At 35.3% G+C, this 451,301-nt stretch overlaps 3 protein-coding genes and 2 long non-coding RNA genes across 19 annotated transcripts; 2 read left to right on the plus strand and 3 right to left on the minus strand.

Moving 5' to 3' along the window:
- Positions 1 to 611: 611 nt before the first annotated feature.
- LOC149799329 (uncharacterized) lies at positions 612 to 5,117 on the minus strand. 2 transcript variants are annotated; one of them, XR_016421158.1, is made up of 5 exons: positions 4,926 to 5,117; positions 3,476 to 3,537; positions 2,412 to 2,508; positions 1,694 to 1,787; positions 612 to 1,089 (listed from the first exon to the last, which is right to left on the minus strand). It is a non-coding gene; the product is annotated as an uncharacterized LOC149799329 (long non-coding RNA). The 2 variants fall into 2 exon arrangements; XR_016421157.1 differs by having other exon boundaries at positions 4,897 to 5,116.
- Positions 5,118 to 22,295: 17,178 nt separating this feature from the next.
- LOC149799330 (uncharacterized) lies at positions 22,296 to 36,968 on the plus strand. Of its 3 annotated transcripts, none has more exons than XM_089958639.1 (2): positions 22,296 to 22,390; positions 35,273 to 36,968. In XM_089958639.1, exon 2 carries the CDS (start codon positions 35,279 to 35,281, stop codon positions 36,164 to 36,166), a length of 888 nt encoding a protein of 295 aa, XP_089814765.1. In that variant the 5' UTR covers positions 22,296 to 22,390; positions 35,273 to 35,278; the 3' UTR covers positions 36,167 to 36,968. The 3 variants fall into 3 exon arrangements, with proteins under 3 accessions (XP_089814765.1, XP_089814767.1, XP_089814766.1); XM_089958641.1 differs by lacking the exon at positions 22,296 to 22,390 and adding an exon at positions 22,415 to 22,519; XM_089958640.1 differs by lacking the exon at positions 22,296 to 22,390 and adding an exon at positions 22,421 to 22,547.
- Positions 36,969 to 65,864: 28,896 nt separating this feature from the next.
- On the minus strand, positions 65,865 to 121,558 carry LOC149799331 (cyclic AMP receptor-like protein A). 2 transcript variants are annotated; one of them, XR_016421159.1, is made up of 14 exons: positions 121,461 to 121,558; positions 118,691 to 118,743; positions 115,496 to 115,550; positions 110,730 to 110,786; positions 107,586 to 107,646; positions 101,629 to 101,716; positions 98,183 to 98,272; positions 94,839 to 94,874; positions 86,187 to 86,265; positions 83,704 to 83,751; positions 78,628 to 78,710; positions 74,476 to 74,623; positions 68,088 to 74,077; positions 65,865 to 68,037 (listed from the first exon to the last, which is right to left on the minus strand). XR_016421159.1 is itself a non-coding variant. In XM_089958638.1 (13 exons), exons 1-13 carry the CDS (start codon positions 121,536 to 121,538, stop codon positions 74,003 to 74,005), a joined length of 951 nt encoding a protein of 316 aa, XP_089814764.1. In that variant the 5' UTR covers positions 121,539 to 121,558; the 3' UTR covers positions 65,865 to 74,002. The 2 variants fall into 2 exon arrangements, 1 of the variants encoding a protein (XP_089814764.1); XM_089958638.1 differs by having other exon boundaries at positions 65,865 to 74,077.
- Positions 121,559 to 144,658: 23,100 nt separating this feature from the next.
- Positions 144,659 to 409,000, minus strand: LOC149799332 (fibronectin type-III domain-containing protein 3A-like). Of its 11 annotated transcripts, none has more exons than XM_089958644.1 (25): positions 408,967 to 409,000; positions 332,997 to 333,565; positions 235,460 to 235,635; positions 217,830 to 218,028; positions 208,107 to 208,259; positions 190,240 to 190,376; positions 188,725 to 188,873; positions 184,560 to 184,619; positions 183,574 to 183,712; positions 181,681 to 181,734; positions 176,760 to 176,884; positions 174,428 to 174,587; positions 170,536 to 170,622; positions 168,037 to 168,175; positions 166,294 to 166,359; positions 161,734 to 161,846; positions 160,364 to 160,469; positions 159,010 to 159,182; positions 158,432 to 158,623; positions 157,783 to 157,857; positions 156,797 to 157,050; positions 155,797 to 155,997; positions 154,121 to 154,287; positions 152,930 to 153,054; positions 144,659 to 148,174 (listed from the first exon to the last, which is right to left on the minus strand). In XM_089958644.1, exons 2-25 carry the CDS (start codon positions 333,511 to 333,513, stop codon positions 147,842 to 147,844), a joined length of 3,900 nt encoding a protein of 1,299 aa, XP_089814770.1. In that variant the 5' UTR covers positions 333,514 to 333,565; positions 408,967 to 409,000; the 3' UTR covers positions 144,659 to 147,841. The 11 variants fall into 11 exon arrangements, with proteins under 11 accessions (XP_089814770.1, XP_089814769.1, XP_089814768.1 ...); XM_089958643.1 differs by lacking the exon at positions 408,967 to 409,000 and adding an exon at positions 360,995 to 361,374 and having other exon boundaries at positions 235,472 to 235,635; XM_089958642.1 differs by lacking the exon at positions 408,967 to 409,000 and adding an exon at positions 360,995 to 361,370.
- Positions 409,001 to 415,123: 6,123 nt separating this feature from the next.
- Positions 415,124 to 434,851, plus strand: LOC149799333 (uncharacterized). The gene is made up of 2 exons (XR_016420894.1): positions 415,124 to 415,277; positions 430,722 to 434,851. It is a non-coding gene; the product is annotated as an uncharacterized LOC149799333 (long non-coding RNA).
- The last annotated feature ends 16,450 nt before the right edge of the window (positions 434,852 to 451,301 follow it).

Raw genomic sequence — 451,301 nt, forward strand, 5'->3', positions numbered from 1 at the left:
CTCAAAGTTGCATGAATGTTAAATACGTAAATGACAAAACCTGTTTACTTAAGAACTATATAATCATCAACAATATTCTCGCTTCAATCGTGAACTTTCTATACTTTTCACACATTAGGTGCAGGTAAGCTAGGAAAGTAATCTAAATTTTGAAGAATCCGGAATGCAATAAATTTCTTGCTTTTAAAATGGTACTGATAGCATTATCATTCCTTCCAAGCCTATGCATTTTAGCAACGGTAACAAAAAACAGACCTTTTAGATGAGATTTTGTATTTGGCAATGCACATATTAATACAGATGTTTGATTTCTGAATACATTGTATAATCAAGAAAGCAATCTATACTACAACGAAGCAATTATGAAACCCAAACTAAACAAAATTATTTTATGAAGAAGGTGGTTATATTATAATAGACTTGTAACCATATAAAATACCAATTAAAATAATAAAGTGGCCTCGAAAACAAGCTTTATCTGAAAAGATATGGTTTTAATCAATTAGTGACAGCACACACTATTATTTTAGTGTCTATATACAGTATATGGTTTATTATTGTATTTGGCTAAACATTTTCTGAACGATAAAGTAAGAATGCGTACAAATGTGACATATTTGCTACTTGCTATTTATTAAATTTGTTTTTGTTTAGAAACAATCACAGTATTATGGAATGAACTTGAAATAATATCAGAATCGATCTCACAATAATAAAATTTTAGGAAACATTTGAATTAAAAAAGAAGGCTGAGATGCTGTAAAATATTGTCAAGTGAACTTTTGTCACGCTTCATTAATACATGAAATCGTAATTATGGCTGTTCAGTTTGGATCCTTCACATAAACGACCATAACGATCGCACCACAACTTTTGCTCAACTAACAATAATATGAGTCTCATTTTGAGATCTCTAAAATCTGCTTCCATTGATATAAATTTTATTTGCAGAAAATGAATTCAAAGTTTACTTGAAATACTCTATGTGCTTGCTCTTTTCACGTTTCCTTATTAACCATTAAAGAATTTGTCTTCAAGACTGAGATCTTCCTTCTTCTTCAGAATCACTGCGAAAGATCTCTTTGACTTCTGAAATGAAACACAATCATTGCATATCATCAACACCAGGTATACAATGATAAAGATGTATTCAGTTTTATGCAGGAATTTTACAAATAATTATGTATCGTATACTTCAGAGAGAGCCCCTTAACGACCATGTCCAAACCTTAAACACAAAGGTGACGTCTTTGCATCAAGTCAATAACTGATTGATTAACAGCTGTTATATGTTCTATTTCCCATTAACTGTGCCTTCCATTAAAAAGGATAATGTGTCTTACCTCCTCTGCAGTTTACGAAGAGGGTGAAGTGGTTGTATGTATATATGCTTAGTTTAATTTACATAAGCTGCAATTAAAATGCATAATAATTCATATTTGAACTGTGGAGCATGATTATCAATGGCCAGTAGACAGCAATATGTAAATAATTACATATTTGGACCACTTTCTTGTCAATTATAAACAAGAAAAATCTTAACATACTGAAGCTAATTTAATCTTAATTCTTGGCATGGTTTGATAAAAAATATTGTGCATTATGACTATGAACCTTAACCTACTGATTCATGACTTAGTTTGGATATTCATTTTAGGTGGTTACACAGGGAAGGAAATTTACTGGAACCCACCTTAATCTCAACCACTTGAACATGTTTTTCCGTCAAACCATCGATAGTCTTGGAGTAAACCTCTCCATCAATATTTGTCCAAATCTTAAGTCCCCTGTGATGGTAAAATAATTGCCTCGATAACATTAAGTGCATGTAAATAGTTAGATCCCTCCTCTACTTGTATTATAATGTTGCTTACTTTATCATAAATATGCATTAAAAGCAGCGAGCATAGTTCAGTGGTCGAAAGTGATTGCATTGATTTATTTGGTGTGTGAGGCTCATGCTTCCAGTTTGCACAATAGCAATGTTTGTTTTATGTATATCCGTATATTGTACTTTCTATTCACTTGTGAACATTGAAGGACGTCAAATTATTAATCAGGAAAATAGCAAAGCAATTTATTTCAATTTAGAAACACATATGTCAAATTAAGAATCTTCATAAACTTATAATACAAGCAAACATTTTCAATACGTACAGTTAGTAAATAGAAGTTTACGCTACGTTTTTTAAAAAGAAAACGCTATTTCCAGTTTCTGCGTGTTCACATATTTGTAAATGGTAGTCACATTATCCAAGATAAAGATACTATTATAGGAGATTTTTAATGCTCATATAAAAGGTGAACGTGCATTAATCCTTTTGAATTCATCAGACGATTTTATTGGATTTTACTTCGTTATTTTATTTCTAGTAAGACACGTATAATGAATATGAAAACATCAAGCTTACCCTCCTTCGAAGGAACATTTAACTTCATTCTTGGAACTGAATGACTTCAACCCTACCTGAATAACGGCTCGAGAATTGCTCTCGTCTGTTGGAGTAACTAGATGAGAACAGGATCAAACTAAACAAACTAAATGTAAACAAGAAGAACAAACACTAAGAAGAACATATTCTGAGATTTCTATGTAAAAATAGAGATTTGTATAATTACATTAAAAATTATTTTACAATGATGATGACTATGAGACGTTGAATTAATTTTCAAATATATGCAGTCGTCTCAAAAATAATTGCATTTAACCCAGACTGAAGAGAGAGGTTGAAAGTACTTCCAAGACGGTGATGAACAGTTGTTGTTCATAAAGTGGAGACGGTAAACTACCAAATATCAACAGACGACATGTCAACTTGGTACAATCTGTTGTCAAAGATGAAACCAGAATATGCAGATGTGAATGGTTTTTAATATTCATTTCTGGGGGTCTTCCCAATAAATCTGGATGTTTGTCCAGCCTTTATAGAATTTTCATGGAACTTGATCAGGGAGTTTCTTGCATCATTCGGCACCACCTCAGGAGAATATAGGTCACATTCACTTACTTTCCTTACACTATGTAATATGGTTTACATCAGTTCATAAAATTACCTTGTCTCGCCTGCTACAGTATCTGATAATTGTGAATGAGTGTTGGTCTTTGTATGCCATAAGCTGCTGTCATAATCCAATTTATGTTGCTATATTGCACGTATTTTGGAATATATGCACTTTGAATGCTGAAAATGTTTTGCAAGATGATCAGTGAAAATTAAATTTATTTATCGGACCTTATTAGAGAATATAGTCCCTAACCTCGGTTAAGTACCTCTGGTCCAGGACTTACCAACGAGTATTCCTCTACTGATAAAATTAAAATCTGAAAGTTTTTATTGATTATCGCATTGAATACATGAACAATTCAATTCATGAATGTATTTCTTTCTGAAACACGTAACAAGGTAGTAAATAGAAGAGAAAAAAAGAATTGACAACCGATGTATCAATATAAATGTATTTGTTTTAAACATACCATCATCAAAATCCCGTTCCTCCATGGTTTGTCTTCTTTAAAGATGGTGGAAAAATATTTTTCCGAGAGTGGAAAAATATAATACTGAAATTAAGTTGAACGATATACATATAAATCAAACACATATTACTTGTTTAGCAGTTTATGTGAGTTGAATTAAGATTAGTTGACTTTAGATGAGTCGGATTTAGATGAGTTGGATTTAGAGTTGGATTTAGAATTATATTTAGATGAGTTTGATTTGGATAGGCTGGATCAAAATTAGCTGGAATTAGATGAGATGGATTTAAAACAGTTGGATTTAGATGGGTTAGATCAATATGAGTTGGATTTAGATGAGTTGGATTTAGATGGGTTGGAAACACGAATGTGTATTAACATACAGAAAGAGCAACATAAAGCAAACAAGATCAGTAATGTTCGGAAGTAAAAACCTTTATTCTTGCCTCCTTGTCCAAATAGTAGATCAACTGCAAATGGTTTATCTAATGAAACAAATACTTACAAACCATAAAGCTTCATAAAAATGAATAAGATCAGTTTTCTTACGTTAGGTGTGGACAAGTCTCTTTCGATCTAAATTATCCGCTGTTAAATACGTTTTTGTTAGTTTTTCCCTTTTAAGAGAGAGGTGGCCACAACTTTAGCTTTGTAATTTGACAGAAAATATGGCAGATAATGTATTTCTTGATGATTAATGACAACTTTATGACTGGCGTTTTATTACATACGGTACCGTCTTCCGTAAGATAACAGTTTGGAAGTTTTCGTAACTTCGCAAAGAATTTCATATTCTAGAACAACAACTGTAAAATTTCAAATACATCAAAGGAGGCTAATAATGCTTTGGCTTCTTATCCATCCTCATAACTACATTAATAAGTAAATTATTATCTGCAAGAAATACGAAATGTTGTTTATAATGCTTTTATGCTTTTAGTGCTATTGTTTTTAGCATAGAACATGATAGCATTATTTTTGTACTATTAACTAAGCAAGATTTGCACATTTTGTGTATGCAACAATGTGAGGAAAACGTATTTAATTTGTACGGTTTCTACAATAACTTATTTTGTTCTAATTTACACCATTTTGGGCTATGTACATTTTCTCCCACTGATATATTTCAATATCTCATCATTAAATATATAATAAATAATACAGTGAAATGTCTGAACTCCTAACAATGTCGTGAGCGAATAATTTAAATGGTACATAGGCGAACAGCCGACAAAAACTCACATTTAGAAAAATACCATCCCTTTTAGCAATTTACAGCTTCTAATTCTCACATTCTTAACGAAAGCTGCATTTTCCGCTATTTGTATTCCTATTAAACCAGTCATCTTGAAGCATTTCCTTTAATAAAAGGTTGTATGTCATTCACATCGGTGCAAAAATAGATTTTCTATAAGACTTACACACAATTATCGGTATCAAAGCTTTGTACCTTCTGTGTACTAGTCCGCTTCCAAGCCCTCGTCCTTGTGTTTCTGGCCCCGTACAGTAAACCAAGTGGATTGTATGACAGTGTACGCAAATGTGATAAATCTTAAGTTTAAATATGTGACAATCGCACATGCGCTGATGGTCTATAATGTTGAACAAAATGGTTTGGCCCCATGTTATTTATTCCAATAAACGCACTGTTACAATAACCACTCAACATCCCTATTCTGTATCAAATTTAGTAATATTAGGACCGAATCTCGAATATTAGTATGAATAAAGAGAACATGTACAAATTCAGCTTGTATTTTCTGTTAAACAATTTTCAAGATACATTAACCTACTCATTGTTTTTCTTTACTCCTATGAGGAAACATTTGGTATGGGTGAGAAGGCTTGAGTCGATTCCCTCTGCAATAAGAAAGAGGCGGAGTGAAACGATACCCGCCTTATTGATGAGAAACATGGCTTAGCCATGTGACCAGTTTAGAAGGCATATGATTGGTCCCATTGATTATGTTTTACATAAGAGGCTTACCTATGTAAATGAGGTACTCAGAACCATCCACTCTCGTTCATACCTGACATGTATCAATTCTCTCTCCAAAACGTCATTTCTTCCTTGACCCTGGACGTATGCGTCAGCTTCGAGATAAAGTGTCAGTTCTTTTGGATCGTGTTCATTTTGTGTTTTAGTTCAAGATATGTGGAAATCTCCAGACTTCCCTACTTAAGCAGCGTGATCTTGAAGCTTTGTAATCATTTTCGACAGGAATCTACGGAAACGTTCTCCTAGATGGCCAATTCTGAAAATGAAAAACATATTAGAAGCGTGTAAAAAGTCCCATGTAGTGTGCGAACGGCTTCGGACCTGAAGCTCTTTCATCCACATCATATTTGTCTATTAGGATTGATGTTAAATAAAAATCAAGGTTAGAAATTGAAATTTAACACATATCGTCAAATGTGATATTAATCGATGTTCACTTTAACAAGGTATTACCTTGATTTCTACATTGCATCCACGAAACATTCAAACTTCAGTACTTTACAAATATATGTTGTTTTGTATCTCTATGAATACACGTATTCGCTCCAAAGTTTCATCTTTAATTTCAGGAATATAACCTTTGCTCATAAATCAGTTTGTTTTGCCACTAGAATTTTTGCGCCTATTCAGTATTATGTACTAATGGGTATGCGATTCATTTTAAACAGTAATTGCTTTCTTAATTTTCCGTCCATTACTCACAAAATGTATTGTCTGAACATATGATGTTTGTAATCCAAAACTTGTATTTATCTTTTTCTTCTCTATGTCTGCTTTATCTTAAATGAATATAAAAATGGACATTGTTGATATGTTCGCCATTTTTCTATCATAACAATCTGATGACCATCTGCACGTAACAATGTAATAAAACAATTTCCATTTCTATTCGTTTATCAGGGGAAGGTAGTTACCACTTAATCCGTAATTTTATCTGAACTTTTAATTAATTTATTAATTGAACCTAATTCATTAGTAAAATAATATGGTCGAACTATTCAGTTCATTTCCACATTCTAACACGATCAGATAATATAGTTCTTCACCAGTGGCAACTATATGTGTCTAAACTTAATTTAAATTTCATTCACTATTTTAAAGTTCCAATATTATAGCAGAAATAATTTACAATGAATAGCATTCCCTTTATTGTTCTGAATATTATCTAGTTTGTCTTCAGATGCATTTCAGTGTCTTAATGTTTTGTTGTACATCAAATTATCTGCTTTTTAGGTATTTGAGTTCTTTTATATCACAGTGATCTTTCATCTCCTAATATCACAGCAATTTCCCGACGTTTATGCAAACTTTCTTTTGTAAAACATCTGTAATTGTCAGATTTTTAACAATTTTATGACAACTGATCCCTACGTAATTATAACGATGATTCGCTTATCCACTCAGTTACAATGGTATTATATGTATGCGCTTTGTGTGCATAATTGGCGACCCGAGAGACATCAGTTGTTTTAATTAATGCACTAAATTAGCAGCTCAGTACATTTGTCAAACTTTTACGAATTCTATTAGACTCAGTTCTTGTTTTGTGTAGTGATTGTTCTTGGATTTACCGAATGTGACTTCTTTCAAAATAATTTGTCCACTGCTCGTAAAGAGTATATACAATAAGATGTAACAGCATGTTGCAAGTTCTAAATAATATCAACCTATTTTTATCAAATCATTTTTAAGACTGCACCACAGAAAATGTAATCTACTGATCGATTTTAAATATGAATAAAACACCAAACGATGGTTAAATCAGACATGGCAAGTTTACATACAGACAAAGCAAATTGAAAATCTTGTAATCTATCAGCTGATGTTTTGCAATAGCAATGTGCTTTATTATAGGTATTTCTATATAAATGAGTCATTTATTAATGAAATGTATATCTGGAATTTGTAAAACGGATATGTGGTGTCCATTTTTCAGACACAGTTAGAACCGAATACGCATGCATAAGACGAACAATTAAAATCGAAAATAAAGTACACTCATTTTAAAAAAGATTATAATTAAATCTATAGAAATCTCCAAAACCAAAATTCAAGTCTTTTTATTCCTTGCTCTGTAAATAGGCAGGTTATACATCAATTTACATACAAAAGAGAAGTAGCATGTCCAGAAAACAGGCTTTGTTGTTGTAATTGGAGAGTTATCTTTCATTTCTTTGTATGCATCTCATTTGATGTTATCTATAGCAAGATATGTTTGTGTTAACTTATTATGTTAACATACAATGCGATTTCTGGTATTTCGAACAGGTTTTTGTTGTTGTTGCTTGGAATGTATTTGTTATTTATTATGTCTCAGATTTAATGTTATCTTTACAATACTAGGTACATAATGGATTTACATCTTTGTTCAGAGCCAAGGATCCGTGAATGTATCATAATAATGAAAACATGAATCTTTAAAACTGTTGTTGTAGTTATTTCTGCTAGTGGTAGTATTAGTAGTAGTAGTACTATTAGTACGATGAGGTGGACGACGACGGCGTAAGAAATATTGCTTTTGTTGCTGGCTTGTAACATGCTGTGGTATGAAAACTTATTATGGTGCTGAATTGAATTCTTTTTAAAACAAAAGGGAATGAAGACACATGCATTAACCATGAAAAATGTATGTTTTGGTACTTAAATATATTTTCATATAATAATAATAATAATAATAATAAATATATGGTATCTCAGTTAGCACAACCGTGATATTCACTAATGATGAACTCTAGTAAAATGGAGCAAAGTAAAATTCAAATGTAAGAAAATATGGTTTTAAAAACATTATTATGAAGGAATATAATATCTATATGAAAAACATAGACATGGCCGAGTCATACCAAATGCTTATAAAAATGGTACTAACAGCTACCACGATGCTCATCATTAAGAGGTTAGTGTTAGAACTGGTGGGCCTGGTGCCAGGATAAGGTAACTGGGTGGAACATGGTGCTACATGTATGTGGCATGATGCCTTATCAAATTATTGCGTTGCCACATTCTGCACGCCCTTTTCTCATGGAAATTTATCATCTGTACATCTTCTCCTTTATTACATCTGTTGAATGCTTTAGATTTTGATGTTCTATCCTCTATAACTGATGGGTACATGTTCATCAACGACTTCATGAAACAGTTAGTATCAATTATCTAAGATTATTAGCCTTAGATATAATGTGGAGTATTTTCTGAGAAATAAATTTCTTTTAATTACTGGAGTTCGACAGTTGTGTTTTTTCAAGATATGAATTTGAATATTAATCATCATAGCTCTATGCAGTTCATTTTCTTAAGAATTGTTGCGATTTTGTGAATCTTCCACGTAACAATCCAGCACGTAAGAAAGCCTTCATTGAACTGCTATAACTGAGACTGCAACACTTTCTTTCATAAATTAGAGTTTCCAAAGTATCTGAACAGTACGGTAACATCTTGAAGCTCTCATTGCAAGCATACATGTATACACGTGTTGCTACTCCAGGGCCTACGTCAATTAAGTTCAAACTACCTGTAATTTAAAGAACGAGAAGTACTCAGTTCTGGCCAGATCGAGAATTTTCATCCACATGTTGGACATATTAGGGGAGGGATATGTTACTTAATGAATGATAATTGTTTATGAGAAAGCATACGTCAGCGACCTTGTAGATATATCCATTTTTGGAAACGAGTGGACGTACCCCAAATTTATCTGATCCATAAGTAGCTAACATGGGAGCACAGACAGTTCACACATGTTAGTTGTTAGCGGTTTTTAATTTATTCTGTTCTTGTTGTTTTTGTTGTGTGGTTTAACGCCATTTTTCAGCACACGATAGGCTATACATGGCGGCCAGTATTAATGCTGGAGGAAGAACCCGAGAAAACCCCAGAAAGAACCACCGACCCACGAGAAGCTACTGGCAAGCTTTCTCACATACCCACAGTGGCCGAATCCGAGATTCTAACCCATGCAGACAGAATTGAGATGGCAGTGATCCGTAATGGAGAGCGCATTAGACAACTCGGCTAGTCGGGACCCCTTTTGTCTCATTTTTGTTTCTTTTTTTTTTTTTTTTTTGTTCTTTTAAGTTGCTGCTGGTTATATGTTGATTCCTAGCATGTCCGCGGATATTGTTTTATATCTTATCGATATATTTAGTTCTTGGTTATTAGGGCTTTGAGAAAAATCAATTTGTCCTGGAATATTTTTGTATACATATTATTTAGGACATTCAATGATAACATCATGTAGTATTTTTGGAGTGGGACAGTGTGGACAGTTGATGCAAGCTACATTGATACTAGGTAAGAACCTGCCACAGCTGTCGGCCAAGAGTTTTTTTCCGGTTTTTAGTCTTGTTATAACTTTTGGTGTCATGTTGGTTCATACGTATTGGTGCGCTAACATTTCTGCATATTTAATTTTGTACGTGATAAAGCCGGAGTCCTTTTGAGCTTTCGTTCCATTTCCCTAGCCATTTGCTTACAAGTTCATGCCGGATTATACTATATATTTCCTGGACACTGTATGCAAGTGGAAGCAAAACTTTGTTTGCTTCTTTATCTGCCCTTTCATTTCGAGGAATTTCAGTGTGTGGTGGAACCCACGTGAATTTCACAATAAAGGTATAGTGTTCCAAGGTTACGAGTAATATGTTTACTTCTTTTAACATATTACCTGATTCCAAGGAGCGCAGCTAGCTGAGGAAGTGGCTAATTATGATTGTCTTTGATACCTGGGTGTTTTTAATCATTTAACGCTGGAAAACTGAAGGAGAACCTTTCAACACAAACAGTATTGTCTTATAATGATACAGTCCATCTGGAATTCCAAATGCCGAAATTTTCTTTACTATTTCTCTAAGTGCAAGAATCCTGTCAAAAAGTCAAACTTGGCGATATATTTGCGGTTTCTAATTTTGTCAATGCAGTCATTGATTCTAGCATTGGACTTTAATCTCTTTCGGTGACATTGTTCACTTTTCTATAATCATTACACATACGGAAAGTATAATCTGGTTCAGATCAAAATACATGATGAGCTCCAGTTACTTTTACTTGGTTCTATGAAATCATTCTACAGCAAATATTCAATTTCTTTCTTCAAAGGTTTCTGTTTGAGATGATTCCTCTCTTGTAAGGATGTTGTTTCACATGTGTACATACTATAATTTCAACGTCATGGCGGATTTTATTTGTTCTTGCTGGAACATCTGGAAATAATTGTTCATATTTACTTGACAGCTTTTTTAGTTCACATTTCTCTTATAGCAGCAGATGCAACAGTTGTGATCCAGGTTGTTCAATTCCGAAGATTAGCTTCACCAAAGTCGCTACAGTCAGTTTCCATTGGATCGTAAAAGTCCTCAAATGATTAACCGGCTTTCTCTATCAACATACTCGTTTTACATATTTATATGGCAAAGTTGTCTCTGTTTTCTTCTTCCAGTGGTATTATGAGCAAGAGAACCAAAACTATATGAGAAGGCTGCAAACTCCTTTCCTTTGTATTGTGTCATACCTTAATTTCATTCTTGAATGTGTAGACTGAAGATTAGCTCTTGCTTCTTCACAAGCCTTTGACAATTTATATTTGAAATTAGCGACATAGTTCAGAAGATTAATTTCGGTTTAAAAAAAATGTATCATTCAATGGTCCACGAACAATATGTCCAAACCCTAATTCACAAATACTAAATCCAGAAGAATCTTTAACTGGTTCTATAACAGCGTACCTAACAAATGCAAAGCAATATAACCGAATTATATTCATAAGTTTTGCGAGATCCTTTCAACGTCCCTTGGTTTTCAGGGTAATACGGGGAAGATTTAAACTGCTCGATGCATATCTTTCTGGAAAATTCCAGACTTAACATTTGACTTTGATCAGAGTGGACAGAGTAGGGAAGGCCACAAAGTGTAATAAAAACATGGTCAAATTTTTACTACGATTTTAGTCTTAATGGTCATTAAAGTAATACCTCTAAAACTCTTGTGGCAGCACACATTAAGTTCAACAAGTATTGGTTGCCTGACTTGGTCTTATGTAAGGGACAGATACAGTCTACCATTAGTTTGCTGAATGGTTCGTCAAATGCAGGAATAGGTTGCAGGTGAGCCTTGTGTATCTTTTGATTGTGTTTCCTCACCATTTGTCAAGAGTGAGAAGATCTACTATATTTAGAAAGGTCACTTTTACTATTCGGCTAATAGCAATGGTTCAAGATCTTGCAATAAGTCTTACTGACTCATAAATGATCAAACAACGGAATTACATGAGCAAGTCAAAGAACTGTTTGTCGAAATTTTTTTGGAACAATAATTTGATAGTTCACTGAGTACTCGTCACCAGTGGGTACCTCAGATGGTCTCCATTTTCTCACAAGGACCCTGTTTTCACAAAATAATAAACCGGTACCTGTGTGCTTTCCGTTTCACTAATAGCACTCTGAAACAAACAGGAGGTGTCAGGATTGTGTTCTTGTCGACAGCTAGTGTTTGTCTTCATCATCCTAATTAGAATAGAGAGAATGAGTAGTAAAAAGATCACCGTGATCAATACCTCTGTCAGCTAAAATAGATTTCTTGATCAACATCATTCCCAAGAGCTCTCTGTGCATAGCTCTATTGAAATCCACATGCAGGGTATAAATCAGAGATTTCATTTTTAATAGGATCAACTTTTTGAACCAATCAACGATTGCCAGTTACACGTGGATTAACCACAACCTTAAAGATTTGTCAGTTACAAGTGGATTAACTACTACTTTATCTCCAGCTAAATTATTACCTAGTAATAAATGAATACCCTTAATCAGTAGAGAAGTCACTACTCCGACTGGCATGTGTCCTAAGACTGAGTCTGATCACAAATTAACACACTGGCGAGTAACAATAACAAACTTCACTCTACTCCCTAAATGAAAACACTACTTTCACTAAACGAAGACCTCTCAGAAGAAGGAAACGTACCTTGTAAGAAAAGACTATGAGAATTTCATGTGTCCCTTAATATTTCAACATAGATATGTTTAGCAGAATCATCAAAAATTGATACAGAACCTTTCGATTTGAATAGTTCATATTCTCTTATATTAAAATCAGGCTGGGGCTTGTATGGTCCAACAAATGTATTGCTTTCAGTACAAGGTCATGGTCTTCACCTCTTAGATGTAACACTACTTATAATAGTTTTTCTTTTATTATGTTGCTTTTCTTAACCTGTATCCATCAGAAATCACGTGCCCTTTATTCTTACAATAAGGGGTGTGGTTTTCGCTTGCCAGTTTTAATTCTTTTAATCTAAATGGTATCTCGCTTTCTTCGGTTTGCATTTGCAATTCTCATTCTTCTTTCGCATTGCATTTGCCTCCCTTATCTCTCTCTCTCTCTCTCTCTCTCTCTCTCTCTCTCTCTCTCTCTCCTTTGTCTATAATTGCGTTTGCATTTATATTTCTGTTTCCTTTTTCTGCAATTGCTTCATTTCCGTCTGAAGCAGAAGCTTTCTTAATTCTCATTTCATCTGGATTCTAATTGCAAATATTTTAATTGTCTTATCAAATCAGATACAGACTTACTAATCAAATGAAAAGCATTATTATCAATTACAATCTTTTCAAACAAATAATGAACCAAAACCTTTTTTATGTTTTACTTCGTAAAAGAGGCATTCGCTTCAGAAAGATCATAATCTTTTGCAAGCTCAAGTTACCAAACCTTTTTAAAGGACTCTATCTCTTCCTGTGTTAGATTCAAAATAAAGTTCTCCACTTTATATGACATGATTAAAGATTTTTAGTTTCACTAAATATTTCTCAAAGGTGTAAAATTAAATTTCAGGAACTAAGAAGATTAAGAAACAAAGTAAATTTAAATTTCAAAAGCAACTTTAATATCTTTGAACTTTTTAAACAAATAATTCAGAGAAATTAAAGTTGCTTTTGAAATTTAAATTCACTTTGATTTAACATTTCACATTTAATTTCACGAGACCCTTCAATTTCTATTAAGACTCAATGATCTCAAACTAAATAGCAGAAAAGAGAGAACACAAACACTTTTGTAAATTTCAGCAAAATGATTATTGTCCCATGAATATTGTCCCTAGCATACAAAGAGGAAATTTTAGAAGAACTAACAGTTTTGTGAAAGAAATCTCAAATAGTCCTAAATGTTTTATCACAAGTCCAGACGTAAAGAATATTCTAAATCAGTTCCCCTGGTGTTCCGAATGAAATCCAATCCATTGAACTGATGTGCCAGTAGCCCTAAAAAAACGCAGCTGATCGCTATTCATTATCTCGCATGCAGATGTCTCCCAGTCCGCCTTATTAAATCTCCCGTTTGGTAAATTTATTGTTTTGTTTCTATGCGCTGTCATGTGCAAATAAGTATTGCAACATTGGTCATTTCCTATCAAAATTGATTAATTAACTTCCCAATCGGCAATGTCTGACATCTTTGGAGAGCATATAATAGCCGACAAGACTGGGATAACACACCCCTTTATATGCTTTAAGCACTAGCATGAAGGAAAACATCTCGCACACAGAAAAATACATTCCCAACACGGAATACAATTGAACATAAATTGCTATTGCCTAACGTAGTCATTCACCTGTCATATTTTACTCATCATGTTATAACATTAAACAGAGGTTACGGAGTTTATTCATGTACACTGTACCCACACGCACTCTATGACCACAAACACACGTTGCAAAGGAATGGTATTTGCTTATAGTTTTATGTTTTTGTGAAGGAAAAACAAATATGAAATTGGAATGATTGAATAGTTGTTCTCAAGAGATATGGGAGGCCCTGAAAATGGCCGTTTTGTTATGTTGAAGGTCCTGGGTTTTATCGTCCATTTCTAAGACGACTACAACTTGCATATGCCTCATTATGGCACATGGACGCATCATTGTGAAGGAGATATTCACTATCTTCATCTTATTCCATCTGCCCTCATCTCCCACGTTTTTGTTTCTGTTGTGCATCAATCTTAAAATGGTATGCTACCTTTCAATCTCTTCCCTGTCTTCCATTTCTGCTAACATTCTCCTTTGTCGCTGATGATGTCCGCTCTGACGAAGTGTTCAAGCTGGTTTTTGTTCATCTTGAGAAAACGGGGGATCTTCTTCTCCGTTTTCTCCTGATTTAGATGGCTTCTGATCCTATGTATGTGTACCGAGGTTTCAATCAGTTTAGCGAGCTTTGATGTCTTGATAATGGTTGACGAGTCAACGATGGGTGGCAAGACCCGATTTGGAACTCGCACGTGAAAGAAAACATTACCAAGATTTATAGAAAGAAGGTGAAAGAACATATCAATACAATTTGATTTCAACAAATACAAATTCAAGGTAAAAGAATTTCTTTTAAATCCACATCTTTAATAAGAAGAAGAAACGTACGAAATTCAAACAGGAATGCAAAACTGACAAATTTGTAAACATCAACAATACATTGATCATAACGTTATGAAGTCAGACTTGCGATCGATTCACAATTTTTCCTAAGCTTAAGAAGTAAAGTGATATCCATAACTTTCAAAAACCATCTTTCTGTTTTATCGTCCTTTCTAGGGTACTCGCGCTGAAAACAAATCATTAAATGTACCGAGCAAATCCGAAACTTCCCAGAAGAAGAAAATAAAAACAATATTGTCGACACACTATTGAATCTGCTCCATGTAGTCTCCCATTATTAAATTGCGTACATACAGTATTTTTGCTTATAAATTGAATGATGTCTTCTAGAAGAGGTAAACTATATGTTCCAAATATTCCACACTGTGAGATCAGCTGGCCATGCGACTTTTTTGTTATATGATTTTAGTTCACATCAATCGGCATTTAGGAATAAGTTCATATTAGGTGGACCTTTATTATTTCTAAGACGACTACAACTTGCATATGCCTCATTATGGCACATGGACGAATCATTGTGGAGGAGATATTCACTATCTTCATCTTATTCCATCTATTAAATTTGTTGCATATCACAACGAATTGGGGAGAAAAAAACGAAACCATGGTTGTACAAACTGTATACCCCGACGCAAGGAACTAGACCATCTTTTGTCAGACAAATGCTTCACAGCAATAGTTAGTAACGGGCAAGTGAATTTTCAAATATGAAGGACCCAATTGCATTCACAAGATTTACGCTAAACGTTGTTAGGGAACCATTCTCTGTCAGATCAAAAAACATTCACTCCAAATCGTATGATTATCGGAAAGCGGGCGGACTTAATGTCAATTTAGAGCGCTATAATTTGACTTTCCAAACTTCTGCGCAACACAGTCTTTTGCATTTGAGTATTCGCTTTATTTATCTTGACCGTAATAAAATGAAAATGCACATAAGTCAGCTGATATTTATATGTATGTCCGGGGTCAGATTTCTTCTAAACTGCAGAACAGGATTAATGAATTTCCTTAAATGTTTACTATCCATAATTTGGAAACCTGAGCTGTACATCAACATGAAAATCTTGTGACACAGGTTTGTTAATAAAAACACCCATATATCACAACAAGTATAAATTTTCTTGTTCAAGATCAATATAGTGATATATTTCGTAAACTGTACATGAATAACGACTTTAAAAGTTGGTATACCTTTAGGTTTTTAACGAAAAATTAAATATTGTGCTTGCGCTCTTAATGGCCTTAATCAGATTACGTTCATTCGATACACTGTAATGTGAACCTCATACTCCTGAAGAATAACTGGCGGGAGGTTTAAAATTTATATTAACGTTACTCTATACACTAATGCGATAAGGTGCAGTGCACATTTAGAAAGTCGCGTTCTTCAGTAGATACATATGTGCTAAAGATGCAGTACGTGGTTCATGCTTCATGAAGTTGTAGGTTTTAATCATATATTTAACATAGGAAAGGTTTATTCTAAAGATATGAGTAATAATAATAAATTTCAAGTATGAAATTAAAACCCAGACTCAAGTATGTTTTCCATTTAAAGCATCAACCGATTTCTGATACGGCTGGGCCAAGGATAAACTGCCTCACCTATGAAGTCATCAACTACTTCAACTATCAAAACAAAACTCTATAACCATCAGTATGTAAACTCGTCGGCGAATGGAGAAAATGAATCAGATAAGTGATTGTCAAATCGAGGCTGATCCATCGATGATTAGAGTCGCACCAACCGTCTTCTCTGCACATGTGGAATTCCATAAAACTCACGACTTCCAACCGCACAAAAGACGTTTTACTAAATATTACGTAAATGAAGAAGAAAGTGGCCATAAAGGGACCAATGTCCAGCACAATTATTATTTGTGAAATTACAATAATCACTTAGCAAAAGCTCTATGAAAAAATGATGAGCCGCTCATACACATAGTAAGCTAAGACATTATATTGAACCCTGCTGGCGGAAGTGTGTTTCTGCACTAGAATCGTCCAATTATGCATATAAAAAGAAATCATCCTTTGTTATACCATTGCAAAAAAATCAGGAAGATGCAAGCAGATAAAGTGTAGATTTTAATATTTTTGCTACCCATGAAGGAATGAATTTGATGTTTGCTTACTCGGGTGTCGACGATTACAGCGACGTGGGAAACAGCTGTTCCGTTCCTGACAGTCTTTAAGTTCAAATTGGATCCTGCCATAGCTGTTTATAATGAAGGAAGAAATATTATAACGAGAGTTTGTGCATTGTCATTATTGTCCTATTACTAAATCATGTTTGGACAGGTTCAATATTAGCATAACATGACAAAATATTATGTTGTCTAAAGGAAAGGTCAGCGTGACACTACAGTGTCGAAAACGATTCTTCAGTATCTCATAACAGATGCGTCCTGTGTACAGATGAGACAATTGACAACGATGCGATAGTTTAGGAGGTATGTTGAAATCAGTTTTTCGTGCTGTATCACTGATCTTAAAACCGATAGTTACTCGACGATTGCATGTTTAAAAAGAAGCAGTATTGAAGTAGGGAAAGGAATTTCTCCAAAACATACTCATCGGTTAATAAAATTCTGAAAGGAAACGTGATAAAAACAGAATAAAATGTGATTATTCAGCCAGGACAATATTTTCTTGGGCGCCAAGACACTCCAATAAATTTGATTCACACTTCATTACTTCCTCCTCTACGCCACAGCAAAGAAAAAGCAGAATCGGACGTCGAAAAGGCTTCAGACCGCACAGACGCGACCAGAACAAGAAAAGGAAAGAACAACAGATGTCAGAGAAATTGATGTTTTTGATTACCGAAAAAGAAACACGATGCGCCGAGATTATTCTGAATGTTCCAAGTCAGAACTCGGTCTGTTTTCCATGTCATCGACGATAATGATGATGCAAGAATCCAAATGGGTTTAATTTCATGATTGTGGTCTTTGACCACCTCAACACCTGTCGAATTTTGAAATGAAGGGACAAACGAAAGATTACATATATCTGAACAACATTTATTTGTACCTGAAAGTCAAAGTTCTCAACACGGAAAACACCAAATTAGTCAACAGTTTCATGCATTCGTTGTTCAGATAAGTGGATCTGCACTTTAATAACAGTCTAGTCAGCAGCAGCACGGACATGTCACCTTACCGAATGTAACTGGAAATCTCTTGACGTATGAACCTACAGTGCCCACAGTATTTTGTACGACGATTGTTCTGGAGGATGTGCCTTGGGGGTTGATTTCACTCCATACCAAGGCAGCGACGAAGTATATTTCCACCCTAAAAAATCATGCCAACTTCGTATGGAACTTCAGTTTGCAGCAGGTTTGGCGAATACAGTGAATGTCATCTTGCATGCAGAATTCGATATAACTCTGGAAATTAACATTCGAAGGAAAGTGATCCTAGGTTGGCAAAGATGGAACATATGCGGATAGATGAAGAAGATGTTTTCTATTCAGAACAACAACAATTACAGACCACAAGTGAAAAAGACGAAAACGAAGGAAAACTACAATCATGATGTCAAGGTGGCCAGAACAAGACCGGCACTTAGTTTCCTGTTTTGCTCATCACTGTCCTGAAAGAATCACACAGCTTACCAGAAAATATTGTAATGGCTGTCAAATCGATAATTTTAGCCAGAAACAACAAGACAAACAGTTGATGATCAGTCGAGAAGAAAACGAAGACGATATCGTTGACTTAATGGGAAGACGTATTGTATATACTCAGTAATGTATGATTACCAGAATCATATTCCATTGTGGGTGGACAATATTGTGTGCATGTTTTTCATCTACATAGTCTTGGATTCCGCTTAGACCTGCCAGTAACTTGTTTCGAACGTGAAGACTCTTTTTAAAAAAAAAATGGAAAGGTGGTTTTCTGAAAAGTATGGCTATCTATTTTCATAATCACAGAAACGTAGTGTACATCTAAAAATGAAATGACACTGCACTGGGTGATAACTCGAAGCCTAGTCTGACTCCACAACATTGTCAACCGTCTAAATACATTCTTGTTTACGTTTTTTTTTTTGGGGGGGGGGGGTGGGGCCTATTTATACAAGGAGAGGAAGGGTCTATCCGTAATCATTCCTCTTCATTTACGTTTGAGTTATTGGACTTAGTAAATAAACAAATGTTGATTTAAAAAATGGTCCTATCTTTCTTTTTCTGTTGTTTGTTTGTTTTATTTGTTTGGATGTTTGATTTGATTGTTATTTTGTGCTTTCTTTTTTTAAAATTGGACATACATTTTCACATTCTCTATGTTGATCTTTTAAAAGAAAAAAAAATGTTTTTCATTCACACCTATGTACTGAATTTAAACTTGACGTGTTGTGATATCATTTTTGGGTGGCTTTATCCCCTTTCTTTTACGTCCTACCCTTTACGTTGGATTGTTGTTGTTGTTGTTGTTCTAGGGTTTAACTCCATTTCTCAGCACAAGATAGGCTATACATGGCGGTCAGTATAACTGGTGGAGGAAGAACCCTGGAAAACCCAGGGAGGAACAACCGACACAAGAGATGCTAGTGGCAGGCTTTCCCACGTACCCATGCTAGCCGAGTCTTGGACTCGAACCTACGCAGACAGAGGTGAGATGGCAGTGATCCGGAACGGTGAGCGCTTTACACCACTCGGCCACTCGGGGCCCCCATTGGATTGTATTGTGGAGTTTCGGATACTGTAACTAAAGGTTACATATATAATAAATACACTCCCACGGTGTATTCACAATACGGTAAATCACGTACACGGCTGCTGTGAATATATAATCTAAAGCAAGCAGCAAGTTGGGCACTTATCTATGCTCGGCCGATTTAGGATTCAAACCATTGCATATATGTATAGATTTATGAACTATGTGATATTAAATTTCTGCTATAGACATATCTTGCATGTTGCGTTAACTCTATGATTCGTGTTTAAGTTCATTGTGCTAGGACCTAAAATAGTTTCTTTGCAATTTGCATTTCATTTAGTGGTTCCTATTCGAATTCACTGCGCTTAGTCCTGTTTTATCACAGCAATATTTTGTCAATTTTCTTCTTTTGGGTTTGTTTCGGTAAATAGGTGAAAACTCCAAAAACAACCTACCATGCTCGTAGTTTGCTTGTTTCAAACCAAAACAGTATACATTCTGTTGATACTCGGCGCAGTAAGGAATATCTCATGGAAACGACGTAGAACACCAAACTGGAGCTATGAAGAGGTAGTTATGTATGTCTTTTTTTGGTTTTCTTGTTTGTACGGCTAACATATCTTCAAGCACTTTTGGAGACTGGGTTACACATAAAGCAACTGCCAAAAGACTGAAGTATTCCGCATTCTGGTGACGTGTGACGGTGATGTTGATATTGATCTTAGATTAAGTGCAGATAAATGCCTGTGAGAGTGCAGAAAATCTAGTAAAGAATGCATTGCATTTGATATTTATTTAATCGAGTGATTTTATTTTGGACTATTTAAGTTCACTTTTCACATGATGTCATTAGATTTCAACTTTACAGATTATCGAAATGCCGATATTAGAAACCAATAATCAAAGAATATGAAACTGTGGCACCTAATGGCTGTCACATATGCAATATACATCTCTCTAGATGCTCCAGGCCTAGCTATAACAGCCATATATATATATATATATATATATATATATATATATATATATATATATATATATATATATATATATATATATATATATATATATATATATATGTGTGTGTGTGTGTGTGTGTGTGTGTGTGTGTGTGTGTGTAATTGCTGTGTCTCATGAGAATAAGGATCAAACGAGATATAAAGGGGACTCATTCGAACTGACCTCGTCATTCTTCGCGTGTGTGATATGTTGGAATCCTCTAACCAAGTATGATATATGGTTAGAAGCGTGGAAACATGTTGAAAATATGATAGAAAAGCGAAACATTATTGTGATGATGAAATCCAACTTCTACGGTAACTTCTCCATTCATTTTAAGAAAGATTGTTTGATATATCGTTTGATATGGATGATGACTTAACCACAAATAGAAACGGGACTCAGAGATTTTTACAACGTTCTAACTACACAAATGTTGGCAATGTACGATATAAGTTATATGCTTGATCAAAACTATCTTGCGGAAAGTCTTCACGACATTCATGGATTTCGTAAATGAGTATTCTAACATGGATGGTGGAGGAAACTGACGAACAAGGATCGGACGTTTCCGCAAATTCGCAGAAATTTCAATGACTATGACATTGACAAACTTAGTAATGATACTAAAATTAATTACAGACGTGCAAACAATTCGAACGCAAATTACGTCTAGTCATGTTGCAAGAATCGAGGTATCTTGTGTGACAAAGTTGCAAAACCTTAATATAGATGCGTGGTTAACAGAATTTGCCAGAAGATGGAATCTCTGACCCTACAAATGGTAATTATATAGCACGGGTACTGGACTTTTAGGAATCTACAAAACGTTTCATAATACGAAAGAAAAGTACACCTAAACTAGAAAGACAATATAATAGCTTGGTTCTTTTTTTAATCAAGTATAAATTTAACTTTGGAATTTTGATAAATTCTCCGGTCCTTCTTCAGAGGAGGAACGTTCCCACTTCATCTGCTTGTACAGTAGAAAACATCTCTCTCTCTCTCTCTCACACATACACACACACACACACACACACACACACACATTTACTCTGAGCGCTAAATCATGGTTGCTGCAGTAGCCGGGCGTCTGGAAATAAAACCGAACACGTGAAGAAGTACAATCATTTAAACATCTGCCGTCAGAGTACAATTATCAAAATAAACGAGTACTGAATCGTTATAATGAAAATCAAAAACGAATTTATGATTGTATTCCTTCCTACAGTCTTCATTTTTGCATAAATGGAATATTACCAACATAATACAACATGTCGTTATCTACGTTAGAAATGGAGGCACTCTAGGTCCCAAGTCTCCTGACACGGGCAAGAATGTTGACTTTACCTGTTGATCATATCCGTGACAGTGTGAACTTTTAATAATACTATGTTATACGTAGGTACCTATCAACTGCCATCTTTTCTGTTATATTAAACTCATGTATGTGGTACATTGTCAGCGTAACCTTTTAGGTTTATATAAAACAAAATTATACACAATCAAATCATAGTCCTCTACATAAGTGACTAACACGATTACTCCCTTTCATGTTTATACAGTACACTATGTTCCCGCTCGTAAATTGCGACCTTTCTATCTACCTTCATAAGGGACTATACATAAATGGTAAGTATATTGATCTAAAAAAAATTTGATTAGCGTCACACTGGGTCACATGATCTGAAGAGCCAATAAGTTCCGAATAACAAATTAAAATTCCCTTACACCAGAAAACCAGAGCGGTTTATGTGATACTTGAAAACAAAGGAGTGAGAGAGTGAAAGGAAATAGAAGTACTTTTCAGGATTTATTTCCATTCGAGGTAAGTTTAGCTCTTAAATGATCGGAAGACCCAATATGTTAAGAATAACTAGTCAATGATCCCAGGCGCCAGATAACATAAACGGCTTATACGATACATGTAAACAGGAGTGAGATAGAGGAAATACAAGTAAGTTATGGATTAATTTTCATTCGAGGTAAGTTTGATACTTACATGATATATTTAATTGATGTTTCTTTTTTGTCTCAGGATATAATGCTAACATTTTGCACTGTACACTGGATTTGAGATGATTCCTTTTATTTACAGATAGGTTCAGGTAAGAAATCAATTGTGTCATCTATTATATTCCAATATACAAATCGCAAATTATCGTATCATATATATTTAGGTGACATATTCGGAGTCACAAAATAACATGCACCAAAGTAAAGGTCAAATTTAACCTGTTAAGCAAAGTATGTGATTTACATATTTACAATGTACACCAAGCTAGTCGTTTATAGAACATAATTCATAAATGGTCGCGTTTTTAACTACACTCTCGCGTGGCCCCGTAGGTTTCGCCATACATGGTTCTGGTAAAATGTTTCATTGATCTCTTTTACTGGCGGAAGTCTCAGAAGGAGCTTCAGTACAAAATTGAAGAAGTGAACTATATATTTCTAACCATTCCATGTCTTTTAAGTATATTTTTGTAATGATTAGAGTCAAAATAATAATTTAAACTTAAAATGACAGAATTTAACACAACAACAGATGCAAAAGGTATCTCTATCAGCCAACGAAAATGTCCATGTGTAGCAAATTGTCACGTCATATATCATCACAATTACGTACGACATCACCTCATCTCATCAGCCACTGAAATCTCTATGCAGGCTACACGAGTGACTTATATTATGCTAATTATTCAACGTAAACTGTAAGATTATCAATAAGAACAGATACACATTAAAGAGACGAATTAATGTGAGAATTATACCAGCTATGTCCAAACACAGATATAAAAATTAAATGTGAATAAATTATAATAACTTGAATCTTTGTCAGGCACATAAGTGACACAACAGGTAATTGTCAATAGACATACAGTTCTGAACCTAACACTAGTTTTCACGTTGGAGTATTTCACTAAAAATGGTACATTGAGGTTAAGCCATTTAGACCGGGTACGGTGGGAGATAGAGGGTGTTTACAAAATTCACGCCAAGCTCTACAAGAATAAGACAAAATCATTGACTGTATACGTCATCTGACCACCAAACAAGGAGATCATTGGTCCCCTTTTTCCAAATTTAAACCACTTAAAGCGTCGGACCCAGCGTAATTACTTCCCCATGAATGTTCTTATGAAGACGTTATTAGCTTTCAGATTTTTGCCTAAGACCCGTTTAAAATCCAAGATATTCTTCTTTCACCTGTACCTCGTCTAGCAAATATATGATGGAAACATGCAAGGGTGTGGTCTAACGAAACCAATCAGTTTACTTACAAAACAATTATATTATACGACCTCTCCTTTTCACCCTACTGATTCATCAGTTGCAGATCGCTAGAGGAAATCATATTAAATAGGTACTAAATATAAAGTTTGACAAAACCTCTATATATACTTTAAATGAATATTTACTTGCCTATCAGCCAAAGAAAGACTAGAATCATACGACAACCAGCGTTAGAAATTAAATATGAAATGCCACCTTAAAATTCAGAATTTATGGTTTATTGTATCTTAAGCTATGAATGAACAATTGCAGAAAATCTGAACGGATGCCTTGAGCTTGCTTGTGAAGACCAAGAATTCGGGCCAGTATAATTGTTGAAAATGTCCACCAGCATGGAAGACACAATTTATTGAATAATGAAAACTATTAAACCTGTTTTACTTATTTATCTGAACTAGATGTTAGCCGCCACCATTGGGTGGATAAGGAACTGGAAAATGCCGTCCCTTAGAGTATCAGATCATTATAGATATTTCCCTGTACGATAAGAGGCTATCGGTGTACTACATAGATATTGCCCTGTACGATAACAGGCTATTGGTGTACTACATAGATATTGCCCTGTACGATAACAGGCTATTGGTGTACTACATAGATATTGCCCTGTACGATAACAGGCTATTGGTGTACTACATAGATATTGCCCTGTACGATAACAGGCTATTGGTGTACTACATAGATATTGCCCTGTACGATAACAGGCTATTGGTGTACTACATAGATATTGCCCTGTACGATAACAGGCTATTGTTGTACTACAAAGATATTGCCCTGTACGATAACAGGCTATTGGTGTACTACATAGATATTGCCCTGTACGATAACGGGCTATTGGTGTACTACTATCTCTATTTTCATTAAGGATATTCTTGTTGTGTGTAGTCAGAACCAAAGTGGACATCACAACAACAAAAAACAAAACAATGTCCACCCAGAACAATAAACCCCCAATAATTCCACCTAAAACAGGAAACCCCACGAATGCCAACCAAAACAGAAACCCCCTAATTGTGTTCATCCAAAGGGGACCCAGCTTAAAATGAATAAAACCCTGTAAAGTAGATGCACTGAATATGACATAGTTAATGTCTTCTCTAAACGTGCAACATACAATGAGCCGACTCGAATTTAAAGAGATGTAAAACAGTTACACATCAAAATTATAGCTGGCTGTGTTAAAGACAGTTAAGAACAATAGCTGTATACGTCATAAGAACAGGTGCATAGTATATTGAGTATCAAATATCAATGCATTGTAAAACTATATATATATATATATATATATATATATATATATATATATATATATATATATATATATATATATATATATATATATATATATATATATATATATATATTACCGTACACGATGACTTACGTTGAGTAAGTAAACCGAGAACAGCCACAATAAAAATGATCTGTCCCTGCACAGGATTCGCAATTACATGAAAATGTTATGACCCAGCGCAGCATATTAAGTTGGAAAATTTAGGGAAGATAGTCCAGACCATGGTGAACGCTTTTTATGAAAAAATACTTGGGAAACGGAAGTATTTATTGTAAGTTCAGGATTTCCAGTAACTCGTGGCTTGGAGTAGGTTGATGTAAATTCCTTTGCAATCTGCTTCAATTTATGGTGCCAAATGCTGGTAATTACGATTGAATCTGTGAATGTTCAGAAGGATAACAGTCGTGGGTCAAGAGACAGGGAAGAGCAGATGAAGTTGATGATGACCCCAGAAAGATGGCTAGGAGGAGATTATGTAATACTGTGACAGTGTGTATGTCTAAATTTCGAGCCACTCGCCGAGCTTCCTGAATCTGCAAACTAGATTAAGTTCTCATTACAGAACAAACCTTCTGTCTTACAAGGTAGAAGTCGATAAACTCGGCAGTGTTATTGTACACTAGCAAGATATGTTCTTTAGTGAAGAAAGAAAAGAAACTAGAAGTCAGTAATTAAAATCTTCCATTCAGAAATGGGTGACTACAGGATAGCTTTAGCTGCTTGATCTGCATTTCTTTATCATTTACAACCATTCTTACTAAGCATATAATTACCCAAGATATGTTTTCCAGAATGCATGAATACATCATGTTTATCTGAGATTTGTGATATTAACGGGTTGTCAAATGTAAGGTTCTGGAAGGCTTGCAGTATGAAAATAGAATCTGAACAAAATGATCAAATTTTTCTCACAGACTACAGTAGATCAAAGATTTTGCCTTAGCTCGAACTCAAGCATAATATAGAAAGCTTTATCATGTAACCGACTTGAGAAGGTGCCATGAAATGTTGTAATGGCAGCTTGAATCTTGACACCGTCTTTCTAACCTTTTGTATGCAGAAAGGTATTAAGACGATGGGAGTCCCTGAATCAAATGAATTTATTCTGATCAACAAGAGCATTGGTAGAATTTTGCAGTATTAGCCAGATCGATTTGTGCTGTGCTCTGGACTCGTTTACCAAACCGGTGTAATGAAGTCTGTTTTCTGAGCATCAAGCTTTTGTTATTTCAGCCAAAATATGAAGTCCAATGCCGAATTTGATGGCTTAGTGGACGCAACAAACTGAAGAACTAGTTACGTTCATCTGAGATAAAAGTGATGATTAATTTTCCTCAATACAGAAGCTTTCTCAAGAAGACGTTATAAATACTTCCAGGCAAAGTCATCGATTTATTAGAAGCATTTATTTCTATATTAAGGCATTAATATGCAGTTTGTAATGTTGACCAAAAAGGATGACCGTTCTCCTTGTACCACATACGACCAAGAAAATGAGACTGAAAAAGGTCCCATAACACTTCAAAACCTGAGTCGTCATAAACCATTGCGGGAGGGTTGATACAATGTAGTGACTATTGATGCAATGTACTATATTTGAAAATGGTGACGACACTGAAGGACTCGATGAATTGAACCAAGTTGCAAGAACTGTGAATACAACTTCTGGAGTTTTATCCAGTATTCACAGACATGCATCACGCATGTGAGACCAATAATCTTGACCACAAGTGCATTGAATTTCCATTAAACATTCAGATGGCCAATAATGAATTGCAAACCACAGAGCTATAATCTCCTTTTACGATATAAAGTGATAAGAAAGGAGAGAAGAATGATGGGCTTTATATGAAGTAGACGAGCTCCCATTAGTTTCAGCTTGTTTGCATTAAACAGATAAGCATATGCAGGGTTGAACGATTAATTATTTGATTTTGTTTAGTGGAAACCCCATTTGCGCTGTTTATGATACGTGGGTATGGAGCAGATCCAGTAGCCAGCTGTATAAACAAAGATGAAGTTGTCAGTGATATATTAAATGGACTTTATATTAGGCTACAGAATGGGTAAGCTGAACATTTTAAAGATTTGAAGAAAAAAAGACGACCCCATAGGAATGCAACATTCAAAATAGAATTTATTGTATTGTGTGAAACACGTTTAAAGCCGAGTTCTTTGGCCTTTTTTGTTTCATGTGTTGGTGTTAGCAAAGGATGCTTTTGTGTGAACCAAGATTTATAACGAAAGGTTGAGACGCATTGAAACCCCTGGAACAGAAATTAGGAAGTGGAACAATGATACCCGTCGAGAAGAAATCTTAGTGACTCAGACGGACTGCAGTAGGAACAGTGTCTGAAGAACGATGAACAACGTAATTATGAGATGGAATCGGACTTGGATGCTTTGGGCTATGCAGTAAATATTGTGCCAATCGGATTTTGCAATTGCAGTGCTTTGACCTTCTGTTTTGTACATGGATAGTCGGAAAGCGGTTGCACATTTTGGAACAACTTATTGGAATAGCTATTGAACTGCGGGTAGATGTAGTCCCGACGAGAGTTTCGTATGGGAGGCGCAACCGGTTTGCATAAGAGACAAAGTTCCGAGAGTTGTTAGCCATTTTAGATATTATACAGGTTCTGAAGTTTATCCAAACGTATATCAGGTAAAAGAGATGAAAAATCACTGTTTGAGACTGCGTCAGGCTGGCTCCGAATCAGATTCGTCCTAGACTTATCCTAGCCTGTGATGTCTAAACAGGGTTGTTGGTGCAATACGACCAATGTTACGATTGGGGGCAGCAGTTGTGTTTTGAATTAAGTCTAGCAATTGTTTTTATCTACAGTTGAATGTCTGCCATATATGGATATAATGAAAGTGGGATTTTACAAAGGGCGATTGAAGTGTAAGGAGCGGTACAGATGGACATTATTAGTTGGGTATGGTGGACAGCATGTGTCTCCCTGTAAGCTTTGAATGGGATTGTAGACAACGGCAGCAGAGATAGTTCCTGACTAGTAATGATGTATTCATCATATCTAATACCAAAATTGGCACGATCACTTTGGTTCACTTGTATGGTGTTCTGCCTCAAGCAGTGCAAACATCGGTCTGCTTGGGTGAAGAAGATGGATAGCACTGACCCGGCCGACCGTCAAACAGAAGTCCTGTCTCTGTGTCTGAGAATATTAAAATTAGAACAAAATCGAAATGGTAGACTTACTTGAGTTGAGGGGAAAAGGGTATACAAATGGGTGTCGTATAATCTAATTATTTAAAAGGATATGAAGAATAAAGTAACGAGAAAACGCAGAAAAGATTAATATACAGCAGAAAAATACATAAACTTTAATTAGCATTTATACATGATTTTTTTACTGCATAAATATGTACATCGAATTTGAAGAAAGAATCTCAGCTTCAAGGTTAGTCAGAACTAGAATATATAAAGTTTCAAGACACGAAGCACATATATCGATGGGTAAAAAAATTTCGTACCTATCTATTAAGCAATATTCCCCTGCCGTAGAGAAATAAAGAAAACTAATGGCAGGCAATATGAGTGTCATAGTAACAGCGTAACGTCCAGTGGTCATAGTGGTTTTATTGAGAAAGATATGAAATGTATTTGGCAGATATTCATCCTTAAGTATTGCATCAATGATACAGAAGTGGTAATGCCTCTGTCACTGCTTCTCTGAAACATGGGAAACGACTTATCAAGACTTTTAGTTGCAAACCAGATCCTTCGTGGGTCTAAAAGTAAGTTTATAGCTGGAATTTAGTACAGGCATCCCTCCTGTCTCGTTTGGCGTTGAAAGAGTTGAAAACCTTGGCTCTTTGGAGCGTTCATCTACAAAACCTACAATAACCACGTAAAAATCCATATACTAGCTCAATCTATAATCGAATATGGGACTGATTCTGGGGTAGTATGTCTCCTGCAAATACCAATGAACCCAATATCCAATGATACTTTATGTGGTTGTTAAGATTCCATCATGTAATATACTCCTCATGAACACCCCCAAGTCCATGCCAATACATACGTTTACCCGCTGTAGATTGAGGCTAAAACTGGAATAATAAAGGTTATCAGGATACATGGATATTCAGTTACAAAATTTACTTCACAGTGATTGTAGAAAGTGGTGTTGCCGTGAGGACAAAAAAACAATAAGAAAGTTAGAAATGAACTCTCGAATTGCTTTATACACCTTCCTACGTAATACGTAATTTCATACAGACTTGTAACAAGAATGCCAGCTTGTACTGGGATTGACGGATAGAGATTTTCCACATTCTGATCGGTGAGTCAATGAAATGATATTGCGGCTTCTGCCATCCCTACAACCACCTTATTCCGTGCACTTAAAGGGGCACAGCGCATACAGCGACCCCAAACATGCAGAGGCATAACTTTGATACAAAGAACCTTTCATCCTGTCCTCAAATATTTTTGTTATAAGTTACAGATTATACCACTGAATGGGTCATGCACAAGTGCCATACAATACGCCTCTTTGCACCAATGACAAACCGGTCGATTTAAAATTTATCTTGTTACTATAACGAAATGCAAGTAATCAGAAAGCACGTGTACCGAAATCAAAAACTTTAAACACAAATGACAAAGGGAACAAATAAGCAAAATCTGAATAATTTCTCAAAAGGAACACACACTCATTGATAAAGAAAATATTCATACATAATATCGCCCACGGGATAGGTAACTTGTGTCACTTAAAATAACATTTATATAATCTACCTCTTACCCTCAGTAAAAATTACAAATATGCCCAAACAATAGTCAAATTGATTCAAGCGTGTTATACGAGTAATAAAATAAAAATAAACAATTTTCTTCTCAATATGTATTACTTCGAATTGACTCAATCTAACGAATATACTTGTTATAATATAGAGAACAAGCAAATTAAATGAAATCTTCCTATTCACCTGTGGATAAAGTAATGTAAAATTTGACCTTATGAGTGCTCCATCGTTGAATGAGTTATATATCATTAAACAGTTAATTTACAATCATATAATACATTTTGTATGTACACTGTACTTTATCTTTAAAACGCGGAGATACATATTGATCCAAAGACATGCTGACACATTCACGCGATCATAAGTACGTGAACGTTGTACTTTATGAGACATTCCAGTTAAGTGAGGTATTTTATATGCCATGATTATTTTTTGTCTAAATTTATGTCTAGATATGAAATATACTACCTTTATGATGACATTGATTTCATATAACCGAGAGCGCACATACTCTGAATGGGCTATAGAGATTAAACAAGAAGCGAATTTATTATGGCTTCCTCCATAGTTCTCTTCAATTTACACACACACACATACACACACAAACACACACACACAGAGCTGCGCAAACCTGTCCCTGCACTTTCTTGATATTCTGCTCAATATAGATTTTCACTAACTACTAAGGCGTTGACTGATATGACCATTTATATCTGAAAACACATTGTATGAATAAATCAATAACTGGGTGCAGGTCGCGGCCCATCCAAATATTTGCTAATCGAATACGTTATTCGACAAGTTCTTGTGCGTTCAATCGATTAGTGCATGCATTGAATGCACAGTCACGATTTTCTATTGATGGCAAATAAGAACACAAACGAACGTCAGTATAATTTGAATCAATTATTTCATGTTGATGTACGTACAATTTTAAAGCTTTAAACGATAATAATTTGAAAGATATAAACCATGCAGAGAACGTGTAAGCAATAAATTTACTACAATTGAAGAGAGTAGAAATAAAACAGCTAAAATAAATCACAGTGCTACAAAACAACGGAGTGATTATAAGAAAAAAGAAAGATCTTCGAAGCACAGGAATAGTTCATACAGAGATTAAATTCCTGTACGACAGTTTTTCAACATCTGCAGGTAGTCAGGCACAAAAGGGTTGATGTGCAAGACGCAGTAAAAACTATAACTAAGTTAACTACCATTTTTAATAGTTTACGCACCCCACCCCCAGAAAAAGAAAGAGGTGATAATAAGTGAGATAAATAATTTAGAAAGCGACTTAAATAACAACAAGAAATTTTAGGATAAATATGGCATATTATAATCAAGGTAAAAGATCAAGGTAAGAGCCGGCAGTAACATATAGTTTTTACACAGATATCCAAAATGATAAAGAACGAAACACACAAGTAACGTTATAAACAGCTTACAATTTATTGTATATATAAACTATTACATTCACCGTTAATAAGAAAGCACGCGCTGAGGTTTAACAAGAAATAACACTGAAGTTGAACAAAAAGTAATCTCTGAGGTTGAAGAAGAAATAACAGGCTGAGCTTGTGAAAGAAAACACGCTGATGTTGAAAAATAAATTACACGTTTAGAAAGAGCAAGAAGTTACGCGTTGAGTTTGAATAAGCTAAACCAAATACGAAAGAATATGTTGATAAAGACGCTGATAATAATATAGGCATCGTACAAAGCAGTGTTGACGAATGAGATATGATGATGAAACGTGAGAAAGATAAAAATGATTTGAAACAGGTTATCTACGATTGCAAGTAAATTCAAACCTAAAAATGGTTACAATAATCTAGCATTAAGTGGTGGGATTGATGAATTTACAACCGAAATAAACAAACAGGTGTAAAAAGATAACCGGGTGGGATTTCGGAATTACAACAGAGCAATTTTGATGGTGATAGAAATATAATGTTTAATGATGAATGAGAAAAGAATTTTGATCAATACGTGCGTATAATATCCAAATACTGGATCAATTAACATAATCCGCACGAACTAAATAATAAAAATACAAATAAATGACTTTACACAGTACAAGCACAAGGAATGAATGATTCACAGCGATTTCACAACGAAAGAATTATGTGTTTTACTCAAATAGTAAAAACTGGTATTTTACTCGTATAGTAAAAATGTATGCACTCAAAATAGTGAAAATAATGAAAACAAATGGACCGATGTATAAAATATCTTTACAGTCCCAAAAACACACTGGGTATTACAAACCCCAAAGATTAGCCCACGGCTAAAAGATTACATGTATGGAGTTGCACGCTATGTCACCAGCACACTTGGCTACCAGTCATGCTGGTCAATCAAACAGTCAGTATTTCAGGTTGGTCAATCAAGCAATCAGCGCCCACCAATCTCGATCAGCAACGCCCGATCACCTTCTACTCGATTACTTTACCCTTCTCTACGGCTGCTATGATTCAGCTTCACAACTGCCACAGTCAATACCTATGGCTAGCTCTACAGTTTATACTACGACGACTCCGATCACTCCGATAACTCTGATCACTCTGATCAACTCTGTTCAGTCCGACCACTCCGACCACTCCGATCACTCTGGTCAGCTGAAAATACAGCTAACACCGTGTACAATGCATGACACGGGCATATACGATAAAACGTAATGACGTTATATATGGTAAGCTACACAGATTACATTATCGGCACAATAATTACAAAATACACATGTTCAGAAATGAACCTAACCGTGCCTACAAGAATCATACGGTACTAAACATTTCTTAAAAATGCAACTTTATATATTGCTAATATAAATCTTTTGCTAAGTCACAAACGAGACTATAAAATATTTGCATGATACTACGTAAGCCGAAGTTACATAGCAAATATACAAAAATAAACGTGGTAGTACAATAGTTATAGCTTATACACAAGAAATTAATAGCTCACATACCTCTACAGCTGAAGATGTGCAAGTCCTTAAAGTAGATTGCTCACTGACAAGACGTTACGTAATGTAAAGATTTAGTCTTACCGTGAGGCATTTATACATATGCGATGCCGCAATGCATCGTCTGTGCGCTGGAAGTATTCGGTTCTTACAATCGAAAGCACTTCGCTCGTGCGGCATAATATATTTATACAATTCCGTGACACACAGAGACAACCAAAACTTTGTTTGATAGAATTAAAATATTGAAAGAAAAGACCAGAACATGCAGAAAATGCAGTTTGATGAAAATTTTAACTAAAGGCAGAATGCATATTACTTGACATTTTTTTGCATTGATTCAATGAAGGGGTATCCTGATGGTATATATATATATATATATATATATATATATATATATATATATATATATATATATATATATATATATATATGTATAGGTAGGAAAGTAGGTAGGTAGGTAAGTAGATAGATAGATAGACAGATATATCATTACAAGGACATAACTTTTGTGTATTGGTCATATTATTATGAATATCAAAAACAAAAATGTTACGGGAATTTCAAAACTACCTAAATGGTTTAAACCTATGGATTTAGCCTTGCATAATCGGATGAAGCTGAATGTATGTTACACGTAAGAGGTGATTCACAGCAACATGCTATTTAAATTATATAATAAATAAACAAAGTGCATACAGCTTTTGTCTGCTTTCATTGAATCCATGAGATTAATCTGTATGCGTGATCGCCTCTAATGAGCTAACCTCTGCTTTAGAAAATCAATCCACAAAAGGAACATAATCAGTCAAATGTAAAAGAGCCAAAGACGTGTTATCTAAAAGAAAACAGTATTTTAGTTCTTTAACGTAGCTGTCGAATGTCATTGTAAAATATAAGAGATCTAGATGCTGTTCTCAGCAGGGTAAAACCTGGCAGCGTTTTCTTTTTATGTTTCATAACGCCACAAAATAAATGGCAACAACAGGAATTATAAATGAAGGATAAATAGTTTATGGTGCAGCGGTGCAGCCTTTTGCAGAAAGCAACTAATGCTTTATTTTTGACCATGTTAGCGTTTTAAAAGAAAGAATTAGAGACCACGATGTCACTGAATAGAAAAAGAGAAGAGTTAAAATAAACCATAGCCATAACACGTGACTGCGTGCATTAATGTTAGAGAACAAGGTCTGGTGACAGTTTTTAAATAACATTGACGATATGTTTTGCTGTTAGAGCGTTTACTCTCCCTGAAAATAATGTAAAACTTGAAAACTCACGATAGTCAAAACTTTCTTATTGCTACCAGCCTCATGATGATCCAGTTAAATAAGACTACTTATCCAATGCATCGATGATGGGTGTGATGTGTATGTTGCCTACAAATGATCGTAGGTAATAAGTAGTATACAAAGACACCTACTTTTCTTATTTTTTGCTAGACAATAATAACAGAACAAAAACATCACAAGGAACGAAATACTTCAATCCAGCACATGGTTGTTTCATTTTCGCTCCTAGCAGTGTAATGCATTTATATCTATTTATTTATTTATTGGTATGTGTTGCTGGGTCTTTAATGGGTTATTTATCTTATTGCAAAGTATATGTTTGGTTTGCTGATTATGTCGCTAATTTTAGAAAGTGATGTGTTTATCAGATATACATAGAATTTTAATAAAATGATTTTTGCTTTTATACTATCGACCTCGTATAATTACACTGTAGACTTCCCTCCAGACTAACATACATGCTGACTTTTATTTGGTGTTGTGCATTGCATAGGCTGCGCTGTTTGTTCCACTGTGTTTGATTTAGTGATAGTCTATATGTCCCTTCCCTTGCTTGTGTTTAAATATCCCTTCACTTTGCCATTTATCCTTAGTAGCACGATTTCAGTACCACGAGTGTAACATTATGATATAAGTGCAAAATTCTGAACGAAAATAATCTCCTCGGTCGTAAAGAAAATTACTGTCTGGAAACTGCGCTTGCACATTAAGAGGACATAATATTTTGTAGAGCCTCAGGAAAATGTTTGATGTAATACATGACTCACTTGACCCAATCACACTGCAATAAAGTATTCGCGCGCGCATGTGTGTGTGTGTGTGTGTGTGTGCGTGTGCGTGCGTGCGTGCGTGTGTGTGTGTGTGTTATATATGATAGACATTTTGTGTCATGGGTTAAATCATCTTAGTGTTTTAGCCCTCAATATGTCAACAGAGCACTGATTTATTAAAGGAGTTTACTTTTCCACTACTTTCAATTTTGTATTATTTCAACTTGCTTTTATTATATGATGTTTGCACGTTACTTTATTTGATTCGATTTTTTTATGAGAATTAATTTAATCTGATGTCAATCTTCTTTTTTAGATCACAATGTTTTCGTCAAGCGACAGTAACCAGAAGTTGTACTCGATTGATCTTAAGAGTTGCATTGAGCAATATACCTGGAAGAGATTCAGGGAGAATAGGGGATGTTGCAGAAGTCTTCTAGTTTCAAAGAAGAAGCATTATGTCGATGTTCGGTGGGGGTACCTACAGTTCAAACACAAAACTACTCGATTTGAGCAAAGAGATGAAACTACATCAGGAGTTCCTCAACAACAAAATGTGGATCTTTATATCTCTGATTACGAAAATAAAACATCACTTACTCAACAATACACATTCTCCGCCACTCGTGAGACGCGTTCATCGGCGTCTGTAGAAGTTCAAGACAACTACACTCTGGAAGGTTCCATGAATCTGGAGATTGATCTTGCTGGATTTGGAAAACTCGGTGGTGGATTCAGTCAATCGCTTTCTGTCACCAACACTTCGGGTGAATCCTTCGAGAAAGCGTTGGCATGGGAAGTCAACACAGAAGTCAGAGTCAAACCTTGGCATAAGGCTAAGGCAACTCTATGTGTTTATCAGCTAAACATGGTGTACGATTTTGAAGTTAAAACGACAGTATCGCTTACGCGGGGACATCTTCCTGTCGCCATCAGAAGAAAAAAGGACGATAAAATTGTATGGGTTTTTTGGATAACCAAATTACCCGTAATATTTGACGAGAAATTTAGGAGAAAAAACAACATTGTTGTTGTAGAAGAGCATCTGACAGATGTCAATAGAATAAGAGAAAACATCGAGTTTACGACTCACGGAGTATGTAAAATGGTGTCCTGGACAAACCAGCATGTGAAGGTTGAATCCAAGGAGATGCTGAAGATGCCAGAACACATCAAAAGTGCCTTGGAGAATAAGAACGAAAACGACTGACACTGATATGTGCTTTACTGAAATATTAATCTTTCTGGATTGAAGCGTAAATTACAAGACCGGAAAGAAATGTATAGGATATAGTAATGGCTACTTGAAAAAGAGGCAATACTAATATATTTTAAAGTAAAAAACGTGTCTCTTAGGATTTTATCCCAAACAGTTGAAATGAAGTCCTAAAGCAAAACGAGACAACGTTAATTCTATGGTGATGTGGATGTTGACTTTTGTGTTGTTAATATTATGCATAAATTAGCAACATACTTAATTAGGTCTCCAAACGGAGATGTGCCGAGAAAGTCGCGTGGCATATCTGAACTAATTTGACACGATACAGAAGGGAAAATAATCACTGTGTGATGACGAATCTATTAATATTCAAACAATATTTAATTAAGATTCTTCAAACTGTTAAATCTCTCAGTGATGATATTTAAATGACGAAATTCTAACTAGTCAATCAGATAGGACCAATCAGAGAAAGCTACGCTTACAAAGCATCATAACAATTTCTTCAAAATGAAACATTTTAATATAAAAACACTTTATAGAAAAGTGATTTGTTTCGGTCAGAGATGAAACTTTCATGAATTTTTTTAAAAATATAGTGAAGTTATAAGAATAGTGTACGTACTATATACAGTAATAGAATTGATCAAGGTAAAAGATAATCGCTTAAAGAGGCCACTTCAAAGCGTGCGAAGCCTAACAACCGTGTGGTTATTATAATATAAACTAACAGGGCCCATTTTGAGAACGGGCAGCACGCATTGGAATCCTGAATAAAAGCGCCTGACTGATAGATTGTGGTTGACGGGTTGTGCGTGGTGATGTTCTTTATTTTCTCAAATCCAGTATACATGTACCTCAGTGTATGTGTTTCATTTATTTTTTACCTGGGGTTTGTAACCTGTAGATAAATAGAATAAAATACTGATAAATATATAAACTTTAGAAGCCTGTCAATAACTAGTTATGAAAAAATAACTCATGATTTTTTGTTCCGTTGACTGCAATATATTCAACCTATACAATTTTCTTCAACTATACATACGTGCGTGAGTCAACACGATATAGTTTGAAAGGCTGAAAGAAAGCATAGGCTAGACATAGTTTACATTGTTTTGGTGAAAGTGGTCAATATTTTGAGCGTACATAGGCATTTAATGTCATCCAACCAGTAGATGTTTTCAACAGGAAAAAAGTGATGACCTCTTTTCAGTTCTTTTACGAAATCAATAAGTACATTTTTCTTGGTTTTTCATATATTTACAAGTGATGCAAAGTATTGACATGTGTAACAAAATACAGTAGAGCACGAGGATATAACTTCCACACCATTATATCCATAATCTTTTTGAAAAATATTACTTAGAAGGAAAGAACAGAAACTTATTTTAGGGACATTTACATCTTTTTTGTTTTAGTACATGCGTGGGAATAAAAACTAATTTTCAACTTATTTTTACTCAAAAATATTTATCTTTGTTCGTAAAATCATCATAGAGCACTGACACAAATGCTCACTGTAAAGATAATAATAAAAATAATAATAATAATAATAACAGTGTGGGGGAAGAACGCTAAGAGTAGTCGGAGAAATCTAACAATTCATAAGGTTTCGTGAATATGGCTTTTTATATGTTTTATACAAGACTGAGTAAAGTTTTAGAAGTTTTCAATAATTTATAAACTGTGTGATAAGCTGAAGAGAATGCATTCACATCAAAGTTAGTGGAATTAATATTAAAGGTCTCAGATAAAATATAAACCTCAAACATATCTTTCACTTTTTTATATCGAGTTTGTATTTTATCCTCAAGCTCATTAGGTCCTTAAGATGTCGATAATGACGTTGATGATGAACAGTTATAAAATAATTCCTTCTCCACGATTTGTTATACTAATATTTTACAATCACTTATTCATTGCCTTAGATATATCTGGAATTATTGCTAAAAGCTCACGGTATCCATTGTGTGCTGATATGTAAATAATACCCATGGACACCGTGTGCAGATATGTTAAAAGTAAACATAGATATCGTGTGCGGCTATGTAAATAATACCCATGGATACTGTGTGCAGATACGTAAATGATAAACATAGATTCATGTGCGGATATATAAATAATACCCATGGATACCATGTGCCGATCTGTAAATAATACTAATGGATACCGTGTGCGGATATGTCAATAATGAACATAGATATCATGTGCGGATATGTAAATAATACCCATGTGTGCTATGTGCCTGTATATAAAAAATAATCAAGGATACCATATACGGATATGTAAATAACACCCATGTGTACCATGTGCGGATATATAGATAATACCCATGGATACCATGTGCAAATATGTAAATAATGCTCATGGATATTGTGTGCGGATATGTAAATAATACCCATGTCTACCATATGCGGATATGTAAATAATACTCATGGATACCCTGTGCGGATATGTAAATAATATCCATTGATACCGTTTACGGATATGTAAATAATATCCATTGATACCGTGTACGGATATGTAAATAATATCCATTGATACCGTGTACGGATATGTAAATAATATCCATTGAAACCGTGTACGGATATGTAGAATGCAGGATAAGCTGGATCATGGCTGGATCATGCTTGAATTTGTAGTAATGATTGCAACACAATATCCTTTCTATGTAGAAATCAGTATGCACCATCGCAACTTAGATTAAACAGTCCAAAGGAATATGAAATCAAAAGTACATGTTCATGCAAGAAAATGAAAACACTCACAGTTCAAGCAGACAGAGTTGTTGACCTATTCATTTGGAAATTCAAAATAAACTTCGGAATGAGCACGTTCCACCCCCTATCTCCCGATGTATTTTTCCAACTTTTAGTTTCATTTGTCTCTCACTCGCTTCCCCTATGTCACTTAACAAGGTTAAATATCCAAAGATAACCAACAAAGATCCAATGTGCAAAGCGGGAGAGGGTAATGCATGATATCATATGATAAAAAGAGGATGACGGGGGTGCAAAGCAGCAGCGTTCAATACGTAACGTTATGTTGTTAGGGCAAACTCAGCTGGAAATGAAGGCATAGTGGATATCTTTATTTGCAGTCGATGCAAGACGAGCGGAAAATCAAGATTTTGGTTCGGATAAAGCAAACCTATTTTTAATCTTTTTAACTCACGTTTTATGATTTCAAAATGAGTAAGTTCGTGCATTTTAGAAAACACCTAAATATTGCAAATCATACTTTCTTTTCGTTAGTAGCTACTACGTCTTTAAGAATATAGTATGATTCAATCCACAATTTGTTTCTACATTTTTTTAAATTTTTCTTTTTAATTTTGAACTTTTACTTTTGATTTGCTATTAACTATTGATGATAACTGCTTTTAAATTCAACCCCAGGTTAAAAGTTATTCATGTGACTTCGGTAGAATGTGAACGTGATAAAACTGTATATGCTGAGAAAGAAAGCTCATACAACGCACTTATACTAGTTTACCCCCACCAAACCACCCACCACTCCCACACACACACCGAAACAAAATAATAAATAAAAGGCTAATAAAAATATATTTTAAAAGTACATCTCTTTATCGTGGCCATTGAATATTACCCTTTAGTAATTATGTAGTATTAAGACTTTAAACAAGCAATAACAATTAATTATAAACAGGTGCGCACTTATTACAACTACTCCTTTGAGAAAGGCACTTAGCTCCCATTTTCTCTGCATTTGTAAAGTCAAGTATGTGCTAAAAGTAAGTATTTTCCTAAACCTGGCAAAATACATTTAATAAGGTAGAAAATATCAATTTTTTTCAGTAGGTTGATAAAATAGAATTCATTTAGGCGTATTATAACAAGGAAATTATTATTACCTAACATGACTGACATGTGGAAAAAAATCAAACTTATTACAGTTCCCAATATATTTTCAATCTTGATAATGTGTACTGCCTCTCTGTTTTCTCTTCGTTCTATTCTTGTGTTCATTACGTGACTTGTTTACATGTACGTAATCTATATTCTTCAGTTATATGTCTTTTTATGCATGGCTGCCTCAAGAAATAAGTGAATTTCTTGACTAGATAATGTTCTTTGATAATCGTCAATAAATGTTGCTATGCAAGAAATCTATAATAAGTAAAACAAGCAGTTCATATTGCATGCTTCGTCTATGTCTTGTTTGCATAGAAGTAAACTTCTGCATGCGAAGGAAGCCTTTTTCGTTAACAGGAGTTCTTACGAAAGCATTGCAGGTGCTGCCGTTTCAACTCGTTTGAAGAAAATGTTGTAGAACGGGACTCACAATTCTGAGTTAAAATGTATGTACAATATGATGTTGTTCTTGTTTGTATTTTTGTTTTGTTTTTTTTTTTTTGTTTTTTGTTTTAAAGCAATGTGGTTTATTGGTGCCTTACTTCATTATTACTTTCAGCAATACGTTTTCTGTCAAGATGTCAACAGATGTAAAAACATCAAAATGGAGTGACCACGCGCACGTTATGTTTGAGAAACCGGACAAGTGCATGCTTGATCAACCAGTCATTTAAATGTGTGCTTCATCATCTAGTCCTTTACAGTATTCTCTGACAGATTCATAGGGCGCACCTAAACAGGTTGGTCCTGGAAACACGCACACACATAGTTTCATACCAGCAGAGCGTGATGAAGTCTAGAAGAGTTTGGACACATCATAATGTAAGTGCCACTTGATGTATTTGTTCAATAATACAAATTCAATGTTAAACACAATACAAATCATATCAATAAAACTGGTACTTTGCGAAACGATTTCGTCATTTAAATGTATGACTTCCAAACATATCGCAAACAGCAGAGATGTACATCATATCGTAAATAATCTTCACGGAGATTCGGTTTCTAAATAAAAGTCACATATGAACGTTTCTGTCAGTAACATAATTGTATCGATGTATTTGATCTGAAGAATCTATTATCTGTAATCAGCTTAAACTTTATAAATATTTAATTACTCATTCAGTCACTGTTTCATTGGCGTATGGTTACCCATATTTTATGCAATTACTCTCATTTGTGAAACAAATAGCCACCCAAGTATAGTGAAACAAATATTGTTTGATAGGAGTATATAACGATTCATTCAGAACATCTACAAATATTGAAGGGCGGAAGTCAATTAAAAAGGTTCCAGTCTGAGATTGCGATACGGAATTATGAATTCAGCATCCTTATCGGACGCAAGAGTAATCGGTATAAGATTCAGTTTGTAGATAATATTATCACGTGACAAATCAAAATAATAAGAGGGATTGTATTGCATAAATTTAAAAAATGTTTGTTCTTCATTTTCTCCATCTGATTCGAAATGCATAACATTTTGAAATTAAGCTTATATTCAATCTAATAAGGCTGAAAATCATATTTAAAGAGGTAAAACTTCGACTTATGTATGAGTTTACTGGTCTAAAAATATAGCCTGACCAGCCTAAAAGTATCACGTGACAAATCAAAACAGTAATCTGCGGAGTGCATGGCAACCAGCGCGAGACTGATTGTTGAAGCTTCCACATCAATTTATGTGATGATAAAACACAATATACTTGTGTCGCCGATGGGATAAAATAGTTTTAATACATAATAATGTACTCTCATTTAATAATGGCAGTTTTAATGTGCAGTTATAGAGCAACGATAACGCAATTAGTTTGTTTTTTAATGAGATCATGGGGGGTCATCTCAAAGTTTACACAAACAGCCTCATCCCAAATTCACACACAGTGCAAGTTTAATGCTAAGACAGATGGATCCACGCACATAGATGGAGAAAATAAATCCCATATACCGCGAACTTAATGTCATGATATTAAAACAGGAACAGCTCATAACTCATGATTTCTTTCCCAAAAAAAGAGAATTATTAAGGGGTGATAGAAGTGTCAATGTTAAGCAAAACGAAAGGGCTTTTAAACGCCGATCTCTGCCTCTTGGTGACAGGCTTCATGATGAGAGAAAGGCTTTAATTTCTGCTTTTGGTTACGAGCCTACATATTTTAAGCAGGTCATAACTCTTGACTCTTTTCCAAAAACTAAACAGAATTATCTAGAGGTGAACGAAATATACGTTATAAGAACAATGTATGGATCTCTAGGCTTAAATTAAAATAACAGTAAAAATAACAGCAATCTGTAGGTTTCTATTTCGTGCGGATATGTTTCTCCTCTTTGTATTTAACTTCAGGACTGGCCATTTATGTATATGTTTTGGAGGGGTGCTGGAATATTTTAACACCATATCTAAGTATAAATTTACAGCCTTCAGATAGCTTGCAAGGTAAATTCGCTTTAATTTGTAATTTATATCCAGTTATATTAGTTGAAAAGATTTAACTATCTTGAGGTAATAGAGAAAAATATTTCTGGTTTGAAAACAAATGCATGGTCCCCCCTCCTACCAACCAAAATAATTGGTTTTGTCCCTTAGCAGACAGTTGTTTGGTCTCCATATATACATACGACAATTGTAGACAATGTAAAAGATATATTTCTTTTATTTCTAAAAGTTTGACTTAAAGTGACATTACAGATTACGGCATTATAAATATTTCATACAATACTTTAATAAAAATGTTGCAAGTTTATTTTTTGGCGGGGGGTGAAAACATGTTTTTTCTACCTGGTTGCTATACAGTTCTAATGGTTGTTATGGAAGCTGTCAAAAATAGAACTTGCCTAAAAACCGCCTCGACTGTTTAAACAAGTATAGTTATTTCTTTAGATACCAAAGTGTATTTTGATTCGATTGTTATGGGATCTAAAACTTTGTCACTTCATCGATTCATGCAAGACTAGAAGGATGTATTGTTTGTGTGCGTGTGTGTGTGTGTGCCTATTAAATGTATATATAGTTCTAAGATAAGATCTTAACAATTTCCTTGTTATGTGCCGGGTCGTGTTCCCAACCACAGGGGCCAAACCTAGGGTTTGTGCTGGACATATGTCCAATTTTGTTTCCGCTTTACCTTCAAGCCTATATATAGTTATATTCTTGGGATCTCAACAGTTTCCAAGAGATGACCGAAGAAAAGGTCTCCTTCCTCAGGGTCTCTACTGGAAATACGTCTGATTTCTTCTCATGCCCTTCAACCAATAAATGGTTAGAATGTGTGATCTCAACTGTTTACAAGTTATGCCTCAGAGGCAAGTCCATAAAACAACGGCAGTGACCAACGGTTTGTGTTGGATATGGCAGTGTGTCTAGTTCTGTCTCACGTCCTTCAGTCCTATATACCGTTGCTGACGAGATCTCAACAGTTTCCAAGTTATGACCCAGGGTAAGCATACCCATGGGGACCATATCCATACCAAAGTGTAACCCCAAAGCCCAATGCATACGTCCTAGCCCTGGCATTGAATATGACACAAACCAATCTTTAGATTCCCACCTAAAATACCTCAAGTGTTTAGATTTTTGTAGAAATATTAACAAACCATCCATTTTAAACCACTGCATATCTCTAAAGACTATCCCTAATTATATTCCAAATTCTCAAATCTCTGTCTTTAATGTTGTTGGAGATAATTCACATTATTAAAGGAGGGACAGACAGACAGACAGGCAGGTGGACATAGTTATTATTATGATTATTATTTCCTCCAATCGAAAAATTGGAAGAAAGAAAGTTTTTAAAGGTTGTGTTTTTGTTTGAAACTGTCGGTAGGTGACTTTATGGCATTTGTGACAGCCGATTTCTTTAGATTACTACGTATTCAAAGTATAAAACTGTTGGAAAACAAAACAAAATGATTTCTTTCTTTCAGATGATAATTTTATTATACCAAATTATAATCTATATTATGGTATTGAGCATCAACACTGTTTTATATGCAAATATTCATAAATTATGATACCCTGCTGAATGCATCTGCAGTCCGTACAATGCACAGTAAAGAAATGTTGAGTAAAGCAGCTGAACTGTCGTTTAACAGTAACAGTTCTTTGCATTAAACAATATTAATGACATAAGAAACAGCTTTTGGTTATGAATATAGCATGTACTACAACTATGCACTCCATTAAAGGTCAAATGGAAGAAAGTATAGTTTTACACCTTCACTCTCCACGTTAATTTCCAGTAAAGATAAATGTATTCATTGCATTTAATACATATCCATTTCTCCATCATTAATGTAAAATATCAATGTGATTCAAATTTGCTGCAAGTATCGACTGGAAATTATGGTACTAATTAGATTTTGAGCAATAATAATCTAGTGTTTGTATAATGGTTTTGTGAAGCTTCGCTCTTTCTCATATCAAAATAATATAAGCCATTTTCCATATAGAATGGAAGCGTCTAGCTCCATTGTATCTCTAATTAATTCTCTCTTCCCTTTCTATTAGAGATGATGTCTATCTTCCTTCTCCGTCTTCTTGATCAAAATAATCCTGTGTGTACAGGCAGATTTTCTATAAAAAAAACATTTCTTCTTCTAGGGGTGTGCGGTTTCGATAATCTTAATGTTTACATAAGATCATGTGCTTCTATGGTAACAGCCGAAATTTCTTGAATATGCAGACATTATTCTTGTGCGCTAATTATAAAACTTAAAACCGACGTAACCGTTTTTGAAATCTGGAAGTTTGACTTAAATCTATGCCGGTCTAAATATTTGACATGTACTTTATGGGGCAGAAAGTTGTGTTTCTACAATGACAACACTCCTTCTGAGTTTCCTGGAAGTTTATCTTGCTAAATATGTATCAGTATTTGCTTGAAATCTAGTATAAATATTAAAAACCCTCTGACGTATCTTTGATTTGACACGTGCTGTGTTATACAGATGCCTGATGTAACGAGTCCAAATTTGAAGTACCAATATTTGTCTAATGGTCACAAGCCTCATCAGGAGAGGAGAGGTTTTAAATGCAAATATTTGTTTCATGGTCACAAACCTTATGAAGAAAGAACACGGTTCTAAATGCCCAGCTCTGTCTCATAGTTATAGACCTTATGAAGAGTGAAAACGGTTATAAATGCCCAGCACTCATGGCTACAGAACTTATGAAGAGAGAAAGGGTTTTAAATGCTGATCTCTGTCTCACTCTCACGGGTCTCATAAAGAGAGGACAAATTTTAAGTACCCATCTCTGTCTCATGGTCACATGTCTCATTTAGTGAGAAAATTGTTGAAATTGTAATCTTCATCTCATGGTCATAAATCTTAGGAAGAAAAATAAAAAAGTTTTAAATGTTGATCACAGTCTCATGACCACAAACTTCAGAAAGAGAGAAAAAGTATTCAAATGCCAATCTCTGTCTCAATGTTACATGCCTCATGGGGCGAGTAAAATATTTTAATTACCGATCTCATTCTCATGGTCACGCCCCTTATATACAGAGAAATAAGATTTAAATGTCGATTTCTGTTTTATGGTAGCATACCTCATTAAGAGAGAAAAAGGTTTTAAAATGCCAATCTCTAGCTCATGGCCACGAACCTCATGAAAAGAGAACGGGGTTTTAAATGCTGATCTCTGTCTCTTGATCGCAAGTTTCATGACGAGAAAAAAAAATGTTTCTGTCTTTGTCTCGTCGTCATGAAAAACCTCACTGAGAGAAAACGGGCTTCAAAATGCCGATGCATATCTCATGATCGCTGACCAAAGCGAAATAGTTTAAAATGCAAAGCTCTGTCTCGTGGAAAGAGAAGGAGTCCTAAATGCAGGATAGAGAAAGGTCTTAAGAGTCCGAATCTGTTTTATGGTCACAATCATGAAGAAGAGATAAAAAGACTTTAATTGCCTATCTCTGTTGTATGTACCCAAGTTTTAGCAAGAGATGATAAGGTTTTAAAGAACGATCTCAGTCTCAAGGTAATAAAACGCAAGAACGGAGAGAAAAATGAATGGCCCAGCTCTGTCTCATGGTCACAAGCCTGATGAAGAAAGATAAAGGTTTTAAATGCTGATAGTTGACTCATAGTGACAAACATTTGAAGGAAAAAGGTTTAAACGCCGACTTCTATTTCATTGTCACAGACCTCATGATGATATAAAAGGGTGTTAAAGACACTCTGTCTCATGACCACAAACCTTTGGAGGAGAGAAAAGGTTTTACAAGCCCAACTCTGTCTTTCCGTCACAAGACTCTTGAAATGGCTATAAATGTCAATCTCTCTATCATGGTCAAAAGTCTCATGAAGTGAGAAACGGTTATAAAATACCTATCTCTGTCTCTGTGGCACGATCACAAGCATTATGAAAAGAGATAAACGCTTTAAATGCTTATCTTTGTCTCATAATCACGAACCTCGTGGTAAGAATTCGGCCGTTTCAATGTCAATGTCTGTCTCGTGGTCACGGGCCTCATGGCTTGTAGATATCAATCTCTTTCTCACGGTCACTCAGGAAGAATGATAACGGTTTTAAACGCCGTCCTGTATCATTGTCACAAACTTTATGAAGAGCGAAGGTGTTTTAAAGGTCGAACTCAGTCTCACTCTCAGACGCCTCTTGATAAGAGAGAAGGCGGTATTTGTCGACGATCCCTGTCTCATGGTCACGAATCTTATGTCATTTTCTGTAACATGGCCACAAGGCTAAAAAGAGAGAATAAGATTTGTAATGTCCTTCTCGATTGCATGGTCACAAGCCGAAAAAAGAGAGAAGGGGGTTTAAAATGCATATTTCTGTCTCATGATTGCAATCCTCATGAAGCGAGAGAAACATTAAAATGCTTAATTTTGTCTCACGATCCCAAACCTCATGGAGAAAGAAGGGGATTTCAATGCCGATATCTTTCTATCGGTGACAAGCCTCGTGAAGTACATTTAAATGAGGATGTCTGTCTCATTGTCGCAAGCCTCACGAAAAGAGCAAACTTTTCAAATCCTTATTTAACTCGTGATCACAAGAGTCATCGAGGAAAAACGGGCTTCAAATGCCGAGTTTTGTCTCGTGATCATTGTCATAATGATGATAGAGAAAAGGGTCTAAAACTACGATCCCTGGCTCATGTTTACAAACCTTTTAATGGGAGAATGGGTATAAAACACCAATAGTTGTCTCTTGGTCACAAGCCACATAGACGAATAAATAACCATATCTGTCTCATGGTCAAAAGTCCCATGAAGTGAGACGAAGGTTTTATGTGCCCATTTCTGTCTCATTGTTTCAAGCATCTTGAAGAGATGGCGTCATGATGAAAGAGAAAAGGGTTCTTAAACGACAATAAGGAGACCATGGTCAAAAGCCTGATGAAGAAATATAAAGATTTTAAATGCTGATCTCTGAGGCATCGTCAAAAACGTTGGAATGGAGCAAAGGTTGTAAACGCCGACCTTTGTTTTATTGTTTCATGATGATATATAGAGATTTAAAAAGCCGCTATGTCTGACGATCAGAAACCTTTTGAAGAGAGAGGAGGTTCTAAATGTCGATTTCTTTCTCATGGTCACACGCCTCGTGAAGTGAGAAAACGTTTTAAATGCCATCACAAGCCTAATTAAGAGAGAATTGGTTTTGAATGCCCATCGCCATATTATGGTCACAAGCCTTACTAATAGAAAGGGGGTTTTAAATGCCATCTCTGATCCTTGGTTGCAAACCTCGTGAAGACGGAATAACGTTTTAAATGCTTACTTTAATTTCATGATCACAAGTCTCGTGGAGATAGAATGGCTTCAAATGCCGATGTCCGTCTTGTGGTGACAGGGCACATGATGCGAGAAGGGCATTTAAATGTAAATCTCTGCTCTTGGTCTCAAGCCTCGTGAAGAGAAAAGAACAGGCTTTAAATTCTGATCTCTGTCTCGTGGTAAAAAACTGCAGAACGCGAGAAAATGGTTTCAAAGGCGCAGTTGTATCTCATGTTCACAATCCTAATGAAGGATAAAAAGAATTTTAAATGCCGATCTCAGTCTCCTGGTCACAAACCATTGCAGGGAGAATGGGATTTTAACGCCGATTGTTTACAAAGTCACACAATTCCTTGTTAAGAAAGAAAGGGATTTTAAACTCCACTATGTCTAATGGTAACAGAACTTATGAAGACGAAGGGGTTTTAAATGCTCAACTATTTATCATGGTCCAAGCCTCATGATAAGAGAGAATATGGTCTTTATGACCGATCTCTGTCTCATGATCACAAACATTACGAAGGAAGAATGGGTTTTTAACGACGATCTCTGTCTCATGGTTACATGCCTCATGACGAGAGAGGATGATTATAAAATGACCATTCCTGCCTCATGGTCAGAAGTCTCATGAAGTGAGAAAAAGGTTTCCAACGCAAATCTGTTTTATGGTCCCATAACTCATGAAAGGAGATAAGGTATTGAACACCCATCTCTATTGTATGGCCACAGAACTCATGAAGAGAGAAAAAAGTTTTAAACGCTTATCTTTGTCTCATAATCACAAGACTCGTTGAAAGAAAGAGCTTTACATTCCGATCTCTATCTCATGGTAACATGCCTCGTGATACGAAACTGGCTTGATAAAATACCATGACATGATTTTGCGCCTGTCCTAATAAATAAAACAAATATATTACAAAAATAATTATAAAAAAACAAGAAAAAAGTGGGAATCCATTGGGTTCTTTGAACCCTCATGCACTGAAGATGATCTTTCGCAATGTCGAGGACAATATATGGATTATACTTCGAACGTATGTCCATAGCTGCTCTTTGGACCACTTCGGCTACTTGCGAAACATGGATTGACCGAAAAGTTACAAATATATGGATCTGCAGTTTCATTCGCAACTCGCTGATGAATCGTACGGTCAAAAGCTTAGATGAGCCAAAAAGATTGTGGTGTGTTATGTGCGATGGTGTTTCTAGCGAACAAAATGTATGATTTTCGTTTAAATTTCGTAACTTTCATATGAGGCATACTTTTCTCACACAAAGATTAATACTACAATGTATCAGATGGTATTTATGTTTTGGTGCTACGTGTTACTGCTTAATTAACGGCCTTGTGTAGAGTGTTCCGATGTTGAACTGACATCGGAACGAGCGTCCAAATTTTCAAGAATATCTTACACTTGGCAGCACAGATTGAAGCGTTTCCACAAATTAAATTTAGGTGGACTTTATTTACTCTGGTGTGGGTTTGTCTTTTCGAATAAATTCACATTTACACATAGCAAATGGACGCGTTTTCAAGTTCACTTGTTTGGAAAGCGATGGAAGCCAGGAATGCCTAAATTGGTTAAAAGGATGATAAATATCTTGAACGAAACAAAGCTAACTAAACACTTTCTTCAATATTATTATATTTTAATCCGTTTCATTAAAGAAACATTCTTCATCCTAATCCGATATCGGCATTCCCGGCATCATCGCATTCAATCTAGCTGAACGAAAGATGAAAATGCGTCCATTAGCTATGTCAGGTTTTGATTCAATCAAGATAAAGACAACAAAGTAAGTATAATCAATTAGAGTTAAACTTGTGGAAGAGTGCCGCTATGGGCCGCCAAGTGTATTAGATATTCCTGAAAATGTTTCCTCTCGTTCTCCTGCAGTCGACTTGGGTACACGCTAAACGAGGCCGTTATTTAGGCCGTAATATCTAACACCAAAACAAAAATATCATGTGATACGTCTTACGTTGTAGCACTAACGCAAAAAACAAACAGATGATGTTCGAATGAAGGGATAACATACCCATAAGCTAGGGTGTTTTCCTGCAGCTCAGATAAAAACGTTCACAGTTCACCTATAATTAGCACGAGGTTTGGATAAAGACGTGTAACTATCAGTGTCACTACAATACAAATTAGGGAGTGGGGTGGTCTAAGCCGCTGTCCTTTAGAAATCACCGGCATGTCACGTCTGACCGAGTGGGTCTGAAGTTTGGTTCGGCCATCGCGGGTACGTGAGAAAGCTTGCCATTATCTTCCCTTATCTCTGTGGTTCTTCTCGAGATTTGCCTGGGTTCTTGCTCAATCAAATAAACTAGATGCTATGTATACCCCTATTATGTACAAGAAAAATGGAATTAAACCCGACGAACAACCCGATGACTTATGAACGACATTAAATCTATTATATCTTCAAAGAATGCATTAAACCAAGTAGACAACAAAAACACAAAACGACTAACAGACCTTATTAAATATAAAGGCAAGCATCCAACACCGTGTGTGGTTGCACACTCAATTCAATATGCGATACCAAGATCTGTCGTTGCATGATGAAACGAACAGCAAAGACTCTGATCTACCAGCACATTGTACGATAGCAGATCTATGTTGGTTGCATTTGGATTCTACTTATAAGCTAGTATGGACGGTAATTAGTTCTCTTTATAGTTCATGACACAAAACAAACTAACTTGACGATCAGGCTGGGCTTGGGTGGTAAGTCAATCGTACTATATATGGTAATTAGTAATAAAACACGCGTTCTTGATACTAAGTTATTATAGTTTTTTTTGGAGGGAATGACGTTTTAATACATCAAACTTTATTTGGAACCCTCATCGTGAGAAACTGTCCTTTTGTAACCTTCAAATAACCTACGTTGTAACATAGCTTCCATCATTTATTTTGTTTTTATTTCACTCATTGTGATATCTTTAATGAATTAAACGGTTCTCCTGGAACCAGACTGCAAAATTTTGAACATTGAAGGAGATATTTTGACTTCGGTCAGTTTTATGGATATAGAAAACGAATAAAGCAAGATCTAAAAAGCTCACTCTCATTAAACCTAATGTATGTGTGATTTAGATTTTTAACGTAGCTTGAACAATGTTTCAGTCATATCGGTACGCTGTCTGCAACGTGGCAGTTTATAGTGATGTCTAGCACTGGGTCATCACGCCGCGGACATGTAGCATGATGTCCCACCCAGTCACATTATCCTGACACCAGGCCGACCAATCCCAACACTAACCTCATAATACTGCGCGCCGAGCGAGACGGCTGTTAGTACCACTTTTTTAAGTCTTTGGAATGGCTCGGCCGGGATTCGAACCCGTGACCTCCCGCATCCGAGGCGTACACTCTAACCATTAGGCCACCAGAGCGGACCTATTAAACCTAATAATGAACGATTTTACGTTATGTTTGATCCTAAGGCTGAAATATTACTAAAGCTAAAAGATATTCTTCCTCAAATTAATATTTTGGAATGTCTTGATTATTGCCCGGGTTGCAACAATAGCATTTTGACTAAAAAGCATCAATAATTAATATATAGTCGCATCAGCTTGATTTTCTCAACAGTTTTGTTGGAATCGTTTCACAGAGGAAAACCAAATGATGAAGGAAGCTAGTTGAGTTTAAAAGTTCGTAGGAGAACACCTAAGAGACCTAAAATGTAGTTACGCAGGTCCTTCAATATATGTTGTCCAAAGCATCGAATGTAAAATTCAGTTTTTTTGTCCTCTCAGGACAGGTGGTCTCCAAAAAGATTTGGTTCTACCGCATTAGATACCTGCACATCATCGCATTATGGAGGAGGACACTATGCAGAAGGAACACGAAGCTGAAAAGGAAAGCGGAAAAACAATAATGACAGTCAACTACGTTCGATAGTTGCATCAAAAAATCACAGTCAGGTGGACCATATCTGTGCACGTAAGGTGAATTAAATAAATGGAAACCGAAAGTTGCTGACAGAAAATATTTCTGAAGAAGGATTATAGTAGGCGCAGTCATGGATTACAACTAGCTTGTCTGCCTTGCAGTTTACATCAGGTATAGTACGCGTGGATGTATGTGTGTGGGGGGGGGGGGGTGAAATGTGCAAAATGGGGACATCGGTGAGAATACACACTAACATACTGGTAAATACCTCCAAATGGGGACGTCCCTGTTTTGAAATAACGGCAGAAATGGATTGCCATGGACTTAAGTAGTGATCAAAATATTTAGATAAGCGTATATGAATCTGTCCCCCGGTTGGTCTGTAATATTTCACATCATGCTATACACAAAAAATACACACATCCCACTGAACTCAAAACATTGTGCGTATTAGTCCCGGTTTACGCCGTAATATCAGCTCAGCTGCCTTCAGGTGCACTTTGTGTTTCCTACCGAATTACTCGTTGAAGATGGCATCAACAAGATGTAACAGGATTCAAATCAGGCATCTAAGGATGCACAAATATGTGACATTTTTTCTTTTCAACATAGAGAGGAAGATTGATCATGTTTTTATTAATGGATAACCCACCGTTCACAACGCACTGTCACCAAATTAGAAAGATCGGGAAAGAATAACTGAACAGAAGAGTTTGCAAATTTAGTGAATACCCCTTTTTTATTAAACATTGATAAGATTTATGAAAAATGTACTATATGCAAGAGACTGTAGTCGTTCAGCTCTGCTTGTTGGTTTTATCTTTTAGTTACATGCGAACCATCTGCGATTCGTGAAGAGATACATCGCAAAATCCAAATGCATTAAAATGTAGTTAACATATGAGCGGAGTAGAAAGCGATATATCAAAAATCGTTGTCTAAGTGTAAGCATGTGTTTTATGATTCGAAATTTCATTAATAACTTGTAACAAAGGTGATTTGGCAGTTTTGGATGCAGGTAAATAGTTGTCCCTGTTAAAATAATTACTAATATTAGTACTATCATCGTCGTCATCGTCGTTGTTGTCATCATTATCCCCACCACCACCACTACGATAAGTATCATCATCATTGTTGACAACGAGCGTCACATTGCAGTTTAATCGGATTAATTAAGTAAAGTAATAATGATTCGCGTTCCTTTCCTCCACTTTACAGAGTTAAAATTAAATCTGACATAAACGTCGATCTTGAACTAATTGGGAAAAAATTGTTCTTTGATAGAACTTGTGCATGTTACCAAGCGACCCCGGATGGCCATGTGATCTAAGGCACTCGCATTTACAAAACACTGGCACCTCAAGTCTCTCTGAGTGGATTTGACCCTCGGCTCGTCATCTGTTCATTATTAACACAAGTTTTTATCGCTGCTCCTCCTAAACTAACTAGACAATGGCCTTAAAGCTATATACACACATTCATCCCATGGCCTAATTGGTCTCACCAAAAATGGTGCTGCTCAGACATTTAATGTCCGAAATCGTGGCCATCTTGAAAATCTTTTGACCGAGACTACTCATGAATGGATGGTCATAACAACATGGGATTTTCACTGAAAGATTACTTTTGTGTAGTTCGTCCTGAATGAAAATGGTGCTGATCGTACTTCCATTATTCCCGTCACAATAGCATTCTCGTTAGTCATACAAACTTGATGGTCATATCAACATGGGGTATTCACTAAAGGACTTCTTATATCTAGTTGGTTCCAGATGAAATGGTGCCAGTCTGAAGTTAACAATTTCAGCCATCACAAATCAAAACTTTTTGTTATCGCTACTCCTGATTGGATTGCAATATTAACAAGAGGACTTTACTAGAAGACGTCTTCTTACGATGTCTAATTGGTCCTAAATAAAATTCGTACCGATCTGACGTCAACTATGGCCACCTCAGCCATATTCAAAATCAGTACGTCCAAAACGGCCGACACACAACACTCTTCGAAATCTTATCACTAGTTCTTCTAAATTGATGATCATATCAGCACTGAGTTTTCAATGAAAAATATGATGTATAGCTGGTCATAATAAATGTGTGCTTATATGACATCCAATAAGGCCACCATGGCAATTTTATTATCATAACCCTACTTGAACAGAAAGCCATACTAACATTTGGTTTTCACCAAAAGACTTTTTATGATGTCCAGTTGGTCTTACACGTAATGTTTCCAAGGTGATGTCCAATATAGCCGCCATAGCAGCTATCTTTACAATTTTGTTATCGCTACTGCTCCGTGTGTGTGTGTGTGTGTGTGTGTGTGTGTTTGTGTGTGTTTCAAGCTGCCGTTGAGTACATAATTAAATTATATTATCTAATGTACCATACCAAAAAAACACTGATTTTTTTAAAGGTCAAATAGACACAATTTCTTAAGAAAATGCAGCTGGATTATGATACGGCTTTTTTTATATAAGTAGCGCGTCCTTAGTATGTGTACAAATAGTCTCGCTGGAATATTCTTTATCTCTAATCATATTACCAAGTTTTATAATTAATTATTTATTTATTATTTTTTAAATTTACTTATTTATTTATTTATTTTTCAAAACATCATAAAAATGTGCCGATGTATTTCATGACCAAATGACAACTTAGTTTTAATTGAAAATTTAAGTCGTCCTTACTAAAAGAATTACAAAATATATTATGAATGGTTAATTGTAATTTATTTGATTATCTGATATCAAAGTTCCAGAGAAAAGTTTTTAAACATTACGAAATAATTCTTAATAAACTGATGAAAATATAACTTCGTGGGATATAAAAACTGGAACAACTATTTAGTTTTCTTATTTCAGATAAAACTCAGAGGTGATTACATTACTAAGGCCTCAACATTTGCAAAACTTCCTAGACGTGAACACCATACAGTAACACCATATAGTAACACCATACAGTAACACCATATAGTAACACCAGACAGTAACACCATACAGTAACACCATACAGTAACACCATATAGTAACACCATACAGTAACACCATATAGTAACACCATACAGTAACACCATATAGTAACACCATACAGTAACACCATATAGTAACACCGTTTAATTGAATAGATTCGAACTGCAACCTTTGCTGCAATCCGCACGTCATGCTTAAAGCTGAGGGCTATTCATATGGAAGCTATTGATTGATCTGTGCACCTGTAACGTTTGAAAATATCTAAATATCTATCATTTCTCTAATTTCACAGTTAATTCTGCTAGGAGGGTGAAAGAGGAAGGGTTAGGGTTAAGGTGAAAAAAAGAAGGAACAATTATGCTCTATTAAAACTGAAGAGATATTTTCGTGTGGCACAACAACTTTACAAATTCACACATGTAACATTTTTGAATGTTTGACCTGCAAGTTAATAAGTCTTTATCAACTTTTAATGTGGCGATATATATATATATATATATATATATATATATATATATATATATATATATATATATATATATATATATATATATATATATATATAAAGTTTACATGAGTCGAGGGCATACTCTGTGGGAATTTGTTCACCAACAAAATGTTGACAAGAGATATGGACTCAAATGAGTACGTTTTTTTTTTGTTTTTTCCTTTACGAACAATAATGAAACCTTTGTTCGTGCTGAGATGGGGCCGTGATTATTTATGACTTGATTTGCCTTAGCAGTTGGAAGCAGTTCAGACTGACTAGGAGAGCTTACCATATAAGATTGATTACCATAACCTTGCAAAATGCATCGATTATCTTTCAACTTAACTGAACAAGGGAACAGTCAGAGTGTGTACTAGGGACTGCGATATAAATCAGACATATTTTCTGAACAAATAGAAACTAAGGAACGCAGTCTACTGAGTTTGATTCTCGTGTTTAACATTTGGTATAAGAGAGGTGCGTGAGTCTCCCATGAATCCTTCCATAACCCTAATTGACAGATTAAATTGGATACAAATGAATTCAGTTTTCATTTATCTTTAGTACCATTCTTCGTGTGACAGTGACATTTCCAGTGAATGGCGTATATATCTAGATTAAAATATAGCCTCGATAACTCAGTTTGTAGAGCGTCGATCTTATAACATGAGATCACGTGTTCGATACCCACCCAGACCAGCCTGGATTGGCTGAATTTGTGTCTTTTATCGAGGCGCTTCACTCCCATTTCTGAGACATGATAATAGCCAATAATGTGCTAAAAGTGAAATATTGACATGATTTATTTTCTTCAAAAGTTAATTGCTGAATATATCGGACAATTTAGGTAAAACACAATTAAGATCGTTGTGATATCGTTTCACATTGCTACATATATGTACCTGTTGAATAAATTGAAACTGAAATCGATAGATACCCAGATATGCGCACCAGAGGACACCGGATGTACGATATAGTCGTGCACGATGATTTCTTTATACGTTACCGATTTTGTAAACACTAAACTAAACTTCCGATTAACAGTTTCTGCCTTAGAAAATACAGATGTTCAATCCGCAAGCATAATCGATCGTTACCAATAGCTACAGAGTTATGGGCATTCAGAGACAAAATTCATTTTCTGAGAAGATATATATATATATATATATATATATATATATATATATATATATATATATATATATAATATAACGCATGTACACTGTATATGGGTTTCCCTCCCTTTGTTCTCTCTCTCTCTCTCTCTCTCTCTCTCTCTCTCATATATATAAAAGAATGAATTACACAGCTAGAATATTAAACAACAGAGGACTTAGAACAGAACTAAACTGTATTGACTAAAATAGATCTAACAATAGGCATATCCGGTTAGGTACAAATATATGTATCAAACCATTAATGGTGGTGGTATAGCGGATGGAAAAGGAAAGGGTGGAAGGAAACGATTTCTTCAATATTTTAGACTTAAGTAACAAAAAGAAGACAATGATAGACATAACTATTCCGAGTTAACAGTTTATATGGGAACATAATGATTCTCCATATGTTCTTTCAATTTACTTGTCCTTAACTATACACCAAAATCTGTGTTATTTTGCAGATCATTCTGTTTCTAAGTATTAACATTTTTCTGATACTCTTTACTTATATATTCTATTTTGCTATTTCAGAAACATATTGGCGTTGGGAAAGATAATAAATACCTTAACATTCAAAGTTTTAAGGAACTTTTTATCATCCTTGATAGTTGTAGTATTATTATGAACTCAAATCAATTAACCATCGTTACTAAATTTTATAATGACTATCATGCGGACGACATACATCGTCATTGTAAATTCGTTCTCTCTCTCTCTCTCTCTCTCTCTCTCTCTCTCTCTCTCTCTCTCTCTCTCTCTCTCTCTCGTTGAATGCCTGAACATTTTTAACATGCTCAGACTTTCTGTCCTAACAGCCGAGGTACCACATTACAATGTTGATAGATAAAGATGTTTAAATTAGCCGAACTGTGAAATCTATTGACATTATAGCAGTAACAGACATCTCAGTTTGTATCGACTAAAACCCTTTGTCATAAGACTAGATTAGCATATATTTAGATGACTTCCTAATAGGCGGCAATTCTCAACCGAGCGTATGATGTACATGTGCTACAACCATGCCCCTACCCTAAAACAACACACATATTTGGATGCATATTATGTATATCTAACTCTCTCCTAAAGCATTAAGAAAAATAATATCATATTTGTTTCCAAATTTATTATGTATTGTCTTTTAAGTTCAACGGTGCAGTCATGTTGCAGGATATGGAGACAGATTTATTTCCTGGACGAGTTCTAAAACTTTGCCCGACCGCTCCGGTGGCCTAAGTAGTTAGAGCGTCCGCTTCGGATGTGGAGATCGCGGGTTCGTACCCCGACCGAGGAATACCAAAACCTTATAAAATTGGTACTAGCAGCTGCCTAGCTTGGCGATCAAGAGGTTAGTGTTAAGACTGGACGGCCTGGTGTCACGATAATGTGACTGGCTGGACATGATGCTACATGTCTACAGGATGATGCAACAATGCTCGACATCACTATTAACTGTCACACTGCAGATATTGTAGCGATTTGACTCAAATTATTGGAGCTACGTTAGAAGTCCAACACACACACACACACACACACACACACAACTTTGTCTACACAATTTAGAATCTTGTAATAGCGCCGACCGTATGAAATGCCTGTGGGTTGGATATCGGTAATGTTACACACTCTGCACAATAGAATGGAGGTTTAGACCAGCTTAGTGATGATCGAACCACAAGTGCATCTTCTTCCTGGAAACCACCGCTACTTGCACGTGCAAGATTACAAGTGGATCCTTAATGTACTTATTTATTCCTCAAGCAATATAGATTACGTACTTCGGTTCTCAAGTGAAACGTTTATAGCTTTTTTACTATCACATTACTTTGTCTCATGGCAAGCACGACAACATGGGCTTGATTAAATTACATGTATTTGGATATTATTACTTGTTTCATTTTATTTATCGATCAGACTTCGAGTCCTTGAGATGTTACACATTAAATTTAAATCAAAATGACTTGAGTTTTTTTTTCTCTCGATAAGATATAAGCTACAGCTTCAAAAAAAGAAGACCAGACCCCGTGTTTACCAAACTTGTAAAGCAAGAAATTTTAAACTACGCCCCGAAGACCAAACTCAGATATTTTTCTTGGATGAAATCATCTTAATCGAAATCCAGCAGACTAATAGAAGAAGTTGTGAAGATTCTGAACGTTCTACTAACCTAACTTCATTTTAATTAAAGTTATGAAACATTTAAGGTTTCTGATTCGATCTCGGGTTTGAGTTTTGCTTAAAACATTTCAAGCATACGGAGACCGATAGGCGCTCAGCATTAAGAGGTTAGTGTTAGGACTGGTCGACCTGGTGTCAGGATAATGTGACTGGGTGGGACATAATGCTACATGTCTGCGGCATGATGCCCCGGTACTACACATCACTATAAGCTGCCACAATGCAGACATCATAGCGATATGACTTGAAAATTGTTAAAGCTACGTTAAAAATCCAAACACACACACTATACGGGGCTAGAAATTTCGGTATGCAACACCTACACTCGTCTTTTGTAAAGTAGTGTCCAAGAGTAATCTAATATTGCCGGTTCAAAAGGCTACACGATTGAATTACAATTTGTTGACGAGTCTTAGCATAGTATACTAACACAAACCCTTTACCTACGTTGTATATGTTCATACAATCGCACCAAACTGCAGTTTCAAGCAAAACCGCAAATCAAAGAATTCATTTCAATGTAAAATCTGAAACTAAATCAAGGTTGAGCCATATGGGGCATACTATTTTCTCCTCTAGTTAAATAGATTAATATGTGGAATGTTCGACTGTTCCACAAAATAAGGTTTCTTTTCTGAGCTACAGCTTATAACATTCTAAATTATTGTGACCTTATGCATTCAAAATTCAATACACAAATAATATTTAAGGCAAAACTAGTGTTTCTTTCTTTTCTTATCTTCATGTGATAGCACCTTTATGAGGGTAGAAACAATTTGCGGTGCAGAGAGATCTTCAGTACGAGATAACCTTGCTCCGTGTAAAAGGAAAAAAGATTTACTGAATCGATAAATAGGAATTTTTTCACGGTACCGGCTGTAAAACTAGACAGGTATAGATAACAACTGAACAAGAAGGACAAAAATAAATTCACGTGACTCGACCCGGTTTGGAATTGTTCAAAGGCTTAGGTCTTGTGTTAGGGTGCCTGTGTATGCGTGCATGTTGCCACTAAATTAAGGAAAACTAATGCAAAAAGGACATCTTTTATTTGCAGAAAGAAGAGGACGAACACCAATATTTGCGGTCAATAAGAGACCTCAGAAGCCTAAATGCCTTAAATAAGATAAACTATGTTGGAGACCTCAGAAGCCTCAAGGCCTTTAATAAGATAAACTATGTTAGAGACCTCAGAAGCCTCAAGGCCTTTAATAAGATAAACTATGTTTCATGCAACTTTATACCAGAAAAATAAGCAAAATAAATAGTCGTATACTTAGTGAAGAATTTTTGGATAGACAGTATCAATGAGAAATACATGGAAAATATGAGAAATGTGAATATCTTCGTTGGTATTTTCTTAACACATGGATTCCTTGGCAACAACCACGTGAACATAAAACTTTGTCAGAAATTAAATCAAGCCACCTCTTACTTATAATATACCTCATATGAGGAAATTTGGAGAGGGAGGAGAAACTGGCCCTTATTCAATATAGTCCTTTAGCTTGTACATATCCTGATTTAAATTGTGTATCTGGTCAAAATAATGAATTTATTCGTACGAAAATGAAGAGAGTTTTAAAAATATTTTTGTGAACACATTTCATGCGCGGATTCGTACTGTTGAGGTAGGGAATTGTATAAACATCACAGAACTATTGCATCTGAGGGACTTAGTACATAAAATCTTTAAACAACAGATTATAATGATTATGTTTACTTTTTTTTACTTTGATTATTTCTACATTCCCCGAGTGGTCTAAAGCGCTCTTCCTTACGGATCACTGCCATCTCACCTCTGTCTGCGGCGGTTCGAGTCTAAGATTCAGCCAATGTGGGCATGTGAGAAAGCTTGCCAGTAGCTTCTCGTGGGTCGGTGGTTCTTTCCGTGGTTTTCCGGGTTCTTCCTCCACCATTAATACTGGCCGCCATGTATAGCCTATCGTGCTGAAAAATGGCGTTAAACCCCACAACAACAACAACAATTTCTACATTCCTCATTCTAACCTGAAGTTTAGTTCGGTAACAGATCCAGTATCCAATTTTCGATTGTCACTTAATTTCGGTTACAACAATCAAATCAAATGCTAATCTATCCAATAAAATTGCAATGCGATTTAAGTTGATACTTTAACAAGTTCGTTACTATATTTAATCACGTGGGTTTTCATTTCCATTCAAAAAACGTGTACCGTTTGTTTGAGATTATTACAGGCATACAATACTGTATGAGTCACACATAGCAACAGACTATGCAAGTTCAGTCACTGATAGTTTCCGTGATTCAAGTAGAAAACTAATTATGAGAAAGGTAACACCTGAAGTCTACTTGCAATAGCATCTTAAAACACGATTTTACTAATTGAAAGGGTTATTTTTTAAAACTCATATGATTATTGAAAATAATTGAACAAACATCATACTAAAGGAAGTTACCGCTAAAATAGCACTGCAAATATTAGACTACACAATTAATTAGAGTATCAGGTTAATTATTTATTTGTATAAAAATGTATAAATGTTTGCTTGAAGAAGAACCATCTGATCTGAACTGAAGATAGCTCGGGTGGACTGAAAGGGTTGTTGTTGTTGTTGTTGTTGTAGGGTTTAACGCCATTTTTCAGCACACGATAGGCTATACATGGCGGCCAGTATTAATGGTGGAGGAAGAACCCGGGAAAACCCCGGAAAGAACCACCGACCCTCGAGAAGCTACTGGCAAGCTTTCTCACATACCCACATTGGCCGAATCCGAGAATCGAACCTACGCAGACAGAGGTGAGATGGCAGTGATCCGTAACGGAGAGCGCTTTAGACCACTCGGCCACTCGGGGCCCCGACTGAAAGGGTATGTAACTCGCTCACCCTGCATACTGAAGCTAGAGTTATCAGGAAACATGTTTTCTATCGATAGCAACTTTAGCAAAGTGTGGATAAACTCTCAAATTTATCTGAATTCAGCCATGATAAAACCAATGACATATACCATTTTAGAAACAGAGTGAAGAATTTTCGTAGATTTAGATTAAAAAAATGACTAAAAGATCCTATAGATCTTTATCATGCCCGATATCATGTCTACCATGATGACGGAATGTGTCTCATATCATTCAGCAGTGGTCTTTCATTATAATGTGGGCCAACTGTTTCTCTTTTCGAAGAGGCCAGAGAAAACAATTCGGCCAGCCTAGGGACTGAGGCACTATGAGGGACGATGTTATTGACATTGCACCAGTCTCAGAAAATGCAGCTTTCCCTCGTAAGCCTTCAGAGCAGAGGGCCATCTTGCTCTCGTAATTCTCTCCACAATTGAAGGTTTACATTTGTTTTCTTGCACGGCTGTCTGTACAAGAGCCAAGTGTGAAGAAGAAGACGGTCCAGGCAGGGATGAGATCCCAGTGACAATGTTTGCTTGCGAAGTTCGGGATGGCCGGGATCTTCCAGGGCAGATATATCATTAGATCGGTAACCCAGGACTTGTCCCACCTGAAAGGGCTGTCCGAATAATATAGCATTTCTGACCTCATAACTGCTGAATTATATTCGCATCCAAGACCGCAGGAGGGTAGGGAAATGACCACAACCCCTCGCAAGTGATTGATAGAGTCCACGCCGCATGCTTCTAGGTCTGGGACTGGAGAAATTTAGGTGGGTAATATGTGATTCCACCTTGTCACAAAAAGATTGATCGTTGGACATCCCCAATGTGCGCAGATCAGAATAAAGACCAGTTGATTTAGAGACAATCCCGTGTGAATGATTTGACCTTTTCTGGATAGTGTTGGACAAGACACTGCGTCTGCCAAATCAGAACACACAGTTCGGATGATTCGGTCCCCACTGGTTAAGGAGTTAAGTCACCACCACAGAGTTATAGAATATAATGAGGATCGTTTTGCCTGAGAGTCGATCCTTCCAGAAGCGAAAGGCGTAAATGACGGCCTTCATTTCTAAAAGATTGAAGGAGAGGCCACTACGCTGGTTCTAACGTGGTGTTGATGATATTGAAGTCTGGCAATATGTGGGCATCGTACTTACTTGTGTAGGTGCATACCTTTATTCCCGCTTGGGTCGTATCCAGAAAGAGCTCGTGGTCATCCAACCTGGGTTGCAACAATGATGCAGGAATTATAATATCTCAGGCGTGGTCATGATTGTTTGATCGAGGGGACTTGAAAAGGGGGACCATTGTGATAGCAACGTCATTTACAATGGGCGCATAAAAAGACGGCAGATCGAAATCAAGTCAGCCGCCGCTGTGAATAATCCGAGGAGTTGCAAGAACTCGCTCGCTGATATCCAAATCATGTTGTAAACGGACTCGACGAGTTCAATAATCCTGATTACGTGAATACGAGGAAGCCGTACCAGATTCGGTTGATAGTAAACTCAATGCCGAGATGGAAAAAAGCTGTGATGGACAGGTGATCGACTTTTCCCCAGTTCACTAGAAGTCTAGATGATCTAAAAGTGAGAGAAAATCGTGTGTGCCTTTGAGTAGAACAGAACTTATATTTCCAGAGGATGTCATGCAGGTAAGCTGCCTTCGTTGAAGATGTAGTAGATTGGAACAGGGTGACGATACAATCCATAACCTTGGTAAAAACCCAAGGGCTGATGTTGAGGCCAACGGGTAAGCCTTTGAACTGATAAACCGTGTCACAGTAAACAAAACGGAGAAATTTCCGTGACGCGGAGTAGGTGGGAACATGAAAGTATGCGTCAGTCGGACTGAGACTGACGGCATACTCGTCCCATCGGACGGAAAGACGGGTTCATTTCGCCGTATCCATCTTGAACTTCGGTGACGAAATGTATTGGTTGAGGCGAATTGGGTCGATAATCGGCCTCAACTTGCCGTTCATCTTCCGAATAGTAAACAGCCTGAAATAAAAACCCGGCAATTGTGTTTTTGCACAATCTCCGCCGCCTGTTTTTCGATGAGTGACCGTATTTCCTATTGTAGAAAGACACCCTTCTTCCGATCGGAAGGTACGTCCGTGAAGAGGGGAGATGAGGAAAGGGGAGGGGTGGATAATGAAATCCGAAGCCACTCTGAATCAACCTCGATCACCTAATCGTTCTGATGGAACATGGTAATCCAGTGAGCATGACATTTCAGGAGGCGGCCACCCACAGGTAGGCTGTCTGCGAACGGTGGAGAGGGTCGGTCAGTGTCCAGAGTAAAGAGACAGGCAGGTGGAGAAACTTGTAAGGTTGCCTCATTGCTTGGGTAGCCTATCTCTTGACATTGGGCTGCGATCTATATTACACATTTTACTGAGACGATCCCTTGTCCCTAGTCCGCTTATCGTCCCTCCGTAGGGACTGGGGGAGGGGCTGCTTGTTTTGAAATGCCTGTGTTGATTCAGTGGCGAGTTTTAGCGGCAGTTCCTAAGCTGCCTTCCTCCGAGCTTCTTTAATTTTTCCTCCAAAGAGCAATGGTGACCTAAACTGTAAGCCAGAGTGTAATGAGGCTTGAGCGACGTGGACCGCAGACAAGCGTAAAGTGTCATCAGGTCCAAGTTGGACTCAGCAGTAAGCGCATTGGCCATAGAATGGTGAGCTGCCCGGTTAATGACCCTAGCAATCCTGGCTGTCGCCCCTCAAGCATGGTAATTGCTGGATTTCTCATAAGAGTCGGAAAATAGCCAACGTGGCCAAATCTAACATTGACGACATAGCGCAACGTTCCGGACTAGGTTTTATGTGCTATGGAACATGTCTCATCCACTTTATAAAACGACGGAGGAGACATGCGAAACTGCTGCTATAATTTTTTTGTCGAGGACCCCGAGATCAGTACTGAAGGCATCTGAGCGAGTTTTGTACCAGCGAGATGAGAAAGTGGCTGATACTTGGTTTTCTGAAAGAAAGAAAAAGCCTTAGAATTCCTCAAGTCACCATTTCTACCCGACAGCCTGTTTCTGATGACCTTAATTTTAGCCGATTAGGGAAGGAGTGGAAAGGATAGCGTCTCTTCCTCCTCGTCGAAATATACTGATGCTTTATAGTCTTGAGGACAGGTAGGAGGTGGATGGCATTCCGAATAGTCAACACCCTATATATTTTCTCGACTGCGGCCTTGAAGCCAAATTCAGTCTGTTCCATGGTTGGATCTGAGTATGGCTGATTTGTAGGAACTTTGTCACACATACTGTGTGTCAAGTCCTGAGTGGTTCTGCGTATAGCTCTGGATAAGCCGTAACAGGTGGCATCAATGACTCTTTCGAAATGTCACTTACTCTCGCATGTGAAAAAGCAGTGAACATACTGGCTGGCTGGTTTGCCTGTCATATGGTCGGCCTGGATACTGGAAGTATAGACGACAGTCTGGCTATCACTGGTATCAGCTGCTCCAAAGGCTTGGCTGGATGGACAGATTTCTCACTAAAATTTCCATCACAGTAAGATAATGTTGCTAATGGTCTGGCTAAACGGATGGATCTGTCACTATGATCCCTGTAAATCCTAGTTGGAAGGCTGTTTTATCAAATAAGTCTACATCATAGGATGGTTGGATGGCCAATGTCAGCTCGATGGCCAGTGACGGAAAGCATATATTATGAAATGAATGCATTGAATCCAGTACAAACCCCATGCATATTGACTTAATAGCCTTAATAGATATGTGGGTGGATTTATGCCCACTCGGCAGCTTGAAATTGGGGGAACATTCCACCAATGAGTTGGAAATAGCAAGCAATAAACTTAGGCTGGGGAGGGACTCTAGCATCACCCAACAAGACTCACAAAGGAGGTTAGCTTTGAATGTATACTGAGACCTTCAATGTTATCTTTACTCAACTTATTCCATACTTCCTTTCCTTCTGATGCCTTCTGGACAATTGCTCTGAACTGTTTGCATTTCATGCATTTAGTATACATCTCTACTGATAAGACATAAGAGCATAAATTAGCAATGCAGCATGTTAATAACTCACTAATATTGTAGCCCATACTTCCTCTATCAACATATTACACATGATGCATGGCACTGACGATGTACACTTAGTACATATAATGCAAGAGTCATGGTTGTCTTTCTTTGTTGCGAACTGTTTGCATTTCACACATTTTATCTGACATTTCTATTGAAACAACACAAGAGAAAACAAAGCATAAATTAGCAAATCAGCACGTTACTAACCCACTAATACTAACCTGTTTCTAACGGAGTAAGCAAAAATTGTCAGTGTCACTCTAACTCATAAATGACAACACGAGTTCAATGATAGCATGTTGTAACATGATCTTAAATGGATGATAGGTGAAGTTCATAAGGTGACAGAGTTACTCAAATGTTAAAAACAGTATATACAACCTGTAGAATGAAATCACTGTCCAACACAATAAAGCCAAATTTAGAGTTATTGCTCTTTATCTATAAGAAAACAGTCTGCAATACTATTAACATTTCTGTATTCTGACTCTATATCATCATAACAATATGCAATACTATTAATATTTTCCTATTCTAACTGGATATCATCATAACAGTCTGCAATACTATTAACATTTCCCTTTTCTGACTGGATGTCATTATAACAGTCTGCAATACTATTAACATTTCCATATTCTGACTGGATATCATTATAACAGTATGCAATACTATTAACATTTCCCTATTCTAACTGGATATCATTATAACAGTCTGCAATACTATTAACATCTCCCTATTCTGACTCCATATCATCATAACAGTCTGCAATACTATTAACATCTCCCTATTCTGACTGGATATCATCATAACAGTCTGCAATACTATTAACATTTCCATATTCTGACTATATCATCATAACAATATGCAATACTATTAACATTTCCATATTCTGACTCTATATCATCATAACAGTCTGCAATGCTATTGACATTTCCATATTCTGACTCTATATCATCATAACAGTATGCAGTACTATTAACATTTCCGTATTCTGACTCTATATCATCATGACATTATGCAATACTATTAACATTTCCCTATTCTGACTGGATATCATTATAACAGTCTGCAATACTATTAACATTTCCATATTCTGACGGGATATCATCATAACAGTCTGCAATACTATTAACATTTCCATATTCTGACTCTATATCATCATAACAGTCTGCAATGCTATTGACATTTCCATATTCTGACTCTATATCATCATAACAGTATGCAGTACTATTAACATTTCCATATTCTGACTCTATATCATCATGACATTATGCAATACTATTAACATTTCCCTATTCTGACTGGATATCATTATAACAGTCTGCAATACTATTAACATTTCCATATTCTGACTCTATATCATCATAACAGTCTGCAATGCTATTGACATTTCCATATTCTGACTCTATATCATCATAACAGTATGCAGTACTATTAACATTTCCGTATTCTGACTCTATATCATCATGACATTATGCAATACTATTAACATTTCCCTATTCTGACTGGATATCATTATAACAGTCTGCAATACAATCAACATTTCCATATTCTGACTGGATATCATCATAACAGTCTGCAATACTATTAACATCTCTCTATTCTGACTGGATATCATTATAACAGTCTGCAATACCATTAACATTTCCCTATTCTAACTGGATACCATCATAAGAGTCTGCAATACTATTAACATTTCCCTTTGGTTATTAGTAACATAAAGCCTGTTCTGAACGAGGCTCTGTGAAATTACAATTAATATCACCAAGTTGTATAAACTAAAAGTAAGTAATTATCATGTTATATTCAACAAAAAAATATAGCCTTTAACAATAAAATGTTTAATAATGTACATTGTTTGTACAAAAATAAAGGTCACAAGATTATATTGCATTCTCTTTCCCTCAATTCAACATACATCTCTATTTCGCAATGTGTACACACACACACACACACCAACAACTTCACTACTGAATACAAGTATTTTTGTAGCTCTCTCAATGGGGGCTACTCATGAGCTAGAATCTGACAGAAACACTGTACATGACTGATTATTCCCAGTCTGTGCTTGGCTGATCCCAGTTAAAGTACGTTTTCTGCTAGACTGATCCCAGCATTAGATTCTGGGCTGATTCCCAATTAAGCAGAAACTGTGCTACGCTGATCCCAGCATTAGAGTATATGCTGGACTTACTCCAACTCAAGTAAATCAATGCTAGGCTGATCCCCACATAGGATTGTGTTCTGACCTGATCACCACCTAAAAGTATTCTGGGTTGATCACAGCTTAAGTCAAGTATAAAGAAAGTTGCTGATTTTAAATTACATGTATCCTAACAAAAGTAATCACTTGAGATAATCCAAGTCTACAAGATTTATAGCATGGGATGATCCCAGAAATCTCCCAATAAGGGAGGGAGGCAGGAAACACCCCCTATTTAACAGCCTTCTGAGAAATGTATCAAACAAGCATGAGATTTCTAATAAGTAGTACAGATTATGAGGTTAAACTGGGTAAAAATACCAAATGAATTTGATATTAAATATATCAAATGAAAGCCCCCAAAATATACAATATATTATCAGCAATTGCCTACCCTATTCCATATACAATATATTGTCAAAACTGGAAACAGAAATTGCCTACCCTATTCCATATACAATATATTGTCAAAACTGGAAATAGAAATTGCCTACGCTATCTCATATACAATACATCGGTCAAAACTGGCAACAGAAATTGCCATTTAAATAAAAAAACATCATTTTACATCAAAGATATATTACATTACAATATCATTAAGGATATAGCCATTATTTTGATCAAAGTGCTGTGAAACTATTATAACACTAAATTCAAGTCTTGCAAAAATTCCCAAACAGATATAAGGTAAAACAGTAAATAATCTCATGACATACATCTTGTACCAGGAAAAATATAAAAAATTTCGCTCTTCAAACAACAAGTCCATACCTACCACATATGCAAGAGACACACAAATACCCACCAATGAATATATAAACTAAAAAGGCACAATGAAATAAATATCTTTATATTTATCGGTTATTGTGTATTTATTGCTCTCCAATGATTTTTTAGACAGGTCTACTCAAAATATGTAAAACATTAAAGATTATTATGATCCCCCAAAATATGTGCCAAAGACCCACAAAATATGTGCCGAAGTCTACTTTGACCAAAGAAAAAATAAATAAAGCAAATTTGTCAATTTTGTTCACATATGATACCTTCCTCCCCGCAATCTGAGGTTAGTTGGTTCTAAAATATAAGCATGTTTACAAATACCTGTAAAAAGATTGTTACCGAGTTACATGTCTGACATTTTTCTGGTTGACAAGTTATCTGGGCTTGTGAGTCAGCTATGCCAAAGCAACAATTCTATCTGAAATATCACACTGTGTAAATAAAATAAATGTTTAGTATATACACTTATGTATAATTAGAGTCACAGCTCTTTTATTACAGTTAGAAGAAACAACTTACAATTGTTCATATAAAGTATATTGTTTTTATCCTTAAATCAGTTTCAGTCATTATTTTATTGTGTATGATCATGATCACTGTCCTCATTTTAAATCCATGGGACATCAAACTATATAATATTTTTTTAAAAATATATGCATTTTTTTATTTTCTTGTTCTCACAGACTAAAAATTCAGTGGAATGTCACAATATTTCTCATTTCCTGGTTAAAGATCATATACTATCATCCAGATCTGCTGTCTTCTTTTAAAAAAAAGATTTTAATTGAGTAGGGAGGAGCAAGGAAATGAATACTTCCAAAACCAAGTTCAAAATAGTTTGTGTGTGTGTTTGCATGTGTAATTTTAATTTTTAACATAGCTTTAACAATTTTTCAGTCATGCAGTTTGTAGTGATGTCTAGCACTGGGGTATCATGCCGCAGACATGTAGCATTATGTCCCACCCAGTCACATTATCCTGAGACCAGGCTGGTCAGTCCCATCACTAACTTCTTAATGCTGAGTGCCAAGCAAGGCACCATCTAGTACCAATTTCATAAGTCTTTGGTATGACTTGATCAGGGTTTCAACCCACGACCTCCCACATCCAAGGCGGACACTCTAAGTAGAGTGGTGTTCAAAATATTAACCAGAAAGCAAATTTTTAAGTAAATTTTGTTTCTCCAAGAATCCAGTCCCCAAACACATTACGTTACATCACGAATCTAGCCCTACTAAAGATGAAAACTGTCCTATCCTGTCCGTTTAGATAGACAAAGGGCAGCAACTCTAGCCCATTACCTCCCCTTAATGCTACCAGTCACCAGTTTTCAGTTTTGCTCCGACACACGCTGTGCAATAGTCTCCAAAATCCAGCACTTTCAGTGTTCCTATGGACCCATCCAACATTCATTTTGCATTTAAGGTGTGGATTTATTGATCTACTGCAGGTTTTATGATTTATTTTATAATTTCTGCCCCTTTTTATGAAAGAGTTGTCACTTTTCAGGACTTCATCTTGTAGGACTACCATCCCACTATGCTAACGTTACCTTACACAGGGTCATTACGAGTTAGCATATTTTTGGCTTTATTTGCTTACTCTGTTATGGAGCTCTTAACAGTGAAATTCTGTAGAGCTGCTTAATAATTAGGCTTAGTCATTTCACGCTGTTTTGACAGAATTGTGGTTTAATTATTAACTAAGCCTGCAGCATAAGTTTAAAACAGGGCCTTATGTTTCTGATGACACTTCACTGATCTGTTAGTTACAGTGGTTTTCTTAGCAACCTAGTAATTTCAACACACTACTAGTTTCTGCTTTAGTTTATATTTCTTGTGTCATTTCAGCAAAATATCAATTAAACGTTCTATATGCAACTTCAGAGCACAGAAGTCTACCATGACTCCTGTTTTGCTTACATTATGTATACACTGTTTCTGTTAACATGGGGTTACGACAGTGTCTTGTTTTATTGACATAGTAACTCCAACACAGTATTAGTTTCTGCTTAGTTATGTCTCTTGTTTCAGAGCACGGATGTCTACCATGTCTCTGGTTCTGTCTGTAGTATGTATAAATTGTCCTTTCTTTATTAACTATGCCATGTGCATAAGCTTAATATAGGATCATATGTTTATCATATGACACGTTCACGGGTCTTTTAATTACGTCAGTGTTTTAGCGACCTAGTAATTTCAACCCTTTATTAGTTTCTGCTTTAGTTTGTTTCTACTGAATATGAACTTAAATGATTTATATGCAATTTCAAATCATGGAAGTCCGCCATGACTCCTACTTTGTTACATGATGAATACATTCCTAATATTTGCTAATATTCCTAATGTAATGTGAATCAACCCACTGAGTTTCAGAACCTGCCATAAATAATGCTGCAAATTTAAGTTAAAATATTATTGCTTAAAGCTTTGGTCAAGTATTATTTCTCAAACATTTTGTTTAAAGAATTTCAAAAACTTTCCATTCTTCTTAATGATAAAAGAAACATAACATATATAAATATATATCATAAAAAGATAAATGAAATACATCAGAATAATTGACTTAAACAAATGCATTGGATCAACAAAACATAACTGTAAAATATTGACACAGTTCACAAATAATCTACAAATTAGACATGCATTGGTGTTTCTTAATATATAATTAAAAACCTCAATGCAACAAAAAAATAAAAATATGTGTAAATTGGTTTAAATACAATAAGAGTAAAGTTAACATTTTATTCTTGAATATGACATATCTTACAAGCAAACAAGGATAGGTTGCTAAAGAACCATGTCAATACAGTGACCATTGACTAATACATACAAGACAATAACTCCCAAGAAATAAATGATAGACATATACAAAGAGGTAGATTTGCAACTGTAACTTATGGTCAACAGAACGAAGGAGAAAAGTAAGAAACCAATCATCTCAATCTACATTTATTGATGTCTACACTGATGTAAACAGTGCAACATGCAAAGTACACAATGATTTACTTTTTGTTTGGGTTTTGGTTTAGGCCCATTGTGCCATAAAGGGTAGAGCAGGTCTGGGGCTGAGCAGAGAATCATATATAAAACTCTCTAATTGCAACATACAGATAATAAGATCATTTAAAGCATGTTTAGCTCTATCATCCCTAAGGTCAATAAAAGAATGTACTATTTATATTTCTTGCCTTTACTGGAGTCATAATCATGTCATAAAATAAAATGTTTTTAATGATTAACTTCTCAAGTCGGCTTACATTTTTAGCTGTATCAGTAATTCATTACCATTCAGCTTTGTAATAATTCATTATATCCTTAGCATAAGCCTCTGTGATGTATGCCATTCTGCTTTGTAATAATTCATTATATCCTTAGCATAAGCCTCTGTGATGTATGCCATTCTGCTTTGTAATAATTCATTATATCCTTAGCATAAGCTTCTGTGATGTATGCCATTCTGCTTTGTAATAATTCATTATATCCTTAGCATAAGCCTCTGTGATGTATGCCAATCTGCTTTGTAATAATTCATTATATCCTTAGCATACGCCTCTGTGATGTATGCCAATCTGCTTTGTAATAATTCATTATATCCTTAGCATAAGCCTCTGTGATGTATGCCATTCTGCTTTGTAATAATTCATTATATCCTTAACATAAGCCTCTGTGATGTATGCCAATCTGCTTTGTAATAATTCATTATATCCTTAGCATAAGTCTCTGTGATGTATGCCAATCTGCTTTGTAATAATTCATTATATCCTTAACATAAGCCTCTGTGATGTATGCCATTCTGCTTTGTAATAATTCATTATATCCTTAACATAATCCTCTGTGGTGTATGCCAATCTGCTTTGTAATAATTCATTATATCCTTAACATAATCCTCTGTGATGTATGCCAATCTGCTCTGTAATAATTCATTATATGCTTAACATAATCCTCTGTGATGTATGCCAATCTGCTTTGTTGTTGTTGTTGTTGTTGTGGGGTGTAATGCCATTTTGCAGCACATGATAGGCTATACATGGCAGCTGGTATTAATGGTGGAGGAAGAACCAGAGAAAACCCCGGAAAGAACCACCGACCCACGAGAAGCTACTGGCAAGCTTCCTCACAATCTGCTTTGTAATAATTCATTATATCCTTAACATAAGCCTCTGTGATGTATGCCAATCTGCTTTGTAATAATTCATTATATCCTTAGCATAAGCTTCTGTGATGTATGCCATTCTGCTTTGTAATAATTCATTATATCCTTAGCATAAGCCTCTGTGATGTATGCCAATCTGCTTTGTAATAATTCATTATATCCTTAGCATAAACCTCTGTGATGTATGCCATTCTGCTTTGTAATAATTCATTATATCCTTAGCACAAGCCTCTGTGATGCATGCCAATCTGCTTTGTAATAATTCATTATATCCTTAACATAAGCCTCTGTGATGTATGCCATTCTGCTTTGTAATAATTCATTATATCCTTAACATAAGCCTCTGTGATGTATGCCATTCTGCTTTGTAATAATTCATTATATCCTTAGCATAAGTCTCTGTGATGTATGCCAATCTGCTCTGTAATAATTCATTATATCCTTAACATAAGCCTCTGTGATGTATGCCATTCTGCTTTGTAATAATTCATTATATCCTTAGCATAATCCTGTGATGTATGCCAATCTGCTTTGTAATAATTCATTATATCCTTAACATAAGCCTCTGTGATGTATGCCATTCTGCTTTGTAATAATTCATTATATCCTTAACATAAGCCTCTGTGATGTATGCCATTCTGCTTTGTAATAATTCATTATATCCTTAGCATAAGTCTCTGTGATGTATGCCAATCTGCTCTGTAATAATTCATTATATCCTTAACATAAGCCTCTGTGATGTATGCCATTCTGCTTTGTAATAATTCATTATATCCTTAGCATAATCCTGTGATGTATGCCAATCTGCTTTGTAATAATTCATTATATCCTTAACATAAGCCTCTGTGATGTATGCCATTCTGCTTTGTAATAATTCATTATATCCTTAGCATAAGCCTCTGTGATGTATGCCAATCTGCTTTGTAATAATTCATTATATCCTTAGCATAATCCTCTGTGATGTATGCCAATCTGCTTTGTAATAATTCATTATATCCTTAGCATAAGCCTCTGTGATGTATGCCATTCTGCTCTGTAATAATAAGTTAATCAGATCCATATTTGTTAGAACTATTTTTTAAATTGGTTTTCTGCAATTTCAAATCTTAAAATTGTTCGTGTGACTCTTTTTAACAAATTATGTGTTAACACATTATGTAATTGTCATTAACATAAAATTACCTTTAGATGCAAGATACTGAAAAAGAAATTTTAACAATAAGGAATGTTTTCCCCAATTCCATTGGTCGCTGAATTAATTGGTACTGGCTGAATTGTCAATAAAATTATACACAGCAGCCCATACACTTAGAGCTAAAGAAGGTAAGGTAAAACAGTCCATTGTGATCGCTTGTATGATTAATCTCAGTCAGTCGCATAGCTTGCTATAATCCTCTTTTTGCAGATCAAGTAGACATCAGTATTCTGTAACCTCTTCACTTGGAAATTCATGAATCTCTGAACCCATTTTAAAATGGCTCTGAAATGCCATCTGGTGAATGAAAATAAATATTAATAACAAGAGTTCTAATATACCAAAAATTATATACATCAAAGTAAGAACTGCAGGCACACCTAAGAACAGTAGTATCTGCAAAGAGAACTGAAGCTTGGAAGTCACATATTATCTTGAAACAATATAAGAAAAAAACTTCAGATTTCTAGGTGCACTAATTTTCTTTAAAAAACGATAAATAAACTATTTCATAAACAGAATAAACATTAAATAATAATGCGTTTTATTTCTATTATTCCTATAAGTGTATCTCAAAGTTGTGATTAAATAGGAAATATAATTAAACAGGTATGAAATAAGTCTCTCACACACACACACACATTACCAAGTATACCATTAGTTGTAATGATGAAAGTAAATTTACAAAAACATACCCTTATATGTAAAGGTGTAAGTCTCTTCAACGTTTCTCGGTCCATGCCGAAGACCAGGGCATTCAGAGCTCCATGCAGGGGAACAGTTATTGAAGCCAGTAAAACTAAGGGAAAGATGGCATGGCTTGGATCTATGGCATTCTGAATTCTGTAAAAATTAAAGAAAAAGTATGAAAATGAAGTAGGTAGCTAGATAGCTAGCTGGACATATAAATAGATAAATAAACCAATAGATGGAAAGATAGGTCGATAGACAAAGATGGATGGGTGGACAGACAGACTGGTAGGTTGTGAGATATTTACAGAAAGATGGAACTGGTGGATGGATGGATAGACACACACACAGCTCTCTCTCTCTCTCTCTCTCTCTCTCTATATGGAAACACACAAATAAAGATATGAAAAGGATAATAGGTTAAAGGGTCCATGTGCCAATTCATATACAGAAATAAATTTATAATTTCAACAGAATAAACAGAATATCAGTTATGTTTCAGGTGCTTTTGTATCATCATCTGAGAGGTACATGGGAGGACAGACTGGTAGGTCGACAGATTGACAAACAGACTGATAGACATATGGATGGATTGGTGAACAGAGACATTTAAATAGCTGGATAGACTGAATCAATGAAATTGACAATTGAAATTCAATTATGCCAATTAAAATATCTGCTGTGAAAATCCAATTGTTTAACATGCTGAGATAGATGGAAAGACTTGCTGACCTGATTGATGGTTAGATGTATGGGACAATTTCTATTGAATTCTGCTGTATTGACATATCATGACAGATCCTAATAAGCCAGCAGATCTCGGCCTATGAACTGTGATCTGCCAGCAAATCATGCAACAGCTAAGTTTAGGCTATCAATTCTCTAAAAGATTTCAAATGAAAAGTGACTTGCCAAAACACAATACAACAGCAGATCTGGGCCTATGAACTGTGACCTTCCAGCAAATCATACAGCAGTTGATCTGGGCCTATGAGATGTGATCTGCCAGCAAATCATACAACAGCAGATCTGGGCCTATGATCTGTGATCTGCCAGCAAATCATACAACAGCAGATCTGGGCCTATGATCTGCGATCTGCCAGCAAATCATGCAACAGCTAAGTCTAGGCTATCAATTCTCTACATGATTTCAAATGAACAGTGGCTTGCCAGAACACCATACATCAGCAGATCCGGGTCTATGAACTGTGATCTGCCAGCAAATCATACAGCAGTAGATCTGGGCCTATGAAATGTGATCTGCCAGCAAATCATACAACAGCAGATCTGGGCCTATGATCTGTGATCTGAAAGCAAATCGTTCAACAGCTAAGTCTAGGCTATCAATTCTCTACATGATTTCAAATGAACAGTGACTTGCCAGAACACCATACAACAGCAGATCCGGGTCCACAAACTGTGATCTGCCAGCAAATCATACAGCAGTAGATCTGGGCCTATGAAATGTGATCTGCCAGCAAATCATACAACAGCTAAGTCAATGCTGTCAATTCTCTACATGATTTCAAATGAACAGTGGCTTGTCAGAAAACAATACAACAGTAGATCCGGATCAAGGTTCTTCATTCCTTCAATATCAAATGAACAGTGACCTGCCAGAATGTCATATAGTTACAGTACATCTGAGTCGAAGCAGTTCATTTTATCTATAATTTTAAATGAGAACATCAAATAACAAAAGACCTGTCTCTCACAATTCATTCTCTCTGTGATTTCAAATGAAAGGTGATTGGCAAGGGCTGTTCATGCTCCATGATTTCAGATGAAATGTGATCTATCAGCATGGCATAAAGCAGTAGATCTGAGTCCAGGCTGTTCATGCTCTCTGGTTTCAGACAAACACTGATCAGCCAGCACATCATACAACAGCTGATCTGGGTCAAGGTTCTTTGTTTTTCCAATATCAAATGAACCATGACCTGAAAGAATGTCATACAACAGTTGATCTCTGTCTAAGCAGTTCATTTTATCTATGAAATCAAACAAACAGTAATTTGCCAGAACATCACATAACAGACATGACTCTAAAAAGTTCATACTTTCAATGATTTCATATGAGCTGTGATCAACCAGCACTGCAGAGAACAGAAGATGTAAGCATAGGCTGTTCATGCTCTCTATGATTTCAGATGAAATTATATTTGCCCACATAGCATACAACAATAGATCAGAGACTGTGCTAATTACAGCAAGGTGCATATTACAGAGACATAAATATGGTAATCTGGTAAATATCTAGTCTGCATGACCCCATCAAAATCAGCTTACATTGCTATGCTATTGAAAGTTATATTGGGGCCTGGTGAAAATGAATTGCAGGTGTTGACAAAGACTAAATAAAATTAATAATGAAAACAAAGCATTTTGATTGACACCTTCACAGCAAATTTATATTAGAACAAATGTTCTAAATACAATATAGCCTAGTGTCTCTCTTACACTGTGCACATCTTAGAGATATCAATACTTTATGAAGGGACGATATAAAAACTGCCCTTTTTTCCCCCTGATTGACAGCCACAAATTCTCCATGCAAGATACAGTCTGAGCAGGCAGAGACTAGTAAGTATGGTAAGGTGGTAAATATGGTAAATGTAAAAGGTTGCTTGCATGCTGTGTATTTGTAAAACCAAAACTGATGGACACTATACAGTTGTGTCCCAACACTATAGTGTTACCCATAACACAGTATATTTGTATGACTCCCTAGTAGTCTCACCTATAACATGGTACACTTCTATGACTCCCTAGTACAACACTGTAGTCTCACCCATAATACAGTGCATGTCTATTATCCCTAATACAAAAATGTACCCTCACCCATAGCACATTACTCTACTATGCTCCCTAGTACAACACTGTAGTCTCACCTATAACATGGTACACTTCCATGACTCCCTAGTACAACACTGTGGTCTCACCTGTAGCACAGTAAACTTTTATGCTTCCTAATACAACAATCTAGTTTCACTTATAACATAGTACACTTCTATGCTTCCTAATACAACAATGTAGTCTCATCCATAACACATTATTCTTCACTGTTTTCTAGTACAAAACTGCATTCTCACCTTTAACATGGTACACTTATATGACTCTGTAGTAAAACAATGTAGTCTCACCCTTAATACAGTACTCTTCTATGATTCCTAGTACAACACTGCAGTCTCACCTATAACATGGTCCTCTTCTATGACTCAATAGTATAACAATGTAGTGTCACCCATAACACAGTACATTTATAAGCTTCCTAGTACAACACTGTAGTCGCACCCATAACACAGTACACTTCTAAGCTTCCTAGAACATCATTGTGGTCTCACCCATAACACATTACACTTATATGCTTACTAGTACAACACAGCAGTCTCACTCATAATACAGTACTCTTCTATGACTCACTAATACAAAAATGTGGTCTCACCTCCAACACATTACTCTTCTAAGCTTCCTAGTACAACAATGTAGTCTTACTAACACATTACACGTGTATGCTTTCTAGTACAACAATGAGGTCTCACCTGTAACATGGTATAGTCTCCCTAGTACAACAATGTAGTCTCATCCATAACACAGTACACTTCTATGCTTCCTAGTACAAGACTGAAGTCTCACATATAACATAGTACACTTATATGACTCTCTAGTACAAATCTATAGTGAGAGACATATGTATATATCTAACGTTACAGGCAGTATTTTCGAAATAGATAAAAACTGATTCAATGAGAAACACAGGCTAATGACATAAAAATTCAAATGTTACGGGTAAGAATTTTGATTTTAGCAAGATTAGAAATGTCTAGATATAGGCATTTTACCCTAAAGATTTCAAAATTCCTTTATACCACATGTTACTGTGACTCTTTTTACTTCGAGAATCAATAATATATTGGTCAAATAAACTGGGTCAAATATGAAAGAACATAAAGCAGAATTCAACTGGTCATGTAATTCCAAGTCACATCCCCAGAAAAAAGATCATGTGTACATTTGTCATTCATTTTTACTGTTAATTATCTACTTCATAAGGGCGGTAAGCTTCAAATTGTTTATTGAGTTGGATTTAATTTAAAGCAAACAGTGTGAAACTGTCCAGAGTTACATGGAAAAACAAAGGCTGGTTTGCTAAATACCTGTTGACCAGTGGAAATATAGTGACAGCCAGGTATACAAATGGATATGCTCTTAAAGGCTTGATGTCATCTCTCAATAATTGCTGAAAATAAAAGTAAAATTAAGTAGAATATTTGACTGCATTTTTAAAGCAATTATTTCAATAAATATTATAATTATTTCCATTTCAGAACAAGACCAACTGCCAATATTGTCATGCAAAGGACAATCACCAAAGAACTATTGCCATGTATGTAAGCTCTAGTGTGACCTCGTGCATGAAACAATGCTACATGAAACCCAACATGTAGGCCACAGAAACACTTTTGGACAGAACACAAATTCAACTTAATATCTACCATCTTGTGTAAGTTTAGAGCAAAAAGGTATTCCTTGGAATAAAAGCCCATATAAAATTTGGAAGCAAATATAAAATAAATATGAAAAGTAGGTCACATCAACTAGGTTTTGGTGTTTAATATATTCATCCCAAGATGCAATTACACTCCAATTATACCAACAAAAGGTAATGAGGTATTGAAACAGGTGCCTGAACATGATTACTGTGTGCAATACACCTTTATCCTAAGATGCAAACTTTGTACAGGTGCAGTGGCAATAAATTAAAGGAATGGAAATCAGACTCATGACACATGGTATAGTTCAAGAATTTTGTAAGATTATTAGCACATGAAAAATTTGTATCCCTAGATTCACCTACAATAGAAGTTACTGTCAAATGGAGATGAATAAAAAACTTCTGACATTTGACCTTTTCAGTTTCTCAGCTATTTATCAATAGGCATGTGTATGATTTAGATTTTTAACATAGCTTTAGCAATTTTAGTCATATCGCTACGATGTCAGCAGTGTGGCAGTTTATAATGATGTCTAGCCCTGGGGTATCATACTGCAGACATGTATCGGCATGTCCCATCCCGTCACATTATTCTGACACCAGGCTGACCAGTCCTAAGACTAACTTCTTAATGCTAAGTGACAAGCGAGGCAGCCACTAGTACCATATTTATAAGTCTTTGGTATGACTTGGCTGGGGTTCAAACCCACAACCTCCCAATTCCAAGGTGGATGCTCTAACCACCAGGCAAGAGCAGTGGTCTATTTAATCAATAAACCTAGAGAGCAGGTCACAGTGCTCCATTTAAAGTATGCAAGACATGTTCATTCTAGGATGCAACCACAGGACAGTACCACTATAGAAGTCACTGCTCAGATAGGAATGAAAGATCGAGAGAGGAATGAAAGATCGAGAGATGGACAGACACCCAGAGTAAATCCAATATCAACCTACTTTTGTAGCTGGTGTCTAAAAAAAAATCACCAAGTGTCCCAGAGAATGCAGTGTAAAGCCTGTGAACTGAATTATGAAGTTGCAGACAAGACACCTGGAATCCAAGTATAATATAATAAGGTGGCAATAAACCTTTAATCTAGGCATAGCAAGATGAAAGGACACCTGAAATCCAGGCATAACAAGGTAACAGAACATCTTTAATCCAGGTATAATACGATGATAACAGACCTTTAATCCATGCATAAAAAGAGGGCAAAACACCTGGAATCTGTGCATAACAAGATGTCAAGACTCCTGGAATCAATTCATAAAAAGAGGACAAAACACCTGGAATCTATGCATAGTGTAACATTTTTAGTCATATGTGCTTATATTTCCAAATAAAGCCATACAAATACATATTACGCTCATGAGGTGGTGTGATGGAGAGAAGAATGAAGGCTCCCTCAAGAAACTGTAAGCTGCCATGCTATGGAAGCTTACCATGCTTGAGGTACATTTTAAAATACATTGAACATGTAGTCTTTATATTATATTTGCATCAATGTATCTCTTTCCTACTTGTATGATTAACATGCTTTAGTTTTGAAATTTCAGCTGTATTATGACTTGTGATGTCATTTCAGTACCACAATCTCCATTGTGGAGGTACTGGAACTATGTCACAAGGCAGGATGCATTATGCGTTTTGACTGGTTGACTGAGTTACCATTAGCTACCATATCTGTGTATTAAGACATCTGCATCGACAGATGAAAGCTGCTTTTTAGACAATGAAACACAGACGTAGCTGTTGTAATAAAAGTAAAGACACTAAACCATAACTATGGCAATGCTTCATGGATTATTGAAGTTGGAGTAACAACCCAAAGCACTAGCAGTATTACTATAATTTATCCTGTTTGGAAGCACATTCCAATAAACAACCCAAAGCACTATCAGTATAACTATAATTTATCCTGTTTGAAAGCACATTCCAATAAAAAAAACCAAAGCACTATCAGTATAACTATAATTTATCCTGTTTGGAAGCACATTCCAATTAAAAACCCAAAGCACTATCAATATAACTACAATTTATCCTGTTTGAAAGCACATTCCAATTAAAAACCCAAAGCATTATCAGTATAACTACAATTTATCCTGTTTGGAAGCACATTCCAATAAAAGAACCAAAGCACTATCAGTATAACTATAATTTATCCTGTTTGGAAGCACACTCCAGTAAACAACCCAAAGCACTATCAGTATAACTATAATTTATCCTGTTTGGAAGCACATTCCAATAAACAACCCAAAGCACTATCAATATAACTACAATTTATCCTGTTTGAAGCACATTCCAATAAACAACCCAAAACACTATCAGTATAACTACAATTTATCCTGTTTGGAAGCACATTCCAATAAACAACCCAAAGCACTATCAGTATAACTATAATTTATCCTGTTTGGAAGCACATTCCAATAAACAACCCAAAGCACTATCAGTATAACTACAATTTATCCTGTTTGGAAGCACATTCCAATAAACAACCCAAAACACTATCAGTATAACTACAATTTATCCTGTTTGGAAGCACATTCCAATAAAAGAACCAAAGCACTGTCAGGATAACTATAATTTATCCTGTTTGAAAGCACATTCCAATAAACAACCCAAAACACTATCAGTATAACTACAATTTATCCTGTTTGGAAGCACATTCCAATAAACAACCCAAAGCACTATCAGTATAACTATAATTTATCCTGTTTGGAAGCACATTCCAATAAACAACCCAAAGCACTATCAGTATAACTACAATTTATCCTGTTTGGAAGCACATTCCAATAAACAACCCAAAACACTATCAGTAAAACTACAATTTATCCTGTTTGGAAGCACATTCCAATAAACAACCCAAAGCACTATCAGTATAACTATAATTTATCCTGTTTGGAAGCACATTCCAATAAACAACCCAAAACACTATCAGTATAACTATAATTTATCCTGTTTGGAAGCACATTCCAATAAACAACCCAAAACACTATCAGTATAACTACAATTTATCCTGTTTGGAAGCACATTCCAATAAAAGAACCAAAGCACTATCAGTATAACTATAATTTATCCTGTTTGGAAGCACATTCCAATAAACAACCCAAAACACTATCAGTATAACTACAATTTATTCTGTTTGGAAGCACATTCCAATAAACAACCCAAAACACTATCAGTATAACTATAATTTATCCTGTTTGGAAGCACATTCCAATAAACAACCCAAAGCACTATCAGTATAACTACAATTTATCCTGTTTGGAAGCACATTCCAATAAACAACCCAAAACACTATCAGTATAACTACAATTTATCCTGTTTGGAAGCACATTCCAATAAACAACCCAAAGCACTATCAGTATAACTATAATTTATCCTGTTTGGAAGCACATTCCAATAAACAACCCAAAACACTATCAGTATAACTATAATTTATCCTGTTTGGAAGCACATTCCAATAAACAACCCAAAACACTATCAGTATAACTACAATTTATCCTGTTTGGAAGCACATTCCAATAAACAACCCAAAACACTATCAGTATAACTACAATTTATCCTGTTTGGAAGCACATTCCAATAAACAACCCAAAGCACTATCAGTATAACTACAATTTATTCTGTTTGGATGCACATTCCAATAAACAACCCAAAGCACTATCAGTATAACTATAATTTATTCTGTTTGGATGCACATTCCAATAAACAACCCAAAGCACTATCAGTATAACTATAATTTATCCTGTTTGGAAGCACATTCCAATTAAAAACCCAAAGCACTATCAGTATAACTACAATTTTTTCTGTTTGGATGCACATTCCAAACTACCATATTTCTATATCTATGGAGCACACTAACTTCTAAACATGTTCTTTCCAATCCTTGGTAACAGTCCCAAAGCAGATACAACACATTTATGTGTAGGAAAGTGAAGGGAATTATTAACCTTACAATCCACGAATATGAGATATTTTGTAACATACACATTGTGGAGTAAAGTCATAATAAACATCAAATACCCTTCTCCAGCAGTGGGTATATGTCAGTAACCATAGATGGGTAAACAATATAGATACATGTATAGTATGATTGTCTGTGTTGTGTAGTTCCCATGTTTGTATCAATAAATCTGTTATATTTTACTTTTCCTTATTAAGTTTTTGTTTTGGTCAAGTGCTAGGCTGGGATGAACCTTTAAATAAAATTGCTGACCTTAAGTGGATCAAGAAAATGTTATAATAGTAAAGTGGCAAGACACCTGGAATCCATGTATAACAAGATGGCAAGACACCTGGAATCCATGTATAACAAAATGGCAAGAAACCTGGAATCCATGTATAACAAGACTGCAAGACACCTGGAATCCAATTATAACAAGATGGCAAGACACCTGGAATCCATGTATAACAAAATGGCAAGAAACCTGGAATCCATCTACCGTAAGATGGCAACACACCTTCAATCCAGGCATAATAAGGTGCCAATATCAGGCATACAAGTAATAAGGTTTCACTTAAATACATCAACTAATATAGAAAATATATAACTCAGAGAGAGAGAGAGAGAGAGAAAGAGAGAGAGAGAGAAAGAGAGAGAGAGAGAAATACAACATAAAACACAAGAAATAATTTATATACTTCAACAGTGAATGAAACGTAACTTTCAGAACTGAAAATCTGTATAATTCTGCTTGTTTGGTTTATATCTCATGATAATTTCCATATATTACAAACCTTGCTTCTCTCTGTATCGGGATCATATATTCCTTCCCATCTGGCAACCTGAATAATAAGTAAAATAATGTTGTCTAATTTTCAGATTTGTATCGGTGAAAAACAATAAAGTTTTAAAGCAGTAACTAAAGGAAATAAAGTATCAGAACTCAGTATATAAGTATGATGTTAGGAAATGCATGTCCCTAAATTTTTTATACTTCATTTTAAATTTATGTTGTGATTTAATGAGCTCTATTTTGTTTATTGATATAAATTAAACTGTTTATATAATACAACAGTGTAACTTTTCCCATGAGCTAACAGCACTAGGAGTGACCTATTCTTTCAGCATGCTTCTCAAGTCTGTGAAAAAAAATGGATGAGAAATTTAGTTACATTTACAGTAATATGCTGATGAATTATATTTCTGGCAAAGCCATCTCTAACCATTAAGGCCACATCATGTCAGCATAGGTTATTACTGCTTATGATTTATTTGCTTTATTTGAGAAAATAATAAACAAAATAATTTGTGAAATGCATTTTAATTTATTAGTTTTACTGACCACTTGAGAAAAAAAATGAAATGCACTAGGCACACATTATAACTGACCCTGTTGGTCTCTATTTATCAAAGTTTACTGTGACAGCCAGGATGTCTTTGTTACCAAAAACAAAACTAACCAAAAACATTGCAAAAACCCACAGTGCACAAATAAAGAGCAATGATGAAAAGAAAAAAAAATACAGGACTCCAAATTTGAATTTAACCAGTAAACATTAACGATGGGAAAAAAATTAACAGAAGCAATTTACTGCTATTGCCAATTAGCGTATCCATGTATGGAACACCATACAAATGGTTATGTAGTGTTAGTTTTAATTTGACAAAGTTACCAGCTACCTAGCATTCAATAATTACCAGATAATCTGTCAAGTTTATTTGAACTGTTGTTGCTATGTAGCCACCATTCTAGCATATCAGGTATTTGCTCGGGATTTTTTTAATATTTTTACGACATACCAAACTTGCTCCAGAATTTAAGCTCAGAAGATTAAACATATTCTTCAGCATAAAACTCCACCCACTTTATTTAACTCCACCTCATTTTCACTGACTGAATAAATATTGGTGACTTAAGAGTGCAGTAAGACTGGATTGACCTAATCTACTGCAGTAAATTACATCCGTAACCTACTTGATTATATCTGACTGCAAAAGCAAATCTGGTTCAGCAACGCTTCTGTGTGCTTATCATGGTTGTCCAGGAAATTATGGTATACAACTTCACTGATATGAGAACAGCATTGAGTCAAATTTTTTTAGCAGTAATGAAATTCCAAGCCCAAAATGTAATGCAGTTTCTATTTATTTGTTCTAGCACAAAAGTGCTCTTTTATCTGATAGTAGGTATGACTTCTGTATGCACATACAATCAAGCTTTATGTGATATAATGTTGTTGTTGTTGTTGTTGTTGTAGGGTTTAACGCCATTTTTCAGCACACAATAGGCTATACATAGCAGCCAGTTTTAATGGCGGAGGAAGAATCCTGGAAAACCCTGGAAAGAACCACCGACCCACGAGAAGCTACTGGCAAGTTTTCTCACATACCCACATTGGCTGAATCCAAGACTCGAACCCATGCAGACAGAGGTGAGATGGCAGTGATCCATAACGGAAAGCGTTTTAGACCACTCAGCCACTCAGGGCCCCCACATGATATAATGGGAAATTGTATATTTTCACATGTAAAAATGTAACAAATGTATTTTTCAAATGTGAAAATAGAGGAATGAAAAATTATGAAAATAACTGTGCCAATAAGTTTCCAGGTTACACATTAAAGCATATAGTAAAAGAAAATAAACTTTTTGTGAACATATTTTTAAACATCTACTTTCAGATGTAATTTTTTATAAATAGATATTTTTATATGCATGTACATAACCTAATGGTTTAACAAAACAAACTGAAACTACAATAGGAAAATTGCAACATTATCCCATTAGCAAATTTCTGTCACAAGGGAAAAAAAATGGGAACATCAAGGAATGAGATTACATTTGATTCTTTCTAATCAATTAAATTCAGATCTTGTTGCCATGGATTTATATATGCATAAAAACAGAACAGTAAATGTTTACTATACAACAATTAAACAAAATAATGAACACACTGTTCCTTCTGCTGAACAAACCACAAACAACAACAAAATCAACGTACTAACCTTTAGGATATAAAAAAACAGGAAATGTAGACATATGCCATAAGCCAAACAAGTTAATATACTGTTTCTCCTGAAAGGACAGTAAATGTACACATTTACTACAAGTAAAAACAACAATCAATGTCTTGGTCTTTCCGAGAAGAGAACAGTTAATGTAAGCATACATTCTGAACAACAACAACAAAAATCAATATAATGGTCTTTCTGCTTTGAGAAAAGGAAATACAGACACATACGACAAACAACAACAACAAACCCTCAATATACTGACCCTTCTGCTGAGAGTACAGGTCATGTAGACGTATACCACAAACATCAAAAAAATCAAAGCAATCAGCGGACCATACCATCTGAAACATACAAAAGTATTTGAGTTCAATATTTAAAGAGGCTATTTCCAAACATAAATAATAAACAGACACCTAAAATAGTGCTCTTCTTCTAAAACATTTTATGAAACAGACTAATAAGATGTACAATCCAGTTTCATCAAAACAACTAAGTTAGCTTCCAGCCATATTTTTTGTCATAGCAATATTTCTGTTTTTAAGGAGAGATGCCATCATCATGGTCTTATCAGTGTCAGATCATCATGTGTAACTGAGAAAATGAGTCAGAAAGATAAATATTTCTTACAAAATAATTATCGTCATTAATGTTAAAATCTCATAGTGAGAAAGCATATTTTTTCCACCCAAGGTTAGCAGGCTCATACCAGATATATTTCACTGTGATATGAAAAGCATTATATTTTATGGATTGCAAAACCATGAGTTAAAATATATCATATATGGCACCACAAGATGAAATATATCTGGTATTTGAGCAGAAAAAGAAAATTTTAATTTTGTTATATACCACATCTGCCCCAGAATTGAAGCTTTGAACATTAAACTAACACTTCAGCACAACACATCACTTCCCTGTTCATAAATCTACATCATTTTCATGGGCTGATCATAAAAAATATCAGCAGCTTAAGAGAGGGGTACGACTGGGATGACTCAATATATCACATCACAGTAAATTTGGCTGTAAACTATCTGACCATATCTGACTGTAAAGTGACTTCAATTCTGCAATGTATCACAGTGGCTTTATCAGTGTTGTCTAGGAAGTAAAGGGAAAAAAGTTCTTAGAAATGTCAATTGCACTGAGTCTTATTTCTTCACCAAAAATTAATTTTCATGTCTGAAATGTGATGCACTTTCCATTTATTTGTTCTAGCTTACAAACTGCTTGTTTTTGTTGCTGTAGGAATGACTTCTGTAGCCACACTCAATCAACCATTGCAAAAACAACGATAGCTGCCAACCCTCCAGGCTCACAATTAGTGAAAACAGGGATAAAAAGTCGTGAAGTTGGAAATGAATTAGTGAAAAATACTATGACAATAACTCCATCCACTCTGACTGTCAATACTACACTATATCAAGATCGCAATATAAAACTAAAACACTACATATATGCAGAAATATATCTGCATTTCTGTTTATTATGGTATTCATAAACTTAACTTGTTCTTGTGGTTATTTATCAAGACATGATACTGTGGCAGACTTAAACTTCCTCAACTGCTTGAAATTTGTTTTCTAAACAGTTCAGACTTATTGCCTGCTGGTTGATCTTGGTGACTAAAATTGCTGACAAATTTTCTGCAGCGAAGGAGGCCCTAAAGTCTGTCTTATTTTTCCTCACTAGAGAAAATACTCTTTCACTGTCACTGTTGCTGTGAGAAATGCACAGGAGCTGCAGCACTTTTGGTTCTTCCACAAAAAAAATTGGAAGCAATTTTCGAGATCGGGAACAAATGTTTAGCATGGTTCAGCTGATAAAGATAGATTGTGTTCAACAAGAAAACTCACAAATTATGCTTCAGCGTTGGTGGCTCGCAGGTCTTCCACCAGTGACTTAAAATATTCCAGAGCTCAAATCTGCGAATTCTTAATTTTCCCAACTTCTATGCTTTTTTTGCAACTGATGTGCTTCCTCACACTGTCTCTGCCACCATGCCCAAAACTACAATTTGTGGCACACTGTGTGCAAAAAGCATGATGCATATCAATGTTTAATGGCAGAATGCACGGCCAATTTTTGACATATTCCAAATTAAACTTCACTTTTTGAGCAATACATTTATTTTTCCATGGTGGTGAAGACATTTTCAAGATCTTACATGTGATGCTAAACAGTAACTCAAATCAGTGTTGGTGATGCATGCGCAGAGCAAAATTCCGGTTAGGCCCCAGTTTCCCTCAAAAGCATCTGTAAAACTACTCTTATATATATAGAATAAAAAAGGCTAAAATGCCTTGCAACAGGGCCAACTTTATTAATTGGCTGTAGTTCTACTAATATCGCGACCAGCAGTACCGGACAGTTTCGGCAACTGTGAATATCACGACTAGCACTTAACGGAAAATCGGTAATTTTATCAAAGATTTAAAATAATTGAGAATTGGAGAATTCATGAATTTTTGGCTTGTGGCATGAATCTGTGAATTGCTGACAAAGTCATGAAATTCACACCAAGTTCATGAGGGTTGGCAGCTATGAACAACTGGTATAACTTCTGTAGCCACACTCAATCAACCGTTGCCAAAAGACTGGTATAACTTCTGTAGCCACACTCAATCAACCATTGCTGAAACAACTGGTATAACTTCTGTAGCCACACTCAATCAACTGTTGCAAAAAAAATGGTATAACTTCCGTAGCCACACTCAATCAAGCATGAGCTATTAATTACATACTACCTGGAATATGAAAAACACAAGCCGATCTTGAAAACTTTATGGCAGCAAAGACTGAACAACACAGCAGCTTTAATAAATAAATCCAGATTTTAAACAATTACTGTCTATTTATTAACTAGCTGTTCACTAAATAACACAAAGAAATTATCCCATGATTCGAAAACAGGCAAAACATCTAAATCCCTCTCCTCTGAAAAGAACATTTAACTACTTGAATGATATACACCATACAGTATTTCTCTAATATTAGGGCCAGGGGCCTGGCCTAATACAAATTTTTCAAAATACAAGGGTGGACTTATCAGACAAAAACATATTTGCTACATACATGCCCAAATCTTGTTTGGGTCCCATATTAATAGAATTATCGCAATAACCTAATTTTTGAGGTACACATGCTTGGAACAACAGAAGCATTATCTACTCAAGCTCCATCTCACTGGAAGGGATTTAAAAAATTTGTTAGCAGATGATTATGCACTTAATGCCTCCCAGAATTACACTTGCTAAGATAATTCTAACTAGAATCTCTGGATCATATTTTATAATGTGCAACTGACATTGACCTCAAGGTCCATATGAATCTCCAGCAACATAGGCACTAGTCATGACTGTGAAACTATTGAAACCCATTCCCTACAAAAAATATATACACTAACTAGCCATTAAAAACAAAGTCATATATTCAACTTAAATTTGCCGATGTGCTTGTTTTTATCCCTATGGCTTCACCCCAGAGACATACACTGTTAGTTGATAGGTGCAAACACTTTACTGTTCTTATCCCTATGACTTCACCCCAGAGACATACAATGTTAGTGGATAGGTACAAACACTTTACTGTTCTTATCCCTATGGCTACACCCCAGAGACATACATTGTTAGTGGATAGGTACAAACACTTTACTGTTCTTATCCCTATGGCTACACCCCAGAGACATACATTGTTAGTGGATAGGTACAAACACTTTACTGTTCTTATCCTTATGGCTTCACCCCAGAGACATACATTGTTAGTGGATGGTACAAACACTTTACTGTTCTTATCCCTATGGCTACACCCCAAAGACGTACATTGTTAGTGGATAGGTACAAACACTTTACTGTTCTTATCCTTATGGCTTCACCCCAGAGACATACATTGTTAGTGGATAGGTACAAACACTTTACTGTTCTTATCCCTATGGCTACACCCCAGAGACATACATTGTTAGTGGATAGGTACAAACACTTTATTGCTCTTATCCTTATGGCTTCACCCCAGAGACATACATTGTTAGTGGATAGGTACAAACACTTTACTGTTCTTATCCCTATGGCTTCACCCCAGAGACATACATTGTTAGTGGATGGTACAAACACTTTACTGTTCTTATCCCTATGGCTACACCCCAGAGACATACATTGTTAGTGGATAGGTACAAACACTTTACTGTTCTTATCCCTATGGCTATACCCCAGAGACATACATTGTTAGTGGATGGGTACAAACACTTTACTGTTCTTATCCTTATGGCTTCACCCCAGAGACATACATTGTTAGTGGATGGTACAAACACTTTACTGTTCTTATCCTTATGGCTACACCCCAGAGACGTACATTGTTAGTGGATAGGTACAAACACTTTACTGTTCTTATCCTTATGGCTTCACCCCAGAGACATACATTGTTAGTGGATAGGTACAAACACTTTACTGTTCTTATCCCTATGGCTACACCCCAGAGACATACATTGTTAGTGGATAGGTACAAACACTTTATTGCTCTTATCCTTATGGCTTCACCCCAGAGACATACATTGTTAGTGGATGGTACAAACACTTTACTGTTCTTATCCCTATGGCTACACTCCAGAGACATACATTGTTAGCGGATGGTACAAACACTTTGTTGTTCTCATGCTTCACTTACTGGAAAGGTTCAGCAGAATTCTTTAAGTACACAGGGCAGAAGATAGACGATACAGTCTTTTCTTAATAAAATTATGTTCAGATAACCAGCTAAAACAATAAAAATTTAAATGTCAGAAGGAAAAAACAACTGATTTCTCAAGGTTCAGTCACTATTAATTGCTTATCAAACAGGATAGGGGAAGAAATGATCATACCATTGCTAACAAACTTCTGTCAAGTCTCTCAGTTTTCTCTTTTTTAGCTGTTCCCCAAAGTAAAATATCAGTGCACTGGCTGCATGTAGTCTTAAATGCCTGGCTTCTCAATACACAGTTGGCAGAATGCTATACATGACTTCCCTAGATTTTGAACATCACAATAATGATACTGATATTTACTTTTCTCTTGCAATGATTCAGAACAGTATGAGTGTATTGGTGTGTCAGCAATATGTATGTTACCAGACTACTAATGCTCATTGTGAAATATTTGGTATTACAATAAACAAATGAAAAATTAAAGCAGTTGATAATCATGATAATTCTGATTGTTTGTAATCTTACCACTACAGCAATTTTCATTGCCTTTACCTTGCCATTCTTTACCACTACAGCAATGTTCAGTGCCTTTACCTTGCCATTCTTTACCACTACAGCAATTTTCAATGCCTTAACCTTGCCATTCTTTACCACTACAGCAATGTTCAATGCCTTTACCTTGCCATTCTTTACCACTACAGCAATTTTCATTGCTTTTACCTTGCCATTCTTTACCACTACATCAATTTTCAATGCCTTTACCTTGCCATTCATTAATTTTCTGTGCTGCTAGAAGGAATTGAGGAAAAGATTACACTTTCTTTTCTGTATTAATTTACTCCATTATGGTAGCTTAATTCTATTTCAAATCAATCAAGTTTTCAAAGAAACTGGAAGAAGAAACAAATGACCATATTCCAGTCACTTTTTCATTTCCTCTCTATGCAACAGATAGTACTGCATTCTCTTTTTTTCTTAAACAAACTTTAACAAATGTCTCCATGGCATGTTTTGGATCAAAATTATTAAGTTTTGGAACTGGTGTTCCAGGAGTTGCCATTGCAGTTTTCTTTCCACAGTTGTGACATAATGTGCATAGAGCTAATAATGTTCAATTGTTTTCTTGTTTTTCAGCCCATGGGAATGTTGTTCTATTACATGAATCATCACACAAATCTTTCAGTCACTTTAGTGTTCTGTTTTCTTTATCAAAAACTAGATGCAATCTACTCATTTCTGTCACCCAGTCTTGTGAAAACATGCTCATCTGCTGTTGTTGCTGTTGTTGTAGGGTTTAATGCAATATTTCAGCACACGATAGGCTATACATGGCGGCCAGTATTAATGGTGGAGGAAGAACCGGGGAAAACCCTGGAAAGAACCACCAACCCACGAGAAGCTACTGGCAAGCTTTCTCACATACCCACATTAGCCAAATCTGAGACTTGAACCCATGCAGACAGAGGTGAGATGGCAGTGATCCGTAATGGAGAGCGCTTAAGACCACTCTGCCACTCGAGGCCCCCATGCTCATCTACAGCCATGAAAGAAACTATGAAAATTTGCCACTGGAATAGTACACATGATAATCACTTGTACATGACACCAAAGAAACCTGATGATTTCATAACGATTTATGATGATTAACATGAGAGTTTATATTCCTCCAGCAAGCGAAAACAATCCCCAAAACTTATTTTTTTAAATATGATATATAATAAAATGCAAGTGTTCCAAACATCACATGTGGATTTAAGATAGATTAAAACTTTGCTGAGTAAAGAAGTAAAGAAAGGTGTCCGATCATGCAATTGGTCCTTTGATCCAAATGACTAGTTGGAAACGACCATAGATTCGCAGGTGTCTGATTAGTTGGAACAGACAACTGATTCACAGGTATCCAACTCTACCTGTCTTCTATGCAACTTTGCCGAGTCCCATTACAATCAATTGAACTTTGCTTGATAGCTTGTACACTACATGAATAATACTCATTTTGTAGAAACAGATCAAATAAAACAGAATTTTGCCAATAAAATCTTTACATATCAATGACTGAGCTGTTGGAATTTTCATGCCTTCAAAAATGAAAAGCTTATGTACTTCTATGCTAATTTCAGTGTCACCAAGAACTAAGACTGACCAACATTATGTTAACAGCATTCAAATTACAGGATGATAGTTTTGAAGGGGAAAAAAAACTGAATTATAATGAAAAAGAAGACAAATAATTAGTGAATACATGTATAAGAATGAATAGAATTACTGTATATACAAGACGAATCCAATGCAAAATGCACAAACCCTCATTTAATGTGCCAGCTGATCTGGGTCTATGTAGAATCAGCAAATTCAGCAACTTTTCCACCCTTCATCCATATATATAACATGATGCTGAGTATAAGATGAGGCCAGATCAATACCTCAGATTGTCTTTTTGGCTTTGTTCCACACAGCATCACAAATTTTATCCTATCTGTAACTCATTAACCTTTCCAGTCACAATCATTAAATTTAACTAAAAGTACCTAATTTGTTTCACATGAAGTATTTTATGTATTATGTATTTTTAGCTACATATAATGATGCTGACCTGAAAATTTGGTGAGTTGCAGATAGGATAAAACTTGCGATGCTGTGTGGAATTAAAATGTAATAACTTCCAGTTTCATAAATATTAAAAGTATCACTTTATGCTATTCCAGATTACCTGCAATATGGAAATTGCATCATTAATTTTAAAATGCTTTTCCACAGTTTTGTTGGGAAGAGAGATGCAGAGAGAGGGATGCAAGTGTTTTCCATCACATCTTTTTTCATGAAACCTCGTGATCAAAAACAAAATGGTCCGAAATATGAGATAGAGAGATTTCATCTCTTCCTTTTTTTTTTTAACCTTATTGCCCTCGTTTAGGTGAAGCTCTTGTCAAAGACAGAAAAAATTAAGAAATGAAACAGTAAATGTAAACTATGAAATACATATCATACTCTTTCAGGGTTCAAATATTCACAAAAGTTATATCCATACAGACTCCATTTAGGTTAAATCCCAAGAATGACCAATTTGCATGCTGTCTATGCTATTCATTGCAAGTATAACAACCTCTCCATTCCCAACAAATAAGATTTTATAAAACTGCATGTACTCTTCCTGTACTTAGGCGGCAATTGTTTTATATATCTTTGCTCATGCTTGGTGTTACTTTAAATTGCTGTCAGTTCAATGCAAGTTTAAAGATGTCACTGGCTGAGCAATGTACCACCTGGGATCTCCTTTCATTATATGGTACGGTATTCACAATACCCATGGGTAGCCTCATTTCTCTATTGGTAGCCTTGATCTGTTCTGCCAAATCTTGACCTCAAAGAGGTATTAGCTTGGAATGACTAAATAAAGCTGTAGCATATTTAATTAGAATGTAAATACCACAAGAAAGCCATGTACTTCTTGGATAATGGATACTAGAAGGAATTGCTTACCTTGTGGTATTAATTGATGATGGAATGCACTTGTACATGAGTAAGATCACAGTCATCAGGTAAGAGAGAATATAATACAGATTTACAATCGTGAAGACATCTCTCTTTCTCTGTCTTTCTGTCTCTCTCTCAATGGGGCATAAGTTTTATTGATCATTAGGTGCAGGAAGAACAATGTGATGGAATATGTCTTTGTCATTTTTATTCATTATCTAACTTGTCAATTCTAACATACATATATGTAATCAAATTTAAACAACGTATATTACAAACAATGTACATTACCGATGCATGCTGCTTTAGCACAATTACATCTGACGTATGTTAATTTTTAATACTGACAATCATGTAATTGTTTCAAATACTCAATGTGAGACCCTATATTTTTTCATACACGATCTCTTCCCCAAAATAAAATATTTTACACACTATTTTTCGTACTTGTGCAGAATTATTTTCCATATGAAAAATACAATAAAGAGATTCGGATGACATAATCCATATATAAGTCTATTCAGAGTATAAGACAAATCTAAGATTTTCTGGTAAAAAAAAGTATCATCTTATAGGCCAGCAAATACAGTAGTATGTCTTCAGACAACATTTTAATTAAAACATGGTCAAGCATCTAACTGACATGTTGGTAGACAAATGTAATGGGGTGGGGGTACAATTAACCGTAACTGTGTCTTATTAAGGGAAAGGCTGAATAAAAAGTAAAAACTTTTAAAAGATAATTCTACAGTAAACACTTACATTCCCACTCTCCACTGCCAGTCATCTTTAATCCAACTGCAAAGAAAACAGATATAGAATGAACATTTATTGTACATTACAGTACTGACTTTTCATATTGCCATCCATGTGAGCCACAAGGTATGTCTCATAATGAGGTATTTTATAATTTTACTCCCACATAATAAAATGGGATTGATCACTCTGGTGGCCTAATAGGTTAGAGTATCCATCTTGGATGCAGGAGGTCACAGGTTCAAACCCTGGCTGAGTCATACCAAAGACTTATAAAAATGGTACTAACAGCTGCCTCACTTGGCATTAAGAGGTGAGTGTTAGGATTGGTTGGCTGGTATCAGGATAATGTGACCGGGTGGGACATCTTGCTATATGTCTGCGGCATGATGCCCCAGTGCTAGACATCACTATAAAATACCATGCTGCAGACATCAAAATGATGTGACTGGAAAATTGTTAAAGATACATTAAAAATCAAAATTACATATATACATACAAAATGGGATCCATTACTCTCCTTGTTACAGAAACTGTGTTATAACGAACGGTCTTGTTGCGAGGGAGTGTTGAATGTTCTCCCTTCAAGAATTCTAAAAAATTGTTTTTCAAGTATTCTGCATCATATTTGAAAAAGAGTCAGTCCACATGTTCAGCAAATTAATAACTGTAAGAAAAGTATGAACATGCACAGATAGTGAAGAAAAAGAAAAATTTATTCATGGAATATAAATTCTCCATCACAGTGACCTATATGCCAAAGATATTTATAAACATATGTATAGAAAGACAAAATATGTATCACTCTTTATACAAATTTGAGTCTTGTAATAATAATAATAATAATACAGTAGTTTCATATGAATTCAGAAAATTATGTAGAATACATACAACTTTTAAAACCTGACTACAGAATCATAATGTGAAGACACTGTCACCACTATAATTGCTGTCTCACAATTTATTTATATTTGTTTTAATCAGGTTTATATATATAAACTGTTCTCTCAGTCTTCAATACTAATAAACATTTACCAAATGGAAAACTGATCTCAATTTCTAACTCATTACATAAGGTGCTATAAGTGTCACAGAAAAAGTTCTTGAATTATAGGTTACTGCATTTGTATGGGAAAATATGAACGAGTTTTGGGATGGAATACTGCACGACCTTGGGAGTGTAGTATATCCTTCCGACAAAATGAGTTCATATTTTCCCATACAAATGCAGTAACCTTTTTATTATATGCTCATTTTTTTAATTCTACCTAAGGTTTAATTATACAAACAAAATACACTACAAGAAACAACGTAAATGAATGTATGCCGCATTCCAAACTAAATACACAAACGCATATTCATCATTACACAAATCAACATTACATAACTTAGCCCAGATAAATTTTAACTTAGTCGCACGCTCAACATAACTTTCGAAAAGAAAATGGCGTGTCTAGTTAAAATTGAAATTTGGAGTCATATTGTGAATAAATGTGCATTGCAACAACTTTTCCATTTGATCTGAAATGAATAGATTATGGTATTTTTATCAATTCTAAGAAATTTCATGATTATGGACTGGATTTGTATGTGACATTTACCACATGAAATACATGAGATTGAATAAGCTAGGGAGAAGCGTGTTGACATCTGCAAATGTGTTTCTGTTTCTGTCATTGAATGTCTGAATCATAATGTGGGAAAAATATGAAGTCTTTCAATTGCAATTATCAAAAAGACGCTATGGAATTTAATGCTTATTTCATTTTGAGTGCAGTAAGGAGGATGCAATTGCACTTAACATCGAAATTACAGCACAATTTCGAAATGTGTAATCCAGATTGAAAACCTATGACATGGCTCATGTAATTTGGATTTGCAGAATTATGAAAATGCATTTTGAGGAAATTCAGGATGTAAAACTGTAAGTATATTTTATTTTTCCATTCTTATCACCAGCTAAAGAAGAGAGTATATGACTTGTCACTTGTATGTTATTTGTAAGGACCTTATCTTGCATCTGTTATATACTGTAGCTAGCCTAAATCCGTAACATTGTTTCAACGTGGAATGTGCCAAAGCAGCTGGTATGTGGCACTCCACGAAACATATGTTTTAGTTCATTCAGAAACAAATGTAAACAACCATAACGTAAAGAGCCTCTTACGCGAGTGTACATGATTTGTGTACAAATCAAAAGTGCTGGTGTCTGCGTCCATTGTTTGTTTACAATAGAAAGTAGTTCCTTTATGCACATGAATGCTATATGTGTATTGTCACGCGGATTCAATATCGGGTAATACTGCATGATTCTGACAATGTAAAGTTAACAGGTAAATTTTTTTATGTTAATGAATAATTTTAATATTTCTATAGGCATAGGCTTGAGGCATAGTTTATTCTGAGCAAGTAAACTTTATAGCATTTGCCTGAGAGGGTTTTTAGTATTTGCTTGACTGGATGTGTGGATTTTTAGTATCTGCCTGACTGGGTGAGTGGATTCTTGGTATTACACTGACTGGATGTGTTGAATTTTAGTATTTGCCTGACTGTGAGTGGATTTTTAGTATTTGTTTTACAGGGTGTGTGGAAGTTTAGTATTTGCCTGACTGGGTGTGTGGAGTTTTAGTATTTGCCTGACTGTGAGTGGATTTTTAGTATTTGTTTTACAGGGTGTGTGGAAGTTTAGTATTTGCCTGACTGGGTGTGTGGAGTTTTAGTATTTGCCTGACAGGGTGAGTGGAATTTTAGTATTTGCCTGACTGGGTTTGTAAAGTTTTAATATTTGACTAAGTGTGTGGATTTTTAGTATTTGCCTGACTGGTTGTGTGGATTTTTAGTGTCTGCCTGACAGGGTTAGTGGACTTTTAGTATTTGCCTGACTGGGTGAGTGCAGTTTTAGTACTTGTCTGACTGGGTGTGTGGATTTTAGTATTTGCCTGACAGGGTATGTGGATTTTTAGTGTCTGCCTGACAGGGGGAGTGGATTTTTAGTGTCTGCCTGATAGAGTGTATGGAGTTTCAGTATTTGCCTTATCGGATGAGTGAATGTTTAGCATCTGCCTGACTCAGTGTGTTGATTTTAGTATTTTCCTGACTGGATGTGTTGAATTTAGTATTTGTTTGACTGGGTGTATGGATTTGATCTGTCTGACTGGGTGTGAGTAACTTTTAGAGATTTTCTACCCCTAAATCACTATTTCAAATTCATGATGAATTCTTGATTTTATTCACTCAAGGACATCTATCAATATATGGTGTGTGATTTTTTTTCTTTTCAAACAAATGATCAGCCCAAGAGTACTCCATATGGAAATTATGATTGCAATGTCTCAAGGGAAATAACTTACCACCAGGCACCAGCAGGTCCATAATGGTCCCCAATAAATGGCAAGCAAGAAAACAGGAGAGATGTGCTCCAACAGACAAGGTGATACAACCTGAGGAGAACAAATACAGCATTTTTATTCTGAAACTGATTCAAATACAAATTAAGAAGCAAACAAGAAGAAGAATAAAATAATACACATATACATGTATCAAGAACACTTCCATCAATATCATGATATAAGAAAATTAACAGACCTATATCAAAAAACAAACCTAGGTCTTGTTAATGTAAATCCTCAGTCAGCTGTCCTTCACATCATGTGTAAAGTATATTAAAAATGAAAACTGTACCCTATCATTGGTACTGTATGTACTTACTTATAAGTCAAGCCCAACTGTAATAACAACATAAACCCTGATCTGCCATTACAGAATATACAATCAGATCATGGTCTATGTTGTTTGTTCTATTTATTAGACCTAAATGACTGCATAGACCCATTTTTGTCTGCACATTATGCGATGGCAGATCTGGGTCCATGCATTTTGCAGTTGGTCTCAACTAATAAACAAGTATATATAGTTGGTTACATTAACAAATACTCAGAGCAGAGAATACTTAATGATCAGGCTTGGAAACCATCAAAGTATAAATTGGAATGAGTTCGAGATTCTTTGTGATAATGCTTGGAAACCATCAAATTAGAAGCTGAGTTTAAGCTTGAAAGTATTGTGTGATCAGACATGGAAACCATCAAACATTCAGCTCAGTATTTGCTTGAAAATTATTGTGTGATCAGACTTGGAAACCATCAAACTTTTGGCTGAATTTGAGCTTGAAATTATTGTGTGATTAGGCAAGTAAACCTGAAAACGTTTGGCTTAATGTGAGTTTGCGATTTTTGTGATCATCAAATGTTAGGCTCAGTTTGATCTTGAAATTTTGTTATTAGCCTTAGAAACCGTCAAACTTTAGATTTATGTTTGAGCTTGATATTTTGTCTTCACTTTTCACAACTTATCCTACTTTTGAAAGGTCATTTGTGATTGGCTGTGAGTGAAAACTAAGTCTCTAGATCTGAGAATTATGATTTCCAGACCTGCTGATCTAATAAAGAGCTGTCCCTCATTATAACATTGATGTTGGTGCCCATTACTGCAGACTACTCTTTGTACCAAACTTTGGCATAGTAAGACTGAATGAAACTTCAGTAAATGCATATATGAACACAATGGCATTGGGGTGGGGATAACAAAACAGTAGTGAAACACATAATAATGATTTTAGTTTATGTAAATTAAATATACTTCATATCATAAGTACATTTAATTCTGTTAAAGAATAATGTTTTAAAAAGGAAATAAGATATAATACAAAGCTTTTTGTTGTCTTTCAATCCAAACAGTCACACCTTTGACAATGGTTAAATGTTCATCACAGCGTCCATAGCGGTACTGTATTATGACCTGAATCACACTATAATCAAAGGTGTTATGATGAGGGCGAGATGTACCATCAATTTACTATACAGTGAAACATTTTCAAAAAGGACTCCAAAAGACCGTGCAGTACTCCCTCATTATGTTGTTGTTGTTGTGGGGTTTAACGCCATTTATCAGCACAAGATAGGCTATGCATGGCGGCCAGTATTAATGGTGGAGGAAGAACCCGGGAAAACCCCGGAAAGAACCACCGACCCACGAGAAGCTACTGGCAAGTTTTCTCACATACCCACATTGGCCGAATCCTAGACTCGAACCCACGCAGACAGAGGTGAGATGGCAGTGATCCGTAACAGAGAGCGCTTTAGACCACTCGGCCACTCGGGGCCCCCTCCCTCATTATAAATGACTTCAAAAGAACTTAACATTATATACTGTACTCCTTTACTATGATGCCGTTCAAAACAACCATAGTTATAAACACAACTACCTTATTGGTACAGGGTTTTTTATTATATATTTCATAGCAAGGTACTGAAATATGTCAATAGGAGAAAAATTATATAACCAAAACAGTGATACAAATAATCTCACCATATAGGCGACACCACTTTTATCACCACAGTGTTGATATCACTTTTGAAACTAGTTTCTTTTTGCATTTAGTAATTTTATCAGTCCTTATTTATACTGTATTTCCATACATAGACCTGTTTCTTTTCCTTCTATATCTCTCCCTTAATTTCTTTTCTCTCTCACACAAACAGGATGAATAGATCTTAAAATGTATCAAGACTGTTGACCTACCAAAATATATTTATGTAATCAATTAGATGGTACCATCAAGAATGACTAAAAATGAACTCCAAACAACAAACAAAGTCGACTTGAAGTTCTCCACTTGAATCATGTCAGCAAACTGTTGCTACTTGATAATCTGTGTCACCCATACAATAACATGCATCTACTACACTCAACGTCAACTTTAAGAAAAACCCTTGATTACATATAGTAATAAAATTGTTTTAGTAGCGATTTTAAACTGTCATCACAATCATGATCATGTTTCAAAATGGAGAAATCTGATTAGTGTCCATTACAAAACAAACCAGGCGACAATCACAATTTGGTTATAGCATGTGTTACTTAAACAGACAGCAAAGTTGACAGCACATAAAATCTCACATTTTCCACCTCATTTTCACCATATCTACTCAAAAAAGTACATGTATATATATTCTCTATATACCGAGGTACTGTACACTAATTTTACTACAAAACAACAGAATGGAATTTATGACCATACCATATAAATAGAACCACCTTATACTGAGCTACCTCATAGCAAGGGAGTACTGTACTTTATGAATTTGTGCACATGAATAAAAAAAATGACATTGAGAAATAACAGATTCATCTTCTAAAGAACTGGTGTAAGATAGGCAAATACCACAGGCAGGAAACAATTTGGTGTTGGGCAATGCTGAGTTTCTGATACACAATTCTTTTTTTGAGGGTGGAATTTTCATAACTGTTATCGAACCATAATCATGTATTATTGTTATCACATTCCTAAATTAAAAATTAGGGTTCAAGTCAATGTGACATACTGTGACTACTGATGTATGGCAGTTTATAGTGATGTCTAGCACTGGGGCATCATGCTGCAGACAAGGTGCATGATGTCCCACCCAATCACATTATCCTAACACCAGGCCAATCAGTCCTAACACTAACCTCTTAATGCTTAGCATGAGCAAGGCAGCTGCAAGTACTATTTTTATAAGTTTTTGGTAAGACTCGGCGGGGTTCAAACCTGCAGCCTCCTGCATCTGAGGCAGATACTTTAACCACATGGCCACTGGAGCAATCGAGGCTGTCCTTTATCATCAAGTGTAAATCATATGTGTCTGCTCTAAAAGAGGTCTCACCACACTAATAATGCATGTTTATCACTTTCTACAACACTCAGCAAAATACTATTTAAAAAGCTAGTGGAAACTAAGAATAAAATGTAAATTACCATTCATATTTCTCCGTTATTTTTCCCCAAACAGCATTCATGTACAAATTGAAGGTAATACAAACTACCCACAATAACACAGACCAATCTAAAATGGAAAGAAAAGAAAATGAAATATTAAAATTGCTAACATACTCATAATTGTATCAAGTCTGGAAATGTTTACAACTACTCTTTCAACCCAGGCATTATGGATTAACTCCAAGACACACAATGTACTTTACTGCTACACTGAATCTCTTTTAATTTCTCAGTCTGACATTATTGGCAGTGTACAGGTTTTCACAAAAGAAGCAATACAAACCTTTTAACTGACTATATATCTCCCTTTGAAAAAAGAATGGTTAATCACAATGGATAGTCACATGACATTGAATATACAATGGCAATTAGTGACATACTTTAGTCTGGTTTACAGTCTATGACAAATAATACTACATACATGACCTTAATTATTGAGAAAACCGGTAGCCATCCTAATTTTTTTCAAATTTCCATGAACAGTCTTTACTTTTTAAGTTGTCATAGTTACAAAGGATTAAATAAAGGTCAGTGGTGTTCGCTACTGTTCTTACAATATGGTCATTCTTAGTAATATTATTTTGAATAATCTGCACTTGGCATGCATATCATCCTAAGCAGTCATGGCTACAAAGGATTAAATCAAGGTCAGTTGTGTTAATTTCTGTTTTGGTGATGCAATCATTTATAGCAGTGTCTACATGCATATTTTTACAAAAAGTCATGGTCATTAGTCATGTCCTATAGGTGGCCACTCACGATATAATAAAATACTATATCATAAAATTGATGTGTGTGTTACTATTGTAGTTGCAAATGAAGTATGGTTGCTCATCACGGGGTTTGCTCAAGAGAAGTTTTACTGTACCTTATTTTACTGCAGGTAATATACAAATATGTATGACTGCACTCAATATTTGCATCAAATAGTGTGCCAGGAGATTTGAGTCCATACCATTTTGTTCCACTTCTAATTTTAAATATTGTATCACATAATATACCAGCAGATCAGAGTCGATAATGCTTGTTCCACTTTAGGTATTATTAATGCAGATCTAGCTACTGCATCTCAGAGTGTGCCAGGATATCAGAGCCAATAGTGTGCCAGCATATCAGGCCCCATAGTATGCCATGATAACAGGCTATATAGTATGCCAAAATATCAGGGTCCATACTGTTTGTTTGAATTCTGATTTTAACAATTTTAGACCCAGGTTTTGTACTGCATAGTGTGCACAGATATCAGGGTCCATGGTATTTTTTTGATATCTAATTTTACCAACATGGACCCAACTCCTGTAATGCATAGTGCACACAGATATCAGGGTCCATGGTATCTGTTTAATATCTAATTTTACCAACATGGACCCAACTCCTGTAATGCATAGTGCGCACAGATATCAGGGTCCATGGTATCTGTTTGATATCTAATTTTACCAACATGGGCCCAACTCCTGTAATGCATAGTGTGCACAGATATCAGGGTCCATGGTATCTGTTTGATATCTAATTTTACCAACATGGGCCCAACTCCTGTAATGCATAGTGTGCCAGAAGATCCGAGTCCATACTGTTGGTTCCATGTCTAATTTTAATGAAGACCCAGCTTTGTACTGCAAAGAGTGCCGGCAAGCCAAAGTCCATACCCTTCACTCTACTTCTGATTTTAAGTAAACCTCACATACATCTTTATCTACCTGTGTAGTACTTGCATTTATATCAGACACATTTTCTACAAAAGCAAAAATATTACAGGTTTCTCTCTTTCTAATGTTGTTCATTGGAGCAATAATAGTAAGAGTGTCTTATACTAAGGAAGGTTAGAACAAATGTCATATAGCACATAAAAACACAAAAATTGGATACTGAATGATGTGAGCTAACATTATAATTGATTCTCATAGGACCAATAACTTAATTTAAGTGAAATAATTCAAATAGCACTGATAAAAAAGCAAATTCAAATGTGAAATAATTCAAATAGCAATGATAAAAGTAAATTCAAATGTGAAATAATTCAAATAGCAATGATAAAAGTAAATTCAAACATGAAATAATTCAAATAGCAATGATAAAAGCAAATTCAAACATGAAATAATTCAAATAGCAATGATAAAAGCAAATTCAAACATGAAATAATTCAAATAGCAATGATAAAAGCAAATTCAAATGTGAAATAATTCAAATAGCAATGATAAGAGTAAATTCAAATGTGAAATAATTCAAATAGCAATGATAAAAGTAAATTCAAATGTGAAATAATTCAAATAGCAATGATAAAAGCAAATTCAAACATGAAATAATTCAAATAGCAATGATAAAAGCAAATTCAAATGTGAAATAATTCAAATAGCAATGATAAAAGTAAATTCAAACATGAAATAATTCAAATAGCAATGATAAGAGTAAATTCAAACAATTCAACAGATCAGAATCAACTGTAACAAGAATGCCTTGAAGGGATATGATACTCCAATGGCCTAAAAGAAATTCCAGGAACTGAAACAAAATAAAAACATTTAAAATGCTGAGTACTGAAACCATCTGGTACATTCAGAGATAACAAGATTTTCAGAATTCACTGATGTGGCTGTCATATTGGTCCTAAGCTCAGTACAATTTTCATTTCACACCAACCAGATATCAAGTTATTTTCATCAAAACCTCGTGTGAATATGACCATCTATTCTGGAGGAGCAGCAATAACAAAATGTTCAAGATGGCTGTCAAGGTGGACCAGATAAACATCATCAGAAGTCCTTCCGTAAAAACCTCATGTTGACATGGCCATCCATATAGGAGGTATGGAAGTAACAAGATTTTCAAAATGGCCACCATGGTGTCTGTATTAAATGCCAAATCAGCACTATTTTTCATTCAGAACAAACTACACCTCTCCCTTGATAACTCATGCACAATGAGGTCCACAAACATAGACTGCACTATAAGTGAGGTGCGAGTTACCAAAGGACCACCAAAAACTGAAGAAAAAAATTGCTTTGACATTAAGAAAACCATGGTGGGGGGGGTAAGCAGTGTTAGGGAACTGGGCTGTTCATTGACTGAATCTTCATTTTACAATCATGTTGATAATAATTTTTAATAACGCACTTTTTCTGATGAAGTTGATCTGTCTAATAATATTTATTTTCAAAATGTCCAACATATAAAAGATCGTTCCAACTGGTTTCAACAACTATTACATGTACGTGAAAAAATCTGTGCATTGTGTATTACATCACTGTTTTTTATTTTCTTGATTTGTCTGGTTCCGATGTGGTGTTTAATATTATCCTGCCAAATCAGGAATCCACAGAGCAGGGAACTGACTAACTGTTAATACACCACCAAACAAGATTCCTTTTTTTTAAAAAAACATGTGATATTTATTTTGTGAGTCAATTGTCTACATCAAAACTCAATTTTTGTATTATTCAGTTAGTACAATATTGATGTCGTGATTTCATTGGTAGTAATAATAAAACTTCTTATCATCCTTGAGGATATCTCTAAGTGCCCGTTCAAGAATACTTTGAAACTTGCTTGCCCACAATGGTCCGTATCTGTGAAATCAAGCTCTTTTTTTTACGAAGCATTCATTTTGCTTGGCTGCTTTGTTATTTTTTATCACAGTTATGAAAGTGTTGGTTAATTTATGGTAGTTTATGTCACATTCACAATAACATTTATAATTTTTCAATTAATCAAATGAAGTGAGTTCATCCAACATATGATCTTGTACCGCTAGGTTTTAAGTTTGTAGGATTTTCGTTTGTTCCACCTCCTTTGATTCAAAAGACATAATTAATGTGATAATACAAAGGAGGCCAGCTTTTAATTCAGTGCAACAATACAACAAATACTTCCAAAAGTCAGTTATCAAAACAAGGTTGGCATTTAATTAGGTTCATGAGAAACGCTTGCAGACATAGCTGTTACGGTAAATTGATGCATTTTACGTTTAATTACAAGAGGACACATTGTATTTATGACGACTGCACTTAAAAGGAACTAAAAGATAGAACTATAACACAAATTTCAATAGGTAAAAAAATTATTTAATGTGTATTTATTTATTAAAGTACTGGCTCTTCTTGGCATAAGTGACATTTTCATTGATCAAAATTAGCGGGTTCGCAAGTTATCAGGGAGCGAGTTATCGAGGGAGTGGTGTAGATCACAAGGAGTCTACTAGCAGAAACCCAATGTAAATGTGACGTTCCATTGATAAGTGGCAATAACAAGATTATCAAGATAGCAGCCTTGGGGATCATACTGAATGACTGGCACCATTTTCTTCAAGTTCATGTCTATATCACAGGAATGCTTTTGATAAAATCCCTAGAAGTAGTGGTAACAAATGCTTCAGGATAGCAACAGTGGTGGACATATTAGATTTCAGATCATCATCATTTTCATTTAGGACCAACCAAACATCAAAAAAAGTTTTCTGCTGTAAACCCCATCTCAATATGGCTTTCCATTCTTCACTATCCAAAGGTTGAGATGTGGCAGTTTATAGTGAGGTCTAGCACTGGGCATCATGCCACAGACATATAGCATGATGTCCAACCCAGTCACATTATCCTGACACCAGGCCGACCAGTCCTAACACTAACCTCTTAATGCTGAGCACCAAATGAGGCAGCTGTTAGTACCATTTTTGTAAGTCTTTGGTATGACTCGGTCGGGGATCGAACCCACAACCTCCCACATCCGAGGCGGATGTTCTAACCACTAGGCCACCGGAGCGGGGAAAAAAAAAAAGAGTAGTAAGAATAAGATATTAAAGATGGCTGCTGCAGTGGCCATACTAAAAGTTCCGGCATTACCATAATATTAACGATCAACTAGACCATGGGATGATTGTACATAAAGTTTTATGGCAATCCTCCAAGTAACTCAGGAGGAGTCCTAATAAAAAAAAGGTGTTTAAATGGATGGATATACAACAGACCACCCCACAAGTTCTTCCAGTCTATGACCAATTGAGCTAAAATTCTGAGATGTATTCATACCAGAATGATCTATGTAATATTTGATCAAATTAGTAGTTTTGGTGAGCACACTGTTTAAAGCTTTTTCTAATTTTAGTAACACTGGCCATATCTGATATCAGAGCAGAATCACTGGATGCAAATTTTTTTAGGGTACTCTATGCAAAGTTTGGTTGAAATTTATCTGGTGGCATTAAAGATGTTAAAGAAAGCTGCTGTTGATGGAGGATGAAGGATGAAAACACACTCCACACACTAGAAAAAGGATAAGGAGCAATACCATAAGGTCACGTGCATGATGACCATATGAGATAAAATTTAAGAGAAAAAAATTGTTATTGTCCAAACGGTAAACCTTTCAGCAGAAGAAATGGAGCACAAAATTATGGATTACTGCTATATTTTCAGACTCTATCACAAGAAACAGGAAGTTCACGTTAACACAATCACTGTCTGCTGGAGGACTGGGAACTATGTAGTAACCAGTCAACCAATGACAATAAATTCATAAAATCATTTGTTAAAGGTATATCGTCTAAGAGCATGTTAAATATGAAGCTTCACAGCAAACACGATTGGCAACAAATATGTGAATGTTATTTTTCCCCAATTATTAAAATATTAATAATTAATTGATTAAAACACCAACTGATAAATGTTGAAACTTCAGTGTTCCCTAAGTTGTTTGTTAGCAACGCTCTGTTAAGGCAATCATGGGGTTTTTTTTACATCAGGAATATGCGCAGAGTATGTTCATTGCCAAATTCATCCGAGATGATGATAAGAAACTTCGAAGAAATTGCAAAGAAAATTTGGTTTAAAAATATAATAATCATTGTTGACACTAGAGGGTGGTAGCACAGATGGAAAACATTTCAATATTCTGTGACCTCAGCAGCAGGGCAGAAAAATGACCTTTTTATACTTATATAACCTTACCAAAAAATGTCATCCACCATGCCTGAAAGTCACAAAGTACTCCATCTGGATGAAGTTCTCCCTGAAAAATATTAATTTTTTACATTACAGTTTTGTGACAAAACAATTCGGTCATGTCCAACAAAACTAATGAAAATCTTGTACCATTCGAAACTGACAAAGAAACCAAAGTGGGCCCAACACTGCTTGCTTGGCTTACATGTGCATTCATCCCAAATACAATGGCAATTGACCAACAAATCTGGGTTTGTAGGATGCTGTCAAAATTGGTTAAAAGTATTTTCACTGATTATGAGAAAAAGAATTTATTTGAAGGTTTATATATCTTAAAATCTGCAAATATATTTGACTGCAGATTGAGATCATTTGCATATAATTTAAAGGCATTCAAACCTGGATGCTTTCTGTGAAATACATCAAAATTCTGTTGAATGGTTTTATGACAAAAACACTCAAAAGACATTTTAGTACAAGAAACACTGGCCATATTTAATGGCAGATCATTATCAAATGCAAAGAACTGAAAGGTTGCTTTCCATAAAAAACATCAATTATGTTGAATGGTTTATGAGAAGAAATTTTTTTTTTTACAAGAAACAGGGGTCATATTGGATGGCAGAACAGCATCATGTATAAACACTTGACAAACATATGGCGTGAAGCTTGTTGTCAAATTTGTTAAGTTCTGTTAAAGTTTTTGTTTTTTATTATTACATCCAGCAGCCATAACAGATAAGCATTTCTAAATATCCATAAGGCCTTCATGCCAGGCTAACGTCTGTAAAACTGATACAATTCAGTTGACCAATTGCTGCAAAGAAGTCACTTAAAGATGATCTATTTTTGGAAATGGTGGCCATTTTGTGTACGGTGCAACAGCACCATTTGTACAACTTTTAAAGCTTTAAACTTTTAAAACAATGCATTAGAAGTCAACAAAGAGTCTGGTCACAGACAAAACACACCTCATTTTGCTTCTCTTCAATTCATTAAAATCTGTTGCATGGTTTCTGAGTAGATTTCATTCTCTTTTTAACAACAGCCATATTTGGATGGCAGATAAGCATCATTTGTAAAAACCTGAAAGGCCTTCAAGCCTGCTTTCTGTCTAATCTGGTCAAATTCTGCTGAGTGGTTTTGAGAAGCAGTTGCTTAAAGATTTCTATATCGGCAATAACAGCAGCTGTATTTGATGGCAGATCAACAATACCAAAAATACTTTAAAGGATGCTTTCTGCTTTCGAAATTGGTTCAGTACTTTTCAATCAGTAGTTTAAAATAGCAAATAGTTATGGATGATGTACAACAGATGACATATGATAAACATACAACATAAATGTAGGTGAGTTAAAATAAACTGTACATCTTTGTGATAACTTATTACCAACTGCAAAAAATTCTTCCACTTACTACGCTATTTAGGCACAACCCCTTTGTCATTCTATTACCTGAGGTGTCTGTCCTTAAAGAACCTACACTTCTGAAAATGATGAAAAACAACTGATGCAAACAAAAAATAAAGCTATTATAAAGGTATTAATGTAAAAATTTATATAGAAAACCAAATGTCAGGTGGCACAGATAACAGGTAAAAAAAAATCCACCATACATGGACTGGTGAAATTTTTCTCCTTCACATTTTTGCCATTTTTCAGCAGACCTGACCACAGATAAATCACGAAGCTGAACCTGCCAGACAAGGTTTATTCCTTGTTATGTTCATTTAACTTACATAAAAGCAAGGCTTGTAATTCCATACTCCCCTAAATTTTACCGTATAAAAAGATGGATGTAGCTAGAGTTCTTTTAAAGAGTAAATTTGAAACTGTATATTCTAATGAGTTCATTTTCCACATCAAAGTAAGATAAAAAAAAATAGTTAAGCCTGCATTATCTGAGACATCCATATAAAGGACAACAGGAACAAATAAGTCTTAAAGTCCAAACTTAAATATGTGATTGGTCAATTTTCAAGTCAGACTTAAATTTCAACCAATCATATCACTGAAACCAATACTTATGTTTACGCCCAAACTTAAGTTTTGTTGATTAAATCTGAGCCTCTTCAAGAAGGACAATATTTATAGGTCCTTTTTTAATCTGCATAACAAGTCTGGCATCTTAACAAGGACAGATTTATGTGGACCCCTGATGGTCCTGAATAAACAGGTTTCAATTTACAGTCGAACCCACTTATCTCGACCTCGGTTAACTCGCCAACCCTATTAAGTCGATGTTTTTGAAGTGGAACCGCCAAATTCTCTCTTTGTCTTAGCATTTTCTCATCGGTTATGTCAAGTCTTTTATGTCGCCGAACCCTAATATCTCGAGCACAAAAGAGGGCCAAATTTGCCACTTAACGTCGGTTATCTCGATCCCCATGACCAATCGCCGGCTTTTGAAAATGTTAGTTATCGATGCCACTTCACCATCTCACTACTGTATTTTCGCGTATATAAGACGCGTCTTATACAAAGTTTTACGTACCCCTCACCCAGTATATTGGGTGTTAACTTATGCTACAGTAATAAATACGGTCCAATGACAAAGAAGATGAAGAAGATGTGGACAAAGATTTGGAACCAATTCCCTCAGCTGGTGAGGTGGTAGAAATGCTACAGAAAATTCGACGGTATGGTTCTTTTGTAGGAGATGAAACTGTTTTAGACAGCATAAATAATATTGAAGCATTTGTTTTCAAGCAGACTGTTAAAGGCAAAAAGCAACAAAGCATTATAGACTTTGTAAAGAAACCATAGTAACCGCGTGTACAATACTTTTCAGAGCTGTGTCAGAGTGAAATGACTCGCGAATTTAATTTTGACACTGGTTAGCTTTCGTTTATCTCGACGCTTTTTGGCAAACCCCTAGGCCGGCGACATAACCGGGTTCAACTGTAACTACAGAGGGGACTAAGCTATACCTTCCCCCTGATTTCTCATGGTCCCCCTTTTTGAGAACACTCCTTGGCAATTACAAGTGGGCCTTATAAAAGGACTGGCCTCTTATAGGGGGTCATAAAGGTAGAAATACACTAAGTGTCATGTAGGGTGACCTCCCATGAGGTGGATCACTGGAAGAGTGTAGGGAAGAAGGGATTGCAAGACAGACTAATAATCAAGCAATGATCTATTCAGTTCTTACCATCAAGTAGGAAATACACATGAAAGCTGCTGCAATGCTCAGGTATAAGATAAGTCTCTACAAAAGAAAAAGACAAACAATGTTTTCATGCAAAATTTGATAAAGCATTGTGAAGAGCATCAACCATGGATACTGACTGGATTGTATCTTGTCATCGAAATATGGGAATTTAAGTAAATGCTTACCAGCAGATCAAATTTTGGACAGGTGTCAATTAACTGCATGACATTTTAAATGAATGTCAAGAAAACATCATCAGAAATATTACTGAATATATGGTTGCAAAATATTTAAAATTTAATCTCAGTATTATCAGTAAGTTATCAACAGAAAAACTGAACAGTTAAGGTAATTATGATTAGGGCTGTCAAAAACCACGGAAAACTTCACCTGGGTACCTGTTGTGCTGTTTAACAGGTAACCGGGTACCCGTTAGAACATGAAAGACATGTACAACCCTAGTTACCCCACTGTCAAATTTTCACAAACCTGGATTGTTGTAGGGTGACGAAACGAACAGACATTTACATCATTTTGCACACTGTTTACCACACTTTATCCACTATTTCGCATTCTCTTTTTTGCATTTTACCAATTCGCACTTTCGCATTTTCACATTCGCACTTTACCCACACCCACTGGAAGACGGCTGACAATCTGTCGACGGAGATAATTTGTTTTCCTGTTGTACTTCAAACTGTCCATTATAAATTGTACTATAATATTTTGTTTGATTTGTCAGTAATAATAAATTAATATTACAATGTCGTTTCACTTATTAATAAACTTCCAACAACTTCCACAGCGTGTTTTGTTATTTATTACTCATGGCAAATGGCGGTGAAAGTCAACTTCCAGCTAAGAACTTGAATAGGAAAGGAGGTTACACTTAAGTAAGTAAACAAAACATTACAATATATTCTGCCACAGCTTGTCGTTCGTTTGCTGACTGATGAGTAAGTGATATGTTAACATGCGTAGTCTACATATTAGTATTGTTCTGAACTTTGAAGCTGTTCGCACAGCCCAGCATGCAGCAGCCGTTTAGTAGTGGGCCGCTGATGCATAATGGGTGGTCCTACTCCTAAATACAGACTGGAGCTGCAACTCAAACGAGCATACTGCCAATGATATTTGATATTTTGATAGTGTTTCGACAAATTACTTTTGTGAATGGGTACTCGTCATTAATTTTTAATGTCCGGGTTTTTCACTATGGTCAGGTACTTGTTGACAGCCCTAATTATGATTGCTTCATATGTATATGTATTGTGTACATATGGAATAAATGTGCAATGTCTTAATTTTCCAGAGTTCTAAACTGACCAAAATCTACATATTTTTACTTGACATGAACTTGTCCTTTCACAAATTTTCAGTTCAAGCTGATTCAATGGTATTCTCAAAGAATCTTAATATTTCTAAATTACTTCAGTCTATTTGTAGATTTCCAAACATCCAAACAGTCAAACAGAATGGTGTAAAAGAAATTTAACATAGGCACACTGGCAACAATCATAGGCTATTTATGTCAATAAAGACATGGTTTCATCCAAATATTTTCATTTTAAAGTATTACTTGTTTACAAGAGATACTTGGTGATGCACAAAAATGAAAGCAGTTGTTTTAGTTTCACTAATCAAATGGTCCCTGCCTAATAATCTGCCTCTACATCGATACAGTGTGCATGGTTAGCACTAAATTTTTGTGAAAGGATCAATTTTATGGAATTCAAAGAGACTGTGCAAATTTCATCAAGAAATATAAGAACAAATTATACAGACATTTCAGCTTTTTAAACATGATAAACTACAGGTTAAAAACGTTCTGTACAGTTTTGACAATGGTAGTCCAAGGCAACATTTTTCCAAAAGCAAAACTGAGAAGTCCAATATACATTAACTTAAAATCAAAGTCCATACTTTGATAGTCCATACTCAAGAACTGAAGGTCCTGGAAGAGTTGAGTTCTTTAATATGTTATAAGGGTGACAAATATATTCCAACTCCTCTGTGCTGAATACAAAAATAAATATATTTCCAATGCCTCTATACAGGACAGATTGAAATCAGGTACAGGTACTAATTAAATGTCACAGACAAGATAATAAATGTTACTTAAAAATAATGTATCCATAAGATTTTTCAATGACAAAATTATCAATGATGTAGAGCTGTTTCCTGCACACTCACTTTCATTTTTGTTGTAATAGCATTTTTAAGACATTATTAACTAAATCATGCTTAGAAAATGGGAACTAAGCATCTTTCCCAAGAATGGACCAAGGAAGTCAACCAGGGCTGGTCTGAGCTGGTATCAAACCCACAATCCTTGGATTATGAGTACAATGCTCCACCAGATAGGTTTGAATAATCTGAACTTACACACAATTTCTAGGCATATAAATTTTCAAGTTGAATGTACTATAAATACTCACCTATAAATCATGTCCAACTACAAACAACAGAACCAATACTGACAAATTGGGGTCTATTTGTTTGTTCTACTTATTACTCCTAACAAACTCCATAGACCTTGACCTACCAATACATTGTGACAGCAGATCTAGGTCTGTGCAATTCTGAAGTTCAACTCGACATATAAGTGAATATATATCATATTATGGTACACAAAAATACAATTTATAAGATAAATTCCAACAAAATACACCATGATAACATAAAAACTATCAATGTAAAACTAAAATCAAACAAATTATCAAACACTTATTAAAACTCTTTCCATAAAATAAACTCTAGCTAGTATATAGTTTGAGCATCTGCCAGTACTGACAATGTTCTTTAATTTATTTTGTGTTACACAAGAGGTTACCATCACGACAACAAATTACAGCGTAACCTTGCTATAGCATGCTCTATTATAACATGAATTCAGATATAATATGGTTGTGGCATGACTCCCAAAATTTCATATAAATGTATTTTTCTTGCACATGATAAATAATTTTTCTTCTTAAAAGAATAAAAAATAATGTGCAAAAAGTTTATTATAATTCTGGGGAAGAGATCATGTATGAATTCTAATATAAAACAATTGTAGCATGGCTCCTGAAATTTCATATACATGTATTTTTTTTGCATACAAAAAATATTTCTTCTTAAAAATATGAAAAATAACATGTAAAAAGTATATTCAGTGATCATACTAGGTTTTACTAATGTCACAAATTACCATTTTTTCCTTATTGGCAACAAAATATACCATCTGTCAATTTTTGTATAGCAACATTGTAGACACCTTAAATTTGTATATGCAGTCTTGTGTTTGGAGTGGAGAGGCACCTTGAAAGGAAGCTACAAACTTGTATATGCAGTCTTGGGTTTGGAGTGTAGAAATGCAAAGTCACCTTGAAAAGAAGCTACAAATTTGAATATAAAATGCACTGGAATCTATCTATTGTTACATAAACACATCCTTTGTTCATATTAACAAACCATCTTAACAGTGGATTGTTATATCATAATCTGCTTCTGCCAAAATCTGTCCAGAGTAGTGTATGCTAAAATATACTCAAATAGTCATGATACCAGACTAGCTACAATTGACCAAACTCTGAAGGCAGGAGTAGAAATGGCTACAATCAACTAAATGACAATTAATTTATCTTTAAAATGTACCCAGAAAAGATAGTTTTGCTGAAACTTCAAAGAAAACTGATTACTTCTGAAGCACCGATCATTCAGTATAAATACTAAGCAAATGATAAAATTTCAGTCTCAATCGAGTTTCTACAATTTATTTAAATTGTTGCTGCAATAACAAACCAGCATATGTATGGTTCTCTGCTTTAGTAGTGACTTCAATGACACTAGCATGCTTCATCAAAGCAAGCCAACTAAAATATTCAATAAAAACAATGCATCTTTTATCGGAGGAAGTAAGCATCAAACTTAAGTAACACCAATGAAATCTGATGGATTGTTGCTTTTTCTAAAGTGGCTGGAATAAATTTTCTGTGCCATGAAAGTTTCTTATTTGCAAGAAAAAGTTTAAGCTTACAAGTGCTACAAATGGGAGCATAAAACATAAATTAAATTTCCAATCTTCTGAAACCATGGCTATCTGGCCATCATCTTAACTGAAGTTGTGATATCTTGCAACAGATTTGTTGAACCTTTTAAAATGTTCATGTTTTCATTTACAATGAATAGCCTCATCCCCTGCGTAGCCTTGGCAAGATGATAGCTGTCTCCAGCTGACCAAAATCTAGGCCAATTTTAAGTAATGTACATACAGCATGTAAAAACTAGCCATATGCTACTGGTGACAATGAATATCATAGTGAATTGTTTAGTGACACCTACTTGTTGACACTGGGATATAGATCAAATGAGGACTACCATTTTTTATATGTTATTTGTGATTTCACAGGATACGACTAACACATGAATTTTATAACATGTGATCAATACTTAAATTCATGGATTTTTCATTTACATGCACAGTACTTCACACATTATGGACTGTACTATACAAATGTAAACTGTCAATGTACAAGTGTATTCCATATTAGTTTTGTCTTCATTGCATTAAAAACATGTATTTTTTTCTGCTTTTATTGCCCACCCACCCACCTGCCATTTATTTTGGCACATGCATCATTTTCTTCAGCCAACTGACTTGGCTGGATATAACATGGTTTGGTACATAACAAGATCTGGTTCCATGGACCCCAACCATCATGTTATAGTGGGGTCACAATGTATACAATTTACTGCTCAATAATAAACAATGCTTACAATACCTGAGCAAAAGCAGCATATTTCTTGAACAACCAGATGACAAATATCATGAAAACACTGAAAAAATAAAATATTATGAAGGAAATCAATAGTTCTCATTGCATGACTAATGTCGTTCCTGTCATTTATTAAATCATATATAAAGTCTACAAAACTAATACAAAGTTTGATATCAACTTCAACACAGAAGTGAAACTGTAAGAGTTGAAATCTAATCACAGCTTGCAAGTTACTAATACACCTCTCCCTCGACAACTCACGCACAACGTGGTCCACAAACCTAGACCGCACTATAAGCGAGGTCATGAGTTACCGAGGGACCTCCAAAAATTGAAAAGAAATCACTCTGACATCAAGACAACCATGGGGGGGGGGGGCAGAATTAGGGAACTGGGCTGTTTATTGACTGAACCCTAATTTTACAATCACATCGATAATAGTTTTTAATAACGCGCTTTTTCTAATGAAGTTGTTCATTAATCTGTTTAAATAACATTTATTTTCAAAATGTCCAACATACGAAAGATGGTTCCAACTGGTTTCAACAATCATCACATGCATGCATAAATAATCTGTGTATTACGTCACTGCTTTTTGTTTTCTTGATCAGTCTGGTTCCCGTAGTAGTCTTTAATGTTATCCTGCCAAATCGGGAGTCCACAGGGCAGGGAACTAGACTAACTGTTGATACACCACCAAACAAGATTCCTTGTTTTCAAAAACACTCAACGTTTATTTTGTGAGACAATCATCTACGTTGAAACTCAATTTTTGTATTGCTCCACAATTAGTACAATACTGATGTTGTGAATTAATTAATTGGAATTAATAATGAAACTTCTTATCATCCTTGAGGATATCCCTAAGTGCTAGTTCAAGAATTCTCTGAAACTCACTAGCCCACAATGGTCTGTATCTGTGAAATCAAGCTCTTTATTTTACAAAGTATTCATTTCGCTTGGCTGCCTTGTTATATTTGATGACAGTTATGAAAGAGTCAGTTAATTTAACCCTTAAGGTGCTATATTGTTTTGTAATACGAGATCTCTCAGTGCTGAATTGTTTGAGAAAAAAGAAAAGAAAACTGCAGTTTCAATAAATATACACAACAGATACACAAACCCTAAATGAAAAATGATGGTGGATGTCTAAACTTTAAGATTAGCATCAAGGCACATGTGTAAGTTTAACATATTTGCATGTACAGGTGCAAATACAGGTAAAATGACAAGTTATGATTGTATTTCATCTGTATTTTTGTGTTTTTTAATGGAAAAGTTCAAATATATCTAAGAAATATTATATATTCTTCAGTAGTTCGACCATGTACATGTAATGTCTGTCACAATGTTATATCTAAATTGTGAGAATCATAGGCAAAGAAGAGGTAACAGTTTTGTAAACATCCACTCCATGAATGTCTGAGGTAAGTTTAAACCCCCATAGTAATAAATGTTCATGAAAATGTTTCAATTCTTATTTATTCTAATATCATCAAAACTGAGGTTCATATTTGGTGAATAAACCTCAGCAAATGCTTTATTTTTTTCAATCACTGGGAGGATCTTGTGTAAAGGGTCACCTTGATTGTTCTCATTGTCTGCCAGGTGTAAATTGCTTAGAATAGCTAGAAATCTATCCCATACTCATTTTTTTGCTGAAGTATGGTGTTGATATCACATGATCAGTAGCCCAGTAGGAATCGAGATAAGATTTATGTGCCAAACCCATTGCTATAATAAACGGAAAAAAGAGTTTTAGCTGCTCAGTGTGATAGGTTGCCATTTCTTCATGCGACTGTTCTCCTTGAAGTCTGCCCCATGAACTCTCTGATCTGCATAAGAAAGGTCTTAAATAGTCCATAGGTTCAGTATTCGCCATCGTGACATTTAATTTTGAATTACCAGTGAATGGGGGGGGGGGTTGACAGGCATGCCATTTTTTTCTCGTCCAGCCAGCATGTACATCAGACTCCAGTTCCACATCAATTCCTGGCTCAAAAATCACTCATGGGTATTTCCATCAACACTTTGCCTGCTCAAATAATTTCATCCTCCTCAAATCCTTCAAAATCATTGTCATCATCAATATCAGAAGCCAGTATTTATCGCAAGAAATCACCATCGTATTCAGCATCAGCCATTTAATTTTTTCCAGGTACCACGTGCTCAAAAGCGAGTATTTGTAAAACTTCTTCGCTAAATGCATAGTAAAGTATAAGGATGCTTGTTCCGGGCCTATATAAACCAATCAAATATAGTTCTACAAGCAGTCATGGCTAGTTGAAGTAATAGGATGAGTATATTGTTGCTTATCTGGAAAACGACTCAAGTCGCAACAAGCACTACGTCTTTAAAGGTTACAGTAGTTTATGTTACATACACAATAACATTTGTAAGTGTTTGATTGATCAAATGAAAAAAGTTCACCTGACATACGACTGGGACCACTAGATTTTAAGTTTGAAAGATTTTCATGCCTTTCAAATTTTCTTTTATTCTACCTCATTCATTTCATTCAAAAGACATAATTAACGTGATAATACTATGGAGGCCAGCTTTTAATTCAGTGCAACAATACAACAAATACTTTTGGAAGTCAGGTATCAAAACTCGGTCAGCTCTTAATTCGGTTTTCTAAGAAATGCTTGCGGATATAGATGTTATGGTAGATTGACTCATTTTACGTTTAATTACAAGAGGACACATTGCATTTATGACGATTACACTTAAAAGGAACGAACAGAACTAGAACACAAATTTCAATTTATAAAAAAATTATTTAATTTGGAGTGAGTGACATTTTCATTGATTGAAATTTGCTTACATATCGTTAACTAGGAATGTCATTTGGAAAGAAAATTTAAAAAATTGTATGACCTATTTTTAAATTTTATATTTCATAGTGCTGATTAAAATTTCCAGATCCTATCTACCGTTTTCAACGATAAAACTAGCGACACATCAGAGTTTCCGTTACCAATTTTGATTGTGATTTTCTTCAACTTCAACAAATAGGGATCAGTCTTTGGGGTATTTTCTGGTTCAAAACATGGGATCCATGCCATATTTATTGAACTCTTTAATTATTTTGTTATTACTGCAAACCAAGTCTTCATTCCTGCTGTGTGGTGAAGTCATCTTCATTTACTAAAAGTTTATACATGTACAATGTATATAAATTGACATTATACTTACCAACCAAAAAGGGATATTGATGACATTGCACGTCTTACATTGATAATGACATCCTGAAAGGAAAACTGGATTGTTACTGATTTAAATTTTCTAAACTGAGAAATCAATTGTTTACTTACAGACTGGCATAATGTCTTAATTTAACATGCATTGCAGGGTGGGATTAATAATCTGAGAAGTATAAAAAAGCACAATTTGTTTTAGAAATGCAGATTTTCAACCAAACATAATGATTTAGTCATAATATGCATGCATGCATTGGATTAAAGTCTTATATCAAAGCATGCATTGAATTAAAGTCTTATATCAAAGCCTTAAAGTGGCACATGCACAATTGTGTGCATGCCACTATAATTAAACTCAACAACAAAATATCAAAGCCAGCAAGATATATTCTCAAAGGATTTCAAGAGAGTTGACACTCCACCTATACTGCTGATTTATTCTGATCAAAGTTTGGCATAAAAATCTGCACTTTAACTCTATGCTTGACACTTGAAGTACCTGTGAAATTGCTATAAAATAAATCATATATGGGCGCTGTCCTTTCACTGACAAAAATTTTGTTTTCAATTCAGCTGCAGAGAGTCCTCTATAATTTTTTTTTTAAAATGTGCTTGATTGTGCAACATTATCCAAACTCAGTTATCACATTTTCCTCCTACTTTACAACATTTAGCAACTGGCAATTAACAAGCTCCTTTAAACTGCTGACTTACAACTTTTAAAGTCTTCTGTTCTCACATAAATTACAATTAGAGTGATTGTAAGTGGGAACCTACCTTGCAATAGATTGTGTTTCTTTTCATTTAAAGAAAAGATTTTCTTTGTAATATTTCATCCTCGTCATATCTGCAACCTACTCATCTTTTATGGTGATGCTAATAAAGAGGTGTGTGTGTGTGATTAGGATTTTTAACGTAGCTTTAACAATTTTTCAATCATATCGCAATGATGTCTGCAGTGTGGCAGCTTATAGTGATGTCTAGCAATGGGGCATCATGCTGCAGACACGCAGCATGATGTCCCACCCAGTCACATTTTCCTGACACCAGGATGACCAGTTCTAATACTAACATCTTAATGCTGAGCGCCAAGTGAGGCAGCTGTTAGTACCATTTTTGTAAGTCTTTGGTATGACTCAGCTGGGGTTTGAACCCATGACCTCCCACTTCTGAGGCAGACACTCTAACCACCAGGCCTAATGGAGTTAGATTTCATAATTTTCAAATGCAGTTATGATTTTTGCTCTTTACATCACTCAGAAATTTTCATTCTATCATTTCCCCCTCTTTTTAAGTATTAGATTTAACTGCCTAAATATTTATTATTACTTCCTTTTGTGGTGTATTAATAAATATGAATTTCATGTATAAACTGTAAGTGATATATTCTGGCATATAATTATATCAGTAGATACAGTTATTATTTCAGTTAATATTTCAAAATGAAATCAAGTTTTCAATTTAATGACACTTACTGTCTACCATACTTTCTGGCAGCGAGCAATATGTAAGCATGGGTATTCATGTTACTTGGGTTTCATCACTAGAAACCATTAACAATGTGATGACTTCATTTAGGATATGATTTGGCTTTTGGCATGAGATGTATGGGCATAATATTTGGATGCAGGGTGATGGAAAGTAGATCTTCATAAAATTTTATATGGATTTATTTTTTATTGTTATTTTCCAGAAATGAAACTTTGTTCAGGATTTTGTTTCTAACAGAAACAGATAACTTATCTATTAGTTACGTTCAAACACTTCCTCATAGCAATGGTACATTTAGAATGGAAATAGTAGATAAAATGCCATAAGGAAACCCAGGTGAACAGGATAAACAAGTAACAATAGGTCCTAAATGGTATCAGCAGCAGCCAAATTTGTGGTATCCTGACAGATTTATCATTGATTTTATGTGGTACTTGGAAGCTGAAATAAAGTTTCTGAATCTCAAAAGAAAAGAAAAAAAAACAGTTAACAATTAAAAGAACGCAAACTTGGCTTTGTGCCAGTATCTAAACATTTAATTTAAATGTTAGTTTTGCTTCAGTGTGCCGTGATGAAAATAAACAAAACTGGAGGCTGCATGTAGGAAAAACTGCCAGACTGACCACTTTTCAGGTAAAATGTGTAGATGATTGTCTGCCAGTGACCTTAGCAGGAAGCACCCATACATTAATATTTTAAAATAATCAGTATAAGCTTCAGTTAACCGAGAGATTAATTTTATTTTGTAACAAACCCAAGTGCCAACATTAGTACACCTGCTCTGTAGTTACATACACCCATAAGCATCGTTAAAGGAGAAAAAAAATCAACTGTTAATTGCGAGAATTTCGATCTATCAGAGAGAAGTAAACGATGGATCAATATAAAAATGTATCAGAAGTAAATGAATCATAGAGCATAGCAAGTGCCTATATGAACGGGAAGACCATTCATATATCATGGATCAGAGTGTTTTGAAGTTACTTGTCTCTTTTATAATTACAGGTTTCTGTATCAGAACAGGTTATAGCAGTCATCTGATGGACACACGGTACTAATGGTATGGAAAATGGGAACCTGCCTGGAAATAGGTGAACCTAAAATAGAGTATATATGCCATATAATATGGGTCAGGCTGAGGTTTACGATTTTTTTCTTTCTTTAATACATAATACTCGGTATTGTCTTTTCAATATCATGCTTGCGTCAGCCACCTATGGTGAGAACTAGACGTTTGATTTTAATCATATGCTCTTAAAACGCGTAATACTTACACACTGACTTGGGTTATCTGGAAACAGGTAGCACATATTTCTTGAATTGATATTTGGAGTAGTAGTATTGCCCGCCATATTGTTTTCTTTTCTCCTTTTCTTTTCTTCCTTCAAATTAAGATGGACTCAAGGGAAATAACTGCCAAAATGCAAACCTGAAGGTGTCACACTATTATTTTCGTGTATTAGGCCTCAGATCACAATTAATTTATCTATACAGTTCCGGCATCTATTCGTCACTACTAAACTTTCCAGTGTACCCAAATCCTAATAAATCATATCTTAATCTAAAATATCTCAAAAGATGAACTCACTGTGAAGTTCTTCACAGGTTAACCAGCATTTTTCTGAGATGCTCTACTGTAAAAAAAAAAAAAAGAGCATAGGGTCAAAGTGTGTGTGTGTGTGTGTGTGTGTGTGTGTGATTTGGATTTTTAACGTAGCTTTAACAATTTTTCAGTCATATCGCTACGATGTCTGCAATGTGGCAGTTTATAGTGATGTCTAGCACTGGGGCATCATGCTGCAGACATATAGCATGATGTCCCACCCAGTCACATTATCCTGACACCAGGCTGACCAGTCCTAACACTAACCTCTTAATGCTGAGCGCCAAGCGAGGCAGCTGTTAGTACCGTTTTTGTAAGTCTTTGGTAGCATAGGGTCAAAGACTTCAATTCCAAACTAGCAACAGTGCTGCATTACTCACTGTGTACTGTTGCCAAAATATACACAGACAATGACACCATATTTCCTTTATATCAATACCAAGAAAGCCTAAATCTAATTCACGCATCACCACCAAAATGAAAGGAAAGAAATTGCTCTAAAACTAGACTGGGACTACATTCCTAAGTCCATTGCTGGGGAAGGGGTGCATATATCGGCAGTTCATAAAGACTATCTTTAATGCATTATCTAGAGTTCAAATTCACATTTAAAAATGCACAAAAGATATCTATAAATATATTTTGAAAATGCACTTCAGCTTTTATGTTACAAATCATCATAATGTCATAATGTTGCCAATTAAATGCATATTGGTATGGATACTGGATATGCTCTGAGATAGGACACAAAGCCAGATTTCGTAACTCTGGTCAATAATGATGCTGTTACTGTTGTCTTCATCAGTGGTGCAAATAGTTTTACCTCAGACTCTTGTCCAATGATAAATCACAACGGCTAAATCCAGATCCATCTTAACCATATGACAGTGCGTAAGAATTACGCGTTTCATATAATTCAACTTCTCTTTGTTGTGACTGCAATAAATCCACATGTACATGTAATTATTCATCTGGCTGTTAAGGTGACAACACAACCAGCATTTATGCCAGGAAAAGGCAGACTGTAAATAGTGCAAACAATAATTTAAACAGGACTAAGACTATGCAGGAGAATGAGTCTAAAAATAGCAAAAATGATAAAATGACAGCAGTATAATCAATGCAAATGTCCGTAGAAATGCTTATGTCTCCTTGAGGCCCAAAATAAGCATTGCAATCATGTTACTGTTGCTGTTATAAATTTAGGAATTTCAGGAAAAGGTGTCAATATATGTCATAAAAATATTCCAGGCATCAGAGAGAAAATATATCAAGTTAAACTCAGGTTTACTTCTCCAGACAATATTAATAATGGACTTGGCATCTCAAACTCTGATCTCACTGAAAGTCAAACTAATAACTTTCTCAGCACTGATGGATATGACCTGTTTGCAAAGACAGGAAGGTAAGGGACACCTAGCATACATAAAACAATTTACAATAGAAGGATGAATCTTGAAACCCTTGAAAAAGCCAAACCATGTCTAGATGCTTTCATGTACACGCATCCATCCTCAAATAATGACTGGAATGAAGATTCTGAAATTCATATAAAGTTATAAATGAAGAAAAGAAACTTTACATTATTAGGTGACATAAATAGGGACCTCATATATAAATAAATAAAGATTTTCTTGAACCTTTCATGATTTAAGAATTAGTCAATGAACCAATTAGGTTAACACCCAATTTTAAAACAATTATAGACTATATAAACATACATACTACAGAAAATGTTTAAAGAATTTCTGATTCAAAACTTGGTTTAAGAAATATATTGTAATTTTGTTCAAAAGAAAACATGATAACAATGTTGGAGAAAAGAATGTTCATAAATCTACTACATACAGGTCTTTGAAAACTTTAATTAATTAATTAATTAATTTCTTAAAGGATTTAAAGCAAATCCTCTGGAATACTATTAACATTTTTGAAGATATTTTAAGCACTTTGGTCTGTTTTTGGAAACTGTTGATAAACATTAATCCTTGGAGACACAAAGAGTTAAGTATAATAATCAAGCTGGCTGGGTCACCACAAAACATTGAGATACTATGAAAAGACAAAACCAACTGAAATCTGGTTTGAAGATGAATACAAAATCTGAAGAAATAAAGCAACTAAAATGATCAAACAAGCAAGGAGGAACCACCACCAAAACATTCTTTTAGAGTAAAGAAGAAAAAAAAATCTGAAATTGTTTTAAAGAATTTGGAGCTGGGAAGTACAAAAAAGACAGACATACCATCCCTAATAATGATGGTACCCATGTTTATTATCCATCTAACAGTGCAAATATTTTCAATAAATTCCTTGTAAATTACAAAATTACAGAACATAATTTAGGTTCTGATCATTCAGAACTTAGAAGTGTTTGTTCCACAAAACTTCCAAATAATACTAAATTTGAAATGAGTCTGAATTTGTTTTGAATTATCTAACACATGAATATTTCTAAATTTACTGGACTTGACATGCTAGGTCCAAGACTTCATACAGTAGCTGCATCTATTCTTGCTGATAGTATTACATTTCTATGTAACCCCAGTATGAGAACAAATTCTTTTCCCCAATTTTGGAAAACTGCCAAAGGTCCAAGACTTCTTAAGGTAGCTGCATATACTGTTTCTGATAGTATTTCATTTCTTTGTAATCCCAGCTTGAGAACAAATCATTTTCCCCAATTCTGGAAAACTGCCAAAGTTACATCACTACACAAAGCTGGTTCAAAAGAGGATCTAAACAACTATTGCCACAAGGATCCATGCTTGGGCCAACGTTGTTTTTAATTTATGTAAACAATCTTGCCGATGCTTTGAACTCTCTCACTCATCTTTTCGTATTTGACTAATCTCTGCATTATTTATCCCGTAACTGCAGAAATATAGCTTGTCTTGAATATTAATAGAACTACATAACTGCTCCAAGCAATGGCTCTTAAAGTTCAATCCAGAAAAGAGAAACAGTAGTTATGTTTTTCACAAACAAAAACATAACAAATAATCCTGAATATGTTTTTAATAATATTGAACCTAAATATGCGGATTCTCATTGCCATCTTAGATTATTAATTTCATCAAATTTCAAATGGATTTGTGACAGTGATAACATTTTAAAAACAGCATCATCTTGAATAGACAATCTTCAAAAACTAAAATAAAAACTTAGCAGGCAAATTGCACCAAAACTGAATTTAACTTTGATCAGGCCTATTTTGGAATGTGCCAGTGTAGTCTGGGACAGAGGCTTGTTCACTGATTCAGACAAATTAGAAAAACTACTGCTTTATGCAGCCAGAATACATACAGAACATCCAAAACACACTGGTAGGCAATCTCTCTACATGTATTTGAAACAGGGTGAGAAGGTCTGCAGTCTAGAGGAAAAAAATACAAATTGTTAACACTCTACAACATTAAAACAAGCCAAATTCCAGACTGTCTCATTGAATTACCCCTCCCCATGTCCAAACAAACAAATAATAACATTCAACATTGAAATAATATAGTTATTTGCAATTTCAGGCTAAATTCTACCAAATCATTTTTTATACTATCAACAGTATCTTTGTAGAGCAATCTTGAACAGGATACTCTGTGATGCATGTCTTAGAGTGCTTTGAAAAAGTGTTTATTTCCAAATATCATATCTAGCAAAGTGCCAAGTTTAATTAATTGAACACTGCATATTATCCATACTAGATTTTGACATAATGTCAATGAGCTTGCCGACATCCCTTGCTGTTCATTTGGTGGGACCATGCATTTCTTCATATTTAATGTTCCAAGTACAGTAGATAATGAAATGAGTTGACAAAAAAATTATTTCAATGTCATATGTAACTATTAGCATAGATTTACTGCTTTGGGGAAAGGGCAATTGCAAATTCCAATGTTGAATATGTTGTAATACTGGTATCATGTAGGGAGACAGCTAATTTAAGTTGTTAGAAGTTTTGCCCAATCCCATAGTATCCTCTTACGAAAATAAAATATGTTTAATTAAACAAACTGCCAAAGTTAAAACACCACATAAAGCTGGATCAAAAGAGGATGGAAACCATATGACCAAAGGGATTTTTAGTGTGGGGAAAATTTAAAATATACAAGTTTGAATGGACAGGAAAAGCACAATCAGCAATGAACAGTATCAGATTTCTATTTAGCAGTTGGGTGTGAGAATGTGGAAAACATCAATATCTGGGATAGAAGTGAAGCAATGACAAATCTGGGTAAATGGGTCAGTATCATAACAAATCTGGGTAACTGGGTCATATCTAATACTGTTTCAACATACTTAAAATTGTGGTATGATCTTTGAGGGAAGGGGACTGTCCTTCATTTAATAAGGGTTAGCCAAGCATATTCTGAATGAACTTTATCAATTAATATTTTTGTGAAAGGCCAAAATAATGTACAAAGTGTTTATAAATGCTGCCTCCACTTCTGTATAAACCATTTTCCAGGAAATAGAATTTACTGGTATTCCAAATCTAAGATCATTAAAAGGGCAAAATTCCAAGGTACCCAAGCCAAAAAAAGGATCTATTCAAAAATAGCTTTAAATTTGTAGGTGTGCTTGTTTCAAATAGCATTCCACATGATATTAAATCAGTTCCATGTATCTTTTCCTTCCACAATAGGTGCATTAGATGGATGAAATCATAAAAATGTAATATAATAAAAATAATAAATGGTTTACTTATTATAGTAATGGTGTATTTATTAAAGTAAAAATTACACCATGCACCCATCTCCTCTGTAACATGTTTCATTTTCATTTCTGCAGGAGTGTAGCATTTATGTGAATAGATGTTTATATACAATGTATTTGCTTGTGTGTGGATATGTGTGTGTGTGGATGTGGATGTGGATGTGAGTATGTGTGTGTGTATGTGTATGTGGATGTGTGTGTGTGTGTGTGTGTGTGTGTGTGATTTAGATTTTTAACATAGCTTTAACAATTTTTCAGTCATATCGCTACAATGTCTGCAGTGTGGCAGTTTATAGTGATGTCTAGCACTGGGGCACCATGCCTCAGACATGTAGCATGATGTCCCACCCAGTCACATTATCCTGACATCAGGCTGACCAGTTCTAACACTTAAACCTCTTAATGCTGAATGCCTAGCGAGGCAGCTGTTGGTACCATTTTTGTAAGTCTTTGGTATGACTTGGCCGGGGATCAAACCCATGACCTTGCGCATCTGAGGCGGACGCTCTAACCACTAGGCCACAATAGCGGTCATGCCCAGGCATATAGAGCATAAACCAGTGTGTAGATGTGTGTGCATGTGTATGTGTTTGTGTGTGTGTGCATATGTGAATTTATTATTATTATCTAGTATTTTATATTTGCATAATAGTAATAGGCCTCAAGGTAGTTCTCATTTGTAACTATCTGAGTCACCCTCTGAAAATAGTCTGTATTATTGTTACTATCAAATATATATATATATATATATATATATATATATATATATATATATATATATATATATATATATATATATATATATATATATATATATATATATATATATATATATATATGATCCACGAACTAGCAATAGAACGACTTATTTAAAAAAGACAATGGAGAAAAATAGTGTGCATTATACATATTACAAATATTACTAAAACTCTTTATCTCTATTTATTAAAAAATTATATATATATATATTTCTCACCCATGTGACAGAAAAATCTAGCTGTTTCGCTAACTTTACTTTTCTCATCTCAGTCTAGTCATCTCAAACCAGCCATCTCACTCAAGGTGTCCACGCACTCAGAACTACTTTTTAAAAAAGAAAGCCTTGTTGTCTTCTGCTGCACCTGACATAGTTGTTCTAAAATCAAACAACAACAACAAATATGTAACAAAAACATAGTAACTTAAGGTCAATCCTCTTTGAAAACCATACAAAAAGATTTAGAGAGAGACAAAGACACACACGCATATGATATTGAGTTTTTTGATATCATGCAAGTTCATTCCACACAGCATAGTAAATTTTATCCTATATGCAGGCATAGCTCAGTACATTTTTAGGTCAGCATTATTAAATGTAGCTAAAGCAACCTAACTAGTTCTAAATACTTCGTGTGAAACAAATGACCTTATATACTGTTTGCTACATTCAATGATGCTAACCTAAAAATTTACTGTGCTACAGATAGGATAAAATTCTCAATGCTGTGTGAAATGAACTATGACAGAAAACACTGATCTGTGCACACAGACTATAGACCTATACACTTCATAGCCTCCCAACTGTCTTAACAACTACAGAAAACTTAGTAACAGCCAGAAATGTGTTATGTCAAACAAGGTTTATTCTAATTTTGTTAAGCATATCCATTGTGCCCCATTTTAATCAAAAATATACTTACAATATTTAATGACAAATAATGCACTTACCAGTCAGAATGAATCATTTATCTGTCAGCACATTAATCCATAAACAAATTTCACTGTTGCACTTGCCATATTTCCAAGACAGAACAATAAATTTTCAAAGAATCTGTGAACTTGAAAGTTTTGTACCCAGTTATCCGCTAGGGTTCATATTTGGAGAGTCTTTTATATACGGGTAATTTTACAAACAATATTAAGGATAACACAAGTATGTTGCAAATAGTTTCACCTCCTTCAAGGCAAAGAAGAGTTATATATGATAGTGACACAGATCACTAATTACCCGTGAATAACCCAAGCATGGACACTCATGATACATGTCACTTTTCATTATAATAATAGCCTATATTACTACAAAAGAGGTGTGGGCCCAGTATCATTCCATTATTTACAATATAATTTTCTAAATTGGAACTGATGAAAATGAAATATTTTCTTGTAATATATATTAGCTATTTATTGTTAATTTCATATAACATCCATATATTAAATGTGATAATACCTCAACACTATGCAATGATTTATGTTGTTATTTTTTAGGCTCATGCATAAGAACTGTGTACTTCGGATGACATGGTCATGCCACAGTCCTCATTAACATATTTGTATTAATGTGCCACATGTAAACATTTGTGCATGAACTATATTGCAAAAGTGAGAAGTTCTTTTTTACTTAAAAGGAAATTATGGGGTGAGAAAAAGAATCTATGTTGGGTTTTGGACCGAGACAAGGAAATCCCAGCTGCGGGATTACATTATATGTCTTCCCCCTTGGCAAGCCTCATCAGGAGACAAATAATGTAACCCCTTGACTGTGATTCCCTTGTCTCTGTCCAAACCCCAACATAGTTTATATATATATATATATATATATATATATATATATATATATATATATATATATATATATATATATATATATATATATATATATATATATTAGGAAATCAGTTTGGCAGAGATGAACCATCCTTTGAAACTTCTTATCTTACAGGCATGATGAACTTAACATGATAGAGAGCAGCAATGTGGACAGTCTGGCATTAGACCATAGGATACTTGCAGGCATGGTGAATATTGCATGATCGTGAATAACAATGTGGGCAGTCCAGCAATTAGACCATAGGATACTTACAGGTGTGGTGAATATGGCATGATAGAGAACAACAATGTGAGCAGTCTAGTACTGGACCATTGGATACTTACAGACATGGTGCATATAGCATGATAGAGAACAACAACATAGACAGTCTGGCATTGAAGCATCAGATGCTTACAGGTGTGGTGAATATGGCATGATAGAGAACAACAACATGGACAGTCTGGCATTAGAGCATTGGATACTTACAGGCATCGTGAATAGAGCATGACAGAGAACAACAATGTGGACAGTCTGGCACTAGATCATCAGATACTTACAGGTAAATATGGCATGAAAGAGAACAACAACATGGACAGTCTGGCATTAGAGAATTGGATACTTACAGGCATGATGAATATGGCATGATAGAGAATAACAATGTGGACAGTCTGACATTATAGCATTGGTTACTTACTGGCATGGTGAATATGGCATGAAAGAGAACAACAACATGGACAGTCTGGCATTAGGCTTTGGATACTTAATGGTGTGGTGAATATGGCATGATAGAGAACAACAAAAATGGACAATCTGGCATTAGAGCATCAGATACTTTCAGGTAAATATGGCATGATAGAAAACAACAATGTGGACAGTCTGGCATTATAGCATTGGTTACTTACTGGCATGGTGAATATGGCATGAAAGAGAACAACAACATGGACAGTCTGGCATTAGGCTTTGGATACTTAATGGTGTGGTGAATATGGCATGATAGAGAACAACAACATGGACAAATCTGGCATTAGAGCATCAGATACTTACAGGTAAATATGGCATGATAGAAAACAACAATGTGGACAGTCTGGCATTAGAGGATTGGATACCTACATGTGTGGTGAATATAGCATGATAGAGAATAACAATGTGGACAGTCTGGCATTATAGCATCAGATACTTACAGGTAAATATGGCATGATAGAGAACAACAACATGGACAGTCTGGCATTAGAGCATTTGATACTTACAGGCATGGTGAATATGGCATGATAGAGAATAACAATGGGGACAGTGGCATTAGAACATTGGATACCTGCATGTGTGGTGAATATGGCATGACAGAGAACAACAACATGGACAGTCTGGCATTAGAGCATTGGATACTTACTGGCATGGTGAATATGGCATGATAGAGAATAACATTGTGGACAGTCTGGCATTAGAGCATTGGATACCTGCATGTGTGGTGAATATGGCATGATAGAGAACAACAACATGGACAGTCTGGCATTAGACCATTGGATACTTACAGGCATGGTGAATATAGCATGATAGAGAACAACAACATGGACAGTACAGCAATTAGAGCATTGGACATTTAGAGACCTGGTACATATAGCATGATAGAGAACAACATGTACAGTCTGGCATTAGAGCATCAGATGCTTACAGGTGCATATAGCATGATAGAGAACAACAGGTACAGTCTGGCATTAGAGCATCAGATGCTTACAGGTGAATATGTCATGATAGAGAACAACAATGTGGACAGTCTGGCACTAAACCATTGGATACTTACGCTCTTAAATAATACTTTCCTTTCTTTTCATTCTATCCTTTTCTTTTGTTACATGAATGGTTAATATGGGATGATACGGTTATATTTTACATATGTGTATCTCATGTATGGCAAATAATTATATTTTACATGTCTGTATGTTATGTATGGCAAATAGTTATATTTACATGTGTGTATGTCAAATAGTTATACTTTCATGTGTGTACTTCATGTGTGGCAAATAGTTATATTTACATGTGTGTATGTCAAATAGTTATACTTTCATGTGTGTATGTCATGTGTAGCAAATAGTTATATTTACATGTATGTCATGTATGGCGAATAATTCTGTTGTACATGTGTATGTCATGTATGTCAAACATTTATACTTACATGTGTGTATGTCATGTATGACATAGTTATATTTTACATGTGTGTATGTAATACATGTCAAATAGTTATATTTTACATTTTACATGTGTCTGTCAGGTATGGCAAATAGTTATATTTTACATGGGTGTATGTCACATATGGAATATAGTTATATTTTACATAAGTGTATGTCCTGTAAGGCAAATAGTTACAATTACATATATGTCATGCATGCATGGTATAATAGTCATATTGGTATGTGTGTGTGATGCATCATCAAGGTTTTTTATGTGATGCGTAGTCAAGACAGTATATTCATGTGTGTGTTTGTTACACATGGTATTCTTTTTCTTCATGTGCTATGCATGGTAGAGTATTTGTTTGTGTGTGATCATTGGTAAGAAGAGTTTAATGTGTTTTGATACATGGTATCGAGTTTATATTTGTGTTTGTGTGATTCATGGTGATGAAAAGGAGGTTTATACATTTATGTGTGTTTGATGTATATCAAGAACAGTTTACACTGATGTGGGTATATATTCCCCGGAAAGGAGTTTATATTTGTGGGTGGGTGGTTGATATGCGTTGTACAGAAAAGAAAGCATATATGTGTTTGTTTGTGGAGTGTGCTAACGAATAACAAAATTCATAAATGCAGTTGCAGCATATTATTTTATTGATAGAATATATATCTTATTTTATGACCCAACATCACAGGATGAGGACTAATTAAAGAAAGATCTACTACATGAAATGTTCATCAAAGCTGACACGATAATTAGTGTTTAAATCTAGACACTGTCATTCAACAAAAAACAAATCCTTATTTATGCATCAGTTAACCCAAATGCAGTGTACATTCATCCAGTGGCAATTTGTGCATTGATGAATGCTCACAGCTGATAAATCATCTGAAAGATGTCTGGCTCTGGTAAGTCATAAGTGGTTCAAAAGTTTTAGTTGACTGGTACTGTTTTGTTACCTGCCTGGTACTTGTGATGTATGATCTAACATCTGGTAACTAACTGTGAATGTTATACTTGTACATCAGACTGGGTCTTCAGATCTCTTGCATTAGACTGTGTACCTTTCCAACCAAAATTTCATTTTTTTTTATATACTAATGTATAAATCTGAAGCATACTTTATCTTGGCTTTCACATTTTTCCCCATTTTGAAAGGTTATCAGAGACAAAAGTCTTGTCTGCTTGTTGCTGGCATGGTATTTTTGAATATAAAACAACACTACCGATTGCAAACTATTCAGACTCTCTATTTTCTAATTTTTTTTTTTAAAACAAACCAAGCATGTGAAACTTCCTCAAAGTTGTAGCCCAGGTAGATTTTTAAATACAAACATATGATGTAAATGAGACCAGACAAAACCAGGTTGTGGGCCAACTTTAGGTTGCACATACATGAAACAGCCAGCATGTATTACAAAAAATTCAACATAATGTATTAAATTGATAGTGAGAAAAATCAACACAAGTATAAATTTTTTACAGTGTAACCCCGCTATAGCACACATTGTTATAACACGAATTCGTATAGAACATGGTTAAGGCATGGCTCACAAAATTTTATGTACATTTATATTTCTCGTACACAAAAAAAACTTTCTTACAAGTACGAAAAAACGTAAAAAGTTTATTATCATTTCTCTAAATAAAGTAAAATATTATATATGCCTTCTCTGTTTTCACTACAGGTGTATTTCCCATTTAATATGCATCAATTTAAGATGGTAAGTGTGCCAGTGAAGCACGTATTATACCGCCCGGGTACATGCAACATTTTCTTCAGCTAACTGACCTGGTTGCTTATAGCATGGTTCGGTCTATAACATGGTCAGGTTCTATGGCTCCCAACTACCGTGTTATAGTGGGGTCACACTGTACTATATGAGACCTTTGCAATCCACTATCAATTATAAAACAATGGCTGACACTTTCCTTTTGCATCTTTGTGGTCCTAGTTTGATCTCTTGTGGTCCCACCAATATACAGCTGTTTTTCAAAAGTCATTATGCTGTTCAAAGATGTACAATTCATAATAATTTTTCAAGTTAGAACTAAATCACAGATTTTCCTTTGCTACAAATGACCTCTGGCCCATTGAAAAAAAATTGTATCCTGTTTAGACTAAGATAACCTTGCTACAAAGAAAGCTAATAAGACTCCCAAGAACCAGACTGCAACAAGGTTATAAAGATTGGTAAGAAATCGCACTGTTGTTGGGTAAACTTGAACAAATGAAAATGGTGTAACTTTCTTTGCGAATTGTGGGTCCTCGTACAACCAGTACATCCTTATGTACGTATTTCTATAATATGTGATAATGTATCTATATAATATGTACAAAATGTTTGGCAGTCATTCTTGTACAGAATTAGCATTCATGTGTGCCACAGGGAAAAACCAAACAGTTTGCCATATGCCTAGTCCATCTACCTAAGGTATATCTTACTTATATTTAATTATCACTCCTATTCAAGTGTACTTGTCTAAGTTGTACTGTGTTTATCTAGACTTACCACTACAATGCAATACAATCCACATGGTCATGGCATACAGAGCACAACAGTTTAACTCAGGACTTGTAACATTCAAATTGTGCTTATTTGAAAAACAAACAAAACCAGTAAAATCTAAAATTGTATAACTCTATTTTAAGTTATAAAGATTAAAAATGGTCTAATTCTGAGTAGTAGTTCTAGTTCTATGCTCAATATGTACTAAGAGGCATGGCTCAGTAGTCATGAAAGAGTAAAGAAAAAAAACCGGAAAACAAGTGCCATGAAACTGAGTACAAAGACCGATATCAAGCTCCATTAAACTTGGTACAAAAATTGATTTTACAAAAATTGAAATCAAGCTCCCACATCCAATCTAAAACCTAATATTTACTATTTTAATATTACTGAAATATGACATATACGCAGAAGTGCTAGTAACAAAATAACCCCTAAATTTGCGTGAATCTAATCTCATGCCAAGTGAGCTACAGAAGTGTCAAGAAAAAATATTTGGAAGAGAGTTCAGTTTTTGTGCCCAGAGCTTCATGGTTATAAGGTTGCTTTGGTCCACCAACTGTCTCAGCTTTTCGACTGTCCTAGTTCCAGATTCTTATGATAAATAAGAGTTACTCTACACAAAAATTGGGGTAAGTATCTGTTATGAGCAATCTTGGTTACATGTGTACAAGACTATTTTCAAGAGTGTGTGCATGTGTGTGTCTTGAATTAATATGCTTGTATGAAAGTATAATTACAGATACTGAAGTTTACTCTTTTTATCGAAATTCAATATTTATATCACGTCTTTTATGTCCATATACAAATTTCATAATAACATTACTATATATACCTCTTCCATTCCTTTTTTGTTGCAAAAAATACTGTGAGAAATAAGTAAATGACTAGATATACATGTCCAATGGTGTTTTGTAATGAAAAAAAAGCTAAATATTGCACTATCTACTGGCCAAATTGTATACAACATATATGTATACAAGTTTAAAAAAAAAAAAACACAACTCATGAAGAAGTTACACAAGATTTTGTTTTTCAATGGTAAATTAAGATCAATTAGTGATTCCTTGACACCAGCTATACTGCCATACTGGATAACAAAAACCAAAGATAGATCCGCTCCCACAGGGACTCTGGGTGGCTGAGTGGACTAAGGAACGTGCCTATACATATCACTCATATGTCACCTCTGTCCATGTGGGTTTGAGTCTCAGATTTGGTAAAAATGGGTATGACAGAAAGCTTGCCAGTAGTTTCCCATGGGTCAGTGGCTCTTCCCATGGGTTTCCTGGGATCTTCTTCCACCTGGCCACCACGTACAGCCTATCATGTGCAGAATAATGGCATTACCCCCTCCCACAAACAAAACAGATCAGTAACTATCCTCGAACATGCGTGCCAATTTTACTGCATTGTCAACAAATTTCCCAAGCTTCCCTGTGGCACACAAAATCTTCATTTTGAAATTATAAATAATAAATAATTACACCATCATAATCATTTTTATATAGATTGATTTCCCTCGATTGTTTTATAACAGGCTCAACAAGTGTATAGTACAAGTGATAACAAGAAAAATAAAATTAAACCTCAAGTCCAACAAGACTGATTCCCTCTTGACTGAGATTAGTATTAAAAATATCTCGACATCATGCCAAAGAAGAACTTAATCTGGTGGACACCTCATGGAACCAAATAATAGTGTGGTCTAAAGAAAGACTGGAAAAACTAAAGGAAAAAAAAAATCCCAATTACCTTGCACTTCATAAACTGGCATGGATGGTAAGAATGGCAAGCTTTTGTTATTAAAAGATAATAAACTAGAATGAAGTCTTTCTAAAATAATGGAGGTTACAGAGTTCATGTCCAAAAAAGATACTGGTCGCAGTGACCTGTCATACAGTATGAAGAGCCATGAAACAGCGCATTGTGTCACACACAGGCACCTAAAATAAAACTGAAAAACAATGTCATAAATTTTGCTAGTAACTCTCCAGAAAGTATGGCTGGGACAAGGTGATGGTGTTGGGTTGGGTAACCATGTCAAATGTTATGAAAAGTGACACTGTCCATCCCAAGAACGATATAACCTTAAAACACTGAATAACAAAATTGGGAAAGTAAAAGATCTATAAAAAAATCAAATAATACTGATTACTTTTAATCAAATAGAAAAAAACCCAACATAAATTCATTTAATTTTATAGTTCTAAATTTTCATGAAAATGATAATTTCACTATCAATTAAATATGTGGATTCAGAAAGTAGTCTGTTTGCGCAAGGTGACAATTGTTCCATGGGTCTTAAAATTCATGGCTTGTGGCAATAACAAAATCCATTAAAATTGGTACCCAATGAAAAATATTAAATCTACAGCACCAGTATGTGATGTTTTGCCAGTACTGTTATTTGCAAACTATGAAGTCTCCACTAACAGGCCAAAATATTTTTTTAAAATTGGCAGCATATTACTTCCCATTAAAAATAACATCTAAATAAAAATTAAGGTCGAAATATGGCACACAGATAGACACAGACCATGAAATGGGTATTTTACCAAATCTGCACTTTGTGTACATTTCAATTATGCTTCATTTTCATTTGTGTTCATTCTGCATTTCATCTGCATTCAAATTTGCATTTCAGTTTTTATAGTCTTTTGTTTAGTCTCAAAAATGCAATCCCAGACACTGTTTTGTTTTCCTTTATTTGAAATGCACTGACATAAGTTGGGGTGTTGATTTTGTTATAGTATTAAATGAAAAAACTATTGATTTCATATCTGGTCTTATTAAATGTGGTTTAAAAAAATTAGAAAATGTATATCATTGTAAAGACAGCAATGAATTTGCAATGAACAGAAAAAATAACAGCAATTATAAGTGTAAAAAATAGAGCTGTAGATCATTAGATTCAATAGATTTTATTTCTTATATCATTTCAATTAAATGAAAATTGTTTTGATACAATTACCCGTGATGTCATCACATCAATGTTGGCTGTTTGAACAATTTCACTTGTAAGTAGTTGAAAAAAATTCAGTGAAACCTGATCCTGGATTCTCAGAGAAATGAGAAGCCTCAAACACAGGCAAACAGATTTTCAAGTCCATTCATGTTTCATTTAAATTTTTGTTCTGCATTTTGCATTTGCATACTCCATTTCCCAAAAGTTGCAGTCATCATTTCATTTGCTGCCATTCTTGTGATTCACTTGTGTTCATTCAGCATTCGTTTCATTCCATTTGCATTCTGTTTGCATTCCATTTGCATTCTGTTTCCATTTCAATGCTAATATTATTAGTTGCAGAGTCTGCATTATGCAATTTTAAATCATTTACCACTGGTATTAGACATTTTGGCCCCACAGAATGAACATAATGAAAATTCTATCATATGCCCACTGTAATTCTAAGAAAATGCTAAAAGTGTGGATTCTGACACCAAAAACACTACCCAGACCAAACGTCAGAATTAATGTACTTAGGAAAATGTAAAAGAAATATCAAATTCCATTGTAGAATACAAAGGTCTTGCAATTATTCGCCTTCAAACATTTCAAGTTAAAAAAACAAAAACATCAAAACTATAAGATTGAATGTTTACTTTAAATAACAAATTTTGTCTTCTACTTTCTGAAAATGAATAATCAAATACACAGTACACAGGAGATGTAAAGGGACATAAATTCCTCAAGAACAGGTGAAATTTAACAGCTAATTCCTTCCCTACAAGCTGTAAAATTATGCTTGAAAAATACCCAAGAAAGAGACAATAAACATGTATAGAGTACAGTAGCATAATAATATTGCATTTCAATGACAATAAAATGTGTCTGACATAACATAGTTGTGTAATTCAGCACCGTCTCTGCTGGTGATAGTGAAAAATAGGTAAATTCAAGCCACAGGTCAGCATTATCATCAACAACCATCATGCCATACTAAAACAAAGGAAATATTTAACAAATCAGATTTTAAAAAAAAAACAACAGATTTTAAGAAGCTTTTCTATATATATTTATCCCAAGTTCATTTTGAAAAGCAACTTCCTCAATGCATATATTTTACATCAAGCCGATGTAGCACTAGTAGAATTTTACATGTAAATATTAATACAAATAAATTCACCACATTTTGTTTTACTACATAATTATGGCAGCTAATATGCAAAGAATTGAGAGAGAGAGAGAGAGAGAGAGAGATTCCTGAATAGCAAAACTAATTTTACATTTTAAATTTTCTGTTTTGCAGTGGATCTATTTAGAAATTTGATAATTGTTTTAAAAAAATTTAATTGCCATCTTATATTTGACAAAGCTGTGCAAAAACAGTAAATAAAAATCTTCCACTTAAAATTTAACATAAGGAACAATGCATGTTTAATAAATTACTGCAGATTAATTTTAAAAAAAACTATGCCACTTATACAACTGTTCTCTAAATACAATCCCTTGCTGAACTATATGAACTTTCAATCCTTGCTTGTTATTTTGAGAATAGCAGCAAAAATGCAGCCACGACTAACTGAATGTCTATTAAAGACAGGTATCTACAGCCACGACTAACTGAATGGCTATTAAAGACAGGTTATCTACAGCCACGACTAACTGAATGCCTATTAAAGACAGGTATCTACAGCCATGACTAAGTGAATGTCTATTAAAGACAGGTTATCTACAGCCATGACCAAGTGAATGTATATTAAAGACAGGTTATCTACAGCCATGACCAAGTGAATGTCTATTAAAGACAGGTTATCTACAGCCATGACCAAGTGAATGTCTATTAAAGACAGGTATCTACAGCCATGACCAAATGAATGTCTATTAAAGACAGGTGTCTACTGCCATGACCAAGTGAATGTCTATTAAAGACAGGTATCTACAGCCATGACCAAGTGAATGTATATTAAAGACAGGTATCTACAGCCATGACTAACTGAATATCTATTAAAGACAGGTATCTACAGCCATGACTAAGTGAATGTCTATTAAAGACAGGTATCTACAGCCATGACTAAGTGAATGTCTATTAAAGACAGGTGTCTACAGCCATAACTAAGTGAATGTCTATTACATCATATGGACAACATTCTTTTGCATGCCAGGGCCCAGCAACGTGAAGCAAAGTGCCCACTGAACCTAGACACAAAGACACAGTGATCTCATTTAAGAGCACTCTTAAAACTCTGGTATTTCGACTGCAAGAACAGACTTAAAGACCTAATAATGTTCCCTTACCTTAAATATTTTCAGGATGTTTCTGTTTTCTAATTTCATGGTGTTTGTTTCTTGTAATCATATCATTATATGTCTTTTTAGATGTTGTCTAATGTTGTAAAATGCTTAGAGCTTCTAAAGATTAGGCACTATACAAAGTCCTCATTATTATTATTATTATTATTAAAGACAAGTATATACAGCTTATTGCATGCTTTTTGGAAGGACTGATGGTTAATCATATTTATACTGTATATTATTTATACTAAGTCATTTATACTGTAGGTTGTTTATACTAAGGCATTTATATTGTAGGTTATTTATACTAAGGCATTTATACTGTAGGTTGTTTATACTAAGGCATTTATATTGTAGGTTATTTATACTAAGGCATTTATACTGTAGGTTGTTTATACTAAGGCATTTATACTGTAGGTTGTTTATACTAAGGCATTTATATTGTAGGTTATTTATACTAAGGCATTTATACTGTAGGTTGTTTATACTAAGGCATTTATACTGAAGGACACAACATAATTCACATAATACTTGTCATATCAATCTCGTTTTTAAGGTCAAGGTGTTCAAAACTGTTATTTAGTATTTTCAAATCTTATTATTGATCAACTTTCATTATCTATTTAATTTTTGAAGTTTTCTTAAATATAGTAAAGTCTTATTATTAAATATTTTTTACAAGTCAAACGTAATCTACTCAACATGCAAGAAGTGGTTTAATTTCCTGGGATATGATCACTGTTGTTCAAATTAAATTGGAACAACATGATATAGTTATTATCAGCTAGTCCAATTTCTCGGAATTATAGGTATTATAGTTTTTTTCTCAAAATATGTCCAAATGCAACTTAAAATTAATACTGCTGACCAAATGGCTGAATTTACAATGGTAATGACAATAATGATAAAGTTTTATAAATCAAGATATATGTCTGCAATGACATCAAAGACAGGATTCAAATTAAATACTTAATAAAGAGACAATTATAAAAAGCAAAAAACATTTATATTACAACTTGTTAAGCCATGCATAAATTGTAAACAATGATAACTCACTGAAGCTACCATATATATAGTACATAAAATATAAGTTTAAAAGTTACAATCAAAATTGTTATCAAGACAAGGTCATTTACAGTATGGAAAAATGTCTCTCTCTGGGCTGCTAACTATGGTTAAATATTTGCCTACTAACTTAGCCCAGTTCTCTGAGCTTTGACCTAATATGCTAGAAAATGTATGAGAATCAAGCACTGAACTCAACCACAAAACCCCAAAGTCTGATGAAAGTACAAATGTTGGGTGTGTTCAGTATACCCTCCTCTATTAAGCTAATTTGTTCAAAACAGAGAATCTTGCCTATTTTATGCAAAACAAACCACCCCTACTTGGTTTAAATTGCCATAAAAGAATTCTTCTGGATCTATTTCTGAGATACAAGCCTTTAAGTATATGTACCATGTTTAATCATGACAATGCCTATCTGGACTGGTCTCCGAGATACAAGATTAAAATATGTATACCGTATTTTACCACAATCTAGATAATACAACTATCCTCCATTTTATACATTAAAAAATATCTAATAATGATGGAGCTCTAGTTACGCAGTGCATTTTGCATACATTAAGCAAACAAATTTAATACTAATGCATGAAGTTTTTTAATTTTTCAAATGTCAAAACAATTTAAGTTTTTGCTAAGTTGTCAATTTCTTGTTCCAACCATAGCACTGTCAACATATTATTATGGCTCATTCGATCAATAAAAACTATTCTATTAGAACATGTTCCAGATGTTTCATACATGTCTGAAATGAACACTCATTCAGATAGAGCCATATAATCGAATGCACCCTAAAGCAGTCTTCATTACTTAACCATTTTTAAAAACAATTTATAGTCATGATTAATGTATTAATGACTAAGATTCAGTCTAGTATCACAAGTTTCAATTGTGTGGTATCTAACTTTCTCATGCTTGTGAAATAAAATCAATTCAGAACAATTGATCACAAGAAGAAGAAACATATTTGCCACCTTATTTGTAATAATAGTCGCTGGTTGTATTCTGTAATGATATATGAACTTCCTATCTGCTTTGTTATTATACTATCATGTTAGGATATGATGCAAGTCTGAATTACTGTAGAAAGCAGATAATAAATACAGTACTCCCTCACGATAATGCCCTAATTATAACATAATTACTGTAATAGGATGAATGTGGTCATGGATTCCATTGTATGAAGTGACAGTAAACTCGTATGTGCAATCAATCTCATGCACACCAATTTATTTTAAATACGCATTAGTAAGAATGAAATCTTTCACAATTTGTTTAAATATTATCAAATATTTAGGCTTCACCACCGGATTAAATTCAATATAACTGATTATTTAAACAAAAGGAAAGATAACAAGAATGAAAAGGCTGAATAACAGCAAAGTAATAGATACAAAATGGTGCTAATTGCCTTATAAGAAACAACATATCAGACCAGCAAATTTTACATAGTAAACTCCATTTTTTATTTAATACATGATATGTACACATGCTATTCATATAAAAATACTGCAAAGAATGTATGTGTTTATTATCTCTATATGTTTTCTACATATGTTTACTTTCATGTATGCATCTATATAGGCTTTCATTGCTGCATCTGATTATTATAGGGGAACCCTGCTATACATTCAGGAAATAAGGGACATCGGAAGTCAAGACACAGCTGATACCATGTTATATATGAATTCAGTAATAATGAATTACATGAAAGCAGGATTCTGCAGTATCTGGATTTTACAGCTTGTTAATTTGTAGAATGACTGCAATGCAAAAATTGTAGATACAAGATCTTGAAGCCAAAATTTTTATAAAATAAATTCATTCTTCAAACGTCACATTTGTCACATGCTTCTATAAACCATGAATTATAGGTTTTGACATTAATATTCTGCAGTAATCATAAAATACCATTCCAATAAAAAAACAATATGTCAAAATTATTGATTTTTTTAAATGATCATTACATTTTAAATAGTAATAAAGAAAACACTAAAATGACAAAAAAGAAACCAAACTGAATAAAAATAGTACCTGATTTCTGATATTAAAAGTCCAGGAGGAATTGATTGATCTTATATGTGCCCACACATTAAATACAGCTAACCCGCGACTTACACGATAGTTGCATTCCCATGATTTGCTGCATAAATCGAAATCGCATAACTCAAAAATGTTTTCTTTAACTGCCTTTAATTTTTACTGAAAAATATGAAATTCATTTAACTTTAATACCATTCATTTTAGCCATTTATGAACCTTAATATTTTTCTTTTAGACAAATAATTTCATATTTATTCTTCTATAAATAAAAAAAAAATTGCTTTTTGGGGTATGAAATGACATTAATGCGAAATCTGTGCAAGCTGAAATCGTTTAAGTCGGCAGATAACTGCATTGAAAATGAAACCAACGATGCTGACAATATGAGGAGGTAGAAAAAAATCAGTTCTTGTACTTCCAATATCTCTGCTTCATAAAACCACAGTCAGGAGAAAGTAAATTGTCAACAAAGCGATTATTAACAAAACACACATCTATACATAATATCATCAAATAGCAGTCAACAAGATAAAAAAGTTTTTTAAAGTTGAAAGACGTAGAAAGATGCATATGAAACAACCTGACAAGCCCCTTTATTGTTGATTCTGTCTTATTTAGCTAAAATAAAGATGTACATAAAAGGAAAGTGAACATTTTTAACATTATGGCTAATCTAGGTTGTGGGTGGGTAGACATGCTGTGAATGTGAAAGATGGTTCTAAAGCTAAAATAAGTTTGAAACTGATTTTTCATGGCAGCTTTTATTATTTTGTAAAAACGTTTTCCAATTCTTTTTTAATTTCATTCTTGTCATTACATTAATTTCAAAATAGTCTTTAATTCCATCACACAATATTCTTATAGAAGACAGTTAACTATCACTTAAAATAATAACAGATGTATCTATGGTCTATTTAAAAGAATTATTTTCCCTTAACTTGTTCATGTGAATAATTACATAAACAAATTAAATTTTAAACCTTGGGTCTAGAACAGGAAATTTTCCAAAGAATTCTGCTGAACATATTGAAGTCTGACACCTGGATTACACTTATTTTCCAATAATTTAAGAAAGAAAAAAAATTACTGAAGGCACCAACTACTGAACATTGTTAATATTTTCAATAGGCTGGCAACTTTTAGTAATTATGATAATGGTTTATTGTTTATTCGCTAATCAAGGCTTAAGTCTTACAAGTCAAAAGAAAATCTTTTTTTAATGAATGGCCAACGGAACAAGAGGATTACCTTTTTGTTGAGCATGCCTTTTCTTTTAAAGCTAGGATGTACAACTGCTTTAACACTGACCTAAGTCTCTAGGGTTTACATACTCCGTTGAATGTACAATGGACATGTAAACATGTACTCAAATAATTAATATGCTAAGCTGGGGAAAAAATGATATCCAGTTTAATGAACCTGTCAGGAGATTTGAAAATATTAATACAACAAAAAAAATATGAATATGAAGTTATCCTCTTAAGTTTTTTTTGTAGAAAGACCAATTTTTAAACCCATTTATTTCTACCTATCCAACTGGTAAATTGTACCACATAAATTGGCTATTTAGTAATGTCTATACATTTTAAACAAAATATTGTAATCCTGGCACATACAATTTGTTCAGATACAGAGAATTTCACTGTGGAGGGGATGTCTAAGTTTACCCACAACCGACTCCATATGTTATTCACGCTATAGTAAAGGTAGATACTGATTTACCCTTTGACCAGTACACCAGATGGCAAAGTGCTAGGCACAGTGTAATCAAAGCCATACTGAAGGCTTTTTGGATCATCACAGTTTATGTACCAACACAAGACATGGACATCAATTTATATCATATACAATTCAGAAAGGTTATAAAATCAACATTTTCCAGTCATTTATTTTCTGGGCTAGGGGTGATGACATAATTTTGAATATGTATATAAAGTTTGTACTAATACCAATAGGCATATTTACAACAAAATAAAAAGACTTCATAAAACGAGTTGGCAGAGCTTCTCTGATTTATATAATTATGATTTTGCAAGTTTTCCAGAGTTTATTTCAAGGTAAAAATGACATTTTTTTCCCATGTAAATGTGATTGTCTTCTATTCTGAAAGTATATATTATATATTAATTACTGCTAAAATCTACTATATTACTAATTCAAGTGAATAATTTTAAATATAATTTGGAGACAAAATATTGCAGACATATGCCTTGATATGTATACACTTAACAGCAAAAATTGTCCACAAAATGCTTAAAGAAATAACATATTTGGTACATTAATACACAAGTTATGAAACAGTGACAAGAAAATAGTACCACATTTTAGCTTAATCATGAAAGCTGCAATGAATTTATCTATACATAAAATAGTCTATCAAGTATATTTTACAGCATGACTAGTTATTCAACTTTCAATTCTATTTAAAGTAACAAAATACCATAATCCAATGTATTAAAGCATAATTGATTTTCCCATCTACACATGTCTGTAATATATATATATATATATATATATATATATATATATATATATATATATATATATATATAACAGCCAGACATATGCAATATATATTTTCAATCACAATTACAAAAGCAGATTTAAATATCGAAACATATAGACCCATTAAATTTCATGGTTTGTGGCAAAATAACATCTTCAAAAATTTACAAAATAAAATGGATATATTTTTCATGTACCATCTTTAAAATAAAAATAACATGACACAATGATGATTAAAGCAGTATCACTATTATATATTATGATGACAGAATGAGAAATGACACCAATTCAATGTCATGGAAGAAGCTGCAAAGATAAGCTTTGTGTATTTAACTGTTTAATCAATCTACAAGCATCATAATTAAGGTTTGGAGGGAGAAACAGGTAAATAATTGGATTATTCCTATTGTATCATTTCTAATCACTCCATACATCATTATGTCAACTAGTTAATCCGAAAATTATCATCATTCTTTCCATTTAAGTTGATTTACAAATATATGAATTTGCATTTGATAATTATTTCAGAATTTAATCACAGCATATGGTTATAATAATGAAAGTTGACAGTTTGCAAGATTACCAACTTGCAATGTATGCAAAACATAAATCTCTTATGAACAAAGTCAGATCTACAACACGTGACCTAGTTCCCCAAGAATTTATTATTATCCATCAAAGTCTATGGGTGTCCTGCCCATAACCTTTTGAATAAACTATGATACATGTACAATACAGTTGTTGTTATTTAAGACAAGCTATAATAGCTCATTTAGTAAAGAGTAAAACCTGTAATCCGAGGGACAGGGGTTTAATACCTGCCCAGGCCAGCCTCGGGAGGCTGCCTTGGTGTGTCTTTATAAAGACACTTAGCTCCAATTTTCTCAGCTTGATATAGCCAATGACACGTTTAAAATGATGGTAAACAAAAACACAGAAACATTTTAAAGCATTTAGTGACATGTTCCCAAACCAATGAGTCATGATTTTCAAAATGAAGAATATTTAAGGATGCTTTTTGTGTTAGCAATTGATTTTTGCTAATTATGGCTGTGTAAAATTCAATTAGAAACTGTCAACATATAAATCACATAGCACAGTTAATCACTGTATGGAGTACGTAATGTGTAATTGGTAACCTGAACTTTAAATAGTAATGTTACAATTACTAAGGTGCAAGAAAAACAAAATGAGTAACTTGTGTTTGAAGGAACTGAGACTATCAACCTTGACATGGAGAAGTATAACAGCAGACCTTAAACTATCTTTAAAACTGCACAGGATATACAAAATTCAATCAGGAAAGATTTTTGTCACCACATTAAGAATGTCAACTAAGGCATACAATTTCAAGATTCATTAAAATTACACAATTTGAGGTTAATTGGTTTTTGAACAAGTGGCAGACTTTCTGAAGAAAATAAAACCTACAGATGTTAACAGTAATGATATAAACAGCTCAAGTTGTAGTTATGGCCAGGATAAAAAGTTCACTTTGTGATTTTTAAATGTTGCGTAATGAGAATATAACTGCATTGTGTAGTGACTTGTATATATAACTTGGTAGTGAGTGCACAGCCAAGAACAAAAACAGTTTAAAAAATAAAAGAAACTCAAACAATAAAACAACTGATTAAATTTTAACCATTGTTCACAAATATCAAAGAACACAAGATGGGTGCATGAAAACAAACTTAATACATCATAAGGGAAATCAAAACACTGTGTAGATTTACACTATTGTTATTTTGAAGTCCTTTAAACCAAAATACTACATGAACTTTTCCTCATATTGAGCTACATCTCACAAGATTGTTAACCATTCAACTTTATATAATCTATAAGTTGCTCTGGCTCAAAAACGAAGTAAAAATGTCAATTCTCACAATTAGTGCGAGTCAAACATCTCTGAAGTAACATATATACAAACATGTAAATGTACCATAATTGGCTATCACACTCAATATAGAAACCTAGAAAACCAGTTTTGAAAGCAGTTCCTTTCTGGTGTTATGGACTAATAACTTTACATCACATGATCTGATTTTAACCAACCAAAATAAATGCTTGCTACACATGCATGAGGTTGCCCTGCAAGTTATCTACAGCTATTATGGAGTAATAAATACCAGGATACAAAGCTATGATATTATCAGAAGCATCTGTCTGCTTAGCTAACAGTGACATCATCTGTCTGATTAACTAATACTGACAGCATCTGTTGGCTTAACTAACAGTGACATCATCTGTCTGCTTAACTAACAGTGACAAAACCTGTCTGCTTAACTAACAGTGACAGAATCTGTCTGCTTAACTAACAGTGACATAGCCTGTCTGCTTAGCTAACAGTGACAGAATCTGTCTGCTTAGCTAACAGTGACATAACCTGTCTGCTTAGCTAATGGTGACAGAATCTGTCTGCTTAGCTAACAGTGACATAACCTGTCTGCTTAGCTAATGGTGACATAACCTGTCTGCTTAGCTAACAGTGACAGAATCTGTCTGCTTAGCTAACAGTGACATAACCTGTCTGCTTAACTAAAAGTGACATAACCAGTCTGCTTAACAAACACTGATTCTGTCTGCTTAACCAACAGTAACAGCTTCTGTCTGCTTAAGTGACAACATTATATGTCTACTTAATATACACTGATAGCATATGTCTACTTTATTAACACTGATGACATCTGGCTGCTTACTTTTGACAGCATGTCTGCTTATCTAACACTGACAGCATCTTTCTGCTTAATAAACTTCGTAATGGAAAATCTCTTCCTCTGAATAAGAAACTTAACAAGCAAAGCAAGATAAATAGCCACCTACATTTTAATGACACGCATCAAAGGCACACGTAGTCCAATACTGTACCTAATGGACCTCGAAAAATGTATAATAAGCAGAGAACCTTGACATGTAGATTTAAATTATTATTTCATTCAAGATAAATAATGTTGACAGTTTCTATTGAAATCTAACACTAGCAAATCAGATAATATGAGCATAGACTTTTTTAAAAAGTCAATGCAGGCAAGCAGTCACACAACTTGTGTTTTTTGCATTTTTCACAAAATTCACAACACTTGTCTCTCCTACTATGGCAACTGAAGCAAAGAGTTTATATTGGTCCTGTGAGAAGAAAGCATGTTGTCTGGCAAAAGCGAGATGTGAATGCCTTCATCTTGCTCCGATCCCATGTAACAGGGATCCTAATTCATGTCATGAACCAGCAATGAAGAGAATCAGCTCCTGGAACTTGGCGTCATATATGCAATGAACTGCTGTATAATAAAGGCAATTAATACAGAAACAAGAAAGAATACACCAACAGCTATGGCTGTCATTTGTTGTATGGACATCTGTTTTGGTTCTGTTACTGAATCATCTTGAACCACAGGCTTTGCCTTTTCAACAGGTTCTGGATTACGTGTTACAAAACCCGTGCCTGGGCTGAATGCACCCATAATGTCTCCAATGTCATCATTACTCTCCCGAATAGCACAAACTCGTACTTGATAGTCTGTTTTTGGTTGAAGATTTTGTAATATGAAGCAGGTGTCTGCCCCTCTGTATACCTGAAACAGATACAACATACATGGTAAAATACAACAGCATGGTAAAATCCTTATTCTGAAGATTGCTTAAGAAATAGATGACAGTTAAAATGAAACCCTGTATTTTTCATGGCAATGCTTACAACAACTTTTTAAAAATTATATTACGTACTTGACATGGTCAGGATTATGCCCACGAATCCAACAAAACAATCCAGAAATGGCAAAAGACTAATAACGGTAAAGGGGAATGCCATGGCAACCATAATATCCACAAAAACTTTTGCGAACATGCATCTTATCGATTAAGGGGGAGCAGTTCAACTGGTACAGTGTCAGATTTGTAATTCAAAGGAAGTGTGTTCAATACAGGCCCAGGTTGGCTGCATTGGTGTGTCATTGGCAAAAGGCACTGAGGTCCTATTTCCTTGGAATGATGTAGCCATTGGTTTATTAAAAGTGGCATTAAAACCAATAAAAAACAAAAACAAACAGTAAAAATTACCTGCACAGAGCATTATAATGACAAATGTTTGCATATGTATATTTATGTACAAAATGTTGGTATAAACAGTATTTTTCAGCTCTTTTTGAAGCAAAAATGTATAAAATCTTATCTGGGTTTTTCCCCCTGGATTTAATGGGTATTTTTCAACGTTGACTTATTACCCTTGTTCAGTGAAATTAATGAAAATTTGGTGCATTTTAAACTCAGATATTTCTATTTTGAGACTCTTCCAAAACATCTGAAGAATGACTGTGCACTAAATCAAAGGATATATCACTAGAAACATGTTAAAATAACTACTGAAATTAATTTGCATGCAACTAATATTAATTTACGTAATGAAAATGTTAACTATAATCTGCTTAACTAGACATGTCTCTATCAAGTAATATTCTTTTTCGGAATGGTTTGATTTAAATTTTGATAAGAAGCCCTTAAAAAAAAAACAAAATACTTTGTACAAAAAAGAAATACTTAATTTTTTATTTTAAAAATCTACCGATGTAAGTCTCAGCGAAAATATGTCATCACTCACAACAGTACACTTATCACTACACTAATTGTGATCTTACCTGAAGAAAAATAAAACCAAAACATTGGAACCCAACACAAGATTGATACAAAAAAGGGTTTTAATCCTGTGATGCTCACTGTGAACTTAATTTTTTTATATCTGAAGCCATTTTAGTATCAGGTTTATATTGGGTGCCTCTGTAAAAAAAAAAGTCCTTTGTAACATGTTCTGGACTAACAAGAAATAAGCAAAATAGAAAATGTAATCCTTAATTGATGTATGCAGAAAATTTAGCAATACTGTGCTTTGAAGCTTGTTAGAGTAGTACATACAGATATTCTCAAGAGGTGAATCCACATTGTTATGTGTATCTATATAGTGTCTTGACTTTTATCCATGGTTATAGATTGGTAAGGGTTGTATTGTAAACAACAGATTCCATAACTAATCTTTGTCTATGATTGTAGATTATATTTTAAGATAATTATTACTTGTAGATGAACATGTTTATTTGGATCTGGACAAGGAAGCTGGTTTTCCCTTCAGAATTCCTGTTCTATGTGATGTTTGCCATGTTCTTCACTAAAATTTTAGTAAGAGACCTGACCTTGTTTATAATTTAGAAATGAACTTTTGATCAACATTTGACCCTCATACTGTTCCTCATATTGCATTTTAGGCTTTTATAATAATGACATTTATTTCAGAATGAGTTATTCGCATCTTAACATCTGTAGTGGAATCAGTCTTTTAGTTGTGTTCAATTAAAATTTGCGAGGAGTTATTTATTTATATTATTAATTGGAATTACAAAGTGTTCATTAATATTTTTGGACTAAATCACTATTTTGGAATTAAGTTCATTTTAAAGACATTCTGGATTATATAATTGTAATAAATCAAGCCTGTCAGCACAATGACACTTTCCAGGTTACAGGTACGTCAGACATTTAAGACTGGAATTCATTCTGAACACCACTGGAATTCATTTGAAATAATTCATATTCTTGGACACGTAATATAACTTTCTGGACTATTCAGGATTTAATTCACAATACTGATGTTCAATTTTATTAAACTTGATGGTTTTTGCACTTTTCTGTTACTTAGTTTAGGACCAGAGTCATAACATCATCTACTCTAAGCAGGAAAGGTTTCCTTGCCATAGCCATGTATTTTTTATGTGATCACGACTGATGAGTGGTTTTCCTCTGCCCTGTTTAATTATGGCTGGTGCCCCAAAATCTACTTTCAATGAAATCTGACTATAAACTGAAGGAATCATCAAAGACAGCCTTAGCATGGAATTCTACTCTGAAACTGTTCAAACTATCAGCAGATTTCTAAGTATTTAGCAACGTCCAATAGTAAAATTCAGTGTAAAGACATGATGGCGGGCATTGAAGTTTGCTGTTGATGACAATACTTAACATTTTGTTCTTGGTGCAAACTACCAAATGAAAAGCAAACACTTATCATAATAAAGTTTCTTTAACTTTACACTTTGAAGTGGAAAAAGCAAAGATTAAAAGTTTTATTTTTCTCCAACAATTATTGAGATCATGCATCATGGACATGCTAGCACAGTGCAGCGCTAGACTGACCTTCTGATCATCTGCGTAAGACAATGATATAGAATGGAGTATTGGGTAATCAGTCAACTAATAATCTGCATAAGGCTGATATAAAATGAAGTATTGGGTAATCAGTCAACTAATAATCTGCATAAGACTGATATAGAATGGAGTATTGGGTAATCAGTCAACTAATCTGCATAAGACTGATACAGAATGGAGTATTGGGTAATCAGTCAACTAATCTGCATAAGACACTGATACAGGATGGAGTACTGGGTAATCAGTCAACTAATCATTTGCATAAAACACTGATATAGAATGGAGTATTGGGTAATCAGTCAACTAATCATTTGCATAAAACACTGATATAGAATGGAGTAATGAGTAATCAGTCAACTAATCATCTGCATAAGACACTGTTACAGAATGGAGTACTGAGTAATCAGTCAACTAATCATCTACATGAGACTGATATAGAATGGCATATTGGGTAATCAGTCAACTAATCATCTGCATAAGACACTGATACAGGATGGAGTACTGAGTAATCAGTCAACTAATCTGCATAAGACACTGATATAGAATGGAGTACTGAGTAATCAGTCAACTAATCATCTGCATAAGACTGATATAGAATGGAGTACTGAGTAATCAGTCAACTAATCATCTACATAAGACTGATATAGAATGGAGTATTGGGTAATCAGTCAACTAATCTGCATAAGACACTGAAACAGAATGGAGTACTGAGTAATCAGTCAACTAATCTGCATAAGACACTGATACAGAATGGAGTATTGGGTAATCAGTCAACTAATCTGCATAAGACACTGATACAGAATGGAGTATTGGGTAATCAGTCAACTAATCATCTGCATAAGACTGATATAGAATGGAGTACTGAGTAATCAGTCAACTAATCATCTACATAAGACTGATATAGAATGGAGTATTGGGTAATCAGTCAACTAATCTGCATAAGACACTGATATAGAATGGAGTACTGAGTAATCAGTCAACTAATCATCTACATAAGACTCGTATAGAATGGAGTATTGGGTAATCAGTCAACTAATCTGCATAAGACACTGATATAGAATGGAGTATTGGGTAATCAGTCAACTAATCTGCATAAGACACTGATACAGAATGGAGTATTGGGTTGTTGTTGTTGTTGTTGTTGTAGGGTTTAACGCCATTTTCAGCACAAGATAGGCTATACATGGCGGCCAGTATAATTGGTGGAGGAAGAACCCTGGAAAACCCAGGGAAGAACCACCGACCCACGAGAAGCTACTGGCAGGCTTTCTCACGTACCAACGTTAGCCGAGGCTGGACTCGAACTCATGCAGACAGAGGTGAGATGGCAGTGATCTGTAACGGCGAGCGCTTTAGACCACTCGGCCACTCGGGGCCCCGGAGTATTGGGTAATCAGTCAACTAATCTGCATAAGACACTGATATAGAATGGAATATTGGGTAATCAGTCAAATAATCATCTGCATAAAACACTGATACAGAATGGAGTATTGGGTAATCAGTCAACTAATCTGATTGCCTAAGTGACTGGCTTGATTATAAATATAGGTTCAGGGCAAGTACTCATTGATCCAGACATAAAAATGTATCTCAACTGACTGAAGAGTTTCTTAACCTCTGAAAAGTCCATAAGAACTTAATAAATTTAACTCATGATCAGTTCAATTATGCCTCAATTATGTATTTTTTTGCCATCAAAGGGTACTGAAAATAAATGACCCCAACCCCTGACTTTAATCAACATCTGCAAAATTAAAGATCTTTTCCCAGTCTGGATCAAACCTACTCTTTCTCCAGATTTTCCCCCAATTTTCCAGTAAAATGAGTGAACCCTGATCAACTGTGAATGGATCATGCACGACAGATGAATGATCATATGACAAATTCACCAAGCTTATGGCAAGCAAGCCAAAAATATGGCAACTTAACGCTGATGGAGTAATTGGTTCATGTACCATAGCAAGCATATCACAAAGGTTAATGAAGTCATGTCATACAATTTATAACTTCACTGTAGTAGTATATATATATATATATATATATATATATATATATATATATATATATATATATATATATATATATATATATATAAAGTTAATGACAGCACTTAGGGTAATAAAACAAGACAGTCTTACCTCATGATATTCTTGATCTTTGTCTTGTAACTGTAACACGTAAACCATAGCATCTGACCCTAAGGAACGACAGCCCTGCCACAATACCTGTGCAGTTGTCAAATCTACATCTGTAACTCTGGGTGCTGAAAGAGAGAACGACTGTTAATGTGTCGCACACACCAAATATAGATGAGTCACAAGAGGTGAAAACAACCTATCTCTATCTAGACATATCATTATTATTATTATTATTATTTCAGGCAAGTGGAAACGTTTACTATTCAAACAATTCACCACATAAATTTATAATTCATAAATGCTGGTATATAAGGGTTTAATTCCTTTATTTCTTCAAACTTTCCCTCTACATTTCATGGAGTACACTTTTGCTTATACAATATTATAATGGTGAGAAGGCAGCTACCTCAGCTGCTTGCATATCCAGCTGGAGTTGGCTGTTTCAAATATAAAATATGTGAACCCAATGACTGACAAAGCATCTTTATTAAAGGACCTGTGATGCCTTTTAAGTTGAAAAACTGTTCCTATCATTTATTTACTATCGAATTGCAGTAGACTTTTCTCCTTACTTCTGTGTTCTTGCCGAATTTGGCTCTGCATTCATTGAAAATTATGAACCACCTGAATTTCTTCTCTGAAAACATGACTTTATGTTGGTCCATTATCTATTCTTTGATTAAAGAGCAATGTTTATAAGTTGCTGCAAAGGTTTGAAAATCTAAACAGGTTCTCTACATAAATAACACAAATGTGTGTTTGAAATTTCATTTATATAGTAGTTTTTAACCAAGAATATTTTCCCCAAAAGACTAAATCCAAAAAGATATAAAAATGATTAAAAACATATAATGGTCTGAAAATCTAATCAGTTGTTGGATACATTTATGCTAGCTTAATTTAATTTGAGTTTTGTTTTCACAATCTAGTAAGCAAACTTCTCAAGCTGAATGGATAGAGGAACAAAAATCAAGATGCCCAGATGTAGAAGGGATGTAAAAAAAAAAAAGAAAATCAAAGTTGGTAATTTTTATCTGGTTCAGTACATACAAATACTTAATTCCTCTTTAATTAAAAAGTTTATTAGCACAAACGTAATTTGGAATCTAAACCGGATAAACAGATGTAAATATGGATGGACAGACTGTGACAAAATGATGTGGGCATAATGATCAAAATGATCTAACATACCTCTAAGTGCAGGAGGTGGGGCCTTGGTTGTGGTAAATGTATATGTGTCTGAATAGGGACCATCTCCCGCATCATTGCTTGCCAGTATCCTGAAGTCATAACAAGTCAGCTCTGCTAGGCGTCCAACCTTGAAGGAATATGCCTGACCTCGATAAATCTCTTGATAGCTGTGAAATGAGGACAAAGTCCAAGTTTTAAAACTTACTAATGCTTAACATGATATATTATCATATTTATACTGGTGCTCAAAAGGCAAGAAAGTTGAACCTGGCTAATGTGTCACGTATGTATCAATTTGCTTTTGGTGTAGGTTTTTTTCTGATAGAGATTCAAAGGCCCACATAAACCCTTCTTGCATGACCAAGCACTGTTTTCATTACTTATGATAAGAAAATGTCTATGGCTAATATTTACCAACTGGGAAAGGCTGCTTTGGACGACTTCATGAATAATCCTGAATTTTATTGAATAATCTGTTTTAATATTTATTTCATTGCTAATAAACATTCACTGCAGTGTGCGGTGACAATTGTGTAAACATGTGGAAGCATTTGCAAGGTGCACAGTCACCATCTCCACAGATGAAATTAGCCAATCACAAGAGCACAATCACTGATATGATGAAGAGACTAAGTGATATAAATGCCAGGAAAATGTACACAAATGGCTTAAGTATGACCTAGGAGAGGCTGTGATGTTGTGCAATTTCTGTGCCGAGTATTTGGAAAAATATGAAACTGTGTAATGAGTCATGTTGATGAAATAGTTATTTCTTTCACTTGATGTTAATGAATAATAAATGTCAAATCATAATTTGAATGGTCTCATTTGAATTTAGTAGGCTCTGTGTAATTTAGGCAGGATAAGTGAAAATGTTATTTTGGTGATCCTGTGATCCTAGGGGAAAAAACAAAAATTCTGAGTAGTGCATGACACATTCTAAGTAGTAATAGACCTCAGGCATGACATAATTTTAAGAAGCCCCTAAACAACCCTTACAGAGTGGAAACACAAGGCAAACAGGCACAAAAAAAATATTTGTCCAATGGATGATGTCTATGTCAGCAAGACTGGTCAGCAGATCTGTAAATGTAGTCCATCATTACAATAAATACGAGGTCTTATGAACTGTTGACTACATGAAAATGAGGTTCTATATATGTTTTTTAAATGTGTCCTGTTGTGGTCACTGACAGCCTTTGTGACACAGAAACTTTCAATTGAGAAATCTTTTTAAGAATAATGGGCTACTGTATAAGGGAACCCTGCTATGATACACCTCATTAAAACACGAATTTTGATTTAAAATGGTCACATCACTGATAAAAATACTTCTGTTGAAGTTTCAGAAATATATAGCTTACATAACAAAATGCTTTTACACAGCAATGAATAATTTTCTTCAAGCATGCAATGTGGTATCTTAATCCCAAAAGTTACATAAACAGTAAAATTATTATTACATTGTATTTATATTGCACCTTCCATAACCACTCCCATTCATACATGCATTCATCTTGTTTTATTTTTGTTACACTGCAGCTTAATACATAATACAGTCTGCAATTTTTGATCTGAACTACTGTACTACTTTCCGACCACACTTGCATTTTCCATTTTGTAGCTTAGTTCAGAAATATGAGAACAATCAAGCCCGCATTAGATCTTTAGCTTACTTTCCATCTTCTCTCTCCATCTCCAATCGATATGTGATTAGATCCAAGTTCCTTCCCTCCCCCCACTTCAGCCTAAGATTGTTTGGTCCTGCTGCTACACACTCCATTTTGGGTGGACTGGGAGGTAGAGTCCGAGTTGTCACTTTTATTGCAGAACTGAAAGCCCCAACACCTATAGCATTTACAGCTTGTATTCTAATTCTAAAATGAAAAATTTAAAAAAATCGATTCAAGAATCAAGTACACTTTTAATGATTAATGGCCATCATCTGAAGAACAAATTACAAATGAGTTAAATACAACAGATGCATAAAAATGGCTTTAATATTCAAACAAAAATGGATTTATTCTTTTGCTAATTTGAATGTACTAAATTAGAATCAAGCACAATCATTTACGTTTTGATAATAAAGTGATGCATTTTAAACAAAAGTACAACTTAGTAGATTTAACAAATCCTGCAATAACCAAATACTATTAATACAATCTCAAGCTGAGGCACCCTCATAGCTGCTCACTTTTAATAGGTTATTTGGATTAGTTACAAAAAAGTTTCATGGGAGTTGCCTCTATTAACCAGCTTTTAACTCAAAGAATAATACAAGTTTATCTCTCAAAAGGGATTACAATAAATACAGTAATATGACCATCATTAATTACCAAAACTGGGGAACTTCTATGTGGTTTAATCTTGCTGACATTTGCTATGGGTATGAAATCACAAATATTTAACTTAGTAAACAGTTTGGGAGTAAAACTATTTGTCCAACAAAGCGTAAAAATTAATTAAAATAAAAATTAATTGGCGTAATTCTAAAAAATTATCCTATACATTTTTTATTAATTTAACAGCAAAAAAAAATTCCATAAATAAAGTATGTATCATGGGCAAATACAAGCAAATGTTTTAACTTTTGTTAGTCTTTTAAAATTTTCAAGATGGCGATAAAAGTACAGATCGTGATCAAGTAGCCTAAACTTGGTGTCTCTTTGGACTTACTTGTATGCAGTTTCCGGTAACAGATCCTCTATCACATATTCTGTAACTGCATTAATTGAAATAAGCTGCTTTTCTCCAATATCTATGTTGTACGATATGATTTCGCTCCCATTGTTGTTAGGTTCATGCCACTGAAGATGAACGCTAGTGGCTGAAGCTTGGGCTTTGATGGACAGAACAGTAGAGGGGCGAGACGGAGGGGTGACGCATGTGGCGACTGGACTGTATAAACCCGGACCTGCTGAGTTTAATGCCTGTGAGAAAAAACAAGATGACCAAGTGACCATTATAACACATGTAGATCCATACTATAAGAAGAAAGTTTTTATGAAAGTACACATAAACTCACACATGCATTATTGTTATTAACTGACCCACAGATAACATATCAAAGGATGAACAATGGAACAAAAGAATATAGTATATCAATCTTTAAGGTAACTTGTTCTCAAACTTTTGTGCAGAGATTGAGTGGTTTTTACTTTCATGCTAATGTCACTAATTACGTCAAACAATGAAACAAACAAATGAGACAGGATGGAAGAAAAAAGTTCATGTATTTTGTTAACAAGTGGATTTGACTCTATTTATGTGACTTAATGATATAATGGCAGAGTCAAGAAACAACCTAAGTTTCAGGTTATCTTTCATATGCTAAGTGATGTATCTGGTTCAGTTTATAAGGCATGTAACGTGTGCTTCCATTGTTCTTTATCTAAATTTACACATGGTCATGACCTTTTTCTAAATTTACAAAAGGCTATGAACTGTACATTCACCCTGTGGTAAAATTCCACATTTAACAAAAACTGTTGACGCTAATGACGCTGTTGGAAAAATAACTACCGGTATTGTACAAAAAGTTTCAACAAAGAAGTCAACTAAATTTTGCCCATAAAATAGTTTCAGAAGATCTCTCTTTCTGCTTCCAAATTCAACTATTATACACCTCAAAATATTTACTAAATCATATTTATAATTCTCACCTGGACCCTAAATGAATACAGCATTGCTGGGCTCAAACCCTTCACCTCAAAACACAAGTTTGGACCAAAGTAAAGCTGGAAATAATAAAAAATATATACTATGTACTAATGGAGGTATTAAAACTAACAATGTGAAACACAATAGCCATTTCAGTACTCTCCCACTCTGCTTCACTCATGCTCATGTTTTTAAAAGAACTGCATTTCCAATTTGTATTAATCTAGGACTCCTCTCTCTAAGTCGCACCATTTTCTTCCTCACTGCCACCTCAAACAGTATAAAAATCTTTGAGATATTTCAAAGTTCTGGCCTTACATGTCTTAAATTACAAACAAATTAAGACCTACATTTACTTTTACTTAGCTACTGGTAACATAATACTTTCCTTGGCACCAGTACTGTAACTGATTCAGCGAAGAAAATAAAAATCAATCAGAAGGTTTATTTACTTTTAAATTATGATGGTATAATTTACAAAAATCATGTCCATATTCATACAAAATTTAATATTAAGTGATAGAAGAAAATAAGCAATTATTCCATTCCCTCCATCAGGATTACAATATCAGAAGTACAGGTGAAAATTTGACACCAGACAGGTCTTCCGAATTACTTGGTTTCATAGTAAGTACTGTGTTGCCCAAATACCTGTGTAAAATCACTTTCTGTCTTGAGCTGCCACTCAAGGCGATAATCTGTGATTGTAGCACCATTGTTGACAGGTTCCTCCCAGCTGACTATTGCACTATGTGAAGACTTGCAGTTGATGAGGGGGATCTTTGGAGGGTCAGGGATACCAGCTCCACTAATCACCTCCAGCAGTTCAGACCAAGGACCACCCTGATGAAGTAGGAAAATAGAAGTATTACTACTTTAATATGAAGTACCAATATGAAGTACCAAGTCCCTTATGAACACTACAAGGGCACTCCCTCTTTAGCATCGCCGTCTTCTGATTTTGGATATCAACGGGGGAGGATCAACATAGTATGACCAACAAAAACATTTATGAATTTAATGTTTTTTCTGAGTTTATCGTGGTATAATATGTCAGTTGCTGACTTGCACAGCAAATAATGCCCAAAAATGCAGAACTGTCATCTGATTGACAAATTTACTGTTGTAACAAACATTTTGTAAGAAAAATGGATCAAGTTATTAATCTTGTTTCTTCCTTGAAAAAAAAGACAAAATTAAGATTGTGATATGCATATAACAAGACTTACCCCTGCCCTATTGAAAGCTCTAACTTGAAACAAGAAGGGTCTTCCTGGTGAAAGGCCTGCAACAATGCAGTCAAGGTCCCTACCCTTATACACTTCCCTACTTGTATTGTCAGGCATTATCATCTGAACAGAAAAGTCTGTTACTGGAACACCTCCATTGTAATCAGGGTAAGCTGAAATAAATAAGAAATGAATATTTTAACATGTGAAATTTCATTTCCACTTCATGGTGTACTAACATCAAAATCTATGTTGACAATCATATTTTGCATTAAATAATGAATATCTATAACTTTTAAAATTGTACCAATGTATCAAAGAGTGTATATATATATATATATATATATATATATATATAATTTTTTAAAGTTTTGGGAAAGTACGAGTTGTCAAGTGCCAAATACAAATTCTAAAAGTCAATATGTTCCTAATTTTCTTATAAATTTAAGGACAGTTTCAGTGATAAGATTAAATGAACAGTTTTTCTTACAGAAAAGGATTTTCAATTAAGTGGATTAGAAACTATAGCAGGTCATATGCTTGTTGATGCAACAAGATCCTAAGCTACCAGCATTAGACTGTTGGACTGTGACCAGAAAGGTCCGGGTTTTATTCCCACCAACAGATCACTCAGGATTGGGTACTGTGATGTGTCATTGAGCAAGGCACTTTACTTTTCTTGGCATGACAGAAACATCAATAGTGCCAAATACCAGAATAATTTAACTTTTTCTATAGATCTCTATGTTGAAGAAGAGATGGATGGGAGTGGCACTTACTCTATCATGAAAAATGCAAAGCCCAGGAGACTGCTTACCTAGTTCATTGGTCAAGTAATCTGCTTATTGAGATGTTTTATATTAAAAAGAGATTGTTGTTGTGGTTTTAATGCCATTTGTCAGCACATGATAGGCTATCCATGTCAGCAGTAAATCTGTTAGAAGAAGAACCCAGAAAACAACCTGAAAGAACAACCGAAACATGGAAAGCTACTTGTAAGCTTTCTCACGTACCCATGTTGGCCATGGAAAGCTATCTGCAAGCTTTCTCACATACCCATGTTGGCCAAGCCTGAGACTCTATCCCATGAGGAATGAGAGTTACTTTAGAGATGAAATAATCTAAAGAATTTTTTTATTGGCAATCTTAATTGATTGTGGATTGTCATGAATTGTAAAAAAAATTTTTTTAAAGGCTTTGATATTAGAATGTCTCTGCAAATCTGGCTGAAAATAGGCCAATGGTTTCTTCAAGATGAAAAACACATAATGGACAATGGACAAAAGATACATGAAGGACACAGGGCCATATCATTGGACCTTATGACCACGTATGCTACTAATGTTCAGCTTACCCCATCGGAGATGAAGAGATGTGGCTTTGGGCTTCCCTTGAAGCTTTGGAGCATGACACTGACCAGGTGGAACACATTGTGTGGTGGCGACACAGCACTCTGAAAACTGAAAAAGAAACAAAATACAGATTTATCATTCAACATTGACTGAATAAAAAAAGCACTGAAACAAGACTAACACAAAAGTTACAAGAACCACACCCCCATAAGGTAAATTGTTTTTTCTTTCTTGCAGTATTCTTTAAGTAAAAATCCTTGGTATGGTACGGTTTGGTTTGGTGTTTAATGGCATTTTAAAACAAGTAGGTTAATTAGTAAAAAGCAATTGGAATAAAGTGCCACCACATCATGGTTTTACTAAAGAACCATAGGTATCTGATTCAATCTTGATACTGCAATGTATTAAAAGCATGAATATATTATATTCTTACACACAGCTCCTTAGTTATAATAAGACACAATTTTTGCAACTTGAGAAATTGCACCTACACATTTAGCCATTGATTTCATAGTTGTATTTGCATTTACAGTGGAACCTTTTAGTATTCTTAGTGTCTTAATTTTCCTTTTCAATGACCTATCACTTCTTTATGAGTGAGATATGGGGGGAAAAAAATGTAAAATGTTTTACAGTTTTTGTCTAATCAGACATTGTTAAGCTTGTCCCAGCTGACCAGTATTTTCTGGACAGCATGACTTTATTAATGCGGCCACTCCTAAGTAAAGACATCAGCATATATTCATGCCAGTGTGTTATTATTTTTCATTCTAAAGAATTCCAACCATCTCAATTACCACCAATTTTTGTGCTAAATGATTCCTGTTTGGCCAAGCATCCATTCTAGAGAACTTCAACATGGAATTAGATAATAAAGAAAACTGCTGACTGACTAAAAGAACTGTAACATTTCTGGGTCATTACCCAACTACATTTCGATCATTCATCTATTGTCTCGACATTACCCGTTTTATAAATAGATTGCAACAGCAACTTTCATTGTGTGAATGTTGGTGGGAATCTCAGCTGAGGTCTGGATTATAAAAAGTTGGTGGGAATCTCAGCTGAAGTCTGGATTATAAAACGGTGGTGGGAACCTCAGCTGAGGTCTGGATTATAAAAAGTTGGTGGGAATCTCAGCTGAAGTCTGGATTATAAAAAGGTGCAAAAGCTTTTTGAAAGGGAATCAATCTCCAGATCAAAATGAATCTTCAATAACTGAAAAGTGTCACTGTAAATGAAAACACTAAACAACACTAAAAGTCTTTGAAGAACATGACAGAAACAACCAGAAGAATGTTTGTCCATACCTCAGGACATTTGATCAAGTTCTTGCAATAAAAGGTCGTTTTAAACGCATTTCTAAGCTTACCTCACTCCGACCCCCTTTACTGCTGCAAGCTACTCGAACACGATATGTCTGACCAGGAATGAGGTGATCACAGGTATGTTCTCGTTCTGAACCTTCATATAACATTTCATACCCTGTTCATAAAAAGAAAATAAAGACCCTATGTAAAATTTCAATATTTTACCAGTCTACCTTCCAATTCATCTTATTATAACATCACTGATTTTGGCCTCATTTTGTTGGTTTTAATGACACTTTTAACACATTACTGGCTCTACCATGCTGAGGAAATGGAAACTAAGTGCCTTTCACAAGTACACACCAAGGCAGTCCAACCAATCTGGCCTGGGCAGGTACTGAACTGATGATGTTAGAATTCCAATGCCGTACCAACTTTGCTACTATGACTGCCTATTACATACAACTTGAATAACGAAGAGATAATACATCAGCTTCAACTCCACTCCATAAAAAAATAATGATAAAAAGGTACCTATATATAAACTGTCTTGACATGTGCACCAATTTTTGATTAAATACCTTGAATGGTTTAAGAGTTATGCTATGAAAACGAAGATATTTATGGACAGACAGACTTGGCAATAGCTATATGCCACCCATTCAGCTATTCCTATATTATTTATTGGGTAGATAATTCAAAACGCACCTGTAAACAACCTGATTTGGTTAAAAGCTCTTGCACAATTTTACAGGTAGGCTCTGGAAAAAAGTTTACCGAGAAAAAGATGCACATAGTGATAGCCATGTTCCCCTGCATTACATACCAGAAATAAAAATATTTATGGAGAGACACAGTGATAACCATATGCCCCTGCATTACATACCAGAAATAAAAATATTTATGGAGAGACAGTGATAACCATATCCCCCAGCATTACATACCAGAAATAAAAATATTTATGGAGAGACATAGTGATAACTATATGCCCCTGCATTACATGCCAGAAATAAAAATATTTATGGAGAGACATAGTGATAACTATATGCCCCTGCATTACATGCCAGAAATAAAAATATTTATGGAGAGACATAGTGATAACTATATGCCCCTGCATTACATGCCAGAAATAAAAATATTTATGGACAGGCATAGTGATAACTATATGCCCCTGCATTACATGCCAGAAATAAAAATATTTATGGAGAGACAGTGATAACCATATCCCCCAGCATTACGTACCAGAAATAAAAATATTTATGGAGAGACAGACAAATGAACATAACAATAACTGTAACCACCCATATTACACACTAAGGAGAGTTTTTAAAAAGTTTGCGTGAGTTATCACTAATCTGATTTAAAATAAATTTCATCAAGATTGTAACTCTTCTGATACTACAATAACATTTTTGCTTCCAATATACAACATTTTTTAATTATCAGTAGTTGTCAAATTATTAATAATCTTTTAGCACAAATTTTTATCCAACTTCATGAAAAGCTATTGAAGAAAAACTAAACAATTACCTGATCCTTCAGTCAGCATTAAAAATCAAAGAAACAAATTACTATTACTCAGAATTAGTTTGATATGTCATGCTAAGTAAAATTTACCAAACGGTTTCTTTGAAACATGAGAAAATAGAATAATATCTTAATTCTTTATGTACCCCTATAACACAAACCATGTTTAACTAAATATTAATATTACCAAGTTCATTTCTTAACAACACAAATAACCAGCCTTGGTATACAGCAGACACCAAGCACTTCCATATGCTGTTGTATCCCTGTGTTAATGACATCACAAAGGTCTTCTTTTTTTTTTTTTAAGGCATATAAAAATGGAAAACTATATAACCCCAAATATGGAAAGGAAATTAAATTCTTGACATGATTTATGGTACCATCTATGCTTGCTTATAAACTGGATCCAACAGTAAACAGCATACACCCTGATCTGCCATCACATAATGCACTGGCAGCTCAGAGTTTAAGATGTATGTTCTACTGAATACTCCTTACAAACTGCATAGACTCAGATCTGCTTACATACTGTGCTATGGCAGATCTGGGTCAATGCAATTTGCAGCTGGAAAAGACTTATAAGCAAGTACAATTGGTAGTACTGACATGCATGAGTAACACTATTCCCACCTGACAGAATATGGTGAGGACACGCACAAAATCTAAACTATGTTAAATCTAATGTTTAAAACCACAAGCTGAGGAAAAGAGTGATTATACCATATTTCATGTAATTGTTCGTACAGGAAAATTAATTATTAATTTCAGTGTGCAAAAAATTATATGTACAATAATTCATTATCACTTGCGGTTCTGACCCTTAAGAAAAATAAAAGGATCATACCTAAACAAATTCTAGGGAACACACGCTACTTGACAACCTAATGGACAAATGTACAAAGTAAACGTATATTTTCTGTCTCATTCTGCTCTTAGCTGTTGTTATTAGTCAATGAGAGAGAGAGAGAGTGTGAGAGAGGATTATGTCTCAGTGTGAAAGCTTGTCTGCATTTAGAGCATATGTAGCTGTTATGTTGTGTAATGTTGACAAAATGATAGTCCTACATGTAAGATGTATCACATTTTATGTTTTAGTATGCACAGAAGTCAAAACATAAATATCAGCTTCGAGGTCTTACATGTAGGGCAAGCAAAATGATTAAGATGGTTTGAACATGTATTAGTTAAGGGTATTATTTATTGATAAATTGTAAATATGCAACAGTATGAATCGACACTGTCAAGAAATTAAGTGCAACTTGTATTTTTTTACAGCAGCAATAATCTCATTATCAAACTGCAATAAAAAGATAAACTTGACATCATGTTTTAATGTGCGTAGGCATGCAGGTGTGTGTGTGCATGCATGCGAGAGAGATGGGAAAACAATTTTGTACAAGACCGCATTTATTCAGGGCAGCTTTTTTTTTGTAGCTTTTGAAAAGAGGAAAAAAAAAGACTATTTTGAGTTACCTGACAATTGTGATGATGTATTACAACACTACTATATTCCATTATCAATAAACACCGCTAAATCAACAATACATTCTTGTTTTAATTATGATGTACATTGTCACAACAACCACATGGCTATTCAGTGTTATTTACACGGTAATGAAACATGCATAGTGCTTTGGTTATTCCAGTTGAAACCAGATTGAGGGCAAGAATCGAATAAAGAGTTCAAGTCAGTGTGGCTGCCAGTAGGGAAATGAGGCTCTCTTTAGGGAAATAAAAATCTGTCAATGTGCTATTGAAGCCGTTGTCAATACAGAATTTGTTACAAGGACAAGTGATCATACACATTACCTGTTATTCGAACTCGCCAATGAAGATAATAGAGGGGTATATCATTGAATAGATTTGCAATAAAATGTTAATTATATCTAAGTCAAAACAGAACAAACACTTAAAAGGTAGTATATGTATATATACAAATCGATTTAACGGAGTCCATGACTTTCAAATTTACGATAGAAAATGGCAAGGTTTTTATATTTTATGTATGTATGACTATAATGAAACAATAAGACTAGTTGACCAAGGGTCAATAGTCTTCACTTTAGCATGTACTGAGATGTAAATTTTTGTTGTATAAGAAAACATCAAAGGGTTCCCCCACTCATTCTAAAATGCAAGTGATGTTTTGTTATGGTGACAGACTTTATAAGAACTAATTAACAATAATATTTAAAGGTATAGCTTGTGAAGTCCTTTGTCCATTTGTTAATAAACACCAGTAGATATTGTAGTGACAATAAGAGAGCTTATGCATCAATCATTGTATTTTCTCACGAACAATTATTAATTTTTGTAAAACAAAGTAGCAATATGGTCTTATTGCTCTTTTTTTGCAAACATAAATCTTCTTAGTAGAAATTTTATGTCCGACAATTTTTCAAAAAATACAAAGTGATTGTATGAAAAATTATGACACACTTAACTAATTATGAATTTGATAACTGGATTATGTACGAAAAATTAAAGGGTACGAAAAAATACGTGAAATATGGTATTCACCCAAATTTAATAAACAACCATTGTCAACAACAGACTCCTATTTTGTTGAGCTTGCTTTTTATTTAGTTTGAAACAAAACGACTGTAACATTGCATTTAATCTAAATGACTAACGTTTGGCTTTATATAAAGACTTTAACGGTGGGCTTAATCTAAAAGACTTTACCAATGAGTTCAATTTGAAAAACTTAACACTGAGCTTTATCTAAAAGCCTTAACATTGGGCTTTATCTGTAAGACTTTAACAATGAGTTTAATTGAAAAGACTTTAACACTGAGCTTTACCTAAAGGATTTTAACACTGAGCTTAATCTAAAAGACTTTAACGTGAACCTGAATCTGCATTGTGGAAGGATGTATGGGCATGTTTATGAACACCAAGGTGATCATAATGATGAGCTATTGTCAAGGCTGGATCAACATAACTTTATAGCCAAATATGCCAAAACATCATTTGTCAGTGTCCGCATTGTTCATTTTACTACTGAATCTACTGGTGCAAAATATTATTGTAGATAAATGAAAGTCTGCTGTTTGCACAATAAGATGGTATTAGAGAAGAAACTGACTCACCATTTCCATCATCAAGCTCTACAATGTACTTGGTTATTTCTGAGCCGCCACTATCCTTTGGTGGATCTGGAATATCATTTCAATTAAAAGATCAATCATAAAATCAAGATGTTATAATACTACAAGGGACAGAGAGGCAAATAGACCAAAAACAATTATTGGACGATTCTAAATCTTCAATCTTTCCCTCTTTAGGAATTTTGTTTTACTCAGTCTCCCAACCCCAACCCATTTTAAATCTTGGTCAACTTGTCAGCTATCCCTCTCTGGCAGATCAAGGAACACTGAAGATGGTAGACCAAAAATAGCAGAACTGAACCTATACTAACTAATAGCCCTGGTTAAGGGTCCATTGCAGTGTTCATAAGTAAACACAAGAGGATCAAGGACTTTTCTTTTTCCTGTTCAGTAACTCAGAATGGAATATAATAATCCATTCAGCACCATCGCCACTTTTTAATCACTTAAACAGCAAACTTTCCCAGTTTCTTTGACTCTTCATACGTGTTTTTTTTTCCATTCCAGTTATGTTTGAGTATGCACATTGGGAAAGATTTGAGATAAAAAGAAAGCTGACTGGCTAACACACACTGATGGAACTAATCCAATGCAGCATTATTAATGTAGCTAGTGATCAAGACTAATTCAGGCAGCATTTAATTGTGTGGGGCTCTATTTCAGTGAGTGTTCTCACAGTGATAAATATGACCATTTCAGATGGCACTGAACATCTGGATTGCAAGTCAATATCATTGTTCATATTGACTGGTCATGCCATCATACAACCTAAACTGTGCTTATGTGAGAAGAAATATGCAGACAATTTTAGCTCAATTCTGTGTGTAAATTATGCAAATACAATTCTTATCTGCATATGCAGATGCCACCTACCCAAGAGATAGCCTATCCATTTCTCAACATTTTGTATCCATAAATGGGGCCAAAAAGTCTTAATTCATGGAATTGCGCAAGGGTTAGCAACTATGAAATAGTGTCAGTTCTGAATTGCCCTCAAGTTGTGGTTCTTAAATCTGCATCACAATAACTAAAATAACATCATAAGAACTCACTGATGTGTCATAACTAAAGAAATAATAAGCATAGTCTTGGTCTACTGTAACAACAGAATTTCTACAAGTTTTCTTCATGTAAAGGTTCTGCATGAATAACATTCAAAATGAAGATATTTGCATTGATTGCTGATATGTCAATGAACATTATTTTTTACACCTATATTTTTACGAGAAGCATTTCTTTGCACAGCCAAGTCTCTTTCAAAGAGCTAAGGCAGTTCAATTTAAATCAAGAGAGAATAGGATGTTTCAAAGGGCATGATATATAATAGCTAAAAAAAATAAATAGATTAAGTATTATTTCAATGAACAATTAAACGTGGAGTTTAATAAGTATCCATGGAACACAAGTGTTTTGCACAAGAACAGTGGTATGATTCTGGCTAATACACAAAAGCTACGAGCGTATCAGGTTAGAAGCCTTATAGAGCGATATTTTGTCTCAACTATTGCTGAACATAGCCATGAATAACAAGATACAAGACTTTCAAAAGCTGTACCATAGCACCTTAATATTCTTCATAACCTCATGGTCACAACAAAAAAAAAAGGGACATCAGTCACAAAAAGGGTCATCATATCAAACCAGTATTATTATGAAAATCAAATATTGTGGTCAATTTTTTAACAGCGTTCATAAACTATTCATTTTCTCTTTATCATCACTTACCCCAAGTAACCCGGAAGGAGTTGGCATAAATCTTGCCCTTTATTTGTGGTTTTCCTGGAGGACTGGGCCTGTCAGGAGATGTATGATATGCAACTATATCACTCCATTTACTCTGACCCTCCTCATTCTTGGCCGCTAACTGAAAAAGCATATAACAGCAAGAATAAATAGAACAGATCTAAAATATCTGTACAGAAAAACATACAATATACAAATCCATCCCAGTTCAATAAATGAACATTACTGTCATGTAACAAAATCAATTAAATTGATTAACTGGTATATGAAACCTATAAATCCTATGTAGACTGTATTGAATACATTCAAAAAGTGATTATCTGGAACCATGGATTTTGCAATAAACTTGGCTGCAAAGATAAGTGAAACTTAATAAATAATAAACTGTATCCAAGAACACTGCATTAGTTAATATAATTTAGAAGTCCACATATATTATGTTCTACTATGAAGGTTGTACTGTTTTAAATAGAAAAACAAATCTTTTTGTGGGATTACATTTTTCAACACAAGACAGGCCATATATGGCTGCCAGTATATTTGGTTGAGGAAGAACCCAGTTATACCCTAAAAATTACAGACACATGGGAAGACACTGGCAAGTTTTCTTACATAACTGTGTTGGATGAGCCAAGATTAGAGTCCATGCAGACCGATATGGTAACGTGAGTGACCTGTATAAGCAAGAGTTTCAGACCACTTGGTCACCCAGAGACCCAAATGGAAATGAACAAATTAGTACAATAGGACTAACTATGGCATTTGATCCAGTGGAGGAGTGGCAACTATGACATATATTTTCAAATACAATTCACATAAAACTGTGAAAGGAGAAGTCTTGAACTGCCATCAAATCATGCATACATGCCAACCTCCCAAGAGGTATAAGCGTAATTACTGCTATAATTATAATTGCCAAAAAAAATTAATTTGGGCATAAAAAGTGTGATCTCTATGTTACATGCCTGAATAACAGCACAAGTCATATAGATAAGATACATTTTTATTACTAACCAGGTTCTGTAGCTGGTCAAAATTCTTGTCACAAAGGGCAAAATCCATATGGATTAGAACCAAAATACAAGAACAAAAAATACTGAAAAATTATTTATGTTCAGCAATCATTAACTATTCTACATGTGTAAATTTCGCTGAATGATCATGAACTGGAAATCTGCAATGAGGTCAGGTGCTCAGATTGCTGTATTACATTACTCTTGTACACTTTTTAAAATATTTGTAAAGTGATATTGATTTGTCTTTTTTTCTTCTAATCTGATATGTTTTGAAGTTGAAAAGATCCATCTGCTCTAATATTTTCTGTCACATAACATCCATAACTCACATGGTAACGCATTTCAATTAACATCCCATGCCATTTTCTTTAAAAGGACAGACTGGTTCACAACTTTCCTATCTTATCAATAAAATGAATCTGTAAGGCAAAGTTCAAATTTGAAGAAACCTGTCTATTTTCTTGGAAAATGGTCATAAAGTTGCTATAAATAGCAAATAAGGATAGTACTTTAAACTATTCTCACGCAAGAGTCACCTTTTTAAGAATATTCTAAAATTTATAACGGTGGAATTAAAGAGATAATAAAATAAATGAAAAAAACAACTTTTTACTGCTTTTTTTCTAATGTAGCAAAATGCCTTAATCCATATACAGCCTAGTGTAATGCACAGAGAAAGAGATTAATAATTACACCAAAAGCTTAACAGCTGGCATGTATGAATAATGCACAAGCCAGCTGATCAAGATCCTAGTACATTGTCGTACTAGGTCAACAGAGTGCAATCAGTGAATAGGAGCCAAATTTTGTTTATTTGTCAAGCTTTAGACTAAAAATAGTAACTTGAAAAGAAATATTTATTTCAAATAGAAATACATGTATTCCATGTAGCAAACTTTACATAATCCACAAGTGCTCACTACTGAAATACATACAGATCTTTTCAAATTATAAATCCTAACTAAAATATATAAATGGAAGTTTTCAGGAAAATTCAAGTATTAAAGAAAAAAGTTACTCCAGCTTTCATTCAGTGTAATTCAGATCAAAATTGAAAAACAAAACAAAACACATTTCAAACTTATACTTTCTTCTGCATCTATTTCTGCCAAGACTTCATCCATTCACAAAATCATGTTCAAATCTTCAATTCATCTCATGAATCGACCTACATTTCTATTTTAAAATTCTTTCCCTTTCAGACTCAACCCCACCCCTCTTTTTCTCTAGGGTGCCATTAATTCTTTAAATGGAAAAAGATTTAAAGAAATAAACGTAATCTGGGGGTCAGAGCAAGAGCTCCCATGGAAGTAGCCCAAGTTAAATGTCAACTTGCTAGAAGGTCCCTTGCCTTCTTTCTTTTGATACCATGTATTCTCTTTTTGCATGTACCCACAGTACTCAAAGGAAAAATATATCCATTTTATGCCCAACAGGCTACACCAGCTTTGTCCATGATACTCACTCTGAATTTGTAAGCTGCATTTCTTCTTAAGCCATCTTTTATGTAGGACAGATTCTGACCATTATATATAGGAATGAAACCATGCCCCTGTAATGCGAAAGAAAATTTCATTAGCCTTTCGTATCTGGTATTATGATCCATTGTTTCCATTGCAACATTTTGAAAATATCTTTACATTTTACAACCATGACCCGATGAACATGTAATTCTTCTGTGTCAGGTAAAATTTTCCAACTAAAATTATTCTTCATGAAAAGCATACAATTTAAATATATTTCCTTGTCTAAATCATGTGTCTGTAACTATCTAAAGAAAGGTTGATACAGGATGCCTTAATGTGATGTCAAGGATCAACAGCAACAATAGTAATTTGTTCCAAACTGTAATTAAGAGCAATGCCAATGCTGATGTGCTGATGACTGTACAACTTTCCCTGCTTTTAGTCAAACTAAACATTAGCACCTTTTAATGCTTTCCAAACAAGTTTATTCAAAACATACATTGATTACGAAGCTAATTATCACACAAAAGACACAGTTATTAACTAGGAGTAATGTCTCCCACATACCAGGTGTAATGAGTTATTATCTTATGTTTGTATTTCTTTATAAAAATTCAGTAACAGTAGGCTGACATTGCTCACTTGACTGACCAACCTAAAAGTTGACCGCTTCACAAAGCAGTGTTATATAATATTCTAAGTAAACCATCTCCCCAGCTTTATATCATAAGAATTTATGTGTGAGTGTAATTAGAATTTTTAACATAGCTTTAACAATTTTTCAGTCATATCGCTACCATGTCTGCAATGAGGCAGTTTATAGTGATGTCTAGCACATGGGCATCATGCCGCAGACATGTGACATGATGCCCCACCCAGTCACATTATCGTGACACCGGGCCAACCAGTCCTAACAGTAAGCTCTTAATACTGAGCACCAAGCGAGGCAGCTGTTAGTGCCATTTTTTGAAAGTCTTTGGTATGACTCGGCCAGGGATTGAACCCACGACCTCCCGCATCTGAGGCTAATTATTTCTAACGGTAAAGGCATACTATGCACAGATTTTATTCATAATTAGACTGATCTTTTTGATGTGTGGTCTATGAAATGTCAACAAGTTCTGCCAACCAAATACAAAATGAACACATTAATCTGCATAGATCTCACTTATTGATGACAGTGACTAACAATGTTAAGGAGTAATAGCAAAAACATTTTCAAGACATTCTGCAAGATGGCAATCCATTTTGCAGCAATGTTAAACATAAGACAAGTGCCGTTTTCATTTAAGACCATCACAAGTCTTTAGTGAATAACCTCATATTGTTATGTCCATCTGTTCATATAGAGTAACAATATTTTTCAACATGGTCACAATAGGACCAATGTTGGTCATCAGGTTGGCACCATTTTCTTTTAATACCATTGACATATAATGAGAAGTCTTTTCTGAAAACCCCATTTTAATATGACCAATGGTACAGGAGGAGTATTGATAATATTTTGATATGGATATTGAAATTGGATGTCCAATGGATGTCATTTTCATTTAAAACCAATTAGCTGTCAGGACGGATCTGCACCAAATTCTTATTATCCTATGAGCAGTTTAGGAGAAGCAGTGATAATAAAAAAAAAACTGCCTAAGGATGCATTACAAATGCCACAAGAACAAGACCAAGTGATCGACCAGACAAGCTAAATATATTAGCAGTGAAGGGAGATTAGTTGTATTCAACCAAGTTACTATCCATCAATAATGACAATTACTATTATAATTGTCATTATTTCATGCAAGTATTTAAAAACAATGCATGCATGTAAGGAGTAAGCAAAGCTTCTGTTTTATTCACTTATTTGTTTGCTGATATATTGTTCTGGTACATTTGTTTCCAAATAATCTTGCTTAAGAGCAACTGCACAAATATGGCCAATAAAAATGCATTTTATGCATAACCAAAGTAAACATTATCAGGAAATAACACCTCAAAAGATCTATTAAAATGTCCGCTGAAAGAGCAAAAGGAAATGAAAGAGAGAGAGAGAGAATTAAAGTTGACAAAGGATCAGCCCCAAGTTTGTGAACGGTGGAAACCCTGCTTACCAAATTATTAACACAGACCCAACAACAACAACACGTTCTTCTCAGTAAGGTGGTCAATTTTTAACCATGTACCGCTATTGTCAAGATGGAAAACATGCATTTAAAAGTCTAGAAGTGTGATTCAAGACTCGTGTACCGATGGTAAACATGGTGTTCAACTCAAAAGTTTAAGTTTACTTAACCTTGTTTACCTCCAGTAGAGTTTCACTAACTGCAGTTCCAATTGCGACAGTGCACAATGGATTCTTTATATCTCTCAACTTAAAGTAATGCTTTTATAAAAAAAACTTTTCTACATCAATCATCTTTGCCACCATGCAACATGCTCAAATCAACTGTTGTCCACTACTTAACTGTTGCCCCAATAATCTGAATATTCCATTTTATTCTGTGAACAGCATGGACCCTGCTTACCAAAATTTGAACAGTGAAGACCCCACTTACCAGAATGTGAATGGTCTTGACCCTGCTTACCAAACCGTGAATAGTGCAGACCCTCCATACCAAACTGAACAGTGTAGACTCTGCTTACCAAACTGAACAGTGTAGACCCTGCATACCAAACTGAACAGTGTAGACCCTGCATACCAAACTGAACAGTGTAGAAGACCCTGTATACCAAACTGAACAGTGTAGACCCTCCACACCAAACTGAACAGTGTAGACCCTGCATACCAAACTGAATAGTGCAGACCCTCCATACCAAACTGAACAGTGTAGACTCTGCTTACCAAACTGAACAGTGTAGACCCTGGATACCAAATTGAACTGTGTAGACTAAGCTTGCCAAACTGTTAACAGTGCAGACCCTGCATACCAAACTGAACTGTGTAGATCCTGCATACCGAACTGAACAGTGTAGACCCTGCATACCAAACTGAACAGTGTAGATCCTGCATACCGAACTGAACAGTGTAGACCCTGCATACCAAACTGAACAGTGTAGATCCTGCATACCAACCTGAACAGTGTAGACCCTGCATACCAAACTGTGAACAGTGTAGACCCTGCATACCAAAATGAACAGTGTAGACCCTGCATACCAAACTGAACTGTATAGATCCTGCTTGCCAAACTGAACAGTGCAGACCCTGCATACCAAATTGAACTGTGTAGACCCCGCTTACCAAACTGTGAACAGTGCAGACCCTGCATACCAAACTGAAGTGTGTAGACTCTGCTTACCAAACTGTTAACAGTGCAGACCCTGCATACCAAACTGAACTGTGTAGATCTGCTTGCCAAACTGAACTGTGTAGACTCTGCTGACCAAACTGAACTGTGTAGACTCTGCTTACTAAACTGAACAGTGTAGAACCTGCTTGCCAAACTGAACAGTGCAGACCCTGCATACCAAACTGAACTGTGTAGACTCTGCTTACCAAATTGAACTGTGTAGACCCCGCTTACCAAACTGTGAACAGTACAGGCCCTGCATACCAAACTGAAGTGTGTAGACCCTGCTTGCCAAATTTATTAACAACATAGACCTTGCACTTTTCCCCAAACTTTTCAATGTAATTATCTTACATGGTTATAGAAATTCAATAAAAATTAGCACACTAAAAGGCATATTAAGCTAAATTTAATTTTGCTACTTACAAGTGATCATCCTTAAAGCAAACAGCACTGACATGAGCTGTGATGCCTTATGCAATGGTAGCAAGGATGCTATTCAAAATCAGGTCAGTCAATACATACAAAATCGACACATAAAAAAAATACCAAAAACAGGTTTATATACATACATATTGATTGAGGGGGATGTTAAAAATAAGTTCTTTACCGTAGATTCATCTTCAAACTGAAGAACGAATTCATCATCATTTGGACGCCTGATCCATGAGACAGTGAGAGCATGGACAGAACACTCTGACAACATTGGAGGATCAGGTTGTGTAGGGACTGAACCACTTGTATAAAAAGTAACAGGTTCACTGAACCCACTGAAACGAATGGAAGAAATGTAGATCAATGCTCAGCTATATACATCTATTCCTATAAACGTTTTCCTAATTGTGTGGGCACAAACTCTATTCTATAATAAATATGGACTACAAATTTAGAATACTTTAAAACTGCTTGTAACAACTGTGGAATTAAGAAAGGTTGATTAAGTTTATAAGGTCAACAAGAGACAATCTATATTTTGAAAGACAACATAATTTTACCATTCCTGTTCTTGAAAATTAACTACACTCCATATTCACAAACTCCTCACTTAAACTCAAATCAGTACAATTTGGGACAAAGAAACTGAAATTAATCAAGAAGATTTAAAACCACATTTTCTTTAGAAAGAAATATACATTATATCAAAATGGGTTACAGGACTCCTTCTAAGATTAGGAAAATTTGATCATGGGGATGTAAGCCAAGGAGTTTTGTAAATATCTGGCAATATACCATATTTTTCTCAACTTTATAAATTATGGACTAAAATAGTGTTAAATGAAGGTCTAGCATTTTTAAAAACTTCACACTTGCTGAAATCTATTAAAATCTTGCAACCTATAAGGAATTATACTGATGGCAGATTTTATACGTAACTAAAAATCTCAGCAATGAGCAATGATTCCAAATGACACTATGCATCTGTCAACCAGGCTAGACTGTATGATATACACAACTTGTGAACCAAGCTGGACTGGACTGCATATGCTACTTGTGGACCAGGCTAAACTTTAAGGCATATAATACATGTGAACTAGACTACAATGGCATATAGGTTTCAAAACATTTGACAATCTTAACATTTTGGAAAAGGCAAAAGCAATCTCAGACTCAAAGAAACCTAGTTTATCTTGCAATCTATCAAGTAATTTCATGACTTCTTTAATTCCTCTTCCCTCTATACCTCCTTCCCCAAAAAAGCAATGCAAGAGTATATCAGACTTTCAATTATCAGATCTTCAACTCCTACAAAGAACAGGTACAACTATCAGCATCAGCCTATTCACCAGTTTATACCACTGCTTCAGGATATAAATTTTCCTAGAATCTCGTAGAAATGTGATCTAAACCATGGATCTATACTTTCAAAGCATGTTTCATATCATGGGATGCTATATGTTATTTTGAAAAAAAAATCCATATAATATGGATTTAATCCGTACTGCATGGTTAGAGATTGCCCAATCGTAGATCAAAGTTACCTTGCACTGCGCAATCAACCTATGTTCTGCCCACTGAATCTATTTTGTTCACAAAATACAAAACCAACAGTAGAAATATCTTGATAACACTGCATAGTAAGTTCCAACAATTTTGATAAAACTGGGTAAAACAGTTCTAGCAGTATGAATTTGTACAGTAAATACAGGAAGAAAATGCCAGGTCTCCAAATTCAGTCAATAAATATAGGAAGGAAATGCCAGGTCTCCGAATTCAGTCAATAAGAACTTGGGCACACAAGTCACTGAGAGATAACAGCATAACTACTATAAGTGTGCTCAGTCTAACTGGTTAATGTTGCAATATGGTCACTGATAACACAGAATCTGATTGATAGTAGTTGACAGGTCAATAATAAAAACTTCAAAGGCTCCAAGTGCTATGGGTGCCACTGAAGCTCAGTTAGTTGAGCACTGGACTTGTAATCAGAGTATTACCAGTTAAATACCCAATGTCCTTGGAATGAGCTCCCATTAATTCAACATGATATAGCAATAATGTGATAACTGTGCCACTAGAAATCAACCAACCACCAAGATGTTGCTAATTTTAAGGCTATTTTCATTTTTCAAGTGTTGAAGGTATGAGAAAGTCCTGGAACTGATGTCATTCTGGTGATGCAGAGTATTAGAGAAATTATTTTTCCAGGTAATCAGATAATCCGGATATTGTTTACATTTGGCTGTAAAATGTACATATAATTTATGTATGTAAGTTATGAGAACAGACTGAAAACCCATTAAGTAATTTCAGCATACCTATATGACAGCAGACTGAAGATCCAAGAATTTCAATATACCTATATGAGAACAGACTGAAGACCCAAGAAATAATTTCAATGTATCTATATGAGCACAGATTGAAAACCCATTAAGTAATTTCAGCATATCTATATGAAAACAGAGTGAAGACCCATTAAGTAATTTCTATGTTTATGTGATTACCTTTTTCCTACACTGTTTATTGCTGCCAATCGGAAGGTGTATCTGGTAGATGCTTGGAGTTTGGACACTTTGTGTTGTCGCTGGAGACCATTATATATTTCAACAAAGTTACCTGTTCCCAACCCCTGTGAAACAATAAATGTTTATGGTTATAACATCATATGCTTCTGATAGTTCATTACCAGTGTAAAATAAGAACTGAAACTAAAAGAACTATCCAAATTTATAAAAAACAAAATAAACCCTGATACCTCAGCTGACAAGTCAGTCAGTTACCCAATATTTGCTTAATGACAACATTTAGAAGTACTAGGGTCTAATAAAGCCTCAAATCAGCACCCCTTTCAACTGAAAGGAAAATATTCTTTTAACAAATTTCTAAGTGCATGAATAACAAGAGTCCCTGGAAGGGAATGATATTATACTGGCAATTCCCATTACTGGACAATTCTCTTTAACTGACCAAGTCTTGAAAACTATCTAGTGACCATATTGGAATTAAGACTGTTACCATCTCCATTTATAATCCACTAGATCAGTATGCTAATTCTATTTGTAAAAATCCCATGTAGATAGATATGACCATCCATCCAGGAAGAATAGCATCAACAACATAATTATTTTTTTTTTAAGACAGTCACCATACTGGATGTATTTGATGTTGGATGGGCATCATTTTCATTTAGGATCAACCAGACACCATCACAATTCTGGTGAGAGAAAAAAAAAGACCATGTTGATGCAGGGATGGTCCTGGCTTTTAAAAAGCTGTCGCCAAAAAAATCGCCAACCTCAATATTTTGTCGCCAATTTTCAAAAAGTGTCGCCAAAAAAAGTAGTGTACATTTTTCCAAGTGTTAATATAGTCTATTAATGTAACAGGCAATGAAAATTACAAAAGATGGATTAGTTAATACTTTAATTACAAGAAGCATTAACAAAATGTTACAAAGTGTTACATGAAGATCCGGCGCGATTTTAGGGCTGCCCACTTGTTGAATGCAATTTCAAAGTCTAATTTTTCACATCTGTACATGCTGATTCTCATTAAATTCTCGAGAGATGAGATGCAGAGCTTATTTCTGATGTCAGTTTTTATGAAGTTCATCTTACTGAATCCACGTTCACAGTGTACAGTGCTGACAGGTGACACCAGTAGTCTCTCAGCAGCCCCCCCCCTTTTATGGCTAGCTTCACAAAGCTTGTAGCGAATTGCTTCCTACATCCCAAGAATGATCACTGAATGCTGTATAAATTTTCTCGAGAAGAAAAATAGGATCTCCATTCCCACGAATGAAACTTACATGAGTCAACACCTGGCAATATTGGACCGTATATATAAGCATAAATTCACACCCAACTTCGGGATTCTTTCACTCCTGTATTTTGAGAAATAAATAATTATTATTAATTATGCAAAACTGCTTTTTTTTTTTTTTTTTTTTGCTATTTCTTGTTGCGGAGTTTAAGTCTCTGCAGCCGTAACACAGGACTGATGGCAAAAGGAAAAGATCAATGAGTAAAATGCTGCACTGGCGACAGATGTAATTGTGATTTAGATTGTTTCCATTTGCTTTGTATTTATACACAGTTGTCGGTACTTCAAAGCTTATCAGTTTTCTATGAAGGTTCAGCAAAACTATTGTATTGGTATATGTATAAAAAAAACAGAAGGATTAGCCATACAATTAATTGTATCTGTTCTATTCGCGCCTTCAGAAGTCGGTCAGTTGTAGGTATAGTGCGGTAGCATGATTGACTGTATCGCAGCATACAGTATTCAGCCCAGATGTCAGCATAAGCAGATTATGATGTAACAATGTACTGTAAAGATGGGGTTGTCAATAAGAACAAAGGATTGTTTGTGTAACAGATTGATACCAATGCATTGCTTAGTCAAGTTTGTGGCTTCCTTTCGTTCTGCCTTTTAATTTATCCAGTCCAAATCCATGATTGTATGTACAAATTAAATAACCAAAACGTATGTCGCCAAAAAAATCGCCAGATGGGATATTTTTGTCGCCAAGAAGGAAAAAAAATCGCAATTTGCGACATTGGCGAAGCCCAGGACGATCCCTGTTGATGTGACATTCTGTTGTAAATGAATAGCAATAACAAGATGCTAAAGATGGCTGCCTGGTGGCCATTTTGGTTATCAGCTCTGACAAAACAAAAAGCAATTAGTCTTTGGTGAAAACTGTTAATATGACCAGTCATTCCATAGCTGCCATTTCTGATGTCAGATCCTCAACTTTTTATTTACAATTAACAAGCTGTCATAAGAAGTTGTTCAGTGAAAATGCAATGTTTACAAGGCCATCTATTTAGGAGTGGTAGCAGTAACATGGTTCTTAAAATGGCTAAAAAAAATAGGTACTGTGGCAACCATACTTAATGTCCAAGGGACACCATTTATATTTAGGACCAATAAGACAATGGGATGAACAAATCTGTACAGTTTAATGATAGTCCTTCCAGTTGTATAGCAGGAGTATTGATAGCAAGGTTATATAAATGGATGGCAGTCAGACATCATATAAGCTCTTCTGGTCTATGCCATTAAAAGGGAGAGAGAGAGTCACAGCTGACAAAGGATCACCACCTGATCTTGTTCAAGTGAACCTTACTTTAAATTAAGACATGGGCTAAACTTGACTCTATGCCAACAACACAAGCCTGAGAAAAATATATTTATAATAAGCAGCTGTATATAATGTGTGACTAATTTCCTAAACCAATTAGAAAGTCTAGACACAAAGCTTTCTCAAGATTATCCTACATAAGGATTGACTAGAAGTAAACTGTTGTTCTGCTTTGTAGTAAAAACACTAAAACAGCAGGATTCAGGAATATTTGTATTCATTCCACACAAACAGCCACCACCCCCTTCCTAGCCAGCACATATAAAGTTTCCAGTTCCAAGAAAACTTGATTTTAAGTAATTGTCTGGTTTGTTTTCATAAATTTCTCTGTGCATACAAATCTTTGTTTTCATAAATATAAAAGTTGACAAACCTTCTATGTGGGAGGCTCCATCTAAATATCTGGCTTGGGTTTTACTAAATTTATCAAAAACTTACCTGAAATTGAGATTTTGCATTATCAAGCTTACAAGATTTCTAACAATACTTGCATTCTTGTGAGAAGCAGATATAATGCATGGGATGAACAAGAGTACTGTGAATGGAATATGGTATGCCTACACCCATGCTTAATAGACCAATAAACTGAAAACTGACATTTATGCACAGAAACCATGTCTTCTTTCAGTCTGAGTGACCTTGACCTTTGTCCATTCAATACCAAAAATGATTATGCTTTTTCATCACTTTACCACAAGCCATCCACAAAATTTGGGTCAGGTCTCTGATGTAGAACTAATCTTTCTGTTATTAACCTTGACCGTTGACTCCAAAAATCAGTTGGGTTTTTCCTTAGACCAACTGCAAGCCATCAACAAAGGTTGGCAACCATAGACAGAGGACTAGAGTTATTGTATGGAAACCATTTTTCTTCTTTCAAAGTGACCTAGACTTTCGACCTTTAGATTCCAAAATCGATAGGGCTCTTCCTTACCCCAAGTGCAAGCGATCTACAAAGTCTTATAAGTGTAGATGGTGGAGAAATTGGGTTATTGTGCAGAAACTATTCTTCTCTTTTCAGTCACAGTAATAATGACCCTTGACCTTTCGACTCTTAAACTGATACAGTTCTTCTCTATCCCAAGTGCAAAGTTTGGCAACTGTAGGTGCTGATGAAATTGAGATACTGCATAAAAGTTTCCTTCTTTCAGTTACAGTGATGATGTTCAAGCTTATGAGCCTGAAATTGATGAATTTTTCCTTACTCAAAGTGCAAGTAAATCCACAAAGCTGGGTAACTGCAGATGAAGGACAATTAAAGTCACTGTGTAGAAATCAAACTGGTAGGAGATCAGCAGAGGGGCAACATCACAACATAATTCCCTCAACATTTTTTATTGGGGGTGCTGGTGGTGGAAGGTGTATTAAAACAGCACTTTTTAGTATTAAAACGGTACACACAGTAGTCCTTTGAATAGTTTTAATTTTAAGGAAATCCTCAATTATTCCTCAGAGATACGTGACAAATTCCAGGAAAATGTAGGATATTAGGACATGTCATTGTGAATACTGGCTTTATGTTTGATGAAATGTTCACAGTTCCAAAGCATGCGATAAAAGAAACTGAACACCCTCCATTTTAAGTAAATATCAGATAGGGGATTACCCCTTCATGATTAGATTAGGTAAAGCATGGCATGTCAACACATCCTAGGCCATAAATTGCCAAACACATGTTAAGTTCTATAAACGTAATAGGAAAAAGTGAAGAAAACAAACCCTTCCAAATAGATGTATATATGCAAATGTATCACATCAAAAATGAAAGGTAAATCTGTTAAATTTCTTTCAAAGGCATATAAATAAAATAAAATAAATTTAATACAGGATCAAAATTGGTTAAATAAACTGCATTCTTATAGTTAAGCACACATAAAAAGCCTTGTTGCATGGGATGAAAGACAGTACACTTGACAATAATGTATTGTACTGTCTGTGGATATTGGCAGGGAATGCACTTTGGTTATGGTGAAGATTCACTCTTCAGGATATGTATGGGTAATGTATAAGAGTCCTATATATGAATGACATAATACCACCTCTTCTATGTCAGCTTTATAGTTAATGCCATTTTTGGGTTTAAACACACTCACTGGTATCTCCATTAATACTTTCCCAGCTACATTCTTCCATACAAAACAAGCTCTAGTCAAATTTTCATCAAACAAAACTCTTGTATAACCTGAGGAATACCTGGTCTTGGCAGGTAGCACTTAACTTTTCTGCATAGCATCCAATAACAAGCTTGGATTATCAATGTACAGCTGTATTTCACTCACCTCATCATATTCTAAGGTATACGTTGAAATTTTTGCACCATTTTCACAAGGAAGCTGCAAATAATATAGAAAATTACTAAGTTGAACTCATTTAATATCATTATTTTATCTACACTATCTTGAAGAAAAAAATGGAAATAACGTTTACACAATGCTAACCTTATACATGTTCAGTTATAGAGTGCGCATGCTTGATACCATTTAAATTGAGTAAACAAATCATTACTGTCTTGTGTTTGAGGATTTAACTTTAAAAAATGGTGGCTTTACTTTTGTAAATTGAGGTTTTCTGGTGTCAATGTAACTGGTAAAATGGATATTTACAAAATAAAACTATTAGCATCCTCAAATCTGCCAATACCAAATTATCTCCCTTGTAACATACTTCACACAATTTGCTACTTAGGGCTTTTCCAGTAAAACATAATTGGGACCCAGGGGAGGCACTTTTAATGTGGGTATTCATCCATAGATGCAATTTAGGCTTTTCTCATCAAGTGAATATTAACTCATCCATAGATGCAATTTAGACTTTTTTCATCAACTGAATATTAACTCTTTGAAATGAAAGTACCCTGGCATACAGTTTTAAAAAACTGCCTTCCCTCTGTAAAAAATATGTTTAACTCATTAACCCTCGGAGATTATTCTATTTTTTTCATGAAATGCAAGTAATAAACATATTTGGGGGGCTACTTCTACATACATCCAAAAAAATTGGCTTGCATGAGATTTTAGTTTGGTCTGCAGCCTAGTTGTGTTAGAAACGTTTTTCATTGACTATTTTGCTTGTGCATGTGCAGAAGGGTTAATGTTTTTTCTTATTTGACCCATCTTTTCGTGTCCTGGCCCCCTATTTACTCCAAAATCCCAGCCATATCCCACTTTTTGCAATGGTTTTCCTGTCTGTGTGCAGTTAAGACCAGCCTGCCTTAGATTTAAGGCCAAAAAGTCTAAAATCCAGACATAAAATCAGATTTCTAACTTGGGTGAATTTTGGGTGTAAAACAATCAGGTCTCAAAAAATAATTTTTCCCTCTGTATTTTCTAATGTGATTATAAAGTCCAGATTATTTGATACCACTGTAGAGTTACATCTGTCAACTTGTCTGTAATACCACCCACTTTAGTGTGTCTTAAATGACCTTGATGCTACAGAGCTCGGACATAGGGTACTACCTCTTGATGCTTAAATTGGGCGCCAGGGGTTAACGAGTTAAATGGAACAGCCATTATTTAAAATATAATAAACCAAAGCACTGCTTCATTGAGATATTAACAATATCACAATGGCATATATAATTAATAAAGTTTGTGTTTGTTACAAGTAATCAGTTGAATGAAAAACACCAAGTCTGATCTGTCAGACTAGTATGTGGTGGCAGATACAGGTCTATAATGGTTGCAGTTGGATTCAATTTATAAGTATGTATGGGTACACGTTTTACAAATAATGCAACACACAAGCTTTCAGAATGATGGACAGAATCTCAACTTGGATGGAGATGCAAGTCCAGACATCAGTTTCAATCAAATCCTCAAAATTTCTCCTTAAATTAAATTTCACAACAATCTGTGTTATGCCAACTGCAACATTGTGTTTATTCTTAAAACTCAAGAGTATTTCTCCTATTGACATTTATGACCCATTTTTTAAAATTCTTTGAAAAGTTAGAGGTGGTCTTGTCATCAGATAGAGCGTTTGTTTTAATACAAGGCTGGAATAAAATCATATGAACCAGGATATGGAGTTTTTGTTTTAATATAAGGTTGACATAAAATCATATGAAAGGGGAAGGAATATCATCAAACAATGACATACTCTGATGGAAGAATCACAAATAAATGTTCAATGTACTTATTTAACAGGCAATTGAATGTACAGTTACTTACACCCCACTTCATCATCAATGTAGTCTTTGTTTTCTGTACGAGCTTTGGAGGTTGAGGAGGGTCTGGTTCACATGGTAAGGTCTTAAAACTGATTGGCTCTGTAGGGTTCCCTCGCAGATCATCTAACAATGCACATACTCTGTAATTAAAAGAACAACAGACTGTCAATGAAAGGTTTCTAATGAAAGAATTGATGATATCTTGCGATTTCTCATTTGATGCTTTTCATCAACAAACAGAAGCATGGTAGATTTAGAAATGAGAATACAAAGATTAAAACAACTGCTGCCTATAAACTCATTATATGCATAAAAACTGCAAAGATGATGAAAATCTATTAGTGATTATCTGTTCGCTCTTTTAGGGCCAAAGAACATTCTTTGAAGTTGTTACTGTACTTGTACGATGAGTACTGCAAACTGCACAGACCCATATATGCCATCGCATAATGTGCTGGCAGATCTGGGTCTGTGCAGTTTGGAGTACTGAGTAAGACAAACTCCATGGATCTGCAGGGACATTATGCTACATCAGATCAAAATCTTTGTTGTTTGCTGAATGACTCAACTTATAACCAAGTAGATATGGTAAGCCTTGCACTCTTTTGACATTTAGACTGGGAAGTAACTCTCACAAGTATTTTTTAACTTCAGTTCATGAATAAGACCAGCAGAACCAAACATCCTGATATATCAGACACGGCCTTATGCAAAATGATTTATAAGTAGGTACCAAGTATGTACAGGAAGACACAACTGGGTGTGGACACTTCTCAAATCAAAAACAAAATATACTGACAGATAGATTCGGATACATGTCTAGTTGCAAGTATATAACAAAAATTATGAGATATATCAAGTACTTTGATTCTCTTAAAATGCTTCATTTTATAATATAATTTAATAGTTTTACAGGATAATACACAGCCTCAAATTTAGGATATGTTAAAATCAAGTTGGATCTAATTTTTATGTACTAGAACATACCTTAAATGGAATTCTGTAGCTGGTTTTAGATCTTTTAAAGTAATTTCTGTTGCATCTCCGCTGAAAAGGTAAAAAACAAAAGATTGTAAAGAAAGGTCAAAAGGGAATGAAATAATGGTGACAAAAATACAAACCATATCCAATGTAATACCAGCACAAGAAATTTTAAGTGTATATGCCTCTTTTTTCGTATTTCAAAATCAATGTGTCTCAATCTCTGCTTATCTCACGGAAGCAAAACAGCAGTTAAAATCACACTACAAAAAAAAATGATTATATCAGATTCTGCACCATAAATGCCTAATGTATTTTTACCATTTAACTTGGGATTAAATACATCTAAAAAACAGTGGAAAGTTCCAAAACACTGAAAAAGGGAGTTCACTCTTCTAGAATATACATAAAATATAGAAATGTGCAAGTACACAATTATGATTTGCTTTAATCTCATGAAATTTCCCAAAACGACATACTGTACATAGGTACAGTAAAATGCTTTACCTTAAATACCAGAGTTTGTTTGTTTTTCAATCTAAGATGAATACTGACCTTGCTGCATAACAAGGAACATAATGCATAGTTGTTTCCTTTAACAAGAAATAGACCTGTCAGTTGACAGCAAAGCTTACCTGCACAAATACTGACTAAAACAAAAAAAGGTAAAGCCAAAAGGAACAAATGAGCAGAATACTTTAAGTAAAAAGCAAAGGCTTATTCTTCACAATTAACACATTAACCCCTGGCGACGAGTATACTCGTCGTACTTTACACCCCTGATCTCCCGCGAGCCTCGCTAAAGTGGCTGAGTTTGCATAGCTTGTCTCCCGAGCGCCGAGTTTAAGAGGCAGTATTTAGCAAGGCCTTTCTCCCGCACGACGAGTTAACTCGGCGCAAACCATTGGTTGATTTAAAGCCATTTCCTACTAATGCAGGCAGTTTAACCAATCAAATTTTAGCTTACATAGATAGAGCGCACATTGCTGAACAGCGGGAAATTTTTTTCACTTTGATATCAGTTGATTTAGTGAAAATATTTCGATTTTAAATTGATGCAAATTGATGAGAATCAGCCTCTAGGAGCAGACTTTTACTTGACGGATTCTGATGGAGAATTTTCTGGATTTTAATCAGATGAGATTGATAGTGACATCGAAAAAGCTGCTGAAAATAACAGCGGTAGTGATGAAAATGAGAATGTTGAAGAAGAAGAAGAAAATGAAAGTAGAGCTGATCGATGATCGTAAATGATAAAACACACACTGACAAGAGGCTATACCAAGGACCAGCAACGGATTTAGACCCTGATGCAAATGCATTTGATTTCGTGGAGCTTCTTTTTCTTTTGAATAATCGTTAAATAAATGTTTGGGAAATATACGTTGTTAACATGAGTGTTCATATTTCAAGGTTTGTTAAGTGTTTTATTAGTTTTAAAAATTTCCAGTGAGAGTTCTTGGGAAGAAAGGTAAGTAAAGAGCAAGTAAAATATGCCCATTTGTGAACAGTATTCACAGGACGTTTAGTTTACAAGAGACGACAAGTGGAATTTTTGTGTACATAAATATAATTATTTCATCTGTTGATGGTGTTAATAAATCTTTGTGAATTCATAATGGATTTTATGGATTATTCACGGCAAGAGAAGCAAATTGGCAAGTACATCATTTGTTTTCACCATCATGCATTAGTTTTATTTCTGCATGTAGCATAAAATTTATACCATTATGTATGTAAGTTTATTGAGAACTGCCGTACCAAATTTCAGCTGAATTAAATGAATACAAATAAAATAACAATTTTATTGCAAGTAGCCCCCTCTATAAAAATCTGCAAGCCAATTGCTGTCAGCTAGTCTCAGGGATACAGGCACTGTAAAGGCTAACACTGCTCTAGGTGATTTCTGCAAGTGTGCTTCAGGGGACTGCCTAGCTGTTTGGCTCAGGGGTTAATGTGTTAAGCAGCCAGTGGTGCTCAAGCAATGCTTGAACATAGCAAATACAACTGGTCACCGGCATTTTTGAGTCTTGTCAGATGAATATTAAATGACCAGCAACAGAGCATTGTTATTCAATGAAGCAGACTGAAGCAACGATCAAATCAATTAAAGTAACATTAACAAGAGGCCCAAGTGAGTCTGATATTGCTCATTTTGTTCTCATTTAAAGCGATTAATATGTGCTGATGCTGCTCATAATCAAATTTGACCAAGTTTTGATAATATGGGTTTATACACATACCAAGTTTCATGAAATATGATCAGAAATACAGAGCAGCAACAAAGTCTGTCAATCTGATGACAAAATGCCTCATTAACACATCGACAGATGTTGATCATGATCAGATTCATGTGAGATCTTAAACATACCCAAGTTTCATCAAAATCTGATCAGAAATACTTCCTCTAAGAGTGGTAACAAATGCCAACAGTTGGATGCCAGGATGCCTCATTAACATGTAAAGTTGTCACTAATAATGAAACATGTCACAGTCATAACTCTTGACGATATGAGCTTGTATACAAAATATAATCAGAAATTTGGCATCTTAAGTTGTAACAAGTTCAATTAATCAGATGCAAATGTGCATCAGTAATATGGATGGATGTTGCGCTTAAACACTTGTCCTATATAGGCAGTCTCTTCAGAAATACAGACTTTCAACAGGTTTTGCATGAAGGACTGTACCATATCCAGTCAGGTGAACTAATTAAACCAGACTATACTTGCTAATTAAACCAGACTATACTTGCTAATTAAATCAGACTATATTTGCAAATTAAACCAGGCTATACTTGCTAACTAAACCAGACTATACTTACTAATTAAACCAGACTATACTTGCAAAATACTAAGAACAGTTTAATCCCATTAATACATATATATTTATGTTCATCTCGTCTGAATAGACTAAGAAGTATTCTTGAGTAAACTGATCATTATATATAGTAGTGGTGGGAAACTGTGCCCATAAATGACCACTGAATTCCGATACTTAAACATTATAGTAAATATAATCCAGATTAATTGGTTTCCTCTCACACTGGTTATTTACATAAATGTTTTCTTCCTGAAAACTCTATTATACAATTTCATTGAGCAATATTTTATTCCACTCTGTTTTTCAAAATTAATCATTAATTCACAAGAAGCTGACTTACTACCTCAAAAATGTAAAACTATATATATATATATATATATATATATATATATATATATATATATATATATATATATATACACACACACACACACATATACATATGGAAAGAAAACTGCAAAGATTTAAAATTTTGAGTTCATGTGAATGCAAAACAAAAATACTCTATGTTCAAAAAACATGGATCACATGCCACAGCAACACCAAAAGAAAACTTAACATGAAGATATGTTTTATGTTTACAAATTTAGATGGATATCATCCCTACACATACAGTACTGAATACACTGATGGCTTGGAGGGTTTAAGAAAAACTAATTTACACAAGATCAGAAGTAAGAACATAACTCCAAAGATGTTGGTATTCAAGGTCCATTTTACTACTGTAAATGGACTGCATCACCTTTATAACACTATTCTAAATTTTCTTCTATTTCTTTTCTTTCTATGGCACTAAATAATTTATGTATGTCACTGCATCATTTATATTGACATCTGAAACATTACTTGAGAAATTATTGTGGTAGTTTCCATTTAAAAGCATGTCTACAGTTGTTTTAAGTATTACCATCTATGGAACAATATCCAAGAGAAATACAGTTAATCATTTACCTAAATCAAGTTGCCAATGTTGACATCCAAAATTGACCTTAAGGCCAGCAGCTCTATACTCTGTTACTGATTTTGATAAGACCATACAGTTTGTTACTATTATTAGTAACACAAACTATACTTGGTAAATGAGAATGGATACTATGCCATAGACATGGAGGGGTTGAAATCCCTCCAAGCCATGAAGAACACCAATTACAGCTGTCATTTTTCTGTTGAAGCAAGTGTTATTTTTGGTCAAAATTCTTCTACACTATACAAATGTAATGCATTTGACATGGATACAAAGATAAACAATTTAAATAAGAAACATCTAAAGTCAATGATTTCAAACTGTATATGGATCATAGTTCTTCTACAAGTTTGAATGAATTGGGCTCATAAAGAATGTACTTACCTGTACACTATCTTGTACTTTCCATCCCTTCCTTTATCACTTAAAGACAGCTCATAACCAAAGTCAGCGGGATTAATATCAAATTCATTTTGGTCAAACTCTGGAGGTGCCAGATGAATCAAGGCACTTCGAGCTTCTATATCTGTTATCTAAAAACAAACAAACAAACAAAACGTTTACAAACACATAAGTTAATTTACCAGAGCTAGTAGCAAATGACGCATTGCAAATGGCCATGCTCTCTAATATTTGCTCAACAGCACTTGAAACAGAAGAACTTCAGTTGGAAAACCAAAGTCAGGATGAAGATGGGTATTCAGGATCCATAACTTTTCCGATGGACAAAGTGGAATGATGGAAATCTAACTCATAAAAGGTCTTATCAATTATCAAGGTGCATAATAACTTTGGATGAAATGTAAAAATGTATCTGTTTACAACCAACATGTGAAGCTCTTAAGTTATCAAAGACCATAGTCATATTCAAATGGTGCCAAGGGGACACAACCCATAAAGGTGCATTTACGTCTTGAGAAAATGTACACAACAAATTGTATCTGAATATGTTGAACAGTTCCTGAACTATGCTGGTTACAAGGCTCTCCTGGAGTGGACGTTTAATGTTGATGGAATAAGAGCATGATTTCTCTCAAAATTGGACCTAACAAGACAAAACCATTAAAAGGCAGCTCAACAATTAATGGGCAGTTTATTACCAAATGGCATCCAATTATGTGCCTGGGTTGCATAGATATGCTGGTTACAAGAATGGTCAAAGAGACAGTGACAGATGGACAGATGGATGCACAGACATAAATGGAAATTGTGATTACTAGAGGACTCCTGCATCTTGATGCCAGACCCTAATAATATTGTCATGTATTGATGTAACAAACTTCTTATGTAACCGTCTGGCATAATATCTAACAACATTACGCAGCAGACTGAGTAATGATAAAGTGTACATTAGAATTATGTCATAGACAGCATCTTATATTTATGTTAATTTATTTTGAAATTAATCAAGTTTATTGTATAATGCAATATTCCAAACAACAGTAATTTATTAAGCTTCTGTCATCAATTTCATCTTTAAATAAAAGCTCGTTTGATTAACTATTTATCAATTTGAAGGAAATTTTAAGTTTTGTTTGTTTGCTTATATGGGTTTAACACCAGCTTTCAGCAATTCATAGGCTAAACATGGCAGCCAGTATATTTGGTGGAGGAAGAAAACACCAGTAAGAACCACCATCTACGGGAAGCAACTGGCAAGCTTTCTCACAAACCAGTACCCATATTAGCAGAGCTAAAACTGAAATCCATGTAGATAGAGGTGAGATGTCAGTGATCTATAAAGGAGAAATTACTGACCACTAGCCTAACTGGTGCAATGAAAGAAACCTAGTAAAGTGTCCTCATTCATCCAAAACTGAATCTGATGCATTGAAAACATTTGCAAAGATTAGTAATAAATGACTCAAACATAAATAGTAGCACTCTCTTTTTACATACCTGTGGTTCTGGCATACTGGACAGTTGCTGTTGCAATACTCGACGTTCCTCTTCAATTTCTGTCTCAGGCTCTGAGCCGAGATGAGATGATGATGATTGTGCAATGAGACTGGGGTGTGAAACATCACCATTCATACCTGAAGTAGTACAGAAAAAAGACAAATACAGATCCAATGTTACACAGAAACATTCTTTAGAAAAACTGACTCATTACAAAAAGAGATACAGTACCAGTTTTTCTCCTGTGGAAAACCATGGTGTCGCATCCTTAAAAATTTGAGGGTCAGGAGAGTTTGGGGAAGGGGAATAAATTAAAGTGGAAGGAGGGGGATCAGTTTATCCACAGTAGTAGCTTTGCTAAAAATATTTGCCTACATGGTTTATTAGTAGGGTATGTTTTGATCATTTTGAGAACATTGTGGAAGAACTATAGGTACATGGGTATCTGTAATGAACTTGTTAATAAAGTATTCCCACTATCAGTTAAACAATACCCCTGCGCCACATATCAATACAATTCACCATACAGAGCCCACAATACAATACATTATAATCAGACATATCAACTTGATGGTCTTTTCTTTTAGTGAAAGTCTGTCAGTGGTAGGATGGTGCTGTTTTGTATGTGTTGACATCTTGTTTTTATTTCCAAGACAGACAAAGACTTTTCATCTGTTCATATGTAGTTCTCATTCTTGACAAAACAAAAATAAGATATTCCAAACAGGCTGTTAAATACATGAAGCCAGATCTATGTGTTGGTATAAAGGTGTAATATGATCATCCAATTTGCAAATTACATGTTCTTACTACATTCAGGCAAACAAGTGGTTTATATCTAAATACCAAAATTAATGGACACAATCTGTTATGATAATTAGCAACTGAGTTCAGTAATTTGATCATATCATGTCACCAGCTATTACCCTGAAGGAGCAATGTTTTTCCTGGACCCCTCTCTATGCAATCTATGTCAAGGCTACAAGTTCAGTGATTTGTTATTTAGGTGCCATTGTTATTTAGGTGCCATTGTTACTTAGCTAGTACCTGGGACACACTAAGTAGGGATTAGTATCTGCTATATACATGTACCAAATAACAATGACTCACTGGTTTGGACAGTGAAAAGACTTTAATGACCAGATTTTAAACAAAAGTACAAGTCTTCGGCAAATTTAGTATCATTTGAATTGGACAAGTCATTGGCAAATTTAGTATGATCTGAATTGTACAAGTCTTGAGGCAAATATAGTATCAATCATTTGAACTGGAAGATGGCACTGATGTAGAATTTATTTCAAACATGTCAATAATATTTCAAAATAATTAAAGCTTTGTGAAAATCAAATATTTTCAGAACAATAAGATTCCTGCTGAGTTTTTGGAGTTCTTCCTATTTGCTTGGTATAGTAGTCTTTCAAGCTAGGTGATAAGTATGATACCATTATGAAAACAAAACGTCTTTGCATAAAACACATATTCAAGATAGTATTTTTCACACATTGGGTGAATTTTTAACTCTGTAAAAAAAAAAAAGAAATTTGTACCTTTGTATATAAAAAAAAAACTGGTCAAAGCCAACTGATTGGTGTGGCTTGACAATGCTCACCGAGCACTTTCTACACTTGTTCTATATTCCCAGGTATGACTTATATTACAGATATTAACCTATTGCACAACTTTGAATTGTTTTGGGGGGAGGGGGGGAAGCAAGAAAGAGAAATGGAAAAAGATGATATTTGTCTCGTTTTTCTCAAGTGTTTTAATCAATTTACTTATCAATAAAGAAGATACATGTACTTGGATTAGTATATTATTGTATCCTTTAGGCCGTATTTGCACTCAGGCACTGTAACTTCTATCACCAAAGTGTATTAATATTAATTCTAGGTAAGTATGGTTGGAGATGACTATGTCTGGCAGATAACAAGCTCTTATTAAATTAAGTCTTGTTGTGAGATGTACTACCACAGTAAAACTATCTCGAGGGAAGACCACCATTTCCACCAACAAAAATTATCTCTAAGGGCAAATGGTCTTCCAAAACAAGTCTGTGCAAGAATGCCAGTATTTAAAGTTTGAATTCACATGATTCAAGATGGCAAATGCACACATTTACTGTACATTTAATTCTTTATTCATAGATTTTGTTTAAATATCTTAACATGCATTTGTTTTTTAAAGATTATTTATTGATAAATACACATCGATCATAATAGTTTACGTTTGTTAATGAAACTTGCATGCTGTCTATTTAGCATATGAATCAAAAGTTAACTGTTGAGTAAAGTAACACTTACTCATCCTGTCCATGAATTGCAAACCTCCTTGACTCATCCTGTCCATGAATTGCAAACCTCATTGACTATACAAGTCTTAGAGTCTAAAGTCAGTACCTATTCACCCATGGCATGAATAATAAATTGATCAGCTTGATAGACAAAAGTATGCAACATACACACAATGGTGAACAATAAAAATCCAATAAAACATGACCCAAACTAAAATTCCTTATGAGATTAGCCAAAAAGTTTGGAGCCTATCTTCAATTTTTTTTTGCTTTGTTTTTTCTTCTTGTAATTTCCAACTGCATCCAAGCACATCTAAGTGAAAGATGTTCATGTGGACAGTTGAATAGATATGTCCTAGAAACTGAGATTACATTAGTAAAGAAAATTTGGCCCCTAAATCGCCTTTTTTCAGAGGTAATTTTTTGTGGTGACTAGAATGTCTACATTACCTGGCATAAGCATAAAGCTACTTGTTCTCTGCTACCACCCACTGGAATCTATCATGAACTTTAAGTCACACATCGCCTTGGAAGAATGGTACTACCTTATGATGTAAAATTACGTCTGTTGGCCATGATAAGTAAATGTATCTTTTTAGAATTACTTAAACATTGTGCAAGAATTACATGTAATATTTTTTTAACTTTTGTCGAAATCTAATGCAGGGCAAAGAAATAAGAAAAAGAAAATTTAGTTATCTCTTTGCAATGATAATATTAGCCAATGTAGTCCAGGAAGTTATTTAAACTTTATATCTCCAATAAAATTTTTAAATTGATAGTTGCCTAGATATGTAGGAGATGTTGTTTTGGATTGGCTGTCAGGCTTGCACATGAACAGATGGGTAAAAATTGGGACTTTTCTGGCTTATTGAACCCAAGATTTTTGCCTCCTTGTCTCCTTTTACATCAAATACCCACCGCTAGCCTAAGATTTGGATAGGTTTGTTGTCCTTGTGAATTTTTTGGTCAGGCCTGCTTAACATCTATCAAAAGAAGGTCTAATCTTCAGACACAAACTCTAGTGCTAGAACAAGCACAACTGTAACTAAAGAAAAGCTGATCACAAAATTGCTTTTTTATACAGAATTTTGTTTTAATGTGAAGAAAATATCTAAATTACTTGGCACCAGTGCAAATTAAACTGTATTCTTGTTACTTCCTCTACTAATACCCACTTTGGTCTTTCATGAACTGTGATGACATCACAAGTCTTGGAAGAAGGGTACTTCCTCATGATACAAAATTGCAAGGGGGCCCTGAGTGTCCGAGTGGTCTAAAGCGCTCTCCATTACGGATCACTGCCATCTCACCTCTGTCTGCGTGGGTTCGAGTCTAGGATTCGACAAATGTGGGTATGTGAGAAAGCTTGCCAGTAGCTTCTCATGGGTCGGTGGTTCTTCCCGGTTTCTTCCTCCATCATTAATACTGGCCGCCATGCATAGCCTATCATGTGCTGAAAATTGGCATTAAACCCCACTACAACAAAAATTGCATCTTGCAGCAGTAATGAGTTCAGTTGAAGAGATGATAAGATCTCTATATGACCATGGCCCTATCAGTAGTGAGTGGTTTTAATAACAGTAACACTGACAAAGCAATAGAGAGTACAAAATCTTTACATTATCTTTAGAATTAACTCATCTAGAAAATACAAAAGTAATTTATTAACAGAAAAATCATTATTACTTATTCTAAGTATACCTTGCAACAGAAAAATAACTGACTGACTGCATTGCCTGATTTGTTTCACTGAAACTTGGCAGGGTGAGAAGATCTCTCCCTAATGACATTGTGAGTGTTGTGTGGGTTTTATGCATTAATGATGCTTCCTTTAAAGATAGAATGGTTAACAGTGTTAGGCATTCAGATAACCGAGGTACTAAACAAACAACTTAGGCACTGACATGTCTAAAGCATAAAGCACACAACTCTACATTATACATTAAGTAAACTGAAAACCACACTATATTTTTTGTCTATTTTTTATGTGCATCTCAGTTCAGAACAACCTTTACTCCACCTGCAAACATTAGCGACTGTGGTTACAAAAGATTGTAATACACAAAGAACACTAGTGTTTATATCTAGTTTTGAGCAACGATCATTTACAGCAAAGTTGTGTTTAGTGCATTTTGCCCAGAAATTGTGGTTGCTGGTTGCACTTAGCAGCTGGTCAGTCACACTAGTATTTTTACGACAAAACTGACCCATATAAGCTATTCTGAGCTTAAATTTTCAGGTGATCATTCATAGCAGTGGTCACTCAAATCGGGTTTATCTGTATTATGTCAGATCTCTGTTGCAAAGTTGGAATAGCTTCAAGTCTGATCTCTGTTGCAAAGTTGGAATAGCTTCATGTCTGATCTCTGTTGCAAAGTTTGAATAGCTTCAAGCCTCATCTCTGTTGCAAAGTTGGAATAGCTTCATGTCTGATCTCTGTTGCAAAGTTGGAATAGCTTCAAGTCTGATCTCTGTTGCAAAGTTTGAATAGCTTCAAGCCTCATCTCTGTTGCAAAGCTGGAATAGCTTCAAGTCTGATCTCTGTTGCAAAGTTGGAATAGCTTCAAGTCCCATCTCTACTGCATAGTTAGAACAGCTTTAAGTCTCAACTTTACCTCAAAGTTCAAAAAGTTTTAAGATTACTTGTATGCATGACACTTAACAGCCAGAGAAACTTGAAGCATGACCGGTTCACATTAAATTATGGGTCAAAGGTTACAATGTGCAGTGTAGTAAACTATTAGGCTGAATAAAGGCCAATACTTGTGCATGCTATTTATGTGCTGATAACTTGTACATTGTAACTCACTTAACTGTTCTGTATCCTGGAGACCCAACCTGATTACCCAATCATTGCTGACATGAACTCATCTGGAAACTTGTACAAATTTAACTTGCTAAACTGTTTTGTATTCAGGACAACAAACCTGAATCCCCTATCCTTACTGACATGAATTCATCTGCTCATAAACCATAATATAACTGTCCTCCTGTCTAACAGATGATAAATGGCTTTGCTGTAACTTTTGATCTGTAGGTACAATGGCCAGACAATTTTCAAAACAGTTAAAGGTTGTTAAGTACACCAGTTATGTACACCTGGGGACCCAGATTTAGCTAGTGGTGCAGAAATTTTATTTAAAAAAAACAACAAATTGAATGTTAGTAAATCCTGCTTGCTCAAACTTTTTGCCCATTCGATTCAAATCCACAACATATCTGGAACCATAATGTTACCTTTATCCATACTTCAAGTCATCTTGATCATACAAATGCTTAACATTGTTTTAAATGTGTTTATTCGTAACAAGTCAGGGTCTAACAGGAAGCCTAGTATTTGGCTGAAATTACCTCTCCAGCCATAAGTGGGTGAAGTTGGTGAAAACAGTGAGAAGTCAGTATAGACAGTTCAATTAGTCCCAATCAACTACTGTTTCTACATAATTTCATGCGAGATTATTAAAATGGTGATAAATTATTATACTACAAGTTAACAGAAATATTAAAGCCTTGATTTATACTACCTCTTTCATAACAGTTCTCATTATGTATGTATGTATGTATGTATGTATGTATGTATGTATGTGTGTGATTTTGATTTTTAACACAGCTTTAACAATTTTTCAGTCATATCGCTACGATGTCTGCAGTGTGACAGTTTATAGTGATGCCTAGCACTGGGGCATCATGTCATACACATGTAGCATGATGTCCCACACAGTCACATTATCCTGACACCAGGCCAACCAGTCCTTACACTAACCTCTTAATGCTGCGCTTCTAGCAAGGCAGCTGTTAGTACCATTTTTGAAAGTCTTTGGTATGACTCTGCTGAGGATCAAACCCACGACCTCCCGCATCCGAGGCGGACCTTCTAACCACTAGAAGTCCATCCATACCATGTTTTTTGACCAGCTGTTTAGAAAGTTTGCAGAACATGTTACTGATGGTGGATACACATTCTGAATTGCTTAAAATCAACATATGGCCAGAGATTTATCTGCCAATGTAGCAAGAAATGATAAAAGACTTTTTCAAGTGCTTTACTTCCAATGAACTAAAATATACTTTATTTTTATGATATTCTATTTCAAAGTATTATTGGAATCATCCTCCATCATCATTTGGCTTAAAAGTCAACATAATAATATGCCATATATCTGCTGACTGGTATACTGTATTAATACTGCTCTTCAACAAACTCAAATGTATGTCAGTGTGGTATAAAATAAATATTTATTTAACTATGTTTAAATGTAAAATATAAAATGATTTTACCTACAGTTTTGTTATGATGAACCTACTGTGATAACAAGCTATGTAGCATCAAACTTTCTGAAATTATGTGTACTTAACAACACCTAGTAAGTTTTTGATAATGTTCAGTAATGGAACATATTGGCTGTATCATTCCACATAATAATGAATCTGCATCCAAGTTATGAGCTAGGCATATTATCCAATGTTCCCAAGTTCAATCCCCTAGGTAGAAAGGATCAAAAAATGATTAATGATTATTTCTTGATATATTGCAGATGCATATTTTCACAATAAATTTAATCACTATTAACAGGATACAAAATGTCCTTGATAAACCCCCACCCCCAATCCACAAGAGTGACTTCCTTATCTGAAGTTAGTTGCCACTTCCCCATCCAGATTTTGACACTAATCTGAGCAGTGGTTTCCACATCAAAGGGATGCTAGAATATTCCTTCCCAGCTGGAGAGGTGTCTAAGGAAGTCCTAATCTCCACATTAACAAGCCTAGTGTTGCCCTACCCAAAAACCATTATGATTAACAAGAGGTATCCTTAGTGCTTGAACTCTCACATTTCTGGTTGTAATCAGGTCAAAATTGTTGAAATCAATCCAAGAAAACATAAACCAAGATTTGATTCCAACAATGAACAAGCAGAGCTTTTTTTAATGCATTTTATTTTCCTCTGAATTTGTGCTTTGAGTTAACAAATTTTAACAAATGAATTTACATAATTTTTTGCATCATTGTTTTGCAGTTTTATTGGGTTAATATTCTCAATATGAAATAATTTAAATTTGTCTGATGCTCTTCCTTGATGAGAATTGCATGGTCATGCAGACACGGAGTACTCATTAAACAGCTTGAATCGTCATGCATGCATTGGGTTTTCATCAAAAGACTTTTGTGATACCTAGCTGGTCCAAAAACGGTGTCAATGTGACATCCTAAAAATCTTGATATCACTCAGAAATATCAGAGATGGTGTCAACACTCAGATGTTAAAATAAGAAATGGTATTATCTTGGATACTTGCAAAACAAACTTCAGCCATTCAGAGGGTAAGTCACTGAGTGAGCAATTCTTGGGTTTTTGGGGGTTTTTTTTTGTAATAGATGGAAGTTTTCTCATTTCACACCAAATGGTGGAAGAAATGACACCATAATATGGTACTGTGAACATTTTAGTATATGCTACATCTTGATTATACGAAACGAATTCAACTGGATTTTGCTAATTAAGTTGATAGCCAAATTTTAATATTCCTGTAATAATTATTTTTATGAAAGGGTCACCAAAACAATGGCCAAGAATGCTAGCTACATTAAAACAACTGATGGAGTTGTAATGATGGACACGTAGCTAGGCACAGTGGACAGGTGACAGTGGAGAACACTGGCTGTCTAATATGATTTAATTGTACTGGCTGCATACAACAATTCTTTATTTTCTCACCATTATGAAATCACCCTCAGTCCATTATCAGTGTTTTTTAAACTCGAAATCTGACAAATGTGTAACAATGGACACCAACAGAAACTTGTTATCCAACATAAACAGTCATTGGAAAATCCTCAGGTCTTGAAAATTAGAAGTTGTAATACACAAACCATTTTCACATGAATTTCAAGTAAAATATCATATAAACTGAAATTGGTCACTAATTTATAATTAATTACACTATTTTAAATTCTTTATTGAGGAAAACTCCAGACAGAAACAACTGCTCACACAGATGTAACAGTTGTGGAAAAACTGTTGTTGTTGTTGTTGTTGTTGTGGGGTTTAATGCCATTTTTCAGCACATGATAGGCTATACATGGCGGCCAGTATTAATGGCGGAGGAAGAACCTGGGAAACCCCCGGAGAGAACCACCGACCCACGAGAAGCTACTGGTAAGCTTTCTCACATACCAACATTGGCCGAATCCAAGACTCGAACCCATGAAGACAGAGGTGAGACGGCAGTGATCCGTAACGGACAGTACTTTAGACCACTCGGCCACTCGAGGCCCCTGTGGTAAACTGTATCAGCAATTCTACTGATGATTTCTTTGATGACTTGTATCATAAATATTGTCAAAAAATGTACTTTTCTTGCAAGGTCAAACATAGGAGCTTTTGAGATTGGTATAAAATCAAACCAATTTATGGATGCAACACTTAAGACACAACTGTTACTAAAATTCATTAATGTCTCATTTTGTTGTGCTTTGATTGTATAAATCTCGAGAGACTGACTTTGCTTAAATGCTATATGTATTGCCTTCATGTGTGCACATGAAGGTGATGTTAGATTCACTAGGCTCATCTGCTTGATTAGCCCAAGTCAAATCATCAGAAGTCAATACCTGTACAACATCAATCCTGGAAACTTGAACCTACATAACCTATAAAACACCTACTGTAGGTTGAACAAGATAAATCTGCAATATTATTTATGTAATATTATTATCAGGGCCAGTTGGTATGATCCAGCTTAGAGAAATCAGGGTGTATTTATTTTTATTCTAAATAACCAACAAAGAATGAAAATTATTAACTATTGCAGACCTAAGACTTTAGACACCTCATCCATCTATTTCAGCCACTTGGCAACAACAATACCTTGTCAGCAATCATCCACATCCATTCTAATTAACATATTACTTGTTTACATGTTGGACTTGATCCTTTGCATTTGTTACTGCAGATTTATCTACTATAAGCAATACAGGTCCTGATATGACCAGGACCAGATCTGAGGAAGTGGAAGTGATTGGATCAGTAAGAACAAATCTTCAAACAAAAATTGACACTAATGACCCCTCCATCAAAAAAGCATCTGGCTGATAAAACCAGATGAAATGCACTATTAGCTTGTGCTATGGCTCATGTCCAACTCATAGGATACCAGTACCATCCACTGTTTTGACAAATCATTTTGACAGAACAATCCTAGTTCTAGGCCAACAAGTGGTTTTCTGCCCTTTATTTCTTCTTTCTTTATGACATGACTTGGCACCACTAGTCAGGTCCAAAAAAGAGAAAAAGCAGAGAACAACTTGTTGGTCTACCCTAGTTAAAACTCCATTGGAATAAAGCGAGTTCAAATTTTACACAGTGTCAGTTTAAAAGCATGATATCTGAACAAAGTCAAAAAACATGGATTTCATAATGTTTCTTCAAATACCATGAACTAGAAGAGGTACACCTGGCAGGGACAGACAAAGCAATAAATCACACCAACCAACCAACCATTTTTAACTTAGGCACTTTTATGATGGGCCATAATTTAAAAGCTACTCAAAGTGGTTAAGATGCAAGGCAAACTCAGATGGGTGGTCCTTCTTACTGGAACATTAAGTTCTAGTTTATGTTTTCCTCCCTATCTGTGCCAAACATCTGGCAGTCTGTTCTTGCTCATAAGCCATTTTAAAAAGCATCAATAAATTCATGTTAATGTCACAATTGTAGTTTGATGTTTAGGTACATGTATATTTCATTTATGCCAATCCAACACAAAATAATGACCAAAACAACCACAATCTATAAAGTACATATTTGATGCAACAAAAACTACGTTAAACTACATACAACTTTCATAGTTATACTCTCCTTAAGAGGGCCTCAAGAAAGAATAGTCTTTGACTACTGAGTCACTCTATATAAATAAAGCATTATTATCATTATTATTATTAAATAAATTGGTACATTACTAAGGAGGAAGTCTGTTAAATGCACAAAACAATTATACTGTGTTCCCATTTATGAAATAAATCTAATCAAAGATTTGAATGAACATACATGAACTCAGCTGAATGAAGCATCTCACTTGCTTCACCTGTACAGTAGTAGTACATCATGAAACACGAGTCCCTTAAAGGGACTGATGCTCTAATGGGTGAAAGAGCTCTGGGTGACCAAGCAGTCAAGATTCTCACCTTTACAAATCACTGACATCTCACCAATATTGTGTGGGTTCAAGCTATCGCCCAGCCAGCGTTGGTAAATGAATAAATGGTAACTCAGAATCCTTGATATATCACTTGTTCCATTATCGAAAACAGTGGTTAATTCTTGGAAGTCTGAATCATCATGAAACATTCATCATTTACATGTCATGTATTTTGTTCAAATTTCTTTCCAAACAACATTACAAGATAATTATAAATAATGAAAATTCATTAATGCTACTGATGCCAACACTTTAAGAAATAAATACCATTGAATAAGTTTTGTCAAGTGTTTTAGTTCTATCTTTTAATTCAATTTCAGCATAATCATTATAAATACAACACGTCCTCTTGTATTCAAATATGAAAGATGTCAATTTGACATCACAGTTATGTCTGCAAGAGTTTCTTGGAGAACCTTAATAAGTGCCACTGTCATTGATCTCTGATTTGCAGAAGCATTTTCTGTATTGTTACAGTCAATTAAAAGCAGTCCTTCTTTGTATTATCATATTAATTACTTCAGAAAGTCAGAGTCATCAAGAAAAAACCACGTCAAAATGATGGTTTTGTTGCATCATGTGATAAACGCATAGACATGTGCTCTCTGCATGATGAATCTGACTCTGTGGCAGCAAATTCAAACTTCTGATAAGTAACTGACCTTGACCTACACGTGAACATAAGCATCAAAAATGGGTCAAGTCGGAGAAAACTCGGATTAACATTTTGGGTACTACTACCAATAGCACCAGAAGCTTCTTTTCATTCCCTAATCATTAAAGGTCGCCAAAAAAAGCTGATTGTCTTTTGATCTCAGTGAGTTTGAGCAACAGCTTGACTCATACCTAATTATACCAACTACCCTAACAAATAATCAAAATTAGAGTGTGTGATTTGGATTTTTAATGTAGCTTTAAAAAAATTTCAGTCATATTGCTATAATGTCTATGTGGCAGTTAATAGTGATGTCTAGCAAGGGGGCATCATGCCGCAGATATGTATGTAGCATGATGACCCACCCAGTCACATTATCCTGACACCAGGCAGACTAGTTTTAGCACTATCCTCGTAATGCTGAGCGCTAAGCGAGGCAGCTGCTAGTACTATTATTTTAAATCTTTGGTATGACTAGGCCGGGATTCAAACCCGCAACCTCTTGCATCTGAGGCGGATGCTCTAACCACTAGACCAATGGAGTGGCAGAAGAGAGAGAGAAAGAGAAATGTGTATATGTATACAGTTGTAGTTTTCTTGATTTTTGCTAAATAGCAAAACTAAATACATTTATCTCTGTAGCACACAACTACTGCAAATAATGTGAAATAATAATGATAGTCAACTACTTATAATGCTAACGCTATTCGGTTCATAGTTTATACAATTTTCATGAACCAAGTTTAAGCTGTATATGCCTTCAGAGGTCACCTGTCTAAATAGGTTACTTTTGCCTTTTCACATGGGTGGCTGTTGCAGAAAGGTTTTGTTGTTTAAGGTTGTTAACCTTGAATTAACATCCCCATATCCTTAAATACAATACTGTTATCCCCAATTATCATTCTCAGATCCTCAAATTCAAGACTGTTCTCCCTTAATTAACATAATGAAATATAAAACTGTTATCCCCTAATTAGCATCCTGAAATACAAGACTGTTATCCCCAAGCATACTCAAATGGGGAAGCTCTTGGCTTTTTTTGACCCCCATTTAAAGTCCTAAAATCCTCAAACAGAAGACTGTTATCCCCCAGGTCAACTTAAAATTCACAGCATGGACAGTCTGCATGTTTGTGCACTTGATGAATTTCAATTAATAATATAAGACAATATCTAATATGAAAAACGTGTCCTGCTTTGAGAGCACTAATTTCAGGCAACATCAAAAACTTTGTTGTACATTACTAGGACATATAGGGGTCATTCTACTGGGTGAAGCGAGCAACTAAGTCACCTACAAATGTCAACTTTGTCTTCTCATTGGAAAGCGAAAATGACTTTGCCCTGTGATTCTTTTAGACATACAATGAATGACAGTAGTTTGCCTTTTGAGATGATCCCTCACCACAGCCAGGTAGTTCTGACAGTGTCGTGTTGTAACCCAAGGCACAATGTATGCGGTGTCAATACCAACTGTGCCAACATAAAACTCTTGCATATTCACAGTTGTGTTTTTTTAGTTGACTGACGATTAACCCTTTCCTGAATAAGTAGCCACTGCCCAATTTTTGCAAGTTACTTCTACCATTTGAATATACCATCTTCTGTTTCAAAAGTGAAGCATCAATATGAAAAAGTAATTTGTGTTTTAAGAAAAGAATCAATGAAGAGCACTTTCTAATTTTAACCCCCAAAAATAATGAAGATTTTAACTTCAATGTTTGTATTATTTTCTTTATAAAAGTTAGCTTGAAATCATAAATGAACCTTGTAATGGTAGATATTGCTGTATCTAGGAAATACCACTTCATTAGACTGTCTATTTAGTAAATCATTGGGCAAACTGATTAAGGAAAATATACAATTCAAACACAGCCAAGTCTAAAAATTATGTGGTAGAGATTTAGCATAAAAAATGTATTAGTATTAATGTAGCTCAGAAACAATCATATGTTGTGGAATTCAAAAAGTGCTGTAAGGTCAATGTTACTTTCTAACATCACTCATTTTTGTGAAAATACGAAAAAGTCAATGAAGCAAATACTATTTAATCATGCCTGACATTACTAGACGTAAGTAGGCAAATAAAACCATAAATGTGCAATCCTATCAATGGATTGTTGTAATGAAGCAAGAAAGTGAGCAGTTATATTAAGTTATATTTATCCCTCTTTATAAAAACATCTTATGCAAGGTACCATATTTGTTCATTGTTGTGTCGATTCGAACATATTGACTTTTATACTTCACTGTGTAGTCTATGAATAATTACAGTAGTTTTTTTGGCTCCACTGAAATTAGAACAAACAATATGGTATGAAGACAACTGAGCATTTAATCTCAGATACATGTTACTGTGGTTGTTTCAAACTAGTGTAGATGTTTTTCACTGCCATTTTATCGTGAACTTTCAGAAAGTAAAAAAAAAAAGGTTTAAGTGTAGTTGATTAAGCATTTTCATGAACTTGCAATTAAAATAATTTAATCTTGCTACTTCTATCAGTTGAAATTAACTGCAGTGTGAAATTTCTGCTTTGCTCTTTTAAAAGTCATATGGCCTAAATACACTGCACATTTCTCTACATCCAAACATTCAAAATTTCAAGTACAAATACAATGTGCATATGTTAATTTTTATACATGTACAAAATGTGTTTATAATACACATACAACACTGAAATTTTTAAGTTGAAAATACAGTATTACTTAATACCAAAGTTTAATGCATACTGATAAATTGAGAACATAATTCAAATAAGAGAACAAACACAATTACACACATTGCATTTCTTGCTTTGCTCCCACTTTTCCCACATTGGCTCAACTACTGTGTTCAAAAGAAGTCACTTCTCCCTAAAATTCCAATGTAGCTTGACGCCTGCAGTACATTTTACTTGATTTTATTTCAGATATGAAAAGTGCAAAGTCAATGTAAAGTGAGAAATAAAACCAAGTTAAAAGTAATGCATGGCATTCATTTATTATTAAATTCAAAGTGTGCAGGCATCCAAGTCAGAAAACTTAATATTCTTTACCATTTTTCGTTTTTTCCCTACCAAGTTCACAAAACGCTGATGAAATAAGTTACAGGATGTCATTAATGGCTGCTGGTGAAAAGAAGCAAATTGCTGATGCTGCAATACATAAGTGTAGACTTTAAAGTTTATTTATTTATGAATCAGTTCTATGTAAACTTTGTAATATGTTTCTGGTAATGAGTTTCCTCACATCAAAATATTTTCATTTTTTGCTTCATTTTATACAACCACTACATTACACTGATCAATTGCAGGTCTTACATACTTGGCCAAATTTCAGTTTCTGAAAAATTCCATTCTACTTTTGCGGACCACTTTGAAATTTTTCTCCAGTCACTAAAACTTATCCCCCAAAGAAAAGTTCATTCAGGTTCAGTCACTCTGTTTAACTTTAAAGCCTTTATCTGGCAGAGTTCCAACCATTTGTTGATATTGTAGCTTCAGAAAGTGAAAAATGTTAAATCAAGAAGGCTGCAATGCGCATCTGTTTGGCAGCATGCCACACCATCAGATCCAATCCCATGTCCCCCACCCACATTTCATAATCTACCATATGACCTGACTATCTGTCCAATGATATACTTTTGGTAGAGTATTACCGCCCCCATCTGTTTCTGTTGGGAGCCTTTCCATTGATAATTAGTCAAACCTGTTATGAGCAAACGCCTTTTTGAAAACAAAATGGTCTCTGAAAGCAGTTGTTTCCTAAAGAGAGATTAATTCATACAACAGTTTGGTGAAGGAATCTAACAAAAACACTGTCTTGATTAGAGGTGAGCTTTAAGGCAGGTTTTGACTGTAAAGTCAGCCAGCACAATACCCGCCAACTCTGAAAATGTATTAATTTGAATAACATACTTAAATAAAGCAGATAAGCAGAAAAACATGTATCTACTGTTGTCACATATCCTGATACCAGACTGACCAGTCCTAATACTAACTTCTTAATGCTGAGTGCTAAGAGAGGCAGCTGTTAGTACCATTTTTAGAAGTCTTTGGCATGACTCAGCCAGTGTTCAAACCCATGACCTTCAGCATTCATGGTGGATGCTCTAACCACTTAGGCCACTGGAGCAGAAGAAGGTTTAAGTTCTATTATTATTTCTGTTCAAGCAAGTGGACATATACTTGAGTGTTTCCTGACACAGGCACAAAAAAACATTTATGTTCCAGCTGGTTTTGTTTCTCTCAGTATCAGCTTGAACTTAAGATAAAAACAGTAATATCAGTTCTCTGAATCTGCAATATACAGTGGAACCTGCCTATACTGGGAGGGCACTTGGGGAACCCCAAAAATGTCTTTTATGGATGTTATATAGATGTGCAATTTATACGGAAATTAAACAGGACCTATAACACTGTCTATTATAAGCAGAAGTCCATTGTAGATAGGTAAAATGCATATGAAAATTAGACATGGTCAATAAACAGTCCATTATAACCAGGTGTCCACCAAGCCAGGTTTTAATGTAAATCCATTTTTCATTTAATTAGTAACACTTTGATACTAAAGGTAATATTAGACCTTGAAAAGATGAAGATGGTTGGCACATCTAAGGTAGCCACAGTAGCTCAGTTGGCAGAGTGTCAAACTTGTAATCCAAGGGTCACTTATTCATTACCTGCCCAGGGCAGCCTGGATTGGCTGCTTAGGTATGTCCACTGAAAAGGCAATTAGTTCCCCTTTCCTTGGAATTATATAGCCAAATAATGTGTTAAAAATAATGTTAAAATCAGCCAAAACATAAAAACTAAACCTAATTAATATTTCTCTGCTAACATATATATATACACAGCCTGCAGATGTAACATAACTGGAGAGATCTGGATGATACCATATTGACACCACACACAGTCAGTATGTCAACATAGAACTCAAATTTGTGTGCTACTGTGCAATACGTTTTAATATTCAAAGGAAATTTAGGTTCATGAACCAGGAAGTGAAATGAATGACGTCCAAGCAAAGATTTACATAGCTCATGTAACATGCAAGGAAAACTTTTACATGTATGTTGATTTTTGCAGCAATTAATTAAATAACAACAAATTCCACTAACATAAATGTCTTGAAATAGCACGAATACAATGAACTTGAACATTTCACAACTATTAAATGAATAAGAGCAATTTCGATTTGCTGGAATGTCTCATCTAGAGAAATGAACACAGTGACTGTAGATTATGTAAAACACAAAAACTGTGATTTGGATTTTTAACACAGCTTTAACAATTTTTCAGACATATATCGCTACGATGTCTGCAGTGTGACAGTTTATAGTAATGTCTAGCACTGGGGCATCATGCCGCAGACATGTAGCAAGATGTCCCACCCAGTCACATTATCCTGACACCAGGCCGACCAGTCCTAACACTAACCTCTTAATGCTGAGCGTTAAGTGAGGCAACTGTTAGTACCATTTTTGTAAGTCTTTGGTATCAATCGGCCGGAGATCGAACCCACAATGTCCTGCATTCGAGGCAGACGCTCCAACCACTAGGCCACTATAGCGGTTCTACATAAAATCTGTAACACACACTGAATAAAGAACAAGAAGGTAGCAACACTACAAAATGAAAACTGAAAATTTTCTATCCTGGAGACTCAAGATTACTGTCAACATGCACATTTTTAATAATAATGATACCTGATATATGAAAAACATTATATTTTTTGTGATGCCTGGCCCCTCAGTCAAGATTTCAATAAATAAATGTTATTCCCGACTCAAAGTCATACATTTGCATTAATCAGAATAGTTTCAAGTAATATGTGGTGTCAAGACATTTTACGATACCAGCTTCTGAATAGGTCAGTGGTACATGTATCATACTTGCTTTCTATGTATGTAATTTTTGGGTTTAATCACTTATGACATGTGCATGATCATAGTCACACCTCTTGGTTTTCCAGTTTCCTCCACTCTGAAGATGCTATCATACCAATACTCTCGTATCAAGGTAAGAAGCAGGTATACTGAAATTAGTATATACGTGCTTCTTTTTTATAATGCCATGACAATGATCACAAGTAAAAGTTTTGTCAATTTTTGAGAATCTAGGCAGGCCATCAGGAATGGATAACACTTTTGTAATATGTATTAAACTTCTATCCAAACATAATGCATCTTATTAATGGCCTGTAGATAGATCTCCATGTACAGTCAGCAACAACTATGGTATTATAGTGTGAGTAAATCATACATACACTGAGCTATTACAAAACTTGAATTTCTTGAACATTTTTTGGCCAAAACAAAAAATAAACATATACACCCATTCTCCTCATAAATCATCTGCAACTTTCTGTTCACTTTACTCTGGCTGCTATTTTTTTTGGTACCACTTGGTTTCTTGTGATTTACAGTCCATCTTTGTCACCGAGAATTCCAAATGTATAAACAGTCTATTATAGTGGTAATGAGGTACTTTTCTCTCTAATATCCTGTTGGATATTTTCATTTCATGCAAATTTATTTCCATATAGAATTTTTACTAGAAGTCTGTAATAATTCCACAACATTCCAAATGTTTGGACTTCTGCAGTGATTGACGCAGAAGATATACGAATTTCAAGAAACACAAATTTTACCTACCACTGAGATAGCAACTGCCGCTCTGTCATTTTCAGCACCAGAAAAAAAGATACCCATGTCTTGCCTGAAAGTTGTTGTCCCAATCTTACCTTTGGCTGCTGTTGCTTGTTTGGCCCTCCTGGGTGGAATCCTATCTCTATAGTTATACACGCCATCTTCTACTCTTGCTTGATATTTCTTTCGAACTCGGATCCTCTGTCGTATATTTCTGTCTTCCATGGAGTTAAGAGGGGGGCTTGGTCCTGAAATATAAACAGCTATAACTATAAATACTGAAGAACCGATAATGTTACGCTGTATTCAAAAGACGTATCATAACTATTGTATGTTTTATGTACCTGGCAATGCAAATTGAATGCATAAGCTTTCAGCTCCATTTATTTTTTTATGGATTAGACTTTATTTCTGAGCACACAAAAAATTCATGAATTTAAAACTGTTTTCACAATTATTGAGGATAATGATTGAGTTGGTCTGGTTTTACGGCACAGCAACACAACTAGGTCATTTAGTGCCAAAGCACTTGGGAGTAAAATGCCTTGCTTAAGAACACACAACTGTAACCAACCTGTGCTGATCTAATCATAGGACTTGAACCCACACATTTTTGGTCCAGATTCTGGCATGATAAACAATGATGAGTCACCACATCTAAGGAACGTGTACAAACCATTAAATGCCCACCCCTCACCCATTTACTTTCATGAAGGAAAATATTTAGCTTACTTTAAATCCTGTCCGTTTTTTGTCTTTTGAGAATATAGTGAGATTATTATATCCTGAGTGCAAAGGTCTGGTGTATGTAGATATGCCAGTGGGGCTCTTTTTGACTGATTTTTTTTGCTCAATGTACAATCATTTCTTTTCCTTCTCAATGACAGTCTTTTTCCATTCAAACTGGTGCTTGTATTGGTGACATGCAGTGCACATATTTTGACAGACAGCTACATCTGTTCTCTCATGTAAGAAATCTTTCTTTTTATAGTAATTAACTGCACTTTTTCCAGATGCCTTCTGAGCTTCAATTTTTTCGTATGCAGCTTCTTTTGTAGGTGCTGTTCCAAACTCTTCCAACCATGATTACCACAGAGCAGAGGTCACAAAATGCAAGTCCTCTAGTGTTCAGTTTTCTTATAAAGTGACCAACTAAATTTCCGTTGACTTTGGGCTCCAGCCATTCCCATCTCCATATGATTTTTAAACCTTTTCTAAACTTCTTGTATCATGGTCTCTCTCAACAAACTCGGGTCACCATTTTTTGCAAGCAAGCTTCTTCTTTCCATTGCCATCAGTTTCCATTGACCAAAGATTCATTGGATGAATATAAACTTCTGACCAATCAGAATACTCTTTACAAGAGTCGTGTGCTAACTAATATATGGAACAAATACATTATAAGGGTCGTTGTGGAATGGGACCAAACAGACTGTTTTTAAAAACTGGATCGGAGATGATAAAAAAAAGGGCCCATATCAAGAAAAATCATATTCATGTCAGGAGAGATGCGAAATTCCACTTTAAAATGGAGAAAAATCATGTCTGTAGTACAGAAGATCCATCTGTGAGGTATGGGGGTGGGGGTGATCTATCAACAGGTCTAGAAGATCACCAAACCACAGTTGTTGTTGTTGTTGTTGTTGTGGGGTTTAACGCCATTTTTCAGCACGATAGGCTATACATGGCGGCCAGTATTAATGGTGGAGGAAGAACCCGGGAAAACCCCGGAAAGAATCACCGACCCACGAGAAGCTACTGGCAAGCTTTCTCACATGCCCCCAAACCAAAGTCACTGTGACCACATTGGGGCTATGAGAATAATGAGAAACGAAGATGCAAGTCTAATATGCTAGGGTAGGGCTTCTGCTGTGTTATTTCTGAACACAAATGACTTACCCATTGCCAGTTGTAATTGATATGAATATGAGTATACCCTAACCCCAAATTGGTGGTATACAGTCTGGTAACAGAAGAGGTCTACTGGAAAACTAAATTCCAAATGGGGCTGGGGGTTACTGGCCTATAAGCTGAATATGGAAAGTATAAATAAATAAAACTTTTGTTTTAATCGAATCTACTGCTGGTACCTAAATTTTGGGATTTTTGTTTAGATGTAACTTTTTATTGCATCTAAAAATTCAGGTTTGTTGGAAGCATAAAATCTACAAATATCGGCACCCCTGAACAGTAGCTATTTTTTTTTATCTTATGACTTGTTAAAACATGATAATAATTTACTCGGTTTTTTGCAGCTAATTTGTTAATTGCTAAAGCAAAACACACCATGCATTGCATGTTAATTGCTTCCTCTGCTAGTTCTAAAAGGTATAGCATAAATTCAACAAGTAACAGTTATGGTGTAATCTGCTCTGGCAACTGGTGCAGACCATCTATACACAGGTACTCTGATTGGGCACAGAGAGAAAACAAAAATTACACAGCTACGTCTGTGATACATATATATTTGCAGCTAGTTTTGAAAATGTATTCAAGTCTATGGAAACTAGTTTTTAGTTTTATCATTTATGAAAGATAGTGAAAGTGCAAATACAAATAGACTTCATTATAATCTAATTCACAGCAGGTAAAGTTGAACCAGTCAGATTACAAAAATTTATGACAACTTGAAAGTATCAATTCTTAAACCTTCCACAACGCTAACTCATTTTTTCTTTAATAATATATATGTATATTTGTTGTTAGGTCCCACGCCCCCACCCCCCACCCCAGCTATTTTCTTGCTAAATAATATTAATTGCTCACAAAATCAAAAACTACTGTCTAAAATGTGTAAACACTTTAATTCATTATGTCTATACCTTCCCATGGATAAAAATATATAGTCAGACAATTAAGCTTCAAAACGAAAGTAGCTAAGCAAACTTTGATTATCAGCACTTTGATGTAATCATTATAATATAGGATTAACATGTACTTCAAAGTCCATAAAAATAACATTAAAATTACAGCATGTATATGTTTTACAATGTTCAGCATGTTAAAGAAATGTTCAACTATCATGAAAATTACTCGGTGAAAGAGGTATTTCCCTATGCACCTGTCAATCAATATGGATTGTACATAGCAAGCAGCCATATTACACTGTTATACCATAAATAAACAACACATATTGCTACCTTACTGGAAATCCAGACTTTCAATAACAAACACTGTCTTCAGATTTAATAAAGATAATTGTCAAATCAAAATACTAAAGCACTGTCGCGCAGGTTTACAGTCAGCAGTTTCCCTTCTCCTGGCACGTTTAATTTGTCAAGTGTGTACTAACTTCAAGGTCAAGGTATTTCAACGTGTACACTCTGTATCAACAATTGACAAGGATGTAATGGGCCCTGCTAACCTAGGTCATTGTTGGCTGACAATGATGTAATGGGTCCAAAAGTTAATGTACATAGTCGTCTGCTACATGGAGATTTATTGATCCTACAATTTACACGCAGGTGTACTGCAGCTACAAAGTTCAAGAATTATTTGTTTTGTTTGAATTAGTAATTAATAACTTGGTTATCATATGAACAACAACAATAACAACAACTACTACTACCAATAATAATAATAATAATAATAATAATAGATAATAGATAATAGTAATAATAATAATAACAGCTTTATTATAGAGGATGACACAATTATTTTTGGAGAACTAACCTTATGGCCCTCAATTTACATGAATGGTAAAATACTCAATATGCACCCCCCCACACACACACACACACACATTTTTATATCAGTGTCATGTCATGCAACATGACTTTTTATTATACAGGTATGTACCTTGTAAACAATGTTAACATCTTTACCTTTTACTTTATAGTAAAACAGGTTTATGTTTATTTTGAATGGTTTATCTTCTTAATATGCTTCATGTTGCAATTCTTGATCTTCACATTTTAGAAGTGAACTTGTAATCAACACTCGCTGAAAAGCTAATATTGTGCTGATGTGCCCATATATATATATATATATATATATATATATATATATATATATATATATATATATATATATATATATATGGGGGGATTTAAAGGTACTTCAGCAAATACAGTATTGTCTCTCAACTTAACAAAACACAATATTGTCTCTTTACACATCTATATTTTGAAATCACCCAACTGGGAGTTTTATGATACTGGAATTGATGCATTATATAAAATATACATGATGGAATTACAAGCATAAAGAATCAAAAGGTAGATGCATCAATCAAATGTTGACATTTTACAAGAGAAACAGGAGACATACAATCCATTTTTGAAGCTATGCCAATATATCAGTGATCTGACATTTTGTGAATCCTGTTCTGGTGTAGACAAACACAGCTGAAATAAAACTGTCAATCCATTTTTCAAAGAAAAAATAATACAAGGAACAAAAGATAATGTGTCAGCACAAATAACAAAGGACAAACTATGGCATGCCAAAACTGTGAACGGCTCAGTGCATATAACTGCATTATCCTTTTAGATAATTTTCATCTTTACTTGAATATCAAACATGTAGAAGAGATGTTGTTGTGGGGTTTAACGCCATTTTTCAGCACACGATAGGCTATACATGGTGGCCAGTATTAATGGTGGAGGAAGAACCAGGAAAACCCCGGAAAGAACCACCGACCCACGAGAAGCTACTGGCAAGCTTTTTTCTCACATGCCCACATTGGCTGAATCTTAGACTCGAACCGCCGCAGACAGAGGTGAGATGGCAGTGATCCGTAACGAAGAGCGCTTTAGACCACTCGGCCACTCGGGGCCCCTGTAGAAGAGATACACATGTCTATAAAATGCTTCCTCTGATAATTTTCTGCAGTGAAGAGAAATCAACAACCACAACAAGAAGCATTTCTACCATGAAATTTTTATTTGAGAAAAAAAAGCTACCATATGTACTTGCTTCCAACTAGAGTCTAACTGCAAGCAATATAAACCTGCTAACATAATATGCCTTCAGATCAATGACATTTGTTCTCTTGATTAATCCTAACAAAGTGCACAGACCCAGATTTGCTGGTGCAATGGGTCTATGCAGTTTGCAGTTAAATTCAACTCTGAAGCAAGTACATGTATATATGATACCCCACAACAATAGCAGGTTTTAAGGCACAGCATCAAAGGTAGGTGATTTAGTGCCAAGGCAGCTGGAACAAAAGTGCCTTGCCTAAGGATGCACAACTTCAGCCAACCCAGCCTGGTCCAATGGCAGGATTCAAACACACACCTTTTCAGCTGCAAGTCCTGGATGCTAACCACTGATCCGATCCACCATGTCTCTAGGAGTTGGAGGAATCTACTGGGTGCATTGAGGTTGACAAACATATTGCACATATATGTTATCCTCAAGGTGACATGTAAAATGGATGATAGTACACAATAGGTGATAGCTCATCTGCTCATTGTCACTGTGGATAAACAGACAAGTCCAGCCATTTTATCTTCATTGGTTTCCTTCGGCAACCCATACGAAAATGGTTCAGCAGGGTCGGCAACACAATGGCTAAAAAATAAACCTTCACCTTTTCTTCAGACTAATGTTTCTGTACCGCTACACGTTTCTGCAAAGTCTGTCAAAGGCCACACTTGCTCTGGTAATTCTGGCGTTGATGTAGACTGCACATGAAGGTGTAATGCCAAGGTAGTAGAACTTGCGCACTGTGAGAACAGTTTGGCCTTTCACCAAAACAGCAGGCTTCATACAAGGCTTCCCTGGTGAAGGCTGTTCCATTGCCTTAGTCTTCCTGATAATGACTGACCAAAACTGTCACAAACTAAAGACAAATGGTCCATACTTTGTTGTATGTCAGACTTGGTTCTGACATTAATTAAAACTGTCACAAACTAAAGACATATGGTCTATACATGTACTTTGTTGTATATCAGACATGGTTCTGGCATTAATTGAAACTATCACAAACTAAAGACAGATGGTCCATACTTTGTTCTATGTCAGACCTGGTCCTAGCATTAATGAAACAGTCCTCAGAAAACAGATCATGAAACAGTCTCTTCCTTTAACTTTGTCTTTGCCCCCAGTTTCTGCAGATTGAAGAGCTTGCCATCACTTTGGTATCTAATGTGGATTGTAGTGTCACAGTCACCGCAGGTGCATATGGGTTGGTCATGGTGGGTGCATAGTTGCAGATTTTTCTTTCTTCCTGATAGTGGGAGTCTTTTGTATGAGATTGTTGTTCATGCCTTTTGGGAGATTTGTGAACCTGCAGACTAGATGTGATTTTGTGGCAAAGTCAATACTTGCTTCAAAGCTGCTTTTCTTTACTTTGGCCACTCCAGAAGGACACATAGCTGGCATGTATTTAAGTGAGCTGTCCTTCCTAAGTCAAGCTTATTTCAATCAGGGTTGCCATCTGGATTTTGAATCTTGCCAGTTCTGTACCAACAAGAGCTGTTCTTCTCTGGTCATTCTGCCCATGTACTATCCATTAGTGCAAACACATTCCAGGCACCAACAGTGATGTCACCTTTCTCTTGTACGATTTTCAACCATTAATGTGGGATCCCAAACAGCTATGTTGACCTGGATTACGGTGAAGCAAACAGTACTTAAAGCATCTTTTATATCCATATCCTTGTGCTATAGAGGTAAGCAGTGTGGTCTCCACACACCCACTCAGTGCTCTCCCTGCCCTGGGAGCTTGGTCCTAATTCATATCTTAGAAAGCCCTAAACACAAAGCTTATTTGGCATCACAAGTTATCTTCTTTATGTCAAATTCTCTAGTTTTTTTAAGAAGTTATTTTAAGGTGTTTCCATTTTTAGTAAAGGTGGCCATACTTGATGATAAATCAGTATGAACAAATCTGAAAGAGCTTCATGTCAGGATGCTTTTTCAAATCTGGTCAAAGTCTGTTGAACAGCATCATTTGAACAAATTTTAAAGACCTTCATGCCAGAATGCTTTAGGTCAAAGTTGGGCATATTCTGCTAACTGATTTTTCAAACTTGTAAACAGCAATAGTGACATGACTAGGCAAAACAAATGAAGAACCAACTAAGTTCACTTGGCATTATGGATAGGTGAACTGAATATTTTTAAAAAATTACTACCAATAAAAATCTACAGCTCTGTAAACAAATTTTAATTCTTAATCACAACAAAGAACATAAGATTCATATTAGCCTGCAAATGTACATTTTAACATCTTGACATAGTTTACGTTAGCCTGCAGATGTAACATTTAATACCTCTATTTTATACTTTTCAATTGTAAATTACAAATCATTTATTTTAATATCCAATGTGCATTATTTTGCTCTTTTTGTAAACTGTTCTATTGAAATTACACATATTATCTTCTAAAATGTACTTTTATGTCTGTTATCAATTTCGTTTGCAAGGAAAGAACTCTAACCCCAAACTTTTTATTCTCAGTAGACAATATCACAGATTCATCCCTTGCTTGAATTTTGAGGGATATATCATGTACATGTAATTTAAAATCAAAATTCTATTAAAAACTGCATTCAATTTGAAAACTAGTTTTGACATATAGGAATGTCAGCAATGAAACCAGGTCATGTAAAACTCATTGGACATGTTCTATTTACCAAGTTTTACTCCAAATCAGATCAAAGATACTATCTCTAGAATGCCAACAAGTTCATACAACCAGATGTCAGATCATCTCATCATGTGTGATCTTTGTAAATTATTAAACTTGTTAAAGATTTTGATAATATAAGCCTATCTTCCAAGTTTTATTAAAAAAAATTCTGATTAGAAATATGTCCCTTCAGGTTGTAACAAGCTCATCTCATTATTGTGAGTGGATTTCACTCATCATCAAACTCATCCATAACCTAGATCAAAGCCTGGAAATCTGGATGATCTGAGGTCTAAGACTAATCTTTCTTGGTCATGGGCCTGTCACATGCTACCAGCACTAGTCCTCAGACTTTTAATATTTCTTAGTTGTTCCTATAAACTGAATAAAATGTTACTGAATTCTTGATTTGTCAGAGAAGAGTCATAAAAATGCACTGATGCAAGTAGTGTCATAAAAATGTACTTATGAAAGCAGTGTCATAAAAATGTACTGATGCAAGGAGTGTCATAAAAATGTACTTATGAAAGCAGTGTCATAAAAATGTACTGATGCAAGGAGTGTCATAAAGATGTACTTATGAAAGCAGTGTCATAAAAATGTACTGATGCAAGGAGTGTCATAAAGATGCACTATGCAAGCACTGTCATAAAGATGCACTATGCAAGCAGTCATAAAAATGCACTTATGAAAACTGTGTCATAAAGATGCACCAAGCAGGAAGTATAAAGATGCAATGATACAAACAGAAGCTGAATGTTAATGCACTGCCAGAAGTCAACAAATGTAGCAGGCTAAATGTTAATGGATATCCAGAAGTCAACAAATGTAGCATGCTAAATGTTAATACACTGCTAAAAGTCAACAAATGTAGCATGCTAAATGTTAATGCACTGCCAGAAGTCAACAAATGTAGCATGCTAAATGTTAATACACTGCTAAAAATCAACAAATGTAGCATGCTAAATGTTAATACACTGCTAAAAATCAGCAAATGTAGCATGCAAGATGTTAATGCACTGCCAGAAGTCAACAAATGTAGTATGCTTAATGTTAATGCACTGCCGGAAGTCAACAAATGTCGCATGCTAAATGTTAATGCACAAGTCAACAAATGTAGCATGCTAAAGCTTTCACTGATATGTTCTGGAAAGCCAAATCAGGCTTGTGGAAAAGAAACAGAAAGGTGCAACATATTTACAATCACTATGAGCAATGACAAGAGAAAATTGCAAAATCATACTGAAAACAAAGCCTGTCAATTTACATCCTCGTGGTAAACAAAACTTAAAACTGTATGCCGGGAAGACAGGTAACTGTAAGATCACTTTGGTTCTTTATTTGTCAAGTGTTATCTTTTAAATCATGCACATTATAATATCAATCTTGATATTACTACCTGTTTAAAGGATAAAATTAAAGCTTATCTGCTTGATGTAAAACAATCTAAAATGGATTGCAGTTTTTACCATATTTACATTAAGAATGAAATCTGTAACTTTTATACACAAATACAGTATGGGTAGGACCAGCTGATATGCAGAACATCAATCAAAGCTTGATCTTTGTCAATCAAACGTTTGTCATTTCTCACCTTTAGCTAAAACCAATGGTCATGGACCACTGAGTAAGAAAAGAAGCATTCAGGCCCAGTGGGTCATATTAGTCTATATTCCAAGTCTGACCAAAATCAGATCAGAAATAATGGCTTCCAAAAATGTAACAATTAAATCTGCCAATCAGATAAAAATCACCCCATTAATATGCATGCATCTCGCTCTTAATGAATTAGTCAAAGATCCCAATATGAGTATATATTTCTATTCCAATCTGAAATGAGTAAGAAAATATGGATTCTAGAGTGGTAACAAGCTCAGTCAATTTGGTGTAATATAATGTCATTAATATGCGAGAAAAGATATTGACATGTAAACCTACAACCCAAGTTTGATCATATATGAATCAAAATCATGGCATCCAGGGTGGCAACAAACCAGTGCTGCACTGGACAAAAGGTCATACCATAAGCTCTCTAGGCCTTGTGGCTGGTGAGCTAATAAAGGATGGAAGACAACCAAAGGGGTGGTAGTATGGGGAAAAAGGAGCTAATGTACATGGTTAAATAGGAAGGAAATAACAGAATAACGGTTCCCAGTATCAGGTTTATATTTAGCAATGGGGTAGGAGTGGATAATTTGGAAAACATATCAACATCAATGAGAGTGGGATTCCTTACCTGATGGATGATGTATTGGCCCATGATTATGACTGTTGCAATTTGGTGGTGGTGGTGTTCCATGGGGGTGTGTATGTGGCACCCCATGTACATGTGGTGGTGGTGGATGTGTATGATGATGTGTTGAAGGGTACTGAGGATGGGAGGCATAAGGTCCTCCATATGGTGGGTAATACTGAGCTGTGCTGTTTGGTCCTCCCTGCAAAAAAAATAATCCAATGTTATTACAAGTGTTTTGGGAAATACATTGTAATTGCATGATAGCAAAGCCTTAAGCAAAACTACATAATCTGGTCATAAACCATCAAAGGATAATTTAGGTACCAACCATATTTATATTCTGGTGAAGGGGTCAGATGTTTGCCTTAAGCCATAATGTTTCAGTTTCTTACCTTAAAGATAAAACATTTCTTTTTTTCATTTGATAATGTGTGGCATTAATGGTTATAAAATATCATCAATGGATCTCAATATTTTCTCTGGCAACAGTGGATCTAAATATAGGCACCCATATTTACTCTAGCAACAGTGTATCACAATACACTCAACCTTTACTATAGCAACAATGTATGATGATACACCTTGAGATTACAGACAGAAAAAACTAAACAACATAAACTCTCCAAAATATATCTAATCTTTCTAGCTTTTTAAATTAAGTAAACAACAATGCAGCTTATATTATGTATACAAGCTGACTTTATGTCCTGTACCTAATTTAGTTACCTACTTAAGTGCTATACACATTGTTCTTAAATTCAAGGAATATTAGTTGACCATTAGCAATCAAGTGCTTTGTTCCACCAGAATACTGTTTGCATTTGTAAACTTCCATCACGCTACATCTTTGATAATTAATCAACCTCCATAAAAGTGCATACATTCTGCATAATAACCTACCCACACCATTAAATAAAAACAATCCCCAACCTCGGACATAAATAACTAGCATCCAATAAAAAAAAACAATCAAGTAGGCAAAATGTGCATTCATTAAGTCTCTAACTGTATATACAAATTGAATACATTATTTTGCATGTGCCATGTCAACATGGCTCTTTGCAATTCTGTTCAATACATACTTTGGTAAAACAAATTACATCAGCATAAGCAAAGATTCAAGAGCTCAAAGCATGAATGAAGTTTGGATATTTGTATTGCATGGACCACATCGTCTTTGCTAGCCAAGGTTCTGATACTATAACCATATCTACACCTTGGTGGATTGAACAGATATTTTAGTACTTTGTCTTCATGACATCCATTGAATTTCATGAGTTGCCTCCCTTAGTATGTAAAGCCAACTAACTAACAGCATGTAACAGCAGTGCATTGTACATCGGCCATAAATGGTGGACACAATTGACTTAAAAAGGATACTTTGTAAATTTAACATTGAAATATGACTACATAATAGAGGGAGGCCATTACAGATATAAATGAATAAAAGGTATTTCTACAAACATGGACTGGCAGTGGAAAATTACTAATTTTACAGTCCATTCAAGTTGTGTGTTCCCCTTTTCTCATTCATGTAGGAACAGTGTTAAAATTTGAGCAACTTAATTTTGATTGGATACAGTGGCTTGCTGCCGCATCCAATGAAATTCACAGAGCCAAAGCACAGAAATATATGCTCGATGCACAAAGGTATTGCTAGGGCTATCATATTGGAACCATGGCTAGCAATGATGGGACCACATCAAGTACAATTACCTAAAAGTGTACTCAGAGAGAAAAAGATACTTTAACTATTATAGTCATCAACTGAGATCATTAAAAACAAGATTACGAGGTTAACTGCTATAACACAGCTTAAAAAAAAAACAAATATAAATGAATTGTGAATTTTTAAAAATATTTAGATGAGAACAAATATGTAAATACAAGAAACAATGACATAACAGTTACACATTTGAACCTATAGATAACTTTCTAAACCAGCTTATGCATTATAAGTGAAGTGGTCACTCACACTAATGGTCATTGGAGTCACACAGGTAAATTAGACATAAATATATCAGGCAAAACAAAAGTTACGCATGTTTCTGGTTGGCTGGCCATCACTGTTTTCATTGCTAACCCTAGTACTTTTTTTCCACCATGGTAAAAAAAAAAAATCACATTTCCTATATATAAGAGCCCTGCCTTCCCAATTTTAATACCAGTGCAATAGGAAATACACATTTGTTTTTGCCTGTTTCAATCAGTAAAGTGGGATGCATGAATGTACTTCAGCAACTATTCAAGGATGAGTAATTGTGGGATTTGTGCATTATTTAAAAATATAAATCATGGCTAAAAATCAATCTATCTTCTTGCATCTTATTTTCAAACCCTACCTTTATTAGTTTCGTTAAGTCAATATCCAAAAGATTCCACTTTTTTTTATCCAAATGGATGGGTAATCTTTCCTCACATTTTTATTTAAAGAATCATTTGGATTTTTGTTGTGGAGTTTTCAAGGTTCTATTAACACATTACAGGTGATAACATGCTTATCACATGAGAGCTAAGTGCCTTGGCATTGATGTGTGTGTGTGATTAAGATTTTTAACATAGCTTTAACAATTTTTCAGTACTGCTATGATGTCTGCAGTGTCACAGTTTACAGCAATGTCTAGCACTGGGGTATCATGCTGCAGACATGTATCATGATGTCCCACCCAGTCAAATGATCCTGTCACCAGGCCGACCAATCCTGACACTAAACATTTAATGCTGAGCGCCTAGCGAGGCAGCTGTAAATACCATTTTTATAAGTCTTTGGTATGACTCAGCCAGGGTTCAAATCATGAACTCCCGCATCAGAGTCCTTGGCATTGGTAGGTAATGAACCCGTGACCCGTGGATAACGAGTCTGGTCCTCATCCAAATGAGCCACCATGGATTCCCAGTTAACTGTGCTATATCACAGACTGGTTTTTTTTTTTTTTATACCAAGGTGCTCTATAGTAAGACATCAGAGTGTCATGCTTTAATAAGTACATGTATGTAACCCAAGAAATACAAATAATGTAGTGAAAGTTTTTAAATTTAAAAAGTAATGAGCAGATCAAATGCATCAATCAACCAGCGATAATAAATATAAAACAAAATAAAAAAGCAAAATATAAAACAAAATAAAAAAGCAAACAATCAAATTTACAGCTTGCCAAATTTTTGTAAACAAAAATGGCACAAAAATTCAATAAAGGTATACAAAATTCCCTCGTTAAAATATACCTTAGGATAAGAGAAGTCCGTTTTATGAGACAGGTACGATATTGCATAACAAGCTGGCTGGGTCAAATACATTGTAAAACATTAAAATGGAGTACTTATATGAAACAAAAACATGCATAGTATACCAGCTGGGTAAAATACTGTGAATTATGAACAGCATTATAGTGAGGGAGTACTGTATATGATACACCAACATGTACAATAAGCCAACTGGGTCAAATACTGTAAATAATGAATGGAATTATAGTGAGGGAGTACTGTATATGATATACCAACATGTACAATAAGCCAACTGGGTCAAATACTGTAAATAATGAATGGAATTATAGCGAGGGTCTGATTATGAAACACAAACATGCACAGTAAGCCAGCTGGGTCAAACACTATAAATTATCAACAGCATTAAAACTGGGAGTATTGTATATGGATCACATAAAAACATGCACAGGAGGCCGAGTCAACTACTGTGAACTCATTTATTCTACTGTAATTTTGTTTCTTTGGTTTTACATAGAATCAAATATCTGTTGATGCATCCATTCATTGCTGAATCACCGATGGGAAGAAGGATCCTGTTTTTTTAATAATGACTATCAATCTTTGGATCTTTAAAAATGTTTACCTAGAGTAACTTGGCACTCCTATAATGCATGTACAATGAATAGTCCATGAATTTTCATTTTAAAGTGCAAAGGCAAAAGTGCAGACATATGAAGAAAGGAAATAATTTGCATGTAAATAATGTTCTGTAGGCATGTATACAATAATAATTTAGATTTGCACCAGGTGCAGACATTTGTAAACACATTTTCTGTAACATGGCAAAATAGCATATCCTGATTAAAACAGATTTTATTTAAAAAGCACAATTGCTTGTTGTATATGTTTCCTACCTGAAATATTCTCAGCATGTTTTTTATTTTTTAATGTTTTTCTAATTTCATGGTGTTTGTTTTTGTAATAATATTATTATATGTTTTTCATCTTATAGGTGTTGTCTAATGTCATAAAGCGCTTAGGGCTTCTAAAGATTAGGCGGTATACAAAGTCCTCATTATTATTATTATATCATACACAACATTATTGGCATGTCTGGCACATGATGCAATTGTTTCTCATTTAATTCAAACATGATCACAATTTAAGAAGAAAAAAAAGCTCAAAGTTTTACAAGTTTACATAAAATTAATTTGTACTGAAAAGTTTATCTGAAATTGTTAACTTCGTTTAATGACTATTTTTTTCTATATTGCCCAAGTACCGCGAGGAATTATTTTAACATGAAAAAAAATCTAGATTTTTTGTTTCTGGATTATACTATTCAATCTGGTTCTTTTTTAACTTAACTAGTTTATGATGTCATCTTCAAAGTCCTGCCATAAGAAGTGCAGCAAAAATATTTTGTTACTGGGTGCAGGTTTGAATATTACCATCTGATCAACTTGGATAAAGTACAGGCAAGACACTATACTCTACTTGCCAAGGCACAGTAAAGATGTATTGTAAAACAATACAAGTGATACTGTGCTGTAAAACAATACAATCTTAAATTTATAGATGCGCCATCAAATGCCAAAAAAACACCCAAAACCCGTTTTTCCTCTAGTGTATAACCCTACTGAAATCAAGTCAAAACTAATATAAAAATAACTGTACAAGTCATATACATGTATTTGGAAGATACTGATAGAGATGCTGATATATGGATGGGCATACCAATGACAAACAATGGACTACAGGCTGTCCCTTTAGCTCTCATGGTATATGTCACAGCACAATAACATAGCCCTGAGCAACACTACATAATTCTATAACAAGCCTTAAAAGCAAAATGTTTATATTCCAGGGAAGGGGCCAAGGATTTTCCCCTTAAGCCAGAGTATTTCATTTTCTTATTTTAAAAAAATCTGTAAGAGCTCTATACCACTTCTAAATAGAACGAGTTCTGATTTGAGACCATATCATTGGTTCTGCATGATCGAGCCTTGCATGACCTTGTTTTTGTATGTCTTTTGATACCATGTTTATGGATACCAACATATTTTGAACAAAATAATGTTTGATGTCTTGCAATTTGCTGACATTATTTTGAAATCATTTTTTGTCACACACTAATATTTTCGGACATGAATACAGCCCAACAAAGGAAAGACAAGACAGACTAATAGAGCTTTTAGAAGGTAGAGGAATGACTTATCATCAGAAAAAGCCTTGGCAAGTTGAATGCAGGATTCATATTGTTGAAAAATTAGGGACAGCCTTATTTCACTGTTCATTAATTCACTGACAATGGTATAACAAACCAGATTTATCTAAAACTCTTAAAAAAGGCCACAATCATAAAAAGTATTGGAATAATATACTTTATCAAAAATGAAACCACTAAGTCAAGCCTTCCTCTTAAAACTTTGTTTAACACTTCCATTGTGGACAATATTCAAACCTGAACCCTGTCACATACTGGTCATTTGTATAGGAACTCATTTCAGTAGATAATTTTTTGTTAAAAACCTGGGACAAAAGAGATTCTTATTTCATACATATTGTTATGATTTTGTAAGAGTTGGAATGCAAATTACTTTTGTATACGTTTTGGTACAGAACTTTAAAAAAAACTGGGATTCATTCATTGCTTCTCTTGGGCAAAAATATAAATGTGTCTTTCCTATCGCACAGGTTTTAAAATTAGGGTAGGTATGGATTATTTTTTTTAACCCATATAATTTTATTAGTAAATAGAATGTACTAAGCGATTCAGTTACAGGGCAAAACTAACTCATTTTAATGCACAAATCTATTTTGGGAATCTTTTTTATATTTTTTATATTCTTGTTACCTTGGGGGAAAAAAAGTGCTAGGGTTGGCAACTAAATACAGGACAGTTGGCCGCATGAAAACACACAAGGTGATGGGGACTTAGTAACATTTAGGACTGACATTCTATTCATGCCACCAAAATAACTAATGCCATAAATACCTGGAAAACTGGAATCAACACTGGCCATATCTATAATTTTTATTTATTTACTGACAAACTCTATCAGCAGACTCAGTTTTGTCTAAGTTTTATTTACTGCTACCTCTAAAACTAGTCTGAGTAATGTTTATGCAGTTGATGAACTCTGCAACCAGCCTGCATTATATTTATGCAATTGATGAACTCTACAACCAGTCTGGGTTATATCTGTGCAGTTTGTCATGGTGTGGGAAAATCTGCTGATGCCTTATGTATACATATATCTTCAATAGTTAATTTGTCTGGTCTCTTTGTTAGACCATAGTCAACAAACTAGTGTACATAGGATGTTTGTTACAAATCGTGCAAGAATCCGTACTGACATGAAAGAAATTCAGACAATGGAAAAATGAGAAACAGAATGACCAGCAAGTGTTAGATTACTCAAAGCAGTTTCAAAGAGACCAGACCTTATCCAATCAAAACTAAGATATTCAAGTTTAGGGCAGATTTTCTATGCAAGCAAGCTGGATTTTTTCTTCGGACTATCACCTTGTGCAGTTTTATGCAATATATATACCGTCCCTTTTTTAATACCTTATGATCATTCTTCATTAACATAAACCATTTACATCCCCCGTTGATCGTGAAGCTTTATTTTTCACCGTTACCATCTTATCGTCTTAATTTCAACTATTTGGTTTTGATATCGCTGGTCGATATGAGACTTTTTATAATTTTAAAAAGATTACACATATAACATTTTGTTTGGCGCTAAATAGCCTAACAGTGCTGATGCGCCGTTAAAACATAATCAATCAATCAATCGATCAATCAATCATTCTTCGGACTAAATTCATTTTGAAATTAGTACACGGGTAAACCCAACCAAGAGAGGATCACAGAAAGTTTAGATTGTACTCCAAGTGGCAGAGCTTGCCAATCTACGCTACTTTCTGTCAACCTCCCATGTATATATGGTACTTGTATATTTGTATATATCTTGTATAGCTCATAGGGTGGAAAATGCATATGATTAATACTGATGATGATTATTTACTATATCGAGAAGTTAAGACAGTAACCCCTAGCGACGAGTTAACGTGGCAGGATTTTGTGCCCAGATTTGAGACTTTTTGGTCTCAGATGTAAGGCAAACTGGTATGAACTGCAAACTGACAGATGAACCTTTGCAAAAAGTAGGATAAGATGGGCATTTGGAATAAAGAGTGGTCTCAATACAAAAATAATGGCTCCGTTTAGCAACAAAAAACAAAAAAGGAAAAAAAACAAAAGAACTCCAACTTTTACCCTTCAGCTCATGCACGAGCCAAAAAGCCAATGAAAAACGATGTTTCTAACACAACTAGGCAGTATCTGATTGAAAGATCACCTGGGATTTGGTGTTTTTGGATCTGTTCAGAATTAGGTTTCAAAATGTGTTTCCTACTCGAATTTCAGGCGAAAACGACAAAAACCTCCAGGGGTTAATGTGTTAACAATTAGAGACGTGTATGCAGGTATTTGAACTTGTTAATAATATTATTATTGAAGCACAATTATTACAGAACAAAGCTTGTATGGAATACTTAGATCTGAGTGTGTGAGTTGACCTGTTAATTTATTTGCCATTATTTTGATGAATGATCTGAGAGTGGTGAATTCCTCAGAGTAGAGTAGGGTAACCAGACTACGGCATATGTCCCTTCTTATTCTACACTCTACAGGACACTTTCCAGGTGGAAGTGGAGGCTTGACACCCAAAGAGCAAGAATGTGGGAAAGGCGCAAAGAGCGCAACGAAGACACCATAATGACATCAGAGGTTGAGGTATGGTGCTGGAAGGAGCACATGACTGTGAGTGGCTGTAGAGCACATTAGCAGGGGTTCTGGAGTACCAAAGACAACAAGAGTAAGGACAGATGAGTAACGGGGTCAAATATCGGAAAGGAAACTCTCTCTTAAGACCGTTAAATTCATGTGATGACATTTGGCTTGTAATAATAGGTCAATGATTGTAATAGTCTGAAAGAGAAAAATTTGAGAACTTGTCACAGGAAATATTGAATTCATTTGTTATATTTTATTAAATTGGTATACTTTCCATACTGAGTTATTTAAATACTTAGACCATCTGCAATGCTGACTGGGGCCTGGGACCTAATTAGATTTTAATGGTCCATCTCTCTTAAAAATAATACCATAGGAGGCATGTGGCACAGCTGATGAACTCTACAACCAGAGTTATTTATACACATCTTAGCAGATAATGGTGAGCCATCAAAATATGGTAGATTTATTTTTGTCATGTGTAAAGTCACATTTTTTAATATTGCTGTTTCATTTGGACTGAAATAACCAAGACAAAACAAAGCATTTAATGTCAGTTTTCTATCAGTATCATACATGTAAAGTGTGATTACTTTGCTGTGTGACTTAACAGATATACCAATATGTCTTCTCTGTGTGTTTGGTTGCATAGGCTTGCATTTTTATTAACTTGTTTTCAGATAATATTGGGATATTTTTTACTTAAAAAAGGCAATTATTTCTTGCCATCCAAAAACATGCAAAAAATACTGTATTTTATGTCTGGATCAATCTGACTAACATGATTGCCCCATTTGTAGAAAAAATATCACACGCAGACTGAGCAAGGGATCTGATGTGTGAGCTGAAGAATTAGCTCAAAAAGCTGCATTCAAAATTATTATCTTTTCATTTTATCGACAAAATGTATTAAAAAAAACCATTTAATAATGTAACCTGTATGTTCTGCATTGTTGCATCACGAAAACGTTCCCTAGCATCGAGTGTGATAGATATATATGTATAACCTGACAAGAATGCCAAGGAAGCTAGTGGTAACTTTTAATGACATCATTATCAGGACTATACAAATGTACCAAACATATTCTATAGCATTTACAACCAAAAAAAAATTATTCAAACAGTACGGTTTTAATAAATGGACCCCAAACATAGTGTTACTGTATATATATTATTTTCTTTTCCTACTGGATATATTTCATCGAGTCGTATCAAAAACTTCATATTTTAATGTGCTGCAAAGCAGAAAAAATATTAAAATTATTTGGCCACTAAGTCTATATTTCACAAATGGTGGGAATGAAGACCCTGTTGATCTACACACACACACACATACAATAAAGTCAATGCTTTCTCAAAAAGAAATGCCTTTTAAAAAAAATATGATGTTATTAATAGATTATAATGGTTGAGAAAAATAATCGTTGTGTAAGAACACAGTCTACACTTGAAATGACCAACTATCTTTCTTTCATTACCATAAAACTTGGCATGTGGGCATACCTCTATTGTCAATACTCTCAAATAACTGTATTTAAATATCACTATGATGATGAACAAAGAGATATGATTATTCCAGGGTCTTTTTCAAGCTGATATGATTTTAATAATGGTTCGTTATGCTTCAAATTGCCAAAATGTCTCAAGATTTTCACTGAAAATCATATTATTTAAACAGATCTTAAAATCCCAATCTGTATCTACTTCTAGATTTAACCGCCAGCAATGCGATCTTCATCTGAGAGAACAAACTACTTTTCCTGTTCAGATTTTTACTGCATTCTTTATGCAAGGGATTGACTCTTTATTTGGTGAAACAAATTTCCTGGAATTCAAGACAAGACCATTCTTTGTTTTAACTGCCGAGTGCTCAAACCACCTCTGATATTCTCAGCAAAACCAAGATTTTCAAATTGGCTGGCTGTGGTGGTACACATGTTGGATGTCAAACTGAGATCATTTTCATTTACAACATAGTATACATCATTAGAAGTCTTTTGGTGAAAGCCTTGTGTCATAATGATCATTTATTCAGGTATTATCAAAACAACTCTTGAGGCAGACTTACTGAATATAATACTGCTACCATTTTCATTTGGGACTTAGTGGGAAATTGTTGTTGTTCTAGGGTTTAACGCCATTTTTCAGCACAAGATAGGCTATACATGGCGGCCAGTATAACTGGTGGAGGAAGAACCCTGGAAAACCCAGGGAAGAACCACCGACCCACGAGAAGCTACTGGCAGGCTTTCCCACGTACCCACGCTAGCCGAGCCTTGGTCTCGAACTCACGCAGACAGAGGTGAGATGGCAGTGATCCAGAACGGTGAGCGCTTTAGACCACTCGGCCACTCAGGGCCCCCCTTAGTGGGAAAAAAACTTCATATTGATCATCCATAGCGGGCTAGTGACAACAAGACTTTTAAGACAGTCATGGTGGAAGCCATATTGGATGTAAGACGCACCATTTTCAATAAGGACCAAAATATATCAAAAGACATCTAATGGTGAAAAACCCATGTTGATATAATCATCTATTTGGAGGAGATGGAATAATAATAATTTCAATATGATTTTCCATTCATCTGAAGTAACAATAAAAAAGATCTTCCAGACAGCTGCTGTGGTGGCCATACTGGACATCAGATCAGTACCATTTTCATTTAACACCAATGGGACATCATAAGAAACCTTCTGCTGAAAACCCCAATATGACTTTGTGCTTAAGCAGAGTAGTTGTAGCAAGATTTTCAAGATGGCTGCAATGGCAACCATACTGGACATCAGATTAGCACCATTTTGATTTAGGACAAACTAAACATCTCAAGTCTTTAAGTGAAAACTACATGCTGATATGACCATCCATTCAGGATAAGGATAAGTAGTAATTATAGGTTACTGCATTTGTATGGGAAAATATGAACAAGTTTTGGGATGGAATACTGTACAACCTTGGGAGTGCAGTATATCCTTCCAACAAAACGAGTTCATATTTTACCATACAAATGCAGTAACCTTTTTATTGTATGCTCATTTTTTTAATTCTACCTAAGGTTTAATTATATAAACACAATACACTACAAGAAACAACGTAAATTAATGTATGCCACATTCCAAACTAAATACACAAGTGCATATTCATCATTACACAAATCAACATTATTACTGTGCACATAACTCCGCCCAGATAAATTTTAAGTTAGTCACGTGCTTGACATAACTTTCAAAAGAAAATGGCATGTCTAGTTAAAATTGAAATTTCATATTGTGAATGAATGTGCATTGCTTTTCCATTTGATCTGGAATGAATATATTTTGGTATTTTTCTCAATTCTAGGAAATTTCGTGATTATGGACTGGATTTTGTATGTGACGATTCCACATGAAATACATGAATACATGAGATTTAATAAGCTAGGAAGAAGCGTGTTGACATCTGCAAATGTGTTTCTGTTTCTGTCATTGAATGTTTGAAATCATAATGTAGGAAAAATATGAGTCTTTCAATTGCAATTATCAAAAAGACGCTATGGAATTTAATGCTTATTTCATTCTGAGTGCAGTAAGGAGGATGCAATTGCACTTATCATTGAAATTACAGCACAATTTCGAATGTGTAATCCAGACTGAAAACCTATGACATGGCTCATGTAATTCGGATTTGCAGAATTAAGAAAATACATCTTGAGGAAATTCAGGATGTAAAACTGTAAGTATATTTTATTTTTCCATTCTTATCACCAGCTAAAGAAGATAGTATGTGACTTGTCACTTGCATGTTATTTGTAAGGGCCTTATCTTGCATCTGTTATATACTGTAGCTAGCCTAAATCCGTAACATTGTATCAATGTGGAATGTGCCAAAGCAACTGGTATGTGGCAGTCCACGAAACATCTGTTTTAGTTCATTCAGAAACAAATTTAAACAACCACAATGTAAAGAGCCTCTTACGTGAGTGTACATGATTTGTGTACAAATCAAAACTCCTGGCGTCTGCATCCATTGTTTGTTTACAATAGAAAGTAGTTCCTTTATGCACGTGAATGCTATATGTGTATTGTCGCGCGAGATCAGTATCGAGCAATACTGAATGATTCTGACAATGTAAAGTTAAAGGGGAAAAAAATGAACACATAATAATACCAGTAAACAGCATTTTCAAGACGGTGACAGATTTGGCTACACTGCAAGCCCGCACAGCACTATTTAGATTTAGGACCATGGGATAAATGTGTGTGTAAAGTCTGAAGGCAATCCTCCAAGTACCAGTAGTTTAAGGAAGTGTAGAGATAACAAGCTTATACTAATGGATGGGAAGACAATGGATGACCAGCAACAGAACATCCCATAAGCTCTTTTGGTCTACCCAAGACCAGTAGATTGCCAGAGCTAAAAATGTAGTATTTTAGTGAAAATTCTGCAATGTTACGACTTGGATGAGAATCAGATGGACTCAGTTGTGATTTAATTTTTTTCTTTTAAAAAAATTATTAACACATTAACCCCTGGCGACGAGATAACTTGTACTTTACCTCCCTGATCTCCCGAGTGCCTCAATAACATGGCTGTTTACCTAGCTTGTATCCCGAGCTCCGAGTTTGAGAGGCAGTATTTGTCTAGGTCTGTATCCCGCATAACGAGTTAAATTGGTGCCAACCATTGATTGATTTAAAGCCATTTCCTAATTATGCAGGCAGTTTAACCAATACAATTTTAGCTTACATAGAGTGAACATTGTTGAACAAAGGGAAAAAAAAAAAATCACTTCGATATCAGTTGATTTAGTGAAAATATTTCAATTTTAAAATGATGCAAATTGACGTGAATCAGCCTCTAGGAGCAGACTTTTACTTGACTGATTCTGACGGAGAATTTTCTGGATTTTCATCAGATGAGATTGATAGTGACATTAAAATAGCTATTGGAGATAACAGTGGTAGTGATGAGAATGTTGAAGAGGATGGAGAAGAAGAAGAAAATGAAAGAAGAGCTGATTGGTGGATCGTAAATGATAGAACATGCATTGACAAGAGGCCATACACAGGGCCAACAGTGGATTTAGATCCTGATGCAAATGAATTTAATTGTTTTGAGCTTTTTTTTCCAGCATTTTTATTTCAGCTGATTGTAGATGAGACCAATCTCTATGCAAGACGAAAGCAGGAGGAGAAAGAAGACCCAAACTGGAGATATGTTACAGAGAGCGAAATTAAAGCATGGATGGGGATGTGAGTTTTTATGAGTATTCTTCAGCTCCCTGAGACAGCCATGTACTGGTCAACAGATGCCCTATTTGGAAACCTAAGTATTAGAAGAATCATGAAGAGAGATAGGTTTGATAAAATGTCACAATATTTTCATCTAAATGATAGCCGTCAAAATCCTTACAGGCTTCAACCAGGTTATGACAAGCTGCATCATGTAAGGCCAGTGTATGATGCCATTCAAAACAGCTGCTTAGAAAACTACAATCCTCATCAAAATGTAAGTGTAGATGAAGCCATGATAAAAATTTTAGGTAGGTTATCTTTTCGCCAGTATCTACCAGCCAAGCCGACAAAGTATGGAATTAAGGTCTGGATGAGGGCTGACCCAACGAATGGCTACACCAATGAATTTCAAGTCTATACAGGTAAGGATGCAGGTACCAGAGAAGTTGGATTAGCAACACGTGTCGTTATGGACTTAACAGAAAAGATTTGGGAAAGAAACCACATAGCAAATGTAGACAATTATTTCACCAGTCCAGATTTATTCGAGAAGCTTCAAACAGAAAGGTATGTATGCACGCGAAACCATAAGATCTATCAGAAGAGGATATCCTATAACAGCATCTTAATAAAAGAGACATTAAGGTTCATGGGGAATTCAAAACTATACAGCGAGGGGAAGTAACAGCCTGTGTTTGGATGGACAAGAAGCACATCTATACTCTATCAACAGCAGCAGATCCAGCAGCCATAGAGAGGACAGTACAGCGCAAATCCAAAAATGGACAAGTCAGGGACATCCGAGTGCCATCTATCGTGCCAGAGTACAACAACAACATAAAGGGAGTGGACACAGCAGACCAGCTGAGAACACAGCACAGTATATACAGAGCAGCCAAAAAATGGTGGCTGTACCTGTTTTGGTTTTTGTTTGATATTGCAGTCACCAATGGATTCATACTAATGAGAGAATCAGAACATCATGTCAAGCAGAGCAAGAACAGACGGATAAAGGCACATAGATTAGTTGATTTTAATATGAATCTGGCAAAATTACTTGGAGACTACAAGGAAAGTGATATAGCAGTACTAACTACAAACACAGGGGGCCACTATCCTGAGAATGGTGAAAAGAGGGGAAGATGTCGACAATGCAGTAAACAGAAGCGACGCTGTGAAGTTTTGAATATGTGTATTCATTGTAATATTCATCTGTGTGTGGATTGTTTTAAACCATATAATGTCGATCTTTTGAAGAATCGTTAAAAAAATGTTTAGGAAATAAATTGTATTTGCATTAGTGTGCATAATTCAAGGTTTGTTAAATGTTTTATTAGTTTTTAAATTTTCAGTGAGAATTCTAAGGAAGAAAGGTAAGTAAAGAGCAAGGAAAATATGCCCATCTGTATACAGTTTTCATGGGATATTAAGTTTACAAGAGAGATGACAAGTGGATTATCAGTGTAAATAAAATATAATTATTTCATGCGTTGATAGTGTTAATAATTCTATCTGAATTCATAATGGATTATTTATGGCAAGAGAAGCAAACTGGTAAGTACATCATTTGTTTTCAACTTTATGCATGAGTTTTATTTCTGCATGAAGCATGAAATTTATACCATTATGTGTGTAATTTTATTGAGAACTGCTGTGCCAAATTTCAGCTTAATTAAATGAATACAAATAAAATAATAACAAATTTATTGCAAGTAGCCCCCTCTATAAAAATCTGCAAGCCAAGTGATGTCAGCTATTCTCAGGGATACAGGCACTGGAAAGGCTAACACTGCTCTATGTGATCTCTGCAAGTATGCTGCAGGGGACTGCCTAGATGTTTGTCTCGGGTTAATGTGTTAAAACTATGTTTACATTGATATATGCTTATCACACCCATGCTGTAAATTAACAACAATAGAGTTGCTTATTTCAGAAAGAAAGAATAAAAAAAAGAAATAATAATTTGTTTTCTTCAAGATTCTGAAATCTGATAAAGTATAATTCCTTATTAAACCTGCCCTTCCGCAACCTGGCTCCCACTTCACAAAAGACATAATATTTCAGTCCCCAAAAAGCTCTATTTTCAATATAAAGCCACCTTAATAAAATGGCCTGGAATGAAAATGTCTGAGAATTTTATTTCTCAGACTGGCTTTCAGAGCAATGTGCAGAGACAAGACTGTTGAACAAATTCTTCAAAATTCCTCTAAAAGTGAAGACTTTTTCTGTGTTAAAATGAAAGCACAAAGTGGATATCAAATATTCAAATCCAAAGGTAAGAATGTAAGTTGTTGTGGTGCATACTTGAACCTGCTTAAGACATTTTAGGTGCATTAATATTAATCACTATACAGACAATTGACTTTAAGAGCAATAAGATCGCAACAGGTGCATTATTCATATGTACACCTGTGTCATTTGAACCTTAAATTGTCAGACCAAGATATTTATCAGTAAATATATACCTACTGGAAATGTTCTTTCTGCTGCATATTATGATACATGAAACTCTGATGCTTCTTTTAGTATGCATTCCACAATGCTGCACCATATATTCCCTCTTGGCTAGAGAAAATGTTGCCAAGATCCTGGATAAACAAAATTAACATTATGATTTTAACTTGTACTGGATCAACTGGGATATCATTTCAAGTTCAAACTCCATGCTGAAATGACCATCCATTCAGAAGGAATAGCAACAACAATAGTAACCATAATGGACAACATCGACACCACTTTCCCTGATGACAAGCCAGACATCATTATTATTCTGGTGAAAACCTCTTACTAATGCGACTTTTCATTCAGGATGAGTAACAATATCAAGATTTTCAAGACATATAGTACATGAATGTGTGTGTTAAGTTTCATGGCAATCCTCCAAGTAGTTTATTAAAAACTTGTGCAAAGGGACAGATGGATGATGGATAACAGACTATTTCATAAGATCTTCTGGTCTATGACCAGTATGGCTAAGAATGACATGCATGTTTTATCTAAATACATTACTCCATCACTACAATGCCTTTCATTATAGCATGATTCATATTCACAAGGCACACATGGTTATAGATTCCATTTCGTAGTGTTATTCAAAGTAGTAGAATATACTTCATTTATAAGGTGGTGATACTCTATGGATCCCATAAATGGCATTATAAAGAGTGAGGACTGTACTAGTTATTTGTGTCCACATAGATGGAGAACTGTTTGACACAGTCTCCAAGTGACATGTTCTTATTCTTCTGATAGACCTGCTGAATTATGTGTAACATGCTCCCACCATCGACAAATACAAGATAATCTTTCATTGGACTTAGATTACAATGCATGCAGTCTATGTAGATGAACATTTATTTATACCTGTTCTTTTAGTCTGTCACTAGTGCCTGTTACAAAATTTCATACCCATGACACTGTCCATGTGAGAAGCTATATAGTACACACAAGGCAAAATATTCAGTGTATTGAGCATGATCTTTGAGAACTATTATATTTCCTGCATTTTTTCCCTGTGCTTTAATATTTAATGAAACAATATTGTTAAAGTTAACTTCTATACGATATGCATGGTCAAATTAAAGCAAGTCATAAGAGTTTGTTTGTTGTTTTATTAGCACTTTAAATGCATTACTGGCTATATCATGATGTAGAGCTGTCTTTATTCAGGACAAACCAAGGCGGCCAACCCAGTATGGCCTAGCTGGATACTAAATCCATGACCGTTGGACTCAACCAACTGAACTACTGCAGATCACAGGTCATGTGAGACTCAGTGCTAGATGGATTGATTTACAGAAGGATTACTATACCCCCACCCACTCCTGCCTTTAACATATGGTATTGGGTCTCAATCACTGCCTAAAGTACCTTCTAGATTCATTTTTCTGTTCTTTTAAAACAGATCTGAAGCTGCTCTAGTTGTGTGGTGTTAATTCATGCATAAAAATGTGCTTTAGTAATTGTGGGATAATGCAGAAATCAGCATGGGATCACTTGTTACTACAGCATAGAGGCGAATACTTTACTATCAATTTGCAGACAAGGAATATATTACAATAAAAAAAGTCAAAAATATAAAAAGTATTGTTAATAAATACAAATTATGGAGCTAAACACATTCAATGAAGATTTTAAAAGAATTCCTTCTCCATGCAAAGGAAGCATAGCAAAATGTAAAATTCTTCTTTCCACACTACTTAATGGGCAAAAAAAAGAGAGATAAATACAATAATAGCAGGCAATGTGAGAAAATAACAAAGGTGGACAGGCAGCAGCAAATATGGCAGGTGAGCAGATGGTCATAGGCAAGTAATACACCAGGCAGGCAGGCGGGTGGGCAGGCGAGCAGGCAGGCAGGCAGATCTGATGATCATCACTGCACAAAATTGTAACCTGGAATACATACATAAAATCCTACCGTCATTGGATTGCTCATCATCCCTGGGGGCTGTGGTGATAATATGACATGGGTGAGGATGCCATTTTCATCCACAATCTGTTGGACCATGTGGCCAGGTGGTACTTGCATTGGCATTGGAAGAGGTGGTCCATTATTGGAAACCATCCTGACTGTGGCTGGACCTACAAAGAAGCATAGAAATTAGTGTTTTGTCAAAATAAATAATTTGAGTAATTATCCGTCATTGTTTCTCAATACGAAAAAATGAATGGATATATAAAACGTGTGATTACTGAAAGGTAAGTCATAGTAGTTTATTAAATTTGGTTCCATGTGATCCCATGATGTTAAATTATTGATAGCTGCCTGGTATTATATGAAAATATTTGGACTATGGAATTCTGACAGTAAGGCTCAAGTCCATGTCTGCACTGGAACAATGAACTTTAAAGCTATCATCTAAACAATTCACCTGCAGAAAATGTAAGATGTACATCAAAACATGATTAACTTAGGCATTTAATTATGATGCAAGATCACAAACAATACCAATAATAGCAATTACCTTTGGGATGGGCCACTGACAATTTACTCAAATGTAAAACATCAGAGAAAGAAAATTTAAAAAAACAGCCTATCAGCTTTTGTTCAACCACATCTACAATACTTGTTCTTCTTTCTCCATCCATGGCAAAAATGAACCAAGACACAAATTTGAAATGGTCCAGAGGCATACAGCCTGGTTTTAATTTGGTTTTGGTGGTTGCAATAATAAATGCAGTGTGATGGCAATGCTTCAAACACTCAACTGGCCCATCCTACAACACTGAAAGACAAATTCTTTCATTGGTTTGTATCCAACTCACAAAACCCCATGTATGTGGACCATCATCACTTAACAGTTTCTCTTAATTTCCTTACTAATTTTCCCAGAACTCCTCCTTCTTCAGAACCGTTTTACACTGGAACAGCCTTCCCTCTTAAACTGTCATGCTTCAGCCTAGAATGGTTTACGGTTGATTTAACTTTGAGCTAAGAACCCAGACCTATTTTTTTATATAAAATTTAAACTGTACATAACACATGCTCTGGATATTCCTTTATTTAGTCTTCAAATTTGTTCTTTCCAATAATTTTCAGTAGTGAAGAAGGGAAGGTAGGGGAAGATGAGATATCTATATTAGCTTCAATTTAATTCAAGTCACACTGGAAATGGTCCTATTTATATGGTCATTTCAATGTGAAGATAATGTGATGACCAGATTGGTTTTAGAGTTGCCAATCATGACTGGCAAGCTCATTTGAGTGCTATCAAAGTCTCTGAAACTGACCCCTACAACTTTATGTGGTTATCAGCACATGGTACATGTTTTATGAACTTGTACATGAAATAATGATGTGATGGTCTCCTAAAATGCAGTCAGTCAGTTCAAACATAGTGGAGGAAAATTTTTTTGCTAAAATGCAGCATGTTTATATTCAGTTTCAAGTTGAATCAGTCAAACAATGGAAAATGCGAATGTCATCTTATATGAGACTGTCAAAACTTGGACCATAAAATGATAAGCATAATTTCTAATCTAATCTTTCAATTAAAACTCTCCAATGATCATGTAATTTTGCCTTTTAAAGACTGCGCTCCTTTATATCAGGGTATGTGTGTGTGATTTGGATTTTTAAAGTGGCTTTAATAATTTTTCAGTCCTATCGCTAAGATGTCTGCAGTGTGCCAACTTATAGTGATGACTAGCAATAAGGCATCATGCCGCAGACATGTGGCATCATGTACCACCCAGTCACATTATCTTGACACCAGGCTGACCAGTCCTGCCACACTAACCAAGCGAGACAGCTGTTAGTACCATTTTTATAAGTTTTTGGTATTACTCGGCCTGGGTTTGAACCAATGACCTCCCACATCCGAGGCAGATGCTCTACCTTTTAAGCCACCAAAGCAGTCTTCATATAAGGGTGACAAAGGTTGATGAACTTGAGGAAATGGATTTATACAGTATAGCTCTTGTATTATGACAAAAGGGTCAGAGTAGAAATGATGTTTAAAAAAAGGGGGGTGACCTAATTATCAAAGATATCCTAGTACTTATTTCACCAAATTTTTTAAAACTGTACTGATGGTGGTCTGGGAATGAAGGGCTTATCATCAGACATAGGATTATTACTAGATAAATACAATAAAGCCCTCTGTTAGTAGATGTACATTATAGAAGTGTCTGCTGATGTAGGTTCTCCTCTATAATGAAATCCTACATGCATTTCATCAGCACATTCACCAATTAAATTGTAGAAAAATAAACAGGTACTTGAAAAGCAAATGTAAATAAAGGTTATTCTTTTATCCATATCGAGCAACAGCCTGTATGTGATGTCATTGTTTGTTTTACTGGCTGTATTGGCACTTTTAACACAATATTGGCATTATCATGCCTAAGAAAAAGGGAGTTAATTGCCTTTCCCAAGAACATACTGAAGCAGCCAACCCAGTCCGGCCTGGATGAGTATTGAAACTGCAACCCTTGGAATACATGTCCAATGTTCTACCAACTTGGCCAATATGGTTCTCTGTGATATGATTTAATTAGATTGGTTAAGAAGACATGCATAAGTGTATTTAGTTTAACAGCACATATGCAATTAGATTGGTTAGGAAGATATGAGTGCATTGAGTTTAACTGCACATATGCAACATTCTGGCAATTTAGTGCCAACTAAATGTTAAGCTCAACAAATATAAACAAACATCAAATGTAAACAGTGACATACTCTCATGTAGGTTGAGTAAAAAGATAACAAGAAAGACCAGAAGATTAGGGTCTATTGTGGGTGGAAGGTTTACTGATTATTTCTAACAAACTCACAGACCCAGATCTGCCAGTGCATTTTGTAATTGCAGAACTGGGCTGATGCAATTTGCATATGGATTGTGCATACGGATATACAGCAGTCTCAAAAGATAAGACATAAAATACACTTAAGGTACATGAAATAAAAGATAAAGGTAACAAATATATAGGGCTGTATTTTTATTATTGCATTACAAAGTCCTAGATTTTCTCTGGAAGTACATCATCAAAATTCTTCTTACCGTAGTCAACATGAAAAAACTTGTTTCACTGGGTGGAAGTGACACAGTACACAAGAATGTGTTCCACTATGTTGGACAAAATTTTAAACAGCTATCAAAAGGTCAGTCTTGTAACAAGCCATGACAATCAAAACTAGAATTTGTATAAGCTAAGAATGCAAGTGAAGATCCAACTAAAAATAAAGTTTAGGTACAAATACTGTACAGATTTCTGCTGATTCTGACATTTATTGTCTGTGAAGCTAAATTAATCACTTAGATACACTATGATAAATCTGAGCCCAGCTTTGATACCTGACACCTTCATTTTACAGGTTAATGATTGCTATGATGCTAACTAGGGCATGACTATAGGTAACTGTTTATTCTGGGTCAAATAAATTCCATCAGCTGTTTCTTGTCTGCAAAATGGTGCTGGAAAATATTTCACTGTCCATTAGACTCTGTCAAGTATTTTGTAGGGCAGCCGCAAGACCTGTGAAATGTACAGGTACAAGAAAACCCCAGTACTGTGAACAGTGCATTGTGCAGCCATCCTTTGTTACTACCATAATACAGAGTTGTTAAGATTATGCTGGGTTGTAAAAGTATGCTGGGTCCTGAGGTAGGGAGCCAGGAATAATTATAAAAGTAAAGGGAGATGCTGGTTTTGGCAGAGTTAGTTGATTTCAGAGTTTTAAAAAGACAATACATGTACTTTCACCTCTATGTCACAGTGACCTTGATCTGTTCACCCCAACAGCAAAAAGGTTCCCTACCTTGCCCCATTAGTAGATTATTGGTGAAGCTTATTGATGATAATGTCATGGAATCCAAATTACCACACGATTTTTCTTTTGGGACTTGCTGTCACCTTAAGCTTTGCCTTATCAATCCCCATCATCTATAACTTACTTCCTCGCCATGACATTAAGATATTCAAAACGTTTAGCATGGGTATTTGATTAGCATCTTCGCTAACCAAGGTTCCTATATGTTTACCCTATCTACACCTTGGCAGATCGAACAGATATTTTAGTGATTTGTCCAAATAACATCAATTGGATTTCTTGAGTTGCCTCCTTTAGTATGCAATGCCAACTAAGCAATAGCATTAATGGTGATGCACTGTACAGTGGCTGAAAATATCAGAGGCAATTGACTTAAAAATGATACTTTGTAAGATTAACATTGAAAGTATGACTATATACCAGAGGAAAATCATTACAAGTGTATTTGAGTGAAAGTATTTATACAAACATGGACCAGCAGTGGAAAATTGCTTATTTATCAGTCCATTCAAGATGTGTGTTTTTCTTGTCTTGGTCATGTAGGAACAGTGTTCAAATTTTAACAACTTAATTTTGATTGGATGAGGTGACTTGCCATGCATCCAATGAAATTTAAAAGACCTGAAGCACAGAAATATCTGTTTGATACACCAAAGTGTAGATAGGGTTTTCATATCAGAACCTTGGCTTGCGAAGATGTCTGATTAGTGATTCAAACTAATCTAAAGAAACTATTTCCCTTGTTCGTCACACAGGTCCTGACCTCTGGCCTTTTAAACTTCCGTGTTTTTCTTAACCTAAAAGCAAGCAATGCATTAAGCCTGGTAAGCACATACTGTCTTGAGTCATCTTCTTCCAGTCACTGGAACCTCTGACCTCTTCCACCCAAAATCAAAAGGTTTTTCCCTTATCTGATTTGCAAATGATTCATATAGTTCAGGCAAAAGGCATGGTTTAGAATTTAAGTTAATGTGCAGAGACCTAAAGGAGACAGCTAGATATATGTAGACAGGTAATATATATCATAACCTGGTATACATTGTATTATGGTCAATGTTTCCCCATACCCTCATTTGTGCATCAAAGAGCCCCGAAGTTTTAATCCGACTCCCAATTCATCACTAAGGTTTATTTTTTACTGACTGACTCTGACCCCCCCCCCCCGGACAACTACCCTCAATCTTGTACCCTTAGGGTAAACACTAATGGTGGATATAGATAAAGTTTTGTTAACTAGTATTCAGAAAGGGGTCTAAAGTGCTCAGCATTCCAGATCATTTTCATCCCACCTGTTGGCATGGGTTTAAGTTTTAGGCTGGGTTAATGTGATATTGGCTGTCATATATGTAACCTATCTTGATCTGACAAACATCGTTAAACCCATAACAAGCATTTTGAAAGATTTTGTGAACTGGTAGGGTAAATAATTAATATAATTAAATACCAATATGATTATTGTGAGAAATTGTTTTGGCACTGCTTTGAAATCCATGGCTGGTTGGTTGCTTTGTTGTTACATAACAGCACTATGAAAACTTCAATGGTTATATCATGCTGAAGAAATGGGAGCTAAGTGCTTTTCCCAAAGACACACTGAGGCAGTTGATATAAAAATTCAGAACATAAACATAATTATTAAATGGTACCAGTAACAAAGTCTGATTGCAAAAGAGATTCCACATTTGAAGCAAGGGTAATAAAAGGATATTACAGGACAGAAAACAACCAGTATGTGAAGTTTACAAGAACAGCTCAAGTTAGGCAGATCAGGGTCTATGTTGTTTGCAGTTGACTTGACATTACCTATGGTAATTCGAATATATCCCCAATATTAATACAGAATTAATACAAAATAAATATCATTCCCGAAACATCTTGCTGAAGCAATCGCAACAAGAAACTTCTGTTTCCACAGATGTGACAACATGTTCATTTTTCATGCTACATTTAATCAACTAAGAATTGAAACAGATGCAGAATAATCTGAATTTGTTTTGACAGTCCTTTTTTTATATTTTCATTTATCTGTCAACAAGCTGAACTGCATGGAACCTTGTACATGAAATTTATTAGTCCTACAATGTAAGACATAACACATATTTCTGTTTTAGTGCTATGTCTTGTTTCTGTTTTAGTGCTATGTCTTACTATCCAAATAATGGCATTGTATAGCGTGTTCCGATGTCAGTGACATCGGAATGAGTAATCAAAGTTTCAGGAACATCTCATACTTGGCAGCCTATATCGACACTCTTCCATTAATTTATGTGTAATTAATTTACTTACTGTGCTGTTTTTATCCTGGCGGAATGATAATATGATACTAGCAAATGGATGCATTTTCACGGTCTGTTTGAATTTGTTGCAATGCGACGGTAGTTGAGTTATGCCTAAGTAAGTTCAAGTAGGTACATATTGGGGATATGTTTCTTGAATGAAACAAACCATTGCTTACAGTTCCAATAGGCATAGTATATTTTTTATGCATTTCGTTAAAGAAGAATATTTCAACTTAACCCAATTTGGGCATTCCAGGCTTTCATCACTTTCCAGCCAAATGAAATATAGGCCAACAAAACTTGAAAACAGGTCCATTTCTTTTGTGAGAATTTGAATTTATTAGAGAAAAGACATTAGAGTAAGTAAAGTCTGACTAAAACATTAGGACTTTATTTTGTAGAAAAGCATCATTATTTTAGTTGTCAGTTGAATGAAATATTCCTGAAAATTTGACTGTCATAATGTTGTTAGTCAACATCAAAACACGCTACACAGCGCCATAAGTTAGGCAGTAAGACCTTGACGGCCACAACATAAATATCAGCATCAAGGTCTTACATGTAGGACTATAAATTTATATGTATTACACACACACACACACACACACACACACACACACTGATATTTCTTCACACTGGTTTACTTTCTCAAGATTACAGAGAAATCCTGCATAATAAGATATTTTATATCTTTTCTCCTTTCAGATTTGCTGAATTTGACACAGTCCAGATCAATCAGAATGAAGAGTTCACTAGATCTTTTATCTGTACTTCAAAGGGAGCAAATGTCATGGTTAGTTAATTATGTAATCATATCCTTCTCTTGGTTTGACATAAAACAACATCACATCAACTAGTTTTAACAATAAACAGAGCACATGAGCACAATTTAAAACAATGGCACCCTATATTACCAAAACAATGCATCATGGACTCTAATCACTATTTGTACCAGAGACAAGTAATGGTTGTTGTCTTGGTATAATGCTACAAGAAATGTAATGAATGTAAAAAAATAATGACACAAGGCACAGAGTGTTACAAAGGATGGCAAAGAATGTGAAAATAAATGATTCCCCTCCAAAAATGCAGATTATACTTTTATATATATAAAACACAGTTGCTTGGATCATACTTAGAGTACCACGATCAGAGCACGCCTCCCCGCTGCTCTGTACCCTACACTGGCTATCCATTCGATCCAGAATCAAACGCAAAATTTGTTCTCTGTGCTACATTTCACTGTCGGACTCTAGTCCAACATACCTATCCGACCTCACCCATGTGTACACACCAGCAAGATTCTTATGCTCCTCTTCTGACAATTGTATACTCATTATTCCCACTATGAAAACAAAGTCATATGGACAGCATTCTTTTGCATACCAAGGCCCAGCAATGTGGAATGAATTGCCCACTGAACTTAGACACAAAGACACACTGATCACATTCATGAGTGCTCTCAAAACTCACTTATTTCGACTGCAAGAACAAACTTAAAGATCTAATAATGTTTCCTACCTTAAATGTTCTCAGCATGTTTTTTAATGTTTTCTAATTTCATGGTGTTTGTTTTTGTAATCATATCATTATATGTTTTTTATCTTATAGGTGCTGTCTAATGTTGTAAAGCGCTTAGAGCTTCTAAAGATTAGGCACTATACAAAGTCCTCATTATTATTATTATTATAATATGAATGAATGAAGCTTCACTGAAGTAACAAGTAACATTAGACCCATGTGGTGAAGTATCGTGGTAACCAATGCAATGGAATAGACCAGATTTCATGCTTCCCCAGTAAGGCAATAAATTTACTTCAAGATTCCTGTAACAAGTTTTATACTTCTTTCTTTTTTCTTTCTTTTCTGCAAATTCTGAAAAAATATCTACTGTCTTTAGCCGAGAGAAAAAGTAATATTCAAATTTGCAAGGACAGCTTAAAATGTTCTAAATCACTATCAAAAAAACTTCTCTACCTATCAATACAACATTTAATCATTCTGATGTGCAGCTGTTTGCTGTTTTACTGTATATCCTCCTTCAAAATGCAAACTATAAAGATCCTGATCTGCCATATAATAATGTGCATGCAGATCAAGGTCTATTTTATTTGCTCTTCTCCTCACAAGCTGCAAGGACCCAAATATGCTGGTGCATTATGTGATGGCAGATCTGGGTCTGAGTAGTTTACAGTTGGACTCGCAGGTGAGTAAATACTGTAATTTTCTCTGCAAGAAAACTTTCTAAAATTAGCAATACCTTCATTTTCAGTTTGCAAATATGAAGAATTCTTGTTAATGCCTGCAGCTGTAATTATCCTAGGGGCATCATGAAATCCCATCATTTCATGACTTCCTTTTCTCACTGGCTGTCATTAAGGTGAGAAGTGAAATGGCTTGGGCCATCAACCTGTCAGGACCCACTCACGACTTGACAATTATCTACCTAAATACTGAGGGAGGCAGGTCAAATAAAAACACTGATGGACTAGGGATTCAAGATTGTTCTAGTTATAGTACACATATAGAATTTGTTTGTTTGGAGCTTTACAGCACAGCAACATACAAGCCAAAGAAATTGCAGCAAAGTGCTTCATATTAGGAAACACCAGAGAAACCCCCACCCCACCTCCTCGACCTCCTGGCTGATCCAAGGTACAAGTCAAACATTTATCCTGCAGGTCACATGCCTGGTGATCTGATCAATAAGCTACTGAAACTTGAAATAGTGGAAATTATAGTATTAAATTTGGGGACACATACTTCTTCAAACCAATAAAGTGAAAGTAACCTTTGGACTAGCATAATAAAGAGACTAAGTAATCTGTGCATGTATATATGTAAAAAAATAACAGCGGTTTCCTGATAGAAAGATTCACAGATATCAACCGTATATACTTACTTATAAGACAGGACAACTGCAAACTGCACAGACCTAGATCTGCAGTCATATAATCTGATGGCAGTTCTGGCTCTGTTAGGAGTAATCAGTACAACAAACAACAATGACCCAGATCTGCAGGCACATTATGCTATGGCAGATCTGGATCTTTGCTGTTTGCAGTTTGATTTGACTTATAAGTGAATTTATACAGTAACTTTGCAGACGCCTACATATAAAAGAAAACAAAAAATTACAAGTCCCTTCTCTAAATTTCATTCTCATTTTTAATACGTATATAATAAAAAGTCCACATCTCCATAGAGTGAAATGATCTGAAGCATAGATGTTAAAAACATTAAACTTAAAATAAAAAACGTAAAAAAATGCATTTTTTTCTCAATAAATAAAAAAACGAAAAAAGACATTCCAGTAGTTTTTAGGCAACACAAAAATCAATATTTTACTTATTTACATGCTACATACCAGTTTTAAAGTTTCAGTGATACAAATATGAAAAAATGTCAAAAGTTTTAAACCGTAGTCCAGATAACATTGAAATTTTTTTCACTCAATGTCATTATCACCATCTGACTGATCTGACAACTCCATGGTTTCCTCCATATAATTTATATTGTCCAGCTTTTCCTTTAGGCGAAGATTTGCATGCACAAACACTACATCTCGCACTCTCTTGCACTGCATATGGTTTCGCTTTTTCGTGTGAATGAAGTCATATAAAAAACACAAAAAAATAAAAAACGTAAAAAATGCGTTTATTGAGGTAAAATAAAAAACGAAAAAATGTTTTTATCATCGATCTGAAGAGCAGAATGTTGCAGAAATCATACCATGACTGGGCCAGACATCTTACTTTCAGCGGTATGTGGCTGTGTATCTCCAGACTGACTTCAAAGGTATTTAATTTCATTTTAATACATTTTCAAGTGATTGAAACAAGATTCACAAGGAACTAAATATTTTCAATTGACTAGTTGTCCTGCAAAGCAAATGACTTGGAAATTTTACTTGTCCTGCATCAAGTTTACTCCTCTTACACTGTATAATACCACATCTGCTTAATTTTTTTTGCCTCTCATCCAATAGGATGAGTATCTTGAAAACATGGACTTGTCCTTCTTTAGCCACAATTGTAAATATGAGTGGATTATTTGAATTTACTACCCCTGACTCATAAGTATGTTGTGAAATTTAGATGAAAACAGGATCGTAAATATTTTTCATGTTATAAAGGTTGGGATTTGTAACCCATATAGCAATTTTATTTTTGTGACAATACAAATGTTGCTATTTGTCCACAAAGAACAGCTTATATTTTATCCATTGCAGATGCTGGGAAGGTTTTATTTTAGTGTTAATAAACTGTAGCCCAAACAAAGTCTTTTTAGGAATTGCTAAACTGATTGTTACCATTTAATGTGAGATACAAATCAAGAGGAACAAATCCTGTTGTCATATTATGCCATTTAAATGACATTTCACTGTACTATATATTGAAAAATAATAATAAATAAATGGTGTCAGGTTAATCTGAAATGATGTCTGGGATTACGAACAATAATACTACCTGCCCTCCCTTTTCCAGCCTTCAGAGCCTGATTAGTTATTGAGTGTTCATAATTAGTGCATCATGGTATGTCACTCAAACCCTAACACACTCTAACCCTTAGACACTGCCAACTAATGTTATCATATGCAAAGGTGTTAGCATCAGGCAATGCTGGCATCTTGTCAGACTTTTTGGTCTAATGTCTGTCACCTATCAGACATCCACTACATATCACATTCAGGCTCAGATAATCCTAACTGAAACTCTTATCAACCATCTTTCAATATGTCAAAAACAATGAACACTAAATCATATATGGTGAGTGTCAACATAGAAACATGGATTTGAAATAATGTGCTTTGTTAACAAGTACAGTCTGATCATCTCCACCCTGGCAATGGGTCTACTGCAAGTCAAAATACATACATATTGCAAAACTCTCCTTAGTAATCTCCAAAGCAGCGGACAGGTTGCCAAGGTCTATAAAACTCGTGATATTAATAACAGTGATTAATTATAAATTGACTACTATACTTTTTTTTCATGTGTGAATAAAGAATGCAATATTTATTACAGATACTGTTTATTATTTTTGTTTGTTTTCACCAGCTGAGACTGCCAAAGATCTCTTGACAGTGAAGATGTGGATTGTTACTTTGCATTTTTATTTTAAAATTTCACTATGAATATAATTTTGGATATATTTAGTCAATCAAACAATAAATTTGAGCAGGATACATTGCTGAAGTCTAACTATGAGCTAGCTAAATCACTATAAAAAAATCCAATTCTAAATAATCCATTTAATAGTATTTTATTTGATAAATTCTTTCACTGTTGACTAGAGACCAGTTGCTCATTAGGCACATGTACATTGTCAGATTTGTAATCAAGGGTCACAGGTTCGAAACCTATGATAGGCCAACTGTCTTCGTGTGTCCTTGTGAAAGGCATTTAAGTACCAAGTGTCCCTTAAAGCCAACCAAAAAATAAAAGCAAAGTTGATTGTTGGAGGCCACCCAATGCTGTGGGATCAATTGGCAGTTGGGACCAACTTATCAGTACATGTACATAAGACGTTGAAATCAAAAGGTAAAGTGTGTAGGCCTGTATGGCAGGAAGTTTTTCAGAACAAAGCTTTTTGCTGATCTTGCCAACACCTCCTGCCAGATGCCTAGAACAGCAGGAAGATACAAGTAGATTGAGAGTTAACCTTCTAGTATACCAAATCGCAACACTCTTTCATCATCAGCAATTAATAATTTTTCTTCTTTCTTCTTCTTCATGCTGATGAAGCTTCTGTTTAATTATTTGTCAAACAGACAATTATGGAAAGCAAGAATTTATTAATTTAAAAATGTGTGACCCAATTCAGACAATTTCTGGTAAAGTATACGTGACCTAACCTTTTGTAAACATGTGTGCCATTGACCTATATCTTGGATACCTACTTAAAGTAATCTCCAAGAACTGCTACATAATGATCTATTACTTATTATAAACAACATCAGTGACAAAGCAATAGTCAGTGTGTGTGTGTGCACGTGTGTGTGAACATTCATCAATAAATCTACCAGATACATTTCTACAAGGAAAGAAACAAAGAAATACACGTATAAATATACTGATGTGGTTGATGTTGCTGTTGTTACTGGTTAAATGCCACTTTTCATGATATGAACCCTAACACATACCTACAGATATACATACATGCTGATGCTGAATGAAAGCTATGTCTCTTACACAAACAAGAATCAACTTTATATCACAATAAGTTCTGTAAATTTAAGAAATGAAAGACAGTTAAAAACCAATAGCAAATGAATGTAATCAGAACATGCAGGAATCATATCAAGAACACTGAGTCGGAAGCACAGTCACTGCTCCAGTGGCCTAAGTGGTTAGCGCATCAGCCTTGGTTGCATAGGGTTGCAGGTTCAAACCCTGACAGAGTCATACCAAAGGCTAATAAAAATGGTACTAGCAGTTACCTCACTTGGTGCTCAGCATTAAGAGGTTAGGTGGCGCTCTACAGTTTCATATTTTGCATAGGGTTAGAATTTTAAAGAGAAAGAATTTCCCTGGGTTTGCTCACTGGTTATACTAGCTATTTAAAAAACACCTTGTATATCTTAGGTATTGTTCAAAGAACCTTCAATTTCCTTTATTTTGGTGTATGACTGATGGGTGTAATATGGATTATGGAGTATATAGCTTGGCCTTACTCCAAATGTGCATCTTTCAAAAACTGCTAGCTCATTTTCACTTCGTGGACTTCAGAGGTAAATTGTAAAAAAAAGAGCAGACAACTTTTTTTTACATTTTATATATGTAGTAATTCATCAATTACACCTTCTGACAATCCAAAGTCTTCTCTGGAGAGACAATACTGACAGACCATTAATTCTCCAACTTTTAAATGCAACGTTTTTCTTTTAAGGTACTCATTTACTCACCTGATGTTGAATTTCTACATGTAAATTGAACTTTGCTGTCAATCTGGTACATGAGCAATGGAATGTGTTACTAAAAAATAACTATGGGGATTTCTTACTAGCCTCTAATCACTACCAACAAGAAATTGATTACTAACCTACTACTGAACACTAGTCAAATATGAATCATCCCCAAACAAGTGTTTCAATACTGAATCACCTGTAACCACAAGGACACTCCTTCATCATCCATGTCAGTCATTATGATTCCATAAAGAAGAGAATTAAGCATGACCATACAGTGCACATATATGCTTGCACATGCAAATTAACAGGAAAGAAACAGTTCAAGAATCATGCATTTGTGACCTCTGGAACACAGAGAGCTCTAGATCAAAGGAAAGTAATTTAATATCTGCCAAAAAGAGGAAAATACACTATAAAATCTGTAGAATAATATTATAATTGTTCTTCGGCCCCTACAAAATATTCTACAATGAACCCATGCAAATGTATGTATCTTATCCTTTTTAATGGTCCATTATACAAAAATACACCTGCAATAAAATTTTCCAGACTCAAAAGTCAACCTTGTCTCATAAAAGCTATTAAATTTAGCTGCTCTTTTATCAAGATCAAGAGGTGGCAACAATTTCAAGATGGTAATTATAAGGGCAAGAATAAGGTAAAAGATTTATAAAGACCAAAGACACCTTATACTAAACAGGATCTTGACTGAGAATTCATGAGTAATTTGTCACTGGATTGTCCTCAATGACTGCCTTTTATCAGTTCTGAATAATGGCACATATTGTCTTGTAGCATATGTTATTACATGGTGGACACAAAATCAACAGCACTTCAAAGATCAGAACTTGGAGCATTACTAAAGTTATTAACAAGCAAGCACAGAGAGGACATTATATAAACTAAGACAAAAATGTAGGTCCTTCAAGGTATAAATTTTCAATGTTTACAATATTGTTCCTATTTTTAACATGAAAAAGTCTATTCACATTTTACTCCCTAAACAGGTCATTTGCTCCATGCCAAAGTCTTTCTGAGGGTTGGTTACCATATATAGACCCTTTTGGTAACCTAGTTATCTCCCTCTCCTATTATGCATTTACTACTTCCAGTAAGTAATTATGCCACTGGACAAGAATATGAAATGTTGTGGTCACTAATAAAACTGTTTTTGCCAAGTGTTTTGTATTTCATTATGTTAATCATGACTCATGAATGATTTCTAGCTCCTCTCACAGTAAACAATTACTATGGTGGAAAGGACTGGGGGAAATACATATGTATACATGTAAACTGAGGTAATGAAGAAAATCTCTCTCTCTCTCCATATATATATATATATATATATATATATATATATATATATATATATATATATATATATATACACACACACATACATACACACACTCTGAACAAAAATTCCAGTCTGGTCACTATTTACAAAATAATTACTGGACCAAAACTGGAGAACCATCACAACACATAATTTTATGCAACTATTATAGCATACACCTTTCTTTTTCCTTTTTTGTACTTAAATAAAGTGGATAAAAAAATCTAATGCAAATTAACATATATAAAATGGTCATTACTAACACAAACACAATATTACATGATTAAAACAATATAGCATACACATTTAACACACACAATACGATAGTCAAGACACTACAATTTTTGTTTTTAATATTTTCATTGAAAAAAATCAAAAGAAGCTTTTAATCATCAGATGCATTCTTATCTGTTTGAAATGCACAGCAGAAAATGGAGTTAATTTTCAAAACTGATGATGATTGTATGAAATGTGCCCACACAATGGAAACAAAGTATGCAGTGGAAATTATTTTTTTTTTTTTTAAGTGATTTGTTTCATTAAGGAAGGATTTCAGTATCAGATGCATATTCTAAGCATTTTGCATTACAATATTACATAATCATGACTGAAGGTTCATAATTGATTTACTTAAATCAAATGCCACTTTAAACATTCAGTTTTAACTGTAATTAGTTTTTGTTTTATATGTTAGTATTGTTATTGTTATTGTTATTTTGCCAATAAATTGTGTGTTCACAATTTTATTATTCTCAAGTTATCTCCTATATTTACAAAAATTTAAATTTCAAGTATCTGTACAGGTTATACACATACTCTTTGATATAGTGACTGTGCCTAACAATTTATCTGTTTATTATTATATCGCACATTGATTTATGGCATTTCATTGGAAAGTTTGCCCATGGCAAGAAATATAATTTCACTCACTTCATTCTGTTTTGCAAACAGTGAATGTTGACCAGTAGCAATACCTACCGGAAATGCTTTAAGCGCAACCTCAATATACTAAAGAGCTTGGAGAGAAAAGGGCAGATAATGAGGTTTTCAAAAGGGTTATAGAAGCTTATAAGTTGAGTCAAATAGAAATGAAGAAAGATCATGGTCTGTCATAACATAATGCACCTGCAAATCAGGATTTATGTTGTTTGTTCTACTGACTGCTTTTAATAAACTACACCGACACAGATCTGCAGGCACATTATGTGCTATCAGATCTGGGTCTGTGCAGTTTGCAGTTAAACTCATCTTTTAAGCGATTATATACTGTAGCTGGTTTTAACACTCAAGGTATTATTGGCTATACATGATGAGGAAATGGGAGTGCCTTTCACAACAGCACTTGGAGACATACTGACAGTGACAGTAGGACAGCAGGTGCATGCACCTTATGCTCTGTTATGTGAGCACTTATAGTGCACTGGCATGGTGCACAGATTTTACTAAATGCAATATATATCTCAAAACTTAACTTCACAACAGTCATTCTAACAACTAAACATGCCAAAAAAGGTCACATAATTTTTTTTAAAGAATTTTTTTTAGAAAAATCTCAAAATTTTGTTTATTAAAGTCTCAGAAAAAATATTCATAGTTTAGAAAACAAAATATTTTGATTTTTTTGAAAAAGAATTTTGGAAAAATAAAATCTGAAATTCTTTAATCCAATTCAGATTCCATTAAGAACTATTTGGCCTTGGGTATTATGATAATCGCTAAACACTTCAAATGCATACACCCAAGTGCAAAATACCTCAGCTTCAAATATGTGTGTGTCATTTAGACTTTTTATGCAGTTTTAACAGTTTTAAACATATTGCCACTATGTCTGTCATGTGGCAGTTTATAGTGAGGTCTAGCACTGCAGCATCATGCCGGAGACATGAAGCACCATGTCCCATCCATTCACATTATCCTGACACCAGGTCAACCAGTCTTAGCACTAACCTCTCAATACTGAGTGCCAATCGAGGCAGCTGCACGTACCATTTTTAGAAGTCTTTGGTATGACTTGGCCAGGGTTCAAACCCACAACCTCAAGCATCTGCAGCTGACATTCTAACCACTAAGGCCACCAAAGCGGCCCAGCTTCAAATAAAGAACAGTTATATATGGTGGCCAGTATATCTGGTGGATGATAAACTCGGGAAGGACCTCTGACTGACGTTAAGCTACTGGCAATGTTTTGTCCCAACTGATGTTGGCCAAATGAATACTCAGCCACACAGGTGAGACACAAGTGGTCCATCTGTAAAGGTGAGTGCCCATGACAACTCTATTACCCGGTACCCCCAATAACAATCAGGTGGAATACAGTTCTATGTTCAATTAATCATTGCTTTATACAGTAGTAACATTAATTCTGTTCTGTAAGTTACATGGTTCTGAAACATAACTAAATTCTTTTAATCTGTTTTAAGTTTGCCTGATGTTCTGAGCAGTGTCAGGGAATAAAAGACATCAAAGAAAAACAAGAGTCCCTTGAAGGGACTGATGTTCTACTGGCTGAAAAGAATTTCAGGAATTCAAGATAGGCTTCTTCTTTTTAAATGTTGAGTGTTGAAACCATCTCAGATATTCTTGAGTGATAAGATTTTCAAAATACAAGACTGGCACCATTTTCATTCAGGAGCAATTTGACATCACATTTATTTTTTTAGTGAAAACCCCAGCCTGATATGGTCATCCATTATGGGGTAGTGATAACATGATTTTCAAAACTGCATCATTTTCATTTGGGACCAGACATTCAAATATTGTAACATGTTACTTGAGTATTTGATAAAATGTTTATTATAATGATGCAAGTATCCAAGGAAAAGATGATAGTAGAGTGCTGACAGTCAAGTTTGGGTTGCAAAACTTCCAGAGCATGTAAGATTATCTGATTTTTAGTACTATTAGCACATTCAGTATTATCTACTATTTTCCTTGTCCAACTAAAATTCTGAGTGTCTCCAAATTTCAAGCCTGGAGGACACAGTCTCCCCTGCCTTGGTCACTCACTATAATATAGTTCAAGGAACTGTAAAAATATACTGTGATATAGTGTGTGATTTAGATTTTTAACATAGCTTTGACAATTTTAGTCATATTGCTATGATGTCTGCAGTGTGGCAGTTTATAGTGATGTCTAGCACTGGGGCATCATGCTGCAGACATGTGGCATCATGTCTCACCCAGTCACATTATTATGACATCAGGCCAACTAGTCCTAACACTAACCTCTTAATGCTAAGTGCTAAGCACATCACCTGTTAGTACCATTTTATTAAAGTCTTTGGGATGACTTGGCTGGGTTTGAATCCACAACCTTCCAAATCTTTGGCCACTGGACGTACTGTGATACAGACATAGTTGCCTTACACAAGGTACATCATACAAAGTAGAGTGGTTACTTGCTAGAATGCTATTTAGGGGTCCCATAATAGTGTACTGTCATATAAACAAGGTTAGCTTATAATGTGTAAATTATACATATTATACACAGTACAGTGGTCACTTACTACAATAATGTTCAAGAGAACCACACAGTACAGTGGTCACTTACTACAATAATGTTCAAGAGAACCATAAAAGTAACTGTGATTAAGAGAATCTATGTTGGGGTTTGGACCAAGACAAGGAAATCCCAGTCAAGGGGATACATTATTTGTCTCAACACTAGGTTTGTCTAGTTCCGAACCCTAATGTTGATTATTTTTCTCACCCAATATTTTCCTTTAAAGTAAAAAGAACCCTTCACTAGTGCAATATAGTTCACATCCAAATATTCCTATTTGTCTTCATTGGTGTTTCATGACCCCACCACAAAGATGTACTGAAAACACTGTGAACTCAGTCATCTAAATCTAATTACACATGTAAATGACATTTTACCGAATTTGCAAAAATGCTTGGCGTTCTTCAGTCTAAGTATTAGATGAATATAAACATTCATCAAAAGCATTTCATTACTGCTGAAGATGTACTATAGATGAAGAAAGTTTACTCTCAATTACTTGTTCAGTTAAACACATTAAGTCTATGCAAAAATTCTATTAGTGATTTATTCACAGTAAAAATCTAGATGTGGTCCATTCAATTTACCCAAACTTTGATACACTGATTGATATGTAAAGGCATTGTTGCCTTTGATGTGACAAACCTTCACCAACTGACAAGGAACAGAAAGGCAATGTTGTAAGCAAAGATTTTTGACATTTACCTTGTGAACAGGAACTTTAGCAGGTTTGAAATTTCTCCCTTAAAAACTGATTCAACTCTGCACATTTTTCTTTTATTCTTGTTTATTTTACGAAATGCTGGCAAACTTGCTAGGTAATAAAACAAATATTCAAATAACTCATTTACAAAATGTGTCTGTAGTAATTTTGAACAACTGTCAACTTGGTTTTCTTTGGATTCGGCAGATGTGATTAATATTTGTAGTAATGGGGGAGGGGTGGGGGATTATGAATTTGGAACGATCAGTTCATACATATGGTATCATATAAGTATATTCATGTTGATTTTTATATTGGGTTTTTCAGTTTGATTAAATTATGGCAGGGTATTTTTGCTTATTTTAATCCTTTGTTTTATTAATGGTATCCAGGACAACTTATTCATTATTTAGGTCACACTTAGTGTATGTACCGGTAGCCATAATTAGCTTTTTAATTTTTTTTCTCTCAAATTCATCTTCTAAACCCTGCAAATGGGGGTCTCAAACTGGAAAAACGTTTTATAACAGATACATGTAAAACTAAACCCTTGATAGCAAACTCTTTCATCTTTTTTCTGGCAAGATGACAAGTTACATCTTTAAAGGGCTAAAGTACAATTTGCTTTGGTGCATAATTCTTGAATATAAAGGCTTAATTTCAGATCACTGGTGATTGCAACCCCATAATATTTATTTGATTGAGGTTTATATATGACTGAACCAATGTAAAAAAAAACCCCACTTCTGAGCTGCACAGACTATGTATTACAGCTATGCTATACAGACCTACATAAATATAAACAATTCTGAATAAAACACAGCTGTAGCTAACTGCAGCACAAGCTTGTGCTTGAATTCTGATTGCAGAAAGGTCACTTGTACAGCTTACTGTATAAAAGTCTAATATATTGTCAATGGGCTATGAATGGAATTATTTTCTAACTTCCCCCCACCTTCCTGCTCCCTTCCTCACTGAAACTACTGTATCAACATCATACATACATGATGAACTAGTTTCAACTAAGCATGTGATATCAATAAAAGTGCATGGCACCTATATATACACAGGAAGCAATGACATAACACATAACCAACAAAAGCAAACCACATGGAAACTGCAAAGGGTGGGGCCACTACACTAGCTCTTGCAAAAACAATTCAAAATGCGAACACTTTGAGGGCACAGATAAGAGGCGGTGCAGGAGGAAAGAAATTAAATGTGCTAACTGTACAAGACCTCACTACCCTAAATCATATGAATGCCCCCTAACTGCTTGTGAATTTGCTATAGTACAACATAGGATTCGAACCACACATCATATAAAGAAGCATGACTAAAGAGCATTCAAAATCCGAAAACCCCAACACCCCCAAAAAAGACAAATTCAGAAATGAACATTACCACCAATCAAACAAAATAGACCACCCCACCAAAAAAAAAACTAGCCAAAATGATAATAAAGAAACCAGGAAAACTAACATAAGCAAAACAGCACCACCCAAACCAAACACCACCCTACAATAACTTCTAGTAGGCATAATAATAATAATCAGGCACCCAGACATCAAACAAACCAATTACCCAAATCCACTAGCACACCAGTGGAAAGGAATAATCAAGCCACCAAATCAAATAGGTACTCTACAAATGTTGTCCTCCGGTTCATTAGTGAATTTGCTAATAGCATTGTACAAAATACAAAGAATGATCATGTACTAATCAAGATGACTCATCAAGTGCTAACCAAATTAATAAACAAATTCTTCCCCAATCAGAACTCGAGATCATAGTAAACCATACCAATATCATAACAATAGTAAATATCAATAATCAATAGGTATCCCACTCAACATAAATGCTTGATACTGTGGCAGTGGAACTGCCGCGGGATCATTAAGAATATCCCCGAGCTAATCCCAAAAATAAACTCTGACAAACCTAAACCTGACATCATCTGCTTATAAGAAACTAACTCAGGCCTCTAAGACCACCCCCAAAATTCGAAGATACTCAAATGTATATACTAAAATTAGAACAAACAGTAAATTAAACGGGGGGGGGGGGGGGGGGCTAGCAATTTATATTACTGACTCACTTCCAAACACCTCAGAAATTACCCTAGGTCAAAACTAAAATGCACCTGAACAAACAGAAATTCAAACCATCATGATTAGCACTGGCCAGCATACTATAAAACTGCTAAACATATATGACCCAGGGGGAGATAATCTAACAGAAATCAATCCCTATACAAAAATGACCACTGACAAAGAGGAAAATCTTACCATATGTGGGGGATTTGTATGCCCCTAACGTAATTTGGGGAGGAATAATGCAAAACCTAAGGGGCAAACTACTTGAAAAATGGACAACCAAATCCAACCTACTAACAATGGAGCAGGAACAAGATTAGACCCCCATCAAAGGTGCACTATCAGCAATCGACCTCACCATAGTCACTCCTAAATTGGCCCAAATCTCAGATCGGGAAGTTGATCAAAGCATTACCCTTGGAAGCGATCACTTCCCTATCCTACTCAACCTCAATATAATGACACAAACATACCCAACTAACAACATACCAAGGTGGAGGTGTGACAAAGCTGATTGGGATATATTTAAAATCGCCCTCTCTACAATAACTCCAACAGATCTTTATAATGATAACATCAATCAATTCATTCTAAATGTAATGAACACCCTAACTGAGGCAGCTAAAATAAGTATACCCAGAACAGGAGGACAACAACTTAAACCCACTATCCCATGATGGAAAAAAGAATGTAAAGTAGCTCAAAAAACTAAAACAAATGGCCCTTAATCGATTTAAACACACAGGGAACTCCAATGACTTTAGGAGTTACAAAAATAGGGAAAAATAAATGAAAACAATAATCCAAAATGCAAAAGAAAAATCCTGGCAAGCCTTCTGCTCTAACATAAACTTCAAAACCAATGCAAAACCGGTATGGGACAAGATAAAAGTAATAAAGGGGAAAAGGAAGCAATCATCTCCCAAACTTAATGGAAATCTAACCAACAAAGAAAAGGCAAACTGCTTGGCATCACACTTTGCAAGCATGAGCAGCAACTCCAACCATACCCCAAAATTCCAAGAGTACCACCAAAATGGAGAACAAAAGCATCCAAACCTTTTCTCCGGCCTAGGATCCAAATAATCTAAATTAAACGAGGACTTCACAATAGCAGAATGGATAGCTGCACTTGCTAAAAAAGGTAACCTCACCCGGAGAAGACCAACTTGGCTATGAAATATACAAACACATCCCGGAAAACATAACCGAAATCATACTAGATCTACTTAATAATAGCTAGTGGAAGGGCCAACTACCCAATAGTTGGAAAAAAGCTATCGTCATTCCAATACCTAAACCTGGCCAAAACCCAAATGACATCAATGCACATAGACCCATATCTCTAACTGATAGCATATGCAAAATAATGGAAACCATGATTAATGACAGACTAAAATACCATCTAGAAAGCAACAACTACATTGCAGAAACACAAAGCGGCTTTCGCAACAAAAGATCCAACCTGGACCAATTGTTCAGACTCGAAGCAAGCATCAAGCTAGCATTTAATGCAAAACGCAAATGCAATAGACTTCTAATCGCAGTATTTCTTGATCTAGAAAAAGCATTCAATTTGGTCTGGACAAAAGGTCTTATTGTGAAACGTAATCTATACGAAATAACTGGCCGCATACATAACTGGGTAACAGACTTCCTAACAGATCGGAAGATATTGACAAAAGTAGGGGATCAATATTCAGATATATATATATATAACCTAGAAAACGGTACACCACAAGGTAGCATGCTTAGCACCACTTCATTCAACATCATGGTAAATGACTGTGACACTATAATTAACAAAAATAAGGTAGATCTATCCTAAATTGCTGATGATAGTGGGATTTGGAAACGCAATTCAAACAGCAAAACAGTCATGGGGCAAATACAAGATAGTCTTAACCAAATAGGTTGTAACACAATAGCTTTTATTTAAGGCAACAAACAAGACCAGGTACATGATATAAGGACAAAAATAGTAGCGAAGTTAGAAGAAAAATACATAGGGTACACCAAAATATACACCAATGGCTCAAAAATTACAAAACCGTACAAAACTGCTGTGGCAATAGTAATCCCTGAAACCAACACAGAATTCGGAGCTAGATTACCCAACACCTGCTCCATTTACACAGCCGAATTCTGGGCCATTAATGAAGCACTAAAATGCATCCAGCTAACAAACACAAGACAAGCAGTTATCATTAGTGACTACCTTAGTGTCATCAACTCGATTAAAGCAAACCACTCTATTACAAGAAGCAACTTCCTGAAGGAAACCAGCCACTTAATTAAACAACTGCTATATAACAAACATATAATACAGTTCATGTGGGTGCCCTCCCATATCGGACTTGCAGGTAACGATAAAGCAGACCAAGTAGCTAAACAATATCTCCATGAACCTGACTTCATAGCATTATACTACAGTGTCCAAGAATTATATAGCATCATCAGAATTAAAATTGACAGTAAGTGGCAACAACAATGGGATAGCAGCAAAAAGGGACGCAAGCTATACTCCATACTAAATAAGGTCGCAAGACATACCAACCCACGACAACTCGTTAGAAGTCAGGATCAAAAACTTATCAACAGGATACTAATAAGCAAATCTAAATTAGCCAGCAGCTTTGGGAAATATTTGACATTCAACATAAACTCAAATGGCAAATATCCTTTGCACTGTCCACTCCAAGAAGATTTAGAACATGTTTTTAACACATGCCATAAGTATGGAACCCAAATAACTAGATATAGGACTAAACAACATAAAATAGGGTCCTCACCAACCTATCCAGATTTCTTAGCGACCCGAGTATTTGGCAAAGATATCTGTCTTATCAAAATAGATTTAGCCTGAAAATAACATCACATAAATAACTCTATCCACAAGCTAGGATAATAATCAAAACAAAAAAGTGCAAGCCTACCAAAACTAGTAGGCAGACTAACAAACTTAAAATTAGGGAATAAATAAGAACAGATGTCTTTGAAAAGTTTCAACCACCCGAGTATTCGGCAAAGATATCTGTCTTATCAAAATAGATTTAGCCTAAATATAAAATAACGTCACATAAATAAAACAAAATAGGAACAATTATCGTAACTAGTAAACAGGCTAATAAACATAAAATTAGGGAATAAATACGATCATATGTTTTTGACATGTCTTAGCGACCTGAGTATTCGGAAAAGATATGTCTTAATCAAATAGACTTAGCCTGAAAACAAAAAAACAACATACTAATTTGCTTCATCCAAAAAACTAGGAAAATAAATCAAACATAAAGATAGATTAGCAAGTACTTAGCCCAACCCTAAACCTACACATATAGAAACAAATAAACTGCAATAACCCTTAATATAAATTTTTATTAAAACAATCTTTTCTTACATTTGTTTTTCTTTCTTTAAAAATCTTTTTTTAAAATTAATTATTTTTCTCGGGCACCACAATTCTACAACATGAAATTAAGGACACTAACATTTTTTCCTACTGCAAGGTGACCGCAGATTATATGTAGTACAACAAACGCAACTGCACTAAGGCACAGCCTCTCCAAGGGCACTAAAAACAATTAGAACACCTAGACAAGACCCCAAAAACCAGAATATAAGGTGGTCTAAAAAGCCCAAGACCATCAGGCCCCGCTGCACAAGCTGGTAAACTCTATCAAGATAGGAAAACTTATTATAGCCCCAAAATTAATACCTATAAGGTGGTCTAAACCATGGATCATCGGGCTCGGCTGCACAATGCAGCAACCGTATACCTAGCGAAACTAGTTAGGACCCTAAACTTAAGAATATATGAGGTGATCCAAACCCCAAGGACCATCAGGCCCAGCTGCACAAAGCGGCTCACCATTAAGCCTAGGAAAGTTTAAATAATCATAACGAAAGGGTGAACCCAAACCAAGAACCACCCCACCCAAATCAGACTCAATAGATAAAGTTTAAATAGCCATACACAAAAGGATGAACCCAAACCAAGAACCACCCCACCCAAATCAGACTCAAAAGATGAAGTTTAAATAACCTTATAGACTATCACTAAGCAGTCAATGGTGCGGTACTATCTTTAAAAAAAAAGGCATAGAATATATCTCCAAAAATCTGTCAAGATGACAATTCATTAACCATTTGGCAAGAGTTCAAAATGTATACCCTGGATAAACCAAGGTGCCAACCTAGTGAGCAGGCTCCTCCCTGACCAAAACCTTCCTCCTTGCCAGTGCTGGACATTAAATTAATAAACGTGCATAGCATATATTAAATACATGAATGGAGAGGCACTTTTTCCTCTCTTCATGAACAATTAATTAACCCTCCACATGGGAATAAAATCCTAGGTATCCCGATGTGACATCATCGTGGCGACCAATCGCTACTGGCGTCACATACTGCTTGGTTGATACCTAGCACAGCTAATGCAGACTGAATTGCTACCTTTAACGTGAGTATGTGCTGGGTCTATCCCCACTCGAGTATAACCGTACATTCAGGTTGCTTGGGTCTATAAATCCAGTCATAATGACCCAAGACCTGACAGCTCAATTAAATAGTGCCTTTTATGCACAGTAATGCCTGGGGGATGAGGCTCTAATTCCTTCCCCCAGGATAAATTAAGTAGACCACTTATGGACATTAACCAGACGTACATGCCCATATAGGCGAAAATGTCTATAATTTAATGATGATAATGACATAACACAGTTTGTTTTGCCAAAAAACCAGAAGGGACCAAACATTAATGTTAGTGGAAATTAAATATTGGGCGGGGGGAAGGGGGTGTAAGATTTTTTAATTTTTTATTTTTTTAAAATATTATTTCCAATTCCCAAAAAGCTTTTTAAAAAAATTTTCTTCCTCTGATTTGAAGAAATATAGACCTTATTATATCCCCAAAATCATGGCTGGAAAGAAAATCTCTCCTATGACCATAAACCCTACAAAGACCTGCTTTGTGACCTATGGAGGATACTATTATATAATTACATTAAAAGTAGCTATGTAAGCCTCCTGGTCACTAAAGTAATTCAGGAAAATGGATTCTGAGAAAGTTTCTTGTTGATGATACTTTACTAAGCTGAAAAATTCTGAGGATCCTGATACCCTTTTGTTGACCGACAGTCTGGAATGGGCAAATGCAATAGCAGAGGCACTGATTTTCTGTTTCTTAGTTTTCTGCATGATGAAATCACAAATCTAAACCAATTATACATATTTCAACAATCAAATTTGATTCACATGTGAAATGTCAGACATTGTGGTTGACTTGTGGACTTCAAATAATCAGCAGGTTCCAAAAATAAATCATTAATAATATTAACCATTAACAATTCTACTGCCTGTGGGCTAAAATATGCCGCAATACATTCAACCGGTAACATCTCATTAGAGCACGAACTATTAGAGCTTATCCCACTAGAGCGCAAAAAATATTTTTGTCCTACTAGAGCTAATCTTATTAGGGCGCATCCCATTAGAGCGTGAAGAACTAGTATCACTAGAGCGCGCGAACTAATCAAAAGAATTTTGAAGAAACAAAGTATTTATTATTTTCGTTTGGGGGGTTGATCAATGATCTTTGCATTTTATTATTTTTTGATGTGTCGTACTCATACTGTCCCTGGAGCTGGTTTCTTTGTTTTCCTTCCCGGTATATTTTTTTATGACATATACTTCCTTCTTCAGACACTAGGTCTTGCGACTGGTTTCTATAACATGGTCTCTAAATTATAGTGATCTTGACCAAGGATCAATCTATTACAGTACTGTGTTTGTGTTATATATGTATCTATATTGTTTTATTCATGTAATATCGTGTTTGTGCTAGGAATGACCACTTTATATATTTTAATTTGCATTACATTTTTTATCTACTTGTTTATTTGTGTACAAAAAAGAATAAACCGGTGTAAGGTATAATAGTTGTATAAAATTATGTGTATTGATGGTTCTCTGGTTTCTGTCTAGTAATTATTTTCTTTCCTCCGCGCCCTCCAGGAAATGCACTCTAGTGAGATTTTTTCGCGCCCTAATGGGATTAGCCCTAATGAGAATTTTTTTTCTTCAGCGCCTCACTAAGCAGCGCTCAAATGGGATGCGCTCTAGTGGAACCAAACCATTCAACCTGCTGGTATCTGATTAGTCCTACAATGTAAGACATAGCATATGTTGTTTTTGTTTGAGTGCCATGTCTTACTACCCAAATAATGGCCTTGTATTGCGTGTTCTGATGTCGCTGACATTGGAATGAATAGTCAAAAGTTTCCGGAATATCACACACACTTGGCCACCTATATAACATGTGTAACTAATATACTTACTGTGTTGTCTTTATCCTGGTGGAATGAAAATATGGCACTAGCAAATGGACACATTTTCATGTTCCATTGACATACATTTTAAGTTGTTGCAATGTGATGTTAGTCGAGGTATGAAGAAGTATGTTTAAGAAGGTTCATGTGGTGGATATGTTTCTTGACTGTTACACAGTGACATTAGTTAGGCAGTAAGACCCATCACCCCCCCAAACAAAAAATATCAGGTGATGTGTCTTACGTTGTAGGACTAGTATCCGATGTAACATCCAAATATAGTTTTTGGTACCAAAATAGGGCTACTGATAGCACATGCTCAAAATAATACTTTATTTTAATTCTCTCCATTAATGCCAGTTTGCCACAATTATAATAATTGCATATTTGATTGAATCTGTAAACCCATTTCCGGAACTGCATCATGTACAAGCTAGCTGCATTATTTCTATTTGAACATAATGAGTGTGCCTTTAAATACTTACTGTGAATTTTTATCCAAATGTCATGGATTTTATGGCTGCAACAAAACACAAATATTAGAACCCAATTAATGATGTTTAAAGGTTGGGAAAAAAATTGACCTCTTCTCAAACCCATGCAGTTAAGCAGGTATAGACAAACTGTCATTTTTTTTGCAATGATAATAAATTTGATAGTATTCCTCCTACAACTTGCCCAAAAGGAAACACCTTGTACATATTTTTGAAATTGTACTTACGATGTTTTCCTAATCATAATGCAATAACCTCCACATAAAAATCATGACTCTTTTGTCAATCCATTATTTTCTAGAAAAAGCTGGATTTTTTGTGTGCAATTTTTTAAAGATAGCTATTGGGAAATTCATTATATTGTTCGAGAACTTGTCCATACATATGAAATATTTAATATGTTGCAAATAAATTTAAAATAATTGGTTAACTAATTTATTACATGCAAAACATTTGATCTATAATGACCCTGTCCAAGCTGACTCTTCACTCTTTGTAAAGCCAACCATTTAATGCCATCCCCAATTACAAAGTACAATTACAAGTAAATTTTTACCAGATATACTCACCAATATGTCAAGTCCAACAGCCACTGACCACCACCAGATCTGCCATTGCTTAATGTGTCAGTTGATCTGGGTCTGTGCAGTTTATTAGGACTAATCAGTAGAACCAACAACACAGACCCTGATCTGCCAGTGCATTATGCTATGGAAGATAAGTATATTTGTTGCTTGCAGTTTTACTTGACTTATAAGCGAGTTAATATGGTATATATATATATATATATCATTCCATTAAGGGGCTAAATACTGTAATGTAATCCTCTCTATTATATCAAATGTTTTCCAACTGTGATATCTGGACAACTAACGGTCTGCAAGCTCTATTCAGGTGATACAGGAAAGGTTGCGATAGTTACCTAATGGTACAATCAACATTAGGAAAATCATCAAGTCCCTAAGCCATGTTCAAGTGGTCCATGAAAAAAGTTTGAGAACAATACTTAACAATTAGTGGAGTTGTGTGTTCTTGAAAGGAGGCAAGAGAAACATAACTATACCAAGTAAATCTACTTGTATGCATCCTGCTTTCTTAAAACATACCATAGCATTTTTCCTGCTGGTGTAAAATTTTGCAGCTGTAATTAGTTTATCCCTGACCCTTTTGCTTCTCTACTAGATGAATCTGTCCTGTCTATATTTGCCTGGCCTCCAGTTCAGTACACATGCACTCAGGGGTTATAAAATCCAAATATTTACCAGTCCAGTGTTATCAGTAAGCAGTCTTTCCAGGGTTAAGGTAAACTAATTACTATCTAGGGTTAGGGTAAATTACTGTAACTACTATTTAGGGTTAGGTTAAAATAATTACTATCTTTTCTTGTGTGGGATACCAGACTCACTGCAACCTCAGCCAAATGAATGGTAATTAAAAGAGTTTTATCAGCAGAAGAAGACTTTTTCAGAATTCAGTAAGCTTACTTAGCAGCATGTCAGCACAACATTGGCTATATGGTGATAACTTTGCATAACATGCCATTGTGAGGATGAGATTAAGCCATGCTTTGTATACATTAGAGACATGACATCACCTACTTGGTCATAATACAAAAGATATCATGATACTTGGGTGGCAATAAAATATATATAACATGTATTGCACAGTTAGAATGCAATACAATACATATTTTGATACACAGGAGTAAAGATACAATTCGTATCACGATATAGACTTGTACATTGTATGTATTTGAATGTGTTGGCATTGTAGGCATGCAGAAAAATTACAAGTTTTACCTGAATAAGTTATGTGAGTTGCTGATTCCATATATGGTTTTGTTACTGACTGTATGGTGCCCTTGTAAGTTATCTGACCCCCAACAACCCATATTTCCAAACATGAGCCTTAAATACAGCTGACGAGGTTTGCATTTAAGATTTCATCTGTCATTTTGATCTTAGCAAAGCGTTACTGACTCAAGATCTTTCTTTTTATTTACATTAAATCTACAAACCATTTTTCATACCTGAAATTGTTTTAAAATGTGGAAATGTTTAACATAGATTTGTCTATCATTTTGCATAATCATATCCAACTAAAAGAGATTTCCGCCATATTGTCACTGAGATGTGAATTCTTTTATCGAGTAGAGGTAACAGTTAATGGAGAAACATTGCCTAAATCTTTAAAACTTTTACTGAAGAAACTTAACGCTTTTTGATATTTTTGTCACTGTTATGTACATCATCATGCATTGCCTTTAAGTACTAATACATTGATACAGAAAATATTGGTATGATGATACATACCGAAGACTCATTTCAACCAGGAGTGTGTACATGAATGGATTTTATTGGTTGATTAAGACACACCTACTGCACTGAATCTCTGTTTATCAAGTGATGTTGCTTGATATAATTTTAACCTTTCAATTTATTTTGACTTGAATTGCAGAAAGGATATACATACTGAAAAAATATGAGACAGGAAGAATTGTTTATGTAGTTTCTGTCTATCAAGTTCTACTGAATAACCTTACAGCAGTAACACAGATCAATGAATATATCAATGCAATACAGCAAAGAACTCTCATGGATCCATGCAAGAGGTTTGGTTCAGCAAGACTACCAGCATAATTGTGCCATCTGATAATATACTGGCAGATCCGAGTTATTGCTGAATTAATTCTATTCTTTCAAATGAACAGCACTGAACCCGATCTACCTGGTTTTGGGAGATTGGGGTATACAAATATAATGATGATTGTAGAAGAAAATATTGGTACATACCTGTACATACACTCTTTGACCATTCCATTTATATATAACACCACAGTGCCAAATATATTGATTATTATGGATCATTTTGTACCTTATTTCTCTGGATTTTGACCATTAAAAAACAATCTGATACTAACAGGTTAAGTCATAATACATGGCTTCACCATCCTTACACACTGATACAAACGATTTCAGTTATTTTGACACTGAAGGGGTTGCATGAGTGATGGTATTATTTTTACCTTTGTCTTTCTTGTAATCCTTGAATGAGTGCTGTGGTGGATAGAGCTCCTTTTACCTGTGACAATGACATGAGTGAAATAACATCTCCACATGATCAACATCCATTTGCTTTAATATATGAATGTGACATCACTAGGTACAAGTTTGTTCATGTAGCTATTTTAGTATCATTACACCTTTAGCTGAAGCTACATTTTATGCTTTTATTGTTGTTCTTGTTTTCCTCCAAAGGTGATACTGCAAGAACTTGTTCATGTTTCTGTTGTTCATTATTTCATTAAATCGGAATAATTTTTGGCCAAATAAATATTACCAAAAGAAACATTTATGAAATGCAAAGAATTCTATCTAACATTTCATTAACTTTATGGTAAACTAGAGTTATTACTGACAGGTGCATCACAAAGGGCCCTGTTTGCTATCCTTTGCTCTGATGGGCATTAAAATGAGAAACTTATCGATCTGATTAAAATCAAATCTTCACTGTCCTATGTGAAGATCTGACAGTGACTGCTTAGCTGTCATGTTATAATGGCCTTTGATTTACCCAGTGGAAATGCAGCTTTCAGAAATTTGAAAGTGAATCAAATTGTTCGTCAAACATTGATGTTCTTCAGCCACACTACTCAGTCTCCCAAGGTATAAGACATCATCTGATTGGCTGATAACATTAGCATTTATGGTAATAACACAGGTCACCAGAACATGACCCCTAACTGGCTGCTGTCAGATCTTCATGTAGTACATTGGATATCTGATTGTAGTCAGATTGCTTGTACTGTGAAACAAAAATAAGAAAGATCAATCAGGACATAACTCTTCTAAATAAGGATGTGACATGCAATCATCAAAGTTATCATCAACAGAAAGTTGTATAATACATGTGGTTAAAATTTAATATACCTTACCAAATAGAATGGAAGCCAATGATGGAAGCAATAAGGGGGCATAACTGTTACAAATGTCAATGTGGAATATTGGAAATTAAATTCATTTAAGGTCTCCTCAACATAAAGTTGCATGCCATACCTGGAAGAAATTCAACAATCCTTGGTAAAGTAAAATTATGCTTCAGAAACCAACATAGGAAATCAGGCGGTATAACTCCTGCAAATGATGCCATGGAATGCTTGAAATTTAACTCATTCAAGGTGGCAACAATATAAAGCCAGAAACTAAATCTGATTGAAAACCAATAAGTCTTGGTTAAAGTTACAGCCCAAGAATCCAAAGTCCAGAGGATAGGCAATTAGTGGCTATAGTTCCTGTAAATGATGCTCTGGAATGATGGAAATTGAAGCCCCATATCAAAGTTTGGCTGAAATCTAACAAACCCTTGACAAAGTAATACTGCAGAAATTAAAGTGAAAAGGACAGGCAATCAGGGGATAAAACTCCTGTAAATAATGTCTTTGCATACTTGAAATCAAATTCTTTAGGTTTTATTTATATAAGGCTACATTCCAAACTAGGTTAAAATACAATATTTCCATGTAAATTGATCTGGGGAAATGAAACTGATAGGCTGACAGATCAATGGACCAACAAATGGACAGATATGATTACTACATGGCTCCACCAAGTACAGTGAGAGAGGCCAAAACAAAAAGCAAAATTTACAATTCTTTGTAAAAGCCAAATTCCTTTGAGATGATGATACATTTATATTCCTTATTAAAATTCCTTCAGGAAAGAATAGGAAATTTAGAATGCAGATTTTCTAACAGACCAAGATTGCTCTATTTTTGCCGTATATAATACCAAACAAATTCTCAAAATATTCTTGGTTTGATATAAATTTGGTTCAAGTTTATCAATGATGTTCATGTAAACTGCCAACATTTGTTTTTAATTAATCATTTCAGATGTCAGCCATATTAAGGTTACCTACAAGAACCTCACCAATTTTTTTTTAAATTCTCGAGTTTTTGTTCTGGCAAACTGAAGTCACTTTTACCTTTTCATGGCTGTATTAATTAACAGCGACAGCCTCTGAGGGCCAAAATGAATCCATTTGCATACTCGTCTAGTTAGCAAAACAAATAGAAGAAAATAAATTCCATGAAAAAAACAAAACAATTTTGCAAGCATACCAGATCCAACTAATAATTAAATTGGCACAATTGACAGAGTCAATTAACATAATTAAAATCATAGTGAAACAGAATGACTAATAGCTCATTTCTGTCTTGCCCAATTATACACTAAAGATTTTACATTAATCTCATTTTCATCAACAAAGTACCTTTTTTCTTCATTCCTGTAATTTCGAGGAACTGCCATGCCATATATAAATGCAAGCAGTATATCAGTACTTCTAATGCTTTCCGAGTACCAGAACTTGAGATTGGAAAAAAACATTTGTTGTTGCTGTGGGTAATTTTTAATACCATTTTCAGCATATGATAGGCTATACATGGTGGCCAGTATAACTGGTGGGAGAAGAACCCAAGAAACCTAATCTCCACCCTGAAAGAACCAACTCCCCATGGGAAGCTACTGGCAAGCTTTCTCACATACCCAAGATTTTAGTAAAATTCTCTCAGATTATTTTGGTCATTCAAAACTGTCTCTTGGGTTCACTTAAACCATATGTTTATAATTTGTAGATAGTATGGAATGTGCCAGGGTTTATTCTAGGATGCATAATTGTGTGGAATATGTTGGCAGAGCATCAGACTCATAATTCAAGGGTCACAGGCTCAATACAAACCCAGGCCAGCCCAGGTCAGCTTCCTTAGTGTGTCCTTGTTAAAGTTATTAACTTCCATTTTGTCTGCATCATATAGCCAATAATATGTTAAAAGTGACATAAAACCAACAGAAGATAAAAATGCATAAACTTGTACAGTGTACAAGAAGTTGGAAGGCCCACTGATTAGAACAGAGTATGCAAGTTTCCTTCATTCCTTGGGTGTGGCTAGACTACGCTTTAAATCTTAGGCAGACAAGATAGGTTCTTGCCATTATACTAATAAAGAATTAGTGTTATGTCTGGAGTGAACCAGATGTAGACCTACTGATACCGTATTTTCTACAATATTTCATACCTATTTTACTAAAAATATTTTAGAGCACATACCTAATTACAGGAAAAAAATCATTTTAATTTTGATATGATTTTTGTGTTCAAATGCAACTGAACCTCTTAAAAACAAAATCCCTCTGGACCAAACCAAAATTGATGGACTCATTCAAGTGCAATGCTTTAAGTTTGTTCACATGGTCCAAAGCAGTACCGTGTTTAATCCAAAGTTCCATTAGTATGTGGGCATACGAATGAGGCAGAGCTATTACATACACCAAAAGAGATACATAAGCACACAAATTCTATATTGTTTAAAAAGCTATAAATGCAAAACATGTAAAAAAATTAATACAAGATCAACTTTCTCAAGTCAACATTTGAAATTATGTAAATTACTGATTAAAAAATAATTCAGAAACAGCTCTACTGTAATTTATCTATTTTTTTGGACATCAAACATGCGTTCTTTTTTCTTGTCTTGATAATCTCATTATAAATAAATAGCAAAAAAATTGTTCTCCAGAAATATCTTATCCATGAAATAAATGTATCTAGTGTGCACTGATGTAACCCACTATGTTCAATGCCAGTCGGAAGTGACTAGGTAAACTTGTTGGACTATATCAGTGTCTGTCATTGATGCTCTAATTTTACTGATGTAATGAGTATCAATTGAACTCTATTGATTGGTACATATTTTACCTTAGCTCTGGGGATTGTCCCTTTATAGATTTGTATTCAATAACAAGCATTAACCAACACTAATTCTGGCAGTCAAAGAGTTCCATTGATCCCAAGCCTTGTAATTAATGCTAGACAAAATCAGCCCAAGTTCTTCAGCTTTCCAGACTGTTACAACATTAATGTGTCAAGATTCATCAGCATTATTCTCCACAAGGTGCTCTACAGTTATCATTTCCTCCAACCAAACAAAAAACCAAAACCCTCTTCATTGTTGCTGACCTATCATAACAAGCAAACAAAGTGTATAAAGCAACAGATGATATAATGTTTGTACTGATGAAAATGGTATCACTTGAATGTGCTCTGTGCACCTGTCTACCATACATAATATACTATAGGTTACTGCATTTGTATGGGAAAATATGAGCAAGTTTTTCGAATGGAAATACTGCACAACATTGGGAGTGCAGTACAGCCATCCGACAAAATGAGTTCATATTTTCCCATACAAATGCAGTAACCTTTTTAGTATATGCTCATTTTTTTTATTCTATCTAATGCTTAATTATATTTACAAAACACAATACAAGAAACAAAGTCACTGAATGTATGCCGTATTCCAAATGAAATACACAAGTGCAGATTCATCATTACATAACATTATTACTGCACACGTAACTCAGCCCAGATAAATTTGAACTTGGTTGCACGCTCGACATAACTTTCAAAAGAAATTGGCATGTGTAGTTGAAATTTGGAGTCATTTTAAGAATGAATGCAAATTGCAACAACTTTTCCATTTGATCTGGAATGAATAGATTTTGGTATTTCATTTCGATTCTACAAAATTTTTGATTATGGACTGGATTTATAGGTGACAAGTGCACATGAAATATATCTGATTAAAGAAGCGAGGGAGAAACGTGTTGACATCTGCAAATGTGTTTCTGTTTCTCTCATTGAATGTTTGAAATTTTAATGTGGGAAAAATATGAAGTATTTCAATTACAATTATCAAAAAGACGCTATGGAATTTAATGCTTATTTCATTTTGAGTGCAGTAAGGAGGATGTAATTGCACGTATATTTGAAATTACAGTACAATTTCAAAATGTGTAATATTACATAAGAAGTTTCAGAAGAAAAACTGTAATAATGGTACAAAGCGTTAGGTGTAGAATTCAAATTTTATACTATTTATCCTTTACAAAGAATTGCCATCAATCACTATATAGCCATGTATGCTAACATATCAAATAAAAAGTGAACATTACCTTATGGTGTTGTTATTAGCTTCCAATTTGCTTAACAGAACGATCGACTGTGACTAAAAACTACCAGTAATGACTATACATTGAGACCATTATCAAGTCAAAATGGACACAAACAAAATGTGTTGTAACAATTCTATTCTACAGGTGGCCATGCTGGCATCATTTTGACAACTGTTGAGACTTGATGGTCTTTTAACTCTATCACCACAAGCTAATTAACAAAATAACTGTCTCTGGCAGAGTACAATACATGAAAGCTGCCAGAGACATCACAATAATATCCAGGATTAGGGTGGGCCTTAAAGGTCTTGCTAAAATGGCATACTACTGACAACTCCCATGTTTTTGCCTTTTGGCTTATCCCTGAACTATTCTTCAAAATTTGCAGTGATATTTGAAATAATTTCTAACTTTTAATAAAATGCACATATCTTTGTCTTTTCTTCTTTTCTTATCAATCCACCCCACCCCCTAAAAACACACACACACACACACACAAGCAGGAAGTACATGGTGATATTTCAAAATGCTATCACAAGTTAAGTAACCAATATAAATATATATTGATATGTTTGCCTAACGGGGACTGTATATGTAATCCTAGCTGAATTGCTTTAATTTGTGTTAGATACCACAATACACATGCTCTGATCTTGGTATAATTTTGCTTTAGCTAGCATGTAGAACTATTTATCCAATCTTCATTGAAAAGTAATTGTGTTTGTGTGTGTGATTTGGATTTTTAAAGTGGCATTAAGAAAATTTCCATCATATCGCTACAATGTCTGCATTGTAATAGTTTATAGTGATGTCTAGCACTGGGGCATCATGATGCAGACATGTAGCATGATGTCCTACCCAAGTCACATTATCCAGACACAGGCCAATCAGTCTAATAACATTAACCTCTTAATGCTGAGCATCAAGCAAGGCAACTGTTAGCACAATTTTTATAAGTCTAAGGTATGACTCGGCCGGGGATCGAAACCACAATCTCCCGCATCTGAGGTGGACACTCTAACCACTAGGCCATTGGAGTGGTGAAAAGTGATTCTCTAAATATGTGTATCGTGTTCAGTAATTAAGGCAACATAATTAAAACCGACAGCTACAACTATGACAATACACAATTCTGCAAGTATTGCATCTCAACTTCATTAACAGTAATTACAAGTTTGTCACCAAAATTTATTGACTTAGCCTATTACTATATATACTTCTTGCTTATTAAGAGTCAAGTCAAACTGCAAACAATAAAGATCTTGATCTAAGATAGAATGATGCACCTGCAGATTGAGGTCTATGTTGTTTGTTGTACTGATTACTCCTGACAAAATACAGAGACCCAGATCTGCTGGTACATTATTGCTATGGCAGATCTGGGTCTGTGCAATTTGAAGTTGGACTGGACTTAAATGTGAGCATATATGGTATTTGTGAAGGTCAATGGAAATTATAATGCTCATAAATCAATGCAGTTGGTAGCACCTTCACCCAATCTCCTTTTTCTACCTGTTAAAAATAATTTAAGTTTACCTTGGTATCTTGCACCTTGCTAATATGCCACCTTCAATGTTTATGGATGCAGTCACTGCAATTCATCAAGACAAACATGTGACCCATAATTTATGTATAAGATGCTTTACATTCAAGAATAAAATACCCGAACTGAGAAACTGTTTCATTTCAAATGAAACAAACATTAGCTTTTTTCCATTTATTTTCTTCTTTCCTTTCAGCCAGTCTCCATTAATGCTTTATTCCACTCGTGTTTGGCATGAATGATGGTATAATATTGTTTTAGCTACATCAATTTGTGACATAATTTGTGCCCTATAATACTTTCAGGCTAAATCTACTTTGGGATTCTTGTGAGTTCATCTAGAGGCATCAAGACTGTTAGCACATCAACACTATTTCAGGCTATTGGTATATTGGCACTTTCAAGTTTGGAATTCATTCGGAAAACCACTGAAATTCATACAGAATACTGTGATAGAACTGTTAGGATGATTTAGGATTTAAATCACAATACTGTATTGTAAGTTCTTTTTAAATTTTTACACTGTATTCAATGAAAGTAAATTATTTGTTGAATTTTACTAAGCTTGATGTTTTTGCTCTTTTCTGTTTCTTAGTTTAAGACCAGTCGTAACAAATGTAAAAAAAAAAATTAAAAAAATTATTACTGATGCAAGACAAAATTAAACATATGTCACAATGGTAAAGGCTTTTTTCCCCATATGATGATAATATTCTATAGGATTCTCAACCCCCTGAACAGCTAATAAATTGCAAAGAACAGGGTTAGGATTTATGTTTCACTGATTACCATAATGTTTGGGTTTCTTTTAAAATCATACCTAAATTTCACTGATTCACACACTTTCATATTACTTTGCATACTCATTGTATAAAGTGCACATCACATTCTTTTCTGGGTCATATTTCAATCATCCTTGTTTTCCCTGGAGTTATACCCCTTTCTCACTCTCTACTCTGGATCATTTTCATGACCCTATACACTCTATTGTCCTCAATTTACAAATGAATGTTAATCAACAACAATCACTGACGATATAAAATCATATATATCTGCACTATTCGCCGAGTCAACCAACACAACCTTTTCAAATGGACTGGCACAAGCCTGATACTGACTACATCATTTCACATAATGAGGATTGAATTGCATTTGGGCCAGGGTACCAGGCGGCATGTAAAACTGCTATCAGTCTGCCATTGCAATGCAAGCAGATTTCACAGTGGACTCCAGAGGCCAAAAAAATAGTCAGTCCCTCTGACCAGTTCATTTTAGGTACATTGGATTAATTTAATCTACAAATTGTACATTCAATGATATTAGAAGAAATGATAGAAACCATGTGACAAATAAATAGTATTGTTTCTGATGACCAATAATGTATTCAGGTGAAATGAGAAGACAGATAACTTGCATGTTATCTGCATTTAATAGATACTTGCAACTCCTGTTAAAAGCTTATCATTTATGTGATATTTGATAACGCATGCTAATTCTGATTCCCAAAATGAACATGAACAGACATTTGAATGCCTCAAAGCCACCTGAATCTAAAATCGAAAAGAGCCAAGGAAAATTACTTTTTGTTATTACACAGTCAAATGAAATGATGTTTACTAATAGTTGGGTTACATAATTCCCATGGAATACAGAAATAAAATGCATGACAGTGCTATTAACTGTAACTGTTGATGATACCATGCATATCACCCAGTTCCAGCAATTCACTGCTGGAACTTGTCTTCCACAACCTGATATCATGGGCTGTTGCACTCTGGACATCATGCCTCCTCTTTGGAGGCTGGGTCAAGTTCTGATACTATCATTAATTACAAGTCAAACAATGAGTAATTTAATTAAGTGTGGTCATCAATGGCAGCATTGGATTATTATATCCAGTCTCCAGATGAAATAAAATCTGCATCATGTGGACAGAAAGCATCATTGCCCTGGTCAATAAACAATGACCATATTAATCAATTTAATAAATTTCACTTTGTGATTAAAAAATCTTATTTTTTTTCTCTCTAGGTTTCATTATAAAGATAACCTTACTAAGATCTAATAGTCATGTCTGTCTGCATTTACCACTGAGTCATCTGTGGAAGGTATTCACTGTACCACCTTGAGTGCTGAGCCTTGTTAGGAACTCTTGGTTGGCACAATAAACAGATCAATTAACCATGAATGGGAATGCCATTCCATGTTTAATTAGATACATCTGACATGAGACCACTTGTAAATTTATGCAAGTCTCCAGTAACAATCTGTACTGATTTGTGACGGCTGAGGTTTTACTAATTTTGGATTAGCATTAATTCTGAGCTCTGAAAGATACAAATGTGTCAACTAACCTTAACAAGAAGGCTGTGTTTGCATGCTGAGCACCCAACTGCTGTAAAATGTCATGAGGTAATCAAGAGGTACAGAGTTAAAAGCATAGGAAAAGACCTTAAAGCAAGTTTTCTATGAATGACCCTAATTACAAAGTCACAATGAAATACAGGCATGATGTAGAATGAATTTCTGAGCTTCATATTGATTCATGCCAAAGTATGTGAAATACACACATTAACTAACCATAACCATAACAAACTGTTACAATGGCAATGAAGTTAATGCTATTGCCAGCATCAGAAAAGAAATTGTTAGTTTTGCATCCTAAATAACTCCAAGTAACCCACTTTTGGGATATTACAAACTGTGGAGAGTAAATGCTGGCTACTTGAACTACAGAACAATGACCCCATTACTAACCTTCTGGTAGTTAGAAATTCTCCAAAGGGCTTGCTTCCAGACATACCAGCTTCTTAAGATACAACAGAAGATTATGTGATAAACCTTTTATTCAACCCTATCATCCTTGATATGGTATGTACAATCAACAAACCAGCAAAAACATTTACGCTGAAAAACTCATAAAATCTTGGTATCCTTTTTAGCTCCAAAACTCAGCTTACTTTACTATCAACATTGAGTTCTCCTTTTACCTTCTGCAATACAATACCATATATGCTCAATACAAGTCACAAACAAATTCAGCTGCAAACAAGATAAAATGCATTGGCAGATCTTGGTCAATGCTGTTTGCTCTACTGATTAATCCTATCAAAATGCATAGATCCAGATCTGCTGGTACAAAATGTGATGGCAAATCTGAGTCATTGCAACTTGCAGTTGGACATGATTTATAATCAAGTGTATGTGGTATTCTTTGGAATATTCTTCTGCAGATTTTTTTAATGCATGGAACGAGTAAATATAAATCAATCTGGAGCTTTTTTTTAACTTTTGGGATATTTACATGCTGAAGTCAATATTACAATCAACTTCCTGAATTCATGAAGATGTCAGGCAAACTCCGGCCCTGTGTCAGTCACAACTACCCTTTTTCAACTAATGTTTCATTTTAAATGTCTTTATTATCATCATTTACCATCAGTTGCAAGCTTTAAAGTGAATATGATCTAAGTGAAAGGGCAGTATAAAACCATATATAGTATATCTGATAATTAACCCATGCTTGATTGTTGTTGTTGTCGTTTTGGGGTTTAATGCCATTTTTCAGCAGAAGAAAAGCTATACATGGCGGCCAGTATTAATGGTAGAGGAAGAACTCAGGGAAAACCCCGGAAAGAACCACCGACCCACAAGAAGCTATTGGCAGGCTTTCTCACATCCTCACATAGGCCAAACCCGAGACTCGAACCCATGCAGAGGTGAGATGGCAGTGATCTGTAATGGTGAGTGCTTTAGACCACTCGGCAACTCGGGGCTCTGGGCAAAAATGTATGCATGTGTTACATAGGTTATGACACACTGGTAGATTATAAATCTCCCTCCAAATTATTTGAAAACTTTTGCAAACATTTATTGAAGGTATCTTTGTTAATGAGGCCAATACCTACATGTTTATACATTTATTAGGCTTGTCCTCAATGATGACAAGGGTGGGGGGAAATAGGGATATATCCCCAGGGCCCAGGCCCGTAAGGGGACCCACGCCGAACAACACTTTTTAATTTTATAAAAGATTTTTTTTATTTGAACAAGAACTAGGAGAGGCCCAGGTGTTTCTTACCCCAGGGCCCATGATTGCTCTCCATGGTTCTGCTTGCGTCCTCACCTTATCATGGGAGAAACACCATCACAAAGAATATCCATGGTTCTCTCTGATGCCTTAAGGTGAAAACCCCATGTTGACATGAACTTCCAATACTATAGCAAGACTTTCAAGATGGCTGCCATTCTGGCAGTATTGGGTATCTGATGCAGAACACTTCCAGTCAGGACCAAGCAGACATCATAAGAACTATTTAAGACATTTAGACACAGTCTTGATATGACCAGCCAACAAGAAGTTGCATTAAGACTTTCCAGATGTGACCATATTGAATGTCAGATTGACACTGTTTCCAATAATGATCAAGCAGACATCATACAAAGTCTTTCAGTGAAAATCCCATAGTAATAACAAGATTTTCAATGTGGCTGCTGTGGTGGCCATATAGGACAAATTCAGATAAACACCATTTTCATTCAGAACCAACCAAGTTCATGTATCTATTCATTCAGGTATAGTAGTGATAACATGATTTTTAGATGACATTTTCCCGTGGTGGTCATAGTATACATCACATCAGGTCAATTTTTATATAGGCACAACTAGACATCACAGGAAGGCATCCAGTAAAACAAAAACATGTCAATATATCTTTCTATGAAATGAATTAGTAGCACACATCCTTAAATATCAGTTCAGCACCATATCATTTAAGACCAATTAGACATTAAGTCTTCATGAAAACTCCATGTCAATATGACTTTCTATTCAGAAGACCCAGGGCCAACAAGATAGCTGCAATGGTGGCAACATTGGATATCAGATTATAACTTTTTATCTAATGCCAATCAGACATCATAAGGAGTCCATAATTGAAAACCCCATACTGAAATGACTATCCATTTGGGAATAGTCTTAAGATTTCCAAAATGGCTGCTGTGATCACTATCCATATTGAATGTCTAAGCCGCACAATTTTCATTTAAAACCAACTTGATCAGAGCAATCCTCTGAGTAGTTTAGGAGGAGTGGCAATGACAAACTTGTGCTAATGGACAGACAAACAAAAGATGAAAGACAAAAGACCATCTCATAAGCTCTTGTAATCCATGACCAGTCGAGCTAAAAATGAAGAATGCTCCACCTACTTGTGTGCATATCTATATCTTTAAAACCTGCATTTTTCAATGTGAAACAAAAATGGTGGTGATCAACGCAAGATTCGTAAGTACAGTATATATTTGAAAAGCTCAAGAAAACTGGATGCAAAATGTTCAAGTTATAAAGAGTGGAAATTGTACATTTTATTTTGTTAATAATCTCTATTTGCCCAACTAGGCTGTCAATCTTTCTCCACCAACCACTTATGCAACATTCACACCAAGCTGGGGATCAGTTTAGTTGGTAGTCCTGCTGGAATTTCTGCTATGTGAAAGCTGACTGACAGATGCCACCCCTGGTGTAGGATCAACACAATTCAATTCAAGGTCAATGCACACACACACATGTATACATACATATAGATACATATAGGTTCCAACCTGGGAAAGGTATTTTTATTGGTATTAATATCTGATTTAGAATAAAAAAATATTTAAAGCAGGAGTCCTCTGACACCCTTTCAATAAAAGAAAAACAGCTTTCCTACCATCATAAAGTAACAATGGATCATCAGACAAGAAAGGTATTTAAGACATAGGTGGGATGCATAACTAAATTCCTCAATGACTATTTTAATAATATGCACATGTACCTGGAACATGACATAAATAATAAAAATGTGCACAAAAATATCCTGTTGTATAATATAATGAAGTGTAGGCATTTACGACATGGAAAGAACAAAATTTAAAATACTCAATCACTGACAGTGTGAACCTTGTAAATTCTGATCTTATCTTACATTTTCTCAATGTACTGTATATACACCGTCAAACTGCAAACAACAAAGATCCTCATCTGCCATAGCTTAAAATGCCTACAGATGAGGGTCTATGTTATTTGTTTTACCGATTACTCATAACAAACTGCAGAGACAAATTATGCATTGGCAGATCTGGGTATATGTACATGTAGTATGAAGTTGGTTCAACTTATAAGCGAATATATAAAGTGCTGCAATATTTTTTTTTAAAACCTGCTTCATTTGTTTCAAGTTCTTGTTTCTGACAAAGGAAGGCAACAGATGCACATCCTGTACAATTAAATAGTGGGAGGGGTGCAGATGTTTGCTTCATATTGGAGGGTTAAATCACATGCAGTACACTGCAAATTTGTTTAGGTGGAAATGTTCATTTTTGTAAAATTACACTGGAGGGTATGTGTATCACCCTTCATTAGTGTGTACCGTATCCTTTCTTCTGTCAGTCTTTTTTTATATTTATTTTTCAAACTGATGAAAAGCTTTATACTTTGTTTAGAATATTCATTAGTTTTTCTTATTTTATTTTAAAAGCAATCTGATTAAATTTGAGACTTCTGACATGATTAGATCTGGATTTTAATCAAACTTACTTTAAAAGCTGAATCTAAACCAGCCTGATACAGGTAAGGCCTACCAACTTAGGAATGAACAACATTTAACTGTGATCTAGAACGTCTACTCACTAGGCCGAAGTTTGAAAAATCATTCAAACAAGGCTAGAGAACGATTTTGATCTGAAGAGAAAAATCTGATAAAAAGATTTAATGAAACTAACTGAATCAATTAAGATTCTGTTGATTACATTGAGTGATACAGTCAAACCTGTCAAATCTATTAGGTGAAATTTATTGGCAGGCTGGACTGCATTAATCCTTGTTAACATCCTGGCTCACTTAATATTTCATGTGGTTTTTTACAATTCCACTCATCTATTAAAATACTGATTCGTGGTGGGTGAGGATGGGCAAGTCAAATTTTCAAGATGCTCATACTATTGGACAAGTGGCATTTTAAGTGAAAGCAGTATCATCATGGATACTATGTTAAGTAACACAGCTGCGGGACAAATTTCATTCCACTTGCCTTGCTGGTCAAGTAGCCAAATTACAATTTTACCAGTCCTTCATGTATTCTTCTCAAAAATTGTATGACCAATTGAAAAGTAATCGTTTTGTCATTTATCTTTCAGCTCTTACAAATATAAATTAATTTTACACAAAATGACAATGACTTTAAATACTTGGATAATTTATTCATAATATACTTATTGTCATTTATCTCATCACATATGACAACTCCATATGCACTTTTAGGGAATGAGTAGTTGTCAGAAAAATGATATACTGCACTGTATCTGAATTGTTCATGCACCTCATGCCAGTAAAATCACAATTATTGTTTTGTACTTAAATTTTTCATACTGAGAATTTTCTTCTTGTAAAAAATGTGCACAATTTTGTACCTGACAAGTCACAAATAATTATTTTTTCATTCTACCTTTGCTGTTTGGTACACCTAAATAATTCTAAAATGTACCAAAATCAATTAGATACTGTATATATGTATAATGTTTTTTTTTTTTAAATAATGGAAGGAACAAATACTTGTCCAGCAAGGGCAAATTAAAAAAACTTTTAATGGTAAAAAATGATTGCTGAGTGAAATAATTAAGATTTGCATTTTTCATTCCAGCCTTTGACATTAAATCCCACCCTACACAGTTATATACATGTTTTATCTCCCTGATTCACATTTTTTATATATAAAAAATCTAAATTTCCCCAAAGCTGATCAGAAATTCCTTATTTATTTTATAGGTTTTTGGAGAATCCCCAAACATGTTTCAAAAGTATCACATATATATATCAACATGCAGATACTTAGGTTGAAGGCTGGCTTTAACATGGAGCATAATCACCATATATAGTTCTGTTGCATATGTTAAAATGTAAAACTTCCTGAAAATTTATACGACATTAAAGAATAATAAATTCTACCTTCTATAAAAGACACCTAGTCCTGGAAAATGTTGGAATCAATGCACAGGAAGCAATATGGAAATTGTATACAATTACCATAATATTTAATTAACTAAGAACATTAATAACTCGGAAAGCATTAATTGGGTTTAGATCAAAACTGGAATTTAGCTTATTTGTTCTCAAAGCAGCAAGTCCATACACAAGTTTAAATTTCTGCATACTGAGCAAAACTTTTCCAAATTCAAAAGGATGGATAGGCATATGGCTATGGAAGTGACTTCCACTCCCTCTCAATCAAGGACCCTGAAGACAGTTACTTTTATAAAGGATGCATTATTTAAAAACTGTTGTGTGTACAAGTATAATGTTAGATGACACATGCAATGGCATTTCCAATCAAAACATAACCTTCGCCTATCAATAATATACATAAAATCCAGACATCAGAATCATATAATTTGATTCTGGTATAATTTCAAATAAGATAGTGATGTACTTTTGGCAGCAATACCCCAGAGGAGGCTGTCTGGAACCTTAATCTGTTGCTGCTAGAGGCATACATAATTTTGTGAAATGCAGCATTCAGCTTGGTGTGCTACATAAAGATGGGATAAAGTTTAACAGGAAACAGGTGCATGCTTAAATGACAGAAAAGGAAGGAATTATTATTACAATAGACCATAATTTTACTTCTCTGGCTGCTATGCAGTGTTTCTTTTTGCCAGTGCATCTAGAAGTTACAGTCCAAATATAAACCTCTGTGAATCAGCTTTTTGTCAGTGCATCTAGATGTTACAGTCACAATATAAACCTCTTTGAATAAGTTTTTTGTCAGTGAGTTTAGAAGTTACAGTTCAAATATAAACCTCTTTGAATCAGCTTTTGTGTGCATTTATAGCAGATGCAATTAACATTCATTACAGTTCTCAAGAATTTTCATGAATTTTATCAACTCTTTTTTCAAATATATATTATTAGATACAAATAAAGTTTACAAATTCAGCTTTTTTTATTTCGATACTGAACAACATTTTCAGAGAAGGGAACTAAGATAATTACTGTCTGTCATAGATGATAAAAATGTCTTTTTGTTTTTTTTATTTTACCTCGAAAAACGCATTTTTTTACGTTTTTTATTTTTTGCGTTTTTTATATTTGGTACTTCCATTATTTTTATCATCGGCCATACAAGCGGTCCTCTGTCATACTCTAGATAACAAATATCGATCAATAATGAATCTATGATGCTAGCCTACGATACTTTACGCAAACATGCTACAACATAGTGCTGATATCTGGTAGTGTAGGCCAGGCGTGTTATAACACATGGAAGATGACGCTGTGTTAAACCTTTTGCAGTCCCTTTTTTGGAATGTCTCGTATGCTATAAAGTCCAATTTTTGTAGTTTTTTAAGTATTTTCTAGTCATCAGATTAGGATAAATATCTTTCACAAAATAGCGTGTAAATAAGTAAAATATTGATTTTTGTGTTGCCTAAAAACTACTGGAACATTTTTTTTCGTTTTTTATTTATTGAGAAAAAAAGCGTTTTTTTATGTTTTTTATTTTAATTTTAACGTTTTTAACATCTATGCTTTCTGTACTGGTCCTAGCTATGATTTTCATCTGATGAAACGACATATTTTTTTTACAAATGTACAAATGCACAGCAGTACAAGTAGGTTATTTAGTCTGTTGACAGACATCTGAAGGTAAAGTTTCTTGACCCGTGAAAGAAACAATGATGGTAGCAGATGCAGGCTTGACCAATGGTAGGATTCAAACTTACAGCCTTGCAGTCATGAGACTGCAATGTTAACCACTGTGCTCTTCCAAATTCATGTACAGTGTTTACTATTCAATTTGCGATAGTGGTTTATGGGTCCTTTCCATAATAACCCTTCATTGTTTGAACATCAAAAATGGCAGAAGTGCAAATTCCACTAATACAACCAAACCATAGAATTCCTGTTCAAATCTTGCAAACACTATAGAAGAATAATGTTGTTATGGGTTTAATGCCATTTTTTCAGCCCATGACAGGTATAGCAAGAACCTGGGAAATGTCTCCCCCCCCCAATAATCAGCAACCCACAGGAAGCTAATGGCAAGTTTTTTAATATACAGACACTGGCTGAGCTCAAGTCTCGAATCCACATGGACTGAGGTGAGATGTCAGTGATCTGTAAAGCCAAGTGCCTTAGAACGCTCAGCCACGAGGGGCCATGGACAGGAATAATGGTACAATGTATTAAATATTAACCCATGTGTAAGCAGTTTTCGCATACTACATGTACAGTATTATCTAACACATCTTAAATTTAGTGTCTAATAAGCACATATTGGAAAATCTAACATTCAAAGACTTTGCATTATTTAATGATGCTGATACATGATGTCACTAGGTGTCATGATATGATACACAAGAAATGACTTTATTATGCTAAAAATATGATTGTTATGTGAGAAATTTATATTTACTTACCATAACCTGTATATTCCTCAATGCAGACACTGCACATGACAGCAGCCGCTGGGGTGGGGGCTTCATAAGTTTCCCAATCAGTACACTTCATCGGGTGATTTGTTCATAAATCCTTCACATGTATGGTTCTTAATTAAGTACAAACACACATAAAATTGTTTAGTGATATCCTACTTCAAGGAATCAGCCCCCACAGATGGTGGCAAAAAAACACGTTTAAAGAAAATGAATATTTCACTCCCTTAGTAAAAATCCAGACTGAAAATAATAAAGCTTCTCTAGTTCCTAGAATGTAGAAAACAAAATCTTCAAGTTCTCAAGCACCAATAGAAAATCTCAAGATCCAATGTTTGTGGATGCAGTGCTGGTGTGTACCAGGTACAGGTCTATAATTAATAAGTATATTGTGGTCTCTCTTAACAGTCAGTGTTAAGCTTGGTCAGCAAATTTGAGACACATCCTGACTACTCTTTTAATGGACCAGTGTACACATGTAGCTATATAGGAAGAATGTGTACAGTCAACAAGCTTCTGATCCCTCCAAGCTGATGCTTTTCAGTCCAAAACCAATATTAGATATACATAATTCTCTTGCCTGCAAGAAAATAAGATTGCAAGTGGTACAGGAACTAAAGAGCTAACTGTGAGAAACCTATGCCAAACAAACTATAATGAACAGATCTAACTGAATCTACTTCTGAGCCTCCCTTTCCATAAAATTAGCTTGAAATCCGACCTCTTCACTGAACTCAGCTTCTCCCCAAATAATGGATAAATAAATAATTGACTAAGTGTTCTCGGTTTAACTTAGAACTTGATGAAGTACTATATGTGAATCAATTAAAGTTCATTCTGACCACTGATTAGAGATCACTCTAACTGACCATTACAATGGAGGTATTAATCAGTATTCACATGGTCTGAGTATGCACAGGAAGTGTTTGCAACAAAATTTGGAAAAGTTTCTTGGTTAGCAAATACACTCATGGCTATATATTACAGTTCATTGCCCTTTTCCAAAATATACCTTCAAGCTGATGTGTATGGTTTGTTAGCAGAAGATCTGACCAATAAAAAGCACAGATCTAAGGTCTATGGGTTAGAAGTGGGTCATCTTTTTTGTTAAATGCTTCACTTCCAATCAGGAAAGATTTAATTACCTACTGCTCCATGTGGTTTAAAAAAAGTATCCCATCTAATGTTTTATTGTTGTTGCTGTTGTTGTAGAATTTAACGCCATTTTTCAACACACGATAGGCTATACATGGCGGCCAGTATTAATGGTAGAGGAAGAAGCCGGGAAAATACCAGAAAGAACCACAGACCCACGAGAAGCTACCGGAAAGCTTTCTCACATACCCACATTAGCCGAATCCGAGACTTGAACCTACGCATACAGAGGTGAGATGGCAGTGATCCGTAACGGAGAGCGCTTTAGACCACTCGGCCACTCGGGGTCCCTCCTAATGTTTTAAGAAATTCATATCATCACTAAATGTCAATTTCCATATGAAAGATTATACAATGTTATAAAAATTGTAAGTCATTACTGTCACTGATACAAAAAGGGATAGATGAAAGAATGTTATTGAAAAATTATCATTGTTAGATTATTTGGGTGTTTCTTCGGACCACTTTATCTGACACGGTCAGAAATTTAAAGAACCAATTACCATTATATCTATACAATAACAGCAATATGGTAAAAATGTTAGAAATTCCTATACTGTTAACAAAATAATGGATTTTTACCAGCCTGTAGGTAATTAAATTGCTACTTTTTAAAGGATGTTGTAAATAATTTAAAGTTTCTGTCAATAAGGGAACTCCATATTTAAATGACACCTCATGCACAATAAAATATGTACCTACCAAACAAATCTATCCAGTTCCATTTACTATATAGACATGCATGTGCCTAGTGTTTTTTAATTAAAATTATACATAATCTACCAACAGCTACAAACCAATTCTCTGATAACACCAGGTGACCAATCCTAGTTCCCACTACATGTACTACCCTAATAAGTCACATGATTAAATAATACCAAATAATACTTAATACCCTGTTATGTCACATGTCAAGACCAAATTACTGAGTTCTGGAGCACCCATGAGAGTGCCAAGGATAGTATTATTTTTATAATAAATTTCAGAGGCCAGCTAAAGAAATTCAAAACTCAAAAACTTATACTGCTCTTCTCGCCTATGGCTGCCTGAGATTTGGTTTCCTTACTGTTCATGAATATGCATAAATCTGCTGAACCAATCATTGCAGACCAGAGTAAAATTTTCTCTGAAAGCTGACCCTACAGAACATTTCATTAGTAATCACTAATCAATAGATATGAGATGGCTTCCACTAATATAACAGACTGTATGATTATCATTGACCTGCCGATGACCATGGTGGTCATTTTGCAGGTTGTTCCCCACCCTCACCCAAAATGCTAATTAATTCCTCAATATTTATCCAAGTATTTTCATCCACTACCAGAAGCTGCTGTAACTTGGTGATTAGCGTGCTGGACTTGCAAACTGAAGGGTGGAATTGCAGGTATGAATTCTACCATGTGGTTAGTCTGAGTTAGCTACCTTGAAGGTATTCTGGACAAGGCATTTTACTCTCAATGCTTCAGCACTAAAACATCATAGGTCACTGTAACCTATGATCGAAACAAACCAACCATCAGCTAGTGCTGAAACACTTCACAACACGAACCATACAAGTTCTATTACTCCTATCAGATCATATCTGGGAACAAGAAAATGCTCAAGATGCATGAATATGAGTAACAAATTTGTCATCAGAAATACATGGTGCAAATACTGCTAAACATCGGCCAAAATCAAGGTACAGTTCAACTTAATTTATCGCAATTCTGAACAAATGGGAAGTGACTGAAAGCATGAACAGATAACTCTGCTTATTCATTAGCATCAAAATTAATGTGCAAACCATTATCTTTATTGTAGCCAAAAAATTCTGAATTATCAGTCCACAGTGAAAATTTCACAAAACATTCATGAGAAATTCTGGCATTGTGGATAACTGTTATATAGTCACAGACTGAAGATATCATGGCCACTTGGACATGTTAGGCAACAAGTTGCAATTATGTAACACTCACCCCTATCCAGCAATAGCTGTGGTTCACAGGTCATTGTTAGCTGCAGTCTAATAACCTCAGACTGAATGGTGGGCAAAATTGCTGATTGACCGGTCTGGGTTATAAAAAATTTGAATAGCCTGAGGGATGTAATTTGCTTCAGATAAAATGCCAACCTGGATGAAGAAAGTACTCATAAAGGATGCTCTTTAGTATACAAATGAGCTCAAATATTTTTGTTTTTGATTAACATAATTCAATATAGGTTCCTTTTCATATTTATAAGAGACTTAAATAATTAATAAAATATGTTCAGAATTCCAGAATTACAAATTTGTTCAAGTTCGCTCTGTAACAAGATCTGGTGTTGATAATGACCAAACAACATCCTGGAGATTTTCTATGTCAATGACTCACTCCTATTACCCAACTTCTGTTAACCATTAAAACATGAAACTATTTCACTCCCAGGCAAATTACAAACAGATGTACAAGTTAAAGCAGTCACTTTCAAAACATTATCAAAGTTATGGAAGGCCATTGCTGCCAAAAGTATGAAATAAAAACAAAATAAGTAAATTTGTTTTAAAAAAATAAATAAGGCAAACATGCTTATAAAATAAAAACATTTAAAACTCAGAACAAAAAAATTATTTAAATAAACCAAATAAGAAGAGACAAAACATAATATAATGTAAATAGCAGAATAAAGGAAACCATAAACATGCAGAACATGCTGCTGATGATTGCAACTAAAGTGTGTGTGTGTGATTAGAACTTTTAATGTAGCTTTAAAAAAATTTCAGTCACATTGCTACGATGTCTGCAGTATGGCAGTTTATAGTAATGTCTAGCACCGGGGCATGATGCCGCAGACATGTAGTATGATGTCCCACCCAGTCACATTATCCTGACATCAGGCAAACCAGTCCTAACACTACCCTCTTAATGCTGAGCGCCTAGCGAGGCAGCTGTTAGTACCATTTTTGTAAGTCTTTGGTATAACTTGGCTGGGGTTCAAACCCACAACCTCCTGCTTCTGAGGTGGATCCTCTAACCACTAGGCCACTGGAGCGTTTGCAACTAAGGTCAAATGAAACAAAAAATAAATGAACCAAGCATCATTCATATGAGTCAAACATGTGTAAAAATAAATGAATATAATGGAATGAAAAGCTTAAATCAAATACAGAATAAAATATTAACTGGACACAAATGTAAAAAGAAACTAATAAAATATACATAACACAATCAAATGCCAAATGAAATAAATGAAATTTGAATTAAACAAACTAAAATCAAGCTGGCTATTAGCTAATGTGAAATAAAAAGATAATACAACATAAAGTTGAAAGAAACACACATGTACATCAACCACATTCAAATGCGACTATTAAATGAACATAACACAATAGTCAAATATGAAATTTTATCAAATAACTGATGTCACCAATGGAATGTTAAGCATAATTTACTTTCCTAGAGCCAAGAGTGCCAATATTTGAAGACAAAATGATGTCACTAATGCTATAAGGCCATTAACATCTTTGCTAACAAAGGTCTGTGGATCCACTTCGTTTGACATTGACTCTTGGCATATTTACCTAGCTAATTCAATGTTTTGAACAAACCCCTCATATGGATAATACCACCCCTGCCCATTGCAAATGAAATCAACTGACAAATGATAAAGTTCATTACATAATCTGTTAGGTATTCAATAATGCAATTTCCATGTTGTATACAGGGAGCGACTCAAATTATTAAAAGTTGCTTAAAATGTTTAAACTGGCATATAAGCTGAGTCAATGTGTATGGAGGCCACTAGGATTGTTCCAAATAATCTCCTCTTTAAATGAAACATGCAATCTGACTGATAACTTTCTTTCAGCTGTAAAAGTAAAACTGCACAGAAGAGGGAGTCAATACTTTGAACTAATAACCTCTTTAGGGTCAATATGATAAATGAGAAAGGCAGCAACGTTACAGGCAGATCTGGGTCTGAGATAGCATGCACAAGTGCAACACCAAATTTGTTATTTCACTTAAAACATGTGAGGAAGGAACTCGAATATGTTGCTTGCAGCTTAAAAAAAAAAAGGGGGGGGGGGTGGCAATGGGATGTAGAATTTCTCTGAAGAAATAACCATGTTTATAGCCCAAAACATGGGAATAAATTGAGGCACAAACAACCATGACCCTTAAAACTGTGTGTGTGTGAGAGAGTGTGTGTGTGTGTGTGTGTGTGTGTGTGTGTGTGTCTGCATGCATTGATGATGCATACATATATTAGGATACACTATATGGTGCTGATTAAAGGTCAAGTTCTAAAAATGTAAACATTAAAAAACTGCCAAAAAATTAGGAAGATAAACCCTTGCAAATAATTTAAACATGAAGTTGTGACACCAGAATCTGAAAACTATCTTGGTGTCTGTGCCACCTCAACATGGATTCAGAAGAAGAAAAAAGAGGGAGTACTGGCGTGGTAACGCAATGGCTTTATAAGATAACTAATCAGCAGCCCACAAGGACTAATTGCCAACCTTTTTAATGGATTTCCTAATAAGCTGTCATATCTAGATGAGACTGAAATGGTCCTGAAACATTCTGTTATTTTCATGAGTATCATTTTTCATGGCCTTGAAACAAAAACAACAATTTTATGGCTGGAACTTAAAAAGTGAATTGAATTGCCCTGCCATCACCCACCCACATCTCCACAAAATTAATTCACTCTACAAAAAGTCCAGAAAATCATAACCAAGACAATTAAGGTCTTCCTGTGTTTTTTTTTTTTTTCTGGGGTGTACTGGTGTAGTTTGACATTTTCAATCAGCATGGGCTGTCTGCCTGTCACCAGCATTGGAACTTGCTTTTTTACATATAAATAACCAATTCTCCCAGACAACCTGTCTAGAAATGCACTGACTGTATTCACAGATGTTAAAAGTCAATCCCTGGTGAAGCCTGCAAAAAGAAGCCACATGATTGTCTTATTTCATACAGTGATTGGATTAAGATCAACTGTTCTGCAGAGATGACCTCATCTGAGTTCTACATTATGGGACACAATCTTGCTACAAGAAAGAAAAGGTCATACAATGGGACTTTAAATTTGGCATGTATGGTATTTCTCAAAACCTGATATTGGTGAATGAAAATTCCATGTGTCTAATTTCATTAGAAAAGTGATTGGGTTATACCATAGCCCCCCCCCCCCTCCCAAAATGCTTAATGTTTCCCACAGGCTGCTCTGATTGCATGCTAGATTATGATACTTCAAATTCAGTCAGTGGTAAATCTGGAAATCTTGAAAACCCAACAACACATAATCTAATTTAAACTATAATTAAGGATATTATAAGCACAAAATGAAAATTAATGTGATCGATCACATGATTTTAATGAATTAACTTTCCTCTTCTGCAAAACAAGCTGATTCTAACAATGTTGAAAAACAAAACATCTAAGGAGTTGGACAGTAACATGATTTTCAAGATGCAACCATACTAAATGTCAGATCGAAACTTTTTTGCTCGAGGAAAAACCAGATATCTTCAGAAATCTTGATTATAAACCCATGTTGATATGATTTTCCATTTAGGAGTAGCCACCATAAGATAACTTTACAGGTGGTTGCCATGGTGGCCATATCTGATAGGTATCAGACAACAGGCCATCCCATAAGCTTCTCCTGTGTCATGACCTGTAACATACCACACTCAGCAGATGTATGATGTCATAATAGTAAAAACTGCAGTACAATGCAGATAACAATAACAACAAAAATATTATAAAATTGGTTTCTCATATTCCCTGGAGGGAACTTCAGAATATCTCAACAAAATATTTAGACATAATAAGAAGCGATTTGAAATGGATTCTCCACATTAGAGAAAAATGCAACAATGAAAGAAAACTTTTACTTCAGTCCTATTAAGTAGTAATTTATCCTCTTGCAAACAAAATTTTAAAGAATTAGTCCAACTTATTTTAGAATAAGCCAGTACAGTTGAGTCTCATGCATCCAGCTATTACAAGACGAACTTGAAAATATCCAACAGCAAGTGGTCACATCATATTATTACAAGTTAAGAAAGAATGATCTCAGTATTAATTTTGTTGTCTTTGAAGCCCATAACCTGATGTAGAGGAAAAAACCAATTAATGTTCTTTTATAAAAGGCATCTAAATAAAATGCAAAACTCCTGCTACAATTCTGCCAAGATCTATCAATATTCATTATGAATAGGATTCTAATGTAGTGTGTGTTTCAAGGAATAGTTACAAATTTAGTTTTTTCCCTAAGAACCATAAAAGACTGGAAATTTTCACCATAATTAATGATCAAAACTGCTGCATCTTCGGAAAACCAATCCAATACCATTTCAAAATTAGTCCCGTTACATTTGCAGAAACTTTTATTAATACTTCTTTGATGCATGCTCCTTCAATTTATTCTCATGCATCACCAAACCAATCAAGATGAACACCAAACAGTAGATCACCGACTTATATTTGCCTGTGCTGAATAGTACTTTAATAGTTAGATGTCCCTCTGTGCTGTCTGCCCATGGCCTGTTGCTAGCCTGCCTGCCCATGACCTGTTGCTGGCCTGCCTGCCCATGGCCTGTTGCTGGCCTGCCTGCCCATGACCTGTTGCTGGCCTGCCTGCATGCCAGTGATGTGTTGCTGGCTGGCCTGCCCATGACCTGTTGCCCTTCTGCCAGCCCATGGCCTGAGTTTTGTGAAGAGCACAGTCCCTTGAGCCAAGTTCAAGTTTCTAAAGTTCTTTTTTTATCTGACTGGGCCTCCCAGTTGAATTTCTGCATGGCCAGTTGTTTTACATTTGAGCTGGCCTTACTAGTCCTTGGAAAAATCTAACTAGAACCCCAAAAACAGTAGGTCATTGTGACCTATATTTTCTTACAATACATAGTGCTTCTGAAGGTTGGAGTCTCAACCTGGTTTCATGACTGCAGATGTAAAAGTTTTATAAAAGTGGAACAAAATACAAAAAACTTAACTGTGTTGCCTTTGCAATCAATAGCAACAATACGCCTACTAATAAAAAAGAAATAAATTACTTCTACCCAGTATATGCTTCACAGGCATGCCAAATTAATTAATGATCTTGTTTATTCAACAGGGTATCTCACAAGGGTCCAATTCCTTCAAGCTGCATTGCAAAGGATTAGCATGAGGCAAATCTGCTCTTCCAAAATCAGTCCACACCACCTATTTCAACAATATGATTGGTGTGTGTGTGATTTGGATTTTTAAGGTAGCTTTAATAATTTGTCAGTCATATCACTAAGATATCTACAGTGTGGCAGTTTATGGTGATGTCTAGCACTGGGGGCATCATGCAGCAGACATGTAAACATGATGCCCCACCCAGTCACATTATCCTGACACCAGACCAACCTGTCCTAACACTAACTTCTTAATGCTGTGCACCCAGTGAGGCAGCTGTTAGTACTATTCTTATCAGCAGTTGGTATGACTCAGCTGGGGTTTGAACCTGCAACCTCCAGCATTTGAGACAGACAATCTAACCACTAGGCCACCTGAGCAGTTAATATGACTGGTTGTATGACATTTGATACAATACATGCAGGCCTGATGACTGACTTATCTGCCAGCTGAAGAGAACCCAAACACACCTGAACAATATACAAACAGGACATTGTCTTTATTTCCCATTCTACCCATACTATGATTTTACCCAAACATTTACCAAATGTTGTGCTCATTGCTCACAATGAAAATTTGCACATTCTTTTTCTGAAAAAAGTTGAAAAGTCTTTACCAAAAATTAAAGTATGTGTACAGAAACATGATTTTTGACAATCTGGGAACATGGGCAAAATCTGATGGCTCAACACAGCATACTATTGTTAGTAAGAATATAATTGATGTCTCTGTCTTGCAAATGACTATTGTACAAAGATTCCCCCAGTTCTGAAACTAAGGTTTGTCTTTTTACAAAGACTGACCCAATTTTTGACACCAAGGGGATTTTTGACTATATTGAACCCTTTGGGAAAATACTGTAAGATGAGTCCAACTGCAAACTGCATAGACCCAGATCTGCAGTCACATAATGCAATGGCAGATCTTGGTCTGTGCAGTTTGCAAGGAGTTTTCAGTACAACACCATAGACCTGGTCTACAGGCACATTATGATATGGCAGATCAGGACCTATGTTGCTTACACTTAGACTCAACTTATAAGTGAGTATATATTGTAGCTGCAGGATAATGCTCTACAGAAGATACAGGATACCTGAGCACAGTTGGCCTGAAAATTTCAAAAATATGACGCTTGGATGGAGTAACACGCAAATAGCTTGCTACACCTGTATGAATTTTAACACAGAAATGTACCAACAGAGGGTCCAGGATTTGAAAAACAATGCAAGGTTAAGTCTTCATTGTTTTTGTTATTCTGAAAATTGTCTGTATAATTAAGCCACATCAAGCTGCAAAATGACCAATATGTATTTATTTTGCTCTAATAAATTAAAACATTTTGAGATATATTCAAGCTCAGTCCTTTCTGATGTACACTGTGACATCATTTCTGACCTGAATGGTTGGTTTGACATGTTTAAGTTGCTGATGGACATGAAGCTCAGGAAATGAGAGTCAGTGCTTAAATCTACACAGAATCTGATCTGCTGGTGCATTATGTGATGATGAATCAAGGTCTATGTCAGACTCTACTTACACAAGAGTACATAAGGCAGTATCCATAGATGACATAATACCACCTGTACTCACTTATAAGTCCAATTGCAAACTGCACAATGGATCTGCAGTCGCATAATGCACCAGCAGATCTAGGTCTGTGCAGTTTGTTAGGAGTAATCAGTACAACCTACATCATATATCCTGATATACATGTGCATTTTTGCTATGGGCAGATCAGGACCTTTGTTGTTTTCAGCTTGACTCATCTTGTCATTTAGTATATGTGGTAATTTAATCAAACTAACCACCTTTTTTTGAACACCACAGAGCATAATCTTTTGATACCATACAGTCTTAATCATCAAGATGATGTTCATTGCAAAATGATACAAATAGCTTAGTGACCAATACTAACTATGGGGGCATTTGATTATATATGACCATTTTAGCAAGTATAGTTAGTAATCAAGTACTATCATTTCAGCTGTGCACAGAACTTGTGAAAATTGTTCTCACAGCAGTTTAAATTGATCAAATGCACCATAACTAAACATTAACTGTCCTTAATTCATTACGGCTCAGAGATGCAATTCTGTGTCATGAGGTGGTCCCCTTCTTCCAGGGCCTTCATCACAGTTAGCAAAGACTCAAGCAGGCAGTATTAGAGAAAAGAAGACCGTAGCATTACACTTGTATCAAATAACACAGACATTCTACACACAGTGAAAAATATACTGGATAAAGTACAAATGCAGTTGCAGGCCCGACCAGAGTTTTGTCCTGATTTTATACTTTCTCTTATTCGATCTAAAGCAGACTTTGCCAAGCCTGACTAGGAGAAACGAATCTTTGTAAAACAGAACAGAAACTTTGGCACTTGGGGCAAAAGGAGACAAGCAGGCAAATATCTGGGGTCCAATACATAAAACAAGAAAGTCCTAATTTGCTCATGCACAACAAGCCTGACAGACAATCAAAAACAACCACTCTTACATATATAAGCAACTGTCAAAAGAAAAACCTCTCTGAATCATACATGATTGGATTCCATTTAAAAAAACAAGAAAACTTTCTCTTGTACCCCAATTTTAAGCAAAAATTAGAATAAGCTCCCTGCCTTAATGTGCTGAAGCAATAGCTTACAGCTTTGGACCAAATGTAAAGAACAAAAAAAAACTGTGCAATTTGAATCCATAAAAAAGGTCTTTAAGTCAATTTGTTTGTGTATAATAACAAATATACTGCTTATTTAGGGCAGAGTAATGCGACTAATTCTTTCTCACTCTTAAAATATTCATTTTTTTCAATATTGTATCCAACTGCAGTTCATATTTATTTCATTAATAAAAGGTCATAAGTTAGCGTATGTTTGCAAAATAAAGTGATTTACCATGTCAATTAATAACTGCAACTGGACATGCAAACAAATTGATTTATAGGTTACAATAATACAACAGCTCTTATCCACACCAGCATTTGTTAAGAATTGAGGAGGATGTCACCTGTCACATACAGGATGGGCTATGCATGAGCTAATGGGATAATCTATTAAATCATTAATGCCACAGCTGTGGCATATGGTCATGTGCTTGTGTAGCAACAGCCAACTAACTTGATTTGGTCATGTACCTGCATTTCCCTGACTTAAGGACATAGAATTTATTTGGTCCTGTACCTATATGTCACTACAATACTTCAGGATACAGACTTTATTTGGTCATGTACCAATGTTCTCCTAAGACTTGATAAAGAAATGGTTTGGTCCTGTACCCTACATTCTCCTAGGACTTAGGGATATATAACTGATTTGATTATGTACCTATCCTAAGACTCAGGGATATATAATTGATATGGTCCAGCACCTACATATCCCAAGACTATGTGATACAGAATCTGTCTGGTCCTGTATCTATATGTCCCTACTGTTATTGATTTGGTCCAGTATCTACATGCCCCTACTATTATTGATTAGGTCCTGTACCTACATGTCCCCACTGTTATTGATTTGGTTGATTAGGTCCTGTACCTACATGCCCCTACTGTTATTGATTAGGTCCTGTATCTACATGTCCCTACTGTTATTGATTTGGTCCTGTACCTACATGCCCCTACTGTTACTGATTAGGTCCTGTACCTACATGTCCCCACTGTTATTGATTTGGTCCAGTATCTACATGTCCCTACTGTTATTGATTTGGTCCTGTACCTACATGTCCCTACTGTTACTGATTAGGTCCTGTACCTACATGTCCCCACTGTTATTGATTTGGTCCTGTACCTACATGTCCCTACTGTTACTGATTAGGTCCTGTACCTACATGTCCCCACTGTTATTGATTTGGTCCAGTATCTACATGCCCCTACTATTATTGATTAGGTCCTGTACCTACATGTCCCCACTGTTATTGATTTGGTCCAGTATCTACATGCCCCTACTATTATTGATTAGGTCCTGTACCTACATGTCCCCACTGTTATTGATTTGGTTGATTAGGTCCTGTACCTACATGCCCCTACTGTTATTGATTAGGTCCTGTATCTACATGTCCCTACTGTTATTGATTTGGTCCTGTACCTACATGTCCCTACTGTTACTGATTAGGTCCTGTACCTACATGTCCCCACTGTTATTGATTTGGTCCAGTATCTACATGCCCCTACTGTTACTGATTAGGTCCTGTACCTACATGTCCCCACTGTTATTGATTTGGTCCAGTATCTACATGCCCCTACTATTATTGATTAGGTCCTGTACCTACATGTTCCTACTGTTATTGATTAGGTCCTGTACCTACATGTCCCTTCTCTTATTTATTTGGTCCTGTACCTACATGTCCCTACTGTTACTGATTAGGTCCTGTACATAATGTCCCTACTGTTATTGATTAGGTCCTGTACCTACATGTCCCCACTGTTATTGATTTGGTCCTGTACCTACATGTCCCTTCTCTTATTTATTTGGTCCTGTACCTACATGTCCCTACTGTTACTGATTAGGTCCTGTACATAATGTCCCTACTGTTATTGATTAGGTCCTGTACCTACATGTCCCCACTGTTATTGATTTGGTCCAGTATCTACATGCCTTTACTATTATTGATTAGGTCCTGTACCTACATGTCCCTACTGTTACTGATTAGGTCCTGTACATAATGTCCCTACTGTTATTGATTAGGTCCTGTACCTACATGTCCCCACTGTTATTGATTTGGTCCAGTATCTACATGCCCCTACTATTATTGATTAGGTCCTGTACCTACATGTCCCTACTGTTACTGATTAGGTCCTGTACCTACATGTCCCTACTGTTACTGATTAGGTCCTGTACCTACATGTCCCTACTGTTATTGATTGATTAGGTCCTGTATCTACATGTCCTTACTGATGGCTGCCTTAGTGGCCAATATGGATATTATATCAGTGCCATTTTAATTCAAGATCAACTATACATTATAAGAAGTTTTTTTTAGTAAAACCTCATGCTGATAACACCATCAATCCAGAAGATGTAATGATAGCAAGATTTTAAGATGACCACTGTGTTGCAGCCATACTGTATGTCAGATCAGCACCAATATCATTTAATTAAGACCAACTGGACATCAGAAGAACTATTCTGGTGAAAACTCCATATTAATATGGTTTTTTGCTCTAAGAGAGCAATGTCATGACAAAATGTTTAAGTTTGCTGCTGTAGTGGCCATATTGGATGTCAAATCAGAACCATTTTTATTTGTTTATGATCAACTAGACATAATAAGAAGTCTTTTAGTGAAAATCCAATGCTGATATGGCCATCCATTCAGAATGAGTAATGATAACAAGATTTTCAAGATAGCTGCCATACTGCCCATATTAGATATGAGATTGGTACTATTTTCATTTAGGACCTACATGATATCATAAGCCTTTATGTAAATACCTCATGATATGGCCACTGATGTAGAAATAAGTATTGATAAGATTCTTAGGATGGCTGCTATGGTAATCATAGTGGATGCCAAATTATCACATTTTTTAATTTTATTTTTAACATAAGACCAACTCATGATCAAGATTTTAAGTGAAAACCCCATTTTTATATGAGCACCCATTCTGGATGAACAACCATGAAAAAAGTTTTAAGATGGCTGTCATGGTGGCCATATTGCAAGTAAGATCTGCAGTATTTTCATTTCAGTATAGACAAACATCATAAGAAGTCTCTCAGTGAGAAGCCCATGTTGACATGACCATCCATTCAGGAAGAAGAGCCATAAAAAGAATTTCAATCTGGCAGACATGGAAGCCATATTGGATTTGCACCATTTTCGTTCAGGACCAACAGGACAATGTTAAGAAGTATTTCTGCAAAAAACTCATGTTGATATGACGATGATGACCACTGTAGAGGTCATATTGGACATGAGGTATTTCATTTAGGACCAGCTACAAGAGGTCTCACTAGGATTTTAAAACTAGGAGTCCAGGACTCCCATTCTGGTAAAAATAGAAGTCCCACCATCAAAAGTTGCAGTCCCTTCTTTCCTACAGAATCAATACAGACGTGAGTGCATCTATTTTTAGATGGATAGGTTTTCATAATGTAATCACTCACTATATATAGCTTCATTACAACAGTCCATTGACAGGATCGCAAATTTATGGTTTATTTATTTGTATACGTACTTGTAGTAATTTTAGGCAAATAAATAGTACCTGATTTGCTGTTTTTTCCCGTATTTTTTGCATATACTTGTCAAGTCAGACAACAGCATAGACCTTAAAGCGCAACTCGCGAATTCCACAACATAGCATTGTCCCATACGTTTCTGGCCTACATAATTTGCATTTGAAAGTTAAATCTTTAATAAAATAATACCTAGGCTTTGGTTTCAATGATTTGTATATTTTTTCTGAATATATTTGCCTGATGATTTAAGAAAACAGACAATTTAATAAACTGGTACATCCCAGACTTAGCGAAGTCCGCCATTATTTCCCGTTAGGCCTACTGGTTCACTTACAGTTTCAAACTAATTTTATGATGAAATAGTGTATAAAAAGCAGCTAATATATATCCAGATCACCTATTCTAATCTTAAAACACAAATTTGTATGTTTTATCATCAAAGCATGCAGGAAACTGATAGTTGCTACCTTACATGGAAAAGGTTTAATGGTCAATCAGCTATTGAAACATAATGCTTGTGAACGGGCAAGAGTTTGTCAACATAATTGATACAAAAACTAGGCCTAGCTACTGATGCCTTGATGAATACATTTCGCTACAACACTAGAATGAACCCGGCTAAGGCGAGGGGCATTTTAAAAAAATATAGAATGGTCAGTCAATGTACCTCTTAAATAATCACAGGGTGAAGTCATTTTTGCTTTCCTAACAGAAGGCAAAGTCTACATTTTTAGGCGACTTGTCACCCACTTGCGAATGGCATTTTGTCTAAGTCTCAACATGTCTTGTTTCTGAGGTCACGTGCACTGCTTATTCTGCTCCATTCAGAAATGAACACAATAACGAAAGCTAAAGTTGTTTATTTGATGTACATTTATAAATGTACATCTCTGGGTCTTTCTGCCTCTGAATTCAATCACTAAATATCAGTACATTTTCCCACCTGGTCGCCAGTCAAAGCCTTTGAACTTGCCGCCCAACTATTGCATCATGTTCTTTTTTATGTATTCTTATAAAATGTCAACATGCATGTACATCAAGCGGTCTTTTAGTCACTGAATTATGTCATTGTAAATATCAGCACAGCTAATTGATCAGCACATTTTCCCACAAAGCAGGTGGCTGAAGCAGGACTGGCAAGTCTTTGAATTTTCCCGCACACCTATTACATGCATACGGAGAACTCCTGCCTCAGTGATTTTCTGCATCTCAGATAAAAAGTTGGCGTCCAAATACGCGTAATTAAGCGTTTCCAAGATCTCTGCAGCTAGACGTCATATGAAGACTTTTACTGAAAACCCCATGTTCATAAGACCACTCATTCAAGAGGAATAGTATTAAGGTTTTCAATATGGCTGCTGTGGTGGCCACACTGGATGTCTGAACAGCACAAGTGTCAACTAGACCATGGGTTGAAAATGTCTGTAAAATAGTTTCATGGCAATCATACAAGTTGTTTCAAAGCAGTAGTGATAATTTTTTTGAAATGATCTTATGCTAATGGACAGATGGATGAATGACAAGATGACAGAAAAGAGAGCATTCCATAAGCTCTTCTGGACTATGCCAGTACAGCTAAAAAATAGACTGTCATTATACAAGTATCAACACTATTGTAATGGTTTTTATCGTTGCAAATGGTAAAATATCATCAGTCACATCCCATTAGCAAACACAAGTAACATGTATATAAAAAAATTGGAAATCCTCATTTGATATATATCTGAAGATCACTAATCATTTCACAACAATAATGTTGCCAGTAGCATGTGGCTATAACTGTTTATATGCTATATGTACATGTACTTAAATTGGCCTTCGTCAGTGGGGACAGCTGTCATCTTATCCAGGCTAACCAGGGAATGAGGCTATTCATAAGGAAATAAAAACGTCAACAAATTAAAAAAGTTTGACAAACATCTTTGCGAGATACCATCTTCAGTTAACTTGACGGCCAGATCTCTATGGTTTGAAATGATTGGAAATTAAATTTGTGTTTTACCGGTATGCTGCTATTTGTTGTGATCATGAGCATTTTTTCTCCTTCAAAAATGAAACTTTCACAGCACAATAAACGTGTTCCAGTCACCTTGTAAAATGCAAAAAACAACCAGATTGCATTGCTTGTAATAAAGTTTGGTGCTGACATACTTTGACAAAAGTCTCTAAAGTCATCGCTACAGGATAACTTTGGAGGACCAAACAAATGCCTGTTTCTTACTGTGGCAGCAACATCAAATAATTGTAAAACACTGAGAAGAGGGATTTTCCTTAACATCCAAACACAAGGTCAGTTTGACATAAATATATTAACTACTAGCATGTGGCCACTATTTTATCTGAAAGATGGATTTTAAATTAGTACCTTGTATGTTTGATCTCAGCTTCCATAAATGTCAAGAACAACAACAACAAAAAAAGTTTACAGTACCCAGACCAAATGTCAGTATAAGCGGATTATGATATAACAATGCACTGTTAAGAAGGTTTGTCAATATGAACAAAGATTAGCTCATGTAACAACAGGTAGATTCCAGTGAAGTTTGCGGCCCCCTTTGATGGTGCTTCTGTATTGCTCCACTCCAAACCCAAAAACTGTGTATAAAGTTCAAACAGCCAACAATGTCAACAATATAAAAGTTAATAAAACCCAAACATATTCCAAATTATATACTTTGTTGCCAGTAAGGAAAATGTTCGCAATTTATGACATTAGCAAAGCCCAACATCATACATGACCCCTGAATAAACATTTTTGCACATTATTTTTTGTACTTTTAAGAAGAAAAAAACTATATTTTTTTGTGTACAAGAGAAATACATGTGCATGAAATTTCAAGGCCATGCCACAATCGTCTAATATTAAACTTCATATGCAATATCCTCCCCAAATGGTAATCAACTTTTTAAACTTTATTTTCTTATACTTATGAAAGAAAGAATCTTCTGTTTAAAATATATATGAAAATTTGGGAGCCACGTCACACTTGTGTATTATCCAAATTCATGTTATAATGGAGCATGCTATAGCGGGGTCACACTGTATATATGACATCCATACTGGGTCAACATTATCACAGATGCTGAGCATCAAAATGCAATAACTTGGCAGAAAAGAACTGAAATTACAATTTTCCCCAAGCATATAAAAAAGTACGAATTTTCCTTTTGCAAATTTTGGCATTTTCAATCAGCAAGGGGTGTCTATCTCTGCGACTGAAACTCATTTTAAGACTTATTTAACAAACTTGTACAGACAAGCTGTCTGCAGTGCCACTGAAGTACTGGCTCAATAAAGGAAATGCCATGAAAGAAACTGGCAGAAATCTGAACTTTTAATTCTTTCTACTGAAAGTTGGCACAGATATTGTCCTTCATTCTTTTCCACCACTGAGTGAAATTCATTCTTTTATTCAAATAATATAAGGTCTGTCCTTAATGATCAAGTTGGATAAGGGGATGTATGTTATTTCATGGAATTTATATCACAGACAACAATAATTGCTAACACCTATTGAAATTAAAATTCCAAGTTTTCCACGTTTTTTAATGTTTTAAATCAGGATCCAGGTTTTGTACTTTTCCTCATACAGATGACGATGTAAATTTTCAGACAGAGATTAACTGGTATTGTGAATGTCTCCTTATTTTAAAAGTCACATCCTGTTGGCCACCACATTAACCAGAGAAGGTAGTACATTGTTGAATAAAGCATACCATGTCTGTTTAGAAAATAAACCTTTTACCATTTGGTATCTCAATAAGTAAATGTTAAGAAAAGCAACAGTTACTTAGTGATTGGTTGGCATTTAAAGACACTTTAAACACAATACTGGCATTGTTTCATGCAAAGGAAATGGGAGCTAAGTACCTCTTCCCACAACACTCAGATCGCTGATTTTAGCTGGCCTGGGTAGGTAAGAAATTTGTGACCCATGTATTACAAGCCAATTGTTCTACTAACTGAGCAATCAGTTTATTCAGAACATGTCTCTCACCTGCAAATTGTTGTTGTTGTTTTGGGTGTAACACCACTCCTCAGCACAAGATAGGCTACAGATGATGGTCAGTTAGTCAATTAGTGGTGGAAGAACACAGGAAATGCCGGTAAGAACAACTGACCAATGGGAAACTACTGGCATTGTTCTCACATAGCCACATTCAGGGCCAAGCCTGAGACTTGAACCAATGCAAACACAGGTGAGATGGCAGTGATCAGTAAATTCATAAGCTTTAGAACATTTGGCCACCGAGTACTATATCTTACTTAAATTCATAAGCTTTAGAACACTTGGCCACCGAGTACTATATCTTACTTAAATTCATAAGCTTTAGAACACTTGGCCACCGAGTACTATATCTTACTTAAATTCATAAGCTTTAGAACACTTGGCCACCGAGTACTATATCTTACTTAAATTCATAAGCTTTAGAACACTTGGCCACCGAGTACTGTATCTTATTTATCAAACCTGACAAACTTTTATGCAACAATATAATCACAAACTTTTAATAAACATTGTAATAAAAAACACAAGTACCCTGAAGTGATTGATGCTCTACTGGATGAAAAGAATTTCCAGGAATTCAAATAAGACAATCTTCTTTTAAACCGCAGAATTGTATATTCGACTTTGATATTCACAAACAAGATGTTGTGGTAGGCATATTGAATTTTAGATTGACTTCATTTTCATTTAGGACAAAATAGACATCATATAAGTCTTTTTATCAAAATCCTATGTAATGACCACCCATGCAGGGGGATTAGTGACAACAAGGTTTTCAAGACAGCCATCATGGCACTGGCAGTCATATCAGATGTATGACTGGCGTAATTTTAATTTAGGACCAACTAGATATCACAAGTCTGTTTGCGAAACCCCCTTGCTGATAATGCGATTCATTTGGCAGTAGAGTTGATATTTTCAAACAGCCAACATGATGCCCAGATTGAAGGTTATTTAAGACCAAGTAGGTACAGTCAGAACTCTTTTAATGAAACTCTTACATCAAAAGGACCTTCCTCCTTTTAAAGGAGTAGCAAAAACAAGATTTTCAAGATGGCCACATATGCATCTTGTGCATTTATGAATTAACTGGATATTATTAGAAGTCTTTCGGTGAAAAGCAAATATCAGTATAACTTTCTGCTCAGGAGGAGTTGTGATAAGATTATTTTCATGATGGCTTCTGTGGTAGCCATACTGGACTTAAGATTGGGCACTATTTTCCTTTCAGGATCAACTAGACATGATATGAAGTCTTTTAGTAAAAACTCCATGTTGATGTAACCATCCATTCAGAAGTAGTGACAAGATATTCAAGGATGGCCACAAAATACCCTCAAAGAAAATCTGAAGGCTCTGGATTTCACAAAGCCCTGATTCACTCTGCAGCATGTTGTACTTGGCAAAAATAGATGATGGAACCAAAAAGATCAGTAGTTAACATGCCAAACTGCAACCAAAAGTATGCAGGTTCAAATCCTACCATCGTTTTATCTTAGAAAAGCTGCTATGTTGTGTGTCCATGTGCCCTAAAGCCTCAGCAATACCTGAGCTGCTGGTAAAATAAAACAAAAACAAGAAGCAAAATAAAGCAAAAGCAAATCAAACAAAAGCCAACAACAACATTTTAATACAGAATGTTAACAATGATAATGACCATGCCAACATTACCAATGTCTCACAGTTTGTTAACACTAACAAAACAAAAATGACAGCACATCAGTGCATGAAATACTGTTTAGTGTTGAAGCAATAGGACTAAAAGACTTTGCAGAAAGATACACCATGGCTCCTGATCTGACCTCAGGTCTGGCAAATATCCAAGTCCATAGTCCACTCATTTAAAGTCCAGCACTGCAGCCTAAAAATGAACCTTCCGTGCTTATTTTGTAAAATATGTCAATTCTTTCCAAGATAAGAAAATTTCTTCTTACTAACTAATGAGTGTCAAAACTATTTCTGATATTCTTAAGCAATAATAAGATTTTCAAATTGGCCATTGTGGCAGATATATTTGATGCAATATCAGCACCAATATGAACATTAGGATGAAACCTGGACTCAGGTAGCCTATGTGGTTAGAGTGTCTGCCTCAGACGCAGGAGATCACATGTTTGAGCCCCTAGCCAAGTCATACCAAAGACTCCTATAAATCAAAGTGGTAGCAACAACCTTGCTTGGTGCTCAGCTGTAAGAGGTTAGTGTTAGGATTGGTTGACCTGGTGTCAGGATAATGTGACTGGGTGGGACATGACGCTACATGTCTGCAGCATCGGGTGCCCCTGAGACAGACCGATATAAACTGCCAGAATGCAGACATCATAGTGATATGACTAAAATTATGAAACAGCTATCTTCAAAAATTAATATTCCAAATCTAACTGATCCATTTCAGATGAATTAGACATAAAAAGTCTTTTGGTAAAAACCCATGTTAATAATGGCCTCCCATTCAGGACCAATAGTGACAAGATTTTCAAGATGGCCATCAACCGCTCCAGTGGCCTAGTGGTTAGAGCATCCACCTTGGATGCAGGAGGTTGTGGGTTCAATCCCTGGCCAAGTCATACCAAAGACTTATAAAAATGGTATCAGCAGCTGCCTCACTTGGTGCTCAGCATAGAGGCTAGTGTTAGGACTGGTTGGCCTGGTGTCAGGATAATGTGAAAGGGTGGGACATCATGCTACATGTTTGTGGTATGATGCCCCAGTGCTAGGCATTACAATAAATTGCCACACTGCAGACATCGTAGTGATATGACTAGAAAATTATTAAAGCTATGCTAAAAATCCAAATCACATACACACATACATGTACACAAGATGGCCATCATAATGCTCATATTAAATGTCAGTTCAGTAACATATTCATTTATAACCAACTATATATCCTAAGTCTTCCAGTGAAAACTCCACATTGGTAGGACTCTGTGTAGCATGAGTCGATATAGCAAATATCAGATTGACACTATTTTAATCTAGGACTAGATATCATAAGAAGATTTTGATGAAAACTCCATTTCAGTATAACCATCTATCCAAGAGGAGTAGCAATCAAGAGTAGCAATCAAGATTTTCAAGATGGCAACCATTGTAGCTATCCTGGAGGTCAGAGCATCATTTCATTTCAGTCCAACTAGTAGACATCATAAGGAGTCTTCTGGTGAAAACCCAATGTCACTATGACTTTCTGGTCAAAGTAGCTATATTAAGATTTTCAGAATGGAAGGTATGGTGGCCATATTGGATATCAAATCAGCATCCTTTTCATTTAGGACACACTTGACATAGTAAGCCATCTTGAAATGAAAACCCAATCCTGATATAACCATCAATTCCAGATTACCACTGCTTGGGTCATACTGGATTTGTCTAAGAAGTGGCATTCTAATTCAGGACCAGCTAGACCTTGGGAGGAATGTGTGTATACATACAGTTTCATGACAAGGAGAAGCAACAATAACAAACTAGTGTTACTGGGAGGATAGACAATGGACAACAGACCATTTCTTAAGTTTTTGTGGTCTATATTATTTGATAAACCCAGACTGGCAAATCTGGTGTCTTTTAGGAAAGGAATCTTATACTGTATCTGCAGAACACATTCTTTAAGTGTTCAAACACCAAACAAAATCAAACCCATCCAAAACTAAATATTATAATAAGAGATTTGTGAGCTAACAATATTTCATTTGTAAAACATATACAGTAAAGCCGAAAATTCATTGAATTCATTGAAAATTGTTTCATAACTGTAAAGGAATAGTTACAATTCACAAGCAATAAAAACCATTAAAGAAAACGCACCGCCGACATGCAAAACAAAACAAAAAGTACGATTATACAATAAAATAAATTCTCTATTCTGACTTATCCTACAAACAGCTTCTGCTATGAAGGGTACAAATATTTTGAACAGCTATCGCTATGATTTCTATTACCTAAACCTCTCAAATAAATTACACCCTCCCCCCACCTCTCTTTATGATGTAGGTGTAAATATAAAAAGTACAACTCTGAAAACAAAGTAATTATGGTAGGTCCCCCTCTAATAACATCATCATTTCTACATTTAAGAGCCAATCCCATAAAAGGATGGTATGTATTTCAGACCCAGCTAAATAGTTACAGTAGAAAAAAAAGGAAAAACAAAACAAAGATAAATATTGTTTCAAATAATTGTAATGATAATAATATCAATCTGCATTTGTTATAAAAAAGTGACACTAGTCAGCATTCCATTTAAACTATGCAAATGAACAGATAAAATGACTTACAATTTACTCAATCTGATCACTGTTCAAGTGTTGTTGTTCCTCTAGATTTGTCATCGAGACCTAATTTACTTCACTATCATTAAAATAATAATCTGGTTTATTTATTAATTACCAATATTCTGAATTTAATATATGTTCTGATTTATATAAAAAGTACAAGTTATAAATCAAATATTTTTTCAGTGCACCTACCCCCAAATCCATTCCAATCCATTAGGGAAAATTACTGAGGAGGATATGAAAACAAATTACCAAGGAGTAAAAACAAAGACCAATCGGTGATAGCCTGGTAATGCTTCTTGACTGGTATATGAATTTAGCCTGAAGCAGTCAAGAGGCAATGAGCTGTGAAGATAGTTTTCTTAATTTCACCACTCCTAGCATATCTGTTGTGTAATAACAGGAAATCAAGTCTATCTTTTCTTCTTCCTTTTTTTCCCCACCTAACCCCAGACATTTTCTTTTCCAGTTTTATATATGCTTATCATAATTCATAACATATGACTCATTTCCACCTGTAATAAATACAGGCTGACCACATGTAAACAGTTGGAACATTTCTACAAATATGCTGCATGACTGTATACATATGGACAGATAATGCAAAAGTGTTGATTTCTGGGCATTAAAAATTTACATTGTTAAACTGACCACTTATTTTGAACTCATTCATATACTGCTTAATTTTTACAAAAATGTCTCGACACTTATAGAGATTGTTCTGTTGGCCTAAGTGATCAGAGCATCTGTATAAGAGGCAGGAGGTTATGGGTTTCGAACCCTGGCTAAGTCATGCCAAAGACTTATACAAATGGTACTAGCAGCTGCCTCGATTGGCACTCAGCAGTAAGAAGTTAGTGTTAGTGTTACGACTGGTCGGCCTGGTGTCAGGATAATGTGACTGGGTGGGTCATGATGCCACATGTCTGAGGCATGATACCCCAGTGCTGAGACATCACTATAAACTGCCAAGATGTAGACATCGTAGCAATATGACCAAGATTGTTAAAGCTACATTAAAAATCCAAATCACATACACTCTACAGTTATTGAAAACATTGCAAGATAGATTCAAGAATTACAGTAAATAAAACAGCATGAAAATAACAGATACTTCAATTTTCTTTCTTCAACATTTCTACATGATCACCCATTAAATATATTATTTATCTGTACAGTAAATTAGTGCAAATAATATACCTACAATGCACTATCATGCTTTTTTATCTTCATAAAATCCAATTCCCATATGTACAGAATCACATTTGATCTCCTGAAATCCTAGGATATTGTTTGAATACACAGATGTAGTGTAGAAAACAGACAAGCTGAGAGATAAAGACACTGTGTTTTCACAAGCTTGTTTTACACTCCAAATTCCAGTCAGGGTTAAGCACCCCTTTACATGCACTCTCCACAAAGAATGGGACCTTTACTGTATTGGTGAAGACAGTCCACCAGTCTATATACAAACATACCATGAACACAGAAAACAGCTGGAGCAAGACTGGCTGACATAGCCTCTGTGTTGACCCACAAAACCACAGCAGACATACACAACTGGATATATTTTTGTACCTCCCCCTGTAAGCTATGTAGACATGCATATAATTATGACAGGTATGTACTAGTGGCTGCAGTACTGGGTAGGAATTATGGTCCAGGCTTAGTAAGGTATGGTATTTGTGTATTGGGCAAGCCCCAGTGATAAATTAAATCCTTGATTCATTCACATAAAACACACTGACTTGCAAGTTCACAAAAGAATAACACTTACTCACCTGTACAACATGCCTTTGAGCTGGACATGGCTATATCTACTGACCACATGTATGACTGAGTGATGTGCTAGCTGTGACAATGTCTTCTGTTCCAACATTAAAAAAATACACAGGTACTTTTGCCCCCACCCCATACTTCTCCAAGCATTCAATAAATGTTACAGGAACACACTTATGCAGCACACTCATGCCAAATCACCTTATGGACATAAATCCTTTGTCTCTCAGATTCACCTCTGGCCTATGTAGCAGGAAAACAAATCCAGCTATTTGTGTTTATGTAAATTAATTAAAGGGCTATTTAGTTTTTAGCGCTCACAAAACAACAGTAACTTGTTATTGTTGTTGTAGGGTTTAATGCCATTTTCAGCACAGGATAGGCTATACATGGCAGCCAGTATAAATGGTGGAGGATTGTTGTTGTTGTTGTTGTTGTGGGGTTTAACGCCATTTTTCAGCACGCGATAGGCTATACATGGCAGCCAGTATTAATGGTGGAGGAAGAACCCAGGAAAACGCCGGAAAGAACCACCGACCCACGAGAAGCTACTGGCAAGCTTTCTCACATACCCACATTGGCCGAATCCTAGACTCGAACCGCCGCAGACAGAGGTGAGATGGCAGTGATCCGTAACGAAGAGCGCTTTAGACCAATCGGCCACTCGGGGCCCCAAATGGTGAAGGAAGAACCAGGGGAAACAGTTTCAAAGGAAATATAGATTTTATACCAAAACTGATATTCTTTACCTGGCCTCTACACCTAAAGCACATTTATTTCAAATTTATATTCGGATGCAGAAGTTGAAAGTGAGGGTGAGTATGACTGGAGACATAGTGATCAATTTGCATGTTAACAAATCAATTTCACGACAAAACGTTGAGGTTTAGTTTAAAATTGGAAACAGATTTCTGTATCAGAAAAACTGTATAAGATATCAGCATTTCTTCTGTGAAGTCTGCTTGCCATACAAGTGTAGCAATGGTTATCAGGGGAATTTTGAATCTGATTTTGTGTCTAGTAATAATTCAATACAGTGTATGCAGAAAAAAAGTTTGTTTATTTAACTTATTAATTCCTTATGTAGCCTACAAACCACAATAGCAGCACAGCAGTCTTTTTTCCATATTTTTTGACATTCAATATTTCAGTATTTTAAAGGTATCCCAAAACTTACAATCTGAAAGAAAGAAAAAAATGTGTCCCAGGATAAATAGTGTAATTTTTTTTACTCTGAAGATATATATATATATATATATATATATATATATATATATATATATATATATATTGTCAATTCAGAAGAATGAAGGAATGATCCTGATACTATAGTATGAACATTACTAACCCCTATCTTTGAGGGTTCTGTGTTAATTTGTCTCCCTATCTTCCTCCCTTGTCTGGGCCCCCCCCACCCACCCCCAGAGAGGCCAAGTGGTCTAAAGCGCTCTCTGTTATGGATCACTGCCATCTCACCTCTGTCTGTGTGTGCATGTTTCTTTGCATGGGCAGAATAACTGTAGGATTATTTGATGAAAACTGGTAAGCTTATTGGCTGCTATTGGAATAAATTGTTAGGTTTGTGTGCAGTAAGCTCTTAAAGATATTTGGTGTTATTTATACAATTTAATTGGCCTGTTTATGCGGAAATCCCAACGGAAATATTAAAACGTTTGATCTTACTGCAGTTTCTTGGTATAACAAGTGAATTTTGTAAAGACAAAAAAGTCTGAGACCATGAAACTTTCATACCAAAATTTTAGTTTAAAATGAATGAAGTCACAAGATGTTTCGCTGTAATATGATAATCAGCTGTGATTGTTGTGATTGATTTATCTCCCCTGCAAATCAATAAGTTCAAAAGATGAGCATATATCATAACTCATTAGTTAAGTGCACTCTGGTCTATATTAAGGAAAAGTGACAAAGGGGTGGGTGGTGAGGTAGTGGATTTGTATCAAGCAAGAGTGACTGGGTGGGCAGTGAGGCAGTGGTTTTGAATCAAGCAAAAGTGACAAGAGGTGGGTGGTAAGGCAGTGGATTTGCATTAAAGAAATGTGATGGGGTGGGCAGTGGATTTGCATCAAGGAAATGTGACACAGGGTCAGTGATGAGTGCAGATTTGCATCTACATGTGCTCTTTATGTTAAATATAACTTTCAAATCCATCATATTATCAATTAAATACCATATGTACTTGCTTTTGAGTCAGATCCAACTACAAACTGTACAGAACCAGTTCTGCTGTCACATAATTCGATTCTATGCAGTTTGGTGGGCAGTGGATTTGCATCAAGGAAATGTGACACAGGGTCAGTGATGAGTGCAGATTTGCATCTACATGTGCTCTTTATGTTAAATATAACTTTCAAATCCATCATATTATCAATTAAATACCATATGTACTTGCTTTTGAGTCAGATCCAACTACAAACTGTACAGAACCAGTTCTGCTGTCACATAATTCGATTCTATGCAGTTTGTTGGGTTTAACAAGTGGAACAAACAACATAAATCCTAAAGTTCCAGTGCATTATGCGATGGCAGATCAGGGTCTATGTTGTTTGCAAGTGAGTTTACACGGTATGCAATTATTTTTTGGAAGCAGTCTAAATTCTGGGCATCTATATAGCCTAAAAACCAGCAGTCACCTTTCAAGGTTAAACCAGGTATGTAAATAGACTAGATGGAACTATTCCAGGAGTGATGTCATTTCCAAGACTTTACACCTGTTAGGAGTACATTGATGCTAGTACCATCTTTGGAACTTAACTTTATTTTAGATCTATTTATTACACATGATGAACAAGATATCTATTCTTAGAATATGTTTGTTAGTATAAAAAAAAAATTGTATAAGTTTACACAAAATGTTTTTGTGCAAGGAAGCAACTTGGATTCATAAGCTAGCAGATATAAAATATGAATCTGAAGTGTGCTTTGTGATGAAAGTATACAAACAAATAAATAAGAATACACAAGTAATGCTATTTAGGTTAGCTAATGACAAATGCTGCATACACTCACATGTAATGAACTGAATCAAGCAATGTGGATCTGCCATTGCAAAATGTGTTCCCAGATCTGGGTGTGTGTTGCTTGTTCTAGTGATCAGGACTGACAGACTGCAAAGGTCCAGTGCATTATGCACTGGGAGATCAAGGTCTATGCAGCTTGCAGATGGTTCTGACTTGTATGTTACTTATGCTGCAAGTTTATCAAAGTTTATGATGTAGTGAAAATATTTAAGCAAAGTTATATTTTGATAATGATTCATCTGCACAGAATTAAATCTAATGGGCTTTCAATTATTCAAGGAACTCCACAGAATTTATGTAAGTTTGGTATTTCTTGAAAATCAGCATGCTTTACATGAGCCCATTAGATGCATTCTCAACAGAAACCCTTTTTCCAACATCTGGATTCCGTTTTCTTACTGGCCACATGTTGATCCAAATAGGCTGACTTCTCAGACAAGGAGAGGCTCCAATGGGGTGGGTGGGTGTCTAAGTGCTTCTGGCAATTTAATATTAATTATAAGATGTTAGTCATACTCTAACCTACCTTAAACATTTTACATAGTATATTATACAAGACTGCAAAAGAAAACTATTGATTTCTATCTGAACCTTGTCTGTAATTCAATACTAGGATAGTTTCTATTGCCTAGAGTAACCTGAAAACCTACCATAAACTCATCTGAAAAGACCCCCATTGGTTTGGAAGGTGTCTGGCTAATAAATTTCTTGAAAGTTCACCTGGTTCACTCAGTGCAAGTTTTGGCCTGGACAGCTGGTAAACAACACAAAAGTTTAAGAGAACCCCCAATGGTGGATAATTGAATAAATCTGTTAATCACCAAGTTTGTTGAGAGTTCCATGCTGTCAGTACTGTATATGGACTTGACAGTAACAAATGACAGGAACTCTATCACCTACTTCTGACAGAGTGACCCCATCTTCCTTAGCCACCAAGGTTCACATGGGATGACCCTATCTAAACCTTGGCAGAGTCTCTTGGCCGAGTCTCGGATTCGGCCAATGTGGGTATGTGAGAAAACTTCCCAGTAGCTTCATGAGGGTCGGTGGTTCTTTCCGAGGATCTCCCATTTTCTTGCTTCACCATTAATACTGGCTGCCATGTTTAACCTCTCGTGTGCTGAAAAATGGCACTAAACCCTACAACAACAACAACAACACCTTGGCATATGGAGCAGATATTTTTGTGGGTCAGGTCCGTGAATTTCATTTGATGAGGCAGCAAGCCACCACATCTAATCAAAGTTAAGTTGTTCAAATTTGAACACTGTTCCTACAAGATCAAAACAGAGGTAACACACAACTTGAATGTACTGATAAAAAAGCAATTTTCCATGCTGGTCCATGGTTGTACAAATACATCTCACTCCAATACACCTGTAACGGCTTCTGTCTGCTACTTAGTCATACTTTCGATGTTAAACTTTCAAAGTATCCTATTTAAGTCAATTGCCGCCACCATTTTCGGCCGGTGTACAATGTATTGCTCTTACATGCTAATGGTTAGCTGGCATTACATACAAAGGGAGGCAACTCATGAGATCCAATAGATGTCACTATGACAAAGCACTAAAATATCTGCTCGATCTGCCAAGGTGTAGATAGGGTTATCGTATCTAAACTTGGCTAGCGAAGATAGAGTGACCCTACAGTGTAAAGAATGTTGGCATACCTTTATGCTATTTTCACGTATGTTGGCTGAAATTTATTTCATATTGTACTCTGGAAACTGTATAACTATATGATCTTATAACACTGCTGACCAAAATGGCTGCTCCCATGCACTTGAAAAAAATCAGCCTGAACTCCAAATTACACAAAATTTAGCAATTAATAAAATAAGGAAAACACATTTAGAGCAAACAATACTAGCTTCTGAAAGTGCAATGAATGTATCACACAATTATTAAAAAAAAGTAAAATAAAAAATTATTGGCTCATTTTTGTACCACTGAAGTCAAGGAAGTGAAGTTTGAGTCTTAGGATCAGCCAATATAGGTATGTGAGAGAGCTCGCCAGTAGCTTCCCGTGGGCCAGCGGTTCTTACCAGGGGTTTTCTCCCAAGTTCTTCCTCCACCAGTTTCACTGACTGCCATATATAGCCTCTTGTGTGCTAACAAAAATGACATTAAAGCTACAACAACCAACCAGCTAACCAGGAAGTAAAACTGAACAAGCACAGTATCAGTTTTTTGACAGGTTTGGATCTGATCAAGTTGTATATACTATAATCCAAAGTGTACCCATCAATCACACACCAAAATAAAGGGATTTCAAAGTTCTTTTAACAATTCTAAGGATATAAAATGTCTTAAATAACCATGATATTAACGGTGATAAAAACCTGGGAATTCCTTTTCTTTGAAAACATTTAAACAAAATGTAAAGTATGAAACTGTAGAGTGCCACCTCCATAAGCCTCAAATTTAATTAAAATGAGACTCATGAAGGTACATACAGTTTGATATGATAGGTCTGCTAATAGACAGACAAGTCTGTGGGGCTAAGACTTTTTGTATACTTTGATCCTATTCAGTTTATAAAACTTGGGATTTCTGTCAAATATCCATAGATACTTTTAAAATGACAAATATAATATTAATAATAATAATAATAATAATAATAATTACACATTAGCTTTCTTTCACAAATTTCACAACATCTTGATACCATTTTGATGCAAATCAGCCTTACTACATCAAGACTTTCAGCTTCTTTACTAGCCTGGGACCATCGATCCACTTGACTCCTGGGTGTGTATGTGTGTGATTTGGATTTTTAACGTAGCTTTAAGAAATTTTCAGTCATATTGCTACGATGTCTGCAGTTTGGCAGTTTATAGTGATGTCTAGCACTGGGGCATCATGTCACAGACATGTAGCATGTCCCACCCAGTCACATTATCCTGACACCAGGTCGACCAGTCCTAACACTAACATCTTAACGCTGAGCGCCAAGCAAGGTTGCTGCAACTATCATTTTTAGGAGTCTTTGCTATGACTTGGCCAGGGGCTCAAACCTGTGATCTCCCACATCTGAAGCAGACACTCTAACCACATAGGCTACCGAGTCATGGGTTGATGTTGAGCCAAATTGGATTGATCTAATTGGTCATTAAGATGGACAGTCCTTGAAGGTGATGTCCATGATGTACAGACAAAATCCCCTTGGTCAAAATCCTACTTTGACAAAATAACCCACAGCAAAATAAGATAGGACATAATCACTTCCTCAAGCCCAAGTTTAGCCTTTTGAAACCATCACAAGTACATATCTTTGTTTGTCGGCTTGGGCCTTTGGTCGTTTTAATTGTTGTGGTGGCTTACCTTTAATAAATAAAAGACACTGTTTGCAGGATAGATGTCACATCTTACATACAAGGAGATAAGTTGCCTAATGATTGTTTTGATCGGAAAATAATTGTGGATGTGCTCTGTCACCTCACCATCATAAATACCAAGTTTACTGGGACCATGAGTCTAAAGCGCTCACCGTTACAGATCATTGCCATCTCACCTCTGTGTGCATGGATTCAAGTCTCAGGTTCGGCTAATGTGGGTATGTGAGAAAGCTTCTCCTGGGTCGGTGGTTCTTTCTTGGTTCTTCCTCCACCATTAATACCAGCCCCCATGTATAGCTTATCATGTGCTGAAAAATGGCATTAAACCCTACAACAACAACAACAACAACAACAACTAAGTTTACTTCATGAATATGATAATTATTGTTATATTCTGTGAAGTACTTGAAAGCCAGGACATAATTTTATTGGATAAACAAGAAATTCCTTAATAAAATTAAATGAAATATATTGATGATAATATTTCACATTTCTTCTTTATTCCCATAACCCATTCAAAACAGGGCAGTATATCTGTAATTGCTTAAAATGTTTAAAAACATAGACTAGGGAAGGGGATGATGTCCTTTCATTTTGCTGAAGGGGTTGGGGTATTTTGTCCTGAGGGTATTTTGTCCTACACCCATACCTTCTGATTAAAAGAATGCTGCTTATGCTATGTATCAGTGTAACATGAACTGCATGCACAACATATGAAGTTGGGTCTTCATTTCAATCACAGCTATGTGGGTATGGCAGCTATGGAAGCCACATCCAATTTCTGACCAACAGAAAAACCTTCTAAACTTTTAACAACGTTTAAAATAGTTATAGTAAGTAGGACAATTTTGTTAACTTCCACATCCTCTCCTGAGTTGAGGGTGTACTTCCTGTCAACAGTGATGATAGCCAATATATGAACAACCAGACTGTTTAACCATCCTAGTAGAATTGCATATACTATTCCATGCAATCAACAATCTACTGTCCAAACTTTTTAGCACTGGCAAACCCCTAAATTACAAAATTTTATTAAACAAACCACCTGTTGGCAGCATTGTGTTGGCTGACTCCCCCACTGATGATAATATGTTAAGTATCAAGCACCTGTTGCAATTATCAAATATCTTGGTGCTTAATCAAGATGATGCATCTCCCATCAATGAAACCATAGGTAGTCTTGTTTCTGAATTTACAATGTACATGTATTAATTAATATTATGCATGATCTAACTTTACAGCTTTTAATATTAAAGAGTGTGTGTGTGTGTGTGTGTGAGAAAGAGAGAGAGAGAGAGAGAGAGAGAGAGAGAGAGAGAATCTCTCCAAGATTTCTATTAAGTCCGGAAGTTACTTTTAAAACAATGGAAAGGCATTACAGAATTTTGTGGTGGAGTATTACAAGACTATTTAAATTGATCAAAGTATTAATAATACTGATGGTTTTGGAGGAATTTGGCTAGCATTACAAAGGATCAGAAGGATAAATATAACTTGCAAGATATTCATAACAATGTTCTTTTTATGACCATATGCAAATTCCAATCTATCAAATACACGTTGCTGTTGTTGTATGTTTAACACCATTTTTCTGCACAAGATAGGCAATATATATCCAGTGGACAAAGATCTCAGGTATAAATCACCAACCCATCGGAAGCTATTGGCAAGTTTTCTCACATACCCACTTTGGTCCCAAACACACAAAATCTTAATAAGTGTTTTTTTTAAAATCTTTTCTTTTCTTTATCTCTGAACAAATTTATTTTTAAAAATTCATAAAGTATTTTGAGAAAAATATTAACAAATTGCTTTTGACAAGTATTTTCTATCAAAATGATTCCATATTGTGTTAAGTTCTACACAAAAAAATGACAAACTTAACAAGGAATGTAACCATTCTAATCATTTCCAGTCAGGATTAGAATCTGAGTTGTATCCCTTTACATTTTTTAAGACGGATCTTTCAACAAATAGCCAGAAAAGCTACATGTAGAAAGTAGCTTATTTTGAGAAACACATACTAATCTTATGAACAGAGATGAGAAAGCTTTGGAGGAGGAAATTAATCCAAACACAAATTACAAATTTATACCAGAATTCGTATGATTTTACTAGACTGATTCACTGAATTGCAGCGTTACTTGTCCCTACTTGTAGTATATGTGTGGGAAAGAGGAAGAGAATACTCATGTTGATGATTATTCATAACATTGAACACTGAAAGCATTTTAAGAACTATTATTAAACAATAACTCTGTTGGACCCATGTTGACTCAGTGGTTAGTGTGTCTGACTCATTATCAGAAATATGCAGGTTGAAATCCTGCCATGACCAAGCAAGGTCAGTCACCAGTGTGCGTTCCTTGGTAAGGTACTTCACTCCAACTGCCTCAACATGATATATCCTGCCATGTATTGGTGTGTGGTTAAACATCAAACAAATAAACAAATCAATCCTACTCCAAGCAGCTCCATACAGCTAAGGATTTACAGTACCTGGCATTTAAAGAAAACATACAGAGCAGACTTACACAATTGATCCATAGTAAGTATTCTTATGTATGCTATCACACCTGCATTTTAAACAAACTGTCTTGAAAAAATATTGTCAAGTATTCTCAGGCATGACATTTCACCAAAGTATCCCCACAAAAACATCTCATAAACTAGTTAAGACACTGAGAAGGAAGAATTTTTTTATAGCTACTTTGATTTCTTGACTTTATTATACCTCCATCACAAATGTAGTGCATTCCATCAGTACATTCTAATTATAATGATTCATATTAATAACATATTGCAATGCAGTTATAAAAAGATTTAAAGAAAACTGCCAGTGATTATGAATTCAGTCATAAATTCAGTGCATCATTATGCAAATTATACAAAGTGGACTGAATGTCTGCAGCATAATACCAACTGCAACACCTCAAGGCATAATCTTCAACGAATCATGTCGTTGCCATCCTTGAGAAGCTTTATTTTGGGAAAATCTGACTAGGCATATTATAACATGGTAGAAGAGCAAATATCTTAGAAGGAAGCATTACTTACTTAAGCATGTATTTGTGTACCATGTCTAAAAACATACCGTGATTTACAAAATGGAATACTACATGCTGTAAAAGTGAATCAAAGAATTAAAGTACTAATTCATTATAAAAGTTTCCATGCGGGCCACACTGTATATGAAAAAATCTGTCTTTTGAGACCACACCTTCTGCCAACAAAAACAGACTATGAGGACAGGTGGACTCTCATAACAGGTTTATGCAAGATTTCCATTATTTTCAAGATCAAAATGCAGCAGGTTCAAAATATCCACAATTGCTGTGCATGCATTTTATTTGTGATTCTTAGTTTTTGTTAAAAAAACAGCGCAATTATTTAAATCAAGATAGCAATAATGATATCAATCTATTATAAAACATGTACAATTATATCTGAAGAGCATGTGTACATGTAGGTTAGCAATTATGAACTGCATGATTAATATGGTACATGTATTATATATTTATTCTGTCCATTAGTTAATGGGACATACACATAAATTTCAGACTCACTTCAAGTGTAGCACAAGAACAGCACATTTAGCTATTATAACACTCATCCTGTGAATGACTTTGCGGTTTTTATTTAGGTAAGTAGAGAACACCATAATTAATCACTAATGGGTTGGGTCAAATTGAAAATAACAAAGATCCTGATCTGCCATAGCATATTGCACATGCAGATCAGGGTCTGTGCTATTTGTTCTACTAGCTGCTACTTAACAAACTGCACAGACCCAGATCTGCCTGTGCATAATGTGCCACACGATCTGGGTCTGTGCAGTTTACAGCTGAAAAAAAAAAATATATATATATATGTGTGTGTGTGTGTGTGTGTGTGTGAATCAAAAAATGAAATCAAAGGTCAGTACCAACCCATAAAAAACCCAAAATAAATTTATTTAAAGACAATACCAAAACTTATTTCACTGGCAATATGAAGAGATTAACTACATAAACAAGACTAAGAGGTCTGCACCACAGTGACAGATTAACTAGACAAACAAGACTGTAAGAGGCCTACACCACAGTGACAGATTAACTAGACAAACAAGACTGTAAGAGGCCTACACCACAGTGACAGATTAACTAGACAAACAAGACTGTAAGAGGCCTATACCACAGTGACAGATTAACTAGACAAACAAGACTGTAAGAGGCCTACACCACAGTGACAGATTAACTAGACAAACAAGACTGTAAGAGGCCTACACCAGTGATAAAGATATTGACCAAATAAAGAAGACTAAGAGGCCTGCACCCCACAATGAAAAAAGTGTTAACTAGATAAACAAGACTTAAGAGGCCTGTACCACAGTGACAAAGAGACTAACTAGATAAACAATACAAAGAGGCCACACCACAGTGATGAGATGATGCCTTGGTACTGGTATCATAACAATAAATCAACCAACAACACACACCTTTCACAATGACAAATCAAATCTGGAAAACAGTAATCACTTGTTAACCTCCTTCACCATGGGCATTACAGATGGATTCCACAGACATATACTTGATCACTACAATCAATCCCTGTCAAAAGATTTCTCATTGGGTCATTATCAGGGATTTTACATTTTTCACAAATACAATACAAACCTCTGAACTGACTATATATTGGTGACAGGTCCTTTTAAAGAAGCAATAGTTACAATCATAATGGGGATTTACTGTGCTTTGGCACTACAATGTTGGATAGTGATATATACTTTAGTCTGATTTACAGTATGTTGCATACAATGTGACTGCCTGCATCACAGATGGATTTTAAGAAGCAGTAGCCAGACTCTACAATGTTCAATGTTGTTTTTTTATTATTGTTTTTAAATAGTACCAAGACTTTCATAATTAACTGTATGAGGCTTCAAGGGATCAAAAAAAGGTCAGTAGTTTTGATCTATCTTTGTGATGTGGTCATGCATAACAATGTTCTATTAGAACAATCAGCACTTTGTATTCAGAGACTCCTAAGTGGATGTGGTTTACAGCCGATTAAACAAACATCAGCAGTGTTAATTTGTTTTTGTGAACTGGCTGTTCATAGCAGTGTCAAAATTAACTTTTGTGCCTGAAAATCGTGATCAACGGTTGAATACTGTGTTGAATTTGAAGATGCTATAAACCAAAGGACATCATACCAACATTGCTCTTGGTTCCAAAAAAAGGCTGATGTGCTCAATTGTCATATCTATTTTTCTGTCTGTTTGTGAAACATGGACGCTCACATCAGATCTACAAAGAAGGATTCAAACCGTTGAAATGAGATGCTACCACAAGATCTCTGGCATCTCATACATAGACCATGTAACCAACAAAGAGGACCACAACAGAATCCAACAAGCCATCAAACCCTATTAAGACCTATTGACCCCTGTATTAAAATAAAAAAAAGGCAAACTGAAGTGGTCATGTCTCAAGGTTATCTGGACTGGCAAAAACAATCTTGCAAGGCACAGTACAAGGGTGCAGATGTGGTTGCTGTTGTGATTTGGATTTTAAATGTAACTTTAACAATGTTTCAGTCATATTGCTATGATGTCTGCAATGTGGCAGTTTATAGTGATGTCTAGCACCGGAGAATCATGCTGCAGACATGTAGCATGATGTCCCACCCAGCCTCATTATCCTGACACCATGTCGACCAGTCCTAACACTAATCTCTTAACGCTGAACACCAAGCAAGGCAGCTGTTACTACCATTTTTGTAAGTCTCTGGTATGACTCAGCCAGGTATCGAACCTATGACCTACCGTATCCAAGATGAATGCTCTAACCACTACGCTACCGGAGCAGTGGAGGGTGCAGATGAAGAGGGTGACAGAAAAAGAGTGTGAAGACAACATCGAGGAGTGGACAGGCATGGGAATTTGAGATTCCCAAAGAGCAGTAGAGAACAGGGAAAGATGCAGAGAACTGGTTCTCAAGTCATCTGTGGTGCACCAAAAACCTCTTGGGTTAAGGGATTGATGGTGGTGGTGGTGGTGTTGGTGATGATGATGATGATGGACCACAGGACACCAGGCAATGAAGATGGCACCAATAAGCTTATCATACCAAGAAGTTTGACAAATGAAGTATAAAATTGTTCATCTACAATGCAGACACAGTGAGAAACTGAACAGTTTGAGTCATCCATAAAGTTTGGTCAAGGAAATTACTCTGACAATAAATATCAGTAACACCAACATTAAATTCACATAGTCAGTACGAAACCTAGGTGTCACTCTGGACAGTACTCTCACGTTGGACCAACATGTCATGAACATATGCAAGGCTGCATATCTCGAGCTGATACGGACCAGCTCCATTCACAAATATCTTTCAGCTGATGCCACTAAAACACTTGTATGTTCATTAGTACTTTTAAGACTGGACTATTGTAACTCAGTTCTGTCTGGTTCATCTCAATATCTACTTCAGAAACTTCAAAGAGTTCTAAACAGTGCTGCTTGGATCATACTTAAAGTACCATGATCAGAGCACACCTCCCCGCTGCTCTGTACCCAACAATGGCTATCAATTACATTAGAATGTATACTATCAAATACTACACAAAAAAAACACCTACATCAGCAATGTAAGTATAAAAAAAAATATAACACATTAGCATATTATTCAGGACATTTGTGTTGACTGTGTAAATTTATAAAATAATACAGGTAGGCAGAAAGTACAAAATTGTTTTAATAACCTTGATGGGGAAAAAAGTGCTAGGGATGGCACCAAAAAGCAGGCACAGTCAGCCAACAGGAAACACCAGTATTGTTTTTGCCTGATAAACCCAATCTGTTTGTGCTATGAAATAATTTAAATCTTTTGTGATAGAAGCTGTTCTATTCATTTCATAACTTTCGTCTGAAATGAGCATTATGTAAGAAGAGACATACAGATGGAAAAGACTGAGTGATTATTAAATTTCTACCCACATTATATTTTGCATACATGTCCAGAAATAAGAGAGATAACCCCGTGGCCTGTACTACAAAGGGTGAACAAAGGGCACAGAAATTTTCAAATACATTTTGTGTCATTATTTATTAATTCTTTCTTATTATTACTATGTTGCATACTATTTAGTTACAATGAATAGAGTGTTCTCTATCAAACCCTGTGTATTTAAAATGGGTGTGGATAAAGAACAATACACCACACTAAGACTAATTACTGACATGTTATTAAGAAGCCATCAAGATTGCCATTTAAACAAAGCAAAGATTTGTACAGGTGTAAAGTAATCACAGACAGGTGTTTTCTCTCCAGCTCCCTGACTCATTCTTTCAATATAAACAAATGACCCTTTTGTTTATTATCATACAATCTGTAACAATTCTTCAACAAATGCAGTAAGTATAGGGCAAAATGAGGTTGAGGAGATACAGGATGCTTTAAACCATATCTTGAAATAATGGCAGTTGTTATCATTTGGTGAAATTTTTTAAAGTGATCTTAAAACTGTTCAACATTTAACACCACAAGTGAAGACAATTAAAGTATGGACAATTTTTTGGTTAGACCTGTATGATTATGATTAATGAACTGGATAGACGTCCCCATCAATATGGCACTTGTGTCCTGACCAATGTCACTGATGTCCCAACCAATATGACATGATGTCCCCAACAATGACAATGTCCCCACCAATATGGCACTTGTGTCCTCACCAATGTCTCTACAAATATGACATGATCTCCCCAACAATATGACAATGATGTCCCTACCAATATGACACTTGTCCCCACCAATGTCAATGAAGTCCCTACCAATATGACATGTCCCCAAATAATGACAGTGATGTCCCTACCAATATGACACTTGTGTCCCCACCAATGCCAATGATGTCCCTACCAATATGACATGATGTCCCCAACAATATGACAACGATGTCCCCACCAATATGATATATTTTGGAAATTCAAACTGGAGCCATAACTTTATCAGAAAACGGTCAAATTGAACTTGACATAAACCTTTATATTGTAAAGCCTTACACCACATTCAATTTCAATTCATGCAATCCTTCAAAAGTTACCAAGTTGACATGAAATTTGCAAGGGATGGGATGGGATGGGACAGGACACATGAATATAGCTGTAGTGTGAACACAAAAACAAAGGGAAGGTAGCTTTTGACTTCAACCAAATCCATGCAAGATGGCTGATAGTCAAATGAAATACAGCTGTCCCTCATTAAAACCCAGTAACTGGGGGTCCATAGCCACTGACCAAGTTATGTACTGAACTGCATTATACTGGATACCATGATATATACAGAACTGCAAAATATTGAAAACAGCATAATGGACAGAACCATGGTTTAGTGGGCATTATCAAAACCTTTAAAATAATGGTGCTTTGGAAATGAAATGATCTTGTTGTTGTAGGGTTTAACGCCATTTTTCAGCACACGATAGGCTATATATGGCAGCCAGTATTAATGGTGGAGGAAGAACCCGGGAAAACACCAGAAAGAACCACCAACCCACGAGAAAAAACTGGCAAGCTTTCTCACATACCCACATTGGCTGAATCTGAGATTCGAACCCACGCAGACAGAGGTGAGATGGCAATGATCTGTAATGTAAAGCGCTTTAGACCACTTGGCCACTCAGGGCCCCGGAAATGAAATGAAGATATAAGACAAAGTTTCACCTTTTTTCAAGCCTTGTTGGTATACATTGGTATAATTTTGGCCATGGGTTCCATAGCAGAACTACATTATGTCCAGAATCATGGTACAAGGTGGTGCAATATAACAGAAGAGAGCTGATGTTGCATTATGCTAAAAGAGACTGGCAAGCCAATACTCTCAATATATCTCAGAAATGGTGGAATTTAGAATTTTATTTCATACTCAATTGGCATAAGAAATTTCTGTGAATATATCAAAATTCAATGAATATATCAGACTAATGCTTTTGAGCACACAAAAATCGTTTCCAATACTCAAACTTAAGTGCTTAGTACGCTACTATATACAAATCTTCAGCATCCAAGCTCACTCTAAACCAACAATTGTTTTAGGTAGGCCAACATGCAGTTATTTTTTGACCACATGCCTTGTCTAAGAAAAATGTCTCTATTGCTCTGTATGTCAAAGAAGATAACTATCCATGCAGTTTGTACAAGTATATACTCATAAGTTTAGTCTTACTGCAATCTGCACTGACCCATATTTACTATCACATAATGCAGCATCAGCTCTGGGTCTATGTAGTTTGATAGGACAAATCAAAAGAATAAACAATAAAGACACTGATCTACCAGTGCTTAATGCCCCAGCGAATCAGTTTGCAGTTGTGCAAGTACATACAGTAATTAAAACAGAACTGTGAAGAATGGACACCTAGATTTACCAGTAATGATCAGTGTCTTCAATATAAATTGTTTACATGTCGTCTGAATAGCATTATTTAAAACAAACTTCCAGCAATAGCATTACTGAAAATATACTTCCCACTATAACATTACTTAAAATGAGCTAAATGACTTAAAATGAATTCCAGCTAGAGTATGACTCAAATTGAACATAAGCCAGTGTATTATTCACAGTGAACTTCCAGACCAATCTTTCCTGTAATGATAACCTTAATCTTTGATAAAAGAATATACCATATCTATATAGTCTTTAACCTTCAGCTTGCCGTCTTTTAATTACAAGTCTAGACACTATTGATATTGTGCCCTTTCTTTTATTAACTCTCGAAGTGACCTTGCCCCTGTCAACCTAAGCATACTGTGCTTGAAGCTAAGCCTTGATGCCTGATAATATGTTCTCCTAATGTCACACATCCAGTTCCTAGCAAAATGTAAATATACTTAACAAAGGAAGAAAAGATTAAAGCATTTTGTACTGGTATGACAATACAAAAAGAGCACAGAAACTGCAAAGCCTACAGAATTTATTTCCAAATATGTTTCATTTTATTTTGAAATACAAGAGCAAGATAATATATAAAATCATTTACCAGTTCAATAATCATGTTGGAATTAATATTGGTTTCTGGTACAGTGGGTGACCTGATTTTGATTCTGTACTTGTATCTTGTACATGCTCCACATTCCAGTCTCTGGTATTAATGACATCACATGACAAATAGTGTGACATCTGGTCAAGTCACATGACAAATAGTGTGACATCTGGTCAAGTCACAAGACAAACAGTGTGATGTCTGGTAACGTCACATGACAACTCTGATCACTAGTATTAGTAATGTCACATGACAAATTAGATTGGTCACCAATGGGAAATTTGTCAAATGTATCACATCACTACTTTTGGAGCACTCCAGAAAAAGATCAAAATAACAAGCGACTTCATTGACTGAATTAAGGGGTGGCACCTCTTAATTCTGAAATAAATATATTAACATCATTTAAATCTAACATCTTGATTATTTGAAAGAACAGTTTATGTCAAATAGCTTTTTCAACAAATTATTCCCTTCCTTCCACACTTGAGATAGATCAGAAGATTGGTGAAATTTATGATAAATGGTGGCAATGGGGCTTTAACTCTGCTGCTCTACCAGGCACTACTGCCACATGCTGACATGTCACATTGCATCCTGTGAGAATTAGATCGCTTGTTACCCTCTCCTTAACTGTTCTCCGACAGTCATGTCTGGTAAGGTATTACAGCTCTCCCTCACTCTAAGGCCTTTTGATATAACATGAGTAATACAGTTCCTCCTCTACTGAGAACTTTGATATAATATCGGTAATACAGATGTCCCTTATCATAAGACCCTTTGATACAACACAATACAGCTCTCCAACACTATAAAGTCTTTTGATATAACATGGGTAATATAACCCTCCCTTACTAAAAGGTCCTTTGATATAACATGGGTGCTCACAGCTCTCCTTCACTATAAGGCCTTTTGATATAGCATGAGTAATACAGCTCTACTTCACAAAAAAGCCCTTTGGTATAACATGGGTAAAATAGTTCTCCCTCACTATAAAGCCTTTTGATAAAACATGAGTAAAACAGATCTCCTTCACTATAAAGCTCTTTGATATAATATAGCTTGGTTCCTTTTAAATGGCAAGTATAGTCATAGATTTCCTTTGATTAAATGGTAGCAGAAGTACCGGTATATGTATCATGTATTTAATTATAAGGCAGCCTCACAATGAAGTTGCATACTATATGGCCTCAAAGGACAGCATAATAGTAATATGGTTCAAAGAGCTAGGACATTATACCCAACAGATAACACCACAGAGAGCAAGAAGTTCTATCACGAGAAAGAAATGAAAGAATAGTGATCTCTCAAATAGATTCTTGTTCTCTCTACTGTCTTGTGTCCTAATACAACCAAGGTAATTCCAGGGAAAATATTTGGCTCCAAAATGTGGGGACATAAAAAAATTAAAAAATTGGCAACACATTTTGGATTGCAAACAAGACTGGCTACAAGATTTGTATGGCTGGTGTTGAGTCCTATAAACCACACTCCACATCAACATCTAAATATTTCAAATGCTTGGATCAAAATGGGTTCTTTCTGTGTGAATAGGAGGTTGCAGAGTTAGATGATGCTGATGAGGTAAGACTATAATGTAACAAACTGCAGCTGGAATGCCAGTAATCTTAAGAATTTCAAGCTGAGTGTCACTGATCATGGGAGATTCACTGAAGGCTTTGTGTCCATGTTCCAAGGAAGCATGAATTGTAAAGTTGTTTTGGAAGCTTAAGTTACAGTGGTTTCCCCCACCCTGCCCCTCCTATAGGCCCTTTCAAGAGGCTAGTAGTGATGTCAGGCCAACATATCCTGCATCAAAGTCATGCATTTTTATGCCATAGACATCCAGAAGTTTTGTCCTCATAAAGAGTAACCAAGGTTAACATATATCAAGGTGCAAAACATTTAAAAATAATTTTTTTACAAATCTGCATGTGTAGTGTGCCTGAACTATGAGAATTTTAAATTGATCTTCAAAGACACATGAATTTTTATCTGAATTTGCAACAGCACATGACAGATGACAGTCACATGGTATGGATGCAAAATGATTTAAATAATGTAGCTGAATGCAAGTCAAATAACTTCTCTAATTAATATGATTCATAAATCTTTAACTTCCCTGAACAATCCATCTCCATCCCCTGAAAGTGGGGCATAACTTCAGGAAAAATTTAAAGCTGTCAAGACACTGTCAAGAATAGTGAAATTTCAACTAGTTAGCTGCAGGGATGCATTTAAATCTAGACTTATCAGCATCATCTCAATTTCTTTCCATGCCCACAGAAGGGGCCCATTCTGACAACACCCCAAAGCTCTGCAATTTTAGCAAAGAAGAAAGATCAACATAACCAAAATGAAAACTGCATGGAGTGGCTCAGTCAGCATCCCTTACAGACAATCGGAGTACTGCTAGCACTAAAGGCAATCACATCTGGCCAACTGAGCTTATCGGTTTAGATTTGTTATCAATTTTGGGTCTATAGGAATAGCTATTAAAGATGATTAGGAAATGCCCCAAGTACTGCACTGCTTTTCGTTTTTAATACGCTGGTATAGATTTTATTAACTATATATTGTGGTGCATTAATAATTATGCTAATCACCAGATTGTTTGCAATATTTATAATGATCAGTCATGTATGAGCTGGGAAATTTTGCTGGGTACCAGGCTTGGTTGGTTTTGACAGTCAGGTTCTCCACTCCTATTTTGTCTGGTTTCCCCACCTCTCTCTCACCACCAGTATTTTCAACCCTAAAATGGCTTTTTTTGTTTTTGTTTTTCTTCTTCTAAATTTCATTACTGCCAACTAGAAAGACCAGGGAGGGGGTACCTGACCTGGAAACATCAAAGTTTATATCTTAAAACAACACCAGGCCAAGTATTAGGAGTAGTGCAAAATTAGCTGACCAAGTCTGGGTGATGGGCCAGGTATCGATCCATCTTTGATAATAATATGTATGTATCAAAATACATGAGTGGTGATACAATACATATTGTGGTACAAGAGTGCTGATACAGACTTGACTTGTCTTTGACTTTGCATATATTGTCTGTTACTGCATTGGTGTTCTGCTAGTGTGGTTATTACATACATATGTATTATTACCTGAATATGTCACAACCATTTTGCAAATTCTGCATATTATTTCGTTACTAAGTTTCGTTGTGATGACTTTAAAAAAAAGAAATGTTGAACATGATTGATCAATAGTTTTACATAATCAGAGTATAAAAAAACTATTCTGATATTTTGGTATTGGGATTGGTGGTTTCTCTTGCTGAATAGGGCAAACATAACAAATGTCTAACAGTCAGATAATAACGCACAACAGTGCCATTATCTTCAATACTGTAACAAAACAAAACAAAGCTCTTCAATTTTTTTCTTTCTTTTCTCACTATTACATCATTACTACAAAGAGCAGTGTCACACTCATGCTGCAATTCATACTGGAATATTCCAGCAGTGGTATTGGTATTGTTGTTGTATATCATAAAAGAAAATATTGCAATGTCAACAGATATCAATGAATTGTTACACCTCCCTTAATAATCATCATCACTATCCAGAGTGATAATCCACTATGCTCCTTTATCACACATGCCCACCTGTGAATAAATTTCCTCATTTTTAATGCATATGCATAAGCATCAACCTGCTTAACCAATCACTACTGTGACCTAGTGTGAACTTTCATACTATCCGAATGAGCCAATAAAAATTTCCCTCCCAAGCAGTCACTTATTCATCAATAAAGTGGACACTTTCATTGATGTGTAGAAGACTGTTATATGTATTGTTGATGACATATTTTTGGTTATTTGTACTCATAAAAAATGAGGCAATCTCAGCAAATGTCAGCCACTGATAATAAAGAAGTTTAGCAGATGCCCAAGGCTTGCAATGATGCCAATAATTAAAGACAAACATATTACCCATACATTCAGCTGATTCTTCAGCAGAAACATCTGCAGCATTTTAACAAATATTTCTGTACAAAACATTAACAGACAACTAATTATGATTCTTATGAAATTATTTTGCACCAAATATTACAGACAATGTGGTCATTGAACTGCTTCAGTACTTTCAAATAGGGCTTAAAAGTGCTTCTCGTACATTTCCAGAAGCCAAGGACCAAACCGGAACAGGTTGTAATCCTACTATCAGATCAGCCCAGGTTATCTACCACCATGGTGTGTCCTGGGGCAAGACACTTTACTTCAAATGCCTCCGCACTAACCAATATTCAGCCGATGTCGTGCCATAAAACACCAAACCAAAAGTCTCATACATATCTTGCCATATTCCTGAATATTTCAGAACAGTCAAGACTTGTAAACACTGACTTGCCTGTCAAAGACACAAACCTATCCATTTTCTTTAAAATAAAGGTAAAACTTCTGACACATGTGTAAAATGTTTTACTTAAATGCACATGACAAGTTCACCTTTAAACAATTTCTCATCATTCCAGCACTTGACGTTTAAAGCAATATGAGGTGTCAAAAAAGTCACCAGTAAAAACAAAGACTAAAATTTACAATAAGCACATTAGCAATCATAGCTGGGCAAACTGTTATTTTGATTTCAAGACTTCCTTTACAGTTTGTGTGGCTCAAATTTAGCAGTAGTCCTCTAGCCAAGGCTAGTAAAATTCTTGTCAAATAAATAGATCTCATAATTTCAATAATCTGATGGCTAGCAAAGTTTCAGTTGCCAGACAGCATTTTTTGGGACGGACTAGTGACATGCCTGCAAGACTAGTACAAATTTGTAGTTTCAGTTGCCAGACAGCAATCTGTGGGAAGGACTAGTAACATTTCAGCAAGACTAGTACAAATTTTGTAGTTTCAGTTGCCAATCAGCTTTTTGTGTGAAGGACTAGCGACATGTCAGCAAGACTAATACAAAATTTATAACTTCAGTTGCCAGACAACATTTTTTGGGAAAGACTAGTGTCATGTTGCCAATACTTAAGTACAAATTTGTAGTTTCAGTTGCCAGACAGCAGCAATCTGTGTGAAGGACTAGTGACATGCCAGCAAAACTAGTAAAAAAAATTGTAGTTTCAATTGCCAGTCAGCATTTTGTCGGAAGGACTAGTGACATGCCAGCAAGACTAGTACAAGTTCTGTAATCATCTTGTCCATCTGATTCCAGTTAAACTTATAAGAATATCATGGATGATGACAAAAAAGATAAGCAAAGTTAAAAATGCCATTTCTAAGTTAATAGGCTGTAATGATATATGAAAGTGTTCTCTAACAGGCTAGGTTTTTTAATTTCCATTTCACTGTAATACTTAATAAAATGACAACATCAGTTTGCGAGATTTAAGGACTGGAATTTCCTCTGAAGTGACAATAAACGAAAGTTATGACTGGTGAACTTGAATACTGTCTATATACCTAAGTAGATCAAAACCATGTATAATATCTCATTCAAAAAATAGCAGGACTGAGACATATGTTCGGGAATTTTTTAGCTGCTGATCATATCTGTCACATGGTACACATTGTACTGGAAAGTCTACAAGAAGTAATTGCAATGCAACTGGTGGGGTATGGGTTTATCACAACATGACAAAATCAAGCCATTTTTACCAGCTATAGTGCATAACAGGGCAAGGCACTTCACTCCAACTGCCATGGCAAAATATAACCTTTCATGTGTGCATATGCCATTAAAAACCAATCAATCAAATGCTTACAAAAAAGTGAATGTGAACTGTCAAAAGCTAATCAAAAGACAGACTCAGAAGAAACCACAAAGAATATAAACTAAATATTCCTGAATATTTAACAATCAGTATCAATTGTGTTTGCTATTTACAGTGTTTCAAAATAAAGTCGGTGATATAGGATAACATTAACATATATATATGTTATTCATATTTCTTAACTTGGGTTTTTGTTTGCATTTTTTTTTAAATAAATATTTTGCAAATAGCATTTTGAAGTCAAAATTCACTAGAATGATTTCGAAATGAATGGCTGACAAGTTTACATTTTTGCTTCAGTTATTAGATTTTATTAACATCTGTGGTTTGAAACTCCATAAATAGCACAGCTAATGTACATAAGGGAAACAACTCATTGAGGGCATTTAATCTGTCAGCTTTGATAAAATCATTTAAGTTCATTCCCTTACTAGTAACTACTCAAGTTATGTCCCTTCCTAGTAACTTCTCTTCATGGAAGTTTCAACCGATTCAAACACTGATCTTTTGTCAGTAAAGACCTTTCCAAAATATTGTAAAGAAGACATTTAAATATATACTGATATCATTGAAACTTGAACAAGGATTAACCAAGCAGCCCAGTGTTTCCTCCCAAAAGACAATGGCCTCTTTGTAAACATTTGATCATGTTCACCTATGAAACTTGATAAACCTAGAGAAGTAAAGTTTTGCAATTATGTGCCTTAAAAATATTTACTAAAAAACATCAACATTGCTAAAACTTTGAGATCAATACAAGAAACTCTCTTTGTTATCAAAGCAAAAACTTTTATTTTGATAGAAAGTGTAGAACTTAAGACAATCAAGGCTGTGGATTAGAAATACATATGGACATGGACACATATGCCAAATTGTTTGCCATGTCGAGAAACAGACTTAAAACATTTCTGATGTTTGAATTTTTCAGGTCTAATACAAGATATTATTAAGTGAAGCCAAGCACTTGAGTGATCAAGGTCCGATTTAATAAAGATAATTTAAAATAAAATGAGTCATCTTACTTTCAGACATGATTTTTGTGTTCCATAAAAACAGCAGAAATTTTTTAAGGGGGGTTTGGGGGTCCTCACCTAATGAGGGCCCTAGGGGCAGTGCCCCCAATCTGTAGGTCTACTCAAAAAAAGCTCTTGGTGCAACTTATGATCATAAAATAAAGCAAACTAATTATTTGAAAAACTAATAAATTTACTAAAAATGTTCAACAACTTGACTTCAATAATTTCACAATATTTATTGTCACATGAATTTGTTTTCCAATACTACAGATGCTTAAGTCATTTCATGTGCATATCAGTGTATACATTGTAATTAAGTCACAATAATTTGTCAGATTTTTCAGCAAATATATTATACTTCTCTCGTTTCATAAAAATCTGTAAAATAAACACCCAAGTATGTTAACTACATGTATACAGAAACAATCCTGTACATTCACTTGTCTTTTTCTCCATTGGACACAACCTGTTGATACGCCAGTCAAGCTCTTTTTGTGGCTTTGGCAAAGATTTCTTTAGCCTTTTGTTTTGTCACCACTGACTTCTTTGGCTCAATGTACAATCGTTTCTTTTCCTTCTCAATGAGAGCCTTTTTCCTTTCAAGCTGGTGCTTGTATTGGTGACATGCAGTACACATATTCTGACAGAGGGCTACATCTGTTCTCTCATGCAAGAAATCTTTCTTCTTATATTAATTAGCTGCACTTTTCCAGATGCCTTCTGAGCTTCAATTTTTATGAATGCAGCTTAATTTGTAGATGCTGTTCCAAATTCTTCCAACCATGATTACGCAATTCAGATCTTTCTTGCAGAGGTCACATAATGCCAGTTCTCTGGCATTCAGTTTTCTTATAAACTGATCAACTAAATTTCATCAACTTTTTGCTCCAGCCATTCCCATTTCCATTTGTTTTTTAAACCTTTATCTCAACTTTTTGTGCAATGGTCTCTCTCAACAACTCGGGAAACCATGTTTTGCAAGCATGCTTCTTTTTTCCATTGCCATCTTACACAAAGATTCACTGGATGAATTTAAACTTTTGACTAATCAGAATACTCTTTACAAGAGATGTGTGCTAACTAATACAAGGAATGAATACTTTACAAGCATCATTGCGGAATGGGTCTGGACAGACCGTTTTAAAAAACCGGATCAGAGATGATATACAAAAATATAAAAAAAACAGACTATATCATGTAAAATCTGATCCAAGTCAGGTTAAAAGTGGAAATCCACTTTAAAACAGAAAAATCATGTCTGTACTTTAACAAAATGCATGTCTCTCGTGGTGTTTTTAGAGTCTAGATAACAGTGATCTTGACAACAACTGTGTGTTATTAAGATCAAAACATACTTTAAATTCCAGGCATAAAGTCTAGATAACAGTGGTCTTGACAACAACTGTGTGTTATTAAGATCAAAACATACTTTAAATTCCAGGCAAAAGTCTAGATAACTGTGGTCTTGGCAACAACTGTCTGTTCATTAAGATCAAAACATACTTTAAATTCAAGGCATAGAGTCTAGATAACAGTGGTCTTTCAACTACATATGCATATGTCAATACTTCCATGGCCTTCCCTCTGGCACTACCACAAGTATTCAACAGGCCTTGCTGAACAAATATTTTTTACTGTTATGTAACAAAAAACAGTAAATTGCTTTTTTTTGGTATGGTGTGTCCCATTGACCCCAATTTACTGTTTATAGATACCATAAATTGTTCAAGTCAGTTAGTCTACTGTCATTTCTATGATGTATCACCTTCAGTTTGATGAATCAACCAGTCAACCAACACATGTATCTCTAATATTTTTACTTTCACTCAAAGCCAATTTTGCACCATGTAACAAAATCAAGTAGCAATATACCAGTGCAAAAGGAAAGCATGACATGAACCATACCGCAATAACACTGAAAAGGAAACTATCAACTGCAAGAGAATAATGACTCCATTAAAATCAGACAGACTACTGCATGACAGCATTGAAAATTTCTGAAATATTAATTAAAATCAAGTATTAATAATTTAAAAAATATGAAGTTGCATGGGCAATAGTATTTTCCTTTATTCACATCTAAATTGTAGACAAGACAGGAAACATAATAAGGAAAAGTCAGAAAGTACTGCAATCCTCCAAGAATGAAATGGTGGCCACAACAAAAGGTGACTTCTTGTTGGGCCAGGGGAGGGGGACCAAAATGGTCAAACATACTACTGAGAGTATGGCAAAGTGGTCCCTGATCAGGTGGTGGCTGAAACCAAATGGCATTCTGTCATATCTATTCTATTTTAGAAATAATTAAGCAACTTACCCTGTATGTGTTGAAGCTGGTCCCCAACTCGTACTGAAAATGTCTCCCCTGGGTTGATATGTACATGAACTACATGCTGCTGACCATGTCCCACTGTGGAGGAAGAGGTTGGGGGTGAAGAATGCCCAGGGGAAGTTGCCTCACCACTACTGCCATGCCCTGGGGAATGGTGAGCATTTGGAGAGTTTGTAAAGCGGTGAGGTGAATTTTCCCCCTGATTCTGATGTGAATGGTGTGCTGTGGTAGTGCCGGTTGCTGTAGTTGTTGTTTCTGTAACATTTATATTTGCTGTGGGTGAACCAACCACAAAATGTCTAGGAGGAGATTGATTTCCTTCTCCTAAAGGATGCTGGGAAATGTATATCACACTATCCCTCCCAGTGGGTGAACCTGGAACACACTGGTCAGATACAATATCATTTTTCAGTGAGTCAGTGGGGCTTGAATGTCCATTTTCTATCACATCTACACTCTGTGAGGTATCATTATTTTGATTATTGTCATCTCTGTCTGACATTGTACTTTCTTGGAAAAGGTCGTCAATCCTTTCACTCCTCTTCAGAAGTCTTCTGAATGGTCAAAAAAAAAGACAACATAGAATTATCAACCAAACTTTTTAGAACCTATAAAATATAATGAGAATTACAGGACTTACAAATTCCTATAGAGCATTTCCTAATTAAGTTCATTTTCACACGAGCAAACAAAATATCCTGATGCACATAACTCATTCAGAATGAAAAAGTCAGATACCATCATCTGATATTTGTACAGAGAAAGAGAAAATCAAAATGGACAAGTATACATTTTTAATATTCACTTTCCCATAGGCAAGTGTGCTTTTCAAAACAAAACTTGAAAAGACCTGAATTAAAACTAGAGAATTGGTAAAAGAAATGCAAAACACTTCTGTAAATAGTTCAGTACAATGATGTGTCAACATAAATACATTCTGACAAAGACCATAATATAAGAAATATGTTCTAACATTTCCCAGCAATCCAACAAATACTGCAAGAGTAATGTAGTCACATTCACAAAATTCTGTAAGACACTGTGTATTGATTCCAGTTGGAAATCTAAAAGGGCAACAACTCTTACAAAAAAATCAAGTAGGTACAAAGATTTGTCAAGATGTGTATCTAGAGATAATAAACATATTCTGCACTAAGCTGCAAAACAAAATGCATTCACAGCATTGCATCTGGCTGCAGAACAAACCTGGACAATAATTCTCAACAAAAACTGTGAGATAACAGTGATTTGTTGATATATACAAAACTTATACAAAGTTTCATGGTAATCAAATAAAAACTGAGGTTAGCTGTATTAACATGTTTCTGTTGTATACTAAAGCCAGCTCCAAGTCAACCAGTACAACAGTTCAATCAAAAATTGCCAGAACAAAATGATTAACTGATTACCATAATATTTGCCAAGTTTCATGGCATCCCATCAAATACTGTGTAGTATTCATGAAATTCAATGATGGAAGGATGGAAGAATGGATAGAGATACCAATGGAAACAAAAGTTCCTACTGTAATAAAAATAGTCTTTTATTTAACAAGGAAGCTCGATCAGAATGCAGAGGTATCTGGTCTCCTATGAGATCTGCTGCTTTCGAACAGTCTGCATGCATGTATCTAAGTAACAAAACATGCAGGCAAAAGTAAAGCCACAACATTTAACATTGGATCAATCTAGTGATATAATTTTACATTACACTGAATATATCAATCATACTCAGATAAAAAACACACAAATTAGCATACATAAAGACAAAACAGTTGGAATAAAAAGAATATACAAACAATAATGATATGCAGAAATCAATCAAAATCAAACTTTAAATATTTGAGACATTTTTCTTTAAAACCTTTACAGATGTGGCTGATTGGGGCATAGAATTCCATTTCTGTGTTCCAAAATGTTTAAACTGCATCAAAAGTGTTCAATATTGGGTTTTGGAAATTTCATGTGACCAAGTGAGGTCAACCATAAAGCACAGCACCCATGATTTTCATCATTTTCAACTTCTCTTGTATACTGGTGCATACTACAAATTATAATTTTATACTTTTGAAAGTTTTTCTGCCATTTATTTAAAGTTTATTTTGTCATTTATTTGAAGCCATTTCAGTTCACAGAAATGAATGCTAGATGGTGAGTCAAAAGCAGCATCCAAAATTAGGTGAGCTACTCTCTTTGTATCTTGTTTACTCCGAGTGGCAGAGTAGTCTAAAGAGCTCTCCATTACGGATCACTGCCATCTCACCTCTGTCTGTGCCGGTTCGAGTCTTGGATGCAGCCAATGTGGGTATTTGAGAAAGCTTGCCAGTAGCTTCTCATGGGTCAGTGGTTCTTTCCGGGGTTTTCCTGGGTTCTTCCTCTACCATTAATACTGGCCGCCATGTATAGCCTATCATGTGCTGAAAAATGGCGTTAAACCCCACAACAACAACAATTGTATCTTGTTTATTTTTTCTGACTTTCTGCAGTTTCCTCATACTGTCAAACAGTTGCTAATAACTGGCAACTGTACATGCTGCAGTGCATTATTCTAGTTTGCATGGGTAGTTATTTCTAAGTTTTACTAAATAAAGTTATTTTACTTGATAGAGATCTACTGATAAAAACAATGCTTGTCCCACTTTAACTCACTTTCAAATCACCCTTAAATGTTTTTCTTTCTTAATGTTTATAATAAGTTGACAATTTATTGCAAAAGTTTAAAGCTTCTTATAGCAGAATTCTTCTTTGATGATGCTGTTGCTTTATCTATGTACTCCCACCACTAGAGGCTGGGATATATACAGATGATGCTCCATTATTGCCATATATGAACTCCTGAGGTTATGGCATAAATCTCACATTGGCATTAAATTGAAAATAATTTTCCCATTACTTCTAAATTAAGGAAGTTCTTGGGGAAATTATACCTCTAAGTTTTCAAGTAATGGTTATTTATGCATAATTTTCAAATAAATTAATACACATAATACATGTGTGCTGCATAGGAGTCACAGCCCATAGCACCTGTGGTTGCATAAAAACAAGAACAGTGGTGCAAACTGAATGTTATTTCTTCATTATAAATAGCATTGTAATCAAAGCATGTAAATCAAATTGACATATAGTAAGCATCAACTGTGTAAATGTGTTATTAAATATGACTCATTTTACATTATCTTATGATATTTATAATAATTTTCGACAACTGCTGTAGTTTAAAATATGATGTTGCTGCACGGTTCGATCAAACATTTAGCAAACTACACTGGCTTATTTGTCCTTCAGTCAAGTAAAATATGTCAAATAGTTATTTGAATAATGATGCTTATGTATACCGAGAAAATGGGGCATTCATGAGAAGCTGGCAGTAGCTGTCCTAACCAACACATCTTCCCATCAAATAACAAAAAAAAATGCTGTTAATAAACATGTGAAAAATGTACTCATGGTCCTGTAATGAAAATCACTAGAATGAAATGTTGTTGTTATAGGATTTAACACCATTTTTCAGCACAAGATGGGTTATACATGGCGGCCAGTAGATATGGTGGAGGAAGAAACAGGGAAAACCACGGAAAGAAACCACACACCCCATGAGGAGCCACTGGCAACCTTTCTCACATACCCACACACTGGCTGAGCCCAAGACTTGAACTCACACAGAGGTGAGATGGCAGTGATCATAATGGTAAGCGCTTTAGACCACACCGCCGCAGGTGATGACCATAATATTTACGAAGTTTAATGGTAATCCATTGAAAACAACAGAACTAGTTGCACAATAACGAGTGCCAGAAAGAAGGATGGATAGACAAAAGGATTACTATACAGCCCCATTGACATAGAGGCTGTGATATATAAAAGAAACAATCCAATTAAAGAACTCGCCACACCTGAAAACCTGTTGATGTATGTTAAACAAACTGAGCTCTCTGCCTATGTATTTTAAATTGCCATCTTAATGTTATCAACATAAAATCCTACCCAAATAACATCACCCCAAAACTAGAAACAATACCAATTAAGTTACTCAAAATCATTCAAATACATTTTGATGAATTTTCTACTAAATAAATAAAGCAGCCAAGAAAAACCAACTAGTTTCTAAGCATCCCACATTTTTAAACCCCATGGGTAAGAAAATCATGACAGATCAATAATTATGTAGTGAATATTGTATGCATAATGCTGATTATATGACCACACAATGCAAAATTTAGATACAGAAAGCAGGTCTACATTTATTGATTTAAATGGGAACCTGACAATTTGTAAACTGTACAGTTACACAACAATCATGCAATATTAATGCATGATATGAACGGCCTGGAACAATTCAGTTGTCTGGAAATAATGATGACTCAGTGTTTGTTAGGACTAGAAATGTATTCATAAAACACTGCCCCCACCGATATGATAGGGAAGGGGAACTGAAGGGGAAAGTTCCAAGCTGAACAGCAGCTATAACTACATTAAAATCTTCTGGAAAATGATGAAAATTAAACTTGTCCTAGGTTTTCACAATGACAAGCCTAACGCAACATCTGGCTTCAATCCATGAGATGCTTTAAAAATTATTTATAGAAACAATACAGAAAGTGATTGAACATAATGAGATAGATGGACATGGCTAACACTATGTGTGCCCTTGCAAAGATATGGCTGGGACATAAAAATAATACTGCTCAATGAATTTATAAAAACTGCATAAATTATTAAAATGTATTTCTGGTATTCAAGATGATATTATGACAGTTAATTAGAATTCACTCAATAAGAAAATAAAGAAATGATGATAATGACATTGAAATGTTCTTTAACGAGCCTTCTATATAATGACAGCACCAAGCTAAATCAATTACAAAATTATTACATGATCAAGTCAGTTTTAGCTGGTTTGACAAACGATTTTATGATGTCAAGCATTCTCAGACACTAGGATTACTCGTGTAAGTTTAGTACAGTGCAAACGTTTCTATGTAAAGTTCCTTGTTAGGAGTATGCGGTATATAATTTATGTATTTTGGATCTGATAATGAAAAAATAGCTAGTACATGTACATGTATACATGGTATACTGGCAAGAGCACTTGAGAAGGACTTTGAAAACTTCAGTATGTGTGCATGCAGTAATGCTTAATGGTACCTAAGCACATTAGTGGTTATATGATGCCAGCTAAAAGTAAAATCTATTACTGTAAAACTGAAGAATTGCACACACAAAAAACTAAGACAATTAACCTTCCAAATAAATGTTAGCATGAAGTACAACAAAATAAAATATAACATAACATTTGGTCAAGGTGTATAATGAATATCAAACCTAAATTTGTGCACCAGTGTTTTTGCACATGGCAACCCATGTATGAGCCTACAGTATCACCTAATTGGTTCGACTCTTTTGCATACACCATCACTCCTTACAAAGATTATCATTATTTTCGGAGGAATTTCTAACTTTGCAAATATTATATACTTTGCAAATATTACATACCTCAGTCGGTTTTAGTCATTATTTATCAGACCTCTCATATTAAATAAACTGGCTCTTTTACTCTGTGGTTTGGAACTAATTGCATTTTTAAAACTTTGACAGGATATTGTTCTGCACATTGCAAAACACCAAACTTGTGCTATAAGACCAGGTCTGAATCCTCAAGATACTGGTCCTCAAGAAATACTATGTGTTTCTAGTTTCATCCTAAAAACAAGAGTCCCTTGAACGGAATGATGCTCTACAAAATGAGATTAAATTCCAGGAATCAAAGATGAGTTTCTTCAGTTTATGAGTTAAGTGGTGGGCATACTGGATGTAGGATTGGCACTCCATAACAAGAATTTCAAAATCGCCACCATGGAGAATATATTAGATAATGGATTGGCACCTCAGAAGTAACCATAACAAGATTTACAAGACGATTATCATATTGGCTATGTTGGATTTAGTATCAGAAGCATCATGTAGAACCAAAAAGTCTTCGGTGAAAGCCCCATTTCAACATCACCATGCATTTAAGAGGAATAGCTGTAACAAGACCTCCGAGATGGTTGCCAAAGTGTCTTTACTAGCTGTTAGATCTGCATCATTTTCATTCTGACCCAACTAGACATCTCAAAAAGTCTCCTTGTGAAATCCCCATCAACAAAAAATAGTAATAACAAGATTTTCAAGGTGATATCATATTGTATGTAAGAGTGGCACCATTTTCATTTAGGACCAAATAGTCCTCATAAGAACTCGTTAGATGAAAACTATGTCAGCATGATCCAGGAGGAGTAGCTATAAAAAAATTATCAATATGGTTGCTATAGTGGACATATTGCATGTCCAATTGGTAGTATTTTCACTTCTGACCAATTAGACCGTGTAATGAATGTGTATGAAATGTTGCATGGAAATCCTCCAAAAAGATTAGCAATAACAAATCTCTGCAAATGAGTGAACAGACAAATGATGACAAACAACAGGCCAACTTTAAGCACTTCTGGTAAATGAACTTTAGAGCAAACAACTGAGGTGGTCAGTTGGAATAAGTTTTTTTTAAAGCTCATTTTTTTTTAACTATATTTACAGAAAATGAACCATGGTTGCAAGACCAAATTTTACTCCTTTAAGAAAAGACATTGTCTCTATAACTCAAAAATATTATGTTATATGATAGTTGTATATGCAATCTATATTAGTTAATTACATTACATTACATTGCATTTATGAGATATAACTTGCTTACAAACCAAAACTAACCACAGGTAGCAAGCAGCATGCAAAGGTACTGAATCATGCTTTCAAGATTAGGTCCAGCAAAAGTGTAAAAATATTCAAAGAAATAGTAACAATCATATGTAATTAAAGTGATGCATATTACTGTCACCTATGAATGAAATTAAGTCCACACTGGTCACAATATTCAGAAACTCCAGATGTTGGTGAAAGAGGAGGGGTCTTTCATTTGTATGGTTGGTATATAAACAACAGATGTAGGCAGGAAAACACATTGTCTGTCAAGATACTGTAAACATGGCTATTTTGGTCAGGAGAAAAAGCATACACTAACAACTTTGGATTAAATTGCCCAAGTTTAAACAGTTTAGTCTAATTTGAATGCATTTTTTAAAAAAATCCTTAAGCATTTTTGGGATAACTGTCAGTGAAAAAATATGCAAAATTGTTGCTTGTCCAGTGTTTTGCTTCAACCTGAATTTTGTTTTTGCATATAAAAAAGATAATAAAACGTTTATGAAAAATTACAAGGGATTTTAAAATATCTTGCACATTTGAGAATGTTTTTAACCCTTAAATTTAACCACACAAAACATTTGTCTTCTTCCTGCTATTTAGGATTCTCTAGCAATATGTCCATGCATTAATGTCAAATGACAATGTACAGAAATATCTAACTCCTTGTTAACACATTAACCCCTGTAGGTTTTTGTTGTTTTTGTCTACAATTTGAGTAGGAAACACATTTTGAAAGCTATTTCTGAATACACCCTAAAACACTAACTTCCAGGTGATCTTCCAATAACATACTGCCTAGTTGAGTTAGAAACATCGTTTTTCATTGGCTATTTGGCTCATGCATGAGCAAAAGGGAAAAAGCTGGAGTTCTTTTCTTTCTCTTTTTGCTTAACAGACCCATTATTTTCGTATCAAGACCACTCTTTATTCCAAATGCCCATCTTATCCTACTTTTTGCAAAGGTTCTCTGCCTTAGATCTGAGACCAAAAAGTCTAAAATCCAGACACAAAATTGGATTCTGACCACAGGCGAATTTTGGGTAGAAAAAAAATTAGGTCCAAAAAATGAGGTTTTTCCCTCTGTATTTTGTAGTGCAACTAGAAATTCCAGATTTTTTGGTATTATTGTAGAGCTACATCTGTCTACCTTTCTATAATACCACCCACTTTAGTGTATCATACATGACCTTGACGCTACAGAGCTGGGCAGTCGGCTACTACTTCCTGCCACTTAAACTCCTCGCCAGGGGTTAATGTGTTAACAGTGAAAGGCCAAACCACCTAAACACTACATGCCACATAAACCAATGTTGTATTACAGCGATATTATCCAACAACAATGATGTGAACCATCAGTATGATTAAGGCAATTTACACAGACTGAGGTCAGTGAAAAGACAAAAGCAAATTAATTGCATTATAGCACATATACCTTTGTTCCTACCTATTCCACACTACCAGATCTCAATCTTATCCTGCTTTTAACAAAGATTCACATGTGCAGCTCGGACTAGTTTGCTTTAGATCTCAGGCCAGAAGGTCTTAAATCGGACATAAACTCTGGTTACAGCAACAGGTAACTCTTAGCCTACAAAAGATGGGTCTCAACAATTATGTTCATCCCGCTGTATTTTGTAATGTGAGTTCAAAGTCTACATTATCTGGTATCTTTGTAAAAAAATTTATATCTGTATAACTTTTTGTAAACCTGTAAGACCACCCATTTTCGTTTATTGCAAATGATGTTGACTTTACAGAACGTGGAAGGAGGGTTTAACCTCTCAATACATAAACATGACATGTGTGGTTAATTTGTCAAGTATATATTTCTACTGAAGAGGTATTTCATAAATATGTACAGATCTGCCTCACTTTAAGGCTCTTTATTACAGCACTTCTCCTGTTATAATGAATGCATGGTCGTACATCCCCTTTCATTAATAGATAGTAAAATAATGTTATCATGTACTTCATTATAAGGGAGTGTCACTATAAACAAACAAAACAAGATAGCTATGCCATGATACTGCTCACCTACTGCAATAATTTACCATTTCACGTAGCAGGCTTGTTTAGTTTTGTAAGAACGCTTATGTAAATTGTCTCCCGAACATTATATTACGTTGTTGCTGTTCTCGGTTTATGCCCATTTTTCAGCACATGATAGGCTATAATATGGTGAGCAGTATATTTGGTAGAGGAAGATCACAGAAAAACCCTGGAAAGAACCACTAACTCACAGGAAGCTTTCTCATATACTGAAACTGGCCATGCTCAGGACTTGAACCCACTAGGGCACAGGTGCAATGTCAGTGATCTAAAAAGGCAAACACCTTCAACCGCCAGGTCACCTGGGGCCACACTTTATAATATGTTTGCTTTATTTATTTTAATATATCTTCAAAATAATTATTTCCAAAGATAAATGCATAATATATGTGCAAACTCTGTTGCTCATAACTGAAATCATCCAAGATCTTGATAACTCATTTATGTTTTACAGTAGTGATAGTGGCCATACTGAATATCACATTGGCATCATTTTCATTTAGGACGAACCATACAGCAAAAAAACTCAATGAAAACTATAATGTCTTCATGTCTGACCTTTCACAAGGAGTAGCAATAAAAAGATTTTCAAGATGACCTTGATGTCATTTCTTTAAGACCATCATCATAAGAATCTTCAGGTGAGAACCCCATGCTGATATGATTTTCCATTCTGGTGGATTAGCAATAACAAAGTTTTCAAGATGGCTGCAATGGCCACCATATTGGATATAAGATTGGTGCCATTTTCTTTTAATGAAAACCCCATGTTGATATGATCATCCATTCAGGAGAAGTAGGAATAACAATATTTTAATTATGGCCACTGTGTTCACCATACTGGATCTTCAAGTGGCAGCATGTTCATTCAGGGTTAGCTAGATCATGGTCAGGACCAACTAAACCATGGGATGAATGAATGTAAATGGTTTCATGGCAATTCTCCAAGTACATTATTATTCTACTGAAACAAAATATATGGTGACTCATGTGCAAGGAAGTAAATAATGTTATAAATCACAACAGTAAAGTCTTAATGGCAGGAAGGCAGATAATTAATGCGCCTTGCAAATAATGAATAAATCCCATTTTTTTTTACTGTTAAAATTAAACTTTCATTTTTTTTCTTCAGTTTTGTCCATTTTCTAAATAAAAGATACAATTAAAAAAGATTAAGTTAGTATTTAGTTCACAATTACATGTCCTTGTCACATATACAAAAATGCATTGATTATCATTCGGAGTCATGCAGCGGTCATTCACTAATATGTCTTTAAATTTTCTGGATTATCCAGAAGTTGGACAAGGTTCAGGACTACTGTCCTGGGCCTAAGCTGAACCATCTCAAATAACTGCTAATTTTCTAAACTTCATCAGAATGACCTGTACAGTGTTTACAACTCTGCCATTCAGATACACAAACACCCAAATAATGTGCATGAATGTCACTAGCTGCTGAAGCCATCTGAGGTCTTAATAATACAAGCTTATATAACAAATCAAAACTGGGTTAGAAATATAGCCTCTGTAGCAGCTAAAACATCACCCAATCAGATGCAAGATCACCAGATTAATGTCAGTCAAAATCAAACTCATCCAAGATCTTGACATAAACTTACATAATACATATGAAGTAGGATAAAAATTTAACTATTATAAAGCCTCCAGAGTGTTCAAAAACTAGTGTGGATGAAAAATAGAAAACAGACGACTGACAAGAGACAACAAAACACTGGGCCATAATAGAAGCTCACATGGCCATTGATTAGCTGAGCTGAAAATGAATTAGTAAATAAATAAAAAATATTAAACTTTAGGGTTTTATCTTAATATTTACCAGTGTAATGTAAACTAATAATAATACTAAAAATAATACTTTTTATTTTGTTGGCTTTTTTGTTTTTAACAAGCAACATTTAATGTTATCAGAAGAGTTAGCTTCCTTTGGCTATCCGAGCGCTATTCACTTTGGAGGTGCATTCTCTCTTCCAACACTGTCATAATGAATACAACACAGGCAAGATCCACTTTTTAAAACTGATTTAACCCTAAAAGCTGAAGCGTAAGGTACCACCAGGTATACACAGCACTAAGTTCAAAACAAAATGCAATGATCTGGCAAGTTTTAGTACCAGCTTTCTTATATGGTATGGCATGATTGTGAACACGCATTGAAAATGGTTATTAGGAGAGTTGACCAAACAGGGGAAAGTGTATTTATGAAGCTGCTTGTACATATTACATCAAATACAGTATACCACTGCCTTAATAATGTTCTGACCCTTCAGTCTTTCATCTTGGTGCATTGTCCGAGTCTTAATATCATTCACATTACTGGCACTGAAATCCCATCAAATATGATGGAAAAAGAGCCAGTCTAATGCATTACACTGTGACATCACTGTTACATTATCATATCTGCCATGAGCAACCTAACAGTGTCATTGGTCTTGTGTTCCATCACTGCAAGCAAAGAATCCTGGGTTTTTTCTCTAAAATATTACATAAAATTTCATTTTCTGCATCAAAGCCAGATAAGATCAAAGACCACATTAAATACAATATCAATTAAATGTCATAAAGTTTTCAAACAGTACTGTAAATTTTGTCCAGGTGGCATTTTACCACCAAATTTACATCATGGTGGTAGTGTTGTTATCATACCAAGGAAAGGGAACCCACAGCGAGTTGCATACTGCTCATGGCTAAATACAGTATACAATTTCTCTGTTCACGAGTATTACACAATTTGACATAACCTGTAGCAGTGTTTACTGTAGTCTGTACCATGTACTACTGACCATTGCTTTTATCTTTGGTACCCCAAGGACACATAAACAATACCCAAGAAAATAAATATAAAAGACTGTAACAGTTGATATCACTGACTGAATCAAAATAACTCCAAATGGGCTTACTGAATAGAGCGTACTCATTTACCTTATTTCACAAAAGTAAACAAAATTCCTGTATGTTCCTAGCGTGATATTTTCTTCTTCAAACTTTTTAGGCTGATATAGTACAAAGTACTGCAATCTATAAATCTGAATAGAACTTTCAACCTGGTTGTCACACAGAAAACTAATTTATCCCAGTTTACACCACTTAAAAAGTACTAAGTAACAATATATAAAAATACACCTACTAAAGCCTCCAAAACATTCCCTGGAAAGTTATTTATAGCAAAGGATTTTCCAAACCGATCATCTGATAAAATTGGTACTGCACTCCTCTATTAAATACTACCCTCTGCATGCACATGCATGCAAGCACTAGTCCATGTGACTCACCATGAAAAAAACCCAAACAACAAAAACCTACAGACAACTGTAAATAGCCAAGTCGGAACATGTACTGCACAATGCAAACAATGGACTTATCCAAGCAGTGCAAATATTCTGCATATTTCACAAACTGAGTGTACTTCCTTGTTGTTGACACCCACCTATAAAATATGCACACAGATCAATGTTATGGGCAATTTTCAGAATAGTTCTGAAAGTTACAATGGCTCTTCCCTGAAAACAATTTTCCCTAAGATGTTTGTCCCACAAAGGGAAAAAACTATATTTACCAACCAAAAGTGAGGTTTCATGCTCTAGACTTAAAGAAGGATTTTCTGAAAAGGTTGTCTTATTCTTCAAAAACTAAACAGCAAACACATAGTTAATGTACATATCTTCATATAACCACAAAGGAAGTGAAACTAACAACATAAGAGGTTAAGCCAACATAGGAAACTTGTATCTGTTTGATCAGCAATGGTAGAATACTCAGTAACAATTAGTTCTGCATATCACATTCCAGCTAAACTGAACAAAAATATGTTAAAAATGTCCCAAATGTAAAATCATAATAACAAAGAATAACAACTCTCATTGAAAGAATGACATCTAAAATGTCTAACATGAAACATTAAGTTTCCCAATATGGGTGGGTCACATGAATGTGACTGTAAAATGCAACTATTACTATTAATAGTACAACTGTACCAAACTGAAATTATGGGAAATTTGTGAAAAACAGGATTAAGGCAAACAATACTGTTAAATAATGTAGTATTGAAAATAAGTTTGTTCCCACTTAACTTTCTTAATAAAAGGTTAAATTGTGACAAAACACCGATAATAAGATGAACTGTTAATTTTAAAAAAAACCCACATGATTTAGCAGATTTCTGGATAATCCATGACAAGATTGTTTCTTTAATGACAAGTCTTAAAAGTATCTATGATATTTCTAAATAATGAAAGACATTCAAGATGTTCATCATGGTGGCTATGTTAGATGTAATATCAGCAACATTTTCATTAGGAACAAATATTAGTTAAAACCCATTTGTCAATATAACTATCCATTCAGATGATGGAGTAATAACAAGATTATCAAGATGGCAGTAACTGAGCCTATACTGATGAAAGATCTGCACTGTTTTCCTTCAGGACCAACTAGATATCATAAAAAAGATTTTCTGTCAAAACCTCATAATAATGGATATCAGATCAGAGCCATTTCATTTGGGCACAGAAAACTAAATTAAAATAAATTCCCAAAAATCATAATGTTAATGTCTTGCCAAATTGCTTTATTTTCTTAGTAGGACTCGAAAAACACAAATCGTATGAATGATCTATCCAAGAAGAAACTTTTAAAAAGATGACATTAGTATGCTGCATGCCTCATTCTTGTAAAAATGTCCTTGTATATGAAAGCTATAAAATTAAGCTTGTCAAGGTCTAGGTTCGAGTCTCAGGCTCAGCTAATGTCAGTATGTGAGAAAGATATCCAACAGCTTCTCTGAGGTCAGTAGTTCTTTCCAGGGTTTTCCAAGGTTCTTCCTCCACTATTTATACTGGCCACCATGTATAGCCTATCATGTGCTGAAAAATGGCATTAAAACCTAGATCAACAACATATTCAGGTCTACCCATCTGACTTTGGTAGCATCTCTGTGGCAACAGCAATAAAATTAAAATGGTTGAAGATTCATGCACACCACTAAATACAATTAACCCATATATAGGCTTCTTCTAATTAGTCAGCAGCCTTCTTCCTTCGAAATACAATATTTAATATACCACCACACACATGCTGGTTTTGGAGCTCAGAAAATAACTAGTTGCCTGTCGCCATTTAGGGCCAACTTGACACCATAAAAAGTCTTTATACGAAAAGAATGTTTACGAGTAGAAATCAATGATTTTAAAGCTGCTACCATGGCAGCCACAATATACATCTCTGATCAGTACTATTTTTTTTATACATGACCAACTAGACATCATAAGAAGTCCTTTAGTTAAATCACTATGTTAATATGAATAGAATAAGTAGCAGTAACAAGATTTGCAAGATGGTAACGACATTAAAAGTCACATCAAGATCATTTTTATTAATGATCAACAACTACACATCATAATAAATCAAATGGTGAAAACCCAAAAGCTGACATGACATCTTTTCAGCAGGAGTAGTGATAAGAAGAGTTTTCAAAATGGCAAATGTGGGGCCCATATGATATGTCAGAGTGACACCAGTTTCATATAAGAGCATCTAGACCTTGCGATGAATGTGTACATGTTAAGTTTCATGGCAATACTCCAAATGATTTAGTAGGGGTGATAACAACAAGCTTGTGCTAATGGACAGAAGGACAACAGACCATCCCATCACAGATGATGGACAATGGACAACACAACATCCCATAAGCTTTTCTGGTCTCTGACCAGCAGAGCTAAAAATACTATGTGAAATCCAGAAATAAAATCCCCAGGTCACATGCCTGATTAAAACTTTAAAAAATAAAAAGTATGTCCTATTTTAAGCCCATCTCCCACTGTCTATCAAATTTAAAAGATAATTCTCCTCTCCAAATCTTATCATGGAAAACACCCTCAACTGTCCATGATATTTACAAGATAGTCCCTCTCCACCTATGCCCCCCTTGGGAGCAATACTTTGTTTTGAAAACCTAAACTTATTCACATCTGATGTGATATTACCACTGCAACATTTGCCTCCACATATCAATTCTGTAATTATCTATAAATATATTAATAATGACACAAGATGGGGTTCTGATAAATTCAAACCATTATTGTTTAAAAGTTCATCAAAATTGACAGAAATACGTCATACGTCTCCAAAAATGACAATTTAAGTGCAAACTCCAAGCATTATAGGAAATTTACAAGACCTTTGAACTTTATATCAAAAATTTAAACAAATCATTATTCTACTTAATTTAAGAATGCATTATATCAAATTGCCTTGTTCATCAAAAGCTATGTTGAGATATGTTTACACATTTTTTATTTTTGTCTATTACAAATTGAAATCACACCTCACAAAATATAACCCTAAACAACACTCTTTATTTCTGATAAGGACTGACGTCAAAGCCTTACAAAACCCCTGCAATAATCATCCTCACGTACACGAGACAAGAAGCTATTAAGCAACGCAGCTATTGCAGATACAAAACTAAGATGTCGACATCACGATTTCATCATTCAATCTAATCAAATAAAGTGGGTAGTCCACTTATAACATTTAAACATCCCACTGCATGCCACCTTTGGTACCACATTAAAGGCAACAAAATGGGTGGGACAGAACGTACAGTCTAACCTATCTTAAAAGGTCACCCATGGAACTAGCAGAAAAGTTTGCCTTTATGCGGGGTGGGTGGGGGGGGGTGACCTATATATCCTGGTAAATGTGCACTAAATTTATACCTGACCAATTAATACAGGCATATAGTACATAGAGGTAACCACATATAGCTTGTTTCACTACTATTTTATGACCAAAGGAGACACTGCATGCAGCAATGAAATTCACTCCAACCCTAACTTGTGCCAGCACCAATGTACTGGCAATGGTCTCAGGCATCTAGTGAATTTACAGGTGCACATGAAGCTTATCTATGACATTTAGGTCTCATATCCTGTCACCCAGCCAACTGTCAATGTTATTATCATGTACAATATTCAGATCATCCTAAATTTACCAACCACTGTTCATTCAATTTTGGGTATATGCTAATTGGCTTTACACTAATTCACAAGGTCCCAAAAAGTTTCCTGGAATCCAATATTAGTCCATTTCATCTTTTTAACTGCCAAGTATTGAAACTGTCTACAATATCCTTGAGAAACTCCAACCAGATCTGGTGACAAAACTATTTTCTTACATCTGAGTTAACATGTTTGCAAATTAAGATCAACATTACAGTGTTCTGTAGCTTGTTCATTGGAATGCAAATAAATATAAAGTGTGGTCAAAATTCACCCACATATGTACAAGTCACTATGTGCATAAGATTATTAAAATACTAACATGTAAGCAATGACCTTTGACTTCATATAAGATCAATTAGGTTGGGTTCTGAAAACTGTAGCAGATACTCTGGTGGTCAGATCTTTACCATTTTTATTCAGAATCAATTAGATATTGCACAAAAAATGTTATAAAAAATAAAACCTGATGTCAATGCCACCATTCAGACAAGAGTTGTTTTAAGATTTTTGAGATGGTTTGTGTGCTATTTGGATTTTTAATGTGGCTTTAACAATTTTTTAGTTGTATCGCTACAACATCTGCAGGGTGAGTGAGTTTCTAATGATGTCTAGCACTGGGGCAGTATGTTGCAGACATGGAGCACTATGTCCCACCCAGTCACATTATCCTGACACCTGGCTGACCGGTTCTGGCACTTACTTCTTAATGCTGAGCCAGGTGAGGCAGCTGTTAGTACTATTTTTATGTCTTTGGTATGACTTGGCCAGGGTTCAAACCTGTGACCTCCCACATCTGAGGCATACAATCTAACCACTAGGCCACCAGAGCATTGACTTTTAGATGGCTATGTAAAAGGACTGTTTAAATGGATATTTTTGTACTTTCTTTCCTTAAAATAATGTATCTATAATTTTCACACTGAATGTGGTATTGCTAGAGAAAAAAGCACAAGTTGATGAGAATTGCTTATAGTATACATTATGCAACATTGCAGATCAAGCACATTTACTGATATCACTAAATGACAGCAGTTATCTTTAAAGCATCGATGCTGCCATTATATGCAAAAAGCTGAATATGCCAATCATTTGAATATTACTGAATCTTGAAAGATATTGGTCCTAAACATTAGGTTCCATTAAAACCAGGTAACATCAACATTTCATCTCATTATGAGCAATGTAATTTCTCCCTCAAAATGAAAAATCCAGTCATTTTTCACATGTGTATGAATTAATTCATTTTTGATTGGCAACATTAATAGGCACAGGTCAACCGATTTCAGTTGAAAGCTAGAACAAAAGATTTGATGATCTCACCATTGTAAACATAAGTCAACACCATGGTATATCAGGTTGTCTTCAGCCCAAAATAGCTGGAAAGTATTCTAGTAGGCCAGCTGGTGCCCAATATTCACTTGAATTTTATTTTTTACCTAATGCATGCTTTAACTTCTCAACAAGATATCATAAGTCTCTTATAGGAAACCCAATTTTGATACCAACATCCATTCAGGTCAAGTAGCTATAAGAGGATTGCTGCAATGACCACCATGGCAGCCATGATACTTTTGGTGAAAATCCCATGATGATAAAAGTTTTAGTTTCCTCAGAGAAGTGATAAGATTTTCAAGATGGCTGCCCTGGTGGCAATACTGGATGTCCGTCTCGTACCATTTCATTTATGACCAAGTTGGCAATGATAAGATTTTCAAGATGGCTGCCCTGGTGGCAATACTGGATGTCTGACTCGTACCATAAGAAGTCTACTGGTAAAAAACAGATGTCTATTACTATCCAGTCAAATGGAATAGTGATTATAAGATTAGTGATTATAAGGTGAATGTAATGGTGATAATACTGGGTGTCAAATAAAGACTATTTACACCCCAATAAAACTAGATATCACAAGTTTATTTTGTGAAAACTCTATGCAAATGTGAACATCTTGTCAGAAGGAGTAGTGATAAGATTTTCATAATAGCCACCATTGCAGCATCACTGGAGATAAGATCAGCACCATTTTTATTTCGGACCAACTCGTTATGATAAGTACACAGTCTTTTAGTAATGACCCCAAGGTTATAAAAGCACAAGGAGTGGCAACAACACAATTTTTAAGATGGCCCCAATGGTACCGGTAGTCATATTGAAGGTCAGTTTGGTATCATTTGCACTAAAGACCAATTAAATATATGAAGTCTAGCGATATAGATGGGTCTAATAAGAATTTCAAGATTTCATAGCCTTTCAGTAAAACCCTGTGTAGATATTATGAACATAGATTCAGGAGGAGAAACAAACATTTAGCACCAACTAGACAACACAAGTCTTTTAGTGAAACTATTTTTCAATGTGACAATCTATTCAGGAGAAGGAGCAATAGTACTTTCATGCTGACCAGTGTGATAGCGATTTTTTATGTCAGATTATGTACGACCTACAAGAGCCATATCATATGCCAGATCATGTAAGACCTACAAGAGCCATATTGTATGTTAGATCATGTAGGACCTACAATGCCAGATCATGTAGGACCTGCAAGAGCCATATTGTATGCCAGATCATGCAGGACCTACAAGAGACATATTGTATGTTAGATCATGCAGGACCTACAATGCCAGATCATGTAGGCCCTACAAGAGCCATATTGTATGTTAGATCATGCAGGATCTACAATGCCAGATCATGTAGGACCTGCAAGAGCCCTACTGTATGCCAGATCATGTAAGACCTACAAGAGCCATATTGCATGTTAGATCATGTAGGACCTACAATGCCAGATCATGTAGGACCTACAAGAACCATATTGTATGTCAGATCATGTAAGACCTACAAAAGCCATATTGTATGTTAGATCATGTATGACATACAAGAGCCATAGTGTATGCCAGATCATGCAGGACCTACAATGCCAGATCATCTATGACCTACAAGAGCCATATTGTATGTTAGATCATGTAGGACCTACAACGTCAGATCATGTATGACTTACAAGAGCCATACTGTATATTAGATCATGCAGGACCTACAATGTCAGATCATGTAGGAACTGCAAGAGCCATATTGTATGCCAGATCATGTATGACCTACAATGCCGATCATGTATGACCTACAAGAGCCATATTGTATGTTAGATCATGTAGGACCTACAATGTCAGATCATGTATGACCTACAAGAGCCATATTGTATATTAGATCATGCAGGACCTACAATGTCAGATCATGTATGACCTACAAGAGCCATATTGTATGCCAGATCATGTAGGACCTACAATGTCAGATCATGTATGACCTACAAAAGCCATATCGTATGCCAGATCATGTATGACCTACAAGAGCCATACTGTATGTTAGATCATGTAGGACCTAGAAGAGCTATATTGTATGTTAGATCATGTAGGACCTAGAAGAGCTATATTGTATGTTGGATCATGTAGGACCTAGAATAGCCATATTGTATGTAAGATTCTGTATGACCTACAAGAAATCATAATGTAAAAGAAATGAAAACCCAATGTTGATATGATTAGCAATAACAATAATTTCAAGATGGCCAATGTGGCTACCATACTGAATGTCCAGCAGAATCATTTTCATTTTGGACAATCTAGACAGTATAAGATATGTGTGTGTCTGTGTGTGTGATTCAGCTTTAAGAATCTCTTCAGCCATATCACTATGATTGCAATGTGGCAGTTTATCGTGATGTCTAGCACTCAGGCTGCAGACATGTGGTATCATGTCCCACCCAGTCACATCATCCTGACACCAGACTGACCAGTCCTAACACCAACTCTTAATGCTGAGCACCATGTGAGGCAGTTGCTGGTACCATTTTTATAAGTCTTTGGTAAGAATTGGCAGAGGTTCAAAGTGGCACCCTCCCACATCAGATGCGGATGCTTTAACCACTTTGGCCAACTGGACAGGTCTTTTAATGAAAACACCAGGCTGATGAGAAAATCTGTTCAGAACGAGTAGATAGCAAGATTTTCAAGACAGCTGACTTGGTGGCCACTTGGTTGTTGGAGAAATTTCACTTTTATTAAAGACCAACAAGGCATTGGAATAAATGTGTGTTAAGTTTCAATGGCAATCCTCCAAATAGTTTTGGCGTAGTGACAATAAAATTTTGCTAACAGAATGACTTCATAAAACAGACAACAGGACATTCTATCAGCTCTTAGCAGGTAATTAGTATACCTTACCGAAAGTCATTTTACAATAATACACTTGTTTCATTTCTGTCAACTACATGGTATCAAGTATAATTAAAGTGGAATACATTGCTAATGAGAATTTCCTAACTAGAAAGGACAACAGCTTTGACCAAAATGTTGACTATAACCATAGCAACTGCATAATGGCCTTCTGGGACTACTGTTACAGCACGACCAGGCAACACGATCAATAGCAAGTGCTCCATTTGTCACAATGTGTCAAGATGCACACAGGCACCAATGACACACCATATTTCTTAAATTTCAGCATCTTCAGAAATCAATAAATTAAATCTCTGAGAATTCAAGTCCATCTTCTGTCTAATTTATGACCAGGAGATGAAGTCTGATCCCTCTCCTTATGATTAGACTGACTGGATTGAAAATAAATTCATGGGGTGCAGCTTATAATGCGGCAGCACAACAAGGCAAGGCAGTTCATATTATCAATTTCATTTGAATATCAATACATGATGCATTTAATACAGCAGAAAAATCAATGCCAGAGGTTGAGGCAACACATTTTGTTGCTGTAGCTACTGTTACAAAATCTGATGCTGATTTTGCAGTATCTAATTCCAAATTTTTTAAACCAAATTTAATATCATGTATGCCTGTATTCAAGTGGCACAAGACATCCAACAACTTTTTCATATAATTTAGTAAACAACATTAAAATATATACGTCATGTTACATTTTACTCATTTTGAAGATAAAAAAATTTATTTCAGAAATGCTTGCTCTCAAGTCCTGTTTTTTTCTTCTACCCTAGAGAGTTGTTGTGCATTAACAAAAATTGTCAGAGCAAAATAGGCTGTACATGGCAACAAGTATATCTGGTGGAAGAACCTCAGAAAAACCCTGGGAAGAACCACCAACCCTCAGGAAGCTAATGGCAAACTTTCTTACATATCCATGTTGGCCAAACCCAAGATTTGAACCCACAAAAATAGACCTGTAAAAGCCAGTGCCTTAGACCAAACTATCATATGGGGCCCCTATTTTAGAGACAGAGGTAAATTCAGAGACAACTTTTATTTCAAGAATGGCTTCATTTTACCTTATCACAGAGATCTATTCAGAAATGTTTGTTCTTACCTTTTTATTAGAACTAGTATAAAATTTGTAACGAAACAACTTAATGCAGACAACTGTCACACCTACCTGGAAATTAAGTAAAATATGAAAATAAAGTTGCTTTGAGTGTAATTTCATGACCAGTTGTCTCCTGAGATGGTGAAAATATTTGATACTGGATGACAGTTTATACTGAATAACTTGCCATCAAACATGAATACACCACACTACTTCACCATATGGGCCATCATGATAATGTAGCTCCTCCATAAGGCATAAGGTAGCTTCTCGTGGGTCGGTGTTTTTTTCCGGGTTTTCTCCGGGTTCTTCCTCCACCATTAATTCTGGTTGTCATATAAAGAATATCTTGTGCTGAAAATGGTGTTAAACCCTACAACAACAACCATAAGGCATGCATGGTCCAAGATCCCACTGGTTTAAGTGGTCACAGTGAGATAATATGTATAAAGTATTTCATTATAAGATGGTCTCATTATAAAGTGATTCATGCTATGACTTTCATGGAGTGTTTATAATGAGGACTATAGAATCTTAAAACTGATGATCCTTTTATTGTAGGTCGCTAAATGTATGAGAATGAGAAAAGTTTGGTTAGGTGTTTTACAGCACAGAAACAGAAGTAGGTTACTTAGTGTTGAGGCAAATAAGGAGACAAAGTTCCTTGCCCAAAAACACACCATGGTATCAAACACAGGCTGATTCAATCGTAGGATTCAAACCTGCACCCTTCTGGTTAGAGTGCAGCTTGCTATCCATTGAGGAACTGCAGCTCCCCTGAGAGAAGTAGTCATCTGCCTAAGCTATCTAAAAAAATGATAGTGCAAAATTACCGTTATTAAATTTGTTATTAATTTACCACTTTCCCTCTACATTTTACATGTGTAAGACGTTAACCATCATTAATTATGAGGAATCTGTTATTGTGCATTTAGTAGATCATTGGACTTGTAATCCAAAGGTCATAGGTTTCATACCCTAACAAGGCAGCCAGACCAGGCTGCCTTTTTGTGTCCTTGGGAAAGACACTTCACTCTTATTTCCACAGTAAGATATAGCCAATTAAAAAATAACCAGCCAAACAACCATCAGTTTAGCTTTTCAGATTGTTTGACAAGATTATCATCATATCAGCAAAATAATGAAGTTAATATTCATTTTCTTCCATGAAAATTGCTTGAAATAAACCTGTTTGTATTGTGTGCAATCTGGTCAAAAGGTTATATTGATTCACATCAATGAAAGTACCAATCAATCTATTAGTCTCCTGATAAAAGTGTTATAATTGTTCCATAATCTATTTCAAGCACAGAAATGTCAGGTCCATTACCAGTCAGCAGATATTATTGCATAATGCACTTTCGTATATAGCTGTATCCATGGCAGTCAAATAGGACATTTCTTAAAACTGAACAGCTCAATGCACATTTGTAATGTTAACACTGAAAATAAAATTACTTAAACTTGATATACCTGATAATTTATGTTGAAAGTTCATTAGTTATCCACAAAAAATAACTTCTTCTATGATACAAGATATGAAGAGTCCAAAGAAGGCCTAATATTGCTCTCCTGACCTACACTGCTTAACAGTTGACTATTTCAATGGCCAGGCTTTCATCTGGTATTGTAAGACCACAAAAACAAAACAAACTTGATATCATGTTGATTTAGCTATTATGTTATATCCTGAGAAAAAATTATTTCATATATATAAACGCCAGTTTTATAAAAATACAATTAAAAATAGTCACTAAAAAATTGACAATCTCAGTCAATCAGACACAAATCACCACACCAGTATGCATGGACATGGCTCATAAATGTTTGCGTAAAAGATTTCAATGATTTATATTAATAATAATAATGAGGACTTTGTATAGCGCCTAATCTTTAGAAGCTCTAAGCACTTTACATTAGACAACACCTGTAAGATAAAAACATATAATGATATGATTACAAAAACAAACACCATGAAATTAGAAAACATTAAAAAAAACACGCTGAGAATATTTAAGGTAGGAAACTTTATTATTATTATTTATACCTTTTTACCATGTTTCATCACAACTGGATCAGAAATAAATTGTTCAGGCAACATCCTCAGCGAATCACATGAAAGATTTTGTTTGTGGATTCAACACAAGTTTTAGCACATAATAGGCTATTCATGGCAGCCATTATATCTGGTGAAAGAGAAACCCGGGAAACCCCAGGAAGAATGACAGACTCAAAGGAAGCTACTGGCAAACTTTCTTTCATAGACATTGGCTGAGCCTTGACTCTTTAGGATACATGTATGAGCATATATTTCAAGTTTGCTTAAAACTGGATCAGCGATATCATTCCCAAGATCCAATGGTAAAATACTTAGAGAATCAGCTGCAAGACAACCTCATGAATATGACTGGATCTTGCTCATTACTAAACCGAACTGAGATCTTAATAATATAATACTTAATAATATAAACAAATATTCCAAGACTGATCAAAACTGGATCGTGAATATTGCCTGCAGAGTGATAATAAGGTCAGCCAATCAAATGCAAGATCAACTCATTAATATACATGGCTCATCAATGAAATTGTCTGGGAATTCATTGACATCATATTTCAAAATATGATCAGAAAATATGACTCCTGGGTGATATCAAGCAACTGTTGATTGATGGATGATGGATATGACACATGGCTGAGGCAGGGCTATACTGTTAGTTCACTAGTCTGTTGGACAGGCAAGCTCAAAATTTATCCATAATACCAAATTACATTAACTATGCAAGTCCTTCAGCCCACACATGCTTTCCAAGAACTGTGACCATCCAATTTCAATTAGAACATTTTTACTGCAGCCACTGTAATTAGACTCAGAAAACATTCCTATTCAGAATGTATTGATTACCAATTAATATGATGGCATTCATTAGTTTGGAAATATAATTTACCTATAAAGCTAATTGTGCACAATTTGTACTTTTTAATATTTTGTGTTTTTCATTTGGAGCAATGTGGGTGAAAATAAAATTCACAGAATCCAATGTACTTCATTAACAGTTAATAACTTGGTAACAACCATGTCAATTCACAGGTTCAAAAACATTTTACAACCATCATGTAGGAAGACTGAAATACAGGTAAACTTCTCTAGCAAACCACCTTTACAATGAGACCACTCAGAATCGGCAGAAAAGTTGCCTAATGATCATACACTTATAAATTACTGTATTTGTACCACTTTCTGATATTGTATAGTGACATTTATTCTGCAATAAAAGTAATTTTTAATAATACATGTAGTATGTTCTGCATGATGTCACCATGTTGCAAAGACATGCACCTATCAGTGATCTCGGTCTAAAAAATCCAATTCAATACTCACCACATTCTTGTCATGTGAATTTTTACTCGGCTTAACACAACATATTTTTTCTAACAGATGTGATGAGAAGAGTTAAAAAGATTTTAACAGAAGTTCAAAGATGAATTATGTTATGTGTTCATTTATCTTTGGTTTCTTGTTATTGTTATTGTCAACCATGTAAATCATTTATTTATTTACTATGAGAAATATTTAATTTTGCAAATGTTGGGATTGCCAGTGAGGCTTGCTGACCACCGTATTATCTAATTTCTAGTGTAAGAAGAGTCCAAAAGCAAACAGCTTGGCTTCTGTATCACTAATATGCAGATCAACATTCTTTCAGTAACAAAAATTATAATGAAAACCATAAACACTGATATACCAAGATATTTACAACAGAAGATATGGATGTACAGTGTCACAGCCAAATGACACATGGTGCTAATTGTATGGAAAAATGGGAACCAGCCTGGAAATGGAGTATATATGGGTTTGGCTGGCCAGGATTGGTTAATACTGTAAGTTATATTTTTATGAAAAACAATCTTTTGCGAGTTTATCCTAGTCGTAAGTGAAAAAATTAAAGATTTTGTTTTATTGATAAAATTTCAGTCCTTTAACAGCCTGAGTTTGGAACTCTCATTACTAAAATTAGCACCTGACTCTTTGGTGCAGAACTGAAAGCATATGTTTCAAACACATGCAGGTCCAGAAAATGCCACAGCTCCTATTCTTTTCTCTACACAGAAGCTGACATCCAGGTTTCATCTATACTGATAAATATAGGTTTGTTCATGAGCACTCACAAATTTAAAGTTATTGAATTTTTAATGCCATGGTGTTTGCATAGGTTTACTGTGGGAACTAAATTGGTACTGTGAGTCCTGAACTGGGCGTCTACTGTCACAGCTGAACTGGGTTTCTACATGGCAAATATGGTTGCAGGGAAGCCTCCACCTGATTCAAATGAGATCTCTCCATTCCTACATGGAGATCTGACAAACACCAAGACAAGATTTTGGAGACTTCTGGAATTCCCAGTGTGCTTGATTTTAGTAGCCTATCATAAAAGCATTTCAATTCACATTAGGAATGTTATCATAAGTAATGATATGTTCCAAAAATGTCACTTTCAGAAATCTGAAAGCTAAATACTGACCAGTGAAGCAAAAGGTCAGCAGAACATGATCTATAACAAATTCTAGATCCAGAGAATGATGCATTTTTGGGACTGGAAACCTTCTCACTTTTCTCTTGATTGCATCTTGCAACATCTCTATTACCATTAATATCCACTAAGTTTGTGTTAAATTTCAAAAGTTGCATATAAGCAAAGGCAGACTAGTGTTCATTTTAACAGCAAGACTACCATAATGTGGTAAATAGTATTATTACATTTCTTATATACAAAACCTCTCTTTCACAGGTCATATTCTCCTACACTAAACAGCAGAACTCGTGTACATTAATATGTCACTAAGTGACATCACATCAATACTAAATGAAACAAACTAATCCAGCGGCCAATGACATCAACGGGCACTGCACAGTTGCATCACTATATATGCTACACTTAATGGTTGTTATGGCATTTTGAAAAGGTTATAATTTTGCATTTTCCTGACAGTGATGTGTGATTTTAAATTTCACTGTTGATAAGCAGCACATCTGTATATGGACAAATTGACTAAAAATGCGTAAACTTTTTAATGCATTCAAATCATGCAAAACAATTTAATTTTAAGCATTTATTCCAATGCTGCCAGCAAAATGTTCTCACTGTGAGCATACTCCATTTTTTATTCTGGTCAATCAAGCAGTACAGTTTTGAAATGTTTCAAATTTTCCTGTTAGAATATTCACTCCAATAAAACCCATAAATTACTTAATAAATAAGGACTGACTCATTAAAAATGGCATAGTTAAAATCATAAAGATTAGGACTTCGTGGGCAATCTTAATATTATGCTTTGCAAAATATCCCATAAAATGTTCATAAATGCAATTAGTTTCAAACCATAAATGAATTAAAGTTATTTTTGTGAAAACCATATTTCTTTTTTTCAGACTTGGTAATCTAGACCTTGACCTTTTTGACTTTTGAGCCCCAACATGAATAGCTGCCTTCTTAGTCTCAAATGCATGCACTGCCATGCACACAGTATGGTCAAAGTATGTAATAAATAACTTGAGAGTGCAGAAACCATTAATGTCATCTCACTTTTAAACATGCCCTCCTTATCATAAATGTAAGCCATTACATTGTCTAGTCAAGGTATCTGGTATACAACAAATCAATTTATTTTGTGGAAGGATGTTTTAGTCCCTGTAACACTGACCTTTCATGCTTGAAATCAACAGATTTCATGTTGACCATAATTACATGCTAATTAATATGTTTTACAATGGTCGATGTTGGAAAATTGAAGATTCTGTATGGAAACTGAATGGGGAAATAGTCAATGGACAAATAATTGGAGGGCATGACAGTTGATATTACATCATAATAATTTCATTGACATCACAACAAATTAATGACAGATCATTAATGAAAACTGATGCAATAGTTTGAGGCACCTAAAATAAAATGCTTTCCCAAAAAAAATGCCATTAAAAAGTTGCCAAAATAACATGAAAACTTAAAAGTGCAGGTATTTCACTGATGGTTGAAACTGTTATTTTCAACACCTGTAGTTTTATATGGGTCTATTTATCAGTTTTATATGGGTCTATTTATCATACAATTTTATATGGGTCTATTTATCATACAATTTTATATGGGTCTATTTATCATCCAACCATCCTGATGTTTGTCTACCCAAAAACTGGCCCAAGTTAAAATTATTACTTCTCTTACCTCCAAGTCTCAGTTGAACAGTTTAAATTATTTGACTCATTTTGCCTTATATTAATAAAAAGCATCTTCTAAAGACATGTGGTCTCTCAACAGAAGTTATCAAAATATACAGTACAGTTGATCCATCCATGAAAAAAGTCATCTTTCATGAAAGGTGGTCTTTCTTAACAAGCTGTCTTTTATGACAGACAGTCTTTCAAATCAGGCCTTACTGTACAGTCTTCACTAAACCACTTAATAAGGTCCATATAAATACCAGTTCAAGTTTTTATATGATTAAGAAGTGGAATGGGAAAAGAAAATTTTCAAACAATAATATCATTCTACATCGGCATTAAAATTTTCAGGAGAAAAGAATAAATACATCAATATTGAAATAAGATGAAAATTTAACATTCATGCAGTTATAATAACATAACTACAGCCTCAAAAATATGCTGACTCTCCACTTTTGACATACCTAAAAGTGAGATACTACACTAATATTAAAATAGGAACAATTAACATTTTAGAAAGTCTTCACTGCCTGGAGCAATATACAGTGTTCTTGAAAATTTCAGTACACTGACATGTAATTATGCATCAAAATGAAAAAGGTAAAGAGAAACTGAATGCTCCATATGGTAGGTAACATGACTTACATTTTGACCATGCTGGGCAGTATGAAGCAGAAAAGTACATCAGCAATGCTGACAAGTTCAGGATGACTGTGCAGAAAACATCTCAGAGTCTAGACACAATATCCCACTTTGTGAAAGAATCCATAATCTCAATCCAACCTATGAACCAAGACCTTCCAATTGTACATGAAGACCATTACGAAATGTCCACCATATTGTGTGACTGAAATATGCTGTCTGCGCTTGCTGGTAATGAATGTCTGTTAAGTCTGTTATAATACATATTTAATAGCTTAATTAAACCACTGCCATTGTCTCAAATGACACAAACAAGACAAAGTTGACAGCGTTGAAAATGCTCATTAATGTAAATGACTGCTCATTGGCCCTTTTGAATTCACAAGTATACTTGTGAACCTGACAGTGAAAATGTGCAGACATAGAGGGAACAAGATCTCAAGTCAATTGACTCTGCTAGCATCAATGACAAGTCTGGAGAGTTCAATCAATGATGGCAATGACGTCACAGTTCCTCACAGTGGCATAATTGTACAGGATGCCAGTGCTGTCTGCCTGCCCACACAGGCTGAGTCTATGGGCTGAGTTTGCTACTGGTTGCCTAGTTATCATGTACTGATAATTGGAATAAAAACATTAACAAGAAATGGGATGGGAATAATGTCATTAATGGAACTGCCACCCACACATATTACTATAAAAAGCATAAAAGAAACTTGAGCAGCTGATCTAACATTTGTTTTTATTTGACATTTTTTGCGTAAGTAATTCAATATACATATTTATGTACAAGAAGCTACTCTTTTATTTTGGAAGACAGATACAGATGAATCAAGTAACAGGAGGCAGGACCAAAGTATGTCTATCATATATGCAGAAGCCTACTGTACAAATTAATACTTAGCTTTAATGAAACATTTATAATTTAAGCACTTCATTTAAAACAGTGGACATTTGTATCAAGCAAGACTTCAAATATAAATTTAATAAAATTAATAAAGTATGCTGTGAAAATATTCCGACATCACAAACACCAACTACAAGTGATATTTTACAAAATAAACATGGCAATTACTCCAGGCAAGTCTAATTAAAATCTAGATCTCCAACAGAATGGCACAAACATGAGACCATGTTCTGTTAGCCTTTCAATTCACCTATAACATTACAGGTTTCACATTTATTCAAGTGAAAAATGTAATTTTGAAAATAACACTTCTAAAGATAAATCTAACACAAAATACAATGCTTCATCTAACAGGCTACTATAATAGTTTAGTAGAACAAAAACCAATATTGGTCACTGTAAAATCAACTTATTACAAGCTGATCTCAAACTGAATCAGACTGGTTGTAGGCACATACTTCATTCGTTACTGTATCTTCAAATTACACAATTTTCATTAATTTGGATCACAAAGAATATCTAAATGTTATGTCAACACATGTCATAATAAACCATCACCATTGGTCATATCTTACATGCATGCCACCTAATACAATTAAGCCAAGGGAGATGATATCTAACAGTCAATTACCGAAACTGCAATGAAGCATACTAGAAAATACAACTGGTGATAATATCAATGTTGTTACTACATGTATACAGGACAAAAAGGGACACTACTCTAACAAGACTCCTACACTAGAATAGCAGGTCCCCATGCTTTTCTTGGTTACTTCCTCCTTTTGATACATAAAACACCAAACTCCTGTGCTGCATTTGTTCCATAGAATGTTGAACTTTCGGTGACCATTAATAAAAGTCGTTTAGAACGAACCTTATAATACTTGACAAGTAAAAGGTACATTATTAATAGGCATTTTGAAATATCACTGTAATCTTCTTCTTGTCGGAAACCATGTCAAACAAAGTAACGAGTGTTGCTTTGAACCAGTTTCAGCTTTCCAGAAATATTTTCATTACATTATATTTCTCACATGGCCAACAAGAGCCAACTTTCAAAACTCTGAAACACCTGGACTGGCCAAATTGTTCTTGTGACACAAATCATAAAACATACATTTGAAGTTTTGAATTATCTCTGCCCTGACAATTGGTTTGACCAGTTCCTGTTGAACTTGACTTTCAAGATTAAAATTTTCATCCCAATTATTTTTAAATAGTTAGTGTCCCTTTTTGGTCCTCTTTTTCTTTTATTCACAATGTTTAATATTATCTATAACAATCTGGGTGAAAATAATAGAGCTGTTCCTTTCCTACGATGTTAATTATAGTTAAAACACTTAATTGCAATTTACACAACCAAAATTATTTGATTGGTTATTTTTACTTGACCTATTTAAAACATTTTGCAGAGATATTTGCTTGACTGGTCTTACTTTTCTATTGTTTCTTTTGTTCTCTGCACGTTACTTTTATTTGAACAAAATGCAGTAACTGCATTTATTTATAAGCAATGCAGCCAATGTGAAGTGAAGATTCTGTACGACACTTTATAGTATGCTCTGCTGTACCATAGGTGTGGCAATGTATACCTTATTTATGTTAAAGGTAGTTGACACCTTTTGTACAAACATTTCTTTGGCATCCTGTGCTTGTTCTCCTAGACAAAGGGTTTGAAATTATTGAATTTTACAAATGTGAATTTAAACATAAGGAAAAGAATAATATTTAGGTTCATAACAAGGTATATATGACAGCATTATTCTGATTCAATTGAAATATCATTACCATCACACATGGGTTGATATATATAGTTTCCAAAATGGATGGTACAGCCCCCTGGGGTGGCAGTGAAGTTGGGGGAGGGGGCTAATGCTGAATAATGCTTCTTACTGGGTAAGGTAGGGGGTGCTGAATAAAAACAAGGGGGTAGTGGCCCGAAAAAAGTTAGAGAACCACTGATATAAATCCAAATGTGTTATATGTTAATCTACACTTACACAATCAAAATCAGAGGTTTATCTAAAGATCGTCTAAAAAGCTTATTAAATCCCCAATCACCCCATTATGTGCAAGAAGTCAAGCATGTCAAATCTTCTGAATAATACTGAAACTTTAAAGATATTGGTCCTACACATCATTGGGTGCCATTAAAACTAGATAATATCAATGTTTCATCATATTATGAGCCATGTAATTTCTCTCATTAACTGAGAAACTATCCTTTTTCCATATGCTTATGAATTAATCCGATGTTGATTGCTGACATCTGTGGATCAACATATTTCAGCCAAAAGCTGGAAGATCAGATCCAATTATGTCACCACTGCACATATAAGAAGCCAACACATCGCTGTGTCAGATACAGTAGGTAATCCTTATGTGGTCTGCTTTTCTCATTTTTGCATTTGATACGATGCAATACTTTTACATGTATTTGTTCCTCAAAGGCATAACTGACATACATTATTTTCTTCCATCTTGTAGGCATACCATTTTATATGGAAATCCACAATAGCTGGATTTGTCATCAGCCCATGCTTGCCCTTCAAAGTATTCCAGCCCCTTCCTGATCACCAACAGATATTATATCCTGGTCAATGATAAAGATGAATTCCTTTTGTTTCCTCTGCATATATATTACACACAATGGTCTTGCATTTTACATTCTGGGATTGGATGTTGGTTTATTAAACTTACAAAATTAAATAGTTTGTCAACCAGGAAAAATTCAGAAGACAACTGTCCGGAGTATTTCAATGAGTAAGGCAAAAATAATGATGAGAGAGTCTTGGATGATTTTTTTTCTTTTGGAGAGGAATGGTTGGTTTTAAGGGCACTTTTCACACCTTATTAGCTTTTTTTGTGGAAGAAATTGGAGCTACATGTAAGTGCCTTTTTCACAGACACAATCAGGCATCTGACCCAGGCTGGTCCAATACTCTACCACTGAGCTGATGCAGCCCTAGAGACCTGAACAGAACTTTCAAAGGTGTTTGTGCTAAATATTTTCCATGTAATGGATTTAGACCAAAACATTTTCAGTCTACCATACCTATGAAAGTGAAAAGCACTTTCAGTGATTATTTACTTATGTACCATTAACGATTTTGCATGGTGGACACCTAGAAATAAAGTAGAGTGACTCTACATCAAGGTAATTGTTAAAACCATAACAAATCCAAATAAATTCTCTGGAAATATATTTACAAATTACATCACCAAAAACTCTGGTTTACCAACTTTAATTAAAAATGACAGTAAAATCTTCTCTAATACCAAAGTTGTTGAACATGAAAAAAATGCTTCTACAATTCACAACTTGATGGCACATATTATCAACTTTAGCATAAAATGACATATATTTATTCATGCCTTAAAAAAAGGCAAGAATAACACATTTGCATAAAGGCAATGAAAAACATCTTCCAGATTCCAAAATACAATAAAAAATTCATTCCGTTTAACTCACCATTTGCAAAATTAGTGAGAAACATGGAGCAAAACAAATCACTACTTCTTATTAACAAATGAGCTACAAAAAATATAAATCAGGCTTTCGACCCAAACACTCACTTAATGCTGTGATAATAAAGACAGGTAATGAACAGCTTAAAGATCATTATAAGGACAACGTGGGGTCAGGTGTGGATCCCATTTTTTAAACCAGAAAATACCAAAAGATTTATTCATATTTATTGAACGTGAAGAAAATCAATCAAAATCGGTAACGGAAACCTATATCGCTCATTTTATCGTCGAAAACGGTAGAAAGCACCTGGAAATTTTAATCAACAATATGAAATATCAACTTTAAAAATAAGTCATAATTTTTTTTTACATTTTCTTTCCAAACGACATTCTTAATACACCGTAATTAACAATATTCAAGGAAATTTTGATCAATGAAAATGTCACTGTACGCCCAGTGGATACAGAACTTGAATAATTAAATAATTTTTGTATCAATTGAAATTTGTGTTATAGTTCTACCTTTTAGTTTCTTTTAAGTGTAATCATCATAAATGCAATGTGTCCTCTAGTAATTTCCATCTCACCTCTCTGGGTGGGTTCGAGTCTCGGGCTCAGTCAATGTTGTTAAGTGAGAAAGCTTGCTGGTATAGCTTCTCGTGGGTCGGTGGTTCTTTCCAATGTTTTCCCGGGTTTTACCTCGCCTATTTATACTAGCCGCCATGTATAGCCTATCTTGTGCTGAAAAATGGCGTTAAACTCTATAACAACAAAACAGTCCTATTGTAATTAAAGGAACCTGTGTCAATCTACTATGCCCGCAAGCGTTTCTCTGAGAACCTAACTATGTGCGAACAGTGTTTTGATATCGGGCTAGCATTTGTTGCAGGCCTACTGTTGCGCTAAACAAAAAGCAGGCCTCATTTTATATTATCACGTTAATTACGTCTTTTCAATCAAATAAAGAAGGTGGAATAAACAAAAAAGTTAAAAGGCATACAACTCCTACAAGCTTAAGAACCAGCGGCTCCAGTCGTTAAGTCGGTAACTCATTTCAGTCGATCAATCGAACACTGTTATAAATGTTATTGTGTACGTAATCTAATTAAACAACCTTAAATTAACCTACTCAGTGATAACTATGATTAAAGATAGCAAGGCAACCAAGCGAAATAAGTACTTCGTAAAGTAAAAAGCTTTGTTTTACAGATATGGACCATATGGAAAACGAGTTTCTGAGAATTCCTGAATTCGCACATATTCTCAAAGATGATAAGAAGTTTCACTGTAACTTGCAATGAAATCATGGCATCAACAGTTTACTAATCGAACAATTCAAAAATAGAGTTTCTACGAAGATCATTCTCACGAAATGTTGCGTTGAGTTTTTTTTTTTTTTGTTTTTTTTTTTATAAAAAGGAATCTTGTTATTTAGTGCATCACTCGTTAGTCTGGTTCCATGCTTCTCACACACCTTGTTTTACAGAGTGTTGTACCACACCAATCCGTGAACCAGACTAATCAACAAAACAAAAGAGGCGACGTAACATACGAATGTTTTCGCGTACCATGTTGGTTGTTGAAACCAGTTGGACTCATGTTAACGTACTTTCAGATGTTGGACGTGTTGGAAAAAGCGCTTTATTGACAATTATTCCCGACGTGATTATAAAACGAGGATTCAGTCATTAAATAGCCCAGTCCCCACCTGCCCTTATCCGGATGTCTAGCGGATTTTCGAGAGGTCCCCACAGGGGCTCGTATCGTTAAAATTGATCTGTCATACATGTACTATACAATAACCCCTGTGGCAACAATTTTAAGCAACTATAATAATGTTTTTGTAAAACATAATATATATATATATATATATATATATATATATATATATATATATATATATATATATATATATTAGTATACCTCTCCCTCGATAACTCGCGCACATCGGGGTCCAAAAACAGACCGCACTTTAAGCGAGGGCGCGAGTTACCAAGGGACCTGCACAGGGGCTCGTATAGTTGCTTAAAATTGACCTGTCGTACATATACTATATAACAGTTATTAAGTACCAAATTAACAATTGTCATGTCAGACAGTTGGCATAGAATGCCATACTTATCCCATGCATTCATGTACATGTACTTATCAGCTCCATTCACAAATATCTTTCAGTTGATGCCACTAAAACACTTGTGTGTTCATTAATACTTTCAAGACTGGACTATTTTAACTCAATTCTGTTGGGTTCATCTCAAAATCTACTTCAGAAACTTCAAAACACAGCTGCTCGGATCATACTTAAGAGTACCACGATCAGAGCACACCTCCCCACTGCTCTGTACCCTCCACTGGCTATCCATTCGATCCAGAATCAAACACAAAATTTGTTCTCTGTGCTAGGTTTCACTGATGGAATCCAGTCCAACCTACCTATCCGACCTCACCCATGTGTACACACCAGCAAGATACTTACACTCCTCTTCTGTCAATCATATACTCATTATTCCTACTATAAAAACGAAGTCATATGGACAACATTCTTTTGCACACCAGGGCCCAGCAACGTGGAATGAATTGCTCACTGAACTTAAGACACAAAGACACAGTGATCCCTTTAAAGAGTACACTTAAAACTCACTTATTTCGACTGCAAGAACAAACTTAAAGACCTGTTTCCTACCTTAAATATTTTCAGCATGTTTTTTATGTTTTCTAATTTCATGGTGTTTGTTTTTGTAATCATATCATTATATATGTTTTTTTATGTTATAGGTGTTGTCTAATGTTGTAAAGCACTTCGAGCTTCTGAAGATTAGGCATTATACAAAGTCCTCATTATTATTATTATTAAAAACCCAATAAACGAATGATGTATTTTCGCATTAGACCATCACATGTTTTTCAGAATTATACTGTGTTGTAGTGTGTCAACACATCAGACCTTTTGAACAAAATTTGCAATGTCCTGGCCTGAATAAATGAAAAACAAACTAATATTATCAACCAAGGGTATTGGATCAATGTTGTTGCTTTGGGTTTTAATGCCATATTTTCAGTGCATGATAGGCTGGCTATACATCGGGGCAAGTCTAACTGGTAGAGAAAGAACTGCTACTGATAAGCTTTCTCACATGCCTGAACCAGAGACAAAAACCCATGCAGACAGAAGTAAGATGGCAGTGGTCTATAAAGGTGGGCATTTAGACCACACTGCCACACATGGTACGGGCAGGACCAAATCAAATAAAACTTTCATCATCAGACTTTACTGGAAATGCCTGTAAATTAAGTGTTATCATTTTCAAGACAGTAAGTCTGCTTGATGGCAAGTAAGAAATTTTTTAAAACATTGATAAATAGTATACTGTTGTTCAGTGAAATTGTAATGTCAAGTTTTACTAATGCAGCAGTAAATCTGAAACTGAAAATTACACTTTTTCTGTATGTTTAGTACTTAGATATATCAATGTTTTCTTTATTGTCACAACTGTTATACCTCCTTTTCAACTTTTTATATTAAATTTTGCAAATATATAGCAGTCATATTAATTTTTAGGAAAAAATGTCCAGCAACAACCATTAGAACTGCATACTAGTAATTAATTACACACACATGCATACATGTTTACCAACCAGTTCCATCATATACATGTATACACACAACATACTTAATAGAAAACCTGCTATAATGAACTTCATTATAATATGAAACCTGATAACACATGCGTCTACATCATGGCTCACAGTAATTGTCATAGTCAGTGACCTATTCAAGGGATATCCCATGGCATCAGCAATAAGGACCAACGGAACAAATCCACTAAAACATGAAATTTATTGGCTAAGACTTGCATGCAGCTGACTGTTTTTTGGGGCAAATAGTGACGCAAGAAAATATTTTCTATAGTTCAATTAAACCTCAATGTAATATCTTGATACTTGTTTCTAACAACTGGCTCCTTGCATATGCAAAAAACCATTTCAATGATCATGAATAATACTTATTAACAATCTTTTTACATGGAAGCAATAACTAACAGGTGTTGGGATAAATTTCATATTTAAAAATTCTTGTTTAATTTCCTTCAATAAACTATTACCAAACAACATATGCAACAATATCTGTAACATCGTAAACAAAAGAAAATTCAGTACTGAGGCCGATTACTGTTCTAAAATTAGAACCAATATCTTGCAGTAAAATGATCAGGTGTTAAGTGATTAGGTTTATATTCTATTTTATTGTCAGAATCTAAATTAAGGTTTTGGTCTCAACAAAGACTTGAGCAATTTTAACTGTTATATCTCAGTAACAAGACAATCCCAACTAGGAGACATAGCATTTCAGAATCTATGATTAGGTTTATATTCTAAATCTATTTTACTGTCAAATCTAAATTACGGTTTTGGTCTCAACAAAGATTTGAGCAATTTTAACTGTTATATCTCAGTAACAAGACAATCCCAACTAGGAGACATAGCATTTCAGAATCTATGATTAGGTTTATATTCTAAATCTATTTTACTGTCAAATCTAAATTACGGTTTTGGTCTCAACAAAGACTTGAGCAATTTTAACTGTTATATCTCAGTAACAAGACAATCCCAACTAGGAGACACAGCATTTCAGAATCTATGATTAGGTTTATATTCTAAATCTATTTTACTGTCAAATCTAAATTAAGGTTTTGGTCTCAACAAAGACTTGAGCAATTTTAACTGTTATATCTCAGTAACAAGACAATCCCAACTAGGAGACATAGCATTTCAGAATCTATGATTAGGTTTATATTCTAAATCTATTTTACTGTCAAATCTAAATTATGGTTTTGGTCTCAACAAAGACTTGAGCAATTTTAATAGTTATACCTCAATAACAGGATAATCCCAACTGGGAGACAAAGCATTTCAGAACCTGTCGGCATATGCTCTTCTGGCTCAAAGGGAAGACAATACATAACCTAAAAGAACAGTTTACATTCTTACACACGGAAAATGAAATAAAACAAGATGAATTAAAATAAGTAATCCTGTGTACAGCAATGCTTTTGGTGGAAACTTACAAAGGACAAAGATCTATTTTTCATCTAAATATGTACAATTACTGCCATTTCGGGGCCTTGAGTGGCAGAGTGGTCTAACTTGCCTTCACAGATCACTGACATTTCACCTCCACCAGCATGGGTTCAAGTCATGGGTTCAGCCAATGTATGTGAGAAAGCTTGCCAGTAGCTTCCCGTGGGGTGATGGTTGTTGTTATAGGGATCAATACCATTTTTCAGCACAAGATGGGCCATACATGGCAGCCAGTATAAATGGTGGAGGAAGAAGCAGGGAAAATCCAAGAAAGAACCATCAACCAATGAGAAGCTACTCAGGCAAGCTTTCTCATGTACTGGGTCCCTGAGTGGTCTAAAGCGCTCACTGTTGACGATCACTGCCATCTCACCGCTGTCTGCGTGAGTTTGAGTCTCAGGCTCAGCTAACGTTGGTACGTGAAAAAGCATGCCAGTAGCTTCTCGTGGGTCGGTGGTACTTTCCAGGGTTTTCCAGGGTTCTTCCTCCACCAATTATGATGGCCGCCATGTATAGCCCATCTTGTGCTGAAAATGGCATTAAACCCTACAACAACAACATTCTCATGTACCCACACTGGCCAAGCCTGAGAGTCAAACCCATGCAGAGGTGAGATGGCAGTGATCCATAAAGATTAGCGCTTTATTAGACCACTCTGCCACTTGGGGCCCCTCTGTGGGTTGTTAGTTATTCTCAGGGTTTCATGGGGTCTTCTTCCACCATATACACTAGCCTCTATGTTATAGCCTATCCCCTTCTGAAAAATTGTCCTAAATTCCACAAAGCCACAAGAAAGTGGCTTCATGACGTTAATTTTCACTTTATCTCAAAGTAATATAAACAAACAAATGAACTAACATGATGAGAGTTTTCAACTTCTCTCTGACAAGCATTTATTTGTAAGAAGGAAAAAATAATCCAATGAGATTTAGAAAATTAAACTCCATGTGACAACCACTGCTATTGAATATAAAGAAAATAACAGAAAATATGCATAAATATATCCTATTGTACAATGAAATGCACACCATGTACTCAGTCCTTGAGCAATAATAGCACCACATAATGTCAACAATAGCTCATGGGTTGTGTATGTAGGCATGGTTGTATAACACAACTTTGAGTTGCTTTCATCCTGTTGTAATAGTGCCTACTGTGTGCTGTAATCAAACCCTACCATCAGAGGTTGTTACAACAGAAATTTAAATTTAGGTAGTGATTATCAAAATGTTTTATAATACTTAATTAAACAGAATTAAAAAGAGGATGCAAATTTCACGTCACTTGTTGGAAAAGATGTCATTTATATTGCACAAAAGATGGCACCTGACTAAGAATGTTACCATCTTACCACCACAATCACAGCCCAGCAATTAACTGGACAAGTCTTTGTTGTTGTTATTGTTATAGGGTTTAACGCCATTTTTCAGCACAGGATAGGCTATACATGGCGGCCAGTATTAATGGAGGAGGAATAATCCGGGAAAACCCCGGAAAGAACCACCGACCCACGAGAAGCTACCGGCAAGCTTTCTCACATATCCACACTGGCCGAGCCCGAGACTCGAACCCACGCAGACAGAGGTGAGATGGCAGTGATCCGTGATGGAGAGCGCTTTAGACCACTCGGCCACTCGGGGCCCCAACTGGACAAGTCTGACAAATGACGAAAAAAAACAAAAACATTAATTTTGTGCACGCTTGGATGCTCATAGAATTTTGTTTATTATTTTCTGACAATAAAAAACAAACATGCACCATGAATTAAACACTACTTCCTGATTAATTGGCACAGTGATGCCTCATAAACCTATTCAAAATAAGACGAGATATACTAGATCCCATCTTTTAGCACTGGCAATAAAAAACAAATGATGACAAAGCAAACCCGTTTTGCAACAGTTCAATCAAATAGAAAAACTAGAAACTACACATGTTCTATATAAAATGTCAAATTACACAATTATAAATTTTATGTCAAAAGCCACAAATTACACATGTTCTATATAAAATGTCAAATTATACATGCACAGCTTCCAGCTTTGCTCCAATATATCGCCATTATCTTTCACAAATGCTTGGATGAAGGGGCAATTTTCATTGGCACATTGATTTGTGGATTATGGATGAGTCCTACTGTTCCCACAGAGGAATAATTATTCAATTGTCTTTAATTTTGTGGTTTGTAGCAACCATGGAATCCAAAACAATTAAAAGACCATGAGCCTTAGTGAAAATCATAAACATTAGTAAAAACTGGAACAGTGAACTTGAGTGAAAATTAGGACACCATGAACATTGGCAAAATCTGAACATCATAAATATTAGTGACAACTGGAATAACTGACTTTAGTGAAACTTGGGACATCTTCAACATTGGCAAAATGTGAATACCATAAACATTAGTGAAAACTGGAATAGTAAGTATTAGAAAAATTGTGACACCCTTGAACACTAGCAAAATGTGAACTTCATTAACTTTGGTGAAAACTGGTACAGTTAACTTGAGTGAAAACTGGTACAGTTAACTTGAGTGAAAATTGGGACAGTTGAGTGAAAATTGGGACACCTGAACATTGGCAAAATATGAACATAATAAACATTAGTGAAAACTGGAACATGAACATTCGGGAAAATTGGAATACCATGAATAATACAAAAATTTGAACAAACTGAACATTACTGACAACTGGAACACCATGAACATTAGTGAATTTACAGTAAATTAATATGTATACCATCAATACATTGGCCATTTACAAATATGGCCATCACTGGGCACAGACTGATCATGGTCATCCATTAGTGCACTGTCACAAATTGCTTCTTTTCAAACTTGATATGCCTAATATACATGTTCAACAATGTGTGTGTGTGTTTTGGATTTTTAAGATACCTCTAAAAAAATTTTAGTCATATCGTTATGATGTCTGCAGTGTGGCAGTTTATAGCATGTCAAGTACTGAGCATCATGCTACAGACATGTAGCATCATGACCCACCCAGTTACATTATCCTGACACCAGGCCAGCCAGTCCTAACACTAACATCTTAATGCTGAGTGCCTAGTGAGGCAACTGTTCGCAACTATTCTGGAAGTCTTTGGTATGACTCGGTTGGGGTTCAAACCTGCAACCCCTCACATCCAAGGCAGACACTCTAACCACTAGGCCAATGGAGCAGTCCACAATAATATTTAAATAAAACCAAGATCTTAATATTCAATTTAACAACCAGTTGCAACTGTCAAATCTAGAATATACTATTGTAATTTCTACTCCCTTCCAGGGGCCTCGAGTGGTCTAAATCACTCACCGTTATGGATCACTGCCATCTCACCTCTGTCTGCGTGGGTTCGAGTCTCAGGCTTAACCAATGTGGGTATGTGTTGTTGTTGTAGGGTTTAACGCCATTTTTCAGCACAAGATAGGCTATACATGGCGGCCAGTATAATTGGTGGAGGAAGAACCCTGGAAAACCCTGGGAAGAACCATCAACCCACGAGAAACTACAGGCAGGCTTTCTCACAAACCCACGTTAGCCGAGCATGAGACTTGAACTCACACAGACAGAGGTGAGATGACAGTGATCGGTAACAGTGAGCACTTTAGACCACTCGGCCCCTAATGTGGGTATGTGAGAAGCTTACCAGTAGCTCCTCATGGGTTGGTGGTTCTTTCTGGGGTTTTCCCTGGTTCTTCCTCCATCATTTATACCGGCTGCCATGTATAACCTATCTTGTACTGAAAAATGGCGTTAAACCTAGCAACAGCTACTTCCTTCCACATTTTATTACTAATACACTTAAAACAAACTTTTCTCTTATGTATTTCATATTGTTAGGGCATATAAAGTACCACATATATTTGATTGCAAATCCAACTGCAACCTGCATAGACCCAGCTGTCATCACCTACTGTACTGCCAGATCTGGGTCTGTGCAGTTTGATAGGCATAATCAGCAGAACAAACAAGATAGACCCAGATCTGCAGATGCATTATGCCACACAAGATTAGGATCTTTGTTGTTTGTAGTTTAATCTTTGGCGAATATATGCAGTAATTTTCTGTTGCAAATAAACATTTTACTACATAATACAATGGATCTCAGTTTGAAACAAGAAATATAAAAATCATAACCATTTTTGACCTACACACAAAGCCAAGGTAATGGATGGACAGATGAAACGAATGAAAAACAGCTAATACTATATGCCTCTTTCACAACTGTGCCATGGCAAAGACCTATGAACAATCTAAAAAATATAAAATACAACTCATGTATCCCTAATTTAAATAATTTAAATAGACTTACCCCTAAAATCACAACCAATATCTTTGATGAATTAAAAAGCTTTCCTAATCCTTTCAACAGAATCAATCAACTCCATGCAACCACCTGGATACAAGATAAAAACAAAACAGCCTAAAAGCTTATCCATGAAAAAATACATGTATAGGACACTGAAAACAGCTTGCAGAAAACAACAAACATCTGTAAAGCATTTCTTGGATTTAATTCATGTTTCGTGTACATGAACAAGTGCTTCATATGGAGAAGACTGACTGGCATCGACATAGACAAAAAAAATGTACATCATTTTTAAAAGAATTCCTGGCATAGGTGACCTTTACTTTCACATTCCATGCTAATAAGGGCCATAAATAGAATCCCTGATCACATACGAGTCAAACTTTTTGACATTATAGAAAGTCCTTACGTCATGTTGTGCTAAACTTATCTCAAATCATGATGAACTCTACCATATATTTTCCCATTCGGGTCCACATTTTAATTGCCAATGCTGTCATTAGGAAACCCCCTGTTCAAGTCTTTACCATCATATCCACAGACCAGGCATCAACAGAATTCTGAATGGATTTAAAACAAGCTTGCCTTGTGTAATGACAAATAAAAAATCCCAACTTTTTGGGCCACTTTGTCAAAACCTTGAAAGAACTTAATTTGTGGATGGTTAGGTAAATAATTTGTCAGTATGACCAGGACAGCAAGATATTTTTACCTGGCTACATCAGGCAGGTGAATAGAACACTCACTACATGATGAACCAGATCAACCCTTTCACTTGCTCTCAAACAGTACCTGGCTGGAAGCGATGCACTGCATCATAATGTACTGCAATGTCACAATAGAGAGAGAGATGTCAAAACTTGACTACAACAAGCATCGTATCTATATAAAAAAGAGAAGCCTTGGGCAAAGTATACATTCATTTAAATCAATATAGGGAACATAATGAAACTAGGGTTATATATCTTTCTGTCTGTCAATTATGAACAAGTGAAACTTGAATTCCAGAGTAAATACATTTGAGAGGATCCGTGAAAAAAATAAAAGACCGACAATGATTGATCCTTTTTTTTTTGTCTTTACTCAATGAAAAAAAAATGAATAAAAGAATTAGGTACCTAAAATATAGCGTTTTAACATTTCAATCAGGTATAAATTCAATTGTCACCTTGTTAGTCAGTTTCATGTACATAACTGGCATGGTTAGGATGTACTCTGAAATAAAATTCTGAGGGCAAGCATTTGATGAAACCATGTATGTAGATTTATATGCCCCACGATGTACTGTGGGAAATGTACCTTCTTTCAGTGTGCTGCAGAACCATAGTTACATTTTACATTGAATATACAGTATTTAAATAAATCCAAAAACAAGGCTTTTTAAAATCCCTTTGAAAGTGACATTTGTTTGCATACAAAAAAGAACATTATTCTCAGTTGTTTCTCATGTTTTGCATTTTCTGGAAAGTTTACAACATTGTAACTATAATCAGAATCAAACAATTCATAGCAAATCAAACAAGAAACAGGACATGTGTTTACAAAAACACAAATGCCTTTCTCCATCTTTCTGCATTATATGACTTCCTAAATTTACTGGCTACGTCAAAACTAGGCATTACCTTTTCATAGTTTCCCTTTTTTTATATACAAGAAAATGAAGACTTGTTTTAAAAAAAAAAAACAATGTTTAATACATGCCTTGCAAGAAAGGAATCAAACATACATTCATATTTTGCACTCTCTCAATTCATCTCCATTTTCAATCATTACAAATATTCCACTGAGTCGGTATGTGTTTCAAATTAAACAATAGTCCCTCAAAGGGACAACAGGCTAATATGAATTTCCAAAAATTCAAGATATGACCATTTTTTTTCCTTTCAAGTGCAGAGTACTAAAACCATCTCTGATATTCTTCTGAGATAATATCAGTTTCACATTTGCTGCTGTTGTGGACATATTTTCATGTACGACCACATAGACATTAATGAAACCTTTCGGTAAAAATTCTATGCTAATATGGCCATCCATTCCCAAAGATAGTATTTCAAAACTGCCATCATGAGAGTCAAATTTTGTGTGCAACTGGCATGATTTTCATTTAGGACCAAAATATTCATAGAAGCCTACTGCTAAAAACCCATGTTCCTATAGCCATCCATTTGGGAGTAGTATAGATAACTATTTTCAAGATGGCAACCATGCTGGCCAGAATGAAGGCCTGTTTGTCCAATTAAAACAAACTAGATACCATAAGAACTCTTCCAATAAAACTATATACCAAAAAGACTTTCCATTTAAAAGAAGTATCACTAACAAGATCATGGTGGCCATATTGGACATCAGATGAGCACCAATTTAATTTAGGATCAACAAGGCATCACAAGAAGTATTTTGAAAATCAAATGCCGATAGGATTTTCCAATTTGTAAATGCAACAATAACAGGATGTTCAAAATGACTGTCAAGGTGGCATACTGGACATCAGATTTGTACGATTTCTATACAGGACCAAATAGATATAAAAAGAAATCTTTTGGAGAAAACATGATATCAATGTGACCAGCCATCCAAGAAAAGTAGCAATTAACAGGATTTTCAAGACGGGCATTGTGGTGACCATATTGATGGTTAGATTGACACTAATTTCATATATGACCCAAATGACATCATAAGTCTTTCAATGGAAACTTCATGTTGAAATGATTGTTCAATCAGCAGTACGATAAGATTTTCAAGATGGCCACTGTAGTGGCCATATTGGATGCGCAAGCATCAACATTTTCATTTAGGAGGAATTGAACTGAATAAGAAATCTTCTGGTGAAAACACCATGTTAACATGGCTTCATTCAAAAGGAGTAGTGATAACAATATCTTCAAGATGGCCGATATGGTGGCCATATTGGAAATCAGATCAGCACCATTTTCATTTGCATGTATTGTTTGCATTCTATACATAGGTGCAAGACACTATACTTGGAATGGCAGATCCTATTAAGTTTATTATTTTTATAAAGCATGATTTATTAATTACCTGGTAAATGATGATAACGAATCGCTTAATAATGAAATTTCCTTATGAACAGCACCAATGACAAGGCAAGGGCAACTGAAATTGTCTTTCCCTAAAGTTATAGGAGCATTGTTTGCCAACAATCGATATCACAGTACACCTGCTGAACCACTAGATTGCTAGGCCCAGACTCGAAGAGTTTATAATGGCCATGAAAAAGAATGCCCAGAACCGGTCAGTCAGACCATTATCTGACATAGCTCTTACTTATTCCAATAGTACTGTATATATATCAACCTTACTTAGCAAATCGCTAACTCTTTATAAACAATACCTAGCACATCCCTAACATCGTTATAAACAACCAATAGCCTGCTACAAGCTGTTGCCTGAATTGAGCGATTTCACAATGATTCAAAACACAGATTAGCTTGTGAGAGTAAAAACTAACAAGGTCCCATAATCTAGGCTAAAATATACATAGTAACATCCTGCTTCAAATACTCAACAAATTTTGGTTGGATTTAGCTAAACCCTGAAAGTAAATTGTACCTTTCTTACTTTTAAGCAACAAGTACAGAAAAGAACTATTTTTAAAACAATGTTGTTGTTGTTGTTGTTGTTGTAGGGTTTAATGCCATTTTTCAGCACATGATAGGCTATACATGGCAGCCAGTATTAATGGTGGAGGAAGAACCCGAGAAATCCCTGAAAAGAACCACAGACCCTCGAGAAGCTACTGACAAGCTTTCTCACATACCCACATTGGCTGAATCCGAAACTCGAACCTACACAGACAGAGGTGAGTAGGCAGTGATCCGTAACGGAGAGCGCTTTAGACCACTTGGGGCCCCCTTTAAGACATTGATTTGGATACATAAACATTACAAATGTAAATCATGAAATGTGTTTGGAGTCATTACAGAATAATTATTTATTGAATGAAAAAATTAAATATATTTATTTTATGTTTGCTACTTTTGACTCTGTTTTGCTGAATGGGTTGAATGTAACTAAAGATCTTTTCACAATCTGAAACAATAATTTCATAAATTATTTTTTGAGGGGGGTATTAATTTATTTTTTTCTTCACTTGATGAGATGACTTAATAAATTTCCAAAATTCTAAAGATGCAAGGCAGCATCAATGAAAAACAGACTACATAATAAATGAGCATTTGATGGAGGTCCTCTCCTGTGTATCATACATAATTGTTTATACTGTAAATCTAGTTCAACTGCAAATAAGAGTCTGATCTGCCAACGCATGATGTGCTGGCAGATCAGGGTCTATGTTGTTTTACTGAGAACTCATAATAATATGCAAAGACCCAAATCTGCCAGTGTATTATGCAAAAGCAGATGGGGGTCTATCAAGTTAGCAATTGGTTCTGACTTGTATGTGGGGCCCCGAGTGGCCGAGTGGTCTAAAGCGCTCGCCGTTACGGATCACTGCCATCTCACCTCTGTCTGCGTGAGTTCGAGTCCAGCCTCGGCTAACGTTGGTACGTGAGAAAGCCTGCCAGTAGCTTCTCGTGGGTCGGTGGTTCTTCCCTGGGTTTTCCAGGGTTCTTCCTCCACCAATTATACTGGCCGCCATGTATAGCCTATCTTGTGCTGAAAATGGCGTTAAACCCTACAACAACAACAACTGACTTGTATGCAAATATATACAGTATTTTTCATTGTTTAAATGGTACAATTGTCAATTGCTTTGCTATTTTTTTATTCATTTACAGCAAACACAGTAACAAGTAAAAAATATGGTGTAAACATCATCTGTTTCCCATTTTGACAAATCATCCTTCTGTGTGTATATGTATTTAAACATTACAATGCATCTCCTTTATCTCCTTTAGAAAAATTTTCATTTACATAGTTTGAACACATTATTTATACTTTGCACCTTATGTAATATTTGAACGAAGTAAATTTAAATGCATTTTACATGGAGATGATGTGCATGTCATTTATATGGGACTACCTTCTTTAGCTACATTTCTACAATAGTCACAACTGACTTGTTTTACATTTAATGCCATTTTTCAGCACATGAAAGGCTATACATGGCGGTCACTATATCTGGCTGAGGAAGAACCCAGAAAAATCACCTACCCCCAGAAAGCTATTGACAACAACTTAATTACTTTTGCAACATTAAATCTATAATACAAATTTTTACAGCTGTTAAGCAGTAGGGACAGATTTTCCTATGCATATAAGGGTGGGCAGGTTACAGAATGAACAACAGAATAATAACTGTAAATTCCATTTCTTCTTTACAAGCTAAACAGTACTATCTCCTATTTTATTTGCATTCCTACTGCTCTGTAGGACTTGTTAAAAGGAAGTTATGCAGATCTCCTAAAACTGAGTCTTGTGTACTAAATTTTTTAAAACCCAATTCTGACAACTGACTGCAAGATCAGCAACTGAATACCTCATACACAAAGAGCTCTGTTAGCACAGCTATTCCATGTAAGCCTTTTCAAGCACACCATAACATGGTTATGCGACTTGGACATCAACCCAGGGTGGCAGGATTACAAAGGATAAATATGGACACAAGTTATGTTTGTCTATAATTATTAATGATGTCAAAGACCTGTGACAAAATCTAACAGGTTTACCACAGCTCAAAAGCTCGATGTATGTAGTAGTGTTGCATGGCACCTCGTATAATTGTGGCTATATGGTAACAACTAAAGGTAAAGTGAAGAAAATGTACAAACACTTCCAAAGTAAATGTGTAGCATGATAAAATATAAAACATCAAGATGTTAAGTAAAATAACATACAGAAAATAATATGCTTCTTTCATTCTTTGCCAATACATTAATTAAATGCACGTAAACTGAAGTCATCATATGTCTTGTTTTAATTTACTAATGGTGTCATGTATAAAGATGTCAATGAGTACCCCGGTACTCGGGTACCCGCCAGTTCATAATTACCCATGTAATAAAATTAGCTAAAGGGTACCTGTTTTGTCAATGTAAAAACAAAAACAAAAAAACAAACATGTTTCCCAGGTTCAGATCAAAGATTATATCTGGTGATGCCAGGAGCGAGCAAGACATAATAACGAGTACAGTTTGAGGCTTGTGTCATGTTACAGTGATCCACTGCAGACCTCTGTCCACTGATCATGTCTTTTCAAGATTTGGCTGTGTACACTGAACATTTCCTTATTTATAATATCTGCACATGACATGTTTCCAAGAAAACAGATGGGTTTCATGAATCTGAAACCATGTGCTACATATTCATTATAGCTTGATGAACACTTAAATAGCAGACCAGTCTATATTGAAATAAATATGGTGCCAAATATTAAATGAAACAGGCTTTACCAATGTGATTCATGGATGTTTTATGACTAAAATATGTTCGAGGTGAGTGATTTTGTTAAACTGAAGAACATGTTGCATCAGGAAAAGGACAAATCAATAGCTTTACATATTTTGAAAAAGGAATTTGCCAGTGATGTAATACAGCATTCAGAATTTGTGGACATAACTTTATGACCGTTCAGCAAAAGTGAAACGTGATGTACCAGGGCAGACTATTTAAAGTGAATGTTATCTATAAATAATTTATCATTTTATATATTTTGTGTCTGTATTCTCGTACTAATCCATATGGATTTAGCCAGTTTGAGACAAGAATTTTAACTTATTTCAGATCCAGGTATGTAGCAAAACTAAATGTATATTTTTGATATGGTTTTCTGTAATTATGGCATGTAATATACAGATTACTCTAATGCACAGATTGCACTTTCTTGCCACTCATATTAGTAATAATTATGCTTATACCTCTCTGGGAGTTGATATGTATGAACTTAAAACAAAGCAGTTCATGTTCAAATTTAATATCATTTCTGTTTGATTGGTTACCCATGTAAGTGATCATTAGGATCAAGGGTAAAGGTTACTTTTTTAAAAAACATTCTGACATTTTTAATCATGTAGTGATGATGCTTTGGAATATTCATCATTAACAATGATCTGGACATTCACTATGATGACTACCTGTGTCTGAATTTTATCCAAATTCCTGTTACAGTGATGCATTTATAACATGGTTTATTGATTTTTGCAGTCACTCTTACTATTGCAAACCATGTTGACAAAGCAACATCAAACACTAAAAGCAATTACATCAGTTACAAAGTTGCATTACACATTTTCTTTAAAACCATTTGTATGAAACCTAAATAGTTCCTTAGGATGGACAAATTAGGTGACCCTGCAGCTTTATGTACTAATTCATATTACAAGGCATAACTCTTAGCATAATTATAGTGAATGCCAGCTATAAAAGACACTATTGGGAACCCATACTTCTACGGTATACTGTATGGATAGGTGTCCTCCATATAGTGACGACATGTGTTGTTGTTATGGGTTTAATGCCATTTTCAGGACACAATAGGCAATACATGGCAGCCAGTATAATTGGTGGTGGAAGAACCCAGGAAAAACACAGAAAGAAACACCAAACCATGGGAAGCTACAGGCAAATTTTCTCACATACTCACACTGGCTGAGTATTAGACTCAAACCCACAAGGACAAAGATGAAATGTCACTCATCTGTAAAGATGAGTGCCTTTGACCACTATGTAAATAACTGCTATATACTTTCTTTTAAGTCACACCAAACTGCAAATAACATAGACCCTGATGTCCTATCACATAATTTACCAGCAAATCAGACTCAATGTTGTTTGTTCTAGTGTTTATTCCTAACAAACTGCAATAGGCCCCTAGTGGCTGAGTGGTCTAAAACGCTCTCTGTTACGGATCACTGCCATCTCACCTCTATCTGTGTGGGTTCGAGTCTAGGATTCGGCCAATGTGGGTATGTGAGAAAGCTTGCCTGTAGCTTCTTGTGGGTCAGTGGTTCTTCCCGGGGGTTTTCCGGGTTCTTCCTTTACCATTAATACTGGCCACCATGCATGGCCTATCATGTGCTGAAAACTGGCGTTAAACCCAACAACAACAACAACTAACAAACTGCAGACCTTGATCTGCTGCCACTGTATCTATTTTGTTAGTTCTACAGATTAATCCTAACAAACGGCATATGCCCATATCTGCCCACACAATATCTATGGGATGGCACACTGGGCATATTCTACATCGCTAAGTCATAAAATGAGACATTAGGTTTGTTCTAAATCCCTAAGCCCATTGGATGATGCACTTTGCTTTTTCTACATCACTAGCCCATTGTATGGCACATTGGAACCCAAAGAATAATACATTGGGTCTATTCTATATCACTATCCCATTGGAACCCAAAGAATAATGCATTGGGTCTATTTTACATCACTAGCCCATTGGATGGCATGTTAGGCTTATTCTAAATAGCTGAGCCCATAAGGATGCTACACAAGGCCTATTCTAAACTTCTGAGCCTACAGAATGGCAAAAGGGGCCTATGCTAAATCCATGAGCCCACAGGATGGCATCTTTGGTCTATCCTACATTCATGAACTCACAGGATGGGATACTGAATCCCTGTACCAATAGGAAACACACTAGGCCTATTCTAAATCCTTGAGCCCGGAGGAAAATTACTGGGCCCATTCTAAATCAATGAACCCACAGAACCGCATCTTGGACCTATCCTACATTACTGAGATCACATGATGTCACAACAGGTTAAATCTAAATCCCTGAGCCCACCAGATGGTACAATGGGCCAACTCTAAAGCTATTAAAGCCCCTAGGATGGCACACTGGGTATAAAACTATAAGCCCATAGGATGGCACACTGGGCCTATTTGAAATCCCTGATACCACAGGATGGTGCATTGGGCTTATTCTACATCTCTAAGCCTATAGACTGACACAGTAGAGCCCACAGGATGGCACATTGAATCTCCCTGAACCCACTGGACAACATATTGGGCATATTCTGAATCACGGAATCTTCAAAAACCTGCTTGGGGCTGGTGCAGTTTTAGATTAATAAGACCTTTTTTCCAGACATACAGCCTACATGTGTACATGCATTTAGACTGGAAAATTATATTTTTTTCAATAGTTATACAGCAAGATTTTTTTATTTCTTAAAATTGGTTGAAATTTTGATTCATTCAGAATATTCAGTCTATATATACAATACTTTATTAAAAAGGGAAACATTCTATCAAACTACAAGATCTGAATTCTAAATCATCCAATGATGTCAAGACCTACGTTGAAGAATACAGCTCTTATCAAGTGCCTACAATTTTAATTGCTCATGAAGAAAAATGTCCATTAAATCTGCTGCAGACTCAGTGAGCATGTGAAAATAACTTGATTGCAAAATATTCATTAACAAGTGGCCAAGTGGTCTGAAATGTACACCATTCCACATCACTGCCATCTCACCTCTGTCTTGGTGGGTTCAGCTAACGTAGGTACATGAGAAAGCTTGCCAGCAGCTTCTTGTAGATCAGTAGTTCTTGTTGGGATTATCCCAGGTTCTTCCTCCATCAGTTATAATGGCCGCCATGTATAGCCTATCTTGGGCTGAAAAATGGCATTCAACCCCACAGCAACAACACTGATGGATGGATGTCCACCTTTAATTAATAATAATAATAATAATAATAATAATAATAATGAGGACTTTGTATAGCGCCTAATCTTTAGAAGCTCTAAGGGCTTTACAACACTAGACAACACCTATAAGATAAAAAACATATAATGATATGATTACAAAAACAAACACCATGCAATTATAAAACATTAAAAATCATGCTGAGAATATTTCAGGTAGGAAACATTATTAGGTCTTTAACTTTGTTCTTGCAGTCGAAATAAGTGAGTTTTGAGAGTCCTCTTGAATATGATTACTGTGTCTTTGTGTCTAAGTTCACTGGGCAATTCATTCCACGTTGCTGGGCCCTGGTATGCAAAAGAACGCTGTCCATATGACTTTGTTTTCATAGTGGGAATAATGACTATACGATTGTCCGAAGAGGAGCGTTAAGTATCTTGCTGGTGTGTACACATGGGTGAGGTCAGACAGATATGCTGGACTAGAGTCCAACAGTGAAACGTAGCAGAGAACAAATTTTATGTTTGATTCTGGATCGAATGGACAGCCAGTGTAGGGTACAGAGCAGCGGGGTGGTGTGCTCTGATCGTGGTACTCTAAGTATGATCCGAGCAGCTGTGTTTTGAACTTTTTGAAGTTTCTGGAACAGATATTGAGATGAACCAGACAGAACTGAGTTACAATAGTCCAGTCTTGAAAGTACTAATGAACACACAAGTGTTTTAGTGGCATCAACTGAAAGATATTTGCGAATTGAGCTGATGTGTCTCAGCTCAAGATATGCAGCCTTGCATATGTTCATGACATGTTGGTGCAATGTGAGAGTACTGTCCAGACATTCTCAGTCACATCCTTTACCTCAAACATTAGATATCAGTTACACCAACATTAAATTCACATAGTCAGTACTAAACCTAGGTGTCACTCTGGACAGTACTCTCACTTTGCACATGATATGCTATGCATGGCGGCCAGTATTAATGGTGGACGAAGAACCCAGGAAAACCCCGGGAAGAACCACCAACCCATGAGAAGCTACTGGCAAACTTTCTCACATACCCACATTAGCCAAATCCTAGACTTGAACCCACGCAGACAGATGTGAGATGGCAGTAATCCATAACGGAGAGCGCTTTAGACCACTTGGCCACTCTAGGCCCCCCCCCCATGAAAATGAAGTCATATGGACGTTCTCTGCATACCAGGGCCCAGCAACATGGAATGAATTGACCACCGAACTTAGATACAAAGACACAGTGATCCCATTCAAGAATGCTCACAAAACTCACTTATTTTCGACTGCAAGAACAAACTTAAAGACCTAATAATGTTCCCTACCTTAAATATTTTCAGAATTTTTTATAAATTTCATGGTGTTTTTTAAAAATAATATCATTATATGTTTTTTTTCATGTTATACGTGTTGTCTAATGTTGTAAAACGCTTAGAGCTTCTAAAGATTAGGTGCTATACAAAGTCCTCATTCTTATTCTGCCATTTCCATCAACTGTCATGAAATAGCCTCAGATGAAGAATAGAAATGCACATAAATTTTATAGGCTTGGTCAAATGCTTCCAGCAGAGTGCACCCAGATATGTTGCAAAAGAAAAGGCTGTTCTGATTGTGACTTAATTTCCTTCTGCCATCATATTGTGCCATGTAAAGAAAAGTAGTCCTAAATATTGTTTCTCATAGATGGCAAATTACATTCGAGGTTTATTTCTTAACTTAATGGGCATGGTGGCGATGTTCTGATTGGCAACCTACCAGTGTGTCATAACCTATGTAATACATGCATACATTTTTGCCCGGGCACAGAGTGGCCGAGTGGTCTAAAGTGCTCACCAATTTCGGATCACTGCCATCTTACCTCACTCTGCATTGGTTTGAGTCTTGGGTTCAGTTAATGTGGGTATGTGAGAAAGCTTGCCAGTAGATTCTTGTAGTTGTGGGTCTTCCCATGGTTTTCCTCCACCAGTTATACTGAACCTCATGTATAGTCTATCTTGTGCTGAAAAATGGCGTTATACCCTACAACAACAACATTTTTGCTCACTTGGTTATTTAGTAACTGCTGATGAGTTTCAATTAAGAACAGTGTATGCCCATAGGACCCAGGATGCACAACCATTGACTGACAGTTTGTAACCATCCATTTACTCAAACTGTCAAAAAGTTTTGTGAAAATAATGGAGTCTACAATAGAGTTCTAAATACCCATAGTTTACCTTCCATTTCTGGGTACCATGAATTCTTTTTTATAACACGAGTCCAGCTGCAAACTGCACTGATCTGCCATTGCATTATGCACCGGAAGATTTGGGTCTGTGCAGTTTGTTAGGAATAATCAGCACAACAAACAACACTGATCTGCAGGCACATTATGCTAAGGATCTTTGTTGTTTTCAGTTGGACTCAACTTATAAGCAAGTATATATACTTAGGGTTAAATCAGTCAAACAAGTCAAGCCAACAATAGTCACCAAAAAAAAAACCAAAACTTATATTGAATACAGTAAAAATGTATATGTGCGCAGCTGCTATCTAGGTTGTGATGTACTACTGTAGTTTGCTGGCCCTGTAATTTAACACCAAATGCAGTTTATAGATCCAACTATATATATATAATATACTTCACTGGTTCTAAAATTAGTGTTAAGTAGGTAGTTTTTTTATTATACATTATATATATTATAATGATTAGTATATATGATGTACTAAGCACTTCAAGTACTGGGCAAAACTGTCTCAATTAAATGCTCCAATCAATTTAGGGATTTTGTTTTCAATTTTTTTTTGGGGGGGGGGGGAACTGCTAAGGTTGTCACAAAACCCCTGAGACAGTCGGCAGACGGGAAGCACTTTTGTTTTTGCCTAATATGTACACTACTGAACTTGCAAAGATTTCCTTCTCGTGGGTCGGTGGTTCTTTCCGGGGTTTTCCCGGGTTCTTCCTCCACCATTAATACTGGCCGCCATGTATAGCCTATCGTGTGCTGAAAAATGGCATTAAACCCTACAACAACAGCAAAGATTTCCCATAAAAGATTTAAGTCAAGGCACCTATGCTTTCACATTAGAAAAGAAATTTAAGTAAATCTGAATCTCAAGAACACTTCAAAACATTTTAGTAGAATCATTCAACTTAATTTAGAATGACCTACAGCTAAGAACCAGCATACCTCTGTATTAATGATGGAAAATGGAATTAAAATAATGTGCATACATGAAACTATCATTATACCTAGTTATCAGGCACTTCTCAGGGAAAGTCAATTATAATGCAGGTGTTAAGGAACTATTTATGTTTACATGTCAATATATGTCTTCATCATGTAGATTTTTATAATATTTGTCACAGTCTGATATACAAAACATAACAAATCATAAACAATATATATTGTTCTAATGCAATGGAAATAATTCCCATGAAGTCAGATATAATTCCCATGAAGTCAGTGCTTTTATTCACATGCGCAGAAGAAAAGCAAATTTACATTTGTGCATTGCCCTTTACCTTCTGCTTCAAAACAAATTCCTCAATTGTAAACATTAAGTACCTCATAATTGTTCCTTAATAGTGCATGTGGTAAATGATGGGTAACATTTAACCATAGAAGTTATACCTGCGTTCCCCCATAACTTTCCATACTGATTAGAGGGCTGATGATAGTTTTGCATGATGTCAAAGTAAAATAATTCACTAGATATGTCTGTGTGCAGGAAAGTGTTGAGGAAGAACAGTGTTGAGGAAGAACAGCAGCTGCAAAGTACAAAATTTTGGATTGCTTTATTTGTGGAGAATTTTACATCTGTATCTTGCCCATCCAGATCTGCATTGTCTGCAAAATCTGAATGGGGCTCATCTTACTTTTAGATCTGGATTATTTGTTGTTTTTTTCCATCTCCTCCCTCTGCCTAAAGATACATTACATCTCATAACTGGTTTCCTCACCCATATTTGATTTTTAAAAGTGATCCTTGTCCAGGATTAACAAGCGTTTCTTTTTTGTGTTTCCATGTTTTATATTGCAATTATCCTTTGATATGCATAACAGTCATGACTGGCTTTCTCTGTGTCAAATTTATTTCGAGTAGTTTGTTTTCACCTGAGAAAAATATATTAAATAGTTTTCGTACTGTCTGGCTGCAAGATATGTGTAGCTTTTAGCTCGCAATTGTAAGTATCTGTTATTGTCTCTGCCATTTTCTTGTTCTTCTGTGCTTTATTTATTTTGTAACACCGTTATTTCCTGAGACTTCAATACAAGTCTGTCTCCCTTGTTTAGCGCCTTGACAGCATAGCCTCTCATCTTCCTCACCTCTTACTTGTGGACATAAACATGTTACTTGTTTCTTACATCTAGATGTGTTACCTATATGTCTTGGGCTAAAATTATATTAATGGTTGCAAACTGTCCAACTTTTGTTAAAGTTAGTTTATTTATTATTATCTTATTGCTACACAATGGCCCATCCACTTTCGTGGGGAAGGATTTTTCTAATATGAGAGTGTAGCTGGCTAAGCACACCATGTCAAGAAATGGGAGTAACATACCCATCCCCTCTACACCCCGTGGCTATACTTTTTTCCACTCCCTTCATGGATGAACAGGATCACACTCCTGAAAATATGTGTCATTATTGTTATTACACTATTTTACTGTTTTTACCCAAGCATCTACTCTTGGGGACCAGATTCAACTTCATGATCAGAGTCTTTTAATCAACTGATAATCAATTAAGAACTGATTAATTTGACAACATGTCTTGCCAAAACCTGTAATATATTTTCTAAACATGTTGTACAGAGAAGAAAAGAATTTAAAGTGAAATCAGTCCTAGGAATCAAAAGCAATTTCACCATAACAATGAAAATGGCACTACCTACAGCACTTTGCTAGATATGGTAAACTATATTTTTATCAAGACAAACAAATATACACGACATGCAGAAAGAGATAAAACTTTTGACCATTACAACAGGTCTGACATCCTTCAAGGTCAAAATACAGTCAGCTCAATTGGGATTCACACGAAAATTATAAAAGCTCCAAACTGAATCTCATTATAAATTAATTTCAACCAATTCTCAGCCAAAATCATATACTTTTTATGCTCTGAATTTCACTGAGTAAAGTGCTGCACTCACTGAACATGCTCAGTGAAGCAGTTTTTTGATGGTCAAGAGAAAATTCATTACACTAATATTAAATCACACAATGAGGAATTGCATACACCATTTTGGGCCAAGTGTGAAACCCAATCACAATTCAAAACTAATGTATTTACTCCAAACTTACACACTATGAGGAGAAAGTGGAAACATACAAGGCAATAATCACGATTTACTTTTAATTTTAAGTGGTGAGACATTGAAAACAAAAAATGCTGTCAGAAACACCATTAAAGCATGGTAGACTGATCTGTACTGCTAGCCACAGACCTATTTATATAAGCATGGTAGACTGATCTGTACTGCTAGCCACAGACCTATTTATATAAGCATGGTAGACTGATCTGTACTGCTAGCCTCAGACCTATTTATATGCAGCAGACTGTCTTCATCATGAAGATGTTTATCATCTCTTGTGAATGTATTAAATGGCTTCGTGACCAAGTAAGTGTGCATTCAATTACAGATTTGGCTCTATTTGATTCCATTGATTCAATGCCTACAACATCCTGAACATGTTCTGATACTATGATCAAGATGAAAATGGGCCATAACAAACATTGACCATGCTTACATCAGGAAAAAAGTGCCTACCAAATCCCCCACCCCATATCTCAAACACAATAGTAAATCTTTAAATGTTTGAAGTGAATTTATCTGCATAAAGTAAGCCAAAGTATATTGCTTATCCTGAATTTTGAATCTAGAGTAAATTAAAGATAGGCTTATGAATCTCTACAGGGTCACATAATATATACAAATATTTTCTGAGTCACAAAATTTCCAATTTAATTCCATTATCTTTGGCACTGGGACTTGTATTGATTCTTTTTTACCTATACATGAAGCAAATATTCCAATATGTCTTGAATGCATTTGGACAAGATTAGAATGTTCGTAATGTTACTAACAACATCAAGTCCATCCCTCTATATCTTGTCTATCTGTGTATTTATTTTCATCCCCATTTCTATGACAAGCGATATTCAAACGATTGTGAATTAAGTCATCAAAATCTACAAAAATAACATTTTTGGAGCCTATAGTACATTGTTGATGATTTAATGTGCATGTGTGTGTGTGTGTGTGATTTGGATTTTTAACAATGCTTTAACAATTTTTCAATCATATCACTACGATGTATGCAGTGTTGCAGTTTATGGTGATGTCTAGCACTGGGGCATCATGCTGCATACATGTCACAACATCATGTCCCACCAAGTTGCACTATCCTGATACCATTCCTAACACTAACCTCTTAATGCTGAGTGCCTAGTGAAGCATCTTTTAGTACCATTTTTATAAGTCTTTTGGTATGACTCTGCCAGCGTTTGAAACCGGTACCTCCTGCATCCAAGGTGGATGCTCTAACCACTAGGCCACCAGGGTGGTTGAGGATTTATTGTAAAAAACAAATCAATGTAGGGGTGTTTTCCCTGTTCATCTTGTCACTTGGTACAATAAATATTTCTTCATGGCTGAAGACATCTTTGCTAGCCAGGTTCTAATATGTTAATCTATATACACTTAAGCAGATTGAGTAGATATTTCAGCGCTTTGTCCTAGTGACAGCTATTGGATTTCATGAGGTGTAATGCCACCAAACCAAAAGCATGTAACAGCAATGCATTGCACATAAGCCAAAAATGGTGGAGGCAACTGATTTTTAAAGGATACTTTGTAAGTATAGCATCAAAATGTATGACTGAGTACCAGACAGAAGCCAATACATGCATATTTGAGTGAAACGATGTATGTGAGTAAACATGGATCTGCAGTGGAAAATTGCTTATTTACGTGTCCATTCTAGCTGTGTGCTCCCCTTGTCTTGATCATGTAGGAACAGCGCTCAAATCTGAACAACTAGATATTGACTGGATGCAGTGGCTTGCCGCCACTTGTAATAAAACTCACTGACTCGAAACACTGAAATATCTAATCAATTAACCAAGATGTACGTAAGATAACATATCGGAACCTTGGCTAGCCAAGATGGCCAGTAAAGATCAAAAACTATTAATTGGTCAGTTTAAAGCATGAACTATAAAAAAAAATCAAAATTGCTCTGTTCACAATCAATATAGCATGGACATGTGGCCAATTTAATTACATCTGGACTGCAGGTCTCTAAATCTTCCATACTATGTAAGATATGTCTGAAGCAGAAAACATTTTGACCAACCGTAACATACTCAAACTGGACACTGTGAGCTTGTGCTATAATATTGGAAATTCATATTCAGCCCAAATCGATAACTGATTGTATTGAAACCCATACAGAAATACTGACCTCATTATGTGCAGGATGTATATTGGAATAGGTGTGAAATGGCCTTGGGGCTTGATGTACACATTATAATGTAGCCTTAACTAGGGTCAGGCAAAGGAGTTCACTGCGTCTGCCAAGTCTGGGAGCATAGACCATTCAGTTTTATGGCAAAAAGGGCTACGAAACAAACATGTCATTTTTTAAAAAGCCACATGAAAGAAAAAGCGAAATCTATGCACAAATTAAAATATATGCTGATAATCAAAAGCAAGTTTATTGTAACAGCAAATTCTTGACTAAAATAACTTCAATGGTTTTGTTCCAAAGTCATGTCAACTGGATTATGTACACTTCAATCATACAAAGTTAACATCTGCACTACAGACGTCTAATAGAAAATCATTGTCAAATTTTAAGCATGAATAGCATATGTAATCACTTATAAGTCAAATTCAATTGCAATCTCCATAAACAAAAATCTGCCATCTCATAATGCACCAGCAAACCTGGGTCTGTTAGGAGTAGCCAGTAGACAAAACAATAAAGACCCTGATCTGCAGATGCATTATGCTACAGCAGATCTGTCTTTGTTTTTTACAGTTTGACTTGTCCTGTAAGCGAGCAAATACAGTAAAAGACCAAATGTAAATACTGAGGTTAACATTCCAAGGTGAGAAAAAATCTGGTCATGGCCAGTGGTGATGGCTTGCAAGAGTAACTACAACAATGTCCAACAAAACAAATGCCCTACAACATGTACAACATTTATGGAGCTCTCTTTGAAGATGTGTGAAGGCTTTGTTGACTTCTATATGACCCCAACTCTATACCATATTCTTCATCAACTCAAGCGATACTACACTTTATCTTTTCAAAAGTATAAGGAATAGGGATATTCTGAGAAATTATGATGATCAAATCGGCACTAAGAGTTTCATGTGATCTCGCAGGTGTTCCGTTGGAAAACTAAATTAGCATTGCATGCCAATAATTCACATTTCTCTGTACTCATTTCTTGTACTCTTTATAGAAAGAGCTAAACTTAAGCTGGGATATGGGTTAATGTCCTATCTTTCATTTTGCTGGGAGGGGATCTGTCTGTACCTCACTGTATCATATCACAACCATGCTGGTAATCCACAGCTCTAGCTGTCACTCACTAGGCATTTCTGGACCTATTTATCCCTTGATTTACAACTGTGACATTACCAAAAACAAAAATATTGTTACGTTAATCCAATCTGCAAATGATACATGGGTAATGGGCATAATGGGTTATGTCCATTTGTAGTAAAAACCCCTGTAATCATTGGAATAATGGCACTACCTGGAATTCCATGGTGCCCAAATCTTTCTAAAGAAACTGCAAGAGCATATGAAGCAATTTATACAACCCTGAATGCATGGTTCTGCATCAGTTCCGTGATTGCATTGATGATTGAGGAAGTTTTTTTAAACAGTTTGCATGGACAAATACAATGGCGACAAAACCTGTATCTGAAAATTAAGTCAACATTGTACTTCAAATTCTTGATGGGAAATATGAAGTGGCTTCAAGTTTATGTGACAATTCTACTGTGAAACTATCAAAATTAAAGCACAGTGTAAATAATTTGATTCACATTTGTTGTCATTCCAAATGAATTCTTTAGACAGGTGTGTATGTGTGTGATTTGGATTTTTAACGTAAATTTAAAAAAATTTCAGTCATATCGCTACAATGTCTGCAGTGTGGCAGTTTAAAGTGATGTCTAGCACTGGGGCATCATGTCGCAGACATGTAACATAATATCCTGCCCAGTCACATTATCCTGAACAGTTCTAACACTAACCTCTTAATGCTGAGTGCCAAGCATGGCAGCTGTTAATAACATTTTTATAAGTCTTTGGTATGACTCGGCCATGAATCGAACCCACAACCTCCTGCATCTGAGGAGGATGCTCTAACCACTAGGCCACTAGGGCAGTCTAGACAGGTTGTGAAGTTGAATTGTGTAGAATGTCTTTAAGTACATGTAGTACAATTTATAAATGCTGTCAATGACTATTACCATGATACTGATACAATTATTGCCAAGAATATGTGTGATATATTTAATGAAATAATTTTACTGGAATATTAATTTTAAAAAAACAATATTAAATTGAAGACACACTTATAATGCATAACCAATTAGAGCAAAAAGACCAGTTTCTAAAGTTAAAATTCAACACTTTATAAAAAGAGAAAAAACCCACAATCACTGAACATGTATTGCAGTCTTTATTCATAGTTCTCATTAAAATATTGCACGCATTCAACAGAAAATAAATTTATATAACAACATAGATATATATCTACCAGAAAACATTAAGTTATATTTGAAGATCACATGTACATGTATTAGTACATGAATTGCAAAGTAACTAAGGTAATATTTATTTTTCCTGTCTTTGAGTGAACCTTGTTTCTTTCAACTGCATTAATTCTTTCCTGCAATGTTAGAATTTTTCTCTTTTTCATTGGAGGTTCTGCCACTGTTATCAAGATGTCACAGGGTTTGAAATAAAGTCACAAGACTTCAAATGACTGTATTTATACTGCACAACATAATCTACAATATAGACAAGAAAACAGAACTAGCTCTCATCACAGAAATAGAACATATCTTCACTATAATATGGCTGAATGGCAAATGTGTGGTACACGAGAAAAATAGGTAATGAATAATTAAAAGAAATTTCAATGTGAATAATTAACATAAAATTAAGCAATGAAATTACAGGTTTAGACAGTTGTTCTTTAAATACATACATGTTTTCTTTAAGAAGTATTAAATGTATGATACATATTCATACGATAATCAATAGAGATCAGTGTCAAGAAATATTACAAAAATATTCTTTGATCAAATTTATAGTAAAAGCAATGAATTTAACATTATTTGAATCAAAGAAAAATATAATATATCTATAACATAGGCATAAAAACAAGACAAATTTTCATCAGAGTGAAAGATTACATATTCACTGCAACATGGATAAATGGCAGGTGCGCAAAAATGTTTTCACGAGTGTCCATGCACATTAAGGGGCTAAAGTTTAAGGACTTGGCGCTTGTTATTTACTGGGTGATACATGTACCAACCATTTGAAGAAAGGACCTTCTAGTTATAGTCATACTCTAATCTGAAAAACTAATATCTGTGTGGATTAAACATTAAAACCATAAGAAATTATTAGATTTTTCAAAGATGTGTGTATATGATTGTATAGGTTACATTAGGGGAATGATTATAAAAGTCAACATGTAATTTCTGTGGCAAAGGTACTATTGTTATCTGTGATAAATTGTAATAAACTGCAGCTATTTTCACCAGATTTTTTATTATATATATATATATATATATACACACACACACACACACACAGACATATGCATATATATATTAATACAAATAGGGCCATCATACATGCTAGAGACTTTTTAATTCAAACTCTATGGAGATTCGAACCTAGGTCCAAGGGTTAACGACACCCATTGCCTTGCCTGCACACATAAGCCCATATTCCCTCATGACTAAGCATGCATCATCATAAGATGAATCCACTAATCGGTGTTATATGCACTCATGTGCAGCAGACACACTTGCATGACGACATAGTAATTAATTCTTATCTATCTACACAGTCATTCCAGATTTCTATGAAAGAAGTCAATATATATAGATTAATTAAAGAGAATTATAAATATATACCAGACAGAACAGAAAGTGCTATCCCTGGATTCTATAGAAGAATGCTTGATAACAGCAGGCAATATAATTATTCCAATACAAATACTATCATACTGGTTAGAGAAATTTTAATTTGTACTCTACGGAGATTCGAACCCAGATGCTACACATGAGTACATATTACACCAATTGAGTAGTATCATTCTTGGTGATGTGTGCTTATTTGCCTGGGAATATGGGCTCATGTGTGCAGGCAAGGTGATGGGTGCTGTTTACCAGCGGCCATCGGTTAGAATATTTGTAGAGCACGAATTAAATATTCTCTAACCTGTATGATAGTAATATTTGTATTAAAATATTAATTCAGCCTACTATTATCAAGCATTCTTCTAGAATCAAGTGATAGCACTTTCCGTTCAGTCTGGTGTATATTCATAATTCTCTCTCTCTTTCTCTCCCTCTCTCTCTCTCTCTCTCTCTGATATACAAGTTGAAATAGACTAGTTGAAACATAATACATTTAAAGGTTTAATTCCTGTAGAAACAGCCATCTAAAGTTTTGCAAACACAGTGATTTTTCTGTTTTATTTGTCTTGTATTTTGAAAAAGACTCATTACGAGTCAAAAGCGCTCAGTCAATCAATGAAATTGAAAGCGATAATGAACTCATCCACAACATAAGAAATTTGTTCAAAGACAATAGCCAAAGGCCTGAAAACACAATGATAAATGGATTTCATACAGAGGGTGTTACAGGCTGCACAAAGGTGAACAGGTGATGGCTTTGTTTTGTACTTTGTAATCATTGTAACATAAACAAAAAAACAAACAACACAATCCCTTAACATTAACAATCAAATCTGGAAAATAATTATCACTTACTAGTGTTAAAGAGAGGACAAAGACCTGATTCAGCTCCAAGCGGTACTTAACTCCAAAGACAAACAATGTACTACACTGAAGGGCTTTAAGAAGGCTTTTTTTTTCACGACATTAGCATTGTGTGCATTTTCTCAAAAAAATCACAAAACAATATCGACGTCAAAATTAATTTTTTACATCCATGACTATTCCTTTTGAAGAAAGAATAGTTAATTTAAATGGGTATTCACACAACTTGGCACTAAAATGGCAGAATGTGAGATGTACTTTATCCTGGGTTACAGTTGCTTTTTTGGGCCTAATGCCATTTTTAAGTGCAAGATAGCCTATATACATCAGTCTGTTTAATTGATGGAGGATGAACTCGGGGGAAAACCCCAGTAACAACCACTGACCCACAGAAAGCTACCAGCACCCTTTCTCACATACTTAGTGGCCAAGCCCAAGAGTCAAACTCATGCAGACACTGATGAGATGGCAGTGATCCGGAAAGGCAAGTATTTTGGACCACTTGGCCTGGGGGTCTGGTTTACGGTATATATATAGAGTATAATTATATAGTCATGTGGGCACATTTGCTTGCCGGTAGATTCTCATGGGTCAGTGGTTCTTTCCGGGGTTTTCCCCTGGTTCTTCCTCCACCATTTATACTGGCCACCATGTATAGCCTATCTTGTGCTGAAAAATGGCATTAAACTTTATAACAACAACAACAAGAACATTTGCACATATAAATTAAATATCAACAGTTGTTCTAAAATCTTATAATATTGCTTAACCAAAGTCTATTCAAGCCAATGTATTGGATGCTTTGCACCTAATATCCAGATGAAATTTTTTGATCACTATGGGCTTACAATAATTACCAGGTACTAAACTCGGTGAACAAAAGAGTACATTGGGTCAAATCATCACAATATTGGGTAGTGCAACATTCAATCCAGTTTGTACTGAATCACACCTTTATGGTTGTTTTGTCCAAAAATGTCGAAATAAATGTACTTTAACAGTGAGTTTCACCGTACATATTTACCAGAGCATGTAAATAATGACCATCCAAAGGAAAAAGGATGTACGATGATCTAAATAAAGTTAATAATCACCATTTAAAGTATGTTGAATAAAATTCTAGTAATATAACACCCATTACAGAAATAGTACTGAATGCATACATGACCTGTATGACTTTCACTCTAACAAATGACATTAGTTGCATGACCCAAAAATGTAAAAAAGCATTAGCCAGCCTCATTTTTTTAAAATCCATATTTCTATTTAGCCGTCACAGTTAACAAAGATTAAATAATAAATAGTGGTTCTTGTATCTATTTTTGTTAATATGGTCATTCACAGCAGTGTTGTTAGAACAACAATAACTTTGCTTGCAGACCATCCTAAGCAATAATATATACAACGGATTAACTCAAGATCATTGATGTTTACATGTTTTTGCAATAAAGTTCTTAATAGTGGTACTGATATTGTTATGTTTAGGCTCTTAATAAACGCAACAGATGCCTGGCTTGATAATTTGATTTTTAAAATTAGTTAATTATTTAGAGTTAAGCCAGACTCTTCACATCATGTTGTATATACTGTATATTATTGTACATAACAGATGGAAGGCCTCAATGTAGATTAGTTCTGTAACTGAGTTACCTTCTCTAAATATAGTCTTTATTATTATTATTATTATTATTATTATAGTGAACACAAACACAGTGGCATAAATTGTATGCTGTATTCATTAAAAACACTGTTGACATGAAAGCATGTTAAACAAACTGGTATATAGTGAACATCACCTGCACAAAATTTAAGACTAAATTTTTCATCCACAATCAATTTATATCAACATTTTCCAAATTCTGCAAGCTAACCCAAGTAACACACCAACTTTCTGATCAAACCTGCAAACGATCAGCAGAATACCTAACGTTTCTGGTCCTACTATGTCACTCTTTCTTGAACCTGCCCAATACCAGTATATTGCACACCGGGAGTTAAAACAGAAATTACAGAATGTTCCTTTTAACCTGGACTATATGGTGATACAGAACTTTATGGGGTGTGAACTGCAATTAAAACTACAGGCTTTAATGCTATCCCTACCAGATGTGCTATATATATAATATACATGCATGGCCAGATTAACCCCAAGGAGTAACCCATAATAAGGTACTAGCCTTAGGCCCTATTTTGCAGGCTCCCCTTTTAGCCCTCCATTGGATAAGTAACAGCCGAGTGATCTTCCATCCTATTAGCCCTAGGCCCATCACAACTTTAATCTGAACATGTGTAGAGACCTCAACTTCTAGGTTTTAAAAAAAAATCGTGACACCATACTTACCTTATGGAGTGGATTGTGACTCCCCAGGAGGACTTCACAATATTCCAATAAAATGAACTGCAAACATGTATCAATAAATATGTAATGTTGCAGATATGTGTTTTAAAAACTCAACCTCGATCAACCAGCTGCAAAGCCTGTTTTGTCTTAAAAATTAAAAGACTGATCACTCATACTGGCCACCCAAAATAATTCAAAGTGATGGTCAGTTCATGGTTTTGGCTACTAAGTTTATGTAGTTTTTCCATTCAATCTAGGTGTCCCCTCACATTTCAAGATGACAGTAAAAGACAAACTTGGATTTTGGTACTAAGTGTACAGCAATGCCTTCCTGCAGCATGTCTCAGTTCACTGGGTACCAATAATACAATGCCATTATTAATGACTTATAATCACAGATGAGCATAAGGGTTTTGATCATTTTTCTGTACATGATAGGCTATGCATGGCACCAATATATTTGGGTGTGAGAACAGCTTCAAAAGAAAAGATACTGGCATACTTTTTCAGATACCCACATTGGCTAAGCCATGTCTCAAATTCACAGGACTGAGGTAAAAGAGTGATCTGGCAAGTCGCTTAGACCACTCTGCTACCTGGCCCCCTCCCCCAGATGTTTTAAATGATTCAAATCTACTCTGTTACCAATAGATAAATACCTGTATCTTTATATCTAGTATATAAATACAGTATATTCGTATCATCTTCTGTCACACATTAATTTTAAATAAAAATGCATTTGTTTAACCTCGCTAATGTGGAATATACATATATTAGTTTGACCAATTTTAAGTTGCATAAGGTAGCATCTTACTGCATCTAATTAGCTCCTAGTTATCCAAGTGCCTGATTTTTCAGTACATTTGCATTCTCTTTAATCACCACTGATAATTAAAGTTTGACTAATTGCTGAAAATATTGACTATTTTCGATAGTGGGGGCCAGCTAAACTGACCCTTTTCTCAAAAATGACTTGAAATTATGTGGTCTCTTCCTTATTCACATGTCTGTACACACTGTTGACAGGAATAAATTGAATTATACATGTTAGGAGTAATCAAGTTGGCAGATTCATGTTTACACTCTGATTGCAGCATCTGCATCTCCATTTTTGTCCATCTATCTCAGGAAATGTCTATATTTGTGCACCATGTTTGTGTATATCCACACTTAGCTCAAGATTACATGCTAAAACAATGTGAAATTATACATTTACAGAACTGGAGCTGGGTGAATATGACACTTGACCTTTTTCTTTTAATTTATACTAATTTACTGTTAGCTGCAGTTGGCACATGTGTTTTCTAAAGAGGTATTTATTATTTGACATTTTTTGAAAACAGCATACTTGATAAATGCTGTTTTTATTATGTTACATTGATTTTTGCAGGCTGACTTAGTGTATATGATAAGGAAAACAAGTGCACACAAGTATATACTCTACCAGATGGACCACTTCAGCAAGTTTCAATTACTGGCAGCGGTCAGCTTGACTCAGACAGGTATGCAGAGTCTAAATGGAATACCAGCCATTTTATAGACAGAATATGCATTAGTCTGGGGTTCATGACAGGCTCCAGCAGCAGTGACCAGGGCCCAGAGACTTTGGAGAAGATTGCAGCAGTGGAGGCTGCACCCTGCCATCTTGTGGCAACCTTACATACAATGTTATGGTAGTTTTTATACCACTCAAAAACTACACCTACTGGTGATCGTGATGGGAGTAATGTATCATTGCTCCGAAAAGATGGGTACCCCAGTACACTGTGCATGCATAGGCCAGCACTCCTGTCTGGACTATCAAGAGATTTCAGACGTGGATGTGACAGATGCCCATTAACATAAGATTAGTATCATTCTCATAACCTTGCATATACATGTCTCACAAACTGTTTGAGAAAACCCTTCAATCAATACGTGCATAGGTTCTGAAAATCTAAAACTAAAAAAGAACTATCCTTAAGCAGGTTTTGTACCATTGGTTATGAAGGTATACATCTTTCTTATACAACATATGTATAAGGGTTTGGTTTTGTGGGGTTTAACTCCGTTTTCTGCATATGATGCATGGCGCCAGTAATTTTGGTGGAGGAACAGCCTAGAAAGACCACAGGTAGCTACTGGCAAACCTTCTCATATATCCACGCTGGTCAAAACAAAACTCAAAATCACAGAGGTGCGACGTGAGTGATCTGTAAAGCAAAGCACTTTAGACCATGCAATGCTACCTGTAACCCCACAAAACAAATATCTAAACTGAAACAAGTATAGAGGGCACGCCACCCTCCTGTTTTAGTTGCTGTTGTTGTAGGTTTGAATGCCATTTTTCAGCACATGATAGGCTATACATGACGGCCAGTATTAATGGTGGAGGAAGAAAACAAGAAAACCCCGCAAAGAACCACCAACCTCTGAAAAGCTACTGGCAAGCTTTCTCACGTACCCACACTGGCTGAGCCCAAGACTCAAACCCATGCTGAGGTGACATAGCAGTGATCTGTAACAGTGAGGACTTTAGAGCACTTGCCCACATGGGGCCCGTGTGTGTGTGTGTGTGATTCATACTTTATATGAAATTACAAATGTAACTTTCTAATTATAGTTTATGTTGAAATTGGCTGTGGTCTGTTAATTTGCTGGATTAAGGTGTACAACAACAAAATTTATTGATAATGAATCAGATGTCATTTCTAGGTGTATACAATTAAGTTGTCAGTAGATCATAATTTTGGCGTCTATCCATAAAAAGTTACTCCATAGCCTGCATCAGTGATCATAAAACTTTGATGTTTGACAACAGCCATTATTTTGCATTTTTTTCAAAAGATGCTTCAAAATACATGCTCTTTGGTATAATATGATTATAACGTAGACTTATTTTCTAACTGTACACTGAAGCATACATTTATGATTCGTGTGTTAGGGTGTCACATAGTAATTATTATAATCAAAACAAAATATCCCAGCACCAACACATTCCAATCGTACTACCAATTCTGGCTACTTGAACTTGCACTAATTTCCCTGAACATATCAAAATGAGAACAGGCACAAAGTAATAATGCATATTGCAGCCTCTTTATAATGATGTTCATTCGAGCCACACAAGTGACCTGTGTTACAAGAGCTATTTTTGTTTTTATGGCTTTAACGCCATTTTTAGCACATGACAGGCTGGCTATACATGGTGGCCAGTATAAATCTGATGAAGGAATAATAATAATAATAATAATAATAATGACTTTAAAGAAAAAGCTCATTTGGTCAAATGACCAATCTTCCATGAGGCCTTCAACAATTACATTTATATATAAAATGCACAGCACAATTTTTACAAGATAATTTGTCTTTAGACAACAAATGCTGTTCAAATCTTGATAATTGATCTACCACAACAATAAAATATGTGCACGGTTTCAAGGATGAGTGCATACAGGATTCATGCAAATAGTAGTATTGAACATCTGCAAAGACATTATAGGTGTGTACCTGCAGTAAAAAGAAATAGTACTGAATTAAACAAAATCATATAAATGATTGTTTCTGTAGATGTTGAAGCTTTTTAAAAGCTTGGAATGTGTCAGCTGACTTATATATAAGGTGGTATGAAATTCCACAGTTTGGCTCCAGAAAATCCAAAGCTGTAAATTTTGTTTAGATAAATATAACTTGCTGTTTGAGACAGATCTTAGTAACTTAGTTCGTACATATGCACATTTTTAACAAATTTCAAATTTCATTTAAGATAATCAGGAGCCAAACCATGTAAAGATTTATAGACTAATAAACCCTTCCGAAATTGAGTTCTTTGCTGAAATGGAAACCACTTTAGGGTTTTTAAAAGATTTGTTGACGGTGTATTTAAATCAGCATCACGAGTAACTCTGATCTTTTTTGAAATTACAGTAATCTTTCCTGATTTTCTATACCACTTTTATCCCAATATTCGAGGTGTGGCATAATATATACAGTGTAGAACATCTTTCTCTGTTGTTGAGTCAGAAAAGATTTTATTCTGTTCAAGAGATAAAGCAGCGAATTAACTTTTTAATGACCTTATCAACTATGCTCATGGGTTTTGATTTGGCTGCATTTATCTTCATACAATTTTGTTCACACCAGTTATTTATTTTTACCAAATCTTTAATTTAGTGCTAATCTCATGGCCTGTTCATCCAGTGTTACATAATGTTGTATCATATGAGAATATGTTGGTGGTGGATAGTTCAATATGATATGGTAAATCAATGATGTACAGCGGAGAGGGCAATGGACCTAGAACTGATGTTTGTGGAACGCCGGACTTATCAGTTTCTTATCTGAAAGTTTAGTTAAAACAGAAACTTCTTGTCTGCCTTCAAGATAGAATGAAAACAATGTTAAGCTTTCGTGGTTAACTTGATATATGACGAGCTTTTCCAGCATGATTTTTTGTGATTTACAAGGTCAAAAGCCTTTGAAAGGTCAAGAAACACTGTGCCTTACAAGGTTGCCTCGATCTATTGCTGTTAACCAATCATCTACCATTCTAGTTAGTGTAGCCTGTCATGAATGTCCTCCGTGGAAGCCTGACTGTCATGAATGTAGCAAATTAAATAATTCCATATAGTTTTAAATTCATTACAAACATGTTTTTCTAATATCTTTGAAATTGATGACAAAACTAAACATAGGTCTACTATGGTTATTCATATCAGAAAGATCTCACTTCTTATGTATTGGAGTTACTTTTGCCAGTTTTAGCCTGTTTGGAAAAATCACAGGAAGCTATTGTCAAATTTTCTCTCATACCCATGCTGGAATGGGAGTCGTACAAGCAGCCATTATTGACAACATCTTATATCAAGAGATGCTCATTCAAGTCAAATGATTGACTTGTGTTGTCAGGAAGCCTTGTACTAAACAATGATCTGATAAGCGAGTTCATGGAAGCCATTCAAGTGGCCAGTGTTTTAAGTGAGGGTGCCATGTGCTAGGAATGTTCATGGAAGCCATTCAAGTGGCCAGTGTTTTGAGTGAGGTGGCCTTCTGCTAGGAATGTTCATGGGAGCCATACAAGTGGCCAGAGTTACAAGGGAGAAAGCCTTGTACCAAAGGACATTTGGATAAGGCTGTTCTTGGAAGCTATTCAAGTGGTCTGTGTTATAAAGGGAGCCTTATATTAAGGGATGTTCTAGTAAGGCTGACCATGGGAGTCTTGCAAGGGGCTTGTGTTATAAGGATGAGAGGGTTGAACTTTGAGATGTTCAGATAAGGCTGCTCATGGAAACCATGCAAGTGGCCCGAGTTATAAGGAAGAGAGACTTGTATTAATGGATGTTCTGATAAGGCAGCACACCTTTTACTAAGAGATGTTCTGATAAGTTGTTTATGGTAGGCATACAAGCCACCTGCATTACATGTAAGGAAACAATATAATGAAAAAAATTTCTAATAAGGTCATGTCTAGAAAGTGTATTTAAACATAAAAATAGAGCATTAAATGATGTGAAATTAATTTTAATTTGGTTTTTTTTGCTCAGAACTAAACAAATACTTCTCTGAGCTGACTTTTGGGAAGGTCACAGGTATCTCTTCTTTCAAACTGTACAAGAAAATCGGTGCTGATGTTTATTTATTGGATAGAATATTGTGGTCAAAGCTTGTAAGTTGTTGCAAGAAATCTAAGGCACAGAGCATAAGACTCATAAAAAGGTCACAACAATTAGCAAAACAACACCTCCTCACTTCTGATATGAATATTGTCAATGAAAATGTGGTAAATATGTGTGTGTGTGTGATTTTGATTTTTAACATAGCTTTAACAATTTTTCAGTCATGTCGCTACGATGTCTGCAATGTGGCAGTTTATAGTGATGTCTAGCACTGGGGCATCATGCTGCAGACATGTAGCATGATGTCCCACCCAGTCACATTATCCTGACACCAGGCCGACCAGTCCTAACACTAACCTCCTAATGCTGAACGCCAAGCAAGGCAGCTGTTAGTACCATTTTTGTAAGTCTCTGGTATGACTCTGGTAATTATGCATCTAATCATTTGTAATTATACAATAACAACAGATGACTAAAAACTATGTAAGACATATATGCCCCCACTGATGCAATGATACGAGTCTTGTCATGTTAAATATAGTGGCACAATCCTCAAATGAACAGACTGTGCCCTGCCTTGATAAAATTTGCTAAATGTTTTGTATGAGCCAGTCATGATCATTGATATTACTCCTGCATGCTGTCCACAAATCATGTCTTACATTACATTGTCTAAATTAAAAGAAAAAAGAAAACATTATTTCCCATTGTTTACCATCGGAATGTTCATTATGGAGTTGCTTCCAAATCCACTGTCAACAAAAATAACTAATCTGGTGTCGTTTACTGAGGCAAATTAGACAAAACAAAAAGTAAACTTATCTATACCAACACAGAATTAATACATTAATGGAACCATTTTATTCTCGTAAAGTTTAGTAATATGATGTCTCGTATTACAAGTGTCTGAATTTTCTTTCACCTTCTGTTTGCCTTTTCAGTCAAACTGTGATGTTTCCTTTAACGTCAAAAGCATGGAGCACCTACTGGTATATATAACGAATTAAGTCACAAAACTGTCTCAAGTTTTATACAATAATTTGTCATCAACTTCACGGTTCTGATACACATAACAATGGATCTGGAATGCTGGGGTCATCATTCAAGAGAGGTGTATACACAGAATTAGTGCCTAATATGTACATTTTTGGTGTAATTTGGTAGAGGAAAAACCTACAAAGAACCACTGAGCCATATGAAGCAACTGACAGGCTTTCTCACATTATAAACACTGGTTAAGATGAGACTCCAACATATGCTGACTGAAGTGAGATGCATGAGTGATCTGTAAAGGCATGCGCCTTAGACAACTCAGGCACCTAGAGTCCCCATCATATTTGTTGTATGTTTGTTATTTATATGGGTGCACGTATGAAAATGAATAAATGTATAACAATCACCACTTAGTTTTCTTAATCTTTTAAAGAAAATGACAACAGTTATTGTATACACTTACTTGAAAGTTGAGTCCAATGCAAACTGCAGAGACCCAGATCTCTTGTCACATAATGTGCAAACAGATTTCAGTCTATGCAGTTTGCTATGAGTAATTTGTAAAACAAACAACAGAGACTCTGATCTGCCAGTGCATCACACAGTGACAGATGAGGATCTATGCTGTTTGCAAATGGACTTGTAAGTATATAAGGTACTTTTTATTCAAATGTTAAATTTACTTTTTTTTAAATTTATCAGATATATGTGTGTGTGTGTGTGTGTATATATATATATATATATATATATATATATATATATATATATATATATATCGTGTACTTTTTACTGACATTAAGACACTATGTTAATGGCTGACAGATCATGTAATGGAAGATAATTTTAAAAAATTGTCAATCTCAAATCCCTTCAATGCATATATTTCAGACTGTTTAAAAACAGCAACAAAATATGGCTTAATGCAACATACCGTATATACTCCCTTATAAGTTGAGTCAAACTGTAAATAACAAAGATCCTGATCTGCCATATGATCCTGTGCCTGCAGAGCAGAGTCTATGGTGTTTGATCTACTGATTATTCCTAACAAACTGCACAGACCCAGATCTGCCAGCAGATTAGGCAAGAGCAAACATGGGTCTGTGCAGCTGCAATTGGACTTGCATAAGTGTGTACATACTGCAATACGAGTTCCTTCAAAATAGTCTTTCAATGACTCAATTACCCAAAATGACCTCCATACATCATGTAAGAATTTGGCATAGCCTTCATTAATGTGAAATGTGGGAATACAGGACTTAAATCAAGACAAAAAGCCTGTAGGCAGCTTGGATCAACTTGAACTATTATTCATAATTGTGACATACGGCTCAATGCAACATTATTCCAAATATTCTTTCTATAGTAAAATATCTAAGAATGGATGCATGGATGATGCAAAACTTGGAATGGGCTTCATAACTGTAAAATAGGACTCCACAAGCCAATAATAAAGGTTCCGGAATTCAAACCCAAAATGATTAAATGTAACTAGGGTTCTTAAGAAATCAATACAATAAATAAAGAACAAAGATGCACACACATGGAAACATACACACTGTGTTAAAAATAGCATTATTAAGCCTAAGTTTCCACACAAAAATGACTTGCAGACATTAGGCAACAATTTATAACAGGCTTCACATACGGGGGCGCTTACCAGTTAATATGTACTTTTGAGAGTGATGTATGTAAGGTCAAGTAGTTCGCATTTAAAACATACACAATGGAAAGAATGTTGGCATACCTATATGCTACATAAATGTAATGTGGATGATATTTCTTTGGATATTGTACTTTTGGAAATTTTACATGATTTAAGCACAGTGCTAACTAAAATGACTGCTCCCTTGTGTTAAAAAATCAGCCTGAATTAGTCTAAAGTACACTATACATAGCAGCTAATAAAATAGGGAAAATGAACTTTGCCAGACTAGACAATACCAGCTTCTGAAAGTGCAATGAATGATTACCAAATAAATAAAATGTAAAAAAAAGTTATCAGCTCTTTTTTATACAATTTACCTCTGAAGTTCAGGAAGTGAAAATGACCAAGTAGAGCTAGCACTTTTTTGAAAGGTGCACATCTGAAGTAAGGCCAAGCTGTATACTCTATAACCCATATTACACCCATCAATCATACACCAAAATAAAGGGAATTAAGGGTTCTTTGAATTATACCTAAGATATACAAGGTCATTTTTTAAAAAGCCAGTATATCCAGTGAGGAAAGCCGGGGAAATTCTTTATCTTTAAATCCTAACCCTAAGCAAAATATGAAACTGTAGAGCGCCACCTATGTGAAACATGGATCTATGCCACAATAGTGACAGTCACTTTTTCTTTCCTATCTTTTAAGTATTCTTTAAGGTCCAAATTCTGAAAAGTGCTTTCAGGCATAAAAAAGTACAAGCTTATAGCTGCCTTCTTTACTATGAAATATCAGTAATTTTCCCCTGAGAGATTATCTATTTAGCAAATAGTTCCACGCAACATTCTCAAACAAATTTTCCAATTATTTTTTTTCCATCAACCTAATTGGAACCATGCTTGTTAGAAATATGCAATACAAAAAATATTATTAGTTAAAAGTAACTAAGAAAAGAAGAAAAAATTGTAAATATATTATAATAAAATGATTACATTATTTAACTATATTTACCCATAAATATCAATTTACTGCGCATTTACACATCTGAAGATTGCACTTTTTACTTTAAAACAAATATTTAAAAATGAATGCCTTGTACTAGTATAAGGAGATCTGATAAAATAATAATCAAAAAAATCAAAATATTTTTTGAAACAAATATTAAACAAGTAGACAGCTGAGAATTGTACTCTATCTTTTGAACATAAGTATGAAACAAGTAGACAGCTAAAAAGTACGAGATGTGAAAAATGTGAATAATATTATTTAAGATAAACTACCTTTCTTCTTAAAAGTTATATTTCCACAATGGCTTAGTGGTTTGTTTTCGACATTTTTGTTGCTGTCATATAGGACAAACCATTTCTAAATATATGACTGCATCTAGATGACTGATAAATAAAAAATATTTTGCAAAGGTTCTCAGTCCTTCTATTTGTAAACTCAAAACATACAGAACACACACACATACAATGTGCTGATAAATTTGACATTGTGTAATTGGGCAAATTATGACTTCAAAAGTGATAAACAACTGCCCAAACGAGTAGCGAAAATTCCAACATTTTCATACGTCAACATCTTTACTATATCGTGCGAGGCATCAATTATACCCGTTTATAAAAGAAACATTTAAGTAAGCTATTCTGGTAAAGTTCGAACTTTAAACATGCCATAAACTTCACTATATAGTTTCTCAAGAAACTGCGCACAGTCTAGAATTTCAAAATGTTGCACGCACATTGTCATGAAATAGCTTATACCAAACTGTCAACCAACAGCATCTCTACCGAAGGGGGGGGGGGGGGACAAAAGCAGAACGAGTGTCATACGTGTCCATCAAAACTCAAAAGAAAATAACTAATTACAAGTGCAATGCAGTTCATAATTTAAATATTATAACCTCCTCTCATAATATTATGCATTTGGCTGGAGTCTTTCCACTAAAGTATAAATTAAGGACAAACAGCTGAACAATAAATTTATATAGCAATTACCTTCAGACGTTCACCGCCATTTTGAATATCTTTTTAGAGGAAATGTACATGTTGCATTGTGGGAAATGATGCTTTGACATTACGAGAGGCGCATTGAGGATAATTTGACCACCGTCGATGTAAACCAAGAAACAATCAATGTTTAACGAACGTCGGTCATCTATGTGACATATAAATAAATAGTTCTATACTAGCTATTCTACCGACACAACATCAAATATAAATGCGATATATTCAAACGGACAGGTTCTGTGATGCCACTCATTTGCTATGAATGAACACATATCAGACATACCAAAATTACGATAACAGTTTATTGTTCATATTGCGTTATTAGTGTAGTGAAAAGTATATATATATATATATATATATATATATATATATATATATATATATATATATATATATATATATATATAATACATAGCGTAATGCTTACATATCAACATATATAACAAACGTAACTACTTTGTTTGCAAAATGCATGCACATAAGCCATATTAATAATAAAGAAAATGATGACGCTTGAAACTGAAATTAAAATAAATATTTAAAATAATAAGCAAGAGAGCAAGATTTAATTAAAAGAAAGTGGGGAAAATTTTATATTTAAAAAAAATCAAACGCTGTTTGCAACTGCCCTATGGGAGAAAAATATCGACGCAAATGACACTGATATAGGGACTCTGTCCCTGTTCGAATCAGCCTTCAAAAGATAATTTCTCGTCCGTATTTCTTTGGGTAGGCACATTCCGATTCTGACTTCGAGTTAGAAGTTCACTCATTGATCAGTCCGGATCGGTTACCGTGGATTGTCGTTGGGCAAGGTATTTTACTCCAATTTGCATGGGAACTAAATAAAATATTTGTGTTGCTGTGCCGTAAAACACAATGGCAAACCAAACAACCACATACAGTAAACACAAGGGCAAACCAAACAACCACTTATAGCTATGTGTATTTTTTAACAAGTTTCGTACAACTTAAATTTACAAAAATGTATTCAAATATTAATCTATAATTTTCGAGGAAAATACCTGCTGAATGATGAAAAAGATATATAGTCAAATATTGATATAGAATTAAGGTTTGATTTGGTTTGGCTGTTCGATGTGTGCAATCTTCTGGGTAATGGAACGTAATTAATTGTTCATGATACAACGTACACACACACACACACACACACACACACACACAAAACATACATTAAAATAACTTTTCGGATGTAATAAAAGAACAAATATATACGCACGCACAACGCATGGCATGATTTGATTCCACCAAATAACCGAAGGTTTGTGAAGTTGTCTGGACCTATAAGTCTAGGATATCTAAATGACTGAAGGGTTTTGAATTTGTCTGGACCTCTAGTCTAGGATATCTAAATGACTGAAGCGTTGGGAAGTTGTCTGGGCCTCTAGATTATCCAAATGACGGAAGGGCTGGGAAGATGTATGGGCCTCTAGATTATCCAAATGACGGAAGGGCTGAGAAGATGTCTGGGCCTCTAGATTATCCAAATGATGGAAGGGCTGGGAAGATGTCTGGGCCTCTAGATTATCCAAATGACGGAAGGGCTGTGCCTCTAGATTAATTATCCAAATGACGGAAGGGCTGGGCAGATGTCTGGGCTTCTAGGCTGTGTTGAGGCTACTTCTTTTGAATATTGGCAGCTTAAAAGAGAGTTTAGTTGATCACATGTTGGAATTATTGATGTTAATGCGTTTTGACTTATTTTTTCAACATTTTTGCGGCTTTAAGTTGTGTGTGTGTTTTTGTTTTTTTTACTATGCACATTTTGGTCCCATACCAAATGCCTATTACAACGATAATGGCAGAGCTTTCACCTCATTCATGTGACTGGTCATCTCTTAGTAACGGGTGTAAAAATTGAACTAAATAGGTGAATTTTTCGCCCATTCATTAGGCAAAGATTAGCAACTACATAATGGACAAAATACTTGGAAATCCGTGGAGTGAAAGAGAACAAAATCTGGGTCTGATGAAAATAGAAACTGAACGTGTAACCTTCAGTCTTCAGAACCTGGGTCGTCATAACGACATATGTACACTTTCCACGCGATTTAAATACAGTGCTCACAATACAATGATACAATATTTAGTGCTTTGTTTTGTTTCGGTTGAGGGGTGGGTGTTTTTTGGGTGGATGGGTGGGGTGTTTGTTTGTTTTAAACATACAATAAGGTTCTAAAACGGATTTTCTAAACATAAAAATCCCACCTCTTTTTCACTCATTTGTGTTGGGCGGTCAGGCAGCAGTCTAATGGACCAAAAAAGAAACATAGGAACGGACAATACAAAAGACTACACTAGGTATCCTTTCAACCATATGACGTCACAATACTGTTTGGACGCTGTGTGTCTAAAGAACAATTGACACGTGAAATTCGAGAGATATTTCCAATTTATATTATAAATTTGTATCAATTCAGAAAATAGGATACAGACTTTAAAAAAAAAAGTCTGATGGATTTATTTGGTCTCTCAAATGTGTCCCGGTTGCTTTCTAATATATCAGTTTCTTGAAAATCAATGACTTGCAAGAAGACTTTGCAGGCACGTTCCAGCAGCGCTATTATCGACCATTATTATAATAAAAATAAAAAGCTGTCCAGAACGGCTTGAAACAGTCAAGACACAGCGACTGACTTTGCATCTGTTTTGTTTCAAGATGCCTTGACGTCCGAGTCATATCTCTCGTAGATTATCGCCAATAAAATGAATTTTTCAACAGTCTACTGGGATCACTGATATGCAGTGACAGTTTGACAATTGTATAATGATCATGTTAGTACGGGTTATCAAAATTGCCTCTTCCAATCAATATCCAGTCTACATGTGCATTAAGTCCCGGTTAAAAATTATGACTTTTTATTAACATAAAAACTAGGGCAAATTATTATAAGTCTTGATTGGATATCAGGAAATCATTACTTGGTGAAACATAGAGTCCAGATTGGATACTTATTAGCAGAATATTACTAGGTGAAACACTGAGTCTATGCTCAGTCTATACTTGGTCTCTATAGTTGGATACTTTATTGGAGCACATTGCTGGGTGAAAAGCCGCGGCAAAACTGGATACTTTATCAGGAGAACATTGGTAGTTGAAACACCAAGTCTAGACTGGATAATTTATCAAGAGAACATCGCTAGGTGAAACACGAGTCCAGGCTGGATACTTCTTCAGGATAACATTGTTAGGTGAAACACCTTGTCTAGATTGGATACATTGACAGGAGAACATTATTTGTGAATCTCTGAGAAAAGAAACAATCGAATAAGTGAACAAACAGATAATGGAAATACAAATATGGACAGAAAAAAATACAATTATTAGATGAATGAATGACAACTGATTCTCTGTAAGTAATATTAGCCATAATATAATCACCAATATAAAATACATAAAGGAGTCCGTCTCGTTAGGCTCAAAGATAATTATCAGGCAGTTGATCTCATTTATTTTTAAACCTTACCTGCCTGTAAGGCTAGTAAAGAAAATGAGACAAAAACGCACGTTTAGATTATCAGCTTTAGCAAGCAATTCTATGCGATGAGATCCTGTAGCGTAATTTGCCACACTGATATATAAGAACACAGGCGCACATATAACCAAAAGGCAGGGTGGGTAATTCTCCAACTGTACACGCAAATGCTAGCGAAACAAATAAAGCATCTTTTATAGAAAATAACATCCCGTGGAGTCATATACAAGGAATGAACTGAGCCTTGTAGAGAACCGACAGCAGATTCATGAAAATAGCCAAAATATTTGGGAGATATATATTGTGGTCAATACATGTTTTACCATGGTACCAGAATGTGTGGAAGATGAAACTCATGGAGCTGGGGCCTTTAATACAGTATGTATGGACGCTGATTTTATCCACAATAAGCCAGAAGTATGCTAACTGTAGTGATACTGTATTCAAAGAAGAAATGCATTTTTCTCCGCATCAGCGTACATAAATCCTGTTTGCCTTCCTGGTCGGAGGACTTCTAGCTTCAAAGAATCGTTGACAGCTTCTGGTAGGACGTGCTTATTTTGCATGGGTGTCCTGGGAAAATATTTCTTAAAGATTTCTATCTCATAAAGATGAATAAATATTGTCAAAGGTACCTCATGAGTGGAAACACAGCTGAAACACAGAAGGATAACAAGACCACTTTAAAGGTAGTGACAAGGACTTCACAACATAATGAGTTTGGCTTGAATATGCCAGACTTGTAACGATGTCCCAAACTAGAACGCATAGGTTTGTTGATTTTGTTCCCTTTGCTTGTAGTTCGCTAACCCACATATTGTACGGCACTATCAACACTACCTTGCAAGAGGTGGCTGAGACCAACCCCACCCCCACCCAAAAATGAACGTGAAAGAAATAGGACGTTTTAAAGTTTTCTTTATGATTTGGTACTTATAATTATGCCCTGAAAACGCAGAAAATGTAGGCGCTTTCAGGGGTTTAAATCCCGGGGCTACCAACAGGGATTCCATTTCACAGACCCTTGCTTCTTGCCTATTGTCACTTCCTCACCACACACGATATTTTTGGGATCCACCGTGCAAAAGTAAACATATTATATGCTGCTAACTGCAGCAATGCGGGGCAACCTCTTGGTTTTTCACTCGTCCGTTCGTACTGTTGTCTCCGGGTTAAGGATTGGTCGAAATGGTCAAGAGGCGTTGCTATTCCCCGTATACTGCTAATCGTTATCTAACACACACCTTTGAAAATATGTTAAATCAGTTGTGAGTAGACTGTCGTTATTCAACAGTCCCGAAATTGGCACCATCGAGACAGTGGTGTCATTAGCAGTTAATCTTTATGTGATTGACACAGACCCAGTAGTGTGATTTAGCAGTTAAAACTTTCGTTCTTTACACCACGCCATCAGTGCCATTATAGCAGTCAACGTTTATTTGTTTTACATCAGTGGTTCCCACACTTTTTCGGTCCACGGCCCCCTTGGTTATCCTCAGCGCCTCCTACCTTACCCCGTAAAAAGCATTCATCATTAGAGCCCCCACCACCTCAGTAATCCCCCAGCCCACCCCCCCACGGGGTGGTACCACTCACTATGGGAACCACTGTTTTACACCAAGCCAGAAGTGTCATTAGCAATTAACGTTTACGTGCTTTACTTCCAGCAAGTAGTACCACTAGCAGTTAACGATTGCGTGCTTTACACCGAGCCAGTAGTGCAAATTAGAAGTTAACGTTTACGTGCTTTACACCGAGCCAGTAGTGCAAATTAGAAGTTAACGTTTACGTGCTTTACACCAAGCCAATAGTGCAAATTAGAAGTTAACGTTTACGTGCTTTATGCACATCCTAGACGCAACGTATCAACCGCTGAATTTTAAAGGTTACTCGGTGGTAAAAACGTTGTTATCTATTATCCGCTGATTACTTTGATACGAATTGTTCAATTAAAAAATTTGACGAATTCATTTTGAAGAGAGCAGCAGACACCATCCCTAGACTGATCAATTAACATCATATCTGACAGCGCCTTGTTGACTATAAACTCTAACTGAAAGAGAAGGCCAATTCATATTTCATAGGAATATTGCACTCAGCGACTTCTCCACCAGAAAGTCGACCACATTAGTCACAGTCAATGCAGGTAGCGTGCGAAACTGGTAGACTTTCCCTGGTTCCAAAATATGTGGCATCCACGGGACGACAGTGAATAAAACGATAATGTCTAGGCTGTTAATAAATTCGCTCGTTTTGAATTCATTGCTGGACTGATCCAGTCCAATGACAAAATACGACGGTTCTTTTTCTATAGATAACGATGTACAAAGATGCAGAGATATGTAACTATGTCAGAACCTCTCTGCAAATGCACATATCTTGTGCTTTAAATTGACATCCTACCAGACAAGGTGTATATATATAGTTTGTAACGTGTCGGTGCGATATGCCGTTGCATTATGCTACGACAGAATATGGGTCTTTGTTGTTTCCAGTTTGACGACTTATAAGCGAATAATGACGGTAGTGGGTACATTGACCAAACCACTGAAATCTCATCCTAATGTTTATTTCCTTGATTAAAAATAACAATTTTCTAATTCTATCCGTATTTAAGAGGATATAATTTGATCAGTCGTTTCAGTCTGCCGGTGTTACAACCAAACTCCGTTTACTCCAATTAATCTAGAAGAGGGTGATTCTAGCTGGTCTTTAATTTCACTTGGATCAGTATGTGGCATGGAAGATCTCGAAATCTGGATGCAGCGCCGCAAGTTGGACAGAAAAGTTACAGCTTGATAGGTAATAACAATTGCGATTATTTTCTTTGAATTTCTTGTCTTAGTCTAGTTCTCATTTTGTTTGATGTCAAAGTTCCGCATTTAAAAAATATTCTTTACCTTTTACGTGTAACTACTGTTCCGTAATTTTATATCGCTTTAGGGATTGCAAACTTTACTCCGTACGCAGATCTGTAATTAAGAAATGTTTAACAATAAACATTGCTGGTGCGGATCGGTCTTATTTGAAGAATCATTGTTTCGACGGCATGGAATATTCGCATCTGTCTCCTTCACTGATAGAAATTTGATCGACTAATGATCGGCTTGCACTCAACAACTTGCATATATAAATCTTACACCCAGTCAAAATTAACACGTACTTTGAGGTTTTTGTATTTCATATTTTGCACTGACATGGATATTTCGGATTAAATGTCAAAATTTGTCAGACCTGCAAAATTCTAAAAAGGAAAGCCCAAATATATTTGACATAAATATGAAAATAGCATGCACCTAGGTAAAATCTTGTGGAGGCAGGTGGGGATAAATGAATGCCAATAAAACGGAGACAAATGAATATTTTCGACCAGCATTCACTGACTAAATAATTATTTGCTAACTTTAGCGTTAAATTACAACATATATATTACTACGACTGTGCATCTGCTAAAAGATGTGAAGCAATTTCTTGTTAAATGATTGGACTTAATTTCTTGTTAAATGCTTGGACTCAGTATGTTTTTTTTTCTTACTTTCGTATGTGTGATGCTGTACGAGTAGACAACAATAAAGCAATTTGAACAGTTTTTTATATGAGGGATATTTGAAATGGTCCGTATATAGTGCTGACTGTTTTGCTTCCTTGAGTCTGTCAATGAAAATTAACTTCACTCGATAGGCTTAACGTCGGAAACTGATAAAAGATAATACACGTTCTGGAAGATCATCGTCTGTGATTCGTGAGCGGGAAGTGTCTGCTGTGAAGGGGGCAAGTGGTGCAGATGAACCATAGACAGCGGAATACATTTATATTATCACGGCATTCATTTCACAGTTGATTTTAATCTATCAATGAATTATCTGAAGCTCAGGAAGGTATTGTAAAATGATTTTCCGCACTTCTTGAGGGCTTATTGAAAATAGACTCGGACTGAAATTGTCAAAAGAGCTACTCCTCAATTATGAAAAGACTGGACAGAAACATTTTGTCAAAAGAGCTACTCATCAATTATGAAAAGACTGGCCAGAAACATTTTGTCAAAAGAGCTACTGGCTACTGGCCAGAAACATTTTGTCAAAAGAGCTACTTCTCAATTATGAAAAGACTGGTCAGAAACATTTGAATGATATTGCTTAAGGGGATTAAACGTGTTTACTTTATTAAACACGATTTAAGAGAAAATAATAAAGTCTTGATAGGAGCAAAACGAATTGGGACCACAAATTGTTTGACGTAGACTGGTTGTCAAGAGAGTTTATACACATACTTTTTCGATGCAAAGGGCCCGAATGTCCAGGTATGTCTTCTTGATTCTCCTGGTGTTCATGAATATAAGTGGGCCTCCAAAGCGTTGACAAAAGTTTTAGAACACTACTGAACCATCCGTCCAGGAACCCTTACAGGATATAGTTTTTTTTTTAATATTTAATTCATGACTACGCACCTGCGCATTAATCACCCGCCCTAATAGACTTCACAAAGGTGTACAGCATTAAAATTTTGCCTCATTTTCCATACATCTCTGACTTAGCTCCAATTGATTTTTGGCTTAATCCCCTTATAAAAAATTTGCCGAGGACCAGACGATCTAAAACTGCAATGCAGTTGGAAGTGCAGATTTTTTAGTGTATGAATAACATACGAAAAGGTAAATAAAAGGCATTTAATAATTGGATAATCAGACTGATAAATTAGGTTGCAGTGCACGGGAAGCCTTTTTTTCAGGGTTCCCACGCTAACGGGAAATCGGGACAAAAGTAGGTAAAAATGATATTTTCCGCCACCACTTGACGCTCGAAAAAAATCACTTAATTGAATCGTAACTAAACTGATCGTGGATTAAATTTATTAAGTTCTAACCAAAATATCCAGAGGGTGCAGTATGGGTCATTTGGGTGCTTGCAATAAACATATATTAAGGTGTCGCTCTACAGTTTCGTATTTTGCATATTTAGAATTTCAAAGAAAAAGAATTACCCAGGATATCCTCACTGGTTATACTGCCTATTTAAAGAAAGTCATTGTATATCTTTGGTATAGTTCGAAGAACCTTTAATTTCCGTTATTTTGGTGTATGATTGATGGGTGTAATATGGATTATAGAGTATACAGCTTGGTCTTACTCCAGATGTGCACCTTTCAAAAAATGTGCTAGCTCCACTTGGTCATTTCACTTCCTGAACTTCAGAGGTAAATCGTATTTTAAAAAAGCCGATAGTTTTTTTTTTTTACATTTTACATATTTGGTAATTCATTCATTGCACTTTCAGAAGCTGGTATTGTCTAGTCTGGCAAAATTCATTTTCCCTATTTTAATAGCTGCTACGGATAGTGTAATTTAGACTAATTCAGGCTGATCTTTTAGCACAAGGGATCAGTCATTTTAGTTAGCAGTGTGCTTAGATCATGTACAATTTCCAAAAGTACAATATCAAAAGAAATATCATCTACATTACATTACTGCAGCATAGAAGTACGCCAACACTATCTCCATTGTGCATGTTCTAAATGCAAACAACTTCACCTTACATTCGTCACTCTCTCAAAGGTGCATACTAACTGGTGAGCGCCCCCATTCTGAGTCAGTCCAAACGCTCAGTGGATTAGATTAGTCTAGTAGACTTTTATTTTCAGTCAGCTCGATATCCTATCTTTCCTCACATCGAAGATATGAAAACCAGGCTATCATTATAAGAGGCCAAAATGGTGGTGGCAAAGCGTAGCCGCTTACCAGATATCCTAGCAAACTTAAACGTTGTTGAATCGAGTCATACATGCATGAAATCGATATGAAAATTACTCATTTTCTCAGAAATTGTGAGTATTCAAATCGGTATGTCTTTAATCTGCTGAAAGACAAGATAAAACTACGGCGTTGATGAAATGTGACCTGGTATTTGCATTGCTAGTCGCATGAGTAAACAAATTTCACAACCCACATTTTCAGATGTTGTAGAGAACAAAATAAAACAATATTTAAATGAAAGTCGTATACTGGTTGTAATAAATATAAAAAAAATGAAAGAATACAAAATTCTCAATATTTATTCCGAGAGCAACTTTCTTAATTTTGTTGTCTCCCGTGATTACCACGCTGGCATGTGTTCTCTGCTTGATCAATCAGACTGGCCAGATTGCCGAGGCAGCGACAAGCTTCTTGTCGTTGTTCTCAAACTAAATATGTTGAGAATTATATGTTCTTTCTGGTTTTTGCAAAAGATATCTGACTTTCATTTAATATAACTGAATTTCTGTACACTAACATTAAAAAGGAGCGTGTTGTTGATATCACGTGACTATTGGACTTCCGATGGCGTCGTTTGAGATTTATGAAGTCATGTGACTAGTAGATGACGAGTACCAGGTCAGGTTTCATCTAAGCTATAGTTTCGTTAAGTCTGTCAGCGGATTAAAGACATACAGATTATAATACTTGCTATCGATTTCATGCAGGTAGGAGTTGATATAACATATGTTTAAATTTGCTAGGCCCGCTGGTAAGTAACTACCATATGCCGCTACCGCACGGTGGTGGCAAATTCCAAATTTTCGATTTGCAATTGCAATGACCACACACCCCAACCTACATGTCCAAATGTGAAAAATGGGGTGGGAATATTCGGAGGAAATCCGGATTAGAAAACGGACTGCTGTTCGCTTTAAGCCAAATTTTGTTGTCCAAAATGTCGAATCTCAGAGCTGAAATGACAAATTGTCGTCCCTTGTATTATATACTAAAAACCGATACGAGCCCTTGTATCAATACAGGTTTGGGACTGGTTTAACGAATTACAATAAGACAAGTTCAGTCCTTGTTTATACAACAATATATAATTTTGAAAGTCTTTTGTCAAATTTTAAAAAATCCTTTTGAAAATGTTTCTTAAATGACGGATTTTTAACTAGATCGTCTTAAGAAGATTAGGTTGTTTGAAAAATCTTGTTTGGGATTTTTATGGCACAGATAAACCCATATTCAAAAAGAAAAGTAATTGGACCCCACCAAAAAGCTCAGTTCCAATTCTAGAAGCCTTTATCATCTCAGTTGAAAACGACACTTCCAGACACATCAACCATGCTAACAGATACTCTAATTTGACAAAGGAAGAAACAGATGCCCTGCACTCACTGAAAAGCAGAACTTACATCATATTTAAGCATGCAGATAAGGGTTCCGCTGTATTCGTTATGAGTAGGAAAGACTGAATCAGTGAAGTAAGTAGACAACTAAGTGACGGTAGATTCTAGCAAAAAATAGACCATGACCCAACACTGGAATATGCAAAAGCCATCACTAATATTATCGACGAGGCGTACCAAACTGGGTACATATACCAGCAAACGAGAAACTACTTAAGCACAGAAAACCAAAAGGCAGGTACATTTTATCATCTATCTAAAATCCACAAACAATGAAACTTGGGCAGACCTATAATCTCCGGTAAGGGGCATCCCACAGAAAGGATATCAGAATATGTGGATCATTTTATGAGACCACATGTCCACAAATTACCATCATATCTTCAGGACACGACAGATGACCTCATCAAAAGCAAAGCAAGCGAACCATTACTGCCAGATATATTGCTTGTTTCCTTAGACGTCACATCTTTGTGTAATAACATACCGCACAAGGAAGGGATACAGGCGTATAAAGAAGCATGGGAAACTAGAACTGTAGACAATCCACCCACACACTTTATTGTCCAACTCCTGTAGCTTGTCCTATAGCGTTGAATTTAATGAAGAAAACTACATCCAAATTAATGGAATCGCAATGAGTACAACAATGGCCCCTTCGTATGCTAATATTTTCATGGGAAAACTGGAGGGTCAACTTTTAGCATCGGTTGAACTTACATCATACCAGTGGGGGTGCGCTTTATTGGTGATATAGAAATGAAGTAGCAACATGGAATAGAAAGTCTGGATGATTTCATATCAAAGGCAAACAACTTCCATGTCTCAATAAAATTCACGGCAGAAATCTCCAACTCAAACCACGTCTTCCTGGAAAGAACAACTAGACTGGTAGAAAACAAACTCCATACAGACATATACACCAAACCAACCGACAAACACCAGTATCTCCTCCTATGCAGCTGTCACCAAGACACTGCATTAGGAATATCTCATATAGCCAGGCACTGAGGATTCACAGAATCTGCTCCGACGATGAAACATTCCTAGAAAGGTCTGAAGAGCTATCTAAATATTTAATTTACCGAGGCTACAGCAAAGACCTAATTACGGAGGCAACCCAGAGGGCTAAACAAACAAACCGAGACGATCTACTAAAATACGGAAAGAAGGAAAAGGCTGATAGGATACCATTTATCCTGACCTACCATCCAGACAACCCCAAAGTAGGTAGAATCACAGGGAAACACTTGACCGTCGTGGAATAGTCGGACGCACTAAAGTTAATTCTTCCAAACGAACATGTAGTCGCCTATCGGAGACCAAAAAACCTCAAGGGCATTCTAGTCAGGGCGAAGCTAACGCCAGTCACTAATCAAGACCACCCAAGTCAATCCGGCCCCTGTGGCGATAAAAGGTGCAAAACCTGTCAACATATGATATAGACCAGGACATTTTCTAGGACAGTGACTAGAGAAAAATTAAATATATATGGTCCAAACAAAACGTGCAAAACAGAATGTCATCTATCTCATCACATGTAAGATCTGTAGCCTTCAATATGTTGGAGAAACTGAAAAGCTACACAAAAGGATCAACCTTCATAGATCTGATTGGATGACAAAGAAGCTTTACAGGAGCCTGGTTGCAGAACACTTCTCACCATGCCACACTTTCAGTGATATAACACTTATTGCAATTGCTCACAACCCCAACTGGAGTTCCCAAACCAGGAAAGAAAAGGAATCTTACTGAATACGACGCCTTAAAACATTCAAGCCAAGCGGTCTAAACCAAAAAGACTAGAAAAAGACAACCATGCACAAATAAAATTATCTTTTGCAGCCGACATATTTTCTTTTAAATAATTCTCTAAATTAGCTTAATAGCCTATGACTACTGTAACAACGAAATTATCGGGATATAATCTGCTCTTACATAAATTGACATAAAATAACATATGTCGCTATGGTTTATCAATTTCTGGGTCAGTACAAATATTTCCACTATCAGCAACAAGCTGAAATAAACTAGTTGACACATAATAGAGTTAAAAGGTTGAATTCCTGTAGAAACAGCCATGTAAAGTTTCGCAAACATAACTGCTTTTCTGTTTTATTTGTTTATCTTGTCCATGTTTTGTATTTGCCTTTGACAAGATTCGTTAAAGAGTCGAAAGCGCTCAGGATAGCTAGATACTAGTTTCGCACTGTGCATTGTCAGTTAAATTGCATTTATCATAATCACTCCCTGACACACGTGATCCCTTGCTGGATCCAGGGCACTTGAAAGGATTGTTTTTCGCCATATGATATATATATATATATATATATATATATATATATATATATATATATATATATATATATATATATTGCTTTATAATTCTTTAGAATGAAAGGATTGAAAGGAAATGAAACTAATTTATGTTCATTATGTTGTTCCCACTTAGCAACATAATGCAGGTCAGCAAGGTAAAGAAGGAATTTTTATTCTGTACATTGAAATGACTTTACATGCCAATTTACAGGAATATAATCGAACTTATTTCGTGTGACACATTTTGTGGTTTTGTACATGATCATTTTTTCTGACTTAGATTTTCGGAACGTCTTGAAATGGAAACATCTTTAGATTTAGAAAATGCATGTTTATAATCTAAAATGTTCTTTAATTCCATTCAGTAATGGTCATATGTGAACCTTGAAAAAAATAATTTCATCCTGGAAAACCCCTGGAAATGATCTAGAAGTTTATCTTTAGAAAAGCGTGGGAACGATGTTTTTTGGTGGATGCGCTAACGTAATGTTCATTGTAAAGAGCTTCGCTTCAAAGCGCACTAACATTCATATCTTCCTAAATACTTCTCATATATGGTAAAATATGCTCTACATTTTGTGTGTCAATTAATGTGGGAATGAGTCCTGTGAAGTGCATCGTGTACATGAAAAAGAAGTCATACTGTACGACGCATTTCCTATTGTATGTACAGGGAAATCCCTCAAAACTGAAAACGCGTGGGACCGAAAACAATTTCGATGTTCATAAGTTTTCGGTTTACTGTGGTTTCTAAAGCTGTTGAAAATATTGTTTTCTTAGCCCTTATGTGGAGAGAGGGAGGGAGAGAGAGAGAGAGAGAGAGAGAGAGAATGTCTTTGTGTGTTAGAGTGCAAAGAGATAATACATCTAGAAAAATACACGTTCCTTACGAAAATCATATTCAGATACATATATAAATACAGTTGTTCAACGTAGAAATACAGTCCTCGTCACAAGAAACATGAGGAACGAGATACATTCATAACTTTACTATAAGTACATTAGAAGTATGAATCATGTCCCACCATGTTTACATTCTTCGTGTAATTCATAATATCCACAGTTCAAGAGCCTGGCTTGACGAAGACGTGGAGCGATGTCTATTTTTTGTTCTTACATCTTTCTTAATTAAAGCAGCTTGTATTAATGACTTCATTTCTTGTGCTATAGCCAAATAACGCTCATCATTAGTAATCGTGAGTGTTTTTAATCACTGTTTAAGATCTAAAACTTCAGGGTATGCCATTGAGTGAATCTGACTTCTAGATTACTGCTAAAGTACATCTCCGTCGGCAAAGCATCAAAAGCGAAGCCACGTGCCTGTTTAATAAGCCCTTAAATGTCATTAAAAGAACCACACAAAAAAACCCACACAAAAAAAAACAAAAACAACAACGACATACAAACAAGTAAACAATGACATCAGTCACAATTAAATAATAGCAGATAAATATAGCCTTCTTAGACTGCTTGCTTGTAATCACTTAGCTATTGATAATTCAGGTTTTGTTTGTTCTTTCTATGGTGCAAAAACTACAGATTATCCTATTCTCCGCTCCAGTTTGTATCGGCGCGCGTGTCAATTATTTTTTTAAGCTCCTTGGGACATTTTCCGGGTCTTAGTTTCACCAATCAGCCCACTACTGTATTAGCTAACCCAAATTAATGTTTTCCAGTGTGTGTCAGGAATTTAGCAGCTATATTTCCAAATTTGAATTGAGCTTCGGTTTGATGGGTTTTGCCTTGGCATTCGGAGTTGATGGGTTTCGGTTTAATGGTGAAAAATCATGATATTAAGGAAAGAAAAAATTCGGAGCTAAAATAAAATTCAGTCATGAGGGGATTCCGGTATATTGAGTTTTCAGTTTACAGCGAGAAAAAATTAAAAAGAAAGCAAGGAAAAATGGATGAAAGAATGATAATTTGTCAGTACTCTAAATATTTAACTTAACACAATTATAAAACTCAATATCCACGATTGAAAAGCTGCTGTTCCGATGGAACGCAGTTATTTTTCCGCCCAAGAATCCACCGATAATAAAACTGTATAATCCACTGATTCTATCTGAAGAAATGAGATGGCAACTTTGATCAATTTGTCCCACGACAATGGTAATGACGAAATGCTATGTGCAATGTTGGTTCTAATAACAACCCACTGTATCCAACACCTGTATACAGTGAACCAAGACATAAACCAAAATCCTCTTGAAACCGAAACATATTCCCGGTCCCCGAAAGTTTCCTATAATTAATTTTTTTTTTTAAACCGATGTCCTCTACTCTGGAAGTCGAAAAAAAATCTGCGGTCAAAAGTTTAATTTTGCACTTAAATGAACCCTATAAACCTGAAACTCATTCAAAACGTTGTCATTATCTAGATCCCACTTAAGAGGTCGGTCCACGGTCATGCTTATGCATTAAGTGAAGCCCGGAAACAGTCTAAAGACTGCGGTCACGGTAAACAACTGTTGTTTAATCAGTGGTCTTCAACACATGACGAAGTAACAGCTTAAAAAGTTAACTGTTTGTGGTGATCTAAATTAAAGAAGACTTAGTTTATTTGCTGATCACACGACAATATCTAATACTATACACTTAAAGTATTCAGCTTGATTTGAAACTAAAATAAGGTTCCCTCTAGCCGTTGATATTTTTGCTCATGTCCCCCCCCCACCAAGTTTGCAACAATATTTATCCTATGTAACGGTTAGTAACGGTGTATCTTATATATTGTATCTTATTTACGAATATGCGTGATGATGCAGAATTTAATAGGAACTAGACCGTTACATTTACCGCCCCCCCCCCCAAAAAAAATACTTTCAAGTGTGTACTTAGCTACAATGTCGTAGCCTCAACTTGATTTGTAGTGGTTGAGGCAACGAACTGATCCCATATCATGTAATGGAGCCAAAAAAATCATCACTAAAGTCAGAAAAACAAACAGTGTAGAAATCAACTACATAAGTATAATCATGCTGTGAAAGAAGTTTGGCTTAGTTTGAATTTATTAAGCCTTTACACGATAAAATAAATTGGCATGGTTACACTAACCTCACTATGACCACCATGACAGATAACGCGATACTCTCGCCATGACCCCTTTTCTACGCAAGTCTTGCCAGACCATATTTGGATATTCTACGCTATGTTATTATAAATCAAGTGGCGAATAATGGCTTCTTTGTGGAATTTCAAAGTTGCCGATAAACCGTATTTATTTTTAATGCGCAGAATTTCTGACTCAAACCGCGCCAAATAAGGCCTCATTGTCCTTTGATGGCACGCAAACAAACGAGGCTGAGAACGCATGTAATCATTATTTGAACTAATATTGCGGGCGATCTAATCGAAAATATCGGATAAAAAAAGGTAAACGAGATTTTACACCTATTTCTACAATACAATTCGATATTTCCGGTATTAAATAAGATGACTACTCAATTTGTTGGATTATATATAAGGAATATGTTCAAATTGTTATTATTAGGCTAAAAGAGCGCTGGGTGTGACTTACAAACGGTTTGTTCCATTGACACGTATATGCTCATGTTAGTACCCTGTCCAAGAGGTAGGAGTAAGGGTACTAATATTAGTTCTAGTGTGTACTAATTAGCATATCTTATCTTATACGCTATAACTAAAGGGAAATAACTGATTTCATCTCAGTTGAAATTTTAAAACATCGTTACATTTCTACCCATCAAAACCGAAATTTTTCGGGAGGAGAAGTTTCACTGTTTTTAAACATGAGTTGATTTGGGTTTTGTTTCCTCTTCTTTCTTTTAAGAAAGAATAAAAAAAACATCCAATTACATATCAATTTAATCTCGCGTTGTAAACAAAAGAAAAGATAACTTTCAATGCAAATGGATTATATATGGATACCTTTAAATAAACAAGTACAATTTTCGATGCTTAAAGTTTACTGAAATTTTTCCACGATGCTCAAGAAACTTTACAATGTTTATAGTATCATTATCAGCAATTTACTGTTTTTGGCATACTGTCCATAACACTTGGAGACTTTTATGTTGAGCGGGATTGCGAGATTACAAAAAAAAAAAAAAAAAAAAAAAAAAAACCAGACGAATAGCGAGTACATTCTTAACATAAAAATATGCTTGCCTCTTTAAGTATCCTAACCTAGTCACGATGGTGATGAGTATATTGGTAAATAAGGACAGACATTTTAAAACAGTTCAAGTACAGTGACTGGTGAACATGCATGTCTCGATAGTTGGTTTTACGTCCTTTATCTCCAGATAATGCTATGTATGACGACTTGGTATGTGCGCTTTTACGTACCATATAGTTTGGATTTACGGCACAGGTTTCTGCCGCACTCCGATTAATCAAATTCATGGACTAATCCGAAACGGGTGCTGGTATTAAGGGTGGGAGCGAAGCCGACCCCGTACTCTCCTTCCTTAAAAAAATGAATATTGTCTTTACCATTTGATGGTTAAAATTAGGGTATGGAAACGCTTACTTAACAAGGAATGAGCTTCCGGGAGCTTCGCATCCTGGGCCTTCGTTAGGGGTTTGATTCCACAGACCCTTGTATACACGTTATCGTTTCCAATATTGAAGCAAAACGCATACCGAATTCGTGCGATTGACAAAAATAAAATACAGCAATGCTTACCATTTGAAAAGATGCAATTGTCACCAGAATATTCTGTTCAAAATAATATTAATTTTGGACACAGTGGATCCCCCCCCCCCGTTTTCCTGACTCATGATATGTCGGCCTATTTTGCGCATAGCTTGAAAAGATGTAATGTTTATCCATCTTGCTATAGAAATAAAATCTATTACTTTGGACTGTTTCTGTCAGCAGTTCAGTCGAGTAATTAGGTCAGGTTTATAGCTAGTTTTACAAAATTCAACGTAAAAATGCTAATAAATGGCAAGAGATATTAAGCAAACTTTACCGATCTTGTAAAAGAGTTAGTAAAGTTCAACATTTTATGAAAAATAAGCTATTACGTGGAATAGAAACAACAATGAATAGGATGTAATGTGTTTACAACGTCTTGTTGATGGTGAAAAATTACTACAGAAATTAGAAACAGACTATACGCTGGGGAATTTGTTGAGAATTTATGTTCTAGCGGCAAGTAGACACTTTGGGTAGCAGACGATTTTGTACGTGTGGGACAACTTCTTGCAAAATTGGAAACTTGGATTAAAATAGTTTTGTTTTAAGGTACACATTTCCATCTTTTATATAAAGTATTTATTTGTATGATTCTAAAAGATGCATAGTATATCGAATTTTCTGGGTTACAGGTTCAAGAAGGTCATGGAGTGGGTCTTCACGTTGCCATTTAGAAATCACATTGTTATGTGCAGTTCGAGTCTAAATGTGGGATATTTTTGTACACTTTATGAATATCACTTTTCTTAATTAATGTACGATTCTTCTTTCTGGATACCAAATGGATTTTTGACCCAAAGTAGGACGTGATAAAATGTTTACAGGAATGGCGTATCGTTGCGCAGAATTACCCGAGGCGCAGAATTGACCAACATGGCGGTACTTGTTGATGCTACCTTGCCCCCCCCCCCAAAATAACAATTTAGAAAAACAACCGATATTTCTGGAAACCGACCCTGAAGCTATGACTGGTTTCTTAAATTTTGGCTATCCTCGCATGCTAAAATGCTTAAATCGCTTGAAAAATCACAATGTAAAATGTCGTCAGTGTAGATTGAAAATTTTGGTACAAAGCATACATTATTGTCTTCAAAAGAAATAAATAAAATGTCTTCATTGTTTTCTTCACCGTAATCAGTTTTCTTGGACAAATTTAATTATTTTCAGTATTTGAGTATTGTGGGCTACACTTGTATTAATCGGGTAATTTGAGTTAGTGCAATAGTTTCCGAGGGTCAGATTGAAAACAGTTAAGTTTACCTTTCCGATGCAGGTGGTTCCTGCTGACTACTTCTCGTTCCAAGCGGCATTCAACCATCATGGTTTCAACAAGTTGCTCATACTCCCAGGTGACCAATGACTAATAAAAGGGATTAAGTTCCAGTTGATATGTCCAGGCCTCCAACGGTCTTTGACCGAAACGGTATAGCCGAATAGCTAGGCATCATCGCAGTCAGTTGCCTCCGTTGTTATTTTTTACACATCGTTCCTTTCACGGCTAGCAGCAGACCGATACATCCGTAATTTCTGATGAGGTCCATACAACGTGCCAAATTGCACTCTGCAGTCTTTAAGGACAACAATTCTTACAAAATGATTCCTAAGAGGGATTGATGAAGTTACTTGACTTAGCAAATATTTCAGTAAGCAGACTTACGTAGTATTATAAGAATATAATCTATGTAAACCATCTACCAAACTTGATGTATGTATCTAATTTACCTGGCTTACTATTTAAAAAAAAATCCAAAGATAAAGGCAAATATAGACCATTGCTTGGTCATACTATTCATGCAAAGATTTTGAAAATTAAATTTACAGAAGCTTTAATGTGTAGTCTACTGAGACACATTACTTATACGCTAATTTAAACTATGCTTTACATTTATAAAAAAAAATTATATTTTTAGGCCTTGATTTTATTAACTATTTTTAGGTAAATTCTGATGTGTGTATAGAGCACATGTTGGTGCAAGTTTCCATAGAAATTGAAAATAAATTGCAAGTCATGGCTTCGATTATATAAAATCCATAAACATTTACCAATTTAGATTATGGTTCATACAATGCTTGTGATAACATATAGATGACAAATGTTGCAGGCATTTTAACATGGCGTTACTACAAAACCGTAAATCTCTATTTCACCAAACGTATTAAACCGGTTTCTAGATATTTTCAGAATTTTAAATGTGGCAACGTTTTATGAAATAATTATTTGCAAATAAGCTTATAAACTTAAATATTTTTAATAAAAGAAGCATTTTCCTAAGGAGCGAAATCAGCATTAGAAAAAAGAACTTAGTTGCTTACAAATATCTATACATATACAAAGAGATTCTGATCCTTAATGACAGCATTGCACATAGTTTATGCTAGTCTGAAAATTGCACAATATTTCTAACATCAGTGTACCAAATCAATTGTTTCCTTGGTTATCTTTATCAGAGTCCGTTCATCTTTATTTGTAGACACCTGGCCGTTCCCTAGCTATGAAACGTTAGTGACCTTAAGGTGATTCATTCTAGTCAAAAGTTTTAAAGGATTTTATATCTGTATTTTCAACCATTGTCTGTTATTGTGGGCATATGTAAAGACGTTTGAAGAAGAATAAATGTATTTACCAATTTAGATTAGGGTTCATCTTATTATTTTAAACAAGCATATTTATTCGGTTCCCTTTATTCTGCCTCCGGTTCTGTAAAGGTTTTATGTATTTTGACTTGTACTTCCTTCATTAAGGTATATTACCTTTCGGCCTCGTTTCCTCGCCATGTTATGTACGTTTCTAGTGTTTTTCGCCAGGGGATATTTTTTTTTCGTCTAGTGTAGGCTTTATGTGAATATGCTATACTGTTTTTGTCGTCTGATATACATTCATGTATTTCTTTTGGCCTTTCCGATATCGGTCAAATTTCCCCCGTTTTGTTAAGAAAAAATGAACCTTCAAGTTTTTAATAATGAAAAGAAAGGGAGAGGGAATTGATGGTTGTATCTTACGACTGAGATAGTATGGGCGTATCTCAGACTATCACCTCCATTGGGTGATCTGTACTACCTCGCGAGAGCATGATAGCACAGGTATCACTCCGTCCTTATTTGTTACTAGAGGGATATAGACACTGTCTCCATGTTATGACGTGTTTTGCTCCTACCTTTTTGTTAAGTAATGTTAGATCTGAGATCTCACCTTATCGTTATTTGTTATTTTCTTTGAATGAACTGACTATGTCTTTCTAGTTGAGGGTTACATGGTCAGGGTTATCTCTCGACCTCAGAAACTACCCCCCCCCCCACAAGAACGATTTGACCAGCCATGCCCTCCCCCTTACGACGCAGACAGGGCCACATCGTTAGTATATTTTATTACTCACGAAGATCACCATTTTCTTTATATGTGGACACATCTCAAGCTCTAATTTATGTTAATTATTAACCTTCGGTGAGTCCCACCAATGGGCGTAATCTTATAAAGGATTTTAGGTGTTTGTGTGTTCCTCTAAGTTCTTTTGGCGTTTGTATCTCAAAAAATCAAAACGAATTTGGATTAACAAATTTTAAATTTAAATATGCTTTGGAATTGGGGTTTCTCTCGGTTTTCCTTTGCTTTTTTGACAGGTCTCCCAATTTTACTTACCCAGTTCTAAAGAGCTGAGATTGGTGGGTGGGTAAGTCGTACTTCCTTTCGTAGGCACAAGCCAGAGGCTGATTTCCTTTCCCCTTGTTTCTCACTTGGGATCTTTGCCAAGAGATCCTCATATTGTACTGTGTTTGCAATAAATGTGTTCCTATATTGTGTGTTTGCATTCCCTGTGTTTTTGTTACGACTGGTGTAGTAGGTCAAATTCGAGTCTTAATTGTCTAAACGCTGTATATTTACATAAATAGTAAACAAATTAACTCTTATTCCATCTTCTTCCCACTTTCTCCCCTTTTTGTTCCATTTTTCGTTTTTCTTCCTTTCGTATTAGAGACAAGTGTGATTGTATCCGATATAAAAACGAATTCTAAAATAAAGCCTTCCTTTGTGTGTTTGTGTGATGTGCATGTTTTTGTCGCTCATCACCTATGTATCGCATATACTTAAAAGAACACATCATTTCCATCATTCAATTCAGGCTGGAGATTTCGACCTGTGAACATCGATGAACAGCTAACACTAGCGACCACATGCGGCCATGACTTGCCATTTGGAATGGAGAAGATTGAGCCACCAGCCCTACAAGGACTATTTGAAACCGTGGTTAGCGAAGATTGCTGCTGAATTACTTCACTGGGGGACATCATTCCATGATTCCATCCAGGCAGTAGACACGGAGAAGGCAGGATCGGAGTATCAGAGGCTCATAAATGGGTGAGGCGGGAAAAGTAGGCAAGTGTGCTGCACACACAGGACCACTACAAAACAACGTGGCCACAACGTGGCAGCCTCCTGCTTCTGTCGAGCAACCCTTCATGGAAATTAATAAGCACCTAATATAAAGAAGTCACTGGACAGCCGCAACGGATAATTGGTGGAGGGCCAGAACACGAGGCAGCCGAAAGGGAGGTAAGTGGTAGCAATCCAGCGATAAAGGACTAGGCTGCCTGATGAAATAACGGTACACCATGGGAGTTTAATGGAAAGGCACCAGACACGAGGCTATCCTGAGCCAGTGTTTTGTTGTCACCAGAGAAGCAGACATGAGTAGCCGTTGCATACCGGAACAGCCTACCATTCCGAAGATGCCTTCGAAAAGCTGTTACAGAAGAAGCCATAAATACTGCCATTTTGCCTGAATGTATACAGACTTCATTTGGCTCGAAAACCTTTTTTTATAATCATTTTCAAACATTTTTGACTTAGCTGATTCGATTAATTGCATAGATGGCTTGCACACAATTGGTAATTTTATTGTCCATTAAACTAACTGGACTAGATTTGGTCGACACCTGGCTCAGTTGATAGCATACTGGAATAACATTTTTTAACATGAGTGTGTGTTGGGTCCATTCCCACTCACGAAAGCCGTTCGTTCAGGTCGTTAGGGACATTTAGTCCCACGACCTGAAGGCTTAATTAAACAGTGTTCTGTGAGCACATAAACGCCTAAGGGATGTGGCACTAATTCCATCACCCAGCATCAATTAAACAGCATGCCGTGGAGGCATTAATAAGTGGTAGATGTACATATGGATGCACACCACTATAATTCAAATAGTCAGTTCGTTCTCTTCTCCTCTTCATACCCGCTCACTATCGTTGTGGACTATGCCAACTAACTGTCACGAATGTCCGGGTATGAGGAAGTTCCCGCTGCAACATATGAGGAACAACATACGTCGGCAGAAAAATAGCACTGCGAAAACCTCTGGAATACCTTCAGGCTGCTGACCTAAAAGCCCTTCTTAAGCCTACAAATTTGCTTCTTATCACGGGAACTATATTGGCTTGGCATCCTAATTCGATAAAACCATTACACTGATTTGACTTGATCCTTTCATCCACCGCTTCAAAATTAAAACTTTTTTTGACCTAATAGTGACCAAACATTTTTTAATGTCGCTTAGACATATTAGTAATTAGAAATTTGTAAGGCACTTACACTATGTACTAGAATTATTAGATTAGTTAGGAAGCAGGAAAATTTTAAGACTCGTTTGATTTGATCAAATTGCACAGGTGGCTTACACATTATTGGTATTTTTATTGCACATTAAAATAACTGGATTAAATTTGGTTAAGTATGGGCTGGCGTCTCATGGCTCTGTGCGATTGCGCCGGCTGCCAGGCACCTATCCTCCCTTGCCTCTTCCGGAATCCTGTACCATGACCTTGATGAAAACCAATCATTTTACCCTAAGAATAAAATTTAGAAAAAGTTGTTTACTTCACTAAAAACTATTTACAAGTCTAAGGTCACGTATACAATACAGCCTCGATCTCACTCTTATTACTCACATAATAAAACAAATAAAAAAGAACCTGTTGACGTGACTGTAACTAACTTTGAATTAAGGTCGGGAACCAGTCAGCCTTATGTTTAAACAAATAAACAGTCAAGGTCAAACTATTTTCTGGAAAAAAGTACGAGTTCCTAGTAAACAGAACTATTACTTTGACGTAAAATAAAATTGACAAAAATAGAAAGATTTCAAAACTTACAATTAAATCAGATATAAATTAAATCAAATATACGTAACACGAGGAAGGCCAGAAACACGAGGTAGCAGAAAAGAAAGGGAGGGAGCCAGTGTGAGGCCCAACCAGAAACCGATAGGTAGTTATCCAGTGAAAAACAGACATGGCTGCCTGATGAATGACATTGCACCATATTAGATTAATGGCAAGGCACCAGACACGAGGCTGTCCCGAGTCAGTGTTGAGTTGCCACCAGAGAAACATATATGAGTAGCCGTAGTATACGGAGCAGCCTGCCATTTTCAGGAGGATGCCTTCGAAAAGCAGATACAGAAGAAACAAGAATTACTGCCATATTGCCTGAATGTATACGGTTTTCATTTTGGCTTGAAAACCGTTTTTGATATTTCTATTTTAATATTCTAATTTGATCCTTTCGCTACCGCCATCAATTTTTTAAAAAAATTCTTTGATGTTTACTATGCGTGATACAAACTATGTATGAGTCATTTCGACTTAGCTGATTGGTATTTATTAGAACGTACTATGTACACTTTGTACACTAAATTCCAACTTCATGAATGAATCATTTTTGAAATTTATTGGCTTATTTGATTCGATTAATTGCACAGCTGGCTTACACATTATTGGTATTTTATTGTCCATTAAAATAACTGAACTAGATTTGGTTAATTACGGGCTGGTGTCTCAGGGCTCTGTGCGTTTGCGCCTGCTATCGGATAAATTTCCTCCCTTGCCTCTTCCGAAATTCCTGTACCATGACGGAGATGTGGAACAATTTCTACCCGTCTAAACAGGTGTCCCGATGTGACGTCATAGTGGCGACCAATCGCAACGGGCGTCACATACTGATTTGGTAGACACCGGCTCAGGCGAACAGACGGAAAATTTTCTAGAACATGAGTGCGTGTTGGGTTCATTCCTACTCATGTAAGTCCTACATGCAGGTCGTTAGGGACTTTAATTAGTCCCACGATCTTACGGCTTAAATAGTGCTTTTTGGGCACATATATGCCTGGAGGATGAGGCTCCAATTCTTACCCCCAGGATTAATTAAATAGCCTGCTGTGCAGGCATAAAACAGAGGTACATACACTAATGTGCAAACACCTCTTTAATTTAATTTCCATTCCATTCTATTCTCCTCTCCAGTGGCCTGTCATAGGGTCTTGGACACACCACTTGATGGGAAAACCCTTAACGCCCTCAAAACGCCCAAATCGGAAATAACCAAATAGATAAAACAATTAAAGTAGGAACAGCATTCTCTAGGAAAACAAGATAAAAAATAAAGAATAGACATACCCGAGGAAGGTCTTGCAAGGGCGCGTGGTGTGTCGCCGCTATCGATGAGGAGCGAAAGCATTCATGTCACCTAGGACATGGTTTCGCCTCTGCGAGTTCTTGGACCCACCACCAGGTGGACGCCAAACCGCGCCCTCTAACACCAAAATCGCAAATCACATGCTGGAAATAGGATCATATAATAATAATAATTCCTTTTATATAAAAAAAGAAAATATTTTTTTCTTTATCATTTATTATTCTATTTCTATTGTAAATTCTAATGAACTTACAACCTTCCTCCTAACAACATACTCCGACCCGAGGTGACAGCTATATAACACCAATAGGCATCAATGAAAAATGAAGTGTCCTAGTGGTTAGATCGTCCGCTTCGGAAGCGGGAGGTAGTGGGTTCGAACCCTGGCCGAGTCGTATCAAAGACTTACATAAATGGTACTAACAGCTACCTCGCTTGGCTGTCAACGTTAAGAGGTTAGTGTTAGGGCTGGATGGCCTAGTGTCAGGATAATGTTACTAGGTGGGACATCATGCTACGTGTCTGCGGCATGATGCCCCAGTGCTAGACATCACTATAAACTTACAGTGCAGACATCGTAGTGATGTGACTAAAAAATTGTTAAAACTACGTTAAAAATCCAAATCACGCACATAAAGAAGGGTTTTTACAAATTCCCAAACCAAACACTAACATGGAAAAATTTCTTATACTCATATTTCAAATAGAAATAATTTTTAAAAACTGTTCTTAAATAATGATTTGTTGCGCTCGTGAAAATGCTGAATAGAATTTTATGCTAATTGTCAGTTTATGTTCAAATTGTAGATTTTATTTGAATCATAATATTGCAAACAATAAAAAAACTGTGTATATTTTGTGTATTTTCAATCATTTCTTTTAGTTTCTATTTAACGTTATCTTTTCCAATTGCTGGAGGTGGATGTTTGCAGAGAAGGCATGGTGGTTAATATTTCTTAAATGGCAGTTTTTGTTGTTGTTTTTTTTACTTTGATGGTTCGTTACTTTCTTCAGCTAAAGTGCTATCTTCTGTTTCTTCAGAGAGACTGTGATCTTGGTCACATATTTTGCTGCCTTCAGTAGATATTTCATGCTCGTCTGAACGGTTTAGGAAAGATATTGTTAAAATAGATGATTGTCTTGATAGCAAACCATCTACATGAATTTCCAGACTTTTTCAGGTTGCATGGTTGACGTATGTGGCATGATGTTAATGAGTCTACTGGCTAGACCGGAACTGCTCGTGTTTGTTATAGGAATGCTTTTAAGTATCAAAGCGCATTCATTCAAAAGTTCTTCTGCTTCTAGTTCATCAATATCATCGTCAATGGTGTTTGTAGAGAAAATAGCTACGCTTTGTCGCGGCGAAGAAACCTCTTCGAGCTACACTATGAGCAAAACTATCCGAGAGTTCATGTGAATGGTCAAAGTACATTTCTAAGTCATCCAATTCAGCATGGTCTTCATCACTACATGAATGATGTACTCCTTTGGAGGCTGATTATATGGGATTTTCCGTAATGCTTAGATCTCGGAATGAGTTATCCAATGAGGAAATCACATTGCCTTTGATGGCAATGTTAGACCGTTCTGCTGCATCGTTAAGCAGACCTTGCAATGTAGATGAAGCTGTGATAATAAATCCCAAAATATATGTTGGGCGAGCAACGTTTGCATGGCCGTTTATTCCTCAGATAGATTAGATATTCATCTAGCCATATCATTCTTGTTCAGTACTATCCGATCTTTACAACCACATTTAGGATCACCTTCGCATTCTTCCTTTTGTCTTTTGGAAGCCCATTTAACTGTAATCGGTAGTGGGCATGTCTCTGTTGTATGGCTTGAGCCACGACCAGTATCTCTCTTTTCTGCAGTCTGACAAGTTTGTCAAGGAACAAAATCAAGTGGCATTCACGTAAGCTGACCAGACGCAGATCACAAGCAGCACTGGTCACTGATCTGTGTAGCAAGGGATGTATGTTTTCGTATAAAACATTCAAAGTAAACTTTCTCTGGTTCAGCCAGATGTTTTAGCCACTTTTCAACAGCATGAATACCACGAGTGATGCCAGAGTCCTATGTTTATGTCAAGTACACATGCTACATTATAATAATTGACTGTTAGAATTAATGTATTTATTTCGTGGGTAATACCAACATGCTTCTTGTTGTAGATGCTCAATATGATATACATTATTTGAAGGCGTCTAATCATGATGGCAGTGAAAGTGGTCTGATTGTCCGATTTTCTGATACTATCAGATTTGTCAACTCCATCTTCAAGAAGACGGAATGGTAGGGGTGCATTCAATTGCCATTATTGTAAAGGATCATATACCACCACACTTAAAGGATTATCTATGTTCTTTTCAAATGACACAGCTTAATACCATGCTGTACTGAATCCTGTTGTGATGGCACCTATTGATCATTAGTGACAGTTCTTGTATGGTGTGGGGAGTAGACTGGAATCATACTGAGCCGACCCTGATAGGGTCATTCTCCACCTGATTTGTAAAAGCAAACATTTGGGGAAATCTCTACGAGTGTGACGCGGAAGCAATAAATACGGCGAAGGTTTTTAAATACATATACATGCAGATATATTAGTAACTAATTTGATAATTTGGTAAACATTTTGCATTCTCCAATTAAGAAAGCTGTTCTTTTTTGTAAATAAAACCCAAGATATATATATATATATATATATATATATATATATATATATATATATATATATATATATATATATATATATATATATAATTTGGCTATCCTCGGTTCCGATATGTTAATCCTATCTACACTTTCGTGGCTCGATCAGATATTTTAGTACTTCGAGTCTGTGAATTTAATTTTCTTTTCCATTTCTAGTATTAGTAGCTTCTTGATTATAATCATTTCTTAATTTTAAGAGAAAGGTAGGCATATTTTATTCAGATATGTATGGCCGGAATTAAAGATTAAAAAGTGAAACCTAACTCACGGGGAACTGAAATAAAAATAACTGAACAAATTACAATTTAATAATTAAATACATAGCAGTTTCCATTTCTACAGGCCAATAAAGTGGGCGAAGTGTGTGGGTTATGCCATTTAAGGTTATTTTGTTTTAATAAATGAAATTTATTCTGAAACTACCACATCCACTTCCACCCAGTTTTATATGATTAGGTTTTTTTATTATTCCGACTTCTATTAACTTCCTCCCAAAACATATTAGGCCTACTGTCGACGTTTAATATGGTGGAACCCAAAATAAACACATAATTGAAAGGAAAAGGTGCACCTTCTTTGAGCTAGTCTAATCTAGCATATATTTAGAAAATAAAAGCAAATAAAAGAAAACAAAAACGAAAATGACAAAATGAATTCCGTTTCTTCTGCCGTCATTGTTCCTTTAATACAGATACACAGTTTATTTGTTGTTGGTCCTCATTTTGTGCACGTGTGGTGTTTGGTGCTGTTTAAAATCAAATTGTTACGTGCAAGTTACGGTAGCTAAATAAAACACATATTTCGCATCTATATCATGTCGCATAGCATGCATCGACAGGTGCGTGAAGTACGAATGGTCGAAGCAAACAAGCAAATGTTGCTAATTTAGACGGAATCGCGATCATGGAAATATCACTAAACTCTTTATGTCTTAATAGTGAAATAATGACTAATTTCAGCTCTCTTTGCAGCATTAAGAACATTGGACGACTAAAATCGTTACCGGCATCAGTTTACACCCAATCATTTGTCCGTTTGTTGCCAGGAATAGATTATCTCAATCTGTTTAATCTTCTATTCTAATTCATTATTCCGCACAATCGATTCAATAATAGTCTATTAGAAGAAAACTGATGACTTAACTTGCCTTGAATAATGGTTTGTGTCAGAAGGGAGTTGAATGTGTGCGCGCGCGCAGGGCCGTCGTAATCGGAGGGTGATAAGGGCTACCGTCTGGGGTGCCATATCCCGGTAATTTAATTTTTATTTCGTTCCGAGTGGGGGCACTGTGTTAGTGCGATATATATATATATATATATATATATATATATATATATATATATATATATATATATATATATATATATATATGGGACTTGGTAACGCGAATTGATAATTGTTACGTGATAAATAAAACGTACAGCTGTTTACAATAAAGCTAAAGCAGAGGTTTCGTGGAACGTGGTTTTACGCCTGCAAGCTATGTTGATATTCTCCCCACCGTATCTGTCTTGTAATGTCAATGGCACAAAACTTAACTGAGAATGTTAATGTCGATGCCGTTGCCGTGAAAGTCATAAAGTATTCCTCGCACATTGTTACCTCATTATTACAAGCTGAGTAGAAGAATCACTGCCCTGAAAATGTGAGTTATCCCCCCACCCCGTCGGACCAGGGCCGGCACTACTATATAGGCAAACTAGGCAGCCGCCTAGGGCGCTGATTTCAGGGGGCGCATTTCTCCAAATCAACAACAGTTTTGAAAAATAAATAAATAAATTTTAGTTTTATTGAGGGTCGTTTTTTTAGATCCTGGTTTATTTCATACAGGGACAAATAATCGGGTAGATTCAGTCTGACCGAAACACCAGGCTGACCGGAACAAGCAAAATGAGTGAAAATCGCGCGTATACGAAACTTTCAGGACGTAATTACGTTCGCGTGTTTTTTATAGGCCACGAATTTTTCCGTGGAATCACGGGTATACGAAACCTTCAGTTTGCCGTGGAAACCAAATTGAGGGGGGGGGGGTAACTCCTTATTTTAATGTTATAAATAAGGAAAGAATTGGGCAGACAAATTTGCCCATTTCATGAACTGGGCAATTTGACAGATTGGCCGTAACATATATATATATTTTCCAGCGTGCCATGGCGGAAAAAAAGAAAAAAAACCCTCTGGAGCCCAGTACCGCAAACGAAAAGCAGAACAAATTAAGGGACTAGCAAAGCAAGAGGGGTTCTTCCTGAAATACCTTCGTCCAGAGAAAGCAAAACAAGAACACGGTGAGTGTGCTCTTGCCGAAATTAGCACTGGGGGACTGAATGTTGTGAACCTACTACACTGATCAAAACTCTAAAACTGAAGTTGCTCAAACTGGGGATATTTCTGGAAGTCTTGTAGAGGAGGAGGAAGAGGACAGCAAGAAAAGCGAGAGGCCTACAAAGCCCCCCCCCCCCCCAAAAAAAAGATGTTACAGCACCAAGCTTGGATTACAGTGATCCTGTCGCATGGCCCTCCTGTTGTAATGATAATTTGCGACAGCTTCTAGTACAACATGGTCCACAACAGGTTGTATTAGATGCTTTTGCCAAAGACTAAAAAAACAGAAGATTTTCTTCTATACACTACAAGAGGAGACTGACAAATGAGGAAGAAGTGCGCCGTCAATGGTTGATATATTCAGCCTCAAAAGATGTGGTATTTTGTTTTTGCTGTAAGTTATTTAGCAAAAGAAATGGTGCATCATCTCTCCAACAAACAGGTTCAAAAGACTGGAAGAACATTGGGTCAATTCTTTCTTCACATGAGAGGACTGCTGACCATTTAGAAAACTATCAATACTGGCGTGAACTTGAACTGCGCTTGGATAAAGGAAAAACAATTGATGATATCGATCAACAGAAAATTAGGCAAGAGGAACATTACTGGCATCAAATTTTGCAACGCTTAATTGCTTTGGTACGAGTTCTTGGCATGCAAAACTTGGCATTCCGTGGTAGAAATGAAAATTGTATTGCCCTGGTAACGGAAATTTTTTGAAGTTTGTAGAATATCTAGCCCTTTTTGATCCTATCACGAATGACCATTTGCGTTGAGTTAAGAATCACGAAACACTGGTTCACTATTTTGGAAAATATATCCAAAATGAGCTTATACAGCTTCTAGCCAATGCTATAAAGAAACAAATTTTAATTCGTGTAAACTCTGCTAAATACTATTCCATAATTCTGGATTGCACACCTGATGTGAGTCATATTGAGCAAATGACAATGATTGTCCGTTTTGTTGATGTAATGAAAACATCAGATAATGGGATACCTGAGCCTGAAGTCATCATAAGAGAACATTTCCTGGGATTTGTTCCACTAAAGGAAACTACAGGCGCCTTTATAGCAGAAACTTCTTGAACAGCTTGGGCAAATTGGATTATCAATTGAAAATATGCGTGGTCAAAGTTATAATAATGGGCGTAACATGAAAGGCAAAGAAAATGGCGTACAAAAGAGGATCCTAGACATAAACCCACATGCTTTTTGTGTCCTGCAATGCACACTCTTTAAACTTGGTAGTCAATGATGCTGCTAGGTGTTATCTTGAAGCAACTACTTTCTTCAATATTGTTGGACAGATCTATAACAAATCTCTTTATCAGCTAAACGTTGGCAAATTCTAACCAGTCATATATCAGACTTGGGTATAACTGTTAAACCATTGTGTGAAACGAGATGGGAGAGTCGGATAGAATCTCTGAAGCCACTAATATATCATCTAGGTGATATATATGATGGTCTGATGCAGATCTTGGCAATAATTCCCGAGATGAAGCCAAGGCCATTGCTGGTGCAGTCAGTAAGTTCAAATTTGTAGTATCACTCGTTACATGGTACAACATCATGTTTGAAGTCAACCTTACAAGCTCTACAATGTTGCAAGAGAGACTAGTTGGCTTGGCAACTATATCAATTGAACATGCTCAGGCTTCATCACTTGATTTAGCTGAATTGGTTAAAAGCTTTGCTGAGGAAAAGGCACGCAAAGTGAGATTTTGAATGGTCTTTCTGTCTGCATTTATCCCTCAGCCAAATTTGGTTTCAGGTGTATTAGTACTGAGTGTCTGTTCAACTGTCCATTATGATGTTAGTTCATCACTAATGTCTATCTTTATGTTTGTTTATTCTTGTCTTAATTTTGCAAATAAAATAGTATCAAGTAGTGCTTTTGGGGTGGTGGTGTCCGGACATTTGAGCACAATTACCCTTGGTCTGTACTCAAATGTTGAAATTTAAAAAAAATTTTTTTTTATTGTTTATAAATTTTGAAATCGATATTTTCCGGGGGGGGGGGACCCAGAATCTAAAATTGTCTAGGGCGCCATCCCGTCGTCGGACTATATGGTTTCGAATGTAAACTTTCTTGGAAATGGTATATTCACTAGAAAGAATAAAAAAAAGTAATAAGATGACGTGCAAAAACGGCGCACGAGGGTAGATCTTCCCGGTAGCAGCATGGAGGGTGAACATACCACTTTTTACATGGTTCCCACGCTTTTCTAACTATAAATTTCCAGGTTTCTGGATGAAATTACTTTTTTCCAGGTTAACATATGACCATTGCTGAATGGAATTAAAGAACATTTTGGATTATAAAACATGCATTTTCCAAATCTGAAGATGCTTCTCATTCAAAACTCACCAAAACATATATGTCAGAAAAGACAATCATGTACAAAACCACAAAATGAGTCACAGGAAACAAATCTTACTATATTCCTATAAATTGGCATTTAAAGCCATTTCAATGTACAGAATACAAAGTCTAACATTACTTTGCTGACCTGCATTATGTTGCTACGTGAAAACAACATAATGAGCATAAATCATTTTGTTTCCTTTCAAACCTTTAACTCTAAAGTATTATAGAGCAATTAATGTGCATGTTATACAAAGTAAATATTTACTATCACAGTAAGAAAAAACAAAACAATAAATGCAAAGTATTAGGATCTTATCTTGCAACGAGAAAAGTTTAACCCTAAATTTATGTGTGCCAAAAAAATCTCAAACAAGATTTTTCAATCAACCTAAACGCCTTAATACGATTTGGTTATAAAAAAAACTCCGTCATTTAATGACATTTACAAAAGGGTTGATTTACATTTTGACAAAAGACCTTTAAAACTATATATTGTTGTATTAACAAGGACTGAATTTTTTGTAATACCAACTTATCTTCTTGTAGTTCAATAAACCAGTCCCAAAACCGTTATTGATACATGGGCTCGTATAGTTTTTTAATATATAATAAAAGGGACGACAATGTCCTATTTCTCATTAGTATTTTTTTAAAGATCTGAAACCAATGCTTCAAGCTCCATGTCACTGTGAAATAGTTTCGCACCAGAGTTCAGCATAGAGATTAAAAAAATTCCTAATCCGAGTTTCCTCTGAATATTCCAAGCCAATGTTTCACATTTGGACATTTAGGGTGGGGTGTGGGTTCTGCGCAATTACATTTTTGAAAAATTGGAATCTGCCGCCACCGTAAGATAGCTTACCAGCGGGCCGTGCAAATTTAAAATATGTTATATCGACTTACACCTGCATGAAATCGATATAAAAAAAATTATTTTCCAAAATTGGCAAGTATTATAATCGTTATGTCTTTAATCCGTTGATAGCCTAGACGAAACTCGGCACAGATGAAACCCGACCCTGTACTCGCCATTTGCGTTAATAGTTACATGATTTCGCAACTCTCAAACAACGACATCGAAGTCCAATAGTCAAGTAATATCATGAACGAACTCCTTTTTAATATCGTTGTACAAAATTTCAATTATATTAAATGAAAGTCTGACACTTTTTGTAAAAAAAACAGAAATAACATAATTCTCAATGTATTTATTTCAAGAATAATTATAAGAAACTTGGCCAGTCTGATTCATCAAGCAGAGCAGTCTGGTTCCCTGATTCGTATGCTCCCTGAAGAAGAGAGCACATGTCAACGTGTTAGTCACGTGATACAACACAACTCCAGAAGTTGGTCTCGGGCTAGATGCAGAGAACTTTGTGTTCTTTCGTTTTTATATTTTTATTACAACCAGTATACGACTTTTATTTAATATTTTTTCTACAATATTTGAAAATGGCGGTTGTGAGATTCTGTGTGCTCGTGCAACTAGCAATCGAAATCACTAGTACCAGCTCAAATTTCATCAACGCATTAGTTTTATCGTCTTTCAGCAGATTAAAGTCATAACGATTTTAATACTCGCCATTTCTGAGAAAATAAATAATTCTCATATCGATTTCATGCAGGTATAACTCGATTTAACAACGTATAAGTTTGCCAGCCCATCCGCTAAGCGGTTATGCTTTAACGCCACCATGTTGGCCTCTTGTGATGCTAGACTGGTTTTCATACCTTTCTTATATTAAAAAAAGACAAGGATATCGAACTGTGTGAAACAAAAAGCCTACTAGACGAATATAATCTACTGAGCATTTGGATTGTCGATACAAGTATATTTATGGGATGCACCCAAAATGATCCATACTTCAACCTCTTAATATTCTGGTTAGAACTCGACAAATTTAACTCACGATTAGTTCTTACGACTCAATTACATCCATGTTGTAGAAATGTAATACTTATACGAGTTTATATTGTGATTGATGCAGAGCCCCCCACAAGTGGATTAAAAACAACAACGACGAGGAATAAATCGTGCCCTTACAGGGAAATGTGTGAAACGTAGTACATATTTTTCTTTATCTCTCGTGCAACAGGCGGATATATCGCTGCTTCACTGTGAAAATTACCAGGGGCTTCATGGGCGAAGTATCCTGGCGAGAAACATTTTCCTGGATATATTATGGTCCTGAAACCCGACTTGACGAGAAAAATCAACCAAGACCTGGAGAGTATCCAACAATTGCGATTGATTGATCAAGCGTGCCATGTTCATGATGTCGCATATTAAAATCCAGATTTGCAGCAACGACATATTGCAGACGTGAAGTTAATTCACTTTCTAAAGTGTGAAGAAGAAAAAATCTCAGAGAATCGCTAAATTTTTTGATAAGATCTGCGATGAAAGGTAAACTATTGTTAGGGACTGATAATTAATCGCCGGTAGTTATTATATAGAGTCGCGTTGTTATAACCCGAGAGGATACTTGAGGGGTAGATCAGCGATTAGTAAACTTGCTAATGCAGCAGGTGCCGCACGTTCTGTTGCTGCAGATTGGTTAGCACGACTGGTAATATGGCAAATTTATATACAACCACCGAAAAAATAATGTACACACATTTTGATGTCGGCACTCCCAATGAAGTTCATCAGGAAGATATATTGTTTTTATCACACGATACTATTAAAACTGGTAGACGTCAATTGCGCACATACAAATATGCGTTAAGGGCGTTCACGTTGCAAGTAGATATAAAGAAGCAGAACCACTGCCAACAAAAACAGCAACTGAAGTTGCATCTGCGTTTGAACAAATTTATCAACGTGGCGGACTGCGATGGCCACAGTTGCTACAGGTTGATCCTGACAAAGAATTTCTTGGTGCAGTAACATATTTGATGAAACAACATAACATCAAAACCAGACGAGGGCATACCGCAATTTATCGCGATCAGGCAATCATTGAGCGATTTAATCGAACACTTGCTGAACGATTGTTTGAATATCAGTATGCGAAGGAAATATTCACGGACTTTAAGACCCTTAACAAAGTTCAGAAAGACAAAAAATCTCATGAATGGGTTACAAGATAACCAAGTGTGATAGCTGTGTTCAATAATGAAATTACTCGTGTAATTTCTATGAAACCAATCAATGCAATCACAAAAAAACCACATGCCATTTAAGCGACATGACTCTTTCTCAAAACAACCAGTACTAGGTAATGTGACTGGCAGATATTTATATGAGCCAGGGGAATTGAAGGTGGTTAAAAAAAAAAGAGCGACTGACCAAGTCAGAAGTGTTACCACACATAAAATTTCCAACGTGGTAGACCTGCAATCTAAAGATATGATTCATCTGCTCCTTAACGTGGATTTGTATGTGAACAATTACAAGTAATTCCTGAAGTTACACAATTACCACCGCCTTCACTTTTGTGAAGGATGATTTGCTAGAAGGCTTACAGCGCCACTACATCGACGACACTCAAGACAGGTCAGCATGACATTTTCGCGTGTGGCCAAGACCACTATTAATTCTATCCACAGTAAACTGTCGTATGTCGCTAGGGGAATACTGCCACAACATTACTGTGTTGCGGCTCGCACAGTGATTATTTTGTGATTGTTTCAGTGTCATGATAAATTCAACATTTATATTGAATTTGAAATTATTTTTTTGTCACACCGCTGATAATTAGCAGATTTTTTATTCGAGTATTATCAACAATATCGCATTATCCTGAATAACTTCAGGAATAACATTCTGCGTGGCTGGGACATTCTCCTAACTTTTGACACTACCAGACAAACCAAGTTTAACCAATCAATACAATCGACGACAATCCAAATATTTGTATCGCTGTCACTCCTTTCGAGGAATCAATCGTTATTGCATATCTTAGAGTCGAGTACGATAAACTGGTGCTAGCACCAGGTGTTAAGGCTTTCTCAAGAACATCAATCGGAACCAAAACAATATCATTTAATACATGTTTTTGTTTAATCAAGACCCCAGGAATTTCAATATCAATATTGTGTTTACGTGTATCTGCCGGGCGATAACATAATGACACAGGTCAATCTGAACATTTGTCTTTATGTAACAGAAATAATTGCTGTTGAAGTGTATCACAAACTATCTTTCTACTTGTAACCATCAAATCAGGTGGTCTCCACATATTCCAAAAATCATTCACAGGATTTTCTGGAATTACTTCATGCATTATTTCACATTGCATTTTATCTGTTTGTAGTCTGATTATCTTTTTAAAATCTTTCATCAGTGAATCAAGTGCCATCATAATAATCTATGAACATTTTCAGCCATGCATGCGCAGATGATCCAACAAAAGGTGGTGGTTGACCATGATACCTACACATGATAACACCAGTATTTCGAGTCAATAACCAATCAAGAAACATTTTTAATACGTCCATGGATACCATGCATATTTCATCTTAGATAATGATATGAGGAATATATTTCTCACCCATTCATTTAGAAGTCCACGCATCTCCTTTTCATCTAAAGAAGCTGTGATAAGTACGAGATTTAACTTCAAGTTCTTTAATTTCTCTGGTGAGTCTATGTGTGTGCGTCAAAACAACCAGTCAAAATTCTGAAATAATTCACTTGCATGTGTTATTTTACCAGAACCACCGCACCCATTAAGATAAACTGTTTTATTTCTGGATATGGGTTCATATATCGATGGTGCTGATGATGGTTGTGACATTAAACTATTTTTATAATATATATCCTTAGATTCAATGTTGGCAGATTCAGAATAACTGAGTATTTTTTCTCTTTTTACTCTCAATTCGCCCCATGATGCATCAGTACCAATCTTTAACAAATCCGCATGTTTTTTTTTTTAATCCATATAAAATGAATATGTGGCAACCCTAACCGCGGTATCAGGATATCTGTTTATCATTGATAATAAATTTATAGAAACATACGTGAGTATCAAAGATCTTAAATGATTAAATTGTGGTGAATCGCCATAAATATAGCTAATAAATGCTCCAAGTTTAGTTCCATCCTATCAGTAAGAATTATTTTGACTTATAAAAGTTCCTCTCTCTGTTGTATCAGCAATTACGAAATCAAGTTCAGCATCGTCGATGATTAATCTTTTGCAATTTCGTTTATGATTACAATAACCTCCTTGTGTAAACTGAACCAATTATTTTTCTGCCAAGATCTTTTGCAAGTTTATTTTCGTATTCTACAGCATCGGGACTGCACTCAAAGATCTCATCGAAATAGATCTCTCAACGACAGGCTGCTAAACTTGTTTATGTGGACGTTACAATATTATTGTTTCACTTACGGTTAATGATGTTAAAATTCCTGCATCAAACATATTGTACCGGTAATAACACTACTGGAGCCCAACTGCTTTCGCTGAAATGATGACCAAACCAAACTGACAATCGGATGAAGGTATTTAGTTGCAAATTCGAAGGATTCAATACATGCAAATTTAGTTATATCGAAATCTGTCTGTCCGCTTGAAATAATACTCAAATTAGCTCAGATTACTACATATATACTGTAAAAAGGTCAGTGGAAACAGCACTGGCCTTAGCAAATGCGGGCCTCGATTTAGATCATTTTGGCACCCGCCCCCTGGATTTACACATGGGGCCCACAGTGAGCATGGCATTTGAAAATAAACTTTTGAACAAGTTTTATTTAATACTGAACTTAACATTTTCTTCCCTCACTTTAAAATTACTTTCTCTCTCTATTTTTTAAACATTGGTAACATGTGGGGCCCCTGTGAATGCGAGCAGGGCTGTAGGAAGTAATCATGGACCCTGGGGTAAGAAAAACACCCATGCACTCCTAGTTCTTGTTCAAACAAAATTTGTCTTTATTAAATCAAAAAGTGTTGTTCGGCCCAGGCCCCCTTTCTATTAGTATATGGGCCCCCTTACAGGTCAGGGCCCTGGGGATATATCCCCGGTTGCACCCCCCCCCCCCCGGTCGGTCTGGAGCGTTGGAAGCGGCCTAAGGCCGGCCCTGAGTGGAAGGGTATGAGCAAATTTCAAGATTCCATTATCATGCTTTATCAATCTTACATTAAAATAAATGTTCCACCGGACTCAATGTCCTGCCTACAGTACCATGATGTAGTCTGATAGGAACTCGCAAATCGGAGCATGGAGGCCTGCCTCCCCCCGTCGGAAAATAATTCTGTGGGCACCCATGTATGGAGGAGGGTTACCGCCATAATTCGATGTGCGTATTTTCTTTTAGTATATGCTGTATATTTCCTTTATGTATTCTATTTTGCCATTTTCAGTGTGTATAAGAATCATGTTCAAGACGGCATTGTTACATTTGCCAATAGTTCTTTCACAATTTGATAAGCGTGATATTGGAATACTGTCACTTAATATCTTGAAATTTTATGTGCCTATTTTCAATAATACGAAAGTCTACATTCTCTTTGCATTATTCCATTTCAAAGTCTTCTCACTGCATTCTGACAGTTTATTTGATTACATACTAATTGCTAGAATGGTAAAAAAATACATAACATTGTAGAAGATGCAATGAAGCACAGGGAATGTTACAACTAAGATGATAGCATACTACACTCAGGCATAGCTAAAGTTACAACTAAGTTGAGAGCATACTATACCCTAGCACAGCTAATGCTATAACTAAGATGACAGCATACTACACCCTAGCATAGCTAAAGTTAAAACTAAGATGACAGCATACTACACCCTAGCATAGCTAAAGTTAAAACTAAGATGACAGCATACTACACCCTAGCATAGCTAAAGTTAAAACTAAGATGACAACATACTACACCCTAGCATAGCTAAAGTTACAACTAAGATGACAGCATACTACACCCTAGCATAGCTAAAGTTAAAACTAAGATGACAGCATACTACACCCTAGCATAGCTAAAGTTAAAACTAAGATGACAGCATACTACACCCTAGCATAGCTAAAGTTAAAACTAAGATGACAGCATACTACACCTTAGCATAGCTAAAGTTAAAACTAAGATGACAGCATACTACACTCTAGCATAGCTAAAGTTACAACTAAGATGACAGCATACTACACCTTAGCATAGCTAAAGTTACAACTAAGATGACAACATACTACACCCTAGCATAGCTAAAGTTAAAACTAAGATGACAGCATACTACATCCTAGCATAGCCAAACTAAGATGTCACCACAATGCAAGTTGCAATACTGTAATGAATGCCATCTGTTGTTTTAATGGGATGTTACTGTATGACCCATTATGACAACAGCTTGTGCTGTTAGATTAATCACTGAAGATGAAGAACTGTCCGGTGTCCACTATATTGCATATTTCAAACATGGTAGACATAGCCATGGAGCCCTTATTCCACCAACAAGCATTGGTAAACTTGCCATAGACTCGTGTATGTGAGAGCACTTATTTATTATTTATAATTCTAGCACTTGGCATACACTATTTATTTATTTATATGAACATTGCAACATGTTTCATAAACTAATTCAACATTTTATTATAATATAACAGAAATATTTCTGAAATGCTTTTTTTTTCTTTTTCTGAAATGACACAATGCTCTTTTGTGAAGTTATTCACGAATTCAGGGAATCTGATAAATTGTTTTGTTTGAAATGGATTTAGAGTACGTATCAGTACATGAAGTTAAACGGCTGTTTTGCAAAGCCAGCACAAGCTTATAGAAATAAAGCTATTTCAGATCAAACTAGTTTATTCATGATCAGAGATGTTTATTCTGGATTAGATCCTCTTTTTATGGGACCGCTCCACTGATTTAGTGGATACAGCATCCACCCCGGATGAGGGAGGTAATGGGCTCAAACCATGGCCAAGCCATACCAGAGACTTCTAAAAATGGTACTAACAGCTGCCTCACTAGGCGCTCATCATTAAGAGGTTAGTGTTAGGACTGGTCGGCCTGGTGTCAGGATAATGTGACTGGGTGGGACATTATACTATATGTCTGTGGCATGATGCCCGAGGGATAGACATTACAATAAACTGCTACACTGCAGACATCGTAGTGATATGACTGCAAAATCGTTAAAGCTATGTTAAAAATCCAAATCACACTCATGCACAATCCTCTTTTTATGAATCTGACCCAACTATCTCTAACTCACTGAAAACCAAACAATGTGTGATTGACCCATTGGATTTTCCTCAACAAGTAGAAATTGCAAAGATGAAGTTGCAAGTTTCCTGCATTTAAGTTTACCATATTCTTTTCCATGACTGTTTATAGTGATGACTAGCACTGGGGCATCATGCAGCAGACATGTAGCATGATGTTCCACCCAGTCACATTATCTTAGCACCAGTCCAACCAGTCCTAACACTAACCTCTTAATGCTGAACACATAGCAAGGCAGCTGCCAGTACCATTTTTATAACTCTTTGGCATGACCCAACTGGGGTTTGAACCCGCGACCTCCCACATTTGAGGCAGACACTCTGAAGATAGCAAGTATCATAGTACCCAGTTATTGCTAATGGAATCTTGACTGCCAGCGATCTTATGTTGACGTTGTAATGAATAAGACTGAATCATCAACATTTTTTGAAATAAACTTATCTGCAATGTTTGATATTCTTCAGCTGTTGCCACTGATTATTACAAATTGTGATTTTGTTTACACTTTATGTGAAGTCATAGTTTCACCACCACGATGTCATAGTAGATGAGATGTTCATTTAAATCAAAAACAAGAGATCTGTGACTGTAAACAGTGAATGACTATCTTCTCAATAATGATTTTTTGGTGTCTGTAAATTGCCAAGAAAACTATATATATATATATATATATATATATATATACACACACACACAGAGGTGTAAAACTTGGCATGATGTATTTACATTAGTGAAATTGACTTTTGCAATTTACTAGCCCAGCAATTTTAAATGATTCATTACCCCCATGTCTTTCCCACAAAAACTCTGCATTCCGATACACCACTCCCTCGATAACTTGCAATCCCGCTTATAATGCAGTGTCTGGCATGGCTCCTGATATTTCCCCAAAGAAAATATATTTTAATTAGCTTTAAAATATACTGAACGTGAAAAAATTACGATAAGAATTGGTAAATTAATCCTTGTTACATCACTTGTTTTATCATCGAAAATGATGATTAATGCCCGTAAAGATATAATCCATATTGTGAAATTTGCAAGATCTAAATAAGATATCATATATTATGTAAGTTTTTAAAAAATGATAAATAGTTGTCAATACACTGTAAATAAACAGTCTGGTGAAATATTGATCAATGAAAACTTCTGGTAAATGCTAGGTGGCAACAGAGAATGAAATAAACACCAATTAAATGTCTTGCTATGTGAAAGTCACGATCTAATCCTTTAATTCCGTTTCAGTGTAACATTACAATCGCAGCATATTCTGTTCTATGAAAACATGAAAAGAGTCAATCAACCGTCACATCGAAACTTGTGAGTACTTCTGTGAGAACCTAATTACATGCTGGCTTTGTTTTGATCAACAAGTGTTTGTTGCATTAAAAAATCAATTAAAAGAGATCTGTGTTGTTTTATCTCTTTGAATGTTTTTTGTATCAAATCAAGCAAGGGAGGTACAAAGAAAAAATTCAAAGGCATGCAAATCTGAGCTTAAGTTCTTGTGGTCACTACCTTTATCAAAATTAATTTTATTTCACCAATCGAAAATGGTTTCACATTTTTATGTAATTAGCATCATTAAAGTATATATTACCAATCAGTAATGTGTCTTAATCATTTGTAAATGTGA

Source organism: Sinohyriopsis cumingii, chromosome 5 (genome assembly GCF_028554795.1).
Source record: "Sinohyriopsis cumingii isolate HCF-2022 chromosome 5, ASM2855479v2, whole genome shotgun sequence".
In the NCBI taxonomy this organism is placed as follows: Eukaryota; Metazoa; Mollusca; class Bivalvia; order Unionida; family Unionidae; genus Sinohyriopsis; species Sinohyriopsis cumingii.

Coding starts and splice junctions, on each gene's coding strand:
- LOC149799332 (XM_089958642.1), bottom strand. Junction 161,847..166,293: donor AGAGCTTGATGATGGAAATG/GTGAGTCAGTTT, acceptor TTTTATGAACAG/GGTATGAAATGTTATATGAA. Junction 157,051..157,782: donor TGTATTCATTTAGGGTCCAG/GTGAGAATTATA, acceptor TTTTTCTCACAG/GCATTAAACTCAGCAGGTCC.
- LOC149799331 (XM_089958638.1), bottom strand. CDS start 121,538: ATGGCGGGCAATACTACTACTCCAAATATCAATTCAAGAAATATGTGC. Junction 98,273..101,628: donor ATAACGGAGAAATATGAATG/GTAATTTACATT, acceptor TGTTCTCCTCAG/GTTGTATCACCTTGTCTGTT. Junction 94,875..98,182: donor GGACCTGCTGGTGCCTGGTG/GTAAGTTATTTC, acceptor TTTTCTTTGCAG/TTGGATTAAAGATGACTGGC.
- LOC149799330 (XM_089958639.1), top strand. CDS start 35,279: ATGTTTTCGTCAAGCGACAGTAACCAGAAGTTGTACTCGATTGATCTT.